Source organism: Ciconia boyciana, chromosome 2 (genome assembly GCF_034638445.1).
Source record: "Ciconia boyciana chromosome 2, ASM3463844v1, whole genome shotgun sequence".
Classification (NCBI taxonomy): domain Eukaryota; kingdom Metazoa; phylum Chordata; class Aves; order Ciconiiformes; family Ciconiidae; genus Ciconia; species Ciconia boyciana.
Genome location: NC_132935.1, coordinates 126892154 through 127468869, shown reverse-complemented (window position 1 = coordinate 127468869; position 576716 = coordinate 126892154). Strand labels below are relative to the sequence as shown.

General features: G+C 37.7%; 1 protein-coding gene across 2 annotated transcripts; it reads right to left on the bottom strand.

The window, feature by feature from the left end:
* Positions 1-119458: 119458 nt before the first annotated feature.
* ZNF385D (zinc finger protein 385D) lies at positions 119459-561521 on the bottom strand. 2 transcript variants are annotated; one of them, XM_072853997.1, is made up of 9 exons: positions 561367-561521; positions 469848-470126; positions 256274-256416; positions 216712-216822; positions 186008-186170; positions 130902-131135; positions 128766-128944; positions 127321-127422; positions 119459-123480 (listed from the first exon to the last, which is right to left on the bottom strand). In XM_072853997.1, exons 1-9 carry the CDS (start codon positions 561467-561469, stop codon positions 123247-123249), a joined length of 1548 nt encoding a protein of 515 aa, XP_072710098.1. In that variant the 5' UTR covers positions 561470-561521; the 3' UTR covers positions 119459-123246. The 2 variants fall into 2 exon arrangements, with proteins under 2 accessions (XP_072710098.1, XP_072710099.1); XM_072853998.1 differs by lacking the exons at positions 469848-470126; positions 561367-561521 and adding an exon at positions 286254-286490.
* Positions 561522-576716: the final 15195 nt, after the last annotated feature.

Sequence of the window (576716 nt, the reverse complement as noted above, 5' to 3'; positions counted from 1 at the left end):
TGTCCATCAGAGGGGTTCCCATGATACTATCTAGTGGAGAAAACTCTTCTGCCAGTTTTTCTTTCCATCATGTTTATTTGGACCTTTTTCTTCTGTGCAGCAGACATCTGAAAACTGTGAATATTTTTTTATTCTCACTCATTTTTCATATTTTCTATGTAAACATATACATATCCGCTAAAACTGTAAAATACTTTATGTTAATATGTTTAAGTTTCTTTTACTAGAGTATTCAAAATACCATCAATAAAGTTGAGATACAACTTTCCATTGCTTCAAAACAGCACAATTCCACTGTAATCGCTGAGTGTAGTCAAAAGATAATGGCTATAGATAGATAGATATTAAAGAAGTTCTACAAACAGGATACTGTGTTAAAATGGAAGAATGATGACTCCATCTTACTCTGAAGCTTCATTTTAGACATGAATCAGTACAAAGTAACAGGGAAATGAGGAACATAAATAGAATAAAAATATAGATCTGTTAAGAAGTAAGTCTAAAGGGGTTTAAGAAAGAGATATTACACAGAACAATAGAAATGGGTTTTGCCATAGTAAACTTGAAAAGAAATAGGAAACCTAACTTCATTTAAACTCAAATACAAATATCAAATCCCATATTAAGAGAAACCACATTGTTAGAGAATTGACTATAGACTTCCCCTTCACCACTGCAATGATCTGTATCCAACCTAGTGATCAGAAGACACTGTCATCTGAAGGATTTTTGCAGACCTGAGAGAAATGGATGGCCTTCTCGTGAATAGTCTTTTATGATTCTCAGAGATGCAAGGGGCTGAACTGGTGCTGAGAATTTACTATCTCCATTACAAGCGTTGTCACAAGGCACATTGGAAAAATAGATTATGAAAGCTTGTACTGCACAGTTTTCTTTTGCAGCTATTGCTGAAAAAAGGCTAAATCTTTCAGTTCTTTTTAACAGTTTGCGAATGTCTGCAACATGGGAGGCTCCAATGCACAGTCACATTATGATACCTTAGTTGAGCTGTAGTCTTTTGTTCATTAATCCAGTGGCTTTGTATACACATATAGGTAATGCAGCAGCTTAACTTTGTCGCTGGGCAGTAATATAAGCCACATGGTCTTTAACATTCAGGGATCTGGGAGCAGTTCACACACAGTTACTGTGCCTCAGCATGGAGGGGCTAGATTGTTAAATTATACTAATTGTGGTTATGTGTCTGAGCCCCCAGCCTTGATTTTCAATAGCCGCTTTTTTCATTTTCAAGTGATGCAGATTTGCCAAATGCATGCCACTCTTCCACTCACAGCAGCAATCACAGAGATATCAAAGATAGTTTTCAATTAACTTGTTCAGGTACTGGTGAACACTTCGCTGCAGGAGCCTGCAGCTTGGAACAGAGATAAGTTCCCCTTCTTTTTAAAGCAAAAACAGTACCTAGTAATGTTTTTCTTTGTATTTGTCTCTATTTTTCCTGTTCTTTCACCTCATATAATTAAGGCCAATATTGAAGTCAGTAAAAAGTATCAAGTGCATTATAACCATTCTATCTTACTGGGAAAATAAAATTTGTTAGTACTTTTATTCCCAGTCAATTAGTTAGTACTTTTATTCCCAGTCTAAGGACTTAAGTCTGGAGACAAGAGATTAATGACACTTTCATCCACTACAGCATTTTGTTAAAGTCTGGTAAGAAAGAGGGAAATAGAACCTCATGATGCTTGCTGCATATAAACTTAATATTCTCCCTCACTCTCAGCACAATCTGTGACACTCAAATATACACTCCCATAGTAAGCCAGTTTGATATTAGGAGATCTCTTAGGTCTGATGGTTCAAGCAGCATTTTCTTGGTGATAGGAAAGGAAGCCACTAAGGAAATGTTTATATTCTTTTCCTTTCTGAAAAATTCTACCTCAAATTTGGTAGGCTAGAATGCCATGCATCATGTCTGATTATATAAAACAACATCGTTGACATGCACCTGAACTAAAAATGTGAAAAGATATTTTCTGGAAAATTTTTCTTTTTAAAGATTACGCTGTATTTAAATTTATTGAGATGGTAAACCTATGAAATTCCAGCTTACCCCTCAGGTCAGGAGCTATGTTCACACTGTGGCAACCAAATCTCTGTTGAATTGGCTGTCCTGTTTTTCTGAGAAAAGCAATATAAACAGAAGATCAAATGCTTGTTGCTTGCTTCTTTAATACGTCAGCACCTTCTGTCTAGAGGGAATGTTGTGCCAGACAGCATGCTGCATAAATAGTGTAGCAGACAAATTATATTACATCTTGTGGAGTATATACTGACATAGAAGTGCCTTGAAATAACTAAATTATATCTTTTGTCTAAATCTCAGCCACCACACTGAAAATCAGGTTAAAGAGATGGTATTTGTCTGTCTGTTTTGCTCAAGTGTGACAAAAAATCTCCTGTCTTATGTGTTATAAAGCAACTGCTTTCTATTAATTAACTTTACCTAAATATTTATGTCAATATATTCACAAGCTCAGAAAGGCTATAAACAAGATGATATGACTTCCAATGTGATTGCTCTTTTAAAAGCCATTGCATTTTTATGGGTTTTCTGAAAGGACTGATTATGTCAGAGCACAGATAAGCAGAATACAATAACCTAGTCTTTTTGGTATTTTACAGATGAACACTAAAAATGTATTTTGAACAATATTGTAATGCAAATTTGGGGAAAAAGCCATTAAGAAATTTCTTTCCAAGAATACAGACATTAATATCAAACCAAAAATTAGCTAAAATTCATTCAATATACAAAGGACTGTCAGCAGAAGATAGCTGAGAAAGGGAATTTTGCATATTTGATTTTATATATAAACTGCTACAGCTTAAGCAGGTCAGTAAAAATCTAACTCAAGTTTCTTCATACTGTAAGAGCTGTGTCTACTTTTCTTGCATAATTCCATATGATCTCTGGTCCCCAGAGTTATGGAAAATCTTGATATTGAGTTTACCCGAGTTATCTTCTTAGCCTAGAATTAACCTTTTTGTTTATATAATAAAAAGAAGCAGGTAGTTGATATTCACAGTTTAACTAGTAGAACGACCGGATTCTGTTACTTCTGTTCATATTTTCAGTGTCAACATGGAGCATTTGGGGCGGTGTTAAGGTGACTACTTCTTCATCAACTTTTTTCTTCTAGTTGTATTTTATGACATCTTTATCTATTGAATAAGAATACTGTAGGGGAAAATTTGGTCACCAAAACTTAATTTGGCAGAGTTTCTGATCATTACCATGTTCTAAACACAATTTACCAGGAAAAAACAAAGATTTATATAATACATTGGGAATCAAGGATTAAATTCATCTTCTTAATTGCACAATTCTTAATCTTTCTGAATAGACAATGAAACTCACAGTTGCATGACTAAGTGCAAGATTTGACAACTTTTTCAATTTAGCACACTAAATTACAATTTCATTGAAGCACTCATTCTAGGTTAATTAAAATGCAAGTTGCCAGTAAATGAATTATGTAAATAAGATATTGTACAAGTCATGCAGTAATTACCAATCCTACATTTATAACCTTATTGATTTTCAATAAGTTGCACTAAACCTTAAATGTGTAATGTGTAATTAAAGAAAAGATTAAGCGTGAAGTGATATGTGAGAGGTTTTGAAAATAAACTGATATGAAATCATTACTTTTCATTCTTTTTCCAATAAAGCCTTTGGGAGATGCAAATTTTGATATGGTATGTTTTGATCGTAGCTTGACCAATCCCAGCTTTCAGAAGAGTTACACAGTTTGCTGTAAAAACCATAAATCCCTCATTTCTTACTTACACAGTTTTAGAAGAGGTCAGAATATGATTTCTCCATATTGATCACATTATTTTTATAACTGTACAAGGAATAAGTCTTATTAAATTGACGGGCTCTGGAAGGAATAAAAGATTAAGTTAATCTTCTTATTTCCCCCTTGTTTTCCTCTTTTGAAGTTGTGTCCTAGGGACGTTCATGTGAGACACTTCAGCCTAAACATATTAAAAAAAAAATCTCACTCCCGTCTGTTGCAAGTTCAAAGGACACTTCCTCGTAAACTTCACTAGAGTTTCTCCATGATGCAAATCATCAAGTCTAGAAATGGGGCATCTCTACTGCAGCCCAAATTGTGCTCTGGAAGTCTCGCTTCCAGTGCCAGGTACAGGAGCTCACACAGGACTGTCTAACCCTCTCACCAGCCAGAGACTCCGTTGTATTACTGGTGAAAAGTCTGAGCAAGATCTAATGGGCAAACATTGATCTCAAATTAATGATTAAATTCTGACTGTTATTTAGTGATAAAATTAGCTCTGTAGTATCAGCTGGCTTCTGAATGTTTAAGTGTCAGTAACAGTGTCTCAGAGACTAATTTTTGTTTTCCCACAAGAACCACCCAAATTTTTGTCAATAATGTGATTTTCTAAAATGTGGAATGATGTGAAAGTGGCACTACTGAAACTCTTGTAACTGAACTAGGTGCAACAGCAGAAATTATACATGTGCATACAAAAGTAGGAAATAACCATCCTTTTGGTTAATTAGAATTTAATTACTGTATCACTTCATTAAAGACTTTTTAAATGGTTTAATTTTCTTTTTATTGTAACTTCAGGGCATCTGAAAGGTATTACCATTTAGTGATTTGCATTCCTCGGCCTTCCCAAAGAAACTACTGCAGAACTTACTTATTGGCACAAAAGGCCATAAGGCTGCTGGACTTCACACACTTTACATTACACATAAAGAGGTAATTGCAGCTAGCAGTGTGATTTCAGCTGCTGCAGTCTAATAGCTAAGGTTCAGGCAACTGGCTGTGCCTGGAAAGTACAACCTAGCCCTGGAAATGCTTTGGGTAGGAGCAGGGAATGGCACTGGATGGTTCTGTCCAACCAGTCAGCGCTGCCCATGACCCACCACGCAGCAGAGCTTCCTCCCCAGCCCCAGCAGCCACCCAGGGGCCCCAGGAATCAGGGCTTGCTTCTTCTGCACTAGTTTTAGCATTGGCAAAGCTGCCAGAGGAGTCATTCATCAATAGCCTTTATCCTCCCTGGAGAAATAAGGCAGCATTACACTTTGCTGCTATGTAGTGCTGTAATAAGCAAGAGAGGAAGAGAATTACTCTACTTTGTCCTCATGTATAGATATAGATATAACATTCAAAGGTAATATACAGGTGGGATTCAAATATTGATTAGTTCATTTCTTGTTGATAATAGCTTTTAGTCTGAAATGTACATTTGTAGACCTCCTTTAAAATAAACATCTATTATGTCCACTTTTAGAAGTCCTTTGACGCAAGTAGCATCAGCTACGTTCAGTCACATTTAATGTGTTCTTGGAGTGTCCACAGAGGACACCACCATACCACTAAATGCCAAGTTTACAACACAAAACCTGAATGATCTAGGTAGTTTTTCTGTGACAGTAAGTCCAAAGGGAAGATCCTGGCTGAAGGCAATTGTCACTGCTTCTCCTCACAGTGTTAGAGATCCCTTTGGCTAGAAAAGAGCCAAACAAATCTTTGGGGGTCCAGATAATCTAAAATCTTGTCTCCCACATCCAAGTGGCCAGGTTAAGAGAGAGGTCTATAGACTGTTGGAGGAAATCATTGCTCACCTCTCTCCTGTCCTTGGTCTGTAGGTGCTGCAGTCTCATGTGATATGTTCTTTACCATGATATGTCAGACAGCAAACATCAAGGTTATGTGTAAGTTTCAGCCATACATGGATAGTCTTTTCAGGGCCAAGATACGAAAATTGTTCTGTTTTAGAATAATAGGAGTATAGATTGCTTAGAGGGCAGTAACAAAGAAATTGTGAGACAAGGTGGAAAAAGAAATTTGAATTGCAGCCCCAAATGGCACAAAGGAACTGAAGAAAGTCTGTGAAGACTCCTTACATTACTGTGTTATGTGGAAGCTTGAGAAGATGCCGAGCATATGTACTGCTCTGGCAGATCTTGGTGGCAAAACTGTCTGATTTCAGTGCACGAAGTGAATACTTAGAACATCCTAAACAATCACTTTGATGAAGATTCAGATGTAATGAAAATATAGAAGTGAGTAAGTGCTCCACATCCAGAAGATTTGCAAAACTGGACTGCTTGTTCACATTAAGTGAGAGAAAATAATTTCACGCAAAATCTAGGGCCAGTGTTTCAGAAAAGAAAACATTTAAACAACATTCTAGAAAGCAAAACTAAAACGTGACTTTCTAACTAAAGCACTAACTAAAAGTAAAGCCTTAACTAAAGATTGTAACATGCACTTCTTCCATAACTGTTTTTTTGCCTATCACTCCAGTGACTATTGCAAAACAATTTTAACTTGTAAGTTTGGAAATTAATGTAATTTTTTTTCTTTCTTTATTTGTCTTTAAAAAAAAATACAAAAAACCCACAGGGTATTGAAAATCCCATAAGGGACCTGGATCTCATTGGCTTTAAAAGGTAATCAGTGCCTTTTGTGATCTGGGATGATCCAGTATAAGGACATTTGGACTGAACATCAGGCAAAAGCTTGCTAACAATGAAATGTAATACACTGTGGAATGGTCTCCCCAGGGAAATAGCAATGCTTGATGCCTAAAACTAGACTAGATAAAGTAACAGGAAATACACTGTTATGCACAACACTGCAATATAGTGTAGCCTAGAAGTGACTCACTTGTTATTACTTTTCTCTCCTGAAATCTATACTTCTGTGATATTGTTGTGGTTACAGGTAGCTTTACAGCTCTGTTGGTAATATCCATTAGGTAGTGGAACATCAATTACTATACAGAAAATGGATAGGGAAGTTTTGTCACATTTAAGATCAGAATGGAAGGCTTGTGGCAGAATGGAGTGGGGTGCAGATTTTCATCCAAATTCATTTCAGGAGCTAAGGAAGTTCTAAATAAACCACAGCCCATCACCATGTGCTAAAAGCCTCATTTGAAAAGGAAAAGGGGCTCCAATGCACATCAAGGCTCAGAAGAACACTAGGCAGAAAAAAGAGCCATGCACAAGCGTTAGAGGTATCAGAAGAAGTTTCCATCACTGACTATTTAGGTCTGAGTGCAGCAAAGTTCTCTACTGTTTCTCATGTATTTCTGTGCCTGAACAGTCCTGCTAGTCTTCTCTTCTGCTGAGAACAAAATATTTCTATCTTCTTTTACTGTTCTATAGAACTGAAACAATAACATCGGCAAAACTGTATATAATATAAAAGATGCAAAGAAATTTCTTGCTTTGAAAACTCAGTGAGAACGAAGTGATAAAAGACCATGAAAAGAAATAAACTTACAACACAGAATGGCTGGAAGTGTCAATTTGCTTTTAACTGAACAGTAAAAGGTGTTTCTTTGCAGGAACAAGAAAATTGAACTGGGACTAAAATAGTACCACTCAGTTTAAGCCTGTTGTTAATGGCTAGAAGGGTAGCTACAAAGAAACACTGGTGACAAAGGCACATTTGTTCTGTTGAGTGTTGCGGCTGTCTGTACGACAATGTGCTTTTCATATTAGTCCAAATAAATTGAAACCTATTTTCTAAGCAAATGGAAATTGGAAGTGAGAAAAAGAGAAACAGTATCTGATCTTTATGCCATTGAGCTTTAGGAAAAATTAATTTATCCTTTGTTGTAAATTCTTTTATCGTGAGAATCTTTATCAACTGCAACACTGTTTGCAGCAATGTCCTGAGGCAATAGCAGAAGAAATTCACTCAGTGCCACAGCAAATGCTCAGCTTCAGATTGTACAGGGGCGATCAATTCAAAGCACAAAAAATAACATTTAAACAAATAATAAAAAATGAACCAAACCAAAGTAACTATTTAATTAAAAGGCAGCCTCCTGAGAGATGAAGGGCCTAGAGGGGGAGGGAGAGCCCCACAGCAAATCTTCAGCAGAGAGACTAGTGTGAGGAAAAGCAGTTCAAGAGAAAAATTGCTTTCAGAGGAAAATGGATTTTTTTTACAGAATGTGTTGAACCAGATTTTAAAACCTAAAGATCAAATAAAATAAAATTGATGGTAAAGACTGATTTGGTAGGTAGCTGCAAAAGATCATTCAGCTCCGATTCTTTTTCTTGAAACAGTGATGCAGAATTGGCTACCAGTGCAATCAAATCTGCCTTCTCCCTACTGCAGATGTCCTTTTAAGAAAAGCATATTAATTTTTACAAATAGGGTTGGGGTTTTTTTTGCCATTGCCTTGAATGGACATAAAATAAAGCCCTAAATTTGCTTTCTCAGCAGGGAGACCAAGAGAAGGGCTACATAATGAATTAAATTCTTATCTCTGGAGGTGATTCCAGCAGATCAGCTATGCTCTGTGGAAAGAAATGTACATGCCTCTGATCTTTACCATCCTCAGTCACAATGGCATTGATGCAGCTTACTCAGTGCTTATACTGCTCATGGGTTGGGTAGCAATCTTTAGGCACCAAAGCTAGTTGATCCAGTGTTTTTCACAAGCACTAAATCCATTCCTACATCTACAAGTAAATAATGAAGAATCATAAGCCATGGACTTTTCAGGAGAGGAGACTCAACCAGGGTGATGTGACCATTCTGGATGAAGATCCCATTACAGTCAATTAGATACCACTCCTGCATGCAGTAGCATTTCATTTCAATAAGGTCTGGGAGAAATATACTTATCGCTTCAGACCAAATACCCCTGAAAATGGTATCCAACGTTAAAAAACAAACAAACAAACAAACACCACAAAAACTAAACTAAAAAAAAAAAAAAAGAAGAAACGAGCAATAAAGAGATCCCAGAAATTGTCATCTAGGAAAAGAATCTGGAAGAGTATTTTCTTTGAATACTCTTCAAATGTCTTTTTGAAAAAAAATTTTGAACTTTAGTACGTCCTGTCTTTCTTCACCTTGTGAGGGTCTTAAGAAGCAAAGAGTTGTCCACTTATTAAGGTCTGACATACTGTAAAGCTAAGTTCATTTTAATTGATTAGCAAGTAATGGAGTATTCAAAAGACTGATACATGCTGGGGAAGACCCCAGTACTAGTGATGGTTACTGGAGGTCATATACTCCGAAAAGTACATGAATGAAGAAAAAGAATGCAAAGCTTATATGGAAAGGTAGTAAGTTTTAAGAAAGCAGATGAACTGTTGGGAAAAAAAAACCACAACGAAAACCGCCACCATATTCTTGGACTTACAAGCTTACAACTTCTTTGAGTCTGAAGCAGCAGACATTGCACATGGCCTCTCTTTATTGCCTTTTCCAAGAAAATGTACTGTGTTCCTACAGTTTAAGTTTCCTGATATAGCCGCACATCTGTGTTTCAGTAAAACTTTGCTAGCAAAAATGACATTGCTTGTTTTCCTCAAGAGGCTAAATTCAGTGAAATACACATTAGCTCTATTGATTCCTGTGCCTTTTTCCAGCCACTTTGTGGATAAAACCTGTATATTTCACCAAAACATTGCAAGGTACACATTCCAAGGTTGAGAAATCCCATACTGAGAAGGCCGCATACAAGTGACTTGTGTTGCCTGCAAGCAGTGAGGGGTAGAAACAGCAGTCTTCAGCCTGTTATATCTTGGCAAAAATGGGATGGAGTTTCACAGGTCGCAGAAATGGAACCTCCTTCAGTTTTTGCTTCTGCTGAATTTCAAAGATTTCCTGTGACTGAGATGTTTGAATTTATTTGATTTCATTTTTGTCAGTTTCATGAATCTTTAATGATGGAACTATTAGACAATGTAAATGTGAGTTTCATTACAGCTGTTCTGGCTCACCCCTCAAATACACACTTCAGGTTCAAAGGGAACTCTTGGCTGCTTAGTCCTTTTGAAAATGAGTGTATTTATTCAAGAGGCTCACTTCTGGCCTTTGCTTTTCTAGAAAAAGCATTCAGCCACATATGTGCATACCTTCACTTTCTCACCTCAAGGCCAATCCTGAAATCCTTTTCCATTTTCATTGTGCTGGTTTTGGCTGGAGTAGGGTTAATCATGTTCATAGCAGCTAGTATGGGGCTATGCTTTGGATTTGTGCTGGAAACACTGTTGATAACACAAGGATGTTTTGGTTACTGCTGAGCAGTGCTTACACAGAGTCAAGGCCTTTTCTGCTCCTCACCCCACCCCACCAGAGGGTAGGCTGGGGGGGCACAAGAAGTTGGGAGGGGACACGGCTGGGACAGCTGACCCCAACTGACCAAAGGGATATCCCATACCATATGGCGTCATGCTCAGCATATACAGCTGGGGGAAGAAGAAGGAAAGGGGGGACATTCAGAGTGATGGTGTTTTGTCTTCCCAAGTAACTGTTGCACATGATGGAGCCCTGCTTTCCTGGAGATGGCTGAGCACCTGCCTGCCAATGGGAAGTAGTGAATGAATTCCTTGTTTTGCTTTGCTTGTGTGTGCAGCTTTTGCTTTACCTATTAAACTGTCTTTATCTCAAGCTAAGAGTTTTCTCACATTTACTCTTCTGATTCTCTCCCCCATCCCACTGGGGGGCAGTGAGCGAGCAGCTGTGTGGTGCTTAGCTGCTGGCTGGGGTTAAACCATGACAGTCCTTCTGGCAGGAAATTTTCTTTTCAAAGGAAATAAAGGTAGAGTAAGGATTTCAGGGATGGCTGCCATTGTCTATATTCATTTCACTGAATATCTTTAGTTTTAGGGGTATAATTTTTGTTCTTTCCCTGGCCAATCTCTCTTCAATCCAAACACACATTGCTCACTAGTTTAATGTTCCAGTCTTCTAAAGAACTCCATTTTTAGGACAGTTTAAGATACACATTATTACAGTGTTTGATAGCCTGGGGCATAGTGTATTTTGCAGAAGAGAAAAAATTATGTGTTTTTTGCTGACAGAACAAAAGTAGAGGACTTGAATTTACAGCAGCTTGTGCCCACAGGCAAAGTGTACGGTTGTCTTCAGTCCATTCTTTGGAGCTACAAAGAATCAATCATTTTTTCCTGTGCTGCTATTGGGCTTAGATGTCTCCACAACACTGTTAACTAATTCTTGAGCCACACTTCAGCAGTTTTATTTCCTGTGAAACAGATGAATAATAGCTGTAATTATGTGGTACTGAGTAATCTGAGAGTAAGTTTCTTCTCTGGCCCACAGTACATGAATCTTAATTTGGATTGTAGATTTGTAATAGTTTCCTGGTTCAAGTGAATTGATTTCAAGGTTTTGGAAGCTAACGGTCTTGTTTAGAAGCACCAGTCAGTACTTCTACTGAAGGGGTGGACTATCTTGTTGATTTTCAGCAACAAGAAGCCTTACCCTTCTTCATGAGTAATGGTCTTACTACTACTTTTTATATTAACATCTAGTAGCAATAGAATAAAGCACTTCATATTTTTTGTTTGGTCTATGTTTTGTTGATCTGTATGCCCTTGGCAAAATAATGTCAGTCCCATTTTCCTCACAGGGAAACAGGTAAAGACAGTTAATGAGCTGCCAAGCACAATACACTTGGTAAAAAACAAAGCCAGGAAAAGAACCATGAGACTTTCCACATCTGCTTAATTTATTACAATTTTCCCCTAAAAGACTTTTTTTTCCTAGTGTTAATAAGATTTCTGGTAAATTCTAATTACAGACTAAAAGATTAAGTTTAAGTGTCATCTATATTTTTTAAAAAAAGGCAGGAAGAAGTCACATGAATCCCATTCTGTTGTCTCTTACGGTATCTGAATTAGCACTGCAAGTTTTCTTTACTGACAAAAAGAAAAGAATCTTAGTTAAAGGTATCACTGTGTTCAAACCACATTTGAAAAAAAATATTACTTGAATCTCACAAATCTAGTACAATGACAATAACCAAAAGCTTTTAAAAACCAGATTTTATTGCACTAGCTATTTTTGATCTTGCCTCAGAACAGAACACATCTGTCACTAGATAACAGGAAAATACTGTGCTGAGATACAGTCCAACAAGTGAACACACCATTTTGTTACATTTAACTCTACTCTGACTACTCTCCAGATTTATGTCCCAATTACCAGAGCTGCAAATGAGAACATAGAAGCATTTTATGACCAATTCAGGGAGTGATTGACAAAAGCATAGGAATGGTATAGGCATAGTTACAAGTGACCTCAGTATAAATTTTGGCACTTGATGTATTATTAAAAGCTGTTCCACCAATATATCTTGATTTTATATAAGGTCAGGGTCTTTTGGTGCTTTCTAATTACAATGGATTGAGCTTGATGAGTAATCCATTTAACTTTAAGACTTCTCATTCAAAACACAATCTGAACCTAATAACCTCCATTTAGTCCAGAAGTTCTGTCCTAACTTTCCTGTCCTTAGTGTTTTCAGCTGTTTATATTCATCTTAGAGTCATCTGTACGCACTAAGGGACGCATAATCAATTAATTGATCTAGCCTTTTGAATTTGGGACTTACATCATAGTTAAGCTCTTGTGGTGCACGCTATCCAGCTTGATTATGAGCTAAAGATGAAATGGAATATGAGTGATTTGAACATGGAGGAATGTGCTCCTACAGCAAATGTGTCCCTTCAGATAAGTGCATGTGACATGTAATAACCTGTTCAAATATCTCAGGATCTTCATCTTTCTGTACTTTTCCATTTCATTTTGCATTGTGCTGATCTGGTGACACTGCCCAGTGGCGTATCTGAATAAGGACTGAACAGAACTTAAAGGCACACTTTTTGAATTACATAGCCAAGAGTGAAAGATCTGGAGTGGAAATGTTCATTGATGAGCAGAAGAGTTAGACATGTGCTGACATGTCATCTTGCTGCTTTTTCAATGTCTCACCTTCTTCAGACCCTAATTACAAGAACCATTATTTACTTCTCTTATTCTAAGATTACCTTTATCTGAATTTGATTGTATACATATATATACACAAGACAAAAAGAGGAAAAACTTAGTATTATTCATGATTGGATGACCCTGCGAGCAAGGTTTATTAATTTTTATTAAATGTATTCTGTCAACTAGCATGTCTGAAGATGTCTAATTATGATGCTGAATTAGCAGTCAAGTGGCATTGTTTGTTCTTTGAAATTATGGGGTCCACTTTTATTTAAATGATTAATGATGCATATTAATCAAGAACTGAGTTTCTGCAGCAAAATACCAGCTTGGAAAATAAAACCAGAAATTAAATTAGCTCTTTCAAGATGTGACTGAATTCTATTTTTTTTTTCCAAATCATGCACTTTACTGTTTCAGATAAATGAAAAACAGCTTAATGTCTTTGGCTTTAGTTTGCAATGTGAAACCCTGAGGCTTCAAAACAAGCTCAGGCTCGAAATCTTATGGCAACTGGTTCCACAGGTTATATAAAAAAAATATGCCAAATACATGCATGAAGCAGATCAGAACATAACTAAATGCATAACTCTCTGTCTGTTTGCCTTTGCAGGAAAGGGTGAGGCAATGAGCATGTGCCATCTGCAAGAGCAGCAGCGTTCCCCTCTGCTGGAAAGAAACCCTCCCCACCTAGGTGGGCGAAAGATTCACTTCCTTGAAAGGCAATATGAATCCCAAATTTTTGCCTTCTCCCTTTTGCAGTCCTTTACTCAGTGTAAGATTTCCACCTGCAGCAGAGGACAGGAGCATACTCAGGTTGTTTGCAGGTATCAGAAGACATTGATGATATCCCAATTTCCAGGTTTTGTGGTATAAGCATTTAAATCCTCCCTGCACACACACTTATTTTGTCTCCATAGGTAGTTACCTGTCCCTGTTTGTAGCTAGCATTGACTGCCTGTAAATTAGAGTTACCCAGAGCAGTAGACTGTCAGAAACAGCAAAATAACCTTGCCTGACTATGCCAAAACCTTGGGTAGTCTCACTGGCTGCTGCTCCATCCAGGGCTGCTGGCACTGATGAAGGAACTGGAGTAGACCATCGTTACCGGAGCGGGTCAGGTACTACATCAAGGGTAGCTGCCATGCAACCCTCCTGTTCCTCTGGTAGCAGCAGTCCAAGCAGTAAATTTGGTTTTCTGGTGTTTTCCATGAGCTCTCTTTTCACCTTTACTCCTTAACAGTCTATGTTCAAGCCTGTGTTTGTATAACAAATTTTAATGTTGTCTGTACCTAGCTGGATCTGAAACCTCGATGATATTGATTTAGCTTATTTCATAGATTTCATTAGATCCTGGAATCAGTAGGCTGAACAATGAAATTCGCTTTCACACACTCAGTGATGGGTTCAGGAAACCCGAAGCCCAGCTGGAGCTGAGTCTGGTGAGGGACATGAAGGGCAAATAGAAGGGCTTCTACATGAACAGCAGAAGGAAGACAAGGGAAAAAGTGGGCCTGCCTTAATGTCTTCTTTGCCTCAGTCTTTACCAGTAAGACCGGCCTTCAGGAATCCCAGGCCCCTACCACCAAGGGGAAAGTCTGGAGCAAGGAAGACCTACCCTCGGTGGAGGACATCTTGGGCTAGACAATCTCCAGAGGTCCCTGCCAACCTCAACTGTTCTGTGGTTCTGTGATTCTGTAAAAGGTGAGAACAATTCAGTCTTCAGTGTTTGGAGAAGAGCTTAGAAACATAAAATGATAAAGCTACAAATGTCTCATAGATCAAAGCTTGTCAGTATTTACTGATTTCTTTTACCAGATCTCATGCCCACCATGTCTTACATCATTCTAGCCTAGTTCATTCAACTTTCCTGACAGTTATCACAAGATGTGAAGACTTTTGCCTCAGTCTTTTTTGGTCTTGAAAGATTTTAGGGATAATACAGTCAGCCTTGACCTGTATCAAGGATCAGTTGCTAGTAGTCTCTTCCTGCCTATGCAGGATAATAACTTGGAAAACAGCACAATATAACCCCTTTATAAACAGGAGTATCACAGTAGAGAGGAACAATTTCATATTCTTTGTTTATTTCACACTGTACTGAAGTTTTCAAAAGATGAAAAGGTCCATTCTCAAAGCTTGTGGCTATTTCCCTTCATAATTAAAGTTAAGAATGCAGACTTCTGACCCATAGCTTCCTTGCTTACAGGAGGCACCTGAATGACCCCATATGCAGCCACAAAATAAAGGATCCAAAAATAGAATAAAAGATAGGAATAAGTCCCCCTGTGAAATGAAACCTTTCCTCCAGATTCAAAAGGCAAGCTGCCTTGAGGCAGGTTCAGTCTGGTGACAGAGCTATCTTTCAGGATTTACTTGTGCTGATTCAGTATATGGCACTTGTCCCTCTGGTAGAATAAGAAATAAATTCTCTATCAAGCCTTTGGGACCTTGACTTTTCTAGAAATGGAAGCCTTTAAATGAGAAGTGCATTTTAGCTGTTTAGAGTAGTTAAAGAATTTACACCATTTACATCCTGGTGTCCTAGTCAAATTCCAATTTGGCTAATTAATTTCTGCCTCTAACAATCTCCAGTCCTACTGGTAAATTTATTTTCCACTTTCCAATCTTAATTATGATGTAATAACATCACTATATAATGTTAGCACAGTTGTTCGGTTTTAACACAGGAGGATTCAGCTTCAGAGCTGGAAATTAAAAGCCATTCTGTGCAGTAAATGTATCATCTTTGAATCGCTTTGGGCCCAAAATATACTCCACACTTGGGAGTTTCAATTGGTTTTCCACGAGGCATTACACAGGTCTCCATGTGCAAATGGTAGATGTACCTTTTCAGACATTTTGTCTATCCTTAAACATTTAAAGTTCCCCTTTTAATTTACATAACAGAAACAGACAGACAGACACACACACACACTTTACTCTCCCCTTTAAGTCTGCCTGAAACACCACTCTGCTGATTTCCCTGCTGATTGTTTTTCAGTTTACATTTTCAAAGTTGAGTATGTCTGATGACTCACTGTGAAAAATAAACAGAAAATAAGTCTTTTTTTTTTCTCCATAGTTTTTGAAGGGAAATAAAGATTTACTTTCTTAGGGATGGTCAAGATGTAGGTTTATTTCTTATTCAGCGAAGATAGTCTTTTCATGTTCACAAAGCAAAACATGAAAATGCATAAGAGATGAAGGCAACAGCATTCTCTTCCACCTTTTTAAAAAAATTGAGTTTATTCATTTTTACTGCATTTTCCACTCAGAACCAATTTTCTTCAAAGAAGGAGGTTTTCTGTGTCATTTTTATGTTAACTATTCTGATATATAATTTCTGATAAATAATTTCACTAAAAACCTATAGGTTTGATCATTTGACCTGCAATACTTAGCTTGTAAAATTGTCATTTGAAGCTTTATTTTTAGCTAGAAGCAGATATAAATGTTGACCAAAGAATGCCCACTCAAAATGGTGGATGCGGTTACAGAGGGATAGGATTGCTTTCCGTATCACAACACAAATCATTAAAAGTGAAGAATGTCAGCATGCCTCAGATTATCTTTGTATTAGTAAAATTCCTGGGTCAACTTTACTTCCTGCGCTGAGCATCTATCTGGGCGTGCAAATGTTGATACTGCCAAGCAGGTGACCACTTACAGAGTAGCTGGGTTCTCAGATGGCACAGCAGGGTGCTTTCCAGCTAAACCTGAGGAGATCCTTCAGTGGTGCATTTAGAGAAAATACAGGAGTAATTCTCTTCACAATTCCTCTACAGCAACATGATTTGTTTGGCAAAAAGCATTTCCTCCCCCTCTCATTTTAAGCAGAGTAAATGTGGAGTGACTCTGTTGTAATCAGTGACTTTGCTCCTCAGTTCAGCTGATTTATTGTTTTCCATTGTTGGAAAAATGTCCAAGCTGGATCCCAGATCCTTGGTAATTTTAAAGAACCTTCACTTTGGACAGTTCTCAGGGTTGAAGTCTAATTGTCTTTAACCATGTATTTTAGATTTCAGAGTCCATTTCATTTATCACCTTGCCTCTTCACCTTGTTTCTATTGTTAAGACAATTTTAGGTTAATGTTAGGCAGATCCTGCTGTCATTATTTTCCCTTCAAAATTATTGAATAATTGGTTAGAATTTTTTTTTCAATTACTATGAAATTAAAATTTTCCACAGGAATCTTGCTAATAAATTTATGTCTGGAAATTTTTCTAAAGAAATGTAGACTTCAATGACATTTTAATACTTTAAATTTTTATTTGTCAAACTAAATTCCATTTTGAGTTAGTCTAAATTTGATGTTTATCTACTTAAACTGCAATGTTGCATCAAGTTCTCTTTCCCTTCTACAGCATAGCTTTTCCTGGACTACATCTTCCATGAAACAATGTGGTTTCCCCTCTGGTTTAAGAGTTTGTTTCTGGTGGTTTGAGGGTATGGCTGGAAACATTTCCTAGGAAACACGATGACAGCTCAGGATGATCTTTAGCTATCTTGAAATTAAACTTTCCAACATTTCCAAATAGATCTTTTTCTGGTTTTTTTTGTCTGAGAAAATATTCAGCAATGTGGAAAATAAACGTTTTAGCAGTCATTATTTCTTTTGGCAAAAACTGTAAATTGCAACTGATTTGACTTTTGGATGCATTTACACATAAACCACACAGACACAATGGGGAATTCTCCTAAGCTACATGAAAGAATGTACATTCCTCCTTGTTCTCCAGGCTAATCATTGTTTCCTTGTTGTTTTAACATGCTTAATTAACATATCAGTCTCCTTTTCTAATACATTTGACTGCCAGAAATGGTGATTTTTTGGACAACATGGTTTTATAACAAAATAGAGGAGTTAAGTTTGCTGCGTACACGTTAAGTCTGAATTCTTCAATGACTGGTAGGTCAGTGAGTCAACCTTCATGAATGTATATGACCAGAAAAGGAAATTCAGAAAATTTTAAGTCATTGGAAAGTTGATACTGACAGACATGCATGTACTGATTACAAAGACAGATGCACCAGTCTCCCGAAATATGCTTGGTTCTGTGTGTTGAACATGGAAAAAAGAGAAGATTTATACCTGCTATAACAATAATTAATGTGCCAAAGTATGTGCTAAGTGATAAAAAATAATTTTAATAAGAAAGTAGGATTCCTCTTTTGAAGAAGCAAATAACTATTGTCCTTAGTAATTGTGACAGACTTCAGAGCCAATTTTCCTTTGAATTTTCCTGTGATTAATTCACATGTGGCACAGGGACCTGTGATTTTCCATTGAATTTGCTTACTATAGAGAAAAGACCTACCGCATCTGTCTCAAAAACATTAATGAATGCTGAATAGGATTATTCTACTATTAATAAAGAATATTCAAATGAGATTTTGGAATAGAAACTTTTCATCACCTAATGCATTTTCATGTTTTCTCTGCTTGCAGATAATTTTAGTGCTAAATATTGGGGGGGGATAGTTACACCATAAAATATAGTTGCCTAAGTTAAAAGTTGAAAGTTAAAAATAATCACTGGAGAAAAAGATAATTTAAGTACTCTGAATGGTGTTTTGGACAATACTGACTGTACATATATGTATGTCTGCCTTGGTATATATACCATATATATATATGATAGATATATACACACACAAAGTGTATCATTGTACATATGGGCTGTGTAGACACACGCACATGTATCTATATCTATATGTATATACACACACACATATGGACTTGGACAATACCTACTGTATGCAGGGTGCAAGGAGATTAAACAGCTTGGTCACCTGATGTTGAAAGTCCTAGGTAGTTTCCTTGTCCTCACTGAAACAAACTTTACTTAAGATGGACATTTTTAGGGGAACATATAGGAACAAGTCTTTGGTTTATACTTAGCACTGCCTTGAGTCCAGACACAAGGCTTTAGAAGCTCCAGTTTTCCTTGTACCTTGTACCAGCGTAGGTCAATGTGAAATAGGGAATATTCTTAAACATTTGGCTATGGTGAAATCACAAAGAAATGTGAATCAAGCTCAAGACACCAACCAGTCCATCTGCTGGCAGTATAGCCAGTACCTGGGTCATTCCTTACCAGTATTTGTCTACCCAGTTCTCAAAGAACTTCAGCAATGAAACTCCTCAAGTCCTTCAGCTATCTGTTCCAGTTCCTCACTATCCTCATTGCAGCGATGTTTCCTACTGTCTGGCTTTGTCTTTTATGCTGCAGTTTAAATCCATTATTTCTTGTTCTATTCACAAAGGTTGTTGAAAACAGATATTGCCTTCTCCTCTCTAATAGCCCTTTATACACTTGAAAAAATATCATAATTTCTATTCTTCATTCTTAGCATCTTTCAAATAAATTACCCAAGTACTTTCTCAAGGGATCATATTTTTTGATATCAGAACATTCTTACTGGGCTCTGGTGGGCTTGTCCTAACTGATTAACATCTTTTTGGAAGTGTAGTGCCCCAAATTGCATGCCCATGTGGCTGAAGCCTTCCCAAAGCAAAATTAAAAGGTAAGATTTGTCCAGGTTTCTTGTAGATAAATTTCTTTTTTATAAGAGCAATACCTTCTTAATTCAGCTTGTGTTCTCCTCTAAATCTAGATAATTTTCAGAAATGATCCCTAACTGGTTGTTCCCATGTCCTTTATTGTGCAATTGATTTTTGTTGCACACTTTCTTATTGATTTTCAGCCTATATTTTCAGCCTATTTCTTGAATTTATCAAGAATTGTCCTTTTGTATTCTAATCTTGTCCTCCAATATACTTACAGATCCTGTCTGGTGTTGTCTTGAAATTTAACAAGACTATTTTCTGTTACAACATGCACTTCATTACAGAAAGTATGGGATAGAAGTGGATGCACTTTGATTTTACAGAGCCCCATCTGATAACTTCCTTTTATTTTCATAAAGAAATGATAGATAACTACTCATTGCATATGGTTGCCTAACTTGTGTTGCACAAATTTCAAAGGCTTTTTTAAAACTGTTTTCCCAGCTTGTTGAGATGGTATCAAAGCCTTACTGATGGCAGCAAACCCCAAGAAATCTCCTGCTCTTTTGCCATCAGCAAGATCTATTAATCTGATGAAGATTATACTTTTTGATATGACTATTCACAACAAATCCATGGTAGTTGTTATTTATGTCTTTGTTATTTTCCAGGCTTATGGATAGTTCAGTTATTTGCTTCAGATTTTTACTGGGAAATGAATTAAAATGTGACTAATATGTAATTCCCATGCTCCTCTGTTTTTGTCTTTAAAGGAAACTATGTTTCCTTTTTTTGGTTAGCGTTGGGGTTTTTTTTAAGTTCTTCATTCTTCCTCCCCCAGTTCTCATACCCAGTGGTTCTGCAATGGGGAGCAGGGCAGGCCAGGCAGCAGCCAGGGGCAGCCCCAAGTCCTTTTCCCTGGGGAGAAGGGGCTGCACTCAGAGATCTGACAAACCCCTAACTATCCCAATAATCTCTGAATTTTGTCTTCCCTGCTCTACTTGAAGATGTTGCTCATTTTCCTCTCCTTTCAGCTGCATTAATCCTCTAGTCATAAATTGACCTTTTTAGGGAAGATTGTCTCAAAAAAGACTGTGACATTTTGTTCTTCTCAGTATCACCTGCAATTAGCATCTTTGTTTCACAAAGGGAGTAGGCCAACACTTTCTTCAGACTTCTTACTTCCCACTATTAATGTACTTCTACAGCGGTCCTTGTTATTCCTGACGTAGCTTGCTAACGCATCTATTTTTTTAATTTTGCCCTTCTGATTTTGTGTCTACCAGCTTGAAATATTCCTTTACAATACTCTCAACAATGTGACCTAATTTCTACTCTTTGCTCCTATCTCGTGCAGAGGTCAGTGAAGAACTTGCAGCTGAAACAAGCTGAACTCCTGTTGTGTTTCTCAGTCTTCCCCTGCGCTGTGACATGGTGTGCTTATGTGATTAGTATGCTTTTTTTAAGTACCAGCCTTCCTTAACATTTTTTTTCTTTTAGAATTGAATCTCTTTTCAGATCAAGAGCTCTGCACAGCAATTACTTAATAAATAATTATAAAGATGATTGCTTACCCAAAAGGACCAATACCTATGCATAGCTTTCATGGCATTTTTAACTCATTAATTTTGACAGTTATAATTACTATGGGTAGAAATTTTGAGAATGTGCAAAAATTAAACCTTGGAGATGAGTTCCAGAGAGACAGGCAGGCTGTCTTATGAATCATCATATATGCTATCATGTGCCTAGCTGTGACCAGTTACTTTCACCATCAGCCTTAATGAAATTAAGTAGGCTTCTTGTACAAATGCTACCCATCAGCACAGGAAGGATAGATTCTAGCTTAGACTGAAAAATGTATGTGAGCCCACAATATCTTTAAGATGAGGTTTTTACCCCTTCACTCATACCAAATAAGATATGTACTTCATAAATTACCCTTAGGTAGGGCCACTTGTAAAGAATAACTTTCTTGAACAAGTGGAGGACAGTTTACTCCTTAATTAATAATTTATTTTTTCTTATTTTTAGAGTTACGTGGACCAGAGATAAGGGAACATTTTTTTTTCTTTTTGAAAAATTTCATTTTAAGAGCTCACTCCAAAAACAACACATAGTTTGGATCAAAAGGCAAACTTATGAAGGTTATTCGCAAAGCAACTGCATTTTCCCTTCTTTAATGGGATGGGATTTTGATTGGTGGAGAGGCCACATCTTATTATTTTCTTCCTTTCCCTTTCTAAAAATAATCCTGAAAATCTGTTTATCATAAATGTAAGCAGTTGTCACATTCTGAAGTACTGTGATCACATGATAATCTCCATAAAATAATAAAATAAATATGTATATTTCAGTTTGTGGACTTAAAAAAAAGAAGAAAACTAAGAATGAAAAACATGACATTTCCCATGAGACAAACATGAAAGGATGACTAAAGACAGATGGGAAAGTTAAATTTCATGTCACTTATAAATGTTAGGTCCTCTTAATTATGGAACAGACAATGAAATGTCCTTTATATCATCACTGGAAAATTTATGGTCAAAGGGGGTATAGTCACCAATTATTCTCTAGGATGTATGTGCCCATTCTTTCCATATAATGAGGGCCAAATTGCTTAGGTCTACCTAAGAAAAACTAAATACGTATTTAGAATTCTTTGGTTAGAAACATGTTTAGTTCTAAATAGGATCAGCTACTAGGACATTTGAAAGATATCTTTACAGACTGTTTATGCTTAATGAAATCCTAGATCACTTTTGGACCTGAAACATATCTGTGCATCTACAAGACTAATTTATTTAGTTGTCATATCTTACAGGAGTTGCAATGAAACACATGTATACAGCTCAGAGCAAATATTAAGATTGTCACACGTTGAGTTAATTGTGCTCACCTGCGGTACAAAGTCAAAGATCAACTGGCAACACATTGGTAAATGAAATGAAGGCAGAGGAAATTATATTTTGCTGATCTGAACAGAAATCTAAGCCACCTTTTGGCTCACCGAGTACACAAGGTACCTTCAGTATCCCCTCTTGATTCCCTACTGCAGCATCCATATGTTCTCCCATACTTTGAGCCACCTCCACTCCATGCCTTCTTCTGCTTGATATGTGTAGCCCTCCCTTTTCAGATGCAGAACATGTTGAAATAGAGAAATCTCTGTAAATACAGAGCTGATCATGTGAAGTAGACTGCACTTTTGGGACTGAATTAAGATTGTCTTGGACTAAGATTTTCTATATTTTGGTCTGCTTCTATCTCCACTTTTTATTTACTCAGTCATCTCTATGATTATTTACCACTATGGAAGGAAAACATGGATACTTATGCTGGTTGTGTACGACTCATGAGTGTGATCTACTTACTGGGGCATGTGTCCTTTCAGTTCCCCCATTCTGAAATGCAGAATGAGAAAACCTTAGAGTTCACAGTCTTTATCTATGTAGGAGAAAAGATCCATCTGTCTCTACTAAAATAATATCCCTAGAATCATCAATATGATCAAGCTGTATTGAATTGCCACACCATAGGGTTTGGATGATAGGGAGGATCCAGTCATCAGTTACGGCTATCATAAAGATCTTCGTCTATGGCTTCTATTAAAATTTAGCTGTTTTAGGGCTAGACTTCCTTTTCAAAGGGTCAAGCCTTTCTCCTAGTGAAAGTAGTACCCATACTTGTACATAATGAATGACTGCAAGCACAAATACTAACAACTGCAACATACAGCCATGTGACTTGTCTTCACAGAACTATGGCAATGACACAGTCAACCAGCACCCATTTCTTTCCATATGGAAATTGGTGCTACAGGGGAATTTAGGCAATGTGTCCCCATATCATCCCATAAATTTTTAGGCATCAGCCATTTCATTTTGCAGTATATCTTAATCAGGTTTCCCAGATAAACTGCACAAGAATTATGTATAGTAATTTTACTATGCAGTAATATTGAAGATTTATAGTTTATGAGCTTACTTTTATCTTGTTCCTCACAACTCACAGTCACTTACATAAAAGCACACAAAACTCCAATAATTTTCTGTGCACTTTAATTTTGCAAGCCCTTAAAGTAAAATTTGGGAATAACATTATTTTTTATGCGTTTATATGTTTTTCCTGTAAGATACAGAAATGCTTGAGATGATTGATTCTGAAAATAGAAAGTAACCATTATGAAGAATTTCAGAAAATATATCCTTTCTAATGGAAAATTCATTCAGTTTTAAATGATTATTTTTATTAAATAGTTACTTTGGGTCCATTTAAATAATAACATCCTTCATTAAACTAGAAAAAGCTTAACACGGTTTCTTAGTGAAAACCTAAAAGTAAGCACGCAAAAAATAAATTTATGGAATAGTTTTCCTGTTCATTCATTTACTTCTTGTTCATATACATAGTCATATTATAAGTTAACACTTGCTGGGGATACATTTGTAAGCATGTACCTGCACATGTAAATTTTACAGGTGTGATTGGGGGCAAAATAATCATAGGAAATAGAGATCTGAAAAATTAGTTATGAATGATCTGTGATACAAATTGGCATAGCTGCACTGAAATCAAAGAAGCTATGTAAGTCAGAGGAGCAGATTCATCTATTACAAAATAATAGATGGTTATAGTAACTCACTAAAAGGATCCTCTCATTTCTTGAGGAAAGCTAAGCACAGCTTCATTAACACATAAAGATAAGTTCTTCTAGGTTTCTATTCTTGTTGATTGAATACAGTTAATGACTATAGAACAAAAGTTCTAGACCATATTTTTATCTGTAGCAATGTTCAGGATGTCCCTGAAACAACTAATTACAAAAATGTGAGAAGTACCTCTACTGTGAGATACCTCTCTCTAATATGAGAATTCCTCTACTGTTGGAATTCCAAGGAAAGGTAAAATTTTGATTTATGAGGTCTACCATTTCTAATTTTGGAGCTACATAAAACCTGTTAAGTTTCAGTGAGACAGCAGAGTACCCCTTGTGATCAGTCTCACAGAGGGAGGAAGAGGAGGTAACAATCACCTTAGTACAATGCTTGCTCAATTTAATTGAGCTCCTTAAGATGATTACTTTATGAAGATCATGCATATGATCCTTCACTAGTTCAGAGTCACATATCTCATATGAAGACCCCAGGAGTTCACATAAGAACACATTTAATGTCTTAAAAAATACTTCAGCTGCTGGTAAGCACAGTACAATTACGCTCAGTGGTTCTTACAAATTCTATAGGAAAAGATTTCCAGGAACAAGAAACACTATGATTGCTTGTGCTATAGTGGAGTAAGAGATTAGTACTCCCAGCCTTGCCCTAATAATGAGACATTCACTCCACCTGTAGCTGCAGACCTGGTTGTCACAAAATGTGGAGCTAGAACAGCAAATTTCTTAGTTTACACTCTAAGATAAGAAAGCTAACCAAATGTCCTTTCTTCCTCAACCAACTATGTACCTCCTTCTTTAAAAACATCTAAAAGGTATTTAAGAGTCTTTATACACTGCAACAGTAAAATATGACATTAACTTTAAGTTTAAAAGTACTTAATAATGAATTTGGAATTAAATCAGATTTTGTATGTCAGCAATCAAATGATTTGCTAAAGGACAGCTTGTTGAATTGATGTTTAATGCTCATCTAAGGACAACTAAGTTTTGCAAAATAACTAAATGAGCAGAAATGCATAATCACAATCTTATTAATGTGTTAACCTTGTAAAAAATATTTTAGTATTGCAGGCATCTAACAAGATAGCTAAGGCAAGTTAATTAGATTTCAAGTGAGTTGCTAACTATGCTAATTCATATTTTATAAGATTATTAATTAAAAACCAACAAGCTATAGCTTCAGTGCACTATCTTCTATATTTTATACCAGCTCTGACTTACAAGTAAATTAAACAAAGCAAGTATAAAGGATTAGAAAAGTGCAACTAACCATTTCTTGCTAATATAGTAAAAACTATGCTGCAAATGGTTTATCTTTTATATACTTATTACATTTCATGAGGGGCTCTTTTTAGCAATCACTTAGTGTAACATATGAATTTTTTATGCAAACTTAAATATAGGGTTGAAAACACAAATATGTATATTAAGGCACTTTTAATGTTCTCACTTAATTCGTAGGAGACAATTAAATTATCAAAGGCAAGAGCTATAGAAAATCAAGAAATAATGCACTGACAGGTATTTTTCCATTAGGCCCGTAACATAAGTCACCAAATAAACCACTCTTTTTAATCTATCAATTAATCTATCTTCTTAATCAATCAATCAATCCTGCTGCTGTGCTAAGCCCAGCAGAAGTAAGTGTTGTGCAGGTATTTCCATTGATCACTGTAGCATGGAAAAGCCCCATTTATGGCTAGTTGCTATACTTACTTACTAGATACTATAGTTACTATTATTTTACCACATTCTCAGGTGGCAAATATACAAACAAGTGAGGAAGTCTTCACTGAAATAAAGACCATCAATTCCCTTCAGAAAAACTACAGTAGCACAGCTGCATCCTTCAGAATGCCCATTTTGCTCCATGAAACTAAAAATCCTTTGATTTAGGTCAAGTAGGATCCTAATTCTGGAGAACAGCATGAACCTGGAGATAAGCATAGGGCTGTCTCTTCTTTATCAAACTGATCAAAGACACTGGGTATTTCTTCTGCTTATTACTCTGAACTCAAAACCAACTGGCCTACCCAGCTGCTCATTTATTTTCCATCTGAGTGTTCAGGGTGTGTAAATCCAGGAGGCCAGGGCCTCTCTGACTGCCCTGGCTTCTAGCAGGACCTTCCTCCTTCCTTAGAAGATGCCAAAATTTTTTACAATTGCTTTGATCCAAGACTTCCCAAACAGAAGTTCCTCCTTGACAAGACTTTCTAGATGGCACTGCAAACTTAAAAGGTGAGATAGTGCAGCCTGTTTTCCAAATGTTGACATTGTTTTGACTTGTGTTGTGAACCACAGCCCACACAGCTCCTTGCTGGTTTGTGCACTCTGATTTAACATGCCTTGCTATAGCAAGCTTGATTTCTTGTAGCATTTTTGTTCCCTGCTATGACCTCAGTGTCAGGTTGTTCTTTACCTTCTATAAGCTTCAGGCTGAAATAATAAGTTATTAAACTGCTCCATTTTTCCCTTCAGGGTACTGTTTCGCTCCTGTTCAGCAATCAGTCTGAGCCACAGAAACTGATTTGTTTCATTTAGTGTTTGAGATCTGGCCCACCTTTTGCACATTTTAGCACTATAAGTAGTTCCTATTATCTCATGCCTCTTCATAGTTTAGTTTCCTACAAGTAGGCAGAAGGACAGAAACAAAATATACCACCCTCACCATGCCCAGACCCTCTGAGGAGCTCAGAGAATTTTATGTAGCTTAAAACATTCCACTTCCAACTATTCCAGATCAATGGACTGCTACCATTAAAATCAACCATAGCCATCAGTTCTTCTTCCTTTCTCTGTTTCACCTTTTTTTTTTTCTTGCACATTAGCTTTTTTGGTTAAGACCCAAAGGCAGATACTGACTTCCCTGCTTTTTTTGTTAAATTTCTCATACATTTCATTTTTGCACGGCTTCTGCTGTTGCCAGCTGTAAGGCTTTGCAGCCCTTCCCCTTGTTCCTCTTGCTCCACATGAAAAGCTGCCATTAAATGTAGCTTCTTCCTTGGTGATTCTGTCCTTATCGCTTGGTAAAGAGGTCAATATCATGTTCCACCCACCCCTAAAGCTCACCAAATATTCTAGATACCTGGCAGTGTTACTGGCTGTCACAGAGACAGGAACACAGAGAACACCCAGTGCACAGGAAAGTGAGGGCTCCCCTTTGCTTATCCAGAATAATCTAATTTCTCTTTTCCCCACTGCTGCTGGATTGTGTGTAGGGCTTTGATTCATTCAGCTAATAGTTTATCTTGCTCTATAAAAATATCTATATTCAAAGCCTTAAACATTTTTTACATTTACTGATTACAAAGTAATACAGTTATAACGTATTATAATCTAGAAATAAAGCCTGAGTGTCTTGGAGTCTTTTTATCCAAGCTATATATTTTTATGTGCAGTACAGGCAACTGTGAGCACAACATGGGTAATCATGCATTCAGTTTGAAATGTCCCAGTATTTACTCTGTCACCTCTGTGCAAAACTATCCAGTGGTAAATCCAATATGAGGTTGCAAGTAGCATGTGCAGTTATTTTATTTATTTGTATTTCTCTACACAGAAAAGCTATCCCAAAAGTTTGTTCACAAAAATGATAGTGAATCATGCCTTGGCAATTCATTTTATTTCTTACAGACAGAGCATCCAGAAACATTAAAAGCTTAGCAAGCCACTACACATAACAAAAATTTTCAAAAAAGGACATTTTACCAACAACTAGAAACATATCTTCTGTTTTTTCCCTTAAGGAGCCTCAAACCGTTGTGGCTCTCAGGAGGTCATCAGGTCCGTAGGCAGAGAAAATTGAAGAGTCCAAAAATTTCTACTGAGAGTAACTTGCTCACAGAACCTTGGCTTTGTACATGTCAGGAGTCCAGTTCAAACACCTCCATTAAATGCTGCAGTACCAGTAAGAAAAGCCACTTTTTATACAGGTTGGTGTCCAAGGGATTCTTGCCTTTCTTGGCAGGCAAAACCGAGCAGTCCAGTGCCATTCTGCATCAATACATTCTCTGTTCTCCAAGGTGCTCTGTTCAAGAGGCACGAGACAACAAACTTCTTCCTCCTGAACCCCTACATCTTCTTTGGGCCCCATGTGGTTTTTGAAGTCTGCTGATAAAGTGTATCACAGTGAGTGGTAAAGTTCACAGCTGAAAGAAACAACTGCTACCTCTTGGACATGCCTGGATGGGAAAAAAATATTCTGCTTTTCTACTATCATCTAATAGCAAGTGATTGTTCATATTCAAAGCTAGGCTGTGAGCTTTTGCAATTAATCATAAGTATTTTCTCAAGTAAAAGCCTCTAAGAAATCCATCATCTTCATCTGCCCTTGTTTCCTCCAGCCCACCATTGCTTTGTTGGGTTTCTGTCTACACTAAACTTCAGCCACCTCATTGCCACTCAGCTCCAGCTATAAGCAGAAAAACAGGATGAGCTACTTATTCTTTTGTTTTCTCACCTATGCAACCCTGAAAACACAGATGATATTTGCCCTTGTATACTGCTTCTGTTTTCAAAATGTATATTTCCTCCTGCAGTAATATATAGGAACACAGAGTACCACATAGATGTCCAGCAAGGACAAATAACTGTTGAAAGGCCAGTCAATATCACTCACTCACCTCCAACTTATTTTTGCCAGCAGAAAATAACCAGCCTGAGGTCACAAAGTTGTATTCATAAAATTTGAATTTTCTTCTAAAATTGAGAGGTTTGTTTATTCCTTTAGAACTTGCTTTCAAATCATGAAGATTGTTGGTTTCTGTTGTATGAATTACTGAACACAAATATTTTATGTCGTGCATTAGTGCAGTAATTTTCCTTCCAAGCCAAATAAGCAAGCACATGGAAAGATATTGGTATAATATTGCCACATGTAATAAAATACAGTGTTCTGAAAACTGAAGTGCAAGAGGGTTTATAAATATTAAATATGTTAAATTTTAAAGGTCTTGCCACTCTTCTAATACTGTAGTTTTTTAAATTTTATTTGAAGAATTCCAAATGCTGAGGTCCCAATGCTCATGCATGCTGAGAGCTACATTTGGTTTTGCTTGGCCTGGAACTTGATATCAGATCATTGCTTTGGGCTCAAAGCTCGTACTGTGATAACTTAACAAACAGCGTTCCTGTAGATAAAATTGGGGAGAAATAGGAGTGAAAGGGGAACATTAGCATGGAGCACAGCATAACCGTTTGGCATCTTGAACCACCAAACAAGTATAGAAAAAGGCTGGCTTTCAATAGTTCTCTCTCTCTTTCTCCCCCCCCCCCCCAGCTTGGGGAAAAAATCACCTGAAATTTTATGTTTGAAACACTGAAAAAAATAAACACCAACAACAAAACTCAGAATAGTGTGACCTAATTTATAACTTCTGAATATTGCTTTCACTGAAGTTTCTTTATTAATATGCAAGCCAGGTTCTCTTATCATTTTTAGCCTGATGCTTCTACTTTCATAAATCATATATCAAATTGATAAAGAGAAAGTCAGCACAGCCCTAGGAAAATTCAACAGGTTGTCAGCTATTTCTTATTCAATAATTTATGAGAACAAGATGTCTCCATTACATAAATAATTCCTTTACATTTCATTCAATTATGCTGTTATTTTGGTTGTTTAATATTGAGAGAAAGCATGGCTTTTGAAGGGCAAAGTGGATGTTCTGGGCTGAAATAATTGTTGAGCTCCAGAGATTAGTGATCTGTTATTAATAACCATCCATAACACAGAATGTCCACGTGAAGAAAAATATCTTGCTTGAAGAACAAGCAAGATATGGTGTGAACCCAAAAGCTTAGACCAAAAAGAATAGGTCACAAATTTTTCAAATACAAACCTCCCTCCCTAGAAAAGTAGGATTTATTGAAACCCAAACTTGCTGTTTACATTATTTGCTGCAATCAGTGGTGGTGTGGCTACTGTGACTTTAACATATGACTAAAAATAGCCAATTAGTAAAAACTAGTCTTTTCCTCATCAGCTACATCTGTAATCAGAGGACACTGGAACCTCTGAAGCTGCTGAAACCTTTGCCCCTTTTCAAAGCTCTCTTTAATTCATTTTCTCTTGGAAGGGGCAGCTCATACTTTGGCAATTGTAGGGCCCATCCCACTAAAACTTTGTAAACCTTGCTGAAATCTTTTTTCATGATTCTGTGTTGATGAAAACATGCAGGCATCTAAGATTGCATGACATATGCAACTGCAAATCTCATATAAGCTCGTTACAACATGTAACAATTTGTTACAACATCTAACATGCTTTGGTAGATAATTTATTTTGACTAACAACTTAAATGCTGTTAAGAGTTCAGGTGGTTTTGTGCACCCTTCACAGCAGCCTGCAATGGGAATTTCACTGGTTAGCCCAAAGCTTTCAGAGATGGGCATACAGTGACTCAGGCTAAGCACAAAAGGGTTGAGTTGGGGAAAGTTAAAAAATCCTTTACAGGATAATGGCCATTTTGTCTGTAATCCAACATATAACCACTAAATCCTCTCACCTTGTATCGTCTATTTAATGATTAGTCTGTAACATTCTTGTTTCTACTATACTGCTCCTTTAACCCTCTGTTCAGTTAGCATGCAAACACAGGAAAAACACACACAAAATCTACTGCGATTTTTTTTTTTTTCCTGAGATCCTTACCAGCTGAGAAACAAAAGTTTCACCACTCTTTCTTGATTTTGTTTTTCACTATGAGCTCCTTCAAGTTTGACTTCTTTGTGCTGGTGGGGTGTACTTGCTGCCATTTCCCAGGTACTGACTCCCATTTTATATTACTTTTGTTTAGATTTGTGTTTTAAAGCAGAAAGCTTCATATGTTCCCTTCAGTTCTGTGTTCTGTTTCTCAGTTGATCATGAAGGCTTTGGCATTTTGGTGTCTTCCACTCTATGTGTATGACTGTGCCACCATGGCTTTGCTACAGTGAGTGTGGATTCAGTTTTCCAGAATATCTGTATTCTTCAAGTTATCCTGTCATCTAATATGCAATAGGGGATACAAAAACTACAGGTGAAATTTGTCTGGGATCCATATACATTATTAATAGCAAATCTATTGTATGCACCCCAACAACAAGAGGTTTTTTAAGTGTTTAATCTGGTCTGAAGTTTGATTCTGCTTTGCTTCTAAATTCTTCCTGATGCATGACCGAAAGATGTGCAAGCTCTGCTAATGCCATCTGTCAGCTACTTGATGAATAAGCATCTTTCAAAAGTTTACTGTCAAGATACAAAATGAGTTGATGGCTTGCAATAGTATGCTGCCAATTTTACTTCTTGATTCTTCTTGCAGATTCTTATATGCATCCTTGATTTGCTTTTTTGTCATCATGGTTTTGTGGATATCTATTCCCCAAGTTAACTGCCTTAGTCAATTACATGTTTCCCCCTGTATGCTCTTTAAAATTTATTCCTCAGCACATGGCAGATCATACCTCATGGATTTCTGTTGCATCTGCTAAGTCCATCAGATTTCCAGATAACTACAAATGTACCTGCATGCCAGAACTGAAATCCCATGTTGGGATCCCATTAATAGGGCATAGCTGCTGAACTGTCACACAATTCTGTTTCATATCACAGGTGACAGGAGAAGCATAGAAAAATCTGTGTATGATGACCAAAGACAGACATCATAAAGGTACATTTAATGTTCTTTTAATAGTAAAATTTTGTCTAGTAAATGTAGTCAATGAAGCCAAAAGATTATTCATCATATCTTTAAGCTAATGTCTATAGCAGGTTAGGTAGACATCACCCTACCCTCCAATGACTATATTGACTGATTCTACACCATAGAGATCTACATTTGGTCACTTGAATGTAATTTATAATTGGATTAGATTAGGGATTGGATTGGAATTACAGATCAGATGATAGCAGCCAGACTCCAGTTCTACTGACAACTTTTAATGGTTTCACCCATGTACTGAGGACAATGTTAGAAATACAGTGCTGTTTACTCTGCAACTGCTAACTACAAATAGTCCATCAGCTGTACTTTATTTGTGCCTCAGAGCACACAACTACTTAGATAGTTTACAGCTGATGGAGTTGTGCAGCCAGTGATGAAATCTCATGTTTGCTTAGGCTGCCAGACACCACGCATGCTGATGTGAGAGGTAACTGCCAAATCTGAATTGTTGCCTTTACTGATGTAGATAGTAATGAACTATAATTACCATTCAGTTTTCCATATGTTGCTGAAGAATTTGTATAATTAAGTCCATATTTAAATATGATTCATGTCTCCAAATTTAAATGTTTCTGCTGGATCCAGGAGCTTTAGTATTCTTCATGATTTCAATTGCTTTGCTAATTTCTTCAAGGTAGGGGCTCTGTTAATTTTACAATACTTTGGATGATCTATTTCTTTGTAATTTATTCATTTATAGTTTTTTGCTTATCATCTGAGGTTGTACTGATGAGATATCTAAAACCGAACTCAATTTGAAAAGAAGGTTAAAGTTAAAAAAACATTAAGTTGGCTCCAGTTTTGATATTTCTAGATTTTAGAAGTCTTATCATTTGATATCAATGAATTTGTGTAGCTGTTGCAAAATACATATTATTTTAAAATGTAAAAATTAAGATTTACAACAAAATAATACATTTTATAATGTTTATTTGTAACAAAACATTTAAATAGTCCCAACTTAAATTTTCAGGTTTTGACTTTGTGAAAAATGTTTAGATCTCAGAAATTCTCACAGGATGGACAAACTGCTTCCCATAACTTGACTACCAATGTCTCCATTCAGTGACTGGAGTAATCGTCTTTCCCAACCAAAATGAGGGTGTAGGGACCATGACATGTTCAGAAAGAGAGAATAACCTCTCCCTAAAAACTGCTTAGCAAACCCTGATAAAACATGTTAGCTCATGTTCTTTAACCATGTGGTTACCGTATGTGCCAACATTCCCAGATCATAATATTTCCATTTTTTCCTGAGTCAGTTGTTCTCAGTTGACAGAGGCACAGCTGTTGAGTTTTACCTTGATTTGGTTCCCCTCCCACTCATACACAAACATATCAATGATTCAAACATAAGATTAATGCAACTACTCCAAAAGTATACATACGACGTGTTGCTTAACAGTGGCATTTTTTCTTTCTCTCTGTGATCATGCGCCCCAGGAGGAAGCACAGTTTAGCCATATGTTTTCTATGTTACATGTAATCTATGACACAACAAAAAATTACCAGAAAGACATCATTGTCACAGCTTAAAAGAACATATTTCTTTAGTAAGACTAGTACACTCTCTGCACTTCATAATTACATGCACAACTGCAGAAAATAGACTGCATGAATCTGGAGAGCTGTATAAATATGGCAAGAGTGTTTTGTGGGCTGGAAATATGCTTATAGGACAGATGAAGATGGCAGAACAGGTGAAGCAAATCCACTTCCAAGATCCGTGCAAGCTGCCTTAGTGACAAGCTGAGACAACACATCGAATCCTTGAAAACCAAGTTTAGGTTAATGGTGCCTCTGGATCCTATTCTATTTTTTAACAGAAATGATGGGCAGTCCTATGACTTATGAGTACTCATAAACAACTCAATATTTACCAATAGAGTAACAGATCAAAGACAAACACATGAACAATTCTAGCAGTTGCCTGAGTGATTCTTCACAGCTTTCATAAAATAAGAGTAACAACATTACCATAACAAAGATGTGTGATCCTAAAACAAATCCTTGCTTTCCAAATACCTTAGGAATTAAGATAAATAATCAAGGAAGAACAATCTTCCCAAACCCAGTCTGAAATAAACAGAAAAATGTGCAGAGTTTATAATTTTTTCAAGCATTCCCATATGTACAGTCACTCAAGTCATATTGAAAAGGCAGCCTCAGTAAATCTGTGAGGCATTATGTGAGTAGATTAGCAGGAGTTCTGACAAACATGGAAATACTGTCAATGGTACACTGACAAGCACTGTAACTGAATGGGGATCAGATTGAATTACTGTAGTGTGGAGTAAATTAAATTATGGAGCTTGAAGGAGACCTACCCATGTGTATATAAAGTACATCTAACAGAAGGATATCTTACTGAGCTGTTATTTAGACACTTAGCAAGGTCTTGCTATAAACAAGATGGCAGCAGATGACTGGGTTTTATTTAAATTAAAAATCACAAAGAGTGAAATTCAAATGACTGAAGTTAGGGCCAACAGCATACCTCTGTGAAAGCAGAAGCTGTCAGTAGAAAGTTTTTATGGAGAACCCTTTTCCCTATTGCATACCATTCTGTGAACACCCTGTGCCACTTACAAGGATTAATACTGTTAGTCCCACACAGTATTCCAAATATTTATGATTAATGTGTTAACACTGCCTAAAGGTGTTCAGTTAGACTCTGAGGGAACTGTTGTTGTCAGGTACATCTACCCGGAAATATAGGCACCTTTGCCATCAGAAAATGGTGAACGTGTTATACTAGTTTTGATGGGTGACCATATGTCTCTGCCTGTTGAAGCTCTTGCCCATCTCAGACCTTCCTGGGCAAATGACACACATAATGTCCTTTATATTCCTATTGTCTAAGACTTGAAAATGGCTCCATAACTTGTGTCTGCCAAGAGAGTCAACCTAAAATGAGCACAAGCTACGTTACAAAATCTCTGCTGTTTGTAAATCGTATTTGCTATCATAGCTAGGCATTGCATCATTTTCTGGAGGTGATGGTAGCACTTGAGACATCAAATCGTATTGATTTTCTTCTTATTTTGCTTCTTTTGTCTGTCAGAAATTCCTGATGATTCTGACATCAGTGTCCAGGAGCGCAGGAGTTCTTGTTTTCACTTTTAAGCTGAAACTAAGCGTCAAGGGTACATGCCATCTGGGCACCTGTAGAGCCATTTTGTATTTTAACTGTATGGTGTATTAGACTCCGATTTGAAAGCCTTTATCAGTAGTCATTTTATGAAGTTGCAATATTTTAAACTTGTACTTCATTGCAAACTGCTTAGATCCACTGAATAATTTTCAATATTATGTAAAGTCTGTCACCTTAGGAAAAGTTAATATGTTACACATAAGCATGCATTAAGATATGTTACTTTTAGTAAGGTCATGTAATAAAAATAAGAATCATTGTCCAGGACAATTTTTCACAGGCAAAATAAAATAATCTATTCCCAATTTACTACCAAAATGTGCTTTTTCTCTGGTATAGACCTGCAGTTTGGCATATGAAATAAAAATTTCCCTAATGTTCCTCTGAGGACACCCTAAAATATCTCTGGCCCTTCTCTTACATTTCTTTTACCTCCATCTAGGTCTCATGTGCACTTTTCCACATATTTTCCATTAAAACCTGAGGTGTTCCTACACAAAATCTCACCTAGTTCTGAGAACAACCCCTTACAGTCATAATAAGGTTTCAGAATGCACTGTCCCTGACATCTCCGGCTAGTCACGTTAGTTGTTTTTTATCATGTCTGACGTTCAACTTTATCTCTAGAAATCATTATCGAGATTTCATCTGAGATCAAACAAGATTTTTACTGGACTGATAGTGATATTCTATCTTTCAACTTTGCTTCCTGTCCAGGAACTGGAGTGCATATCTGAAGTCTCAATATCTCTTCCAAAACTCTGTTTTCAAATGTTGCATTTTTATCTGGGTGGAAAAAAAAAAAAATATAACAGAAAAAAAATTTCAAATACATTATATGTTTGAACAAATGTTTTTTTAGGGTGAATTCATTTCCTTTCTGTTCCCCATTGTTTTCCTGACAATGTTAGGGCCCCATTTTGTGAACCATGCTAGCTTGTGTATGGTCTACAACTACAAATACATTATATGTTTGAACAAATGTTTTTTTAGGGTGAATTCATTTCCTTTCTGTTCCCCATTGTTTTCCTGACAATGTTAGGGCCCCATTTTGTGAACCATGCTAGCTTGTGTATGGTCTACAACTTGAAGTTATGGACACATGAGTTGTTTCAGGTTGAGAGATCAGTCATCACTAGCTGCAACACTGCCTGCTTTTTCTATGGGTAATTCCTCTGAGGTAGCAAAGCTGGTGCCAATGTCTTTGTGTTGACTTGGCCACTCATTTGTTCCAGAAAAGTGATGTAATTTTGCATTGTTTCCCAAATGTCAGAAGTGGTCTTGGTTCATGCATGCAGCTCTTTGGACAAGGTTTTCTGGATGCCATCTTTGAACTTCTCAGATCTTTCTGCCTCTGCCCTATTGTGATATTTTGAATTTGTCATTGTGTGCAGTGTATCAGAGCACTATCCACCTACTTTAAAGACAGTCTGCGCTGACATGCATATTAACAAATTTAATTGCTTCATCAAAGTCTAGCTTTTACTCTTCTAAGAGTCTTCAAGGTTTGGTTTCAGATCCTGCTTAGATCTCTTATCACAGACTCAATTCCTTAAACTGTAAAATGCTTTTTCTTTGTTCCAGTAACTCCTATATATTCACATCTTTCTGCAGTTTGATTTTTAAAACATATGTCTCATCTTTTGCTTTTGTGTGGTCTTTGGTACTCTTCCAGGGTCTGTAATAGCTGCATTGTGTCTTTTGCCTGAGCTTAACTGAAAACAACGAAAAACCTCTATTACTTCAGAAACTGCTATTATGAGAAATACATTTCTGATTAATTTTCTTTTTGCTGGAAAACTTTCTTCATCTTTACAACTAATGGTGTCTTTACCTCTGTTTGTGTTTCTGGAGAATTTAAGTCACAGTGGGGCTCTTAACAGTTAAAAGTTGAACTAAAAATATTATTTACTTGCTCTTCATTTAGTACAGCCATCACTGAGAGCCAAGCTGTCTATTTGCCACCAAGCAATTCTGCTTCACTCCAGCTTTGCGTGGTGTGAGCTCTGTGCAAGGTGAACAATCTGGGTCACACCAGAGCCTCATGTAAGGAGCAGCCGCCTCCTGGCTGGAAACTTTAGCTGCATTGCTTGAGATGAGAGAAGGCAGGGAAGGTATCACTCCCTACTTGTCATCCATCTATTCTTCATCCATACGAGTCTACCTGTTCTCAGCATTTAATGGTTAAACTTCAATTCTGGTATCGTCTCATTACAATCAAAGCCTGTTCTGCCACTCACATCAGCAGATGCTGAGTAGAGCCAAGGGTACAAACCTTGGAAGGCAATGCCCTGGGAGAATTGTACACACACTCGATCTGCACTGAGGGCAGGTTATATTAGCAGGCATGAGGGGAAGAGCACAGTCAAGGGACAGCGCTTGTTAGACTAGCATACAGTTGGAAAAAAACATGGTTTAGCAATACTTGCCACTCCTTGATCATTTCTATTCAGACTCAGCTAATCTAAAAGGAAAACCTGCATAATTTCTCAGATACTGCATGCGGCAGCTTTTGGCAAATGCTAATTTTGCACGGAGCAACACTGTGTACATAACTTGAAGACTGGCAGAGCGGAATGGACTAGTAAATCATTATTTACTGCTAAATAAGCCTCACTTCTATGAGGCTAATGAAAATTAAGTGATGAAGTTCTGGAAATGACTAGATTCAGTCTTGTGGTGGGGATGCAAGAACACCACATGTCTAGATAAAATTCTCAGTCTTCCTACTTCAGACTTCCCAGGTGACTTTTATAATTCTTCCATTAGTCTCATTTTTAGAAACACGTAACCCAATATAAGCTTCAGAGCAACTAAGTGGCAAGTAATTGGTCTGATTTTCATGACCACTGAGTACGTCAGGGTCCTATTTTTGAAAATCATCTCACTTATCTAGCAATAAAATAAAGATGTAAAGAGCATCTATCTTTAGGTGCACAGCACTACATATCCAGGCTCCAGCTTATTACCTATACTTTACCTTATTACCCGTAGTTTCTTATGGCACCAGTGTCACTTCTTTAAAAGACAATAGCTGTGAATTTCAATACCTTAAAATCACCTGTTCAGAGTAGCCAAATGATATCTTTCTCTCTCCTTCTGAAATGAAAACAAAAAATACAGAATGCCCAGTTAAAGACTCATTTAAATGCCTATGTTCATTGCATTACATTCAACTTAAAGCCATATATATTTGACAAGGGGTTGCAGGCAAGGCATTTCCTAGAAAAGTCCTTAATGTTTCCAAATTCTTAGCTATAACAACATATTGAATGCCAAGATATGCTGTGAGGGCTTGTTTGTTTCTATAGCCATGAGGTAGTAGTGGAATATTTTATGTATGTTTTTTCCTACTGAGTTTCTCCATCTTGTAGCATATGTGCTGATTAGTATTAAATGGAAGAGGCAGCTTAGAAGCATGACTTGTTTTATGGGTCTGTATTGTCAAGGAACAACAAGAGAGACAGGAACTCCAATATAACAGATAAATCTGAATGTATTTATTCCATGGCTTCCCACCTCTTTTGTCATAGAGCAAGACTGAAAGTCTGTTTCTGCATATGTTTCCCATTGAATTAAAAAACTGGTAAACCATGGAGTAATTTTTTAAAGTTGCTATTGCTTATCAAAAATTAATGAGAACAACTGTGTGTACTCTCCACATTTTATTTGATGTATAAACAGAGCAGTGGGGTTAATTGTGAAAAATGTTTACTTTGGGGGGGGGGCTAAAACCCACTCAGATGCTGCCTTTTTTCAGTCTGTGAAATTTTTCCCTCCATAGCGCATATGCCTTGCTACAATCTGGCAAACATCCCCACCAAAAAAAAAAACCCCAAACCAACCCAAGATAATAATATCTTTTTTTTTTTTTAACCGCTTGCAGTAGAAACTAAGAATTCATGTAAATTACATATAGTTTCCCCTCTATAAAAGCATCAGATTGACACATTAAATATTGGCCTCCATGACTGTGCTGGCATATGAACCTAAAGCTAGTCACAAGCAAGGAAAGGAAGCACGCTCGGTTTGAAGCATTTTCTGAACAAACTTTACAGTCCAATAAAACAGAAATTTAGTTTAATAATATATCACTTATGTTAGATGTAGTGTGCAGGGCCAATAGCCTAAAACATACATTTCTCAACTGAAAGCATTGTTATTAAATATAATACCTGCCAAGAACTGTCCCTGTTGTATGCTTCTTGCCACTGTTTTCTCTGCAATAATGGACTCTCATTTTGATTTATGCACATTTACCTAACTCCCCAAGGGTGTCCATACTGTTGGACATGAAATAGGCTTGTATTTTGGCAAATTACAAGTGTTTAAGTGAGCCAATTTTTTTTTTTATATTTCTTGGCCTAAGTGGTAAATAGCCCAAATATTAAAATACATATTTTATGGTACATTACTTACATAAATTTTAAGCCAGTCCTCCAAATATTTCTCCAGCACTGTTTAATTTCTGCCTATTCTGGACCTAAGTGACGCTGCAGAACATAAGGAAGAGTTGGATCACACTCATGAGAATGATACGGTTTGCTAGGACCTTTCTAGCTTACAGAGCTGAGCATAAGGAGAGGACAAAGCTCTTCTCAGAAGGCATCTGTGGAAAATGCAATGAAAAAGTAGAATTAGACCAAGCCAAAGCTCCACTCTGCCCTAGTGAGGTGTTTTGCCAGTGTGATTGAGAGGCAGCCCAGCAACAATCCGACCAATCGGTCTACCTCCAGCTTCCCACCACTCGTTACAAATGACTTACCCATTCTCCTGGGATAGCACAGGTACATGATACTCCATGCATCCATATGTGTGTGGAGTCACAATAAGTACATTCCTAAATCCTTTGCAAAAGCAACTTGTACAACCAAAGTTACTGGATTCAATGGAAATAGTCATGTAAGGTTTTTTTATGTATCAAGTTTTTCCCAAAATACAGACATAAATGAGCAAACTTATTAGTAGGACTGACAGAATAATGTTAAGGACAGAAAATGACAAATGCAGAAATATTTGGAACAAAGTATTGGTACAAACCTGAGAGGTGCTCAATACTTACAGTGACTGCAAAATGCTGCTTCTCCTCCTACTCTCCTTCTGCATCTAGGGACTCCCTACCCAGGAGAAAGGGCAATGACAATACTCTCTATGTGAGTGATATTTCAACAATTCTTACTTAGTAATGTAATTTTGGGTCCCCAAGTCACCAGCTAGATCAGCATATAAAGAAGGGCAGTCTGTCTTTTTGCTTTTCCTGCCTTACACATCCCTTGCTGAAAGTCATGTCTTGCCCTGAGTCTGACATTCCTAGCAAAACCCTTCATCCCACACAGAGCTCAGCATCTGAGCCCTTCAAGCAGTCGCAGAATTTTCTAAGGACTCACACCTTCTTTTTGCAGTGGCCTCAAAATGTTTATGAGCTAACAGCTGCTTGCTCTTCTTGTCAGCCACATTTCTCAGTCAGTGGCTGCACATCTTCAGATTTAGATTCACCATGTTACCCAGCAGGGAGAAGTCACATGCCTGACTTCTTCAGCAATATTTAATGAAACTGAAACTGAAGCTTCTTCAGTTGTTGCTGCTTTTACAGCAGTTACATTTTCTGGCTTAGCAGTCCAGTGGATAAGGTAATGAATGGGGAGTCACAATAAAAGCCTACATGTCTCAATCCTATTATTTCAAATTACTTTATATTTATTGTGGAGCAGTGGACACATGGTGTGGAATTCATTAGCTGTAATTAAGTCATCTAGAATTAGGTATCTAACTCTAAGTAACACTCCATAGGTTTCTTTTGCAAGCGATGGAGACACATAAGCACCTATAGGCAATTCATTTCCTAGTAAAATATGTCCACAATGGGTCCGATAAACTGATCTGTCCATTGGCCAAGGGAACTCGCTGTGGTAAGCCCAGACTTAGACAGCTGATTTTTAGAAATCTAAATTTCCTCATGATGACTCTGATACATGGTAATTCAGGAAATGATAAGAATTTGTAAAGATGTCAGAGCTTTGTGTTTCTAGTTTTTCACTGCCCTTCTTTGAAAAAAATTAACTAAAAATGTTGTTAAGATTCCACATTATCACTGTTACTATTTCCCCTGCTTTAATAACAAAAAAATCCTCATGGTGTTGGTTGATATGAAATGCTTTATATTTGCAAAACCCAGCATTTTTAATCTGCCAAATTACTCACACAGAGAAGTCAAAAGCTGGTGGCAACGTAAACTAAACCAGGGAAACTCAGGAAGAGCTGTTTCATTGAAAGGGCTCTGAACATATGGAATAAATAATCGAAGGGAAGGCTGAGTCTGAGAAGTGTAAATGAGTTCAAGAGAGCCTCTGGTTTCCTTCTTGAGCTTAAAAGGGGTCAAGTAATAGAGAGAAAAGACAGAAAAGTGGGATTAAGGTAAACCAAAAAAAGCAGACATGCTGGGCCAGATAACTTTTTCCTGTTTGTAAATTTCATGTTTTCAACAGAAAAAAAAAAGTGACTACACAGATGGTCTGTGTTATTCCCACATCCTTTGAAATTCAGTTTCCAAAAATGTCACCTTGTTCCATATCCTCTTGTGTAGCATAAAGTGCATACACTGTTTTCCAATATGTTCACATGAATTCTTTCTGTCAAGATTGGTCTACTTCATTAGCCATCACCATGGAAAAATGTGTGTAAGAAGGGGGATATAAACATTAATAGCATCAAATTCTGCTGCTGAGATCTGTTTGAGAGAAGGCTGCTAGTGGCTTATTCATAGTGTGTCCGCATTAGCAAGCAGTTTGGCCCAAAAAGAGTGAATCGGTGCTGAGGCGGCTGTATTTTTGGTCAGTGCAGTTCTGGCGGTTTATTTTGGTCTAGAAAAAAAGCCTTCCGCCTGCATCATCAAAGCTGCCCGAATGTCCTTTAGCTTGGATATTAAGTAACCTGTTAAGGGTTGGAAAACATTTAGTACAGAGCAGAACATCCAGTTTGGGTTGATTTAGAAGGTATCTACCTAGTATGTACCAAAACAGGTTTGCAAAGGGAATTAACATAGAGGATCCGTATGTTGCTGCTCCAGATCAAAATGTGCATGGAGATGTAGTCTTCATTACCCAAGTTCATGCTCGACTAGCTCTCTTGGGTATTCTGATTTGCTCCATCTTATCAGACACTGCTTCACTATGGAAACTGCCTTTCGGATACCTTCTGATTTTCATGATATGAAAGGAACAGAAAGCATTTGGAGAGCTCAAGTTATCCTTCAAAGCAGTCCCACTTTTGGGTTGGGCTGTGCTCCTGATCTTCTCAGACTGATTACTGGCAATGGGACCAGTCTCAGAGCTCAGAGAAGGCTGTGGCAAATTCATCCAGAATTTCTTCTGTGGGATCCAAGATGGTGGGAGCAAGCAGCCACCCCATCTCCACCTCCCCTGTCCATTCTCATGGGATAGAAGGAAGTATGTTCCTTTCTGGTAGCACAGACCAGAGGATATATGCAGAGTTTATAACCACTAGGAAAAGACCCAAAATAACAAGAGCTTAAATCAAAACTTATATAGTAGCATTTTCCCTCTAACAAGATTGCTTCAAACTGCTTCTCTTTGTCACAGTCCCAGCTTTTTCTTTAGCTGTTACTTCTAAATCATGGCCACCTTGTTTTTCACCACCCCACAAGACATACACAGACATACCACTACCTGACCCTTCTATGCAACTTATAAAATGCCTTGTAGGAATTACGCACCTAGACAAACCCGGCCCTGTGCTCTGGCTCCATTTGGGCCCATTGCCTCCCAGTAACAGTGCAACATACCTACTCTTGCAGCCTGCAGCAGTCCTTTTTCCAATGGCAGCCTCATTCCCTAAAAGGGGAAGGCTTAGCAATAGGAAAGAGATTTCCTGCTGTGTTTACAGCAGCAAAGAGTTTTAGTGAGGTGCAGATCCCAATTCCAGTCAGTTATGGGCAAGGGATCAAAGCTCCTGTAATGCCCTGTGGAGAAAGAGGACATGGCTCTACCTTTGTTGCTCTCAGACCTAATGTGGGTGGCACATGTTCAGAGATAAAAGAGCCTGGAGAAGTCCATCATCTGATTTCCTCCATAACCCTCCTTCTCTGCCCCTTTTGTGAATAGGGGACACCCAAACATATGTTTGTTGTGTTGGAACATGTTCATTTTCAAAGGCAGCAAATGAACTGAACACCAGGGAAGCTCAGAGCCTTTTGAAGAGTCTCATTTCCTTAACAGAGTAACTTTGGAGTCCGGGGGGTTGTTCCTTAGCAAAGCTTGTATAACATGAAAGGACAGTCAGACCCTGATCATATTACTCTTTTTCACAAAAAGTCCTAAAAATAATAAAGAAATTGAGAGTAAAGGCAGTTCCACCAGTCTATAAACACTAGCCTAGTAAAGTTCATAAGAGGCCAAATATTGCTTTAAAAAAATAACACAAAAAACCCACGCACACCCCCTCAACCAATGAACTCCATAAAATAGGATTTCAGCTTTGTTGGAATCCAGCCTTACTTCATACAATCTGCAGATGTTTATGAATACAATTCGTGTTTTTTAATGGTCCTGAGGTCCATCAGAACTCATTTCTATGAGTTCTCTTTTAATGGTCCATCAGAACTCATCTCTATGACTAAGCATGTGCACATATTTCTGACCACAATTCTTGAAGATTTTCAGATAGAACTTTTTAAAGTTCAGAGCAATTCATACACCTTATGTCAATACTATGCACATACTATGTTTGTACATTTGTTTTGGAAAGGAAAATTGCTAACAAAAACTCTGTACGATAAAGAAAATCAAATATGACCGATGAAAAAGGTGTCTAACTAAATATAAGGCGTCACTGCATGTTCTCCTCTTCCCTCACAAAATACAGAATGGATTTTAATCTGAGAGGAACATTAGGCTACGTTAGATTGCTCTAAGGTGACTAAATAGTTAAATTTGTTCTTTCTTTTCTTAAAATATTGTCTTTGCCAGAGTGACTGCTCGGTGTTTGCTGGTGTACCACATGGAGCTCCACCAGATGCTGGTCTGTGAGACAGAGAGGCACACAGTGTCATCATGAATATTTTCATAAATAAAGTTATATTTTTCTTGCACCCAGACACCAGTACTGCCAAGAAGCTGTTCTTTAGCTGTTTCTGTGTCTTTCTTTTCCCTACATTTGAGTGCAGCTGGGAACACAAGGGGTTAAGTGACACTTCTTGTACCATGTCTGTATCAGTGGCAGGGCAGGAGGTTATGCAGCAGGGATCTCACAGGAAGGTGAATGCTTCTCCTAATGAGGTGAAGCTGATGGCTCTAATGCAGTGGAACAGCTGCAGCGGGCTCTTTCCCAGCTCAGAGTCACACTGAGATCAGATTCAGCGTAGAGCAGCTCTGTTTTCTTCACACACTATAATTATGATTGATTTGCAAAAGATGTAAAACCCTTTACCTTTTTATAACAAGAGCTTTAAGTCTGTGAGGCATTGAGGAAGGCGGTTTTGGTGTTGTTCCAGCGAGGACTAGCTCCCTTCCATCCCCTCAATCTTCTCCTTGTCTGACAAGGTTAGTTTCCCCTTTTGCTGCAGTCTCCTTAAAGTGCTGGGAGATCTGGGTGCCACGAGGGACCAGGAATCCTAGCTTCAAGTTTTTACTATAGTGCAAACACATCGGCCTGCCTTGTTCCAAATATATAAAACACAGATACGAGAGACTCGTGACTTTTCTGCTTCATTATTAACAATTCTACCGTTTCCATTAATGGCCCTATACCATAGTTAGGCTTCATGGCAGATATACGCACATGATTTGCTGCCTGTGAAATTCTCAAATTGCTTCCCTCAAAGCTAAAAATTCAACAGAAAGTGACTGATTCCCCAAATTCACCGGCTGGCTCTGTCCTAGTTTTGTACCCCGCTGTCCAGACATTTAGATCGTCTCCCTCTCCTGGGTTCCCAGAGGTCAGGAGGAGTCCACGAGGCACATATTACACTTATGTGTGCTGGGGCCTTCTGAACTCATCTGGACAGCCAAGCAAAAGCAAGTTTCGCAGTCAGTATTCCCACACAGATGTTGGCTTTCTGGAGGGAAGTGAGCTGGCTTTCGGTCAGCCAGCAGGCTCAGCGGAAGTACTCAGGGTGTTGTACCCGTGCACAGAGACCTGCTCATAGAAAACAGACAGTCCCTACTACTATTAAGTAGTCTTTAGTTTAGGTGATTACTACATCTGTTGTGGGTCTAAGAATTTTAACATAGGAAGCTCTTTTTCCTAAAAAAAAAAAAGAAAAGGAATTAGTCTTAGCAAGTAGCACACACAAATTTGGAAGTGCTAGAGTGAAAACTTCTATTATGAACAAAATTCTTTCCCCAAATTTCAAATTATTATTCGGTCTTTAACTATATGATCATGAAAAGTGTCGAGGGTACAGAGCAATCAGAGCAGAAAGCTTCAAGAAAAGAAATGATCATTTTGTTTCTGGTGTGTAAGCATCATATTAGACCAGGACACAGGAACCTTCCCTGCCAAAACATTGCTTCATTTGGACAGCTTAATTCTGGCAGCCTCTAACATTTGCTGATTTGAAACTACAAATTGAACACTCTTTTAATATAATTTCTATATGTATTATTGCATAAAATGTATTGTCTGCATAACTATATGTGCTTTGTGATTTAGCAAAGAGGCCAATTTTCTCTTAAAGTTATAAGACAAAATAATGACATTGCTGCTATGTTAAAACCACAGGCAGCATACATCCAACTTATTATGACACAGTTTTGTCAATTGCTAGGCTCAGTAGTGTTTCTAAATGTAATGGCAGAGTTCAAAAAATATTGTTAGGAATTTTTGAGGGAGGTAATAAATAAATTATAACTAATAATAATATTTTCAGCAAATTGCTGACACTTAAAGGAATAAAAGCTGTAGAGCCAAATTGAACCATATGCTTTCTGAAAAAGCAATTTCACAAGTGGAAACTCTATTAGTGTCTCTATATGTTATTAGGACAGCAGGATTTGTTCTGCAACTAGACTTATTTGCTGTATTAGAATAGATTCAGTTGCCCATTATGTACAGAAGTATGCACAGCTGTCCAATACACACTTCAAGTCCATAGAAGCTAAAACAGTATTTTTGTCTATTTTTATTTATATACGGTGTTTCTTAGTATATGTTTTTCCTCTACAGTATTCCAGTTGCTAAAAACTGATTCTGGAAGAGAGAAGAAAAGTGCATTGGCATCATCTCCTTTGCAACTTCACAAAGAATCAGAAATGTGCAGTAACAGCAGAGGGAATTAAAACTCCATATGCAATCGGAGACCTAAGTCTGTGAGATAGGCACCGTCTTTTAACTTTCCTTACATGTTGGCAACTAAGGTGTAAATTGTCACATAGATAAAATTTTGTTCAATTTGAAATGACACGCGAAGGTGACGCTAGCTGTCAAGAGTTCTCCTGAGAGAAGAAGCAGCTGAAGCTATTGTACCCCAGCTGCCAATGCTCAGGACTAGAGGAGGGCTGAGAAAATGTGTGTGACATACTGCTGCTTGATGCATCTGAAGGTTGTAATTGGGGATATCCCTGGCAACTAGATCTTCTGATATTTCTTCTGTTGCTTTGTGCCAACTGACAAGGACATAACAGACAAGATAGGAACCAGGACTGAGTCCTTCATCTGAAAATATAATTTTTCTTTTTTTCTACCTTATACTTTGTCTCTTCCTCCTAAGAACATGTTGACATCAAATGACAACAAAACCAGTTTATCAGCATTTTGCTAGTATTTCGGATTGGAAGCCACAAGAGATGCATGAGTATCATCAATTGCACAGGCAGCTCTCAAAAAATCACACTGGAAGAACAGACCAAGGCAGACTCTGAGTAAACCAGAAGACATGTTAAATCCCAAACAATGTACAGCTTCCTCTTGAGATGTGCTTTAAACAAGTCTTTCAATGATGCTTCCTTTGCTATGTCTATTAAAAAAAAAACAAAACAACAAGCCAACAAAAAACAGATAGAAGAGGAAAAATCAGCATTTTGTTATAGGTAGCTGAACAAAGCTACTACATGCTTTCAAAAGAGCAAAAACAGTTCCTGTAGCTTCTGGGATGAATAGAAAGAATGTAAAGCTATTTCTGATTGTTTTGCTGAAATCTTGCTCTCGCAGAGCTCCTTGAGGACAGACACGGTGATGCCAGTCTATGCTATTTCACAAAGCTTTTGTTAAGTTAGTTGGATGGAATTTATACTTTCAGAGGCTGACTAGCCAAATCTGAACCTGGATTACCTGTAGCTAAGTACAAAATGGTTATATTTTGCCTATATAACCCAGGTTTTGTTGCAAATATCCTGGTTGCACACAGAAAAGGTCTCTCCCCCTGGATGTTGTATGATTCAATCAAGCCTGATGGGGGTTGGTGTCTTCTCCCAGGTAACAAGTGATAGGACGAGAGGAAATGGCCTCAAGTTGTGCCAGGGGAGGTTTAGACTGGTTATTAGGAAATTTTCCTTCACTGAAAGGGTTATCAAGCATTGGAACAGACTGCCCAGGAAAGTGGTTGAGTCACCATCCCTGGAGGTATTTAAAAGACGTTTGGATGAGGTGCTTAGGGACATGGTATAGTGGTGGTCTTGGTAGTGTTAGGTTTACGGTTGGACTCGATGATCTTAAAGGTCTTTTCCAACCTATACGATTCTGTGATTCTGTGATTCTGATGCCTCAGTGATCTCTGGAGCCTGCGGAGAAGACCTGCCAAGGGCTGAAGTACAGCCAGCCTCAAGCAGGGCAGGACGAGCTCTGCTGGGCAGCACTGAGGATGGGGTAGGGTCAGAAGGACAGCTCCCTGCTGCTCAGGTCACATCTGAAACACTAAACTCTACTGGTGAAGCTACTGCTGCAGTGAGGCCAGGAGCCTTGGCATCATCAGATTTTCACTGCATTAAGATAATATATTGCTGTTAAACAATAAACAGCTTCTCCAGATGAGCCTTACATTAAAAGAAAACACCCTCTAAGAAATCGCATATGAAATGTAGAATGCCTTGGAGTGGGTAACAAGACTTCATTATTGTTAGGATTCTGGGTTGTTTTAATACATTATCTGAGCTATCTTTTCTCTCCTTCTTTTCCATGCTTAAATTTAGTAACATTGTAAGAGAATGTCATAATTCTGCTGATGCAGAGGTCCTTGCTATCCCTTCCTTTTGTCCTGGCTAAGCTAGTGCAGAGATTTGTTTCTCACTAATACTTCTGCATGCACAATTAAGAGCTGATGCAGAATTCCCTTGCCTGGGCTCTGCTGGCATTGAGTAGCTCCAGCTCATAACTCCAGACCTGGCTCTGTTACATTGCTGGTTGTTAATCTGAGCTCATATTAGTTTCAAGGTGTTCTTGCTACATTAGGAAGACTTTCCATCTAATTCTGAGAATTCTTGGAGCCTCCTTTTCCATAAATCTCTCCTTTCCCCCAGTTGCAGAGTCCTGGCTTCCACTTCCAAGATAAATGATAACTGACAACTGGTAACTTGCCCTTTAGGCAACATTTGCTGCAAATGCTAATACCTGGGTGTTCACAAACCCTTAGTCTCTTCAGTGAAGGTCCCTGCAGGAAATTTTACTATGTGAAACAAATGCAGGACAGCTGCCTGTATCTTTGATACTGATATGCTGTTCCTAATTTAACACACTGTCAAGAAAACATTGCCAAAAGAAGTCAAGGCCGCTTCAATTCTTCAAGTGAATGGTCTATTTTCCATCTTTGTCATTGTAGATTACAGCCTTTGAGAGCACTTAGTGATGTGTGGGTGTCACAGATAGGACAGTCAATATGATTTAGTTGCTCTTAAAAGGGCCTCATTTCTACTTCCTTTACAAACTACTTACTTCCACCTCCCATTGCCAACAGAGGTATGAATATTACCAGAAATCAAGGAGTTAATGGTATCTCATGAGAACTCATGATTTCTCATAGACTTCCTGCCAGTTTCCCAGAGGAAATTGTACAGGTACAGATGCAAACATGCTGGAGAAAAGAACGGGAAAGTAGAGGGGAGCAGACAGAGAGCAAACAGCTAATTTAAAACCTTTCGGAGACTCTACCCATCATTAGCATTCCCACAGGGGTTTTTTCCCCCAAGGACAGGAAAAGGCCAACACATTAAAACTTTTTACTCTTCTAATCTAATCTAAGGGACTCATAGCAACAGACAAATCTCTCCTAATTGTCTCTAATAAGTAAAATAACATGAGAACCAAACTCTGTTGGAGACATTCCAGGAATTTTCATTTCTTCATTTCTGCCTGCTCCCTTATGATGGTAATTTCTTTTTATCTGCTCTTCATTTGTACTGATTACTTCCTTTACAAATTAGATCTGTACTTTTACTGGCTGCATGTCAGTTTCTTTATAGTTAGGGCTCTGAAAAAGTTTCAAAAACAAATCCTCCTAGGCTTTGTTTTGGCTTTTTGTTTGTTGGTTTGCAACAGCGGAGGCAGCGGAAGGATGCTCTTTCTCAGACGTGCAGGGAGTTCAGCAAAGCCCTTCTGCTCTCCTTAGGAAGCCTGGTAACCACAGCTCCTGGGCTCTGCACAAGCTGACAAGGAAAGCTCTGCCTTTGCAAAGCATTCAGAAATCCTAGGTAGAAAATGCTCTGTGTGTGTATGTGTGTGCACATATGTAAAATGAACTCATTATATGTTCCATGCCCATTGAACCCATATGTTTCAACTCCACAATCTCCTTCGGCTTCCAAGGCAAGCCCTGCTGTTTGGCACCCACATTTCTGTCTGTGTTATTGGCACTTCTTACCTTTCTGCCCACACAGTTATAACATTCTTGGATCTAGTATGTACAGAATGGAGAAATCCAGGGCATATTTGCTACAACACCACTGTTGTTATTTTCAAACAGAAATTCAGATGGGAGTGAAATCCTTTAGGCCTTTAATGAGTTTCCAGCATTATCCGGGCCTGCAATAATTCTCTAGGGTTAAAGAATTGAAATAATTATTGACCTCCGTCCATTTCTTTTTTTTTTTAAATTCAGATATAATTATTTCCTCAGCTGTCTGCACACAGCTATTCCTGTGGAGATTTAGATTTCCTGACCTTGGTCCAAACATTATCTCTTACTATGAATAAATTTACTCAGAAAGCTGCTCACTAAGGGAGTACCATCACCCCAATTTGTCTTGACTGGCATATGCCTATTGAAAACTTCCAGAAATTTAGCCTGAAATTAATGTTAAGTTACAGATATTGAAGGAATTACATCAGAGCCAATGGAAGCCAAGCAATAGTGTACAAATGCTAGTATATGTATTTTGAAGGAAGATACCCTTTTTATTTTTAGACATTTCAGTGGAGAATATGTCAGGGCAGTATACTAAAAACATGCAGAAATATCCAAACATCTGTTGCTTGAACCAAGTCTTCTTTTGTAACATGTCAGTATACTGCTTTGGTGAGAAACGTGTCAGGAAGAGTATAGCAAGTGCATTAAGTTCGTGAGCTGGTAAGGGCAAGCATTTCAGTTAGAAGATTTTGTGGCTTTGAGGTTCAGTTTAGATCACATTCAAAATTACCTATTTTTGTTTGTAAATATCTTGAGCTGATGATGTAGAGGAAGTAAGAAGAGGAAAGAGTCTGGAAAAATTTTTGGAAAAATTTTACAACTTATTACTGGAAGTAGCATGAGGGACTCTCCTATTTAGTTACTGCTCAATTCTCTCTGACCTCAGAAGAAGGACTGAGACTAAGAACCTTTGCTTATATCTTTATATATTTTAAACAAATTTATTTTAATCATACCAGCTGGATTCAACCTTTTTATTGCTTAATCTACAATTCATGGTTTTCATAATACTTATATTGGTCTAGTTGCTTTCTGAATCATCTCCAATTTCATATTATATTTGTTTCCACTAGATCAATATGACTCCAGCAAAGGTCACTGCAATATATAAATAAAGGAAAACAACCTGGCTACTTGATCTTGATTGTATTTAAGTGATCATAGATCCAAAATTTCTATGTATTCACAGAAGAGTCCTTATGCTACTTTTCTTACTGGCCCAAACATATAATTTCTCTTTAAGCCTCTGCAATGTATCATGGAGTTAAGTTAAATTGATTATTCACCATTCCAGACAATTTTCTGAGCTACTTATTGGTTTTTAAAATACAGTCCTTCATGTTTCATATGTAACCAGCATTCTTTGCCCTACATATTGACCTTAATTATTCTAGGTATAGGACTTCATGTCTAGTTCTCCAATGCATGATGAGATTCTGAGTTCTTTTGTCAGCTTCACATGATTCCATCTTTTAAAGTTCTACTATTTCTTAAATATTAAAAGAGTATAGTTCAGTGCTTTGAAAAGTGTAGGAACGTATTAACCATGCTGTTACAAGATTGTAGGCAAGACATGGTACAAGATATTTGTACCAGATACTGAACAATTCTTATTGCTTAAATTATAGAATATGTGCAATAATGTGCAAAAGAATAATTTCTTAAACAATAGAAAAATCCTCCACAACCATATATATGTACCTATACATGTGTGCATGCACACACCCTCCGAAATAAAAACAATACCTAAACAGGATACCATCAGACAAGAGGATTCATAAACTTTGTAGCTTTTAGTCATAAGCCAATTCTTCATTCTTTAATACAAGCAATAGGAAAGATGCTTCAACCGTCAAATTAGCAGTGAATCACTAGGTCTAGTAGGAGATGTTGGTAGGCATGCCATGTCCTTATTTGAAAGTGAGATAGCATATAATGAAAAAAAAAAATAGAGTTAGGGTCCAAGTGTGAGGGATAGGCCTGTGACCTCTCTGTGAAGCGATTTTGGATGCTTCTCTGGCCAAAACTATGAACCTTTTGAAATGTGTGTCTGTCGCTGGAATTTGGAAATGGTTGAAGAATAAAACAGTTTATTCTACAAGAATAAATTATCTTCTCCTTCTCAAAGCTAGCTTTTGCACTTCAGACACACCCTCTAAGTGAAATCATTGTCAGTTGGAAAAAAAGAATTCAGGTACGTAACATGAAATGAGAATTTCCCATTTGTTCAAGAAAAGAGTCACAAATCAGAGCTGTTAACATGCTTCAGACTTGAGAAGTAAGTTATTTATTTTAGGAGAGAAAATGGGATCAAAACTTATTCTAATCTTCTTCTATTTAAAAACGTAAAATCCTTGGATATGATGTTGAAGAGTTATGGATGGACAAAACCAATACCTCCTCAGTTCATGCTTACCTGTTTAATCAAAGAGTACATTTAGTATTTGTGTCTTTAGTAAGTTTCCCATACTCCACCTCAGCACAGGTTAGGGGTTTATTTTATCCATAATGTTCAACCTCCCATTGCAACATTCTGGTTCTGAATACCTTTACTAGACCAGTCCTATACCCACTCTAAAACAGAAACTTTCCCACTGAGCTCAGTAATTTCAATACAGATGTGGGAAATCTGTTCTGACATTTATTTATCCCCCCTCAGCCTTATGCTTTTAGGCGGTTTATTCTTCCTGCCACCAAACACAGTTCCTTGGTGGAACTGCATTCTTAAATGGAGCGAAATCATCACCTGTTTGTCCCACTGGGTGGGACTAATTGCAAATCACAAACTATAGGGCTGCTTCTGTTAACCACAAGGCAGATTGTCACAAGATATTGACAATACAGTAATGGAAACAAAATCTTCTGTTCATGTTGTGGTTTAACCCCAGTTGGCAACAAAGCACCACACAGCCGCTCGTTCATCCTCCCCCCACCCCGGTGGGAGGGGGGAGAGAATCGGAAAAAGAAAAGTAAAACCCATGGGATGAGTTAAAGACAGTTTAATAGGACAGCAGAGGAAGAGAAAATAATAATAATAATGATAAAGGAATGTACAAAACAAGTGATGCGCAATGCAATTGCTCACCACCCACTGACCGATGCCCAGCCCATCCCCGAGCAGCGATCACTGCCCCCCTGGCCAACTCCCCCAGTTTATATACTGGGCATGATGTCATATGGTATGGAATAGCCCTTTGGTATGGAATAGTTTGGGTCAACTGTCCTGGCTTTGCCCCCTCCCAGCTTCTTGTGTACCTGGCAGAGCATGGGAAGTGAAAAGTCCTTGACTTAGTGTAAGCACTACTTAGCAACAACTAAAACATCAGTGTGTTATCAACATTATTCTCATACTAAATCCAAAACACAGCACTATACCAGCTACTAAGAAGAAAATTAACTCTATCCCAGGACACATGTCCATGGCCAAACTTAAGAAATAATAAACAAATACATTTAGCTTCTTTATCAAAATGAAATACAGGAACAAATTCACTTAGGCTTGTGCAGAGTTTCTACAAACACAAAAGTTTGTTTTATTTCTAGGTGTTTGAATCCCTTTTTTAAAATAAGCTTTTCAAGTCCTTTAAAAAAAAGGTTTGTAGTCTGTCTACTTCACTTTAGAAATTAAGTTGTCTTTCAAGAAGAAAATGAAATGTTTCAAGTGTTTCTATTTTTCAAACTGATATTGTTTCCCAAAGTAAACATAGATTCACGTATAGTTTTTGTTGGATCAGCAATAGTTTTCAGCAGCTGAAAAACAGCTACCAGCTAAGCTGGTTCTTTTAAATAGGACATTCATCAGAAAAGAAAAACAGGCTTTGTCAGGATTTTTAAAAATATTACTATTTTTGCTTTTTTTTTTTTAAATTAGGACTTATATTTTTGCCATTGGATGTGACCACTGCATGTGTTGACATATCTTTAAACTAATAACATCATTTCAGTCAGGGGCCAACATCACAGAGGGTCTCTGAAGTCACCGGTGCTCTTGGTAACAGAAAAGCAGAAATGGTAGATCAGGGATGCTTCCAGAAGTTGTTATGACTCTGATCTAGTGGTGGCTGAAAGAACATGATGCATCGAGACTAATGAAACTGACACACCACAAAGACATTAGAGCCAGCTGTTTACGTAAGGTGCTCAGAGATTGTTTCAAAAGAATTATTTGCTTTTTTTATCTTTTCTTTGCAGCAATTTACCTTTGGTGATTCATGAACACTTTGAAAGGGAAACATTTGTTAAGTGAATTAACATTTCTTTTACTTCTGAAGACTTACACAATAAATGGCCAAAATGGAGCACAGAGATCACCTAGTCTGAGCCCCTGGGTAAAATAACACCTTCCCAGTGTGCAGGTTTGAGGATTCATTATCTTTACTGTTAGAAATGTGCATTTTATTTTTGCTGCACCTTTCTGATTTCAGCTACCAGCCATTAAATCACGTCACATCTCTGCCAGCCAGGTAGAAGAAGTCTCTGTTATCAGATTTCCACTTCCTAGACTTCAAGGCACTTAAAGGTTTGGAAGAAGTCACTCCTTAGCCTTTCTTTTGATACATTAAGTCGATGAAGCACCTGAATAGTCTGTCTCTAACATATGTTTTTCCTCCTCTTTAATCCTTCAGCTTTTTTTCTTAATCTTTCTCTAACTTACCATCCCTTTTTTCACTCTAGACCTCAGACTGGGGGACTGTACACCATGGGATGGTGATATAATTTCCTCTTTATGCAATATTCCCTAGTGCGTCAGGTCACTGACTACAGTTCATCATATGGCTTTTCTGATTAGCCGGTGAACTACTATCACCCCCCCTCAAAATCTTTTGCATCATTCCTGCTTTGAAGTGTATCATTCTCTCCTGTAGCTATACATTATGTTCCTCATTTCTATGTGTGACTTTGCATTTCTGTCATGTAATACTTTGTTCAGATAACCAAGCAGACCATTATTTAGGATTATTTACCACTTCCACAATGTCTGTGTAATTTATACACTTCATTTATACTTATGCTACATTTTCTTCAAGATTGTTAATTTGGAAATTAAATCAACAAGGCCCAGGACTGGTATCTAAGATGCCCCAAGAGAAACAGGCTCATCGCACTGGGATTCCTCACCTACAACTAACTGTATTTTAAAAACTGACAGCAAGCTTTCAATCCATCTACTATGCTGATTATATGTCTTTCTACTTCTTAAATGAAAACATTCTCCTGTATTATACCCATGGGTTACTCCAGCTATATTGTATCATCAGTGCTATTATTTTTATGGGCCAAACTTATAACCTTAGTTAAACTGTTCAAGGATTTACCTTGAACCTTGCCAGCAAAACTGAGGAAAATCAGATTTATATTTATATTTCTTCAGATAAAAATTAAGACGGGTGGAAAAAAGCCCAATAATGCACAATAAACTGTCCTTTCAAGCCAGAAAGTACATTAGCTCTTGTTTTTTTGAAGGCAGTTTTGGCAGATGATTATTTTTGTTCTTGCCGTTGGTTGAAGACTACAAATCCTCTCCATCCTCTTCCATCTAATGGGTCCATTCATTTCTGGCTTAACTAATTGGAAGTGTTCTTTTTCAAAGAGAAATATTCCCTTTTCATATACCGTAAAACTTGTTTTATGATGAGCCCGCTTTATGACCATTTTTTGCTCTATACAATGTAATCCACAGACATTAAAAATTTAAGATGAGGTTTAATTCTTCCTCTTAAAAAATATAATTGCATATTTTTTCAACCTCATTGCTATCAGACTCACAATTTGGTTTTAGATGTACCAGAAAATAACCACTTTATTCATGTGTGGTAAAAATGATAAAAGATCTTTTGATAAAAGATCTCAAATAATTTGAGTTTAACTTAAAACTTGCAGCTGATTTAAGAAGGTTTGCAGTCCAACACAATACCTGCTAGACACAGGAGACCATGACCCACAAATCCAAAGGCATTTTTTTTAATGCAATCTGAACATATGTAACAAAATCAAATTTCTATAATTTTCTCCAACTGAAAATTCTGACTGGGTGAAAATCCGTGTGCTTTATTTACTGATTGCAGTCCCCTGGCAACAAGGACTATAAGAATGTTTCATGACTTCATGTATTGCCTGCATTTGAGGTGCAAATCTATGTGGGTGTGTTTATGTCTGCGTATTTATGTACGTGCTTGGGTGTTGTAGCCTCATGATCTAAATTACATTACTACCATCACTAGTGACAGGCCACAGGCTTTGTATTAATGCTGCAAAGCATGACAAGTAGGACTTGTCAGGCTTGATTTGTCTTGGCCTGCCTGGATCTTTGTTTTAGCTTGTTTAGCTAACAGCAATTTTCTAGCTACTAGGCAACTACTACCTATTTTTTTAGCTTTAGTTTAGCTTTTTATGATTGTGTGCTGTAATGTCTATTGCTATAATAGTTCTGATATATTTTTGTAACTAATTGGTGGTAATAATCAGCAGTTATTCCATGCACAAAGGCATATCTGTGACCCTAGAATAATGATGTGTTGTAGAGGAGTGTAGGCATAGGATGATAGCAGAGTCCCTGCAAGTGTGGGAACAGGACAAATTCAGAGACCCTGGCACTGTAAATAATTAATCAGTTCTCAATTATTAATCATCAAAAGATTGAAACCTTGGAAAATATGTTAAACTGGTTTTAAGCATAACAAAGAGAATAAAGAACAAGTGTGTAACTTGTATAAAACACACCGTAGTAAATTCACCTGTAACACCATTTGAGGACCAATGGAAAGGACAGCACAGTGTAGTGTGTGTTAGTGTATAAAAAATAGCAGACCTGGAGTCGGGAGGAAGCAATCCCCACTCTCTATATGATCCTCTTTCCAGGGAACTCAGGACATTGACAACTCCCCAGAAATCCTCCCCGCTTCCTCCTCCTCCTTCTCAAGGAAGACCGCATTGGCTCCATTAACCTTGGGACCCAGGGGAACAGCAGTGGGGTGAATATAACACTAGAAAAGGGATAGGGATTACTTGCTCACAGGAAGCATGCACGTGTGTATCTAACAAGTTTAGCTGTGTTATTAACAATTCCTGTTCTATAAAAATTAGGTAGTTTGGACTGTAAATGTTACTACTGTTGTGACTGGATTAAGTAGAATTTGCAATTAGTCAGAAATCAAGGGAGAAATCAAGTGTGTTCTTAAAAAATTACTTTTACTACCCACACTCTTCAAAATAAAAGAGAGGTATGTTTTATTGGAAGATATTCAGTGAATTTTCAGCCTTAGCCTTATTTGTAAACCATATAGAAGGTCTGAACTTTATGCAGCAATGCCTTAAATGGCTAACTGATTCGTCTATCCTTAAAAAACCAACAACTCTGATATTTTCTATACATTTCCCTATTCACCCCACATCCCCTTATTTTGGAATTTACACCACGATACCTCCTGGTGCTCCTTCACATAACTCCGTGACCAATGCTAAAGCCTGTTTTGCTGCACCTCAGGGTTTTCACAGTCACTTCCATAACTAGTGTTTTGAAAACCTTTATATCATGAACTGCTGACTCTGTTCCCCTCCAAGCACTAGGACTGTTTAAAGGAGAACAGTGCTGGGATTAGTTTAGCAGCCGTACTCTTTACTGACAAGCTAGATAGATTGTTTAACCTGTATGGCAGAACCAAGACCTCTGATGTTTCCAGTAAAGTATTTGCTTTTGAGTCTTTGTATGACCTTGAGCCAATCATTTAATCAGGAATACTCCAATTCTGGCATTTGTACTCTTCCTTACATTAGGAAGGCAAATTGAAACTAGCATGAGTTAAAGGCAGGTGAGCCCAAAAGGATCACCTAAATAATTATTGACTTCACTTCTTAGTACAGATCTCCATAAACATTGTCTTCCCCATAATTAATTTCTCTGTTCGTCAGTGATTCTGTCACATTTGCAACACCAGAGAGACCACTCACTTAGATCTGTAAGAATTATTGTGAGGACTCATTCATCACTTAGATTTGCGAGCTATGCAGCTAACTTTTTTTCACCTCCCTTTCCCCCCGTTCCACTTCTGACTTTATGGAGTTTGTGCTGAACCTGCAAATTCCCTCCAAGCTCAAGGAGTCCTAATGAAGGCGCTTCACTGCTTGTGCATCCTGCTGTATCACCACGGCTGCCCTGGAGAGACAGTGATTGTGTGCTGCTCTTTCAGTCCTGATGGCAGGCTAGCCTAGGACAGGCACAAAGAAGCAGTTTCTACAAGGCTGTTAGCTGAGTTCGTAGCTGACTTGAAAAAGAAAATCAGAGAAGCGCTCTAGTTGTGTCTGCAAACTCATGTGGTTGGTATCTCAGATTGAACCAGGAAAAAAGAGCATGGGGCTGGACACAGGGCTGCCGGGGAGTCCAGGCAGCATGCCTGCTGCCAAAACAGACAGTAAATTAACGTTGCCATGCATTAATTTGGCACCATCTATTCAAAACCCCATCAAATAAGCGTGAATTGACCAAAAACCCCATACCTCCTGGTCACCCAGAAGAACAAAAATGAGAATTAATGTTTGTGAAAACTCATGATAAGGGAAAGAAGAGGATTAGAGGGAAAACACATAAACCAGAAATAAAACCTTGTCATTAAAAAAAAAAAATTAGCCCTGCTTATTTGATATTTCTTCCTCATGGATTCAAAGTTGCAATGATTTCTTCAAAGTCTTCCTGTGGCTATCAGTTATAGAATAGAGGCACCACCCCATGATCAACACCACTGATTTCTGTTACAGTGTATTTGATATATAGAAATATTTTAATATTATTGGTACAAAAATTATCACAAGAACATGAGCAATAAAGGCATTAAGAGAAATAAAAGTTGTCTGTGGGTAGTCTGAGAGCAGAAAGAAATGGCTGTACACACTGAGGAAATAATTTCTTGCGAGTTACACACTGAACTCAATTAATTCATTTTTTTTAAGAGCTTTGAAGTGCTATACTAATGTTAAGAAGTATTAATTCAACTGCTACCCCTCCTTTAACTTGTTTAATTATTTCACAGCCATAAGCACAAACCCTCTAATAATTAAAAATAATTTCTTAATCTGACTTTCCTATTCTAAGAAATATCATGTGTTCATTTTATTATCCCACTCCTTTTTTTCAGTCTGGTGGCCAACACAATGCACAACAATCTCAAAGTTTAAAGTGTGAGAAATTTTTATTGTAGCACTAAGATCAATGTGTAGTAGATGAAGGAGGGGCATTTCTGAGGGGAAAAGTGTTCTTTAAAATTGACAAAAAATGAAGATGGCATGTGGTGGTTTAGGTATAAAGAAAAAGGCTAATAATATGTAGACTAATAAAAACATGTATGTGATAAAAACCTACAACAACAACAAAAAAAAACCCCAACCAAAAAACCTTGAGCAAGTATGTTTCCTAATCCCTAGACTGTATAGGCATCATAGGACATGACTGACTGTCTGCATTATAAAGTATTCACAGCAGAAAAACAAACTGTATTAAAAGATAATCATTAACTTGGATTTGGCCTTGAGAAATACTGAGAACCTTCCATAACTGTAATTGTTTGCCTGGCCCCACAGCCCCTCTGCAGGGGACCTCTCCTAGGTCCAAGCAACAAGTTTTTAAGATATCCCATGCACAAGATTAGAGGAAACAGAAGAAATTCAAACTGCCAGATATTAATTAAATTTGTTAATTAAAGTTGGAACATCTTACGAGTCTTGAAATATCCAGAGAAAACTTCTGTCAGTTGCTGCTCAGGCAGTACATGCTGCTAACAAGGTCATGCAACAGTGAAAGTTATTACCCAATTCAATCTAAAATGAGTCTAAGGAGGACATCATGAAGAGCCTAATGGTCTCAGTGAGTCTGGAGGGTCATTGGGTAAAATATAGATGCATTGATTAAGAATTTTACATTGTTTTTTTTAATTGAAAAATGAAATCTTCATTTTGAGGTTGTAAAAGTAATGAAAGGCTATAATATTTTGATTCTTAGCTGCCACTATATGTAACTGAAATTTTCTCATAGGAAAATAAGTTTCATTTAAAACAAGAAAAAGTGTTTTCCTTGCAAAGCATCAACATCGGCAAAGATTTTTCTATTTTTAAAATTCTCACATGGTCCTATTTATGAACTGTAATTTGTTTGGTTTGGGTCTCAGAAATGAGACTGAAGAAAAATTAAAAAAAAAAAAAGAAAGGAGGGAAAAGGATAATAGAAAAATAAAACATATTCCTAAATCACTGTCATAAGCCTCCTAACAGTTGCTGGGATATGACATCATGAGATAAACCTCTGTGTCTTACATGGGGAAAACAGTTGTAACAGTTCACTTTGCATTCACAGATTACTTTTAACCCAGCCTTTCTACTTTTGGTTAAAAACATAAATGAGTGTCCTCCGTGGCCATCCCAGGAACCTGATATTCATAATCATCTCCAGACCCTTAATACTACTTTAAAAATGGTGTTACAGCCTGAGCCATGCCAACCAAGTTTGAATCACTAAAAGGCTTCAAAAATCAAGCCTTCTTATAATGGCATCATACTTTCCTTAATCAAAATAAAAGAAAAAATATCTCATTCGGACCACTGAACCAGAAATAAAACAAATAAAGCACAAAGACTATTTAAAAAACAATTGTAGATTGGCATATAGTGATCTAAGCTAAAACATGCTGTACTGAAAGCACATTCTTTTCCATACCAGTGCCATTATTGTTGTTTCTTAGATGTTGTGCCCTAAAAAGCACATTCAAATTCCAGAGCTGTATTTGTTTTGGAATACACAGATTAAAAAGGTAGCAGTGCATTTAGTGGCCTACCCAGAGCAAAGCTTGTGTCAGTGAGTAGCTAAAGGAACTCTTGGCCTGATTTATCCCTATAACTCTCAAAATCAGTCCAGAAAGCCAATTTTTACTGGTACGACTTCACTCAAAGGAAATAAGCCACATGCAAGTATAATAGATTAGCGAAAGGCATACTGTGATCTAAATCTCCGCAGAAGTCAGGTTACGGACACCTGAATGCATCCAAAGTTCCTTACAAGTGATATCTGACTATACTTGCGGAGAGAGGGAAAACCAGAACTCCAAAGGAGACACTTGACCCCCAATGAAAGAATGAAGAGCTTTCTTTCTATTCTGGTGCCTACTTTCTGTGACAGTGCTCTGGAAGATTAGTGGTGTGTGAAAAACACTACTGAACTACAAAATTAGGATAGAGGGAATCGAGATGTTTGGAGGAGACTGTTCACATCAAGATCAAATTCAAAGGCAAGAATGGGGTTTCTGTACCAGACAGCTGGGGTTCAGCTCAGGGCTAGAGGTCAGCCAAGAATCAGGAACACAAAGTTTGGGCCCACACAAGCTATTCGTGTGAGATTTCTGACCCTGCTTAAAACTCACGTTCAGGAATTGATGTCCTCCTTTCTAGTTTTGAATCTGAATCAGAAAGAAAAGCAATTTCTAAATTAATCTTTTTTTAGAAGAGTGACTCAATATACTTATATCAGTGCACTTAGACTATTTTATATCCTCTGAGGATATGGCTCAGTGAGGAATCAGCCCTTTAACATGTAAAGATGAAGCCTGAAGTCACAAACAGGATGTTCACAAAAAGCAACACATTATGAATTACTTCAGAGTATTTCATAAGTCTATATACTTTTCCACTGGCCACAGTCCCAAATGGAAAACTGATGTAGAGATGATTGTTATGAAATAAAAAATATGAAGTCTTCATTGGCAGTAGACTAGTGAAAAGACAAGAAATCATTCTTGGAGCAGCCTGGAAAAGTTTGTCTCTATTCCACACACATTTTGTTTATGTTACAAGACAGTTACAGTTGAGGGAACCTTTACTGATTTGTCTTGAAAGTGGATTTTTTTAAATGCCTGCAGGAGACAGCTCAGTATGATAAATCTGGTTCAATGTTGTTGATCTCTAAAGGTATTGCGGCTGCTATTTTCACACGAGATGTTTAAGAGGTACTTTAGAAATGTGAAATTATCAAAATGCTCATTTCCTGGTTAGTTTTGTGCCACTGCACAGCTGTGCTCAATTAGGCAGACATTTGAAAAACAGCGGGGGGGGGGGGAACGAAAAAAAACAAACACCCAAAAAACCCAATGCATTCTTCTAGCCATTGCATTCTTAATTTATACAAGTAAAAAGTCTAGAATAAGTAAGTCATATCAGAAAACAGACTACATCAAACCCCCTCTGCAATTACGTGTATTTTCTTGGAGAAAATTGGAAAATGTTTTTTTCATTTCCTCTATGTCATTATTTTCTAAACTCAAAGAACCATGAAGAAGGTGGACAACAATATTTCTTGTCCTGTAGTAACATCCAAAGGACACAGTCAAATTTCAGGTCTATTATGCTGGACAGAAAGTCTAAGTTGCATGATCCCCACCTTAAGTTCTTCACAATCTGCAACAGACTCATAATAGATGGTGGGAGGGACAGAAACACTAACAGATAATATTTCCATTAGCCAACCCATTCTGAAAGATTTTTGGAGATCAGCCTTAAGCTGTATTCACTCTGGTCTCAGCAATAAAATTTCTCTTCAACTCCCATAGATTTCCTCTGGCTTTTGTGTATCTAGATCTATCTATTCTGGACAAAATAAAAAAGCAGAAGAAAAATATAGTTGGAGAAAATAAAAGAAGAGAAGAAAAAACAGTTGGACAAAAAGTTCCTGGTTAGTACAGAAAAACAAATCTCAAAACTTTTTTAGAGTTTAGGACTGCTTAAATGCTTTCTTCAGGTACTATCAGGCAGGACTGACAAGAGTTGGTCTGATTTTGCATGAGAGAGAGAAATGTGAATATATCATTTCCTATTATCTCATTTATTTTGAGGGATTACAAGCAAACTTCTACAAACAATCTTCCAGTTAAATGTGATTCACTACTAAGCCATGTAATTTGGGTTGTGATTTTTGTGAAAAGTGTTAGAGATATATATGTCTGTAAAGTGATAGGACATTCTATTTTACAGCTTGTGAATTCTAACCAGGAATTGGTAATTGAGACTTTTTTTCCATATGCACTTTTTATTTCTGGCCATTTTAATATCAAGTCAGTAGCATGTGTCCTAGTGACATGTCGGTGTATCTGCCTCTCACTGCGAGACTCAGTACAGTTCTGATCTCTTCTGCCTTAGCTCTGGGTATACTAGATATATAGCAGTGGATTATAGCAGAGAAGGTCATTTAATTGCTTATTCATCTTCATTTCTACTTATTTCCTGTATGGTGTGCTCACAGCTAGAATTACTTGGCAGCTGCTCAACGGCAGCAAAACAGAAAGCTATTACCTTGCCTTGGAGTAAAAAACAACGCTGAGTGGGATTGGTCTACTACTTCACATGTTATTTTTTTCATTACTGCTCTGGCACTTTTATCATGCTGTTTCTGAGAAGTGAACAGGAAAACAACTGTCTCATGAGATATACATATATAAACCCTTGGTTGCCTGAAGTCGTGTAGTAATCATCCAGTCTCTGTAATACCAAATATCCGTCAAACTTCATAAAACGTTGCAGTCATTCTGCCCAAATTCCAATCCCAGCATTTGCTGATGATTCATCCCCAAAGTCAACAGAGAGAAGAGAAACAGCAGTTCCTGTGAAGGAGATGTCTACCCTCCCTGTCTAATAGGGGGGATGAGCACATTTTCAGTAGAAGGTTGTTTTCTCCCAAACAGAAATCTGTCACAGACACATATCACTTTCAATGGAATGCATCCACACATAGAAAGAAGGAGATCCAGGCACAGATCTCCCCATTTTGCCTAATTTGGTGATGATATTTAGTAGTTTCATATGATACACAAGGACCATCAAGCAGAATGAAAAATAAATGTCGTTCTGGTCAGCTATGCTGACAACATGAAGGATAAAAATCTTCTTTCCACAGAAGTAATCTTTCTCACCAAATAGTTGGACACTTGATAAAACAGGGAGAAAGCTTGCATGTTCGTCTATTTCCACATAGCACTTAGCCACAAAACACTCTAGGTTCTTGTAGTGATCTCCTTTTGAATCAGAAGTAGACATACTGGAGAGTTTTCAAATCCCATTAGGTTTAGATATAGTTTGTCTACTACATCTGTTTGAAGAAGAGATAGAGAAAAGTGAACCATGAAAAGTGGCAGAAAATGGAAAACAGAATAACACAAAATGCATCTCTTCAAGATTTCTGAGACCACTAAATCCTTGTACTAACTGATCTTATCTTAGGCAAACATCCCCTAAATTTTAAATAACTCAGACAACCATTTCAGGAAAATAAGATACAGCTATGTGTTAACAAACATTCACCACAAGTACCTGTACCAAATGCATATGTGTCGTGGTTTAAACCCAGTCAGCAACTAAGTACCATACAGCCGCTTGCTCACCCTTCCCCCACCCTGGTGGGATGGGGGAGAGAATCAGAAAAAAAAGTAAAACCCGTGGGTAGAGATAAAGACAGTTTAATAGGACAGCAGAGGAAAAGAAGATAGTAATAATGATAACAATGATAATGTGCAAAACAAGTGACATGCAATGCAATTGCTCACCACCCACTGACCGATGCCCATCCCATCCCTGAGCAGCGATTGCTGCCCCCCGGCCAACTCCCCACAGTTCGTATACTGAGCATGACGTCACACAGTATGGCATAGCCCTTTGGCCAGTTTGGGTCAGCTGTCCTGGCTGTGCCCCCTCCCAGCTCCTTGTGCACCTGGCAGAGCATGGGAAGCTGAAAAGTCCTTGACTAGTGTAAACATTACTTAGCAACAGCTAAACCATCAGTGTGTTATCAACATTATTCTCATACTAAATCCAAAACACAGCACTATATCAGCTACTAGGAAGAAAATTAACTCTATCCCAGCCAAAACCAGGACAGTATGTTTCTAGTTCCCCTCATTGCTAGTCCTTCCCATTGTGCATGAAGTTTTTCACCTGTTACTTCAGAAAATCTAGTGTGGATCTTCATAATTTATGTCTCTTTAACTAAGGTAAGTTCAACCGGAGAGAGAGGATCTATCTGATGAAGTGGCACAAGAGCATCTCTGCTAACAAGCTTGCTATTCTAGCAATGAGGTCCTCAAACAACATTCAGTGCAGGATGTTAACCAAAGCCTGATGAGAAGTGATGCATGGGCTGAAGTGAGGAAAGGCCTGGTGAATGGCATGATGGAGGAGGTCCTCACACTTCCCCTGTGAAAGCAGCTTCACTGGGGACTCCCTCAAGTACCTGTACCAAATGCATATAGAGCAGGAAAAGAATAGGAAGATGAGAAGGCCATGCACAGCTGCAGATCTATGAGCTCATTTGGACTACACAGATGTGGCGGGGTAGCTTGTGCAGCAGGAGTGCTGCAATGAGTAAATAGGAGCTCTTTAGAAAGGAGAAGCAAGGAGGAAAAGATGCATTTTGGGCAAAGAAGTTGGTTGAATGCAGGGAGCTTTGTCTGGGAAGTCATGAGACCCCAGGCATGAGCTTATGGGCAAGGATCAGAGGATAGACAACACAGGTGACATCTTAGTAGGCTCCTGCTACAGATACCTTGATTCTAGTAAGTCTTTCAACATTGTCAAGCCAAATTGGAAAGATATGGTTTGGATAAGTGGACTGTAAGTTAGGTGGAAATGTGGCTGGACTGCTAGGCTACAAAGGCTATGACCGGCCATACCAAAGCCCAGCGTGTGGCTGGTTATTCATGGCGTCCCTCAAGGATCAATACTGGGGCCAGTAATATCCAATGTCTTTATTAATGACCTGCACAACAGGACAGAGTGCACTCTCAGCAAGTTTGTGATCAATACCAAATCAGGCGGAGAGGCTGGTTTCCTGGAGCGTAAGGCCACTGAGGGACTTGACAGGCTGGAGATATGGGCTGACAGGAACTCATGAAGGTCAACAAAAGTTCAACAAAAACAAATGCCAAGTCCTGCACCTGGGATGGAAAACCTCCCTGAAGCAGTAGGGACTGGGGGCTGACCAGCTGGAAAGCAGCTCTGCAGAAAAGGACCTCGGGGGTCCTGATGGACGCCAAGCTGAACATGAGCCAGCAATGTGCCCTCGCAGCAACAAAGGCCAAGCACATCCTGGGCTGCATTATCAGGACTGTTGCCAGCAGGTCCTGGGAAGTGACTATTCCCTTCTCTATGTTACTTGTCAGATCGCACCTGAGGTGCTGTGTCCAGTTTTCAACTCTTCACAATAAAGACATTGACATACTGGAGCAAGGCCTCTGCAGGCTAGCAATATGATTTGGGGACTGGAGCTTTTGTCATATGAGGAGAAGCTGAGAGACCCTAGTGTGTTCAGCCTCGAGAGCAGAAGGTTAAGGAGGAATCTTCTAATGGAAGAATTAGAGAAAACAATCAAACTATCTGGACCCACACAGTGATGGGGTGAAAGGCGACAACACAGCTGCAAAAAGGAAAATTCTGATTAGATATAAGGACTTTTTTTGACCATGAGGATGATAAAATATTGCAACAGTTGCCCAGAGAGGATGTGGCATCTCCTTCCCTGGAAATGAAATGGACAAGTCCCTGAGTAACCTGCTCCAAGCTGGCACTGCTTTGAGCGGGAGCTGGACCAGATAATGCCCAGCAGTCCCTTCCTCCCTAAATTATTTTTTTATTCTGTGAATTAATACAGGCACCTGCAGGGGGTCAGTGAGAAATGAAATAGTTAAATACTTGTCATAGCTGCAGAGAAAGTTGTTGCTTTGGTGTCTTTCTTATCTGTTCCTCTGGATCACAATGTGTTATTTCTGACTATCCACCTCTCTCAGCAAGAAAGTTGCAATTTGCTTAATCTTATTCCAAGTGCCTGATTACAAGCCTTAATCACTCAGCAGGCCTGACCATAATTAGTATCTGAGGATCTTCTCTTTGGGAGTTGTGAGTAATGGTAAATTCAGGGATCCAAAAAGTATCTTTGAAACAAAATACTGTTTAATCTTAACAGTAGGAAGAAGGCAGAGCAAAAGATAGTTTTACAAAACTATAACTGTATAGGTGAGATTCAATTAACAAGATGTGAATGTCCACATTGTTTACATCTGAGATAATCTATCCAGGATCTTTTTATAATTACAGGAAGTCTAGGACACAGTTTCAAGTCAAAGCAGAAGTCATATGTATTGTACTCCAAAACTGCCTATGACTCTCCATTAATTATATGCAAAGAAATGCAGCCAAGGGTGACTATCTCAGCTACAGATACTGACACCATAAATGTCTACATTATATTAAATAAATCCCAGGTTACAGCTCTAGTTTATCTCTGGAGTCTGGATTCCAGTCTACATCCACAAATTTGCCCTTTAGCCTTTTTTGTTGAAGTCTCCTCCTTCTCCTTTTATTTTAATCCAAGTTTTCAGTTCTCTGCTCTGTTTCCTGATCCTGCTTAAACCAAGTGAGTCAGCCTGCAAGAATGTCACAAGTTCATTTACAGACTGATGGAGCTGCAATATTCTGAAATGTTTCTAAGAAACTAATATCAAAATTATAATATACACTGTCTACAGAGCCAATTTCCTGACAAACATGCTCTGTAGATTCATGCAGTAAACACCACAACAATCCCGTTAAGCCACAGAATTCATAAAATATTTACATGCAGCTTCAAATTTGTCGCAATAGTGTGAATATTTAAAACAGTATCACTAGTATCTTGGAACCACTGTGGTAGTTCGCACCCAGACTTATCATTTCAGACTCTCTGCAAACACTGCCAGACATTTTCAGCAACTTTTGACAGGTTCCTGCATAACCATTGCACCTAGTAAGAAAGAGTACATTTTCTTCCATTAAACAGATGTTAAAACCAAGACTTCTGAAAACAAGTGAGAGCTCTTCAAGAATCAATCCTCCACCAATTGCTATAAAAGAGTACCGTTTATTCAGCTCATTTTACGTGAAACATGTAGTAGTGCTGCAATACAATTTTTAACAAATTTTATACATTCTCCACAAAAAAAGGGAAGGAAGGGAAGGTGCCAAAAAGGTTTAGGCACGCTTGAGAAGGAGCAAATGGAGATATCTGTTTATGGCTTTGAAACATGATCATTTTCTGGGATGGTGGACACTGCACAAACTAGAGATCATGTGGCAAGGGGGGAGGGAACTCAGAGCAGAATTGAGAAACGCAGTTACATTCTAATCCTATTTCACTCCTCTTAATTCTGATTTTATGAGACCTAGCTTTGATATTCTGTTCATTTCCCAAAGCTTTCCAACATGCATGATTTTGGGGGGTCAATCAATTTCATTTGTTTCTTAAATACAAAGAACAAGACCTCAGATGTAGAGGGGTGCAATTCTGTTGTCTTTAGTAAGTGTGAAAGACATGTATGTGCAAAGGGAAAAGAAATTACATGGAAGTCCCTCAAAAATTATAGATTTCTGTTAGTGTATGATGTAAACATCCGACCTAAAGTAAGCCCTGACTTCTTTGAGAACTTATTCCAGGCTTCTCTGCATTTTTTCTCAGAGAATGTTCTCCCAGAGAAATGGGAGGTCTGTATACCGCAATGATACACACACATCCTATGGGGTGAAGCCTTAAGTCACAACTGTACAGAACAGCTGTGTTCTCTGTGATTTGTACTCAGAAATCTTTAGAAAAGCAAAACATGAAAACACAGCAAGTCCTCTTCTCTTTGTGCTTCATCTCTACCATATCTCTGCAAACACATCAGTCACTATCATTTTCTTGTCTCCTTTCCATTTTTTCCCCTTGAAGATCTAATGAAAGTTTATTTCCAGAGGTTTGGCAGCCTACCCGGAAACCTGTTTATTAGCTTTAAAGTCTTTGATCAGACCCAGCATTTTATATCGCCTCCTTTTAGGACAAGTACTTGTAGTGATGACAGCTCTAAGTCAGAGCCAAGACCCATAAATCACTGAAGGATTTTGTTTAAATATGACCATTTATTTTTCTTGGCCTGTTACTTGTTGCTTATATTCAGCAAGGGTCAGAATATAGATGGTACGACCCAACAGAAAAATTAATCCTAATGCACATAAGTCTATCGGCATAAAGCCCCTTCTTTTCCATAAGACAAAGAAGCTGTACGACAAAAAATTATTTTGCAAAGCTTTCACTCATGATATTAGCATTTTATATTGTGAAAAAAAAAGTATAACATAGCACAGCATTTTCAGTGGGGACCTTACAATAAATTGAGTCTGAAGAGAAATGTGTAACCTTTACTCCTCTTGCTCTCTGGTCTTCATGTCCAAGTGATACATCTGTTGTATAGGTGGAAAGTTGATTAATGCACTTACAAAAAGTGTCTTGTACACTTCAGAGAAATGGGGTTTCATTGAAAAAAAAAGCACTCTTTAAAGGCATATCATGTAGTTCGTGTTAAAAATTGTAAGAAAGAAAAAAAAAAAGCAGCCGATGGCTACAGTCTGCTCTTCCACTGCGTATTATTAGTACTGTTCCAATGTCAAGTGCAGAACCGTGCTCAACAACTCTCACTTCAAATGCAGAGAAATCTACACAGGCTTGAGCTTTATACTAGCTTTTTAAACCAATGGAAAGAAAGGAAGAAAGAAAACTTTGCTTTGCTGTTGCAAGACTCCTTTTTTTCACTCAGACTACATTTTCAATAGAGTACACCAGCACTCAACTTACTTTTTCCACCAGTTAGAGAGAAGAAAGGCCTTTACAGGAAGAATAGAAACCCCCTGTTTGTGACACTTTTGAAGTCTTCCACTTACAGCTAACAGCAAGCACATGCAGTAAAAAATGAGTCCTAAATGATATTTTAGCTGCTGTATTCTTTTTCTCATCAAATTCATTGCAATGACTTTGAGTAGTAGTTAATGCAGCATTCAAAGACAAACATTCAGGGACAAACACACAGCTCTTAAAAATGTGTGGAATCATATAGAGAAAGTAGCCTAAACGTATGGCAGAGCCAAATTCCACCACAGTAAATGTGAACCATTTTGTTTCACTTTGATGGCTTTTGCATCAGACTCCTAAGGCAGTTTTCAACTGCAGTCTTTCTTCTCTTTGTCTCCCCTTCCCATAAAACAACATAACAAAGGTTAAAACAACAGTTTTAAGTGTGAAGTACCCATGCATTCAATATTTAATTTTCTTATAATTTAGATGAAGACAGAATTATTCAAAATCTGAGTGATTACAAATGAGATGTCTACATCTTTATGAGTCAAAAACCCCCACCCAAACCAAGTATTTCAACATGCTAACAAATCTGTCTTCAGAAACAAAAGAAAAGAAAAAAAATTATATATGAAAACAACCCATAAAATACATTGGTTAGGTTCTTATAAGGATTTGCATAAGGCAACTGGTAAAACGGTGCTCAGTCTTGATGCAGCCCTCAAGCTGCAGTAGAGTAACAGCGGCAACCAGCAATAGTGCATCAGCTGATTCTTGTAAGAAAAATTCCTTGTGGACTCGTGTAGCATGCTGCAGAATTGACAAGGTTGCCTGTTTATTTTTCCAGTCCAACACAGGTCATTGCTGGAGGCACAGTATAATACCAGACCAGCTGGTTTATTGTAGTGATTTGGAATGACAAACTTTTTGCTCTTGCTAAAGAGGCAGATTTTTGAGCAGACAGTCTACCTTGTATAGCACCTCATAAAAAATCATGGCCCTCTTCTTCTGTCATGGCAAATGGCAGGTGAATCTTCTTTATATCTTTTCTCTTGTTCATATTCCCTGTGACTTTGATATAAGATCATTGTTTTGTTGTGGTACTATTTTTACATAGGCTTTAGTTTACAATGCAGATGGCAATTGATTTAGTGCCAAGATTTTTTATATGTATATCTCTATATACGTACATATACACACCATAAGTGACACCACAAATTAATTAGAAAAATGAGGGATATGTTATATCTTTTAAAATGCAAAGCAGATTTTTCTATCTTGAAGTGAAAGATGGGGAATCTAAATCATAAAGTCATCCTGAAACAGAGCTTAATTCTAATCAAGGCTCAGAGTAGAGTGACAAAAGTATTGATAAATGGCTCCCCTTCTTGTAGTGGCTTGCTTTTACTTGAAAAAAACTGCTTGGTTTGCACCAGAGCTTCATTATATACTGTAAGAAAGGAATGAAAACAGTCATAGTCAAAGCAACTAAATAATTGTCACCACTAAAAGATGACTTAAAAATCTTGTCCTCTCAAGCAGGATGGTTTCAACAGAGACTCAGAATTTTTCTTACAAATTGCCTGTCAATATGGCTGGCTGTGAAGTGCCTATTCACCTTCAAGCATTGAAGCAGGAATCCTTGTACACAAACACCTTACTCTCTCATACTGCGGACAGTGAGCTAATATGAATCACTGCTGTGTTATTTTTCAAAACTCCTCATTATATTACCTTTTAACCAAAAAGTGATAGTGTGTTTGATACAGATAATTCTTGAATTATGATGTCTCAGCTGCCCTTGAGTGGCATCCAGATATGAGTACTATTACCCATGGACTTAGCATACAGTCACAAGTTACCACCCTGCAAGCAAAATGCACAGGATGATGATGAAAAAAACAAGCTGTGGCTGTATGAAACACTTATTTGGCTACTTATTTCAAAGGGCAGTTATTGCAATCCTGGTAATTTTTGAAAAAAATTATTAGAAACACCTGCCATAGTATCCAATTCAATCCCAGGCAAACTAATCAAGCACTTAGACCTGTATTTCCTCCTGCTAATGGAGTCCCAGTCTTCTCAGCAAAGTCTGAAATATTTTCAACAGACAAATGCAGAATGCTGTCCTCATTCTTGCTACAAAATTAAAATTAAGATATTAAGTGACTCAGAACAATGTGTTCCACTGCTTATTTTAGTAACTTTTAAAATGCTATGTGGGATACAGGGCGACCCCCATCTTGCCACAGCTTTGGCAAAACAGAAACTGCCTGTCTCATTACACCCCTCCTCTCTGAGTTGGATTTGGAAGCTTGTTCAGCCTGAAGACAAAGTTAGTACTTCTGTCTTTCAGAATTCTTCCCTCTTATCTTGTTGATAACAAATAAAATGAGGACCAGCAAAAGACACAGTGGGTTCAGATATTTCCCATGGGCCAAATCAGTCAGGGATTCAATACATTTTCTGGAAAGCCTATGTCTGTACAGGGAGATGGACAAGCCATCAATTCTCCTTTGCCTACATGTGGATCAAGGTTGCAGGACGAAAGATCTAGGAACACCAGAACCTCCTCTTGGACACAGCAGAAGTTCAAAACAAAATTAAAAGTTAGGATAACTGTAAATCCATGAGCCATTCACACACAAGTGTTTGGTTTTGAGCTCCTCTGTCAAAAAAAACCTGTGAAGTTTCTCTTGTGGAGGGTGCATATGTAACACTTGCTATTCTTTAGAAGCAGTGTTACTAAAAAGACCTGTCTGAAAATAGAGTGGGACTGCAAAAGACTACTAAGAAGGAAACAAGGAAAAGAAGGAAAGACGATCACTTTGGGGCAGCATCATATCAGCAGTGGGAGAAAAGGTTTAGCCAACACAAAAACCTCACCCCCTGCATCTCCTTCAATGCTTCTTCATTCCATTGCTATGAGTGATTGATATTCTGGCAGAGACATTTTAATTTAGCATTTCAGTAAATTCTGAGTTTTCAATGAAATTTCTTGTCAGAGAATGGAGCCGTGAGTCTAGTCCCTGAATAAGCAACTCAGTATTACGGCTATTTTCTTGGTCTTACTATATGGGTGTATGTTTTCCCAGAAATCTCACGTACAGCAAGCCAAATCTCTCTAATAACAAATCAGGTTTTTGGCAAAGGAAGTGAGAAAAGCTTGTTATGTGCACCTACCTCACACCTGTAATAAAGCAAAACCTCAGATTTTTGCAGCTTTTCTGTACAGTGGTCTGATTGCAACTTGTCCCTCTTCCCTTGGGACCTGCGTTTAAGCTCAGGCCCTCCACTCTGTTCTTGACCTGAGCTACGTTGCTATGTGCCAGGCCATGCACTCCACTGATGTGGACCTGACCATGGACCAGGCTTCCTGGCTCGGCCTTGGACCTGCCTGTGACTGGCAAAGCCCCTGCCCTGCCAGCCCAGGAGTCTCCCATGGCTCCTGGCCCCCAAGGAGCTGCCCACTCCTGCTGCATCCTGGGTCTCTGCTTAAGGGGGCAATTCTCAGCAGTACTGCTGTGTCCAGCAAGATTAGAAAAGCTGAGGAAGTTCTCACTCCCCTGCTACAGCACTTGAATACCTCTGTGTATCTGTCCCTCCTCAATTAGATCCAAAATGTCAGAAAAACACAACAGTTTTATGTTGTTTTCTTCTTCTCTGAATTCACTTGATGTGATGGCTCCATAAAAGGCTCTTCCTTGTGCCATGTATAGTTGAACTGTCAGTCTGAAATAGAAAGGGAATGTTCTCATCCAGAAAACAGTTAACATTTCAGATGTGGTGGCCAGGACAAAACAAAGTCCTGCCAAAGTGAAAAATCAAAAGAAAGGGCACCTTTCCCCAGCCCAGAAAACACTAGCAAAAGGTTAGGTTGCTCACCTGCGGTACAAGGTGCTAAAGTTCATGTCCCAAATCATTCACAGCAAGGGCCTTGACCTCAGCTTAACACTACCCAAGCTAACAATATTATACCATTCACTATTCAGGGCTGGATGGCATATAGTTTCTCACTGAGACTGTACTTTCTTTTCAAAAATGTCCAAACTAGATATGTTTTGGAAGAAAAGCTTTAAGTTAGAAGAATAAAATTTCTCTCTGACAAAGACATTTAATCTGAACATTCCTGACAGGCTCTCATGTCAGGCAAAACATCAAAAGAATTTATTTTAAATAGCATGTAATCAGTTCTTTTTATGATATGAGGTAGCTTTATAAACAGCTTTTTAGGTTTTCAGTGGATCATTATTTTTGACAGTTGATTTTAGTACTAATCCATTTCAGCCTCCTTAATTGAGAATGTTTAGTTTAGAAAAGAGAAGACTTGGTGAGCAGACTTCAAATGCTGTAAAAGCTCCTGCAAGGAGCTGGTAATAATCTGTTCTTCATGGATAAAAAAGAAGTAATGGACTTAAATGGCACCGAGGAAAGTCCAGGTTAGTCATTATCAAAGACTTTCTAAATGGTAAAGGATAGTGAAACCCTAAAACATACTGCCTGGGAGAAATGTGGTAACTTCATTATTGTAGGTAACTAAGAACGGGCTTGATAATCATCTATCAAGAAAAGAGTAGGTATAGCTGATGCTGCCTTAGAGTAGAAGCATGAAATAGATGTTGTTTCTTCTTCTACAAAACTATTAACATCCAGCCAAAATCCAGGAACTATATAAAAAGAAAAGGATATTTCTCAAAAGGTTTTTCTTAGATTAGTGTTAGGATCATCTTCTACACGTAGGTGGTTTTAAATATTGAAACATTCAGTGCTGCACCCTGCCCTTTCTAGAAAGAAAATAAGGCTTCCTAAGCAGCACTTTTCCACACTGTTGCTACACAAAACATGATTAAATCACATATATGAACCTTGGCAACTCAGTTCCACAATTATTCAATGATTTTCTTTAGTTTTATAGTTTCATGCTCTTTTTCACATATTCTTTTTAAGTTCGGACTTCAGTTACACAGCGTGTCTTCTACATTTCTGTTCCCCATGTACTATGAATCTCCACTTCAATTTTTGAGGTCAGTAAAGTTTAGGCATGTATTTAAAGTCCAACAAAAATTTTCTTGAATTTGGGCCTTTCTTAATACAGTATCATAAAGGCTTTTAAACAAAAACTGAAACCCCAAATCAGAATGCCTTGTAATGGATTGTAAGATGTCAGAAGCATGGAAAAAATGACGCCTGAATGAATCTTTATTGTAATTCAGTTAAGAAGAGACAGGGCTTCAACAATATAACATAAAATTAGCAACAAATATTAAGATCCCACAGATTTCAGACCATGCAGTTAAAGAGGGGGAACATCAGCCTGGCCTGAAGGTATCTGCAGTCTAAATATAATTTAGACTCTTTACATACCTTAACTTGAATACACAGTAGATCACTGTACAGTCCTGCATCTTCCAGGATTTTTTGACTGGGCAAAAAAGATAAATAGGAGTTCTTACTCAGCCTCGTTGTGGCTTAGCATAACCCTGTATTTAGCAGGATTAAAAATACTCAGCAAAGCATTCAGCTAGGATGGGTGGTAACTGCTGGAACCTTTGAAAATGTCAGCACACAGAGGGTCTCTATTCTAGGTTTCACTTCAGTCTGAGTCCTTCACAGGGTAGCCTTCTATACCCTGAGACTATTTGGATGCTGAGCATGCTGAAATAAGCAGCGTGGAGCAGTCTGTCCACTCTCATGTTTCTCCAGATATTTTTGGAATCATCATTTTGTGAATGCATTGTATGGGCAGACTTAATTTGATTTCTCCTTGAAGAAATTACCGGAAGTTCTCGCAATAAAATAGAAGAAAATTCCTTTATGTCCTTTTAAATTAGGTAGGGACCTACACACAAAGAAGCAGCACTTCCCATCATCTCTTGTAATCAGAATACAATAAGATCAAATGAACGAAAGATGTCTAAAACATTAATCCTGTTGCTAATCCCGCTCTGGTGGCTGCTCCTTGCCAGAGTTTGCATTTCAAAGGCTGAAGTCTTTCTAGCCTGAATACCAGTTGTATCTTCCTTCTTGCCTTTAATATTCCAACTATTAATTACAAAATTCATCTTCTTTTCAGTTTTATTTAATTACAGAATTGGAGCTACCTAACTTTTGAATAGAACTAAGCCTGTCAAATTCAGCCATCCCCACAATATGAAGACTCACAAATTGTATGGAAACCTAGCAAAAATGCCCTTGGCCATCACACAAAGAGGCATGAAAAGTAGATGAATCAATTGTTTCATGTTCTTCTTTGTAAGGGGTAGAACTGCAAATTTTTACACCTGCCTTCATATTCGTGTGTATGACATTCCAGTGAATGGCAAAATAATCCCGTCTCATTCAATTGCAGAAAGCTGTTTTATATGTTGGTTCTCAAAAGTTATTGTTGCTACAACAATGCATTTGAGTTTTTTTTACAAGACCCCTTTATATAATATGTTCGTATTTTACCAAAACTCGGGATTTTTAACTGATACTGTAAAGGTGCTGTTCCTCTATAGGATTACTATATATTGTTGCTCTTCAACATTTTTTAGTATGGAGGATTACCCCTAGCATAACATTTACAACACTTTCAAAGCTGTAAGGTAATTGCTTTTCCTCCCCTTGCACCTAAGAAATACTGTGTAGCCTGAATTAAGCCCTTAGGCTGTTTCTGGCACCCGGAAGGGGAAGGGTTCACGTTGTCACATCCGTCTGCAGCAACATGAAAAGTTCTTTTCACAATGTATGTGAAGAAAAATGGATCAGCTCTCACTTTTCTTGGCTGCATTGTCTCTGCAACACTAACTGAAATAAACAGCAGTTGACTTATCGCTGTCCCCTATCACTTGAAAGCACACAGGAAAAGAGTTATTCATTTGAAAGTTCCATTTAAACAGGCATTTCTCAAAGTAGACCCATGTTTAAGGAGGCAGTGTTTTCAGCTGATGAAGTTCAACTTGTCCAAGATATTTTCAATTACCTTCTTAGGCATAAAGATATAGTTACTGTTGAAGTGACACCTTTATTGGTTTTAGTTATCTTCAGAGAGACTAAATCAGAAAACTCAGGGCAAAGAGAACAATTTTAGGTTTTGTGGATTTGCCCCCACACACACTCTATTTCTTATGACATAACCTTAGGCCTTAGTTTGGGAAACAAGTTGTGGGCAAGTGGAATGTCAAAACCATGCTTGATTGTCATTGAAATAGAACTCAAGGCACAGCTAAAATCAGACATGTAATATCTGTTGCTTAGTATAGGGCCAGTCGAGTGGGCAAGCAGGGCTGTTTGGTAAGGAGTACAAAGTACAGTGATTCAGATGATCTGATTAGTTTGGAAGACTGTGAACCAGTGATCCCTGTCCTTCTTCCCTTGCTCATCCAAAGACTCTATTCACACCTGATTAGAAAAGCTATAGTGTGTTTTTAGGCAAAGAATTCAGTATTACCTGATTTTATGTACTCATACCAAATCTTCTCCCCCAGAATTTCCCTTTTATCCCAAAGAAAGGTATAGAATCAATTGCATTTAGTAATGAAACAGTATTTGAAAATATTTTGCCAATTTCCTTCAAGCCATGGAAGTAAAATAAAAGTAATTGCTCATATTTTTGTTTTGTAACACTTCCAGATTTACCATGTGTCTATTCCCCTTCAAGAGGAAGAAAACCATCTCTTTCAGAGTTCTTCACTTAAATCACAAAGAATAGTAAACAGAATAGTAAAAGCCTGCCAGACATGGTGCCTAAGTGAACATCTTGAACAACATAGTTTAATTCCCTCATGATTCATTTCGGGAACTTTAAGAATGTCTTCCACATCCAGGTTGGTGTCCTCTGCCTACTACAATACAGAGTCTTTCTTTATGTCTTCTCATTTTTGTTGAAACTGAGGTTTTCCTGTGAAAAGTTACTGTTTTGAGACTTTTACACATCCTGAATAAAAGTTTTTCAGTGGAAAAATTTGCAACTTTACTTATGATAGCATTTCCTCCAATTACTCATAATTTCTTTTTCCTTAACTCCTGCAATAAAATTTATGAAATAATATCTTTGCTGACTACAGCAGATAATCCCAGTTTATGAACCTATAAAGTGTAGGAAATAAAAATTAACACTATTTGTTTACAGAAATAATAAGTCAACCCATATAGAATTAAATAATATTTTCCCATTTATTTGAATAATCTGAAGCTATACATGTGGCAGTGCCAATTATCCAGTTGTTACAGTTTTGAAATGGCATATGAAATCACTGCTTTTTCACTTTTGTAAATGTGTCCTTAAAAGAGTTTCAGAACGTGGTAGGACTGATTTATCTACTGAATAATGAGTGTAGCAAAGTTCTTTCCAGTTATAAGCAATATCTGACAGACTGGAAATTTTTAACCGGTCTATATACTGCAAAATGCATTTATGATTATGTGATCATGATGTTTTGATACAATATAGGTGTTCTTGTATTGCTGCATAAAAACCACAATTCTATTATGTTTATCTATCTGCTCAAAACCTGTAATGGCCAGTTCTGTTAAGTAGGAGTTCACTGTGGAAATAGGAGCCAGAAAAGCACTAGGTAAATCTTTCAAAAGAAAAAGGAGTTAAATTCACTCTATCCATTAATATCTTACACTCTTTTTCTGAAACTCTTTGGAAAAATTCTAGTGCTATATTAAAAAACAGCATCTAAAATTTCAAATTAATCAACTTAGTTTTGTTGGAGATAAAGGGCATAAAAGTAGTTACAGGTGAAGTGGCTATTTCCAGTAATTGAATCTGAAGACTTAAGTGTATTCTTCCAAAAGCCCACTGTAATATTTAGTCAGCAGTTCAAAATGGAGTGCCCCTGATTTGCATGAGAAACCTCTGGAAAAAATACCACAGGGACCTATGTTACACAACAAGGCTTTTAAAAAGGCAAAGTTTGGCTCATGAATTTAACTAGTCCATATTAAGGAAAGAGATGCAAAAGAGACATTTTCAGCATGGAAATTTATGTCGGGTATATTCAATGAGTGCAGACATTCTGTCCTGTTTCTGTACATAGGACATAAATAATTATTTAGCATTGCTTTAGGTATCAAAGAGAAACACTGAACACACAAACCAGTCCCTCAGGAGTTTTTAGCATTCACAAGCTTCTTATTTATATACAGATAAAAGGCACCTGCAGCTGTATTTCATTAGAATAAAAAATGACCTTCAGTGACCAATAAGGCTAATCAAAGAAAAGTTTTTCCCAAAGGGCATACACTACCCATATTTCCCTGCAGAGGCAGTCAGGATGGATTTAGGTAATAAGAATGTGTTCAGCCTTCCTCTGACTTTTCTCTGTTTATTACAGTGTATTGTGTACCCTGCATTTGTGCTTGGGTACAATAAGATGCAAATGAAAAGAAATTACGAGACTATTTTTAAAAGGTAAACAGAACTGTTTGATAGTGCAGCACTCACTAAACTGAATATAGCACTAGGCCCACCTGATAACAAAAAGCCTCAGAAAATAAAGATGATGGGAGCTAAACAGGCAACCTGCTAGACTAAAGTAAGACAGGGTGCTTTTTGAAGGCAGAATACATGCTTCACTGACCTTTCTGCATTAAACATAGGAAATTGTTCTCAAATCTGCCTTGCTTGGATCTAATCGTGTAGACACCCTTTGCAATGGACTGCATACCACAAAAAAGAAGGACAATAATAGTACCTTATGCCCATAGTAGTCCACAGAACTCAATAACAAATTTTCTATCCACCTGCCTGATTAGAACATAAGACATTGTCATTTTCTGACATTTGGATCTGTGAGTTGTAGAATGCTAATAGTTATTATTGCAGTATCAAGACCTGTGTTGGGCCCATCCAATTTTTGTGGACAATAAAATACTACATTTTGACCATAAACTTGGGTCATATAACCTCTGTTTCTCAAAAATAACTCAAAGAAAACATTTCTGTAGTGCTCAGGTCTTGTATTTACTGTGATGGATGTTAAAAGCTGCTTGATATCAGGGTAGTCCTGGTGAGATAGATTGTTCAGAAGATGCAATCAGAGGTACATGATTAATAGACCTATCCAAAGTACTTATATAACTCCTGTTCTCAAAGTACTGAACACCACATGCCCTTGTTTAGCCTCCTAAGATCTTTGAAAAGCAGAGACATACTCTTCATCTCTATTTTCATAAAAGTCAGATGGAGATAAGCTAAATGCAGGTGATCCATGAAGTCTCTAACAAAGCAGAGACTGGAACACAAGTCTCCATAAACTTACCTCCTCTGGACTCTCCTTTTTCTCACTTCTGTAACTGTGAAGTTTATCTGTCTAGTGAGCATCATTCTATGCTACATATCTACATTTCTCCATCTGCTGTAAGAGCTGGCAAAGAGAGAAGAAGCTTAGGAGATCCTGGAAATCTGAAGATGAAGGGAAATAAGAAACTTAAGCAACAGAGCTGCCAGGAACAAGAGAGGAGGCAGAAGTAACTCAGTTCATAGAGTTCAGTTTCTTGTATTTCTTTAGCCCATTTCATACTGTGCATCATGGTCAAAAGGGGTAAACACAAGAGCATTCCAAACTGATGTCAAACAACATAAAGATATTTTATAAAACAGGAAAAACAGTAGCAGCAAAGAGCCTCTTTTCCACTGAAATTAATTGAAAATGCACAGTGTGACAGGCTATTCACTCTCCTAGTCTAGATTGCTCGATATCTTTTTCTCTCTCTTTCTTTTGTCTCATTTCACAAAAGAAGTCAAATAAAGAAGTTGGCTTAGCTTTCCTTATTGCTCCATTTTCTGTTCTTCTGCTAAGAATCACTGCCCTTCTACTCCCAACGCCCCCCTGATGGATAGTTCAAGAAAAAGTCCAGAAGCAGACTAAACAGTTTGAGTTGCTTTGATGATTGATGGCACAGGAACCAGAAAGCTCCAAAACAACTTGCTGCTAACAAAAATACAGAAAGGCTTTACTGGCTTCATTAATAGAGATTGGCCTTGTTTTGAGCTCACCCGAAGCCTCTGAACAGAAATCCAGCCTCTCAGGGCAGGCCGTTAGAAAGAAGACAGTCTGAGACTGTTGCCTCCCATACACAGTTCAAGCGCACTGTCAGTCTTTATAAATTTAGATCTTATGGCTATGACAATGGTGCTAAAGACATCTGCCTCCAAGAACAATTCTCTGCCCCAGACCCCAGGGTCAGCAACATGACTTGAGGTTCTCTCCAGCTGGAACTGTGCACAGTGACCTTCCATATCATTTACCCATATCTTTTCTGAGCCTCATGTAGCAACTAATAGCCCTTATACATCATTATTAGCATTTTATAGGTTTTTTTAGTTCAAAGTGCCTGCAATAATCCTATTAATCATTATACCTATTCAGCTTTAAATTAGTTTGTCAGTTATTGTAGGGAATTGATATAAATTAATATAGCTGAAAAGCCTTGGCTATCTAGTGTCAAACATCATGGCTTCAATGGTTTTATGGTAATTTCAATTGGGCCTCTTTCAGCTGCTGCCACTGCACACCTCTAGCCTGAACACAAGGAGAGAAATGCTCCCCTGGGAGGTCCTCTTAAAGGGGCCTCATCTGTCCAGCTCTTCCAAAAATCTCTTCTGTGCTGTTGTGTAAGAAGCTCTGGTGGATCATAACATTGCAGTCAGAACCCAATATCTCACTTGGCCCATGTATGTAGCTCTGGTGGGTAAGAGCTGTCTTGCTATGGTAAAAGAAGAGGAAGGCAAAATTCAGGTTGGGTAGCACCCAGCCTCCTTGGATTGAGCACTGAGAAAACTGGAACATTACATACTAGCATTTCTAAGACTAGTACCCTCTTCATCCTCACCCATGCAGCCAGCACAGATACAGAGTTCACTAGCATGGCTTCTTGATGCCCTGTATGCAATAAATTCATCTGTCACCACTTCTTTTAACTAGAGAGGAACTACTGAACTAGAAAGTCTGTCACTTCATTATTACTTACCATAGAATGCCACTAACTGACTAGGGCAGACAGTTTTATAAAACAAAGTCCAATACAACTAATTATTTATTTTAGTTGAGTTTTCTTTGTTCTGTGAGGAGAACTGGGCACTGTTCTGCACTGAGCTTTGGCAGTGTACTTTACTCTGTAGCTAAAGACCTTTCAGGTCTTTAATAGTGTCCTGCTATGCTTTTTCTGGGTGTTTTGCTCCTAGTGTCATGGACTGCATCATGCATTTTGTGAGACAATAAAACAGAAGCAAAAAACCACATAGGGCCTATGACAGAACTGTACGTGCAAGCAGAGGCTACTCTTCCTTTCTCACCAATCTGTATTAATTATCAATTTCAAATACATAATCTGGAATCCACATACCACTGAAAGTAACAGAAACCAAAAAGACAATTTGACTGTCTGCCCCTTCAGAATTTAATTTCTTTGGGAAAAAATAATTTTTTACTTGAGTGGTTATTTGAATTTAAAACAATTTCATTTTCTTTATTTACATTATTAAAGGATTTTGACAGTAACAGTGCATTTAAAGTTTAAGACCTGTGACATCCTTATTCTGTTTCTAATTAAGCCTCAATTATAAGGCGTGACCCCCTGGCCATGTTCAAGTCCCTTTCCCAAATGCATAACTTTGGATTTACAGTCACCTTAGTAATAGGTAATTAGTTTCAGATCAATATTTTAGTCAAAGGAAAAACACTGAAAATAATTGAATTCAATAATTCCCATGCAACCCTTGTAGCTATTTTGGTCTGAATTGGCCACTTTGGAATACCCACTCTGGCTGTATTGCACTAGTCAGAGATGTCCTTTGACATTCATTGGTTTCAAACACTTCTTTGTGCCTGTTCTGGGGTTTTCTAATAGACACATTCTCCCTCCCCACTTATGATAAGGGACAAAAATTAGACTGCACTTCCCAAGGCATTTAACAGTACAAATATAGCTGATAATCAGACTATGGACTATCAGGGTGCAGGCAATGTTGCAAAGCCTTTCCTGTACCATAAAGCTCGTAATATGTGCCAAAGCAGCTGATACTGACAGACCCTTTACACAGTCCTAACTCTGCCTGGAAGAGCATCTCAGGGGAATGCACTGCAGCCTAAATAGGCCAATGTAAAGGTAGATGATGTGCTCTGGAGAGAGTCAGGTTACTCTATGTATGTGCTTAGCTGAACCCCTAGAGGGAAGCTAGGCCCATAACTTAGTCATCTCTGATGCTATTCATTCCCTTCTCCTTCTCTTTTTGCCCCCTGCAGTCATTATACCTCAGACCATCAGCTGTGAAAGACTGGATATATATATTTTTTTCTAAAATCCATAGTTATTAGGCTAGGTGTAGCATAATGAGATTCAGGCTTCTGCCCATGCAGGTGACATTAAGTCATCATTATAGCCACCTCCAACCAACTTCAAAGTACTGGGTGGAGTGATGACCTCTTTGCACTGTGCACACCATGCATTGCACAAACACTTAGTGCACAGGAGATTGAGTCCAAGTAAACACAATGGCCAGAAGGTAGGAAAAGAAAAAGAAGCATCATCAGAGCCTTGTTAGAGCTAGGAACAGAGTTTGGGGTACCCAGCTTCTAAGCCATTAAACACTGCTGTCACTCTCATTTTAGCCCAGTATTTAAAAAAATTAATAATGCTTTAGATTTATTTTTTTTCTGAGCTGCTAATTTTCACTGCTACCCTCCAACTCCTTGAAAAGAAACTTCACAATAGCATGCCTGAAGGCAAAATATATTTTTGCAAAATTGTCTTTCCGAAGAAGTGGCACAAGGAATGAACCACCAAAATCAGATCCTGTGAGCAGTGGGAGGAGTGGGCAAAAGGAATGTCTTCAGAGTAATGATGTGGGCAGCCTCACTCCATTACTCTCAGTGCAATTGATTCTGATGTATCCATTATATCACCCTCTCTAAAAAACAGTGAGGTGGTTTCCTTTTCATCCTCTCCCATAATGACTAAGACTATAAACTTCATTTCAACATGGATGCACTTCCTGAACCAAATATGTGGTGTTCAGCTTGTCAGCAACTGTGACATGATCTTGCACACCAAATTACTGTATCATTTCAAGACTGTCTTTTCTGTTCTTTCTTGTTGTACATGCAAAACTGAAAATAATTTGTAAGAAACATTATGTTAATTTGTGGGACTTACCAAAGGAAAATTTTAGTAGGGATTATAAATGAACACCACTGTGGTTATCAGAAACCTTTGTATTCTACTAGAATTTTAAACCTGTGCTTTAGCTTCCACTGAAGTCAAATGCAAAACTAAGAATCAAACTGGCCAGGAGTGAAGTTTCATGTTGTCTTGGCCATTGGCTGAAAATTAGGAAAGCTATTACAGTAGTTATGCAGCTGGAAGTATTTAAAGAAAACAGCAGGAAACACAAATGATTATCCAGAAGAGGCAATTCCAGATTAACCCTTCTAATGCATTAAAACTCACTATACTGCCCTTGTTCTGACTTAGAAGAAGGTCAGACTTAAAAAAATTTTTTTTAAAACTGTGTTTTTCATTAGTAGAATGTGTTTTGTGCAACTGCCATGTCACAGAGAACTAGATAGCAAGGGTGAACAGTAACAATAGCCACATGAAAATCTCTGTATCCTTTCTTTTACCCTGTCTATTTTGAAAATTATATGCTGCCTTAAGCCATGTTCCTCACATAAATACTTGCTGAGAACATGGTACAACCTACTGCAGACATAAAGTATTGAAAAAGTAATAACACAGAAATTACTTCAACACAGGGTCTATGCACCATGGAAGTCCCACTTGAGCTCTGAAAATAGGGTTTTAATTGTAACCTAAGTGTTTCTGCTCTGCAGAGAGAGAAATTTCACCCAAAGAGAGCCACAGGTCTGCACAATAAACATCAAAATGAGCCAAGCAAAAGGCAACAATTATATTTGGCTATGCTTCACTTTTTCTGTGTTTTTCAGTCCACTTGTGAGACACTGCTTGAGAAACACTGATAACTGGTTCCCAGAGCAACTTTCTGTTGTGTAAAGAACACTTGTTTTTGCAAGGCCTGGCAAATGGGTTTAATTTGAGTGAACTTGCCACCAAACTTTTACTAATATTCTTTTCTAATATTTTTAGCTGTAATGTAGAATAATTACACAAGCCTCCTTTAGCACTGCTTTCCTGAGTGGTACTAAGTGTAAGACTTTCTTATGGTCTCCCTTCCATATTGTATTGTCTTTATATTTCTACGAAACCAAAAAGGGGGCTTCATGAGTGAACTCTGTCCCGCCACACAGAGATTTATTCCAGTCATTTCAAGGTTAGTGAGACTGAATGGATGCTGAGATTTCTGCCCCACCCTTGAGTGTATCACAAGGAAAACAGTTTAAATGACATTTTGCAATTTTTTTTTTCAACATCTGGACTACAAGGCCCAAGGTCTTTTTTTCAAATTGTCTATTAACATTTCACAAGGCAGCAATATATATTTATTTTTATAGTCTCGAGTTCCCTGCTGGAACAATTTCCTCTGACACAATTTCAACACTTCCTCATTGAATTTTTACTGCTTTAGTGAACAGTGCCAAAGGCTTTACCCAGTGTAACCTCATAAGCATCTTCCCACTCATAGTTTCACAGCACTGAGATTAAAAGTAGGTTTTTCAAAGCACTTAAATGACTTAGAAGTTTACATACATTTTCTAAAGAAGAGGTGGGCATATAATAAATTCCATGAAAGCCAGCAGTATGTCTAAGTTGCTCTCACAATAGTAAGGCAGCTTTCCATCAGCCAGCTCAAGCATTAGTAGCTATGTGGCTACAGCAATATGGAGTGCGGGTTTTGCAAAGAAACCTAGAAAAGTTTTGGGCCATGATTAAATTGTTATTAGTAAATGAGACTAGGGCTGTGCTTTAACTGCTGCTAAAAATTATAGGCGGTCTGCTATGAGCATCACACGTTGGAGCTGGGGTCCCTTCTTCTACTGATAATAACCTGCACCGTGCTCTCTGCATTCCTACTTTATGTTATTGGAAAACCAATGTGAAAATTGTGAAATTAGTTTTAACCTTACCACACCACATGGATAATTCTGTTTTTCCTTCTACAGCCTTGATCTTCTTTCTCTACAAAGTCCTTCAGACTCTCTCGGCCTCTCTTCCTTGCAGTTTCCTTGCTCTCAGATTTCTACCACCTTGTCCTCTTTCCTAACGTGGATTTCTTTCAGATATTAGCAGTCTCACTTCTAACTCTCTCCCTCACAACATACTCCCCTTAGAGATTTAAAAAGCATAACTCCTCTTAGAAAAGAGATTTGCTCTCTTTTCTCATCTTATTGATGATCCCTTTCTCATCTCTCTCTACTACACAGCTTGCCAACACATAAATACTAAATATTTTTGCCGAGAGTAATTCCAGTAACGAGCAGGGCAGTGGAAAGGGTGGTTCATTTATAGAACATGCAGGCCAGCAGGAAACTCTGTGATATTTTATTTTGTTTTCTTCTAAAGGAGGAGAAAAAACCAAAGCTATAATTGAAAAACAGCAAGTGGCTTAGACACACAACAGCATTACCATGCTGGAAGAGGCTTGAAGCTAAAATGTTTTGTCTTGCTGTCTGTCTCTGGTAGGCAAGGACATGTACGTAGTCAGTCACTGTGACACTGGTGAAGTCACAGTAACTCAGATTGTCAGAACCATCCATCTCCGGGTCTCCTCTGCACCTTTCCTATCCCCTGCCTATACTGTTACAAGGGTGCACCCAACCTCTCCTTCCTATCCTTAGAGGGATGGGAAAGACGTCAAAAATACGCCTTAAGCCGAAATCCTATGACTTCTCAACCAAAACCTGGCAAAAAATAGTAAACTAACATACGCTGAGTATAGTAGAGCTTCAAAGACCTAGTTCATTCACATTGTGTCAGAGTCCCTAGAAACAGGAGAGGATCACCTGTGCCCTCGGGTATTTTCGGAAGAGACTGAGGAATGGAGAAAGCAGCACAGACCAGTGAAGTGCCCAAAGCCAAGCTGTATGTTCACGTCACAGTCAGAGGTGCATCCCACCTCTCCAGTATCCTGGCTCAGGACTTGGTACAGACAGAGCTCATATGAAGGAGACACTGGTAGTTAATAGGTCTGTATCTCAGCACAGAGGCCAGCATCATTTCCTAGGTAGGAAATCAAGTCAGGGACAGAAAGGATTCATCCTCCTTCTCAAGCAGACACAGCTTAGGACCTGCTTTGGTAATACACTACAATATTCATGAACACCATGCTCATATACTTTGTCAAACAGGTAATTTGACATTCCTCGAACTCCTCGCATTACCTCACCTCTCTCCAGCAGGCTGATCTCCAGCAATGTTACACTGACGTGGTTGTTTTGTAAGAGGCACCGACTCTGCAGAATACCCTCCATTTCACCAGCAGTTCACTTCATCACTCCAGACTGCCTTCTTCTTGTTACCAGCCTCTGTGCTTCCTCTCTATTGAAAACTGTTTTCTCTGCCTGAGGCAATCTAAACTATCAACCTTTTTTTTTTTTAACTGCCCCAAAAAAAAAAAAAAAAAATCACTTCTGTTCCTAACAGTCCTTAGTATCTGCCCTCTCTTCAGCTCAAATGCCTGCCTGCTTCAGGCACGTTTCTCCTGTCACAGTCTCTCTCCAGCCCCAGGATCTTTCATTTATCCGATTCCAACCACGTACAGCCAGGGACATTGTTCCTTGTAGGAACAGTCACCCTTTTTGAGACAGGCACACAAAGCAGCAACAGCAGACTGCTGTGAAGAAACTTGGAGTCAAATGAGGATGTAACAATAGAGATAAATGGAGACAGAGAATAAAATCCCCAGTCACAAGGTAGACTAACACTGGGCAGGCAGTACCTCCAGCCAGAAGCAGAGTATGTGAGGATCTGTTTCTTGTTTTTTTTTTACAGTTTGGCACTGCTTTACATAGCTCATCATGCCAACAAAGTATTTGATTTGAATTTTATCAGGCACTGCAGGCTGACACAATTAAATCTAATTAGCAAATCCCTCTGCTCCTGAGCATCCAATCCAGAAAGATTTTCCCGTCTAGTCTTAAACTAACTATAGGAACTCAAGTTATTTCAGCCATTGCAGCTTTGCTAATACCCTAGAAATATTTACAGAAATTGGATTTTCACCATTTCAAGCACATTTTTGAGAAGCACCCACCCAACACTTCATGCAGATTTTGAGACCTACATTAGCCATGGACCATGATGTCAACCAAATAGTTCTGTCAAAAGCTGCCAGACCCAAGTTCTGCAAAAAAAAAAAAAGCAAATTCTGTTCTCCCCAGGCACTCTGGGCTTCCCAGAGGACTGATTATAACTGCTAAGGATGTGTAAGGCTTCACAAAGCAAACATCAAACCTTAGACTTCCTTGGGAAGTAATACGGCCGCCAGTGCACCCAGCAGAGCCAAGTCACACTGTGAGGGGCCGGGAAACAGCTCTGCAGATCCTGGCACTCATATTTTGTTCCCTACTGTGAGCTTAAATACCGCTGCCTGAAAATGACAAAAGCGCAAGTCACAATGGTCATTGAGTCAATAGCTGGAAGCAAAGGAAGTTACAAGAGAGAGATTTATATTAAATATTTATACAAATATCTTTGTGTGATATTATACATGTTCATATGTATTTATTTAAAACCAACCAATGATTCAAATTCATCTCTCCTTTGTAGACAACAGCAGTGGACACAAGGTAGCAAATCAGGTATCCACCATTTGTTCCTATTGCGTCTTCTTTACAAAAACTAATCTTGTTGTAGCTATGTAATTTTCATCAGCCATAGCTAGATCTGAGGTAAATAATTCAACTTCGCTGCTTAGGTCTGATAAAAGGAGAAGACATAATTATAGCAGATCAATGGCATAATATATTCAATACTGTTACTAGTACAAGCACATCTACTTAATAATCAGTTGACTTAGCAGTTTTTTTAATTAAATATTACAATGAATTTTATGGCTCTGAAATACGAGAACAAAAAGCACCATACAAATCAGATCAAGACCACATCTTTGTAAGTGGTACTGGGCAAAGGAGACTGCTACAAATTAAAAAAAAAATCAGAATTAAAAAAGTAGAAACACATTTCCCCTTAATCATCAAAGTGAATAAACTCCTGAGTTGGCTGTATTAAAGAACTGAATTAAACATATTGAAAGTCACAAAGGCTTTAAAAATTGTATTTATATAGCACTGACCATGAACTCAGGCCTGTACAGAACACAAAAGAAGTCAGTCCCTGCACTAAATATATGTTAGCAGATAAAGTCTTTACCTCTGTAACTGGTTGCACATGCCATGAATTTATTTTCAGAACTGAATCCTAACTAAGACACTGAGTGTTAACACAAAGTTTCATTTGACCAGGAAGGTCATGGTAGTCTGTTATTGACATATTTGGTTGATGCATAGAAAGCGCAAAATGATTTTCAAGAAAGGGTCAGAGGAAAAGTAAAAGAATATTTTATGGAAACTATAGCCAAAAGAAATTAATATTTTTTCTTAATATTTTTATATAAATGAAAGATCAGCATAATCCTTTTTCTCATTCTTGTTATAGCTTTTGTCCTAAGACTGCAACATGGGTCATGCATATTATTGTTTTATATGCCAGCAACATGCATATTATTGTTTTATATGTCGGAAAGTTTTAACCTTGAAGTATTATGATACATCACTGTCTAGCAATAAGTTATTGTTCTTTTCTGTATGACGCTAAAGTTGTAAAGCAGGAAAAATTAAAAGGCAACAAACCTGAACTGACATTTACTCTTGCTTTTCCCCAGAGAAGCAATTTTCAACATTTTTTTTTTGTTAGTGGACACTTAAAAAGATTCTAGGAGGGGACAGAATTTACACAGTGAATACAAAATTAATATAATTCTGAGAATTGTTTTGTTGTTCTTAATTTACCTTTCACAGCACACTCAGAACTAGCCTGTGGACATTCAAGGCTATGTGAGCTGCAGACTGAAAACCACTGTTGAATATAGAGCACCAGGAATTAAAATAATTTAATGTCATCATTGTAGCCAGATTAAGAAGAAAAAAGCTACATAAATACATCTTCAAATCCACGAGTATCAAGGGGAATAAAGGCTTTTTTTTCAATTAATAAAATGTTCATTCCTACTCTCAAATGACATACCATCAAGTCCAGCTGCCCATTTGCCTCAGGAACTAAATCCAGTTCAGCAATACCTGTGTCAGGAAAGAATTCCTAATTCCTCAGTAACATTTCTGGTCAAAAAAAGAGATACTGGGACCTCCTCCAACTTGTGTTATGTCAAGGGGTCAAGCCTGACCTCTGCACTTGCCTTGAACCTGTGCCTCCATTATTCAAGTCCAGGACTCCGAGCCCTGAGGTTTTCCAGCTGGAAGAATCTTCCCATGGGACACAAATTCCCCCATCTGGGTGCACACCTGTGTCCTCAACATGCACTGGAATGGGATCTGATCACATGTGGACGCCCACATACCAGCTCTTTGGCAGAGCAGGACTAGGGGACATGTTGCAGGGAATTTCAACCTTGTGGTACACTCATAACCTTCACTTTCAGATTCTTTGAAGAGTCCTGGTTCCTCTAATAGGCATTGTTTGAAATGTTGCAAAGGCCTTAGGCATAGGGAAACCACTGACTATCTCATCATGCATTTTACCTGCAAAATTTATTCCTTTTTGTTGTTGTTGTTGTTTCTTCCTAGTACAGCAGTTTTAGTAGATCTTTTCCCCTTCTTCATAACCTAGCAAAATAAGTCTTGCTACCATGACACCAGAAGAGAGAAGAGACCAGGGACTGAAACTCATTACCAGAAATTATAATATAGTTCCTTCCCTTGAGGTCTCAATTAGAAGCAGTAAAAGGTATTAAGGGGGGAAAAAAAAAGACTGAAAAAATATCAGAGGAAATATTTAAAGCTGAACTTTGTCTTTGGTCTTGCTATCCTCTTCCTAGGTTTCTCACAGATTTCAAAGAAATCCTGCCAGATAATATTGCTGAAAAATGTTTTATAAACATTTATATTTATCTAATTCCCTCTCTATTCTTACCTCCTCCAACACAGTTGGAATAGTATGTTCCTTTGTTCATAATTCATTTCTTCTTGTTTTACAAAATATACCTAAAACATATATGGGAAAAAAAATACAATGGAGCAGATAGATAAAATATTTACAAGTCCATATAACACCCATCATACACAGTGACTTCAACCTCACAGGCTGACTTTGTTCACTGGCCAACCACACTGAAATTAGGAGAGCAAAATGACAGAAATCATAAAGATTTCTTGCCTGGAGCTTACTGGGAAGCACTGGAGCCCTGGCTGGGTTCTAGAGGAAGTTCTACAAAGACAAACTCTTCTCATGAGACAATGAGTTGTCAGGTTCTCATGAGATTTTCTTTATTTTTTTTTTTTTGTCTCACCAACTCTACCCTCCATTTTTCTCTTGCCCTGCCCTTCCCCCCCGCCCCCCCCTCTTTTTTTTTCCTGGTTGGTGCCAACAACTTTACTTTCCTACTCATTCCTTCAGGCCTATAGCATGGGCATCACCTTTAAGTCAGATTTTTTCCTAGGTTCTCACATCCAGAAGGATATCTTTCTACCAGACATCTCCAAGATACTGGGTCTTTTTTTCTCTCTTTCCATATTTAAGCTCTTATAGCTGAAACATCTGCTTCTCTTCAACCTTACTCTGCCCATACTTGTTCAAAATGATGCCTGAAACATCAGGTTTAGGCTCTTATAGGCCTTGAAAGTGGCCCTCTGCCATGCTGGTTGAGTACTCTGACCACAAGGGATATTTTTAATTGGAAGAATCTCACTAACTATACCAGTTCTGTAGGATCCAGGAGATCCGAAGTCTAAATGCGTGCCCTGCATATATTTTGGCTGAATGGCAAGAGATCACTTTGGATGTATACAAACTGTGTGATTGGATTATATCATTCTCCCTTTGCATTTCTCCGTGTCTCTCTTCCATTCCACCAAACCTCATGCCTATCGGGTCCCACTCATCATGAAATACCGACCTCTGTTTCCCACTCTTCCACAGACCCACCTTTTCCACTTCCCAAGTTTCCACAGTAGCAGCTTCACGCTACTCCCAGGTTTCCCCTTAGCTGCAGGAAGAATTATCTGTATGTACTTCTGAAAATTTCTCCTTTCAGTCTTTAAAAATGCCCTTCCTTTCAACCTTTACACAAATATTGATGACTTAAATCTAGCAATTAGTAGCCTGAGCAACTGCCTATCACAACAAGCAAATGCTGATTCTTTTTTTCCTTTTACTATCTATATACTACAGCTATCTCTAGCTGATCTTTAGACTGTAAGTTCACTGTGAACAAAGCAGTGACTTTGTTTTATTTGACATTTATGAAGAATTTACTACAGAAGATTTCTGTTTCTGTTGCTTGGGGCTAAACTTGCTGTTAGCTTTTAAAAATATCTATTTACTTATGCCAGGCTTTAAAGGTGATATCTGGGGACAGAATATCACCTAAAGAGAGGTATTTTTGTAGTCTCTGATGATGGTTAGAACTAAGGAAAGACATTAAAATCTATCTTTAAATGATGTGACACCTGTTCTACAATATCTGGTCTGGGAGACAGGACCACCTGAATGAAGTGTATGGCCAGTATTCAGACAGAAGCCAGGTACAAACCTAACTAGATCTGAGGTGGTAATGGCTTCTTTTGTTCTTGCAGATTCTGAGTTCTGATCATGTAAATGATCTCTTTTCACATCTAAAATTGGCCGAAGGTATGAATGGGGTCATTTTGGACTCAAGCCTGTTATTTCTCATCCGTTCAAGGGGAAATTTGCCTGCCTAACATCTGCAGGAAAACAGTTTCTTTTGCATTTGGTTTCATTTTTAATTTAGATTTATCAAGGCCTCCTTCTGGAGAGGAATCATTTTTTTTCTCAGTAGTTTCTAGTCACTGATAATAGATATCTGTAATAATAATGGTTTGCTTTTGGCAACAAGCTGACCATTCACAACATAAAGTATTATTATATTTCCATGAAAATGCTAGACATCCTAATATGATGTCTAAAATTCAAATTCCAAATAGGTTAAGGTATACAAACATATCAATCACATATCTAAATTGAATCTCTGTCCCCCAAATCTACTGTGAAGAGATTTTAATCCTAAAGAAAGCCAGTGATCTCTGCAGACCACTATATCTTTGTAGTTTACTACACTAATTCCACTGCAAATAGGCTTTCAGCAATAAGAGCAATAAGATAGATTATCTTTTTAAAATAACAAAAGTAGTAGCAATAACATTTCCCAATTTCTAAATTTTCAAGTTCCACTAATTCCTTCCCTTGCCCCACATTGCATAGCCTTTACTGAAACTATCGACAGGAACAAAGATCTTCAAAAGACAGTCTAAACTTGGCAAACTTCTGTAAAAAAGGTTTTTCAAACTGTATGAAAGTGCAACATTAGAAGTAAGGAGAATTCATTACTTGTGCCTCTAGTCAATCATCTAACTGAATACAAATGTGATTGATTCACCTTCCAAGCAAATTTGAGGATGTTATTTTTACTATCCCTATCTAATAACGACATTAGGACGTATTGCAGATCTTTTTCCTGTGTTTCAGTCTTCCAAACACTAAAAAAGGCTGCTGCTTTTACTTGTGAGAACATCTGTTTCATCATCCAGCCATTATGCCAACATTGGTTTTAATCTGTTTCTATTCTTTTGTGCTCTGTTGGTGGGTCTAAATATTTGCTGACATCACTGTTAGTGCTTCCCTCGCTTTCAGCATTGTCACTGAATGCAATTAATAAAACCCACCAAGAGCCAGTGTAATTTCTCCAAACAATTCTTTATGACTTTTGGGTTTATCTAAGTTTCCCTCCTAATTTACTTCCAGTTTCCAAGTTCCAGTGATCGCTAACAGTTTGCTTTATTATATGATTCCTTCTTGAGAAAGATTTTAATGGCAGTTTGTGTTTAAATAATCTACTGGCTTTTCCCATTCATCCAGCTTTGCTTTGCAATGAATTGTGAGATGAGACATTAGCAAAGATTGCTTCAGAGATACTACCTTTTTCATCCTTCTGCTGGTGAGCATCTGTGAGAATAAAGCCCATGTGAAAACAGCTCACATACCACAAGCTGTCACATGTCCCTTGTAATCCGTCTCTGCTGCAGACTGCAGTGCAACTTTCTCTGTTTCTTCCATAACCTGTGCCAGAGAATGTAAATTTTTTGTCTACCTTTTTGTATATATACATAAGATCTCCTGCACTTCATCCTCGGGACATGCTCTCCAGCATCACCGTTTTCTCCCTTTTAAGCACAGACCTGTTCTGGAGACTAAGCTCCTTTCTTACTTTCCAGACTGCCACACCCTGTCTTTCCTCTCCTCCCACTCTTATGGCAACATGTAGAGAAAAAGAAACTCTTGATATCAAAAGCTCATCGTTTTGCTGCATTTTATTTAGCACTCTGTAGACTGCTGAAGCTTCTTCTTGCAACACTATTGCTCTGGTTAGCTACAGCTAGGAAGGAAATAACTGATGCTTGTAGTGCCCCTGCTGAGACTTCACAGAACTGAAGTTCCACATGAGATAGATAGGTAAAAGTAACAGGTCTGCCTCCTAACAGAGTTTTCAATGACACTACTCTCATCAGCTCAGATCAGCATGCAAAGATCAGAGCAGGAACTCAGACTCATTTCCTATTATATAAATTCAAATATATAATTCAGATTCATTGCTATGAACATGACTTTCGTTATTCAGTGCATGTATACAATACACACACCAAAGTCAATATCCATTAAAAAAAATTCCATAAGAATCCATTAGAAAATCCATGGATTAGACTATCAGTTATATTTTGCTCTATAGTGTTCCCCAAGGTCCTTCCCATGACACGCTCAAAGGGATGGATGATTTTCCATTATCCCTCACTCAGCTGACACGTTTCACTACAACTCTTCGTAATTCAATCTTCAGGGATTCTCAAACATTTGATCAGATGCACAATTTTTCACTAGCTTTTATTGAATTCTTCTCTTGAATGGAACCAATATGAGCAGTGCTTGACATTTGTTATTAATGGAGTTCAGTGAAATGCAAAAGAGCAGGATAACTTCCACCACGTTATCAACTTAAGGAATCTATTTATCTGACAGGAGATACCAAATGCCTGCAAAAAAACCCATGAAGTTTTGAAAAGAATTAATTTCACAATGATTCAGGTTCATATCTGGAGATAGAAGTAAACCAGGCAATGTATGACCCAATATCATACAGTTTTAGAGTTCTTAAAGCCTTTCTTTTCCTGTAAAATATGTTCAGAGCTGTAGGATGCAGCTGGAGAAGTTTTGTTTTCTTGTTCAGGTTGCTGCTTTACAATAACTGACATTTCTTTTGCACAGGTTTCCTCTAAATTCTGTGGACTTCTTGTCTGCCTTTTTAATACAATCTTATAGTTTCAGGGAAAGGTACAGTCTGATTTCTTTTGCAGTTTAGATGAAGAAGAAATGGGGAAAAAAGGCACTGTATCATTCATCATTATACTTACTCTAAAGAGCCAGAAAATATGCCCCTCTGGATGCCTGAGACTTGGGAAGTGCAATTCTTCCCAGTGGGGAAGCAGGAAACTTGGCAAGTGCCTACACTCACTTCTCCTCAGTTTCTGGTTCCAGTCTGTGCTCACTGTGCAGCTCCCCACCTTTTCTACAGTTGTCCTCATAGAAAAAAACATACCAAATGACTCAAAAAAAAAACCAAAACACCCAACCCAAAACAAAAACCCCAACAACAAAAACACCAAAAAAATCCACAGGTCAACTTCACCACATCTGGTATTATGCAATTAAAAAACACCATGGAGTATTATTTTTAATATTTCTATGCTTAATTTCTCCTTATGAAACAGCAGGAAATGTAAAAACAACAAAACATTAAGGGAACATCTATAGGGTCAGGTCTGTTATATCTTGTGCCAACCTTTTTTTTTTTTTTATTTTTTTTTAAATGAACAAAAAGGTGCCTGATTTTTAGCTTCCCCAGTTAACCAGTAAGTAAGTAAATAGATGACAAACCATACTTTAGTCCAAAATATGCAAAGGCCAGCAGCTCCTACTGAGATGCTAAAGAATGCTTAAAGAGCATAGTCTGGGGATGTGCAGCCTTGCTAGGACTTTTTACACGACTCGAAGTTGTTTACTTGTAGGCCAAGTGTACAAATACAGGAATTGATAGGTGAAGCCCAGAACAAAGTCCGTGGGCAGGACTCAGCATAACAAGTGGTTACAAACAAGTAGAGTGCATATTCAGAAACATGCCAAAGGCAGGTTTTTGAGATGTGACTAGTTTGGTCCCTGATGCATGTTTACCATTACTCAATATTGTCTTTTAATCAAGGCACCATGACATACCCTGGATTAACACATTTGTGTGTCTTTAATGAATTTTAGCCATACTGGGGATTTTAATGCATATATAACACGTGAAAGGCCTTCCTGTTATACAAGACTTATTTAAGCCACACTAGGAACTACTTGGAACATACAAGGTTAAGTAAATCCCTTTCTCCTCCTGTTGTTGTTTTATTTCTGTAACTTTCTAGGGTAGATCAGCTGTTAAGCTTTTTAGTTTTGGGGAGAATCCCGAGGAAAGGATTACTGTGATATATGCATTATTGAGGAAGTAATTTGCAGAAAAGGGAGCCATTTATACACGCCTTGGCCAGCTCCTGGATTATGCAGAGTCACTCGGAGCATCTGATAGAGGTCTGCTTCAGTGTCTGGGTCTTATCTCCCTTAAAGCACTGAAAAAAACACACACTGGTCCTAACTGATGCAAACCAGAGCCTCTTAAACATATAATTCTGTAACACTCAGAATTAGACCCTCAGTCTAATTCCCTGAATGCACAATATAGCAACAGTCAGACGTGATAAACAACAGTACTCGGGGACCACATTTAGATCCTCATAGCATCCCTCTCTCACAGAAGTGATTGTCACACAGTATGTTCAGTAATCAGGATTTGTTTCAAACCCCATAAAAACAGTACTTCTTGCTCACATACTGAAGACTTTCAACCTAAGCTGTAGCTTAAGGAGCTTTTTCCCTTTCTGAACTGAGTACTTCCATGTGACTGATTTAAGCAGAATTCTCCTGTCCTCCCTCTTTAACAAAAGTACGTAAGGTGTTATACCTCATCAGTCATACAGATCTCTCTTCTCTTTTATTCTTTTTTATTTCTGCTGTGGGAATGACACCTGCTCTTCTTCCAGCAGCTGTTTCTTTTTCCAAACCTGCTCACCAGGATACAGTACATCAGGGTGCAGTATACATGCTGTAGGGATGGTTTGAATTACATGTCAAAGGTCTCATGAGAGAGTCATTTGTCAGGAAACCCCTTGTCAGGACAGTCTCAAAACTAAACCTGCACATTCTCTTGCTGACTGTCAAGAGGACCACAAATCTCTACAACTCTAAGAAGTCTGTTAGTACAAAGATAGATCCAATTCTGTTGACCAATGGCAGTACCTCATTCATCTCTGGATTTATACCACTTACCAAACCAAAGAGGGGAAAAAGCATTTGCAAAAGCTTCTCTATGTAATTATGGGACAGCTCAGCACACGTATCTAAATCTATCCTGGTCATGCCTGTCCCATTACAAGCTAGCCAAATCCTTGAATAAAAATATTCATTTCAGATACCCTATCAGGTTTACTGACACTGAGTGACTTCATCTAGTCGTATTGGATTTCATTGTAGTCAGTACTTCAATTTATACAGTGCTTTCTCATGGAAAGTCCAAAAATCAGATTAATAACATACAGAAGTGCCTCAACTTAATAGCAATCATTGGTGCTTCATACCTTATTGCACAGAGCCTGACAGGACCCAAAAAGTGACCCTGCAGGACTACACCACTGAGCCACCTTCCTTGTTTGCACCCACCTTGAGCACGCTGAGCCTGCGGCACCACAGAGGGGACTGGCAGAGCTCGTGGTGTCCATATAGCGACCGGTGCTCATACATAACTGGGTGGGTCTGGCCATTTACCACCTGGCAGGCCCTTTGAGAGCTCTGAAGTCAGCTGTTCACAGTCTAACCTCTCCATTATTTGCTACATAACTCTCCAGCCATGTAATCTGTCCTGCATGTGCAATCAGACCTGCTAAGACTGCATTTCCTCCTGAAGCACTGATTGTGCTCAACAGCAGCAGAGGTGGCATATTTTTCAGTTTACCAAAAAAAAAAAAAAAAAGAAAAAAAGGAAATAAAAGAAAAGGAAAACCAACAAATTACGCTTCTCATGTTTGCAAAGAGCTGTGGCACAGAGGTCTTCCCTCATGTGAATAAAAATAGAGTGCGTGGGCAAGAACCTCCCATCTGCTTTTGCTGCAGTGGGGATGTGAGCCGGACACCAGCCATCCCCCACACCCAGGGCTTCAGCTGCCTGGGCTTGGGGCCAGCATCCAAACTGCACAGCTGGAGGCCTTAAAAGAAGCTGTAATGAGGAAAGCTAGAGGCAGCCCCAGCAGAGGATGCCCCCCGACAACTTTCTTGGGGGCAAAGGCTCTCACCCTCAGTCCCCGCCTGAGCTATGGTGCAGCAGCATCTCAGCTGGGCTGCAACACAGCAGTCTAGACCTGGACCTTGACCCACAGACCAGCTTCCCAGCCTAGCCTCAGACCTGCCTTGTCACTGCAATGTGGGCTCTCAGCTGAGCCTGGTGGCCACCCCCAGGCCTGCAGGATTGGGCCCCTACCTTGCCAGCTGCATGATTACGTTTGGCTCCCCGCTCCCCTCCCCTGCCAGAGCAGTCTGCCATGCTGCTCCCAGACAGCTGCCCTCAGCACAGAGATGCAAAAGAGTGGAGGAAAAGAGAAGGGAAATTGCAGGAGCTTTATATATTATAGCATATTTAAAACAAACAAAGTGATTAACAGCATTTAATACGCTGAATGCTTTGCTGCTGGCCAAAAATGAGTGAGACAACCTCTCTCTATTAGTCTGCTAATAAATGCTGCATGCTGTTATTTATGGGGCCAGTGAGAACACATTTTATACACATATACATTTGGTGATAAAATCACCCATCAACATGCATGCATAATTGTCGTGAACATCATTGTAACCCCATATGTTCTCAGGTCTTAAAGGCACCATGTGAATAAGCACTGGAAGCGCTTGGCTAGTCATAACCAATTATGACCGAGAAGGTCATAATTCGGCACACAGACCTAGGTCTATTAAAAAGCTATTAGATCATCTACACCAGCTATTCAGCTGTGCTGAAACTGGACTTGGGTAAAATTAATACGTGTGCAGTCCAACATGTGTGCTGTGATCCCTAACCAGTCGGCATTCAGCTGTCTGTTCCCTGCAGAGGCATCTCAACCTACTCTAGAGGCAGAGCTCAGTTTCTGGCTGTGTGCAGCATCTCTCCAAGCAGCTTGTAGTTGCTCACCCCTCACGAAATTAATCAGGGTCCAGAACCTCGTTGTTCTTCTGCTTAGTACCTCAGGGGCTTGGTCCAGGAACATTTTCAGATGACACTTAATGCATGCTGTCATAATCAAATGTAATCCCAGTGAAGACAGAGATAATGAAAAATCTGGTAAAACACACCTGTGTTGTGATTCCTTACCACTCAGCTCTTCTATAATAGCTTACTCTCTGAGCACTAGGCAGAAGAGGGAAGGCAGATCCACAGACTAATGAGGTGCAGACCTGTCACTTAAATACTTAAGTCAACAGGCCAGAGGCCTTCTTTGCTCCCTTGGTAGAAGATTAAGTGGGACAGAGGAAGGCATCGTTGGTATCATGGCCAGAGCAGCAAAGTTGGAAAGATGACCCGGGGTCTTACTCATGCTGCCAGCACTGCAATCACAACTTGAAGTCCAAACACTGGACTTGTGCTGTTCTGTATTGGAAGCGCCTCATTAAATGCTGTTTTGAACTCTGCCATCTTTTCTGCTGCAGGTCCTTTTGGAAGGATTTTGTTTGGTTCTCAATCATATTGACAGGGTCAAAGTGCCTTCCATTCTCTACAAATTTCAGTATGTACTGGGTGACTTCCTCTCTTTTCATATTTTAATTGCTTTGTCAAAAAGAGTAATTCAGGATCTTTTAGAAAACTCCCACGGTGGTTTGACCGAAGTCCTAAACATGACCTCTTCTCCTCTCAGAGAACTGAAAGACTGACTTTTATCCTTACATCACTGAAACACTTGTATGCTTCACCTTTTTTTTCATGTCTCTGGATGATTACATGGACATTGCTTGTGTTCTGTTTCACATAAGGAGGAAAAGGAAAGGTCAGTGTCTCAATCTGTATATCTCAACCTTTTACAAGCATTGAAATTCAAACCAAAGTATATTATTAAAAGAATATATTTCTGCAAGGGGGAATGAGAGCCAGCTGGTGCACTGATCCTTTTCCTTCAGTTTCAGGGATTTGATTTCAAATTATTAATTCTGCCACTGCTGTATCTAGACCTTTTCTAGATTAATGAAGCTGAATATAGAAAACTTTAAGAGAGATTATTAACTTTGTACTATGCATGGATCAAGTGCATGGTCCCACACCGGCCCTCGCCTTCTGCACTAATGATGGTGATTTATCCCTAGTCTTTCATTATTTAAAAATAGTTTGTCACCCAAATACCCAAAAATGAATTTGGCTGCAAGACTTGACTCTATAAGACAGCATGTACAGCTAGCGCTGTTTCAAGGAAATTAAGGGTAACTTTACGACAGGATAGTATTTCTTAAGGGATTTTATTCTAGTTATTTGTACTACAGAGCATCAGTTGACGCTCTGTAGGATCACTGTTTCAATACATGTTTTTAATTGTGCAAGTGTTTCTTGCTTGATATAAACAGCAGGCTATTAGGAAAGATTATTAAAAATCTGGTTGGGTCTTCCCTTACAGAGCCTACCAAAGTGCTTTTCAAGTTTCAGACTACTCTTTTCTTCCAAGTCAGAGTAGCAGACCATAGCTATTGCCTAGTATTTCTTGAAAGTAGCTTCTGGGTTTATTCTTTGCTTCCTGTGCCATCCAACAAATTATTTTTTTCTGCCTCCTTCTCCTTATTTAGTTCACTTGTAATGCAACATGTATTTGTATTACTAAGCCTGTTAAATCTGCCTTAACAGGGGGTGGGGAGATGGGGGGTGAAATCCTGACCTCTGCCTACAATGTGATCTTGCCATTCCCAGATTAGACTGCAGAACTCCACTTCAAATACTGTTTTTCATTAACCAAGCTTGGGAGGCTCTTAGTATGCTTCTTCCCTTGAAAGCCAATGCAAAATGGCTAATCAAGAGTTCTTTGTGATTCCTTGTTACATGTTCCAAAACTAGAAGGTGCCCAGCAAGGTTTATTATTCAAAGGGCTAAAGCCACAGAGGCGGTTTGTGTGACTAGGCAGGTTAGTGACTGCACAATGGCATGACAGGAAAGTGGTTCTGTCTCTTTAACTAATATCCCACACCTACACTGAATTACAGTGTAGAAACTGCCTCAGTGCATTTGTCTAATGCAGAATCACAGAGCAGACCATCCTCCCTTACCCTGCCTAAATAAATAACCTTACCACTCGTGTTGTGGTTTAACAAACATTTGCATAGGTCTCTGCTCCTGCACATTCAGAGAAATTATAGCAGGTATATGCAACAACCCTGTGCCTAGAGCACTGGGACAAGGGCTTTACCTCCTTGGCTTTAGAGGGCCTTTGGTCTTGCTCTTCCACCTCTCAGGCAGATGTGAAGCTGTGTGCAGGATGAGTGCTGTTTCAGGAGCCTGGAGCACTTCATGTGAGACTGTTGACTCACAGGTGGCTCTGCGAGACCACCAGGGAATTTTCCAGTTCAGTGTAGCTGCACCTTTTAAAGTTTAGCCCTAAGTGTCTAAAGTAATATTTATTTTCCTGAATGTTAGTGTTTTCTAGGAGAAGAAGTTACCCCTACTTCATGAATGAGAAGCAGACTGCCTTTCTGCCATTTCTTCTTCTTCATCCTTTAACATCTCCAATTGCATCACCTCCCAGCACCACCCCAGCAATCCAGGCCTTCCCCTAGACTAGAAATTTTCAAATTTTAGAATCCCTTTTGATCCTATGCTCCATTTTGGAATGGGTAAGCATCCTTACATGAGTAAACATGGTCTGCTGCTAGTAGCTAGTCTGCTATTCCTGCAATTTCCCACAGGCTCCTGCCAGTCTCTGATACCACCTTATCATCACCATTGTATTATTCCCTGTGGCTTTCCCACCTGTGGTTTAATTTGAAGTAGCCTGGACAGAATAATATCAAAGAGAAAATAAAGGGACCCTTGATGCTTATTAGGAAAACATGAATATTTCATTTATTCTCGTCAGCATACCCTTACCGCCTTTCTGAAAGTACAGTAGAAACTCATGTGAAAGCTCACACCAGTTCTGGTCCCAGTAGTGTCCAATCCAACCACTTAATATAAGATCTTAATTATTATCATTCTCTTTCTCTTTGCATACTGAAGAGTTTCATGCCTCCAATCACAATTTCCATTTTCATTTAGTTGCCCCGGTACGTTTTGGTGTTTTTTTTCCCCCCTTCTCTTTAATTGAGTCGCTTGTGTTTTTCAGAGCTAGAGAACAGTTCATCTCCACCAGGGCAAACCCCCCCCTCCCCAAACCCAACCCCCTTGACCCTTAAGGCATTTCTGTGAAAGCAGCTGCCATGAAAGCAATTTGTTGTTGATCTGAGTCCAAGAAATAAACACACTGTGTTCCATATATGCATATTCTGAGCTATACTTTAAATGTCACATAATTTTAACTTTGTATATAACCGGAATGTTTCTCCCTGCAGCTTATACTTTTGCATTATGCATTTATGTAAAATGCATTTAGCCAGGAGAAATCCTTTGAAATTCTCATCTTTATTCCACAGGGGAAAATTATGGACTGGCTTCTACTTATACAAATCCAGAAATAGTTGTCTGAGTTACTATATAATTTAATTCCTTAATTTGAATCTAAACTTAATGCCGCTTTCTTCCTTTGTCTGAAGTTTGATTGACTGGTATAAAATCATCCTGTAACTATTGTCTTTGATTAATACTTTTAGAGAATGTATTTCCATTTTGTCTTTTCATAATTGTTTTCTGAATACACTATCTGTGATAATTTTAATCCTGGTTACTTTTTACAAGATGCTGCGGAATGATTTTTTTTGTTCACAGCCTCATTCACTTCGACTTCATTTCCAATTCCTTAAACATCCAACAGTTGTATTTGTTGCAACAATTTCTCATTTATGATGATGCATTTTCCTCTGCAGGAAATACTTTCCTGAATTTAACACTTATTCCATCTCTCTAAATCATGCAGTGTGTAGTTTCACATTACTAGTCCATTTGAATACTAGCACACCAAACTGATAAGTGTGGCTGTAACTTACCTTTCAGATTTAGAGAATATTAGAGAAATAATCCCACCATATATTTAAATTTTCAGTCTTTGCAAACATGGCAAAACAAAATAAAAGTTTCATGGTTGTATACACCAGTAAGATATTTATTGTTGTATCTGATACTCGCTTCACAAAGTGATTTTCTAATTTTTCTGTGCAACCAGTTTTCAGCAGGTTTACGCCTTTTGGTGGAAGTATGTTAGAAAAAGTACTCATGAAGCTTTCTCCCCACTATTTCCCATGAAGCTTTGAGGACTTTTGCAAAACCAGCCCCAGGTATTCAAGTCAAGCCTGTGGGAAATAAGGACTATAGACAGGATCAATGAAAACATTACTTTCATCATATGACTTCGCAAGGTAGAACTGGCGTTCAGAAAACCAAGAAATAATTGGATTGGTCTGGTTTTCTACATAACATTCCTACCTTTTTCTTTCCACCTATGCATTTTTATCCACTTAATCCACTGCTTATCCAGGTATCACCTGCTATCCATGCACACTGCCTCACTCATACTAGCGCAAGAGATTTGCAGTATCATAGCAAATTTTCCACAAACATATATATATAGGAACCTGTTTATATATACATTTACATATTTATATATAAAAAGAAATTTTTGAACCTGTCAAAGCATTTTTTCCAACATTCTTGTTCCAAAGGTAACATTCCAACGTTAGTCTGCCTTTCAGTTACTGCTTTGGCTTACAAAACTACATTTACAGTGGCTCCATGACTCCCTACATTCATGTTCTGGCCCACGGTTTAGGTCTCTTGTCTGGACAGGGGCTCACAGGATGCACTTGCTTGTGCTGTTGTTATTGTGCTGCTTGCAATATGATCACCAGGAGTTCATATCAGCATATCTCCAGAAAGATAGGGGGAAAAAACCCCACACCATTAACTGAAAGCAGTACTCTGAATTACCATGGTGTATTTCTACCAACAATTATTACACTGAAAATTCAATAGCTGCTGATAAGAGGTGGATAACTCATCGTTTCCATCAACAGTTTATACAGCTTGTTGATCTAATTTTGCCACAGGCAATTATTGGCTTTTGTTATAGAACTGGTCAACCCCCCCCAACCCCACTGCCAAAAATACTTTTGGAGAAATGCTATCCAAACAGAGAAAGAAGCTAAAAAGGCTTTCAGCAGATCCCCTCACATCTTCCATGGTTTCACAGATTTTAAAGCTAAGGGGACAGTCAGACCATCTTGTCTGACCTTCCTATCGCAGGCATTAAGATACGCTATCTAGCTAATACAAAGTTTTTGAAGGTTATTGGTATCAAGCAACACTCATGTTTACTTTCATTTCAACCTTACTGATATGAGGAGTTAAGAATAGGCCTTTTATGGCATACACAAAGAATACAATGTGGGATGGTCTGGTCTTAGTTATAGCACACATGTATCTGTTCTGCATAAGCTGTAATGAGCAAATGTTCCAGTGAAGGCAGTCCTACTATAACTGAAAGCAAACCCAACAAGTGAGAAAAAAAATTCCATCAAACAAATCATCGTGGTAGCAATGCCCCACAATAGTATCTCTTCAAATCCCTGGCCTTTTTTCCACCTTCCACTCCATCAACGGTAGGCATGTCCTGCTCAGCTCCCTGTCTCCCCCGGGACTCAGCTAAGCATGCCCTCCCAGCCTGCCATACCCACTGACAGTCAACTTAAGCGGTGCGTAGGCAGCAGCAGCATTTGCTTTATTCTCCAGCTGCCTTGCAGATATTTTGGTGGACTTATGGAGAGTGGAAGCTTACAAACATGGGAAAGGTTGGGGGATGTGGTACAACTCAATAAACCAAACCATCCAGAATACATCAGGCTCAGGAGAAGGGGACAGAAAAGAATAACAAAGAATATTCAACATTATTTTTAAAATTAATGGTCCTTTACCCAAAGGTCAGTCCCCTGAACAAATGCTCTCTAGGGCTACAGACAGTCCCTAATTTTTCCCTCCACAGTAAATACCCACAATAATTCCTAGCAACAGCTATTACGGCTTCAAATGGTACAGTTCCCTGAGGATCTCCTCTTGTTTTCAAAAAAAATTAAACTATTTGATTTTCACTCATGGCATTGTGTAGCTCATCAGTGTAATCTGCTCAGGAGGTGGGGTGGGTGTTTCATCCAAGTCTTCAGCCTAAATCAATTTCAGCCCCACTGATCTGCTTTACCCCGAGCTTCTCTTTCCGCAGAACAGCACAACAACAGCTCTGAATGAGAGTTTTTGTATCAAACTGCACAGGCAATTCGAAGTAAGAAAACAAATTTAAATATCCCAGTTTTAAAAACTCCTTCAGATGCTAAGGTCTGTGGTCACGTAGTCTTGTGGGTTTAGTGGAACAAAAGGTTTTCTACAAACTCAGAAAATACAGCATTTCGTATATAAAGTACACAAAACCTTCAATAAATTACATCCCTCTATATCTTCCATCTGTATAAGCTACAAAACAATGCTAATTTCCATTTACTAAATGAATATAGCTATGCAAATTCTTTTTGAAATGGTACTTTTTTTTTATGTTATCAACGTGAGAAGTAGGTGTAATTTCATTGAAATTAAAACAGCAGTGACTTGCTATCTAGCAAAACGAATTGTGCAGCCCATTCCTTGCATACTGCTTATTAGTTTCCTTGGTAACTTGTAATCATTTGCCCTCCTAAAACAGATGAGATGTCAACAAATATGTACTGTAGTAGTGGTTTGATACATCAAAAAGAAAAGTGCTGTAATGACAGCATAATAAATCTTCACATGAAAACTTAATGGCCACATTAGCAACATACTAACTATAGTCTCAGATTCATGCTGCTCACCATTACATACTTTTATTTCATAGCATGGTTGTGACATGCAGTAGTATGTGAAGCACCTTCCAGCACCCACTCTGAAATTAACTGCAGACTGAACATTTAAAAGCAGTCATTTTATATACTAATAAAAATCTCACAATTAAATTATGGCAGCTCTTCCTACAGTGATGCTACTAATTAGAGAAATCTTATTCTGATTCATTTTAGTTGTATACGTTATGTCAACAAAGACAAAATCTTTATATCCTGACATAGATGTATTCCCAAAGTCTGGCAACAAGTTCATTAATGTCTCTACATATTTCTGACATGGTTTCTTTTCAAAGAAGTAATATTTTTAAAAAAAACAAAACAAACAAACAAAAACCCACCAGAGTTTCCATAAAGAGGACATAAAGAGGAATAAAGAGGACAAAGGGAGTGTCATCTCAGTTTGGGAGGAGATACTGGTCAGTGATCTTCAGAGTCTGAAAACAGATTTCCACCAGCTGTCTGCATGATGTACACTCACTAATGTTCAGCAGAGGAAAAAGAAAAAAAAAAAAGGATAAAAAAAAAAAAGAGCTGTGAAGGAGCTGGAATTGAGGGTGGATTTTCCTGGATTACAAAGACATTGCCTGAGCATGAGGGGGTGAAATCAGGAAGGCCAAAGCTGGAGCTGAAACTGGAAAGAGATGTGAAGGACAACATGAGATGTTTCTGTAAGTATATCCAGGAAAAAAAAAAAAAACAAAAAAACCCCAAAAACCCACAAGACCAGGGAAAATGTTGGCCCACTACTGGAAGTGACAAGGTACATGGGAAAGTGACAAAAGACATAGAAAAGCTTGAGGTACTTTATGACTGCTTTGTACGATCTGCCTTCACGCCTTGCAGATCTCCTAGCCCAGTAGTAGAGTTTGAAGGCAGAATACAAGGTAGGTGAAAAATTGTCTGGACAGCCATGCCCTAAGTCACTATTTCAAAAAATCTAACCAACAGCTTGTTGGGAGTGATGTTCCTTAGGGGTCAGTACTGAGACCAATACAGTTTATCACCTTCATGAGTGACATGGATAACTGCATTTAAAACAATCTCCTGAACCTTGAAGGGTGGAAGAAGGGGCAACGATTGATAAGCTGGAAGACAAGGCTGTCCCACAGAAGGCTTTTGAGAGATGAGAGAAATGGGCTGACAGGTACCTTGCAAAGTTCAGCAATACCAAATGCAAAGGCATGCATATATGAAGATATAATACCCCCTACACCAGTGTGGGTTGGGGGCAAACTGGCTAGAAAGGAGCTTTGTGGAAGTACTTGGGGTCCCAGTGGATGTCAAATTAAACGTGAGTCAGCAGTGCACCACTGCAAAAACAAGGGCCAGCCATTGACAAAAGAATAGCCAGTAGATCAAGGGAAGTGATTTTTCTCCTTTATTTGGCACTTGTGTGACCATACCTAGAATACCGCATCCAGTTTGGGTCCCCACTATGACAGAAATATGAACACACCAGAAGGAGTTCAGTGTAGGGCCATCTGGTTAGGGGTATTGAGCACACAACATACAAGGGTGTCCAACTATGAGACAAGGCAGAGCAGACTCTTCCCAGAGGTGCATAGTATAAGGTCAGGAGGCAATATATTCTTGCAGTAAGAGATTTTAATTAGACATAAGGAAAAAAAAAATTCTCACAATGGTTAAGCTCTGAACCAGGCTGCCTAGAGATACTGTGGACTTTCCAACTTTGGAGATTTTTAAAGCTCAACTGGACAAAGCCCTGAACAACCTGAACTAACTTTGAGGGTAGCCCTGCTTTGAGTTTGGGCTTGATGACCTCCAGCAGCCCAGCCTAAATTATTCTATGATTTTATGATTGAATATTGGCAACTGCAGCATAGACAGGCTTTTGGCATCTTTAGCGTTAATTGGCAATTGAAGAGGGATTTAAGATTGCAGGGGTTATGTTTATGGGGGAAAAGTATAATTATGTTCTACCTGAAGTCCGAGTTTGGTGCTATGTTTCAGTTTCCGAATCCTTATGGGATAACATCAGTTGTGCTGCCTTTTAAGTCTGCTATGAAAACAACTGCAGTAGACTGAGGTACCTGTAACTATGATGAGGACCATAGCAGGCTCTAATCTCTCTAAGTAAGTAGTTACTACATATTTATCTCGAAAGTACTCTTACAACTTACAAATCACACACCACCATTTGAAAGCAGAAAAACATGACTGGTCTACAGACCAAATACCTGACCAAATATCCAAATAGCTTTCTCTTTCATGGGATTTCACTAAGTGAGGCAGCGCTGACCTGTTCTTAGCAATGGACCAACTCTATTTTGCAGAAACAAGTGGAACTAGGCAAGCTTCCAGCAACTCAGCAAAACGAGGGAACATAGAATGAACAGTGAAAAATAATGAGGAAAGGAAACTAAGGAAATATATTAATTCCAGGGAGACAACCACCAATGTCTGATGTGGGTAGGACAGGTCAGTATTGGGCAGAAACACATTCTTTTAAATAAATGGGGAAATAGCAAGGCTAACTTTCCCCAGCTACTATGTATGTACTTCCTTGCATTTGTTTCATCTGTATTAAATCATTTGCCATCTTGTTTATCTTTGTTTTAAATCTGCATGTTGCTAACGGTTAAGTGATTTGTGAGCTAAGTGGGATAAAAGCAAGAGTTCTCCGATCTTTTCTCTGCCCCTGTGCACACTTGCAGCGACAGAGATGAAATACACATCCACATGTGCCAGCTCCTCTAGGCTCATTTTTGAACACCCTTGGGAAGAAGATCTGTGATCTCTCACACTGTGGTCACCCCCTCTGCTCTATAATAACACATGAAGAACACAATGTGTACCATTGTCGAGGCCTCTGGAGATTTTAGCAGCTAGGCTACAAGTGGGATCCAATTTAACATGAGATTTTATCAGAATTTTGGCAACCCTTAACTGAATATTTTGATCCACAAATTTCCTGCTCTCTAGCTCAGGAAATGCTTGAATCATACAAGTACGTGCATTTACCTCCTGTAAAGCATCATGCCCCATAACACAGGTATTGACAATGTTGACTCCTAATCCTAATACTAATCTATGCCTAATGTTCTTCCTGATTTCAGAATGCCAATTTGAAGGAATATAGGCTCAATACGGTATAAAATACCTAAGTCAGGGCAGGAAGAAACTGTATCCATACACTCTGTTAACTAACACCCATGGCACCTCCTAACACTTCACATACGTGCTAGGGGCTTCTTGCTCAGCAGCCTGGTCAGCTGCTCACCTGCCTGTCTACTGGACGACAAGAAGGGTGTTTTGCACAGGGAATTAACCTCCAATCAAGCCACATGTCTGCAACACAGGTGTTATAACATCTAAATTTTAAAGCCTCATGTCTGTTTTGGGAATCAGCAAGTGTATCCCAAATGACATCTTGCTGGGAGCAGAGAGACTGCATTTTTAGCCACTTTTCTCTAGGCAGGCTCTTAATTAAACATTGTCTGTCCTACAAAGAAATCTTTCTCTCCTACTGGCTTGCATCTTTTCCTAGACCAAGGACAATACCAGCATAGAAATTTATCCCAAGCAGTGTCGTAACCAGCATGGATTCTTTAGCTCTGTGATTTTGGGAGAGGGTAGAGGAAGCCAGGGACACAAGACTAGGAAATGTGGCTTAGGAAGGTGGTGGGGAGTTGTAGGGGCAGTCTGAAGATTGGGAGAAATTCTTCAGTGGACAGGGAGATGTGTGATTATGAATGTAAACATTTTCTTCCCATGTAATTTGTATGGGAAATAGTATTTCGGCAATACTACCTACCATTTATATTGGGCTGAGCATACTAGTCAGTGTATTATTTAAACCCAGTAACTGGTGGTTAGTCACCAGTTTCATGAAAATTAAATCACTAGATCTTAGACCAGATCTTATTCTTCTGTAACCAAACACAGCACTTCCTCAGAATCCACATTTAGTAGCAGATGCCTCTTTTGAATAATTGCCCAAGAATAGTCAGCATAGAAAGCAATCTCCCAGCTGCCTTCACTAGACTGCAAAAAAACCAACCAAAACCCAACACTTTTGTAAGAGGTCCATTTCTTCAATTTCTGCTGTTTCTTCACCACCAATTTCTCCATCAAACCCTATCATCTGCAGTAACCCATAACATACCATGAAGTGTAACAGAGATTGGAGCAATGTGAAGGTAAGAGCACACAGACATAGCACTTCAGTTCTTTGATAGCTACAAGAGGATGTTTATGCTATCAGAATAGTTTCTTGCTTGGTAGTGCTGGGACACACAAGGTTTTGCTTTGGCCACATGAAAATATTTAAGCTGTTAGTGTCCAGGTGGTTCTGGATGGGGAAGCTTCCATCCACCACACCTCCGCCAAGCAAAAACCTGAGACAATCAGTACATTTTGATCCTATATAATAGTAGTAAGCTATTTATAGTTTCTGTCAGAATAACACGTAACTGTCAATGGTTAAATTGTTTAGGAGAAGAGGGTTTTTGCATGACTGAAGTACTTCATCTATAGTAGTTTAAGATTAAAGAAGAGAACAAGTAGAAACAGCAGTTCTCATGGAAAATTTTCACATCTGTGGTCTCTTTGGTAAGACAGCAGATATTTACTGTGGAATATAACCATTTTTAACAGGGGTCATATCCCTGATTATCATTGGACAATAATACTTGTGTTCCAAACTACGTGCCAGATCTCAGTCACCAAAAATTGCTATAGGCCTAGAAAAACAATGAGGCTATGCTGATTTAGACCAGCTAAGAAGCTAGTTCTGAACTTTCAAATCAAACAGCCCCTGTATTAAATGAAAACTTCATATTTCCATCCAACAAACAGCTCTGTGCAGTGAAAGCAAACACCTGACTTACGATAAAGTGCTAAACAATTGCGGTTTCTCAACTTGGGAATTTTTTTAAGTGGCTAACAAATAGGGTGAACTACATTTCCTAGAGTGGATTGAGTCATGTTGGAAGGAAGCAAAGCATACCACTGTTCTCAGAAAACTTTTATATGCCCTATATTATTTACACTTAAGAAGATTTATTCTTGCTGTCCTCAATAAGCTTCTGCATTTGCTGCAGAATTCAGCTGCTTTGATTTAGCATGATGATCCCACACTGTGAATACTGGTGTTTCACTGAAATGCTAGTCAGGGCAGAAGGGCTCAGCTGCCTTTGCTCTGTCCTTTGTGGTCATGTGTAAAGCTCAGTGGCTCCATTCCCTTTCCTGCTCTTTGACTCTGCAATTTCTAGAGTCAAAATCATCTCTTCTACTCTTTACAAAGTATGTGGTAACATTGCCAGAGCCCTGTGCACGCCTGCAAGCTCTGAAGTCTCCTCCTTCCCCTCCCAGGTGTCCAGCTGCGTGGGCTGAAGGCCAGCTCGGACACAGCATGGCTGTGTAACCTGGGATCAGACTGCTGGAGAACAGCTAAGGTGAGACACACCTTGTCTGGGGCCTCTGCCCCTTGGCTTGGGACATGCATTTAAACTCAGGCTCTTCCCTTGAAGGATGCCTGAGCTACACTATAGGTCTACCTGTGCCTGGCATTGCACCTTGCTCGTCCTGACTCAGTCTTGCTAAGCCTGGCCTGGTACCTGCCTCATCACTACAGACTGGCCTGGATAGCCCTGAACTCTCAGCTTACCTGGTCACTGTCACCAGACATGCTCTGCTCCCCTTGCTGTGGGACCAACCCCTTGTTGGTGAGGTCCCTGCCTGGCCACCTTGCTTCCACTCTTGGCTGTTCTCCTGGCACTGTGGAGCAGCCCAGTCTTGCTGCTCTCTGAAAAGCATAGTGGTTTCCTGGAAAGCTTCCAACATGTTAATTTTTGCTTAAGAAAAAACCAATCAAAGCCCTACCAAAAAGCCCTACCAAAAAAACCCTAGTTCAAAACTGTCACATTAATGTGCTTGAAGTAAAACCTTCACTTGAAAAGAATTCTTCACTTCTAAGACTGAAACCAAAATTACTAACAAAGATTTTTTTTTTTTTTTTAAAAACACTCATCTTGCATATGGGAGACTCAGTTTTGTGAGCGTGCTCTACCACGTGCTGGACTTCACCTTGGCTGTCCCACATCCTGAACTAAAGTGCAACTTGCTTGGATTGGATTAATTTTTGACATCTAATATTTGCCTAATTTTTCCAGCAATTTCAGACACATACAGCACAGATGTCTCTCTCTCATCTATCATCCAATGCTTCCTTTGCAATCTGTGGAGAAAATAAGCATTTCCAGAGCCCAAGTCATCTCATCCTACAGTGGACTTTTAATAGAGGACAGCTGTATCAAGTCCCTAAATCTGCATTTAGTGAAAGGTAACTGTTGCGGTGCGGACAACTACGCTACTGTGGATAGTAATGAAGGGATAAATCAACTCAACTGCTAAGCAGCAGGTGGGGGAACTGCTTTAGTGCCTAGGAGCCTTAGCTAGGTCCTAACGTAAGTTCAGGTCTCCAGACAGAATCAGAACAAACAGATGAACATGAATCTCATATCCCAGACTGACAATGTCTGTCTTTTCTCATGAAAAATTACAAAAGCTTCTTAGTCTATGCTGGGCTATAAAGAAAACAACTTTTAAGACCTCTATTTTGTCATAAAATGACGTTCTTATTTTATGATCAAAGAGTCTTTAGGCATCAATACAGCAAAAATAAATAAAAAATTGCCAAGATATAGTAAAATGACAAAATTATCAACCACGCTCTGCAGCTCTGAAATACAGATTTCCATTAACAGATGGCATAATCTATGAAGACTTTGAATATAACTGCTCTCATACTCAGGATGCTCAAATTAAAGATAGAACAATGGGCTAAATAACTGCAAATCTACAAATGTTGCAATATTTGTTTGATGAGAAACTCAGTCTAAACTGTATTTAACATTAATTAAGAAGCCAGAAATTAAAATTGTTTTGGCCTCAGTTGTAAGGAAAACAGAAGGCTTCCTTTTTTAGCCAAAATATTTTGGATTATGTTTTTGTGCTGTAGTCACACAAAGCTTTTAATTTGGTAAAATGTTTTGGAACACACTTCATATGGAAGACTATTCCAAATCAACTAATAACATACTGAACATATCGCTGAGCTTTGACTCATAGGTTTTGGGTATTGGGGTTTTCTTTTTGGGTGGGGACATTATTTGATTCATGTGTTGGGGTTTTTTTCCCTTTTGGTTGATAGCAAAATATGGCATCGAATGCAGACTAGGAATGTAGCTGCTGTGTGCCAAAGCATGAAGTTTATACCCAGTCCCCCCTGAATGGGGTAAATCTGTGACTTCTGGACAGAGAAAATTTTTAAAAAATAAAGACAGGCAGATGTCAAGTGGCAATTTATTTACCTAATTATTACCTAAAGCCTGAACTGAATGATAAGTGCTAAGACTCAGACACCACATAACCAGTCCAGTAACTGCAAAAAGGCCTGTATTTTATTGCTGAACTTTAGGAACCCCACAGCTTAGCTGAATGGCTCCTTTAACCAACTCCCACAGTCAGACAACATATAGGCACTCATAAACTGAAGAACACAATACACAGGATTCAGCAGCCTCAATGAGGAGTCTGAAAGGAGAGAGGAGCTAAGAAACCTTGCACTTTGACTTCAGCCTCTTATTTTGTTGCAAGGACTCTCACAGGTCTCTGTTTCCCTTTGGGATGCTCAGCCGTAAAGTCCCAAGTCAGTCCTTGCCCAAGATAAAAGACAAGCAACTCTTAAGAGGTTTAGCTGTATTAAAGTGTGGTTGCTGAACTCTGCATTTTTTTTCATGAATTCAGTGAACTAGAGACATCTTTTTTTCTTTCAATACTGTTAAATATTTTCGCTTATCTGTCTGAATTTTTAAAAGCATGAGCTATGCTTAGTAACTGATTATGATAGATATATTTTGACATGAGGTTGTCTAGGAAAACTATACTGAATCCTATTTCAGCAAGAATGTGACAGACTGTTCCAGCTGACATACAGTGTCCAAAAAGCCACCACCAAATGTATCTACCTACACTCAGCTTTGGAACACTTAATTTTCTGACTGACTATTGTTATGTGAATAGATAGGTGAAATAGACCCTGGGCAAGATTCAGAAGTCTTTTTCCTATGAAATGCCAACCCCTGTATTTCTTATATTTCTCTCCCTGACTCATCAAGTCATGAGGTCAAGTCGCTAACATCTAAGTATGCACACAGAGACAAAACAGCACAGACCTGCTGACTGGGTCATTGTGCCCAGCTAGCTGCTGCCACAGCAAATGCAGCACAGAACCCCATTCATACCCAGGACAGAGCCCACCTGAGGAGCACCTCGGGTTTTGCCTGCTTAGAACCTTTTTGACACCTTTTCTGTGTTTTAACACTTACAAACATCTTCTAATTTCCAGCCAATTTTCACTGGTGAGTTTATAGACATTTATTCATGTGCTTATGCTTGAACACTTTCTTAACTTGAATAGCTTTCTTCTCTTCCTGATGGCTACCACTGTTTCCATCTCAGGATGTGTAGGGAACAATTGGATCCCTCTCTCCCTCAGCTCCTTATTTTAAGGAGCTCCTTATTCTAAGCATATAAATGTTATTATATTAATTTCTCATCTACTAGGTTCTCTACTTTCCATCGACTCTTTCCTAAAAAGACTTAATTGTTCTTGATCATGAATTACTGAAGTTATCAAAGTATAAAGTTTTTATTCTGTGTCAGAATAACGTAGAATATATCTCAATGGACATTTTTTGTTTGTTTTTTTCTTTAACAGCTGTATCAATTTTGTAACTCATTGTCACCAATGGTAATACCTGTGGGTTGTGCTCTTCTTCAGCTATTTCCAGCTGCTGAGTTCTCAGAGCTACTTGTTATTAGATTCTAAATACACGATTGTCCCTTTCTTTCCTATTGAGTTTCAGCTCCTTTCTATTATACCAGTTCTCAAGGTCATTCTATTCTTTCTGGAAAATATCATGTTCCTTTCTATATTGATGATAGCTCCTAATGTGTATTATCAAAGAATTTCAAGAGCACATGCTTTTTTCTGTGTGCAAAGTCACCACTGAAACTAGATACAACCTAAAATTGCTCCTGAGGAACAGCCTTCTACCTTCTCTCCCCACCCTAATAATTGTCCTTACATTGTAATCCATGCAGCCTTCACGTCAGTTAGTTTCTTTCAAAATTGTTGTCTGAATCCTCATAGTACCAATTTAATCATTTTTATGGGTCACCATCTCAAATACTTAATCTAATCTGGAGCAATTAATCTACCCTTACCTAATGAAGAAATTACCAAAATATTGATAATTTTGTCTCACCTAACTTACCCTTGAGAAGACACAGTTGTTCTCTAGCCCACTGCCTTTTCTATGTGGTTGATAACTTTGACCTTTAAAAAAGCCCTCATGCAGGTACCAGGGGTTTTAAATAGCAAGGTATAATTGCCCCAGTCACCTCCCTCCACCTTTTTTTAATTAGAGACCTTATATTGACTATTTATCAGTCAAAATTACTATCAGAAACTACCAGACCATGAAATTTTACTCTCAGACTTATAAAAATGTCATCTAAATTTACAGTGTTTCTGAAGTGTGAATGGATCAGGGCCAGTTTTTGTGAAGCCTTCAGTACTCCTAATACCCACTAATTTAAATGTGCATAGTATCACTAAATGAAGGGCTTATGCTGGTTATCTATAAGCCCTAGGAATAATATTTTGTTATCCTGATGAATAATTTGGTCTCAGGTTTGAGGTCTTTTACTGCAATGTTGGAGATCGTCCATAGCTGGAAATATATTGTTCAATGATACCAACAACCTTCTCCAGCTCCCAGTTGTTGCAATGCACTCATCAGGGTTAAACTCATTCTCACATTTGGGTTCAGAAGGAACTTCCCTACATTAAATTGCCTGTACCATTACCCTCTCTTGCCCTAATGTAATGCAGCTGTTGGACTCACCAGGATGTCCTCCTGGCAGTTCTTTGACACCACATCATATAACGTGTGCTCTTCATCTCCAGTGCTTTCAGTGGGCCCTGGTAGGTTTTGAGGCTTTTTTACTGAAGTTTAAGGTTTTTAGTGAGTTGGTGACATAGAGTAGATGATTTGCATGCTGCTCTGGGTTAAACGTCTGTTGCATGGAATAGTGATCCACCACATCCTGTCTCATGGAGCAGAACTGAAGAGCTTCTAAAGTATGTACTGCAGCTGCGAAGCTCCTGACAGCTAGAATGTAGATATCAATAAAACATGAAGGGCCAGTTTCTTTTTTTTTTCCTACTGGTTTTCATAGCTTTGTAAAGGAGATGAAAATAACTCTAGCTTTTCTTCCAAGGATTCACTTGCCATGCAAAATACCCCAGAGGAGAACAGAGAATCTTACACAGGTAGCGAGAAGGCTTAACTGTAGCACAGCGAACAAGATTGGTTTCAGTGGTCACCACTTAAAGCAGCCAATACTGTAATGAGGGGCTCAGTGCAAAAATCCAGCAACATGCTTGGTTAGATTATATCACTGAAGGGAATAAAGGGATACTATATTACATACCTATATTATACACCCATATGCCCATATACCATATTATAGGCCCCATAAATGGGTGTGTGGGGTTTTTTTTTTCTTTTTAATGCTCCTTTCACTGTCCCATCCTGCTGGGGGAGTCACAAAACGTGATTCAGGAGAGGGCTGGGAGGGAAATAAGAGCTGCGTATATACAGAGAGGCAATACATGTGCAGACATTTGTTTCATCGACTACATGGAGGTCAGTATGTGAATCATGGGATAAAGAGCTATAGCTGTTTCTGTCTCCTTTCTAAAAGTATAAAAACAGTAGAAGAAAGGAACAGGCCTTTTCTCTTTGATTGACACCTACTTTTCAGCAAGCTCGTAGGACTTAGACAACTGCAGGAAGTAAAAAGAATGTGACCCAACTTGAGGCTCATTGTATTTTTATATATTGTTCTTGGGTGCTCCTTCTGGGTACCAAAACTTACCTTCGTGGTTTTATTCTGATGGACAAAACAGATTCAGGCAGCAGTTTGACTGCCAATAATGTCATGGACAAGACTACATTGAAAATATGTCTGAAAGAAAGATTACACTTTGGGGGGGGCATCATCTGCCAAACTGAGGCACTTGTAAAAAATACTCAGATCAGGATTTTTTTCAAACTGACATCCTCTATGTTATAAATATGACAGAATGACCACATTAGGAACCTGTGGGGGTGCTGCCTCTCCCCATTGAGCCACCAGGCAGTTTTGAGGGACTTATAACAGGCTGTTATAAAGGCATAGCTTTGCCCATATGCTATCATCTCCCACTTTGTTGTGCCCCAAAAGAACCACTGCACCTGGAAGATTGTTTTGAGCAATTTTCACCTGATACACGTGTCAATGAGAACTGTTCCCATGGCAAATGCCAGCCATCAGCCGCAAGCAGAGAAAGGGCTGAAGTTGTTAAATGCTGCAGGCATTTGTAGTGAGAAAATGGTTTATGGTTTTTACCCTTTTTTCTATTGCCTTTGCACTCAGAAATACATAGCTATTGTTACTGAACATAAGAAATAACATTTACATTTAATTAAACCTTTGAAGAATCCCAAAAGATGAACGTTTCAGGAAACTGTGAAAGACTAAAGAGCTGTCTGTGTCATAAAACTCTGACTAGATTAGGTAAAGAGCACTCTAGTATACATATGCTCTCTATTCGTCATATATTACTATTACTATGGCACTGCTGCTTTAAATTTTTTATTCAATTTATTGACTCTGATCAAATGATCCAAGAGAGGGCTTGATGAATACCAACTTGTTAAGTGCATATTTAAACTTATGGATTCTGTTTGTTCATATGAGAGATGAAACTATGAGTAAAGAAACATAGAAGAAAAATCAAACAGTAATGAAAAAAAAAAAAAATATGGACATCCTTTCTGGAGACCCAGGTCTTGATGAGATGCAGTAGTATCTTGGCTGGTATGAATAGACATGAATGCATGGATTTCCAAGCAAAATTCTTGTGTCCTGTAATTGAGTGTCCAATACCTATGCAATGAATATTAATAACTATACTTGTTTCTAGTTATGGGTGTCAAATATTCAGTTTCTGTTGTGAACAGCACAAACGTCAGTGTGCTGACAGTGTGAGTAGTGTGAAGACCATTGCTACAAAGTCACTGAAGTACCTAAGCCAAAGAAAGTCTTCTGGGTTCTTTCGCATCATCTTTCTCATCAAAATTATTTTTAAAGTTAAGATCTCATGACCTTCAAGGTCCCTATATTTTATCCAGGAACTCTTGAATGTCCCAGCTTGTTAATGCCTCACAAGTTCCATATAAGAACATTGCACAAGGAAAAGGGATCAAATTAGTTTACCAGTTCCTTTACAATGGCTCTTTTGACTCTTCTTACTTCACCACCCAAGCATCATCCCACCATGAAGCTGATCACAGGAACTAAGCAGCCACTAATCATGTTTCAGGCTCAGCCAAGTTTCTTTATCAATATATCAATACTGAATCAAAGTTGAATGACACTGAACTGCAGTATACAGCACAACTGTGAAAGGCCTCAGGCACTCAGGGCAAAAAATTGCCTCTACTGAAGTCAAAGATCTTTGCAACTGCTTTCAGGAGTGGCAGCATTAAGAGCATTATGATTTTCATAGTATTCTTAATTTCTGTCTGGAGCACAGAGTCTTTCAGCCCCTGACATTTCAGATCAGGCTATGTAATAACCATCCTCCAGATAGTTACATTTACTCCTAAATGGTCCTGAATTTTAATAAACCTGTAGGTGTGAGAGGGCATAAAGCTCTTGTCCTTCGCTAAACCCTTAACTGTGTGTTTGAGATTTCAACTAGTTTAAGATAGGATTTCTCAGTATTACTATTTCGTTCAGTCACGCACTGGATTCCAGCACAGAAGCTTCTGTATGATTCACTGGCACTGAAGTAATGGCACTTAGAGATAAACAATGTGAACAGGGGAAGATGTGATGTAAAAAAAATCTGTAATATTTTACATAGCATAGGCTCACATTTTCACATGCATCTAGGTAAACAGGAAGCCCACGGTTATTTTCTTGTGAGCTTTAGGTGCTTAGAGCCCTGAAGCCTGAACTGTGCTGAAGTCAATTTTAAAAATGGAAATTCAGACACCTATGTTAATAAAAAGAAAAGATTCCTTACAAAGTGGTTTAGGCCTCTGACTTCACATGTTTTCAAAGAGATTTGTGCAGCCAAACAATTTGGGTATCTGTGCTTCATATTTAGCCACAAGAATGTTGTAATCATGAAGAAACCTTTTCAGGTCTTGCTCCTCAGTGTTGGTCTTATGTTCATAAAATGACATCTATTTTTGCAAAAAATGAGAGATACTAAGATAGAAATTCCCCAAGATGCTTTGAAGAGACTCTAAAAACTATGCGTTTACTGGGAGCAGAAGGCAGAAGCAGGGGCTCCTAAGAAGCATGATTTCAGCTTTCAGGGAATATTGGGCCAATGCTCTACTGTATCTTTGGGGATTAGAATAGAAGTGACTAAGGGCAGGTCCATTCAGTTATGTTATTGCTGGTATAACTCGAAGATAATGAGTGTGAGACATTAAATTTACCCATAGCATCCTTGCATTGATTCAGCATCTAAAAAGTCTTTTCATCTTTTAAAATATAGAGCCAATTGTAATATTTCAGTACTAAAATAACAGATGTAATTCTTCTAGTTATATTAACTTTATTTAGCTATTCTTAATTTTATATAACTTTAATTTATCTTAAAATAAAGAGGTATATTTTTCAAATACAATATTCCTTGACATGGCCAGTTCTTTTTTTTTTTTTCATTTTAGATCATTATATTTATAACATTTGCTTAGTGACCTCTCACATCAGCTTTTACAGCAGCTTTCAAGAAGGTAACTGATTTCATGGTTCAGAGCAATGATGATCCTTCAGAACAAAGGTTTGAAGCCAGAGATAGTTGGAAAAATGCAGATAGTGTAAAAATATAAATATATATATCCCTCCCACAAAAATACTGTCTCTTCAGGTCAGAACAGAATAGTCATTCTTTAACACTTTGTATAGAATTTAAGAAAACATCCCTGAACCTATTCATTTTTCCAAGTTCATACCCAGCCATTTCCCTGCAGGCCGATTTCACACTGTTATTCCAGTGAGTGACTGTCTTCGATGAAATGATGTGTTTCCTTGTGCTTTAGGCTTCCTCTTGGCCCTGGAGTGTTACTGTAATATGAAATATGATGACATATTTTTCTTTTATAGTGCTCTCCATATTGCATGTATTGACAAATAGGTGTAAAGTGTCTTCTGTTTACTAGCTCCTTTGTCAGCTGCTGTGGACATACCCTTGACTGGAAGCTCCCCCTGCCCAATCAGATTGCTGTGCCAGTCTTTTCCTTGACATATATATAATAAAACTGTTGTGCTGACATCCCAGGTACGTTGACTTGTTACTGACCAAGAGGGAGGTGGAACAGCAAGGCACAGAAAATCCACTATACATTCTAACATTTAGGCTTTATCCTTTATTAGGTAGTGAGTAAGAGACATAAAAAGAACTGAGTTTGTTGTTTACAGCTGAAATTTAAGAGAGACTTGTGTGAACAAAAACTTGTTCCATAGAGCACTGTGACAAAAGAGGTCCAAGAAAACTGAAGGTGTCATTGCAAATTAGCTGATGTAAGTAGTTGGAATGACACTCTCTTTATTTCTAGCAAAACTTGTATTAACTCTGCCCTTAGTACTGTGCCTCCATACATGCCACAGGCCACATTTTGGCAAGGATCAGCCTGTTGATTTTGATGGCATCACAACAACATGGCAGGATGTACAGCAGGTGTCCATGCACCGGAAGGCCGTGCGTAAGAGCCTACAGGATATTTGTGGGTCTCCCCTCTTCCCATCTGCATGTTTTTTCATGGGGAAAAGATTGCCTGCCCAGACCTTCTCACTTCCCAAAGAGCCAGTCCTCCTCTGCTCATTCAGCAAGCTCTTACTTACACAGGCTATTACAAAAGGCTCTGGAGATAAACGGCAGTACCTGGAGCACAGTTTGAAAATCGGTGCCCTATTCAAGGAGGAATCTGAACACAGCTGGCAATGGCACTACAACTTCTGCAAAAAGATGGAAGGTTGAAAAGCAGCCTTAAAAGACCAAGGCCAAGGTTTTGCAAAGAGGAGTTGAACCTTACTACACTGTATTTATGTACCCAAATAAAAGGAAACATTTTTCTAAATTGAGTGTTAGGTGCAGGTTTTGAAGGCTGGCCTGTTTACTGCCTCTTTACTGGGAGCTGTAGAGTAGGGAGCCCTTTTAAATGTCAGCCCCTAGTTATTTAGGTGCCTAAACTTGGCTTCAGGAACTTACTCATACTCTTCTTGTTTTGGAAATTGGGCCAAAGCAATCCAGCTAGTAACCAGCCCTGAAATCACCATCGCATCTTTTTCATGGCTACATAGGAGTGAATTAAATATAACCAAAAGCTCATTTCATTTCAAGGCACAAATGTTTGCAAATGAACTGGATGAAATACAAATACATAATATAGAACTTATTTTAATACTTATAGATAAATAAATGCATCTCTTTGGAATTCTTTGGACACAGACATCCATGGAACCTCTTCTTTCTCTGTTTTTATATATTTTTTTTTATAAAATCTAAATGCAGAGAGGTTTAAAAAATGGCAAATACCAATGTATATGGAAGGCTCACTGATGAACTGCAAGTCAAAAGTGCTGTATATTCCCATCCTCTATATCTCCCAACTGTCCATATTAACCACAGGCAGTATTATATAGCAACCACATGGTCAATATTTTGCATTACTACCTTGTAATAAAATCTTTCAAATAATTTTCCCATCTAAACTTAAATTATGCTTTTAAATTTTATTCCTCCTAAATGTATGGTAGGCATTTCACTTAGCTACAGATCGGAGTGTGACACAGCAGCGCACTCCATAATATTAATAGATACTTTTCAGCTCCCTATGGGAAAAAGCAGGCAGCAAGAATCAGATTCAAGAAGTCTATTTTTTTTCTCTGCTGTTTGTTACTTACCACTTAATGACCCACATGTGAAACTCAATGGTTATATAATTATTTTATATAGTAGATTTTCTGTTTATAAGTTATTTTTCTTACTCTAACATATATACAATATATCTATATATACCCCTGATAAATCTTACTTTAAAGGGACACAGTCAACCCCTTAAAGCCTCACAGTAAATATATAAGGCTTTAAGCTGTCCATACATAAAGGTCAGCTATAGAATCCAAGGGTCCCTTCAGATCCTAAAGGTTGTATTTGTTCCAAACCCACAATGTGCAGTTATCTTGTAATATGTATCTCATGTGTTGCTGTTTACATTTTATAGGTATATTAAGACATTTTATATCACATCAGTAGGAAATAAAACAAGAGAATAAATCTGTTTCTAAGACTAAGCCTATTGCAAAAAATGTTACCTGTATCTACACACACTCCCACTGGTGTGATATAAAAAGAATATGTGCCATTCTTGGGATGAAATTCTGGCTACATTGCAGTCAGGAGAAACTTTATACTGACTTAAACGGGGCCAGGATTTCTCTCCTGCTTTTCATTTGTTAGTTATGACTATGCGTAACCCATCTGTGTCTTCCCTCTGCTCAACACTAAAGTGTCAGGCCTGTTTCATGACAAGAGTGTATTTTTTGCTGTCCACTGGCATGCCTTAGACATTGATCTATCCTGTATGTATTACACCTTTTAAATATACACACACTGTACACATACATTCTCAGTTAAATAAAAGTTTGACCTATTCTGTGTACAGCATCTGGATTCTGCCCCCCCACCCCCCCACTAAATCGTCTTTATCGTTTTCTTTGTCCTAACCATAGATTATCTTCACGCCCATTCTTCTACGGGTGAGGAAAACAATTTTTGCTCACCAGGAACAGCTCCACATTATTGTCATAATTTCTGACTACTTACCAAAGTGACATAATTTGTTCATTTTATCTTTTGCAACTCAGTTAGAAACCTAGTGGCATAAATAGAGACACAATACTACTGTTTTACAAGACATCTATTGTATCTACTTTTGTTCAGATAAATACCCAGTAACTGCTGATTTGGCAGGAGGATTGGTAAGGGTACTACTATTCACAGTGTTTCTTTTTTTTTCCTTCTTCTTTAATCTACAGAATAAAGTATTTTATGTACATTGGAACCAGTTAATGCCCTTTAGACAAATTTGTAAGTTGTTTCATAAAGCAGGAAAGACATTGCAGGGAAATATGTGCCAAAAAGCACAGTCAAAAGGCTTCATAAGTTTTATATGTCACTACAAGTCAATGCTGGAGATCAGTTCTAAAACAATCAATACTCAAGAGGAATGTTCTCATCTGGAGAAAATACTGCCCATTCCTCCTTTTAGAATTTGTTCAGTTCTCTATCAAAAGTCCTGGCTCTTCATATATACTTTAAACTATAAATAAACACTGCATAGTTCAATGTTCTTGATTTTCTTTTTTGTTTGTTTGTTTTGATTTGAAAAATTATTGCAGTACAATTAATTCTTGTTTGGAGTTCAGTAAGGAGCAAACAGCACGGGAGTATGGGTGGTCCGTATAGGCCCTGGAGCTGGTCGTAGGAGTGCTGGAGGAAGTGCTGAAGTCTGGAAAAGGGTGGCTGCTGGGGCTGTGCGAAGACTGAAGGGGGAATTCACAGCCACAGCAGCAGCTGCTGCTGCAGCTGCTAGTGGATTTGGTAAGATTCGTGGAGCCATTGGCTTTGAAGGTTCCTTTGAAAATACTAATTTTACCTGTGGGGAAGAGAGAAAACAAACAAACAGAGAGACATAATTTGTTCATATTAGCTACACAACGGGGAGCTTGACTTAAGATTATAAGTGCAAAACCAAGTAAGAGAGGCCTTGTAGTGACTACTGATGCTACGAGCTGCAGGGTCATGACAGGTGATACAATCTCATGCGTTGGACAAGGGTGAGCAGGATTTGGTCAGGGATAAAGCGTTTGAATGTCCTCTTGGTTGTGGGCTCACACCTTATCACTGAGACTTATCATTTAATATGAGATTAGAAATCAAAGCAAAGCTAAAATGGGGCTGGGCAATCTGCACCAAAGTAAAACTGCATGTACCCTGCAAGAATTAAATAAGGAAGAATTAGCCATCAATTAAAAGACCTTCATCTGGACAGCTTTATGATAGAGACCAGAGCAGAATGAAAACATATCCTATTCCCTGGTCTGACTAAGAGGGTATTTTTGTTTTTATCAATAGGACGCAAGTTCTACTTAAAATTAAGATGTCCAGCTAGCTCCTCTTTATTAGCTCCTGCCTCTAATAACAAACAAACAATTTGGAAAACTCCTAATTTAGAGTTTCCAAAAAGACAAAAAATAAGCTCAAACTTTTCCCAGACCGATTGAAAATACTCACAGAGGTCCATTATTATTTAAGAGAATTTATATCTGGTATGCATACAAATGAACATCAGAGTAGTCTATATAGATTTCTGCAGATTTCAGTGTGATTTCAAGCTTCTAATGAGAAGCCAGGAGCCTGAATACCTTTGCTGTTCTGGTTTTATAATTCTGAGATAAGAGCAGAAATGTCATCCACTGACAAAGAAAAGGTCCCATTGGCTCCGATGGACTTTCAGTGGGTTTGTGTCCTGGCATGACCTGAGGCCCTTTGCAAAGAACATAAACCTGAATATGTGGTATTGAATATATGGAATATGAATATATGTAGCATGCTGTGGTACATCTCAGTGTAAGTACAGACACTTCTCACTCACAGGGAAACACAATTTCTCATCCTTGAATTGAAAGGGGCTTTGAAATAATTAACTTGCACTATATCAGTCTGATACTTTCCACTCAACAGTACCTTGGTGAGTGAATAGTCAGAAAGTAAGGACAGAAGTAGTCTGGCATGAACCACCAGTGAGTTTAATCATTGCACTATCACCATATTAAAAAAAACCTGTTGGTTCTTTACCAGCCAGATGGATACAGGATTTCAACTTTTCTTAATACCCACTGGCAACTCTGCTGGCCTCAAGGTCCTTTAGAGCTCTGGGAGAGATACTCAGAGGGGACCAGATTCTGTAATTCTCTTAACAGAGGACATAATGGTTGTTAGATACAAAATTCGTCATGGTGCCTACGAAAAGCCATGACCTGATCTTTTCCTTGATCAGTGTTACACCCACTGATACAAGCTGTCTTCTTCCCTTGCTGAGCATTTGCCTTTTTCCTCCTTCCTTACATTTTTTAGTAAATACTTTTTTTCAGCCTTGTTTAGAACAGACAAGAAAAAACCCCCTCTCTCTCTCTCAAAAAAAAAAAAATCCTGAGTACAAAGTACAAAAAAACCCCAGCCCCAAACAAGAGGGCTCTGTGGTCTAGAATTCCCAGTGAATAATGTTTTTCATAAGAGCTATTTTATTGCAGAAAGTTTGGACTATCAAATGCCTGATAACCTCTTTCTCTCCAGTCTAGTATTTTATACATGCTGGACATTTGTGGCTTGAAGAAATATCAAGTAATTCCCAACATTACAAGATTTCTTAAACTCTGAAATAGTACTGTGGGAATTGATAAAGCTTCTTTCTCTGAAGCATACAAAACTAGACTAGACAAAGCAGTACAAATGATATTGAAAACCTGGCATTGGAAAGTTTTTGGTCTGGAAAACCTATGAAAATGTAGTATGTCCTTTTTCTAACTTCTGTAGAAAAAAAATTTGGTGATGCTCATGCATTTTTTGTCATGAAGAACAAAGATCTTATGTGACTTTATATTAACTGTGATTCTGTGATTCTGTGATCTTGTCGTTCTTGGAGGAAACAGGAACTTCTAATGCAGTTGGATAGCTTTTCAGTTAATGTATCAACATGGTTCTGATTTCAAGATAGCTGCAAAACCAGTAATATTTAGTATATGCAGTACATTGCACCTTCATTTAAAACCTCTCTGCAAGTAAGAATTAACACACAGGTCAACATTAAGAGTGAAGTAGCCATTATTCTTTTCCTTTCCAATGAAGTAAACTAAGGGACAGTAAATGACTTGAAAAATTAACAGAGAGTAAAGAAAAACTCTACAGCTCATCAAAACCATTTACATTCAAAGTAAAATTAGCACATCTTTGGCTTGTTGCTATGCCATTCTGCATTTCAAGTGACAGCAATTTTGATATTTTTTCTAATCAAAACCAAAAAGACTAAATGGAGAACTGCTCTTATCCTTTCTCAGTGTAGCCTCTGTTCCACTCCTTCTTAAATCCCCTTTGCCTCTTTGCTCACCTCTGGCCTGACTTGTATATTGTGAGCAATTGGGAATGAGGGAGCAGGAAAAGGACACATTGCCTTTATTTGTCTATGCAGCAACTAAATGGCCTTGATCCTTGGCTGGAGTTCTCAGAAACCACCATTACATAAATTGGCAAATAGAGAACTGTGCACAACAACAACAGTAATGTAATAGTTATTTTCGTCTCCTGGGAAACAATGAATTTCCTAAAGGAATAATAATCCTGTCAGAGAGGCTTTAGTGATTCCATATCCTACTTACCTAATTACATATTTTCTATTACTTTCAGTATAGCTTATATGTATTGGAGACCTTGGTCTTCCTGGTGGATTACTGAAAAACCTTGTGGGGGCTATTTCCCTACCAGAATAGTGCACTGCATTATGCTACAACATCTAGGAAAGCTCCTACCCAACGGAATTGTGCATTAATATACCTATCATGAGGGCTGCCCCAACAAGAACACACTTTCTGTTATCAAGAAAAGAGCTTTAACTCAACTTAAAGAGAAGTGGGTTTTCACAGAAAAAAGCTCCATATTCTGCCTGCATTAGAGAATATGGTCAAAAAAATAGGGGGCTAATCTCTATGAGGCCAATGAATTAACATCCTCCCGCTGCCAAAACCATCTATAAACCCTTAGAAAACATCATGGCACATAAAACAATCATGCAGTTTATCTGATGGAAATAAATGTCAGATGTTTCACTACCCCACCCACGATATAAGCTGTTTCTTAACTAATGGCAGGATCCTAGCAGGGTTTTTTATTAAAAAGTAAACCTTTTTCTCAACTTTTGAAGCTAGTAAGAACTGTGTTTCAGATAGTTTATCCTGGCAGTCAAAAATGTGACCAGAACCATCCTGAAACTCAGTGGAATGAAACGAGAGATGGATTTTTTTAATCTTTTCAATTGTTATCTGAATAATTTTCTAAATAAGGATAGAATAAAGGTTTTATGTTTTATTTAGTCATTTCATCACTATGTCCGTGGTGAAAACTGGAAAAATCCTGTTTGACATCTGGATGTTTCTTTTGTCTGTTGCTCTCTAATGACCTTTGAAACAAGTTTCTTTTCTGAGGTTATTCAGAGTAGCTACAAAAAAGAGGACCCGCGGGTTGTAGTCCACACCCATCAAAGTATATAAAAAGTCCCTTGTGGGCTTCCACGGGCTCATTCAGACTCATTCAGACTTATGGGCTCACTCATTCCCATTGCTTACACTATTCCTCTCATTTTAAACATTTTTCACTAACATTTTCTAAAACCCCTACTCAACATGGTTAAACTAAAAGTAAAATAAAAAGGTGATTGGCTTACCCCTAGAGGATGTGTTCCCTTTTGGAGTTTGTTGTAAGGGCTGTATTTAGGTTTAGGTGGCTTCCCAGCAGCTCTGTCTTTGTGCCTTCTACTGCTTATGTGCTGTTAAAATACATTTGGGGAAAAAAAAAAAAGAAGAGTGATGTTTCCTTAATAGATCATTTCAAGTTCTGCCTTACACAAGGGTGCTCCAATACTGAAGGCTACTGCTCTCCAACATCATTACTTTGACTAATTCAATAATGAGTGGGAATAGGGTCTGTTCCAATTTGAACCATTCTTTGTGCAACACATATTGGGACTGTGATTTCCACAGTGCTCAGTTCAACTCTGCTTCCACTGTAGTCAATTATTTTTTTCACCCTTGTTAACTTCAACAGGACCTGAATCAGGTCAAAGATAGAAGCCTTTGAAAAATTCCTCCCTATCTCTATAAAGCACCCATCAAATTCAATCCACTGCTGATAGAAAGTTTTGGAAGAGTATTAGACAGTAGAGCATCCCCTGTTCAGGGGGGAAAAAAAAGTCACAAAATTGTTTAAATCCCTAAGAAGCCTAGACATCCTTTTAGATTTCAGCTGAAAGATGGTTACATATCAAACTAAGTGACAGTGAAAAAAACGCACAAAATCCATTATCTTCTTCATAAAATCTATGAGATTTTATAAGAATCCTTCTACACAGACTTTATTGCAGTATTAGACGTAAGGGACCTTTCTCAGAACTATATTTTTACTTTGATTTTCATTCTCAAGAGAGTTCTCACAAAAAAAGACAAAGAACTGGACATTTTTTTTCCTGAAAGCAGAAGACAAGTATTGTATTGTCCGTTACAGAATTTATCTTCATTCTTGTAAAGTTCCTTAACAAGTATTTAATTCCAAAAGGCATATGGAATTAAACTAAGTGTTTTTCAGAACAAAGGCTTTGTTCATCTGAAGAATGACTGAACATAACTTAGTGTAATTGCAATTTAGAGGTCATGCTTCTCAGTTACAGAGTAACACTGATAAAAAAAATATTACAAATCCTCTCTATCCCACATTTCTAAGCAGGTTATTCAGTGTTTTGTGAAAATACTGGCTGCACCCACCTCCACATCTTTGTCAATGCAAGTACCATGCAGTACGCTAAACGGCAGGGTTTATTAGCTCATGACAATTAGAGTAGTCTAAAGACAGTTGTAACATGTTGCAGCTTACAACTTCTATAACTCTTTAAGATATATATATAAATCAAGACCTCTTGAGAAAATGTATTCTGTGCGAGGGAAAATCATATCCAAACCAAAACATACAGCGTGAAAGACAAGTACAAAGGGCAAAATCTGTAAGCTCCATTTGGATGTGAACTGTTAGACTGACGCATGCTGATTGTGTTGGTACTTTATCACCATGAAAACAAAGAACAGCCAAGGATTCACACTCCGCAAGCTAGCTGAGTACCTGTTTCAGTTGTGTCTCAGAGTTTACGTGCACATCACATATTTCACAGTGAAATGTTTTGTTCTGAAGGCCTGTGTTTCCTTTATTCACAGGTCCTTTGCCTTTTACGCCTGCCCGGGGAAAGGCTTTTATGGTTCCACTTCCATTCCGAGCTTCCAGCATAGTTTTGTGCTTAGTCCCTGGAGACATTAGAAATGGGAAACAGAAACAACTTTGGCAATTTGGTTGCATTCATTGTTTTATTTTCTTTTTAAAAGAAAATCATATGAACCTCAGCTTGGTGCCATGTGCTATCCTTGGAATATGCCTGTGTTTGTCTGTATTAGGTTCATACCAATGTAACAATATTTCACATCTGATATTTAATTATTAAATTACATATCTGTAGGTAATGCACTAGAACAAAGCAGCCACACCAGTAAGTAGTGGCACAATCAGGTATCCTGATGTGAAGTTAAATGGGTGTGACTTTTCTCATTAACTCCTGCTGCTAATAAGACCTGAATTGTAGTTGCAAAGGAAGAGTAATTTAGCTATTAAAGATGTAGTTGGCTTTGATTTGTAGTCCTCCTGAATGGATTGACAAACAGTATGCATTAGGTAGCTTACACTTAAATCTGTTATTAACTAATTAGTCTCCAAATCAAAAAGGGGCAGAGGTTCCTGGCAGCAACCTATGGATCCTTAGTGGCCTGGACAGAAACCAAAACGTGTGAGAAACATACATGTGAGAAAAATGCACTTGCATTTTTTATTAAAATAAAGATTGGATAGAAAACAATAGTGTCTTGTTGCTTTACCTTTATTCCGACTGAACAATTTCTTACACTGTTGACTTCCACGCAGGTAGTCTGTGATGATAATGGACTACTACCGTGTACTGAATTAGTGTTCCACTGATAATTGTCGTATGCATCCACGTGCACACTTTTACAAGGATGCATGTGTGTGAGCACACACACAGTTTATCAGCACAGACAGCAAAAGCTTGGAGGGTTGTGTTTAAATATTCAGAATAATGTTTTGGCTCTCATCTTGATCAGAAAAATGTTTAGAGTCTAACCCTCATATGAAGTTAAATAGGTTAAATGGATATAGCTTTATGAACTTGAATTTTCACCAGTTGAAGATCTGGCATACAGCAAACACAGCATTCTAAACTGATTAGGATTTGTTTCTCATGAATACCAACAAATTATCATTTCCTTTTTAATTTAGGTGGATTATACAGACATGCCACAGTTATTTCTTTTTTTATTATATCATAAAACCATTGACCATCTTGCTGCAGGTATATCATCACTGTCTCTATGTTTCAAACCTAAGGTTCTCTGCCTGTCTCCTAACTCTGTTTACCCTGCTGGCAGGTAACCCCTGACATCCAAAATCAGGAGTTTTTCTGTAGGATGGTTATAGGTGGTCATTGTCACCATATTAAGTCTCAAGCTCTTTTAACCCTGCTCACCACAAAGCCAATCAATAAGATGCTTAAAATAGTGACTGTGAATGATGGCTCTCTACTACTGGAACTTATCGATGCTACTAGCTCTAATAACAAGAAAAGGCTTAAAAATTAAGCAAGATGGAAGTAAGCAATTACCCATTCAACTCTCATGCAGCAGTTGCTATCAGTTGATGAAAACAAAGGAAAAATATACATAATTTTAACAAGTTATTAACAGACAATACGGAGCTAAGAATTCTAACTCTCCTCATTGAACTCTGACTGACTGACGCTCCCTCTTTCAGCCTTAATTTGTTAGATTTCAAACAAAACTAATGGCATTCATACTCAGTTTGCTAGCTGGCACAAACAAAAGTATGCAAACTCTGAACACCAAAGGTAATGAAGCATGAGCTGTCATTTAGCTCTATAAGGTTTGGAAGCTGCAAAAGCTAAAATGTAAGAAAATGGGTAACTTGCATGCAATAAAATTCCTTTCTTCCCCCTTTATGAAAGCCTCTTTGCCTGTCATTTTTATTCTTTAATAGTTAATGAATTCCATGTAATTGCCAGTTTTCTGCCACCTCTTTGTCCCCTGCTGCAAGAGATCTAATCTATTCAGGGGAAGATAATTGCAGAGCTCTTGAGACAGAAGGAAAAAAAGGAAGAAAGCAAGCACTGCTCCATCTCACCACTGTTGTGCGCCTCCAGCTGTGAGGCAGAGTTGACAGCGACTTTGCATAGTGAACAGTACAGCAGTCTTTTTGCTTTTTCTTCCTCAGTCTCAACGGAAGGGCATGTGGTGCTGCTAGTGGCTGTCGTGGGGATTTTCTCCACTTTAGAGGTGATCTCAGTTGTCATAACACTGCTCTTCCGGATTTCCACTGTTGTCGTCGTTGATATTGCTGGTGTCCCTGTAGTAACATCTGTGGGCAAAGAGAGGAGATGGAAACAAACAAACAAACAAAAAAGGCTGTGACCTTTGGCATTTGCTTGTTTGCATCCTAATGCTGTAACCACACAGAGAGCCAGATCGTGCTGGTGATGGTTTGACTAATGGTACTGAACTAAATCTGACCTTATTCTTTGTATTTTGCGTGGTTACAAAATACAGTACTCCCATGTATCGAAATGCCACATATTCTGTCTCCTGCATTCTGCTAACACCCAATAAATACAGAATTCATAAACTGAAAAGACAGGTCATTAAGACTGTACTGTACAACTGAAAGATAATCCACTAAAAAAGGTCGTGTAAATTACCAGTACAATAGGCATTTAAAATTCATACGCAGCACTTCAGATGCATAAACTGCCATAGTACTGCATAATACTTACGCTGATTGAGTAGCCAAGCTAAAGTTTTAACATTCTGTACTAATAAAACTAAAATGAAAATAATTGTATGTCCTTGATATCTGATAAAATAAAACATTACATTGATACTTCACTTGATATTAGCCAAAACTAATATTAAATAATGAAGGTAATTATTAATACACAGTATATATTTATCCATGCATTATTATTATCCATTATTGCATAGTAACAATACATACTAATAATAGTAATTAAATATACAACATTCTATATCTGAGAACTACACAGACAGTAGTAAGATTTCTGTTTGGTGTATCAGTGGTATGTTTGGAAAAACTGTAAGCATGTTATATAGCTAAATCTATTTGGAAACCTAGTGCTTGCATCTAAGAACTTGTGCTTTTTCTGTAGTTTTCAAATCCGAGAGAGAGAAAATACACAATGATATTGTGCTTTGAATAATATATACACGACATTTGGATATGGCAATATCACTTGGTAGTTAAGTACTTAGCAGGGTAGAGGACAGTAAGATCCAGCACTGAGCCAGTGGAGAAGAGGGCAAGTAAGGGACAGGAGAAGGAGAGAAGGGACAGGACCTGTTCTGCCTTTGCAGTGTTGTATTTTGTCATATTAAGCCTACTGAGTAGCAGCTTCCTCTGTAAGAAATCTTAGTTAATTTACTGAAATACTCCTGGAATTGGGTACTTTCCAACATAGATAGCTCATTTTGGTTTCATACATCCCTTGGTGTTAGTGGTGCTCTACCTGTACTATGCTTCATTCATTGCCATCTATTAGAATAGGCAAAATAACAATTCTTTGGCTTATAGATCTCAGTGTGTGCTGTGATGCAGGAGGGACACAACTAACTGATGCTGCAGAGGTGTGTTTCAGACTAAAACTGCTCAACAACTTCATTAATGATAAACATGCCTATTAACTTAGAAGACAATAGCAAACTGGGAGCAAGCACAAACACACTGGGAGACATGATTCAAAACAATTTTAATGCATTGGAGAAACAGTCTAGAAAATTAGATGCTTTTCAGTAAAGGCAGTTGCAGGAATACACACTCAGTAGGATTAATCTGATCTATTAAAACAGGTTGAACAACAGCCCCAGTAGTGCTTTTGGGGATTTTTGTTTGTTTGATTGATTTTGGGTTAGTTGGTTTGTTTGTTTTTTCAGAAAAAGCTTTCAGTAGCAGAAAAAAAGATGAACACAGTTCTCTTACATCATCATGTCATGAAAAAGGTCCCTACCATATTGAAAGTGCAAAGTGAAAGATTTATGAAGTATTTTTTTCTCCTCTAATCAACACTGGAGGCCCTGTGTCCAGCCTGGGGGACTGCAACATCAAAAATTAACAATTACTTGCTTTGTTGTTAATCCAGCAGCAATACAAATGCAAACCAACAAGAGAGGGGTTGCAAGGGAGGAAGCCAAAACAAATCAGAGGTTTAGAAAATATGGACTGTGAATACAGAAGATGAAGGGTAAACGCTGACAACATTTTTCATATCTGTAGAAGGTAGCTAAAAATAAGAGAATAAACTCTTCTCCCTGATCCCTCCTAATAGGACAAGGACTATTGGATTAGAGCAAGAGAGACTTAGATTAGACATCAGGAAATTCTTTCTAATATTAAAGCTTGTAAAGCCTGAGAATAGCCTACCTACAGAGATCTGGAAATATTGCCTGCTGGAGGACTTGGAACTGGCTGAACAAATATCTGCAGGAGCAACCCAGGTATGATCCCCTTTCAGTTAGTGGGAATAGGACCCTTCAAGCCCTATCCATTTCTATACGTTGTGTATTTTGTAATGTTTCTACATACTCTCCCAGAGGGTTTTTAAAAATTATTCATAAAACCAAGAAAGCAGAGTTTGTCATGTGAATATTCTATATATTGCCAGCCATTAAAGCATATAGCAAAAATAAGGTGTCCTGGTTTTGGCTGAGATAGAGTTAATTTTCCTCCTTGTAGAAGGTATAGTGTTGTGTTTTGGATTTAGGATGAGAATAATGTTGATAACACACTGGTGTTGTAGTTGTTGCTAAGCAATCAGGGACTTTTCAGCTTCTCATACTGGACTGCCAACAAGTAGGCTGGAGGTGCACAAGAAGCTGGGAGAGGGCACAGCCAGGACAGCTGACCCAAACTGGCCAAAGGGCTATTCCATACCATATGATGTCATGCTCAGTATATAAACTGGGGGGAGTTGGCTGGGGTGTGGCCGCTGCTTGGGGAGAGGCTGGGCATCGGTTCGTTGGTGGTGAGCAATTGTTTTTCATTTGCATCACTTGTCTTTCTTGGGTTTTATTTCTCTCTCTTTTTGTTATTTTCCTTTTCATTACAATTATTATTATTATTATTATTATTATTATTATTATTATTATTATTATTATTATTATTATTATTAATTTTATCTCTTTATTTCTTGTCTCAACCCACAAGCGTTCTCACTTTTACTCTTCCGATTCTCTCCCCCATCCCACTGAGGGGCGGGGGTGAGCAAGCGGCTGTGTGGTGCTTAGTTGCCAGCTGGGGCTAAACCACAACATAAAGTCCCACTCAAGGTCTAATCAAAGTATTTTTTTTTTCCTGAGACTGAGTCTGGAGGTAGTTATATCCTGAAGGTACTGGGGATGTCAAATACTGGTGCAGAAGGAATGGTGTTACCTTGCTGAACATTCTGTTCTTATTTATTATTTCTTACAGACCAACAATAATGTTTCAAAAGAAAAATACTATTTTGAAATATTAAGCCTTTTGTTGAGAAACTGATGAATAAATGAAGCTTTTGTAGACCTGTCCACAAAATTATACATTTAACTAGTCACTCCTTTCCCATCCCAGAGAATCTGTGTCGACGTTGGCTTTCCTTCAGTTGAAAGTTGCTGCAGTGAAATTATTTTCCTCAAAAGCCCACTCCCAGCAGTACATAACACTGCTTTTGAAACTTCAGTTTCTCCATCCTGGTACTACCGTACAGTAGCAGGCCTAGCCAAAGTACTTTCCTGGTGAAAAGGAAGGCAGAGGGCAGATGGCACCAGGGAGAGGGAAGGAAAAGAAAAAGAAGACATTAACATTCTCTCAGGATTGATGGCCAGGTTGGTGCTCATTCTAAACTTGCAGGAAATTAGATATGTACATCAATCACCATTACCAGCTTTGCAGTGCAAGGGTCAGTATTTTGCCCTAAGCAAAATATAGACCATCATTTCTTTATTTTCCATAAGAAAACCTGAGGCAATGAACAAAAATAAAGCTTAAATAACTGCATATTTTAGTCTGCTTCAAATATCTGATTTCCTATATCTAAGATGATCTAATATTTCCATATGTAATTATTTTAAAGTGAAAAGAAAATATAATCATGTTAGTCCTTTTGAGGGTATTTTGATATGCATGTGTGAAAGCAGGATTGTACATAAAAATTAAACTAAAAATGGTAAATGCCATCAGCATATTCTTGACCTAAAAAAAAAATATCAAAGTTCAGTGCATATATTCTGCACTTTCAAAAGGTGCCCTATATTAATACATCATATATTCCATTAATGCAAATGCATTAATGACATCAAAACATATACAAGAAAACACCATCCAAGTTCACTGTGTAAAAGCCATGACACATTTAAAGATGCAAAGCTGCTCCTCCTCATATAAACTTTAGAATTATCTGCAGGAATTAAGGAGAAAATATTCTAAAAGCTGTCAAGTACGCTTACAAAGAGGGAATTCAAATCCTCTTCTCACCAGAACTTCTAACCTAACCAGCATGTTTCTCTTTGAATATATTACAGTGTTGCTGCCTGTACACAGTTCAATGCCCTAAATACAGGGTACAGCATTAAAGGTATAATGGATTAACATCCCCTCCCCCCCCCAAAAAAAAAAGGAGTAGGAAAGCATTTGAATTGATGCCTTGAAGACTGAATCAGCATTTCTTAACATTATATTATGACAGTGCTTTAAGAACTATTTCAATAATAAATGATCTAAAATCAACCTGGAAATTCAGTCACTGTCAAACAGAAGATTTGTTGGTGACGCAGGCTTGCAGCACTGTGCTATTTTCATACCAGTGGCCTGCAGCAAATATTCATTATTGCGACTGTCACTGCTTGGCTTTGGAATAGAAGCTGATTGCAAATATTGTATGGAACTGGACTCCAGCAGCAAAAAAAGGGAACACTTCAGGATTCACAATAATCCATTTGTGTTCCTGGTCTTAATATAGTAACAGAATAAAAATTAAAAATAAAAAAAAAATACATTGAAATCTAATCTTGGTCACTGGCAAAATCAAAGCTTTATTTTAACAAGAAGACAAAGCCAGATGAAAAACATTCTGTGAGAACTGACTCCTTTGGGTACTACACATACCATAGTTCAAGTGGAAAACTGCAAGTGTGTGATTAAGGTCCTCCTAAGTAAGCAGGATTAATTTTATATCCCAGCTACAAGACTCATGAATTTTCTTTAGGCTGAAGAAACAGAAAATTACAACTCATGTTTTTCTTCTGAGTATGTGAAAGTCTCACTCATCAGTTCCTGCTACTAAGCATAAGAATTTCTTATCCTGAAACTATAAATAGACCCACAGAGAGAAAAGTGCTCTGACTTCAAACAAATCACAACTATTTATGAGCATGTTTTTTCTTCTGCAATCTCAAGTGGCATGCATTTAAAAATATCTGATTTAGCACATACCCATGCATTCTGGTCTCATTTAAATCAGAGTTTGCCTTTGACATAAAAGGATTGAGCATTTGGCCCATAATGCTGTCCAGGAAAAACCAAAAAAAACCCCAAACACCCCTCTGCCCCCCGCAGAAACTAGAAAGCACATTATTTCTCATGACAAACAGAACTTGATATGAAATATTTCACTATACTATAAGACCTCTTAGTGTGGCAAAAACGTCAGCTGGCTCGCTTATAGTAAACCTGCATCAAGTAACAAAATGCTCCTGTACGGGTGCTTGATGCTGGGATGTTCAAAAGAGTCTTGGCATCTTATTTTCCTGCCTACTAAAAACTGGGTCCTCAGTTTCCTTGGGCTGCTTTGAAAATCCCATGCTCCGTATCCTCTGTGGTAATTACATTTGAAGATAAGACGTAATTTCTTTTGAATCTACAAATATAACAGTGGAGTATAAAAAAAACAAAGTACCATCCCAAAAATAACTGTGACTGACTTTTTTTTAAGCTTGGCTGACTTTCTGTACTCATATGCTAAAACATAAGCATGTGTGCTAGCACATTGGCTGGCTCTGGCACTTAAACAAAACACTGAGGAACTTTGACTCAGATGTATTGACTCCTCCTCCTTTATATGTGCAGAATACAAACTTGCATATTTTGTGGTTGGTAGATATTTGGCCCATTACAATATATTGTACAGAAAATTCTGTCAGTATCGTATTATGAAAATTCCAGTCATTAGACTTAGCTTTACATTCAAAACCTGGATTCAATCTATTTTTTATAGATGTATCCCTCCCAGAATGGGTATCTTTTACTTGGAGAGTCAGAAGTATATTTTTAGAACTTAGAAGGACCCATGTCATTTTTTTTAAGAAAAAAATAATTACAACAGCATGGTTTAGAGAGTTAAGTACAGTACATCACGGGGTTTTTTGATATAAAAGATCAAAATATCTGAATGACAGTTGTGTAATTCATTACTTTATGACAAGACCTGCTTCAGTGAAGTGACATGAAATATTGGAAATCATGGTATTTACCTGATCTTTTACAGGATGGATACTAATTAATATGCCATAATGGAAGAGTCAAGAGCTCTGAAGTAATAAACAAAGCTGTGTATGACCAAACAGGAACAGAATTTGAAAATTTTTGATGAGCTGCCTTTTCTGATCTTGTTTTTTAAATACCAGCTATTCACCTGTTTTCTCTCCCTTCCCCTGCCACTGCTCTGGCTTGTCAGTCACTTTCGTGCTGAAGTTCCTTGTTACTTTGCTTTGTCCAGGTGTCCATTGTGATTGCTTTTGATATCCAGAAAATGAAAGGCTGAACGTATCTAAGGTATCGCCCAAGCCTTTGCTCAAATGTACAGAACAAGCACTACTGAGAAACTGGACTGCAGACTTTCCCAGGACCATCACGAAAGCCAAATACCAGGAATTTTCTTGGTTCATAACTGGAGAAGCAATGACCTCAGTACTTTGACCAGTCCCTGTTTTTTAACATTTAAATAAATCACATTATACACAGTGTTCATCACTCAGAAACAAAGGATGAAGAAACAAGTGGCTCCACAACAAGTGGCCTCATTTTACTGCTGCCTCTACTCCATGCTTCCTGGTGACATGCCTTGGTGGTAACCTGATGGGAGGGAAACAGAAAACAAGACGCTTGGTGACAAAAGGTGTCCACAGAGAGAGTGAGAGTGAAGAGAAAGTAGCAAACTTCACATATTTGCTCTGTGGATTTTTTTTTCTCCAGTTAAACTCAATTCTGCCAAGTCCTAAAATGACCTTCTTCATTAATTAGCAGTACACAATTTTCTAATGAAATTATACCTCATTTTTACTAGCAGTTCCCTTGGTTTAAAGCACAGTTCATTAATCCTGAACAGGATTAACCGCAGAGGGATGACTGCATTCCTGTTGAGGTTAATTGAACGGAGCTGGCAGCAACAGCAACAGCTGGGGGTAAAAGGCCTGTGGAAAGAGAAGGAGGAAGGTAGGGAAATGTCATGCCGCATCTGAGTTTTGGGTTCTCGGGCAAATGTAGCTGACAAAAACGTGACTGGAACGAAAGGAGACGATGAGGAGAAACCATTTATTTTTCAAGTTATTTTAAGCAACTCTTGGTGACGACTGGGTTTGGGTGCTGAGCTGTCCTTTCTATCATATAGATTTCTCCTCAGCCAGGCAGAAGAAAAAAGGTTTTCACCAGCTATGAGCAAAAGGGTCCCCGCGCAAGGAGCTGCAGGGGGAAGAACGGATCGCTGGCTGAAGCTACTCTTGCCGTCTAATTAATGAGACTCGTGTAGTGAAAAATTCAATTTGAAACCAGGATAAAGTGTTTGTTTAAAGGGTGGAGCTCACAGTCAAGTGCAAAGAGTATTTTTGCAGATTGTGGGCTCAGCGGCCCTGCTAAACTAACATATTTTCTATTTCAACTCTAACTTGAAGGTTATACATAAGGCATATTTCATTTCTATAGTTACATTTTTATTTTGGAGGCTGCAATGTAAAACATTGCTTTTAAGATAAGGAATAAAACGTGCACATGGCGGTTTGATCACATATATAGAAGGAAAGCTGTATTATCCTCTACATAGGTCTCTCATGTTTGGCAACATCAAAGGCTACACTGGCAAACTGCCACCAGTTTTACATCTGCACATGCTTCAGTATGCATTTCCCAACTTTTAAGTAGAAGCAAACACAATCAAAAATATATTTGTCGTTTATCTTAATGCATGAGCAGAAATTGAGCATCAGTTGAGTTTACCACCAGTAAAAAACAAGGAATCAAAAACAATTCCTTAAAAGCTAAAAGCCCACTAAAGAAAAAGGTTCTGTAAGATATACGACAATAAAATGAATTTGCCTTGAATGTACCTTTCTGCAGCATGGAGGCCAACATGTGCACAGCAGTCCCCATCCATATTATTAAACTCTCTTATCCTCCAAAACAGGTCAGCTGCACATGAACTGCCTATCGTTCCTTGGCTCATATTGAACTCCAGACTCTGCCCAGGGATATCTGGGAGATTTAGCTTCAGCCAGAAGTCATCCAGAGACAGCTATAGCAGTGGAAATGAATGGATGGTTGCGTTCCCATGTCCAGGAACACCCTTGGCACCATGTGAATCACTAGTGTAGACAGTAGTCCAAAATACTGCTTAAAAATAGGCCCTGCCTCACCACCAAGATCTAGGTGATATGAATTATACCTGGTCAGTACTGCAGGCAGTACTTCCCAAAGGAGAATTCAGGGAGCAACTTTTGTCTGTGTCACTAACAGCAATGGCTTCAGAGTATTGCCTCCCCACCCAAACACCTATTAGGGCTGTCACTCAAGCCATGTACCTGGATGAACAAATTGCTGTTACCGAGGCCGGTACATAACTATGATTCCTTCTTTGCCTGCTACGCCTGCTGCCCGCACATGCCTACCCCACAGACATGGAGAAGGAAGCAGCAGCCAAGCTGTTCTCTTTCACCTTGCACTATCAGCTATAGAGAGGGAAGTGAGCTTTGAAAGGGGGGTCTCCTAAACTCCCCTTCTCTTTAACAGAGACATAGAGCAGACACAGTCCAGGCTATACAGCACTGGAGACTGAGAAGTATTTTTCACAAAACAAGCAGGCTGGCAAAGCCTATTTAAAACTTGATATCAAAAACAATTTACTGTGGAATCTCTCCCCCAGCAATCTGCCACCAAAAACAAAGAAGCACGGAGAAGTATTAATCACTGGCAGAAGGAGAGAAAATACACTGCTTTCATTAATCAAATGGAACAAGGAAAGAATGAGTGAACTGCACGGCAGATTGCATAGGATCTCTTTCCATTTTAAGCAGGGATTTGATTTTTTTTTGCATTTTTAGCAAGTTGAATGTCCTCTTTTAAACCTCTATCTAAACTTTAAGTTTCAAAACAGATTTATAGTTCTAGAACCTAGAAGTAAATTAAAATAACTGGAACCCAACTCAGAATTTCTGAGAACTCTGACTTCTGACCACTCTTGTAAGTGTAATACCTCATGGCATTCTCCTGTCTCGAATCCAGGAATAATTAAAGCTATTCCCTTTACAGCAGCTTATTTCCTTTACTGGAGAGCATTGAGCTAGTAAATCTGGTTTTGGCAATAAATTAATGTTGTGTCTAATATAGGAATTGTCAGAAGCTATATAAGCATCTGTTGTAAATGTATAATTTTTTTCAGTGGAGTGAAGGCAGGGAGAGCAGTGAGAATACATACATTCTTTCAGACATCTGTCTTGGAGCGCACCGTAAGTAGAGCCTGTAGCAGATGTATTCTGTGGACTGATCAGCAATGCCTTTCTTACAACCACCTGCTCTTCCATAAGTAGTTGAGATACCAAACGCCTAAATTTTGGAGGAACAAATTTCACAAGGAAATGATGAGAGAACAGAACAGGAGATGGTAGTGTTATTATCCTTAGTCTTAGAGTATATTGACTTTTCTGCTATCCAATTTAGATTTTTAGTAGTCCTCTTCAGTCTGATGCTTTTACAAGAAATTTTTCCTTTGGCTGAAAACATACTGTTGGTAACATGTTTCATAAATTGACAGGCATATCCCAAGAGTGGTACCCAGGTGAGTGCCAGGGAAAGGAAATATCTCTCAGTTTCTGGAGAGTCTGTGAAAGCACCTTTTACTACTCACAATTGCAGTTACTATGACCACCTGTTTAACTTGCTTTTAGATCTCCAGCAGGTTCCATCATCCAAAATAAATGTTCCTGCTATTGCCTGCATCCCCTCTACTCCTTCCCCTCTCCAACCCAACACAGGTCACTTCTGGGCTAGGACTCAAACAAAGGGCTTATGAAACACCCTGTGTCATCATTATAGTTAAAAACATTGAATGATGTTTACAGAGAGTTGCACAGACAATCCAGACCAGCAATTTCTAAATAACTCGCTGTCATCATAGTTCTTGGCATGATTTACAGGTTCTGTTTTGCTTTTTCTTACTCTTTTTAGTAAAACAATTATTTTGTGCAACACTAGCAGTCTCCATTGGCTACCATGTGTCAGTCTTTACCTTCTGGCAGCCTGCTACCAACTGAACTTTTAGTTTAATTACATTAGTTGGCAGAAGCAACATGTTAAGTAAACCACAGTAAGGTTGGATGGCTGATCCTGGGATTAGGCAAAGAGCAAGAGAAGCTGTCTGCTTCAGTCATTTAGTGAGTCCCCTCTCATCAAATTCTTTGTCAGAAGAGTCTGAAACAACTCTTTTTGTCTCTTCCAGTGGCCCTCTCTGGCACCATCCACACATACCCAGCAGAGAGGTTATCAGTGCTTTGCTGTTTGGGACGTTTATCTAGTCAATACCATAATTTTAGCATGCAAGCTCCCCACATAAGCAAAATGGAAGATGAGATGCTTTGCTAGCCCAAAGGTGTTCTTCTGGTGAATTATATAAAGTCTTTTGCCCACAAGGGAACAGTGAAAATCACAAATGTGTTTCATAATGGCATAATTCATAGATATCGCTCCTAGTGTCAAAGCTTATAGAATCAAATATACTATTTGATTTAACCAATTACACATAAAACAACAATGGGTTTGTATTTTAGGACACCAAGCTAGCAGAATAGACCTTAATAAGGAAATGACTACTCTTAGTTTGCAGTGACAGAAGAAGACAGCAGCTGCATATTACTGAAAATTAGCATCAAAATGTCAGCGCAAGACTAGCTTTAGCAAACATTTGCAGGATCTCAGATGAGGCATTTAATTCTTGCTATGCTTTGGCCTTCTCTTATACATTCTCTTGTAAGGCTGATATTAAAGGCCTATGTTATCTGGAAAACTAAAAGTGACATACATTAATACTCATAGTGACATAGTTAATTCATTGGACATTTTTGTCCAATACTTGCAAAGACAAAAGTTCTGTCATGTTGAGTGAAGGTAGCCATGTTGTAAGTGGTGTGATTCTTAGGCAATTAGTCATAGGCAAAGTGAGAGCTACAATCTGTTGAGAAGAAATGTCATGGAGGACATTTGAAGAAAACAGCCCTATGCAACAGGGGCAGAGCTGCTAATAATTGCAAACTGTTTGTGCTAGTTCTGTAATGGTCGGTCTTTTCACATTTTATTTTCCAGTAGGGGAGGATATTAATGAGCATAATTACAGTTTTTTATTAATTTCTTTGGTAAACCCAAATTGTCATTCTCTACATGTGCCACATTTTCCTTGGTATGCAGTTCTTTCCCTAACAACATAACACATTAGCAACAAAAGTGGTTTCAGCTTCCCTTCTAAATGTGGCTGCAAATACTACACCACTTACAAGATCATACCCTAGCTCCCTCTGTTAAATTTTTTTTCCTTTCTTGTACATGATAATTATACAGACATCACTAGATCTGACATCATTCAGACCCAGCATTAGCTCTCAGAAAAGAGAAAGGGAGAAAATAAAAGTTCTCTTTAGAAGCGTAGTATACTATACTGCTGGTTCCTTAGTTTTCATTCTGTCATCTCTCTCTCCCATGTACAGTATAACAGAGAAAAATATATGAATAAGCGTCCATGAAAGCACCAATACAAGCCCAGATATTTGAAAGTTGCCCTCATTTGCAGCTATTTTATGAATAACTGAATGTATTTTTCATATTCGTGGCTACACACTGTCTAGGTGAATATGTGCAATTTGCCTGCCTCAGCAGCCTTTCAGCCATGTAATTATTTGTTAATGAACATGGAAGTTTGAAGTATCACACATCTGCAACAGTCAGATCACCATTCCACAGCCACACCTTCACTCAGCTTAGCATCAGTGACTTTTCTTTAAAATCCACTTTTCCTTCATAAAAAGTACTATTTTTAGCACTTCTATAATGCCATCAGATCTTATCTCAACAATTCCAGTTCAAAGACATACCGAGGAGCAGAATACACAGAGAATGGGGGAAAATAGTAGCAACTGGAGCATAAAATTAAAAACAATAATCCAGAATAATTCTGTGTAAGGTCTGGGGAATTGCTGGAGGGCTGGGTTTTTTTATGATGAAGAGTGTATTTTACCTCTTCGTGCTTACTCCTCCTTAATAGCTAGAAAATAATAACATTAAGTTTTTTACATTTTTCAGAGAAAACCTGCTGCATTTAAAAAAAAGTAGTTATTTGGATGAAAAATATGGAATTAAGAGCCTAATTCTTTGTATTATCTTTCAAAAATCTTGGAAAGCAGCTGTTAGTAGAATAACAGCAGCTGCAACAACATAGTTCTGAACACCCTTCAGCTTCTGCAGCATCCAGCATAAGAACATGTAAGCATCTCTTTACCACCGATATACTACATTAGATGTGTTCTCAGGATCCTAAGCTTGGCACCATAGTATACAAACAAAATAACAAATGGGTTTACTTAGTATTACTTTGCATCACACAGCATTTTAGAAAACTCCACACAGGTTGTGAAAGATGACAACACTGCTTTTCGGAAACAAAACTTCAAATATGTCAGTCCCTGAAATGGCAATACACACTATGAAATGTAGGTTTTGGCCTTTTAGATAATTTCAGTGTTTTCATTTATGAAAACTAGAAATGAATAATTCACAGCGTAAAGAATTTGGCTAACACTTGTACAAATAGTTTCCTTATGTAATGCTTAGGCATTATCCATTTGGCAGGCAGGTAGAGAGCTTGCTTAGCTCTCCTTCAGAAAACCTGCATCAGTTGTGACCTTGTAAGTCAATTGATTATAGTGGTACTTTAGCTACAGTCTTAGGAGATATATCTATATAGATTTTTAAAATTGTTTTTGGTGAGTGAGAGCGAAAGACTGTAAATTGACCAGAAAAGAGAATACTGGTCCCTCCCTCTCAAAGCCTCTGAACCGTAGATCAAGTGAATCCATAGATCATCAGATGTCTTGATCCATGACCATGAGAAAAATGCATACACTTTTAGAACTGTAAGATTTTTTTTGTGAAATGGAAAACAGGGTGGCAAAAATGCCCGAAGCAACAAATCCAGGCTTTCACTACCATGAAACTGTTAGCAAAAACCTTGCTGCCTCCCTCTTCAAAGGGCTACACATTACTTCCCCTCCCTCACAAATTAAAAAATGTGAAATTAGCATGGAAATAATTATACTAGTAAACCCCAAATAGATCATATTTATAATACACAACATTAACACAAATGTTTTACCAGTAGTTTGGAAAATGGAAGCGTTTTGAAGCATTTGACTTCAAAATAAGCCTTCCACCAGTTTTCCCAGAAAGCTACTGTACTGTGCTTCCCAAGTCTATATAGCACACTAATATCTGACCTCGTGCATGTCCAGGTAGTAGTGAAAGCAAGAGTTGTAATGGCTGTGCATTGTTTACACATACATAGATCAGGAGACATTTCCATCTTTCATTTCCATGTCAGGAAATCACATTGGATAAGCACTTGAATATGTATTTCTCCTAAAATGAATTGTGGTAACAAAAAATATCTGAAAATCAGGGCAGACATGACTGAACTCGTTCAATCTAGAAAGTGTGCTTTGTATCATCAGTAAAATTCTGCAGGAATGAGAGTCCGTAAGTCAATCATAAACATCACAACTCAGAGATGACAAGCAGTGCTGCAAAACTATGTTTTTATAAACTCGTTCTTAAAGCTTTCAGACATTTTTAATATGAAATTAAGGTGAAGTTCCAGCAGGTAAGCAGTGTAATAATCTAAACACAATTCACATCACAACAAAACCTTTCACTCCTTCTATCCTTAGTCTACACTTGTTAGTAAAGTATAGTAGAGAAGATATTCCAACACTTCAAATGCTACAGCATGCTGTAGAGGATGTAGCTTTGAGATGATAAAAGAACTCTTAGAAATACAGTACAAAGAAGAAAGGACTTCCCAGTTTTACATGGTGAGGCTAGAAATTAATCAAGGTAGAGTGGAGCCACCATTAGCTATGAGAGCAAAGCATTGGGTGCTCTTTTAATATAAGCAGACCTCAAAGATATAACTGCTTCTTAAGCCCTTCACCTTTTAGAGCTATATTTTAAATATTGTTTTAAGTTGCTAACCATCCATAGAACTTACAAAGGCAGCTTGAAACCAAGTAAGGATAGAAAAGTCAAAATGGAACTCTTGAAAGCAAGCAACCAGCATGGTTTCCTATTTACTTTTCCTTCTTTCTAACTGGAATTTTTAAATTTTTTTTAAGGGAAATAAATTCCAGTGGTTGGTTTTTTTTTCCCATAACGTTTGTTATATATTTTTGTGTGGCCTTTTATGTCTTGTCTATCTACTTTTCTACTTATGGGAAAAGCCAATAAAAAGCCTCAAAATAAGCAAGCAAGCAACCACTTAAAATCTGCTTACTGTCCATTTCAATATATAATCATCACCATTGTCTTCATCAGGCTGTAACCTCTTATACTTCATTGACAACAGGACTTAGCTATGCCAGAAAAGATGATCTGGATTAAAATGCCTTCTAGTCTTTGCTCGTTTGGGATCTAGAGACATAGCCCACAATAACTGACATTCTAGCCCCATATTAGGTAAGATTGTGACTGCACACGGGATTTCTTCTAACATGTTGTCTTACGCAGAATCTCCGAGAACTTGCCCAGCTTTGGACAAACTGTGTACACTGATTTCAACCTTCCAATTTCCTCTATTGCATAGTTTTCTATTGCATCACAGTTTACATTCCTAGGGTCATTGCAAGCACATAACCAAGGCTTATGAATGGATCTTTTCCCTCTGAAGAAACAGGCATAACTTTAAATCATTCAGTGCATGAACTTGAGAGCTAGCAAGCAGGTTTTTCTAATGTGTTAATGACAACTTAGTCAACTGATCAATGTATCTCTCTGCAGACTTAAGTTTTTCACTAATTCTACAAAAATAAATATGATTGGACTGGAACGCATCCATGCTTGGTAACAACTTTCTTTGTGTGACTTCAGGCTGCAACAGCTGTTTCAAATGTCAGCAGATAGGGCAGAATTAAAAAGGATAGACAATGCGGACAGGGGAATTGCAGATCTAACCTATCTGTGCCTAATGCCAAGAAATCTGCAGATGGATAGCTGATTATCAATTCTTTTATCTAAATTTATTAATACTTTTAATCAGTCCAAATGTGCAGCTGCCACAGTGCCAAATGAGATGAGTCTGATAAAGATCTCTTCTGTGCCCTATGGGGATACTGAAAAAATGCCACATAAAAATTGACATCCCAGGAAAAGCAAGTTTTAGCAAAATATTAGGATAATCAGTGTTTTTAAAAAATATCTTTGAAATTAACCCTGCTAGGTTTTATAGCGCACACCCCTCTAGCATATTTCCCTCAAAGATATAGTTTATAAATAAAAAAACAGGCTTCTCATTCCATTGTACATAGGTGAAAGTCTCTTGCGAGCTGATTACATCATTTCTCTGACTGCCAAGTTATCCTCTGAATGCATTTCATGACCTAAAACTTTCTTTAATTCTTATCAACAGTAATCACTAAAACTAGAGAAGTACTTTGTATGATCTCACTTTTGCTGATTTAGTATGATAGGTTACTGCAGTGATTCTGCTAAGTTTGCCACTGGTAATGCTGGTCTAAGACATGACATAATCAAGTCCTCCCCAAAGAAATCACTAGGAATGATTGCACTCCCCAGTCACTATGGGCTGAATTTGCAGTACCGGAGTCCTAGTTACTTTGCGTGTTTGTTCAAATGCGGGTTGAGACCACAAATCAGAATTTTTCTATACATAGCACCAAAAATAGAACAGGATAAATTGTTCTTGCAACAGCAAAGTCTATGAAAAAGTCTCAAAAATGGGATTTTGCAATAGATCCCTTCCACAAAAATAGTGTGTTTCTATCTTTCCACATATTTTTGTACGTTCGATTATAATTACTGGAAGTAACCAGTTGAATTTAAGGGAGGATGACAATACCTTTAGGCCTAAATTGTGACCTACCTTTTCTTAAATATAATTTCTCATACCTGTTAGCAAAGTCCATGTAGTTCTTTATATGTGTATTTTCCAAAACAAATGCTTCAATGATGTTTTTTCTAAAAAAAGAAAATAAATAGTGCCAGCATCCATACAATAACAAACCAATCTGCATGCACGATGGAGGGGAACAAATGGTAAATATTTTTTTGCTGTTTCAAGCTTCCAAGAGGTAATGTTTGCATCAGCAACAGTAAATCAAATGAGTTTGGAAATTATGAAAAATATCTCAGCAACGTTCTTATAAACTGGAAACATATATTTAGCTCAAAAGTTTACCTACTCAGCCTTTAAAAGTTTTCCATTAATCTTGTCTATGTATACTGCTTTTTTCCCTTTGAACTTTAAGGCCTTTAATGTTTTTTTCCTTTCAGATTCTCTTCTTTTTCCCCAGCCTAACAGCTCAGTAATTCACAGGCTGCTGCTTTATGACCAAAGTCTTGCACTGCACTGGCTTGTATCACCAGTATCAGCAGCTGCTGTTAAATCACCTGTCAAATTTGCAAAATTCTCACTCAATTTACCCTGAATGTCAGACTTGCACTTTTCTGTCCATTTTCTGTTCATGTTGTTTACACAAGAGTTCTGCTGGGACCAATGGACGACTAGCTTGAGCTTCATGCACAGATGATCCTTTAATACCAACTGCCTCTCCACTAGGAAATGGAGAACACAACAAAATTAAAATGTAGGTTGATGTTTTATGTACTGGGTTGCATGAACCATTGATTCATGTATGAAGTAGACAGCTTTGCATCTGGAATATCTAACTGGAAAGCCAACAGTCCAACCTGTTGTGCAGATACATCACAAATTCATTAATTACTGTGCAATATACTTATCTGTTTTGGAAACAATTCTATCACTTTGCATATGTGGAACAAAATTGGCTTGCATGCACAATATGCCAATTTCTATGAAAACTCATTCATCAGTGTAGATCAGATGATGATAATAAAACCTTGCAAATTGTGCTCACAGAATTTCAGCCCAAAATGATGGTCTTTAATGCAACATCTTCTACTCCAGACCAAAATGTCTAAAGAGTCAATGAGATCTTATGAAAACTAATCTCATCAGTTACAGCAGTTACATGAAGTCTCTTACAGTTTTGGAACAGACCTCTACAGTAACAGAGGTATAGGGATATAACGGATGCTTTGGGTCAGAGGTTTTTTCATCTAGATGATACGAAGAGAATAATTCCATAATCACTCCTATATCACATAACCAAGAATGTTCCTCTTGGATGCCATAGCACTAATGGGGGACTGAAAACCCCTCAGCATTTCCTCAGTTCTTTCTCCCCCTCCCTGCAAACACAACTGGATTGAAATCCAGATCCACCAGACCAAATCAATTCAAAGAAATTCAAGGTGAAAAGCCCCAGGTTTGGTCTACAATTACTACTATGAGTTCCGAACATAAATCTTATAGAGAAGTTCCCAGAAAAATTGATTAGCTATGATTTCCTTTTAGTAAATCGCTATCACCAAGAGCTCTATAGGTCCTTATCATCAAGTCATTTATTTTAAGAATGCCCACTCCAGCTGCACAGTCTAGGATGCTGCATTATTTTGTACACAAACACATACACACATGCACGCACATACACCATGATGTTTTAATATTACAAAAGAATCTTTACTGCCTCCCCAGTGCAGTTTGTTGTGCAAGGAAGGCAGTTTTTAGCCACTGACAGTGATTTTCACCTCCTGTTAAGGTACACTTTTAGCATTTTGAACATGTACCGTGTTGATGCTAAAATCCCTGTAATAAAACGTGATAGTAAGTTGTATACAGCAGCTCCATTTGTGAATCCATCTGTTGAGGACACACCTCACTGCTTACTCTGTGAAATATTAAATTGTTTACCCTCATGAAGAAAATACCATTGCTGTTGTTTTAAATAACTACTTTTTTGTCTGGTTTTATATTAATGGATCAGCTTGTCTGTTTTCCTCTCTAAATCACTGTTTTACTTTGAGCACTCCTGTCCACATACATGACAGCAAGAGTTAACCCTTCTGTATTTGAATACCTCTGACCTTTTCACCAAGTTTAAGACAATGTTTCAAACTGCCATAATAGCAGTAGTAATAATACCTACAATATTTATTTCCCGATTTTTCAGACTGAAGTATTGACCATGATATTGTAAACCACTCTTTAGAGAAAAATGGCTCACAGGTACGGTGCAGTTTGGGTCAGCCTCTTTCTGTACTAGGCGTTGAACATAGTGGTTTGATTTTTTTTCCCCAGTGCTCCAGAGGTGGTGAGCCACTTCAGGGCTTGGTGACAGAGCCTTGCTCTTTTTAAGGGATGTACTCACTGAACTCTGAGCTTCTTGACAGAAATGTGTCAAGCCTACTTTCTGTAAGGGTTTTGTTTTTTTTTTTGGTTTAGTTGTTGAGAGTTGGTGGGCAATAGGAGGGTTTCTCATAGATGAAGAACAAAGTCTGGATACTGCTGCTGTATGTACACCCAAATAGTGTGAAGTCTGAATAAACACTTCTAAGGATAAGAAAAGACAGCTTTTTGACTCATAGACTTTCCTGGCATGTATACATGGTACAATCAGAATGATTCAAATACTAATACTTGACATACCTGTATGTCTGCAGCATCATGGAGAAAGAAAATATACCATTGTTCTAACAGGTTTAGACCTTAATTCACACAACTGAGTTTATACTAACAAGCTTGTGTACAAGTCTTTGTAGGACTTATGCTGTCACCTGAGAATATTAAGAAAATGTGAAAGTAGGTGTGCTGTGGGAATATAGAGGAAAAAATCTGGAAGGCTATTTAAGAGAAGCAGGCTTTATGGAGAGATTTTAAGAAGCAAAGGATATGGGGGTTATCTAGCACATGTGAAGAGACAGCTGTTCCAAGAATAGAAGTTAAATAAAAAAGCAGACACCAAAACGGCATGGAACGAGACAAAGGAATCTCCTAGAAGGCAATCTGCACAGAAGCCCAGGGCTGCGAGTGTTCAACAGGCAAGGAAACAAAGACTAAGGAACAATTTTCTATTTTTGATGGAAAGCTTTTGATCACAGACTTAAAAAAATACATACATTTGTATGATAAAAGATGTTTGTGTCACATGTTTATCTTCACTGTTCAGGGAAGGAATATCGCACAGTGGCAGAGCCAAAAATGCTGCTCACTATTGTGTTGACTGACAAACGTAAAATACAAGAACTCCATTTTGAAAAAACATTAACATTGCCATTAACTTAAAAAATAAAAACCCTCCCCCAATCCTTTCCTCTATGTTCATAAGTTTCAAACACAGAAGGTATCATAAGTCACATTTTCACTTCCTTTTTGAGCAGCACTCAGGCACGGTACTGACTATATTCTTGGATGATTCTATATCGACATGTATTTCATGTAGTGCCAGAATGATTTGTCTGACCAAGAAGATATCAATAGCATTAACAATCTTCACCTATGAATATACAGACATTTTTCTATAAAGAATTTTCATGGATAATATAAGGAAGTTGGTAAGTATTTGATATTGAATATCAGCATGATAATTTGCTTTCACAGTCCAAAGATCAGGCACATGTTTCTTTGCAAATTCACACAGAAATATCCCTACCATTTTGGAACATCTTTTTTTTTTTTTTTTTTTTAAATTAAGCTCTCAGATGATAATTTAAATGACTTATAAAGACAAAATAACAGGTGTTTCAAGCAATAACTGAGCAAAACATTTTCTGTGAGATAATAAATGCTGTAAAATGAATTTGGAATTAGCCTATCACAGTTTTAGAAACTTCTGTCCTGCATCAGTACAAAAAAAAAAAAAAAGGCCAGAAATGGTTTAATCGTCTATAAATATATTTCTCAGGTGTATGAAGGTAGAATAAAAAACCAGTCATTAATGGATCATTAAAAAATCAGAAGTTCTTTGATGGTAGCAACCGCCTGAAACAATTTTCCTCAAGATTACACTTCTTCCTCACTGAATACATCAATTATTCTATCTAGACAGCAAATTTGGCTTAATTACTGGTTCTCACCTCAAGCTCTGATTTTCCTCTGTTTAGAATAGGGGAAAACTTACTCCTTTGTTACCCAAGAAGCAACCTAGTGGACTTGTTGACACAGATTTAATGCACTGAAACAGAAAATTTTACTCCCTGATTAGCCAAAAAGAAAATTTAAAACATTTTGAAATGAGATCCAAAATATTTAAATAGTATTTTAATTCCAGAAAACTGCAAAGATGAAATTATTCACATAATTACAATTCACAGATATTTTAACCAGTGAAAATTGCTGACAAATTTTGTTAATTTAGTCACACAAATAGATTTTGGCAATCCAGAGAAATGTGCTATCCTTTTATTTAAGCTATTCAATTTTGAAATTAGGTGAAAATCAAATCTACTTAAGTACAAGGAGTATGGGGAATTTACCTAAGCAAGGATTATCAAAATACTGCAATAGTATTTCAGTGAATGAAAAGGACATATGTTTGAGTAGGACTCAAAGTATCTTTCTGACAAGGCAATTCAGCAGGTCCTTTAATTTAGCAAATAAGTTATGTTTATCTTGGGAAAGGAAAGATTAAGAGTTATTCTACAGGTTTGGTTTTTTTTTTTTTTTTCAGTTTTCTCTGTTTTAATCTGTCAAAAGATTACTGTCTCTCACAACAGGGAAATTAATAACTTGGTTCCTTTTTTACCTGGATGGCTTAAAAATTTTCATGTTTTGTTTTGTTGTTTTTTTTTTTTTCCCAGAAGGGTGGCCAAATCATACAGCACTTTTCATATCCCCAAAACTCCAGCTCCTTTGAGGCAGATATTCCAGTATCTTTTGGTAAGAGTGTTGTCCAGCTGAAATCTTTACCTCTTATCATATGCATGCAGCCCCAGATGCCCTCTCCACCTCCAGCTTAATGGATAACAGATGTCAAGCTCTTCTCTACAAGTGTGACTCTTAAGATAGTGACTGTGGTTCTCCTCTAGACCCAGTGAAAGGATTTAATGGATCATTTAAGAACACTATAAATAACGACTCGTACATGCTTACTTGCTTCTTATTGAATATATTCAAAAGGCCTATGAACAGTAGGCTTTTCAGTCCAATACCTTTACATAAATCATATTTTGAGGTTCATTACAGTCTTACAAACATTTGGACAAGAGAACATAAACTAATCAGCATTCATGGAGATTTAGAGCATGCTAATAATAAAGAACATTCCTAATACATCCTTGGAGTACATGCTTTTACTGGAGGCAACAGGGGTTGACAAAGATAGCATCTCTTCTTTTATACCAGAAGGATTTACCAGTTACTTTAATCTCCTGGCAAAATGATTTTAACTTCAGAAGCAACTAACAACTTTTCATTACAGTTTCAACCTATCTGCATTACTGATTGCCTGAAGTGACCAAGCTAACTCCCACATTAAATACCCACTCTCAACTTTATATACCCAACTCTCAACCTAATCTCAACATTGCGTGTGATGTTACTTGGCCTACATTACCCACACGTGGGTATTTCAATCACTCACAGAGAGGTAAAGACATTAATTAAGTCTTTGCGCTTTTGACAGAGAGAGTGGCTGGATATTACACTGAACCACAAGAACTTCCAGTGGGTCTAAAATCAAATTGGCTCAATTGAAAATAAATGCATTTAACTCCTGCATGTGTGTTAAAATATGGCTTGCTGGGCACAGGTTTTTGATGGTGGATGGAGGAATCAAAATGTTAATCTGCCACACATAATGTGGCCATGTTCTTAGCCTGGAAGTGTTTGACTGAACTTTCCAGCAATCGTGAATTACTGACTGGGAGAGAACTGTCTAGAACTTGCTTTCCTACAAAAGACTGCATTTTTTTTCAGAGATTGCAACTGGACAATCAGGGCCAAGGAGGATGAAACTCAGAAGCTAAGACAGTTTATATATACATCTAATAAGCTAATACAAGCAATATAAAACAATATAAAACAATATAAACTGATATAAAAATAAAGATGCCCATGAATCAAGATAATTTCTTATTAAAAATACATTTCTGAAAAATCTGGCAGTTTCCTACAGAAGTCTGTGTAGTGAAGTATTTGTTTTTATTACATGTCCATACTATATCTGTTCCTATAATAATACATATAGTATTGCAGAACTGTTCCTGTAATTTTAAAACAGAGGACCATCTCTTCAGTGTAGAGACCATAATATCTGTCCTAGACTAAAATGAGACTTCTCAATAAGCAAATAAAATCCAAACTATGTTTTAAACCTTCTGAGGTAACCTGTGTTGCCTGAAAGATTTACACAGTTCTGATATTGGTTATCTCATATTCCCAGCGGGACGCATGTTATGGCTCCAGGATCAGCCTGGAATTTAGGCTCCATGGCTTTTTTTCATGAGGTCCTTAAATGTTTGGGGTTTGAGGTGAGAAACAGGTCCCGATATAAATAACTAAAAAGAAGGTTAAAGAGTATACTTTTAATTAAAAGAAAATTATTTAAATATTTATTTTATTTTGCTGCGAAGAAGGATTACACTGAGCATATTACAAGTACATATTTAAATGAAAATGAAACCAATTTTGAAATATAATAAAAATGATTCTCTGTATACGTGTATATAGATAATTAAATCCTGTATCAGCAGTTTCAGAGTCTGAAATAATAAAAGGAGCACAATGAACAGAATGCTTTAATTCATTTTTGTAACTAGATGATTTTATGGAAGACTTGGCATTAATTCCCATTCACTGTGGAGTCAGCTATCATTTTGTCAAAATCACATCTGTCATATTCTTTCTTTCCCACAATCAAAAAACCTGCTCTAAGTTCCGATAGCCTTCAGACATCTCTGAGGGAGACATATTTTTATTCATTCTAATTTGCTGGACACACACTCCACAGTTATGCTAGCAAACAGTCCTATTGCCTACAAAATTAAAACAACTGAGATATATGCTGTTCCTTCACTTTACACATTGCTAAAGATTTACTGAATGCTGTACATGAAATTTGCTCTCCACCCAAACTGTGCAAATGAAAGATAATGTCAATATTGGTAGAGAGCAAAGAGCGAGGGGGCAAAGCGGTCAGCACATAAACCTTTTCTTGACAAACTCTTCCAAAATTTCCTTTTGTCTGGTGTCTGACTGGCTGAACTATTTAGCAGTCAGCTTGCTATAACAAACTAGCCCTTTGGCAGTTTAAACAATTTGGTAATGAACGTAAAAGTTAATCCTTTCTTGGAGTGTTGTCCATAAGCAACATACAAATGCTTACAGTGGGCAGCAGGTCTGCCATGCATCAGTAACTTCACAGTGCCTTTTTGTTAAATGACAGAAGAGCCCCCCTAAAGATATTAAGGATTCAGGCAGCGGAGCCCTCTGGAAGGAAGGGACCGTGCGCAGTGCAACTGCTGCACCACAGAGCAGCCAGCGCTGCTCAACACCAGCCCTCTGCTAATGTCACGCGGTCAAGCTTCACTATTTCACTTAAGTGCACAAGTGAGAATTTCACCATAAATGTTTCCAGCTGAGAGAAACAGCACTCCCCAACATGTCCATTTTGACAGGGGAGAGGCTTAATGAACATCTCTTAAATACTCACTAAATTTTCATTTTCTCTTTCTTTTTGATACCCACAGCTTGCCATTCATAATTCTTCAAACCCACCCCTTATTTTCTAAGCATGATGTAGGTACTGTAAGAATGGTGTTTTAAGCATTTTGGAGTACAAAATAATTGGATTTTTGGAGACCCTAATACAATTACTTCATTACTGGTAACTTCTTATTGATATGCTTACTGGTGCACTGTGGTTAAAAAGTACTGTATAGCTGAAATATATTTACACACCCCCCTGCCCCCCAATCTTAGTATAATTTCATTGGTTTGAAAGCACTGAACAACTATAGTGAAGTCACTTGTTGCTGGATAATTGTATCTTCCCTTATGTGTGATTATTTCACAGATTTTAGTTTCTGATTAAAACTTGAATAAAATGATGTGCATAGCAAAAGTGTACACTGAGCAACATTGGATGCATCACAGATAGGTAATTATTTTTTTTTAATGTAGGCATTGACATGAAATGTCCAGAAAACACTCAGAAAATGTCTGTATAAAATAAGAGGAAATGGCAAATTACATTTGCCCAATAGATATTAAAAAATGTAAATTCAAGTATGTAAATGTGCAAGAGTATGAAGTAGATGAAAAAAGTCATACAATAGAGAAGAGAAATAAAACCAGATTTTTTAATATTTTGAATTGCAGCGTATAGTTGAGTTTCCAAATACCTTTCCCGGAATTCAGGAACTAGGAACTGAGAACCGGGCTATTCTACACATTCTCAATTAGATCAATATTGAAATTAAAAATCCCACAACTCATATGAACCTCATATTAAGAAATAAATATACTCACTCTGAAATAAACAGGAAATGGGTTATGAGAAAACTTTTAAGCTAATTGCAATAAAGTTTGCACAGGAAGGATAGTCCTGTAATTTAAGCATTATGCTGGTTTTCCAGACAAGATAAAGACCATTACATGACTGGGGCCCATGTAATAAATTTCAAAACCAGGCATTTATCATGCACTTTTGATCATCTCATCCCTTTCTCTGTCTGCTTATCTCTCTCACTCAGATCTGTATATACCATTCAAACCTCTTCAGATCTTCAAAGAGCAACAGTTTGCCAAAAAACCCCCCAAAGAACCACAGCCAGAGATATCTACTTCCATTCTCTCAAATGTGGAATAATGAAATTTCTCCACAAAAATACCCAGTCTAAAATGCAGGGTAGTCAAGCAATAATGCATTTAAGATCCTTGCATCACTGCTGTGGTATAAACAGGAATTTTATACCACTCGAAAGGAACCAGTGGTCCACCTAGGTCAATATTCTGTCTCCAACAGTAGCTGACACTATCAGCTTGAAAGGAAAACCAAATAAAAAAACCCAAATCAAAACAAACAAAAACCCCCAAATTCCAAACAACCACCATTTCAGTAGGGAGTATCCCTAGGGAAGATCATGATATGGAGCCTAGAAGCTGGCTTATACCCAAAGCTGTACAAAAGGAGACACAGCTTTTGCTTTCAAGTTAGCTAAATTCTTAGACAAACAGTTTTTAAAACATCAAACCTGCACTTTTTAAAGCTCTTTCAAACAAGTCTTAGGTCTAGCCGCACCATTACTTTTTCCCCCTGGTCTCCTGAGGTACAGACAGTTCTATAAAGAAAAAGATTTGTCTACATAAATACTTAAAAATGTTGTTCAAATGAAAAAACATCAACAACCCAAACTCAAGACTGTAGCTTTAAACTAGTCAGAACAGGACAGAAATTGTTTTACAGTCTTCAGCACAGGGTTTCCATTTAGGACCGCATACAGAAAATAGAGCAAATAACCCTATCTGACATTACTAGCAAGACAACTAAAGGCCATTAAACAGGGCAGCCTCCAGAAGAAGTGTGGTTTTTAAACCTGTCTGATACCAATGAGAAATGAGGAGTTGGCAGAATGTTATAATTTCAGGATGTGTAGGGAGGGATGGAGAATTTGCAAGGAGCAAGGAAGGATGAGTACTGTAAATAAACAGAAACAAGAATGACCCTGTCTGGAACAGGAAAATCTCTGTATGTCAAAATACTAACCAAATACTAACCAACGATCAAAGAATTCTTCCCTACATTTATTGCTTAGTCCCTCACATCTTATTTCAGCCATTGCTGTTATGTTCCATTGCATCCTAATGTAAAGGTATTTTCCATCAACTCAGTAAAAACTGTTGGATTGTAAAGATTGAATAATAATGGAGTGTCTGGATATCCATCTCTTCTAGTCCCAGAATGGATGAGTTCCTTGAGTTCCTGGCTGTGTGTGCATACCCTGATTTTACACTGAGGATGGTCCTGGTGAAATGGTGAAAATACTGACTATAGAATTACACACCAATAGGGACTGACCACTGAAATTACAATTCAGCTGCAGCTTGAGCATCAAAGCAAGCAAACGACAAAAATCATAACTTTTCCCGATAGACTTAAATTCAATTGCTAAAACTATTTAGGAGAAGGAAGTTCTGGTATTACACATGCCAACCAGGGTTGCCTGCTATTGTGGTGAGTCCAGTCTCCTCTTACAGCCTTTAGGAATTCTTGAATTTGGCATTTCCACCTCAAAATACTCATTCTGAGAGTCTGTTCAGAGGCACATGCAGGCCTCACACGCATCAACAGCTCAGCCGAAAATGGTCACTTCCTTTCAGCACCCCAGCTAGTATGAGAGGCTCCCACCTCAAAGTCCCTTTGGGGATATCAGCATAGGTCCTTAGTCCTGATACATGTTTCCTGAATGAAATTAGCTACATCAACTCAACATTGTCTCACATACACATCTGTTAAATGTACTGCTGTACCTACATAAATTAGCAACGCAGACTGGTATTTTCTATAAACTTTTCATGATGGTGACTCTGCCTGACTGTGTGACTAGCCAGTGCTTAACCCACTGAATAACGATGATCACCTCAACCAGCCTTTAGCTTTTTATGGAAAACATAAATAATAAGATATTTATATGCATACACACGTATACCAAAATTTGCACAATTTCTGAGGTTTATTTACATTTTCAGACCATTTTTCTCACACAAGACAAAAAGGAAAATAATTCATGCAGCTTTATAGTTGAAATATTCTGCATGAAATAACTTGGAAACCAAGTCAAGCCATATTTACCACTACCTATAATATTCTGATGGTACAAGCTGACCAGGCATAACATTTTAACATTAATCATCTAGTCTTTAGCCGTTTTACCACAACCCTATCACAAGATGTAACGTGCATTAGTCCTTTGCTATCTACAGCATCTTGGAAACCTGAAAAATAACTGCCTAAACAGCTTTCTTACTTTAGCCTCAGTTTTGCCAGGCTTTCTGCATACGCCACCCCTCTGAACATGACTCATTCTAGTTTGGCTTTCTGTGAACCTTTTAAATCTCTCTGTCTTTTTAAGGTCTCAGATTATACATGTGCTCAAAATTGCATACAGCTGTCCAAACACAATCTTAAAAGCCCCTTGGAGCATTAAAATAATTTTCCCTGCATTGCACTCTATCCTGCTCTTTAACACTAACAGTGTTCTGTTTGCTTTATCTTCACTTATGTGTAACACTGAGTTTGATTCCTTGATTGTCTACTGTCACATGCAGATATTACTCCTCATCTGTGTTCGACAGGATGTGCCTGTTAGTGCATAACCTGGCTATTCTAAATTTATTGCTCCACTGTTTCACAATGATCTGCTTGAAGACACACATTAAATTTGCCCACTACGGTTTCATAATCAAATGATTCTTCAAAATAAAATGTCATTCTTTTATATTAAAAGCCTGACATAAATTATTTTTAAATAAAAGGAGGTCTTTCGTTGATGTTATAGAGTCGTCCATAACTACCTGGTTTGTTTTATTTGCATGTTACGTGATGGTACAAATCAAAGTTATTATTTCAGTGCACAATTAATCTAACAACTATCTTCCCAGGGCAGGTAACTGATTCATTCCCCCATGCTGCTAAAAATTATTTTAGGCTATGTGAGTGACCTAAGATTCAGGCAAACATAGATGCAATGAGCTCAATCAATCAATACAATGAAGGCTCAGAGAAAAAGTGCTATTTTTTTCCCAAAGTATAACTAATTATGTAATTTTGCAGTTAAAAAGGCAGAGGAGGGACATAGAAATGACTGGAGATTAGTTTTCAAAGCTGCCATGGGGTTTAATTTTTGTGACAATGACATTTGGAACATAAATAGGCTTATTTCATTTGAGGAATGAAAATTCTGGTACTTAAAAGGCTATTGTGCAAGACACTAGCAATGCTCATTAGGACACATGCATTCTATGATACAATGCTTCATTTTAATTATCTGTTTAGTTTAAACACAAAAGTTGAAAAAATTATGAATGACAAATATTGCCTCATGTCAGGCTGAAAAATGTACCTCTTTTTTTCATGAAAGCACAGAGTAAATCACAGAACCATAGAACATTGAAAAGGAATATTACATTAAGTAATCCATTCCTCTTGCATGGGTACAATTACTTCCTTCTTCATAACTGTAAATGTGGATAATTTCATTCTTATTTTGATTTTTTTAAAAAATATAAATATGAAACCAGAAGAAGTCAAAACTAGTAACACACGTAACATACATATAATAAAAGACAGTTTATGAAAAGATATAACTGTAAATTTCTATCTGGATACAGGTTTCTATAGGCTTATGGAAGACTGTAGTGGATTTTAATTTGTGTCTTAAAAATTTTTTTTGGTATTTTCTATACTTAGGTTTTTAAAATTTCATTTGTAACTATAGAGTTAATATAGTCTTGCAGGCTGAAGGAATCTGACTCTGACTGACAGACTGAGGACAAGAATAGGGCATGGCATCAGTAGGAGCTGCAGCAGAGAATGCAAAAGGGGGATAGGATGTAACATAGATGCATGAGAGCACAATGAACAAAAACTCTGATAGAAATGTTTCCTGTAGCCTTTCTTTGACACCTCTTCCCAAAACCACCTTTAAAAGTAGGAGAGAGAAGCAGTGTTCACTGCCCTTTTGTTAAGTGTGATAGCAGAAACCAATGGATCCACAGTCAGCTATCATTAATATCCTTCTCCAGCAAGGATTTTTGATAGTCCAGAGATAGCTAATGAAGTTACCATGATACATATGAGACCATAAGCAATACCACATGTCCAGATAAAAGGGAGAAAAGTGGAAGAGCAGGAAGATCTGAGCAGCCTTTGCATTCTCTCTGTACCCTAGACCCACTGCTGGTCAGACCAGGGACTGAAATATGGTCCGGAATGAACGTTTCTCTTTTGTTGCTGGATTACTTCCTTCAGCTGCTGATAAATTATAGCAATCCACACTTCCGCTTTTTAATCATTTGCTCTCTTTCAAAACTAATTACTAGGACCTGTTGACTTGCCCTTTGGGCTCTACACCGTGTGTGGTATGTAGTTACATTAAGAGGACTTAATTCCTTCTATTCACATTACTTGATGGAGAATTGCAAAGGACATCAGATTTTACTCTCTAGGACCTTTGCTCTCCAGTGGCTTGCCAGTTTAAGAGATGTCATGCCGTCAATGACTTCTAAATCTGCAGCTTTCACTAAAAAAAACTAACAAGGACTGGAGTGCCTGGTGTCCCAGTGAAATAAATATTCATTTTTAAACAGCTACCATAGGAGATAACAGTGAATACAGTATTGACAAATACAGTGTAAAATATGGTCCAGAATTCTGACATCTAGAGCCAAACATTTACTTCAACAAAAGAGGCAAAGTCTAGAATTTAGTTTTACTAGGTGCACCTCTGTTGAAGACTTTCTTTTTTTGTGTGCAGATTCAACTTCAGAATGCAGTGATTTATTTGTCTGTGGTTCTTAGAAGAAAAGCAGGAATTATAAGTTCCCTTTATGAATATTTCATTAAAGAGAACACACGGATTTTTTTGTAAAGGAATCTCATTCTCACCTTAGGCAGAGAGTATACAACTGAGATGCTTAAAATATGTGAAACAGCAAACTGTTTGGAAGTTAAATATCTTTTATTGTGCCCCCAATAATAATCCTTTGATAAAAGACTATGCTATATCTTCTTCCTAGTACAGCTGCTTTGGGTTTGTTTGGTTTGTGGGGTTTTTTTCCGTCTCCAGGTGGTGGGTCAACTTTCCTGGATAACCTCTATACAAAAAAAAAGTATATTTTTATACTCTCCATTGATCTTTGATGCATAATCTTCTAAATTACTAGAGACCTCCCAAGAACTGCTCTTAGTATTTCTTTGTTCTTTTTTCACCATGCAAGTTTAAACATCAAGAGCTTTAATTAACATTAGAAGAATTTTCCTCCTGTGGCCTAAAATCTACATGGCTAAATTTCCCCTCAGACTCCTTAGTCCTGGTAGAATTAGTGAAATAACTTATCCTTGGCAATATTTGCATGGTTTGCCAGGAAACTTTCAGCATGAAAATCATAGAGACAGAAGAATAATCAATTAGTACTTGCTAGGAATGCTCTTTCCCCCTTGGCTGGGAGATCAAAGCTGAATCGTTATTTGACCATATTCTAAATGCTATATTTACCAAATGCAAATGCACAGAGAGAATGCATTCAATTTGTCAAGTCATTTTTGTCCATTTTAGGAAAAAATCATTATGAATGTCATAACTACCCATTACTGATGACATTTTGAATTGTTCTGTTCTTTGAATGAGCACTAATAGTTTAGAATGTTAAAGCCAATATACACAGTTATATGAAATAAATTCCAAATGGAATGGAAAAGATAGCTTGTTAATGCATCTTGAGGAGAAAAAAAACTGAAAAAAGCTTCGGGTCAATGGTAGATATTTTTCTTTAATTTAGAGGACTCTGGAACAAGAATATTGGAGTAAGAAGTGTATCTGTTCAAATGTCAACATTTCTATTTCTGTATGTCTTTAGACAGGTGAGATCTGAAATGGATAAATTAATATTTCTATCTTTGTTTCATTTTCTTCATTCCTTTACACTGACTGTGTATATAAATTATACATCTGCATGAATATTAATGGAAGCCTCCGTGGATTTGAGCACACAAACACAGGATGATTTCTAAATTTAAGTGAAGAAGAGATATTCAGAAGGTGGGTTTTTTTAGCTGAGGAAATCACAGCCAAAACGCTCCTCTGCAAAAGGAACAAAATAGACAGAAATGTGGAAGAAATCAGCATTAATTTCACACATATGTTAATAAACAATGGTTTGTTGTTGTTCTTAGCCCGCACAAGTTAAGCTTGTTGAGCATCTTAAAACTTTGATCGTTTCTGGTAATGACCTGTAGAAAAATCAGTATTTGATGGGAGCTGGCATGCAGGACTGTGTGAGATACTGTGGGTCTCACTCTGTTCTTAGGAGAAAATGTAAATATGACATCTCAGTTACTACCCCATGGAAAACAGTTCTATGTCAATACAGTGAAAATTAAACACTGCATCAAAATTTTAATTTTCAAGGAACTTTCATAATTTTCTATTTAATCTTTGACTTCTCCTGATATTTTCTAAAATAGTTTTGCTTGCTGTATTGGATTACAGAAGAATACTTAAATGGAGCACCCTGGTTTCTGGAATGACTTTGGTGAAACATGGAACAGCTTATGGTCTTGAAAACATAGACATGGGAAAATAAACATGCTCATTAAGAATACACAGATAATACTAAGAAACAACAGTAAACTGATTTAGTTAATGAGATATCATTATCCTGTAAGCAGTAATTAGGATAGTGCTGATGAATACATTTGAAACAGCAAAAGTCCCAAATCTTGGACCTGAGTGGACTAACTTATTTTACAAAGACAGGAAGACAGAAGCCAACATGTTTAGAGGTTTCTCATTGCATTGCAGTTTGTAAGGAAGCAACACTCATCTGAATGAAATTCACCCCCATTCCGCTCAGAGTACTTTGTTAAGAATAGTCTCACTTTCACTGAAGTAAATTCATCATTTCTTGATGCAAAGAAAAAAAAAAAAAAAGACTTAAACTCCCTTTGTCAGATGGATCATTTTCATGTTTTTTTCCTTGAAATATGCAATCAAAAGCAGTCAAGGAACAGAAGAATACAGAATTCATTGTTAAAATAAGTTAAGGATACTCATAACCAAGAAAATGAAAATCAGTATCAACAACTACTAGGAAATAAGTGTATATAAAAATGACCAAGAACTGAAGGGAATGTCTAATATAGAAGTGTTAAAACAATCATAGTTCCCATGGAACCACTCCAAGAGAAAAAAGGAGGGGGGAAAAAAAGAGGAGAGGAGGTTCAGGAGTCATTATTTATATATCTCACAGTAAAAAATACTACTTTCTATTGTTGAACAACATATTAAAGTAACCCCTTTTTTCCTGTAATCAACAAAATCATGCAGTGAAGAGTGACATCAGCCATAATAATTTCCACAGCATATGAGTAAGTCCAACTAATGCACAGATAACTTTTCATTAAGACAATTAAGTTAATATGAGTTCTCAGGAAACTGCCACCTCCACTTCTGTCTTTCCACACTCAAAGACACACATAAGATACAGAGACTTAAACCAAAACTGTACATTCTGCCTACATGTTTCTCTCTCATTCTTCTGTAATATTTTCTTCCTATAAAAAGATGTATAGTGAAAATCATAAACAACTTTCTGTCCCTGAGCACTTTCCTCAAAGTTCTTACCAAATATTGAAACAATTATGGCTTTCCACTTTTAACATTTTAAGCCACCAAATGGTAAACATGAACAGTATGAATAAGATTAAGAGTCAGAAAGTTCCTGCAGCTATTCAAAGATTACTCTTCTACAGAGTCTGCAAGAAAAACTGTTGCTTTTGGCTTAGCTGAGAGCTCCCCGTGCTTCTTATGTCAAGCTAAAGATAATAGATGAAAATGTTGTCTATGTACACGAGTAGCTTGGGAGGGAAACAGATGCTTTAAATTGGCCTCTGTGAAGCACTGAGAGTGCAGATGGGGAATACGCTATTAAAACATGGCCATTATATTACTTTTACTATCTCTAGTCTGAAGGAAACAGAGGCCAGTTAAGGACTACCTTGTTTGGAGATTCACTTAGGGCAAACATTAGCACACCCAGTGTTAATAAAACATGTTTAGAAAGCATCTTACAGTAATGTGTACTACGTAGTATGCTGGAAATAGCCTACAGCAGCTGTGAAGCACAAGAGGCATAGCAGAGCCAGAACCTGGTGTCTTGACTGGCACTTCTATTCTGAGCAGCATGTTCTCATCACAAAAGCTAGCGACAGGTAGAGTGTGTAGACATCTGAAATGAATTATGTATTTCAGGAATAAGAAAGAGGCGGGAATCATAAAAACAGAAGGGCAAATTTGGTTTTCATTAGTACCTCAGCCTAAAGTAACATGGTTACTAAAGCCACAGCAATAGTGTAGGGCTGATTTAAACTAACAGACAGAAGAGTGTTTCAATGTCATTAATGTACCTTGAAGTTAAAAAAACCAAAGCAAACCAAATCCCACAACTAGGTATGTAGGGGAGATACATCTAGTCCATCTCCAGATGTCTACATCTGAGCAATCCCCGCTAGGCTCTGGAAAGAGACAGAAGATTGATGTGATCTCTTTTGGAGAACTGTATTACAGTGAGATCAAATGCTCTCTAGAAGAGCTGATTTCATTCCATTGGCTATAAAAAGATATCTTTCCATAAAGGAAACTCAAATTGCCTAATGCTAGGTGAGATGAATTCAAGCCCAAGTATGAGACTTACTTGATTTATTTGTGTATTCATTATATTTTTTTCCCTCCTTCCTTTGTTTTGGAAAAGTAGAGAATTGAATTGCTACATGGATTGAAGAGAGCATTAAACATTTAAGTTTCAACTTAGATGGACCTTAGCTGACCAGGACATCAACCATTGTCACTTGACTATTGTTTGCCCTTCACTCCTCCTCCCACCTCCAACCATAACATCCAATTCATATAGTTACTATTTAGGAAGCTTATAAATATAAGTACATCTCTCTCTCCAACTATAAACTCTGTTCAGACACAAACAGTGTTGTCAACTTTTTTGATTTAAAGGACTAGTAAACTCACTTTCAGTGACAATTTACTGAGTACTTGATGACATGCTGGGCAAAGAGCAGTTTAACAGAAATTATTTGCTTCACAGGACAAATATGGTCCATGCAATATACTGTAGTCTAAAAACATCCAAAGGACGTGGCAATGCTTTTCTACATTGCTAGTGAAACTCATGGATTTGCTGTTAATAAGAGTTAGGTTTGCTCTTAAATAGTGTTAGATAACTAAAAGTTGAGACAGAGTGGAATCTTACCTAGAAAATTCTGAACTACTTTTTCAAAACTTTTTGCTTAGCATTCCTCAGAGCAATAAGAAAAACAGCAGACACACACCTACACTGTTAAAATCTTGACATATCTATTCTCCCTCTTTAACTTTTTATTCTATAAAAACCTTTGAAAATTATTCAAAAGCAGCATTTCCAACAACCATAACTACATACCTAGAAGGCTGAATTCTCATCCTTCTATTGACTTCCCTTTAAAATTGAAAAATCTAAAAATCTGAGTAAAACACAGTAAAAAACATTAAATCCTGACTTCACTGAAATCAGTAAGAATTTCTAGAGGAATAAGATTTTTTTCTCAATGTTTTCAGATTACTTAATATAGATATTATGAAATTAACATATTGTTCTGATAAATAATTCTTTTCAGACACAGCTGTCTGCATACAGAGTGTAACTTTCTGTATGTAATATGTAAACCCTGCTTATAGCTTCTTCACCTTGCTTATAGCTATTTCCTTAAAAAAAATCCTCTTTGTGTCCCTGATTATGTTGAAGAACTATCTGTTGATGAAGGATTGAAAGATGCAGATAGCTTGTTGTAAAACTATTCTATTTTCAGCTTTGTTCAGCTTTCAAATACATATTTCACATGTGAAAGGTAATGGTACATGGACCAAGGTAATATTGAAAAGTGAGTGACTTAAAAATTTTATTGGGACTATAATGTGTAGATAAATTGAAACAGTTGCACAGTCCTAAGCAGTTTTTAACTTATTTCCAAGCAGGCTATTTGACTGTTACACACTGATCATTATGTAAGCTAAATAGCAGATGCAATATAAAAGCATATATCAATGTTAATTATAAGAGGTCTGATGAATCCTTAATTGCTTAAGTCTGTGAAACATGAGAAAGAGAAAGGGTCATTCTGGGTACGCCAACTTGGGGAACTTAAATGCTAAACACTGAGATGTCTGTGAAATGTAGATAAAATATGAGCAAAAGCTTTAAGAATGATTAAGTTCAGACTTAGGTGCTTAAATTCCACACTTCAAATGTCTAAGACCTGTCACTAGACAGAAATTCATTACATTATCAAATTCCACGGTACCTTTGCTCCATACTTGCTCATTTGGAAAACAGTTTACAGATTTGTTTCTATTCAGTGCTCCTCAGACATAGCACTATATAGAATCAGAATAATACTACCATTTCAAAATAATTAATAACATTTATCTTAAATAGAGATTTGCCATTTTTTCTTTTATTATTGAAGATGAATCATTAGCCATCAAAGCACAATAATGACAACAATGACAACAACAAAAATAACATGTGGCAATAGTTTTCAAAACTCCAAGAGTGTGAATGTGATCACCTATCAAAAGTAAATGAAAATACCTTTGTTTTTCAACTTAAACCACTACAAATAAGGAATGAGATTTTAGCTTCATTACACCTTACTTGAAACAGCCTTTGTAGTGATCAAGTACTTATTAAGATTCTGAATCAGTTTTTGGCATTAGGGAAAGAAGTTCCAAATAATAACCGCACATAACAATCATAATTTCCCTGCAAAAGAATTTTCCTATAAGGGTATGACTTGGATGTTAGTAGCTAATTAATGTTAACAAAAAAAAAAAAAAGAAACAAAAGAAAACCCCAAAACAACCCAAACCAATATATTGGTAAAACTCCAAAGCCTAACTTCATGCATATAATCCTTAATGTGCCAAAGTCCTACTTTCACTTCCTAATCCAAAACAGCACACATCAAAATTGAGATCAATGCAAAAATCCTAACACAAATCCAGATGTGTATTTTTACAATGAAAGGCAAAAGCAAAGAACCTTGAATTGAAAAAACAAACAAAAAACAAACAAAAAAACCCCACTGGCATTTTCAAAAACTGGATAAAAATGGACAGCCAAAATTTAAATTCATGCATCTTATTTCTGATGTAGAGGGAAAATGCTTGTACTTGTTCCTTAACTTGCCTAAATCATCATAGATGACTGAGATAGGTATTCTGATGTGTGAACAAGAATTTGAGAACTGTGCAGAAAGTATAGCACAGTCAATAAGTTTGAGTGCACAGACTGTAAACTCATTTTGATGAATATGACTTTTAATTTAGAGCTAGACACATGAGCAAAGTACTTGAAAACTCATATCAATGCTCAGCAGCTTGCAGATGACTACCAAGTGGCCTAATTTTTTATTAACGTTATAGGAAGAAATTGATTTACAGTGGAAGACTACTTTGCTGTAGCAGTTAATACTACATTTACGTGCCTCTATAATTTACTTCACTTACGGCTGTCTCTTATATTAATACTCATTATAAAAGTCCTCTTCTAATATTGCTTGATTTGACAGGAATGCATTAGCTATGACAAATGCTTTATAATGTGTTCAGACAATATTAATACAAGCAGAACCTCTGATAATTGCTGTTACTTAAATACAAAGATTTTATTTTTTATTCAAATTTACCCTTTCCTCGCTTCTTCCAACCCTCACTAATTTAAGTTTTGATAACTATACATCAGTCAGAGTCACTCTTAAGCTCAGCTTGGCCTGCTAGACCACATGAAAAATTGAATCAATTCAGTCCTTTCAGAAATTTTAAGATACAAAAATTGTTACAATGTTTTGGTTTGGGGAGGAATGTTTTAAGTAGAAATAAATCACTTTCCTTAGCTGTGATCTCTGTTTTATGTTACAGTAAACAAATTCTTCCTCCTTAGGAGATGACTTGTTCATGAAAGTTCTTTATCCATATGTAATCTGAGATCATAGTCAGAATTTTTACAAGCATAAAGTAGAATAAACCTGGCTGCCAGGTTTACTACAGCTCTATGCAGTTGTAATAAGACTCGCCTGGAGAAATAGGGACTGAAGTTTCAGAGGATACATAAGTAAGGTACTACCACAAATTACATTCAAACTCTGCAACATAAATAGACAACAAAATTAGTCTGGATGGTCATAGTGCAAAGACACCCATGGGCAAGGAGCTATTATAAAAAAAGTATTTACAGAACCCTGATGTAGACAGGGTAGAATCCACAACTCGGCATTTATCAGCAATTATATCATAATCATAGCTCAGCTTCATAAATATGTTAATTAATTCACTCGGAGCAAAACACTGAAAAACAACTTGCTGTAAAATAGGTGCTACCAGTGTTTTTGCTATAATAGCTACAAGACTACCTTGTCCTCAGGCAAAGAGTTGCCAAAAATTTAACACCAAGCACACTATAATCAACTGTCTCAATTTCTTGTGTCTTCTAAGACATTAATATGATATATTTTAATAGCCTAAGTGAGATGCCAAAGTTCTCCAGATAAATGTTTGTCATGCTCATACTTAAAAAACAGGCATAGTCTAGACTCTGCTTTCTAGAAAGCCAGGACCCAAGTTATCTTCACAAGAAATATTCAGGGAAAGCACTTCTCATTCCTAGTGTCAATGGCAAACAGGTAGTTAATTCAAACAATAAATCTATTTAATTACCTATATCTAGTCCAATGTTTGAAGTGCAGAAGGCATAACTATTGTAGGAGTAATACGTTTGCGGTGCACAGCAAAGCATGTTCATAGCCTCATGCAAACTTACACATATAGACCAAACAGAGGGGAAAAAGCATGTTTTGTTAGCATAATTTTAAAGCAGATAATTTACTTTGCTATATTGTGCTACATCAGTTATGTTTTCCTTGTATTGAAGTTGTTACTGTCGGGATCTGTGAGGGCTGGTAAACTCTCCTTCCCAAGAAGGCAACAGTCCCTTCCTCTATGGAGACAGAAACACCCATGGCTTGGCAGAGGGTATGGCACAAAACAAATGCCCCAGGTCCATTTTGGACTAGAATTTGTTGAGGAATATGCAAAACAGACAAATATAAATACCAGACAGACAGGCAGATACAGTGCTCTAGCTAAACCCTGAAGCTCTTTGTATTTTTTGTTTGGTGGCTTCTGGGGCTCTGGGCAACATAGCTACCAAATAGGAAATGCTGCGTCTAGCATGGACCTCTAACACATAGCTGGAGCTTCAGGAATTCCTCCCTCCATTCCACTGGGTTTTATTCCCATTTTTCTATATGCAAAACTGTCCCAGCTTTCTGGGATTTTTTCCTCCTTCGATAATCTCAGTGCAAATCAATATAATAGTAACATGATTCATTTGAATTGAAATTGGATAACCCCTTCTTTGAGCCTGGAATATCTCTATTTATTCAACTCATTACACTTTATCAACAAGTGATATATTGTAAATATATATTTATAAAATGAGCACTGGAGAAAATCTCTTTAAACCTCTCCCTGGTTCTTTGCAAAATTCTACCAATGATAATCCAAACCTTTAGATGCACTTAAACACATATTAACCATTCAGAAGCTCTAGATGAAATAAATTTCAGTAGTAAGTCTTTAAGGATTTCTCTTCAGGGTAGATGCTCTGTACATTTACAAAACGTCACAAATAGTCTATAAATAATGCTACTATGATGAGTTTCAGCACTTGTTTTAAAGCTGGAAACTATGTGTTTGACATGCATAAGTATGTCTGATCTGGAAAACGGGCAAGTTTTTGCCATAATTAAAGTAGGAAAAAAATAAAAGAAGCTGTACACGACTGTACTGCTAATAAAGTCCTGTGTTCTCTATCAGAATCGTTCATTTCCTTAGAGACCCAAAAGAGGAATCTTGTGTAGATCACACTGTTGCTTCACTTGCCTGTAGCTAAGCTAGGTTAAAGAAATGTTCCAAATGATAAATGTTATTTGAATTATAGTATCATAGAATGGTTGTGTTGGAAGGGACCTTAAAGATCATCTAGTTCCAACCCCCCCTGCCATGGGATATTATTTCTTATATGAAAATTTCCTTCCATTAGGTTGCCAAAGCACAGCTCTTTTATAAAAGCACATTTGTTCATATATGAAATAAAAATTTGGGATGTCAGTTTCATTATTCTGACATCAGTCAACCATTCGGTACCACAGAGATGCATCTTCTTTCCACATCTACTCTGTACAACTTCAAACCAAATTCAACTTCTGGAAGTCTGGCCTCTTGGGTGATGATCACACTTGAAGTTAAATTGAATTAAGAAATGTCTTAAACTGTCTGTGAAATGATCAAATATTTAAGTCTCCTAAGGCTTCTTCTGGTCAATTTATGAACTTTATTGCCAATACTTCAAATATTATAATGCAGTACTTCAGATATTCAGGTCAGATGGCCAAAAAAATCCATTAAAATAAAATAAATAATAATGAATTCTTCAAATCAGGAGCTGAAGCAATTAGTAATATATTAGGCTAACTATGAATACTGAAAAGAAATATATGTCTTTGCTCAGTTCGCATAATCAGAGATATATTTTAAAAAAACCAAAACAAAACAAAAAAGAATTAAAAAAACACATCAAAGATACCACAGAACTTCCTTGCTTTGGTAAAATATCAAATCTTGTCTCTCAGTTCAGAGACTACCCAAGTATGTAGTAATGACCTTGAAAAAGATAAGCATGTTCTTCAAACTGGTACTGAAGGACCCAGTAGGTAGAAAGGTGGGCTCAGCCACTGGAAAGCACTCCCTGCCAACTGTAAAGCAAGTGTGCACACAATAGCCGTAGCTCAGAGTATGATGACACACTACTAAAGGAAGATAAATGCACTCCCAAATACGTAAGGCTGGAAATGTCAGCAATATATCTCATGAGTTCCATGATGACAGCCATCTTGATTAGATACAGTGTCCACAGTATCTGATGAAGAGAAAAACACTAAGTTTAAAGTAGCACAACTTTGTGCAAGAGCAGAAAAGAAAAAAACTGTTCTTTCCAACTTTTTGGTTTGGGTTTTGGGTTTGAGTTTGTCTTTTGGGATCGTCTGTTTGTTTATTTGTGGGCTGGGTTTTTTTTTTGCATAAACAGTAGTCAGTAACAAACTGAATAAAAATAATACAGGCAGAGGTTGAGGATAATACAAAATATATAAACATCTGTTCTGGATGAACCAGATTAGTATCCACAACACTTGGATTATGGTTTTTTTCCTCTGCATCATTGTTTTTCCCCTGAGTATTCTCATTTCAAGGGTTTACTTTGAAGTGTCCTGGAAAGTGAATTTTTGCATTTTTAAAAATTTCTTTAAAGTACTAGAAAGACTATTACGTGAAGAAAACAATGAGACAGATTTCCAGTCACAGATGGTTCTTCCAGACTATTACTGATCAACAAAATGTAGCACAAAGTGCTACAGTGCTGACAACCGCAACACAAGTGCTACAGTGTTGCTAATTAGTAGGAGTGGGCTAATCCAAAATTCCACTAATTTTCTTCCTTTGTTTTAAAGTTAGCTAGGAATTGTAAAAAGCTTAAAACAAAATGACAGTAGGAGATAGTCATGAAGCAGGCTTCACAGTTGAGATAGAGGACAACCAGGGACCTTGACTTGGAGCTAGACAAACCATTGGATAATTAAAAGGCAGCCCAGTAACAACTCAGCATTTGTGAACAGCCATTACAGTGGAGAGCTTGAAGAATCCCCTGGCGTAGGAAAAACAGAACTATAAACGAGAATCTCAAATTTTTGTGCAGTGAAACACACGTGAAAAATTCTCAACAACAAAAACCTGACGATTAAAGGTTTAAATTTGCAGTAGCGGGCTGGGCAATTTTCCTTTAAATTTACCCAAACACACTAGTTAAGTACCATTATGTAGTGCTAATATTCAGACAGATTGTTACTTGCCTTTTAAACAATTCGGTGAGCCTTAAATGGGTGCCCTGACTTTGACTCAAGAAGGCATTCAGGGATCTGCTAAAAACATGAAACGGAGATGCAGTCCCTGTGCAAGTGGAGGTTGGCCCCCCAAATCTGGCAGGGCAGCGGCTTTGTCAGTATGAACTTTACGTCTACTCCATTAGTTTCCATGTTGTTCCTCCAGTCATCACGAGCATAATTCACCTTCTCCGCGCAGTAGTGCGGTTACCATGCTTGCTATTGATACCTGGAGCAGGGGCTGCAGGACCCATGACACAACATGTACCTCAGGCTGGCAAACTACAGTGAGAAATCAGCAGAAGAAATGAAAGCCCTTTTAGTTCCCCTCTTCAACTTGGTAAATCAGTATCCGACCATCCAGGTATCCAGGTAAAGTGCATGAATTTAATCTACATTTAAACTTAAACAGCTACCTGACTTGTGCTTCCAGAAAAAAATTCTTGTAGATAGATTAGCGTGTGTGGATTTTCATGAGGGAAGTGTCAGTCATAAGCTTATTGCCACGAAGGCAATTGTTAGTGGGTTAAAAGTTCCCAAATCTTAGCAGTTTGAAATAAAAGAGCTGATTCATGTCATGAGATACTGCCACCCATGCTGTGGATTTTGTACAGAAGCTTTCCCCAAGCAGCATGCTCCCAGGGGCTGTGTGCATTGTCACTCCTGTGCATACACACACTAGAGGCGTCCCCACTAATGGTCTATTAAATTGTGCTACTGAAGCTCACTTACACTAGTCATACTCTGTGAGGGAGATCACACACTAACCCTTCTCCAAACCATTGCCCTTGCCCTGCGTCTGGTGGTGTAACAAGGAACTAGCAACTAGGAAGCACGTGCAGGAAAAGCGTGACAAGGTTGTTTGGCAAGATCTGCCACGTATTTCAAGCTCCCTATGCATTGCCATCAACGGCTGCTGATATTTCCTTATATTTGAAAGCAGGAGAAAAGGTAGGCAATCTTTCCCTACTGGGAAACGTTGCTTTATTAAGGGCAACTACTGCAAACAAATTTGACTAGATAGCTGAAGTGGGTAATCTGTTGATGCAACTTTCAGATGGATCTGCTAAGGCAATGCTAGAAACTTGCAGCTATTAAACCAGCAGAGCAGAAAATGAACCAGAAATAGTAAAAAGTAAAATGTAGCAAAGGAAGGGATTAAAACTGCATGGCAGCTGTCTCAGGACTCCTCTGATAAGGTGAATGAACTAAAGAGTTCATTCGAGTGCTCTAATGCAAGAAAACGGCTATTTGCAAGCAGAAATGAGATAATTTGAAAAGTGTGATAAAAAAGTCTGATTTTTTAAATTTGCATTCTCTGTAATACTTAGCTGGAAACATGGGTTACTAAAAGTAATTTCTACTACCTATGCTTTGATCAGTGCAGATCTACTGGATTAAATAAGTAGATCCTTCTGAATCTCCTAAAATGCTTATTATAGGGCTTAAAACTAATCAGAGGTAGAACAAGGAAGTGGAAACAGTACTAAATACCGATTGAAAGAAGTAGAAAGAATGCTTGAAAGTATACAACTTGGGAATTAAAACATGAATTTTAATTCTCACTTAATTCATATCCTAGTAATGACACAAAAAGAAAATACTAAAGCAGGCTTAATAATAGAAATAAATTAGTCTTCCAGAGAAATAAAACATCTTTAACTATCTGGAGTCAATTTTGTGACATAAGTAAGGACACTGAGACAGGGTACAGGCAGCTTTGCACCATAAAGTCTTTGTCTGTCCAGACAAATCTATACCAGTAATTATAATTTTCTGGGGCTTTATTTAATCAAGCACTATTCACTTGTCCAGTCCTGTGCAAACACAGAAAGATAAATTATTATGACCTAGGTAGGACATACTTCAAGAATCAATTCTTGAGCTTTGAAAATGCATGTTGTTTGACTCAAGTCAAATGAATTGGTCTCATGTTTAAATTTAAGTACTATTAATTTTCCACATAAAGGACTTTATTACAGAACACCTCAAATGTATAATACACAACATCTGCAGTCTCCAGGCAGCAATGACTTTTTTTCTGGGAGGAGATTCAAATTATATATTTGAAGCCAGAAAAAAATACGTATGTCCACAGTTTTCTCTGACATACAACAGAACATTGCTCATAGGACTTTCATTATTAATTCCTGAGTCAAACCTAATAGCTTTGGTCAAATGATTATGAGAATCCTACATGAGATTTTGTATATGTTGTAATCCTTCTCAGTGTTAAAAATATTTTGTCTTGATTGTGTAATGAAGCTAACTGTTTTCCACTTGCAGTCTTTGGATACTGCCACACCTCCCAACCACTAGGAGCTGTTTTACTATTAGATCGTTGTTTTCATGCAAATTTTTATAGACTGTAATGAAAATACTGCTTACATTCTCTTTCATAAAGTAAATACTGAATTTGAATGCATCTATCTCATTAGGTCTTTCACTATTAAACCATTCTTAAATAATTGTATTAGATCTTCCCTAAGTTTCCACTCAATTTGATGATATTCTTTGGAAAAAAATAGATAATACAGTTGATTTACAGTAATGAAAGAAACTAAAATCTTTACATTCCTCCATTATCCTCAAAAAAAGGCTCTTTCACAGGCTTTCTGGAAACATCACTACACCAGTGGTTCCTGTGTTGCTCATATTTAACCATGTACTCCCAAGTCATCTTCATCCTTACATGAAGTCCTGCAACTTTTCAATAAATTCTTTATCCTTCTTTCCTGAGAACAATACAATTTGTTGTATTAAAAGCATTTGATTCACTGAATCTCCAGCTCATCTTTATTACTTTTCCAGAACTCTAATTTTTGTGCCATTTGCAGTTTGTAAAGACTGTATAATTCCTTGCAGGTAACTGATGATGTAAGATTAGACTGGAGTTAAGACCCTATTCCAAAAGGATTTCACTGGAATATTTCTATACTAACTTGTACCTCGTGATTGCATTCCAAGGCCTATAATTAGCAGGCTTAAATCCACTTAATATGTGTTCCATATTCATTCTGTTTCATTCAGTATCTTAGATAATTTTTAGTATAATTTTTAGTATTTTTAGCATCATTCAGTATTTTAGATAACTTTTAACCTCTGCACATTCTTGAGCCATGCAAACACAAAGCATCAGCATGCTTATCCTTTATCTATCAAATATGTAATCTCATAAAACCAATTTTAGGTAGGAAAGTCTAACTTTCTATCAATTCATATTCATTCTCACTATATAATTGATCTCATTTACTTCAGTACTCAAGTCCCCTGTCAGCTGTTCCTTTATTTTTCCCAAGATTGCTGTCAGGCTGATAGACCTATAAATACTTGATTCATCCTGTTTACCTTTTGTGAATACTGACACAACATTAACTTTCTTCTAGTCCTCTGGATTTTCTACAGTGTCTACAATGTACAGAAAAACATAACAGTTTATCCAGAAAGCTCTTTATCTGCTTCTTTGAAACCTTTCATATGCAACTTTTCCTCATCTGTTTTCTAATTTAGTACTGGTGGTTAAATACACTTAATGTTACCATTAGCATGGAAAGCATTTAGACATCAACATTATCATCAGATTTACATAAGTAAGCTGTTTCTTTCCCTCCTCAAATCAAATCTATCAGACACAGTTCCTTGGCTCCTGTTACTCTTAAAAGCACCTTTTTATTTTCCTTAATGAGCCTATATTTATTATTGTATCAATTTGTTTCCTATAATAATATTCTGTAGTTCTTAATTTCTAATTTATGTAAATTTTTCTAGCTCCTTTGATACTAATTCTGCTATGGACATGCCATAAAACAAGAGTTTTAATACTGGGAGACTGCTATTTGACATATCACGATGGAGTACAGAATGCACAAAGATGAAATGAGAAATACACAATAATTATTCAAGATGTTTGAAACGCTATATGGATTTTGAGAATAAGAGACTCTTAAAATACCTATTGTAAAGTTATAGGTGTGGCCTGCCTGAATTACCTATAAGCAAGCCATTTAGTACATGGAAAACTACTACTACTAAGTCTAAGAAGCAGAGTTCAGGTGCATGAAGACTAACCGCATCTTTACTTTCCTCCTCAAACAGATAATGAAGTCACAGCTATGCTTTTTCTCAAGATAACTTGATGTTTGCTGTTGCTGACAATACCTTACTAAGCTTAAGCAACCTGGTCTAGTGGAAGGTCTTCCTGCCTGTGGCAGGGGGGTTGGAACTAGATGATCTTTAAGGTTTCTTCCAACCCAAACCATTCTATGATTCTATCTGAGAGCACTGGATCAAGAAGTTTCTGCTTTCCAAATTAGTCCATAAACTGACAAAATAAACAATTATGCAATAGTAACAGGCTTCTGAATCTGATGTTTTACAATAAAAAATTGGAAGAGGATCTAGGACTGCAATACCATAATTTTTTTTCAATTCCAATGGCTAGAACTGTGGAGCCTTCAGACCCATCCTGCTAGCTAGTGTCAATGCCATTCCCAACGTAACAACAAAACACACCATGAAGAATGAGTCATTAAGCAGATACATGCTACAGTGCTTGATCCAGTTTTTTGAGCAATACTGATGAATAACTGATAAACAGATATCTGATAAACAGAAGATTACTCCCAAGATTTCTAGTAGTTACAACTATGGGCATGCAGCAACCAAGCTGACATATCCCTGAGATACTATGAAAGACCCTATTTAATATTTCAATAGAAAATGCTTTTCAGACCTACGAACAATACCATTGTTAGTACTGGACTTTCGTACTGATTCAATAGGCTGATACAGATGTTGTAACTGACAGCAGTTTCTATCTGCAGGATTATTCAAGCATAAAATTGTTGTCAAGGCAATCCCAATCAAAAGCAGCTGGGTCCACAGAAAACACATGGTGCTCATACGACGAAGCTCTCAGCGTACGTAGATGCAAGCAAAGAAGGATTTTATTGCACATTCATGATCAATTGAGGCACACATAAATTACTGTAATTTTTATATCGCCATTTAGCTACACTCTGAAAGAAAGAAAAAGCCCTAGTTCTACATAGAGATGAAAAGAGAAGCTATTGTCTTCCAAATTACCATCAAGCTCTAATGCAAAATTGGTACAACAGTCTGTGGAATGCTGATAACATTTTGTGCTGCAGTTAGCTACAGATTGTCTGAAGTACGGAAAAGTCAAAGCATAGGTAATTTAAAGTGAAAGATGTTGTAGCAAGGTTAAATTTTCCTGGTTTGGGCTGAATTTTCCAAGCATTTGATTACGAGAACTGATAGGCTGTGAATCAGTAATCTCTAATTTCCAAGCAAATGACAAGACAATCAGAAAATAAGAACACCTCTTTCAGACTATAGTTTCTTTTAAAGATTTTTCATTCAAATAAAATTAAAAAAGAAAAAGTTGAACTTTCAGAATTGGGTGATTGGGAAGTGGGCCATGAAGTCCTGTAGCTGGCTCTGAAATCAATCTGTGTTGTGCTAATCACCAAGCAATTACTCCTCATTTATTATTTCACACTTGCAACTTTGGAATGCTCCACCCAAAATATCTCAAACAAGTTAATATAAAGTAAAAATCCTTACAAATTCAAGCTTCAAGGTCATTGTTATGGTTTGATGTGTACTAAAACATTGACTTGCAAAGGAAATCAATTTACGTTCAGGATCTCACAAGCCTAAACCCAGAATTAGCCTGTTAATTCTGCTGTGCCTTAAGCAATGCTGAAATGATCTGAAGAAATGACTTGCCAAAATAAAAGCACACTTTATGATATAATAAAGCATATGGAAACAAAACAACGGCTAAGTTATACAAACAGGCTGCACTGAATTGTCCTTGTAGATTAAACATCCTTAATATAATAATTACATATACAAGGGTATCCCCTGCCTAAGCTGTACCAGCAAATTGCACACTGGGATCATACAGTAAATTGTTTCTGTGTTAACCAGCAGATTTTGAATAGTATTAAATACTATTTTGAATTTTAAATACAGTTGACATTTGTATCATTATTAGAAATAGAATTTATTTTAGTTACAACAGATTACAAGAAAATCTGCTGTCTATAAAAATGCTAACAGATAGGCAGTGGCACTTTTAATTAAATATATGTTAATGTCATAAATACAGCAGTATGTCTTCCTCAGCTTTCCTTAAGAAAGGAAAAGTTAGGGTGGTTTGCCATTAAGAACAAAGGATTAAACAAACAACTCAAAGAGTAAATGATAAAATAGGGTAGCTACACCAAGCAACATCAGAAATAATCCAATAATTCTTAATATATGGAAGCCTTCATAAACCTTAAAGCCTAGCCATTACCAAAACGTATGTTTATAATAAAAAAAGAAAATAAGCTCAAAAACTGAATGTAAGGGAGATAAAATGAAAGTGGAAATAAAAGGAAAGCAGAGATAAGAGGAAACTGATTTTCATTTTCAAATGGAAGTTCCCTTCCATTACAGGTTCTGGAGCTGAACCAAGAACTGCACAAATACATCTACATACAGAGCTAACGTACACATTGCTTTGACTATCTAAGTGATAAAAGAAAGCAAGGAAGGTGTGCTAATCCATGTTATTGGAAGAAAAAACAGTTAATTACCTGTCTTGAACAGAGAAGGGCAAATATTGCAAATAAACATGCAGAAACATATTCATATAAATATATTCAAATAATATTTTTTCATATTTTAAAATGAAACTGCTGTAGTACTAGTCAATTATGTTGCCCTTCTATAGTCATACGACCAAGTTTTCATTTGAGCACTACGTTTGAAAACTTTTTCCTATAATTTAGAGCAGAAGTTTTGAATCTTAAATTAAGCAGCACATACTGACTAATACCAGAGTCCCTTGACTCCTTACTAGAGACCTAAAAGAGACACAATGTTCTAATAGAATGTGTTCACTAGGACACCTATGGTTGAATGTAACACGAGAAAGATGAAGTTACTATTTTAATACTAAAGCATACATGCTCCAGCAGTCTACCTTTATTAGGCAATAATTTTCTTTCCGTGCCTAAAAAATTAGATGAGAAAAAGGTTCATGTTTTTTTAAAAACAAACAAACAAAAATCAAGAAACTCTCTTCTCATCAGTGGGAAATCTAAAAGCTATTAAAAAGCATATTGAAATTTCCACTTGACAGAAATAGTGTGATTTGTTACACGATCATTCAGAATTAACTAACACAACTCACTGAGCACTGAGCATCAAATTCTTAGAGCGCAATTCATGATTCAGTTAAAAAGAATCAAAACCTGTGGAAAAAAAATGGACACATTGAAGGAAAGGGCAATTTGGTCACAGAGGTTGGAATTTGTCTCGGCTAACTTTAGGTATCAGCATAGCAGTTTATATCTGACCTAGTCGCCACAGGCATTTTTTATACTTTTTCTCAGGTCTTCACCATTCATCTGGTTTATTATAGATGTTTAATTCAGAATAAGATGAATTGTGCCCTAGACTTCCTTGAAATTATTTCCTCTCACACTAAGGAGAAGCCAGTGCAATTAGCATCAATATGTATGTCTATAGTTGGTCAAAGAAATTCCACCTAGGCTCTCAATGAATATTTTGTTTAATAACCTCTGTCCTTCTCTCCTTTATATATTCAATAAAACCAAAAGTACAGATGAACAGTCTAAGCAGTGCAGTAAATTTCATTCTGTTAAAACACTCCTTGCATTTGAAGCCGAGTTCTCCATCTCAGTCATGGCATAAGACATTCTGCATACTGTGCAACACATTATTGCCACTCTCTACATATCTACAGACCAACTTCAGCTCCAGTGTAAGCTGATGTTAAGGCAACAGATCTGTGTTAGCTTTTACTCCCAATATTTGTAGACTGTTGAGTCATCCCACAGAAGCACAGTTAAAGGTTGCAAAGGTGACAAAATGCACTGTGGAATTATTAAAAAAGGCCCAACACACAAAGACAACACAGTATATAACAGAGCATGAAGTACACTTAAAAAGAATAAAACAGCTCTGAAAAAAAACCCCTCTGAATTTGTCACATATTTCAACAGAAGGACATAAAGAAAGAATTTAAACTGCAAGAGAAAGAGCTTTGCACTTCAATCAGGTCCCCTCAATGACTTTTTTTTTATTTTAATTGCATGTAAAATATGTTTTATAACAGTAATGCATATTACATAAATTCAATGTGATTTGCCTGATGGAAAACTAGTGCAAACCTATTAAAGCCATGCATTAGTAGAATTTAGAGATTTGGATAAGTCTTAATCATTTCCATTTTAGTTCTTTTCTTTGAGCTTACTCTTATTTTTTTCTTACAGTTTCTGAGTTCTCATTTTTACAAAAAGACACAAAGGATAATAGGAAAAATGCTGGATGAACTGCCAGGCTCAAGAAGTTGTGGCCAGCAGCACAAAGTTCGAGGCCAGTTACAAGCGGAGTCCTCCAGGAATTGGTATCGGTGCCAATATTGTTTAAAGTCTTCATTAAGGACGCAGATGATGGGACAGAGTGCACCCTCAGCAAGTTTGCTGATGATAAAAAACTGCGAGGAGTGCCTGGTACACCAGATGGGTGTGTTGCCATTCAGAGGGACCCGGACCTGGAGAAATGGGACAACAGGAGTCCCTTGAAGTTCAACAAAGGGAAATGCAAAGTCCCGCAAATGGGCAGCAATAACCCCATGCACCACTTTGGGCTGGGGGCTGACCATCTGGAAGCAGATTTGTGGAGAAGGGCCTGGGGTCGTGGTGAATACCACTTTAAATATAAGCCAGCAGTGTGCCCTTGCAGCAAAGAAGGCCAATGGCATCCTGGGTTGCATCAGCAAGACTGTTGTCAGCAGGTCAGGGAAGGTGATCCTTCCCATCTACTCAGCACTGGTGAGACAACTGCAGTGCTGGGTCCAGTTCTGTGCTCCCCAGTACGTGAGAGACATGGACATACTGGAGTCCAGCAAAGGGCCACAAAGGTGATGAAAGGACTGGAACATCTGTTGTATGAGGAGAGGCTGAGAGAGCTGGGACTGTTCAGCCTGGAGCAGAGAAAGCTCAAGGGGGATCCTATCAATGTGTATAAATACCTGATGGGGTCAGGGGCAGAGAGTAAAAAAGACAGAGCCAGAAACTCTTCGGTGGTGCCCAGTGACAGGACAAGACATAACAGGCACAAACTTAAATACAGGAGATTGGACTTAAATGCAAGAAAAAACTTCTTTACTCTTCTTTACTCTGAGGGTGGTCAAACACCAGAACAGGTTGTCCAGCAAGGCTGTGAAGATATTCAAAACCCAGCTGGAAAAGATACTGAGCAACCTGCTCTAGCTGACCCTGCTCTGACTTGCAGGGGTGATCTAGTCGATCTCCAGGTGTCCCTTTTGAGGCGTCCTCACAGAATCTCAAAATTTCTGTGATTCTGTGGTATTTGTGGCTGCCACACTCCAACATATCTTCCTGAATCTCTCCATTTCATGCCATCTTCCTTTCTTCCTCCTTCAAAGTTTACCCTGACTTACCACATAATTTCTGATTTCTTTCTCCTTCCTGACTTCCTTTTTTTATGCCCAAGACTTTGCCAGACTGGCTACTCTCTCCTACTCCACCTGTTCTCCATTTCAGAATTATCCCAGCTGGGCTGAAATTGTTATTTCAGGAGCGAGTTTCATCTGCTGACCAGAAATATCCTATCACTTCTTAGATAAAAAGAAAAAGAAAAAACAAAAGGACTGGAAAGGAGTAGCTCAACTAAAATTTTCCCACAGAGAAGAATGTGCCACTGAAAGGAAAATAAGAGAATTTATGCTTTGTCCCATGCTGTTACCCACACATATGTTCAGTATCTAGGAAAAAACCCTCCTGCTTTTCCTTCTAATCCATCCTTCAGTGTTCTCATTTCTTGTGATGCCTTTATCACTTGAACATGTTTATGCTACTGCTCTTTTAAAACACCTGCCTGTTAGGCTAACAGTGTCTATCTCCCTAAATTGTCTCTCATCTTATGTGTAGGCTGTAAGCTCTTTAGGACAGGTGCCAGTATTTTGTTCTCTGACAGCATGGGGGTCTCTTAGCTGTTAAGGCTGTACTAATGATAGATGGTCTTGTCTGTGCCTTGGCCCAGATACACTCTTTTTCTGTTCATCACATTTTTCTCTGTTTTAAAGAGGTGTTCATTGCATTTAAGTACATAGGATTTAAGACATAGTGTATAACATTCAAAAGCAACGATAAAGACTTTGCCATAGCGATGGCTCCCAATGACATGTTTTCCCCCCTTGGAAAGGTCTATTCCTTCTTCTCTGTTGATAACAAATGATCTAACTCATGCTGAATAAATAAATAAATAAAAATAGCCCTAATCTTCAAGACCTAATTTGTGATAATGTGTCATGGAGAGTCCTCTGGAACTTCAAATAGCTTTGGAAAAGATCAATATTTAGACATATGCAACAACTATAGGGATATCTTTTTACATGGATATAATCCTGGACATTCATTCTAGATTCAAAAAATCCAAGTGCGGGATAATGACTTTACTGGACAGGACATATAGTTAGGATGATAGAACACAGTCTATCTAAATATATTCTGAAAGGTGTTCCTAAATTATCTGTCCTTACAGCCAAAGTGAAGGTGTGAAGCATCTTTATGAGGAAAATATACCTTGTCAGAAAGGAGGGTCAATTTGTAAGGTTATTAAGGACATTTAACAATTTTATGTCAGGGAGTATGTATGCATGTATGTTAATATATGGTGAAAATATGAATTTTTATTCACCCCTTGAATTAGAGAATCCAGAAATACTGAAATATGGCTTGTATACTACCATAAATTGAGCTTGTCTTTGGAATGGTCATGCTTTCTGTTTTTCTGTCCTGAGTGACTACAGGTATCACATAATAAATGGTAAATACAGATGAAAGAAGGATGTTAAATAATAGCACTGGTAACAAAGTTCCCACATGTTGAGAATAGCATTGTCCATTATGTGTCTGCCAACATAACTCTTCATGATATTTCATTCCCCCAAAGATTTCTGAAGTTCAAGAATTCTAATAATTCTAAAAGTTTGTTTAAAGGGGTAAAAAAACATAGTGACTTTCACAGAATGAGCAAAATGACCCCATATTTTATGTTTTCTCCTTAACACATAGTTTAATCACCAGGAATCATTTATGAAAGGTTTTAAGGAGTCCGTTTACATTGTGGGTTGCACTGTCTCCATTATTTATTGCAATAACACATGCTGGCACCACGTGTAACAAAATAGTTCCAGAATAAACAACATAAAAAATTGCTGCTTTAGCTCTTGAATCAGTTTGTATACTGTGTGGTCTTCTTCATAATCTTCATTGCATAGCACTGCAGATTTCCTGATGACATTCTGTTTGCTGGAACTGCTAAGGGTACACAGAACCGTTGAACTGAAGTCCTGACCAATGTGCTGTGACTGACATGTAATTCACCATTTAACCACTGCTGTACATGATATATTGGAGGTGATGTGAACTTGACCCTATGCTCAGTGTATTTGGGATCAAGTATTAATCTTCAGCAGAGAGCTTTAAAATACTGTAGAAAAAGCTTATGTTCTGAATGATCACGAGTGCAGGGACTTAGTAATAGAACTTATTTCTAGCTATGAAAGATTAATTAATGAATTATATTCATTAGTACAACTATTCCCTCAGAACTGCATATTACTATCAGAATATTTTACTTTTACTGTGATGATTTACAAATGTGCAAACTCACACTGTGCAGTATATTCTGATGTTATTCTGTCTTTCAGAAATCATTTTGCCCTTAAAAGTTCTATAAGGCAAATATAGGACACAGAACAACTGGAAAGGAAAGAAAATCCGATTTATGAAATTTTTAACTTGTCATGTTTAATAGAAAATTTCATCCTTTTGGCTACCCAAAATTTTCTCCCCCCCCCCCTTTTTTTTTTCCTCGGCTATGCATACATCCTTGATTCTACAAAGGGTAATTTACACCAAGGATGCTATTCTACTGCCAGTCACATCAATGCTGACCTGTAATAACTGTATTTGCATTTGGATAGAAGCAGCCGCCTTCCTTTGAATGCCACCAGTTGAATAGGGCTTTTGCCAGCAGTTGAATATGGCTCTCAGTATTTTGTGAAATTGTCAGATTTTGGTCTGTCAATTAACATCCATATCTGTCTTTTAGAATGCCATTAAGGTCAGTACTTCTAACAGAGAATAGATATATGTATACATGTACATACATATATGTATACACGCATTCTATGAAATTAATCCAGGAAGTCACTCTGTGTAAAGCTGAGGAAACCCCTGCATTGCTTTTGTGTGCTACTAGATTTCTGATGTTTTCTTACTTATGCCAATACAAAAACTGATTTGTACTACTGACCTTGGATACAAGGCAGTTCATATATCTTGTCAAGGATCTAATTCAAAGCCTGATGGAAAGACTTAGACTGGTTTTAAAGCACCTTGGAAAATCCTTCAAACTTACACAACATAAGATAAAAGCTTTTGAATAATACATTTTAAAGCTTAAAAAGATCTCTTTTTTCTTCAGTTATTTTCTCCAATCACTAGATCATATTTTGTAAACAATAAATCACTCTTTCCATGCAACATCCCCCTTTCTGTTCTGAACATGCCAACACGTAACAGCAGGAGAAACTTTAAAAGCTATTTGTATTTAGAACAAATTTAGAAACAAATTTTGTATTTAGAAAAGGTTTAGAAACACATATATTTCCATAAATAACTTTTGACATTGGTCCTATTCTCCCATGCTTCATTTCTTTCATCATAGAAACAAAAGTACTCGGAATATTTTCTTTCTTTCTTTTTTTTTTTGGTAACAACCACGAAAATAATGTAACGATAGTTTTTTAAAGCAATCTCATTATAATTAGGATATAAATCTCCATAAAAACATATGGTGTATATAATAAAGGGCTCTAACAAATATATATATACAGACAGATAGACAGAGAGGTATCTGTCTATAAAAAATACAGCAAAGATGTATCCTCTTAAGGAAAGTACTACACATGTCTGCAAGGTACTTTTTTGTTATACTGTAATTGGTTAGTGCACATCCATTTACAATGCTAAGCTTACTGCATCAGAAGTGGTTCCAAATGAGAAGTTTTCAGCATTAGTAGAAAGGTCTCTGTTGTTTCACAGCTTTGGCTTTTTTGCTGTGGCTGTTTTTGGCTTGTTTGGGGAAGGGGGGTTGATTATGGCTAAATACGCAAACTGTATCCCTTCATACACAAGAGCAGTCATACCTTGTGAGATACTAGACTACCCTTCAGTGAACTTACAACTTTCCTTCAAAATTTCTGGTACAATAGCCACATATTTAAAATGTGAGCTTAATAAAATCCTGTTGACTTTACCAAATACTCACATAGATTTTATTTGCAAAGGTGTACCTTTTACCCACACAATAATTTAAAGGATATTATTTCAGTCTGAAGACTCATTTAAGCAGAATAATTGGCATCAATAGCACTTACCTGATTGTGTGGAATAGAGGTTATACAGCTATTTTCCAGCTCAAAACCATGCAAGAGCCATTTTAAAAAAATAATGCAATGTTTGAAATTTATGAAAATTAGGTTTTTACTAACAATGCTTTTGTAAGAGGCTTCTAGACACAAGTAGTGCAATTTGCTACATTGTTTGTGGTTAAAAGAAATATGCCATATGTAATTATTTATAGAGAGATACTGCATACAGATTAGAAGGTTTAGATCAGTTGATATGTAATAGTTTAGCCACTATAAAAATTAATCAAGTCATGAGTATTGCATTCTGTCCTAAAAGAATGACAAGCCTCTTTTCACTAAGAGAAATCGGTTACATGACTATCATACTCTCACCAGCCTATTGAAGGGACTAAAAGAAATCAATACCACACAGAAAGATGGATCGAGCATGAATCAATGTGGCAAGCACATAACCAAACAGACATGGAATTAAACAAGAAAAAAACCAAAACAAACAAAACCAACAAAGATTGTCGCTTAACCTGTTTTGTCAGAGCTGGTATTGATGGTATTGGTAGTGATGGAAGTGAAGGTAGTCTTTGCGCTGTCCTTGGTAGTAACAGATTTCTGCTTATTTTTCATGGCTTCCAGTGCTTTGAGCTTCTTGGCATGTTTAGTGCCTTTGTAGTGGGCCGCAGCCTGGCTCTACAAAGGAGAACAAAATGAACCATGCAATCAGGCTCATTTCTAAACTGGCATTCTCTGTATTAGTACAAATACAGACTACCTTTCAATAATGGGTACCATTCACATTATCCAAGTAGTGACCAAACAGAAAATTATATTTAGAATGATGCTTGGAAAACAATGGAAAAACTACTCAAGCAACCCCAATTCCATAAATACAGTACATTACTGTATAACAGTATATTACTTTCAGACCAAAATAGGATGTTTTAGTCTACCATGCTACCATTAGTTTTTCTATCAAGACTTGTTTTGCTTTTGCATAAAAAAAAAAAAAAATAATTCTCAGGCAAAGGAGAGGAAGGCACTCTCCTCCCAGTAGCTTTGCACTTTTCCAATTTCTATTTCAAACTTGAGATTTCGTCAAAGCTTCCTTCAAAGAATGGTTTACTTTTAACAGTGGTATCAGGAACTTCTCAGCAAAGACTGACAGTAAAAAACAAACCAAAAAACCCCCAAACCAAAACCAAAGCCCAAACAAAAGAAAGCAAAACATTAAACACTCTCTTCAAAGCCCATCACCAAAGATTTAACTGAATGTGAGGCAGACATGCAATTAGCTGGCTTTCTTAAAAAAAAAAGGATTACTTTTGTCCACCTGCTACAAAAGGTAGCGTTTGAAATTCAAAGCCAGGAGCATCCTTTCAAAGGAGAAAGCTCACACAAATCCTGCCACAGTCCCAAATATATTTTGGCTACTTGATATTGTTAAGCTAAAATAGATTTGTATGTGCATTGCTATTAAGATTTGTGTATTACACTGAAAGTATCTTTATTATTCTAAGAGTTAATACCAACTTTTCTTCATTTATTTTATGTTGCAAATATATTTTAAGAATAGTATTTGAAGTATAAGATTAAACCTTAAACAAACCCCACTGTAATTGGTATGAATATTCAGAGTTTATTTCTTCTCTAATTATTTAAACTTTTATAAGAAAGATAGTCTTCCAGTTAAGTTAACAACCCGAAAAATTCTTTATGTTTTTATTGCTGAACTTCAAAATTTATTGGAAGCAACTCCTTTCTTACTTGAAAGAGAAATTAAGATTCTAGAAAAACAGTAAAAATTTAGCTACTGTAGAATTGAACAAATGAAAAGCAACTATGCTGGGTCAGCCCAAGGACCCACAAAGGTCAGTATTTTGTTTCTGGCATGAAACAATAGCAGATACTTAGAACACAAAAGAAAGGTAAATGCGTTCTACTGTGGAATCAGAAGAAGAAAAAAACCACGTATGTAATTTAGTGGCTGCAAACTCAAAGGATCAAAGGGATAAAATGACACAGTCATTTGACTCACTAAGCCACTCGTGCAGGTAGAAGAACCCTGCATTATCTGGCATCTGTTAGTCATTAGACCTTTATTTAATGTTATTTAATGTGCTGAATTTTGGGGAAAGAGGAAGTTCTAGTGAATATCACAGTAAGGGTGTATATTAATTAATCTCAAGATTTATGACTTTCAGCTTTCATGAAAAGTCATGATTCCTTCCAGATGCCTGAGATTTGAGAAGCTCAAGGTGAGTAGGAAAGAAGTGAGAGACCTTGTCTAAACCAATAAACACATATATGTGTATGTGTATACATGCATAGATATACACACATGCATACGCTCTTGTTGTATATTGAGATGCATCATTCAGTTTGGTTGAAAAGACAGTTTCTTTATACCTAAAATAATGTAAATATTGTATTAGGTACCCTTATTGAAAGAACACTGGACAGTGAAGTTATTAATTAGAAACAACTTGAACAGAAACAGCACGATCATGCACCTTTTACAGTTCCCAACACATAACATTGAGACATACTGTAAGCCAAATACACACAGTCAAGAGATGTTAATTATTGTTAAACTGAAGGACCAGTGTCAAGTTACAATGATGTATTAAAAATGACATTATACAGTACATCCTCATGTTGCTATCATGTCAACTATTTTTACATTTCTAGTCAAATTTCATTATCAGTCAGCTCCAGATTCTGACTGCACTTGTTTTCCCTAACTAATAGTGTCATTCTTCAAATATCACAAAGGTAGTCAGAACATGGTCCTTAATACTGAATTATGAATGTTGATATTAGTTTGATACATAGCTCAACTTTCTTCACAGAATTGTTGGCAGAGCACCCCAGGTTTATGTCTCCTGCATCCATAGTCCTCTTCCCTCCAAATTCTCACAGCTACAGCTCCACAAACCTGAACTCAAGCAGAGTGTTGGATCCATAAGGAATATACAACGAGGCTGTATAAATTGGTGACCTTTTCAGTGTTCTGAAATATATGAATGAAATTGCTCCAAAGTAGAAACATGTTGCTCAAATTTACAAGTACGATGGCTTCTAAGCAGAGTTGTCCATTACTCACTTCCCACAGAGTGCTGCCAGTTTACTCAGCCTCTGCTTAAAGAAGATCTTTATGCCTTTTTTATTTCAAAGTTTAAGTCTCCATCCTCTGTGGGGACATGAAACCATCTGAGCTTGTTTCAGTATAACTGTAGCTGGCACATTAATGGTAGTTCTATGTAGTTCTATGTGAGAGCAGACAGATTGCTCCTAAGCATTTAACCAGCTCCAAATTAGTTTATGCTGAACTTTTACAACTGAACTGGAACCCTAAAAGAAAAAAAAAAAAAAAAAAAAAAAAAAAGGTTTGTAATTATCTTTCCTTTCAAGACTAAGATGGAGGAAATGGAAAAATATCCATAAATATCTTTTTCAGCACAGCAACATAAAATATGGTACCTCACTGAATCATTTCTTGCAGCCGAAAGAGAACTAAAATAATCCTCACTGCTTAAATGGCATTTACTTGTAGCTTATAAAACTCATTACTTAAATGGTATTTACTTGTAGTTTAAATACAAAAATAAGATAGAGCATAAAATGCAATGCATAAAAGCGTCTCCTTCTGGAACGCTTCAGAGTTCAACAGTTGCAAAATGCAGGAAGATAATATAAACATGTTTATGTATTACCTTACCAAGTTGTGCTAGAAGTTCTGCTCAGATGAGTTATGAGCAGAGGCTACAGGTGAAACCCTACTTCTACAGAAGCTGATGGGAATCAAGGGAGGATTTCCCTTTCCATGTTTTGTAAAGGGGTACTGACTTTTACAATTGTTCATCTTGATGGAAGCCAGTCCCCTTTGAGAAACAACTGTTTGATCTAAAGTCAGATGTTCTCTCAAATGAAAGAGATTCAGGACAATCCTAAAGGAAAAATTCCCTATTACTAGAGAACACTTCATAATCATAGTCAATCAGCTATCCTAAAACCCCTCTAATATTAAATTCTGTTTCTTTTTATGATTACAAAAGAACACATTAGAAGAATACCTTAAGAAAGAGCTTACTTTCTTCTTTCATCATAGTTTCCAAGTTTGTTTCTCACATCATGGTTTCCATGTTTGATACACAGAATTAACCCTAGCACTCTGAAGACAAGTCACTGTCAGCTAACGTGTGACCCAGTCAGTGATGAAGTATGAGAAGTATGTCAAATATTGCTGGTGCAACATTACAGTGAACTTTAAGAAACTATATCCATTCTTGAAAAAGATGTCTAACAACAAAGTAAAAGTTATAATCTAACTTTTTATCTGAAGTTGAAAACTCAAGGATCCTTAGCTAAATTTTGAGGGCTCTGATTCTGCAAATTACGTGTAGTCAAGCTTTGGTCTATGAGAATTACTTCAAGGAAATGGCAAGATGTCTAAATATCAAAACACTTTTCAAGGTTATTTGTAATGAACTCCTGCCTAGCTGAGCAGTACAAGTCAGTTTAAGGATCTCTTTTGCAAAGCAAATAATTTCCTCTGTTTCCATGTATTTATCCTGAGTTATCAGGGACCTTTCTAATCCTTACATTTTGTAACCTTCTCAAATTGTTAGAATATAAAAAGTGTATTTGTCTATATAAACATTTATTGTATATATATGTAATAATCACGTAGACATACACATACCATAAAAGAATAAAAAATTCTATATGCAGGTGTGAGCAGTTAAAAATAACAGCCATAGTGTCAAAACTCAGTTGTATTTTCTTTGCTTAAGTGCAACATTGTACCACAATTACCATAATCATCATATTACCAAGCAAATTACAATACGTAAAATATGATGAGAAAGATTTTAGACAATCCAGACAGTATTCTCTTACAATTACAGTCATCATATCTATGTGGAAGTCTTCAAAATAAGTTTGTCTGCCTGACTAATGTACTTCAGTGAATCATATGTCTTCTCACTTATGTTCTTTAGGCATTGGTCCAACAAAAACATTGTGCTTAATTTTGTGCATTGAGACAAAAAAGGGTCTCCTATTCTCAGAGAGTTTTCAACTCAGCAGCACTGCATCTTCTATCCTTTTCATATCCCCCCTGGTCCTTCTCATATTACCAATCTTCTTACAGATTGTTTTCCTGCCTCAGTCATTCCTTCTAGGCAATACTTTCATAATAAAAGCCAGCTCAAAGAAAAGAACTTTCTAAAAAGTGTAGTGAATATGTTCCACTGATTCTTCCATGCAAAAATTCAATCCAATTATCCTGTAATATGTCTTTCTCATTTCACAATACGTTTTGAAAGATGTCCATTGTGGAGAGTGCTCTGCTCCATGTTGTCATCTGGCCAATTAGTAGCAAGGCTGCAGTCTATCTGCACCTTTAGAAAGCCCCAAGCAAGGGCTGAGAGTGCTGAACAGTCCTTTTTGTCTATCAGATTTCAGTAGCTCATATCATGTCTTTGTTTTTACCAGCTACTGGATTCTACCATCACCTCTACTGTTATTCCCAGTAGAATAGTAGCAATTTTGGCTAATACATCAGCAACTGATGTCAGGATCCTCCAGAGTAAAAAGCTCTAAAAACAAAAAATGAGTTTCCTGGTTCAAACTAATACTGTCAGTGAGCTGGGCACACATGGAAAGCAATAAGGCACAATTGCATAAGCCAAGAGGGCTTCTGTCTTTTGGTGAAGTCAGGGAAATTGTTTATGAGATGCCTACGGTACACATTGTCTTAATCTCTGAGTACAGAATATTTTCTTAAAGTTGGGCTGTCAATAAGTACTTCAAATATAATTTTACATCTGTTCTAAGCACACGAGAAAGTGATACAAATCAAAAGAAATTTGTATTTTTTTTCCAATGACCCCAAAGTTGCCAGTCCAGACTGATTGACCAGCCTGGCCAGTCAGTGATGACAGCACTGAGATCACGGAAGGTTGCAGTACGCAGCTGAGACTTCTGTATACTACCAGGTATGTGCTATTTACATAACCTGAGGTGATCTCTGTGGAACTTCTCCAGTAAGTAAACAGAAGAAGTTTACAGAGAGAAAGTCTAACAGCCTTGAGATGCCAGCAGTTGGTTCTGCCTAGGGCAGGGCTTTTACTGTGAGCCACACCTGATAAAACGAGAAGAGAATTGTACAGTCTTTTGCACTGAGATGTAATTACTCTATTTAGTAGGTAAGCTTTCATTTGAGGCTATTTTAAATTTTCAAAAATAATTTCTTACTTTTTTTCCTACTGTTTTGTTTGCCCAGTGAGTAGACACATGAGATTCAGGACTACTCACAAGTCCTATGCTTACTTTCTAGAAAACAGAGCTTTACAGACTCACAATACAAGAGACAAACAAGCTAGGTACCTGTGCAAGCCTTTGCAGAGTAGGAGATTAAGTGAAGACATATAATGTAATTTTTAAAGGTGATGTCAACATGATGACATGTTTCATATTGACCAAGAAGAGTATCCTGATTTCTGCCTGATATATACAAAACTCAATCTGCAGTCAATTATAGTGCAGATAAATGTTGCCTGTCGTCATTTCTTCCTTCTGCTAAGCTTACCTTTATCTTCTGAATTGTGTCATTTCAATTTTTTGTGCAGTCTATCATCAACACCAGTCTGTAATACAGTGCCAGAGACCTAACTACATTATGGGCTCAGATATAACTGTGGTATAAAACACCAAGGACGTGTGTAATATGACTTCTTTCAGATATGCTCTGAGAGAAGGCTTTTGCCCCGTAAACTATGACAGATCAATTTGCCCCTTTCCCTAGAGCCAAATATACAATAACAGAGCAAGTACTAAAAAGGGCCTTTCTGTAGAAAAGAAAACATTTCTCCATTATTATGGCAGAATAAAATAAATGTACCAGCATGTTAATTCCCAGGTATTTAATTTTCTCTTTCCATGGAAAGAAAAACTTTCTGTTCCCTCTTCTCCTTCATAAAGCATTTATTCGATACACTCATGAATGTACCCTAACTCTCAAGGATCAGAGCAAATGGGTGCTTTCTGAGCTCGCTAGCTCCTTTGCATTAACAAAGCTGCTCCATCCCGCTCCCTGTGCTTGGGCTCCTTCCAGAGCCATTTATATAATGGTCAAAGACTGCACCTGGCAAGAGTCTACATCACCTTGTGAGAGATTCGCATCGACCCCATTCTTATGGTAAAATCATCCATCCTATAGTAAAATCAAATATTTTCACTATGTAAAGGAAAAAATATTTTATCTTGGTCAGATGCAGAAGGTCAAAATTTCCTACTTAATATCACTTGCCCCATAACACAGAATCTTTATGACCATGCATCTGCTTGTACTGTAGGCTGCCATTGAATGTGGCATTACCTGAAACTACGTAAGCAAGATACAAAAAACTGCCTAGATATAACACACTTCACACTGCATTCCAAGTAGACATACACAGCATCAAAATACATATGCTGAAGGGAAGATAGATTAAGTAATCAATCTCTTCCCATACCTGGCATTTTTCTTTAAGGACACCAGTACTTCATGCAGCTCAACAAAAGTTCATTGCATGTTGAAATTCAACAAACAGACTATTTGCTTTACCATCTATTTTATCCTTTTTATTGTTAAGGCAGATCAGTTTTAAACTAATTTTAACAATGTTATGAAATTCTGGTCTCTGGAAGATTTTACCTACTGACTTCCATAGTAATAATGGTTGCTTTTTGGGAGCTCTTTTGATGGGGAGATGAAACATGCTGTTTTGAAAACTGGTCTAATCAATAAAGTTAACTTTAACATTTAATCTCATCTTTACTGTATTAATTGGCAGCATCATCTATTTTCCCTAGGGTAAATCTTATTGTAGTCAGAGTTTCAAGAGAATATTAAACTCGTTTGTTTTTTTCATTTAGATTAACCAAGTGATTAATCTCAGATTAATCTTAGAATGAGAAGGTTGAGAAGGTTAGTCTATACACAGTGCTATGTGCTACTCATATGATAAAATAAAATGTGTATTTATTCAGCTTAGTAAATATAACATATGCTTCCAGTTTTGAATTTGGAACTAAGAACTTGAGCAAACGATATATGCCATTATAATTTTGTAGAAACATACCCCAGCTTCCCTCCACTAGCAGTAGACACACCCATACAACTTTTATTCATTATGTTAATTAACACCTTTTGAATAATACGTCAATGGCAATCCTAAAACTGGAAGCTAACATACAATCTATCTATGAAACAACAAAGAAAACAAGCTCATCATGATACGATATGGTTGTGATTTACTTAATAATGAGTTTAATAATGTAAATGCAATTCAATGTTCAGGTTATACACAAACGATGTTTACTTAAAAACAATGGATGCTGTTAAATTTAAAATAACTGCTTTAAAGACAGTAATTTTCTGAATAGTGTTGAAAAGTTCAGAGTCTTTTCTGATGTCATCTGAAAAATAACAGTGGTGGATATATAGCCAACACCTTTTTGAATCTCAGTTTGTCACAGTTCACAACGGCTAATGGGAGTCAAGAGTGTACACATACTCTTACCTGCCCAGAGCCTCAGTTCATTTAGAAGCTTTACACTGACTGAGCATAAAACTGCATCCAGCCTGTGAACCGATAACTAAAGAAAGGTGAGTGGGTGGGTTTAGCGTAGCTCGTCTGAGTGTTTTCACCTGGTTTCTGTTGCCAGGGAAACCATATTTGTCTGTTTACATTCATAATAGCAATTTCATTGAATTCTGAGTTTCAGATTTTTTTGACTGAATCAAAGCATCAGGGAAGAATAGTGGTAAACTATACACAAAGATGCTACAAGAAATTTTACAGAAAACAGGAAAAGCTTAAAAAGTCCATATTTAAATTCTTATTAATTCAGTACCATTTGAACTTTGTATTTGAAATTATAAACAAGTTAATACAACTTGTATGTACAAAATCACAAAAGAGAGTACATGGAGATATTTTCACTGTGCTCTTAAGCACAGCCTTAATACTTTTATTGGAATTACTGTTTTTAATAGTATAGTTATTAGAAGTTTTCCAAATTTCAAGTTTGTCTTCAGAAAAATGTTGATTCAACTTTCTGATTCTTATACTCAAATATAGTTACACAAATTTTTCATTTTGGATTTTCAATTTATATTTCAATAGTTATTTTAATATAAATCTTTCCCATGTCCTTTAGATCAGCTCCTACCCATAAGTAGAAATTCAAAACCCACAAATAAGAAACATAAATGCTCAAATGTCCTGATTCCAGCTCTGTTTTATGTGGACTTGGCAGTAGTTAGGTGCTTCCCAGGTTAAATCTCCAGCCTTCTTGTAGAAGGCTTTAAGTATATGTAAAATATTATGTGAACTTTTCCACTGTGAAAAGTTTTCACAGCTGCACAAAGACTGACAATTTAAGGCTAGGACTAAGACAGAAGAGTTTACAAATTCTTTCATTCTTCTCATATTCCAAGAGGAATCCAAGCCTTCCAGGTGCAGAAACATCCATGGAGAGGCAATGTGTTTTCTTGGAATAAAAGAATTCTCAGCCCACTAGTTCCTGGCTCATTTAGACACATTTTATATCTCTAAAACAGTCCTATGCCAGTGGTTTGCTTAAAAAGTCCTACTGTAGGTTTATCCACAGGACTTCTCTCTTTGGGAGGAAATATATGTTACATGAAAAAGAGGAAGGAACAAAGTAAAATGAATAAACACTATTTCCTACTTTAAAAAAAAAGTTAATTATGTTTTATATAAGGAATTAATATTAATAGAAAATAAATGCCTAAGTGGTGATAAAAACTAGTGGCATACCACGGAAGCAAATTTGCATTAAAAATTAGTTTTATCTAAATGATTAGCCAAGAAGAAAATATTTTGAGAAAAACAGTCAAAATATCTAGAAGGAACAAAGGTTTGTGAGGCATAGGAAAACTTGAAGATCAGTCAATCTACAATACAGTTATATTTATTCCTTTACATAATTTTGTTCCTTTCATCCGGCTTTCCATCATTCTTGGGTGACTCTGTGAACACATTCAGAGCCTCAGTGAAGTCCACGAGATGCTGTGTATACCTACAAGGTTTGCCAGCACACAAGTTCTACCAACTATTGCAGGGTCAGAGCCTTAGTACTTTGAATAACCTCCTTTAGATACACATAGTGCTCACAGAACTACTTGTGATGCAAGTTATTTATAAAATCAATTGTTTGTTCTTAAAGTAATACATATGTGTGGATAGATTAAGTTGTTCCAAAAGTTGTGCAGACTGAAAAATGGGGTTTATTTACTAACACAAGTAGGTTGTTGTACTATCATCAGTACAGACCAGGCAAAAATATATTCTAGTACAAAGCCGACAGGTCAGCATCTTTCACTCCTTTAAGCTATCTGTTAGGTTCTGTGTAAGAAGCCATGGTTAGGGATACAAAGCAGTACACAAAACTTAATGAGAATGTTCTGACATTACTTACTGTTTACACTGCAGTTATATTTTGTCTCCTTCCTACAAACCTTCGTTCCCTCTACCTCGCATTACAATGAAATCTGAAAATCTATTTTTTTCCATTGACCAAAACCAAATACTTACTGAAGCTACAAGAAACTGGCTGCAATTCTACAAACCTTACTGCATAAGAGTAGCCCCTCTGAAATCAACAGGAGATTTTATATGCTGAAGTGCTATAGGAACAGTGCCTAAGGGATGCTCTATATTTCAGGTTCAGTCACATTGGCTTTTAGGTTTCTCATCTCCTTTAGTCAAGCACAGGTTATCAGGTTCAAAACTGGAACAGCTATATGAAATTGTATGGTGTGTAATATAAAAAAGGTCAAACTAGACAGGTATAAGAGCCCTTTCTGATTTTAAAACTTAAGACATAATTTCATGTTTTAGATTTGTTTGGGCAGAGATTATTGAAAGAGTGAAATTTCCAAATGGTACTGAAATTTAATGCTGAGACTCCAAACTCTTTGGAGCAGGCAAATCCCCTCATACCTATTAACAATATTTATTAACATATTTATACTTACTTATTGCTCTTTATTGTTTTTATGCTGTTCTTCCTTTTGTTATTGCTCAGTGCTGCCTCCCATCAATCTATGGCAACTGTAACTCAAATGAAAGGAAAAAAACCCCAAACTTCTCACATCTCAGAATTATGAATTACAGAGATCTTATACATATAAATCAGTACAATAAGTCAGTAACATTTAACAGTTTTCTATCCATGTCCACCAAATGTTGGAAAGCTCTTGAAGTGACTAAGAAGCACTGTAGTTTAACAATAAAGGTTAATTTAACCTTGAAGGCATGACCTTAACACCTGAAGAAATGCTGACTTAATTCACATAACACTTGTGTGAAATGAAGGACTTTTTGTTTCCTTTTTATAAAATTTTAGCCATGGACACTTGATGACATCACTAACCAAGAAGAGATTATACTATCAGAATTAATGAGGTATTAAAATACCACAATGAATAATGAAGCATATTCAAGATTCCTCTTTCTTCTAACCTTTAAAAATAATTCATTTAACAGTTACCATTTCCACAAGCAGATGTATAAAAGTATACTGTTCTTAAACAACAGACTGAAGCCCCTTTCAAAGTTTTGTATTGAGATGCAAGTTTAGAACAAAGGATTCCTCTCTCAACTTCTGAAGAAAAAGAAAATGCCAGGGGAGAAACATGGCAAGTTTGCACACAGCATTCATGGTGAAAAGGATCACCTGAAAAAGTCTGCACATGGGACATGCAAATACGGCACAATGAGACCAAGCAGGGCTAAGGAAAAGCTAACATGTCTACCCTAGTCCCTACAAAATTACTTCTGGAAAACTGGTTTCTGTAAAAAGTTGTCGAGATTTCTGGATCCTCTTTGAATAAAATGAAAATAAGAATCTTTAACTTCACCTCCAACAATTAACTGAAATTGTGAAAAGCTCTCAGTTGACACCCACGGCATCTCACTGCTGTGATAATTCTCAGTATGCCTTAGTATGCTTTGCAGCACCCCAAACTTACATGATGGAGGACATCCTACTGAAAACTTCTAGCTAAATGAAGACAGAACTCTCACTGAGGAAATCTCCTAGTAGGTTTCTAAGCTGGTGTTGTACATTTGGGGTGTATGGACAGTTTGACCCTGATTTGGGCACAATATGCTTCAGGTTGCTTTCTGGAGTTCAACCATCACTAAGTACAGGTGAAGCAGCAATATGGGACAGCTATGCTTTTTATGTTCATATCCTTATGATTTTTAAAACTGAATCCTAAAAAAATTTTCTTTAATATATTATGCTTAACACTACTATTAAATTGCATAAACCAGTAAGTGCTTTTTCCCTTGGGTATGTATTAACAATTTACTTTTTGCAGACAAGTGCACAAATATGATTAGCTTTTGCAAATTGCTCCTTATTCTGTTACTGGTAAGTAATTTTTATATTATTGCAGTGTAAACAGATGCTATTTTCCACTACATATTCAGCAGTAATGAGCTAATTCAATGTGTTAAAAACAACAAAAGATCTTCAAGAATGAGCTATTTGCTTCAATAGTCCAAGCTCCATTGAAATCTATGTTGAAATCACCCATGATAGGAAGTTAGTAAATTACTCTAGAAGCCCTGTTGCAAAAATGAACTTTCTTTAGTTCATTTAATCAAATCCTGAATGTGTTCTGCTACTTTCGTAACATGCATATTATTGATCATCTTCTTGCATATTGATTTGGAAGTTATTTTTTGAGTGTAGCTAATATTCTTCATTACTTTTCTCATAAATAAATTACATTTTGGCAGGAGCTTTACAACTGTTTCAATATTCACTCCTATAAATTCATTATACCCCAAAATCTAGAAACAATGAACCATGCTGTCTTCATTGCCCTTTTGAAATTGCAAGGACCTCCTTGCTGAGAGAAAAAAAACAACATAGCAAGCACGTTAAGTTTAGATTGTGTGGGTGAAATCTGGTGCCGCTTAAGTCAACAGAAACGTTGATATTATTTCACTCTGGACTGGTGATTGAAAGCAAGTGTGATGCTCCACCTGGACCCAGTGGAAAGAATTTAAAGTTGGATAGGCAGTCTTTGAGCCAACAAAACAAAATGTACAGCATCACAGAAACACATCAGTTGAGCAAAAAAAGCCATGCTTTCCCACAAAAATGTGTTATATGCAACTTGGAATATGCTACTTCTCTACCCTCACTATAGCATTTGTTTGGGTAACTCTACATCATCTTGGTTGGTGCTATGTACTCATACTCAGCTGCTACTGGTATGTCATACATACATACACTCTACAAAGTATTGACAAAATGAAAATTGAGAACAGCCAGAACAATTTCCCTCAAATGGAAATGACTTAGTTTGTTTCTCTGCTATTTCTTTACTAGTTTCTACTTAACACTGCTAGAGACAACCGCACCTTTTGAGTGATCTGCACAGGAATATTTTCCCGTTTCTTTTATATTACAGCAAACCTGTCTGTGAAAGGGGTGTCTGTGTATAAGTATATATACGGCTACACACACACACCACAGACAACCTGCCATCTCACCAGAAATATTATATTAGATGGAAAGGTTTCCAGTGTTGAGTATACTTGATATATATATATCCAGCAGACATCCAGCTATAAAGCTAACAAAGACTCTCACATTTTTGTCAGAGAGATATAATCCGTTGTCCTGCTTTTTTTACTGGGTTGCAAATAATCTGTGCAGCAGTTTATGGACAGATATAAAGCCACAGCATATATCAGAAACACTACATAATAATATCTAGGGAATAGAACTTCAGAAGAAGGCTGATAACCCTTTGAACTCTCAGTCTTGACTGAATCTGTGTGACTATCTTTCCATTTTAGCGTAATTTCCTATTTTTGATCCTGGAACCAAATTACATCAGAGTCCATCCCATAATAAAAATACAACCAAAATGTAATAAAAATAAATAGAATAACTCATTTTATCTCCCAAATACAGTGCTTTACACTATAAACCATTTCAATAATGGCAGTTATTCCAACATGAATGAACCTTAGACAGACCAAAAAAACAAGGACCCTACCTTGAAAGAACATTAAGGGTGCAAGTTCAAACAGTGGATAAGGAAGGGTAATAGCAGACAGCAAAGACTGTGATTGTAAAAGAAAGTGCTTGCAGGTGTAGGTTGCTATAATCTATCAAGATTATGATAAATATTGCCAGTGAGTCATGTAAGCCTCCTGAGAAGAACCGTTAACTCTCCCAAGGCATTTTCCTGGCTTTCAGAGTTCATGGTGGTCCTAATGGCTGGAACCCTGTCGCCCCTGTGCCCACACGTGCCATTCTCCTCAGAGCCTCGTGAGGCCCCCACTCCCAGCTCTGGCTGAAGTGCCCCTGTATGCCACCTACTCTGCCAGCCAAATCATAAACCAGATAAATGATCACCACTTAATGATGCACACATTTACCGAGTAATAAGAATTTTGAACTGTACAGCACTGTGACTGTACCTCAAAGAAGGGATGAGAGTAGGATCTCAGGTACTATCCAGAGCCCTACTGATGACAGTGAACTTCAAGAAGTCACACTCTTCAAAGGAGATCCCAAAGGCTGTCAGGATAGATGCACAGCCATTTACAGAGGAACAGGACAACTAGGCCAAGCTCAGGACAACTGGCTTTAGCACCCAGAGTCCTACCAAGTGCAGACAAAATTTAACTTCTAATTCTTTCCAGTACTTTCTCTTTAAAGAGGGTTGAGGCTTTAATCTTTAATTCAGTGCTTCTTCAGTTTCACCTTACAGATACAGTTTCAGCCTCAATGTTTTTGCCCTTCAGTCTCCTAAAAAATACATTTTATTGCATTCCAAATACAAACCAGATATTTACTTCCAGATGAGACTTTAAGACATATTAGCATCTTCAGGCTTACACACGGTAAATCTAACAGGTTTCTTCAGGCAGACAACTGGCCAGGAATACAACTGGGAGCTTTCAGGCTAAGCCAAAGGGTTTACTAGTTCAAATATGGTAGGAGGACAAGCAGTTGTCTGCTAACAATGGACTAAATCTATAGCCGAACTGTTTATTCAGTTGAGTGCAAACATGCCTTTCAGTCAGTCAAATATAAGTATATGACTTCTGCAGGTTCAGGAATATGGGTCTAAAACCCCCTGATGTTTTAGAGGAGAGAGCCCCTATCTTCTTTACCTGATCAGACAGACCACATCATAGGCCCTGGTGGTCTTTTGACTGCACAGCTTATTACCACAGGAGCCAGCAACAGAATTTATTCTCTACGTGAATCTTTGCTCCACATGGCTGTACAGTCCCCTCTCCTTCTCCCCATTTAAACCAGTCACATCTCTAAAAAGGGGTGGAGTCCACTACTGTTCATTAAACAAACAGAAATTAAGGATGACCATATCACACAAAATTGGCAGCTTTAATAAGTAGCCCTGAATATGTGGTCATTTACAGTGCAAGAATTACCAAAATTTGATGTTAATGATAAGATCATCATCCTGTTGATTTATCTTTTGTGGTGCTGATAAAAGAGAATTATGAATATTATGCCTCTCCCCAGCCAAAGTGCCTCAAGGGCCAACCCATCACTTACCAGTTTGAAAATACACCTTTGCACACACCAGAACAGCTTGCAGTGAAATACTAAAGGCCCCCGCCTTGTCCTAAATGCAATTCATGTTTCTATAAACAGCATACTGAAATGCGATGAGCCTCTGTTAGCCCCCCAGCCAAGCAAAATTCTGCCTTCTTAGCTACAGTTCAAACTCATCAGTTTGTTATGAATATAACCGCTCAATTAAAAATGCATATTTAGTATTGGTGGAACCTCTTTTTCTAGAAAAAAGGAGTCATGCCTCCAAAACACACAGATGCTTGTGACTGCAACAACAACCAATTTCAAGCCTTGAATTAAAATTCATAGTCCAATTACTGTAAATGGCTAGACCTCCTCACTGTGAATCAATCTCTTACTACTCTGTTACTTGTTTCATGTCAGGAGCAGCCATAATAAACCACCAAGCTGATTTCATGAAGGCATTGGTGGGGGTGGAGGGCAGCACATTGAGGGGAAAAGTAGATAAATATTTTCGGCCTTCATTTTCCCGTTCAGGGAATACAGACATCAGCACCTTTTGGATGTAAGTAGATTTTCTGAGAGTGATAACATGTAATCTCTGTTAATTTTAAAAATCCAGATTTAAAGCGGCTACCCACTTAAACTATTATAGAAGTGCTTCTGTCATTATTCCTTACCGTAAATACCAGAAAAGAGCTAATTGATAGACTTCAGCCATCTTAACTTTTATATAGGCTTAAGTAGTGAAGGGGAAAAAAAAAGTATTCATTAAGGCTGACTTTAGAGAAGATCTGAACCCTAAGTAACCCCAGCTGGAGAATGTCTGGATGACAAACCTCCTCCCAGTTGAAAAACAAGACTTGCACTGGCCAGATTAATGTATTTCAGGATTCTGTCTTCAAGCCTTTCTACTCTCTCGACTTGGACACACTCTCTTTGGGATGACTTCTCCTTTGCTTTCAACCAATATCTTCATGATCATTCAGCATGAATAGCTCCTGGATGGCTCTAATTTTTCTCCTACTCTTTATTCTGCCACCTGAAATTTTCTATTTCTCAAATCACCTCTTTTCTGTCACTATACCCCAAATGTTAATCATGAACTACAACAGACTCAGAGTCTCCTTTCTTTCCACATATTGATCTCCTACTCTGCATCACCACACCTGTTATTCAATATTGTTTATTTGTCTCTTCTCTTACACAGCTCCTTTTCCCTCTCGCCTGCATTAGAACAACACACCTACTCCAACCATTTATTCCATAAACTATGAATTCTGAAAATACATTTATTCTTACTTACCTTCAGACATTTTTTACAGGCTTGACTTCAACCATTCTAACATGTTATCTAACAAGTTGAATCATATTCCTACTGGTTGTCAAACCCTCTGTCTTTCAAGCAAACTTAAAAATGGGCTTCAGAAAGTATTTTTCCATTAATTCATTTGCCGATCCCTTGCTGCTCTCCCTACCTTATATTCTTGTTTCATTCCTGATTTATTAGAAAATAAGCTCTCTAGAGAAAAGATCTCATCTGACACATCTGTAAAGCAGTGTATACTGCACAGATATTTAGCTGTAGGCTGCTTGTATAAATGAGCCATAGTATTCTCCAGGTTCTAAGTAAATTACCAATTAAACAGTACCTCTACTATTTTTAAGATAATTATTGCAGAATAATTCAGACTATACCAATAACATGTTTCCTGAGAAATGATTTCCAGTTTATCTTATGATTAATGGTTGTTTATCTATATCAATGGACACTCAGCAAGAAACACGACAAAAATTCTGAGCCCGTTTTCTCTTGGGACCTTCCCTTTGGTTCTGACTGAAGTAGTGTGGACTGATGACTGCAACTAAACAGTCATCATAGCCACGACTGAATATTCATCCTCAAAATGGTTACAAGTGATAGAAAAATCAGTTAATAAGAGTCATCAGAGCAAATGCCTACTACTTCTTAGTGCTAACTTTTTGAAAAGATTGATTTGCCCTTGATTAATTTCACCCATTTTCTATGGGATTTGGAGAGAGAATAAACCAATTCAGAACTTGCTTTCATAGTTTAGGCAAGATCCTTTTCAACAAGGAATTTTGCTTTTGATCATTAGGCTGCCAGTGCTGGCAGTTCAAAGGCTGTGCAGCACCTGTAAAATTCACACAAAATTCAGCTTCCCACCACTTCTTTTCCACCTCTAAACAGAAAACATGATCACACACACCAGTGAAAACTCTGCATTGGTTTTCTCTCATGATGTGAGTCCAAGAAATTATCTTTCTCATCTTATTAGTCTAGACAATGTTGTAACAAACTTCTTTCAAGTGTGAAATGCACATCTTCCACTCCATAGGAATTCCTCTTCCTTTACAATTCCTTCTACTAGTGCAGAACATACATAATAAAAAAGTAGATCCTTCTTGGAAGGATGACAGAACTTGTGCATTGGGTTGAAACATATCTTAACTACTGAATCCCTTCTTGGGCAAATGCAATCAACTCTACACAAGAGGAATGACTAAGCAGTGAACATTAATACAACCCGATCTATTTCAGCCAAGAGTCTGTACCAGAACCCTTTTTGTCTCGCTGCAGTCCCCACTCCTTGTGATCCCTGCTGCTGATTATCATTGCATCTGCTCCTTTCTTCTCCTGAATATCTGTTCTCTCCTTGCTTCTTGCCAATTGTTTTGGTGGCAGCACCACCTCCAACAACACTAATTTAGCACAGGACAAGCTAATAAGCCTACAAAGATTGCAGGCTTTTCTCTGCATCTCATGCCCTGTTGGCTTGCCTTGCTAGTAAGGCCTGTCTCACCAATTGAGACATGGGGCCCAGACTTTAGAAGAACAACCAAAATGGTGCTGCACCATTTTTAGTGCATTTTATTAAAAATTATTCTATCCTGTAACTACATGATGTACATTTTCTTAGCTCTTCTCTGAAGGAAGTTTACAGCCTTTTCAAGCACTAAAGAGATGCAAATTAGTCATGTAAAATAATTTTAGAAAAAAAAATTCTTAGCCACTGGGAATTATATAGAATAAAATACTGTTAAATGCAGTAAAAATCTTCATTCCTCCAGTGTCCAAGGCGTTAATTATTTCCATATACTCCATGTTTTCTGACATCTTCAGACATTGTTACTCACTTATTGCTGCTTTTCAGAATGTGTTTACCTTAGAAATTGACTTTATTGTAACTGTTTATCACTACATAAGATTCTGGTATGAAAATCACATTAGAGAATAAATTGACAAGCAATGACAGGTACCTTGTGGTATGCTATTTGACTAGAATTGTATTAGTGAAGAACCATCAAATATATCTATTTAATAACAAAAGAAAATTTTCTGTTATGTCGTGACAATAATAAGTGGTGAGAGTCTTTGGAAAGGTAATGCAGATTGATGTACCCTGTAAAATAAAAATTATGCAATATACATTAATTACTAAACCATAAAAATAAACAGGTTGTCACTTTGGAAGAACAACTTCTATACAAGTGATGAAATTCTGTATTTGGCAAACAAGGTATTCAAGCAGACAGAACATAAGGAGTGAGCCTGTTTGAGTGATTATTTGACTTGCAATTTAGTGCTTTTATCATCAATTTAAAAAGAAACAAAACAAAGCATCTGAGCGAATATCCCATAGTTTTAAAATTACTGTATATATCATTGGCCTATTAAATTATGACATTTGGACATGTTTTGTATTGCTGTGTAGACTGAGGTGAGAGATAATAATGGTGAAGTGTCTGCATCTAATGAAAACATAACACCTTCTATTTGGTGGCATGGCTCACTGCAAAAAAGCAATATATCACTGTCCTCAAAATGGCCAGCAGGAATAGGAAAATGAGCTACTGCTAATTAAACCTTTTATGTAAAAACATGATTGCTAATCAAGTCTTTATTACCCCATACTCTCACATTCTACTTTCTTCTTCATTTACACTTCATCGTGTAGCCCTTGAAGTATCAGGTTTACAGTCTTCTTATAAGTTGTGGTTTTTTGATATTGTGAAAGGATAAACTTGTGACATTGATAATTTAAAAAAGATACCTAAAATTAAAAAGTGACCGTGGGAGGAAAAAGAGCGGTACAATTAAACTCCATCTGGTTATTCTGATAGTTAATTAAATGTCATATTTAAGCTATTAGCAAAATATAAAGCATTTGCTCAAGATGAAGTTTCATCGTTCTTGTGACAACTGAAAAACACCTTTATTACAAGGAAGGAAAAATGCTTGGCTTTACATACATAGAATGCCCCTATTTTCAGAAGTGTGTTATTCAGTAATGATCACAATATAAGCCATATTTCCTTTAAAGAAAGAAAAGATGCCTTTAATTTTTAATGATTTCATTGCTATGAAGTTTGCTACACAGACACTTCATATAAATTGAATACTAAAGATAAATATTACCCTAGCCAAGTATCTGATTAAAAGCCAACAAAATAGCTTTTGCAAAAATTCTGGGCTAGCATATACTACGTTTCTCCTAGTGAAGTACTACATAACCATTCAATTTTTAATTTATATAGTGATAATTATCACAATATTTGTACAATGAAGTGAAAAAGTTACAACATAAGATGTTATTCGAAATAGAAAGGCATTCTTCTTCTAATCATGTAGGGAAAGATCAACTGAACTTATTATTTTTCTCAAAGAAATAATAAAATCAAAGCAAGCACTGACAACTGCAACAAGACTCTAAATGTAAATTAAAATACTTCACACAAAAGGCTTGAAGGCAAGCGATTCTCCCGTTGAGGGATGATTTTCACTTGTCTCCAGGTGTAACATTATGCGCACTGATGGGCTGATCAACAGAACAGAACTTCTCCCCAGCTGTAATCAGGAGTGATTGATGGTTGGGACAAAAAAGTTGATTATCATGACAAGTCCACTGATGCAGACAAAATAGGCTATGCTGGGGAAAGGATAAAACCTGCTCAGAGACTACCTCCTAAAATCTCCTTTCTAAAGAATAAAAAGAAACATTTATGCCCATCCAAAAAGAGCTAACATAAATGAATTCAGTACATTTACTATGCATCTGTATCTACAGTTATTCCACCATGATAAAATGAGACCTATATAAACCCCAAACAGCATAAACCCTTGTATTTTTTAAATCACAGTTTGAGATCAACTCATCAAACAATTATATATATGAAAGTACCTGTACGGTCTACCAGTAGAGCATTGCCTCAGTTTGAATACATGTTTGGAATTCATAATCACGCTTTTAAAGGCCATGGGGGAGTTAGGTGTAAGTGCCATATTGGATTCTTTCCTGAAAAAAATTCAGTTCCCTTTGGCCATTTTAAACCTTTAAAGACTTCATTTTCAACTGAGATTTAAAAAAAAATGCATGAGTGGGGGCAATACCCCCTTCAAAGGTATAGCTCAAATATGTGCTTTTTTAATTCCAATATAAAGCTTTTAAAAGCAGATATTAGGTTGCACTTCCACTCCTTCAGAGGATCAGACTCCCAGCTGTTAGCTGTGATGTGAGTAAGTACACAGAATAGCAATATCTCCAGAGACTGTAAAAGACATGTGAGGAGTGATAAAAGAACCAAGGAGCTGAAAAAGTCAGGCCTGGAGGTTCTGAAATGGAATTTGTTTACATCAGGGGCAGTTATGTTTAATAGTAACTCTCACAGAAAGAAATATTATATTTTCTACAAGAGGTGGCTGCACAGATACTGTGAAGAAAAATATATCACGGGTACCCCAGGGAGTGCAATTTTACTGACCACAAAGACCAAAAAAAAGTGTCCAGAGTTAGTGTAAGTTTATTCAGATTTTATGGCTGTTGGAATAGAGTATAATCAACCAGAGACAAGTAAAAGAGCAAGTTTACTTTTAATGCATTTTTAGAAGACATTAGGAAATTTTTTTTGAGAAAAAATACAATTTACATCATTTAACTCATTTTGATCGAGATCTTTCTACATCACACAAAACTGCACATTTTCTTCACTATGCGCTCTTTCTGTGGACCAGACTTTGATGCATAGTCAAAGTTCGTGTTCCTCTTTTACCAGTTCTTCTTTATGTCCTTATCAGTGCCTAAGAAAGTGAGCCAAAAGGAGTCACTGATTGGTGACAATATTCTGCCATTTTTACAGTGAAATTTGTTATCTGCACCCATTATTAATAATCCAGAATCTCAGATTCTCTACTGTATAAATTCTTATTTTTTTAAATAAATCTATAAGGAAGAAGTTACAACAGACCAAACAAAGCTAGATGAAGACTGCACAGCAAAGAGTTTACAATTTGTCTTCCCTTTTAGGTGATGACTCGCTTATGAAAAGTGGTTTCTGTAAAGAGTCCCCATCACAGTTGTTCATAAATTTCAGTTGTTTATTGGAGTTGACTGATTTACTTCCCATGTTGACTGAGGAAGCTGACAGGAAAAAAAGCCTCAACTACAAATAAGTGTATGTCGAGAAGTGATAAAGCAGAGGTTTCTCTCCTGGCAGTTGCAATGGGCAGTCTTTTCCATGAACAGAACATGAGAGAATTGGAAGAGACACTTCTTTTCCCCACTTTTATACTGTCTATACCTTTTATACTGTCTATATTTTCCCCTGTCTATACCAATTCTCTTGTGTATAAAATGGTATTTTTCAACGTACAGTTCAAAAATACTAAGCATTGTCTTCATTCCCACAACTCCAGCCAAAGACTTCAAAGAAACTCCTGTTAGCCACTACTTGCCCAACTTTAGCATTTGAATTTCAATCTCATGTTCCCCCACCCTCCACCAGGCACCAAATCTTTCTGACACTATTGTAACCCAAAGAATGTAGCTACAGGACCCAATTCATTAAACCCACTGAAAATACATATGTAATTTGCCTGGAATTCATCTTGGTGAGTGACAGATAATCCACATTAAGCACTCTCCTGACACTGAAAGCAGATTTTGGAAAATCTAGGGCCTATCAGACCATTTAGGTCTGCTTCCTGCCCCCCAATATCATGTTTTTTGGTACATTCTTATATTCTAATTTAATATGTTCTGAGAGAAGGAAAATTTCTGACAGTAACAAGCATGGATGTGTTCAAGCACAGGAGGGAGGCTGCTTTTATTTCAGATGTTCTCTCTTATTAACTACTCTCACCTCTGCCTTTCTCTCCTTCTTCTTCTGCTCTTCGCAGTTCTGGGATCATCTACTCTGAAGCAGAAGTTAAAAGTTGGCCCCAAAAGGGCAAATAGCGCAACCATTCACTTCAGTGCCAGAAGCAGAAACCTTTTAAACCAATTTGTCTCCATATTCCACAGTCAGAATACTAGTCATTAATCTTTAGCAAATTATAAACAGGACTATCGGAGAGAGCCATTGCCTATTCACAGATAATTTCTAGCAAACTCAAGTAATTTTCAAGAGATATCAAAGCTTCTGTACAATTGACTTGTTTTATCAAAAAAAGTGAGTGCTTTGAAAATGAGATAACCTGGTAGGATGAGCATAGGAAGCAAGAGTTGACAAAGGTGAATAAAAAAGTCTAAGTTTTACATAATCTTTAAGTCCTAACACAGCAACAGCTGCTGCTAAGCTGAACGTTTTAATCTCTCCAGGATCATGTTCCTATACTGACTCTGATGTTCAGTTGACGTAGATGTTGGACATTTCTCCATAACCTTTGCTTGTGCAGGGACCAGGTAGCTGGAAGCATTAGACTTTGCTTTCTTCTGGCTTTATAGAATAGAATCATTTAGGTTGGAAAAGACCCTTAAGATCACTGAGTCTAGCTGTTAACCTAACACTACCAAGTCCACCACTAAACCATGTTCCTAAGCGCCAAGTTTACCCGTCTTTTAAATACCTTCAGGGATGGTGATTCAACCACTTCCCTGGCAGCCTGTTCCAATGCTTGATTTAGACACTCTCTTCCACTACTACTGCTGGATGTGGCTGGAGAGTGAACTTTGAGAGGAAAGTGTAAGTCTTGTAGTATGAATACAGTGGACACCAAGGCACTCCATCTCTCCCCACCAGCAACAGACTGAGTAACCAGCTGACATTAAGAGCATGCTTTCTTAAAGATGAATAACTTAAAACTTCCCTTCTTCCTACTGCCTTCTTGTCCTCAGGCATGCCTCTATGAGCCTGATACCTCTGGGCTGGTCCATGTTCTGCAACAGAACAGATTTTCTAGACAGAATGGATTACTTTCACTACAAGAAAGGAGATAGGTACAAGGATTAGTGAAGAGTTCATGTAGAGAGCTCCATAGCTTGAGAACGACAGAGACACCACTTAGAGCAGTTACTGAGGATCACCCAAAATATTTGGTTTGTAGGCAATGCTTAAGAGGCAAGAAAATATCCACATTCTTAGGCTATCAGTCAGGGGACTCAGTTCAACACCTCCAAAAGTACTCAGAGGCTAAATAACAAGGTGCTGTGTCAGATATGAATCATTTCTGCTTCTAGGTTGTATAGGTGCACAAAAGTACTGCATAGAAGGTGAAAATTACGGAAAAAATACTTTATACAACAAAAGGAAATTATTTATACTTTCTATTAAGCATTTTAGAAATGCTTTAAGAAACTACAGGTTATGTGAAAATTTGTGACTTATTTCCTACATGAAAAAAGGTTACTCATAACCATCTCAGAATGAAACAACATCTAACGGAAGACAGATTGAAATAAAAAAATTAAGATTATTTTCTTCCAAATTACAACACACAGTAAAAAAAAAAAGTTTGAATTCTCTAGTATAGGAAAGATCAGACCTGTAAAGGACCTGACTGCAATTCATATTGCAGCCTTTAAAACTGTGGTCTAGGAAAGAGGAGGTAATGCTTCTAAAATGTGCAGGCTAGGCCTATAAAAACAGACTCCACTGAATATCCAACTGGGCAAAAAAAATACTAGGTTGTTTTCAAATTTGTCATGTATGCAATGTAAGTGCAAACTATTCTGTGCTATTTGATTAAACCTTTGAAATGCCAAAAAATCACATATCTTGAATAATTTTTTTAGCAATTCTTTAGCGTTTCCATAATGTGTCAATACAAATGCCAGATATTCCATGGAAATCTCTGCACTAATCACTTTCTGTGCTTACTTGCTACTTTTTCCAGTGAATGCTATAAACCAGTATCTCTGGAAAAGTGTCGACCTATGAGTGTATTTCCATTCTGACTCCCATTCTGATCTCAAATGAATGGCATGTGCAATTCCACAACTGAAATCAGCATTTGTGTCTCCTTACACTGAACTTCATAGTACAGGAAATATGATGCATTATTAGAAAGAAGTAGCATATATATATATATATGGAGTTACATACCTATATAAATTACATATATATATAAATATTTTTTTTAATATATAAATAAGTTAATTCTGGATGAATTTTTATCCTTGGTGAGGTACAAGTGCTGCAATTAATACTGTACCCTCATAGAGTAACAGTTACTTCAAGGGGATGCTAAGCATCTGTAAATGCACAAGAGAATTTCCTTAGAGAATCAGGCTGATGACTCCACAGAATGCAGATGTGTTGGTTTGGAAAGACCAGAAGTAAAATTGCCCTGAGATAATAGATAACTCTGCTTGATGGTTGGCAATACCTGCAACAAGTGACTGATTAAGGAAGCTGTGCATTACAATTCAAGCAGAAATTGTTGGTTTTATGCCAAAGCAGGGTTCTAAATCTGAAGGTTAATTGGAAATCTAAAATTGGAAATCTAAATTGGAAATCTAAATTGGAAATCTAATCCGTAATCGGAGGCACAACAAAACAGGCAAAGAATAAGAACATGTGGTTAGAGCCACACACAGAACAGCGATTGAGGCAAATAGTACACATGGCTTCAAATACCATTTAAGCATATCTCTGAAAGCTGAAAAATAACAGATTTGAAATGAGAAGGGTGAAATGCTAAATAACTTCAAGCAGTTAGCTGTATCAGCCTTTCCTGGTTCTTAATGGACCAACTTTTGGAAGTTCCTCTCTCTTTGCAAACAAAGGCCGCAGGCCAGGTGTGACCATCACTTGGCATGGACAAGAAATTAAATCTCTATTAGCTCTTCCAAACCACAGAAACAGGTTTGTAAGTTAGTTGAGCAGGACGTCGTATAATCTCTCTCTCAACTCTGGGACTACACTCAGCATTTCCTGACCATCCTCAGAAATAGGTATCTAATTTGTTAAGACCCTCTGCCAACAGGGAGCCCACAGCTGTCCCTACGTGTTTCCTTCCAGAACTTCACTACCATTATAGCTAGAATTGTTTCACCAAATAATCTGACAAAAAATTTTTTGAATCAAGTTAAGCTGAATAACAAATCAAATGTATTCTTCTATCAAACCCGAGGAACACAGAGATCAATTGGTCACTGTTCTCTTATTAACCTCCTTTCATATACTGAAAACCTATTATACTTTCCTTGTCTTTTCCACTGTACATCTATTCAGTTCTTTCTACCTTCCCTAGCCGAGTAAAGTTTTTTCACATCTTGTCATACTAGTGGATGTCTTCTAAATTCTGCAACTAATTATGCTTTTGTTAAAGTGTGATGACCACTGCTGTATATAATTCTTCACCTGAGGCATTGCCAATTTCAAATACTGTGGAATACTTACCTGTCTACTTATAAATGTAACACTCTTGGGGAAAAAAAATATCATAGGATTAGTTGGGTGTTTTTGTTTTTCTTTTTGTCCCCCATTAGCAATTGTTAATGTATATCTCAATTGTGATTCACTATAATTCCTTTTTGCCCATTAAGCCAGATATTTCTCATTTTACTACTTGTGCATTTAATTCTTCTAGTATAAGCACAATAGTTTGTGCACTTGTTGGAATTCCAGACTGTTTTCTCCAGCTGGTGAAGATAATTTTGGACTGCAATCCAGAACTTGCCACCTTCCATCAAGTGCCTGACACCCTCCATCTAGGTGTCATCGACAAACCTGCTATATGTACTCTCTATTCTGTCAGGCACATTGCTAATGAAAATTTAGAGTAGTAGCAAGCACGGAACAGACTCCTGCAGATACTGACTTGTAGTGATCTTTTGTTTTGACAGGAAACCATCAGCAACTACTCTCAGTATGCTTTTTCAATCTGTTGTGCAAACAACTTTTAACAGTTTCACCTGGACCATATTCCCCTACTTACTTTACAAGACTGTCACATAGGACTGTATCAACCCTTATTAAAGCCAAAATATATCACATCTATTTATTCCCTATTATCCATTAGACCAATTACCCTGTCAAAGGAGAAAATTAGATTGGTTTGACATGATTTGTTCTTGACAAATTCACATTGGCTGATTCTTATCACCTTATTATTCCCTAGGTGCTTACAAATTGATACTTTAATAATTTGTTCTGGATACCAAGCATAACCTAAGTAGGATATAAGTCCTCTGGGCGTTCTTTCCCCATGAAAGTTAGAACCATAGTAAAATCCTGTGGAGCTATATTGCATCCTTATCCTCCAAAAAATCCTTCACTATTCTTTTACCAGAACAGCACTTTTTGAATCCTGACGACTTCACGCAGTTAAACTATGTATCGATTCAGCGGTACCTTTGCTTTATAGAGATGGAGAAAAACAAGGTTAAAAAACTGACAAATAAGGACTCCATGATGAGCATTCAGCTCATGATTTTCAAGAGAATATTACTACTGTTGCTATTTAAGTCAAACAATAATTTCTGGCTAACATATTTGGAAATATTTTTACAATGTATCATAATGGAATTCAAGTCCTGTGAGTACATAAAAATGCTGCCCAACCTTTCTCTAAAGGAAAGCTGGATGATCACTCAGCCATCTGCATTAAATGAGAGGGAAGAGAAAGACAGAATCCCTTTGCAAGAATTGATTTGTTAACAGACACTGTCACTACCTTGATCAAATGACGAAATTAGAAATGTGGGCAAAGGGAGATCAAATAGTCAAGACAGGTGATCAAAAAAATGAGGAAAATTTAGTGAGCTCTTTTTTCCCAAGTCATGAGGTTGTTTGGTTTGTTTTTTTGGGTTTTGTTTTGTTTTTTGTTTGGTTTTTTTTTAGTGATTGCTCACGTTAGCAGAGAATTTACTCCCACAACTACCTGTAGGCACATGAGTTGTCCTACTGAAGTCAGCTGGGCTTCATTTTACAGGGTGCTTTTAGCAGATGTTTAATGTTTACTACAAAGCATGCATTTAACAGTTCTTCTGAACTGGTGCAATAGCTCTCAGCAGCTGCCAAAACCTAAATGGCAACTCACACACTTGCAGCTAAGCACATACTTAAATATTTTGCCCTGTATTGAATGCACAATGTGAATGTAAATGTTATATATAGATCTCTCTCAATGCAAAAAAAGAAAAAAATAAAAAATTTAACTGCTTGAAACGGACTCCACAGAACCTACCTCTGCTGTTCTAATGTTTTTTCTCAGCATGGAGAGGCTTTGGTTACTTGCTCATTCCTCCCTTCCCTTGTATGAGAAGATTTATTTTAAAAAGAAATACTGAACACACAGCTGTCATGAAGATTTATAGATAACTCCTTTAGAAAGAAGCTAAACGATTTTAGACTATTGTACTGCCTTTTCTCATTTTTCTTTGAAATGTAATTTTGATACCATGTAACCAGAAAAAAAGCTCTTCTGCTCTGAAAGAAATCTGTATCAAAGGGGAGAAAATTCTGTATTCTCTGCAAAAATGAAAAATCTCACAGACCACTTTTATTGTAAACATTTTCATAATACTGTCGTGCAGTAAGTAAATGGAATTTCTGTTCATTACTTTCTGATAAATCCTATCTCCAGCATCTAAAAATAAAGACACATTGGTAGAACAGCCACAAAGCCCTAGGTTTCTGAACAGAAAAGCTATTTATTGTTGTTATGGTTTTAAATCGTGTTCAACAAAATATGATGAAAATGAAAGGTAGGACTATTCAGTAAATGAAAACTTTTTCATAATAATAAGAGAAAAAAATTACAATGTGTGTGCTTGCCATTCATATAGTAGAGTTATCAAAAAATGATAGCTAATAGCTCTTTTTCTTCAAAGCAATCTTTCCTTTAAGTCTCAACATTAAATCTTTAGTTTAGCACATTTTTGCTTAAAAAACTGGTGGACATTCAGAATTACCCAAGCAACTGAGGAACTTAGCTCTGCCTATTCCCCCTCACATTGCAGAAAAGCATTTCTAAACTGCAGTGGAACTCTGACTACTTCTTATTTCTTGAAATGCCTCACCAGAACACTTTGTGATTTTCAGCAGTAATAACTATATGCACTGGAATGAGAAGATATCCACAAATCTCTTCTGTGTAGTAGGGAAAAGGGGGAGAGATATTGTCCCAGGTTAATCACTGAGCAGCATTTGGATCATAATCTCTACATCAATCAGCAACACTGGGGTTGCTTTAAAAATTAGGTGAATATTAAAAGTTGAAAGTGAAAGATACTCAGCAAGAAGGCCTCCCCATTCCATAAGGTTAATGATATTGATCAACTTTGAGAGAGGGGAGCATTAGAACAATCTTCCACTGAACAGTGTTGGCAAACTGGAGTCTAAGTCTCTATCACTTGAAGGTGTGAAGGAACAACTAAATATCTGCTTAACATCTTTTCTTCCAAGAGTTTGCTGTGAACACTATAAATGAATAGATTTCTTCTGAAACCAGTTTTTTTGGACACTGTAGATGTCTCTGAAAATGGCCACTGCTTCTTCCCCCTCTCTGCTTTGGAATTCTTTCTAGTCCTCTGAGGAAGAAGTATCAGTGTCCACTAATATCTTGTTTGCTTCTGTGTAGAAGAATTTTTATTTCAAACATTTTATTCTGGAAAATGCCTAGCTCCTGTCAGCTGGAAAATTTTCCACTCCATGTGTCAATCCCAGTTGTGTATCTACTAATGACTAAGTCTTTTTAATTATATGTTCATCCTCCCTTTTGTCTGGATCTTTTTGTAGACTAACAAATGGTATACCCGCTTTAAAAGGAGGTGTTTCACTTTAGTATGTAACATGGAAGTGTTTGATGTCTCTTGCAGCTATATACTATGTATGATTCATTGTGACATGCTTTTTCCTAAAACAAAGCTGCAAATTATGAGTGATGAGCTGGGCTGCTCAGTCAGTGAGATCCACTGTGGCCCAGAAGTCTCCATCGTCCCCTCCCCATGAATGGCTCAGGATCCACAGTTCTAATTCTAGCATCTGGCTTCTAAATAGAAGAGCCTAATTTGACTCTTCTATTTTTATCTGTGAGGGACATGACAGCTCCAGAGAACCTATTACCTTCCTTGCACCACTGTTTGAGAACAATGTCAATGTTATAAGAGTCCATGAACTAGAAAACCTGGAGTCATCAGCGAAAGTAAGTACATGATGCTGACTGGTCTGGAAATTGTGACTGAGATCTTGTTAAAATTATTTCCCAGGAATAAAAAGCTGAAGGAAATGAAGAGAGCTGCATTATTTTCATCCCTACGTGGCCAATCCTTAAAAGAAGGTTTCAAGGTTCAATTTAAGTTTTTGACAAGTTCATGGTTTTGATAAATAACTGATAAACTAAAAATAGATACAAACTGTACATAAACAAGCTGCCTACAAAGAATCAGCAGCACATCAGAATTATTCCACTTCTTCATATGACTAGCATGAGGAAGAAACCTCATGGACGTTTTTGGGTTAGACCTCACTCTAAATTCAAACATTTTTATTCTGACAGAAGTAACTTCCCTATTGAAACTAGTAGAACAGGTAGTAAATGAAAGATATTTGGTGGGGGAAGATAAGTTTCCACCAGCAATGCCCATGTCAAGAAACTTCCTGGAGAGACTAGAATAGCAGAAGAAAATATATTATACTGTGTCAGGTTTTGTCTGCACACACAATGATCCTGGATAAGGAAATAAGGAGTTACATTTTAAGAGGCTTTTCTGTGACAGAACAGGTACTCCTTGGCAAGGAGCACCACAGCACAGCTTCCTTGGGTAATTAGGGGGGACAGATTTCCTCTGTATATTAGAGACCATCTCCAGTTCAGCTTGTTCTACTTCATTGTTGGAGGAGTGAGAGGACGTAAGGTAGGAGCCAGCTGAAAAAAAAAATCACCTGCTTTTTTTTTTAAAAAAACTTGTACTGGCAGGACAGGAACATTAAAATACAATTCTGGCTAGACAGAGATATTGCTGTAAGGGTCGAAAAAGCAAGGTAGATCCACAAGGACTATATCTGAATAACTTCTAACATTTACAGGCTGAAAAGGAAGGCAAACATAACCAGGACTGGTAGAAGAATTAGGACCCAGCAAATATTTCAGCCTTATTAGCAGTAATGGATCAATCCATTTTCCTATTTACACTCTGTGCAGCACAACTGAAGTTGATGAGCTTGCAGGGATATATCCGCAGGGAAAATCTGGCCGGGTGTATAAACACTATCAAATAATGGTGTTTATTTGAAGCATCCTACAGCCTTTTCATCTGCTGAGCCACAAACTGAAATCACAACGTTTCATTTAGGTTCAATTTATGCAAATTATGGCACATCCTAGAAGATAAGTACATATTTCTAATCTGATACAAAATGATCAACTTACATCAGAATTAAATCTCAGCTGGCAAATGTTGCATGATATGATTTGCTTTCTTCGATGAGGAAGAGGAACCCCAAATGTATGATTTATTACAGCTTTTTGAATTGGGTCCATCTGTAAAGAGACAAGAAAAAGAAAAATAAAAGTTTTTGCTGTTTCACTGTATACTATGTTATCTATAGTCCCAAAAGAGATTCTGTGTCATGCCATACCATAACCCACACTACAGAAAACTATTATTTTTCTTTGAAAATGAATATTTCTTCTTCATGCAGTTTTACAGAGGTAATACAGAAAGAACAAAGAAAAGTGTCATTAGCTATCTTGAAATGCATATGCTTAGTTAAATTCTATATGCACCAATCTCCCTTTGCTGAATGCTGAACAAGTTTCCTTATCAAAACACCAATTTATGTTTTTTATACCGAAGAAAAGCTAGCTCACTACATGAAACAAGAATTTTTAAAATAAAATTACTAAGAAAAGGATCAATGGAAATGTGAAGGAATATTATATACAAATAATCGCAGAATAACACACAATAGCTCAGTATTATGAAATAAATAATTATTTTCCAGGAACCAATAAATTGATCTTTTCTGTAAAACAATTTCTACACAACCTATGTAAAATCCAAATCCTCCAAAGATTATTTTCACAGCCATTTAGAAGAAACTATTTTGAATAAACCCTACTTTAAGGATGAACTTCGACTTTCATGAAAAGCATTATTCTGAACTAACCTCTACCAGAACGCTGATCTGGCAGCGTCTGCAAGTCAGGGTCCTGTAAAAAAATGTACCATTTTGGCAGAGAATTTCACAAAAGTACTTACTCAAGAGATTTTATGTGGAGGATTGAAATCAACTCCCCCAAATTTGTTGGTCAAAACTATTTATATTTCTTTTTCACAAGAAGCATTTGACAGCAATTTTTAAAATCTAGTAATAGCTTTACAGCAACTTGGTAAAGCCACTGATAGTTTTTATCTTTAAATTGTATTGTTAAAAATCCGCAGATTTGGATGACGCAAATACAAATAATTGCCTAACTCTGATGATAACCAGTATTCACAAAGCATAATTTGTATGTGTCTTGTGAAAAAAAAAAACCTTTTTCTACGCTCATGTCCCCATGATTCACTTTTTTCTAGTCTGTTAGCAAAGGGTTATTTGATAAATAAAGAATCAGAGCTTTTGCTTAGAGTAATCAATTATTCATGGAAGCTGTAATGGTAGACAGTCATGGCCTCTATTGCAGTGAATCCAGAACAGCTCACTACAGAAATTCTGCATCACCTGACAAGCTGTTTAGCATCAGATATGAAATAGGTCATTAAATTAATTACTGTTGAAAAGAAATTCAGATTGGTAAAAAAAAAGGAACAAGGAAAATGGCAGGGCTTTATAGAAAGGTTTGGAAGAAACGCTCAGTTTGAACATCCTCTTCAATTTGATGTGAAAGTGAAATTTGTGAAATGTGAAACAAACACATTTGTGCAACCACCAGCATAAAAGAACACCAATCCCACCCAGAAACTAGGGATGCCACTGTAACATAACCCCAAAATAGCACTGATGGCTAAGGTCAGAGTATATCAAGCTCTGAAACACTACAGCATGCTGTGTAAGACTTTCTGCGGTGATCAAACCATGTGCTAGGGGCAGTAATTTTACTAAGTAACATGATCTTGAAAAAGCCCATAGTCCAAAAATACTATTGTATAGACCAGAAAGAACACCACCACATACGAAAGTAAATAGTAACAGCTCTTCTTTTTTCAACTGCTCCACTACCCAAGAGGTGACTTCGTATGCCAGCAGAACCAATAGACCTGTATCCTGCGATTTTCAACGCTAAAGCATAACCTGGTCTTAACTGATACTATTTCACTGCTGCTGAAGTTTGAAGAAATTTAGTTCCTTTCACCACTGCAGGTCTAAAATACTTAGGGAAACCTCAAGCTCAGATATATGAATAAGTCAGCACATGGTAACAAGAAACTGTGCATTCTTTGATCCAGTGTAACTGTTTGCCTTCACATTAACTACAGTTGTGAGATACTATTAGTTTAGCCTTCAGTGTTAACATGTTAAAGTCTTTCAAATTATCTCACAAGTGGCATAAGTTAAGAAAGCCAGCAAAGAAGCTCTCTAAGCATTACATGAAAGGTACCACCATGGTTCATAAGATGGAACAACTAATTTTTTAAGTTGGATTTACCCATCTTCACAGTAAGAATTATAGCTCCAAATGGGGTTGGATTTCTGGGGGAACTGATGCTCACAGATTGACAATGAGACAAATAATTTTTCAGAATTGAGAAAAATCATGACTGTGTGGAATAGTTGGTCTATTTTGTATTTAATTTTATTTTGGTCTCATGGAAAAATGTGGAGTTTCTTTCCTAATGACTCCACAGATTTTCTCTTGTATATCTGCTGATACAGAAATCCATCTGCACACTTCCCTTTCTCTTTCTAAAGATGCAGACTTCTAGATATACAGCTACACGGCCTTATTGTGTACTCTATGATTTGTGTTTGTGGCTCTAAATGAAGAAGTGTTCTGGATAGCCTCCAAGCTGATTAAGAAAAGCTGCTTCAAAGTAAGAATCTTTTCTCTGACAACTGCTCTTTGATACTCCAAAGCAGAATTAAACTTCAAAACTTAGCCCCAGATTCTAATAAAGTTGGGGCAGAATGCTGGAGTGGCATTTGACATTATTATTTTTTCCTGGAGATTTCATTTGGGAAATACCACCAATCCATAAATTTCAAATAAATATCCAAAAGCACCAGATAAGTCTCCAGAAGTTTTATGCAGGAAATTTGAGAGAGGTAACAGGATACCGAGGTGCAGCATGATAAGCACTCAGATCTCACAGACACTGGAAGACAGAGAGGAGCCCTGCTGAGAGTCAGAGGAACAAAGAGAGGCAGCTGATTGCCAGAAAATAGAGAGCAAGGATTGCAGGGAAGTATAAAGAGGGAAATAATATCATGTAGCTGAGATAATCAGCAAGTGGTGAGATACTTAAAAGAATCTCCAAGCACTTCTTGGCTCACTGAATGTTACTAATTACACATATAAATTGTATTTCAACTTATGTAAATGGTATTTGCTTTCACAATAAAAGTTATCATGATGAACTTTGATAAAATCTGCTTTTTACTCGTTACTAGTGCTATACTACAATCACTGGGTTTTTATTTTATTTCTTAGATGCAACTGATTTAATTTACTCCCATGTACAGTGAAGGACAGAGAGGTTTGCAATTCACATGAAAGATTATGAATCAGCTGTCAAAGCTGTGTAGGAGAGCAAGGTTTGCAAGAGGTTTACTTCCTCTCGCCAACTTATTTGAACTGCAAGTTACAACACAAAAAAGGGCAAGCTGCCCTGTGTTTGACTTGTTCACTACCTTTTGCTTTTCTAATATCCAGCACTAGGTATCTTTTACTATGTAGCACAGGCTGTGCCACACTTTCCTTATGGTCAGTCCAGGGATAGCACATTGCTCAAGGTTCACTGCAAACCACAAGGTGACTTAGTTTGGGCTATGAATATAATATGAAAGCTTTCATATTTCATTCAGTTAATTTTTGTTTTCAATACATAAAATGCACAGCAATAATATTGTCTATTTTTTAATTATTCAAGCTGAAATTTGTGGCAACATGATTTTTTTTTTTTTAAACAAATACTGTACTCCCTTTATTTTGTGGACTGCAGATGAAAGGAGTGGCTGTTGCATGAACTTTTCTGGATGAAATATCCATCACAAAATCACCAAGAACTTGACCCAGGAGATCCCATCTTATCCTACCTGCATGGGCAACTTTTTGAGTATCACCATAGCTGCTATCCTTGAAGGCCTTCCATAGCAAAGTCTCCATCTCATTAAATTTCACTAAATATCTGCAGAAGGCAGAATCTGGGCTGGTAAATTTTACCTACAGAGAAATTTGATCCTTTGGAAATATAAATTTTACATAATTTCCACAAATAATTGCTAAGTGTTCTTCTTTTTTTTTGTGAATAATTTTTTTATGCTGAAACTGAAATTCAAACACATAGCTCATCCTGAATTTCAACAATTTTTTAATATATATAATTTTTATGAGTCCTTTTTATGTGACTTCTTATCCCAGAGGCATCAGAGTATGCCTAAGGTAAAAACAACAACAAACCAATAACAAAGGAAAGCATGCAAGTTTGATCCATAAAGGCTCAAATCATAAAAGGATATAAACTAGTTATTTTTATTTTATTTTTTTAATTGTGTATTAAAACCAAGGGACATGACATGAGCATTTCAAATGCTTGAGGTTGGCAGTAAACTAATGGCATTGCATTAATGTCTGTAAATAAAAGCATCCAGGTCAAAGGATGAAGAAAACGTGGATGCCCAGATCCTGTTCAGAACATACGGTAGGCCTAAAACAATCAAATAAGTAAGAAAGTATTTTTACCTCAAAGCCAAAGAAATTAGCTGCAAAAGATTGACTCAAATCACTATGGTCCTATACGAAGTGAGCAGAAAAACACGTCAGGTCATTGAAGCTCTCAGGAAAAAATTGCTGGAGACCATTTTAGTGGTAATTTACAAAAAAATTACCCACTAAAAGACTGACCTCCATTACTCGAACAGGTAAGTGAATTCAGTGACACAGCTACCAACACCCCTCAAAACTTCTTAAAATCCAGATGCTACAATGAAATGTTGTTACAATGAAATCCAGATGTTACAATGAAAATAACATTAAAAGAGTGATATTCTAAGTATGTTTTCTTACCTTAGCTCTGCATTTCTACAAACATATTTAATTGTAAGTAAAAAAATTAAGTCAAACAAGTGCACTGTAATATTATTATACTTGCAGGCAAGGTATTAATATTTCCACATATGAGTTAAGACTTATGTACACATCTTAATTGTAAAATTGATAAGAAATAAAGATAACTCAGTGGGGGCTCCTTTCATTCATTCTCTTATGTTCCAAGAAATGGTGAAACTAATAAAAGCATGGGAAAGAGTGTAAATCCTGTACCAACCACATACACAATGCCTTACCAAGTGAAAAAGAACAAAATATTATCATATCCTCCATAGTTTATACTCACTGGTGAACTTAATCCATTTTAAAAACTGCATGATGCATGCAGTTTTAACACCGAACAGTTCAAATATAAAATTGCCTACTGCATTATAATTGTGACATACTAGTAGAAACACAGAAGAGCAGTTACTAAAGCTATAGGAAAGCTCCTCAATCACGTAAAGCCACTGTCATTTATAGCTGGGGGACTTTTTGAACCAGAAATTTTCTCAGGGCATAATTTGACTATTTTCCATTGAGAATTGAGCATTTCCTCTCTGATCCCAGTAGCATCAAGAATTCACAATCATTTCCCCTGCAATCATGCTGGTCAATTGTACAGATGCAGCAATATTATGTTATATTGTATTACATTATATTACATTCTTATAATATTACTTATGCAGAAACTCTGATGCTTTGGAGAAGTGCTGGACATTCAGCTTTATATTGCCTGTACAGAGTGCCCACATTATGGGCACCATTCAGCTGAGTGGTAGTACCTTCTTCTCCAGGAGATACTGGGCATCTACTGCAGCTGCACATTCAAGCTGGACAAAGCATGTGCCAACAGGTCTAAAACTTCCAGAAAGTATTGGAACTACTGGGTGTCACACACTGCAGATCATTTTTGTGTGTGCACATCCATCTCAAACCTCTTGAAAGTATTTATTAACTGTGCATGTTAAAAAAACCAAACCTACCTCTGTGCAGCATGTGTAGTAGATCCGATGCTTTCCAGAAGTGTCAGAGTTATAACTTACAATCTCCCTGATGCATTCTTAATATACTGGTGTCCAGGTCAGAAACAGAATAGTTCAACAACAGCTCAGTGATTTGATCCTAAGTATTTTTGACACTCTCTATTTCCGTAAGAAATACGTCCCATTGTTAGGGCTAGCAGACCAGTTTTTTTTTCCAACATCACATTAATCTGTGAATAAGAATCTTATAAACTAACCAAAGAACACAATTCAAAAGGAATGATGGGAAGAGCTTAGTAAGCATAATTAAACACAAAAAAAAGAATCTTCAATGATATTTTGGTTTCATGTGCAAGTAGAACAATATGATGTCAAATGGTTAAAATACATGTTCTAGATGTGCTACCATGCATGGTTTATCCTTTTACAGCTAATTTATTCAGTATTGCCCTAGTAATTATGGTGAATAATTATGCAGTGAATTGAACTCAGCATTACACATCTTTTCTTAGTGTCTACCACTTCTGCTCTTATCAATGAAACAGGGTAGAACTAACCTGATGCTTTTCATGTACATAAAACAGAAATATTACTCAACCTAGTTAAATATAAAATAATTCACATAAAACACCTGCAACAACTACAATAATGTCCAATATTTACAGAAGAATTACTTTTCTTTTAAAAAGTGGTATCTATCAAAAAGAAAACTGTAGTGACTTCCCAAACAATGTAACTGGTTTATGTAACGTGAATAGTACTTCAGAATGAATTCCCAAAGTAAACTTTTCATTCTCTTGTTGAAATCTTATAACAGTGTAAGGATTTTTTTTTTTTAATTGAGCTATTTAATTGTAGCAGTTGTCTAGTCACCTTTCTGATGTGACTCTAGTATTTCTCTCTTGCTTTCTTTTTTGTTATTTTTTTCTTGTAGATTTTTCCACTTGGCAATGAGATGCTGAGGCAGCAGCAGGATTTCTGGCAAACTGCTTGAATATACAGAAACCAGCCAAAGTAAAAGGATTTGCATTCACAGTGGCATTGCACAGAAATACTGTAACCACACAGAGATTATGCAAATCCTTATACTCTGATTGTCTAATAATGGTTGTCAGTCAAAAGACAAGAATTTGCATATGCTAAGGCTAGTGAGAAATAATCACACAGTGATTATGCTAATCAAACACACTAAACAACATGTGAAGGACTGTCAAACTGGAACAAATCTGTGTACGTATGTGTACGTATGCTAAATACAGAAACACACAGTGCTAAAAGAACATTAAGGTTGCAGATCAAGCCCTTAAAAACATGAAAAGCTTATAAGCCTTAATTTAACACCTTTGTGAATCTACATTTTTGAAATATGTTCACATATTTTTCCTGAAAGATTCTGGCTTTGTTCTGTTCAGAAGATGGACAATGTTCACTTAATGAGCAACTGTTCAATGTTGTGTTTTGTCCAACGGGTTCAATGAATAGCCCTAGACCTCATTTACTGTATAAAGCTGAAACCTCGCTCCCAATGGGAATTATCAGCCTATTCATTGGCTCTCCTACAGTCTTCATTGACACAGGATGTGAGTACTTCACAAGTATAATTAACTTATTTTCAAAACTTCTGTTAGATAAAAGATGGTATTTTCTCAGAAATTAAGAATAAAAGTGTACACTAGTTCCAGTTACCCAATTTAATATACCTAATAGTACTTACCATTATATTGCCTTTCACTTGTTCACCACACAGCTCCTGACTTCAGATTAATCTGTGAAGGTCCTACACAGATTAAACGCAGTTTTACAACTGCAAGTTGGACTCACAATCCATAAAGTTGTCTGCGAAAAGTTTGGGTTAAGTGACTTGCCTTGCAACTCTCAGAACAACTCTCCAGGGTGGTATTCAACTGGTTTTCTGGAATGGGATGGCTCTTTCTTTTTCTTCAGTCCCATCTCATTCAAAACATATTTCCAGTTTCTTCAACAAACAGAGCAAGAATACCATGGATAATAATCTTCCGAATTACAAAACCATGATTGTTCCCCAGTGCTGATCTAAAGGACACACAAAATTCTACCCGACCTAAAAGATTCTCCAAAAAGAGAGAAGATGAAAGGCAACCAAATGTGGCCTGTTTGTCATATTGCTCAATCATCCAGTGGACAACGCTCAATACAACAATTGCAGCATAAGAACAGACTAACATGAAACAGACCACCTTGAAAGTGGGAGAATTACTGACTCCACTTCTAGTAGGCATTACCAAAGTGGTGTGGAAAGAAGGGGTGGATTGTTTCTTTTCAGCTGCTCACTTAAATGAGCAGTGGCATATGGTAAAAATATGATTAAACCCAAAACAATTGCTTGAAACAAAATGAGATAAATGTTATACTCTCTCTAAAGATATCTCTAAAGATACCAATAAAGATAAAACCCTAAGGTTCACAAAGCCATTTGTTTTCTCAGCTTCAACCAAGAACAAAGCAAAAATAAGCTCATGAGAAAAAGAACACATTAAAAAAAGCTAAGGGCGTTTTCATGTTTTGTGCTTAAGAAAAGAGCTTGGAACAAAAGGTTGGCAGGCATAATGAGGGTTACACAACAAATTCCCAATAGCATCATTCATATGTGAATGAATTTCAGAAAACTGGACCAAATGTTATAATTGGTATTTAATAATAGTGGGTCTTTCTAATCACAACAACAATAAAAGCAGGATGTGTGCCAGACAGAGAACTGGCAGAGAGGCACTTGATTCACTCTTACAAGTGAATTGCTCACACGTACGAGAGTCCAAAGTGGTCCCTGCAAACTACTACATATTTTTCAGAGAAGTGATTGTGTATATATGTGTTTAAGGTGTGGGAAAATAATTCTGCAATGCAACCTTCCTGATCATGCTGCTATGCTTTTTTAGTCTATTTTAAAAATTCTTCTTATTTACCATTTTTATTCTGGTGATTGCAAAGAAACCATTAAGAACTAAGGTGTAGAGTATAATTAGAATGTTTAAAAATATACATTCTTACCTGAAAAAGTCCAAGGGATGCTTCAGACATTATTAAAATACTCTATCAAATATATACTTTTATAGCATTTCAACACATTTCAAAATCTGTCTTAGTGAGTTACGATTTAACACTGGAAGAAGTCACAATTCTTAAGCCATACTTGTAGTAGAACCAGAGAATCAGAGACTAAAAGGGACCCCAAGACATCATTTAATCCATACCTTGGCACCATGAAAGGAAAAAAATGTTATGGGGACAGAATATTTTTATCCCAGGTTTTGGGGAGGGGGTGTGAGTGAGCAAACATTTTCATGAAGCAAAGGCTAAAATACAGCAGTTGAATATTGGAGAGACAGAAATTTTTCAGATTCTCATTTTATAACTGTTTCAGAGTAAAACACTTCAACATTTCAGTTGAAACATTTGCCAAAGCTGCTCTGCTTGTTTAGCCACTAGGTCTCTGACAACCCTTTACATGAGAGTAATTAGAAAATAATTGAATTTCTCTCCCGGTTCTTAAATGGATGTCTGTCTGTCTTCAAAATCTGGTAGAAGCATTTCACTTCAGGTGTGAGTGTAGACACTTGCTGGTATAATTATCTGACCACAGGTGCTTTTTTCTTTTTTTTTTTTTTTTTAGGTCAGCACTGGAAAAAGGCACATAAAACATCTCCACTCCCTTCTTGCAGAAGAAATGTTCTGTCCTTCTTAAGAAAATTCAAGGATATAAAACTATGTGACCAACTCTCATCATATTGTCTCACGTCTTGAGATTCAAGACAATTTGATTTAAATTAATTTCATCACCAGCAGTCAACACAGAAAAATAACGTTACCCAGACTCTTCACATACGGGAACTGAAGTGCTATAGTTTGCACATGCAGCTGAATATACCCTTATAACAGGTAATGGTTAAGTGTGAGGGTAAATAATGTGCACAGCTATATTTATAGCCCTCATACAGATCACTAAGAGCATTATATCTCCTTGCATGCGAAAAATATTTTAACTTTGCTTGGCTTATAGATTATGGTCCATAGGAGAAGTCATTAACCTGCTTACTTCCTCCATAACATTATTAGCTCTAATACCTGCCTGAATTTTTGAACCAGGATGAGACTGTGTGTTCAGGAAACTCACTTCCACTAAGAGAGAGAGAAATATGAAATTGGAAAATGGATAAAAAATGTAGTAAATTCTCTTGATATAGTTTGAGAGCTTACATAATAATGAAAATAAACCTTGCTGTGCTTAGCAACTACGTATGCATAAACAACATTAGAATTTGGTACTAAGCTGACCAAGATCCCAGAAAGATGAGAGAAATAGGTGGGCAGAAGGTGGCTTGCATTTTAATAAGGTATTTGTGACTGTAAAATTAAGATCAACCTGATTTCTGCTTCAGACTCTTCAGGATGCAGAAAGTAGGAAAAGACAGAATATAATAGTTTAGAACAAATGGACATTATTACATTACTAACCTAACTCCCCACCAGTTAAAACATCTCACATTTTCTTCATGGTACAAAACCAAAATCATATTCCCTTTTGATGAAAAGAACACACTTATACCTGCACTGGGTACCCACATTGTGACTGTACTTTTTGAGTAATTCTCTACAGATCGCCACTGAGGTTCATTCCAAGTCTCCTGTCAGTCTTAGTGACTGAATCATTAGTGCTATCCTGAGTGCACTGAACAGCTGTGGAGAATATAGTTATGGCTCATTCACTATTTGAAGTGCTTTAATCCCTTCCTACCCATCTCTGAAATATGATGCATTAAATAATTCTCAGCGTGTTTTTATATCATTTGGAAAAAGATGAAAAGTTAACAGTGTACGTTTCCATGCAATTTCATCTCTGAAGTTTTATCTGAATGATATGTCAAAATTGAAATTTAGAAAAAAGTATTGCCAGGGAAGTACCATTCTGACCCTGACTTCTGAGCTTTTTGTAGATCAAACCAGAACTAAATGAAAAAAAAGGAAGGAAAGAAAACCTGTTGTTACTTGTGTGCATACAGAAATACTAGCCCAAAAGTTCAAGATGTCTCAAAACAGGCTTAAAACAGCAATCTCCACTCCTTCCAGGAGCCCACTGTCATAAATAAATATTAATATATCTACAAAGTCAAAAATGTGGAGGTAGTAGGGGCCTTCAGTTTCTGGGATTACTTCAGTTACTTTTATTTTTTCTGTTGTGAAAGGACAATATGAGAAAGGGGAATTCATTCACTTCTTCACCATCACGGCAGATTGTGACATGGTTTCTTTCTATACTAATGATTTGGCTTGGACATAGTTCACTTCTTGTCTTGAATTCTCTGATTGTTTAAAGTTACTTCATGTTGATTTTTGTCTCCCCATGATTGTAGGTCAAGCAAACTCAAACTGGATGCCCTTATCCCAGATCAGCTCTGACTATACTGGTGATGTATATATCCTGACACACACAAGGTAGTCAGAGGTTCATTGACCAGGTGAGGACTGTGGTGCAGGCTACAGTCCAGTGAGTAAGAAGGGATGTTCTGTGTCCCTTCAGAGTGGAACCCCAAATGAACTAATACATGTGGATGAGAACCACAATTTGGGCAAAAAGGAACGGATGAAGCAGCTAGACACTGAGCTAATGCAGGCAAGTGGCCTTGAGAGTTCTTCCATCTCCTCAGGTGACCCCCAGCCAGAAGGGCAGTATCGCTTAACATTCAGTGAAGCTAGGGTGCCGTTGAGTATTTTGAATTAATCAGGTTGAAAAGGATTTAACGTATATTATGAACTTAAACACAATAGGAAGTCTCATCTGAGTATTTCACAGTGCTTTACAAAGACCACGTACAGACAGGTAATTAACATATGAAAACTGAGCTGTACTAGAACTTTTGGCAAATCCACTTGTTCTCATTCACAGCCTTATGCCTTAGCACTAGAGAGCACAGGCATAACTGATTTAAAATCATCTATGTCTGGAGTACCTCACACAAGTACCTATGGATGTGAAGACAGGCAATTTTAATGCCTGTGAACTGTCTAGTTGTTGCCTGCAAGTCAAGTACCTAAAGACATCTGCACTGTTAGCATATCTTTTCAGAAAAGAAACTCCACAATGCACAAACAGCCCAGTTCTGGTCATTTTGAAGGATTCATTTTTTACGTAGAATTTGATGCCTATGGATACCGTATGGGTGCATTTTGTCTGCTTTTACAGTAAAAGCTCTGCCCAAGAAATATCTACAACACAAAATAGGTAAGAGGGACCTGATAAAGTGGCAGCAATTAATGAAAGAATTCTGAAAAAACAAATGACACCAAAAGTGCAGTGTAAACCCCAGAGGGTTTGCTTCTGTCTTCTTAGATGCCTGCAGGGCTCTCAGCCCTAAGACTGGTTTTTATTTTCTACCCATTTAATTATTTGTGATTATAAAAATAACATCACCAATGAAAATGTCATTCCTCCTGCTACTATAAAGCTCTTTTTAGGTTTATACTGAAGTTATATTAGAGATGAACCCTATCCACCAGGACTTATTCCTGATTATCTTGACACTCTGATGGAACAAGTTCAAACCAAGACTTGACCTTGGGTCTCAGCTTTGACAATTATGTCCAGATCTTAATACTTACGTAACTGCACGCATTCATGTGCCAGGATTAATCATTAATGACCAGGATCTTTGTGACACACTTAAAAGGCCAGGAAATATTATCCTCGTCTTACAGATAGGAACAGATAGTAAGTAATGGTTCAAGGTCACCGCAGAGGTCTGTGCCTGAATGCGGAGTTGAATCCATGGCTTCCTCCACCAACCCCTTCTTCCTAGCTCAGAGCAGTGCGCTTGGCCAACCCCTCACCACACTTCATGTGGCTCTTGGTTCTTGTTTTGAAAGACAGTCTGACCTAGTGGGAGGGAAGCTTTTACCCTGGCAGCTCTCAGGAGCAGCTGCAGGCACAAACAGTTCTGCTATGGGATAGGGTAACTGAAAAAATACTTTTCCTTCAGGAGCAGCTGCAAACTTCAGTGCTCCAAACCTCTACCCTTCTTCTTTTCCTGTGTCTTCTTAAAAGTGCTCCTGCCTTTTCAGGCACTACTGAGAAAACTGTACTTATTGCAATCTCTTTGTAATTTGTGTAGCAGATTGCCTCTGCAATGGTTGTGCCTACAGCTTGAAAGAAGAGGAAGCCAGGAGGCTCAAATACAAAATTAAAAACAACAGTGTAGTTTTTTATTTTGAAATGGACTTGTACCTGCTCAGACCCTTCCACACATGAGAAATCCATGTTACTAAAAAAGGCATCTGTGCAATCATCAATTTGAATTAATCATTGGAAAGTTTTTCTTCTTCTTTCCCCCTTCAAAAAAATCTCCAGTTCACACTCTATGTGAGGAGCCACACAGCACATTCACAGCATGCAGCAGTGTTGACTGATCCTGAAAAATCCAGTATGTTCTTGAGAACCATCCATTAACCATTTACAAATGGTATTTCTGAAACATCGTCATTCAAGTAACTGCTTTAGTTTTCCTTTCAGATTTATGATAATTGAAATGGCATTACCAGTGCAAATTCTCTCTGTCTTTCTGTCACTTCTTGTCTTTCTCATTATTAACTGCAACTGGAAGTTTAACACTTTAAGTAGTGTTACGCACTTATCAGGGTGGGGATTTGTCACATCAGTTTTATATTGACAAGACAATACTACACTAAAGGCACACAATCAATGTAGGGTTACATCGCCTTTTGCTGATCAAAACCAAAGAAAAACAAGCCAAAAAACCCCACGTGGCAAAAGCTTTTATGATACCAGGCAGGTCAGGTTTCCCAACTGTTAACATTAAACACGAACTCAAGTAGAACATGCCATTTCCTGGCTGCTCTCTGGAAGACCAGCACCTCATCAAATCTGTTCCTGTCTGAGCCTGGTACCTGAATGTGTACTCTTGTTTGGCCCAACACAGTGAATTGCTTGTCAGACTTCTAACCAGGGCATTCGTGACGACTATAATGTGAAAATCACAATGACATCTTCTGACAGTAAGTTGCTCCTCTGTGGAGCCTCCACAGAAATTAGACACAGACTACATGTACTTTCCTTAACACTCTTAGAGCAGAATGAACACTTCCCTAATAGTGGTAAATTCCTATGCAAATATCCAGTAATTGCACCAGTCAAAAGCAAAACATGTTAGAAAGGGCACTTAAAACCCAACAAACCACAAACAAAATAAAACCTCAAAAAACCAAGTAAAAACAGAAATGAGAAATGACTAGTACAAGGCACGAGTTAATTATTAAGAAAGGGAGAAAAACTGTTTCCCAGCCTAAATTTTCAAAACCTATGTTGTTTACAATGATGTAAATGTAAAAGAGCAAAGCTACAACTTTAAACTGGCACATTGCAAGTCCTATGTTTCTATAATTATGCTTTTGCTGTCTAAGATTAATCAGGGTAGTTAATGATGCAAAAAATTACATTTATAATCCAGTCTGAATACAGCTGTACTGCAAGCTAAGATCTAAGTGCCATTAAGGTAAATGGAATTAATGGGCTGTCCCTAGCAATCTTTATATCTATCAGTTACTAATTAACATTCTTCTGCAAAGAATAATTTATGGGGGAAAAATACATACAGAAGCAATAATGTTAAAACTTGCAACACACTGCGGTCACAGGGTAGTCGAGCAGCTGTAATAGACAATGTGTTGTGCTCATTTCAACAGGGAACAAGAAAGTGCCAACTGGCACTGCAATCAGTAAAATCTTTTATGTTAAGTCATTTATTTTATATGGCACCAAATTATTACTACCAAGGATGAACTTTTGTGGGAAATGTCGACTTCAGCTAATAATGGAAGGACTGAGCAGAAGCAGCAATAAAAACCTGGTAGCTAAATTAGCTACTAAGAAAAATGAACATTGTGTGTTATCTTTGTAGATAATGTAGCACATTTGCTGCTTCCAACATATGTCTCCCAACTTGATTACTGATTTTATGCATTCAGTACTCACATTAGTTTTAAAAGTGTTCCTGCCAAACTTTTACCATAATCTTAATTTGGCTCTCCTTTGTTTTTGATTTTATGACATAAAAAGCACTGCATAATTCTTTAGGGTTCCTTTTAAAATACTCCTTATCTTCTTGCCTGTGAACCTACGCACCATCATTTCACATACCAGGAACTAATAGTAGAGAATAAATCTTACAATGAACACCAGAGCTTCAGAGGCTATTATATGCCTCACTTCTTTTAGAAAAACAAAGCAAAACAAAAAAAAAACCCCAACAAACCAACAAAAAAACACCCCAACCTGCTCAAAACACCCTCCCCCCACCCACAAAAACACCCCTAGGAACAGACACACACATAAGTGAGTTGTGGCATGACTCAAAATCAAATGGCGACTGTTGCATCTGAAAAATATTTCCTTGACTAAAGGCAGTAGTAGTTAGTGTCTTTAAACCAATATAAAGATACTTAGGTTTACTTACAGCATGAGAACAAAAATGTGAATCATTCTGAACTTATCCTTACAAAAATCCAGCTTAGAGTTAATCCTTCAAATCACTGACAACAGTATTATTCCCAGTAAACATCATAGAATTAGGATGATTTTCATCTTCCCAGACCCTGACCAAAAATGGTATATAACTACAACATGGTATATTACTACCAAAAATGGTAATAATAATATTACTGGTATTTATATAAGTGAGAGTCATCAAATAATAATGGCATTCCCTACGTTTCGTACTTATTCCCTATGTCAGTCGCAATGAATTTTATGTTTATAATATAGACGTGATGACTGACACTAATCACAATTTAATGCCTTCCAATTAAAGTTGTAAAGCAGCACTTAGGATATTCGCACATTTGTCTAACTTAGCCAGTAATATGCCAGTGATAAAAAAAGATCCAAACTTTAGAACTTACATGAACAGCTATTTTGCACACACTGTAGATAATTAACAGATAAGATTTTTAATTAACTCATAAAGACTTAGCATAATTTACCACGTAGGGAAAAAAGCCCCTGACCCCTTGAGAAAATCAATTATACTGATATAAAAATATGTTGTATATTGGTAAGAATTCCATTCTAGTGCTATAGGAATAAGCACTAAGTATTCTAACATGCTGTATTGTGAATATCAACTCCTCCCTTTGTCACTCCACCATGAACTCCCATAAGAAAATACAGTCACATTCAGAATTACCTGTCTGGACTGTAGAATTGTAAGCAGTAGGGCAGGAGAAGTTTGTTAGAAATAAATACTGATTTACAACTGTTGATAAGCTTGCAGAGAAAAGAAGGAAAAGTCTATAAAGCCAGTATCAAAAAATACAACAGACCTAGTGAATTTGCTGCTTTGAGAGCACAAAGAGAAATACATAATTTCATTTTTCTGAGGGAATTGAATGAGATAACAGATAAATCCTGTCAGGATGGATCTGACTGCAATGCAGTAAATGCTAAAGTAGGTGTCCAATATTTCCATTATACAGTATGGCACATTTGCAATATAACTAAAAATACCACATATCATTTCTATTCAAATCAATGTTTTTTTAAAAATGATTTTTAATGCTTCTGATTACAAAGCATATTCAGTTAAAAAAACCCACAACACATTTTAGAGCTTTTCTCTAGTGCTCTCTATGCTAGTGCATCACCCATGTTATTGCAGGGCCTAGTAGTGCTTCTATACTGAAGGTTTTGGCAGGCTTCCCTGCTGTAACCTCTCCTGTTTAGGAATTTATAAATATCTTGAATGATACACTTGTGCTCTGAACTTTATAGAAAGGAAAAGGAGTTATTTTCTAAGGAGGGCATTTATGGCCCTAAAATCAAAAGCAAATGGAAACACCATGTAAAGGTATCTTCAAACACCATGTTAAACCCAAATACTTTTGTAATGCAAAAGGAAGATAAGTAAGACAATGACATGATAATATGGTTCAATCTCTTTTCTTATTTGCTTTTAATAATGAACATTATGTTAGCAAGAGAGCTGGACTGACCATTCTGCACAGTGGAGTTCTGCCTTTCAGTCATCTATAATGCAATGTGCTAATTCACCAGAAGCTGCTGGGTAACAGGTCATTGTGCATACCTTTGATGTGCAAATTCATGCTTAAATGCTTTGAAGAATTAGGGCCTACAGTCCATACTGGATTCACAGCAATATAACATCCTATCCTTTAGTGCTTTATCTGAATGCTATCTCTTACAGAGAACTCTACCAAGAGCAAGACAAGGTGGTGTTGACTCTGTAACACGATCAGTGTGAAAAGCAAGTTTTTAGGTAGTTGATATGCTAAAAGCAGTCGTCTTCATTCTTACTTATATTACCTGTTTGTTACCACATTGTACTGCTTAAAAATTACTTTTTTAAGGAATTAGTGGGAATTCTCACTATTCCTTTTATCTAGTTTGTAAGCCACTTTTCAACCAACACGAAACAGTCAGAGTACAGCACTTTCAAAGGTTTCATGGTCCTACAAATGTTGTTATAAACGTCTAATTTTTAAACTTATTAATCTGAAGTAAGGCACTACCAATTTGCATAATATATTGCAATAGACTGCCATTTTACAGCTAACCCTCATTTATCAAAATAAATGAACAAAGTTCATTGTATGATGGTACAAAAATATAGATGTAATTGCAGAAACTGCAAGATTCCACTAATTCTGATTTCATAATTCAATAACGAATCTGCTGAATAAACAACTTTATTATGTTAGGCCGGTAACTCAAGGTTGTGGAAGCTAAGCACTGGAACAGATGGGTGAAAGGACTCCCTGCGGTCAACAAGCTCAAATAAAGTCCTGTAAAGGAAGCAATTCCTCAGGTGATATAAAAGAGGTTTAATCTCAGACCTACTACTTATCCACTTATCCATCTTTGCCTCAGTTGTTCTGTTACAGAACCAGGGAAGCCGTTTATGTTATGAAGCTTCTCCTGTAAGTTTGCCTCTTTGAAAAGCAGTCTAAAAAATGTATTTCCACAATATATGTGTTAATAGCCAATGCAGTGGCACAAGGGTATACCTGTGACCTGTCCCCTCAGTCTCTTAGTAAGCAATTTTCACAGGAGACAAGACTCCTCATTTCCTGCAGTTCGCTCCACCTCAGACCCACAACACCCACCTTTCTCACTCACTGCCTGGGGACAGTTACAATTATCCCCCTCCATAAATATACCTCTGAGGTGACAAGCACCTCGTTTTGCACTTTTCTCTGGGTGGATGCCAATGGGCCACCGAACAAACTGAATCTCGTTGTTGTTGCTGTTACACTACACCTATGGGAGTTGACCATCTCTAGAAAGTCCTTTCAGGTGCCCATGACAGAAGCTGATAAGGGGCCTCAAACAGTTCCTCACAGGCAGAGGGACACCTTTTGCCAAAAGGCGCACACAAGTAAAGAAAAAGGTTAAGCCTACTCAAGGTCTGCAGATTTGGCTTTTAGATTTATCTTGGTGCTTCTTGGAGAACGCGGTTACCTTTTTGGAAGCAACATCTAAACCTGAGCCAGGAGAGAAGAGCCTTCCTCCTACACTTTTCCTCCTACACTTTCCCAGCCAATGTGCCTAAGTATTTGCTCTCCGTTCACTCACTTTTTCTCGTTAGGCAGGAATTTTTAATGGCTTAAATATTCTTTTGCTCTTAGACTCTGGCCTGCAAAACATTAGCTTGTTAACTGAGATGGCAACAGGAACATCAATATTTTCTGGTGACAGCTCATCATTTTTTCTGTAAGGAGCCTCAATATTCTTTCTAGAGATAAGGTGTGTATCCTTCATTGTTTTCTTCAATACCTATTCCTTCCTTGAAGCGTCTTTTGATATCATTATTGAGTCAGAATAATACCAAGCAGGTAATCTTATGCAAATATAATATTCATACAAAATAACATATCTTCTCCACAGCCATATATAAAAATACCTGTTCCAAAGCGTTTGTGATTGATTGATTTCTGATGGTGCCTTTTCTTCCTTTTTTTTAAGCATTTTTTCATAAACAGGGGATAGTTCGTGTTTAAGTGACAACAGATCAAACTTAATTTACCAATGCTACTATACCAGTGAAGGGTTACTTAGAAAGAAGTGGCAACAACATACTGTCCACTGTGTTTAAAATCTGTTTTAGTTACATTTCCTGCTGACAGTTGCTCTTTTTTGCCATCCAGTGTTTACACTGCTGAATGACAGAAGTCCAGTTTTGCTACTGTGGAAGACCAATCATTCCTACAAAAATTGAAGCAAGAGCTTCCGTTCTTCAGCAGCAGGTAGCAATTTAGGCCATAGATTCACAGGAAAAATACGGTTGGAGAGGTCCAGGGTATGTCAGCACAAACACACAAAACAATTTTGAGATGTGGAGTTCTCCCTATCCCTTCTGACTCCCCACCTCTAATAACTTAAACTTCAGTCTTGGGATTCTCCTCTCTTCCTCCTGTTTGTCAACTAGGATACCAAAATCAGCGAGAATTCAGGGGGCTTTATAGATCCTGAACTTGTCCCTACTAGATACAGAGTTTTAATTACGTAGAGTGGGACAATGGCGCATTGTCACATCATTGACACTGGTGACGAGGAGTCTTGAAGACCTTGAAGATGAAGAACTCATCTTGAAGATGAGGAACTGAATGATAGCATATGATGACATATTCATAAAGTTAGTAAGAAGGAAAATGGGCATTCTGCTGTGAGATTCATAAGCAGGAAGGCATAATACTAGAGCTTATAAACTACTACGCAAACAGAGCTTATAAACTACTATGCAAAAACATGGGAAACCAGTAGCTCAGAGGTACAGTGCCTCATATTCACAGTAACAAATGCACAGGTTGATAGAAGACACTTAAGGTTTTATTTTTAATGTTCTTGGAGGAAGTGGAACAATTGCCATAGGGTCAGAACTGCCCGTTCCTTCATTTTTCTGCCTGCTGTTCTCTGTACGGTTCCTTGCAATGCACTCCTTTTCCAAAGAGGCTTTCATCACGATCACCTTGTCTAGTTTACTCCTAATAAAAAATTCAAGAGATACACATTACTGCATCCTTTCTCACTTAGGTGATGTGATTAGGAAGGGGAAACTTCAGTAATAACATAATTCGCATGTTGTTCTGTCATCCAGCAATGGCTGCATTTATTTCTATACAGAGGGAGTTGAGGGACTTTTTTAAAAGAAAAGTAAAATAGATATAAAATAAATCAAGCTATTTAAATCTTAGATCAGAATTCATTCCTTATGGGCTGCTGGACAATATGTCTGAGTTAAGGACAGGAAGCCATCAAACTTTTTGGGTCTGATAGGTTTATGTTCCAACTCATGTTCTCTAAGAACAGTAGATGTATTCAGCCATTTCATATTACAAAGAAGATGATGTGATACTTGCCTCAAGGACTAGCATGCTACATCAGATGCGTAACGGTAGTTCAAATGCAAAATATAGTTTGCTGAAGGTCCCACTTCAGAACAATACAAAGTTAAAATACCTATTTTATTACTTTTTTATACTAGTAATAAAAATAATTTTCTTGTAATAAGTGTGTTCTATCAAAACAATTTAGTTTGAGACTCAGCTAGAATGTCCGCCTAAGTGACGATACCCTAAACTTAAACTCCAGTAATATTTTGGAGTGGGAAAAGTGAATTAGTTCTTACAGAATTTATTCACTATCTCTGGGAGAAAAATGGATTGATAAGCAATTTCATTGTTTTCATTTAAATCTATCCTTGCTTGACATAACCATTAACAGCATTTAACAAAGCCTTTAGAAAAGACATAGGACTTCTATTTGAGGCTGCAGCAATACTAAAAAGCTATAACGGACACATATGTAAAATCCTATAATGTTATAACCAATACAGATTAAAGCAAATATGTGCAGTGAAATATGATATCATACCCTCCTTCAGTCCCCTCCCCACAAGAGTACTTACAAATATACTATTTGTTAAAAGATTCTGCTAATCTTTTAAAACTAAAGATACATCAAGCAGAATCTAATTAGTTACAGCCAACACTACTATTTGGAAATGACTCAGAAAGACATAGTTCACGTATCTAAACCATTAAGCCGTTTCCAAACTACGTAAGAAAATTTGGTATCTCTGAGCAATGGAGATAACCAGCTTAAATCAGCTTAAAATAATGGGTGCTACATTTGAGGGTCTGACAATGGCCCATTTTCAGATCTCCACTTCATATCACAGTCTTGTGCGTGAAAGGAAATGGCAGGTACCTCATCTTGCCACAGAGACGAGTCCGCAGTAAGCCGATACTACACAGTTTAGAATAATTCAGGTCAATTTCTTGCTCATCCACTTATCTCCTGTAGGACCTGAAGTAAATACCAGTGTCTTTGCACCTCAATTAACCCACCAGAGAGAAAATGAGGTACACAGGCTGCTGAAGGATAAAATCATTGAAGACTGAGATGTTCAGAAACTAGGATCTACTCTTGCTTGCAACAAGTTAGTTTTGCAGACCAGCATGGAGAAGTTTATCCCGATTTCTTTGCAGAACATAAAATTACAAGAATGTGGTTGTCCTGGAGTCCTTGGCTATTTCTAGCTGTCATTGTACTTAGGAATAAAAAGAAAAGTAAATTTCTCAACTACAAATCTATCGAAAGACTGAACACAGTTTATTGCTTGAATTTATACGGCCATGCCAAACTCACACCATGATAAGTTTAAATTTTCTATGTGTATGGATATTTGAAAAAGGTGGGTCTATGTGCCCACTTGCAGTGGCTTTTACTCCCTACCCCTGTGCATTACTCTTTAAGCAACCCAGTGCTGGGTACTAACTGGGTTAGCACATTACAAACACAGCGGCCCTTTACAATGAGTAGATAACATTATCAGACTGGAATAGTCTATCACGGGTCAGACCATCACATCCTGATTTTACTACTGAAGAAAAATAACAAGAATGTACACACATACACATACATACAAGCCAAACCTCCTGAATTTCAATAAAAATGTTATTAAACTGCAGGAAAAAGTTAGTCAAAGGAATTTAATTTCATGCAATGTCAAAAGAAGACATCATTTTGCAGCAGATGTTTTGGCAAGCAGAATGTAAACCAAACTCTAAGCTCTAATTGTGAGCTTCTCCCTCACAGTGTGAATTTTCCAAACCGAACATCTCACTGTCTAATTGAAGCACTCAACCAGCATATGTTCTGCTCAAGCAACTGTGTGAAGTTTGAAATACGGTATATAAGCAATATTAACTTATTTTGCTTTCAAGGCACCAAACACTTGGAAATTACTATTCCTTAATTTAATGCTGAAATGTAACTTAATTTACTAAGAAGTGGCCTCCTCTTGATGAAAAGACAATTTGTAAATATCCAGTAGGGAATGATGTCACAGTTTAATAAAAAACACTGATTTACATCTGTACTTCATTGCCTCTCTTGTTCTATCACCATACAGAGACACAAACAGGTTTTGAATAGTTTCAGTCACTAAGCCACACATACGTGCAAGTCTGGACAGAAGCTAGTCACTGTTTCTAGATCTCAGTCCTAAGATTCATAACTTTATTTGAGAGCCATCCTTTGGACAGGAGGCAGTATAGTCTGTCACAGTTCAACCCCTGTGTTTGATACCTTTCTTTACCCCTACTCCCTATCCTCCCACATTCATTTATAAACAGCCAGAGATCCACCAAGACTATGAGCACCGTAAATCTCATTTTAGCTCTCTGGAGTAAAATAGCAATAATGCAAAGATCACAAACTTAGGAATAGCATGTCTTAACCAGAGATCTATCTTATAACATCACATATTATCTTTCATATACCTTCTCTACTTCTAATCTCATCCTTTACTCTTTCTGTTCGATTCTTGTATTCCAGCAAGAGCTGAAGGGAAAAAGAAAAGAAGCTGTGCACTTGAAGCTAGCTTGTGGATCTAACATGATATATTACTTCTCCCTATCAGCCTTGCATTGCTCAAGCTACAATATTCAGCAGCATTTCAGGCTGGACAGAATCCTTCCTGCTTTGTTTCTTCACCACCTCCCTTTCATAGTTTCTTATCTCCTTTAAACACAATAGTCTTAGTCTCTCTGCTTTGCTATAGCCCTTTAGAATTCACAGAATGATTTAGTTTGAGAAAACGCTTCTGGATGTCAACTGCTCCAGCTCCCTAGTTCTCAGTGCAGCATCAACTGGCAGCCTCGTCCAGGCCCTCACACTCAGGGTTTTGCCCAGTGAATTTTTTAGTATTTCCAGGGATGGAGAGTCCACAGCTTCCCTGGGAAAAACAGTATGGTGTTTGACGGCACTCACTGTGAAAAAAATGGTTCCTAAGATATAACTGGAGTTTCCTGTGTCAGCTGGCTACCTCAGGTATAGCATTTTAAGACAGCACAGTTGGTATAAGATTTATGGGAGGTAAGTAGCTCCTCTAGATGATTAATGCCATCCCAGGTAAGCATCTCAGATGGGATAAGTTGCTTTCCATGGCTACCCATCTTTCTGCATTGACTCTGGAAGGAGCTGAATGGTTGGTTCAGATTGGACACTTTGCTTTTAGACATCAATTTGGGTCAGATACATCTCATCCACTCTGACTTAAATTTCTGCAAGAAAGGTCATAGTATGATTTGGTTATATCCTCCTACACTAGGGGCTTAGGGGCATACTTTGACACATGCTTGAACTATCAAGCTTGTAGAGGTGAGAGAACCAAAAGCCAGACTTTTTTTTCCTTTATATTGGAATAGAGTCACGTTAAATATCTCAGATCTTATTAAGGTATTTAAATATACTGATTTTCAGCACTGATCTTTTAACTGGCTTTATCATTACAGGGAATAGGTTTATTTAATGACTGTAAATTTCTAACTTAAAGTAAAGCAAATATTGGTAATTTGTTTCAACGTTTATTTTCCCCACTCTGTACCAAAACTCTATCTCTATTTTTCCCCAAGTAAAAGCCAGAAACGCCTATGGCAGTCTAATTGCTTGTTCTTTCTACCATGAAGTTCATGGAGGTCTACCACCATCCCTTTTAAATCATTACATGAATATGAATTTGAGGTCTAATACACAATTGGATTAAGCCATTTGTCTTCATAGATCAAATATACTCATTTGCATTCTTTGTTTAAATCAGTTCCTTAAGATTGATTAGAAGGCCAAATCTGAATATATTCAAAATAGTTCCTTTAATTAACCATCTACCTAAGGAAGAGCCAGCAGACAGTGATGGTAATAAAAATCAGATATGAACACTAAGAAAAGCTCAGTAGTTAGAGCCATATGCTTCTGAGGAAGACACTGTAATAGAGGTGAAAGGTGTAGGAAAGGGGGAGAGCTATTCAACATCACCAGAAAGACCTGTAGATTGCTGCAGTAAATCATTCCAGACAAACTTTTCAACAACCTAAAAATGTTTACTTTTATGTAATATTTTCACATGCTTATCTAGAGATGGACCAGTGAGGTAGTACCTGTACAGATTAAAAAATAACAGCAGGATTTACCTCTAATCGTATTTTTTTTTATCTGGATGGAGCAATGAAAAAAATGCCTTTAGGCATTAAGGCATAATTTTGCATTAAGCATAGCTGTGATAGATATTAACATGAAAACAGAAATTAGGTGATGGTATCAAGCAGTCATCACTGACAAACCCTGATAACCTAATACTGATAAACATTTTGTAGATTTTTGGGGGGAAGGGATCAGTGGGTTGTGACTCAAAAGCACATGATAGAAGCATAAAAACTTTCATAGGGCAGATATCTGTAAACCTTTATCACTTGTAGGCTCTTCAGGCACATTACATTTTCCAAGCTTTCTGTGAATATTAGTCTGTTCAAAACACCAACCAGAGCATGAAAACAGAGCCTCGAGGGCAAGAAGGCACTATTCCTGTTACAGAAATGGGAAGTAAATCAGAGCGCTAAAGGGAGATATTACTTTCCCAAAGTCAGAAGAAGCTTGACTAGGCCCTGGGAATTGTCATTAGCTAATGGGGATGAGCAGCCTGTAGAACTAGTCAAGACCCATTTTGCTGAAGTTACTGATCTCTGCCCATCTGCTTAGGTTGTCCACGCCAAAGGGTGCAGAAGCACACTGGACTTGCTCCACACGAGGGACTCAACTGAAAATTGAACAAATGACCAATAGCCACAGACCTGGTCAGTAATCTGTTTGGAATTACAATTTAAGAGGTAACTGGATCACAACTGTGGTCTAAGCATACTGTCTCATGTTGCCATTTAACCATTTGAATGGAAGGCAACTTATTGATATTTTAGCAGTATTTATTTTATAAAATTCTTCATGGAGATTTAAAAGGAAGCTCCAGCTAGCTATCCTTTGAATGAGCAGAAGTGAAAGAGGGGCTGGTAGTGATTACATTGTAACAAAACAGATGGATGGTAAAGCCAAATTAAAGGTACTCAGAATTGGCATCTCTTGTGTAAAATTAATGATGGATAAACGAGATGAAATAAAATAAGGCCTAAGGATGTGTTTTAAAAGACTATAATTTAAACTTGGACCTTTGAGGTTCAAACTCATTAGACTAACTTGAACAGATTTTCTTTTGTTCTGCGTGCTTCAGTATTACTGGCTTGAGGAAGAAATACATCAAAGAGGCTACTTCAGGCTCAGACAACATGAGGAGAAAAAATGAAAACAATGCATGGCTATCTTATCATCTAGAGTTTTGGGCTGGCTACAAACAGCATCCAAATTAATTCCCAAGCTTGCAATGAGTCCCCACAAGCTCCTGTTGCCATACAGAACTTCTCTAAGTTCAAAAAGTACCTGAATGCTGCTATCTGTAAGACTGGCAACTTTTATCCAATAAAATTGCCCATCCCATTAAGAATCATCTCTATCAGCAAGAATCCACTTCCTCAACAAAATTTCATTTAAGACTTGGGGTTTCTCTCTCATTCTGTATTATGAACAGCCAGGAACAACTAACTGAAATTAATAATTTTTTACACTATTATGTGACAAAAGCCTAGCAAGACAATCATTTCTTAGCACAGCTTGGAAGCCTGGAATAATGCATGCTTATCACCAGCTGTAGCCATCCAAAAAAAAATAAAAATCTGCTGATTATATAATCATCTTAAATCCCTGCGTAGGTTGAAGACTTAAACATTGTTAATGATAGCTAAAGACCAAAGCAGATGATTGTTAATCCTCCTCTTATTTAAGAGAAGTTATACACTAAACAATATATTGCAGTATTAAGTGGCTTTTTGCTTTACTGATTAATCTTGTATCTTACTAAAAAGCTTAACAAATGTTTAAGATGTTTAATTACTGAACTTGAAGTTGTTCTTCACAATCTTTCTCCTGGTGTGTTCTGGTCCACAGAAATGCTGTTTTAAGAAATGGATAAAATATTGCAGTGTTTTACTGTGAGTCCAACTAGTATGAAGCAGAGATATTAATCAAATCACAGAACTGAGTAAGTAAGGATGAGAATCCTAACACATTTTGTATGTTGCATGTTCTGTATTTTTGAGTTCCGAGTTGGTTAGGTTCTGCATTTTTCTCATTAAACTAGAAGATAAGAAAGTTTTAATTTTACCAAAATTAACACTTCCTTCTCTTAACTTGTTTACATTCAAAGTTAATACTTTCCTTGTATTAGTACAAATGCCGTTAACCACAGAATTTTGCTTGTTTGTACTTTCACCTGAGCTGCTCAAGGGACACTAAATTTAGCATCTCACAGAGAGAACTATTTACCCTCAGGGTCAGCATCAATTTATGTGCCAAATCTCTTGCTGTATCACAGCAGCTTCTAAAAAAGAAATTGAAGGACTTTTGAAAAAGTTGCAGTGGTTTGTGAAGGAAGAGCTAAAGGAAATAATTCTAAATGAAATACAACTTTTCCCAACCAACTGAATGTTGGGGTCCTAGCAAATAAAAGAAAATAAAAACTAATCTTCAGATCTGTAGTTTTTGTGCAATTCAGTGTGATTTGAAACAGACATTTCTTCACGTTCTACAAACTCAGCCTGTTTGAAGAGATAGGAGATATTTTTTTTTATGACACTACAGAGGAGACATGCATACACAGTATTTGCTGAGGCAGACTTTACCTTTATTTATTGCTTTGCTTAATGGAAAAAAAAGGCACTTAAGACCAAAAAATACATGCTATCCTCTTTGTGCACAGAAATTTAAGAACAATTCCCCTTCATCAGGGAATCCTTACTGAGGAACAAAGAGTGAACAGCTGTGGAGCTATGAAATTTTACAGTATCTGAGGATTTGTTCTTAAAGAAGGATTTTCTCTGATTTCAGAAGCACAGACTCTTTTTAATTTCGTGCTTGTTTTAGTTCAGTTTGAGACGCATTTTCAGTAAGTACTGAGGTAATTTCTCTCTTTTCTTTCAAATTTAGAATGAAAAACATAATTAGATTTCAAGCAGATACAGCTCCCGTAAAATGAAAATCAGTAAGATAGATTTAGAGAGAACAAACTTGCTTTGAAAAGTTTCAGGAGATATTAATTTCCTGGGAAAAGCATGTAACTAAAAAGGAAAGGAACTGTTCCTGCCAGGAACAAAGACGAAGGACTCTTTAAGTGGAAACTGGATACTTTAACTTGCTTTGCAATGTTTCCACCATTACTTTTGTGTGCGTGTGTGTATGTGAAGCAAATGCATTGTTCAAATACCTGTTCTGAGATATTTCTAAGTCTCTCTTCTTGAAAACCTTCTGCTCTTCCTCCCACCTCTCTTCCAAGCCCAACGCCATATATTCAGTATTTTCCAATCCTTTCACCGGCAGTCTCCGCACTGCCGCTCCTCTACCAGACACCACTCTCTCATGTTACTTTCTAACGCCAACAATAGCCTTAGCTGTTTCCCAGAGCTGATAGTGCCTTTTGGGAGGGCACTGCTATAATTAACACTGGCATCACCGCTGTGATTTATCTTTGTCATCTGAGTCCTAGCAACACCAATAATGTAATGGGTTGGATCATGCATTAGCAAATCAGTACATTTCAAACACAAAGTATCAGTAAGGTGATGGGCATTTCTTCATCCCCTTCCAGCTCCCACAAGCACAGCACCTTAAAAATCATCCTTAGACTTCTACTGTTTATAGCAAGTCATAGTTCATATACTTCCATCTCTTCCTACTACTTAGGTTGCCCAGGGAAATCTTTCTATGTATCTCCCTGCCTGGATATATTAGGCACCGTCTGGAGAAGGGAATGAGGAAACTCAAATTACCTCATTAGTAGTTAAAATAAACAAACTCTCCTGCTGATTCCATCCAGTTCAGCGTGTTACCTCATGCCATGCCATGCCATCACACGCCAAGTCAACACATTTGGCTCAAGAACTTCCTAAAATATACCTCACTGGAGGCATTGTCTGGCAAGTGTTGCTGTATGTGTTCTCTACTCTTCGTCTCTTCCTTAAGTTGTCAGAGAAAGGCTATAGGAACAGATAATGCTTTGGCCTGGTCCTGGCTTTTGTTACCTTGTTACAATCCCATTGCACCACCCTCAGGTACCATAGCTGCCCTAAAAACTAAAGATGCATAGGTGCATCAGATCAGCTGCTTGACTCTTCTGATGGGGGAGGGCTGACTAGCTTAAGAACAAAAAACCACTGATAATCGGCCTATACTATTTTCAGGAAACCAAACTGATATTTTTGTAAGGTGGACATAGTTCCCTGGATTTTTAACAAAGCATGGACATGATGGACTACAGAGAAGCCTAGTGAAAACTGTGCAGGAATAAAGGAAGTAAAGGTTGCAGGTTTACACCTTTTCTGGCTTCTTGAAAAACATCCCAGGAATAACTTAAAGTAATACCAGTCCCCTAAAATTTTCTTCAAATATTCCCTTCACAGGGTTATTTTGTTCAACTGCAGGAACTCTTGCCATGGCCTCCATCCATTTGGATCACGCTCTCTGCTATTCAAACATCCTAGCAATTTCACAGCAGCAAACTCCTGAAAGAAACTTCTGCTGGTCAGCTTTCCAGCAGGCTTTACACCACCTCTAACTGGAATGAAGGATGTCTCTTTCCTATATATTTTTTTTTTTTTTACCTGCAATTTTAATTCAGTTATAGACTATCCAGCCTTCTGCTGTGAGTTGTTAAGACAGCTTTTACATTTCATTCTAAACATGATTGCTTTTGTTGTGTAAGGAAACTACACAACTTATTTTAAATTTTTTATTCTTTCTGATAAAAAATAATACGTAAGTGTAATATGTAATCTAAACCTTTTTACTCATGACATCACAAAGCATTTAATTCTGGACAGAATATAATGTTTGACAGAAAACCATTGATTTGTATTATTTTAAATAGTAAAAATGTGATACTCATCTATTTTATATAAACCAATGCATTTAAAAGAGAAACACTGATTTCCTGAGAGATTCGAGCTTTTGTACTATTTTTAATGAATTATTTTGATTACTAATTTAATCTCTATGGATATTTACACAGTATTACTTTAAGCATTCAGTAGAGCCAAAGGAAAGATGCCAGGAAAAACAGTAGTTGCATGAGAATCTGGAGTTCTATATCCAATTCTACTGTACAAGTCCCACATATAACCTTTGGGGATTTTCTTCCCTTATCAAAAAAATGTTAGGATAAAATAAATTAGACAGGACATGGACATTACAGAAATATTCCATCAGAGAGTGCATCAAAGAATGATTCCAGATAAATGGGTTCTTCAGTATGTGCCATTTACCAGCCCAAATTACTGTGACTAAAAAGAGTGGGAAAGAAAGAGCCCCAAATCTTTTTATTATCCTAAAGGATAAAAGTGAGTGTGTTTTAGGACAAGTTCTTGAATAACAGCAGCACTGTTAATGCATGCTATGAATAAGCAATTAATGAGGTAATTGTGCTTAGGAATGTATTTACTGTGTGTAAAACTACCTGTCATGCAAACTCATGCTTTTTTCAACAGATATGTTTGAAATTCCTAAGAACAAACTGCAGGTTGTACAAAAAAATTCAGTACATAGTTATTCGGCTAGGTTAGCAACACAAACATGCCTAAGACTAGGAAAGATTAATACCTTATTTTAAATCTTTCCAAATGTCTGTCTCATCAACAGAAATAATATTGATTTTTAGAATTTTATCACTCTTCTCCCTCCTCAGACTACAGTAATCAAATCATTGCTTTAAGTAATTCCTTTTCACTTTAATTGCAGCTTTTTAAAAACAGGTTAATAACCATCCGTATTTAAACCGTAGATTTTATGAGTTACACTTATTATGCAACCCATTAAAGTTTTATAGTCTTTGCAGAATAAAATAATCATTGATCTTTTTCATCTGAGTGCTATTAAGACAAAGGGTGTAAACATCAACTGATTAAAACACTATTTAAAATGCTTTAGAAAATGCTTTATAAAATTTAGTTTTAAGTAATTCCACTCATCAAGACTTGACAAACCTGAAGAGTACTTAATTTAATTTCCTTTACGAGAATGTTTTGCATGCAAAGCAAAAGCCTGAGGGACCCTCAGTCCCCAATAAAGGCTGTGCTATTGCCTTTGCTTTGGATACTATGACTTTCCAACAGCAAGTTATCTGTCAGCGCACTGTGCAGTGCCCTCCAGCAAATATGTAAGGCAGAATAACTCAGAAAGTCTATTCTTTTGCTATTACTAATGATCAGTTAAACAAACAAGCATGTGAAATATTTAGATCCTATTGATTGTTTTAACAATAACAAGAAGCCACTTAAATAACAAAAATACACATAAAACAAAGCTTGCTGTGTGTCATTTTTAGGTATGTATGTGGAGCCCTTTGTCCAGAGATCATTTCCAGCCTACAACACTGCTCATGAAAATGTCTTCAAGTTTATACTCCATAACCTACTGTATGGATATTTATCTAATAGTGTAGTCATGAGCTTATACAAACAGGGTGCTCCTGCCTCAGACCTTTTCGGTTAATTATGGACATGAGAATTGGTGGAGACTAGTTAGAAGTCCACCCATTCTCACATGGCAAAAAGGAGCAGTGCAAACATCTGTTCTTCAGCCACAAGGTGCTGAGTGACTGGAGAGTGATATATTGCCAGAATAATCCTGAAGAAACTGTAAGCTATCAAAGAGATGGTGGAAGACCATGTGCTATATGCTTGTGCATATGCCTGTGCAAAGAACAACATCCTACCCACATCCACGAAGTAAATACAATCTGCAGGTGGCAATTACCAAATGACCACCAGCATTGAGACATCTGTAAGGACCTTGAATGAGGCCATAGCGCTGACTGCCAACAGAGATGATAGCTAGAGAAGGCCAAACACAGGTGATGCTACTACACTCATACTATAATAAGTCTTACGGATAAATCAAAACAGATTTACCAAAGGCACACATTACGCTCCAAAAACTGGACAGCAAGCAGGAAACAGGTATGGTCGGATAATTTACATCCACATTACAGTTACAGAGATGAATTCAAGGATAGGTATTATAATGTTCAGCAAGGTGAAATGACACAAACTTAGGCTATTTTAAGAGAATCCTAGCATTTGCTTCCCCAGGAGAACATGCATCCTAGAAACCTGAATTTCTACTGAAAGCAATCACAGAAGGTTGCAGCACCCTTGATACAAATTTAATTTAAATAAAAATAAAACTTTTTAATGGATTTTTTTACGGTATCTACCCATTTGTACCCACAAGTGAACTCCTCTTAAGCTCTTAAGACTGCTGTATTCTATGTGGCAAGAGGTGACAGCTGCTCATCATGAGCATAGGAGACTGCTAATTCCCTAATTGGAACATAATCCTAAAACTGTTCAAATAAGTTGTGAGGAATGAAAGAACGGGTTGGGTTGGAACGGACCTTTAAAGATCATCAAGTCCAACCCCCCTGCCATGAGCAGGGACATCTTTCACCAGATCAGGTTGCTCAAAGCCCCGTCCAACCTGACCTTGAACACTTTCAATGATGGGGCATCCACAACTTTTCTCTGGACAACCTATTCCAGTGTCTCACCACCCCCATAGTAAAAAATTTCTTTCTTCCAATCTAAACCTACTCTCTTTCAGTTTAAAAAAATTGCCCCTTGTCCTGTTACTACAGGCCCTGGTAAAAAAAAATCTCTCTTCATCTTTCTTATAAGTCCCCTTTAAGTATTGAATGGCCACAATAAGGTCCTCCCAGAGCTTTCTCTTCTCCAGGCTGAACAACCCCAACTCTCTCAGCCTTTCTTCATAGGAGAGGTGTTCCACCCCTCTGATCATTTTCGTGGCCCTCCTCTGGACCCACTCTAACAGATCCATGTCTTTCTTTTATTGGGGACCCCAAAACTAGATGCACTACTCCAGTGGAGTCTTATGAGAGCGTAGTAGAGGGGGAGAATCACCTCCCTTGACCTGCTGGCCATGCTGCTTTTTATGCAGCCCAGGATTCGATTGGCTTTCAGGGCTGCAAGCACACATTGCTGGCTCATGTCCAATTTTTCATGCACCAGTATCCCCAAGTCCTTCTCCACAGGGCTGTTCTCAATCCCTTCATCACCCAGTCTGTACTGATATTGGGGATTGCCCCAACCCAGGTGCAGGACCTTGCACTTGGCCTTGTTGAACATCGTGAGGTTCACATGGTCCCAATGAAAGCAGTTCCGAAAACAGGACCAGGACTGCTGCTAAAATATAAGGTAATGCTAAGAGAAAGATAACAAGAAAACTTTTGTTGATGCCTGGGTTGAAATTTGTAGGAGTCCCTGCTATAAGTTGCAAGCAGAGGTTGCAAAGGGATTAAGGCTAGATTTAGTAGGATGCTCCTTAACAATGCGTCAAGTCCAAAGAAAATAATAGCAATCATTCTGGAGACAACTGCTAGGGAGCTGAGACATTACTGCCCAGCCGCTCTGCAGTGCAAAGAAAAATAACAGCCATGCAATCACAGGCAACCATGGGAAGGTTACCTGAGGGCTGCAGGAACACTCATTTATACAAAGTCAGAATATGAGCTCTGTTGCCTGTCCATGACATAGAGCATAGACAATACATAAGAACAGGCAGACAGAGTGTTCCTGGAGATCTGGATCCACCCTAAACTGACTCAAAACTGGAAAAAGACGAAGAGCTTAATTTCACCATGTCTCCTGAGCTGTGAACATTTCCTCTGCATCAGAGAATCAGAGCTTTACTATTATTTCAAACAGAGCCCAGGGTGTAGATTAAGGATTTAAATGTACAGCAAATAAATCTGGCCAATTCAAATAACTGAGTATTTCATACTGATGTTGATTCATTCCTGTTTTGCAAGCACCAAATAAAAACATCTGAATTGCCAGGATTTTCTTGTGTTTGCTTATTCCCTAATCCCTCTTCTTCCCCTGCAGACTTCTTAATTAAATGTCCTGGCCAGTGATGAAAATGTTATTATAATAAAGAATTCCTGAACCCAAACATTATTTTTGCAATCTTCCCTATTTTGAAAAATATTCAGCTAAAGAGCAATAGAGATATAGACCATAAAGAAGGGTATAGCTATCTTACAGCTCAGTTGCAGTGCTATGGAAAGGAAAAGAGCAAGCCAAACCCCCTGCTTCTAGACACCTATAAATGAGCAGCCATGCAAGGAATATCCCCAGAAGCAATAATCCCCTCTGTTTGTCTAACAAATTAACAATTTGGTGCAATACAGTTCTCTACCTGATAAAGGTCCTTCTCATAGAACTAACATTACAAATCAGCACAGACTATATTTTTACTGCCAAGTTCTTCTATATAGGCAGTATTCCACTTTGATTCACATGAAACTGAGGCCATTGTGTTGTCCCATGACTATCCTCTTCTGGAAAAAAAAGCATTCTGACAGCATGTCATCACTAGTGAACTTTAAAGCACTTTATATGATGAGGAAAAATAGTCTCATTATGCTCCTCTGCTCAATTAAGTTAGAAAACATAAACCAAAACCATTATGTAGAGACATATAAAAAAACTGGGTTTATTTTGTAAATTTGAGGCTGCTAATGTTTAGAAAAACTAACATGTATTTCAGATTCCTTCTCCACTCTTCACTATCAAAAGCTACATCTTATTTGTAACATCGAGAAAATTGGCACATCATTTCTGCGGCACATATCTCTCTTCTAGATAAAAAACTATCCAGGACAAGAGCCTAAGGAAAAGATTTTTAAAATGTCTTCTGGCAGCTTTTTGACAGGTTTTCTCCACATTTCCTGGCATAACCCTTCCCAGAAATACTTGTCAGCAAGCAGGTTTTCTACATTGTCCATTTCTATCAGTTGTCTGGCCACAATAGGACAAGACTGCATTTCCCAAGCAACCATGAAGCTACGCTCTGTACGGGCTAACTCAGTGGTTATCAGCAGGCTAGGCAGAGCCTGACAGCAAGACCACAGCAGGGAAAAAGCAGGTCCCAGTGAAACAAGCCAGCCATAACTGCCCGCTACCGATACCTACAAACACAAGCTTCACCCCTGTAGAGAGTGCAGCCTTTGTGCCGCTCTGGAAGCTGCTAGGATGTTGCACAGGCTGGTTTTCAGGAAGCAAGGAGCACTACCTTGGCACCCTAACCCAAGCTGCTGCTGGAACACTACCTTAGGAGCCCTAATCTATGGGCAATGGCCTCTGTTACCTCCTCCTCCTTCCTCATATGGCAAATCTCTACCAGGGGAAGGCGAAGCATGAAGCCCTAAATATTGCAGCAGGGGCTATTGGCATAGAACAAGCAAACAGGAAAAAAATCAGTGGACTGAACATGGATTAATACAGATGGATCATGAGAAAGAGATGTCTGTACAGTAACAGTTCATTTTCCATCCATGTTTAGTACAGTTCTGACATTGACACTGCTCTTCCAAGTCATATGTTTCTAGTCAAAACTGTAATCATGTTTCTTTCCAAAGGATGCTTCTTTGGGAAACTTTCCACTGGCAACAAGGAGAGATCAGGCTTTAATTTGGAGTTAGGATGGAGCTTTTCAAGCAACATCCCTATTTGTACTTACAAGCATTTACTCACATCTTCTACATTGTGGACCTCTTCCACTACAGATTATGCTCATACTACAGTCTACAAAGTGTGATATAATATATTTTAGAAATTGTTCAGGAGAATGGTCAGCATATCCTTCAAAGAATAAACAAACAAGGAGTGCAATGCATTGTCTGATTTTCCACTTAGTAATGGCAAATGTCCTGGATTTGTAAACTTTGAGTTCTGTCCTCAGGAGGCTGAAATATATAATTCTGAGAGCTTCAGAAATAAGCAAAATCTGGTTTCTGATGCATCTGTGCTTTCAGGATGATGGGCTTTGGAGACTATAAAAAAGATCCAACTGAGGTTTTTTCTGTGGGAGGGTCACTTAGGGCTGACACTGATGTCTAGCAAAATGAAGCATTTCCTCTTAGTCCAGGGACCCATATCAATATTTTCCTACAAGTTAATTAATGCTTTGCGAAATTTCTTTGCAACCAACCATTGGCTCATGAACAGAAACACCACACATGCACATTCACATGCACTCACGGACCAGCACGTGCTGGTCAATACAACTGCTAAAGCTTTGTATCTCTAGGAACTAGTTCTTAGAAGCACACAGACTTAGAGCTTCTCACTCTGCAGATGAAAATGCCGAATTACACCAAATGTTTGCTAAATGATCTCAAACATTTGTCAGAATAGAGAATTTAATTATTTTTCTATTCCTCTGACGATCTTCAAATCGTATTTTAAAAAGCTACATAAGCATAATTTATAGCCATAGTTTCTTTCATTCATAAAGTTTAGCCATTTAAATCCCATACACTTGATTCATCTTTTTATATCAGATAAACTTGCAATGAACACGTGATTTTTCAGGGTCTGCACCAGTGGGTTGTTTTCAGTTTAAACAGCTGTGTTGCTAAAATTTCTTTTTACATACCACTTGAGGGTACTCATTTGCTTCACAATTAAGAGCATAGCACCTACAAATGTTCAGCTAACCAGATTGTTAATTGGTATGTTTGCTTTGTGCTTTCTTGTATAAATAGAAAATGTTCCTCCTGAAACTGAATGGTTCAAAGGTTCACATGTTATCTTCCTTGCATTTCTCAGGTTACTCACTTTTTACTTTTCCCTCTCCTCAGTGTCCAGAGATATCACTGATAAAGGTTTGCACACCCCATGTTATCTCTTCTATTCTCTGCTCTGATGAAAGCTTTTGCCTTTGTAGAAATCAGTGCTGAATGTTTTCTTCAGAGGCGGCCAGCAAAAACTGAGCTAGCTTTAGAGCAAAATAATCAGTAACAAATAAAGTAATCTTATGTTTGTAATAAACTGAAATAGAGTGAAGAAATGTTATAAAATACAACACCTTACTATTCTTATTTGCGGTACTTAAGATCAGTATTTGGTTTTGTTAGTTCTTGTGTATGTGCCTGAGATTCTCCATTGGTAAGTTACTTTTGCTTTCACCTCTCCTAATATTTCTATCCAGTTCATCTGAATCCTCAAATTCCCTTAAGATTGTCTTTAGATAAAATTAGAAGCATAACTGCTTGATAAATGGGAGCATTCCTCTGTAAACATACAATACAATGTCAGCACTTCTGTCATCTGATTTCTGAGTGGAATTTAATATATCAGCTGTGAATAGCATATGACCTGTCCCATAATGTGGGATTCATCTAACTAAATGTAGATGCAGCTGAGCCAGTCCCTCATTATAGTCAGCAGAGATGAATGGGAACTTTCAGGGTTCACTTCATGCCAAAGTAGACATATAGGTTGCTTGCCTTGCAACCTACCTTTGTGTATTTTTCTCCACTTAAAAAATTGAAGAAATTGCTTATTTTTCTCCATTATCTTTTGCGAAGAAACTTAGGCTCAGATGCCTATGGCTATCACAACCAAACTCTCAAGTTGAGTTAAGATTGCCATAACCAGAGACCACTTCTTTTCTCTGAAACATGACTGAATTTTTACTCAAATTTCTCTTTGATCATGCTCTTCTCAAGCAAAGGCTGTTGAAAAGTGGCCAGTAAATGGCCAAAACTCTGGACTTCCTTCTAGCCGCTTGGGAAGTAGCCTGGACATGCTGCCAAACTCATTAGTTCCCGTGGAATTGTGTGAGGGTCAAGAGGTCTTTAGAAATCCATTTCCGAAGACACAATCTATGACCTTGCTGTCTCAATCAAGGGTAAAGCTAATTTATCGACAACACAAGAGAGAACGTCCAGTTCAGGTTTTCTTTTACTGATCACTTGCTTGACCTTGGTTTAGCCACAGAACATAAATGCTTCTCCACTGACACTGTGTAGGATTGTCAATGAAGTCAAAGAATATCAAGCATTATCAACAGCCACAATCATTCATGAGCATGCATATTTACGAAGATCATTTTTGGGTTAAACACTTGCTTTCTGTCTCACATTCACATACTTAAAGCCCTTGTCAGAGGTCCTGTTTAAAGTCTAATATGACTTGTGAGTTACCTTCTCCTCAGGCTGATAATGCTCAGCAGCAGCTGATGTGTCCCTTAAAGATTCGTCAGCTTGGGAAGAATTTCTGGAAATATGCAGAACTTCTCAGTTAGCCTACATGTTTGGAGGATGCCATTAACTAGCTCTGGCATATGAGCTAAACATAGCAGCATTCAATAATGTACTGTTCAGAATGAAAATGGGAACACTGAGGATTATGCTGCATGTCAGTACACATGATGAGAAGGCAAAGGTCAAGTTGCAAGGCAAAGACTATGAGCAGCAAGGCAGGTAGGTCAGCAGCTCTGATGACAACATCCTCACATTCGGGACTGACATAGTCAGCAAAGGTGGACTTGGCAGATGGCCACACATCACAGGAAGCAGTACTTTGCATGGGAATGAACTTCAGAGTGCTGTTAAAAAGGGCTGCTAGTCTCATACTTGAAACCTAGGCTCAGATTGCTGAAAAATTGAAGAGATGAGGAGTCTGTGAAGTCCAACTACGGTGCTTATACCAAACGATATACTACTAAGATGATGTTTGGGAATAACAGGGTTTTGATAGGAGTCTATTTTTGCTTTTGCACTTCCAAATTAATATGAGCACATCTTCCCCACCCTCTCCCCCAAGATAATTATAGTCTAAAATCAGTCTTTGTAAGAAAAAAGAAACTGCAAATTTATGGAACAACACAAGTTTAACAATTATTTATTAAAATTCATCATTAAAATTGCATTTGAATTATGCAGAGTTAAACAACTTGCAAAACAATCTGAAGACTCTGAACTATGGAAAATCCTGAAAAACACAGAAATTCTAATAGATAATTTCTAAAAATTCAGCTGCCCTATTGCATTAAATACAAACAGTGATCACAAAGCAAAACTGGTAAAAAACCCCCCCTAAAGCATACTAAACAAGTCTAATGGTTTATCCATTTCATTACGTTTATCCATTCATTCATTATCCATTTATCAGTAACTGGTTAAAACTAGCACTTTTCAAAACTTTGCTGCATCCCTATATACATTTTAAAATTTGAAAAAGTTTCTTTGTAATAGAAAGTTTCTTTGTAATAATACTTCGACATATTGTTTCTGAACATTTTAAGACTTGCAGCTTATAGCTTCTCTGATCTCTATTAATGCTGTGAATTGCTTGAATTTAAGACTGCATAAATAAATATTTTTGACAATTAGTTCATTTTAATTGCTTAAAACAAAATGAACTTCCATAAAAGGTAAATAAATTAACATTTAATTATGGAAATTTGCTATTGATTACTACAAATTGCTTCTAGAATGGGCATGTTCTTTTACTACTCTTAATTATTGTAATTAAGATTTTTGCATGTTAATTAGAATTGTTTTGGCATGGCAAATTCCACCCCTCTCTGCGTGTCTCAAAGTAGGTAAGCACACAGATTCTTAATTTTTTTTTTCTATATCTAGTATATGTAAATAAGGAAAAGAACTTCCCAGAGTACATTCAAATTAAAAAGGGGCATAATTCTATAAAGTCAAAATTAACATAAAACCAATTTAGACTTTTTTTTTTCTTTTAGAGCATTAAATATCTCAGACAGAAACAGGAAAATTGAAACATTCATGACATAGTTCAGTAAAATAATGAACATACTTAAGGAGGAATAAGATTTCTATAATCATAGATAGTCTTACTAAGTAAAACAATTATTAAAGAGAAATCTAACCTTGTTCTAACCTAACGCATGAGAAAAAAACATATCCTAACCTGAAAAAAATACACTGTATTGTTTGCCAGGGAATAGCTCATATACCAGCTCTCATTCTTGCTTTAATTGCCCCGACAGTTTTATCTTTTGTAGCCCCTCCAATTTGTAAATTTTAAGTATTTCTCAGGAAGCCTGTTGAGATGGGATGTAGAACGCCATCACTCAGAGTTTCACTCTGAGAGTTGCAGAACACTGTAGGTTAGTGAAACTCTGCACATCTTAAATTAGAGTGGGAAACTCACAAGCCCTGGGACTGAATACGGCCTGCAATTTTATTGCATGTCACTTGGGATCATATCATTTTTTCCTTCTACATTACTTCTGGCTAACACTCAGCTAGGCTTTAATTTATGGCCTACCCGTGTGTCTGAAAGAGCTATTTGGCCCTTAGTAAGGGAGAGGATATTCCAGGTTTAATTGAGTACATAAAATTCTACTTTGTGCCCTCTTGAGTCTTCCATGGAAACTGTGGCTCACTGAAGTGGACAGTAACTGTTAGGAGTGTACTTACTGCATTGAAGTTGGGGAAGAGATTGACTGCTGCGGCAGTGTCCAGAGGAAACGGAAGAAATGGTTTAATATCCAGCGACGGCTGCAAAGGTGGAGCAGGAGGACGCACTAGGGCTGGAAGAGCAGGGCTCTGGCATGTACCACCTACATGTAGAAAGAGACAGAAGGCATTCAGCAAGTACTATGATTAGGGGCAAAAAAAAAAAAAAAAAGTGCCAACACAAAAAAGCAACAATAAAAAGCCAATATTGGATTAAACAAATACATTTGTATTTGTCCACAAATTACTGCACCACTGAAAAAGACCACAGCTGACTCAGTGACTGTTGGTTATAATTCTTTGCCAGTAATTGCTTCAGGTATCAGTCTATCATTATTTAAAATCAGCTAATAAACCATTTCTCTCCCTGGATTACCTGGAACAATAGTTCAGCATATGTCTGACTTCCCTCTGGAACTTCAGCTAGTCTCATTCTGCTATAATTTCAGTGTTTTATCCCAACCCTATTGCTCAACCCTCCAAAGGCAAACTGCTCCAGAAGAAAAAGAACAACTAGCTGTTTGGCTCAGCAAAAGTCATGTCATTTGCAAACTTTTGAATTTTTAATTAAATGTTCACCCATGGAGCTTACAGCTTCAGAGTCAACCTAAACCTCGCAAACACAACATACCTTGCTGCCTCAACAGTTGATCAATACAAATCTAAATTAAGAACAATTTCCGCAGCCACCGAAATTCTGTTTACGGGAAGGTACCGACGAACGCTTTCTGCTCTTGCAAGGGGTGGAGCTGATTCAGACTCTGTGCAGCAGAAAGCTCCTCCCGGCTAACGCTACCAACCACCAGCTCTGTGGGAACATAATGCAAATGAAGAAATCCCCTTGCATACCAATAAGTTGCTACCTGTTTGCAGCAGACCCTATTTTACTTACTTGTTTGCCCCTTACCACAGCTAGCTAAAAGCTGGAAGGATCCAAGCCCGTTCTCTGCTTCCAATGTCTCCCATGTTTTGGTTGCACTCCAAAACATCAATTCCCTGTTAATTAAAGACTATTTGGATCCTAGGAAACTGTTAAAATATGCCAGTGTTCTTCTAATCTGAGAGGCAGGCAACAGACTGTAAAAACCTGCTGGTAAGAGTCCAAGAAACATTAAAAAAAAACGTAAGGGGAGTCTTACCCCACTCATTGAACAGAGACACAGGCAGACAGACCAACAGAGGGAGAGATCCAAAATCTGTTTCTTTTTTTTCCTCTCGTACATACAGACACTTCATTAGACAAGCTGCATACATTCTTTAAGGGCCCAAATATAAAGTAGTCAGAATGATATATGGAATCTCTCCATATTTGGCCAGCAAATCTGCTAACAAGGTTTGCCATTTAATGTGTCTAATTGAGGGCTAACAGCACAGGATTTAATTAACCAGTTGTAGCAGATCATCCACAGTTCTGCTGCTAGGTATAAAATCAGCTGGAGCCAAATTTTCAAAGACAGTATTTTTTGCCAAATTTCAGCTCCTCTGTGAAGCATTTCACTAAGAATCATTGGAAGGAAAACATTACCCACTAGTAAAATAAAGGTATTGGGTTAGGGATCACTCCAATCTCATGCTAGTTTTTGCCCTAGAGTAATGGCCATTTTTGGAGTAATTTCTACATTTACCTCAATGTAAGAGTGTACCAAATCACTTTTTGAATGCAGCAGCTAAGGATAAGGGCAACAAAAAAGTAGAGGGTGAGCAGCTCTGCTTTCCATAGCTCACCAGCATAGAATCATCAAGTATTTCATGATTGCCATTGGTTTGGCGATTGCTACCTTCCCACGGAATTATTACAAAACCAGTGTAAAAATAATGTAACAGGTCAGAATGACAATAAGGTAGTGTTCAATATGGCAATCTTCCCCCTTCTGAATGGGAAAGACACATAAAGATATTTCTTGAGATGTTGGAAATACTTATTTTTTCTCATGTAAAGCTTTTACAGATCATGAAGGGAAGAAGTCACTCCTACTAATAAAAACCTTAATAAGAAGTCTCCAGGTTGCACCTGAGATGGTACAGAATCACATAGAAATGCCAAGGTGAGCATTTGCCTGGCAAGAGCAAAGAATTTGAAGCTGATTAAACATCCTACAACTCACAGATGCAAATGCAAACTGGGCTGAGAAATATCACCTATGCCTGGGGACCCAGCTCATCGAGTGTATTACCTCAGTGCTATGGAGGAGAGCCTCGCAGGTTCGGATTACCTAGAGCAACAGCATTGCTATCCCATACTTTTCTAGGATACCATGCCACGAAGGATGAAATATTTCTATTCTGTGATCCTTCCCTGTGGCATGACTAGGCACTCACGCACCTGCCGCTGCCAGGCAGTGCTGCGCAAAGTCATCCGGGGACGAGAACATGCTTTAAATGGAAAAATTCAGCCAGCTCTGCAGGACCTTGGCTGGAACTCAGAGCCTCTGGAACAGAGTTTAAAATCTACCACAGTCCTGGCTACAGTGGCACAGAAAATGAGTATGTTCAGGAGCACAGCTGCTCTCTGTTTTTGCAATAGTGTCAGACATGTCCCTTAACAATGGAGCATGTGATAGGTATCATGAAATTTGAGCTTTTGCTTGAAAGAAATTCTCTAATGTTTATGGCTGCAAAAATTAGCTTCTCTTTCCATTTAACATGCACAGAGTTGTAGTCTAGAATCAGCAACAGAAAACCTGAAGCAATGGCAACCATTTTTGTGACTCAGCTTAACTGAAAAACCTTTGCACAACATTTTGGAATGTCAATGTTAACTATTTCCCATCTAATCCATTAGCAGAGGGACGGAGAGGGGTAGAAGTCCACTGGGAAGAGTTCTTGAAGAGCACACGTAAATAAATTCTTGTTGTAAAGAAGGCAATATCAAGGGCAGAAATGATGACAGAAGGAAAACATGAGAACTGAGAAAGCCAAACTGAAGGTAAAGAAAGAGACGTGCACTAAAACTCATAACGCAGAATTTACTTTGTAAATAAGTGGTGCTGCGTGTGACAACAGCACACTTAGAAAATGCCTATAGCAAGACATAGGTCCTTTTTAGTTATCCAGTGTTACTGAACACTGGATCAAGGTGAGGAACCATAAAGACTGCTTATGACTGTTCTGGTGTTCTGTATGATAAGCTTCTACAGAAAGACCTCTATAGCTTTCCAGTGCAGATGCAATACTGCTGATCAACACACAATGAAGGCTCAATGTCAGCCTTTTTATAGACTTCCTACCAGCAAGGTTTGGAGTTCCACTTTGACCAATAAAGCTGGGATAACATCCCACACCACTGACAGGCTTTGCCCACAGCCTGTGTTTGATGCTCTATATTATTACCTGAAGTTCATATAGACATCCTTGCCAAAAACTAGGTGCATGGATGGCCTGACTTAAGACATAACAGTCCCCACAAAACATAGGGCAGTATAGGTCTAAAGTTACATTTATGCTACAATTTCCTAAAATAGGACGATACTAACGTATTTACTAATTCCAGTGTTGCAAGTTAGCGATGTTATAGTCTAATGTCTTTCTAAAGAGAAAGAGTCTTTTCAGCCCATTCAGATCCTAAATGGGAGATGAATGTTCCAGACATTTTGGAAATTCATGTCAATGTTTTTACCTTAATTTTCTTTGTAGGAAGCACAGGAATAATACAACTTAGAAGCTTAATTAGCTCAGCATTTTAACCAAGATTGAAGTAATCATTCGTTTCTTCAATTTTCTGGCAATTTAAAACACAGGCAAGAATCTCTTGGCCAGAGGCACTGGCAATACAGCCAAGGTAAGCATGAGCAAACAAGTTTGAAGAAAAGCTTGCCACAAACCTTTGCCCCTTCCTATATCTCATTGAGACAGTTTTTGAGAAATTCCACAGTGTCAATCAAACTGTGTATTTTTACACATGGATGCACTTTTGCGTCTCCAGTTGGGACTAGACATTTTGCCCTACCACTAGGTAATCTGTTTTGCAATACAGCATTATGCTCTGAGCACAGACAGCCTACGTGGTACAAAGCCGCATGTGCAACATGAGGTTCATGCTCTTTGTGGCATAGCCTACTCAAGCAGTTCTCCTTCAGAAACCACTCGTGATATGAACTTCATCACTACAACACCCTCCTTGCCTGTACCCAGAACCAAGGGAAGACAACAGAAACATTCAGATGAAGAGATGATTCCTGCAGATTCAGCCTCAAACTGTCCATTCCCTTGTCACATTTTATTTGTTTTGAGTTAGAGTGTGAACAAATACTGTCGTCTTGTCCCACCCCCATTTCAACTTTAGAGACCATGTTTCACTACAGAATTGAGAATAGATTTTAAAATGAGAAGTCATTCCAAAAAGAAGAAACCAGATTTCTATAAAAATGCTAAAGTTTTGACCTTATCTTAAAGACATTTTTGTCACAATTCTTTACAAAAAATTAACACCTTCTGGGGGAAATTTTTGCTTTCAATAAAGTAGCATTTTCTCTTAAGAAAGTCTCCCATGCAAATTTTTGTGCCCAGTTCACCTGAAATATCCCTCAGATCCGTGCTTAGTAAAGAGTATAAACAGCTGTAAGTACTGCCCCTAAAATCTGGATTAAGAGAAGCACAAAGACTGAATATGCCCAAAGGAAACAAAAGAAAATAGAGTAAACAGACATGACAAAGCAGGGTGGTTTTTATATACAGGATAATAAATAACAAGTTTACTTAACATTTCTGGAGGAGGTCAAGATCCCTGTCCCTCAGGTCCCCTGACAAACAGCTCAACAATTTGGCAACCACATATTGCTATATTTTGTGACTTGGCTATACAGAAAGATATGCTACATCTTCTCCTCCATAGCCTTTCCTCATGCACACTCTCATTCCCAATCCTTTAAACTCAACTGCAGGTTTAGTTTCCAGAAAAAGAATCACCAGATCTATTATCAAATAGCTTCTCCTAAGGAAATACCCAGCCCAAATTTTGCAGACACAAATAATGTAGATAATTTTTTGCAATGCATTTGGAACTTGGAGGTATGTAAACTGGGCAGGAACTCTAAACTAATACCCCATTAATCTAAATCTTTTGCAGTTCTTCCATCACTATTACCACCATAAACAGCGAGTGAAAAAGCAAATCTCTGCAGAATTCCATTTTCATTTCTTCATTACCTTGCAATTCTTTCCTTTTGGCCACGTGTACAGCCATTTTCAATACATCAGAGACACCCTAAACTAATGTTCAATTTCCCTTCCATCCTGGATTCTGAGTTTGTTTTCAGTATCATGATTTGGTTTCTCCAAGATATGGATATTCCCAAGTTTTCCACCCCATCTCACACCTCTCCCAGTATTTCCATGATAGCTTATTTGAGGTCAAAACAATACAAACATTCTGCCTTGGCAGAAGCTCAAAGAACTTTTCAGATGGTACGACTCAGTGGAGTAGCTGAGAATGCACCACTGTTTTCCAACTTAAAAGTTAACTTCTAGGTAACTTTAAAAGGTAACTTCAAAAAGTATCATTAATATTTTTTATATAGGATCCTAGTATCTGACAGTTCACACCCAGTAAGCATTACAATACATCCTAGAGACCCTGAGCCAAAGGAGGATTTTTTTTCCTAGAAAAATTTCAAGAAAACTAACTCAGGTTATTTTAAAGTATAAAAGTGAAGGGATATGTGGGGAGCTCCTATTCTGTCTCATAAATGCTACAAAACTTACATTTGGATAACTCAGTATCAGATAGAACTTTCAATTCATTATGAATTTAGTTTGCCCATGGGCCAAAGAAAAGGTATATTTGAAAGGATTTTCTTCAAAAAAACAATAAAGACATAAGCAATTAAGAACAACAGGCTAGCCATGATGAATAATGAACTTTCTTTATCTAAAATATTAGATATCACATTTAGGTTTTCAGATATGACGAAATGGGAAATTTAAAGACATCCAAAGACAAAAGAATAACCTTCTCTGGGATGTAACAGAGACAACGCGACATGAATTGTAGATCTGGCTTTTAGGAATTAGCTTAACGTAATTTGTCATGACCTATAGTCACTAGTGTACTCCCTTTTATCACTGTATGATAGTCTTCCTTTTTGCAACAGACACTTTTCTTAAAAACTGCTGGATTGTCACTGTAAAGGTAAGTTCAGTTCCATAATAAGTCGTACCAGTGATCTAACCTGACATGGCAAAATAGGCTTCACCTAATCACCAAGCTACTTAGTAGTAGTTATTACACTACTCAAGTGACTAAAATATGAACTCAGTATACAGAAAGTTAGCTAACATGCAACCTGTACCTTTTATGTGCATAAATGGATACCCTTTCAATTTTAAATATTTAATTTTAATAGGCTACATACTATTCCGTATGGACTGAAAGGAGGTTATGTGTGAACAAATAACGTGATGCCTGTTGAGAATTTATTACTCAGAAAATCTATTTTCTGACCATTTATAGTGTTAGAACTCAGTTCCTTGTAAGGGTTTTTTGTTGTTGTTTTGTGCGTGTGTGGAAGGGGAAATGAGGATATTAAAACAAAGTGGTTTTGACTCCTGCATTGTTCACAGACTTTTTTTGGAGAGTGCTTTCGTTATATAATAATCTCAAAAGTATTTTAAAAATGAGGATATCCACATTTAAACATAATATTGTTTCATATAATCCCTCTTAATTTCAGAAAATAAAGAAAAAATTCAAATGTATTAAATATTTGGCACCCACGAGAAAAGAAGAACCCTCAAAATGGGTCTCCAACCACACCAGCCTCAATTCCGCTGACTCTCCTAAGACAGCTTGAGGATCAAGTACGCTGTGTGGCAATACAAGCTTTCCTTTCACAGGTTTTGCTGTTAGTAATGTTAACAGTGGCTAGTCACTTTGAAGAGGATGAATGCAACACTGTCTCAGCTGTGGAGATCTATGAGTAATTGATTTTTCAGTTCACTGGCCAAACCAAAAAATAAAGACAATTTGGGGGGGGGAATCATTGTGTCAGCTGAAACATTTCTTTCATCCAAAATGAAATTCTATAGTTTGTACTTGGATACTTAACCATTTTTATTATTTAAATATTGGCAAATTTCAAACATCCAAAACCAAACAATTCAAAACTAGTCATTACAAAAATATTTTCAAATATTTTCTGATCTCTTTCCCTCTTTTCCTCCCTTCTGTTTGTTTTTTTTTAAAAGTAAAACTATTTCATTTTGGCACAAATCACTACCCCCTATTTATTTATAGAGTGCATTTTTCAGCACATACACTATTCACCTGGAAAGTTTGAATCAGCTCTGGTCACTTGCTGCTATTCAAAGTATTATTTTGTCTAGAGACAATATTTATTCTGTGATTCCTGCAAAGTGAGCTAGTTTAGAAAAATAATTCTTTTTATTATTATTATTAGTTTTAGAAGCCTGTGGCTATGCATCATACTGATTTTTTTTTAAGTCTTTTCTTCCACACTTACTAGCATTTTGAAAAACATAAAATCATATATCTTGATACAAGAATTTTGATTGAAAAATGTACCCCTCTATACCTAAAGGAGTAGATTTCTCTTTTCATTGTGTAGAATCTTGTGAAACTACTATTATGACACTGGACTAGGAAAATGCAGAGACAAATTTGCATGAATACTCTGATATCTGTTATCCCCTTTCATTATTGTCCTTTTAGTAAACAAGCTCAGGTTCCTGCTCCCTTTTTGCTACCTTCTTCCCTCCTGTTCCTCTGCCATTATCCATCTGCATTAACAGACAGGTGGGCCCAGGTTACAGACAATAAAGTCTAGTCTGTCTGAATAGGATCAAAGTGCACTGCACTGTGCAGACCTTACCCACCTCAGGCCACAAGGACGCTAACGCCAGAGACTCCATGGTATGGCTATGCCCATGGTATGCTATGGCCCACAGCAAAAACTTCACCAATTAAACACTTTTTTTATTAAATAAAATCTACTGAAAACCCAGAATCGGAACTTCAGTACTTAACATTGTCTAGCAATGAATTCCACTAACTCACTACAGGCAATATCTTCTATGGATTATAAATTGCACAAGGGCAGCAACTAAGCTTTTTATTTTAGCAACATGACCTACTAATTGAGCTCTTTGGAATCCTTTGAGGTTTTATTCCAGTTGGTCAGACAAATTTGGATTATTTTTTTTCCCTATTGGAAGCTGTTGGATCACTGAAAATTAAATGATCCAAAATGAACGTTCCACTTTCTGTAAAGTTCTGGCTATTTCTAGTAGAATAAAACAACAAGAAATTGTCCAATTTGGCCACCTTGCTTATTACTAGCTGCCCATACAAAGTACCAGCCATGCCAGCTACCAGAGAATCAGAAAGCCCAAGACTGCCAGCATCATCGCTTCGGAGAAGGCAAACAAGCAAAATGCCCATGACCCTCAGCTCTCCTCCCTCTTGAGAATGGAGGAGCTTTTCATTTCCATTTGCTTTACAAAACAAAATCAAACATTAAATACCCAGCAGCCTTAATTTTCTCCATGCAATTCTGGTATTAATTCTCAGGACATTTCTACATGGCAAGAGATTATCCCCATTTTTCAGCTACGAACCTAGGACAGACAGCATAAGTCACCTGCTCACAGCTCACACAGGAATCAGTGGCAGGTCAAGGAATTGAGCCCTTGGTCCCTAAATTTAGTGCTGTGAGCACTGCAACATCCTGCCCTGGTTTTAGTCTAGTAGTGAACTGAATGCACTTTCACTCAGACTTGAGTGATCTCATGATAGCAAAGACAATGTCAAAACCTGTTCTTCCTTCCCAGCCATAAATGCTAGAGGGAAGATGAGTGGACTGATGACTCCACATCTGCACTAATAATTCTCTTTACTTTTGGCAAACTATGTATTCCCAGCTCTGGTCTGCAGTTCCTTCCCCTACCACTCACGTTTTATACAACTTTCTACTTTCTTTAGTAAGAAAGTGAATCCAAGGAAGGGAAAAGCCTGCCTTGTCTAGAGTGAGCTAGAAATATATGGAGACATTCCTACCACCAAGCAGTAATGCCAGGCCAGAAAAGTTTGCTGGATATCAAAGGAAAAACAGCTTTCCCTTTTCTTCTCATGACCATAAGGTCTTCATCTTGGCTAGCTATTCCCACATAAAGCAGCTACCCACACTATGCTTTCCAGCCTGCAGTGGAAAGATTTACATTTGGACTCAAGCTAAGGTGCATCTTGAGGTGTGTGGGAAGCATGGGTATTTTCAGAGGAGCACTGTAATCCGATGAAGTTAGAGGAAGGGCACAGTGTTACAGATGTGCATTTCCCCAAAACTGCATGTACAGTGTTTCTTTACAGCTTTCAGAAGATAAAGAAATTTTCTGACAGTGCTAGACTGGCTGCACCATTATTGACTAGCACATTGTGGATGTCTCCTAACCAGCGAGTCAGAGTATATGGTTAGTAGCCTCTGCTGGAGAGCTACTAGACCTTACCAGATCTCACCAGCTACAGGCCCAGCAAAAATGCTGTTACAGACTAAATGGATCTAAGTATTGAACAACAGGGAGGAAGCTGCTGAAGGGCATTAAGACTTGTCCCAGAGTGTGCTCCCCTGGGGTCGCAGTCTCCCAATAGATCCTAACCATAAAGACTCAAACACCCCACCCCCACCCCCCACCGCCATAAATAAATAAATAAAATAAAGCAAAAATACAAGCATCAGCCAAGTATTATAAAAATCACATTAATTTCAAAGCTTTACACTTTTTGACATTTAAAAAAATCTTTGACCTGGCATATTCTGCAGTTGGATTTTTCTGATGTTTTTATAAAGGTCATGTTTATGGTATAATGAGCAGATTTCCAAGGGTTATTAATCAGAAGAACACTGTATTGCAAACAGATTTTCAAAGAATTTTTCATTTTTATGATTAATATATCAGCAATTCTAAAAGTGCCATTTTTCAAAAGCATGGTTGGGAAAGAAATAACGATTAAGTTCTGATGTCTTTACTTTAAATGAAACAAGCATACAACTGAGACAAATATATAACTAATATCATGAAATGGACACACTCCACCAGTAAACTCTGTGAGGATAGTGCTGTGCAGCAATGCCTCTTTCATTTAGCACTGGGAAAGCTCAACTTCACCAAGTTTTATTAATAATTCACTGGAAATGGTTTTTACACATTTTTAACTGCATAGTGCAAGAGTAAGTGGAACTTAATGCCAACAGTTATTGCATGTTTCCAGAGCATCACTTTGCTCTTCTGCTAGCTGTCAAGCCTCTGCTGTTTTACTGAATAACAGGTAGATCGACTTGGGAAGTTGACCGAGTTAGGAGAAGGATGGCAGAATCCAAGTTAAAAGGAGCAAAGTCTGCCCAAGTCGAAACTAGCTCGACAGAGAGAGAGGAATGGAAGGAGGCAGAGAGGTGCATAGAGAAGAGAGTGATGGAAAGTCTATGGTTATGTAGATCCACTTGGCTGTTGGTCTTATAAAGCACACAACAGTGACATGAAAATACATCTGTGAATCTAAGCCAGTGTTGCACAGACCGGGCCAAGATTCCCCCCTGAATTAACTTCGCAGTTTTTGCATACATAGGACTGCCTGTGTATATGTACATAACAAAAATGCATACTTATTGAAATAAAACCACATTTTAAATTTTTCTTTCCCATGCATAAAGACATAAACGCTTATGCAATACATCAGAAACTATTACAGACTCAGAAACTATTAGACTGAATTTTTGATTCACAAAAACCCCACATATATGTTTAAAACTATTAGGTTTATGGTCTTTCATAGGTAGGTAAAAGAGTAAGTGGTATTGTTTCTTGCTGAACATTGAAAAAACAGAGTGGAACCAAAAGCACAGGATTTAAAAATCGATAGTGTGCACAGACACAGCAGACAGAAGTGAGTTTTAAAGGACAGGCTCCTGGACATAAAGCACTACTCAGTTCATGGTGGCTTGAAAGATACTTGTTAAGATAAATTATACATCTTATCACCACTTTTCCTATATGCACTCCTAAATTAAAAATACTTCAAGTTATTTGACTCAGGAACTTTTCCCACCAATGAAATACCTGATTTCCCACTCCAAATGAAATATCTGAAGTTCTTAAAGAAAAGTAAACCAAGCCAGCAAACATGAATAACTTTCATACTATTCTTTCTCAGGATGTAAAAACAAAAAAAACTATTAGATCACATGGCCTGATTGTCTCTAAACCCCAACCCACTACTTTTCATAAAACTTCTACTATACTTTAATGAAACTAAACCAGTTCAACCCTCAGGAGATAGAGCTGTTTGTGCAAAAAACTGAGAGCCTGAGGCTCTATCTGTGACCAAGACTTTCTGGAAAAAGAAGCTGATGAAAAATTGAATTTATCCTAGCAGGCAACCCATGCTTTCTATTGAGAAGCAAAGAAAAAACAGACAGTTCTTGGCAGTCTGGTGTCCCCACAGAGACAGGGGAAGAGAGGGATAAAATGCTTAGTTAACTGTTAAGTTTGAGCCTTACTAGAACAGAATTGTATGCCACCTCAAAGCACACAAGCACTGTGTCCAGCAATGACTAATCTCTGGATTTTTACCAGCAGGCAATTAAAAAAGAAAAAAAGAAAAAAAAAAAGCCAATTGCACTCTGGGGAGAGAAAAATCTTCCCATCTCCTGTTAAGTACCACCTGAATACTTGCAGATTAGATTACAGTCATTCCCTTCAGCATTAAGCAGTTGAGGTCAGCTTACATCACACTGTCTTACAGAGATGTGAAATCAGATGTTGCTTTGTTGCTCCATTGCCCAAAATTGCAGGTTAACTACAGCGACTGCAATATAGCAAGCTGGGCATGCACGTAAGACAAAAGCATGCACACTAACAAGAGAGCAGCCTTCCAGCATGAAGAGATGAGTCATTTAATTCACCAGAAACTTGTAGATCGTCACTGACTTTCTTAGAACCTTTGCTTTGCTTGTACCGATCAACACATCGGCCATTCTTCATTTGTCTGACAAAGACTGGGGATGCAAATGATTAGCCGGCTCTGGACTGCAGCAGAGAGTTTTGAGTTCAGCAACGGGTCAACCATGAAAGAAGAGCAGGTGCTGATAGAGCATAAAACCCTCAAGGTGATGTTAAGGGCAAGGAGTTTGCATCAAATTTGGGAGGGGGAAAAGTGGAGAGGAAAGAAAGGGAAGCTAAGGGGAAGTAAGAAGGCAGCAGGCAGAATAAGAATGGAAAGAATGGGATGTTGGAAATCAATGGGAGAAATCTGAACCTTGGCCAGAATCAATTAAACAGATGTTTTATGGACATTCTATATCCAGACACAGATTTAGTTTTAATAAAGTTTAAATAGGTCATGTTATAACATACTTTAAAAGTAATAGTTGTGTAACTGTATTGTATCTAGAAAATATTAACGTCATTGCCAAAAACTATTTATTGCAATCACACACTGCTCTTGTGCAATTCAAATTATTTTTCTTTTTTTTTTTTTTTTCTTTTTAAACAGAGATAAATATGTGCCATATGAGATACTGGAAAACAGTTTCTAGGTTTTAAATCACAGTATATCCTGGTGAACAAATGTTTTTATTTCCTTCCAAAAACTGTGGGATTGTGCTTCCATAGACACAGTTACAATCAAGAAAATAGCAACTCCATAAACCAGTAAGTCTCTATATTCAAAAAGTGTAAGCAAAAATAAACACCATAATGCAATATAACAGATAAAAATATATACAAAATTTTTATTAGGACTAGTGAAGAAAACATTGGTTTTCCTATCTGTGACAAAGATCACATGAACATATTTTATATAGTGTTCTGTAACAGCATTGGCCCACATATACTAATGCTGTAGAGTCAGAGTTGAATCCAACTCCCTACAAATCAGAGCAGGGAAGACTGTTAAAGATGCCAAAGAAAGGTGGTCCTGCAAGTGTTTTATGGCACAATGAGCTCTTCCTGGTGTCTATGGTGGCAGACTCAAGCATCAGAGCTCAGAGCTATCAAATTCTGGTTCTCAGTGAGACTCCATGAAAATTCACATTTGAGTAACACTTTGAGCTGCCAAAAAAAAAAAAAAAAAAAAAAAAAAAGTACAAATTCCAAAGGCATGAAATAACAGAGTTTGACTAACTCTCTGAACATCTAAATGCTCCACTGCACAAGCAGGATACCTTCATTCTCACTAACAGATCCCAGCCATGACCCTTCTGCAGAAGAGAAAAACACAACAAATCAGACTATCCTGAATTCACTTTTATAAAGCTGTCTCTTCGTTCTCTGTCATAGGAGACCAGTTTCAAACCATGTTTTATGCCAGTAATAAATAAGAATTCCATCTCCTTTGAATCAGGCTTTGGTGTTGCACATGCCCCTGCAATCACGAAGTTACAGATAACTGATCATAATTATTCTTCCATGGCATTTTGGCTGGTGCTTTACTTCAAGATGCTATCACTTGTGAATAGGAGAGGGAGAGAAAACATTGTCAAATTTAATTTTTTTCTGTGTTGCAAAGTTCTGTCAGAATTGGTCTTCTCTGCAGATCTATACGTAAGCTACACTCTCACACCTACTTATTAGGGAAGCAAATCCCTACAAAAGTTTCAAAAATTGAAAGAAATTAAGGTCTGTATTTTACTCAAAGGACGATATTGAAGCCTACTCTGTAAGTCCCCAATGCCTCAGGGAAATGTCCCAACAGTTGGGCTGTTGACTAACTGGGCATACTTGCACAACAATCTCTTTTTGGAGTGGTTATATTTGTGTAAATGTGTATTCACTTCACTGGAGGAATTTAGCTTTCGTTTCCAGCAGCCCACAAAAATCCCTTGACCACAGGGCTAGCGTCTTTCTGGGAAAGTGAACACATTCTTTTTCAGTGGAGAAGTTCTAACAAAATGGCTATTTATAAAGAATGGCTATGAAAACTTCAATTTTGGCAAGCCTACATCTGATGGAGCCGATTTAGGCAAATGCTTTGAGAGCTGGAATATGTGGCAGTTAGTAGGCTGTGTGTCCTTCTCTTGATACTTGTGAAAATGCTGGCAGGTCCATTTTTAATATCTTTATGTAAAACATGCCTATAATTTTAAAAAAGTTTTTCAAGCAAGGAAAATTATGTCCTGTCATTCTCTATAGGTGGGGGACAAGCACCACTGCTTTTGCAGACAAGACACAAAGGACAAAAGAAATTTTTGTCCTATTTTCCAGAAACACAGGCATGTCAGGCCCAATTTATCTAATCCATGACATGTTGGATGCTCCAGGCTGCATCCATGGAAATAGATAAAGGCATGTCCTCCACAGATTTAATGAATGGGAATCCCTGCCCCTGGCTAATATAAATTGTGCTTGTTGGTGGGTAATTCTATTGATTACAATCCAGTTACATTTACACATGTACACATAAGAGTTTTCAGTAAAGTAGCATAACTATTGACCAAAAAATACAAACTTAACCCAACAATATGTTCATATTTCTTTAAGCTATATGAAATTAGTTATGATTTTTTAGATTTTCTGCATCCTATCCAGATGTTCCTTAAGAGCGTTTTACTATCATGTGACATAAAACTATTCCATGATAAATCCACATTTTATTATTCACTCCATTCAGAACTTTTTCTTCACCCAAAAAGCAAAGAATTTCTTATAGGTTCTGACACAGATTTTGTCATTTTTCCTGAGTCGACCACACAGCTTGTAGCTGTAAACAAAAGGCTGCAGGACAGTATCTTGTGTATCTTTGGTTACCATTTTATACAGGCAAATTTGTAAAAGAAAAGAAAAGAAAAAAAAAAAAAGGACGGTGCTATAAAAGGTGGCAAGGAATGGTCTGCATATCAATGTGCACATTTCACTGCTGGCTAGGGATGGCAAGGCATGGTGGAAGGGACAAATACTATTCATCTGCATTTTTACATAGCTCAGGAACAGCCTGAAACGTTCTCTAGAGAAAAAGGAATATGATAAGAGCTCAAGTAATAATACCTTGCCTGGCCTGCTCTTCAGTCAGCTTAGCTATGTTCTGGTCCTCTATCAAGGCATCTTAAAATGTTATAGTCCCTGTCCCAGGAACTAAACACAGGAGAGAGATATAAAACGTTTAAATAACTCTTTAGGGAGCTCTCTTCTTGCTCATGCAATCACACTTCTCAGAATATTTACTTATAGCCCTACATAGCTATTAACATTTCACTTTGTGTGCATCACAAACTCAGGTTAGACATTCACCAATTTTGCCTTCACAGTTATTCATGGTCTAGAATTCAGCATTTCTTGAATTAACTGGAAATATATCTAGAAACAGGCCTAGTATAAAAACAACCCACCTCAAACAGTTCATTCCATTCAAAGATTATCTTTCATCTACCTCATTACTAAGGTGCTCGAAAAAATCAAGCCTTGGGCATGACACTAAAACTGTCGCTCGACAGAAAAAAAAAAAGTCTCAGTTGACATGTTTTATTTTATTTTTAAGCCTCTCTCTGCAAGAAAAGCAAAACAAACCAGAAAAACTAACTTTGGTTCTGCTACGTAACATAGTTATTTGAGAGATACTAAAGCAAATGTGGTTTTTGAAAGGCATTGCTACTAGGCCTTGTAACCATGATACAATAGAATACAATACCAAGAGGAGAAGAATTCCTGTGCAGACTTTCCTGATAATCCATGTAGATCAGAAGGATCAGAATCATGCAGCTTCATAACGTTAAGTCTAGCTATTATAATTCCAGATGTTATTGAGTATGTTATATAAGGAAGTATTTGCTCTGATCCTTTTAAGTCATTTCATTGCTTTGCTTTGACTATTTGGAGTGAAGTTAAAATCATTATTTGACTTCTTTGCATCACATTATTTTACATGTTCCTAATATTTTTATTACTTTTTCACATTAAAATAGAAAAGTAACCCACTCAATTTAGGCAACAGACATTTATTTTAATTGAATTGTGTATGAAATACTTCAAGTGATTTCTCAGTATGTTTTTATTACTGGAGATGAGCAAGTCACCCCCCTCCAAACCCTACCACCTTTGAATTTTAATAAATTTGGTATATTACTCTGATCAGAAGAACCTTACAATATCTGGGAATGTAAGAGGGTAGGGCAAGTGCAAAGAGCCTTCAATGGAACAGTGTGTTGACAAGTTGGATCCCTCCCCCCGTCCTCCCACTCTACTGCTAAGGAGTGGAGGGAGCCTCACATACTCTAATTATCTTCGCTTTCCATGAGAGGTAATCTTACAATACATTTCCAAGAAAATGAAATTATATTAAACCAGTGAAGTGAGCCAACCAATTGTCAGATTGCTATAGAAATGCAAGGATTTGCTAAGCCACAGACAAACCTCAATCCTGCAAATACTTCTGCATATATTTAACTATTCCAATCCCTCCCATCAGTGGAATGACATCAGAAAAGTTAATTCTTTCTTAATTCATGCATGCATAAGTAGGGTCTATCTCTTATTTGCATGACTCCATCCGACTAAACATTCAAAATGTTCCATAACAATAAGTTTTAAACAAGGAGAATTGCTATTCTACTAAGAAGGAATTAAAATGTTATCAAGGGTGCTCAATTTGAAGGATGAATCAAAACCCCAAATACTTGACTTGCATCACCATATATAGGAGACAATTTGTTCGCATATTCCAGAATTTGGCACTACTTTCTTTAAAAACAAAACAAACCCACAAAACACCAAGATGCACCACATAAGAGAAATGCATCATGAAAAAGTAAGCATAACATGAAGGTACTCTAAGCATATTGCCAAAGACACACGGAGACTTCCATCTTTTCTTTCTGACATCACATCTTAAAAAAAGAATAGGATTATTCCAGAGACAAGAACATACTTCTTGGATCTAGAAATGGTAAAAACCCCCCATAATTGTACTGAAAAAGACGGTGTGTTGAGAAAAAGAGGCCTATCTCTCCCTTAGTATAATTCCAGTGACTTAAAGAGAGTTACATTGGGTATTACTTTGGGCTGTAATACTAAAGGACAACTATTGCAGCGCACTGAATCTGTTTAATTAGAGGTATCAATTCAAGCAATGAGGCAATTTTGCATGCAAGCCTCTAAGAAACCTGAAACCAAACACAGCTTGCCTGTGTAAGGGTTGCATTCCAAAGCCTATGCTTAAGCCAGTTTTACAGATCTGGAGTTGCAACTAACCATAAATCACCTGATTCACAGCAGAGTGTTTTGGGTGTGTTAACCTGAAACGCTGAGAAAATTTCAGCAGATGTGGGCCAAGCCATGACAAAATTTAGGTTAAGATTTGCACACCCTTCTTCAGCCCCAAACCACCAATGCTGGCACAGTTCTTGTGTCTAAGTATCTGCATTAGGCTGGGACCTTACACCTTCTGCTCTTCTAACTCAATCACTGGGTATCTGTTGCTTCACAGATCTGTTGCCTTCGTTTATGCATTACAGACAGATTTGATTTAGCATCTGAGAAAAGACTCTGCAAACCTGTATTTCTGGCTATTCTGTTTCACTTGGACTTGGGGAGAATATGTGGTAATCTTGTCTGGATAAAGATAGAATTTAAATGGGGAGTGTTAGTATTTCTTTATTACACTCTTCAGACAGCTAAATTATACTTAAAATGGGTTAAGAAGACCTAGAGCACACACAGCTGTTTGGTGTTGCTATGTAGATACTGTTGCTACCACATGTGAAAAAAAATCCACATTTTATTTCTCACTTAACCTACCATTTAAGTTCACAGAAAGCATCAAATGACTCAGGTATTCAGCTACATGCGTATTTGCAGTTCCAAAAGTGGTAAAAGTAAAATGGATCTCTGTGTCCGAGGTCAAGCGTCAACTGTATTAACAGAACTGTTATTAAGTGCTTAAAGTTGCATGTAGAATAACATTGCAGCAGGGACACAAAAGAAAGCAACGCAGAGTTCACATTTAGGTTGCCCCACTGTGTACTGTTTGACACTGATTTTTGCAGAGCATTACCAAGGCCAAGTCTGGTCATGCTACTAAATGGGTAGACTCAGACTACCAAGACTGGTGGAGACCCAAGAACAGCAAGAAGAGACTGAGAAAGTCAGTATAATTCAGTGCCTGATGGCTTGAAGTGAATAGGCCACTTGCTCTTGCAAGTATAAGCTGAGAACTTGGGTCCCACCAGAACATCTCTTTCTTGCATCAGTAAGACACTTCAGTGTTTCCCTACAACTTCCTCTGCAGATGTAAGCAAGTTGGTTTTAGCCCATTTTTTTTTTTTTTTTTTTAAGCCCAAAAGACTACTACTAGAAAGCCCCTTGGTGTTAAGTTTGCCAACGTGATTTCAGGATTCTTTCTCCTCATTGAAAGCTAGGAAAAGGTGGCATGAGCTATTTCTTAGAGGGCTACTGCACACTGAAAAAACTTGTAAGGCAGTGGATGCACATACACACCTGAGGGGACTAGAAACCTTTTAAGTTTTTTTCCATGGAAATCTGTTTTTGAGAATATTTTCTTAAGTTATTGCTCTTACTTTAACTGCATGGGCAATGACCTCTTATTAAGCATGATTTAGCACAAGATTTTATCTCTTTCCCCCTAAAATTCACTATAAATTTCAAATTCACTATTTATTATAACAGTATAATGTTATTTGGCCTTTCCAAAATGACACATTTGAAAGTCAAACCGACATTCTAATTACAGATTAAAGTTTCCTTGTCACTAGAAATTCTTACCCATATACAATTTTAATACATGTCCGTTCAGCAGCTCCAGGCACACAATTGGAAATGTTAAAATCTTGGAGCCTAGAAATGAGCTTCTCCCACATGCAGCTTTTTCTGGCTGAGCTACAAACCCACAGAAATGATAGCTTGGTATGATTTGTGGTCATAAACTTCAACAGAGCTGTATGAGATGATGCTCTAAGAAAAACGTTAAGCCTCCTCTGCTTGGGGGGGAAGAATGAACCTCAGCTTTTTCTTACTGCTGCTGTTCTGCTTAACTAGTGTAGAGTCTGTTAACTGGAGAAGAATCACCATAAACTGCTGAACTATTCATTGAATTGTCCTGATATCTTTAATGATATTGCCAATAACATGTCTTATGAGACAAAAAAAGGCATCCCAGTTCAACAAATCACTTGAGAGGTTGCTCCCTTGAAACTGAATAGAATTTAAATAGGACTGCTGTGAATTAAGAGATATTCTACATAACCTGTACGTAATCAGGAAAGCTTGCAAGCCTATCCACATAGATGAACTCCTTGCAAATGTAAACTTAAAAAGGACAGTCATGGTAGCTTTGGTTTTTTGGTGGGTTTTTTTTTGGTTGGTTTGTTTGTTTTTTTAAATAAGAATGGGAATTGATATGGATTTAGGGATGTATAAAACTAAATAGTTCAGTTGACTTAAGAATTTCATATTATCATTATTGGCATTGATGACTTGGTAACAGAAATTAATAAAAGCAATAAAGGCTATATTTTGTTTGCAGCTGAAAGCTGCTTGCTAGCTTCTGGAAAAGAGGTTGATGGTTTAAAACCACTTCCTGAAATACAAAAAATCAGCATAGCTTTCATTGCGTGTTAATCACTGAGCCTTTCTATGGAAACCATCAAAGCTCAGGTGGACAAGGGAACTGATAGAGTCTTCCTGCCCTGCAGGTGTGCAGAGCTCTTCTAGCATGGGGAGAGACCTGCAGCAGCACATTCTCTCCTGCAGGTGCATCTTCCTCTAAGTGGGGCTCCTCATGCAAGGGCAATGCAATTCAAGTTATCCAGCTGCCCAAGCTCATGCTTCCATCACATTCAGTGCCTCTTCTGGTGAAGGGACAAGGAACAGCTCTTTGAGCAGGAACTGCAACCCAAATGGATAAATCCTCCCTCCTATAATTCCAGGCTGGTGGCAGGTGAGGAAGAAACACATGGCGACCATGCTGCTGGGCATGCCAGCATCCTCCACCCTCAGACTGGCTGCCCAAGTGGCTGTCAAAGTTTGACTACACTGCTGATGATCAATTTAGGATTTTAAAGAGCATTTAATTCACATTTGAAATTACTGGAGATACTAAACACAACTGTTACAAATTATTTGACAGTTACCTTAATTAGACTAGGTCTGATTTAATATTTCCAGCACAGCTGAAACTCTTACTTTACTGTTTCTCAGCATGTTAGGTCCAGTAAATGAAATTGAGTTCAAGCAAATCTATTAACACAGTCCAACACTTTCCACAGTTCATTACAAATAATAATTACTTTCCAAAAACTTCCTCCTTCACTATGAAGAACAGATCTGATTCAGTAAAAACAGTATCAGTGAGGAAAGCTCAATTTTTGCTGAAAGATTCTTGAACTTGCAAGAGCTTTTTTTTGTACCTGCTAGCAGTTGCCATACATACATTACATCAACAGATTTCAAAAACTGCCCAACTTCTTTCAGACAAACCGTCAATATTACCTCAATCAATATGCTATCAAAATCAGCTCCCTACATTATATACTAGAACTGAAGTTGGCTACATAGATAGAAGAACCTGCAAAACTGGAGATCTGCCTATCACAGGCACCTTGGAAAGATTTCTTAAAAGATTAACTTATCTATTTTTTTAAACAGTCTCTAACATTAGCCATCTATTACTGTGAGCTTCCTAAAAAGGACTAATAATTTAGAATGAACATTATTTCTTCTTATCTTTGTGATTTGGAAGATATTAGCTCAGCTGGGGTCTCTCAAATAGATATTTGATATAAAACATTCATAATTCATTTGACTATATATTGAGGTCAGATGGCACTATTTCTGTTTCCAGATGAATCTAAAGTGAGCTTTGTATTGCTGAAAATGTGCTGACATAGCTTTTAACATAAAAACTCCTCTAATAAATTACAATGAAGTATCATGCAATTGTTATTTTTGTGAATATTCTGTGATGAAATCTTCCTACTAGAAATGCACAAAAAGCTTATACAAATCACATGAACATTGTTAGAATAAACTGAGGAGTATTTTAGGAGTATTAATTGTTAATGTTCTTTCAGTGCTGAGTATCATCAAATACTGCCTACCTGAGATAGTTCTGTGCTGCTTTTCCTCACTACATTGATATTTTTGGATATAGTTATCTTAGAAAAAAAATCCAGACATAGAAGAACAAGCAATAGAAATCAATTCATGTTCTACACATCTGTATTATCTTCCTAAAATCTGTAAAGTTTTCTGGGTGTCCATAGTGATGCGTAGCATCATCGTTCATTGCCTTCACAAGGTTAATTTCAGGCTATTTAAATAAATTTTCTTCCCTGCATGTTGATGATAGCATGTGATGACAATTTTGCTTCAAGTTAGTCACTAAGGGCAAAACGGAGCAGTTTTGTTCGGTCATCATGGGGCGCTTGTGCAGGGTGGTGCTGCCAGTACCATTTTGCTGCAGCACCAGCATGCCACAGCACTTTACCTGCTGCCTGCCTGCCTTTCTCTGCCAGCAGAGTTTATACATTTCACACACTCTAAGGCTTTCCACAATCACATTTTGATTGTATCTATACTGTTAGAGAGATTTCTGATGTTGCTTTGCCTTTTTTAAATGTTTTTTTCTGCCTTTGAGTGTTTGTTGTTTTAGTGTTTATTATATTCAGTAATATAATAAACTCCGCTCCGTTCATGCGAAGGAGCATATCTGTGTGAGCTATTTATGTGTAGTAATGTCCCTCTTTAAGGCCACGGATTCTTTTTACCTTGAAAACCTGTGTGTATTGGGAAGGTAATCTATTGCATGCACTGTTAGAGTGTGTAGAGCTCAATGCTAATATGAAGGATACTCACCTCATATCCATGGATCTGACCATAGATAGGCATTTCTGCAAGGCTTTGTACTTTCTATACGACATATCCAAAGAGATGTCAGATGTCCAGCTGCTACTGAACCCATAGGAACGCAAATGGTGGGCTGCTAATTAGCATTGAGTAGGTTTGTCAGCTGTACCTATGTAAGATGATAACTTTTATATTCTATAAACATACCGCAAAGGATTAAAAAAAAAAGGGAAAACCACTGGTAACCTATAAATGTATTGAAAAATTTTACTTCGACCCAATTGAAAAGAAAAAGAGTTAATTCAGAACCTTTCTTAGTAAAGAATGAAAGAGGAGAGAAAAATCATACCGTGTGGACCAAGGCAATTTCCAAGTACTCAGTGCTACTAAGATTTGAGCCAACAGAAACTAAATGTGTTATTAGGAGGTTAGTGCAACTGCCCTAGCACTGCATGTGGAGAGGAGGACTAAATGACCAGTTTTACAAGGTAGACAGAATGTGGTCAGGATTGGCGAGACAAATGTTTGTACATGATTACATCATGTCTTGAGTGCTAAAAGCATGTAAGGATACTAAATGCACTACAAGGGCTCTACAGCACCCATATTCATGTGGCTGCCATGCCCTCAGTCAGAGAGGGAGACAAAAAGGGAAAGGATTTAAATATACCTTCACATATGCATATGCACCATTTCATAGCCCGTTTGACTTGTTAGAATTTACCCTTTATAAACACAGGAATTGCAAAGTTAAATAGGAGGTTAGGTAAAGTTTCATGTATGCCTGTTTGTTTTTCCTTCTTAAAGAAATAAAGATGGCTACCGAAAATAACAGATGCTGCATGAAGGGTTGAAGCAAAGATATTATTTTTTCCTGTGCTACCTAGAAGCAGATGTGCTCACACAAATTCCACTGTTGAAAAATTTGCTGCTCACAGCAGCACAACTTACTAGTAATAATAGAAAAACAAAGAGGCGGTATACTTGCTATGTAATAGTCACATATCTGGCAAACAAAATGCTCCTGATATGTGGCTGGTTTTGACAGGAGGTGAGTGGATTGGCTTTCACAGGTAAATACCAGAAAACAAAAACTAATTTGCTAAACATTGCACTACAGAGACAGTAGACCCTCAGGTCGCTACTGAAAAATGACTTGGGTTAGCAAGAAGAACGCTGATATTGCTTGCGGTGCCAAATCTGGCTTCCTCCCCACCTCCTCCTTGTGCATTCACAATTGCAGATCTTGCCAAGGTTCTGTGTTTTCTGACTTTTTTTTTTTTTTTTTTTGCATTCAGTATTGATCCCTAGTGCAACGATGGGTAACAGTATTGGAAAACACAGCCATTATCTCCCTCCGTCTTCATAACTTACTACACTCCATAGTAAACAAACTGAGTAAACAAGGTCAACAAGAACAAAAGAAGCTGAGAAAATTTTCATGGCTTTCATTTGAATGAACTGTACTGTCCATCTGCTTTTTCAATTACAGCATAAAAGTAAATACATAGGAGAACCACTGTGAAGTAATAATCAAAGAGTAAATTAAGCCTAGCTTTTTTCCTTTGTTCTTAAGAAAGCAGTTTTAATATTCAGAGACGGTTTTCTAACATAAACCTACTTTTTAGGCTCTATCTTGTTTTCTGAAGGGAAGAACTGAGGAAGAGACTGCCGGTTTGCATTGTAATAAAGAGAACGCATAAACAATACACAGTATGAAAATTACCAATATGAGCCAAAGCCCTTATGATCCTAAGTATATGCTAAAATTTCAAACGGCCATACCCAGAGTTAGCAGACACTCCCAGTCAATCTCATTTTTGTATCTCCTGTAACTGCTTCAGAGATGAAGATACTATACATTACCAAACCCCAGGAGCTTTTCAAGCTTTACTTGAAAAGCAAGTGGTACATTATGGTTTTAAATTCTGAAATCTGCAGGGACTATAAAACAGAGTAAATTAGTTGGCTGGGTAATAGAGCCAGGACCTGATCCCATAGTGATGAAAGAATTTCCCATGATTTCCAAGCAACTGGTTCAGCCAGCTAGCTGAGGTATTAAAAAAAAGAAACAGGTTGATGTAACCCCAACTTTTTAAAATAGTTGTGACCTTTGCCAAAGCAGAAATAGGGAAAAAAATAAAAAAGAAAAAAAAACAGAGAGAGAACAAGTGCTTTTGTTTAAATGCTCTAGATAAGGACTCGAGATGTTTTACCTTTTTTTCAAACCTAAAGAAGTTTTAAATGGATATAATTTTAAGCATCAAAAGAGACAGAACCGTATTATCATAGATGTTAACAAGAGGCATGGGTATATAGTAATTGAACTTTCATAAAAACCTCCCTTACAATTCCAATTTCAAATTACAGTTGCATTTTCTTATTTCATATTTGATCCAGACCCTTGCCAACTTCTCTAAGCTGTCATACCATGCTTATGATTGGAGTAACTCTTTATGGTGCATATGTACAAAGCAAAAAAAAAAAAAAAAAGCTTGAGGTGAACATGTTCACCAGCATCAGACTGATGAACCAAAAGGAGTGGTCAACAAAATGGGCAAGGAGGTCTAAATGTATGATAATGCCAATAATGCAGCTTCATGTATTAGATTTTTCACACCTTAGTAGGCTTTGCAGAAATGTATTGCTAAAATCACTGAGAATACAGGCTGACCTACAAAACATGGCTTTGCCATATAATGTCTTAGCGCTACAACAGAGCAAAGCTTCTTCCCACTTTCAACCCCAGCAATTTGATTCAAGTACAATCTCAGACACTTCAGGCTTTGGTATTTCTAGCCAACCTCTTTTGCTGCATTTTCTCTGAATGTGACCAATCATCTATGCAATTTCAGCTGCAAAACTAATCTTTTCAGTATATTACATGTAATAACCCCTTTTTAAAACTGAAGCCCTTATGACCTCTACTGTATTTCAAGAACTTTTCATGATCTAATACCAAATTGAAATATTTCCTTTATCAAGTCCAAATATATTTCTTCTTTTTCAAGTACCACCATCTTCTTTAGTGCAATGAGAGGCAAAAGCTTTGAAAGGATTCCTGTAAGCTGATTAACATTTTTGTAATTGCAAGAATTTCTAGAATTGCCACCAGGTTATAAAACAAAATCAGAATAATATGGAAGGATATTTGCATACAGGCACAGAGAGGTAGAAGCCATATGACTGATAATTCTGCAGGCAAAGGCTCTCATTATTTTAAAATATTTTATAAAAATAATTTATATTAATTGTCTCTTAGGAAAAAAGATGAAAAAGGACAGAGGTGTGACATCATAATGAAAACTTTAAAAATCCGGTTTCTACTTAACATTTCATTTCTTAACAGCAGCAAGACATTTATTAAGAAGGGATGCAGGATTAGATTCCACAGTCATCCTAGTTAAAACATGTACAGACACACATTCACATGTGCACACACACACACCCCCTTTCTGTTAAAGGACCTTCAGCTGAAGCAACTGTGATCTAATGTTCTCTAATGAAGCAAGAAACCATTAATTCTGATTTTGGTTTTGGAGCAATTCTGCCACCCACAAGAAGGGTAACACTGGGAATGACTTTTTTTGTGTGTGTGAAATGGTGAAATCAACCTTTATTTATGGCAACATACTGGATATATTTAGAGGTATTTTAAATGAACAGTTTCTGTAACAGAATCTAAAAGGGTACAATCTAGCACAGAGCAGTTTCTGTAAGTTCAAACAGGATTTTTTTTAATTACTATTATGTATACATGCATTAATGATTATTCAGTGCTTCAAGATATGAACTTCACTGCCCAGGAGGCTGTAATGTTCCAAGTATAAACATCAGGCTCCCGCAGATTTCAAGATCCTATACATTGGCTTGCTCAGCTGAATCTTTCTGTCACGTCCAGCATCCATTATATATTAACTACACTTTCTTATTGCAGATGGCTAGTGATAAAACACAGTTAATCCAGTATCTGTGTTTCTCAAAACATTTTAAAAGCACAGCCTTATCATCACCGATTCATCCTGCCTTAAATGAAGACAAACAGAAATGCTATGAAAGGCCTCCGCAGTGTCTAACCTAGAGGGAAATATAACCTCCTAAAAACAAACTGGTGACAACTAAATATTTTCACTGAAACTGCTGAAACAGTTTTTTTTGGTCGGTTGCTTGGTTTGTACAATGTGTGTTTTCTTTAAAAAGGTGGTGAGATTTGGGGTGTGGGGGGGTATTTTTTCTTCCATGACTCATCCAGCATGAATCTCTTCTACAAGAAAGTGTTCCAGAAATAAAAAGTGATACTCAGAATAGTAGTATGTATGCAGATGAATTACTACGCTCTACAACACTGACTGAAAAAACCCCACCAAAAACAAAACCAGCCAACATTCAAACAGAAATGTGATGGCATTTTCAGGCAAAAATTGTTTGTTTTTTCCCCTTAATAGTTCTATTATTTTCTCCCATAGGATATTCATTTCCGCCCCAATATATTAGGTTTCCTGGATAATGTGAACGGAAACATTGAGAACAGAAGTTACTTAAAACAGTAATAGGTCCACAGAGGGCAGGAAGGGGAAAAAAAAAAGAAGATTAAAATGGAAAGGTGCAAGGTTGTCTCTTTTTTCTTTTTTTTTCCCCCCTTTCCTTTGTAAATTTTAATTTTAGTTCTTTTTTCGGTTGTGCTTCTTCAGTAAGGCCAAAGTATAGGAGTGCGCAAGGGAGTGATTTTTTGGCAGTGGGGGTGGAGGATTGGCTTCCCTCTCAATTTCAGCTGGGGCTTATCGAACCCTGAGGACCAGTGCTCACTGTCCCCCAGCTGCAATATCACTGCAGCATTTCCTCCGGTTCAACGACTGTCGTGTACAGCGCCGGTGCACGGCACACACCAAAAGCTCTCCCTCTTCACCTCCTGAACAGCAAAGAGTGCTTTCCACCTGACCCAAAGAGACTGGCCACTCAGCCCGAGGGGCGGCCACAGGGGCCATCACGCTCGCAGGACAAGCCAGCTCCCGCGAGCTGCCTGCGCTGCTGGGCCAAGGAAGGCGCGATGCTGGCGAGGTGGCTGAGCCAAGGCAGCAGTGGCCGGCGGGACCTTTTAAGGTAGAGGTGGCAGCATCCAGCTATGACCATTGGCCACAGCAGAGCCCTCACGTTGAGCAAGACCAGAGAAGGTCCCCTGTTATCAGCGTTCAACATCAGCACTGTGGCACTGACAGCCACCCACCGTTTCTCCTCTCGGAGCTGCTGAGAACGGTCGCAACTGACTTTTATCTTATGCTAAATTATTAACTCGATGATAAACGCAAGCAAAAGTTGCTTTGGGGTAAGTATGTACGTTTTTAAGTGCAAAACATCTACCTATTAAAACACTTAACAGAAATTCATTGTTTTCATTGGCTTTTGGCTTACTCTATAAACACACTAAATCATTTTGTAGGATTTTTATTATTATTACAAGTCCACATTTCTGTTCAACTCAAAATGATGAATGCAAAACCAATACAATAAGTAACAAATGTATCCATGGTGATCAAACAACAAACTCTAAAGCACAGCACGGTGAGTGAAAATTAGCAGTTATTGAAACCACTCCATCAAAATTCTGGTGCAATGTAAAAGAAAGGCTCATGCACTTAGAAGGGTCACAATAAGTTTAATTATTGGAAGGCTCAGCTCAAATAGTAGAATATACATAGTAAAATATCTCAGCCCAAAACCTTCTCGGAGGCTACAGCTTTAAAGAGAGCAAGAAACGCTATGAGCGATTCCTGAATTTAGCAACTTTTCTCTCTGATGGTTACAAAACTCACTTCACCCATTAATACTTGCTCTATAAGAATAATACTTTCAGAGGGTTAGGTCTTACTTTCCACGGTAATTATTTCAGTATTTATTTCAACGTTAACGCTGTACACGTGTATTCCCACTATGCCACCTTACATCAGCAGCAATTAGACAAGAAGGCCCAGAAAAACAAGCAAGATGCAAACAAACATAGAGAAATGCTTTCTTTTTCTTCCCTTCCTATTCTTTAGGTGGCCCAATAGTAGCATGGCATGGAGAAAAAAAATACCACAGAATTCTTTACTAATATTAAAAGGAAATTATTTTTTTTCCTCAGAAAATTTAAAATTCCGGTATTGTCTACGTGATGGCTATAGCGATTTTAAGTCAAAGTAGGTGCGCGATGTACGCAGTCAAGCTTTCATCTGGCTCTGTGCAATGCTGCCTTGTGCAGTAAGTGTTGCAACAGGGACAGGTGAGATTACAGACGTTCTGGTTTCTCACAGACAGAGCAGGAAAACACTCAGAACAACCACAGGTAAACATTATTCCCATTAGCTCATGCTTTGTTATGCAAAAGACAGAACAAGATCAACCATTTAAAACTTAATATTAAAGGAAGTTTCAGACTGAACAAAGCAGACCGAGAACCTGCCTAACAGAAACTTTCAGCTCTGCTCTCAGAAGTGAAATTTCCTCAAAGCAGAGAGAAAGCACAATCCAGTTTGTTCCAGTTAAAAACTTGTGTTGCACCAGGAAACAAATAAGCATGTGAAACAGCAGTTTGTATTTTTTCAAAGAAGTAACACCAAAATAAGCTTGATCACCATTACATGTTTCTGAAAATTGTAGACAGAAAAAAAATGATAAAATTAAGTACCATACAGTTAACATATCCCTGATACCCTAACCCGTATAACTTCAGGAAACCGTAACTTCTAATCCTAGTCACACAGGCAATTGTTGCAAAACTGACTGTATAAAAAGAAAACCTACAAAGAAAACCCTGCAATGATATTAAAGGTAGAAAAATAACCCAAAAGAAATGAGCAAATATTAACCTAAAACCACATTTTAATGGTGGAGAGACCTAATCCAAATTACTCAAACCTAAAACCATAATGCTTGTCTATTCTTCCTCAGTCTTTGGAAAATGTAGTAAAGCTGCAACATTGCAAATTTATCTTTGAAAGGGACTCTGAACAGTTCTGACAACTCAGCCAATTTATATTTTTTCTGTTAGGACAGTTTACTTAAAAATCAATCTACTTTCATAATTGATGGGTTTCACTGTTAAAGACAACACCCACGCCCCCCCGACATTTTTAATTTTATGAAAATAAGAAAATAATGCTTAGTATGTCATAAAGCATCGTACTTCTGTGACAGGGCTCAGAATATTACAAAAGTTCTTCTCTTAAAGCTTGAAGTGAACTGATTCAATATTTAATGAAACTGAGAAAGCTGCTGAATGTCCCAGAAATCCTCCAACTCTCTGCTCTGTGTTCATTCTAAGTATTATGCAGCTATAAATTAACACTGAGGCTAGATGAGATTTCAAGTAGCCAAGAACAGTATTTTTCCACCACACCACCAAATTTTCTATTTTATTTTTTTGCTATTTAGCAGCACTAACTTGCAGCATTATATTGCAATTGTACATCCCAGCCCAGTACTGCAGCACTACACTGCTTAGACATAGCTCTATGCTCCAGCATGTTTTTAGGGTATGCAGCCAGCTCAGCTGTAAGCCTAAGGAAGATTTCCATCAAGCAACAAAACTAAACTCTGCACAAATATTTAACAGCTCTGAGACCTCTAAAGGCTTAAAATAATATGCATTTCGTGGTATGCTAGCAGCCAACCCCACACCGGTGATCTGCATAATGCAGAGTACTCGGCAAACATACCACTGCAAATAAAGCATTGTTTTGCCTTTGTATCGTTGAATTCTTCAAACTAAAAGCTGAATGAAATACTAAGGCTTACTGTGCCTCCCCACCAGAGACAGTGCAGTAGCAGCTCGTCCATTACATTAAGTTCGTCTAAAACTTCCCATGCCTCACAAGCATTTCTCATCCTCTCTCGGCAGATGAAACACAAGTTCATATAAAACAAACCCAGGATGAGTTCATCCCATCTAGCTTATTTTTCAAGCCGCTAAAACTACATGGTAGCCCACTCAAACAGAAAATTTCCCAGACAATGGAATCCTTTCAAACTGCACAGCCGACAGGATTCCCCAGTTGTCAGTTTTAGGTGCGTGCCAGCACGAAATGTTCTTGAATCCGAAATTTATAATAATCACTCCTATTGATAATGTGAGCAGAAGCAGAATTACATCACAGTTAACACTTACCAAAATACATTATGTTTCTCATTAATCATGCAGTCAGGATCCCACCGCTGTGTATTCAGCATTAGCTCCCGCACAGGGCTGACATGTAAAACAGAGCTCTTTCATTCTACATTATGTGGAAATTTCCCAGCACAAGAAGCGTGAGTGAGCAGTGTGCCTCCTCAGGATGAGCGCTTTGCAGGCAGTCTTATCCCTGATACAATCCCTGTCTGATTTAGCGTTTACTCCGGCTGCATGCTGCACTGCCCATTCTTACTGTAATCTGACTCCTCCTTCTGATGTCCTTGCTGTGCCTGTGACATCAGGACTAAGAGTACTACAAACAGATCTTTTCTTTAACGGGCTTGCAATGACGTGCTCTAATATCCTGGTTAACCTGACTCTGGCTTGGAAAAGAAAAAAAAAGCCCTTCTAAAATCGTACTTATTTCTTTTCTTTTTTTTTTCTTTTGGCAGCAAACGCATTCAGTGACATAACGTGCTCAATTACATAATCGATGGGAAAGACAAAGCGTATATTGTGTATTTTTCTTTGAAGGGCAGGCTCCAGGAGAAGCCCCGAGTGCCCTGATTCCCCAACTTCAGTAGAAGATAAAGATGCTTGGCACTTTGCAAGATCATGTCCACCTAGGACTTTTTTTTTTTTTCCCCTCCCAAAATCAATAGTTCCATTTCAATAAATGATTTTAATCTGAATGTTGGATAAAGCTCAGTATGTTTCTATTTTTAAAAAACAACTGACAAATACGCAGTTCAAATTCAATAGAGCTGAACTGATTTTTTTAAACTACGATTTCTTCGCATGAATAACAAAGCGTGAGGACGGGAGATATAGGACAGCAAGGATCTGTAATGGAGTTTACAACCTTTCACCCTCCAGGTGTCCAGTTCCTTTCCGGCCCAGGTTGATAAGTCATTAGCAGCTGGTAGCTATTTTATTGTTCTGTGACAAATGGATTGGTCCTAAGTTTGCTGTAAATAGGTCCCCGCACAGTCCCTGCTGCTATATGAACTAGTAGCAGCTTCAGAGGAAGAAAGACCAAAGAAATACCGAAATACTCTCTACCATCTACATGTAGTGCCTCGGGATGGATCTGACACAAACCGGTGTGGCAGCACGGTGAAGACGATGCAGTCTGTATTCATGCACGTATTATGTCTCTTCTATGAATCAATAGAGGACATCGGTTTCCTGCTGTCAGTCTGGCATGTATCACTGATAACACACTTAAACTAAATAAAGGTAAAAAATAATGGACAGTATGCTGAAGTGTTTATTTCATTATAATAGGATCTAACGGGATGAATGCTTTCATTCTACAGGAAAGAGGATGACAGGTATAATTCATTTAAAGCTCCACTTGTCATTTCTAAAACTCCACACAGTAACTACTATTTCATGAGGTCAAATCACTTAGGGCAAAATTATCCCACTAGCACAGCAGCCAAGGAATGCTCCAATTGCAGCAGAAGAGTTAAGAGCCCTGGTGCATACTGCTGCTACGCATCTCTCAGCAAGAGTCCTCTGCTGCATTGCTCTCACGAGGTTTCATGCTACCTGTATGAAAGTCACCATGAGTAAATACTGTCAGGGGCAACTGGGGCATGAATTTAAGTCCTGTCCCTCACTGGCAGTTCCACAGCTCTCCATTTCTGATGCCTAGCCTTTCTCAGTGCCCTGTCTTATTCCATCTGCCCCTAAGAAGAGGCATGCCTGAAATGAGAGATACAAGGTACACAGATAAACTCCAAAATAAACAACTAAAGAGCTTCACAGCTAAAGAACACACAGTGCAGGAGCACGCTTTGAGGTCATAGTGCGTGAGGTAGGAAGATCAAGACTTCTCGCATGGTTCAAACTGACCAACAACAGCTTTAGGTTGAGCAAAGCCTAAACTACAGCGAAGAAATACCACCTAGAAACCCCTGAAAAAGAAAAAAAAAGCAGCTGTCTAGAAACCATGGCCTGTACTTTAACTAGAGGGTTTGGACAGCAAGTAACAGAGGGTATTCATGGTACCTTCATTTCATTGTTATAATGCTCATTCACTTCTATTGTACAAGGAAGGACACCTCACTATAGGAGAAAATACCACCCTCAAAGGCTGGTTTAAAATACCTCAGCTGAGCCACTCTAATGTCCTCTGAGCAGTAGGTATAAGCTACTATTAGGAGCCTTCTGCAGCACAAGCATTCCCTCCCCTCCTGTCACTGAAGGTAAAAGCTCAGAGAATCAATTCACTGTGAAATCCTTCAGCTCCTTTGCTAGCTCCGAAGTGCTTTTGCAGAGGCGCTGCGTGATGTCTTTTAGGACAGTCTGCACCCAGGCACAGCATTTGCCTGTTAGGCTGAGTTTACTTTATCACAGAAAAGCTCGGGCTTCTTCTGTTGGGAGTCAGACCCTGCGAGATGTAGGCTACCTCCAGTCTCGACATTGCTCCAAGCTGATATGCCTTGCTGATTTGTGCCGTCAGCGGGCCAGCCGAGAGCCTGAATACAGACAACTCATGTCTACGTAGATGTACCATTAGTGGTCAGGCAGCAACCATGCTGCCTTTAAACTCCCCCCTGTTACAATACCTGTACCAATTTGGTGGAGTCTGATGGCAGGTCAGCTCCTCCGGAAGTGTAAACAGCGAAGTGCCACATAGACCGACATATTCTCCACTACTTGGTTCTGAACGTTACCTGCACTTCTGTTTTGCTCTTTAGGATCCAAAACAATCAGGACCATCTCCCCCCTTATTGTATCTTATTTGTGTTCTTACAATAAGCAAACAATCAAAGTAGCCAAAGAGACACTAAACCAAGTTTTATTTAATTTCTTTGCATTTCAACTACAGAACAAATGCAAGGGAGGAGGGAAAATCACTGGTGGTCTCTCCTGGAAAGCTTTCACAGCTCAAATTCACATACTCCATGCCAAACTCTGCTTTCATTTACACGTATGCAACATTAATAAACTGCAAAAAGAAGTAGAGTTCCAAGCAAGGGACAAAGAATAAATTTTAAAGTGGGATATTGTCACTGTCAGTGAAAGCAAGGATTAGTTTAGTAATTGCAATCCCGAATGACTGGTGTTTTAACTCAAGCACTGAGGACTCTGCTGAACACAACTGTGGGGAAGCTCAGTCAGGAACAGCAAACACTTGTGTGCGTCTGGAGATTTGAGTAGACCCAGTTTGGGCGTGCAAGATCATGCAGAATGAATGAGCAAATTAGCCCATGATGTCAGCCCACAGTGCAAACTCCCAGTCATCAACAAGCCAGCACAGGCTAACCAGCATTTAGCTTTGCTACATATGCAGGTCAACTGCAAAATTATCATCTTTTCATGCATGGTTCACCTATAAAAACAAACCCCCAAACTCTCGCGATTCAGCAATAGCATAAAGATAACATGAAAAAAAGTACCTTCTGCTAAAACAGCCACCCCACACCCTTATTTCTAGTAATAATAGAAGTAGCTTCAACTCCCTGAAATCCTCTTTCCCAACAACCTGCTTCTTTTTTTCCTAACAGCATCTCCACCTTGATTTCTTCTGCCCTTCCTTGCCTTGACAACCCCACTTAGGTAAAGGGTTTGCCACAAAGAGCAGATTTTCCAAATGCAGACAACTCCACAAGACATTACCTCCTCGGAATAAACAAAAAGCGAGCTGAGAGTACACACCTCCCTGAAGTACAGCGCATACCCTACATTTCTCCAGAGCTGGGAAAGCTACAGGTTAGTCCCCACGCATGACTTGGTCTAGAGCCAGAAGGCCACTCTTTGTGAACTAGCCGTGCTATCTAAGCTTTCTACTGATTTTTATCTGCCCACTGATTTACACAATGCCTCTATAGTAAGTATTAAAACCACTTGCAGGCATGTCTGTTGCAGAGACCAATTAATATTTAATATTAATGCACCCAGTTAATTCCCTAGGATTCCTGGAAAACTCTCTTCCAGTCTTGAACTCTCCCAGGAGGCAACTAATATTAGATTTATGCCCAGACTCTTACCAGTTGGCTTTGATGAATTTCAATTAGTGAGGCTGACCACAAACCTTTTCTGGACTCTTTGCTGGCAGAAATGTAATAGTAGGCAACAAAATATACCAGTGACACAACATTTTAAGTTTATGCATCATGTGTAGTAGGTTAAAAGATCTCATACACTTGAAAGGTTTCCAGATTTTCCTAAAATAAATTTTATCTACTGTACAGAGACAGCTATTAAGAATAAAAATGTATTTGCAAACATTAGTTTCTGAAAATAAAGTGGGAGAAGCAACCCAAATCACACTTGACCTACAAATTCGCCAAAAGCACCCCAAAACTAAAAGATTCTTGAAGGTAAAGTAGGGCTAGAACTTCTATGCAATTTGGAAATTTACGTATTGCAGATATTTCATTCCTATTAGTACTACAGTAACCACAGTGCAGAAATAAAAAACAGCAAACAAGCCACAGTTTTGTAAGGCTCCAAAAGTAACTGAAAGTGTTTCCAAGTGCACATATTTTTGTGCCTCAAATATACTAAGTACATCGGCTAGAAATTTGGTTTGTTTTTATTTTGAAGCCATCTGGAGTAGTTTAAGACATACTACACAATAATGCAGATTTTGTGATTCGTTACTAATCTCTTGAGGTTATGCTAAAGCATAAGAAGGGAAGGAGCGAGTTACGTTTGTATATTTTAACTATCCATAGAGGCTCATCTTTGGTTTTGCACGTTCTCCACTGGCTAAAACTACCAAATGTGTTTTTTACCCTTGACTCAGAAGTGTCACTTCTGGAAATCTGCAATATTTGTCACCATGTATACCATTTAACTGCAGCAGTACCCAAAGGAACTCTGTACCGCCACACGTGAATACAACTGGAGGAACTTAATTAATCTTCCTGTCACTTCCATGATGCTTTTCATTAGTTTAGCTGCTATCTGATCAACTGCTCCATTCTCTATTGGAAATGGCTAACCAGAACCTCCTATAAAAGCATTTTCAAGAGGTAAACAAAGACTCACCTTTGATTCTGAGAGCCTTTACAAATCTTTGCCATGCAGACTTTATCAGTTCAATAACAGTACTTGCAGCACTGTTCTTTTTAAGTGACTGGGGTTTTCTACGTACGAGGCTTAAGAAACATAAATAGCAACAATATGCGTTTTTGTAAGCTTAAAGCTAGTAATTCCAGTATTTTATAGTTTGAACACAGATGACGTGGCAATGGAAAGGTCATATTTTTCTGAATTTCCTTCCTATGGATATAGATAGTTATTACACAAACAAACAGAATGCTGCCAACATAAAACCAAACTGACATTGTTTTTCTTATTGTTTTACTAAATTCCCACTCCTGTCATCTTTTGCTCCTAAGCATGTGACGAGATTTAAGATAATGAATATGAGTGAATACAGAACTGGTGCAGAAGCTTCTTTAACTATGTATATTGATAATAATTTTTAAGAGAAAGATGGTCTTAAAAGCAAACAACAAGACCAAGAAGCTTGTCTGAGTCCATGTCAAAGATATTTTTTTCACACACACACATGCAAAATCTTTTTTTTTTTTTTCAGTCAAAGAATGAAAACTGGAACTGGTGGTAACATCAACTCCAACATGCATAGTCCTTCCTTTCTCCCTCTTTCCCTTGTAATTTTATTTCTGTACTTCATTCAGTAAAATTTGTCTAACTAACATGAGGGTTTTGAGTATATCACATGTAGACAATCCATCACTACCCTTGGTAAGGTGAACAAATTAGTCAGTGTTTCACTTTTTTGTCCAGCTTTCCAGCACTCTCTACAATTTTGCAACATATCTTTTAGGATTCATCACCAAGTCCAGGCATTGTATTCTCACAATTTATAAATTTATAATATATGAATTTAAATGTATAAATGCAGATGTTGCACTGAGAAATTCTGTACAGCTTTTGCATTCTAGATTTTTTTTTTCACTCTGATTTACAGGATGCAAGCCGTTCATAAGTCTGACCTGCATTTTGCATTTCTGATTGTACCATCATGAAGTAGTTATATTTGGTATGCAGAGGATCTGTCAATTAACCCTTTCTTAATCAGATGTGTACATGCCTTATGCTGTATAGTGCATTTGTTTAAAATAAAACAGTGGCCAAAACTATGCACGTCTATTATTTCTAAAATAATCTTTATCAATCAAGTGATAAGTCTCAAGTAACAAAACCAGATATTACATAGTGAAATGGTCTGTTTATACTGCCTGTTTTAACTGTCTGTTTATATCTGGTTAAACTAAAATAACTAAAATTTATTGCATTATTGATTAGAGACTTTTTCATTTTGCTCAGAAATTATAGCAATGTGATTATTGCATAGGTACCAGTTATATTTCAATACCAGCAAATCATTAGCGCTCCTGTACTCCCCTGTGGTTTCACATGGGTGGTTTGGGTTTGTTTTTTTTTCTGAGGGGCTGTTGGGGGTAGGGGATGTTTGTTTGGTTGATTCTTCTTCGGGGGTTTTTGGGGGCTTTTGTTTGGTTTTGTTTTTCTTTCAGTTTTGTTTTTCTTTTTTCCTTCAATAAGGTGCATCAATGAAATGGGAATCTCCTCAACAAATCTTCTAGGACTCTTGTACAAAAGTTATCCAGGTCTATTGATTTTAAATAGTCTTTAGTCCAAGTAGCTGCTGTTTGACATCTTCCTTTCTTTCTTCCAGGCATTTTAGAAAGCGCCTCAGCACACTCATGACATGAGGACAGTATCAAGCATTTTTCAAAATATAAAATAAAAATATTTATTTAACACTTATGGCTCTTTCAAATCACTCGTAACAATCTTACTATCTCCATCTAGTGGCTTATACTATTAGGATTTTTGTTCTTAATACACTAAAAACATTTTATTGTCCTTTGCCTTGACAACCACAGATTTTTCATTTCCTGTTTTTGGCTTTCCCTATAAATTTTCCATACTTCTTACTTATAATTTATATCGATTAGTATCCACTTCCTCTTGTATCATTTTGCTCCAAGTTGCCTTTTAATTTCTAGTTGCTGTCCTTATTTTGTGGCTGAACCAGAACAGACTTTTAGCCAAAGTTTTCTGAAAATGAAATGGCTTTTTTTAGTCATCTGGTGACCTCTAGTTATTTAAGGAAGTGTCAATTTTCTTTCCAAGCCTTTCTATCTTTTTCTTCCCAAGCAATTCTGCTCCTAATTTTCTTTTAAGAAATAAAACATCTTGAAGCACAAAATATGTAAATGATTTTATCTGTATTCTGTTTGCTCCTGTAGAATATAATCAAATCAATTTCCACACCCTAAAGTCTCTAAATGGAAAAATGTCAAGATACGGGCATGAAGCAATACTCCTTCATTTTCTTGATGCTGTACAGAGCTGTTCAAAAACGAAAAGAAAAAAAAAAAGTAGCAATGCAGTATGATTTTACGTTTCCCAGTGGTTATGAAGGCACTGAGCTGTGATTTCAATATATAACTGCAAGAGCAAAACGCTGGCAGATGCAGTCCCAACGTGAATGGGTGGGTGCAGAGCAGCTCGTTTTTTAGACTGGGTCAATCGATGGGAGCAAGGCTGCAGCACAGACCAACAGCCAGGAAGGGACACAAACACTGCCAGCTGCACAGCACTACAACTTCTCTCCTGCTTTGGAGAGCTGAGATCCTTTGCAGCAGCACCTGAAACATCTGCAAGGTGCCAGCACCACATCTGGAACTAAGAACAGGCAGGAGCTTAAGGCACATCCAGCTTCAACTACTTAAAAAGGAGGCATCTCCTCTAAACTAGCCAGTGCCCCAGGTGCCTCCTGGGGCAACTCATCCCATGGTAAATTGTTATCTGAGAGGAAGGTGCAGGTACTCCTCTCTGCAGCTACTTCTCTCATTCCACTGAGAATGACTCAGAGAGGGGTATCAACATTTAACTGAGGTTAGATGATAAACTTTTAGCCAGTTACAGTTAGGCAGGAGAAATTTTGTGTCCAATGACTATAAAACAGTCTAACTAATCTCATAGAAAACATACATGATGTGTTTGAATTCCTTTTTAATATCCAAGGAAAAATTATTTTGGCCAACACGTTGCTATCACAGGAAATGCTAGTCAAAGGAGAGTAAGCTGCAGTCTATCAGAAACTGCCATGCAAAAAGAGGAGGAGGACAAAATGGCAGCAGACAAGGCACTAATTTGAGGGTATAAAAAGATGCAAGTTACAGCATAGTGTTCAACTTTTTATGAGATAGCTTTGAAAAATTTGTACTGTTTTTATTCACACCAGTGCTGAATTTGATTTGCATGTCCATGTGTAAGCATTTTGCTGTTCCACATACGCAAGCTTCACAACAGCATGTAAGAAATGAATCGTCATGAAGTGAAAATATCAGTGCTACTTATTTTTTCCACAGTAGATCTCACTGTAGGTGGGATTTGACTCAGAGACTGACACCTAAGTTTTTACGTGTATACGCGTGTGCCTACCTGCGAGCTGGATGTGTAATTTCCCATCACAGTCAATGGAGATCAAATTGATGCAGTCAAAGTCTGAGGAGTTATTCCATCTGGAAGCAGACACCAACTTTGGTTGGCCAAGTAGCTCTCTAAGCTCCATTAACTATATTGACTAGAATTTTGCCAATCAAAAGGGGAGCTTAGACACCTAATTCACTTGTAGGCACCTATACACATGCACCTAACTTTATATGCTCCAAGAAATGCAAGCTGAATCCCAGCCAAGGCTTCCAAACCTCTTAAAAGATCTGGGACCCCTGCAGATCACTCATACCCATTGAAATTCAGCTCCATCTGGGATCATCACAGCAACTACCAACTGTGCTCAGCAACACTAAGCAGCAATTTAGAACAGAACATGAGGAACACCTGCAAATGAAACCACCAAGAAATTTATACAAGAAAAATCAAATTATCTCCTAAGGAATTAACTATAACATTAGCTTCTCCAGTGCTTGAGAAAGTTTCCTGGGATCTTACATGACCACACCGTGCCTCAATATTTCGTCCTATGCAAAAAACAAAGATCAAAAATGTCTGTCCTTCTGCACAGAGGAAAGTACCACTCTTGAATGACCAAGCCGGTATCCTACAATAACCATGTTCCACTGAAATCCCTGTAGATTAATTTATGCTATTCATGCTTACCTTTAAAACAAAATGGAAGCATGTCACAAAGTGGCTGTTAGATGCTATAGCCATTTAGTGTTAATAGTGAAGAGAAAAAAAAGATTTTAAAATCACACAGAAACAATTGATTTCTTTTAAATTTCAAATGCTCCAGTACTCTTCTCCCAGAAGCAGGGGGGGGAAGTTAATGCTTTTTAGCACTCTGCCAAGAGTGTTCAAATACATTCCTGCCTGGTTTATAATAATTAACAGTAAAAGGAGAGTTTTCATCTCTGTTCCCACCTTTTGATCTTACTGACAGAGCCTCCTGCCATTCTAATTCAGAATGACATGTACAGCAAAAAACTCCTGTCTGTATCTGTTCCTGACTTTCTTGTTACATCTTTTTCCTGTATGGTTTCCTTTTGATCTGCCATACCTCTGAATTTAATTACCAGGTTTGAAAACACCCTGCCATAATAGCAGCCTATAAGTAATTCTGTCTGTTTCCCACAGCTGAATAAAAAGACTGTATCCCAAAGCCAAGCTGTCTCTTCAATATGCACTTTTCAGATGCCATCCTAATACAAATACATTGCCATTGTATTTATGCCAAAATAATTAGAAAATTAATAATTTTAAACATGATTGCCTAAATAGAGTACTGCTGCTATTTTTAGATAATTTAGTGACTTGACTTCTAGTCAGTTTGCCACTCAGTACCTCTAAAAATAAGCCTAGTTACTCTAGGTGCCTAAATATGGATGTGGAGACAGAAAACACTGAACTAAATCCTTACCTCACAGAATTTTTCCTTTCTGCACTATATAGATGAACAGTATACCACAGATGAAGGCGTACATTATAGCTTAACTTCATATTCCTACAAAGCATTCACAACTGAAAGAATTTCAGCTAGGTTTGAAAGCCCCAGCCATACCTGTCCAGACTCTAGATATGAGACAACTCTTCCAAGTGTACTGACTGCCTATGAATTCATCTTGGACAGAAGGACTGTGTTATGCCAACACAATCTCAGCTCGGTGGTGTTAGAGGAAGAGCTGGCTGTAGAGTCGTAGGGGTCTCTATCTCTGCCTAGCACTGAGGAATGGTCCGCAGATAGCAGAACAGAAGATGAGTTTTTCCATGAAGATGCATGATGGTATGCTGGACTGCTACGCTCACTTCATCTGCAGACCCTCTGATTTCTCTCTATGTAAAAAAGTTATTGTCATTTTATGAACATTTATGTTCCAACTGCTCAGACAGAGTTGACTGCAATGTAAAAGTGACTTCTAGCTCATTTGTGGGTTACAGTGATTTGGCAGTTTAGTTTTGTGCAATAGAAAACTGCATCACTGACAGAAAAGCTTTCATGGAAAATAGTGTAAGAAATAGAAGGCCTCAGTAAAACCATTTCATGCAAAAGTCTGCAGTGCCTGTTTTATCCCGCTAAAGATAATTTATCATGTTCTATAAGCTGTTGATATTCTTTGTACTGATACACTTTTCATTACTTATCTACCACTTCCTTCCTTGATCACTGTCCACCAGAGCATTTAATCAAGTAATTATTTTTACCAAGAGTAACTGTCTATACATTAAAATCCACTGGGCCATGTTTCATCTTCATTTACATCCCTTAAAACCAATGACTTTAAGACAAATTCAGGAAGTACCATGCACAAGTAGTGCAATGTTGTGTGTACACAAAGCATGTACACACACTCATATACACACATATTTATATTCAACCATGTGCACACACATACACATGACAATGCTCGATGCTTTCTCAAACGTATAATTAACTTGCTGTGCAGGTAAATAGCAACATTAGGATTCCTGTTTCCCCTTCTTTCTTTCTCATTCCTGCTCAACAAGGTAATCTTTTTTGCATCATTGGATATGAGGCCAATCACATTTTAGAATTAGGAATTATAAAATTTGCACTCTATTGTATTATTTTTTTACTTTCTGTTCAGTACCCCAGAGTCATTTGATTAGAATGAGGAAGAAGTTAAATTATAACGGTCAAGATTTTAGCAGGTTACAGTACGATTAGTGTTAGGAATTGTCCTTAATAAAGTCCTAGTGGGTTCCTGCTCATTGCTGCTGGGCATAAAAATTTGTCATGACTTGTTACACCTCTGTCTTCTGGGCCTCATAACTGTTCTAGTCAGGTTAGAAACCTCTTTTTTCCCCATCTTTGTTGAATATCTCAACCAATGCATAGGGGAAGAATAAGAATGAACCATGGTTTTAATCAAGGTCCTTGGAGAGGATCTTCCACTGGATAGAAGTCCATTGGAGCCACCTGAAAGACAAGCAGATTAGTCCCAGCTGGAGGTTAACCAGCAATCCTGTAGGCTACCCAAGGCTTGTCCCCCTTATGCAAGGATTAATATCCATGGTTCCATAGTACATGCTTTACCTCCCATCACCTGTCCTCATCCATTCATTACAGGAATTTGGACTACTGCCTCCTAGACACCTGCTGAGTTACTTTTTTTGTTACTTTTGTTATTATTTGTTACTTTTGTTACTATTATAGTACTATAGTACTATAATAGTAACTACTGAGTTACTATTGTAGTACTATTGTTACTTTTGTTACTATTACTACAATAGTAACTACTGAGTTACTATTGTTACTTTTTTTTTGTTTTAAACAGTATTTATTGATCTTTCATTGGAGTTAGATAATCTTTAATTTAAAAGAAAATTAAAGAGATTCAGGTAAGTTTAAAGCAAGAATAATCACACAAGAGCACAGTTTACAGGCTTTCAGGTAGTATTTTATGATGAGTACTTTCACAGTTTCTTTAGAAGAAAGTTACATAAAGTACTACCTAGCAATATACAAATAGCAAACTTAAAGAAACAGATTGTTCTTTTCATATTACGTGACTACTTAATCTGATTTTCCAGTTGAGAAGCAGATGAACTAGTGCTTTGGTCCTGCTGTTGCACATACTATGTGTTTCATAATTTTTCTGCTACAGTCTTTTGCCTTTTTTGTAAAGAGTCATTTTAAACTTTTCACAGAGTATTTTCTAAGGGAAGGTCAGATCTGAGAGGCTACTAATGGATTAGCCTTTGATCTTTTTTCCTTGACTTATGTGCATTCAAGCCTGCCAGAAGATTTTGCAAAATGACAAATGCAAGAGTGACTGACTGAACAAGAAACACCTATTACTTTGAAAGGGGACACCACAGGAGGTGCAACAGTTTTTATCTAAAAATTACAAAATACTTAATTTATGGAACTTTAAGAAAGGCAGATGTTAAGTACCACTACTATACATATGTACATATTTTTAAACATATCAGAGATACCAAATTGTGAGATAATGAAAGCATATTACATGAGTCATCAAAGCATGTACATTCCAAGGGAAGCAAGATTAGTCATTCCTGATTACTGGCTAAATACTATAAATAGCACTTCACTGGCAATCAGGGGTCATGCCATGAAGTCAAGGAACAAATAAATCCTTTAAAGAGTTTGACTATAAAGCTTCTCCAGTAGGAAGCATCACTATCCAAATAGTTCTCTCCCTCTTTAATCCTAGTTAAAGATCCTTTCAACTCAGCAAGCTAAATGACCATCGTTATTCAACAGCAAAATATTGGCACCTTTTGAGATGTCCCCCCACAAGTGCCAAGATATGCTTCACAGAATTAATCTTCCTGTACCCTGACTGATGAAGTTCTAATTTACCAGACTTAAGGCACTCACAATACAAAAGGATCAAAGGACATTAACATTTATGATATAATATTAATATTTTTGCAAGAGCTGTTGCATTGTCAACTAGCTGATCTTACAAGATGGGAAATAGTATATCCCTGTTTTGCAGATGAAATGGGGGTATAAAATATAATTAGAGAGATTAGTTAAGAGAGAGAAAGAGGCTGAACCCCTGGAGCTCTTGACTCTAGGGCAGCATTCAACTCACACTGTCCCCCATCATATAAACAATAACACCAACTGTGAGAAAGCAGTGTACGTAAAACCTGTACTCATCTCTCATATTGCTGAAAGAATATATAAACAAAATGGTTTACTATGTTGTAACAAAGCACTGACTCACATTTTCCTTACACTGTGTTCACTTACATATTTGGGTCTTTTTTGTTTGTTTGTTTGTTTCTTTGTTGTGTTTTTTTTTTTTCCGCAAGACAAAAAAGGGTCATTTTCTCTTGGTATAGCTTCAGTGAGACTATGGAAGTTACATTGGGGTGAACTTGACCCAAATTGGGTCAGGAGGAGGTTGTGCTGCTAATAATGGAAAAGGTCTTCTGTTCATTATGTCACTATTGAGTAGTTTTCAAAAAAATGCTTGCAAACAATTGTTGTCAGCTTTCAAATGTAATTTTATAATACTCTTGTGGCCTTCAAACATGCTACATTTTCATCCTTATCACCACATTAAATCACATTGCCAATAATGTCTTTGGGATGAATTTGAATTCTTCAGGCTTGAATTTAATTACATTATGTAAACTAGGAAATGTCTTCAGTGTGCTTTGAGGGAATAGCTTATCTTGGCAATTGTTAAATTCTGTTTTGTTTAAAATATTTGCATTTTGATAACTTAATTCTGCTGCATACAGCATTTATTGATCTTTGCAAGAATCCATTTTCAATATAGTGCATTGTATTTATTTTCTGTAAACCCTCAACTGGACCATATTCCTACACAGCATTTAAGGAAAAAATAAATTAACAGGTTTTTGAGAACGTCAATATTTTGTTTTATAGCAACTATAAGATAGGGAAATGCATCCCTATGCATTTTTTTCTCTCGACACAGTACTTTAGTGTACACCCTGGAATACAGCAATATTACCTTAGTTAAATTTTTTCACAGCAGAAATACAGCTATGTGGCATGCTATCTGTGTATGGAAGTTTTTTTCTTTCTATATTATGACTCATTTACTACCTAATTTGACTCATTCAGTGTATGTTTTGTTCTTGTGGGTTTTTTGTTTGTTTTGTAGGGTTTTCTTAAGCATTTTCTGGAGCTCTCTTTGTCCCTCATCTCATGATTTCTCTCTCTTCTTCTGAATCTTCCCCCCTCCCATCATTCTCCCTTCTCTCTCATATTCACACTTATGGCAGTGATAACTGCATTTTCAGACACAATCAAAGGATATTTTTTTCTCTCATATTTATTTCACAGAACGCATCTAAATGTGGAAGCATTTTACAGTCAATCAAGCCAAGTCTGCCTTTCACCTGCACTTGAATTAAGCTCTTGAAATGCACGAAAGACCAATTCTAATTAGGAGGATCGTAAGCAAGTATTACATAGATTTTCATCATCTAATGAAAAAATATATACATCTAACAAAGGCAGGCAGCTTTTCACATCCTTTCTAATTCTTAAACTCTAGGAAACCAGATCAGTATGTGAAAAATCTCACATCACAGCTTGCTGTTAGCAAATGAGTAAGATATTGTTTCCAGTATGCAGTATCCATGGCCAACCCTTCTGTAAACATCCAGCGAGTCTAAGCAAAAACATTGCCATGAAAAGTCTTCCTTAATAACACCACTACTTATCAAGGTCTGGCTCAAAAGTATATTATTGCAAGTCATAGCATGCTGCTAATATCTTAGGTATTTTTCTAAAGATAATAAATCTCCCCTTCAATACCCATGCTAAATCCCCCTATCAGTTTCACTGGTAGGGTGGATCTCAGATAAACAACAGAAATGAAGGATTATTGCAGTCACAGTGTGGAAATTTTGATCAACTGGATGTTCCCATGCAGTAAATAGTGTTCAGCTGCACACCACATCTGCTCTGGCACAAACGTGTCCAAAAAAGGATATAGGTTTGGCCAAAAAGGGTACTTTTTACACAATTTTGGATTATACTACAGTTCCAACAGTTAAAGTATAGGCCAGACAGTTTTGGAAGGTTTCTCAGATGTGGAGTACACAGATGAGCAAACATATCAGTATGTTTATAAACAGATCTCATTGCAAATATTGACATTCAAGTATTCTATATGCTTTTGGAATTTGAGTTCTTTCATGAAGTGTTTGATAATTTAAAAGATAATCCTGATTCCACAGGTTTCAATCAATTTAAAGGAAAGCTGGATCTCTTACCACTGTCTTCACTTTCCACAGCATAAAAAAAACCAAAAAAGTTTCCAAAAAAATCAAAATAAACTTGCCGTTGGGTTTGGTGGGTTTTTTTGAAGTTTTCTACTTATAAATTATATTAGAACCTGGATTATGTTATATTTTGTGCTATATTAGGGCATCTTACAGAAGATAGGCAACAGACTAAGCAACCAGAATAGCTGTTACTTGAAAAAGAAGAATTCCATGGTTTGCTGTCAGAATATGCTGTAAATAAATATGCCACAGGCTTGCTTTTGGGCAACTGTCTGTCTAAAAGTGCTCCCAACAATAAGTAGGCGTATATAATTTTAAGAGTACATAACATGTAAGCACACATGAAGGCATGAAAGACTCTAGCTCCCACTTTCTTCAGGAAGTTGACCACTTAATTTTTGTTAACAGCCACAAAAAATGCCCAGATGGCTTATATCACCTGAGCAGCTCTCTTTGCACCTAGACAATTGCCATCTAAATAACCATAAAATTCTTTGGCAGTGTTGGCCTCGGTCCTTACTTGTAATCTGTAAAGAGAGGGAGCTGATGGCAAACATAAAATGACATGCCACGTGTAAGTTATGTGTTTCTGTTGAATACCTCACATATTTGGAAACTAGTCATGGCACTGAGTTACAGATTTTCAGCCGTGACTAGACTTTCAGTATGTAAGTCTAGTGTGGTTCATATAACTTCTGCAAAATATTCTTTTATAAATCTGGATCAGAAACAAAACCCCCTAAAGAATGTATGTTGCCTCTGTTGAATCATCTCATGTTAGGTACTACAATCTCACAGTCACAGTGGTGACTCAGGCTGACATGTAGACTGCAGTAGCTCCAATGAGGATATGAAAAAAGAAGCTTCTGACAAACTTCTTTGAACTAAAAGGAAATCCTCATGAAAAAAAAAAGTTGGCAGACTTGGAACAAACACCGCATACAGTAATACCTATTTTGTTATCCAATATTACCTATAAATGGCTACACACAGTTGTTGAGAGTGCATGTAGCTTGCTTTCAAAGCAATCAGAGAATCATTAAGGTTGGAAAAGACCTCTAGGATCATCTAGTCCAACCGTCAATGCAACACCTCCACGCTTACTAAACCATGTCCTGAAGTGCCACATCTACATGTTTTTTTGAAGTCCTCCAAGGATGGTGACTCCACCTCTCTGGGCAGCCTGTTCCAATGCTTGACAACCCTTTCAGTAAAGAAATTTTTCCTAATATCCAATCTAAACCTCTCCTGACGCAACTTGAGGCCATTTCTTCTCATCCTATTGCTAGTTACTTGGGAGAAGAGACTGACACCCACAATGTAATCATTTCAGTTGCCTGAAGCACACCTTACATGTGAACACAGGAAAGGCTACATCTGTAGGTTCAGGAACTCCAGAGAGTACATTAGAATACCAATGGCCAGCCTTAGGTGTTCACACTGTCTGCCTCTGAGCTAGCCCCCTAAACTTCCCTTATTGCCAATAGAAACAATTGGCACTTCTGCAACTCCATCAGCTCAGCCTACAGTAGACTCTAAAACAGGTATGATGTGTCATTCCTTGGAAGTGTCTAGTTTGATTTTGTTCCCCCTCACATGTTAAACAAAGAATAAACAATTGGGTCAGGCATGCCACTGAAATGCAGAAGCCTAGAATTCCTTACAAATCATCCCACCCCCCCGTGAATACTGGACAAGTGCATGAAAAAAAAAAAAAAATCACCCTTCAAGCCAAACTTATGCAAACAAACCCTTCACTTAAGCTTGCTGAAACACACCGATTACCCCAGCTGCTAGTGGATTTTTTTTTTTTTTTTGTCTACCCTCTCTAGCTATCTCTGTGGACAAACATTTTTGCTATCCTCTATCAAAAGGGGAACCAAAAATGCAAAGATTATCCATCTTCTCTGTCATTGGGTATATAAATTCTCTAAAAACCAGCAGTTCATTAAACATTTTTATTATGCTCCCATTGGTGAGGAGAGAAATGTCAGGCCTGCTGCCCTTTAAACTTCCTGGAGAACAGCTGAAGCCATGCCATTGCACTGATCTCTGCCTATGCATCAAAAGCGCTCTCCAAGAGCATAGGATAAGAAAATAATTTAAGGTAGGTAAGAAAGAACAGAATGGAGCATAAACTATAGTCAAATAGTTCTCAGAAGTAATTACTCGAAGAAGCTATAGGCTTGGGGAAGAGTGGCTGGAAAGCTGCCTGGCAGAAAAGGACCTGGGAGTGTTAGCTGATAGCCAGCTGAATATGAGCCAGCAGTGTGCCCAGGTGGCCAAGAAGGCCAATAGCATGCTGGCTTGTATCAGGAACAGCGTGGCCAGCAGGACTAGGAAAGCGATCGTCCCCCTGTACTCGGCCCTGGTAAGGCTGCACCTCGAATACTGTGTTCAGTTTTGGGCCCCCCACTACAAGAGAGACATTGAGGTGCTGGAGTGCGTCCAGAGAAGGGCAACGAAGCTGGTGGAGGGTCTAGAGCACAAGATGAGGAGTGGCTGAGGGAACTGGGGTTGTTTAGCCTGGAGAAAAGGAGGCTGAGGGGAGACCTTACAGCTCTCTACAACTACCTGAAAGGAGGGTGTAGAGAGGTGGGGGTCGGTCTCTTCTCCCAGGTAACTAATGATAGGATGAGAGGAAATGGCCTCAAGTTGCACCAGGGGAGGTTTAGACTGGATATTAGGAAATTTTACTTCACTGAAAGGGTTATCAAGCATTGGAACAGGCTGCCCAGAGAAGTGGTTGAGTCACCATCCCTGGGGGTATTTAAAAGATGTGTAGATGTGGCACTTAGGGACATGGTTTAGTGGTGGACTTGGCGGCGCTAGGTTAACGGTTGGACTTGATGATCTTAAAGGTCTTTTCCAACCTATATGATTCTGTGATTCTAAGTCAGGAAGGCTCACATAGATGGCTTTTATCTTGATACTCTACAAACACAAAATTGATTAACTTGAGCTTGATACAGTAGTCCACACATCAAGTAGCTCCAAAATTGCTGTTAGCACCAGCAAGTCACTTGTGCAAAAGGTATGGAAAAGTTTATGGTGATAAGCTGTGCAATAGGGATCCAAATGTAGTGTACTTGAAAGTGAAAAGTGAAATCAACAATTACAAGGCATGTCTGTTGAGACATGGCCACAGAGTGGGATTAACATCCATCTTGATCTTCTGCTCCTGTGCAGAACATGGGGAGCCAGAGTAATCCACAGACCTGCCTTGCAATAGGATCAGAAAAAAAAAAGAAAAAGAAGAAGGAAGGGGGGGGGGGGGGGAATACACAGGCAAAACCACATTTAATATTGTTTTGGAAGAGGCAGAGAAGATAATGATTTATTAAATACAAGCACATATGAGAGAGCCTCCAGAGACCAGATTTATAATAATTACTACCTCTACTGGCACCTTCTTGCCTTTTAAACTTTGAAGAAGAGGATGTGGGAGAAGGTCATGCACAAGAAAACATTTGTCATCCTAAAGGCTCTCCTCCATTTCTATGATAAAATAATTTCTCTTATGATACATTGCAAAGCGATGGACTTCAGTTCTCAAATTATGCTGTTAACATGAATCATATTCGAAAAGTGCTCTCATTTTCCCCCCTTTCAGGTCAGTAACCATTGTTCCTTCAACTATTTCATTTATGTGAATTTCTGTTTTGTGTTCATGTGAAAAACAAAAAAACCAAAACCCAAACCAAATGCCTGGGGCCAAGCAAGGGAAATACCTTAGAGGAAAACTGAACAGCCTCTTTCTGTTATGCTTGCCTCCTATTACAAGCTATTTGGTAGGATCTAGTCAGGACTGCACTGGCCATTTGCTGCTCTTGGTATTATTTTTTTTCTGGCCTTTATCCTTCTGCCTGAGGGAAGGTGTCTCCCAGGGAAAGTGTCTCACAAAATATTTCTATATGTTCAGTTTACCATGCATAAATTACACTCAGGTAGACAAATGCTACACTCGCTCTAGGAGGCCAATTTAAAATTTCCTGGTTTTACTCCCATTCCCAATGCAATAGTAATGCTGATGGTATATCACACTTCACTGTCCTGGATGCAGTCCCTGAAAGAATATCCATTTTAAATTGGCAGAAACTAAATGATTAATACAGTATTGATTGCAAAGACGGTTGTGAGTAGAGAGCTGCCAAGCCATTGCTTGCCGTCCCTTATCAACAGTCAGCTCTCTGACAGATTCATTTGATGCCTCATACACATAAACTACCTCATACATTCTTAAACAAGACTTAATGTATATTCTTCAGACAGAACAAGTTACTGAGGATAAAATATGTGGCCATCAAAAGAAGTAATTTTTCCCTATGCTGGAATTTCTCATGTAAGTGTGTAATCACTTGTATTCTGCCTACATGACTGCACATTGAGAGTTCATTAGCTTTATATGTAATGCTCTTACTTCTATTCATAAAACCATGCAAGAATTCAATACAAATACAGTTTGTGTGTAAGTCTAAGCCATCTCTAACCCATCCTGAATTTAAAAATCACCTTTGTATTCCCGTGTGATGTTGCCAAGCCAGACTATGCAAACCATTTTAGAGCAGCCTTAGGAATGTGTCTTAACTGTGTGATAATGATTAAAGAATATAATACAAAGTGGCTGCTGCATTACAAGCCACCGTACTTTCTGGAAACTCCTCTGTTGCTGCTTATATACAACCACCATTAGTTTTAAACATGCTCTTTCTTTAGAAGAAAACAGTAAAAATAAATAAGAAAAAGAAGGATTAGATCAAACACTTTTTAAATTTCACTTCCAACCTAGGGCCACCATGAAAGCGCCAGCCAGCTTTAAAGCCTTAACCTAGGAAGCATCATCTTTTACCCTGCTGAAAGTTAGATCTGGGGACATGGATTTGAAGGAAATTTTCAAGGCCATTTCCTCTATCTGAGAAGCTAAAGCCCTTCCTGAAATAATTTGATTGACATGTATAGACTGAAAATATAGATTGTAGGCAAGTCTTACAGAATGCATTTTTGCCCCTAGCAGACATTATAGACCTCACTATGGACTTATCAGGATTACCAGGCTAATTTAGCTGGCAATCTATATTTTTTGTACAGGTGCTTATCAGCTTGGCATAAGAATATTATCACTTAGTACAGTTTGGGTATTAACGGCTAGCAGCTCTTTAGAGTATATTTTTCTACTACCAAGTTGGGGGGGTTTTTTATTATTATTTTAAGTAAAGACAAAAAGTATCACTTGTAGTGCAAATTTCTCAACTATGAAGTTGCCACTAAGTTCCCTTGAATCAATTTTCCAGAGACTAGCAATTATTTTCAACACTGTTTCTCCAGTTTCTGCTTTTTATCTGATACGCTCACAGTGATTAATATAAAGTTTCAAGCAACAGACATGCAGAGTTAACAGTGGATTTCTTAGTGCATAATTCAGCCAAGTTTAAGCATTTCCTTGTGGAGTCATTAATAATCAATGCTGCTGCTGATGTATTGATATTTATCTCTGCTGTCTTATATTAATTTCTATACAGCGTGTCATGAGTTTCTTTGGAGAACAGGGAGAGATTAGTTTCAGGTTATGAGAAATTCTCAAAGTGCAATGCATCTTGTAGCCACATGACTCCTACTACTGATACCTGTTGGTGACACCCAGCTGGGTTCTTACAAATTAAGGTAAGAGCCCAAATGTCTGCTTCCTTACTCCAGTTTTTCATGACTGCAACTCCATTGGTTTCCATCACCAATGACACTACACTTTTATATACGTATGTATATACACATCTGTTCATAGATGTGAGCAAATGAAGACTGTCTCCAGCATGAAGGTAACACATTTTGTTCTGACCACTTTTCTTATTCATTAAAATTACTTGATTAATCTTCTATTGGTGCTGCATTAGATTATGAATCAAAAGTCTCACTTCAAAAAACAGTGTCTGCTCATTGGACATATTTTCATGCTTTAATGTGAAAGTCTGCACTTCACCAGATGTCTTAAAATCATATGTCCACTTTCAGTCAGTATATTACCTCAGAATCAAGCTAATCTGGTACACCAGTGACAGAAAAAAACACACCCTTTAAAATGCCTCCTATTGTGCAATAGTGGTGTTCTGGAACAGTACTGCACTAGCTGCAACAGAATAATAAGGCTATTTATATCTTTAGTGCTTGATAACTCATAAAACTAAGTTACATCGAAGTAATTTTGGGGGCATTAAAGCTTTTCAGTGTCTGCAGAATAAAAGTATGCTAATGAACTAAGCAATTTTTTGTATATATAAATGAACGTTATCTTTCAAACCAGAACCAAATTCCCTAGCTAAATCTCTGAATATAATTTCCTGAGCTTGTATGAAGTAGTCCTTTATGTATGATTATTATTTTAGTAGCTCTGCTAAAAAAGTAAATCTCCTACATTCATTAAAAACTAATAGTTGCCTTTTAAGCACATTAGTGCAAATATATTTATCCCTATCACAAGGAATCAGGCTATGCTTTGCTGACTTTCATTATCAGAAAATAGTCTCATTTGTCTTTTTTTCCAGATGAAGTTTTGTTTACTCAGTTATATTTTAAAAATTAAAGCTAAGAGCAACTGTAAAATGTAAATTAAACTCCATGTACTATTACCCACGAATCTACAACAAGCAAAGCTTTTAACCAAGTTTTGTATGTATTACTTTTTAAAGAAAAGAAAAAAAAAAAAAGAGGTTATTCTCAGCAAATACACATGGGTTATGACCCAAATGTTCATTAGATTCAACTAACAAATATTATGATCTCCAGCATTTGGACAAATCTCTTTCTTGACTTCTACCTTTCCAAGCTACCTGGCATTTAGCAACAGGCCCAAAGCATCAAAATACCTCAATGCTTCAAGAACATCAGGAATGGGTTTAATATACCTCTATGAAACAGGAAGATAAAGCACACATGGATCACAATCTATCCTCCACTACAGCAGATATTTCACACACAAATAGAGTGAAAATACATAACATACATTAATTGCTAAAGGAGTCTACCTATGTAATAGGGTCAGCTGGAAGAAAAATATTAATTTGGATATTTTGATCCTCAGACACCAGGTATGGTAAGTCATTACCGTGACTGCCTGAGCTGCACTTGAAACTGCTGCATTCCAGACATTCAGAAGGAGTTTTCTTGAGATAGTATCACTTACGAAAACTGAAAGTTGACGAGTTTCTCATGTCTATATAGACTTTATTTTTTAAACTAAATTCTGCCATGTTGCTCAGATTTGAACTACGTGAACAGACCTACTGTGTGTTAGCCTTCACAATTAAAAGACACAAGGCAAGGTGAGTAATAGCATCACAAACTGGCCCCTTATATTAGAAACATCAGTATTTCATATGGATATAAACAGGTACAATGGCAGGAACCCCTGCAACTAACAAAAGTTATGGAGTTAAAACTTATAGTTAATGCCAAGTTTGATGCCTGGATTTTTCATATCCTGCGTGATTTCTATGAAAAGCTATGGCCATGGTAGAGACTGTAAAATTAAGAGAACAGTTGTACAATCAATACTCTTATCGATTTTAGAAGACTGATAGCAGTCTTGGAAAGCTGACAAGGGGGAAGCCACTAAAGCCAGAGAAATGGGCTGACAAGGCACAGTAATAATCTGAGAGAAGTCAGGGAAAGGGAAGAGCCATGCATCCTCTGATCAGCAGCATGAGACAGGTTAGAAGTCCCCAAAGCTGAGGGCAGGGGGACTCCCATCCCTGGTAAATTGATAGAAAATTCTCACTATGACTGCTGCTCGGAGCAGCCTGGGACAAGGCTAGCACCTCCCTTACACAACCGGCTTCAGGCTCCCACTGTGGGGTTTAGCATCCCGCAAAGTGATGTCTACCAGCTGAATTGCCCCCCTTGGCCTAAAGCCAAGATTTACCTCAACAATCCTAAGCAATGCAAAGGAAACTCTTTCACCTCTGATAAACCCTAAGGCTACACCGATTATTTTACTTCCTCACGTTACAGCTTTTTTCCAAATTTGGCAGTCAAGGCTGTAAACTTCTGCTTTGCCTGAATTCACAATATATGCTTTTTTAATGTATAAAACTTGCTTAGTGTGAAAAATGAATACTGCTCAGCCGACAAATACCAGACATTAGCTGGGTCCACTGTTTCCCAAGAAGCAGAGCAGTGTGGACAGACAAACCCACGAGAGCCTGCAAATGAGTCTGAAAGTCTCAGGAACTGCAATATGCTTCCCGTCAAGCTGCAAGAATTAGTTTGAGGATGGATTTATCAAGCCCTGAGGAAAGTCTCCCCTACCAGGTATGGCTCTATCCCTTTGATAACTTGAAAATGAGATGAACCAGACATGCCACAGAAAAAACTTCCAATGAGAGGACCTGTAACACAGTTACTTTACTTCCTTTTCTCAGAAGGGAAGGGATACACGATATGCTACAGTTCCTTCCCAATATTTTATTTCTTGTCCCAGCTAACCTCTCCTTATGTCCCCTGTTGCTCTTCCCTAAACTGTATGTTAGAGATAACACACTGGACATGCTGGGCTTTGACTTTACCTCTAGCTTTGATGAGCGCTGAAAAAAACCTACAATGATGCAAGACATGATGAAAGGGACTTGACTTACCCTCTCATTTTCAGGTTTGCAGCTATCCACTTCATAGAGAAAAAATTGCTACTTCCAGAAAGCAGCACTGAGAACCTCAGGCACAAGCTGACTTTCAATAGGGCAAATTATTATTATTTTTTTTTAAATTCCCATCTTCACAAAAGGCCAAAGGACACTTAAATCTTGCTACTACTTATTATTTTCAGGTCCGATCATTTGCGTTGTATGAGGACATTTTTGTATTTAATGCATTGAATCAACTAACATGACAACCACCTGGCCTGAGCTTCATTTAGGTTAATCTTAGGAATGCAGAGTTTTAAATGTGCGTTTGTCTAGTGTTAGCTGGAGACAGTATTTCCCCAGGACACTCAAAGCATCCCTAGGGCTTTAACTATCATTGAGTAGAATGAAGAAAGAAAGAAAGAAAAAGTCAACAAGCAGATATAATAACAAGTCTTACATAAATTACTCCCTATACTAGCCAGTTGGGAGGAAAATTGTTTTTTTATTTAGGCCATAAAACAGTCATCAGTGTGTGTGCTCTGGGACCCTGACAGTTAATTAGATTCCAAAGGTTGTTTGTAGCTTTCTTTCCATTTGATTCTTCCTCTTTCCTCAACTTGTCACCCGCCTTTGGACACCTATGGAATTTTTCTTAATGTTAAAAACAGAAGCAAAAGTCTGCCTATATTTGATGTGGTATAAGCAAACTGTAACTTGCTCTTCTCTATCAAACTATCAGCTATTAAGAGCAGCAGCTATCATGTGTCCAGAAGAACCACTAAAACATCAAGGACACTTTAAGGTGCTGTGAAAGTAATTTTAAAGAGAAGAAAAAAATACTTTAGTACTCTCAAATTTATACTGTGACCCTGAGCCTATTTTAACAGAGAACAACAGGAAGGTACCCATCAATCTAAATGGGAATAGGACAGGACCCCAGGGAAGGTTCCAAATTCTATGGGTTTTTTATATTGAATCAATGTGAAGTGTTCCATTTTTGTATTAAAATATACATAATATGTTTTCAAATAGTATTAAATATATGCACATATGCTGAAGATAAGAAACCAAACAAAAAAGTTATTAATGCAAAAGTGAATGGACTTATAGCTCAAAATGTAACCAAAATAAAATCTCCACTGCCAACAGTGACTCAGCTCTATGACATCTTTTTCCACCTGCATTTTGTAACCACATTATGTTTGCACTATAAAACTTGGTTTTAAAAAGTCATGAAAAGCTTACTGGACTTGAATTATGCTGAACCATGAATTAGGAATAAAGTGTCTTCATTATACTATTTCCAAGTTCCAGATAAAAATATTTGAAATACAGCTAGTATAGTTGCAGAATAATTATTTAGATTGCATATTCAAGGAAACCCCGCCAGTAATCTAAGGTCATCACTCTCATAACACTGAAGTCTTCCAGTACAAAGCCTGTAATAAGGATTTCCTTGGTTGACATAACAGTACTTAAAACAAACAGGGAACCTTAAACAGCAAATAGTCCCTAAACTTTTAATCCTGCTCAGATATGTGCCTTCATCCATTCTCAGGCTTTACTACTCCTATGACAACATTTAATCCAACATTTCCAACAATACCGCACTCAAAAATTATTTACTCCCAAATTACCATACTATTGTTTTCTCTACACCTTCCCCTCTACCCCCACATTTGTGATCAACTTGGCATTGCTAGAAATTTCATTTTACTTTATTTATTAAAAAGCAATTCAATTAAGTGATAAAGAAATACTCTGAAATTGCTATCTTTATCTTGTACATGTGTTAATTTTTATTTTAAACAAGTATTACCAATAAAGTATGGTTCTTCATAAAATACAACAGAATATTTATCCCATAGACTCTCATAAAATAAATATACAAAGCTGAAGACTTGTACAATTTGAAAGGCTTGTTCCTTTCTAATATTCTGCTTTGGAAGAAGTCACCTTATTTCTAGAGCACAATGATTTATTTCTTTTGCTAGGATTAAGAGTTTATTTCCCAGACAGTATGACTTCTGAATGCCAGAAACCATTTCAAAATGACCCTTAAAAAAAAAAAAAATTATGAGCACTGCAAATAGCTTTAAAACATCAAAATAAATTACTATTCTTGAGTTTAAAAACACTCTGACACTTTCAAAACATTTAGCCTTTCCATTATGAAACAAGTAGAAAGGCTTTCCAAGCATTTTTAAAGACAATTCGTATAAATTAAATTTCTCAGCCTATCATTATTTTCTGTTTTACTGAAAATAAATTCAAACTGATATTAAGAAATTCCTTAGAGGAGACAATGTGCTCCAGTTTTCTTGTAGGTTCTCAGGTCCATATCTTGCATGACTAAGGATTGTGACTTTTCTTCTGAAATGTCCTCAGTGAAATATTGAGACCATTGTAAAAAACTTTACTCATTGTGAGGAAAAGTAGGCTTACATTCTATGCTTGTAAAAGTACCAACCGCCACGAAATTTCAGTAAAACCCAGACAGTAGGAATTTTAGGGAACCTCTGTTAGAAGTATTTCATGTTTCCTACTCTAGGGTAGCAGCTTTGTCAACTGTTGTCCAACTAACGTAGAGCTTGAATGGCAGTCCATATGCAGGATTTGCAGAATCAGGGACCACCACCAGAGATTCCCCTTACTATCAGGAGAACTCAGGGCAGGAGCCAGAGAGGAACTGCCTAAAGCCTTCTCATGTCTTTGTAGTTCTTAGCATTCTGGGAGGACTCCTTAGGAAATTTAATACTAAGTACATATCCCACTAAAATAAACTTGTAGGATCTTCAAGGCATTTGAAATCTGGATCTCAATTGGTCTGCTGGAGCCTCTCATTACATAACACAAGGAATAATCTATACTAGATGTTCAAGACTATTTTATCCAGAATAGAGAATCATGTGTTTTAAATTATGAATATTAGCTGTCAATCCTTTCCTTATGAGTCTTTTAGATTGCCTAAACAACCGAGGATGGCATAATCATGTTGCATGCTCACTGTATAAATGGCAGTGCTGAGAAATGAAAGTCAAAACACAGACAGCAATGCAACCATTTGTTTAGAAGATTCAATTACCACTTCCATACAGCACTTGATTCACTACTACTTCTGACACTGTTTTCTATTGTTGCAGCTCAAAATTTATGGGAAGGAGCTTTCGCATTTCACTAAATGGATCCAAACTGGTAGATTTCCTGTCACTTAAAAAGCATGCAGTCAAAGGCAATGTTTAAGCAACAGACACTTTCAAATAAATAATGCAAAGCACTCGAAGCTACCACTGTAGTTGGCAGAGACAACGTACTGTTTATATATCCTGTCTGGCTTCACTCAGTGAACATATTAGACTTCATAGGCAGTATAGACAAATAAAGCAAACAAGGAATTACAGTCATACCTCATGAAAGTTATTCTTATGGAAATAAACATAATATTTTGCAATATTTATCGCTTTGCTAGTTACATCCTATACCTCATTAAACAATGAAGGCAAAATAAATCTAACATTGAATTAGCTAAGCTTATGGCAGTGATTAGTTAAGCTGGTATCACTGCCTCTCTCAAGACTGCTCTCTTAGCCAAATCACAAGAGCTCTCTAAATTGAACCAAACCATGGTATAAACACTGCTTTTATTAAAAAAACCCTGTTGTTGTAACTTTCAGGTATTGCAATGATTACCAATAGAAGCTTAGTCACTTCTATTGGAGAAAATACAGCAGACCCTGTTTGACTAGTACTTCACATGCTATCCTGACAGAGAGGCAGGTTATACAATCAACGTGGAAACCCCACACTCTTACCTTCTTGCCTGCAAATACTACAGGTCAGCTCTTTTTAAAACTCACTTGTGCCTTCAATCTTACATGCTTTCGTTCATAAGACTAAGACAAATGCATCTGCAAATACAGAAGGATGAAATAACACAAGCAATATCATGCAGGCTGGAGAGTCATGCCATTGTAGGTAATATTCTAACATTTTATTTAGCGTTACTCACATTTTAATAATTTTCAATTCATGAGTTAAAAAACAGTATCTAACCACAAAGGTTTTTTGCCTGTGGTCAATTCAAGTTCATGTCACATTAATGTGTATCCTATTAGATCCGGTACAGTTTGCTCTTTTTTAACCTATATGACTGAAATGTGGAAGGAAAAATAAAACCAGAAGTAAGCATTGACTAGTAACCAGTGAGCAACAATGGTGTGACAGACTACAACTGTAAGTAGCATGTGAATTATTCAAGATCAAAAATGTATGTGCAGTAAAAGGTGACATTACATCTTGCTAATTGCCCAGGAGGCATAAGTTCCAATTTTCTCTAGACAATACATAAATTTGGTTGAGTCAACAAAAGTTACGCATGCAAGATAACCCATTTAAATTTAGATTTTTTGCTCCATAATTCAAAAGTGAAAAGGAATAACAATTCATTTGCCTATAGCCAAGTTTTCTTTGTACATTTCTAACCCTTGTGAGGCTCAAAACTGTCCCTCTGGATATCACAGATCAGAGTTTCCCCTGACATTTAATTAAATTAGGAAAGAATATGCCTGTGTAGGAATAGAAGCAGAGGAAGAGTAAGTGCATTTCCCCCAGTTGTAGCTTTCCCAGTGTCTAACTGTGAATATGGTGCAGATTTAACACCAGATGATCAGAACAGCCACTTTGTAGGACGGGAATCACACCACAGGGCACGACTTTGAGGAAGGCGATTATAGTTCTGTTAATATTAAGTGAGGAGAGTGAGAGTTAATGCAAACTCTATGCCACAGTTTTCCTAGAGGCAGAAAAAACTGCCTTTTCACTTTGCTGACGTTCATGTCATAGTTGAACAGGGTAATTACTTCTCTGGAAGCACAGCTGGGATGGAAAAAGAACACAAAGTCTAATCTAATCAAATCTATTTCCTGAGAAGCTTTGGCATGATTCTGGCCTAAGTAGCTATCTATCCTCAGTAACCTTTTATTGCCATGATGGTGAGACAGATCAGGTCAAAGGCATGTTGCCATAAAGGGAAGCCTCAACAGAAACTACCACAATTCTGCGCAGAAATCCTTTACCTTCACTATCTTACTTTGTGCAAGTACCAAAAGGATCAAAATTCACTTAGATTTGAATTGAGATGAACATTTGGAGTATGTTTCAACTGCGTAACTCCTATTGATGGTAAGAGGACAGATTCCAATGAGAAATGGTACAAAAATACAACCAAATTATAATACAGTAGACTACGGTCAACAACAGTTACTTTTTGATGGCAGATGCCCACAATTCACACTTTTGCGTTCATTAGCAGCAAGGGAGCACTCCACCTTCTCATTGGGACTTAGTCTGTCTTCTGCTTACACCAGGGTGAAACCACATGCTGGAAGTTCTTACCCTGCTCCTGAAAACTCATTCAGATTCATCCCACAATAATGTCAATGTCTCATTCAGTTTCAGCACAAGATCGAATGTCTTCCTTAGTTGAGAAAAACAAATATGCATAATAAATGTGTGGCATCCATCCTTGGAGGTTCTCAAGGACTGAATAAAGCTCTGAGCAACGCAGCCAGATCTCACAGCTGACCCTGCTTTCAGCCAGAGTTTGGACTAGAGAGCTCCTGAGGTCCCTTCCAACCTGAATTATCCTTAAAAATGAATAGATATAATGTATTTTTTTCCTCAATCAAATATCATCACCTTCTATGTTATTTATCTTGAAGTCAGAAAATAATTAAAAATTAATATTGCAGGTGTTCTTGGAAATGAAATGAACCATTTTTTAGATGAAACAGAATCATTAAGGCAACTACAACTGCTCTTTCTACTCTTTATTCTCATCATGTCTGGCTTTAAATTATTGTAATTGCCTGTGGTAGAAAATTTGTCCTCGTACGTGCATGCAAGTCAAATCCCAGTCAGAAACTCCTCTGTACAGCAGATGAATATTCATCATTAATGTATTTATGAAGTGACTATTCACAAATATTTGTTTCCCAAGGTGAGTTTAAAAACCCCCCACCTACTAAAGTTGTGAAATAGCTCCGACTCAAGACTTGTTTGTATTGCACTGCTTGTTAAGGCAGTGGCAGGACCTGCCTCCATAGAGGAGCTATTGCAAAATACTGTTATTCCTTTCAGCACATAGTAACTCTTTTGTGCCAACATTGTCCCACATGCAGGATGCCTGTCTGCAGCTTAATCTTTGTCCACTTTTAAAGCAGCAGTAGTGGGTGGGCATCCTCAAAGTATATTCCTGAAGATTCACAAGGCCCTTCCTCCTGTCTAAACATCAGTGCTAACTCGTGCGCTCCCCAAGCACTCCTCTCTCCCACTATTTTTGACTCCTCCAGTGGACCCTGAGAGCAAACCACCATGGGACGTGCAGCCTCCCGAGTGAGACCCAGTGCTCTTCTGCACCCAAGGTAAAGAGCCTCTCAGCGTACCCGAGTATGCACACTTGTGCGTATGTTTGCACTGCAAAGTCAAACAGACAGGCCTAAACCGCAGGTAAAAGATTAGATGCTTAAGCAATCAAACAGAGCTGAGATGCAGCTCCTTCCAGCTCAGGCAAGACAGCTGTTGATTTACTAATTCAGCCTTCAAAATAACAAGTCAGGAAGCTCAACAAAGCAAGACCTTGGTCCACGTCCTCACACAGGGCTGCATTACCTGAAAGTTTTCTCCATAAAAGGTAGTGATATTCTATTCAAAATAATAACCGTGACTAGCAAAAGTCTTGGGATAGGTTCAATGGATAAGTGATCAAGCATCCTCCTTTAAGGAACCATCATCACAGAGCATTTTGGATGTGTTTGTAGAAATACTCTCCATTCTTTCATCCTTCCTTGTTAGCACTGATCACTTTGCATTCCTTGACACCTGTTAAATCTGTTCTGATTCTTCATGGAGTTTGGTTTAATAGTTAGATAATTATATGGCAGCTGAAACACTAAGGGGATTTCACATCAGCACACCTAAGAGCAAAAATTCAAGCTTTTATGAAGAAAGGGGAGCTATTGCACAGTGAAGTGTTAGGCCAGCAACACAGAAAAATAAATAATTAATGTCACATTATACATTTAATCTACAATGAAGTAATACAATAGCAGCAAGATGGGAGACAACACATTTGTGCCATAAGCATTATATATCATTCTGTCTTATGTAAGCCATTTATACATGTACATTATTCACAGCTATTCCTCTCCATGCATTTTTAATTGTTTTGTTTACATGATAAAATGTGACTTTCAGCTTGAACTAAGACACAAAAGTAAATCTTGATATAAGCCATAATTATAACAAGCAAAATTTGTGGCAATGACAGCTATCAGTGAAGGGTAATGGTTCAGCGAAAAATCAATCAGGTGAAAAATTAACTAGCTATTACAAAGAAATAACATAGCACTACTGGTAAATTCAAAGTAGCAGCCGAAGTTTTCTTTGCAACCAAAGGAAGAATGAGTAGGACATTTTCCTATACCATTCATCAAAGCTACTTCGTTTTGTTTTGATGCCTGCTCCCTGACTACCACACCCAGTGCAAGTCCTTCAATTTTTACTTGACTCGGTTTGACAAACTGACAGAGCCTTATGATATTAACTATACAAATAGTAAAACTAAAAATAAAATAAAACAGAAAACTTAGACTTATTTCATGATTTTGTATTCACCCTAAAACTTACAATAGTCTGACCTGTACAAACAAAAGTGATTACTGGATATTAGAGACCTCACAAATTACCTTTATATAGCTTCTTCTGAAAGCACAGAGCAAAGCATAGTTTCCATACTGAGAATTCTTAATCTTTCAAGGCAAGCCTCCAGCCCCAGTATTGAATTATAGCTTGAACTCTCATCTTTTTTGTCTATCCACAGGAGAAGAAAATGTATCTATATTCACAAAAGCTGTCTGGAAGTTTTACTGCAAAGTTATTTTCCAGTGGAAAAAAAGCCATTTCTGCAAAGCCACCATTTTCAGAAGGACAAGCCTCATTTTGTGATGGGAGAAACCTAAATTCCATCTGCTTCCTACCCAGGTAGGAGGTTCATGTCAACATAGCAGTTGTACAGCCTGCAAAAAAAATTCAATACATCCTCTCTTGTAGGCAAGTTAGCAAGGAGCTCTAACTGAGGTAGAAGTCAATAAGGAGGCAGGTTGTCCCACTTCTTTTCTCACTTGGTCTTCTACTGTATGTGAAACAAGCTTATGTGCAGGTCATAAGATCAGAGAAATTAAACAAAAACTGTTAAATGTTGAAAACTTAAAAATACATAAATAAATAAAAATTCTAGTACCAACCTGGTAAGACAAAAAAGTCCATTTTAACTCTCAATTTTTTTTCTGATAATCTTTTTATGTTGGAGAAACATATTTGTCCTTTTTTGATAAATTTGCAAAGGAGGGGAAAAAAAAAACCACAAAAAAACACAAAAACAAACTCTCCACATTTTTAACAGAGCTAGTTTTATTCTCTGGGTGGTACCAATACTCACATTATTAGACCTTTCTGCAGTGTTTAGCAACAAGAATCACAAATAGACCTGTGTTGCTTCCACAGAGTCCATCCAAATGGATAGAAAATGACTGTATAGGCCTTCTCACTCACATGAAACCTAGAAGTTTATTACTGCCACTTCTCTACCCCTGCAGCTGTCAACTGAGAAGCAGCAAAAAGTTCAGTTCTCTCTCCCTTGTTATTCAGTCCCTAGCAGAGTTGGCTGAAAGAGCTGATGAGACAACACAAACTGGAAAACCAGCAGATTACAGATAATACCTAGCCTTATCCATTACATAAAAAGAATTTACTCAATGCCTAGCAAAATCAGAAGTTCAAGGAGCCTTGAAATAGGTTATAAAAAAAAAAAAGAAAGAAAGAAAAAAAAGCTGTTACCAATAGAAAGAAAGTCACTTAAAGGGAATATCCTCCTCCAGGGTATTCCCTACTAAAAAGGAGTATCTCCTCTCAGAATAGTAAAACAATCCATATCTTAGGAGGATTTTTATGGTTTTGTTTCTTTAAACTCACACCGCCATTGGTTTGGCACATAATTATAGGTCAAACAAATTTCTGTTTCTGTCTAGGGCTGATCACATGGTTTTACCCCTTTTTATAAAACTGGAATTGGCAAGCAATGCTGGCAATCACTGCTTTCACATTTAATTATTGCAACTCATCTAGGAATGCAGCCACAGAGCCTGAAAATGTTCCAACTGGTACAAAAGCCTGTCTGCTTAGCAACAGGGATACAATGAACTGGATCATCTGAGTGCTTCTCTTGCTGCGCTTGCTCTCTACTGAATTAAGAATCCAGGCTGCTTATTTGTGCAAAGACTCCCCGGAGACTGCAACTGCCACAAGAGCTGGACCCATACAATTCTTTTTCACAAGACATAAAAGCTACTTAAGAATTCACTACCACCTAAACCCAATGTTATTTGAATTAACCTTCATTATGTACCTTATTTATATACACAAAAGATGCCCATCTACAAATGAACAGACAAACAGATACAAACAAAAATCTCCAAAGTATAACTATGAACTGCTTCTACCACAGAAAGAAAATACAACATTTTTATTATGAAGTATTCGCCACTATGTAGGCACTGACACACCCCTATATGTTGATGAAGTCATATTATCAACTACAAAAAAAAAATTATATCCAAGTCAAATAAAAAAACCTCACCACTTTTATTTTGTATCCCTTGATGTATTATGTTGTTTTCCACAAACAATCATTTGTTTGCATTTATTTCATGCCATAAGTTCACTTCATTTGCACATAGCTATCTCATAGACTTTCTTGTAAATTGTGCAATATTGTAAGAGGGCATGACACTTCTTGGTATCAGTATCTGATTACAGCAAGGTGTGAAATTGCTGTAATCAGTTATGAAATCCTTACTTTCATCCACACCTTACTCCCTTCCCCCAAAAGCTCTCTGCAAGCCAATTAAGAGTAATTAGCTCATCAAAGCAAGATTAGTTTTTTCCCCAGATTCTCCACGTATTTAATTCAGGTGTGTAATTCCTGTCTCCTCTTTGCATGTCCTGGCAATCTACTTCTAAATTCCAAGGGAAATACTGAAAAAAAAATAATCAGATATTGTTCAACACCATTAAGGTCAGAAGAGCTTTTTGTCTTTGCGTATATGTAAAGCATTGCGTATAATCCATGAAACTTAATATACATCTTCATCTGATTTGACACCTTCCAACCATGAATATGAAACTCTTCTGCCCTATTCAGTAGGAAATATGATCACAAGACAATAATTTATAAGACTTGAAAGTAGATCAATGAAGGCTCTTTATATTCTTCTAACGGTAAAGTCCTAACTAGCAAAGTTACTGTGAAGCAAAGGACCAGAAAGGAGTCTATAGGGGGTTCAAATACCACCTCAAAACAGTGATCACAGAGAGAGGAGGCATCACCACACAAGCCAGTTCTTTCCAATTTGTAGGCATGGTTCCCCAGCCCATTCCTCAGAAAACTCCCCTGTGTTGCCATTTCAAAGGTCTTAAAAGCTTGTGTGTTCTTTTTCTTGATATACTTTCCTATTTTTAGTTTTCAGTTCCTGGCTAATTTTAGCTGTCAGTTGGACAGCAAGCAATAACGTTTTACAAAAAGGGGACATAAACTCATAGTAGTGACTGCAGCCTTTGGACAGTGACTTGTTGGAGCAAAGCACTTCAATTATGACTAAAAATAATAGGTTTATAATTCATTCTCTGCTCTCTGTAACATCCCCAACCATTGCCAGTCCCCATATAAACCTCTGCCCAGAATCTTTGTGGGAATAATCTTGCCTTAATGTACCTTCTTTTTCTTTAACAGGACCACACCATACTTTCATCATCCAGTATCTCTTCTAACCCCATCATCACTGTTTCTTTTAACAACTGCAAAAACACACAGCTGATGCTAATCCAGATAGAGTGACTGTGAAACCTGCACGTTTATTCATTCCATCATGTGTAAAAGGCACCCACATCAACTCATGTATTTCCCTGAAACAAAAAACCTTCTAGGGTGGGGGAATAAAAGCTTCCCATGGACTTCAGATTAGCATAAGAATCTCCTTCCTAAATCATTTTTGTTCTCTAGTTGAACGGTGTCTATCAAAATACTGAGCAGTTAATATTTGCTCCCAAATTATTAAATAGTTACTGCTAGCAATGGGCTTGTCTGAAACAGTTCTTAAAAGGCAGTGTTCAGGTACTTTTGAAGACATGTTTCTGAGTCCTAAGTAAAATTCCAGGACTGTCACATTCTTGTTTAAATTTCAGGTCAAGGAAGCTGTTCAGCTTTAACTTAACATCGCTCTGAACAATGTCAAGAACATCACAAAGTGCCAAACCAACTAGAGCTGCATGAAGCTGATAAGAGAGAGATATGACATTCATATAAAAATCAAGCTGGAAATCAATAGGGGAGCCTGGATTTAAACTGAAAGTCATTTTTATAGCTCAGCTGTTAATATCAGTGGGAGGCTGGAAGCTTACTGCCATGTGCTTACTCAGGATAAGCTCTGAGACTCATTTCTTGCATGCCTTCACCATCTTCTCCTGGCTTGCACTCAACAGTGGAGATTATAACTAATTGTTTGCTTGGACATGGGACCAAGTTTCCCCCCATGCCTACAGTTACTTTCCTCTAGCTGAAGGCACCAACCGTAACATCGATAGCTTCGTCAGCAGCAAAGTGGAAATTCCTCAGGCATGAAAGACCAACAGAGCTCCTTCTCCCACCACCATCCCACAATGGTACCCAGCGGACGACTCACTCACATATTTCTTATGCACGGCAGGTGCCAAGCACAAGGAACCACAGACAGCCAATGCAGTTTAAGGCACTCCTGACTATGCTCTGAACTATATGAGGGGTCAAGGTAGAAGAAATAAGTACCTTTAACCTGTTCCTCCCCTGCATCCTTGCCAACTGTTCCTGGCAGATATAGGGCACAAGTAAGAAAAAGATTCATTACATATTCTGATTTCCATTAAGTATAATGGAAATTCAGTAATTAATTCTATTGTTTCACCAGATCTTCACAAGATATCACCTTAAAATTAGCTGCAGATTGCAAATAATTTGAAATTCTCACCTCAGGGTTTTAATGATGGGTACTTATATAAGCATGTCTGATGCCTTGGGCACTTTAAACATTTGGCTTAAGGACACTCACATCTCCAAAGAGCTGCATATCATCACTGTGTTTGCAGTTTCTAGCAAACCAGCAAAGGTTATCTCACAGCGTAAACTAAGTAATATCTCTCTTTTTGCATCAACGTAGGTGACTAGCAAATTCTTCTACAGCACCAAAATTAAAATGATTAGATAGGTTCAAAGCAATTATTAATACAATTATAGTTTCCAACAGTGGCAATGATTTGGATTTTCTGTGCAGACCTTTAGTGTATTCATATATATGTTTTCTTTGAAAGAAATTAATGGACTGTTAGGAATTCAAGATAAGTGCTGAATCAAATTCTTTCAAGCCAGTTTGAGGTACTTACTAAATGCTCTCTCTTAATGTATTACTTTTGATGGAACTGGATTTTACTTGGGCATTCATTAATATATATATATTTTAATAGAATGTCCCTTTAATTTATATGTTTTTCAGCTAAACAAGATACAAAACCATATGTATCCTATATGTCAGATGAGTATTCTGGAAGACAGTCTGTCCACCATAATCAATTACAATGGCCTCACAGTCCATGGAATCTACAAGTCTGTTGTAGAACCATCTCTATGTAAAGATGATCAAAACCAATATAACAGGAACCATAAATACAATTTTTAATAATTTCAAGAATATAAATAGAGAAAAAAATATATATGTTATAATAAATTATCTGGCTCCATTCCTGTATTTTGTATGTTGAGCTTGTCAGTATGCACTTTGCTTTAATTCACTTGCTTTTGCAACAGGCCTTCTCTAGAGATCAACTCAAGCGTTGCTGTATAAAGATGAATTTTCTGGCCCAAGGAGATCAGTTTGCACAGTCAATGACAACATCCCAGAGGTGAACCAGAAGACTCTACATGTGAAACCAAATTCAATAACAGTATCACAACAGAAAGCTCCAGATCCACAGATGGCTTCTTTCCAAAGAGTATGCTGCAAAGCAGAGATGAAGCAAATAATACCTATGTATGATCTAAAGCAGATTATCTCACTATGTGGCCCAAAGTTGCAACAGAAATCAGTCTCATCAGTCCCCTATGGGACACTGTTGCTTCCATTTATTGAAAGTCAACTTCTGCAAATAGACTGAAGAGAGCTGTACATCAAATGTGGACTGAACTTGTCATTCTATTGTGCAATCATTAATTACTTAAATACCTAATGATGCATGGCACAAAAAATGCAATTTTAGCCAAGCATTCACTGTATGTATTACATCCCAGACATCATCAAATGGTGTATTTTCTACCTTCACAGAACATCTGTGCAAATCATAAAGTGGAAAGTAAATTATAAAAGGTGACTAGTTAAATCACAGCTATGTTATTATATTGGGCCTGAATCCCCTTCTGGCACTTGAGATTTATCTGCACTCCAAATTAAGGCTTAAGATGACTAGATGCAAAATAATTTCCCAAAACTATACAACTGTCAAACAAAGTTAAGTAGCTGTTAACATTAAATTGACCTAAAGAACGGTCATGTTAGGAATTACAATAAAAAGGTCAAGTTCACCAATATGATTATTGTTATTTCTGTGACAGCAGTGTTTAAAGACACCACGCAAGACTAGGTAGTGGTTAAAAGACAGAAAGAATGTGTGCCTCATAATAGACCCCCACAGTACTAAGGTTCAGGATTGCTTTAAAAATTGCCTGGATGCTTACAGCAAGTGGCTGCAATTGTTTGGAGGCAGATGAGATGACATATCAAAGGAGGATGAAATACTGTATTTTTTATACGGGTAATGAACTGGCGGAGAAGGGAACAGATTATAGATTACTGCTGAGGTATACACATACTGATGATACAGAAGATTTGAGTTACTTGCCTAATGTCACCTGGGAAACATGCATTAGATTCAGAAATGTATACCAGGCCATTATACACACAAGAGTATTTTCTTATCATGTTATTTATAGAATTGGGAATTTTATATTAAAGGAAAAGTTAAATCTCTCCCACTGCACAAATTTACCTCACAAAGCTGTATCTGACACTCCATCTCTTTTTCATAATGTATGCTACCTGCTTGTTCTTAGCACTTCTTTCAGCCCGATAAGGAAAACACATTAGCAAGCTGATTAATAGCTTTGCTCCCTTTCATTTTCCAGTTCCCATGTATTTGCACAATATACACACAATTTGCACAATGGTTCAGTTACAAAACACTATAGAAATGCATGCATGTCAAAGTAATCCTTCCCACTTATTTCTGTAAGCTTTTACGATTTAAAAAAAAAAAAACCACAAGCAGAAAAAATTTAAAATAAGTCTAAAACTTTATTCTGCTTAATATTGTAATTATTTACTTCTTTGTCAATAATCATATTACAGCATTACACTGTTTCTGTTGTTTCTGTTATTGTTATGGCTACGATAAACATGGGAAATGACCGTAACCCAAGTAGTACTTTTCTGGGCTGTCTATTAACTCCTGGCAAGTGTAAATGCTCGTGCTCCTGGACCATCGAGACTGGGCCCATGCCTGGAGCATCTCTCTGGGTAAGGTACTTGGATTTCCTTCTCATGGAAACTGCAGGACACAGAGGGGACACTAATGTGTGTCCATGTTACAGTAAATGAGGAGTCAGAAGACAGCTGCTGCCCACAGCAGGACCCAAGAGCTGGAAGCACCTCCGGGTCTTCCCAATTGGATTCATCCTGTAACGTGGTTACTTAAAACATCAGCTTTCCCAAGTAAGGGTTTCCATGACCATGTTACTACCCTCTTTGTGTTCTCTTTCCTCAGTGTGTCAGAAGAACACTGCCTTGAAATAAATTAATTTATCTCAAATACATTGCAAATAAGTGCAAATCCATGCTTTTTAAATTTTCTCCACAAAGATTAAGATTTTAGTTCTGTGACACTTGGCCAGTCTCTTACTTTAGGTTCATCAGCAGAATGTGATCTCCTTTGCTTAGGTGTGCATGTGTGTGTATTAATAGGAATTAATAATTTGGAGCTTTATACTGTCTTTAATGTACTGCCAAGGCAGATAAATCTTATTATCCCTGTTTAGAAATGTGGAAAATGAGACAGGGGAATAATATGATTCATTTAAAATATGATTGCAGACCCAAAAATAGAACCCATGTCCTTTTAGCATGTTATGTACAAATTGGCCTAGCAGGGGATTAGAAAACTGGCTTAAATAAAACTAGGAATCCTTTAGGTATTCCGCCCTAAATATGATCTTCACAGTACCTAAGTGTTCTTTTAGTTTTTATCTTTTCAGGTACTAATTTTTTTTTCCTAATTACTTTCTCCTATATTCTGACTTGTTAATGACAGATACAGATATAAACTAGCTAAATTAAGAAGTACTGGAAATTTCATGAAAAAATTAATCCCTTTTTTTTCTGGGATTTAAAACTAAATTGTTCAAAGCAAGAAAAGAATAAATGGTAATTATCATCCAGGTAATCTATACTGAACTGGAAGCTTAGGCATCTTTTTGATTAGCCAATTACTAGTTGTGCACCAGGCACAGGCAATCGCTTCTAATCGTGTGTATGTATGCACTGATTTTATATTTATATACATATATGCATATGCACACATTTAGAAATCTTTTTTTGTTCTCTAGAAGCCTGTGATGTCTATCTAGAGGATTCTTTCCCAGTCTCTGATAATACAGCTTTCATCTGTTAATCTGTATAATTCACCACGTAAAAAAGCCAAATTTATTTTCAATAAATTTTCTTGGAAAAATGCTGGAAATCAGTGCTGCAATCACTTTCTAACACAACATCTGCACTGTTCTTGTCACGGATTAAATGTCTGGCCCTTCTGAGTAGAAAATATTAGCTATTCAAATGTTAAAATGACCTTCAAGTCAGCTACGCTGATCTACCTTTACACCACTTAGACAAAATTCACTGTTTTTTTCTTGTTTGAATTTCACTCACACCTGTAAAATTCCTTATTTATAAATGTGCTAGGCAAATCATTAATAGTCAGTATTTGCTTGAGTTCCTAACTTTTTTTCCCCACTCCACTGTTCTTATCAGCTTAGCTAAAATCTGGCAAACATTATGCTATGGCATCTATTATCAGAGAACAGGAATGTGCTTTTCAGATTTTATTAAGGTATTTCCTCTCCTCCCCTACCCTCCTCCCCCCTCTAAAGACATTTCTATCATTCCGGGATTTCTGCTTTCAGGCTTCAAAGAAACTCTGTGTTCCCTCTAAGCTAGTTATAAAAATATCCACATTTACTTTTGGAGGATATGCACCAAATATACCTATAATATAAAACCTCCTCAATAACTGATAAATCTTATTTAACTAACTATAGATTAGTATTACAGATTAATAAAATAATAACTAAGCAAAGTTAAGTCCCCTTAGATTAACTGTGATGATACAAACAAGTTTGTATAGTTTCAAACAAAAAGAAAAATTCAAGTGGGCATGATATATGGGGAGGGGTTTCTGCTTTTTTTAAAGCTGTATTTAAAAAATTACAGTAATGAATAGCAGGAATAGCATTTTTCATAAATAGCTGAATATATCAAGATTTAATATTTGTGAAATTAATGCCAGGGTTTGGGGCTTTTTTTCTTTATTGTGCAGAAAACTGGTCCAGATCAGCCATTAAGTTAATGCATAAAAATACTCAACGCAAAGTCTTTGTGTCTTTCTGACAGAACATATTCAGGAGAAAAAAAGTAAAGAAAAAAAGCACAGAGTACAGAAAATGGAATCTTTTAAACAATTCCATTTTGACTGAATTGCAGTATGTAATACTGAACACAGGAAAAGCACTTTCCAAAAATATAAGCTCATTTACGTAAACCATTTTTTAAGTAAAAAACATTTTAAGAGAACTTTTTCCTTGTCCAAATAAAAAGCTAGAACCTGATGTTTTTGTTTGTTTGTTGTCCTTCTTTATTATGAAGTAAATACAATGTGTGCGGAAAAAAACTAATTGGACCTTTAAGGAAACTGAAGGAAATTGAACAGCTAAGAAACCTATTTTAAGCTGAAGTCTCTTCTTTGAACAGTGATCTGGACAACAGAAAGATATAATTTCTCCAGTTCTTTTCTAGCTTCATTAGGAAATCTTTTACGCACACTATAGTAAAGCTGGGTTTTCTTCACAGCTTTGGGATTTTTTTCTGCTGGCCTGCTATCAAGATTTCCCAGGAAAACGCATGCATTAGGAAGGATTCAGTGTGAGTTGCTCTGGATATTACTACAGGTGAGGTCTTACTCCAGTGCTGGGATTTCGTTTCCTCTTATTCCCCAAATACAGAGAAGCGAAGGCTCCCAGTCCTCTTCCCACTGCAACAGAAGAGAGCTTACCACTAAGGAAATTACAGATCTTCAGAACATACAACTTTCAAAATGAAGACCTTTAGTCCAACCAGGAGAGTCCTATTAGGCAGGACATGGAGTAAGGACTTAAGAGTAACAAAACCTAAAATATCAAACATACACAAATGAGCTTAATAAGGCAGGTAAACAGGAACATTAAATCATGTTTCCACTTTCCAGCACAGCATCTTATCTCTTTCTAAAAACAATTCTGAAAAGTGCAAACATTACTACCTTATTTAACATACTGCAGCATATTTTGTAGCCCATAATTTTTTATAAATATAAATCCCTGAACACACGTATAGACAATTTATCCACGTGTGTACATATAAAATCAATAGAAAAGAAACCCTATCTGAAATTTAATATTCAAAGAGTAAACAAAAACTGACTGATTAAATTTGCTAGCAAGAGTGGGAAATAGCTGGCTTGACAGGACTGTGGACATGCTTAAGGGAAAAGCTTTCCAGATGCTTGTACTTCCCATGGAGGCTTTCACATAATTACCGTTTTAAGTAGCTAGGATATAAAAACATAGTCCTTTCCAAGCCCAGCATGAATTCTGTCCCTTCACCTTTGGGTAAAAGTGGAATAGAGTCCTTCTCCAATGTAAATGTGAGAGTAATATGATTACTTTTTCAGCCAAGAAGTAACATTGATTATCACTCACACATTTTTCTTAACATCACTATGATCCCTATCTAAAATGAAGTATCACTTGCAAGCTTAACAGAATCTGTGGAATCAGTTGACAGTACACCCATGTTTAAGTGATTTATGTATTAGAGCATTTTAACACTAGAACACCTGTAGGCTTTATTAGACACCAATACATTTCCCTGTGATATCTTGACCACTGTTCAGAATTATCTTTATATATGTATCTATGGATATGCATGTATGTATTTTTGCATGCACACACAAACAAAAAGATTCTTACTGTACCACCAAGCAGCTGTTGACCACTCGTGTTAGTCAAAGAGACTTATATTGGTTTTTTCACTCTATTATCGTACAAAATGGTAAAGTTTTGTTCACAAGTTGAAAAAAAAGATCCTACATAAAAATTCCAGGTTATTGCAGTTAAACAAGTCCAAGCTGACTATTTAAAAAAATAGAAGTGGTACAACTACAGATTGGTACAGAGCTAGAAATCTCAAAATATTTTCAAAATACTTCAATGAGATGTAAGAAAGTCAGCAACTGCTACTATTTTTATTACACTAAAAATGCTGTAGGTAGGAACAGTGTATATTGGTTAAAATATTGACTCTAATCTATATACCAAAAGCAATGAGCAGAAAAGCAAGTAACAAAAATTTATGTTTTAGTTGCACAGTCTGAGGCATTGTGCCCTACAAATTCCATAACTATAAAGTATGATTTAATTTGAGGTCCTACAGGTAAGAACTATGTTTTTGTTTACTCCAAGATATCGATTCCTTATAATTTTTCACATTGAAGAGAGAGATCATGTGAAACCAGTGATACTCTCAGGACCATTCATCCTTGGAGATATACTGTATTAGTGGCCACATAACTCCTCAATAATTTATCATGAAAATTGCCAGCCCAGTTGGTAATTTCAGAGGAAAATGAAGTAGTATATCGCTATGAAAGCTAAACTCTCTTCCTCGACTATGAAGATCAAACTCCTAGTCAGGACTCAGGTTCACTACCTGCTCGGCATATTGATCACTAGTATATTTTGACAAAATTAAGTATATAGAAAAAATAATATCATAAAGTCTTCTATTTCAAGTTGTAATAGCTTACTTACTTCAGTGTCATTTTCCCTGGTGGAAAGAGGATTTCTTTTTTTCAAAGCCTTGGCATAACTCTGTGGCGACTTCTATAACTTTATTTTAATACGTTTTATACAAGGATACTGAGGCAGAAAAACCAAACCTTCCATTTAGACATTCACTTTTTGCAACAAAAGTTGCATTCCTTTTTGTAATTTTCCTTTAAAAGATTACATAATTATCCTGAAATAACCATGGAGCTGACTGTTCAAAGTCTGAAAAGTTTTAACTAATACCTTCCTAAAGGCCCTAATTGTTAAATAAGATATGATCCTTTAATAAAATTTATCTCAACGTGTCTCAAGTATCTTCTGAGCTTGCTTTATACTTGTTAATATTTTCCCATAGCATATAATCATCTCTAATCCAGTAAGGTTACTTGCATGCAACCTATATGCTGATCTGAACAATAAAACACAGCTACACACTTACTGTTCAGTTAACTTTGGGGAATTTCTAGGTATGGGTTTTCTTTGACTGGAAAAGTTTCTAGCTGAAATAGAATTTAGCTGTCTGTGATGAAAAATAAGTGCACAGAGATTTAAGCTGTACCTGACAGATACACTCTCTACACAAAGATACTACTTCTGGTGTAATGGACTATAATAAGCATAATTGTTCTGATGTGCCATGAACTCAGACATAAAAGCCCCAAATACAGTGTATCTAACACTAGGGCTATTATTTTATTCTTTTTTTTATTTTAAAAATGGTTCTTTCAGCTCAAAACCTCACTGCCTAATGGATAGAGTCCTTACTAAGCAAATGTAAGTTTGTATGGTATTGGGATCACTTTGTAATAAAATGAAATGAACAAAGCTACATGTGCCACATCAGTTTTATGTCTACCTCTAACTGCCTTTTAATGCATATATATGCATTAAAAAGATAGGTGAATGGCCCAAGCCACAGAACATCATGCTCATATCAAGTTACTGAACAGGAAAAATGTGAATATCTCTGATAATAAGGAGGATTTTTCTTCTTTTCTGAGATGCGAACTCTTTGCTAATTCTTCTAGTTCAGATGAGTGTTATTGGTTAGAGCACACAACTGGCTAGGATTCAGGTCTACTGGGTGATAATCCTGGCTTAACCACAAACTTTTGTGCCTCAGTTTATCATCTCTACCATGGTTGTACAGTATGGTATTTGTTATCTGCCTTCACAGCAGTGTGGCAGGAATTAATTAGTCAGTGTTTTACACTATTCCAATGCTTAAAATCTCTACTGAGTGCAAGTGGCAACTGCAACTACTAATTATCCCTGCAAACATGCACTGATTTAACTGTTCACCTGAAAATTGCTCATCTTCAGTAGGCTGACAGGTTTTTCTCATCCAGAAAGTCTACTCCAATAAACCTGCAGAAGTCTGTAAATATAATGTATTATAACTATAATGAAAGAAAGGAAAGAAGCAATCCTCTAACATTACAGTACATCATAGCTAGTATACAAATTTCATTGTCATCTTTATATGATATATTTGATGCTGAGGACAATGATGATAAAGCTCCCCAAAATAACAATAAACACACCCATCTTAAACTCTCAAGCAAATGAAGAAAACCCAAGCTTTATTTTAAAGAGAGATCTAAACTGAAACCAGAAATTTAGCATATTTGACTTTTGAAAGGTGCAATGTGCATAGATTTTTTTCACCCAGCCACATTTCAATATTGTTTAGTATGGTCTAAATACAAAAACGGTCAAACACTTCTCGTTCTAGGTATATCCAAACATCTCTCTTCCCCAAGACACTAAGAATCTTGAAACTGCTGTTGATTTCACAGTCTTACCATGAATTCATGAAATTAAGGCACCAGTGAAAGCCATGCCAGATCCTGACAGCAGTTTCCTAAATGAAACATGAGCATTATCATTTCAGTTTGTCTCCTTGAAAGATTTAAAAGCATTCCTCAAGAGAAAACAACATTACCAAAATGAAGATAGTCCCTTGGAAATGCTGAAGAGAATCAAAGCAAGCCAGTTGCCCAGAATATTTTTTGCATAAATTATCAGAATCTATACTGTCTGTATACACCAAAGTTTTGTTAAGATGTGTTGTGTGTACATTGTGTTAGCGGTCACATTTGCACAGGCATACATTTAAGCAATTGGATGCAAAAGCTGGTGTATCAGATGCAAGAAATACACATCTTTTAATCTGTTATGCCTCTTTGGGTAAAGGTGATATTCTATTGTTAGCATTGCAAAACCCTTCCCTTTCCTGTCTCTTAAGACATACAAATACATTAAAATATTCATATATACTAGAGAGATACTTAAATATAAGCCTCCAGAAAGAGCACAAACCTACAGGATAGAATACATACTTGGCAGGCATTAAATTGTGCTTGCAAGCCCAGTTTTCTTATTCCATGTGCCATTTTGGGGCTTCTGTAATGGGGGAGGAAATGGGGGTAACAATGCAAATCTTACTAGGAAAAATTTTTACTGACTGGGACATACAGAACATCAGAGGCCATATCTAGACTACAGGTGTGCTTACCTGTATGTTTGATGAGTCTTTATCTAATTAGTGCAGCAACACTAACAGCTTGATCTTACAAGCCTATACACACATCAGTAGTCCACCCAAATAAGGACATAAGACTATTCACTTAAATGTAGTTTTTAAAAAAACATGCTTGCTGTTCACAAACACAAATAATTTCCTTTCACCTGAGACAGAACAAGTAGATTGGGTCTCAATTATTTATATGCTTTCAGAATTATCATATTTTCATCTTAATAATTTATCAGATTTCTACCAAATCTATATTTATCTGTTTTAACTATACTTTATAATGAATGAGTCCCTCATCTATTTCTGAATCTCTCATTTCTCTCTCTCCTATTTATTATTCCCTTTTACTAATGAAAATTGGGATGCTCAAAGTGAAGTTGAGTAATTCCAGGTATAAATCCAATACCATGGTTTGGTTACAACACAGCAAGGCAAAGTGTGCAATTTCTTTGCTTTACTATGTGGACATTACCTGTTAGTTCTTTTTTATCCAAACATTTATGGAAACAGGGGTTTGGGGCTCATGTTTTTTGTGCCCTAATAAATTTTAAATGTATTTCTAGTTCTCAAGCAACCTTCTCTTAGGAGTAGGTCCCTCCGAGATAATCACATTCCTCCCCATCTCCACAACTACCTTTAGACTTTTCTACACAAATATTTTTCATGTTTTCCTCTTGGGGGATAGATTATTCTAATCATCTTCTTCTTGCATTTCTCCAAGCAGTTTTCATTCCACTTCAGTGTTTAGTCATACAAATAAAATTGACGGAGTCTACTTATGGAAAATCTGACATAATCTTATGTTTAAATCAATGTGAATAATGCAGGACAAAGTAATATAAATTTAAAACTTCCATACTTTGAAAGGATTTGCTTGCTTCTTTGTGTGTATTCAAAATTTTAGGAGATTCATCCATAAGAAGAGCTTTTCTATTCCTTTAACAGACACTGGATTTTATTATTCCTGTCAATAACCTATAAAAGAGGTTAATCTAAGAATCTTAACCTATTTTACTGCTCTAGAAGAAGAAAAAAATGGCATGCATATCAAGGCTTTCAAAATCTAGGGCTTAAGAAAAACATTTTTAAGAGAAAATAGTGCCTACCTGCAACTTCTGCTTATATTTGTGCAAATAATAAAAATAGCTCAACAGCACTATCAAGTCTCTACACTTGAAAGCCCACAGTTTTAGAGTGAATATACTGCAACACCAACATATACAACAGAGCTACTAAGGAATTTGCTACAGAGAGACAAGGACATTTTAGTTCACAAATGGCTCTGCTGACTCCTGAAGGTAAACAAGCTTTATAACAGGAAAGGAAACAGGAACAATTCCTATTACAATAAAAGCTACAAAAAGGCTTTGGCATACACGTTCTATAATACCAAAAGGAAAAAATGACATTCAGGAGAAGAAGATAGTCTAAACAGCACACCGGTGATCTGGCCAGAAAAAACAAACACATTCCCATTAGTGCAGTAACGTATGGAGTTTTGCAGCATACGCTGAGGCTGCAGCTGAAACACTGTACTTGTCAGCTTTGTGTCTGGAAGCTTTTCTGGCTTCTTTCTGTGTAGCTATAGGTGCTGACCTTACTGCTGGAAGAAGAAGATAAGCAAAATGTTTTAATCCGTACATTAATTATTGAAATTCTTACTGTAAACAAATATTTTAGGAAACTAAGTTATTCCAAATAGATTCTTTTCTTTGCCTCATTCCCCCGTTACACCATTTGAAGCAGTGTGTAATTGTGTATTGTTTCTAACGCAAGGGAACTTTTTAAGGCAAAACTCATCCATTATGCATGGCTACTACAGCAGGACACTGCATAGTCACACTTCATGTGCTAGCGAGATGGGAGAATAATTCCATATAGAGATACAGAACAGAAAAGCAAACACACTTTTTCTAGAAAGACATTTGTAAATGACAGTTAATCCATCTGTACCTTCAATTTCTCTGCATCTTCTTTTGCCTTTCCCCAAGGGAAATTGAGGAGCTAGCAATAAAGAAAATGAGATGGTGGTAGTGCAAATTATGTTAAATGCACATCATAAACATCAGTGGTGGCCAGCCAACATCACAACAACAGATCTAGACCCCAAGTAGCTTCTGAAAGAGCAAAGAAAAAACACAATGGCCATGTTTTGTCACTAAGAAAAGAGCTCTAGGGTGACCCAGTGCCAATGATGGAAGATGTTTACAAACCAAAGAGATTTTCAGTCTAGTTCTCTGATCTTCAAAGAATATTGAGTGAGGATATTATATTGTCAAAGATTAATTTGCCATATCCTGAAGTAGTTCCTCTTTACATTTGTTCCTTCCACAAACTTATTTCCAGGAAAAATGTACTAAAAAGACATTTCCAAAAAAGCCTCACGGGGTGGAAATATTGTCTCAAGCATTACTGAAAGAGAGCAACAGTTATTATGGTCACTTCTACGTTTCTATAGGAAATGGATACTGTTCACTTCAGTCATAGAAGAAGCAATTGCACTGAAGTCCAGGTGTTTTCACAGATTTAAAAGCTTCAGAAAAAAAAGCAAAAAACAGTTCTCCTAGTCTTACTTGAAATACTAAGAGGATAGAAATATGACCTCTCAGTGGTAGTGTGTCCCCCTCTTTCAGATGACTGCGGAGCAGTACCTAATCCTTCATTAGTGTGCAGTGACCCCACACCCCTGGTGTGCCCCAGGTACCCATGCTCCAGATCTTCATCTCTTTTGATTAATACATAGTCACGTGGGGCAATATTTAACCGACCATTTGATCGTTCTCCATTGATGTCTTTTCCCGCATCCTTTTTGCTGTGTGGCTACATTCCAGAGCTTTCTCACTTTCTTCTCCACTCCTCTTTCTTTCTTTTCTCCAGTTGGCTATGCCCCAGATCTGAACCCATGCAACTCGGCATTAAGCACTTCATTCCTGCCCTTTGTTTCTTCCCCCCAGGGTGTGCATGCTCCAATACTTCATCTGCCCTCCTTTACATATCAAGGATCAAGAGATCAGATCTCCTCTCATTTTCACCAGAGGACGTTACTAATAACATCACTGGATCTCACTGGAATGAGATCTGAAGTTGGGCCTATCTTTCAAGAAGCAACAGTATAATGTAAGTATCAGGTCCTGGCAATTATTTAGTCATAAAGAGTCTTTCTGTCTTGGGAAAACTCCTGTCTATTTAACTAGCGTGTATATTAAATGTTAGCTTACAAGACCCACAGTGGCAGGCTGTAGACTAATCTATGTTTAACTAATACCAGTTTCAACAATACAGAGTTAATACATGGTGGAGGATTAGAAACTAAAATGTACTGCCTCCATGCTGCTAATCTGGAAATGTATTAAAAATACCCAAAGCAGCTGCAGGAATGTACACTGTCAACCCATCAACGGCAGTGATTGCGATAAAAAAGTTGGGGGGAATTTGTTTGTCAAAAAGAAAAAGAAATGAAAATCCAAAGCTTGCCAAGATCTTCGGAGTTAAATTAGTAGAAAATGAATTTTGGCAAGAAAACAGAGGAATTACAGAGCCATGAGACAGGTTAAAAAGCAAGATTTCCTTTTCATTTACTATGCAATGCTTGTCAGCTCAGCTTTGTTCCCATCTCCCATGAAAAACCTATTTCATAATCTTGTCTTTAAGGCCGTACTAGCCATTCTCAACATCAGGTCTTTGCAGTTCTGCTGGCTAAAAAAAGAAGTGACTGCAGCTAGTCCAGGCAGCCTGCATATATGGTACCATGACAGGGAAAAAAAACACCACCATTTTACTCAACAAAGTTCTATACAAATGGCATAATATCTATTCAGTCACGTACTAGCAAAGTTACAGAGCAGTAACCCTCTTCTCCATTTTTGCATGCACTATTATCATAGCATCTTGCATGTATTTAAAAGTTGAAGCTTGTATGACTGTTTTTCCATGAACTCTTTGCCAAAAGAATGATTCAGCCCAGCAACAGAACCCTTTCCCATTCTTATCTGAACTTACGAATGGCTGGTCAGACCAAAGTCCTTCGTATTAAATTTCCAAGCCAGGCAAGAGTTTTAAAACAAAGAAAAACAAAACACAGTATGAAAATTTTTATGGCTACTAGAAAGGGAAGATCATTAATGTCTCAAGATGCTATGCAAGTTACAGGAAGATAGCAAGTAAAATGAATTGAAACTACGTTGTAATATGATGTTCCTGTGGCTCCATCCTACTTTAACTGTTTCTGCCATAGAAGGAAAATGTGATCCATCTGTTGGATAGATACTTAAGGAAAATGACTCCTTGCAGGAATCAGAGACTATTTGTGTGGGTGGTATTTAAGGTCCTACAGCTTTCGCTGGGTATGCTGACACAAAATGGCATTAAAAAGGAGTAATATCAGCCCAGCAGGAGTTACATAAAAACAAAATATACTTTATCTTTTTATCTCTGTTTCAGTATGCACTAAAAAAAAAAAAACCAGCTATTTTTAGTACCTTTTGTGTGATGCATAATAATGAAGGAAGCAGATTTATACAAACTCATAAGGACAAGAAAGAGATTATCCCACTTAACTTAAGGACTTACCACTGTTTGTGCGTAAGTCTATTTCTACGAGGACTAGGGTCAGTGCAAAAAATAGTAATGCACACAGATAGCTTCAGACAGCCTTCATCAGCCCTGGTCTAAAGTAAGTTCCAAAAATTTAAAATATATCAACCACAAAATAGCTTTTGAATATCATGGTTTCTTATCTGCAAGGTCCTCCTACAAATGCTTTCACACACCATGAAATCCTAAATTGCTTTAACATATAAAAAATAGGTAGGCACATCTTCAAGAAGCAGATCATTTCCAGTTCATGATAGCCAATTCAGACAGTTTGCCAAATGTATTTAGAAAATGTGAAGTAATTTATTCTTGAATTAGACAGAATTAGTGACAAGAAGCTCAAAGCAATCTCACACACCTCCCCTAACTCATTTCTGTCGGCTTTGGGTTTTGGTGGTGTTGTTTTAAATAATGATTCCTGCCTCTAAAAAAGCCATCACTCTCTCATTTCCCCACATGCAAAACCTCATTTTCCTGTCTCCCACCTGTGTTTTGTCTATGAGGCTCTGAACTTGCTGGGATTTAAGTACATGTTCAAGCTGTATAGGCAGGGACCTGCTGCACTCAACTCAAGCCTCACTTCGATGAGTGCTTTGTACTGTACACAGCTAGAGATCCTCCACCTTGCATAGGCTCCATTCAACAGAAACCTAATTAATCAGTATTGTTAAAATAAACATGGTGCCATTTCAAAACAGGAAGATAACTACTTTTTTAACTCAACAGCCATACGGGTTTGTTTATTTTATTATCCATCACAGGTAGTGTTAAAACTAAAGGAAAACAAGGATTTGTGCCAGTCTGTACTTCATAAATTGATTAGTAATAATAAGTACTAGGCTGAACACAAAAGAGCACTCCTTTTTTGAAAAGATTTCAAAAGATATCTTTTCTGTACAACACTCAATTAAGGAAAACTAAATCCAAATTCTGAAGTGTTGTGTGATCTGAGACAAACTTGTTCAAAACCTTCCAAAATCAAATTGTTTTTAGGTTCCTGTTACAAATCAAAGCAGCAATAAAAGTATGACTTCTTCTTAAAAAGTAATTAAAAGAAAAGCAGATCGGAGATCTGGTGTAGCAGAGACCTAATGTGTTTTAAGGGAGCTGATCCAAAGTTGTTGTCTCAGTCAAGGACATCAGGAGAAAATTAGTCTCTTTACTGACTTCAACAGAAATTGAAACATATGATTAAAACATTTATATTTTTAGATTTTCAGCTGACCCTTTTTGTTTGTCTGTTCCCACACAGCAGATCTGCCAGGGTGACCTCCAGAAATCTCACCAGCCCTGCTTGACTCACCTTTACAACCATCCCACTCTCTACCAGATTTATATAGCAAATCTGTTCTCCTTACCATCCCAATGACTATGTATTTATTTATTTAGCAGGCGACTTGTCTCAGCTTCTTCCTTACACAAACAAAAACATTCTTGGTTGCAACCATGTCTCCCAGGTTTCTCTCCAGACTGAGACAGAAGCAGCTCTGAAGTTTCCTCTGCAGATTCCCACTCTTCCCTTCCATAACTAATTCATAAGCTTAAAAACCTGGTTAAAAACATGAAACTCAGAGATGAGTGCTTGCCAATTCCAGTAGCTAACAATATGCAGGCATCCATTTAACACACACGAACACACACACACACACCCCTTTGTACTTTAAAGCAAAGTATTTAAAAACATTTTCCTCTTTTATCCACTTGCCAGCTTTCAGTGCCTCTTGAAAAAGTCAGTAATATCACAAACATCTAGGGAAAAGTTTAATTCCATCAACAACTAAAGCAGTTTGATTTTATACTATTGAAGAAACACAAAACTTGCCAGGTCTTGCATGTTAACAGATTGCGTTCTGCTTTTAAATCCACTTTTTTGATGAATCGAATGGAGCCCTCTGCACAAGCAGAAATCTAACTCCACAGATACTGTGGCCATATCTGATTACAGATACAGATTATTGCTTTTTGCAATTTATCATAAAGGCACTGATGGCAGTGTCATATTTAAGGTCACATTGAGGCTTATATATTTCTTTTTCAAACTTTGAAGACTGAATTTTGTTTTAATATTTAATACGATACATTCAGAACACAGATTCATCTTCTATAATATTTGCTTATTAAGGTGTTTCCTTTCATGCTTAGTAAATGCATTAAAATCAAATATACCTTTTAAAACATTTTCATTAAAATGTCAATGTTTATCTCAGTCTTAATACCTAATGAACCACTGTCCACAAATTCGAGACAGCCAGACAAATATTTTCAGACAGAGGGCTCTTGCAAATTTTAAACACAGAGAAGGGCTTCATTTTCTAAAGAGAAGTTGAAGAAACTACCCAATTATTTCCATCATTTGATGCTGCCTTCTGAGCTTCATACCTCTTATGCCAGTGGTTTCTGACCTTAGATGCTTTTTTGTCCTCTGCTTACCCAGATCTCAGCAGTATTTCTCCACATGAACCAGCAAAGGAATATTAAAAAGATGCTGGGGTGAAAGCTGCTAAGGAGCAGAGCTGTGAGAAGGTTCCCTGCAATCACTGCTTCTTCTACTTACCCATCTCTCGCTGCCAGTTTTTTCTTCCTAATTAGAGTTTTTCTATCCATTATAGACTTTGCTTATTTCCAAATTTAATGTTTGCATCAGGAGATGTTGGAAAGATGAGGTGAATGAGGGACTCTGAATGGAAGATGGTGATCAAGGAAGAGACATGCGGGGGAAGCACCGGTAGCTACAGTAGACTGGATTTTTCCAGACAATGAGCTTTCTGATGGTAAAGGGAGATTTTGAAAAATCACAGAACAGATCTATTCAATGACAGTATGGCAATCTAAGCAATGCAGGAAGGAGTGCAGCTGATGTATCACAGCCAGGAAGGCAGGCGAAGGAAGAAAGATATATCTGAGGGACAGTGGCATTATAACAATAATAAAACTACAAAGAACAGCCTACAGAAAAAAAATGGCATTATCCAAACAGCAAAATCCATGCCAGCCTTGACTTTCTAAGTCTCCTTTGCCTCACACATCCACTGACACATTTAGCAAACTCTGTGGCTTCTCAGCTAACCGCCAGTTTCAAAATGAGAGCCACCCCCATCAAAATCACATCCAAATAACTACCCTTAGTTTCCACCTTCCCATTTTCTGAACCACTTTCACACAAGTACCTTTGTGCTCATCCCATATTCTCATTTCTAGTCACAATCAAGGTACAAGCACACAATCCTTTTTAACAGAGCTTGTCATAACCTCCATTGAAAAGAAAAACGCTCAGGAACCAAGTATGTGTCCTCTGCTAAAGAACACATAATCACTCAAGGCTAACAATCTTTCCAACTGTAGATCTGATTGCCTTTTATGGTTGTTTATGTACAGAAAATGCTCGTTTAGAAAGCTCCAAGTTTGTTTGCAGCAGAGCCATCTCTACTGTTAATTAATATTACACTCCCTCCTGCATCCTGAATATCGCATACAGCTTTGTAATGAGATTCATAACATAAGAATAAATATAACACAGATCATATAATTGCTGAACATTCTCTTTTAGTCAGAATATTTCCAGGTGTAAAAGCTAGTCTTGGAAAGCACTGTTCTTGCGCAGCTTTCCAAAACCGCAGAAGGCATCTGCAAAGCCATCCTCATCGGTTGCCTCTCTCAACCACGGTACCACACCTCTGCCAAATCCAGCACAGCTCTAGAGGCAGCTGGAGGGGTGGGGAACTGGCAGCTGCCTGCCTCCAGCTGGCAGGGAATCAGGGAGAGAGCTGCCGAAACCATTTTCCCGCAATTTCAATGAAAAAGTACTGCAGTGTAGCTTTTCCCTCAACCGGTAAATATGGGGGAAAAAATATTTACAGGCCAAAAGGAGAAGCAAGGGAGAAGCAAAGTAAAAGCAAAACAAACAAAAAATCCAGATCCAGCGTTTGCCCTGTATATGTTGTGGATACATCAATATTCTAAAAATTGTAGAACTTAATATACAATACCTGAGCAAAAACAATAAATATCTTTCTTTCAGTATTGAGTGAACACGTCTTTTATTGCACTTCCTTGGTCAAAGAAACCTGTAAAGAATAAAGTAAATCCTAATCTCACTCACCTATGATTACCAACAACCTTCTGACATGTCTTCCAAGATGGTGTTCCAACTTTTCGTCTTCTACCACTTTAATTAAAAAAACTTCCCAATGAATGCAATTTGGCAAGTGTCAGCATTATTTTTTTCTGCCTTTTGACCCTCAATATATGCAACTATGTATATTATAAGTCTGGTCCCTTTATTGTGCCACCAAAAGGAACTTTAGTTCCACTTCAACAATTTAGTAAATGTTTTCGGGACGCCACCATGATGAAACTACGGCAATGGTTCAAGTCAACAACTTTCCCTAAAGTGTTAATTAAATGTCACTGCTCCTTTCTCAGACAACAAAAATAATAAAAGCTGCATGTAGATCTCTCTTAAAATTAGTTCTCCAGGTTTATAATGAATCTTTAAAAGAGTTCTTATGCAATAAATTATCATACCAATGCCAAAAACAAATTGCAGGACATGAGCATGCTGCCATCCCTCTGACCACCATCTGAAAGTGAGACGTGATTCATAACCCAAAGCTGCAAGGTAAATCCTGAGAGAGCTCAAGATGTCCTACTAATGGTATAAAGTGATTGCAGCCCATTATGGAGAACCTCTGCTAATATTAAAGCTTTGATCTGCAGATGTTAATTCAGTGAAAATACCTTTTAGCACTACCGTGACAGCAAAATGCCTGACAACCGCATCAGCAAGATGTGCTAAAGATTACATATGATATGTACAAGGGAGGCAGAGACAGAGGTACTAAATGGCTTTTATCAGCATTAGTTTGGGATAACAACCTTCTCTGCGTCTAATAGCTAACGGCTCAATGTATACTGCAGTATTTGATCAGAAACTTCAGTGAGGCTTCAGCATCCCCCACCATAAGCATACTCAAGCTAAGGAAATTAAGTTTACAGGACACTTACATAAGACAAGGACAAAAGCTGAAAAATGAAATGGCACTGAAAGGCTAATTACCAGTGTCTGACAGTCATATACAAAAGGTATCTTGAAGCAGCTTCCACTGGGAAACTTGACCAAGGGAAGAAGAAAATACATACATTAACAATGTGGACAGCTTCAAATCAGGAGAAACTGCAACCTCTCCTGCAGGATAGGTATCTGGAGAATAAGGTCAGAATTCCAAATGTTTTCGGCAAGTTGAAGACATGTCCTGAAATCAAAAAAGCATTCAGCAAAAGTTGGGCTGAGCAGAGCAATAAATCTGGAGAAGGCAAATGCACAAGTACCAAGTGGGGAAAAACTCAGTAGTCATTGCAGTTTGGCAGTGAGCAATATCTGAATGCAAATCAGTAATGCAACGCTGCTCCAAAAAAGGCAAACCTTATTCTTCAATTTATTAACAGGTATGATATGCATGGCCTCTGGAACAAAATCTGTCAACTTTGCTTGCTACTGATGGGCTGTTTCATCCAAAAAAGGGATCTATAACTAGACCTCCTGGGAAAAGTTCAAGGAATTAAGATTTTTATAATTTGCAAACAAATTATTTTGGAAAGACATAGCCTTCTATCTCCTCGTCATAAAATCTTAAGAGAAATGTCAACAGCTCTTTCCCCATGTCAGAGCTGTTTCCCCATGTCAGTCTACAGAAGCAGGAGAAGAACCATCATTTTAGTCTGTGGCAAAAAGATCTAGGGTTAATACCAGGAAAATCTTTCTAATGATTATGGTAATTAAACACTGAAACATGGCAAACTACAGGAATCTACTCAACCGTAGGTTCTTAAGAAGAGTGCAGTGAGCTCCTGAGACAGACGGTCTCATGATACTTCCTTCAGCCTGACTACAAGGGGTTAATCTAGATGATCCCGCCGTCCATTCCAAACCTGGCCTCTGAGTCCTGCAGGCCAGCCTGGAAAACAGACTTCTGACACGTGCCTGAGGTTAGCTAAATTCCTGAGGTTCTTTTATTGCATCAGACACGCATACACTAGAAAGTAGTTTCCAGTAAGACCATACAGGTTTTATAGCTGGCTAACACTATTCATAGATGTGCTCATTATGAATAATGAAACTAACTCGTAGCAAACTTTTTATATTCTGCCAACACTTATTTATTTTTATGAATGTAAACACACAGCAGATGAAAAGACACAAATGAGAGAAGTTAAAGTGATATGCCTAGGATGCAGATTTTATTGATGTAAGTATGTGTGAGCCTCTTTCTTACTTTCCAAAGCAACACAAAAAAATAAGAGAGAACTCTTCAATGATGTATAGATCTGGATATTTCCAATCGGCTGCTACATTTTCATATTTAATTTTTTAGGAAAAAAAGGAAATATAATATTACATAGTAAACTATGTTATATTGTATATAACAAGGTAACCATTATACTCTTCAAAACACAGCATAAAACCCAATCTCACAATGTCAAAAAAACCTATTTTTGTCTGCTCCCTTTTAAATAAAAAAGTGAAGAAACTAGTTAACCTCTGCGCAGTCATTTCTACTATCATACCCAATTGCATTTAGATATGCCATCAATATACTCTGAAAATTGGGGTGCCAGGTTTTAATTCTGTCTAGGAAATACTTCCTTTTTTTTCTTTCTTTCTTTCTTTCCTTTTACTTACAAATATATCAGAGTTTTAAAACATGTCAAAGCCTTCACATTTGGCTCATCAAAAGTGACACTAACAAGCCAGTCATCTGATGAGATAATTTGTTCCTTACCAGATTAAAAAAATAGCATCACAGATAGATTAAAAAAAAAAACATTTTGCTGTCTGCCAAGCCCTATCACTTCAATGAATACAGTCCTCTTGACACTGAGTAGTTTATTTTCATAAATTATTCCTGACTGAATGTAGAGTTATCTAAGTGACAGAATGTATACTCATGAGAAAACACAAGGGATCAATTTATCGCTATCTTTGTGATTATATTGCTAGCTCTCTGCTACCTTTGCAGCTGCTGCTGTCTTCACAGTTAATATAGCTGTTTTGCATTGAAAACCATGTATTAACATAGTACAAAGTTGAAAGGGAGGGGGCTGCTTTTTATTCTTACTTAATAGTCAAGAATCTTGACTAGTTAGTCACAACACCATTACATAAATGAGTTAATGTTATATAGCCATTATATAGGATTTATTGGTTATATAAAAAGCTCCCAGATTTTACCATGTAAGTTGAAAAATACTTCAATAGCCATTACTGTCATGCAGCACTGCTTTAATTTTAAAAAGGCCATCTTTATATAAGAAAACCTTATATATTTTTTCATGTTTTTTTTCACATAACTAACTTTGTGACAATCACACCAAGTGCTAAAAAGTACCAAACCTAATAAATTGTTTCTTGACATGATCAGTCTTTAATCCTGATAAGATACTGTTACTTCATGCAACTCATCAGGCAAAACAGGATTCCACAATCTCAACATACTTTACCTACAAAGGAGATGAATGAGAAGAACTATTGAAAGGAACATAACCTCTTCCTCCTCAGATCATCTCTCCAGTCTGTCTTCCTAGTATTCAGAACTGTAATAAAGGAGTGATTCCCCAAATATATTGTACTATTGACCCAATTGAAAATGCACTGTATGGCAGTGGTGCAATGAAAAGTTTAAGGTGTACAAACCAGTGCAAAACCAACTGCAGCAGGAAGATCAAGGGACAACACACAACATGTGATGCATTAACCACTTCAAAATATAAAAAAGGAAATTGTGCAAGACCAAAAGTTATGCACAAATTATCAGATTTTATTGCCAAGAAGTCACACTTGTAAGCCATTTAAGTGGTCATAATTTTCAAACATGTTAATAGGAACATTTGGTTATATTTGATATTTGAATCCATTATCAATAACTTTATTATTCAGATGTGCATGCTTCCATTAATCTGCAGAAATTCTGGACATGCATTTTTCTGATACATGAAGTAAGATTAAGGACTAGACATGAGGAATAAGACTGGAGTAATAGATAGCAAGTAGGCTCTTGTTAAAATAGTTGCCTTTGCTTTTTTTCTTCAGTGGACTTTCATCATTCATGTCAGGCAGTTGTACACAATTTTCTATTAAAAATTATCCTCATTAAAAGAGCATTCTGAAAACCTTATTGAAGGTAATCTGGAAATGACTGATGGGTTCCTCATCTCCTACCATATTAAAGAAATGACAACAGAACACACTATGTATCATCAGCAGATTAGACTGTAAGTAGATAAGGATGACTTCCTAATCCATATGGTTAGATTTATGTCACTGATTTGAAAGTATAAGATGTCTTTCCTGCAAAAATTCCATTATTTATTGCTTGATAGGATACTGCAATATGATTGCTTGATATGATTGCTTGATATGATATTGCAAAGACTGGGCTATGGGAAAATATATTAAATTACTTTTAAATTCTCTGATGCTTCTTAATGCAGACACCTTTTTTTTTGCATTTTAAAAAATGAAATATTTTGTCGTTTCATTCTTCCTTCTCACATTTGTAATATTTCTTCATTGTTTTGCTACTTAGGTAGACCACCGAACGCATCAGCAAACACATTCTTCTGACATCTCAGGGGTCACTGGCTATGACACAGTAGGACTTTTCTCAAAGATTTCTTATTGTTGCTGTTGTTGGTTCAACTACCACAGTACCAACACCACCACACATAGGAGCATAGGAACTGTGAACTCCTGCCTGTAGTGGGTGCCAAAGGACCTTATAGTCGCTATACCGCTGGCTGCAAACACTCCAACTTTCCAAACACTCCAACACTCCATCGTCTATTTTTAATAGCGAAGGTTTGAAGGAGTAATGGGAAATTTCAAGAAAGAACCCTTACTCGGAGGAAAGCCACCAAAGTTCAGCTGTGTGGACACGCCAAAAACACAGAGAATCTACAGAAAATGATGTTGCCGCTTCCAGAAGAATAAATCACATGATTCTTAAAAGCACAGCACTTTGAACTGTTCACAGTGAAAAAAAGCTCAAATGTGTGTGTTTTAATGTTGTTTCAGTTTTGGTGAAACTTTTTTCAATTTTGCTACAAATGGACCATTATTGCAGTGAAAGTAAACCCACTTTACCATCAATTGCTTTAGTTCTAAATAAATGCTAGGGGAAAAAAACCACCAGTTTTTCCATATAGAAACTTTGCTTTCTTTAACTTTATGTACTTACCCTCTCTGCTCTGGTTCTAGGCAAAGCAGTGACTTCAATCCAACAAAAGTCCGCATTTCTGTAAAAAGAGGCAATCTCCCTTCCCCATTTCCTAACCTCCCTGGCTCAGTACTAACCCCTAGTGCCTCCCTTGCTCTGGTGCTTGCATTCATCACATCTTTTGCCAAGATGGATTAGTGAATTTATAAAACTGGAAACTTTTTAAAAAAATCTGTTTATTTTCTACCAAATCAGTTCCCTGATCTAGCTCACCACAGCACTATACAAAACCTGGTGTTAGTACACAATAGCTAGTGGGAATAAATAAGCAAAAGGAAGGTAGGACCATTTTTGTCCACAGCAGATTTCTTATGCTATTTGCTATGCTCTGTGTAATGGTCTCAGTCTAGAGGGACCCAGATCAGCAAGTCCTGTAATATAAATGAAGTTTCCAAACTGAGTAGACATTCTAAAAATGTCATAAAACCAAATCCTTGGTATCCTTATACGATATGATAAATGCTTCATAGTAGCCACATAATTAAATCATGGACTCTAAATTAGCAATATCACCACTTTCTAGCCACAAAACATATTTCCACTCTCTAATGAAGTATTCCTACAACCTAGCTAAGCACTGTTAAGGTGAAAATTATATTTTGAGTGAGTCTGTGGACAAAAGGCCAGGATTGTCTTCTGCTCCTATCCTTCTGTATCAGTTCTGTAGGGCACAGATTACAGCAAGCTGCAGAACTCCCCTGCGTGGGTGAAAGGATGAGATGGTGCCCCCAGCCGCTAAGAGACAAGGCTATTCAGTGATAACTAAAAATCCCTTTGCTTCGGTGTTTCTTTAATGGTCTTTGGTGCTTTTTACAAAGACCTCAGGAAACAGAATTTTTTTTTTTATTAAAAAGAATTTGTGTTACAGTGTCAGAGAAATGAATAAACAGATAATTTGTGAAGGAAGGGAAAGGCTCTGTTAGTCTGCTAATAAGCAAGCCTTATAGTTGTCATTTAAACCACAGTCCTTTTAAAGACCTATGTGCTTAAAATTTTCTAGTATCTTATTGCTATTTTGAAATAGGCTATTTCCATAGAGTTAAATATTTAACACCTTAATTTTACTCCTTAATTTGCTTGCTTTCTTTAAAGTAGAAAGCTGTATTCATTTCCTTTATACAATACTTACTACATTGTCACACAGAAAAGCTCATATAACTTCCTAAATCTCCAATCAACATCGACTTTGTTTTGTTTAATCATCTAGATACCAAAGCCACAGACATTCCTTGCCACTTAATAAGGCCAGCTTGTAAACAACAGTTGGCTTTCTAAAGGATTCAAAATCTATAAATATAGTTCAGTGATAGTCATTAAAATATGTCCTGCAGATGGCTGCATAATTTGGGTTTCCATTTCGTTCTTTTGTTACATAACCTTTAATTTGTTTACTTTTTTCCCCTCTTGCAATTTAAAACACAAATCAACACATTCTGAATACTATTTTAAACAGCTACATTTTCACATAATTTATTTTAATGTTTCATAATTTTAGAAACAGTTCGGTTAAAAGACTGCAATACATTTCCAAATACTAATTTAGCTCAATCTGTGAATTAGATAGATATTTATAAGAATTTTACAAAACTCGGACACAAAGAGGTTATGACTTGTCTGTTTATGACCCACTGATACAGCCAGTAACAAAACCAAAGAATCTTTTCATCATGATTTCAAGAAAATTTCCTGCCATTTACATAGCCTACTGGATAATCTCAGGCCATTTACATGTCATCCCAAACAAACCACTGCATTCTCCTCTTTTTCAAATTTCCTTTTGAGATCTCCTTGCCACAGCACATCACTTAACACAGGGCCCAAGCAAATTTTTTAAAATACACATTATGTTCAAATCAGGACAATTAATTTATACTTCTTCTGTAACTAGCCCTTCTAAGTGTTTCAAAGGGCTCAAGTCTGCATTTTATGTCACATACAAAATGTTGCAGTTCACAATGGACCAAAAGCTTTCATGTGTGCTGTTAATCTTGTCAGGGACAACATCCAATGAAAAAAAAAAAAGATGCATCTTACATCCCAGCAATGAAGATGATTAGACCTTGCAGATGACTGGGGCTCATAAAGTCACTGCAAGTGGGTGAATTTTGAAAAATGCATTCTTCCCTCTTCCCTTGTGCAGCCAAACTCAAGCTTGCTTAATCTGTGCCCAAGTGCAAATGAATGGATTGTTATGATATATGCATAAATATTAAAATCTGGATGTCCTTGTAATTTTTTTTGGTCTAATCTATTCATAAGTATAAGTGTCCAGCACTCTGGTTTTTTTGAATGCTGTAAGTGTACTTGCAAACTAGAGACAACAGAAACAAAAAGGAAACACAGATCTATCTTGAGCCCAGAGGAAGGACATCTTTCTGGTTTAGACCTTTACCTTCAAAGAATGTCTGGGACCAGCAAAAAATGTCTGGGCCTAGAAGAAAGCACTAATAGTTGGTAGATAAAAAGCTGTTGAAGAAAACTCTTTGGTGTTTTGCAATATGTAAGAGATCACAATTTCTCAAGGATGTATCAACTCTAAAGACAAATATGGAAGCGAATTTGTTCTTTTGGAATAGGACAGAAATTTGCATAGTGTCTTTCTGTTCAAGTGACTTAATTAGCAGGTTTCTACTGTGATTTCACGGTATTTGGGATATACAGTCCCCCCATATAGCTCTTCTGTTCCCCCGCAAGGGAAAATTTCTTCAATTCAATCTGATTTTCTTTGTCATTTTTTTCAGCTTTTCTCTTCCTTCTGCTCAGAAAATGAAAGCTCGATTTTGCACCATGTGAAGAGAGCAAGGATTTTTTTTTTTTTTTTAATACCTCATGCATTAGAAATTGAATTTTAGTATGAGCTTTCTTTTAAAATGCCATGGCTAATTCTTTTCCTTGCTGTACCCCAAAAGTTATTCTAGAAAACAGAGAAAGATTTTTATATCAAATTTCTGGAGAGAGAGAGACGGTCATTAGTTCAATCAGGAAATCCCCCTGGAATACCTAGTTTGGGGTCAAGGTCACAGAGGCCTCTCCTGTATCTCCTGCCTGAAAAAATGACAGTTTCTGGTACACCATCTGCTTTTTCAGATCTTTTTGATTTGGAACTGATCTTTTGATAAAATGCTTGTGAAGCAAAGATATAGACAATATTGAAAATATTGCCAATACTGATTTTTTTATACATCCACTAAGGAAAGAAGGAAGACCAAAAGCACTGTTGAGATTGAGGAGTAACACAGATTTGCTTTAATAAAAGAAATCAGTTTTTAGAGAGATAAAGTGCCAGGAGCATTAAGCAGGTTTAACCTGTGATTTTCCACAGTATGTGAGGATGCAGAGATGGTGACCAAGATATGCAGGCTAATGAATTAAGCTGGACCAGGATTCTGGAAATACCACTTTTGATTTGGGCTTTCTTCAGCTTTACAACTCAGTTTCGCTACCTGGTCCTAATGAAAAGAAACTCTTTGGTTGAACTATTTGAAATGTCTACATCAAAAGAACTCTGCAGAAGCCAGATAGTCTATTTATTCACTTTAAATTTCATTGAAGAGCTGTTCTGAGGGTAAATGTACCTGATAGTAAGAAGAGGGCGGAAAGCTGTTTGAAAATGGAATTCCTTAATGTTTAATAGCACATTCTAGGCAGTAAAGCTTCTAACTGTGCAAACAAAAAAGAAACACTCTGAAACCATTGTTCACTGCGAAACCAACAAAACATTCAGAAACTCCTCATGTCAATATTTACACTAACTTAATTTGTATTTAATTAAGGTACAGTTTATTTTTCTTTATCTGCTATTTTGCCTTTTTTTTCATTAAAATTTACAGGTATTCATCTTAGTACATGTTTTTCAGAACAAACTAGCAAGAATGAATGAAATGACTTGCCTATGACTCGTCAGAATAAACTTTTCAAGAAAAAAAATCCTCAGATTTGACAGTACAGAATGATAATTTCTAAAACACAGATCTCTGACCTCAGTTCAATATGGCTTAAGAGATAATAATTCTTCTTTAATCTCTTCAATACACTAAATTCTACCTTTATTTTCATTGAATTTGCTTTGCTACATTATCTTTCATGTAAATACAGGTTTTCTTGAAGCACATTCAAAAAAATATAACACATAAACTAAATTCAGTTACCAAAGTGGAATACACACATGTAAAACCACAAACCCTAATACTAGCAAGGCTACGTTGCATTTACGTAAAAATAAGAACAAACTGAGTAGGAATATTCCATTTCAAATATCAAGATGAGAAATGGCACCTCATTAATTGAAAATGCAAAATAGTTGAACTAAAATACTGAAAAAATAGGTAAGAAATGAGCTTTTCCACTATAAACTACTGTTAGTGTCTATGGTCTCACTGCCAAAAGCAAGGATATTCTGGGCTGTCCCATGTTCTCAAAAAATGATTCTTTAAAATATTCAGCAAATAAATATCAATTTAATTATGGACATTTAAAACTCTTTCAGACTTATTGAATTTACTTTTAAAGTATCTGCTGTGATAAACATAGCTCATTGCATGTTTTCCTTCTGACCTACTTCAACTATTCGAAATAAAAACTACCTGCCAAAGTAAATCTAAATTCTTAAAATATGTGTTGAGTGAACATCTTGTAATTCAACCATCCCCCTTAAGTCTCAGTTCAGCTGAATTGTCTGTAAAAAAGTTAAATAAAAATAGCAGATGCAGCTTCAGTATGACCCCACATCTTCTTCTAATTTATATAAAAAGAGGAGATGTTTATGTTTCTTCACCCACCAAAGTCTTTGTGATACAAAATCTCATTTCATCATGTTATCTGAATTATTGCATTATCTCTCCCTACTGGGCCTCTTGTGTGGAATAACAATGTCAGCATGAACTCTTTACTGAATTTATAGCTTTCTGGTCGTGTTATCACAAATTGGTTTGAGTACACAGGCTGCAAAAATTGAGAATGACAAATCAAATAACCCACAAGGGAGAAGAAAGCTTTAATAGCTTCTTGCCTGTCGACTGGTTATTATAAGATGATGACAAACAGCATTACACTGCTAACTTTCCTAGACATTTGAACCATGCTTTAGAACAGATTAACTCGAGATCATATTTTAGAAGTCAGAGGTCTCAAAAGATGAAAAATCACACTACCAAGTCTACCTAGATTAGAAGATTATTATTGTTATGAAAAATGAAACTTAATGATAGTCAAAGTCTTAAAAAACAAATAAGTCAAAGACTCTGCAAACTCTGGAACTACACTCATCTAGCGGTCTAGGGTCGTACCTATCTACTCCAGTGCTAAAACTAAGGTAATAATTTTTTTTTTTTTCATAAAGTATCTCTTCTTGGAAAATGCTATATCCCAAGCAGGCAACTTTGGCTTTCTGACTGCTTTTTACGTGGAAGGAATAAAAATGAACAGTATAGTAAGTATATCAGAAATTCTGCATACATGCAACGTCAGCACGAGGAAAAATGTATTTTACTGTAAAAGTGCACTTTTTTTTCCTTTTAAAATTATAATCCTTTTTTTTCTACAGCATTTATGGAATATGGGCTCCCTCCAGTGGTAAAATTAACATTCAAAAATCTTCACACTTGCTTATGTGCTTAATTGTATAGTCTAATAAACAAAATAACAGCCACACACATTGAAGGCTGGGAGTTCAAATCCCTTTTGGGATGGGATTTTTACTTATATTTTTTTTTCTTTCCAATTATATCAGATGTAGACAGCATCTTTAATTGCTTTATTAAATGTGACACAAAACCTACAGGTTCCAAATGAAAATTTAAACATTTTAAGTCTCAAAACAAACTATCCCCTCCAAAGACCTTAGTTTTTTAAGTCAAGCTAGACCTTTGTAACAAGAAAAAACCCCATGATTTGGGAAGTTTATGAACCCTGTATTTCACCACTTACATTTTTTAAAAAAATTCTACATAGTGTCAAAGCCTACAGAGTATGACTGGCACTTCAGAAGAGTGCATTATAAATTGATAAAATTAATTCTTTAGGGAAGAGGAAGACATATCTTCTAATTTTGGCAATTTGCTCCGTTCCTATCCATCCCAGAATGCAAGACACGCTTTCATTCTTAGAGCCATATCAATTCAAGATACTGTGATTAATTTACCTGAGTGTTCTTGGCTTTGGCTAATACCAGAGACAATGCAGCTTACAAGAAAGCTGCTAACTTTGTCATTGCTACTTCTACTTCCTGATTTGCTCACTATGAAATACTTCTATTTACAAGCTTCACTGCAGCATGGCTACATTTTGCTTTCCATTTTATTCTACATTACTTGCTATTCTCTCTATCCTACACAATGTTGCATACCTAGCAAAGAGAGTGACTGAGATAAGCCATCTTGGTGAACATCTGACTGCTTGGAACCACAAAGCAGTTAAGACACAAGCTAGCAAGTCACTTATATGTAAACCTAATTTTAAAAACATGGTTTAGTTTGCTTTTGTGGAAATACTTTTTGCTTGAAGATAACCTCTGCTCAGAAGAGTTACTAGATTTTGATTCTCATTATAAAAATAAAGGGCTGGAACAGATAGTCATTAAAACTCATGGGAAGACTCTAATATAAGTGAAATCATTAAGTCATAAAAAGTAATGCTAGCCTGTCACAATTATGTTGGCTCTCCAGGGATATCTCTCCTTCGAGAGGACCTCATGTGGAGGTTTTACTTTTTACACAAGGAAATGGGAAGCTTGAACACACAACTTTAATTTTGCAGTCTATGCCTACTATGCAGCAAAATGCCGTTCCAGGAATCAGCATTCCAGACAAAAACATCTGAAATGACCCAGTGGAAGAAGCAATTACATTTAATCACAGTTTTGTTTTGGTTTGTTTTTTTCCTGTAAGAACAATCAGTAACATATTTTTATCTTCTCTTCAGCAAAAAAAAAAATTTAAAAAATTATAAATAAATAAAAGGCAATTTCTCCTCTCCCCACCAAACCACCAGCTTGAAAAAAAAAAAAAAATCAAGGGCATATTGGCATGGTGCAATATCTGTAGAAGAGATTAGTGAGAAGAGAATAAGCTAAATATATGAAAGTAAAACAAGATACAAGTAGAGCTAATCTGGCCAAAATGTCAGGAATCATAAATTCAAGCATTCCAGCGTTCCTTGGGGAATAATGTCACCTCAATTGTGACTTGTTTTATTGCATTTTTTGAAACAATTAAGCTATTTTCTAAGGGGGAAGAGGACATAAATTGGCATTTGCTGCTCATAAAAAAACGTTTGTGCATTTTATCTGTGCAGTTGCCCCAATTTTATAGAGGTATGCACAAGGAAACAATGTAAATGCTATCATATTTCAATACAACCTAGTACATTAATTTCTCTGATCTATCAGCATATGATGCATGTTTTGACATAGAACAGAACCCCTCATTTATTCACAACCCCCATTTCCTATAAGTTACTTTCACAAGATCATACTTTCATACCTTCAGCATCACTGTCAAAAAGTTTTTCTACTTTAATACTCAGATACAGAAGATGACTCACAGAGATTAATTCATGGTCACCCTAACAGAGAACACAAAACCACACATGGATGGGAGGGATCTCAGAGGCCCCGTAACCACTGTTTCATTGACCTTAAATTGGTATGTGCGACTTGGGAGCGTTAGCAGTTTGCTAACAGGCATCTGAGGCACAGAAACAGCTGTTTTAAGCTATCCATATGTATTGAATGAATGTATCAAGCAACCAGCAGGAACTCCTTTTATGCCCCCCTCTTTCACTAGGATTTCTTCTTCGCCTTTGCCCAGCAGGATATATGTCCAGTAACCAACTCATCACCCTTTGAAGTCAATGCTAGAATATCACTGACTTTAACAAGAAAGGAGATGGATACGAGAGCTGGCATTTCTTGGACCATGCTCTCAAACTTTGTCACAAAGGCAGAACTGACCCCAGACACCAACAGCAGCAAACATAATGGCTGAATAATCCCTTCCCATATAAAGTCAGATTTCAGAATGTTTTTAACAGAATGCTCCAAGTTACCAGCTGTGTGAGGCACAATCAAGTAGAAAGATAAAGGTCCTCAGAAACTTTGGGAGTTTGACTGAGATAAGCTACCAGGACTGTAGGTTGTTTTCCACCTTTCCTTAGAACAACAAGCAGGTGGAAGCTTCTGCAAGCCTCAGGAGAAAAAATCTGATACCAGAAACTAACAGAAGATACACAGCGATGTTCCTCCTGCATATCACGGACAAGGCACAGGAGATTAAAGTGTAGCAAGGGCCCTCAAGAGGGGAAGCACAAGACAGCGGCAGAAGCCTAGAGAATAAAGGCACAGGATGATACTTGATGCCCCTAGAGTACAAATCACAAATGGTCCGCTATGGGTCAGTGAAGGTATGAAACCTTGACAGCTGGCTAGAACTGGTTTTAGGACAGTACAAAAAGAACAAAGAATTTGTATATGACATATGTAAAATATCCCACATGCTGTGAAAATAACAAGAAGGTATAAGACAGTCTCAGACTGCACAAGAATAATAACAAAGGAAGAAGAGAAAGGGAAGAATGGCTCCAACCTTGTCTCCTCCAGTAAAAACACCATGCTTGATTTATCTGTGCATGTCTTCCCTCACCAGAGGACATACTCTACTTTTTCATTTGCCATTCACCACACTTTGCCACTGCAGCTCTATGGTCATCATTAAAGTATTCATTAAAGTATTCTTTTTGCTATAGCATTGGGTTAAGTAAATAAGAATTTTAAAAGGCAGTGCATATGCATGTCTGTATTTTGCTTCAGCCTTCCCACATGATAATTTGATTGATTTCCCAATACCAAGTCACACTAAGAGCACAAACGTGTTAATTCACTTGTGAAATGTTTGGTGCTAACATTAGACTTTTTGTTGTTTCCTTCGCTTCCTTTGCTAGCGGTGAGATACCACCCATCACTTCAAATCTCACTCCACTGCTGGGACACCATTAACACGCCCTTGAAAGAAGAACTGGTGTAAAGGGGACTTGTATTTAGGAAATAGATTCTTATAAGTCCACTTTCAATTTCTCTGTAACATGGCCTGAATGCTTAGTGCTTTATGGGCTCAGGACGTGGAGTGCTGCAATGGGATTATGTTTCCTGTAATTTTGTATTACTTTCCTGTAGCTTGATCAGAAAGCTTAATGAGGAAGAAAGCAGTTATAATATACAGCTGTAGCAGACAGTGAGTTCCTGTGACCAGAAAAAAAATCACTGATTCTTAGCGAAAGATGAGGAAAAAAATAGTCTATGAGATATATCTACCTGTGTAATTCACTGCTACATAAAATCAGTGAGTCGAGTAATGTAAAATTTTTAAAGGCTAAAGCACTTTATGGCCTCTAACAATATTTGCTGTATGTGCTGAAGTAACATAACAAATGCACATAAATATAAATAAATCTATGCTTCAGAACAAAATACATTATTTCATTTGCACAAATCCTGTATTATTTTTGTTTTTTTCTTCTTTGAGGTTGTTTTTTTTTGCAATGAATGCCAAACTGGATGAGGTCTGTGCCAAAATTCAGTTTCACCTTTATGAATTATCTTCATGAATTTGTACTGAATGCTTGAATTGCTTCAGTTACTCTCCAAAATACAGTGAACAAGACCTGGGAAACCGAGCCATCACCCAGCATACCAATGGCTCAAGCACTCCTCTAAGAAGCGTAAGACTACATTTTCTCGTCAACGGGAGCACAGTACATAAATACTCAAACCAACAGGTTAGATTAAGGTTTGGTGTACAGTAATGTTAACTGTCATCCTCAATAAGGATTACTGAGGTTGTAACTTTTTTTCATTCATGAGTTACAATCCAAAATTAACAACTTCTTCCTATGTCACAGAAGCACTTACAGAAATCCAAAGTATTTGAAAATGTACTTATTTTTAGAATCATAGAATCATACACTTGTTTAGGTTGAAAAAGATCTTTAAGATCATCAAGTCCAACTGTTAACCTAGCACTGCCAAGTCCACCACTAAACCATAGAATCACAAAATCATAGAATTGTTTAGGTTGGAAGAGACCTTTAAGACCATCAAGTCGAACCATTAACCTAGCACTGCCAAGTCCACCACTATACCATGTCCCTAAGCACCACATCTAAACGTCTTTTAAATACCCCCAGGGATGGCGACTCAACCACTTCCCTGGGCAGCCTGTTCCAATGCTTGACAACCCTTTCAGTGAAGAAATTTTTCCTAAAATCCAACCTAAACCTCCCCTGGCATTTCCTCTTGTCCTATCACTTGTTATTTGGGAACAGAGACCAACACCCACCTTGCTACAACCTCCCCTCAGGTAGTTGTAGAGAGCGATAAGGTCTCCCCTCAGCCTCCACTCCTCCAGGCTAAACAACCCCAGTTCCCTCAGCCACTCCTCATAAGACTTCTGCTCTAGACCCTTCACCAGCTTCGTTGCCCTTCTCTGGACACGCTCCAGCACCCCAATGTCTCTCTTGTAGTGAGGGGCCCAAAACTGAACACAGGATTCGAGGTGTGGCCTTACCAGGGCTGAGTATAGGGGGACAATCACTTCCCTACTCCTGCTGGCCACACTATTTCTGATAGAAGCCAGCATGCTATTGGCCTTCTTGGCCACCTGGACACACTGCTGGCTCATATTCAGCCGGCTGTCAACCAACACCCCCAGGTCCTTTTCCACCAGGCAGCTTTCCGGCCACTCTTCCCCAAGCCTGTAGCATTGCATGGGGTTGTTGTGACCCAAGTGCAGGACCCGGCACTCAGCCTTGTTGAACGTCATACAATTGGCCCCAGCCCATCGATCCAGCCTGTCCAGGTCCCTCTGTAGAGCCTTCCTACCCTCAAGCAGATCAACACTCCCGCCCAATTTGGTGTCATCTGCAAACTTACTGAGCGTGCACTCGATCCCCTCGTCCACATCGTTGATAAAGATATTAAACAGAACTGGCCCCAACACAGAGCCCTGGGGAACACCGCTTGTGACTGGCTGCCCACTGGATTGAACTCCATTCACGACCACTCTTTGGGCCCGGCCATCCAGCCAGTTCTTTACCCAGCAAAGAGTACACCCATCCAAGCCATGAGCAGCCAGTTTCTCCAGGAGAATGCTGTGGGAAACAGTGTCAAAGGCTTTACTAAAGTCTAGGTAGACAACATCCACAGCCTTTCCCTCATCCACTAAGCTGGTCACTTTGTCATAGAAGGAGATCAGGTTAGTCAAGCAGGACCTGCCTTTCATAACCCCATACTGACTGGGCCTGATCCCCTGGTTGTCCTCTACGTGCTGCATGACGGCACTCAGGATGATCTGCTCCATAACCTTCCCCGGCACTGAGGTCAGACTGACAGGCCTGTAGTTCCCCAGATCCTCCTTCCAGCTCTTCTTGCAGATGGGTGTCACGCTTGCTAACCTCCATTCAACTGGGACCTCCCTGGTTAGCCAGGACTGCTGGTAAAGGATTGAAAGCGGCTTGGTGAGCGCTTCTGCCAGCTCCCTCTGTACTCTTGGGTGGATTCCATCCGGCCCCATAGACTTGTGTGTGTCTAAGTGGTGTAGCAGGTCACTAACCATTTCCCCCTGTATTATGGGGGCTTCATTCTGCTCCCCGTCCCTGTCTTCCAGCTCAGGGGGCTGGGTACCCAGAGAACAACTGGTCTTACTATTAAAGACTGAGGCAAAGAAGGCATTAAGTACCTCATCCTTTTCCTCATCCTTTATCACTATGTTTCCCCCCGCATCCAATAAAGGATGGAGATTCTCCTTAGCCCTCCTTTTGTTGCTAATGTATTCATAGAAACATTTTTTATTGTCTTTTACAGCAGTAGCCAGATTAAGTTCTAGTTAAGCTTTGGACAACTTTGGTTCTGTGAGTAAAACATTGAAAGTTGAAATACAATTTTGTACTTCTTTCTTCACATTAAAACAACTGATATATTGTATTAATTCAGTGCCCGTTAGAGCAGAGAGACCAGGACTCACTATAGACCAGTGATTACTGATATCACGGAGGGAAATCTGATTCAAGTCAAATGAGCATTTAAGTATCATATACATAGTGGATTCGCTTTAGAACTGGGATTACAGGTGCTCTATTCCAATACTGCCCTGTAGTTAAGGGTTGTGATACCCTTCTAGGTTAAAGTTCCTATGAACATAGTAAGAATTTCAAGATATTGTTTCTTAACTTGGGTGAATGATCCAACTCCAAGGTTAACAAGTGATTTAAATAACCGTGTTTTTCAGCAGTCCAGTCAGAGCATGCATTTGTAAAAACACATAAAACATATTATATCGGGCCTCACAGGGATAATAGCAGAGAAGCTCTGAGATGGTGACTTCTCAGTGCACGTAGATGAGGTAGGTACCTATGTGCGCTGTGGCTGCAGGCACCTAGGGAGCATGAATTTATTCTGGTTCTGCTCTACCTAGCCAGAAGCTATGTGGCTGCATTAGCACCTGATTCAGTACATCTGGGCTATTACCTTCGGCTTTACTTTTATGCAAACTATGGCTATGTGACTTCTGGCTGACTTAAAAATAGGCAGAACAATTTTCTATCTCTCCACATTCAAAAACATTGCAGAGGCATACTACTCAGCACCCAAAGCTTTGAGAACTCACTGCTTCATAAAGGAGGTTGCTTTTAGTCTCGCTGCAGCCAAGAGCCTGACACTCTGATGAAATGTCACTTTCTTTCAGTATATGGCACAGAACAAATCCTCATTAATATTAATGTAGCAGTCCATACATAAGGAGTAAGATGATATGAAGGGATAGCATTTAAAGAAAGAATATAGGTCACTGATCTTACTGCGTTTTTATCATCTCATGGTTATTATCTCTTGACTAGTTATGACATAAAATCTCACAGCTCACAAATGTCTTACAAATTAAATGCTCATAAATGATGTTTATTTTTCTGTGATAAAATTCAGCTGAATAAAAGATGTATAATTTTGAGTAGACAAGAAATAGTATAAACAGATTTAATATTAGGTTCTGTAGGTTTAAGAAATTCAAATAATTAAGTCAATGCTCCTATCATTATTAATTTCAAATGTTATAATCTTGAAACTGAAGAAAACTAATCAGTCTGAATAGTTACCATAGGTTACCTTTCAATAGTTTACGATCTATTTACTGAGGTGTGTACCACATCACATATTCCATCTTTGAATGTAAATCAATAGGTGTTCATATTTTTCATTTTTAAAAAATGCAAAGGGCATTGGTATTCCATGAAAGCTGCCTATCAATTCAAGTTAAAACCTCAAATATTTGCCTTTCTGCACAGAGATTAGAACTCTTACTTCATGGGGATTAGTAATTCAGGTTTTTTCTTTGATCACAATGTAAATTCATTGTAGACTCATACCTCATAATGATCCATCTGTGAAGTTTCTCTCTTCAGTAGCTGTTAAAATTAGGAGAGGATTTGTTGGTGGGTTATTTTTATTCACAACCACATTAATGCAAGTCCTAAACTAATCAATTTGCATTATGTAGCCTTTCATGCAGTTTGCACAGATTTACAGCTTGGTTGCTTTATCTAGTCTCATGCCTGTGAGACAGCTGTTAGGCATTTAGCTAATCTAATTCTAATCCCCAGGGGGGTTCTGGTTTGTCCATTGAAAGGTAGATGCATGGACGGCAGTTTACCATCTGAAGTATCTTATGTCACTCCTATTTAATTTATTTCGTTCTTTATGACTCTGGATCCAAAATTTTTGTGAAAAGGTTCATTAGAACTGTCTGAATAATCAGAGTGTAACAGCTATTGGCTACAGTTTGCTTCTAATTTTAATTTTCTCATGGGTATGTTTAACATCTCTTGTATCTTTTAAGCCTATCACGGTGATTTCAATGGGTAGTAAGCAAAGATTTTTTAAATATACTCAATCTACGTAAAGCTATAAAGCATTTTCTGTATAGCGGTTTTATTTCTTCTGCCATTTAAATTTTTTCTCTTATCTTTTTTATGATACTTAAAGAAATAAGGGGAAAAGAAGAGATTAAACCTTTCCTTGTTTGATTGTGTCCCTGCCAACAGATCATATCTGCAAAAGACCATTCAGCTTTCTCATTAAAATTCACAGTCCCTAGATGACTAAACTTAATTGGTGAGAAGTCAAGGAACATAATTGTTTAAATTATGAACATTTCTAAAAACAGTGCATTATGATGAAAGTCATCTATTTATACTGTGCTATTTCATTATGATTGTACTTTCAATGGATATTTTATCTTGCTGTTAAAAGGTAGTAAAGTGAAAACCCGACAAAAATGAAACAGCTTAATCTGCTGAATACTAACAATCTTCAAAGCAAATTTATTTTCACATAGGAAGTGAATTTTGATTTTTAAAAGCTAAATGCACTTTTTCCTAATGCTATTTATATACTTGAGTGCATGGCCGCTTGACAGCTAATAAACAAACTTATATTTAAACAAGAAGCCAAGATAAAGTACTAGCTATATAATAATCGATAGAAATTCTGCCTCCAAGCTTCAGCAAACAGCTCGCTTTAATAATGAAATCACAAACTATAAATGATAAAGATTACAGGCCAGCAGAAGATTGTGCTCCCACGTAGATTAATGGCAAAACTGTCCAGACCATCTCTTGCCCCACCTAGCTAGGCCATAGCCCAGCCTTAATCAAATCACACTCTTATGAAATAGCTGGCTTGAGCTGACCTCACACATTTTTTCTTTGTAATCTAATGTGCCTAGTGAAGGTTGATATCAGTCTCTCACTAACCCTCTCTATACACCCTTGCTAAGACTTGTTCACCTTTGGGCATGAATTTACCGGTGAGTGGGTAGACAGAGGGCAATTCACCACCATTGTGCCACCAGTGTAGGTCAGTGGGCCGTGTCTGTGTTGTGGCACGAGGCTGGGCATCCACTGGCACCCAGTCGCACGGGGGCTGCGCACGTCTGTGCTGATTTGACCCCTGGAAAGAGGTTTAAGGGGACGGGGAAAAAGCAGGGAATGAAACAGGCAGTAGGGGCACCAGCTTCATCTCTCACCTCCCTGCAGAGACATGTTTTTCTGTTTGTTTTCAGTTCCAGTTTGTCAGGGAGTTAGGCTCCCTGATGCAGAGGGCAGCAGTAGCCTACAACAAAGTTTGCCTTACACAGTCTAACCCATTTTTTTTCTTCTACCAATCCAGACAAAGCCTTCTTCCTACTTCAGATCCAGGTAATAACTGACCCTAAGTTAGTTAAACAAGAGTCTGGCTGCACTCAGTATTGGCAAGATGAACTCAGAAGTCATATTCTGTATGTCCCACATATATCAGCCTCAGAGATCAACAGGATTTCGGCAGGACTGTTAAATCTTCCTATAGTTGCCTTCACTATCTGTGAGAATTTCTCACACCTATGAAGATCTTCACTGTTCCTGCAACAGTGGATGTATGTGTCCCTGGACCATGCTAGTCTAATGTGTTTCCTGGCAAGACACAGGGACAGCTAAACAACATATGTTCCTTCTGTCCTGCTAGTATTTGCTAACCAGATGGTATTCAAAGAATGCAAGTCAGTGATGTTCTCTGTTCATCCATCTGTCCTGAAATTCCCACAGCTTAAAACAAGCACACTTTCCATCTCTAAACATTAGGATTCAGTGAAATACAGGGTGGCTGTGGCAAAATAACACTAAGGTCAGGTACACACCCCATAAGCAAGAAGTCACACAGAAAAGCAAATAAAGCTTTCCATCCTATTCTTGATTCATTTCCTTGCAATTTGCTGTCTAGCTGCTTTGCAGCATTACTTAGTGTTCTGAGATCAGCTGGATATTGTTTGTACTAGACTGTAATTTACTAGTTTACTCTGCTGCATTTATTCAAATGAAGTAAAGCCACCAAAATGACTTTCAAAGTAGGCCACCATGAGTATTATTTCAACCACTTAAAACATTTAATCTTAGTTTTAGTGCCCCTTTTATACTGCTTAAAAAATTAAATTAGGAGAGAGCCAAGCATATCAATGCAAAAAGTTGAATTGTGTTTTCAAAAATGGACATGTGGATGTCACTCAGCTGAGCTTTACTCACTGACCTTTAAATCTGTTAAATAGTATGGAAATCATACCCTTCTCCCAAGGATAGTATCTTCCCTGAAGATGTTAGCCAATTCAGATTTGGATTTGTAATTAAAATTATTTATTTATAATAAAATTATTTCAATCAATCAAGTTTGTAACTCAATAGCCAACGAAGGGCAGAGATCTCCACGTAACAGCTGATTAACTGCTCTCACTTTGCAAGCGCAACAGTTTCTGATGCCTGCTTGAGTTGACACCTGGTTAACAGTCCTATTTTATCTTAGTCTTTGCAGAGCTTGGATTTCAAATTATTTCAATGAAACGATAGAGTTGTTCAGCTTCCTTTTCCAAAACTTATATTTATTTTCCTTTCCCATCCTCACTGGATGTGAAATAGATCTATGGGAAGAGAACCTAACAAATAAATGTTATTGTTAAGACATTGCCTCAGCATTTTCTTTGATCATCATTTTTACTGATTCTGTTTCAAGACTCCATCAAATAAACTGTTTTTCCCTAAATTTTCAAGCTTTACTCAGTATTTAAGGCAATCTGATGAATTCTCAATGGTCAAAGCAAGTGAAATATCTAAATCTTCAGTTTATTATGCGTAAGATGTGTTCTGGTGTTTTTTACTTCATTTAGTTCTATAAAGGTTTTTTCCCCACTTTTGTTTGGAAAGATGTGGCACACTGTCCCCCAGGAACATCAACAGATGAAGAACAGGATTTATATCTGTTTGTCAGTCTGAGCACTACAACATCAGAAAAATAATTTTAGGAAGAACAATTGAAAGAATCGACTTATTTTTATCTGAGCCTGCACAATTACTTTGCATTACTTAATGCAGGTGTGAAAATCCAATCTTATTTTGCTCATAGCAGGGAAAAGATGTCATCCTTCTGAGCTTTCAGAGGGCCAATGAAAGGTTTTACAAAATCACTGAGAAATTAGATTTTTAATAAATTATATTTTAAGAGTTACTATACTTACATATAAGCATATAAAATATATATAATTTCTATGCTATCTTAAAAGTCAAATATTTCTTCTTTACCTTCTTCTATTTCCAACTACACTTGCAAAGCTAATTTACTGGTTCTAATCTTTATTCTTTGACTGAACAAACACACAGACAAAGAAAAGACCTAAGGAAATATACTTTCACACCAATAAGGTGCACTTCTCTCTTCATTCTCTCCTGTACAGCTGACCTTTTAGTCCTTGGGAACTTTTATATGGACAATAACAGATATTATAGAAAAATAATCATATCTTTTATTAGAAATTATAAAATTTCTGGTTTCTAAAGTGTTTACAGATTGTCAACTTAAGTTTTATTCAGTCATGAAAAAAGCTAGGAATTAAGATTACAGCTGCTTATCAATATTTTAATAGCTACAATTAACATACATGCGTTTTGTATGATTAAGTTTTTACATATTAATTTTGTTACCAATGACAATTACAGTAGTCTGTTAGACAGACTATTACCATTACAAAGTCTTTGCTATCTAACTATTGCTCAGTATTTCATAGGAAATTAATTTGATGGTTTTAATTCGGGTACCCATTGGACAAGCAACCATATTATCTCTAAACCAAATCAAACAACCCCCTGTAGCTAGCAGTAACTGGGAACAATTAAGAGATGAATACTGAATAGTTCAAACCTCTAGTGACAGCTTTACCTGCTCTACAAAAACCTTTCTCTTGCAGTACCATCAATTAGCACTGATCATTTCAAAATCATAAAATTCATTCAAACCTCCATATGCACAAAGACAGTTCAAGTGCAGAGAACGTTACACTTGGAGTATGCTGGAGTACACTTAAGAGTCTGCAGCAAATGAAATACAATTTTCCTGACAGTTCAATGACTGTAACGGGGACCAGATTTTCAGACACATTAGCAGGTCAGACAGGGGTTTCATACCAGGAGATTGAAGGCAAAATTCTTAAAATGCATTTTAATTATAATTGGTGCTCCAAAATGCAGTTAAACGCTTTGCGTAATTAACAAAAGGAGCTAAACTAGATGCCTAACAGAAACTGAAAGGCAACTCCTTCTTCTGTACCTGTCAAAGCAGCCAGGTGTCCTTCGTAACCCAAAGGTAGCTATTTGGATCTTTGAACATTCGAATACCTTCCAAAATCTGGCTTTCAGTGCCTGGTACTCTTTCAGAAAATTAAAAAGTGTGCAATTTAGAAACCTTTTTTTTTCCTTTTCCTCAGCTTGTGAGATATGAAATTGACTTAATCTGAGAACTTAAATTTCTTGGGTACATGTTCCCCTAGTGGCTAATTTAGCACAACCTTTTCTAAAGGATATTTACGTGCAAAGGATACCTTTAGCTGTCAGTGCAGTATGAGGACACCTTTGTACTCTCCTCTCACAGCAATGAGAGTACATGGGTTGAACAAGTTAAGCACCAATACAAACTTGGCTTATTTATAAGAAGGAAGTAAGCTATTTTAATCTTTAAATGAGGTGTCTATGCCTTTGGAACACTCCACAGGGAGGTAACAACCATATATTACCTTTATACGTGCACAGTAAGTATACTACTGCTCAAGATGTTCCAGTGTCATTGCTAGAAGTGATAATGATATATGATGATGTATCTGGGCTGACAGCTGAAGGAGAGAGACAAATACTCATCTGTAAAATGGTCTGTGCACGCGCAACCTATGGCACTATATTATACGTCAAATGCTTTGGCCTGAGCTGAATTAAGTATGATCTACAGCTAGCATGTATTGTACCTGACAGTTCAGTAAATCTGTATTTTGGTCCTATAAGAAAACTGAGAGCAGTTTTGTTATCCACCAGGATCTTAAGAAAAAGGGTTACTCACTAGTGGTTAACATTAACCCTTACAAAGGACTGTAAGACATTTTAGAGTGCACTTGGCGTTTTCAGAGAAAAATGTACCAGAAACTCTAGCCACCAAGGACACCAAACCTTGTGGACACCTAATTACAAAGAATTAACTGTCTGGAAGAGCCCCATTGCTTTGCCCTAGCAGAACTGTTCACAATATTTCCACCTAATGCTGGATGTAACATGGGAGTGAGGATGCAGTACCTATGGTAAAAGGAAGAAAATAAAGTATGGATTAAATATCATACACTATGTCAATACTTAAATTTCTGCAGATATATTCTAAGTGGCTCACATATTTTTGTATATTTAAATTTAAATAGATTTTGCCTTGATAGGGAAGGTGAGGGAAAGAGATTCAAGAAGAATTTAAATCAGATGAAGATAGACGTTAGATGAGAAGATTTGTAAAAACTATTTTAAGCTCATGTATGCAACCTTCAACGTATTTGAATTTGAAATAAAAATACTTCAGTGATGCAACTAGTTTACATGATTATCTAAAGCTTATGCAAAATACACAGCTCTACTTGAGGATAAAAAATAAGCTGGAAAATGTCAAGAAGGCAGCCTCTGTCAGATAATTGTAGGTCTGTTGCTTAACCAGCAGAATAGAAAATTCAGGACACCAAATTAAAGCAAACCATATGCTTTCAAATTTGAAAAGCTATTTAAGTTTTTGATGTTATCACAAGAGCAAAAGGAACACTCATTTCATTGGCAAAGTATATACCTACCATTAATAACAACAGAAATATTAACCACATATTTCAAATATGAAATAAAAATATGAAAGCACAAGGCATTGTTTTCCATGAAAAGACAAACAGACTATTTTCTAGTACATAAACTGGCCTTTTTTGGTGATACTGTCATGAAGAATGTTTCTACAGATATAAGTACTAGGAGTGGTAAGACACCAGTAAAATCCTATTTTACAAAAAACACTAAAGAAGTTTGATTTTGAGAATCTATTTTTTTCAATCAAAACCTCCTCTAAATTAGAAACACTTTTTTCTTCCACAAACGTTGATCAGTTTCATAAGGTTGACATGAAGTTTTATGTGAATTAATTTTTTTAAAGATGTGAAATTCAGAGATACAAGAACTGTACAAACACAGTAATAACACAGTTCTACCAATATGATCTCCATCATTAATTACAATGATACTTTTACAGTAGAGGAAGTGATTGACTCGACATGCATTCATAAAAAGATACAGGGAAATGTCCACACTTCATGTTCTAGAGAAACTGAAGATTTGATGGCATGGCATTCTTCATAGTTTGAACAGAGCTCTTCTCATCAAGACAAGAAACTACAGATTTTAAAGGAAAAAAATACAAAACACCCTCCTGTTTCTTGGGTGGATTTTCCTAAGCTTCCATAACTTTAATTATGACTGCTCCTTGGTATTTTTAAGCTTTACAATTTACTAACTTTCTTCTTGAATAGAGTAATGGGATAATCTCTACAAGCTGAAAGGCATGATCTTAATATAAAGGACCACATAAGCAGATCAACTCAAAAAGTGACACAAGAATCAGTGACTCACATTCAAAGAAAAAAATCACAGCTGTTCCAGGTCTGAGTGTCCTTATTGCAGCTACAAAAAGGGGATTTCAATTTTTAAATATTTTATTCAGAAGATAGTGATATTTTATTTATTCAGAGCAGCCTTACCCACGTTTTGACAAGTTGATAATCAATTACAGTATTGTGAAAAGGAATATCAGGGCTGCTACTTTTCATCAACTGCATCTGATAATGTCATGTCCTAAATGAATAAAATATGTCACTGCTTTCCACAGTTTTATAGCTTGCATCACAGAGTGCAGTCAACAACTCTATGATAAACAAGGTATATTTCATAAGACATTTTACCACTTCCCTGACTGTACCAAGCCTGGATCAATCAAAACCAGTCACACTCTTCGGTGTTTGGGTGAGAATTTACTTCTTCAGGAATAAAAATATGCCTTTCAAGCATACTATGAAGAGTATAAACTAATACCACATTCTGTCTTACTGAGCTGATTAGCTACCCTCCCAACCAAAGTAAAAAAATCTTCTAACAGCCTAAGTAAAACAATTTATAAAAATTAAGATTTATGGCATGTGAGCTCTTACATCACTCAGAAACCAAACAATGATACTATTTTTTTAAATGCTTTGTGTACAGACACAATTCTCTTGATGCTTTCAAGAATTCCAAATAATGTCTTATTATTAACATTAGGAGAGTTATCACTGAAAGTGATTCAAGTATTACTTTACCCCATATGCCATATAGGGATACCTGCCTTATATACGGGCTTATTATAAATGCATATGCTTATTTATAAGAAACATCCTGTTGAAATGAGTGGGATTACTCACAAAAGTAATAGATACTGCTCAATTTATAGCTTTACTGGATTAGAACCTTAATTTTTAAATATTGGAACAGAGGGAGTTCCGATTTTTATCTTTAGAGTTCTTAAAACTCTAGCTTAAAGCAGTGCTTCTAAATGCATCACATAAAATTAATTATAACCAACTTTAATATAAAAAGCAACATCACAAATACTATTTGCAATTGTCAAGCCTGTTTTAAATTACCTGAAATGATTATTCTAGATATTATCAGTAGTATTAAACTGCCCTGCCTTAAATCACTTTATTGTATGGTCCATCGTCATTACAAAGATCAACAATAATTAAATAATGATCTAAGAGTTCATTGTTATCTGTAATCTATATCAACTGTAAATAGTAATTAGGGCGAGTACTTAAAAAGAAAGGCAATTGCTAATCATGGATATTTGACTGAATCCCATGACTTCTAAAGGCAGGTTTGGATTGACAGCACCATCTCACAGCTAGTCTCTGATGTAAATAACAGATCAGGTATATAAAGCAAAGTGTTCTGTTTGGAACTGAACAACAGGAAGATACTTGTGGCCAAAACAACACCTAAACTGCCAAGATGTATTATCACTATGCATGGAAAAAAAGAGACAGAAAAACATATTTTAAAGCTGTATTCATAATAAAAAAGATTAGACTTCTCAAGAAAATGTCAGACAAATTTGGGTTTTTTCTTTCTTTCTATGGCTCCAAAAGGAAATAAGGTATCATGGCAGAAACAGAAGTCAGGCACAAAGAGGTAACCATATATTTCAGGAACTGATGGGTGATTTCATCAGATAAGTTTGTCAGGTGTTCATTTCCAAGAGAAAGATTATCTTTCAATAAATTAGTTACTACTCTTTGCAAGGGCATGACGAGAGTTCTCCTCAGACTACATTATTATTCCTCACGTAGATGATAATATGAGAGCCCTTTGTGAATTCCTAGTCTTAGGATGACTCAAGATATACAGTGTACCTTCAAAAAGAAAGACAGAAAGAAAACACATATCTAGATCAGAAACCAGTATCTAATTTATTTTATACAGCAAAATGGAACAATAAGTATTTAAATACAAGTCTTAATACTTAGGTAACAGTTTTTTCCTGAATTTATATAAGCACCATTTGTGTCTTTTCTCATACTTCTACAGGCATGGACCTTAAAGCTTTGTAATACAAAGAACATTTTTCCATATCAAAAACGGTCAAATTAGTATTGCTGGATTCTCTGTAATTAATACAAAAAAAGAAACCTATCAACCCCAGAGATGAAGATTTAATAAATTCTAAATGTTAGAAGCATCTGGAGAATTACTGAGGGAAGCCATATGTTGGCCCCTGTGCATAGCAGAAGCCAAGGAGATTCATGTATCTTGCAAGTAATGTAACTAAAAATGTTTTGTGTGACCTCAAAAATTTTTCACCTGCCTTGATATACTAGTTCAATGGTATTGGTATGTTTCATATGATTTTACATTGAAGAACTAGTCCTCAAAATACAATGTAATATGTATATCGATGACACAGACTGGAGTTAAAGACTTTAGAAAAATCAAGATACAGCAAGTATATATGATGCAGAACATCTTCAATCACAGTCTCCTGTTCTGTCATCTGTTCTTAATAATCTCCATTTAGGTGCTGTTTGGTATTCGAAAGATGTTACAGATATTTATGTGTTCCATTGTTCCACTGCAACTGAGTTCATCTATAGATCTATTTGACATAATGCTAAAGACTTGTTTGTGTTACAAGCTTGAGGTTTTTTTCTGATTTTTTTTAAACTTGAGTAGACACTGTCATTCCCAGATCTGATCTATTAGGTGAAAGATCATTGAAGTCATCGACAGCATAAAGCAACACAAATAATGGCAGATATCTCAGTACAAAGTGATGTTTGTATTATTTTTCATCTTCTTTTGATGTTTTTAATCAAGACTTATGCTGGCACAAAATAGTCACATAAATGGTGTCTGAGGATTTAGAAAAACCTTCAATTTTGAAAACGAATGCAAGTCTATTTTACCTGAAAGCTACCTAACTGTTTATGCTAAGGATGTCTTTGCTTGTTTGTTCCCCCTTAAAGAGAGATTTAAATACGTTTTCACACTGTTGGAGAGCATACGTAGCATTAAGTACCTTCAGAAAAAAACACCAAGACTTTCAGGGGAAAAAATTATTCTTCTCCTAGCCTGAAGAGCTCTGTCCCTGAGGCAGAGAGGATCAGGTCTGAAGAGATTCTCAATGCATCCAGTCCCCACCAGCCTGTTAGATCATTCCTGAGACCTGACCCAATGAGCTTTAACAGCGGTATCTGTATCCAAAAAAACAGGAAGGTTTCAAGCCATTGTAAGAACACTTTGACTTTTTTCTGCTGAGGAGCTTGGACATTCATGACAACTGGCTTTGAGCTAGACTCATGCCTTCTCAAAAAAGCCAAGTCATTAAGTCTGCCTCTGCTGGCTAGAGGGAGAGGTAAGCATAGTTTGGGGTTTTTTTACAACACCTGCCAAGAGGCAAAATGCTGTTGGGCTTATGTAGATGTGTAGTGAAGGTAAAGATAAGGCACAGGGACTGGAAAACGTTAATCTCAGCTAGGCAGGTGTGGTTTTGGCCAGTAAAGCCAGAGGAAGAGTTCCAGAGGCTATATTATGGGGCCTCTGAAAATTGAACATCCACATCAAGACTATGAGTGCTATAACGTATTAGTTCATCCAGTGGTGTGATTCCGGTGGTTCATCACTCTTGGAACAGGGAAGACTCTGGATCTTGCTGCGGCAGCAAACGGTGACCTTTCAAAGGCAAGAGTCTAGCATTTTTGCAGGGCAACTGTGTATGAGTACTGAGCATGCTGATTATGCCACGGAATTTTTGAACAGGCATACGTCAAACGGAGGTCTGACAATGACTGGGCATGTCTTGGGGATGTTGAGGTCATGACCACATGATTTAACAATATAAAGGCACCACAGTCAGGACAGGCAAGGAATTTGGCCTCAGAAGCATGGAGTACTCTTTTAAGTACTATAGGCATGATCTCTTAGTCTCCTGTCCACATTTGAAACAGTTATCAGGGATCCAGTTTGTCCTGAGAGGACCTAGGTAAGTATGGGGATGGAACCTAAAGCTATTATGTCAAAAGGAATTAGAAGGGAAGTAGTCATTTGGTCAGAAAGAAAGATGCTTTTGAGAGATGAGGTGCTGCAGGCAACCATGATGAATGGAAGGCTGTGAGTAAGGAGGAAGCCTGAGGGAGTTGCTTCGTGGATCAATCTGCTGTAATACTTCATCTACTTTCATACGTAGTAGCCATCTCCTTATTAAACACTTATTTATTAAGGAGGGCTTTCTGGTTTCAACACCGCAGAATTTCTGAACCACAGAAGAATGTGCCAAGAACTTGAAGCCTCTGATCTCTACAAGAGTGCAAACTTCACTCATTTCCTTTCCCCCTTAACACTTTCTCCCGTGGAGGAATAAGGTCTGCAACAGCCCATTTCTAGTCCTTTTCTTCCAAGAAGGTTATAAAATGCGGGACTTAAGAAGCACACATAAACTGTGCAAGCTTTCCCACACGTCAGTAACTGCATTTAATCCCTATGTGATTCTAACCCTATCCCAAACAGATACCAGCAAAAAGTTACCAGCCCTTACAAAGGCAGAAATAAAAGAAATGTTAACATGATTTAAAACATATAAAGCCAAAAATAAAAATTAAAATGTCATGTTTCCTAAACACCTGTTCCGGTTTTCCACTTTTTTTTTTTTTTTTTTATTTTTATTTTTAGAAAGTCCAGCAGAGAAGGTGCTTTCAGGTAGTTTCAGGACAATGAGTGGCAAAGTCAAGGGATGCCAAAATAGAAATCTCTTATGATCAGTAAATTCTAATTTGTTAAAATGAAATTGTTCCACAAAAAAAGGCATCAAAATAATCTACATTAGTACTGGAAATCCATCTGGCTTCTTATAAAATTACTTATTCCTTTTCATGCTTCCATAGTGACCCAGTGCAAGGCTTGTGAGGAGTATCCCCAAGCTAGTAACTGTCAAGTCTCCCAGAACCAGCTCATTCCCAAGTTCCCATCTGCACAGATAGCTGGCTCCCCATTTACTTCAAAACATTTTGATTCAGAAAGTCACAAAGTATTACGACAACCCTATTACATACAGAACATCATGTATTTTCATATATAAAAATGTGGTACTTATGCAATATATATAACTAAGAAACAGACTGTTGCTGTGATGCAGTATATCTTAAAAAACAATAAACTGAGCTGCATGTTTATAATCAGGACTAGGCAGTCCCAAAGTGGTGTCAGAATCCCAGGGAAACAGCAGACTGCATGGCACTTGGATAAAAAATAAGGACAAACCAGAGATCAAGCAGGTAGAATGTCTAGAAAAAAACCCAATACTGTCATATTAATCCATGCATTACATCGACACACTTTCCTGAAAATACCTATATGGTTTGTACAAATCCCTCAGGAGAAAACACACAGTTTACAAAGAAATTTAGAAGGGATGAAATTTAACAAGGGATGGGGAAAAAATCACCCCTCTCTACACCATGGTAATCAAAAGGTATGAAAACCTATAGACCTATTTGCAGATGTACAACCCCTCTGTATCCAGTACTACATTAAATTCTTGTTTATATATGTATATAAAGTGATAGACAGGAACTAATGGATCTGCACTTTGGGAGTACATACTCCTCAGTAACACACAGGCAGTTCCACAGGTAAGCACAATAGAAATCTTGTAGAAATAATTGAAGGTTTACAACTGCATAAAGAACATTAGAGGCCAGACAGAAACAAGCAACGTAAGTACCAGTTCAGCCATTCAATGGCTGTATTGATCACAATGAATTGAGGTGAACTCAGAGATCAACATGAGGATGTTCTGTCCAAGGGCTAGCATGCATCTAAATTTTCCTATACTCAAGCTCTTTTCTTCCTGAAATACTGATCCTAGAATATTTTGAAAATACACATTTGTGCAGAATTTCCAAATATCAGGTAGGCTTGAAAAACTGATGCTGCAATCTGGCTACTGCATGACAGTCAGTCTTGGACATGACCACAGCACACACGACTAGGACCTTAGGGTGTAGGACAACTTTGTTGTATATACTGTAGGTGTATTTGCTGATACACATTAATGATGATGCCAACGCTTTCAGGTCTGCCTGTAATCCCAGGCAGACATGTGGGAGCCAGTCTCAGAGCAATAAAGCTGGCAATAAATCTGCAGAGTATTCAGTAGACCGCCTGATGCAATATATCCAGAGGTCTCCCCGTTTATGATCTGGATGAGTAACTGTCACCGTTCTCCACTGATATGCATTGGTTTTGCATAAACAAAGACTTTGTGACTTTTCTTTTCTGCTCACAAATTTTCCCTCTGAATTTGCCTATTTAGATGCCAAACAGAGCACCCTTATGACCACAGAAAGTATTCAGAAGTTTGCAAACAGACATTTCAACTTTTCTTCCATTGCCACTTCCAAATGTCAGGCAGCAAGACCACCTGGTGCAAATTTTGTTAACAATGATCAATGGCTTTGACTAACAGTAACTGCAGAGGCTCTGTGTCAGTTAAAAGAATAACTGCCGAAGTTCTCTCCAAGATCACTGATTCTGAGGATGCTTGAGAAAAAATATATCTTAGTAACGTATCCCATTCAGGATGTAGGCAGAATGGGTTGAGATTTTTTTTTTTGTGCCATGATCTGAAATACTCACATTTGGGATGATACTGTAACCAAGGCTCAGGAAATAACTTAATCAGATGCCTTTGTTAGAAAATCAAACTAACAAAAGATGAGATTGATTAAATTTTAGAAACTCTGTGGAAAATTAAGGCTATTCAAAGTAATTTGGACACAGAACTCTTGAGACAGCAAATGTCAGCTTAAGAAAAGTTTCTGTTGCTAGGAGACTGTAACAACAAGATGTCTATGTAGTAAAAGTACTTCTGATATATCAAGAAGAAAATGGCTTGACTAAAGAATAAATGAATGCTAATTAATATACCTAACAGCTAATAAAAACAGATTCATTCAAGAGTGGTAACAGTGCCAGAAACCTGTCCTGATGGCAAGCTAGCTGCTGTCTTCGTTTTCTTCAGAGCAGATTCTCCAGCAGCCATTCCCACCCCCAGTGAGCTACCACTTGCTCATATAAAAAGGTCACCCTCCTCTTCTCCCAGCCAAGAAAGTTCTCATATAATTTTTTTCTGGGGACTGTTTTAATCTTCAAAATAAAGCTTAGAAGAAATATCAGAACATGCAAAGAAATTCTTCTGTTCTATTTTGTTACAGCTGCAAAATATCTTTGAGTTTATCTGTTTCAGAACTGTGAGAAGGTAACAGCCTTCCCTTCAACATAACAGCCTTATCCTCTGTAGCCCCAAGGATCTTGGGCAGTAAAATACTTTGATAGAAGCCAAGTGATTCTTTCCCAGCACAGGTCACTGTTTAAAGCCAAGAAGTAAACTGTAAGAGGATTCAATTCCTTGGCGCTGACCGGGAATCCAGATCCAATTATTACATACCTATTTTGCTGTATGGGAAGATAGGTGCTTAAGATGGCAGATACAAAAAAATCCCCTTTCACCCTTGTCCAAATTTATGAATGTTATTTAAGATGCTAAATTTTAGTGTACAGTTTGGGTAAGAACATGCACATCACCATTTACTAAAGCTCAGCAGTAACGAAATAAGCCATAGGAATGCTAGTAATTTTGATCATCTGCCCATACCTTATATACTTTTTCAGATCAGGTACAGCTACCTGGCTTTTAAAAGGCCAACCCATCATAATACAACAAATTTATGCTACCTCATGGAGCAGGTGAAACATTTATTCTTTTTGTGTTGAAAAGTCAATGAAGAGAGATTAGTTAAAACCAAGTAAACGTATATTAAAGACATGAATTGCCACAGATGTTTGTTAACCACTTGACTGGTCATAGACACTTGCCAACCTCATAAGCAGAAGCATTCTCAAGTGATTCCAGCACGTTAATCCTTTTTCATTTATTCTTATTGATTTAAAGGGTACTTCTACAGAGGTTAGAGATTTATACAGCTGTTTCATCCAAGAGGTGCTGAACCAAGTCAGTCTAATGACAGGGAGACTGAAGTGACTTTTGTGTTAATGGATACCATTCCAGGTCTCTGCTTTATAAAAACCATAAAATAAAACTCTACATAACAACATGAAAGATGGACTTTGATAAAAAGGATATCAGCTCTAGTATGAACAGATATACAGAGCATGCCAAATGGACCATAAAATGTACCCCTTCAGGGAGCTAGCCTGTAGAAACTTCACAAAAAAATAGGTGCTTTATGCTGCATTACTCTCAGTCAGCATAAGTAAAAGTAGCATAGATTATACTATTCTACTGCATTCTCACTTCATAGAAAGAAAACTGATCAATGAACCACTTATCAAGCGTGAACAATATAAATCTGCTGAGTTCAACAGAGCAGTTGTGAAAGATGCTTGAATAGGACAAATGACTTAGATACAGATTCTCTGGCTGGTCACCAAGGACCTCCCATATCAGGAGCAATAAAGACTTATCACAGATAAACACCTTGCTAAAATCTTTCAAGTAAGCCTGTGAGAGAAGTGTCTGTTGATCTGGGAATGCAGCTAGAGCTGTAATGCAGCTCGACATAATATTGCTTTGAATTGAAGTTCTCATCTGTTCCCATAAGACCAACTATCAAAACCTGTCAGACCTAACTGTACTGGTTTTCTACAAAGAAAAGTTCTCTATGGAACATTATCCATATGAGAACAGTTACTCTTAGCCAGCAATTGTTCTTGTTTAGAATGTATCTAAAACATATGAGCTATATATATTCTTTACATGATATATATATATACACACATACATATATCGTCTTTTCATCTCATGTAAAGGACTCAAGTTAATGAGAGAGATGCATTCCAGCTTTGATTTTGGTGCTGGTTAGCATTTCCTTTTTTTAAACCACATATTAATCCTTTTCATTCCCATTTTTATTTGCACTGTTTCTGTCATGTGGTAGAGCAAATATGAGAAGAGTCTGATCTCAAATGTTAAGTCTATAAACTATGTCTGTAAGTTATTTATGCTATCCACAGCACATGGCAGTACAGGAGGAGAATGTGCAACAGCAACTGCTCTTATATGCAGCTCTAGAGGAAGGAAAAGAAGACAGGAGCAACTTGATAGATAATAAACGTTTGAGGAATCATCAAGAAAGAAGGATAGAGAAACAGAAAGAGATAAGCAGAAAACACGTAGAAAGAGTAGTCTCCAGCTGGAGTTCAAAATAAAACCTGGAAAGCATAGGCATGTTCATAAAAGCAATAAACATTCTTTGTCTTAAACTACTGCTAGGAGTAGGCCAGGAGGAGCTCCGAAACAGAAGCTTCAGTGCATGCAGGTCAAGAGCTGATTATGCCAGTATTGGGAAAAGCTGAAGTTGCATAAAAAGGAGTTGTACAAAGAACTTTCTTATTCTCAAAGATGAAGTTAGCATCCCAATAATATGCTGGAGTAATTTCACTTTTTGCAGCATTCTCTTCTCATCACAACAGGGCAAAATGCCCCAAAGTAAATTAATATATCTGAAATAACACTTTTCAATACAATACAATACTGTACAACTCAACAAGCATCACAGATGTAATGCCTTTAATTATAGAGGTTTCCACTACATCTCTCTCGTATGGTGTGGAAAATTTATTCCTCAATGAAACTTTTCTTTATACAGCAAATTCCATTCATATATTTGACACCTCCAAAGGCAATGAAAAACAAATCCTGTCACATTCATTAAAAACTCTGTTTTTCAAGTTTTCTTAACCTAGCAAATTTTATGGTTTTGAACAATGCAAATAAATTGTACCTTTAACTAGCATTCCTCCTCAGCATCCTATCTACCTACCTTTCAGCAACCCACATCATCTCCTTATTAACAGAGCAATCATCTGATCACCATTTATCATCTTCTCTTCCTTACAAGACAATTCCCTAATTGGTTTATGCAAGTCAAGAAAGGCAGCTCTTGCGAGAGTATCCAATAGATGGGTTGACAGTTCTTGACAGAAGTTAAGTTTGAGATCTGAGCATGCTCATGTTGTAGCTGAAAATTTAAAGTCCCTTCTTTAATTGTGAACCACTTACTTTAATAGAAGACAAATAAGATTTCATCCAATAGATGAGTGTCGATATGAAATTGAAAATCCCACTTTTATCTGATAATATCTTCTCTACATAAACAGAATTTATCTAAACACTTATATAAAAAAGCTTATCCAACTTCCTTTGAAAGCACTAATAGACTATGCTTCTCCTGCATACTTCAGCAATCTAGACAGTTTTGTCTGCAGTTGTTTCAAAGAAACATCAAACTGCACAAGGGTGTGCTCTGGGGATGTCCTGGATAATATAGGGAAGGTCTACCCCACTGCTATTTCTCCAATCTGGCTGGTATCCAAAGAGCTACAGTCCAGAATCTGTGTAGCTAATTTGTCATGGCACAACACAAAAAAATTAGTTGGTGACAGCATACACTAACATAGGCACATCACTTTCAGACTAAGGATGGCTCACTTCTGGTTAGCCTGGAGAGCAGAAAGAAGTAGGATCCATCTGCATCTTTCTACCCTGTAATATTCCCTAGTGGCATAGATGGTCCAGCAGATACCTTCTGTGCCTTCAGCTGATGCTATGGCTTACCAAAGAATTTTCAAATCACAAAACATCTTATTGGGGATTTTATAAAGTGGACCCAAACTCTTTCTCCTCCAATGTATTTGGATTCCTAGCTCCACTCCAGCTCCTTTTGAGCCAGCTCTTACCTCTGGGAGACCCATTTCATATTTCTGAAAAGCCTTTCTCATATGTCATCTCCTCCTTTGGGCTATAATCTTACATGCTTTTCCTTTTTATTAATGGACTCCACAACCCATCTTCAATGTCTGCCAGGATTCAGGCAAGCTTCCTAGCTCACAAAGTCTCCTTCAGTTTCTCATACTTCTCTGTCCTTGTTCAAAACTCCTCAGCCTTCTCTCTTGAGACATACTGTGTTTCCTCGTTCCCTTTCTGGGAGTTTCTGTGGCCCTCTAACTGTCGTCTCCAGACCCCCTGTCCCCTTGGAAGTCACCTGGTTAACACAAGGAACATTAGGAACCCTTTCCCAAGCTACTTGCCAATTTGTTGAGCATTCTGTCCCTTAAAAGGTGTCATATCATATGACAAGATGACTAGCTCTTAGTTCGTTGTGCTATAATGAGGACCGTGTTATAGGGAGCAGAAAAATCCCATACACGTATTTCAAAAATTGACAGTAGGATTCAATAGCAGGTATAGCATCAGGAATTAATTTAGAGTGATGTTAAGCAAAGTTAATCTCTTTTAATCATTTGAAGAGAGGCAGTGAAGCAGCAATATTTCATTATTTGTTATGTAAAATTAAGGATTTATCCAGCGCAATGTAGCCTGGAGCCACACTGTCAAAATAACAAATAGCTCTAAAATAGTAGATGCCATCTTTTTGGCACCCAGATACCACATGAGAGCTTAGGCTACTTCTGTGTGTAATAACTAGATTGTTAATTCCCCTATGAAAATATAGCCTAAAAGATTTGCTTGCATTTGAATAAGCTAACTCTATTCAACATTCCTTACTGGTTCTTTTAATCATAAAAACGCCTATTGAACTCAATGGGAGTTTGAGTGAATAAAGAATGCTGATCAGAGTCCTTGGAGACTGTTAAAAATAGTCTCTACAAAAAATTATTACAGGTTATATTCTGCTGAAAGTCTATGCAAAAGATTTTTTTTTCTATAATTATAAAATGTCTTATACAAACCTGTATGTAGCAAGGACCTTTAAAAGGAAAAAAGAAAAGCCCACATAATAGCTTGCAGCAGCAGAAATACACCTATCATATTTATTAGTCTACAAATGGCATTCCCAAGGTACTACATTGCATTTTTTAAGTTGAATGCTTTCCAAAATATTTGAAAGCTAGAGGAAGGTGGAGTGAATCAGAATTATGCTGAATTCTTTTTGAGGATAAGCACCTCTATGTCACTGCCCACTTCTACAGGGTATGGCTCCAAAACTTCAAGCTTGGATCACTGTAGCAATTGTCCCTTCTTCCTCTGCCTTCCGCACTGTAGTTGGAGTACTGCATAAAGATAATACAGTGATAAATTGACTCTGTTCAGGTGCTAAAAGGTGATATTGACTTCAGTGATGCAATAATTTTATCCCATGCTTATCATGGGATAAAACTTTTAGTGAAGATAGATCAATGCACACAAAACAAGGAAGTGGAAAAAGAAAAAGAAAGTCAATAGCTGTAACAGCCCTAATGCACATTTCATAAGGAGGGCAACAGATTAATCATATTACATTTCTAAAAATGTGTTCATGCGTTGCTTGTATGTATGTTTGCTCACACATGCTATCCAGAGATGTTCTGATTACTATGCCAGGGATCTTGGAGTTATCTGACAGAATTTGGTCAGCAAACTGTAACTGCCCCTGCACCACAACCGAGCAGACTTTCAGATTTGGCAAGAAGCTCTCTTTTCCAAATCCTTACTGAGCTATTGTAGCTAACAAAAATAAAACATCAGTAAGGTCATCTATGGCAAAAGGCATACCTTCTGGACAAAAAAAAATAAAGAACTCCAGCTTACAAAATTATAATAAATTCCATCTGAGAGCCAAATGCTTCTCTAAGAAATGAGCTTTACTTCCGTGTACAAATTCTTATGAGTAAGGGCCATTTTTAGGCTATGATCTATGCAAGCTTCTAGTGAATCATGTCTCTGTCTTATTAAAATGACACAAATAGAATACAAGTAAACCATCAAGCAGTGACTATAGTTTTCTGAGGGCTGAAACTGTGACCAGTAATTTGTAGTCATGTGCATGCAAATAAAAATAAAACAGAGTATAATTGGTTTCTTGATTAATGATATCACATACTGACAATGCTTCAAGCTACATTCTTGAGCAACTGGGAATCAAAAGAGCAGAGCTGCTGACAAGTGTGGCTGGAGGTAATGTGATTTCTATAAATATGGAATAGTGCTGAGTTACATCTATCAACAGTTATCTCTGCTTGAATATTTCAAAATGTCAAAGAACATACTAGTAACTCTCTAGAAAAACACAATAAAACTTAGCATTTAAAAAAAACACACTATGTGTATACATTTCACTAAGAATTGCTTTATAAATCTTGAACTACTGGTCTACCAGGCAGAGAACAGTTGTTGTGCTTACCCTTTTTAAAAAAAAAAAAAAAAAAAAAAAAAATTCCTACAAAATTGTTTCAGCTGAGTTACCAGCTTTTTTCCTAAGTCATTATTGTATTCCTTATATCCCAGAAGAGAAGTTTAAGTGTGTGTTGGGGGACAAAGGAAAGACAACAAACATGCATAATACACCAGACAACAAAAATATTAAAGAAGATTACATTTGCTGCTGATGAGCAGCATGATTAAAAAGTTCAGAGATGTAGCATCCAGTAATCCTTTAATGGCTATTAACATTTACCGTCAGGTTCGTTCTTCTTAACACATATATGTCCTGCATGAGTTATCATCCATCAATCCATCAGATACAAATTTTAAACTGTATTACTTGCTTTCTAAACAGATTATTCTCTAAGGCTAATTTATATTCATTACCTATTCTGCATTATTCGTAGCAACTTTTATGAGCCCAGAGATTTGGGGAAAATGATAACAATAATGATGGTATGGTATTAATTTTTTTAAAAGTCTATCCTGTGTATACATCGCATGGATTTACACATTAACTGTCACAACACACAAAACTGACTATTGAAGTGCTTTTATACAAAGTCAAATCTAAATCTGATGCAAATAGGTATTGTACTAAGGAAAGTATAAATCCATTTGCCAAACTTTGGGATTTTCTGAAAAAAACATGCTCAGTTTTCATTAAAGTAAACATTTGGAATGAAATACAAAGTAAATCATTTAATGGTAATTTAAGTATAGAAGATTAGTGCAATATAGTGGTCAAAGTAAGGCTCAAAGATTGATGCATTTTGTTGAATACAGAAATACAAATAAATCATTAAATATTATTACATTTCATGACAGGAAGTATGATTGTGTGAAAATTCAATCAGGTTCCTTTGTCAGTCTAATAACAAGATTTTTAACATGCTGCTGCCAAAAACCCGTGAAGCATAGTATTGCATTCAAGAAACAGACTACAGCTAGATTCTAATTCTCTGTCTGGCTGAGAACAACTGAAAATATCTCAACTGTTACACGTTACTTTATTTTTGTCTGCACCCCATACAGAATAAATCAAGAAAAATAACATTAAAAATGGATTAATGAGAAACTACACCTTTTTTCAAATTCTTGTGCTTTTCTTCTTATAGTCTCACACATTAACTTACCCAACAGCATTGCACTCACTGCTAATGAAAAGAAAGCAGGCAGTACAAATCTTCTTAAGCCTCCCGTGGCAAGAAAACTATTACAGAAATGAATAGAAGAAAGTCTCTGGAGCCTTTCCCCTGCCTGCCTGTTTTACAAAAGGCAGTAAGGATCACACTGAGAAGTGTCAAAGCTGAATAAACCACTAGCAATTGGGTTTATACCCTTTGGGTAGTTAGTCCTTCATAGATGATGATTCGACTTTGTCCAAAAACCAGTATGTGAGAAACAATGCAGAATCTATCAGGCTGTAGCCAAGCTTAAAACTGTAGACAAAGAAACAGTTTCCTTCTAAAGGTTTGCAAGGGAGGGCTTGTCACAGGACATTAATTCAAGCAAGCTGATGTTACATCAAACCAGTGCATCTAACTACAGTTAATCTGCAGCTTTTCACGTTGCATTCTACTAGGCGTTCGGCTGCAGCATACTGGAGCCCCTGGGTTTAGTGTCGCTTAAGAACGGGAGAGCTCTCTGCTCTTCCCTTTCACATTAAAATGCACGTTTAGCATCAAGAAAACCATGTGGTAAACTGTGGGGTTTTTTCTCAAGCTTTATTATGAGCGGCAATTGGCATCTAATATTGCACATTTGATTAAAATTAACTCTCCTGCCTTTGTTGTGGGCAAACTTACACATAAAGGAGCTTTACATGATAAAATATAGAGGATTTTCTTCTAAAGCTATCACAAACAGTAGGGGGAGAACCTGACAATAACTAGGCAACATTCGATTGTAATGGCTACTTCATGAGATAAGCAAGAGGAATGGTGGTAAATCTGTATTTCTTTTATTATTTTTTTCCATAACCTTGCATTCACCATAGACAGCTGATCAAAAATACTTATATGTGGAATTGGCTTTTTTTTTTTTTTTTTGCATTTTACTGCTTAGAAATATTGAGCATTTTATGTTCTCTTGAACTACACAATGACTTTTTTTAAAAGCTTAAACACTAGCTGCAATGCATGAGGACTTCCTTTAGGAATAATAGGACTTTACTTAATATTCATTGCAATAAAGGCTCTGTGTACTCAAAAAACAAAGTAAGTATGAATAACTATGAAAATGAATGAATGTACAGCCTATGTATTATTAACAAGTTTGAACTTGTTAATAATGAATCCTATTCTACTCACTAACTTTCATTTTTTCTTTTCAAAGGTACTTATATTTTGTATTCCAACTTCTGAACCCATCCATTAGCAATGAAGATTTGTAACCTTTCTAGTCCAAACAATTTTGTACTGGTAGGATAAGCAGAGCATACAGAAATTTGGCTAACATGATGTGATCTGAACGAAAGATGATATTCACAAGAATAGTCCATTATTTTCCCCCCGAGTTACCACAAAATACACCAAAAAAAATCTCCTAGTGTAACTCTAGACACTCACCCTTCCTACTCATGCTCCCTTCTCCTGCTGTGCATGACTCAGCTATTCCCGTAACACTGACATTCCTTTCTGTCGATACTAATTGAATTTGTCTGTGCAAATATTCATGGCACTATTCACAATTTCCATTCCTGTTCATTCTTTGCCATTTCTAGAGAACAGGCCTGTGCCTTTACCTGTTGCACTGTCTTACCATGGTTTTATGAATATTTAGAGAAGGAGCAGGAGCAGAAATTGGGTCATACGAGGATATTTTTCAAATTTAACACTGATCTTTCTGTAGGCTTCTTTACAAGAACTATTGTCTTGCAAAATTTTGTCATTCCTGAATTTTTAATTTTTAGTCAATTATGTTACATATGACAAAACTCAGAAACAGAGAGGAATGACAATTTCTCCAATATGCAAGGGCAACAGCATTACCTAGTTGCCAGCCAAGGTGAAAAAGGGGACTACCAGTCCTGCCCACCAGAATTCTGTGGCAAGTAACAGCACTACTACTTACCCAAATCTTGGTCAAAATACCAATTAGTGCAAGAGTATTTTATGATGACAACGGATGGTCTACAAATAGGAAAACCTTCCATCATAAATCACAACCATTTGAGTGCCAGTCAAATAGTAATTAAGTTTCAGTCATTGTTTAATGTCTTCATAGCACAGCAAGAGTGGCAGAGCTCACTGCAAAGGAAGTTGAACTATGCTGTACTACAGCGTAACGTGCTAGGGAGCAGATTCCAGCACCTTTGCACTGTTAAAATAGCAATTTACTCTAAGCTATCCCAGCCACTTAAGCCCTTCAAAGTAAGTCATTTGCAACCATATTTCCATGGCACTACAATAACACAATTTCCCCTCTGTGTTACTTTCTACATTTCTCCTCATGGTGAACAATGTATCTACAGAAAATGTATTCACTGGAGACATCACTAATAAAAATGTTGAAAGGAATATAGAAAAGAAGTCAATCAAGCTAGCTTGATATGCTAAATGTAATTACATCTATAACATATTGTACTCCAAATAGTTTTAAGTGACTAAAACATCAATGTAACACACAGAGAAAGAATATTTAAAAATATAAACTGTCACCAATTTATGCCACTGAACTGGACTTAATCTGGATGCAGTTTGGGTTTGGAAATGAAGATAGTTTTAGACCTTACTCTTCCCAACAACAGTATGGTACATGCCTGTAGGAGTTGTGGAGTCCTTCTGAGAATGTCCTACTTGATGGAACAGGGCTTGAGAGAAAAAGATGCAAAAATCTTTTGGGTTCTCTCTTCTGGATCTTTCCCAGAAACAAGAGTATGTTTTTACAGGGACTACCAAAAAAAAAAACCAAAAAACCCTAATGCAATCCTAAAGACAGCCTGATGAAACGATAAACTAATTCATACAGCTTTTCTGTGCAGTCTCCTTGTAGTTAATTCATTCTGGTTGCTAGCTTCTCAAAAGTAGCACAGTGACACACCAGTAAAGACTTGTTCTTCCAAACCCAGAGCTCCGTGTGCCTAGTGCTCATGCTACTTCCCCCAGCTCTTTGCAATAGGAAGATTTAGAACCTCCTGTGAACGTTAGCACTAAACTCAAACTGTTCTGCTGTTTGGGAAAAGGACCCATAATGACTCTGGAGGGGGAAGGGGAGGGAGAAAAAAAGACAACGAGAAATAATAGAAAACAGTTATGGTGCTTTCTATGTGCTTTCTTGGCAAATTGTATTCATCTTTTAAATCTTTTCTTTGCACACTGGAGATCTAAAATTCACTTTTTTTAGTACTATTTTAGCTGTCATTCAAAGGTTACATTCCCAGAGTTCAGCACATGGAGCTTAGCAAAGATAGCACACTTTGTGACACTCACAGCAAAACTATGAGATAACGAAAAGCAGTACTGAAAGGAGTCTTTGGTCTTCTGTACTTGATGTGTGTTGATTCTGTTGAAGTGCCAAATATTGTGCCAACAAATTTGGTGGTGAATTCTCAATGTATCTAGAATCCTTATTTTGCAAGATGTTGGTAGTATGGTGAAGGTAACAGCTGACAGGTAATTAGCCATTACCTGTAATTTTTATTTGCACATGTATGAACATTATTTTAGTATGAACATGCAGAATTTATGTCACTTAAATCCATATATGGGAAATTCATGATTCTAGTCAAAAGATGATACCACATGCACAGATTTATTTTTCAGATTTTTGAACTTTCAAACTAGTTATGTAATTAGTGCATAGACTATGTGTAACACTAAGGAGGAGCACAACTTACTTTAGCATTACATTTAAAATGGGAATCAGATTTCTGGAGTCTAAACATCCCACACAAGACTCTAGAAGGATATTAGGTCCAGCAGCTACACTCGGCACAGTGCAAACCATACTTGGAATAATGCATTTATTAACATGGTGAGATACATTGCCTGTTCTACATACCTGTAGGTCTCCATTATTCACCCATTACTTATATATTCTGATTTGCCCTGAATTTTCGAGTAGACCTATATCTCAAAAAAAGGTTAAACAAAATTATCAAAGGGAAAGCCAAAGAGGGCCAGATGTTCAATTGATTCAAATAGGTGGAGAGTATCAAATCAGCAAAGCTGCTATTCTCTTTGAGGCCATTTATTCAAAGTAACACAAAAAGCCCTTCACAGCCAGCACCACTAAATAGGAAGCTGATGGGACTTAAAAATGCAAATAATTTACCAGCACTTAGAGCTGGAATACTGTTTTCCAATATGAACCTTATAGGGGATGAATTAAATAAAAGCTTTTGTATGCATAGAACAGTCAGTATTTTCATTTTCAGTATGTATTTAACAAAATTAAGGAAGAGTCCAAACAAGAAAATGAGAGAGAAAGGTCTGGGGATAAACCAACCTTGGTTCTGCAGCAAAGATTTCAAGGAAATAACGAATGACCTCCTTTTGCAATTTTAAATCACCTTCCATGTGACAAACACAATATGAATAAAAAGAGTTTCTAGTCAATTCCTGTGTGGGTATTGACCTTCAAATTACATAAGTTTGCCATACATTTCTTGTAATTCACTTACTAATTGAACTTTTTTCATCTATAAGATTCTTGAGAAGTATAGCCTGCCTTCTAGCAATAGACTAGATAATGAAGTCCTCACAGTTTTTAGCAACCTGGAACTATTCTAGAGCAGCTGTTAGAGCACACAATTTCCTTGATCTTATCCACACAAGGGCAATGAATGAAAGTAGCAATATCAAATTAACCTTTAAAATATTTGTATATTGCCTAGCTGCTCAAGTTGCTACTTGGACTTTCTGTCCCAGTTACAATTTCAGGAAGAAAAACCCTTCAATGGTGTCCAGGCAAAGAAACAGAGAGACGAAGGAAAATGGTTTCTTCACCATGAGAACATCCCACTGCAAAATGTAATCTCAGTGTATGTCTTATACTCTGAATTAACAGCAAAACTAAAACCTGTTCTCCTGTTAAAGTAGCCATGTAGGTGGAGCTGGCAAAGATGGCATATCTTTTTCTAAATCCCCAAAACGCTTATGTATAGTTTGGCCTAACATTTACACTGATATTCTCCATGCTTTCTCATTCTTGGAAGATGAGGGTTTTTTAAGTTTCAGAAAAGATACATCAATCACTTCCGATCACAAGAGTTGTTACTTTACTAAAATAATTCTACTATTTCTTTCCTCAAAATTTATCTACTTCCTTGCATTCTGATTGACTATAGATGTCTGATTTGTACAAGTTAATTTTGAAATAACCGCATAATGTGCCATTCCCTTTACTGTGACTGCCTGAAACCTATCATTAGCCAATCAAAGAGCAAGGATCTGCATAATCACACTGGGGTATTTTTCAGTAACTGCTCTGTAAATATGTAGTTTTCCTACACTATGCAAATTTCACAAACATATTCCTAAGGCTCTGATTGGACCTGTTGCTCAGAATTTTAAAGTTGTTATCCATGGTGCCATCCAAACTTTCTTATTCCACTAAAATGTAAAAGCTCTAGAATGAGAAAAATGGGAAAATAAACAGGAAAAATTAAAAAAAAAAAAATAAAAAGAGGGCTTCCATGCTAAAATATTAGAAGAATCTATGGACATGATCAGGCTCTCGGTTACAAAGGATAACAACTACGATGCCTGCACAATAGCCACTAGTGCACAAGAACAACATAGCTTGCCCCTCCTAATGCTGACTTTCTTAACAAGCAACAACAACAACAACAAAACATTAAATCACTGTCTGTTACCAAAAGAAAGTAGAGTCCTTAACATTCAAATGGAGCATGTCTAATGAATAAGAAAATGCCATTCTAATATCATAGAATCATAGAATGGTTTGGGTTGGAAGGGATCTTAAAGATCATATAGTTCCAACCCCCATGCCATGGGCAGGGACACCTTCCACTAGACCAGGTTGCTCAAAGCACCACCCAACCTGGCCTTGAACACTTCCAGGGAGGGGGCACCCACAACTTCTCTGGGCAACCTGTTCCAGTGCCTCAATCTCTGTTCATAGAGAAACATAGTTTTAAAACATCTGCGGTATCCTTCAGGTCGAAAATGTATGTAGGCTTTGCCAATGACTTTAACAGAAAGAGGATTGTATCTTTTCTTTCACTTCCTTTACTCTCTGCAAATCAGCTACCTAACTGGCCCAAAGCAACTGTCAAATTATGTTGACTTGCTTTATTTGTTTAGTAGAATATATAAGACTGTGCGGTATCAATTTACTTGCTATTTCTATCTAATAGAAAGAATATCTCTAATGCTGTTCAGTCAGTCACTGCCAGTTATTGTCATGAACATGGATATCTACTGGAAGTTAAAAGCGATGTTATTTTGGTATTGGGTAGCTATATGAATTTGACAAAAATCTTAAATTATCTTGAGTGCAAATAATTTATTGAAGCATAAATAACATCACATATTTATATAGCGTGTTTACCTTGGCACTATCCTAAATGTACATTTAAACTCTTAGACAGGTTGAGATAATGATGGAAGAAATAGATGGGAAACCCTGGATATTAACACCAGTGCTGATGTCCATAGAGAACAAGCTGATAAGACATCCGGATTAACAACTCCAGACCTCCTGGGAGTTTTACAACTACTTCCTAGTATATACAGTAACAAACACAACATTAACAGTTGAAAATGTGTGAAAGTGAGCATTTTCATATCAAGCCATAAGCATTTGGAGCGCTGTATAGAGGGAAATGCCATGGCAACATAGAGTACTGCAGTAACTGTTTCCAAACACACAGCAACCATATTATCTCACAGGGAGAACTTCCAAACTGGAAGAGTGATATAAATAAAACTACTTTTAAGATAAAACTAATGAAAAACATATTCCTGGTTTTATGAGATATTCTGCTTTCAGAACTAAGAACAAGCACAATCTCTTATTCCCCAGAGCCACGAACAATGACAAGTGTGCAAGAGCTTTTGAGCTTAATGTCACAACACACAGATACTTCAACCCTAGCAGCAAAAAATATGTCTGCTTGCACTCCCGGTGAGCACTAAGTCCAGGTGAAATACCAACAAGAGCCCTCAGCCTTGTCTAAGTTCAGGAGAAAAGGGCTGAGCTTAAATTCAAAGTTTTCTTATTATGAAAGGAAAACTACAAATTACAGCTCAACCTAAATACCTAAAGTTGTCTTGGGAGAAGAGAGAGATGGGCCCAGCAGCATGTTATGATAGATCAGTACGTAGATAGGTTGATTATTCCAAAACAACACTTTACAGATGTCTTCATTTGAAAGAAGCTTTAGCAGGTTTGAAAGGAGGTCATTAATAGCATTTAATAACCATCCCATACCCTACCATCCATTGAAACTGAAGGCACAAGGTTCTGACCTATGTGCAGAGTGGAATCATCAAAAGAAATGCTAGAACATTCAAAAGTTATTTGTGTGGATTTCACAGGTGAGTATCTCTTCTCCAATTGAAGCATTACTAAAGCTCATGACTACAGGGGAGTCGGAATGCACATTTATTTTCTACAGAACGTATTTCAGACTCTAATTTCATTCTAATTTGGAGCAAAAACTTTACATTCTGATTTTTTTCTATGAAACAGAATTTGTGTTCTTCATCCAGCTCTCACATGGTTCTGCTTGTCTTGGGGATTGTCCAGAATAACATTGTTCATTATGGAAGAGTGATGAGTCTGAAAGTCAAGTTAAACTGGCAGTCATGTCATTTAAGTTCTTACATTTTTAACTTGCTGAAATAATCAAGTACTTATTTAGGTTAAAAATTAAAAAAAAAAAGTTTGTTTTTCTTTTTACAAGAAATCTATTTAGCAGCTTCTCTATACACCAGCTGCAGTTATAATTTATCATGTCTTAAGTTTCTCTAACAAATTGGTTCCCAAAAAAGGAACTATTTACCATGCTGGTTATTTATGCTTAAAACACTACGTTTGCAGAGCTTCTGCAAGATACACACTTGGGCACAATAAGTGTCAGTTTGCTTGTACCACCAATGTCCTGGTATAAACATCTTCTACCTGAAAATGAGATAATTTCAGACAAAAAAGATCATCTTCTGCTTATGCAGATAGAAGCTACACAGACTACAAATGGAAAAAAAAAAAAAACCCCAACGAAAAACCCCACAAACAAAAAACCAAAACAAACCCAAACAACCAAAAAGCGAGGGAAACCTTTTTACCAATATATGGAGAAAAAATGTGAGATGGGACTCAAATCAAAAAATGTTGTCCAAGCCTTAGTTATCTACTACATTTAATATTCTGCCCAAATACTTCTATTAGAAACTGAAAATATGAAACTTCTGAAAAAGTTTCCAAATTGAAAATATGAACTGTCAACTCTTTTGGAGTAACCTTCATGATTTTTTATTTTAGGGGTAGTGGAATACAGGCATGCCACACTTTCAAGTTTCTTGCTGCAATCACAAGGAATGATTTCAAATGAACACATAGGCGTCTAGAGTTATTTTTTTGCCCCAGGGTACTATCTAGTTGCTGCATCACAGGGACACAAGTTTCCTGTAGGTCCTGTGCCATATCTGGTAGCTCTACAATGATATGTCAGCTAACCAAGGGCACCTCTGAAATGGCAGAAGATACCTACGTTAGTAGCATAATTGTTCCAGGGTTCTAATTGTAGCAAATTTCAGCAATGCAACAACCCACGCTAACTTCCAAGTATAAAGAAGCATGCTGTTGGTGACTTTGTATTAAGCTTCATCTAGTTTTCTAGTGAAAATATAATTTAGCAAAGACTATCTGACATTCAGCAGAAACAGAAGAAAATTTGTTTCCAATCTCTCAAAACAGTTTTCACTAGATATCCTACACGTGTCATATCACATAAGAAATAATCTCTCAGCAATAATTTTGAGCTTTACTACTTAGAGAAAGAAGGATTTGTATGTTTGGTTAGACTCCATTTGGCATACAGGGTCAGAGGCTGAGTAGTATCACAGTTAAAATAGCTTCAGATATTAAAGAGCCATGCTGGTACAGTCAAATGCCCTTAGACAAGACAAAATCTGTTTGGAAAGATGATACTTATTAATACTTTCAAGGAGGAAGAAGTGAGAAAATTTCACAATGCCAGAAATCTTTCTGGGCAAAATCTTACTACTTGCTGTTGTAACTACACAAAAGGAGAGAATATAAGGCAGCATCAGCATATGAATCACACTGCAGTGCATACACTGCACATATAGCAAAAAAAAAATTTAAACTGGTCAGTTACTTTTACATAGCCTTTTCTGATACTTATGAAAACTTACATTCTGTGGCGCTTACAAACAAAAGTAAAGCTCTTTGTAATGCATGCCATAGCTACATGGTACATGACAACTTAGCCAGTGGTGAGTGATATCTTTACTTCTGTATCTAAGTGCATGAAAGAGTCTTCCTTTCAATCACTGCAGGTGGGCAAGTTCCCAATTTACAAAGCAGAATATATGATAGCACACAATACATGAATACAAATAACATTTAGGCCAAATGCAAATGAAACTAAACAGAATATGGAAAATTCTTCTTTTCCTTAGTAAATGGATGAAGTCAATTGCATTCCTTTTAAAGCAGGAGGAACATGGCAGAGGAGGTGATACAAGATGACCTCCTGTTCTGGCAATGACAATACATAGACTTACATCAGAGGTCCTTCCCATTATATTATCTGTGGTCATCTGCACTGTTTCATAACCTCATCTGGTCCACAAGGTTAACGGCAGTCTATGTAATTAATCTCATTGCATCTTCCAGCCAGATTCAATCTTAACTCGAGTTCACAGTATGTAAAATTACTTTTATGTTTTTAATGTAAAAGGAAAAGTGTATGTATCCTGGAGAACAGCTACTGTCTAGGACTTGAATGTTAAACATAAACTATGAATTTTGTCAGTAACACTATCGCAGCATTCTAGCACTTGATAAGCTAATAGAAACATTAAGCCATCTTGTATTTTTATCTCCTTCACCAGATGTGCTTATTTATAAAAGGTGCGATTTCATATTTTCTGTTTTTATGTTGCTATGACTATGCAAATCCTATTTAGAAAAAATGAAAATCCTGCAACTGAGTGTCAAAACAGCCTTACTACATTTTAAAACTATTCTATCCTGAAGAACGTTTAAGTAACAAAAGTATTGAGGATTTTTTCCTTCAAAAAGAGTGTAATATTCTCTGCCAAGATGGCAAAAACATGACATGAAGTCACTGTTGCAAATTTCTTGTAAATTAAAGTGCTTTCCTTCTTTTAGCTATGCTACATTGCCTTCACTGTTACTGCTTAAATAACAATGAGTGCCTCTCCCTTTTCTGGCTTGGCTCTTGTCACTTCTTGTGATGAAATCTGTCAAACTATTAAGCAGGAACATGTTTTTCCTTTTGCTGCCACCAATACCAGGAAACGCATTTGCTGGTTTAGTTAGAACATCACAAATGACCTTTCCAGTATCTGATGAAAATATCTTCAGATTTTTATCTCTTCATTTTCAGTTCTAATTCAAAATGATTCCTAGATGTTAAGTACTGAAGCATTAACAAGATGCACTGTAATCTACCACTCGGCAGTATGCTGTAATTCTCTCTGCACATATGCCATCTAAAAATTACTCTCTTGGAGTATTTCTTTTTTTAAAAAAGGTAAGCGTTATTCACCTCCATCAGTGCTACAAAGATTCTAACACCTCTTATGCAAAAATAACTCCTATTTCAACATGGTAAGTCTATTAGAATATGATTTTCAGAACTTGCAAGTTTATCTGAAAATAAAAATAAAGACAAGACTCCTCTCTCCTCTGTTGTGGTGAAGAGTTCTGCAAGGGGCAATTGGGAGTCCAATAGGCTGCAGAAAGCTCATACCCTTGCAGGACTGAATCTGTAATGTGGCAGAAAGGAAAAGTAGAAAAGACTTGGCTGTGCAGTAGATCCTTCCCTCTAAGAAGCTGGTTTAGGACCTTCACTTTAACTGCAATTATTACCTATATTGTTGTACCATCCAATGTCTTTAATCAAGGCTGTGGGTCTCTTGGGAGTGAGTCTGTAAATAAAGACAGTCTCTGTCCTGAATAACATATGCTATAATTTGAGACATAGCATCAACAAGACAGGGAGGGGGACCAGGATGATAGCATGGGAGTGGGAAGAACTAAACTAACTGTTATCAGATAGCATAGTAACACAGACACATGTTCATTTTGATGGCTTACAACTGTTTGAATGTTCAACTGTTCTTTTTTAGAAAACTTATTCTAAACAAGCCTGCCTGTCTCCATTAGGCTGTTCAATTTAGACATCCCCTTGGTAGTCAACTTGTTTCAGAACTCCAGAAGGTGTTGAGGAGAGAGATGGGGGAGGACAGTAAATGTCGTAACTCTGAGATGACACTTCAAGCTGAAGCACTTCATGTAATGACACTCAGATTAAGTCTAAAACGGACAGAGGCATCCAAGGTGAGGAGAACCTATGCAACTGAATAGGCAAATAACAGACAAGAGCAGATACAGAATAAGCATCTCTAATTAGAAAAAAACCCTCCATAATGAAGATGATGAGTTTGAACAGGAATGAGAACAGGAAAGCAGTTTCATGATTAAAATAGAGGAAGACATGCATCAGTTGCAGGAAGCAGCATTAATATTTGTAACTGGAGATGAAAGGGTTACAATACTAAATCAGAAGATAACAAGGAACACATGTATGGACAGAAGTAAAGGTCAGGAGTTAGAATCTTTAGAGTTGGGAACCCTGTAGATGAGTAGTCTCAAAGAATACATAGTAAACAGGCATGTAGGTATAGTGAATGTCTGGGGGGAAAAAAGAGGTTTCCAAGCAGCAGGTAGGTTCTTACTGTGCAGTTCCATGGGGAGATGATTTAGGCTCAAGTTTGTGTAAAGGAGCATAAAAGGACAAAAGTTCAATGTATCTTTAATGAATTGATGAACTATGTCATAATTTCACATTGAACTTGTGCCTGAAACATACCAGTGTTATCTTTACTTAAACAACCCTAGGATGAAATGTGTTTGGTGCAGGACTCTAATTTCTCCCAGGATACTTATTGCAAAGGAGCTTGTCTCCCAGCTCTTCTCCTTTGGTGCTTTACTCACATGTGTCCAGGGTAGATATGGACTTTTCCATATAAGCTTATTAGGCAAAGCAAAGTTTAGAGAGAGAGAGAGTGCACTGTTTACTGGAGCTCATATAGTTGTAAAAAAATCATTAGACGTTGTAGGATGTAGGATTCCAGCTTTCTGTAAGTGACAGCACTGAGTTTTGGCAAAAACTATGGCAAATAAATCTAATTATATCAAAACCACAGTAAATACAACTATAAATTGCTCCATATGGTTCATTGCACAAGTCAGACTTAACCATCCCTAATTTTTACCATTGTGGTTACAATTAAATCCTCAAGTGTCATTTGTGTTGGATGAAGATATTAACGTCTCTAACCCATGACTATTTTAAGAACATGTATTAGTATATAAATGTCAGCTGCCTCCTTTAGAGTTTGAATTATCAGCCTTTGCACAAACTATTTAAAATAGGGGGCTAAATTTTCAAAAAGCCATTCTTGAATTTGAGTGGGTTTTTTGGCAAACTTGTACTTACTTGCAGCTGTAAGGATGACTCAATTCTTTGCAAAAGAGTGTTTATACATAGATTCCCAATTACTGTGCTATAAATAGTATCATACTAACAGGCTATTTTGAAATGCCTCCTCATTCATTCAAGGTAGGTGGTGGATAGCAGAACAAACAGAGAAGTTCATGGAACACTTAGTTCTGCAGCTGAAATATTTTGGTTTAGGTAATATTTAAATTATAATAAATTGTCACTGGAAGAAAAATTCATAAAACCTTATTTAGACCCACTCATATGGCACATTTGATAAGACCGATTCATTTCTTTACAATAACAAAACAAAGCATCTTCCACTTTTGATAGCACCAAATTTTTTTTGCTACTCCGCACAATGTGTAACAATAAAAGAGATCAGGAAAGTATGTCTAGTATGATACAAAACAGAAAGTTGAAAACTCAAGTAAATTATACCAGAGGCACTAAAGAAGGCAGGCAGTTTAAACAGGAAAAAATAGTGAAGTTCTTCTGAGAAAATATGGCATCATATAATTTTACTTTCTTTTTGCATTAACATGCAGTTCATCTGACAAAAAAAAAAATTCCCATTTTTTCTCAAGTAACAGATATTCTATTTCATTTCTGAGTAAGGGCTTCTTAAGGTTTTAAATTATCAGCTGCTTTGTACCTAACTTTTTTTTTTGAAGGAACAACACCATGCATTATTTTTTATGATCGCAAAAGGGGACCTCCTTTGCCTCACATTACTCAAATGGACTGTATGATTTAAAGCTGTACAAGGCTTCAATATCAATATAATTTTTTAAAATAATTCAAAGAACATTATATATCAACCCTATTTTTGTAAGAAATTATTTCCCACCCTTTGAAAGACGTAAACTGCTGCATATATTAACTATTGATTTTTGTAGATTATTAAATCTGTCATTCTAGTTACAATAAATATTTTTTTTCACCCACCACAAAATGACAGTAAAAATGACTGTAATAATTTCAGTGGAAATACTTAGGTTTGCCTTTACAATGTAATTGTCAACACAACCATCGTAATACTATACTGCCATAAGTTCTGAAACTGTCAGCATTCATGAGTGAAACATTAGCCCATGTCACTAAGTGGTTTTAAACATCTTTTGTTTGATCCAGTCTAATCTGTAGATTTCCCATATCGCTGTGAGGCTTTTTTCTCTTGGAATATTCGCCTAACTATGCTGATTGTGACTCCTGATCTGCCTTGTTTACTAAAAATGTATTTGTATTACTAATTTTCCTCTCAAAAGAATTGCATGCAAAATAATTTGCAATTCTGAGTATATTAAAGCTGAAATGATTACAAGAAAGCCTTACTTTAACTTTTTTATATTAGGTAGGTTGTAACTTTTCAGAGATAAACAAAACTGTCTCAGCCTTGGCAGATAATCATTTTCTCGTGTCTAAAGACCTCTCTGAACAAGAAATTGCCAAGGATTTCTCATCTCTAGTTTTCTTCTTGTTCTATTTTCCTTCTACATTTTCCCCTTATTTTCTAAACCTGGGCCATAAATTTTAATGAGATTAGACCACAACCTCTTAAATGAAGAGGCAGAGCAAAAAAATAGCATGTGATATTCTCCCTAAGGCAGCAGAAAAGCACACCAGCTTAAAGAAATGTTAAACATTTTTCAGAGTTTTATCATACCATGGTGACACATTAGGATCTCTTTCAGACTGTTTCTAAAAATAAATAATGCATTTACTTCACTCTCTCAACTCATTTCTCCCCTTCCATCATATAGCTGAGGGTTGGTTGTTTTTTTTTTTAAGTTACACACCTTGAAAAGCAAATGGCTTATATTCCACTTCCTAATCAGTACACAGTTACAGTAATTGTGTGGTAATTTGATGATAAGAAAAGATCCTTTAGTTGGTGTGAATTATAATGACAGTAATCTTATTTCATGCATTTTAAAATGTAAAAGGAAGAAAATAAATGTTCTCTAAATTACAGTGAAAAAGTATTACTCCTGAATGTCAGCCAGTTTAGAAAATAATTTTGGCGCACAAAGAACCCACTTGTTCCTACAAAATCGTTTCATCTTAAAAGTCATTCACTAGCCATAAGCAGAACTCCAGCTCCTCGGTACAGCTTTTATGGCTCACCCAGCTCAGCTATCAGAAGGTATGCTATTGCACACACCTGAAAAAACAAGGTAAAGCTATGGCCAAAACTTCTGCAACATGCTAACATGGCTGCTCAGATCTTTTCTCATCATGAATAAAACTATCGCCTTTATCTTTTGTGAGAACTTGTTTTTTATCACTTCCTAACGTGCTCCAATGGGTGCACCTTCAAATGCCAATTTACTGATTTGTCCTGAAAATGTCTTCTGAATGTCTTTTGAATCATGTTCATAGGTGGAATATGACTTATAAAAAAGCCTAACAGTGACCTCAGCAGCCACAGAGCAAATTATTTTCCCAAGATTTGCAATCACATTATTATGCAACATCAATTTTGACAAACAGCAAACCAGTTTGATTAATGCGAGTTATTGTGAATCTTGGAGTCATTCATTCAACTCCACCCACAGCTCCATGTCTTTTGGAAACAGCCCCAGTGTTTCACAACTCTGAAAAGTTATGAAAAACCTTCCAAAGGTGTCTGACTGTCAACTCAGTGCAAAAATACACTGACTTCCAGAGCAGGGCTCAGGCTTTGCTTAAACGTGGATCAGTCATGGCTTTCAGACCAAATACCTTGCTACCTTTCATGGCTCATTGATAGTTTTCACATTTATGTACTGACAATCCTCTATTCTTTCCAAGATCTGGACAGAAAACTAAGCTCGATTAAAGAGTAGGAAGATGTTTGGCACAGCACCAGTCATATTTCTTGCCTCCCTTCTCCCACAGACTGCAGTGTGTCCCACAGTAGCGGGCTGCTGCGGTGCACATCCAGCTTCATCAAATACCTCACTGAGCTTTTTCTCATGAGCCTGCCTGACTTCTTGCAAGTAAAACTCCATGTTACACCTATCAAGGGCTCCCATGCTTCCTGCATGTCAAATACATATAATTTTGATGTGTCATTATAATTCAAACAATTCCTTACTTAAAACAACACATTTGTATTAAAACTCAATTATATACTACAATTTTATTTTTTGAAGAATGCTTTGTCCTTTTTTAAAATAGTATAGGTATTTTCAAGAGGTTGTCATAGTAACCAGTGCACATAGGTGGTTGTGGTTTTTTTAACTTGGAAATAAAATCACAATAGTCCTTATTACATGTTATAGGAACAAAGTCTCAAGTTTTTCATTACAAAATATGTACATAAAACATAGGATATGTACATGCATGTAAACATAAAGAGAAAGACACATGCATATGCAAAAAAATACGGTATGTTACATACATCATATTATATAGATTTTAAATAAAGTACTGACATCCACATTTATACCACACATATTATGGGCCACCAGTACATTAGAAGATTATAGCAAATATACACATTTACATATAGTAGTTACTATGACAACATCTAAAATGTATGTAGCAATATGATCCAGAGAAACACAGAGTGCCCTATAGAAAGAGCAACTCTTTTGACATTTTGTGTATGTAATTGGGTACCTACAATTATTTCCGTAACTGTGAAAGCCTCTCTCAGGCATTACCAGCAAAACAGGAAAGTAAACTTCTAGAATATAGTAATTGCTCTAAAGTATTAATATTTTTAACCCAGGAATACTTATTTAGTTTTTCCTTTAGACTTTTATAGAAAAATCACAGGAACTTTATTAAAAACAAAGCTGAAATAAATTAATATCTATGATAATTCAGTAAAAGCCATGACTGAGGTAGGCATAATGGTGAAAATATGAATTCCAAAGTACCAGTATGTATGTTAATTAATAATGTGGAGAAAAAATATCTTATGTCTCTTTCCTATCCTGTTTTTCACCCATGAAAAGTACCCTCAGTGGCATATCACTATATTCTAGCTTGTTTCCTTTGTTTCCTGAGCACACTTGCTCCAGTAGTGCTGCCTGCTTAGCCCTAAGAACATGCATATCTACCATTCTGAATTGCAGCTAACGATGTTTTACTCATGTCCAGCTCAACAAGAGGAATACAAAGCTCACAATTCAATAAAAGGTTTCCTATGCAGGACCACACCTAAGCACATTCCTTAACTTAAAGCAAGAATTCAAACATCATTCCAGTAGCATCAAAGCCATTTAATTTAGTCATTTCCTAGTCTTTTGAGTGCTTCATTTCACAACCTCTGCACTGCTCTCTCATTATAGATATGCATGTGTCATACCCTTTATGCCAAATCCTGCACAGCTGCAAATTGTGTTAATTCCACTGATTTGAAGAGAGGTAGATTGAGATGTATGAGCCCAGATCTGACCTTTTGTCTTTGGGGGCTAGAAACTCCATTAAGACTTTAAGACTATAAGGCTTTCTAGTCCCAATGGGAGTAACAGCCAAGCACAGGAGGGAAGACAGCAAGTTAAAAACGTGTTCCCTGGACACAATACAAACAAGGTAGACATCAACAGATTAATAACTTGGGTTTTAACATATGGCATCTATTTCCAATGAATCAGACCTCTTTTTTTTAAAGAGGAAAATATTTGTCTGGGGGGTGAGGGAACTCTCTATAAAAAGTAAAGAGACAGAGAAATATGTTAAATAGAATATTTCTGTTCCCAACTCATACTAAGAAAGATTTACTCACCAGTGCAGTCATGATACTTTGTTTTCCACAGGTTTCAGCAGTGAATCACATCCAAATTGTTCCCAGGAGCACACTGAATTATTTTTCAAGATTTGATTTATTCTCACTAGTAACTGCTATAATTTATGATAGATTCCATTTTGTCTATCCATGCTTATAAAACAAGCACACGTAAGCAGAAAACATCTAACAAGACAGAGCTTCACAGTGGGAAAACAATTTGGAAAAGGCAGTAATTTTATAACAGCTAAACTTTGTGAAGGAGTGGATGAAACAATATTACAAGAAGAAAAAGAAATATGTAAGCATTACAGTTACTATTCAACTCCTTGTTTTTGTCTTACTGTCATATGCTCTAGTGACACCAGCTAGTGGAAATGTTCTTCATCTCGAAACCCCAAATTCCTTCAAACAAGGCATCAGTAAAAAGAGCTGAGGCCTGTTCTGGTCATCCTCTGGGAGCCTGTAAACCCCAAATATCTCACTGTCTTGAACCAATTATCAAAGCACACTGATATATCCTGTGAATGAGAGAGATTGCTTCTATCATGACAAGGTGCTCCCTACTTTAATCTCACTGTGCCGCAGCGAATGACATTAATAAGTGGCGTAACAAATAATGTTACTATAATATCTGACATGGCTGGATAATTACAACTACTGAAAAATTCTATTGGTGAGAAGGGTTTGTGATTACTTTTTCTAATGTACCTACAAATATGGTGATTGTTATTAATGGTAGCGGAAATCCCCAAAAGCAGCACACATGGGAACACTGAAATTCTGACTATTGGTTTACAATGGTAAAAGGTAAGTGAGAAAACAGTAATGGCAGCGCAAGAAAGACTACAGAAGAATCATCATCCTTTTAGGACCCATCACTTTTAAGATTTGCCTGCTTTCATGTAGATGAGACACTGAATCGTTTAAAACAAAGACGAAGCCTGAAGTGAGCATTGCAGAGGAATTGCAAGTTACAGGGTTAAGGTTCTCTCCAGCTTTAAAAGAGGAGCTTCCTCATTGAGCTACTGTTGTTCTGCACTACCCAGATAATTCAATTTTTCATTTCTGATGCAACTCAAATTAGAAAAGCCAGGGTTTATTACAGCTGTGATCCTTCAGTTCTAAAAGACGGCTATTGTTCATCTTTGTCTAGGGTCCTATGGCTCTGTTCCATCAGCTGACCTAATTAAAACTTTTTTGCCTAGATTTTAATTTGGCTGTTAATAAGACTGCATTGATGCTGAATGTTTGTAATAATGAGAAAGCTCAGAGAAAAACTGCTTCACAGTAGTGATGCTGAGCTTTGACACAGAGTAGTCTAGTGAGGAAACAATTTGAGTCATGCCTCCCAACAAAAGAATTTTGCACAGATTTTAGTTTCTAAAATCATAGAGTCATAGAATAGAACCATAGAATCATGACCTGCCTTTCATAAACCCATGCTGACTGGGCCTGATCGCCTGGTTGTCCTCTACATGCCGTGTGATGGGACTCAAGATGATCTGCTCCATAACCTTCCCCAGCACCGAGGTCAGACTGACAGGCCTGTAGTTCCCCGGATCCTCCTTCCAGCTCTTCTTGTAGATGGGCATCACATTTGCCAACCTCCAGTCAACTGGGACCTCCCTGGTTAGCCAGGACTGCTGATAAAGGATTGAAAGTGGCTTGGTGAGCGCTTCTGCCAGCTCCCTCAGTATTCGTGGGTGGATCCCATCCGGCCCCATAGACTTGTACGTGTCTAAGTGGTGTAGCAGATCACTAGTCATAACAAAAGACACAATCTGTTTCTTCTTAAATCTGCATTTTATTAGTTTAACCCCCTGATTTACTACAAAAATACTGTAAATATCCAAACAGATGGCAAACTCATACATTACACTTTGCAGCCACATTCCTGAATGGTATCTATTAAAATTACATATTTCATCACAGTTTGTCAGGTTTTCTACAGGTCGGTGTCCTATAGAGTCTCAATATCACCCTGTGTAATAGTCTGAATTAAAAATTTCACTATGATCCATTCAATAAATTACATGCAATTGTATTTCCCTAATGTTCTTTTCCTAAATATTATAATATATGGACATATGTATAAAATAACTTGAGGAAGACTGAGAAAAGAGGAATTTCATGGTCTGGTTTATAAATTATCTTGAAATACATTAAAATTTATTGTGAAATACTTTCAAACCATCAGCTGCAAATAAGGGAGGAAATACCAATTCACAGCAGAAGGCGCATACACACTGAGTTTGTCAATCGACATGGGGTGGGACAAGAGGTCATTTATGCAGTAGTTACCAAAGGAAAACCAGAATAATCTTAAATAATGTCTCCATTTAAAGTCTTTTCTTTAAATCAGGCAGATGGGTAGGGAGATAGGAAATACAGAAAGCAAGACAAACTTCAGATGAAAGAAGTATAACCATTATCATGCTCCATATGGATTAATTGTCTTCATTCTGCCAATGCATGAGTACATTAAGTCTCTACCTCAACACCATGTGTCATATCTTCATGTGACTTGCACACATGAAAGCACACCTTCATATGTGACTGAAATAGAAGCTGTCTGACAGCAATTCATCCCGTGCAGCCCACCCTTCTTTTGTAATCCATACTACTTGACAGTGCCATGAACACTATGGCACAGGTTGCCATCAACATCCATCTCTCCCTATTCCACCTGCTAACACAATGCTAATAATAACACAGAATTTAGGCAAATGCCTGTTCTCCACCTGTGAGCGCAGTGCTTTCCCTGGCTAATGGCCAAAGGATAGGAGAGTCATCTACTTACTATACAAGACTCTTTCTGATACCCTCCAGGAAATGCCATCTGCCAGTTCACTTTCAGTTCTGACTTACTAGGGTATTGAACAACCAACTGAACAAGGCCTTGAAAGGAGCACCAAAAGATGGAAGAAAATTGGCAGGGGAATGTAATCTCTCTACCAGGTCCCTGGGCTGCAGAGAAAAGGCGAGGAACAAATGCAAGTGTACAAGCTGATCTGTCAATGAAGGAAAAAGCTCCTCATCCAAAACTGCTGTTAGCACAATGTCCAACACTAAGCTGCTCAAAGCAGCTGGCTACTTCTCCAGTGCCAAAGGGGACAGTCCCCTGCACAGAAACCTTCCCCCAGCGTAGGAAAAGGAATTTTAAAGGATGAAAGAAATTTTTCCACACTTTCTTTGCTGAGTATCAGTTACACTTCTCAGCCATCCAGGAAGCAAGAAATCAAGAAAAGTTATGTTCAAGCTTTGGCACTTCTTTGTGTCCTGCATCATTATGGAACAATGATCTCAGAAGACAGACAGACAAGAGAGAAAAAGGACAGTCAGAAAAGGGAAATAATCTGGGATACAAGTCCATTATTTAATGCTCGAAACATTTTGAAATTTATTTAGCCTCTTTCTGCCTTCATTTCTCTTGTAAAATTATTCAGATTTCACTAGGCCATAGGGCGATAACCTACTCCATCTTCAGTGGTCTGAGCACTGTTTTTTCATTGTATCCTGTGGATCAGTGATGGCCCACAGATGAAGTCCCACAAGGAAAGAAGTTAGTCCTACGAGTTCACTTTTTTTAAACTTTAAAGCAAAGAAATGGTCTTTGATTTTCAAGAGGATAAAGGCTAGATCAGAACCTCCACCTGGTATGCAGGTATAGATGTCAGCTTCAATTCAGATAAGGAGATAGCAATGCTTTTGCCTCTTTCCTCAACTTCACTGGAAGAAATTAAAATTTTTTTCTGACAATAAGATTCACTAGGCTCATTGGTGTGGAAAACAGGCATTTAGGAAAGAGAGACTGGTTGTAAAAACAGCTTTTCTGACACTCTACAACAAAGAGTTGTAAAAACTATCACCAACTCCATAAGAGAAAAACATTACGAAAACAGCAAATTCATTGCATGGGGTTCATATTTGGAAAAACACAAAAAAATGGGTAAGATTTTCCTAGCTCCTGTAAATAAGGGATAGCTCTCATTTGTACATATATGTATATAAATATCTAAGTATGTATACCCACATTAAATATAGATAAGTACTTTGTATACGCACAGAGTATCTCTCTTACTGAAAAATAAATAATAGTTTAAAATGTTTTGTATCTAAAAGAACAGAGAGGAAAAGTTTTTTAATATTCAACTGTTCATCTTGACACATACATTGCCAGAGCACCTGACAGACTATAACAAGCACTGTACAATCATCTAGTGATGTTGAAGCCTGGTATTAGAGACCCCACCGCGAGCAAACATTTAGGCTGTATGGAATGTGCCATTCTTCCCTGATGCCTGTTTTTTTGTCGTTAGAAAGTACCTTGTCAACAAAGACATTGATTCTGATTATAAATAAAACACTAAAATCTAAAGAAGTATTTTTCAAAAGTGCCTTTAGATGACAAGTTGCACTTTATATTTCACCTGTTTCATTGTACTTGTTAGAATTTATTTTCTTTTGGTACTGCACCAGTTGATCATTGACAGTGTTGTCGGGGAAAGACATAGACTCACACACCTACTTGTGTCTTTCAAATTCCTTGACACGTATTTAAATTATCATAATCTGTTTTATTATAAGCAAGATTTTTTTCCTGGTGATTTTTTTTTTAACTTTGCTTTTAGGTTTTTAATCACAATTTCAGTTCAGCTATACTTTATTACACCAAAAATAAAACAGTACTTCTGAAGCACTATCATACAGCACCTTTTCAACAAGAAATTATGCAAATGGACTCACAAGATTTCCAGCGGTGTCAGCTTTCTCCTTTCCCAAGAACTTAGAGTAATTGACTTCTTAGTAGGAATTTTACAAGGTGTATCTTCAGAAGTCCTATACAGAGAAGTTATCTAGAATACATCAGTATTTCTACTTTAGAAACAAATAAGTCTTTGCTTTAGGAAAAAAAAAAAAGTGAGATTAATTGTACCCCTTTTGTATCCCCTTTATTTGGAAGAACTGATTTGGAGTAAACATTTCAGAAACATTCATTAAATTCTTACAACAAGACATCTGAACTCAGACTGAGGAATATCATGGCTGGACAGCCTAGAGTGATTTCCCCTATCAAAGCCTTTTTGGTTTTTTGTTTGTTTTTTCTACCTTATGACAGAAACCTGTGGCATAACAAAAGGAGTAAATCAAGCACAACACGAATAACAAGATTTAAAAATCAAAAAGTGGAGGACCAGGGAGAATATTCATTTGTCCATTCAAATGGATATGGTGATCCAGGAAGGAGAACATGGGAACAACAGAGGAAGCACTGGCCAGCTAGAATCAAGTGCACTGTTACACATTTATTCAGCAACATGATAACACTATGCTACTACAGTCCAGTAATTACGCTAAATGAGGAAAAAAACCACCCTTAACTATGTCTGTTGGTCTATAAGAGTTGACCAGAATACATGGGGTTAAGTTATCTGGCAAAAATAAGAAAGCTTCAGTTCATGACAACCTAAAACTCAAGTCTTTCCGAAGAAAAAAGTGTTTCAGATCAGATTACTTATTTGACCTGGAATGTAACATTTCATACTAGACACCTGTATTAACAGAAAAGGAAATAGAGGAGTAAATTCACATTACTGCTAGAAGAAAGACAGACCATCTCCTCTCCCTCTATGAAAAGATATAAGGCAGGTTACTCTCAAATTCTCCAGTTAAGGCTGTTCTGCCTTGATCGGAAGTGTGGTCTCTGGAGCAAGAGAAGAAAAACAGAACACCTTGTATATCACATTTTACCATTCCTCAACACAGAGCTATGAAAGGATCACACACTTTTATTTTAGGTAGCTTTTTCTCATGCCACAACAAAAACCTACCTATCTTTAAGTGGGTCAGAGAATTTGTGTCAGATACTTTGAAAACTGCTTTGCATAGCCTTTTGCCAGTATTTTCATTGGCTGCTAGCGTGGAAGAGAATGACAATAGGCGACTTTTATTCCAGTTCCTTTTTAAGTAAAAAGATTAACAAAAACTTAAGAAACAGAACTGCAAATAATTATGTATGTGCATGTCTATGACTCAACTTTCAATCATTTTTCTATCAAGTCACTGACAAATTGCATGCCAAAGATGGCACAAGCTGTAATGCAAAAGCAATACATAGATCACACTTCCAAAGACATTACATTCAATACTCAAGGACTGAAATAAAATCAATGCACTATAGCAACCATATTTCCAAAGAGCTGACAAAATGAAAATGTATTTATTCACACTGCTGCCATGATTCATCTTTTCAAATATATGAAGCTTCAAGTGTTTTATAAAATAAACCAATGCATTGTCATAATCACAAAAAGCTCATGAAGCGGTGTACTTCAGAGCAGTCATCTTCCTCAGGGCTCTAGACTTGGAGGAGCATGTTCTCATTGTGTTATATGTATCTTTTATATAGTCTTGTATAAAATTCACAGTGAAACAAATGTTTTTGTGTGTGTAATTACACAATATACATAGTACAGTTACAAGTTATTTGTATACTGAGAATACATTTACTTAGTTGCTTGTCTCTGATCCAACTATGTCCAAAGTAAATCCAACAAGTTTTCTGCATTGTAAGGTAGATTGCTGAGATCCCAATGGTACTGTATTACAAACAGTCCAATCAAAGCATTTCAGGTTATCTTAATCCTTCTACAATCTGCTTGCTATTTTCTTCTGCTGAAAGCCACTCAAGTTCAATCATTGCAAATGCTATAAAAACCTTGCTGATTTATTTCCCTGCTGGGAAAGTCAATAAAACAACTTATGACTTGACATCTAACACATCATTCAGCCAAGAAACCAAAACCCTGACAACCACTCATTTCAATCCTGAATGCCTTTACTTGTAGAGATACCTGCTATATAACACTGTGCTTCTGGACCTATTACTGCATTTAAAAATTAAATACAAAGACATGAAAAACAGCATATATATATATAAAGAAAAGAAAAAAAAGCAAAAAGAAAAAAAAGCAAAAAGCAAAAAGCAAAACGAGAAGAAAAGAAAAGAAAAGAAAAGAAAAGAAAAGAAAAGAAAAGAAAAGAAAAGAAAAGAAAAGAAAAGAAAAGAAAAGAAAAGAAAAGAAAAGAAAAGAAAAGAAAAGAAAAGAAAAGAAAAGAAAAGAAAAGAAAAGGATAGAATAGAATAGCATAGCATAGCATAGAACAGAACAGAACAGAATAGAATAGAATAGAATAGAATAGAATAGAATAGAATAGAATAGAATAGAATAGAATAGAATAGAATAGAATAGGACAGGACAGGCTTGGGGCATCGACCACCTCCCCAGGAAGCCTGTTCCAGTGTTTCACCACCCTCTTGGTAAAGAACTGCTTCCTAATGTCCAGTCTAAACCTCCTCTGCTGCAGCTTTGAACCATTCCCATGTGTCCTATCACTGGATCCCAGGGAGAAGAGATCAGCGCCTCCCTCTCCACTTCCCCTCCTCAGGAAGCTGTAGAGAGCAATGAGGTTGCCCCTCAGCTTCCTTTTCTCCAAACTAGACAAGCCCAAAGTCCTTAGCTGCTCCTCATAGGACACTCCTTCCAGCCCTTTCACCAGCTTTGTTGCCCTCCTCTGGACGCATTCAAGGACCTTCACATCCTTCTTAAATGGTGGGGCCCAGAACTGCACACAGTATACTGCAACTGCATACAGCGGGATAATCACCTCTTTTGACCGGCTGGTTATGCTGTGTTTGATGCACCCCAGGATGCGGTTTGCCCTCTTGGCTGCCAGGGCACACTGCTGACTTGTATGGAGCCTGCTGTCGACCAGCACCCCCAGACCCCTTTCTGCAGGGCTGCTCTCCAGCCACTCCTCTCCCAACCTGTACTTGTGCCTGGCATGACTCTGTCCCAGGTGCAGAATCTGGCATTTGGACTTGTTCAATTTCGTCCCATTAATGATTTCCCAGTGCTCCAATCTATCTAGATCTGGCATCTTGTTCCTCTGCAAGGCATCTTGCAAGGCATCTTGTTCCTCAAGGGAGTCATCAGCACCTCCCAGTTTGGTATCATCAGCAAACTTGCTAATGGTGCATTCAACTCCTGCATCCAGTTTGTTGATAAATATATTGAACAGAACTGGCCTTAGAATTGGATGCTGAGGAACATATATATTCATATGTGCATATGAAAATGAATTCATATGTTCATTTATAGGAATATGAATTAATATATGAAACGTATGAAAATGAATTCATATATTCATTTTTCAATAGATGAAAACAGAGCAGATATCTATTAAATTTAGATTTTAATGCTTACATCCTAGCCAGTCATTTTCATATGTAAAGACCCTTCTACCCCTATACAGAAGTTAAGAGCATTCGTTTTCATTCTTTGTAATGTCTGCCAAGTTCAACCTAAAGTCTGAGTAAAATAAGCATGTTCCTGGTTAGAACTCAATTGAAAACTGCTCAGGCCATACAAAATCTGACTTGTCTGCCCATACCCAAAGCACAAGAACTCAGCACTTCATGCCATAAAACTACTCAACTCCTGAAAGACAGAGATCTGTGCAGAACAAGGCTGTCCAGCCTCTGGAGTTAGGTGGAGATATCCCATTTATGATTTTGTGCATTTTAACTGGCTGATACCAAATAATTCATGTTTCTACTGTTGGATCTTAATTTTTGATAAACATAAACACCTCTGAAATTGATGCTTGAGACCTCAAACAGAAGTTAAATAAGGTTAGTAGTTTTAATTTACCATGGATCCTGTTTCAACTTAACAGCAATCTGTAGCAACAAAAATAGTATTTGATAACTCATTATAAAAGACTTGCAAAGTAACATGTTCATTTGGTGGTAGACAGAAGAAAAAGCATATGTATGCATTTACGCAAAAAACAAACACAGGTCTAGCACTGCTTTGTTGGGACATGGGATAGATCAAACTCAAATGCATTGTTGCAGGGAAAGAATAAGAATTCAAGGTCCAGATCCAGGAAGGTAATAAACATATTTTCAGACAGACAGGAATAATTTTTTTTTCTCTCATGAGTTGCTGGCCCATGTTGGGATTATTTCTATAATTTAGGGCTGAAAATTAGCCACCAGCTTGAACATTAAGTTCCATCACACCCCTCCCAAACAAGCAATGTCTAAATATTGAAGATTTTCTCTGTAAGACATCCTTTCTAGTCTTACAGCAAAATCTGCTCTTCAAAGTCACCTGTCTATCACTGTTAAGTCAGTGAAAGGTTGAACTGAAAAATCAGGAGAAAAAAAGTTTGCTTTGAGTCAGTCTACAACAGGCAATTTTTTTGATGAAATTAAGAGCTGACATAAAATTGTTTCACGTTTTATTAAATACCTCATCCAATTCAAAACCAAAACATTCTAACTTTTTTTTTTTTTCTTCCGTTCAGGTAACTAAATTTAGGGGGTGGGGGGAAGCTTTCTTTTCCCAATTAAATATTCCCCCCTTACGGCTTCAATAACAGTATTTAAAATCACAAAACAGAACTGTTCACTGTTTTTCAGCCAGAGGTATATGCCAAATTCCATGCAAATTCATAAACATACTTAGTCAACCTCAAATAGTATCTTTTGGCAGCTAAACTATTTGTTTAAAAGATTAAGTAGTCAGCCATCATCTTGATTAGTGCAGCAATGTTTCCTCCAGCAGCCTTGTTGTTACCTCTTACAATCATAAAGATCAGTTCTTAGTCTTGTTTTTGATCATCAGAGACCCACTTTCTACCTTCCTTTTGTCCCTTTCTTTTATCACATTAAATGCTAACTTCTTTTTCTTTTTTTACCTTTATGGCTCTTCATATGTTACCATTTCCCATTTAATGCTGGAGAACAAATACCTGTTGCTCATCACCAAGTGATGCCTGTTTCCTTCATCTACTGCTTTAAACTAAAAACATGCACCTTTGTCAGACCTAATACGTTCACCTTTCAAATTCCTACTTGAACTCTGCTTTAATACCTAAAATAGGAAATTACTTGATCATAGGCAGGATGCTCGTCTGCCGAGCCACAAACTGATCCTTAAATTTATCTCATCAGGAGGATTCTGCATTATTTTCTAGTGATGTTCCCTTTGTTCCTCAGCCTGTAGAATAGCATGCTGTTAAGGTGGTCCTGGAGGAGTTCCCTGGGCCTAGCTGTGTTGCGCTGAGACCTCTTCTGGCCGTGGAGGTAGTCAGAACTTGAAGGCTGAAAACAGCTGATTTTTGTCAAATGTTTTTGATCAGAATGCTTGATCTACTATACAAGATCCAAAATGAACTTTGAATATTTTCTTCATTAAATATATATATACACACATACACACAGTTGAGAGCATATATATACATATATTTATATATATATATATTAAAAACTGTTATAATTTCCATCATTGCCTCAGCTCCAAAAAAGTGAAGGACAAGTAAAGAAACTTGAAACAAAATTGACTCTACATTGGCAAACAGTGGGAACCAGCCAGAGATAGTCTTGTTTTCGAACAGCTAGTTTTGAAACGATGTTTTAGTTTTTCGTTAACTCAGACATAGGAACCTAACTGTGAACTAAAATGTAAGAATGTACCTTGAATGCAGAAGCACTAAAATCACTTTTTTTTTTTTTAAGTGATAAAATTATATATTTTGAAGTGGAAATAAAAAAAAGAAGGTGAAACAAAATTGTCTTTGTCTGACCTATGATGCAAAATCCAATTTTGCAATTTTTCATACCCAAGTTCCTAATTATAGACTAAATGGTGACTGATACTAGGGATAGAACATCAGAAAAATATCACCAAAAGACCCAGAATTAGTCATTAGAGCTCATCAAAGAAAGGTCAAATAGCCCACACTAAACATCCAGTACTGGAAAGTAGACAGTGCTGTGATATGGAAATGAGAAGGACAGATATAAAGGCCAAAATACTTTTAGAAAGGGAAGCTGGGCAAAAAGGGCACCTCAAACTTAAAGTTGTGATCCACAGAACAGGTACTCGGTGAAGTCGCTCATGCTGTGGAAAATTACATCAGCCAAAACAATTCCTAACATTCTGAGAGAGAGAAAAAAATTCAAATGAATTATATCTACTGCTAAGAAACTACGGACAAAAGACAACAGCACCATCATATGCTCAAACAAATTCCTCATAGGAACAATGAAAAATATTGTGATGACAGATATATAGTCCTATCAACCTAGAAGCAAATGAACATTCATTTTTATTTTGGTCATAGATATTCAAATCAATGTAATGCTGTAAACTGTAATATTAAAAAAGGAAAGCTATATGTAGTGGAGGGCAAATTGAAATTTTTCCCCAATAAACGCATAGGTGAACCAAGTATATGGATAAATAACCAAATGTAAAGACATAACTTGTCAGAGAAAGCAAATCTGCCCTTTTTAGACAAAAGTATATTAAATCATTGGTTCCACGTATCAGAGAAAAGGAGCAAAACATCTGAGGAAGAATCCAGAGATAATCTTATAATAGTCATGTTTTCTGCCTTAATTAAAGTATCAGAGTCCTGTCCCTTTCTACAGTTTTCAACCTGCAACAGGTGCTGGCTCAACTTTGTTCAAAATTAAGTCCCTAATTCAGAACAGAACTGACAGCCTCAAGTCCTACCATTTATGAACCTGGAGAAGAAGAACAGGAGGTTATGTCCATTTCTCTAGATTTCATAAAACAACAGCAACATAGGTGAGGTACACTGACAGTGGCAAAACATAGAACCTTTCACTTCTGCAGAGATGTAGAAAGACTGACCAATAATAAAAGTGGAACATTTTTCACCACCTACCCAGAGAGACACCTTTGGAGAGAGGGCTAATGCATCATTTTTTTAAGAAATTGCAATCCATGGTTTCTGGCTTGCACTGCTAGAAAAATAAACCATGCGTTATTATATATTCCACTCTAACAGGAAGAAAATATTTTTTTCATGGTCACTTTGGGGCCAAAAATAACTCAAGAGACTTTTCTGAGGTTGTACGAATTTAAGGCCTAAAGTGATTTCAGATCTAAAGACATCTTGTCTGGGAAAAGACATTAGAACAGTGCAGCCATACATTTAGGGACCTCTGAAAAGAATCAGAGATGCTGATAAAGCTACACATTAAAAGGTAAATTCTGTGTGAGAGAGCTCAACCTGAGAAAGACATTATAACAATAGGGTAGGGGTAGATTACAGCAAGACTGAGAACAGCAGTGAAAGAAAATCAGGAGTATGAAGGTTCTTTGCAATGGCAAAAGCATACAGACACAAGCTTAATTTTGCTCATGAAGAAAGCATTTTCAATATAATATTATGAAGAGATATCCCAGCAGCCTCAAATTCACAATCTTCAGTACTATAACAATAAGCATACACACACACACAAAAATATTTCCAGGGAAACTTTTGGCACCTCTTACAAAATCTTTGCCAAACCTAGGGAGCAGTGTTTCATACAGAACAGGCACTCACAAAAACTTCTTGTCAATATCCTTATATAAACGAAGCAGTTTTGTTCTTTTCAAACCCACTGGATGAAGTTTCATGTCTTTATTTACAGGAAGCCCAGGTCAGCTAAAATCAAGTCAGGCTAAACTCAACTGCCATAGCCAACTGGGGTCTGACAAGCAATATTTCTGCCACTCATTTCCTCTGACAACAGAAACATTTTTTTTTCCCCAAATGCTAAGTCAAGTAAAAGAGTTTATGCTGGTGATACCACAAAGAAAAAAAAAGGATGTCTGAGGCAAAATAGGCAAATTTGATCTCTGTAGCTTCCTACTTAACTTCCTACTTCTTCCCTGATTTAAGGTTGTCTTACTAAATGGTAATATAGAACACAATTTTCTTTCACTATTAGTTTTGCACAGGTTTCGCTAACTCTAGACATCTAAAAATATATATATATGTACATGACTGTCAGTATGGGTCCCTTCCATAGCCAATGGATGATCTGCATAGGTTGTTAACCTGGTTTATTTTAGACATTGTCTTTTGAAAGAGGTATTATACTTTTGAATCTGCTGACTGTACTGAACAGGGCTCCACCTTCAAAGGAGAACAGAGCTCAAGGACAGACTTCTTCACTGTATATCTGGCCAGGAGAATCTCATCACACGTACCTGACACAACAGTTTCCAGCAGCGAGCCACTCCTTAGTAGGCACAGGTTTAAATGGTTTGCACTGAAGTAGACTTTTAGATATTTTTTCACAAGCACCCATTTTTCTCACCCTAAGGGACTCCTAGGAAATGCTATCAAAATATTAAAAGGACTATAGAAAAAATAGGCAGTCTCAGACCTGCATACTTTGTTAAACTACAGACTGACACCGATAGCACTCCCATTCATCCTCTGACACTTTCTTCTTAAATCAAGTACTACCAAAACTGTCCCTGGGGATTTGTCATTTCAGAGACAGACAGAACAGCTTCTTCCCTCCTGTCCAATGCATTACTTGTGGGATCTACTACACATTATTATAATGGTTATACAAATCCAGTATCAATATTTCTGCTGCTGACACTCATACTTCAGGAGAGATCAGGTACACACCAGAGAATGGGGGGTTGAAGTGCTGTATTTTCAAATTCTGTTTTTCCATTCAAACATAACAATATTAATTAATAAAGTTATATTGGAAAATGTGCCTCTCATAAGCCACTGAAATCAGCTATGTTATGTACTGCGGGTCTCTGCAATGTTCAACTGATCAGACTGCTTGACCCTGAATGATGGTTGAACAACAGCCCATTTAGTTTACCCAAGGAGTGACAGTGCAGATCTTGAGAAGTTTAATCTTTTCCCTGTCTTTTGAGCTTTTAGTTAATAATGAGCTTCTCCACCCTTCTTTATCCACCCGAGAGTACTGAAGGAACTGGCAGAAGTGCTCACCAAGCCCCTTTCCATCATTTACCAGCAGTCCTGGCTAACTGGGGAGGTCCCAGTTGACTGGAGATTAGCAAATGTGACACCCATCTTCAAGAAGGGCCGGAAGGAGGACCCGGGGAACTACAGGCCTGTCAGTCTGACCTCGGTGCCAGGGAAGGTTATGGAGCAGATCATCCTGAGTGCCATCACACTGCATGAAGAGGATAACTAAGGGAACAAGCCCAGCCAGCACGGATTTAGGAAAGGCAGGTCCTGCTTGACCAACCTGATCTCCTTCTACGACAAAGTGACCAGCTTAGTGGATGAGAGAAAGGCTGTGGATGTTGTCTATCTAGACTTCAGTAAAGCCTTTGACGCGGTTTCCCACAGCATTCTCCTGGAGAAACTGGCTGCTCATGGCTTCGACGGGTGTACTCTTTGCTGGGTTAAGAACTGGCTGGATGGCCAGGCCCAAAGAGTGGTCGTGAATGGAGTTCAATCCAGTGGGCGGCCGGTCACAAGCGGTGTTCCCCAGGGCTCTGTGTTGGGGCCAGTTCTGTTTAATATCTTTATCAATGATCTGGATGAAGGGATCGAGTGCACCCTCAGTAAGTTTGCAGATGACACCAAATTGTGTGGGAGTGTTGATCTGCTTGAGGGTAGGAAGGCTCTACAGAGGGACTTGGACAGGCTGGATCGATGGGCTGGGGCCAATTGTATGAGGTTTAACAAGGCTGAGTGCCGGGTCCTGCACTTGGGTCACAACAACCCCATGCAATGCTACAGGCTTGGGGAAGAGTGGCCGGAAAGCCGCCTGGCAGAAAAGGACCTGGGGGTGTTGGTTGACAGCCGGCTGAATATGAGCCAACAGTGTGGCCAGGTGGCCAAGAAAGCCAATGGCATCCTGGCTTGTATCAAAAATAGCGTGGCCAGCAGGACTAGGGAAGTGATTGTCCCCTGTACTCGTCTCTAGTGAGGCCGCACCTCGAATAACATGCTCAGTTTTGGGCCCCTCACTACAAGAGAGACATTGAGGTGCTGGAGCATGTCCAGAGAAGGGCAACGAAGCTGGTGAAGGGTCTACAGCACAAGTCTTATGATGAGAGGCTGAGGGAACTGGGGGTGTTTAGCCTGGAGAAAAGGAGGCTGAGGGGAGACCTTATCGCTCTCTACAACTACCTGAGAGGATGTTGTAGAGAGGTGGGGGTTGGTCTCTTCTCCCAGGTAACAAACGATAGGACGAGAGGAAATGGCCTCAAGTTGCACCAGAGGAGGTTAAGACTGGATATTAGGAATTTTTACTTCACTGAAAGGGTTATCAAGCATTGGAACAGGCTGCCCAGGGAAGTGGTTGAGTTGCCATCCCTGGAGGTATTTAAAAGACGTTTGGATGAGGTGCTTAGGGACATGGTATAGTGGTGGTCTTGGTAGTGTTAGGTTTACAGTTGGACTCAATGATCTTAAAGGTCTTTTCCAACCTATACAATTCTGTGATTCTCTAAGGTAACTTTACCACTTCTCCATAAGTTTCTTGGGGCAAAGACTAACGTAGTCCATAGCTATGGCCTCTAGTGATAATCTAGAGATTATTACTAGAGTATAGTAGCTCTAGTAATAATCACTGACTGGGAATATCCTCTATGTGCCAGGACTCCTGGGCTCAGCTTCAAAGCCTCCTGCTGAGAGCTGAGAAAAGACAGAAAACAAGTGAGCAGTTCTGGCAGCATATTCCTTAGAATAAGGTAAGCAATGAAGCTACTAACAACATCTAGAACATGATATTGACATGTACATGTAATTAAAACTCCTGCTCAGTTTTTCTGTTTGCCTCATGCAACCGGGATAACAAGCTGGATTCAAAGTAGACTGTGAGTGGGCAAGCCATTTATACCAACTGCTCTTGCAAACTTCAGTTCAGCTCACCGTACTGTTAATCAAGGAAGATAGCAGGAAAGATAACTGTGATCTGAATGAATTTTCATATCTTTAAACCCCAGGTAAGAACAGAGGCAGTTTTCAGATCAGTTGCCCCCAGGGAAGAAAAATAATGAGGGAGGAGGCCTGAGTGACTAAACGTTATTGAGCTAGCACTTATTACTAAAATAATTATCAGCCTTGGCAGATAAAGCAGGAAAATCTGTGGCAGGGTCAGCGAGTCACCATCAGCGAAAGAAAGTGTTGCAGCATATAGGGATGGACAATCCTGACAAAAGCAGAAAAGTCAGTTAGATACCCCAGGGAAGAAACAGAGACAAAAATATTCATAACAATTCAATACTCCAGTGAACGAAGCCATGAGTAATATTGCTGTGGGCTACAAGGAGTCCTTTTCTAACAAAGCTTACTTTTTTCCAATGAACATTTATTCTTCCCTACAGGATTGCTCTGCTCTCGCTTTCTCCTTTTCTCAGAAGCCTTCTCAGAAGCCCTGCAGGAATCAACACTGAGGTCTATTTAAAACAAACTCTGATCTTGAAAACTTTCTATTATTACAATATTCATTGTCAATGCAGACCATTTAGTGAAAAATTAACAAACTCTCCTCCAAAAACAACCTGTTGAACTGAATTTGCTCTACAGGAGTTTATGATATTCTTCAGTCACCATCAGTCATGATGTTGCTTGGTATTCCTGAAAATACCTAGGAAGTCCAAAGCATTAATAACTACTAATTTTATCATTGATTCTAAATCTTTTTTTTCTGTTCCAAAAGTGTTTTAGTTGCCATAAGACCAATAAAATAATTTGACTCACGTGTAGAGGGAAAGCAAGCAGCTTGCTAAGAAAACCTAATCTTATACTCTTTGTCCCAAAAATTTACTAATTTTTAATGAACAATAAATATCATTTTAAAGAATCAGCATCTATCTGTGTAAAATTCATTAAGGAAAACTGCTGAAGACCAAACAGAACTACTTTACGCGCTAAGAGTGTGTAAGAGTACTGGCTATTTGTAACAAATGTAAGTATAGTTAGTTTTACATTTTAATAGCAAACAATAACATCAAATAGGGCCAACACAAACTATTAGCTATCAGCAAATTATCAACAAATAGCAACAGTTACTAATATTCAATATAGTACTGGTAAAAAACCAAACTGATTTAATTCATCAGAAAGATGGCTCAAGGATCTGAATGAGGATTTGCCCTGCAGCAAAAGAAATTTAGAGTTTAGCACAAGCAATTATCTCAAGCTCAATAGCTTTATTATCCAATTACTGTATAGTGAATTTTTCTACACCTTTCCAAATAAGCAGCAGATGTTCCAGCAGCAGAAAATGCGTGCATTAGTAATGAAATACAACTCATGACATATTGTACCCAAGGGCACAGGAATCTTTTGATTAAGCAAGTATTTTCATAGCAGCTGTACAACAGGCAGACTAAAAGAGTCTTCACCAAGTCACACAAAACTATATTAATTTGTCATGGTTTGGAGGAAATCAATGACCTAGTAGTAAACTAAATTTCAAGGAAGCACATTATCAGAAGCTGTTATGAAACAGGAAAAAAAAAACTATTAGTTTAGCAACAGACTAAAATCTGTTGTTAACGATAATCTTGGGAGAATTTATATTTAAAAAACTATTCTTGTATCACTCTAGTTATAGTCAATAATATATTTGAGGTGAGACAAGAGTATGGACCCATTGTTAATCCCATGTAGTTTTTAGCTGGATTGTTTTGAAATGGGTAAGAAGAACTTTCAAACTCAGCTCCCCTATCAAAGAGTGTACCACAATCAGTATGTACTATTATTCACCAATGAAGAATGGTGTTACAAACTGACCAACCTAATGCTAGATATTGTTAAATGGGTAATCTCAAATCCATTCAGGCTACAAATAGCCAGTAGCCAGCACATATACCTTAATTTTAATTTGTCTGATCAAAATAGGATGTTGGTTCCAAAATTACACACAGGCCATGAATGCAAGTATTTTTTTCAAGCTGCATGAATTCTCAATGACAATTAAAAAACTTAAACAGATTTCTGTGCTTCTGACCTTTCCTGCTTACTAAGGCTGTTTCTTGTTTACACATAGCTTTCAAAATCTATAATTAAAAAGGTTTTAGGAGAGTGAAGTAGCTCAGGGGAAGTCATTACATTCTTATTAACAGCAAAGAGGGGGACAAAGCAGAAGCCTTGAAGACAAAGGAGCTATCAATACAAGGAAATCAAAAACATGGGCTGCATCACTAAACCCAAGTCATAGCTAGAGTGTTTCATCAAGATGGATGATGCCCATAATCGAAAATGTTCCATCCCCATTTAGCATCCTTATAACCTTAACATCCATCAAAGCAGTAAATACATTATGAAAGCAAAGATCGTATTCAGAAGCTGTGCCTAACGTGACTCTAAAAAGCATTTTTGTGCAGTGAATTACTCTTTTAATGTTTTTCCTTTCCAATTTACTCTGATAGAAACTGTTAAAGTAATGTCAGACGTGTTGGCATATAAAGAGACTCTTGGCAAGGAAGAATGTACAAGTTTGTTTTATATTTATCTTACTTACTCTTGCACTTAGATCATGATTTTAAAATTTATCGCATTCCTTCCTTTTATGTTTACGGACGTTAATGCCATCCTGTCAGTGTTTTAAAAATAAAACCCATGGCATTCAATAACTTCTGTAAACAATGTTTAACAAAGGTCTAGAGCTCAAGTGGTAAGAGCAAGAAGGTAATAAAATGCCTAATACCACTTATAGGTCACGTAATATGACAGTTTATTTTAGCTCATCTGAGCAATGCTATGGGACAGCTAATACCATTCTCTATCTCCTTAGTCATCGTTTTAGAATTTGTAACACTATCAAAGTTGGTTTTCATATCTTCTTCTAAGACTTTACAAGACCAAACTGTCTTTTCCTCCTCCTTATATGCATATATGAAGCTCAAACAAGCCTTACGGGTTTAGTAAATTGGTTTTAAATTAAAAATCAGGCTTCACCATAAATAGGTATTTCAGCTTTTCAAAGGACTTTAAAGGCTGCCAGTATAACATTGTGTGCTACTGCTATGCATAGGAAAATGAGAAAAAGCACAGGGCTCAAGTATCTCCAATTAACCTTGTCTGAACTGCATATACCCCACACCCAGAAGGCATACTAGCAAAGACAGTGAAATGATGGGTAGTTAACATGCTTGTCAGCAAAATCATCTCTGTACAACTAAGAATCACACTAATTTGCTACAGTACACAAGCACATAGTGGGGTGTATCACATGAGCAAGGTAAGATATCCCTCAAAACTAGTTTTGATCGGCTGAAGAGCTGCTCAGTGGATGTCACAAGTTGCCTGAACCTTTCTGGTGCCTTTGATAGAGAAGGATAATAATGATTTAGGTCCAATCAGGTGTTCACTAGAGGATTTGAAAGTGGAAGCACTGTATTACAGGCTTCAGTTGAAAGCTTTGCCCTGAAGAGCCAACATTGTGTTACATTCCGTAGTCCTGTCTGGAAACCTGCTGAGTCTTAAAAAAGAAAAAAACTTCAAATGAACAGAACTTTAGCAAACCTGCTGAAAGCTCTCATTCACATTTTGTTCAAGGAATGAACAAAGGTTTGGGCTGAACCAGCTAACCTCAAAGTAATGTAGCACATATTTCTGCATAGTTGCAGACCTGTTAGTACATACTTCAACATCGTGAAGAATTCCAAAATATATCAAGCATGAAAGAAACAATTTTCAAGAACTATTAGTGATCTGGGGTACTTCAGTTTCTAGGTGCCCAACATATATCAGCTAGAAAGAAACTGGATTTTAGAAAAGTTGTGGCACATACTTTCACAGCTGAACAATTTTCCTTTAATGAACAAATTATATCAGAATAATGTTTGTTAAATTGTTCAGATGAATACAAAGGTAAAAATTAATATCTGAAGTGTAAAGGATTCATTTCACTTTATCCAAAACACGACATCCCAATGTTCTGGCATTGGCTTCGTAAGGACACTTAGCTGCCAATCATCATAAAATAGGGAAGAGAAATAATGTCCATACCTGATATCTAGTGCTCGGACACATCTCTGAAAACTTAGGGCAGTGTCTGGGCATGTCAGAAACGTTAGTTCAAACAAATCCTGATGTTGGGTTGTCAATCAAGACTGCCAGAAGAGTTCCATAACCAGTGAACTACAGTCTGCTGTGAGAGAGGCACTCCTCTTAGCCCAGACCATTAAAACAACCTTGTTAAAACAACCTTGTTTAAAGGTATAGTGACTGGAAGATAGGAGTGAGTGACCTGACCACCAGGCTACAGAATCGTCCTCAGAATTGTTCTCTTGACAAGTAAAATATTAAAGTGAGATTTAAGAACCACAAAGTTTCAAAAGAAAGGAGCAGCAGATCATCTACAATCTAATTGTAAAGGTAATTTTTCACAGACTGGGAAATTCCAGTTCAGGACAAACAATGTAAATATACCATTGAATCCTGATGTCCCTCAAGAGAAGAAATGCACAGTATGATCCTCTGCACGGCACCCATTTACATTTATTTAGGCACCAAATTAAATATTTGTTTGGGTTAATTGTCTGAAATACTTTTAAGATGTTGTTTTGAACCGAAAACAAGTTTTTCTACAATCTTCCACATAAGCAAATAAATTGAAATTTGATAAAATATTCCAATATGGATTGATGATGATTCTTGTTGGGAAACTTTTTACATAGCTGAGCAAAGTTGGAAGCTTGACTTAATGAACTTGTTTAAAAAACTAGTGTGGAATGCACTGTAAAGAAGAATTTTGAAAAAATGTAGATAAAAAGCAAAAGTTGCTTTTGGACACAATATACTGCCCCACATCTCTACTGCATTTAATGTGGTAGCTCACCAGAGAAAGTCCTAGTCGTTTCTTGTTCCCATGAAAGAAAAAAAAGACCTTCCACATGTTAAGGTTTGTTGGCTATGGCAGAAGGTTGTTATATCAAAATGATCATCCCTAAATTTCAACCATAGTGTCCTCATATACTGTTGAAAAATTAATATTACGTGACAGTCATGAACCTCAACAGAGAATGTAGTTGACATTTTCTTTTAGCAGCATACTCTGACAAATTACAGAAACTGAGTTTGAAAGACCAGTCACCGAGGCTGAAATGCCTTGGAGGAAGAGAAGAAACGTGTTAATAGTATAGTTTTCAGAGAAAAATATCTCCCAATTTTTATGGCTTTAGACTGCCCAAGACCAAAGACACGATCAAATATCTAATGTTAGCCACGCACACAGAGAATTAAAATAGTTCAAATCCAGTTAAATAGTGTCTCTCTGAATGGTTTAGCATTTATTGGAAACTGTGATTGCTCTCTGCACAAAAATATATACTAAGAAGAATTAACTCATATTTCCTAATTATCCCCTCTCTGGAATTCTTCATGAACCTTTTCATTTCTATGTCAAGAGTATCCTTGCATACATGAGGAAGTGCTTGTTCTACAAATTTAAATTGCTGTGGATTGTAGCTGCAGGGCCGGTTACTATATTCTTCCTCTAATCTCTCAGTTAGAGATGTCTTTTATAATCTTAGAAAATTCATACTCTGCACCAATCCTCAAAAGTGTAGTGTCAGCTTTTGGGAGATAAATACTGAAATTCCTTTACTTTCAGACCTCAGCTTCCAGTACACCGCACTGTGTATTATACTGCCTGTCCTTTCACAACAGACTGAAATGGAAATGTATATGCAGTTTTTCTTTTAAGGAGTCAGTGACCAGCAGTGACACAGTAACATAGAACAGACTTCTGAAAATTCAGTACCATTTAAAAATGATACTGATAATATAGATAATATAGTAGACAGTTTTAAAAAGAAAACTATATGTTCATCTTACTGAAACTTCTAGATGAGCCTACTCTTGTCTAACGATCATAACAGCCCCAAATACTATTCCTTCTTTAAATCTCTCATTGCACTGTCTTCCAGCCTCCCCTTTTGGAACTGCTCTTTTAACTCGGCATAACCCTCATTTTTCCATTTGACAGCTTCTGCAGAAAGAAGAATAGAGCAGAAAAAGAAAGCTGCTTTCTGCATATTTGGTACAATTTCAGTGTCCTTCCCCAGCCTGTAATTAGGAACTCTGTGTGCTTTGTAAGCACTTTTCTCCATACTAGCCCACGAAATCTTTCTCTTAGTTTCTGCTCTATTGGATATGATGGTTTGAAGCAATTCATTTGTAGCTAACACCTAACCAAAACACCCAAGTTGAAGACATAATTTACCATTTTACTAAGGTAAAAAAATTAAGAATTTGTGAAATCTAGGCTCCGTATATGATGCACTATCCCTGGTAGATCATTTCCTAATTATTCCTTCCTTGTGAATTCTTAGCGTACCCCCTCCTTTCTATGCTGAGAGTGTCCTTGCATGCATGAGCAAGTTAGGCCTGGATTCATTCTACCTCGAGTAGCCATTTACCTACGCAATCTCAAACAAGTTTTTTGTGCCTCTTATATGTGAAACTTCTTTAGTATAACACGATTTTCAAAACATTTATACAACAGTCAATATTGAGGCAAGACCACTCAAAGACAATGTCTTCAGTAAGTGCTATTTTGACCTCATAACAACTTTATATGTCAAAGATATAATGGCCTCTGCTAGGACTCATACGAAAGTGCAAGATTTTTTTAAAACGGCCTATTTATTGCTTTTCTGCTCAAAATAGAAAGCAGATGAGCCACTTACATTTAAAATACTTCCTTCAGAAACAAAACTCAGAACTATTCAGACTGGAAGAGGAATAGACAGCTACAAGCTGCTGTAAAACAACTAAAACTATCACCCAATTTTAACTACATCCATTACTGTTGCTTCTACCTAAACATGACTTTGAATAAAGAGATCTGAATGTATAATTATTGTATCTTCTATGCCACATAAGTAACTTAGGAGACTAAGTCCTTGTGAACTTAGGCAAAAAGGTATACAAGCATGTAATTATGTTTAATGATCAGATTACCTAAGAAATACGACAGATACCTGGACATTTTTAAATTATTTTAAAAAATGAGATGTCCCTACAGAACTAGTGGAAGAGATAAGCTATACATAGAATAAGGTTCAGATTAAAAGAGTATCAATTACATATTAGGATTTTATCTATTAGAATGAGGGTATCTTTAGCCTCACTGTAATATGCAGAGTGTAGATTTTTCTGGTTTTCATTTAAATCAGTGTTACCACCATTATAAGAATTGGACAGATTCTTAAGGAAACTCCGCAAAGGACTGACAGAATTTTCATTATAAAACAAACTCACAGGGACTGCAAAATATATGCCAGATTGAATCTTATTTAAATGTAAGTACAGAAGTTTTTTGTTTGATTACAACAGCTTAGATCTGACTCACGCCAGTGTTATTTTATTTGATGTCACAGTCTTATACGAGGAAATAGCCTTTTTATTACAGGATCTTACAATAATTGGATGCATCAAAATACAGCAATATCAGCTTCTTCATCTATCAAGGACAGAAAGAAAATGACACATGCACCGCCACTCTCTACTGTGCATTTGTGGGGATTTGAAGTTTGAAAAGGATGACTATCTCAGGAGCACTGTGGCCCAGTTGCTGTTCCCCAGCTGTTCCTGCTCCCCGCCTAATGGCGTAGCGCTGAACAAATAGCAAGGAATAGGCAGCCTGCTGCTCCAGACACGAGGTGATGCCCCGGCCCTGCAGTAATGCCAATGTACTTGCCCCAGCACGCACGCTGCGTGTTCCTCCCTCCTCTGTCAAGAGCACCTGGGCACCTCCAGCTCCTCCTCTTGCTGTTTCATGCTCACAGCAGCCAGCAGGACATCTTATGTGGGACTGCATAGCGAGTCACGGTTCAAATGAGGAAGAGCATGGAGAAGTGCAATGAAGTGTTGTGTCTGAGCGCTCCTTATCTATTGCAGGGTACAGATGTTGCTTCAGGCATGCTGGAGCTACCCTGAGAAAGCAGTCCCAAGGGCTACAAATGCGGGACACTGTTTTCAGCTGGAATTGGATCCGTGTTGTTCCTACAGAATCCAACAAAAAACTGTTTCTATATTCAAGACAAAGGATGATCCGCTATTGAGGATGCTACTCCAGCATCCTAGAGGTGGGTATTCACTTTCTGCTGCAATACAGAATACCTGTTCAACTTTGAGTAAGATACTTTATGGCCAATTAAGACAGATAGTATTTAGAAAACCAAAATGAGAAGATGATAGAATTAGACAATTGGTTGCTTTTGAAAATCCTATTGCATTATTATCTGCATCTCTAGGCATCTTAAAATCTGAGGGCCTGCCTCTCTGTGCTTCTACTTAATAGCACCCTAAATCATAGAGATATTGCGAGGACATCTATAATTATAAATTATTAGGATATTTAGGTCTCTTGTCATCCCATGTATCCAAGGTGCAACTTATGATATAGTATGAGGAAAGCTTTTCCTTCTTAAAATAGCATGCTAGAAGTCTGACTCTCCACTGCTTCTTCCAACAGAAGCATTAGGTGGTTTCAAAGGAAGCAAGCAGCAAGACTGAATGAAAGAAAATGGTTCCTCATACAATGTACAGTTAAGCCGGTGAAATTCCTGGCCAAGAAATGTTGTGGATGCTTAAGGATTACATGGGTTCAAAGAGAGACTGAACAGACCAACAGGATAAAAAATAATCCTCTGAAAGGTGCTAAACACACAGAAACCACCTCTGGCTCCGACAGTCCCCGAGCTGCAAAGTGTTAGAACATGGAAGAGTATATACGCTTGCTACATTTTCTTATGTATTTGTTCTCATTCAGAGGAAGAATACTTCAGTCCCATGTATCAAAGCAACTCCTATATTCCTGCACAAAACCATTAACAAAATAACTAACATACATTAAGAATCTTTTTTGCTCACCACAATTCATCTCCTCTTTTAAAGTTCTATTTCTATATGCCAAATAAAAATGTTTATGGACTCTTTTTATTATTTGGACAAATCAGAGTGCCGTCACTTCCATTTCTTGGCATGGCTGCGATAAACACACTGAAAATTAGGATACCAGATAAAATTAAGCACTTTGGCAATTGAACTTGGATTATCTCAGCACTGAATTCATTGCCAGCAACGGACACAGCAGGAAAAAACAGTGTGAAATGCTTGCCATCGAGTTTACAAAAGTAAAAGCAGCTGTCTGCACACAGGGCATCTTCTGTTGTGTCTCAAAATACAAGGAATAGAGTACCTTTACTGTGACAGCACACAAATAAGCAAAGTAACTGACAAAAAGAGGAGTACTGGGAAAAAAAGAGGAATATTAGGAAAACGCTGCAGAATCCTATCAACTCATACCAATACAAACCCCTTTGTACAAATGCTTTTCAAAACCATGACAGATATCACTGGGAAAAAAAAAACTGAAATCAATGAAAGGATACTAAAACATAATTTGGATGATTCATTTTGACAGCTTTAGTTTGATTTTAATGATGATTCAGATACACATACATTAGCATAAAAGTAATAGATTTTCAGGTTGCAAAGGTCAGATGGGATTATTTTAGTCTTTTTGTGGGGGCTTCCCCATGAAACTCCTTCTTATATTTTGGTACTTCCCCAAGAATGCTACTTGTATTTTGAAACTCAGGAGACTTTAACCAAAACCATTGCATGAGCGTTGTGACTAGTGGAAATTATCACATTTGTAAAATAGCAAAATAAAAGTCAGAAAGATTTTACTGTACTGAAAAATGTGTACATCTAATAGAGGAACACAATGGGAGGCTGAACGGATAGGCCTGTAGTTCTGTAATTCTCAATAAAATATTGGCAAGTAGCCAAAAAAAAGACAAAAATAATACAGAAGTACACAATGGCCACATATAAATATATTTTATATCTATTGTAGTAGGAGTATTCTTCAGAGTTGAGATTCAGATGTATGAGGAACAAATGTGTAGGAGAACCCACAATTTCTGAGGTCCTAATTCGTATGGATGTTTTTCCAAAGCCCACTAAAACTAATGGAGAAAAAAATTGTTTCAGAAATATTTTTTTAATCACTGTTAAGTCACCATTGTTTCTAAGTTATTTAAACAAATTTTCTTATATTCCATCTTTCAGACAAATTTTCTTTCCAAAGAACACTATCTCAAGCAAGTTTAATCCATCTCCAGTGGGTTACAATTCTTCTTCCAACACTTTGACTGCAAAACCCTCTTAGAAGAAGTTCCTCATTTCAGCTTGCAGTGCCAGATTGTCATGCACCTGAAGTGCAGCTGAGACCAATCCTCATCTGTTTCCTACGGGAAGACAAGAATGGCAAAGAGAACTGAGAAGTAAGACCCTGTGGGTGAAATGGAGGTAAACATATGGGTTTGAGGTTAAGCCAAAAGAAAGTGTCACATCCTAATCTTAAACTACTGAACAGTTCTATAAAAGAAAATGAAATAGGGTCCTTGGGGTCTGGACCAGGACAGTCTCTGCACCTAACTGTTGTCTTGCAAACGGAGTTCGTTACCCGGTGTGCAACACCCAATAGGCACACAGAGCCCAGATAGCAGTTTATTTCAAGTTTTGTGCAAGACCGGGTGCTAGGTGGTAGCTCCACAAAGCTAGCAGGTACAGTTCATTCAAACAGGTACAGTATTTATACAGTCTAGTTATACATATGCAGAAGTAATTAAGTAAAGCAGTTTTCTATTGGTCTACATTTTCTCATCTTATTCTTAAAGCTACAGTATTAATTTAATATTCTACGCATGCCCAAAGGTGAGGGGTCTCCAGCTCAAGGGGTGTGACTTTTAGTATTATAATAAGGACAGCATGTGAGGGTGCTTCTTATCACACTTCTACTAGTAGCTTCAGATTGTTCCCAAAACATCTTAATTAGCTTACATGTTTCTCCAGGATGTGTTTCACTTCCCAAGGACAATAATTTTGATTAGACATTCCACATTCCGGTCTAAATCCCCCTTATCAACTTTATGTAAGCCCTGGCCTTCCACCAGCTCCTGACTGGACTAAAGTCTCTGTGAGAAACTACAGCCATGAGAAGGGCTGAAACCGAATCTCACAGCACTGTTCAGGAGTACTGCATTAAATGGCTTTCTACTGGACCATTTCCATCCTTTTGCTTCCGCAAAATATAAACAATTTCTCAAGAAGCTGCAAGCTCTAACTGCTTCCAAAGAAGTGTGGTAGTTGAAAGAAAGACAAAGCTGATAATGATTGTACAAGCAGTTATTTCCACACTTCTCATCTGTAGGCTCCATGAACGTCAGAAAAATTTTGTATTTTTGTCTGGTTCCTTTTTATTTTGTATTTCTTTTAAGAGAAATCAGCAATTTAATGCTATTAGTGATATACTCTCCTAAGAATGTCACGTAGTGTGATGCCAATTTAGAGACTCAATTGCTTGGAGGATAAGATGAAAAGAAAATAAGTGTTCTGAAGCTGTGGGAAACATAGTCTGCTATCCTGACCATGCTGCTTTTCAGTTTGATGCTGATTTGAGGCTCAGGGGAACCCTTGGAGGCTAAGTTAAACACTGTGCTGAACTAAGCAGTCACTGGAAAGTGGCACAGTCTGGATTCACCTCCTGAACAGTTTCAGAACACTTTTGTTCTTTTCAACAGCTCAGTCGTACAGCATGCAAGCTTTGAAAAAAAAATTGAACTAGAAAGCTGTGCAGTGGTGTAACAGAGCTCAGCACAGGCCAGGGCAAGATGACCCTAGTAAGTACAAGGGGAAAACATGCTTTTATAGGATTTGAAGTGCACTGAGTAAATCGAGAGATGTTTAGGCTCCAGTTAAGTTTAGATCCTTCCCTCTAGATTTTGAGATCTCTTCGCCAAAACTTTAACAAAATTTTACTTCTATTTAAGATATAAATACACTACAGGCTAAAATAAGGCCTATAGCAGTAAGCACATAAATTTCAGGGCACTTCAGAACTCCAGCCCTGGCCAAGCAAACAGCAGGGCAGGGATGGCAAGTCATCCAAAGAAGTTGCATGTTTATTGCGGCATTTCAGCAATGTGCTGGATTTGCTGATTGCATGTATTCCGCAAATCAAAAGGTCGCTTTCAAGGATGTGTCTCAAGTGTTACTCTCCTCCTTTTCTCAGGACGCAAACCTACTATATCACAGGTAACTGCTGCCAATCAATATTACTGAAAAGCAATTCTTCAAGGATATTAAAGGCTAAAATTTGCATAATAGCTACCTAGACTACAGATCACAGCTGGGTCAAGGTGCCTTTGCACTAAAAATATATACACACACAACAAAATATGGTGGTGCATGCTTCAAGGAACTGACAGTCTAAATGACTGACCTAACAGATAGGTAAAGATGTGACAGACAGCAGGAAAAAAATACGAGACAGGTTACAGACTCAAGATAATGTGAGGAGCCCCATAATCCTATGAGTGTACATGGATGCAAGAAACGCAAGATTTGCTTATGATGTCAGGAAGGGATGTCACACCTTGTTTTGCACTTGCTCACCAATCAAGTATTGGATGCAATCTCACGGAGACAAAGGCAAAGCACTTGCAAATGGACTTTGACAGTATATTCCAAGGTTAATGCACAGAAGGAACCAGGCGCATATGTGCTTGGGGGATAGAACAAAACATCAGCCTGACTGATTTGCTCTAAACCTGTTCATGCAGGTATATACAAGGAACTCTCTGACCTGCTCATGTAAAAAAAAAGTTCTAAACAGAATTTGGTGACACCTGGATTTGTCTACCAGCACTGGGATTTGTTACCTATTAACCAGTTTGATGGATTGATTTATTTATTGTGAACAGACTGTGCCCAGAGATATTTGAACATTACTTTTTCCACCACTGTGGTTTACCTTTTCAGGCCATATACTATTTGCACACTTTTAAAAACACAGCTTATTCATGCTTGTCTGTATAAAGCCCTTGCAAGCCATTCCCTTCTACCATATGCATTTGTGTGCTATTCAGAAATGCAATTATAAAATGCCCAACGCATTATGATGTACATTGTCGGTGGCTACTTGGGGACTTTTTATGTATTATTAACACACTCATCAATATGTTTGCTACACATAGTCTAAACTTGAATACTGAAAATGCTGATGCTATTTTGGGTATTTTGATAGTCTACAAATGAAAAATTTTCTTGATAGAAAGAAATTTGGTTTTTCCCTACCAAGTTTCTGAAGGCATCGATAACTTCCATTACAGTCATCTTAAAATCTAGTGCTGCCAGCATGCTGTTTGCTATCAGGCACTGGTATCTCAGCTATGGTATAAATAGCAGGATAACAATTATTATCTTCATAGTATAAGGCAGTCCAGCTCTGAACAGGAAACAAAAGCAATTCTGAACAAACTGAGAGTCTGGCGATCTCTGCGATACTGATCCCTCTTGACCGTACCACAGCTAGTATTAGCATACACAGAACCAATGTGTGTTTCTGCTTTAAGATTACATTCCTGAATGCTGCTACATGGCCTGAGCACCCTATGCCCTTGTGACACTCTCAGACGTGGTTTGTGTTCTCACTGCCTCTCATCCTCTGAAACCGTAGAAAGGGAGAAGAGCTATAAAACAGGCTTGAGAGTTGACTGAAACCTCTCGGGCAGAGGCATCTGCTGACAAGGATCACTGCCATCCAGAGAAGAAACTGCCAGGGCTACTGGACTGCTCCTGACTATTTTGGCTTCTGTTGCTACTGTCACAACAAAGGGTAAGGGAGAAGAGGAGTCCCACCACACCAGGCCCGGGGTTCCCAGTAACTGGAAAGAGGAAGGGACCACAGAGGGCTTTCTCCTGGACACCCATGCCATGCACAGAGATGGCATTTTCCCCACAGACCTTGCCACATTTCCTGGGTAGAACGTGACTTGTGTGTAATCAGATCAAAAGCAGTGCAGTTAATCACAGTATGGAAAGGAGCCAACACCATCTGAGAGAGGTCAGTGGCTGAGCAAGGAAGAAAACCAACGTACGGCTGGACAACGAAAGGGGAAAGTAAGAGTTCTGGAGCTGGAGGAGCCTGCAGCAAGCATCTGAATTCTCAGGTGACTGTATGAAGTGCCATTTTTCGAGTTTGCTCTAGTGTTAGCACCTTCTTTTTTATTTTTGTGTTGTTCAGCTTATTGATTTCTAATATTTACTGTTATAGAAATGACACAGTGCTCAAATAACCTTAATTCTTTTATGAAATAAGTTTTGACTAGTACACAAACATAAAAAGACACACTTTGCCTGACCTTGGAGCTAGACACATCACTCCTTAAAAAAATGTTGTTGTCCCCCACCCCCATAGTAAGGGATATTTGGTTACAGTCCAGTTATATTAGCAGGTTTCAGCATCCATTTTTCTGTTTCCTGGAAAACCAGGGGCCAAATTATCCACTGGCATAATTTCAACAAAGTCAAGCAGATGATTCCAACAGGGAATTAAGCCATGGGCAGCACAAGGCAAGTTCTTTCCATCACTGAGCCACAAAACAGTGCAGATTGTTACGCTGCTTCCCAAAAGTTTCTACCCAGCTAATTCAGAATTTAAAACAAACAAAAAACCACTCCTAAAATAATCAGGTCTTCAGTGTTCAATCAGCTAAGAAATGAGGAGTTCATCTTCTTGGACTGATAAGATGCTTTGTGATTTCCTGTGTGTTCCTGCATGTATCATTTGTTAGCAACCTGTGAGTGTTCTCTTCTACTAACGGAATAATTAGTGATCATTATTTTAAGAGAATATAGGTGAATTATTCCCTTCAGAGAATACATATGAAATACAACAAAAGAATGCAAAAAGAGATAAGCTTTGTTTGAAAACAACAGTTTAAACATACCAAAATTAATCCTGAGGTCCCCAAGTGGAAAAAAAAAACCACACCAAAACAAACAAAAAACCAAACCAAACAAACAAACAAAAAAATGCAAACACCAACCAGAAATTCAAAGCATGTTAAAAGGAATTGGAAATTGTTAGCAATATGGTCAACTATGATTGCTCTAAATATGTATTGGACTGACAATGTAGTTTACATGTAGTTTATCAACAAAAAGTATGCAAGTCACCTGTTCTCTGAAATGTGAGTAGCCTGAGAGAAAGCTCACAGCTCTGCCAAAAATATAAACAGCCTTTGAAAGCTGCTTGTTAAAAAAAGGGTAAAAGGACATTTGCAAATAAATCTTTATAGACAGACTTCTTCAGACAGCCGTGTACAACTGCTGTAACATATTTATAGAAGGTTGCTTCATGGTCACAGAAATACTAAGTATATTAACCACTGGCAAAGCATTGCCCTGACATGTAAGGCAAATGAACTCTATCAAAGATGGGTCTGCAGTATTCAGGCAGACTGTTTCTGCAGACTTTAGCAGAAAACTATCAGTTTGATTACGGTGTCAGAATTAAAATAAACTTAAAATGGGAATATGAAATAGCTTCTTTCCCCTTGCTCCCCCCATATTCCCCTCCCCCCCAACTACTTGTGCTAGAGATACCACTAAAGCCTTCCTTTTGTCTTTGTCTCTGAGAAAGATGGAACAAAAGAAAAACATTACAGCTTCCCTAGAAGAAAGGCAAGGCAGCAGTCAGGGAAATAGGTTAAGATTTAGAAGACTGAGGTTTGTAACAGTAGTCTACCATAGACCTCTTGTGAGTGCCTCAGTAAGCCAGATGGCCAGTTTCAGAAAGATATTTAAGTGCCTATCTCCCTGTGAAATCCATGGGATCTGGGTAGCAGGATCCCTTTAGGGAGCTAGTTCTCAATTTCTTCATGCCTCACTCCCCTACCCGTAAAAAGGAGGAGATACCATTTTCCTACCTCACTCACATGCTGCGAGTTTGAATATTTATGGACTGCAAGGAGCTCAGATGCACTACATCAGACAATCCCAACAAAATAGTTAATGTGCTGAACCAGATCTCTCTCCTTTCACACAAAAAATAAAAACACACTCAACAAAGAGAAATCATTATTTAGGGAGAAATCACACAAAACACTCCTAAGTATAACAGAACAACATTTAACAACACTGGTGAGAAATGAAACAACTTGGTGCTCAAACATTTACTTGTACAAACAACAGATTTTTGCACAGTCAAGGCATCCCCTTGAAAATGGCTGGGGAAAAAAAAAAAGGCAATCACTTTCCCTTTTTTGCTTTGGAAAAGTGATTAATTTTTTTCCCTGTTCATAAATTTGAGAAGGATGCCAGTTACAATGAGCTTTAGCAGAATTCAGTAAAAAAATATACACAAACTCTTGCTATGGTATTTTCCCTTTGAAAAACCTATTTAAATAACTGTTAAGACTACACTGGGGTTTTTTGTTCTGACACTGAATGATCTTACTCTTGACCTCATGCTATACAAAATAAATTTTCCTCCGCTATTTCTGAAAGAGGGAGAGAAAAATTACAGAGTTTTCTGAACTCCATTTTGCTTATTACTGTTCCAGTTTCATGTGGAGCTCAGATTTCCTTCTCTAAGCAAAATGGTTAATGTCCGGGCTTCTCCAATGCAACAGCCTTCTCCAATGTAAACAGCCTGAGTATCTAGAGATGCTCAGTTTTAATTCCCTTTACCTGGAGCAGTGAGTTCCTCTTCTAATATGTTGAAACTAGCAGATAAACCCTTGGCACAAGGGTAGAAATGTGAGCAGGCAAACCAGTACTACCCCCAAGTAACCGCCATTTCTTTGCTTTCTAAAGATTATGCTGGAAGTCTGAGGTACTCTCCACTGCCATTATGCTTGCACTGATTTTTTTTTCCCCCCCATAGAATTTCCCAAGTATTTGCGGAATTCACTGAAAAGCAAAGTTGCATATAGCAAAGTGAAATTGCGCGAGCTAGTGCTGTGCTGAGAGTTGTACCGTTTTAACAGTGAGGGAGAATTATTCCAATTTAAGAGTGGAATATGATGAAAAAACTATTCATTGAACCACTTCAGATTGCTTCTCCTCAGCAAGGACACTTTCTCTGAAAAATTTACTTTTCTACTCCCAGATGCTCCTACCATGGAGCCATTAAAGTCTCAACAGTTATTTTTCTCTACTGGTTTGTTCCCAGAATTGCTCACAAATTCTTCCTCAGGAAGAAAGTGAACAAGACAATTTTCAACCTGAAATTTATATATATAGAATTCTAATATGTTACAAGCAATACTCATCTTTAACAATTTCTGTGTTACATTATGACAATACAGCATGCTGCATTATAATGTAAAACTAAAAACAGCTACAAAAAACAGTTGAAAAAAACAGATAGTCTGATTGGCTTCCATTCAACTTGAGTTTAACTAATAATCTTGTATTCAGTCTTGCACTTACATTCAATTATGACTAGCAATGCTTTGACATATTCAGTGCAAAACACATGAAGAATGTATTTTCTGTTATTCTTTCTTTTCATTTTATATCATCATCTCTTGTATTTGGATATAAAACAGCAAATGTGTTTAGTCCCTTGTGGAATTAGAAAGGCTGTACAAATATTCCACATCCTCTTGGCTGTTTCTACCCAAGCTGTGCTAATGCTGACAAACCCTTTGAAGTTGCTATAGCTCTGGGAGAAACAGACGGTCTTTATAGAAAAGCCAGCATTTCAGGAAAAAAAAAAAAAAGGATTATTTTTTCTTGATAGGAGCCAAATTACAAAACTAATTTCTGATTTAAATCTGCTGGTTCTCCATTCCCCCAAACACCAAGTTTTTAATACAGACAACCTTGGGTGCTACAGCAGTTCTAGTAAAGCTCAGGTTGAAATGCTGAGGATTCTGGGATGTGCTTGATGAGACCCTATTCCAGCAGAAATACCATTCATTTAAATCTCACTGAGAAAATACAAAATTAAATTTTATAAAACTTTCTTCACATATTAGATACGTAGATCCAGTAAATAATAACTTATCAGCAGTAGTCATCTATTCCATTCTGCCAATTTAAGATTAGGGCTTTAATATATTTCCAGAGTTTTATCTAATCCTGTTCTAAACAGTATTTTTCACCAATTTCCTCTAGTACTATCACAGAACTAAGTACATTTCAGTCCATCTGAGCTTTATCTGAAGTCCACATTATCTGCACATCTCAGTCATTCACGGTTAAAAGTATAATCTTAAAGGCTCTTCTGAACTTGTTTCAAACTTTAGCTGCTCAGATAAAATCACCAATGGAAATGTTATTTCCTTCCTTCACTTTTCTGTATTATCCTGGTTGGATGGGATATAAAACTCAAAGCCACTGCTCAGATCCAAAAGTACAGCAGCAGCCTATGCAGAGGCACAGGCTGCTCAAAGCACAACTCCCAGTTGCTCCACGGACACCCATCAAGTCAAGACAATCTCTCAGCACTCTTTGAAAACAATCTTCATCTACAATAATGCTGATGGATCAGGAGCCACCTATATCACGGACTGCACTGCCGCAATTCATATTTACAGCATACCACACTCAGAGGCTATCGTGCTGTCCAGGATGAAAGTATAGCGAACAAGGTGCACACAAAACTGAAGTTCAAGAGTCTGAGTAAAAACCATTATCCTGAAGTAAACCACTAGAAGACAGAATAACAAGCCAAAGATTCTGGGCCAAAATTGCTAATGCTTTTCCATCATTAAAGAAACTATGATGTTAAAAATACACTAGCTTAAGAAAGAGGTTACACACATTCTCATACCTACACATAAGAATACAAATGCTTATTCTTAAAACCAAGGCAAGTCCAGCAAAGGTTGCAGTGAGCCATCTACAGGAGGATTTTGCCCTCCTCCCTACACTACTAAAAGCACAAGTGTTGGTGTGCGCAGGAAAATGATAGGTGACTCCTCTCCTTTATTCTGTTCCCCACCCGTTCTCCCCCACCCTCCCCCAGTATCCCCCTGACGATACTGCATGGGGAATCCCTCTGCAGAGGAGAAGCCGAATGGTCCATTTCTGCATGGGCTGGGGAAGGTGGCATGGGTCGGGATGCAGGCGCAGCTCCTGGATGGTCTCTTACTCTGCTCCACAGTCAGCAACCATGTGCACAAGAATAATCTGGGGCTCTTCCATCGCACGACTTCAGCACCTTTCATGGAGCTGTGCCTTCCCTATGCAGTGCAAGAGCTTGCTAACCTCTGCAGAGAAACCAAGTCTTAAACGGTTTGAAGACAAAATTGCATCCTTGTATTCTGCACTGAATCCTACTAGGCTGAGTTGTGGGGCAGTAAGAGAGATTTCAAACTCCTGCTGTCAGAAATGTTCTCTTTCGGTAGATAAATAAGATTCCAGAGCTGTCAATCTGGCACCTCTTGCCAGCATGGAATTTATTTTTTAGGAAAGTTGTAACAAATGTAATGTGATCAGGTACTAAATCAATCATCCAGATTTTTGGCTCCTGTTGTTTACATGCTAAGCTGTTATCAGATAGCTGGTTATGAAACTACAGTTTTAACCCTTAAGCTCCAAATGAGAACAACTTTACGGACACATGAATAATCAGGCCTGAAGTGCAGTCTACTATACTGTACTACTGCCAATCTAATTCTACAAATTACATTTATTTTTCATGTTCCTTACCAAGTGGAAAATGTAACCCATGGGAAATAACATAAACATTAATTTCCTTGCAAAATTCTTCAGATTTATTTTTTAAAACCCCTCAACTATTTTGCATTGGATTTTAAAATTTTTTATCCCCTTTCTGCCTGTTTCTCTTATTTCTGCATCACAAAGCAGAAGTGTCATGCTTTAAAGAAAATGCAGGGATACATGACAGGAGGATGGTGGGGAACAGAAACAAAGGAGAGATTAACAACTCCAAAATATGATGTACTTTATGCCCCCCTAGATGCCACCTCTTCTTTAAGATTATTGCAGTTTACTAATAGAGGGGTGTGTTCTATTAATAGCATGGGAGATTGAAGCCAGTCATTAATCCAGTCAGGAAGGTAGACCAAAAGCAGCATCCAAACTAGGAGGTCAGTAGAGACCAGTAATGAACACAAATGTGCCTGGAGCCTCCTCAGCTGTCCCCAGCTCTCCATGGAAGAGCAGCAGGTCTCAGCAGCTTCCTGTGGTTTCTTCACTGTAAACATGTGGGAAGGAATAAGCTATCGAAGCCTGCAGGTCTTATGACCACCTCTACAGCCACACAGAAATGCAGTACAAGGTGCCATAAGCATGTAAATGTTCTCTGCTCAACCCGTTCTGATTACTGCTGGTGCTTTCCATCTGCTCCTCAAGAAAAATCAGCAATAAATCACCTCCTGCCTTATCAACTGCAAGCAGAAATCGCAATAAAGCTTACAGAAATCAACAGAAGGGTATCTGGTGCCCAGTCAAGCCCGTTATGCCTTCCCCATGACGTCTTTAATTTCTAAGCTAGATCTGGGTCTGAGTTAACACTAAAATAGTTTTGTTGTCATAACAGCTGAAAAATCATTGCATCGAAGATCCACTTAATACTTTTACACTGCAAATTGACCACAGTGAAATGCAATTTGTCTTTCAGAAGCCAATGCAATGAACTGAGCCCATAATTCATAATGTCTCCCTTTCTACTGTAAGCTCCCAGATGCAACAAAATATATTATGATACATGTTGAAATCAGTTAAAGGTAAAAACTAGATGTGTTTTCATCTTGACATTGTCATTAAGTTTGGACTTTTAAAATGTCTGAGCTATATTGCCCAGCTTTTTAATTTTAAAATAGTCATGTAAAAAGGGCAAAAAATAGAAAGAGTTTTTAGTTCCTTTTTAAATCTAAGCACTGTTTATCCTAATGCACTTAACGAGACAAAGGCCCTGTGGAAAAACAGAACAAAACAAAACATGGCCTCATGAATTTAAGAGTTAGTGTCATACAATGCGTGCCAATGAGGCACAAGCACAAGGTACAAGTTGTCAGCAGCTGGCTTTTATGAACTTCTAAGGTTGACCTAGGAGCTCATACACGTTACAAATCTATTATTTTACAGCACGTCAAAGCTCTAGAAACACTCAGAGCCTTAACCAGTGCCAAGTACTTCTTGCTACAATGACAGCATGAGCCACTCTGGAGAATGCCTGTATTAGATTGCTTCCTACCCATCCTGCATACACTTGCATTTGGTTCTTTTGATCAAATCTATGTACCTTTTTTACGCTGAGACTCATTGTAAAAGTGAGCTATTACTACTGTTGCAGCACTGACTGTAAGTTACCCTTTTCTCTGCTTTACTGCTAGCCCAGAAAAAAAAAATGAAATCACGCAAATTCAGGTATAAGTGATGACTTTGGAAATATTTTTAGAACAGATCAACTGCCATGGTTTTATATTGATTAACTCCCTGTGTTTATTGATTGACTCCATAGGTTTTTACATCATTAGTAAGCTGAAATTAGTGTTTATGGACAGGCATACTTTGAGTTAAAAAGAAACACTAGAACCAAACATAAAATTAGACTTCAAAGAAATTATGTATGACTTAAGCTGATCATTATTTCTGGTATTACAGTTAAGTGAAGAGCTAGTTAAACTCTGACATGTCATTATAAGCAATAAAAGCAGGCTTCAAACAAAGAATCTTACATATAGCAATCAAACTGGAAAAAATACAGATCATTCATAATCATCCATTCAAGCCAATAAGAGAAGCAAACACTGAGATATCCTCTTTTAGGGTATTAGCCTTCCTGTTCAAGAATAGATTCCCTTATCACCAGATTAAAGGGGATGAATATTTTCTGCCTACAGATAAGAATTTAGGTTTTGTTCCACTCTAAATGATTCTTATTTATCAGATATTTGGTTACAACAGTCCTTCCTAGCTGTATTCTACTTGGCAAATGTTAATGCAAAGACCATGAAAAAGATTCAAATAAATCAGGAAGAAACAAGTATAACAAAAAAAAAAATACACCAGCAATTATATCCTTGAAAATCAGTTAAGGAATATTTTGGGTTTATTCTTGGAAAAAAAAAAAATGCAGTAAACAAAGACGTCTTCTCCTGTATTCAGGTTTGCTTGAGGTTTTGGGGTTGTTATATTCACTGTCTGGGGTTTTCTTCAAAGAGTGAACTGCTGGTCAATTCACACCTAAGTCAATTCAGCTACCCTCTCACGGCAAGGAGATGTAATGCTTTTGTCCTCTCTATCACTTCAGCTTTTGGAGCCACCACTGGGTGATGGCAGGACCTCCGAACTCACAGCACATGGCACTTCACTGGCAGTCTCATGGCTTCACTTCTGCCAGCCCATACAGCAGTTTCAATTCGCTGTTGCCGCTAAATCCCAGGGCTCTGCAGGACCGTCTGCACTAACGCAGAGCCTAGGAACACCTAGAAAAAATGCCCTCAAATATCTTGATAGAGGTAGAACATTTCTGTTGAAAATGCATTTCACCTCATTTTCAGTTGTTGGCGTTGTTTTCTTTCCTTCTTTCTCTTTTTTTTTAAAAAGAAAAGAATGGTGTTGTGCTAAAGCTAATGGATAACGGTGATCTCAGATAAGCACCCCAGCACATCATACATCACAGCAGAACAGGAGTGCAACAGTACCATTGCAATGGATGCAGAATAAAATCAGGTGGCAGAGCAAAAAGCAGATCATAGTTACAATTAGCAGAATACTGAACTAGAGATCTTACGATCTCCAATAGCCTATAAGTGGATCAAACAAAAAATGAAACTGTCTTGGCATATAGAGGAATAGCCAAATTCAAGAAACACCTACAGCACTCTATAATCATGCTGAATCAACATGTTAATCTCAGAAATCATGATACAGAACTACAGGTAAATTCAGAGTGCATGGTGACCACTGTCGGCTTAACTTCCTTCCACTTTCTAGCAGAAGCAAAAAGGAAATTTATTTCACTTGAATAAAAAGGGCTTTTGATACTTAGCATAAGCATGTAATTATTCCTCACATTTAAGAAATCAAGCAATTTGACAAGGGAAAGATGGGAAAACCCATACCAAATTATTCTATAGCATTTTTGTGGGAAAATATTTTCTCAATCATTTTGCTAGAATACAAAGAAAAGGAAAGGGGCATATATTTGTTAGTTGTACTAAGAAATCCCTAAGCTTAATTAAATGGTTATCTCAGAAAAGCTGTTTTATTATATGTAAACTGTAGATGTGCAGTAGGCACCCTGAAAGACTTTTCTAAATATAAAATCTACGTATCTACCATAGAAATAGAACTGTTACCACACATGAATACATTTTAGTACATTAAAGCAGAAGTTATGATGATCATATAGGACAGGAAAGGGTGAATAAGGTGGATAGAAGAACTATCCCATGTTACATTTAATTTTGCAGTAATATAGAGTCCATTATATATCCGATATCAGTGATATAAGTAAGTAGGTCTAAATTATATTATAGTTGGAAAGTACCTCCTGAATTCGGACTCGGGAACTGAAAGCTCTCCACAGCCTTCTGACAGCAAGAAACTCACCCACTGAACCAAAGCCTCTCTGCCAGACACTGTAAACTGGTCAGAATTTGGTATCAACATTCAAGGTCTAGAAATCAAACTGGACTATTTTTCAAAGATGCAAAGAATTTATATATCTCCCCCAAAACCAATGAGAACAAAGGGGTTTCACTGGCATCTGCAAAAATAACACGCTTATCCAGTCTAGACGTGGGTGTAGAACTCAGATTTGAATAACTAAAGTGAAATTTTGGTTGATGGAGACATGATTTCATCCCTAGGGGTTTTTTGTTTTCATTTTCATCAAAATTTTTATGAAGCTATTTAACTGGGGGAAATTAGTGATTTCATGATGTAGCATAACAGACTGGATATGATACTGAAATTATCATAAATTATTTTACCAATTATTTTACCAATTATTATTATTGGAAATTATTATTATTGGAAATTATTTTACCAATATCTCCTAACTGTCAGCTGCAATGAGCACGTACACAGCAGACCACAACAGGTAAACAAGATCATTTGTGTGAAATAAACCTGTTGTATAGTATTATGAAATATTTCCAGCTCAACCAGCTGGAAGTATACACATGAACTATTTGATATCTGGGTAGTATCATTCAGGGAGTCTGCAACTACGGACAAAATTGTTTCTAAGATAGGAACTGAAGTAATAATTTTTAAAGCAGCCATCACACTCTAAGGACAGTCAACAGTTTATACTAATTCTAAAAATACAAATGACAACCCGCATTGTACAAGAATCTTGATGGGAGGCAAAGATGTGACCTTCCGCATAACATCCTTTTTGAAAACATAACTGCTTCCACAGACATGGTGTGAAGTGCTGCTTGTCACGATCTTGGTTTCAACACCATACCATAAATTCCCAATGTACTATTAGGGGCACTCACTCCATTTTCTTTTAACCAGAATAAAGCAGTTATGACATTAAATCCCTTCATGCTTAAAATGAAAATAAACAAACACAAAATATCCTTCACCTTTTTTATTTCCTCTCTGGCAAGTACTGCTAAGCCACATGGCTCTACACATGAACTGTTGTCAATAGGCTGCTCTGAAGCTGAAGTTCTAGATGACACGCTAGACTAAGTGACCCACGACGAGTATCAGAGACATATTGAAGAATTCATCCTACTCCCCTTCCCTTCCCTTCGTTACTGACATGCTGGAATTGATAGCTTCGTAAACCATTCTAATCTACTTTCTTAAAATGTATTAAGCAGTGATACAAAGCCTTCAATTTTTTTTTTAATGTTGTGAATTGTGGAACTGCAGTCACATCTTTCCCTTTAAAAGAGTCCTTTGTATGCCCAAACCCCACAAAGAATAAGGCATCAAATTTAAAAGAACAGCTGAAAATGTCTTGTCTGATTTACTGAAGTTGTCATGAAATTCATCAGCATTCCTGAGAACACTGTCTTATAATTTAAAAAGCCCTGCAGCAGCACTAACATAACATCTCTTGGGTATCCCTGCTCAACAGAGCTATATGGCAGGCAATACAGAAATCCAGCTCTTACAGCAAGCCAGTCACGGTCAGCTGTTCCTCCATATTCCCAATGTAATAACAGTCCACAGAAATCAAAAGGAAAACTGATATGGGGATTCTATTTCAAATAAATAAAAAGAAAAAACACCACAAAATAAATGAAAACCCACCTCTCCAACCCTCACTAAACTATACCTAGAATTAAGAAAGCAGCAGCAGCAAAAAGAAGTTCAGACCTACAAGGTGACTGAACAAAGCCCCTGAGCATGCGTACACAGCAAGGCAGGCATTGCCTACGCTGCACTCCTCCAACAGCTCCCACCATCGTCCCCAGTCACCCATGCAGGGGAAACCTGGAAGCAGCCCCGTACCCTTCTGGGCACCCCCCCAGCCTGGGGTGGTGTGAGGTGGTGGTGGTCCCAGCTGTGAGATGCACGCTGTGCCGGGTGTAAATGCAACTACCTTGTGCTGATCACTCCATCTGCGATGATAAAATTCCAATTTCGAAACAATGCATGAAACTCCTCTGACTGGCATATGTTAGATACCTTTGAAACAGGCTGTGAATTTGTAGTACTCAGGGTCAGAAAAACAGCTCTAGAAGAATACATTTCCTAATTGCAGTTAATACAAATTAGCTATTTTATAAAAAGAAATACCAAAATAATATCCCATTGCACTGATATGCAGTAACATAATATTTCAGATTTTTCAGACAGTTACCTTAAATACTTCCTGCTCTGCCCAAATTAATATAAGCACATGCAGAAAATTAACTGGCTGTCTAGGTGCGTTGTGGAACAGAGCGAGAGTGGCACTATGCACTACAAACGTAGATATTGTGTTTCACCTCTCGAGAGACGATAATGTGATTCTTGGGCTTTCATGACAGTTTACTAAGTCTGCCAAAGGACTGTGAGTCTGGGGGTAGGGATAAGGTAATTTTATTACATTAAACTAATAGGAGTAATAACACAATTTCCAGTATTTTTACACAGATTTCAGTTTCATGCTACAGTGTAGAGCAGAATGGGTAATATTGCAGCTCTAATAGGATTTATAAAAGCGTATTAATAAATGCTACCCAAAACAGTAGGGTTAAATCCTGTACCCATTCAGCATCTACACTATCTTCCTAATGGAATTGTGAATTTTCTTTTAGACAGTAAGAGCTCGGATCTATCTTCAAGGTTTAAAAATCCATTACTGCTCCCCAGCGATAAATTGGTAATTGAAACAGTTGGGTTGGTGCACAAATAACACTCTGATGTTAGATAGCCTCCCAACTCTCGAAAACATAGAAGCCTTTAAGCTTCAGCACTTTAACATACTCTCTGGAGAGCTGATATAGGAAATCACCAGGAAAAAAAAAAAACTGGTACTGGCTTCAGTTGCACCTCAGCAGAACGCTTTCAGGCTCCACAGTATGGAAACTGCTTGTGCCTGGTGCTGCTATGGCAGCCCCTCAGGGGTTGGGGGCATGTTATTAGGTTTAATTTGCCCATGTAGAAAAACTAGTTCTGCAGCTGCTGCTATAATTTAAACTTACAGTGTCAGACTTTTAGCTTTTGCTAAAATGCAAAAATACATTGTTTGCCTGGATTCAGAAAGAACAAGGGAAAGTGAAAATCACTATTTTATTCCGCCTGTCAGTGAGCTAGGAAAAAAAAAGGGGGGGGGGAGGGGGGCATTTGATGCATTTGTTTCACTTTCATTCCAATAAATGTAAACCACTCCTAATCTTGACATGTTAAGATAAACCAGTTAAATATATGTGCCTAAATAATTTCAGTGTCCAGCAATACAAAACATGAAATATTTCAAACTTGTATTATCTTCTTTTATTAATTGTTACATAGTGTGTATTAGTATTAAATTACTGTGAAGTCTCTGCATACTTACACTTGTTCATATTTCTAAAGAAATAAAAGTAGCTTGCCTTGGTTTTGGAATTCAATAGCGTAAGCTACTTAGCAGATTTATCTTCAGCTATGTCTTTAAAGACATACTGCTTCTCTTAGCCTCTCCATGCACCTCTCCTCCACATCTGTAATACATGCTACAGTGCCCTCTCATGGATATTAAACACCTAACAGGAGAAAGAGTGACACTACCAAACCTGTGCGATCATATAATTTCATCCAAGACCTAACAGGTTAGTTAAAAAGCCACAACAAGGGAAGATTTCATAAAAGCAGCTGACTGCTAACTGACAACATTCATTACTGTAAGTGTTCAACTTTGCATCCACAGCCACTACTGAACCCACAGAATCTTAGGTAAAGGCAGTGTTTGAAAACTGTTGTGGGGTAGTGATCCAGGGCCAAATCTTCCCCTCAGATATTTCAGTATTAAATTCATCATCACAGCTTTCTCAAGCTATTCTACCCTCTTCCAGGAGTGTCTTCAAATCAAGCCCCAGCTATTCCACAGTCTCCTTCATTTCATACTCACAGGTAGTGTAATAAAACACAGCACATCCAGGCCGTGTTCTTTGCTGGGAGACACTACGGTAACTCTTCCAGCAACGAGTTATATAGCTACAATTACTTTGAAAAAAAAAATAAATTTGTCTTTTTAAAATTCAGCTTCTCAAAGTATTAAAAGGACTAGCAAACCCAGTAGGAAGACAGATTTTGTTTATCAAAACTATGCAAACAGTTATGATGGACAAGCAACATATCCAGTTGCATAAATACTATTTTATCCAGAGAAGAAAATCTATTAAGTAGAATTTTTTAGATCTGTGTATGAGAAAAATAAGCAATAATCCACAAATGACCAAACACAGCCAAAACATTTGTGTAAAGGGCTAATGCCTTTAAATAAAATTGAAGTTTTAATAATAAGTCTAGAACACAACAAAGCTATACTTGTATAAAAGCTTGTAAACTTGAAGTAGAAGACAAACGCCGGTTTGGCCCCTTCCCTAGACTGCATACATTGTACCTGTCACAAACTACCAGGGTACCGACAGAATAGGGTCACCTTTTATAAACATCAAATAAAAGTGTTTAATTGCAGTTTTGGCTATAATGCTGTAACAATTTTGTTAAGAGTTTCGAACAGGAGCGTAGGAGTTTGGAAGTACTCAGTTTATACAAAAACCTAAATTTAGTTACAAAAAGTTTAAAAGTACTGAAGCATTTAAAACAAAGGGAAAGCACTAATGTAATTATACACTGAAAATCAAAGAAAATGCTGTATGAACAAACTATTACAGATCTTGAGCAAAATAATAAACCCTCAATAGAAGTACAAATAATAAAGCACTTTCTGTAATTCATAATTATTCCTGTAATGTATATTATTATAAAAACATGAACAATTGGGTGGCACTGCAGGTAGAAAAAAGTGATCTGCTGTTCAATTATAAGTCAATTATTTGGATCATATTTTCAATGCAGAATATTTAAAGCAACTCTTATTATATGCAGAATTGGAAATATTTTTAAAACTCTGTTTTGTTTTTTTGTGTTTTTTTTTTAAATTAAAATTTCTGACATGATAACAGAAATAGATCTAATTACTCCACTGGTTAAAGACAGAACATCTGGGATTGGACTGACTAAATGTAAGCCATTCGAGCAGGCTGTGAAATGACAAACAGTTGCAAAGGTACAGGATATTTTGATCACAATTTAGACTACTGTTGGCGTATAACACATGCAAATTCAGGTACAGTTATTCAGTGTGCTAATTTCCATGTTCTGTTTTGGCATATTATACAGTTAGAGCAACACATATATACAGATGTATTCTGTTTATACATATATATATGTATATGTGTGTGTGTGTACACACATAAAGTGTGAAATATTGCAACATTTAGCAAAATTTGTCAAAACCAGGAATACAATATTCACAGTTTGGGCCAAAAGGTCAATTGTCTTCATTCCTAGAATCAGTTGGGGGGGGGGGGGAGTAAATCTCACCTCTAAACCTGTTTTCTCACAGACAAGAAGCTCTTGATGTTATGTTTGCTTTCAAGATATATTCTGCAAATTCACCAGAGAGAGGGAAACTGAACTATGACTTTCTAGGAAAAAGTTCATATTAAAAAGTGTGCTGTGTAACAATTTGAAGTACTACTTTACTAAGGAAAAGAATTTTAATGCTAGTAAAGAATTTATTGTCTCAAACTTAAGGTGGAGAAACTACAACTACTGCTCAGGCATGACTATTTTTTGAAATATTTCTGTGCACTGATGCTGTTTCCTACATTGAACTGCAAAAAGCCTACAGCAGGCAGTTAAATATAAAATAAGTAAAAGGTAGTGAAGATGCTAAAACGAAGACTTTCATTTAATTCTATATTCAGGAGCCAAAACCAGATTCATTGACTGCAATTACAAGATCTCTTTCCATCTTGCATAAAAATGAAGCATTATTCAAAACAGGCTCAGAGAATGTGGCAAAAGTTCAAATAGGACAAATAAACCTTTTTAGTCTAGTGAAAAGTACACTAAGGGTAGCCAGGTTTAGTAGAAATATTTTTAATTCATTGAAAAAATATTAAGACAATTCTCTGCCATACACATGCTTCCAAGACAAAATACACTAGGCAAAGATTTGTCATTCATGTATCAAAAATATGAAATGTTCATATTAAATTATGTAAAGCACTGTAGGCTAAATTAATTTCTGCATGCTTAAAAACGCAGTACCTATCTGAGCTTTCATTCATTTGATCTGATGATCTTTAATTTGCTCTTCAAAAATAATTCACAGAAGTCCCAATAAATTGCAAGAGGCATCCTAGCAGATTTGAAAGATTGCAGATTATGGGGGAACAGCTAGAAAATTATGAAAGGGAAAGAGTAGAGAACGTATTAGCCCAAGTAGGTATGAATTCTGCTCTTAAAGAGTCTGTCATTTAAAAAGTATTTACTCAGAAGCAGCACTTAACAGAGAGATCAGATTTCTCGTGCTGGACAACAGACTGCAACCTGCGGCAGATATTGGAGCTCAGCTGGTTCTGCATAAGACACTAATTCCTAAAGAAAACATTTCCCACAAACAGACAGGAAACCGCATCAGACATCAAATGTCTTATAAGCGACATGTGGGTTCGTTGTGTGGGAACAGAGTGCTAAAGTTATTACTCAGCCTTGCACCTGCATTTAATAAAATTTGGAGATGAAGTGAAAGAGAATGGTAACATTTATATCAAATGCTGGTCAATCTGCACTTATTAAATGTGAAGCTTAGTTGAGAAAAAGGAAGGGACTTTGAGTCTCGGTCACAAAAAGTTATATCCAGTAGACTCCAGGAGACTGCAAACAATTTGTACAACTCTCCAGATTTAATACAGATTCCCTTAATGTCTCCTTGATGTTACTTCAAAACTGAATTTCACAGAAAAACATATTCCCCCAAAATTAACATCTTCATCACCTACTGGAAGCACTCAAGGTAAATGTTAAGCTGTGGCATAAAGAATAACTTCAAAAACACCTTCAAGTGCACAGAGCAAGTGATACTCCAGCAAAACCTTTCAAGTGTTTCATGGAAAGAAAGTATCAAGTGACTTCTCATAAACCATGACCTAGCCTTCACATGTTCTTCATATTAAAAATGTTCTGAAAAACAAACCAGGCAAGCCAGTTCAGCAGGGAGTTCCTCTTACCCTTCAAAATCAGACTCTGAGTTCAATTTTTTAGCCTGCTCCCTTTTCTGTAATATATCTTATATGGATTGCTGTGGTAGATGAAGAAATATTTTGGAAATGTTTGCAGATGACTAGTTTAAATTCCCTAAATAAGGAGCTTTTGTTGGGGGAGAGGGGTTTTTTTGTTTTTAAACTAAGTGCTGCCTCTGAGAATTTTGACATTCACAATTCTGTTAACTACACACAAAAAAGTAGTTCTTGAATATACACTTTTGAGAAAGTAGATCCCAAATGTATTAACGGAGATATCACAGCATAGCAAAAACATAAATGTAGCCTACATTTCAGAAAAGCCTTTTCTTAAAACAGCAATGATATAAGAATATTAACAAGAGGTTATAGGCATATAGGAAGAACAACGAACTATAAACCGTGAATGAATCTTGCCAGAAGATTAAAGTATGACTACAGAGAGAGAAATTCTCATATGTGTCTAGGCATCCGTTTCCACAACCCTTAGAGCAGCTGTCACGCAGAAGTCACTGCTAGCGAACAAAATAAAACTCTTCACCAACTGCGATATTGAGTCTTACATCATCCTTGAAATTTGGTGAGGCAAGTAATCACATCATATTCACAAAAACGCACTCCAAATGAAACCACGCAGGGCAGATCTTTGCCAAACGGTGCAAAAATGCGTGGGACTCCCATGAACCCACCCACTCAGAACTGCTGGTAGAGATCACTGGTGACATGAGAAGATGGCAATCTCTGCCAAGGAAGGTTATTAAATTCCTTTGTAATCAGAAGTAATGCTGGCCAGAAAGTACTAGCATATGGGTCATCAAACGTTGTCTTTGGAGGAGCTTAGCATTTTAGCTACGTAAAGCCAAAGCTAGCCAAGACAGCATTTTCAAGCTGTTATCTTTTACTCCAGAAATGCACCTCCTTTTCTACAATTAGACTGCTGCTGCAAGTATTGGAGCAAATTAATTCTTTTTTTGTATGTTTTATTTGTATTGATAAACATCTATCAATTACTTAAGCACATTTAAATTCAAATAACGTTTCAACAATCCTTCGTCCCTTCTGTATGTTCTGTACAAAAACCCTGGACTTATTCTCTCTTGTTTTGTCATAGGTTAGTTGGATTTCAGTGACATGAAAACAGATGACTTTATCCTCAAAGCAACATAGTGCTAAATTTCAGACTATCAAGCTTCTTTTGATCCTTTCAAATGATAGGACTAGAAAATAGAACTGTTAAGCACTTCACCTGTCAAAAAAAAGCTAGACTTATATTTCATTTTAATGTAGTCTGGCTGGTACCTTAATATAATACATCTGTAAATCCCCAAGAAATTCAGGTCAAGCTAGAAGAAGCACTACAAGTTAGCATCTAATACATGCAATGCTATAAAGTCACATTTAGAAAAACAATCAACTCTTGCTTCAGTGGTGTTGTTCACTAGCTGTAGCTATGATTATTATGGTAAGAAAAGTGGCAACATCTGATAGTACATTCAACAAGGTATCCTGCCACAACAGTTGTTTGGTTTTCAGAGAGATACAAGCTCTCCTATGGTGAAAACAGATGATGCAGCTTCAGAGGAAGGACTTGCATTCTTTTGTCTTTTGACTAGCATTAAAAAAAAAAAAAATTAAGTACTAAATCCAGAAGCTTTATTACCAATGGCAATGGAAAAACAGCAGGGAAGGTTTCCTCAGCTGAAGCAGTACAATGCCTATCAGAGTCATGGCTGTATCCTACAAAAATCAGCTGTAAAACAGCGTTCTCTTCCTCCCCAAACTGTTTGTAGTGCTGCCATTTAAATCAGTTACTTACTAGAATGTACAGCCTACAGTATTAATTTTGTAAATCACTGACCTATCACAGAAATGTCCTATTTGTTTGGAGGGTTTTTTTTAATTTGTACACCCACATCACTAAGATTGACTTAGAATTAATCTTACCCAGTGAGCACGCTGAAGGTAGCAGAAGAAAAATCCAGCTGTCAAGATAACATAGAAGCCTATAATGGGAAGTGAAGCCAGCAATGCCATCATCACATACATTTTCAAAGAACACACACTTGGTGTTATATTCTGCTCTCAAAACAGAATCTCCATTAAAGGCATCATATACTTAAAAAAGAGTTTATCTCCAAAGATATGGTTTACCTTAGATCGCAGGCTAGAAGGTGCACAGTTCTGCACTAAAGACATACTTGCAAAGCCTATTCAGAAAGTGATCTTGACACATTTCTTGCATTTCCAGAGGAAGAATTTTCAAAGCAGTGAGCTATTTATAAATTCCTAAATGCCAAAAAAAAAATACTATGAACATCAGATAATCTGTAAATAATAGCCTGACCAAGTGGCGAGACACAAAGGAAGAAGGATCAATAACTCTATTGGCAGACCTGCCAAACCTCCCTACAGAGACGAGAAAAGACGGGATTTACTTTATCTCCTATTACTAAATGCTTCACTCACAATAAGTTTGGTTTGTAACACCAAGAACTAATTTAGCTTGCATAATCATCACCAAATGATGAAGGTTTTTAATTGAAACTTTTGTATTATTCCTTACTACGGTATAAACAGAAAATACATTGATTAAACTATCTAAAAATATAACCTGGTAAAAGAGAATATAAAACATCTTTGTCACTTGCTCCTAATGGTAACCAAGCACTTTGACATCGACTAGAGCATGGGAATCCTGTTTCAGTCAAACAACAGGAATGATGCTTGTGGAACCAAAGTAGCTGCTGAAAAGATTTTAACTTCCAGAGTTTTTTTTCTTTCCTTGTGTCCTGTGGTTCTGAAGACTACAAGGAAACCCCTTTTTTCTCTTCTGGACTCCTACCTCTGGTTAAAAGCTCATTGACACCACTGTAGCACAAATGTCTGGAAAATCAGTCATTTCAAAGAAAATAACTAAAAATCATTCTAGAATGTAAAAAGGGCAAATATATTCTATTGCTCCAAACATAAGTAGCATCATTATTTTCAGTCAGCTGTTTTTAAATAAGTCAGTGATTTTTCCTGCATATCCCAAGCTTTAACAACATTAACTGAAGGTATTTCCTGCAGAATATAAGGGGAATTCATGTCAGGCAAAATATTTCCTTTTCTTCTCATGGATGTATAATCTGCAGCAATAATTTCTAATCGTTAAAAGCTATATATGTTTTAAGTTGTATAATCTTTTATGTAATTAGAAAGCTTTTCTACTACCTAGATATAAGTATCACGCATCAAGCAGTAATCAAGGACTAAGCACACTATATGACCATTGAAGGAAGTCATTAAAATACAACAGTATTTTTAAATCTTTCAATAAATACAGGCTGAGTACAACTTTTACAGTAAATAATTTATTTGATTTGCCAGAAGAACACATTTACATATAATTAAAGTAAAACAAGGGAGCTTTATAGTAACACTCAAACTTCTGATAAGCTATTGCCAGAAATACCACTAAAATAAACTGCGTGGATTTTAAATTACTGACATGGAACGTATACTAAGTACTTTCTTTTTAAGTTCAAATACCTCACGAGACATTTGGAAAGGACTTTCTTAAAATTTTATGATTGACATTTTCTGATAGACAAATATGACCTAAAACAAACAAAAAAGGAAATGTTACTGTAAAAATTAGATACAAAGGAAGTAAATCAAAACGTGTTTTGCTCAAACAGCTGTTACCAAACGCTTGTGGAAATACACACACTGAAGAATGATATTAATAGTAGCTGCAGATGGTTTTATAATCCATCCATCCATTACAGTTAAATGGGCTATGCAAAAGTGACGATATGAACAAACAACAAAAAGACACTGGCAGTCACAGAAGCCTACGTGCAACATCAGAAGATCCTCAGAGAGCAAAGCTCTGGGTGGCTGATGGAAGCGAATGGGACCGCAGCTCATGGGCATGAGCCTGAGTATGTGACCATAATTTCTTGGCACGTACGCTTCAGCCTCTGATGAGTTCAACTATATTTCAGAGGAGTAAAATAATTTATGAATTTGGCTAGTATTGAGAACTTGTGTAACTTCCAGTTCATAACCCTATCTTTACATCTTATAAATTAAGCATTATGAGAAATGGTATAGCTGCAAATTTCCATCCTTGTTCTCTGGGGAGCTACTTGTTATGTTATGTTATTATGCTTAACACAAAGTACACAGCATAACAGAACATTTATGCTGTAAGTTATTCTGATGTCCTACGAGGATTAAAATTATTCATTTTTCCCAGCTAAAAAATGTCCTGAAGTTTGGTTTGGGGTTTGTGGAGGGGGAGGGGAGCAGGTGTTTGGGTGTTTTGTTTTTTTTTTTTTTGACAAATGAATAAGAAAAGCCTCAAACTAAAATTCACAGAAAAATAAGCTTCAGCAGACATGCAGGTATTCTCACAAACCATTCCTGTGTCAAGGTTTTGGGAAAAAAACATAGCTGAATATTGCATTTGCAACCCTAGAAATATATCAATATAAGCATAGTTCTCTTCAGAATTTGATGACAGCAGGTCTGCTAAGAAGGCAAAGTTTATAATAAATTACAAGCCAAAGAATCAGAAACCATTATTAGAGGGAACTTATTAAATTATGAAAATCCTTGAACCAAAATAAGTTTTGCAATACTGTTTTTAAAAAGATGAAATTAAATATATATTTTATTCTGGTCAGGGAGTTGTGGATAAAGAAAGAGATGTACCACAGTTTTTGATGGAAATATGAAGACTGGTAAATGAATTACCTGTCAGATTTGGACTGTATATGTCAGAAGAAAGGCAAGCCATGAAAACTGGAACATGAATCAGATATCCTTTATTCTAGCTCTGGTTGCCAGAAACTCGCTGCAAGATTTTGGGCAAGTCAGGAAACATCCATGTCTCATATTCCCCACCTGCATTTGGGCTGGCTGAGAAGTGTTATTTAGCTACTGAATTTCCCCATTGTTATTACAAGTAGGTGAAAATGCCTGCTGGACTATCAGATAATTTGCCAGATGAGAAGCTGGTGTAAACTAATCCATACAGCAGCATACTGAGTACCTGCAGTCCCTATTGCTACAGTGCTTTCCCATAAGAGGGGATGAATAAGCAGTTCATACGCAAACAACTTAAAATGGACATATGTTTGTAAGTGATTTCACTGTAATCATCGGTGTATTAGAATGTCAAGACAGCCATAAATTCCCAGTAATTAACCATCAAGACAGGCCTCATTTAAATGCAGTTATTAAGTGTTGGGAAAATTAATTAAGCTCAAATGCCAAATATTAAAACTTAAATCTCTAAGTGACAAACAGAAACTTGTGTTTCGATCTATAAGCTTTTCAATAAGAGAGACAGAATTCAGTTTTTCAGAAGGTTTCAAATCCTGAAGAGCATGGCTATATCTCGCTTCCTTAAATTTACTTTGGAAAAACAAAAAATAAAGGAAAGACTGTAGCATTCAGGGTCCTAAGAAATGAAGAACAAATTCAGTAAGTTGAGGAGGAGAATCTTCTGGGCTCTAGTCCACATGATCATGATCATTAAATGTGCCATCAGTCAGCATAAACCTCTATGACTTGCAAGTTAAATGTTATTTCAAACAAGTTTCTTTCACAGACAATTTCTCTTTATTGCTATAGTCAACTCTGCTAAGAAATGTTACTGCTAAGAAGCATGCATATTCATCAGCAACGTGCAGCAACCTACAGCAAACAAGAACTTGGTGTGACCAAACAACTCATTGTTTTTGAAAAGAAGTCACTGAATACTAATTTATTAAAGAACAGATTTCCAGATTTGGAAAACTCTCACTTCAAACTTATCCAATTTTTAAATTATTTTTTCAGGTTTCCTCTTTATTTCACCTTGAACATTTTTTTTTTTTTTAATTTTAGCTAGGAATCTGCAGCGCAAGGACAGATTGTTGCACACAGGCCAATATAACAGCTTCTTATTTAAAGAATCTAATAAGTGTAGTAATCTTATGTAATACTTCCCTGGTTATAGAAACATTGTGCATTCTCTTACAAGTGTTTGTTTAACTTGGTAATAAAACAGAGTTAGACAACCCATGATGTATAAACTTACTGAGCCAGAGACACGTTTAGAACTGTTGGCCAGAACTTTGATCCCTTAAGGAGGAAAAATAAATACATAAATAAAAAGCAAGTTTCAGGCTCATCACTATTCTCTTCCTACCACCAGAGGGTTTTAAGTAAATTTGCTCAGGCAATCATTTACTAAGTAGCTGGATAACACTTAATTAGATCATATTATGAACTGTTCTTTAGGTTATGCATATCAGTAAATTAAGAAGTCAAACACCAAACTGGTACAAGTCAGCAGCTCCTTTCCAATTCCCTTTTTGTGCTACTGTGAGAGACCAAGATACTGGTGCGAGTCCATCGCTTCCCCTCAATGTACTCCTTGGCCCGAGCTCTTTAATCTAAACTGAGAGAGGTAAGCAGCATCTCACAAGATTTGACCTGAATTTTCTTCCTAATCTCCATCTATCCAGAAGTTTACTCATGCTATGAATAATGATCTGATTTAGACTTTTCCAGCACCAGGAAAGAGGGTCTAACTGAATTTGCCAAGAGTTTAATAAGCATCACAGTTTAATTAGCCTATTTATTTTTACGTATAGCTCCGCATGAGACCAAGACATGCAATTTAGAAAGAAATTCAAAAATCTATCTTCTACTGAACAATTCATCACCACTCTGTATGCTCCCTAGTAAGAACATTTTCAAAGGTAAAATCTCAAGTTAAGCACATTTACCAGAAAATAATGAACATTGTTCCAAATCTTTATACTACTAATATTTAAAGTATATCTAATATTTTAAGCAGGAAAGAAGAAATGCATCTTGCTATTACTAACAGAAGGTTATTCAGCTGTCTTTGATAAAGTAATATGTTTATAGGACCAAAACAGCAAAGCAAAGCTGAATTAGCAAAGAACAGTCAGAAAATGCAGTGCACAGAAAGTGGAAGGATTTGTACTCTGGGGAAAGGCTCACAGAATGGAGACAGAGAAGAGGAATAATGAAGAGAATTATGCCAGAGAGGAAAATAGGATGGGAAGAAAACAACAGAAGAAGATGAAAAAACTATTCTTTAAAGAATTTATGTTCATTGGTAATACCACACATTTTTTTGGATACAATTTAAGGCAGTTTTCAAATTCAGGTTATTTTAGATAGGCTGGAAATACAGAACTAAAAGTCTTCTCAGCACAGTTTCTTTCAATCTCCTTCCCTAAGTACACTCTTAATGAAACTGAAACGAAGTCTTTGATGCACAGGAGAGAAAATGCCAGTAGGTCAAGATACAGCTTCATTGTAACTACTTAAAAGAACACTGTTTCTGTGTTTTCTTTCAGACCATAATATTACTTTGATACTAAGTTTCTCTTACAAAAATGGGCCATTTAGCATATTAACTGCAAAGCATCTACTTAGTAATGAGAAAACATGCTGCTGTGAGTAACTCTGTATTTACAGGACAATGTGAAGTTATGACCATTTACTTTTAAGAATCTGGTCTGCAGTTTCTGTATGGAACAAGAAAAAAAGTGCTGAGGGCATTTGACAAAAATCCAGCATATGTTTCAAATCCTCACACCCCATTCTGCACATACGTTCAGCTACGTCCCATTATAAGCCTGAAAATCTGATACGTTGGTGTTCTCTATAAAGCCAGAATAAATCCTTTATTGTGGATCCTTCCTGCCCTTCTCTCACCCCCGAGTAATTACTTTCTTTAATGCTCTCTTCACCAAGAATAAATAGAGACTCAGCTTAAGCTGAAATGGAAGCCAAATATGACTGGGCTTGAATCTATTTTTTTTCCAGCTCATCCAGAGTTCCTGTGGTAGATCCCATTAGGAGTGCATGAAAGCAGATAGCTCAAAGCCCACATAGTTATTCCTGGATTTAAATACAGATTGGAAATGAATGTCCTGTGGATAAATGCCTGTGAAAAACCCAGAGGAGAATAAGTGCTTGGGAGATTAAGAGATTTACTGTAACCTCTGTGAAAGCTGAACATTTAAAGGGCAGAAATTCTTCATTTTTCAATCAGCAAATTTAAAGGGGCAGAGATTTATACATTATCTCAGCAACTAATTAAAAGCCCTCTGTATGTGTATGCACATGTGCATACATATACTTATTTTTATAAATCAGCAGATGTATATTACTAATAGATTATCTGGTCAGCAAAATTAATGTAAATGTTAGGAGATGTCTTAATTTTTTTAAATGGCACTTCGGCTAGTTCCTAGAATCATTTAGGTTGGAAAAGAGCTTTAAGATCATCGAGTCCAACAGTTCTCTGTATTGCTCAAGATCTCTTGCTGAACTGGGGGCAAATAGCTCCTTCTTCTTACTAGAACAATACATCCTCAGTGAAAGAAACTTCATATACAACTTGATTTTGTAACTCTCCTCTTTTTCTGCTTGCTTCATCATTTTTACTACCTATTACTCACGGGAAATGTAAACCTAGACATGCTAAGGAACTGCTATGACAAACCTGCCAGATTCTACTTACTGTCTTCTTGCCCCATTCTTCCCTTTAAAGCAGGAAGATTTCAGGAACACAGAAGTATTCATGTGTACAAACAGCAAACATCTGTTTTACACCAAAGGCCAAATATAATAGTCACATGCCTGAAGATCTTGCTCTCTCCAAGTAAACCTGTGCCACGTACAGACAACAGCATATACTGAGTCTATCCATTGTCTGACTAATCCTGCTCATGCTTTGCTGTTTTTGATATTATGAACATTCAGGAACAGTAATACACAAGCAAACCTTTGAAGTGGAAATGTGATTGCAGATTTTTGCACATGCACCTAATTTGCTTGAGTGCTATGTATCAGAAAGAGTATCCAGATCTGGGAGACTCTCACCATTCTCTATGACCAGAGTTACCATTTTGCCTACCCTTCATCTGTCCCTGTCCTACTTTGCTCCCTTTCAGACTATAGCCGAGGGCAATATTCTCATAAATATCTTTGATACAGCAAATCCCTAAGGATTCTACCAGTGGGACTCATGTAAGAAATAAACACAATCACATTCTTACACATCTGATGTCACCTCCCAAAGGCATTTTAAAAATCACAGATCAAGCCCCCGAGCATTGACTCAGGACAAACTCTGGAAGAGTTTGGCAGTACCAGCTTCAGACACCAATGAATTGCCAGATAAATGAAATATCCACCAGGGGTTTTTTTCTAATTGTAAAAAGCTAAGGATGTTGGGATCTAATATACCTGTGGGAATATTAGGTCTTGTACGTTAACAACTGTTGAACAATAAAAACTTGTTATTTTGATCTTCACAAAGAAGAAAAGAAGAAAAAAAAAAGAAGCTGTAAACTTCTGAGCAATTCTGTAAACATCATGAAAATGTGGCTGCCAACACTTTCAGTATTAATAAAGGGGAGTTAGGAATGAAGCTGAAAGGGAGCTTCTAAGGGAATTATTTCTTTGCAGTTTAATTTGTTAGAAAATAAAGTCTGAATGGCAGGTATCACCAATAAAGAAAAGCAAGAAGGAAAAATGGCTGCATACTACAAGTAATAAGTATTTTTTATTCCTTCATAATATTGGTTTTATACACACTGAAGTTAACAATATTGCTATTTGTTTATGGAAGAACAGAGTCGGAATATAAGGAGGTTATGTACTTTCACTTGCACAATGTGCTGGGTACAGGCAAAAAGGAAAGTTTGATACACTTCTTCATTCTGGGGCAACTATTTAACATTTGGGTTTAAAACAGTAAGATGCTTTAGAGACATGGGTTAAAATCCCCAAAAGATACAAGAGCACTTCACAGTTCAATTAGTGGTTTTGGAAGATAAAAAGCCACCAAGAACCTGCCTGTTTTTTACTAATACCACAGAAAGAGCCTCCTAAATAAAGACTTAATATTACCATACTGTGTACTCAGCACTATTGCTAAAATACAGAGACTTCCATGGTAAAGACAGCGAGAGCCTAAGGTACTCCACATAACAGTGTTCAGAAAAGGAGGGAGAGAAAGCCAAGGCCATTCCCATGAAGCATTAAACAAACTTCCACAAAATGAAATTAATAATTCTTTTTCCTCAGTCCTTTTTTTTTCCCCCTTTTCTCCAGATAACACCTTCTGAACTCCCAAAGTGAATTTATGCCAAAAAGAACGAACAAACCTTCATTTTAACTTTTCATGCTACCAGTATTTTGTGCTATTCATAGTATTACTCTAGAGTCCTCACATTCCTTCAGCCTTACATAGTGATAAGGGCAATAGAATCCCCATCCTGAAGACCGCCAACACAGCAGATATAATATTACCATATGGTATTAAATAATTCCACAGGTATCACGATCTAATTAAACTAGTGATAGAACAACTGATGAAACCACAACATGACAAATACACTATGGGTCTTTTTATACTCCAAAAGAGTTTTCTTCTAAAAGAGTACAAAGAGTTAGGTATGTTTTATATTCCTATGAGAAAAGTTCCAAGGCTCACCCAACTTTACATGCAAGGAAACCTGGATTCCGCAGAGGAAATGTGTGATTCACTGCTCAGTACTTTAGTGTTCAAACAATATGTTATCTAAATTGAGATAAATCCTTCTTGTGCTGAGCCAGGCAGAAAGGGATTTTTGCATTGTATCTTCTTGCTAGTATTTATATGGGGTAAAAAATACAATGCAGATGTAGATTTTCTGGAAACATAGTTCCAGTTATTAAGAACTTTATTTTTGTTTTTAAGTTGTGTAGCATGGAAACATTATTTTTAAAATCTGGATTAAAAACAAAGCAGAAAATCAAAGTACCATGTAGATTAAAAAAGTGGAGAAATACCACAGTTTAACTTTGAAGTCTTTTCCTTGCTCAAAAATCAAGCAGTTCTCTGACAAGCATTTCACTCAAGTTTTCCTTAGATGAGGACTATGAATTCTTTTCCTAGGGTTCCTCGAAGAAGGAGGAGGAGGAAATGAGAGGGTGGTAGGGCTGGGGAGAATACTGGGTTTTCACATATGTCTTTCACTTTGTCAGTTTGCAATGAAAGAACATTCTAACTTCTGCTGGGTAATTTATACCAACCTGCTGGCGCCTGGCAGAAGGAGCCCACCATCTGAGTAGGAAATATATGCACCAGGCGTTCAAGTGAATGTGAAATATAAATTCCATGAAAATTTATGGTAATTTCCTTAATGACTTCAAGATGGTCAGAAGCAAAAAATATTTTGTTCTGTCAAGTTTTCAATTACTTTGACATACAAGACAAACAGTTCCTTCCCCTATCTCATAGTCTTCCCCACAGTTGTTCATTTACTCATTCTAATCATTTTCTACATTTGTATTTACCTCTGCAAGTTAATCTCATCCTATAAAAATGAATTATCATGCCTGATTTTCCCACCAAATCATGAAAAAGCACTAACCTCGCCCCATCTGAATCCTACTTTCCCCTCATTAGTCAGTCTCCTCATGCCGCAGCATTGATCCCCTTTTATCCTGCATAAAAGTAAGTTTGTTCAGGGGTTCATGCCACTGTTCACAGGGGGTTGTGAAGGGCATTTTACTACCAGAGAGAGCGCTTCTCCATGGGAACCAAGGCCTTCTAAAGTCTTCCATGAGATTAAACAGTATGAGTCTAACCTCACATATTGTTACAGTAAAATGGTCTAGTAGGAAGCTGCTGTTGGTCTGATTACTGCCCTCAGTATGGGTAATACCCTGCCTTTCCCGTAGGGCTTCTTTGGGTCACAGTGGGTGGTTTTCGACCTTACACAATGTCAAGAGAAAAGGAGCCTTAGGCACCTCACTTTGTACACAAAATAAACAAATTGAACACATTTCAAACTCCATGCTGTGCTTTGTGTGCACATTCCTGTCTGCTTTGGTCTCAAGAATGTTGTGAAATGCTTTACTATCAAAGGAATATAAAGGATGAAGCAGATATCATTTGATTCCCTCTCCACGCCCTGTCTTCAGAACCTGCACTATAAACTCACCACTCCTGCCATTTTGTGTTTGCACATGCTGCCTCAGCCACCACATTTTAATGGCCTCACATCTATAGCAGGTGAACTGCAGAGCATGGAAAGCTCTGTCAGAACACATTAACCAGAAATCCTTTGGGTATCCACAAACAGTAAGTCATGGTGACAACTCTCTTTCTGGGTAACTTTGGGGATCAGCTAAGCTTGATTACTCAAGCTTTTTATGATGACACTTAATAAAATACCCACAGTTAGTTGGCAAAAAAAGAAAGTAATATTATGAAGATCATTCTCCAAGGAAATTACAAAAAGAGTGGATATAGGAATGGATATATGTTTTTTACCAAAATATACCAGGAATATCTTAATAGCACTGAACAGTAACTATACCACTTCATCCTCCCAAGGAAAAAAAAAAATTATTGCATAAAGATATGATGTTTCAGTAATCCTATCAACAACTAACATACTCCTAGAGATCTGTCAAAAGTAGTAACACCTATTCTTGTTAAGCATTGGTTTATGTCAGTCATAACGTAATATGAATACTAAAGAGGCTTTCTTGAGTATATTGAATAGAAAAATATAAAGATTTAAGAAAGGAAAAAACCTGACGTCATACTCTGTAAGAGCAGGTTCTCTAGACTATAACATTTGCAGCATCAGTGAATAAAACTGAATTAGAAGAAATGCAACTCAGCTTTCCAGAGCCATTAAGGATTGGGAAGCTTTATTCCTACTGATGTTCACTTGAAAACATCATCAATGTGACTTCTGATTTGACAAATTAAACACATACTGTTTGGAAAATTCCGTTCAAAAATAAATTATTGCAGTTCTTCAGCAAAAAAACATCCACTACAATTTTCAAAGATTAAAAACTAACTAGCTGCTGACTACCATACAGGACTGACTTTGAGCAAATAGGGAGATGGTGCACAAGTGCGTTCCCTATAAAGCACAGTACTGGAATTTTCTTCCAAACTAGCCCAAGAGCTAACATATTTCTATATCGACTAAGAATAAACTGTGCCATGATTTTTGTGTGTGTGCGTATACGTCTGTATGAATATATAACCGCTGTACTTAGAAGCACACATATTCAAATTGAAGCTGACGCTCTAGTACTCTATTAACATGGTCAATGGATTTTGTAGGATGGGCTGTGTGCAGTATGAAAGGAATCACAAAAGAAGCAAATTATTGCCCCCACACAGATTTAGAGGTATATAACAGATTAAACTAACCACAGTCCAAATTTTCAGCCTGTACCAAAAGGCATAAAGTAATTTATAACTATTTACACATATATCCAATCTCACAGAGATAACTCTTCTGGCTTGCAAAAAATAAAGTTGGTAAAATTAAAATGTGTCCTTGTTGAATAGTACTGAGACTTCTATGTCAACTGTAGACTTATTTAATTGTTCCTTCTTTAGCTATAGCATTGTTTGTTTCCACAATCTTTTAATTTGGAGTGTTCATAAGACCAGAGAGGCTTGCCACTGTTCTTGAAACAATTTATTTCACAGTCTTTAAATGCCAATGCTGCAATTCTGAATAATATATATTTTTTGAAAGCTTGGCTGCTCCCGGATCTTTTCTTTGGCTTTCTCAAGCGTATTTCGTCTGTTTGTGACAAGGGTCACTGACATCAAAATACAGTGAATTATTATGGCAACTTTTTTTTTTTAAACTTTTCAAGATTTTAAAACATTGGAAATACTGTTACTGATGTGTGGTACTTTTGATACTAGATTACAATAACAACTCTAAATAGAAATCTCTATGTTTCCCTCAACATACAAAAATTACTTTTTAATTAATCATAATTTAATTTCATGATGAGATGTGATCTGTGAGAAAAAAAAAAAACACCACACACACAAAACCAAAAAAACACCAACAAATTCAATATCAATTATTGGATAATTTTTTAAATGAGCTGTTTGATCACTCCAGTGTTTACATGGCAGGGTCTACTGTTGATATCTTCAATGGTTTACATTAAAAGTTAATGTATTTTAAGAACAATAAGTTTGAATGGCTATTAATATTGGCCTGCCATGAAGACCAAGTCTGTCTTAACACATCATTGAACAACATGGTATCTGTTGCTACTTATTGCATGCTGTAGCATCTGTTCTTCCCTCCATCACCACTAATGACAGAAGAAAGGTCTGAAAACAAGATCCATGTATACTAGTAGCTTTGTTCCTAGATTTCCTCTTTTAGAGGACAAGAATTTTATTTTTATAATCTAACTAGGTAGACTGTAACATGCATCAACAGCAGTTCTGACTATATGCTACAGGCAATTTGATGAAAAAATAAAAATACTAAAAAAGGTTTCAACAGTTTGTTTTACATCTCAAAGCCTTTCTAAGAATAAAGATTTTACTGTATTTGTTTTGCTTCTGTCAAATAACATCAGCAACTTGACATTCAGAGTGGAGTTTTCTTGGCAGTTTTTTCTTTTTAACACACAGCTATGAAGAAAAATCCAAGCCTTTGGCTGTATATATCTTGCTCCTGATGTAAATTAAGCAAGTAGGCCCTCGAATCTTTAAAACTGAAGTTTTCCCAGTGTATTTTCTACAGAACCTTAGAATAATTCAGGTGGAAAGGGATCTCTGGAATTCACTTTACCCAACCTCCTACTCAAAGCAGAACTAACTTCAAGGTTAGATCAGGTTGAGTTCTTAAAATTTCCACAGCCTCTCTGTGCAACTTATTCCAGTGCATACTCATTTTTATAGTGAAGTTCTGAATGCTTTTTTCCATATATCTAATCAGAATTTCCCTTACTGCAACTTGTGACTATCCCCTCTTGCCCTTTCACTGTACACATCCATCTTCTCTCTAAAATCGCTCTAGGAAGTTGAAGACTGCAACAGGATCCCCCGTTAGCCCTTCTTTTCTTCACAGTAAACAAAACCAGCTTTGTCAACTTCTCGACATGAGTCAAGTGCTCCAGCAATCTGACCATCTTAGTGATGCTCCTCCAGACTCACTCCCTTTTGTTGATGTCTCTCTTGCACTGGGGGCCTAAAACTGGGCACTGTACGCCAGATATGATCTCAAAAACGCAGAGTAGATAGTACTCACTTCCCTCAAACTACTACTTATCCTTTTGCAAATGCAGCCCAGTATGCAGTTAAGCCTTCATCTCTACAAAAGCTCATGAATCATATTTAACTTGTTGCCCCCAAGGACACCCAGGTCCTTTTTTGCTAAGCTGCTCTCCAGCGAGTCAGTGCCCAGCCTGTAGTTGTGTATGTTCCAAGTGCAGGACAAGTTTTTGCATCTGTTGAACTTCATGAGCTTACTGCTGAGGCACTCCTGCAGCTTGCTGAGGTTCCTGTGAACAGTAGCTTTGTATTCCATCATCCTAATGATTTCACCATGTTTAGTCATCTGCAGATTTGCTACGTGTGCACTCCATCTTATCACCAGGGTCACTAATGAAGATGTTAGACAGTGTTGGCCTCACTATCAGTCCTTGGGAAGTGCCATAACCAATCATCTCCCTGTTAGACTGTGAAAGGTTGATCATTACACTTCGAACCTGATAGTTTGGCCAGCTTCTAATCTGCTTCGTACTCCACTCATCCAGCCCCTATCTCAACAATTTGGCTACAACGATCCTATGGGAGACCATGATGAAAGCCTTTCTTAAGTCAGAAAATTATAACCCCATATTGACAGAGCCAGTCATTTCACCATAGAAGGTAATCAGGTTGGTCTTACAATGTCTGCACATAAATCTGTGCTGGCTGTTCCCAATCACCTTCCTCCACTTCACGTGCCTGCAAATGGCTTTCATAAAGACTTACTCCATAAACTTCCTGGCCACCGATAATTGACTGACTGGCTTCTAGTTCTTGCCTTTTCGGAAGATGGGAGTAACATCTTCCTCTTTCCAGGCATCACTATTTTATATTCCTCCCATATAGATCCCTTTAAATGTACTGTCTTGCTTGCCACTGAAAACTTTCCCAGTATACAATTCCACAAGAAAAACTCCTCCAGGCTTGACCCTAATGCCCTATGGGTGTGAGGTCAGAGACTACTCCAAAAAAGTGAATTGTTTGTTTTAAAGACTTCTAATTTTTAATATATCATATAGCAAAGACACTTCAGAGTATCGGATATCACTACTGAGCTGAGGGACATCCCTGGTAGTATTTCAATTTGAACTTGACTATGTTTGTCTACGGTCCTTGTCTCAACTACCTTTGGTAAAAAGAATGCTGTCATTTTATCAGTAGAGTTTTGCTACCTCTTCTAGGAAAAAAGAAACAATAAAGATACTATTTTTTCAACAGCAAAAGGAGAAAAAGGCAGCATTGAAATTGGAAGTTTACTGAGAATGACCAGCTATGCATATGCATCCACCTGTGTTTTGCTATACAACAGTTTTACGACTAGTAACATGACTCTGAATCAAAAGTGAGGACAAGGGAGCTAAGTGCAATCAGAACTATGGCCATGTAATCATTGGTTTTTCTTCAGTTTGATGATCAAATAAAAAACCATAATAAGAACAAAAAGAAACCCAAACACAAACAACACCCTAGGAAAAACTAGGACATATTATCAGAATAGTTAAAACTGAGAACAAAGAAAAAGACAAAATTCTGTCATCTCTCCCCTGTGGAAAAAACATCTATTCACAATGCAAGCTGCCAAGGTTCAAACCACTATTGAATCTGAGGACAGGAATGGGAGCAGAATGAGGAAATTTTTATCCATTTTTTAATAATGTTGCTATTTCTATTGGGATGGAATGAGAATTACCCAAAGGTAGGGATGGGGTTCTCCTGGCAAAAAAGGGACAGACGAGTTGTTAAGTGTTCCCAAGAATAATTGCAAATGGAACAGGTTCAACAGCAGAAAATTAATAATACTCCATTTCTGAATAGTCTTTGACAAAATTGCTAACCAACTGCACTCGGAAATACCAAAGTGAGTCATTTTGACATTTCCAGTTTTACTTTCACTGTACTTAGCTACGAATGAAATTGCTTAAAGCTCGCAAGATGTTTGATCACAAAATTGTTCTTCATTAACTTTCTTTTTTCTTCTACAGCATTGTGGGATCCAGCACAGAGGGAGACTGTGTCTTGGGTTTGGTTCTAGTTTAACAGTCATTATGCTGCTAAAGCCTGTAAAAAGAAACATTCAATATTACTTTTATAGTCAAAAAGTCACACACTCATGTTATATTCCATATAATAAATCATATACCATCCCCACTAGGGAGGCTTGCATTTAAAGACATATTACCCTGACATAAAGTGTCTAGAGAAGAATTTTAATTTTGATTACAGAACAAAGAATTAGTTTAGTAAGTGAGCTTGCTTTGCTTACTAATTGTACGTGTATCCTTCCAGCTCTGTAATCTCATATATATGGAAAAACTGGGGGGGAAATCTTGATTATGTCTATATATCTACAATGCTGTCTGCATGGGGACTCCAGCCAGGCTAACCTATAAGCATTAATGTGAGAAACAAAGGAAAGACATCATACAGATTAATTCACTCCCACAGTACCAGTGTGAACTGTAGATTAGAATTGGTGCCTCCTCGATGATGTAAACTGAACTAGCATAAATGTGTGCTAACATTAATTAAGGTCCTCAATAGAGTGAGGAACTTGCCTCCTTCTCTTGAAATCAACAGGAGTTTGTAATTAATTTCATTGGAGCTGGTCTTAAAACTCTAATCTTGAGATATATTTCCCCCTACTGTGAAATATGTCAGAGGATAAAAAATTAACTAAAGATTTCAGTGACAAGACTATCAGGAAGACAGTATATTTTGAATTGGAGGAGTAAAAAGCCATAAATAAGAAAAAGTCAGCATTACTGAAATGTCTGTCACATTTGATGATATCTGCTTTATTTTTCTTCTATTCAGATATAGCTCAAAAATTCTGCTTAAATTCTGTGATATCCTAAAAATTCAAAAATTAATGCCACATGAGAGGTACAAAATTATCCTTTTACAGCCTCATTGAGGAATATAGACCTATAATTGAAGTAAGAAAAATAACTGAATATGGGAAAAGCTAGCTCTCGGGAAATTAATACCGGGAAATGTTGATAAACTTAGTGTGTTGTCATGACTCATAGAAGATTTGTTGCCTACCAGATGCCAGTGCAGAAAAAAAAACCCCATCGTATTAAAAGAAGACAAGTTACTGAGAAGGTCTGGAAGGAAGCCATGGTCATCATAATCTATATTGGACCTAGTGATATAAGCGGAACTAAATGGAGATCCTGCAAAACAGGTTTCAACAGTTTGTTAGCTGTACATGCAAGTAGAGATCAAATGCCAGCGTTCTCAGAAATGAGACTGGTGCCACACTCAGGGAGAAGCAAAGAATGGCAGACCAACATCTTGACACAGTTCAGAAACAACACAGATGGACACAGATTGCTCCCAGAGTAACTGAACCTTATACAGCTAATTTAGTATTGATTATCGATATTCCTGCTACAGCATAGAACATTAAGGCAACACTTACCTAAAACAGTATTAACTTTAAAATGGAGAGACAAACCAGTTCAGATAAATAGGGTGCATGGCAGGTTCTAGCCTGAAGCCATACAGGATGAAAAAAAGAAGAACAGGAAAAAAAAAAGCTATTAAAAAGAGGCTATGTTGATGTTAAGCAGAGGTGCAAAGACAGCAAGATGACAGTTTTCCCACTTTTCAAAATCATATTTTAAGCACAGATTTGAGGACTAAAAGGGCAGGTTTTTTTCTACATAGAAGAAAAAGTGTTGTAGATCTAGGAGCAACATGACGTCCTGAGGACATGAAGCCATAAATGTCTAAAAAGGACAAGCAAACTGTGAGAGAACAACGTTTGGAACATACAGAGTAAGAACTGCAAGTATGGAAGAGGATTAAACATAGCAAGCAGGCACAAAATGGGTGAAGATTTTCACCCTCTAACCTGCATATAACAGCAGCCTTTGTGTGCTGTTGAAGACACCTTTAAGTACCTCAGCCCCCACTGCCTTAGCATAGCAATCAGAAAACCTACCCAGGTTTGGTAGAAGGCAGCAAAGGACCCACTTCTGAACTTGTGTCAGCTGTCTGACACTGTTGTAGAATTTCTCATGGACAAACATCCATGTCCTATGGGTGGAGACAACTTGCTAAGCATCTTGCTTTGGAGACGGTACTCAAAAGGAGGGCACTCTTTACAGCTGGGGATATTAAAAGAGAACCTGTGCAGTCTTATATTCAGGGAGAAAACTAGAACAAACCCAATTCTTTGTAGCTTTTTCAGCCTGCAGTTAGAGGCTTGTTTGGGCCCTGGGCAGATGTTCTTGATGGTTGAGATTCATCATACACATTAAATGGTTTGATTCATAATAAACTGCCACAGCAGGTTTTATTCAGTTGTAACCTAAGATGGTAGAAAAGAAAGGAATTTGCCAGTTGAGACCAAAACTGTACTTCGACAAAGGACATAAGCACATTCTTAAGTGCACTTGATGAACAATAAGGAACTTCAAAAATACTTTAAGCATATCTAGCCATAAATTTCTACTTATTCCCCAGCTTCTGAAGAATTAATCAGAATTAATAAACACAGTTTTCTAGGGTCCTATATTTTTTTTTTCATTCTGTCATGCTATTCAGTAGACCAATTACCAGATACGCTACATAAAAAATTGTTTAACTACTAAGAATTTCTCCTCCCCAAATCCAAAAGAAGTTTTGGGGACTGCTAAAATACATGTTACCTTTGTGACTGCATGGCATTATTGAAGTTATTCCAGGTGCACTCATGGAACTTTCTCCCCAGCCTCCCCACAACTTGTTACAATGCTAGGGTTTACCTGTGATTGGTCTATATTAAAATTTAGTAATGTCCCTTTGTATTTATTTGTAATAGGTAGCAGTCAGCTAACTATAGCAAGTCTACAATGGATATTTGCACACATGTAAACAGTTTGTACACAATTACCATCCATCCATCATTTTTTGTACACTCACAAAGCCAGCTGGATCCTACTGTGCTTATTAGGGGAAATATGAGCATTGTGCATGTGGCTGGTGTGAGCTGGCTCTTTCTTAAGCTTAATTCATTCCATGATACACAAGTTACCTTGTGATAAAACTGTGCTGAACTATGATGTCATATATGGTGGGCATTACATTTCTGAACATAATAAAAAAATAAATTCTGCAAACACAAGCCGTGCTTTAAAAGCATATCTCACTTGCAAAAGTGCTCTTAAAAGCAGAACTATGTTAATAGTTCACTAACTGGAATAGGAACATGATGAAAACAGACAATTGCTCTGGAATAAGAAGAAAGATTTACATCTGGGAGCAGTGGAAGTGACAACACACTGCCCCTCAGCCAGTCCTACTTGTCCAGAGATCTCCAGCTTTGATATTTGGGAGGTATTACAGAACACCCAGAGGGAACCTGCTGTGCTTCTTTACAAAATACTGGCATCTATGACCCACAAACTAGAGGCTTAAAACCAGAGGATAACTCATATTGGGTTCACTGTTAACTGGCCACGAGGCTCTGCACCAGAACATGACATTAAAAAAAAAAAAAGTTTGCAACCACATAACAGTAAAATAGTTGTTATGGTGCAACTTCTTGCTTTATCTTGAGAAGAACCTGTTACAGGTCACTGCTAGAGACATGACTTCCAGAGACATCTCAAGCTGATCTGACAGTATTTGTTTCCCATGAAACTAACAGAAAATCCCCTCCTCTGAAGAAGAATATACTTTGTCTGAAGATTCCCTCCATTCCTCAATGCCTTATACAATCCTCTTTCTCTGAAAGGAGGATTAATGTAATGAAAAGAGCAGGCAACACCATTTCCCTGAAAGCTGTAGCTTGGTAGCTTACCACCTTAAAGCAAGATTCTGTCTGCCCCAAAACTGCCAGTTTTCATGATCAAAAATGTGATAGCAGAGGGGTAAAGTGCAGCAGCAGCACAGAACTAGAAAAGAACTGGCAACAGAAAAGTGCTAAGAAGGAGACTCTGTGAGTGGTTTAGGTGAATCTTCTGGATTTTGTACCTGCAGGACTGTAAAAAGTCAGGATTTAGATGCAAAAAAAAACATTGTAAAAGATTAAATATTTTCTCTCACCAGTGTGCAAAAATATATTGCGTAGATATTATGGAATTGTCATCTCTAGAGTTGTTGTGGGAAACTACATTCAACCACCAAATACGGCTGAAAAAAATAAAATGTGTGAAATGGATTTTGCTCATATTTTAGTGCATATTTTGGTATAAATGTAACAATCAAATTGTTATTCATTCTTAAGTAATATCTAATGCTGAATTAAGATATTTGCTTTTTGCAACTATCAAGGGATTAAAAAATGGATATTTAATTCTGATCTTTTCCCTGTCTTTCTTTCTTCCATGCACTCACTGTCCTTGTTCACAGTACAATAAAATTCTAGTAAGATGAAATTTCACTGAAAAAAAGTTAGTTTAAAAGAAAGTAAACGAAACTTGCTAAACTGGATAGTCTTTTGTCTGGGTTATGAATTCAGAGAGATAGATAAAGAAACTACTGCCAAATGCCTCACTGGCTCTTGTGTTTCAAAAGAATAATGTTTCAGAAATCAATTTTCAAAGCAAAAGGAGTTCTATGAATTTTGGGGCATTTCTCAACTCTTTCACTATTTTTCCACTTGTTATCTAATGTATTGTAGAAATTATTGCAGAGGAAAGCAGTTTTAGTTTTTGTCCTAAGTGTGCCTCATTCAGTCATGATGATTCAGCAGTTTACACAGAAGGAAGCACAGGGGAAATTCCGGTTTACATAAAATCTTAGTAATACCAATTTTCTCACTGCTACTGCTATACATTTGCATCCACAGTTATTTTTCCATTCTGTCAGTAGAAACATGAGTCTTACTCCTACTGGTCAGAATAAATTATTTCCCACCAGAGGTCACCTCTTCCCACAGCACCCAGGCTGGTTTTGTGAGAAGTGGTGCAATGTTGGCAGACCAGATAGGAAATGCATTCTGCCCTTTTTTAATTCCAAAACTTACTCAAAATCTCCACTGACTTGTTTGTCACCTTGTTACTGCACGTAGGAGAGCAGAAAGGCAAAAAAAAAAAATCACCAGCAAGAAGAATATATTATAGGGTGTAATGAGGAAAGTGTGAGAAGTCTTTTTAAGTGACATAAAAGGCAATTATTAGGAGGAAGGAACAAGGAAAATTGTGTTACTCCCAAGCACATACAGTTCAGTAGCAGAAGTGCTGATGTCTCACCATGTCCTGTTAAGTCATCACAAATCACTGTACCAAGTAATGACACAAGAAACGATGGGTTCGCATCATTTCTGTGACTCTGCACAGTCTGCTGTTCCGAGGCTGCTCTGCCCCAGGAAGGCACCAAGTCGGTATCATACTGTAAAGCTGCCAATCTGACAGATACGCAACTAGCAACACTTTTTAGAGTAAATCTGGTGAGTTGTTCAAATTCAGTACAGATACCAATACAGCAGCAAAGAAATGCTGCTTTTAAGCCCTCAATGCACATTATTTATTAATTGTATATTTGCAGAGGTTAACAGGCTTTGTGCTTAAGCAACTTACCTTATGAAATTACGCAGAGATATTCAAGCATAGTAACATGCTCTGTTATTTATGTCCAGCAGATAAAAGCTACTTCACACAGTTTGAAGATGATGACTATAGTGTGACAGCTTTAATAACACAGTCAAATGCTAATACAGCTGAACCCTACCTCTGTTCAGCAGTCCATTGCAAATTGTTTGGGAACAAGACATGGGCTGTTGCTTCATATGAATCAATCCTCCATTTCCATTACCCCTCATGATATAAAACACACAAACCTGTCCTGCTTTGTGGGAATAATTCAGAGATGAAGCAAAACAAGGAGAATTCACAATTCCAATATTTTTCCCAACCTTTCCATGTATGTTAGTTCCAAGTGAGCACACAACTTTGCAAAGACATATACAACCCATAGTACAGTCCATGAATCGCTGTATTTGGAAATGGGGTTTTCTTGTGCGTAGTGCAAGTAAACTTGAGATATAATGAGTAACTACTGATGAGGAAGCCTTAGAAGACAATCTCGTAAAGCAGAGCCTTTACTTAGTTTTAATTTACAGCAGAATTTCATCTCAAGAATGATTAGACCATTAACCTGGACATTGAGCATAACAGCTGTCTTCTGTGACAACCAGACTTCTACACAAGAAATACCATTCTCATAAATAAAGCAACCTACTGACATACATTGAATAAACAGTACTGTGCATGTTTAACAGTTACTTCAGTCACATCAGTGACCTTCAAAAAGTGTCATTTGTGTGCACATGATAAACTGAAAGGGTCAAGTCATAATTTTTTTCAGTCGTGGTCATATGTCACTTGAGCTTGCTGGGGTCTCATCAACAAAACAATCATTCGTCTGAAAAGCATTGCCCATATTTCAGATATACTAGTTTTGACAAAACGTATTATTGTGGAAGGTCTGTCAGGTTCCAATTTCTACTCGTCTTAGAAAAGGGACCTCAAACAGGCTCTCTGTTCAAAGTGTGGGGAGGGTGGTTACTCAAACATTCAGTTCTAACTTTGAGCAAGTCATATTTAATATTGGTCTCTATTTCATTCATAATGTTCAGTTTAAAAAACCTGAAATCTCAAAGTTTGGTGACATGGGAAAATCACTTCCTTATGCTCTTCTCTACATTATTCTCTCAGTGGAGCGGTACTTTTGGTGATACTCACAAATCTGCCAGATTTGAAAAGCCTCAAGTTTCAGGCAACCCCCCAAAATAACTGCACTTTGAAACAAAGAGCCAGATAGTCAGTCAGCTATTTCTGACTACAAATGGATGCAGCTACACATGACATAGGGATACTTTTAAGGAGGAAATAAGAAACATGCCGCTATACTACTACTATGATCCTCTCTAGAATATAAATGTTGAAGCACGATTGAAGCCCTTTGACACTAATTTCAGCATTGCTTAATTACTAATTCTTTCATTACCATGGATTAAAGCAGAAAAATGAACTGCAGAAAAAACACTTTCTATCATTAGCTAAATTGTTGTGCTAATAATAACGATAACACAATTTTACCTTAACTGAAGATAGTAATAACATTAGACTGTATTTATTTGGTTATAGAAAGAATGCATTTGTGGATAACCATATTGCACTTTTAATCAATTAGGATATCAATCTTTCTTTATGCATTTTCACAGCTCGTACTAATGGTAGTGGTATTAATGCTAAACCTGAGCTATGAGCAGTGCCAAACATTATAGTCTTGCCACTTAAAGACAAAATGATTTGTGTCATTCGGTGTTATGGGGTTGTTTGGTTTTTTTTGTTTTAAGGAAACGAGCAACACCTTGTCCATAGCAAAGCACTCACATCCAACACACTTCAGCAACATACCCATATTATTCCCGCCTCTTAAAGCCAAGGCAAAGAACAGATTATTAAAATACCTCTTAATTCCTATCTAAGGATTAGTGTTCTGCACATCCTTCTGCAGATAGGGCAGGAAGCAACTCATGACACAAAATATTAAGCAATGTGTGTGGTCTGAAGAAAGAAAGTCTGAAAGTCCTAAGTATATCATATTAAGACCACCATTTCTGTGACATGGTGCACAAGAGCAGATAGAACAATACAGTACAACTCTACCCATAGTACAGCAAAGTTGAGTACAACCTGTTATGAAATTGAGAAAATTGTAACATAGTAATCTGTTTTTTCTTGTCAGGGACCATCTTTTGCCTCTATTATCTGTCTACTTTCGTACATAAAGCCACAAACATGTTTTTCTTTGAGGTGTACAATTCACTCTGATGATAGGAAAACATGCCACCTACTACAAAATGCTTTTCCCGAAGCTGCCAATGAAATCAATTAAAATCAAAATAACCTTTGTTCCATCTCTGCTTGACTTTACTCATGATCTTTAAACAGTCATGATCTTTAAATAGACTTATGCTAGCTATGGGTTAAACCCCGAATAAGCAAACTAAAGTGAAATGAGTTTGGGAATGTATTTGTTCTGTGTAATGTATTTGTTTCAATCTATTTTGCAACCACCTTACATTCATTAAAAGCAAACATACCCTGAACAAGTATAACCTTTCTAGTAGATTGGGAAATACGGAATATCACTGATTATGCTGAAAACCATCAAAATGTAAATGGCATGAGAAAGAATCTGAATCAACATCATCATGTAAACAAAATATAAAATGAAAACACTTGTAACAACACAGACAGTATACCTTTAGCTATTTGCCAGATGCTCATGCTAGGGATGACCCCAAGCACTCTAAAGTCACCAAGAGCCTTTGCCTTAACTTCAAAGGATTTGCTGGCTGAATAAAACAACTGCTTAGACTCATATATATTGACATTACTGCACATTGCTGCAATTCTCAGATCAAAACATGGCAAAAGGTATAAATATTTTAATGCTTACCATTATCACTTTTGAGATTTCCATTGCTGAGCTGTTTTAACCTCTTCTGATGGGATTTGCCATTGTAGTGGATTTGTGCCTGAGCAGCAGAGTTCAGCTGAATGTTACAAACATTACACAAAGTGAAATTGGTGTGTTTCTTTTCTCTTTCCTTCTTTTCTTCAGTGCCATCGGGTGCTAATTCTTTCTCACCTTCTCTGTCTGGGACAGATGTGAAATCTGAATTGTATGAGTGGTTATCAACTGGTAAATCAGGGCTCCAGGGCTTCTTCATATTTTCTGGGGGGGGGGGGAAAAGAAACATAAAAGGGAAAACTGATGAGTAATACAAATATACACAAGATTTCTACATCTACAAACCAGCAAAAGGCAGGTTCTTTGCATTTTCATATTTTAACACTACATTTCTGCTCATGTGTTTTGCTTTCTGTTCATGTTCTTTAGTTCTGCTGTGTAACTTGAGTAACTTCACAGCCACTCAGGTGAATGACTTTAAATGTTCAGGGGTACTATTAAATCTATCACTGGAATCAACCTATCACAGGGTTTGGGGTTTTTTCAAATTTTTCTTTTTAATTATTTCTACCTTATCCCTTGGTTAGTTTACTTTATTTAAGAATTATCCTATGAAAAGCAACCTTACAAATGCTAAGTTAGAAATCTCAGCAAAGTCTAGATGAAGCTCATGACATCTTAACTGTCACCTTCAGTGGGAAACTGCAATGGATGCAGGTGCCCAGGTGCTGGCAGTGGGGGCTGCAGGGTGGCCTCTCTAAAAGGAGACCAAGGGCTGTCCCATCTGGGGACAGCCAGTTCCAGGCAGCTCCAAAACTGACCCACCAGTGCCCAAAGCTGAGCACATCAGCCACGGGTGTGGCACCCCTGTGGCAACATATTTAAGAAGGGGGAAAAACACTGTGCAGCACCTGAAAAAATGTGAAACAGCCCTGTAGATAGTGGAAAAGAAGGGGGAGGAGGTGCTCCAAGGCACTGGAGCAGAGACTCCCCTGCAGCTCATGGTGAAGACCATGGTGACACAGGTTGTCTACCTGCAGCCCATGGAGGACCGCAGTGGAGCAGATATCCACCTGCAGCCCATGGAGGACCCCACACCAGAGTGGGTGGGCATGCCCTGAAGGAAGCTGCAGCCCATGGAGAGGCCATGCAGGAGCAGGCTCCCGGCAGAGGCTGCAGTCTGTGGAGAGGAACCCATGCAGGAGCAGGTTTTCTGGCAAGACATGTGACCCCGTGGGGGACCCATGCTGGAGCAGTCCTTTCCTGAAGGACTGTACCCCATGGAAAGAACACATGCTGGAGCGCTTTTTCAAGAATTGCAGCCCATAAGAAGGACCCCCATTGGAGCAGTTCATGAAGGACTGTATCCCGTGGGAGGGACCCCACACTGGAACAGGAGAACAGCGTGAGGAGGAAGGTATAGCAGAGATGAAGTGATATGGACTGACCACAACCCCCAATCCCCATCCCCCTGCACCGCTTAGGGATGGGAGGGTAGTGTAGAAGAGTCAGGAGTGAAGTTAAGCCCGGGAAGAAGGCGGGGGCAGAGCGGCAAAGCGTTTTAGTGTTTTGTCTTTGTTTCTCACCATCCCATTGTATTTTAATTGGCAATAAACTAAATTAATTTTACTCAAGTTGAATCTATTTTGCCCGTGACGGTAACCAGTAAGTGCTCTCCCTGTCTTTATCTCAACCCACAAGGTTTTCCATCTTATTTCCTGCTCCCCATCCTGGTGTGGAAAGGGAGTGAGAGAGCAGCTAGGTGGGGGTCTGGCAGCCAGCCAAGGTCAATCCACCATAGAAATACAAGTAGTTATTACAGCAGAAATATTTTATAATCCTCTCTAGGATTAAATCTGTAAGTATCACATTTTTAATTTTTTAATATGAAATATACAATAAATAGGTCAGTTAAACTCCACATGAATGACAACCTATTGCTATGTTCCATTACATACACTCCTACATTCAAATACTGCACTTGACTAACCACTACAAATTCTTAGCTGTTTTAGTACTTAGAAATGCAAGATGCATTTTTCAAATTGGAAAAAAAGGGGAGAGGGGGAGTGGAGACTTAGTCTCTGTTTCCTATATTTATATATTTTGAAGTGTTGCAATTAACAGAAGAAAAAATAAACGCCCTATATTTTAGTCAGCTAAGCTTAAATGCATAGACCTCAAGAGTGAGTTTATTAGGTATTTAGCAACCCCTAGTCATCCCCTCTCTGCTTCCTGTGAATGCTTTCAAGCCCAAGTCTAATAATTTCATAACTTGTCTGGTTCAAAATAGTTCAAAGACAAATAATAAACACGTTCTATTAGTTTCTTATCTTAAGCTCCCAGGATTATAATTCAAGGATAGTTAACTTAGATTCAGCTAATACCAAACTGTAACAACTACAGAAATGAGAAGATAATGCCATCTGCAGAACTTCAAGAGAAACCAATGTAAACATGAGCTTCTGTGATTAAAGGTGAGCAGAAATGGCACAGGTGAAGAAGTGCTCTGTGCACTGCAAACCTAATTTACTATTCAAGGAGTGCAAAATGTTATACCAACTTAGCATCTTGGCGAGACCTTTATATAGCATATAAATCTTTAAACTGCTTGTTCTCCCAGACTTAGTGAATCAATGAAGGTCTAGGCAAAGAATCTAATCTGTACTTTAAGTGACAAAATTACAGCAGCCTTAAATACAATGATACTATTTGTTCTCTAACTAACAAATCAGTCAACCTAGAGACAAAAAAGATGATTGCAGCAACAGAAGAAACTGGGCTACAAATGCCTTTAATCCCAGATCCAGACAAGGTTCAGCATCTAAAAATAAGTCTAAACAAGCCTTCAGATTTGGGTCTGATTACACCAAAATACTGCAAATCATTCTTGAGAGAGCTTCAAATATTGTAAATTTCATCAGCTAGATGTTTTGCTGGCCCTCCCAAGGATTTAAACACATTTACTGCTTTCCACTCAAATCATAGAGAAAAATTTATCTAAAGATGCAAATCTAAAACCTATCAAGATTCAAAACAGTTTCAATCTCAGTTTTCAGATTTGCCTGCTACCTAATTAGTATCGTGTTCTTTTATGCCAACTAAACCCTATTTCTTTTAAGAAAGTACAGACCCAGTTCTGAGAGGAGCTCTGCACTTGCTGTAGATTAAAACCTCGCTCAACCAGTATTATTATTTCAGCTTTTGTGTATAGTCAGCTCTGTTATCTAGGATTTTAGCTGTCTAAAGCAAGAGATAAGAAAGCAGGCTAAACAATTCATTCCAAAGCAAAATTAAAGAGAAAAAGAAGCAGCATAAAAGTAGTTATTTATTAAAACCAAGCCTTTTATACAGTGATGATACAAACTTTTAGAGACAAATCACAACCATCCCATAAGACATTATGAGACTGTGGAAGCTTAGGAGAACACCTGAGGTTTTTCTACAGCTGATCTATTGCTTATTTCTCCTAATGGAAGGAGGAGGTTTCTCCTGAGGAAGCAGCAGCAATCCATCAACCTCTCAGCCTTCTGGAGTTTGCTGGAGATATTGTTCACTCCAGAGAAAGCTATATTCATCTATCTAAAATATTTTTAAATTAAGAAATTCAGTCTTTAATCAAAGCATTACAAGGATTAAAATGCTAACGTGACAGCACTAGTTTTACTGAATTGCTCTAGATGACAGTAACTTTTGAGAAATCCCTGCAGTTTATATACCTGCTGTACATTAATATATATGATCTTTTGCATTGAAAGCATTCCCCACTAGAGAGCAGTATGAATTTAAAATTACAAGTAGAATATATCTCTAGACCTATAGTGCTAGTCATATAGGCATGAGATTACTGTAATAAAACAGATCTAACCAAGATGTAAAACTTTGTAAGCAAATACAACCTAGTAAATTAAACAAACATCGTATATTATGTGTACACGTCTAATTCCTTTTGAAACATTTATACAGATAAGCTGGCAGCCTAATAAACTGTATTAGCATGTTATAACATCCCTCTAATATTCCAATCAACACGGCCTAATCTATGAAAGTCTTACTTTTGGCATATAGAATACTTCTGTCTTGCATTCTAATCTCATTCCAGAAAAAGAAATTATAAAATGCACACTAGATAAAGGCACAGTAAAATAATAAGGGAAATTATACCTTGGAAATAAATTATTCAAGCATCTACCATTTGATTTGTGCTTTCATTAGAAAGCTGTGATGGCATTAGAGCTACAATACATTTTTACCTACTGTCTCAAATCTGGAGGAAGAAGGGGATAATTTGTAACTGCAGACTAGGTGACAATGAGGAAAACAGAAGTTTTAGGGATACATATTACACTACACAGTCTGCCACCATTTCCTTTACAGATACACAGTGATTTCCCAATATGTAATGGCACTACTAAAGGACTAAAGTGAAATATTACACACCTGTGCAAACCACTTGAGCTGATGCTATAAGACAGCATTACATAGCAGTACTCCATATGTTGATTGGACACAAACGGTTTGAAGAAAAAAAATCCCAAACATGAAGACAAAATATTTTGGAGAAACAGGAGCATTTTAGGATTAAAACATTCTGAGTCCTCCTTACTCAATATTCCTTAAATGACAAGGAAATAAAGATAGCAAAGGATAAAGAAGGGGAAGATATCCAACTGAGTATAACTTTGAGATACTTTTAAAATACAATTTACCATTCCAACTAGTAATTTAAAAGAAAAGAAAAAAAAATCAAGTTTGTGAAATTTTGTGAAAGATCCACTAGTGTTTCAACTAATGCAGATGCAGACTAATTCTTGCAAAGCAGCACACAGACTGCCTTCACACGCCTGCGTCATTGCACACTTCTGTTTTCTGGAATGAAATGTTTAGGTAGCAATTTTGATTGGTGGAGGTGAGGGAAAGAATGCTTAGTTTATTCTATTGGGAAATTACATGGAATATGGTTAGAAGAAAACATTATAATCTTAATTTTAAAAGCAATTTTTAATTGCTATCAATGTCTTAGTGGTTTGAACTGTTGCTTCGATGTGGAGATGGGTAGGCATTAAATGAAAACCCTCTTTCCCTGCCATTATATTATAGAGTTCATCTTGACTGCACTGGTTGCATATCATATAAACAGCCAACAGTTTTGCAGATAACATTTTTTTCCCCCTAAAAGAAAGCTAACTTCTCAACCTTTAGGAGCCCTAAGGAAGACTGCAGTAAACTAGAAATGAATGAGCAAGGTAACCAAGAACTCAAAATTTCAAGCCAATTTAAATAGCACTGTGGATAAATGCTTACATTTATTTTCCCTGGAGCTCTGAACTCAATTTTGGCTCAATGATGCTTACCAGTAAAATGAACTTTGCATGACATTATAGCTTTGTGAAGTAGAAAACTGTCCCATGTGGAAAACCAGCAGAACTACAATTTGTGGTGTTTGCTAGCTTAGCTAACATAACTACTGCCTGGAGATTTCTCTTCTGAAATGTGCTTGAATGTAAGGGATTAGAAATTACATCCTTCCCATGAAACAATCCTTACCTTCTTAAACGCAAGAAAAAAGCATGCTTTCTATTCAAGGATATGGAAAGGAAACTTCGCTCATTTGTATTACAACTAATTGTTTTGTTTCCAGACTCTCTTGTCAGTGTGGAACTATCCGTGACACTGGGTCTTAAACCCTGTGTACATAATAGTCAAATATGTTGGGTTCATTTAAGAGGCCAGTGGAGTATACGAATCCCAGAGTAAGAGACCGCTGTGCAAGTAAATCAGTTGTACTCAACGCAGACCATTTGCCATTGATGAATGTCACAGTATATCCTAAAGAATATCTCTTTGGAAGAAGCCACTTCCCAACAGGTCGCTACAACAAATACATTGCCTGTAATAGCTGAAGGACATAAAATACAGACAGGGCATTACGGACAAAAGTCCCCTAATTACAATATTCAGGGATTTCTAATATTTCATTCCAAAACTGTGAAAATGGCAAAGGCACTTAGGTGGCAATCACCAAAGATGTGGATGCTTGCGTCTCAGTTAGTCACCCCTAGACTCTGCAGTCACTGTAAATCTCACCAACAGAGCCTACGGAAAGAGTCATCTCACTATGAAGTACACTAAAATTCCAAACTCAGGTGTTTTGTTCTTAGAAACATACATTCCCCTTCCTTTGCGGATGTCTGTGCTGTAGATCTCAAGTTAGATAGGATGAATCTTGCTCCGCCTGCCATAATAGCCTCTTCAAACATCAAAAGGACTGAACTTTGTCAGGTAAAAAAAGAAACTGGTTTTCAGATATCAACAGATAACAACATATATCAACAGAGATCAGCTGCTTTCAAAGAAACTGTTGCTAGAATAACATTTAAAAAAAAAAAATTAAAAAAAAATCCATCACTTATCAAGATCCTCTCTCTAATTATCACCTTGTCAGTTTTCACGTCTTGGGGGAATGTTATCAGCACACTACACAAAAACCCCTCTGGTAATAACTGGAATCTTCCAATCTTTTTGAACATCATAAATATGATGCTATATCTTTCAGGTGACAGGATGTTACTGGTTGATGATAGTCATGGTAGCAGGGTGACTTTTGTGTCAGCCTTTTAAGAAACTCTTCCACACTGTAAGCTGATATATGTGACAGGACCCTCCCCAAAACTGAGTATCTGTAGGCCACGGTCTTCCAATTTACCTGTTACGTTACTCAAAAATCCCTGCTGCATCGGTTACCTGTGATCCCTTTACCAAGAAGCCAGTGACAGCTAACTTGCCTTTGCAACCTCTAGATTGACCTCACTGAATAAAATGTTGGCTCTAGAAGTTTGTTCCTGGGAGAAGCTTAAAATGAACATATTGCCATCTATTTTATACATGGATGGAGGGGGCAGGACAGCCTGGGGAAAGGATCAGGAATACAAAAATAAAATAGCTTTTGCTTCTTCCACCCCCATTACCACAATGATGAAGTCCTGACACTGTAGCCTTCTGGTTTTGACCAGGGCTGCACCTGCTCCTGGTTTTGAGCCCAGAGCAATTTAGGTCATGAATGGTCTATTTTACACATTGCTGCTGTGGCAGTTACAAACATACAATGAGATGGACAAAAAAACAGGGAAAACGGTGAAAGGGCACTCGCGGTGAAAGCATTGCATCTCTGAAACGCAGCTCCCTCCCAAATGACCTGAGTAACCTTCAGGACACACTGCAGGTCTCATCTGTTTTCTCTGGATGGATGAATGAGCATAATTTCAGTGGAAGAGCTACTGGCGAATGGGAACCTACTGGGATTGGAAAGGCTTTTTTTTAAATAATTGATTTTTCAGGACCTCCTTTGTTCTGAGTCTTTCAGATTTTGCTGTCTTTCAGATGAAAATTAAATACAAAATAGTATATAACACAATGAAAGCTGATGTGAAAATCTGGAAAATACATGCATTAAGTAATTTCACACTGTTGGTAGGCTTTTCTACTAAGAGTTTTAGGACTGCAAGAATAACCATTACTTGCTTCTAAAAAGCAAGGAAGAGTTTGTCAGGTCATACACCCAAGAGCTAAATTACTAGCCAGTGATAAAATTGTGGATAGAAGTCAGTATCTCTTGTTGCTGTCTGTCTCATACATCACATCACATTTGAAGCCACTATTTACCAAATTTTCTCTTCAAAAAATCCACAGTGGAAGAGGTAACCTAGGATTAAAAAAAAAAATAAGTCTGGGAGAGAAACACCTTATTTTCCTGTTCATTGTTTCTCCATATCCTTCCCACTTCTCCCAATCTGATTGCTGCTGCTAGCTGTTATACCACTTCAGTCATCCATGTGAATAATAAGAAAATCATAATCATCATTGTCTCAGGTGATCTTTGCAAAGTTTAAGAGGAAAATAATCTCTTGAGGAAAAACTGCATCAAGTGAAAGAAATAAAGGCAGGTTCTCCCCACATGTTTATTGCATGGGGGACGGGGGAGGGATGAGGCAGAAGGAGACCGAGGTTATTTGGGGTTGGAGGGCTTTATAACTTAATGTCTATGTCCTGGGACTCCTCCCAAGAAATGCATCTCTGCAAACTGAACCCTGCAAGAGTAGATTTTTATCCATCTGAAATAGGCTCATTGAATATTCGTATACCTTGAGCAATAACGCAGAAAATAAAAGCCTGGGCTTTTGTTTTGTTTTGCTGGGAGAGCACTTAAATCTTTCAGGAAAGGCTGCATTTCAGTACTGCAGCAAATGAACAGACTCCAGCCTATCTCCCGTCACAGCCACATGCACCACGAGTTCCTAAAGGAACTTATAGATGAACTAAACAGAAAAAGTTAATCATTTCTTGGTTCAGCAGTTCCCTCGTGCCAGAAGCAACCAACAGACATCTCATAGTCTCAAAATATACTGCAGTCATTTTTTTAATTGAGTTCTATAAAAAGAGCTAAGCACTAATCAACACCATATGTTATTCAATTAGCTAGTAATACATATCTATTTCTCAAGCCTGTGCTAACATAATGGAGCACTTTGGGTGGTTTGGAACTATTTAAAGGCCAAGTAATTAATTTGCAAACATCAGCTTCTAAAATCTGAGAAGCACTACTGTGGTGACTTACAGCCAGAGCCAAGCCATGAAAACTCCCTCATTTGCTTTTTATTCAATCTGTTTTCAGAGATGGCTCTTGTGAAGACAAAGATTTCTGCCTAAAATAGGGCCAAATAAAGACATGGCTTCAGCTATGTGTCTGGTACCCAGGCCCCAAGGGATGCTCTTCCCATGCAGGTAGAAGCAAGCTCTTTTTTGCCTCTCCATCAGTGGTATCTTGTGTACAGACCTTGTACAGAAGGCAGTATTTTAAATGGCAAAAGGCATAGCTAGAACAACTATGAAGGCTCTGCCTACCAAGAAAATTTGTTGTTGTCATGCACTCTGAAAGGTATTATTTTTTCCATATTCTTGATTTCCACATTTGGGAATTCCACTCGCAGCCTTGAAATTCCTGACAACAGCACTCTGAGTTAGCTGGGCTCAAAAAGAAGGGACAGAAGTGTCTGATTGCAATTTGGACTGTCTCTACTAGACAAAACCTTGGTTTCAGCATTATTTCTGAGAAGGGAGGCAGTCAGTATGGGTTTTAAAGGTCAGGAAAAAAACTGCAGATTTCTCAAGTTATTAACTCTGAGCGACATATAAATTAGACCATTTAGCAGGGTCCAGAGACAGGTGTAAAGAAAAAAGGATGTGCGAAGGGAAAAGACAACAACCAATCTTTTTCTACAGAACTACTGAAATTTTGTAGGTATTGGACTTACTTTTGATTTCATAAATAAAAATCACCTGTTTCAGCCTCTCTGGCTGAATCAACTCCCTGATGTGAAATCAGCCTATAACCTGTCATCCAGATATGCTGTAAGTGCCATATTCCATCTTAAAGATCTTTATTTTTCCTAGTACCTAAATATCCAGTCAAATCTTTGTATCTCAGCAGAAAGCAAGAGCATGAACAGTTGTTTGGGCATAACGAGCAACTCATTTTTGCAGACAAGTAAGTTCTGTTCTTAACACTCCAATACATCCACTAGCTACCACTGTATCAAAGTAGGTAATTTTTAAAACGTCCTTAAGTTTCAGTTAGTGTTTGCTTCTATTTTGTTGATAGGTTCTCTCTTTAGAAACACAAGTCACTTTTTTTTTTTTTTTCCTTTTGTGGTTAAGTATTTTGGCAATATGCTGATGAAAATAAATCTACAAAATGAACAGAAAAATAATTAAAAGGCAAGTCACATGAATGAGCTCTGTGGGAATTCTGCTTAAAAAAAAACCCACTGCCCCCCCAAAAAAACATTGCTGAATAAAGAATGATAATTTTGAGACAGATAGTTCATCCCCTACAAGCTTTGTTATGCATATAAAATGCAGCCATTAGACACTGAATAAAATAAACTAAACTGGCAATAAATGTAGTCATGGTGGGGAAGAGGAAATTAAAGGTCACAAGCAAGGGATTACTAAAATTCAGAATTTTTTTTTTCTTTTTAATTCAGGAAGAATGTCAGAAGTTTGCAGTTTTTACTTTTTTTTTTTTCATATAAGCAATTTCAGAAATTATTATTTTCTCGTAGTTTGCAAGATAATTTCTCAAGATTGCCAGAGTTCTATGATTTGAGTTCTCAAATGCTCTCAGGCCCTAGGAAATAGCAATGTTTACCACATATAAAAACATCCAAAAGTTAGAAGGCAATCTCCCCCCTCTTTTCATTATACTTTTGTTTTAGAGAGTTGCTATGTGGATATTTTTAAACAAAAGGCCTTTAAAACAAAAGAACCACAGAAGAGCAAAAGAGCAATTTTAGTGCTTCAATCAGTTACCCTTTGGAAGAGATTTCCAGATCAAAGGAAATATTGTACATTTTGTCTCCCTGTAAATGCACTTCTACAAACACCATTGTTAAAAATAGCTTGAGGAATTAGGGCTTATATTTGAATGTTATCATTTATACTTTTACAAAACTAATCATTTTTTCAGATTATCTGCTCATTATAAAATACTCAGGTAGCTCTGGCAGCATTTAAAAGTGTAGGGATCTTTTTATTATTATTTTATTGCTTCATTACACCCACTGGGCCATTTAATGTTGAATTTAATGGAGAGCAGATCATTTTCCAAGCAATGCAAACACATCAAGGTGAAAGTCTGTTGTGTTTGGAAAGGTTAGCAGATGCTTTTGCAAGTGCATGTGAAAGTTATTGTCATTTATCTTATTCTCACACCTTTGGATAGCATTCTCTTTAGCAAAGAGTATGTATTTAGTACAGCATTCATGGCAATAGGAACATAATTTCTGCTAGTTTACAGCATGTGTTTATTTGGGGTAGACTGTGCAGTTTTAGTTGAGAAGTATAAACATACTGCATATAATTTAAAAAAACATATTCTCTGTCATGTCTTGACAACCACTGTCTTTGTTATTTTATCTGAGGCTGACATAATGTTCTTTCATGTCAACTACACATTTACCTCAATCTCTTCATAAGTATTAGGGATTTAGAGATAAACATCTAGCAAACCAGACTATCCTTGACATGTATCGGTAAAAAATCTGAAAGACAAATTGGGCGATCTGGACCTTTTTATGTTTCCCCAGGATGACAGTGTCCTACAGCAGCAGCTGAAGTCTTTTGTTACAGTCACACAAGGCCAACATAGGGCTTCACTCATGCAGCTGGGAATTATTTTAACATAAAGCCTATCTGTCTGTGTCACATTTCTAATAACCTTTTCATCACAGTACCCAGATGTAATGCATTTATAGAAATGCTCATGCATCAAAAATAAAAATGTGCAAAAGGAATCTAATTATTGAAAAGAGAAACTGGGATGGTTTTTTTTATTTATTTATTTGGGATAAATTCAGGTGATTCATTATTAGTGAATGCAAATGATTTTCAAGCTATGATTGCTAAAATCCCATAGGGTGAGTGTACATCCTAGCGTACATCCAGGAAAATGTATCAGGACCTAAGAGGACTTACCAAGCAATGAGATATTGCAGTAACCTCTTCCTTGCATTACTTTCCCATGAGTGTAATTCACTCCTCTGTTGAATCATGTGTGGAAAATGAGGGTAAGGGACATTGGGGAGAATTTATTTGTATTTTTGACTAGTTAGACACATGAAAATAGTTTTTAGGGTAAGTATAAGGGGAGGGTTTGAAATGATTTCTGTAAGTTTTCATTGATCCAAGATCTCTGAAATATGTTAACTATTTACAATTTGGACATAGACAGCTCAATAATAAAAATATGGGAATACAGGAAAACATGGACAAACTAGAGACTTCAAGCCAATACCTTCCCCCCAGCGCAGGGACTGCTGCTTCACTTTGCTTGTAAAAAATCAGCCCCTGTTTTAAATCACTGATTTTACAAGATATTGCAGCAGTATCTTCCAAAACCTAGAAAATTACCAGAGGGGCCCAGGAGCTTACTGGACACATTCATCAATGACGGTACCTTACTATTGCTAAAATACAAAACAGGCTTCTAAAATAGGAAATGTTTTTTTAGTTTTGCAGAAATATATATATATTTATATATCTTTGCTGTGTAAAGTTGTCTTAGACGACTACCTTCAGGATTCCACCACCATATTACTTTTTTGTTAGGCTTTATACAGCATGGGTTGCTAATAATTAAAAGGCATCAGTGCTTGTGAAACACCCTCACATGACTGGAAGTCATTTTTTGTCCTAAAAAACGTATTTCTGAAAAAGAATCATGGAAAGTATGGGAATAACACCACACACACATAGAAAGCAGGATAGCTGATGCTTTCCAGCCTTCTCTGGGAGGCTTTCACAGCAGTACTTCTCCTATTGCACTTTGCGGCAGATGATCATAGCACAGACCCAGAACCGCTGCTCTTGGGAAGCCTGAGCACTTTGCTCAGCCACTGTGACCTGCAAAAACTACTGCTGCTGAGTCTGTAAAATATTTCGAGCTCTGCTGGCTCCACTGGCCATCTGCAATCTCTCTCGACCTGTTGGGGTAGGCTGAAGCTGTTGAAAACCTCTGAGAAGTCATGCATGGTAGAATTTAAAGTTCTGTAAGACCTATGAAGTTTCTTCCTTCAGCCATGCTGATTCAGATGAAGAATCTTATAAACTCTATTAAACATAAGACAAGTTTATAAAATCCCTGGGACTTGCGCGACTACGTAATTTTTCAGAATAACAGCTCAACTTTGCATTAAAATATTCGTTAGCACTGAAGGTCACTTAAGAGTATCGAATAAAATATATATAAAATTTTCACAATTAACTCATTTTGAAACACGATTTTATGACAAAAGGTTAGAAGACTTCACAAAATATTAAATGGCCCAATATTTCAAGGCTTTTTATCTCATTATTACCTTCTCTGATTAACCTCATCATCTAAAACATTGCACGTCACTGGACATGTACAGGGCTTCAATCTAAATGAACTTTTTTGGTGAAGTTAGAGAAGTGTTAAATATGAGGGTAGTAGTGACCCTTAGCTGCTGACGGAGCTTTATAGTATGGTGCTCCTTCTGCTAAAAAACAGACATCTAACTGAATCCATTTTCCTAAAATGGCAAGATAAACATACTCCTATACAGGTGCAAGTCAGGATGACAGCCACTGAAGTCAGTGGCATTACATCGGCATAAAAACGGTGCAAGAAAAGCAGAATCAGATCCCTATTTTCCTTCTACCTAGAAATTCATAGAGTGATTTCAGCATCTCAGCAGTCACCATAATTTCTGCTGTTCTTGCTATGCATTATAGAAACTGTCACTTTTTAAATTTATGGTATCTTTTACAGCTTGGGTTAAAGAACACTTAAAGCACTTTCAGTGTTTGATATACCTCTACTCTAGAAGAGTAGAAATGAGACTCCTTTATTAATTTAGACCCAGACTATTCACACTAGCAGTCTCAGGGAATTTTAATGGGATTACCTGCATGAGTAAGAACTTCTTATATGACAAAAGCTTTGCAGGACTGCAAAGCTTTTCTAATCAGAAAAGGGAAACGTTTAATGATGGAAAAGTACAAAGATTACCATAGCTAAAACTTCATCGTTGACTATATGACTCACAAGGCTGCAATACATTCACTATTGATTTAATGAATATCTGACCAATCAGCTGGTTTTAGTTTAAATCTGTAAGGTAATAAAAGAACTATAAGGTAATAAAAATCCAAACGATGTCAAATTACTACTTCTATTGTAAATCTTGATATTGTCAGGTTTGTTTCTTCCCTGAAAAATTTCTTCTTTAATAGAAGAAAAATTGTTGAACTATGGGCAACCAAGATAAAAAATACACCTCTCAATACACATTCATTTACTTTTGTTTCATTTTGATGGCAATCTATTTGAAATCCTTGTCACATTTTCATTTTGTTTGTCAGAGACATATGAAGAGTAAACACTGCATGTAAGCAAAGCCATCAAAAACACAGCCTATAACCAAACAACTAAACAAGTGACCTTCCCCTAAGCCTCTGCACACAAGAGACTACTCCATCCTACCTCTCATTTCCCCAGTTTAGACAAAATCATCATTTTTTTACTTAGCATTATTTAAATCTGGCCCAATAATGTCGATTGCAATCAACACTCACTGTCAGGAGCAAATGGGAATGGCTTACCTTGCAGTGTAGCGGTGTTATCCGCTTCAGCATGCCTTGCTCCTACAGTACATACACATCTGGAACCAACACACACTCACTATCATCAATGGCTTTTCACAAATCACTTGATTATTGATCACTACACTTTTCGCTCTTCATTGACTGAACCTCATTCCACATTACTGCTCTCCTGCTGCTTCAGCAAATTCTGAAACTTTTATTGCAAGGAGAATTCACACACAAACCAAGGCAGTGATCCTTTACACTGAATACTTCTTACTATATCAAGACTTTTTGCAGTGATCTGCATTTATTTAAGAAAAAAATCATTTGTCCATTACAGTTGCAAGCTCTTTACCCAGAAGTAAGCAGCAAGAGGGGCTTTTTTCCCCTTGTAGCGCACTGATTTATATCTTTACTATAACAGACATGTTTTTTCAGCATTGAAGAATTCAAAGATCTGTAACACACAAATAACTAACCACATGGCTTTAGGAAGGTAATTTTTCTGAATGGCCACCAACCACCTGGGAGACTACAAGGACTTTTTTTTGAAACATCATCTGCCACAAAGCACACTTCTTTCTGTCCTGCCAACTGACTTCAACCCTTGTGTGGGATGAAACTTCCCTGTCCTTCTTCAAGTTATTTATTTATTGTACGTACTTATGTGTACATAAATAATATATATGCATATATATACAGATATACATATCCAAGGCTTTTGAAAGAGGTATCAACAGGGTCATTTGAGCAAATCATTTAGGGTCAAAACCACTGGAAATTTTCTCTCAAAGAACTTGTCCAAAATCAACATTTTTCACACAAACAAGATGATAATGGTTTTTCAACTTTCCTTACACAAACTTAAACTTTAATGAGAAAGAAGAGCAAAAGCCTCTGGGTCCTCTGGCCCAAGCAACACTAAGTCACTATGTTTCAAATTTTGTTCTGTACAAGAATGTGCTCATATTCCAGCTAATTAGTACAGCCAGTATTGGAATCACCTACTAAAAGGTGTTCAACACTGCTATGGGTTTAAGGCAGGAGAGGAAGCAACTACCACTCTTCCTGCTGCCACCATTTCAACCATCAAAAGAGATATCAGAAGGTGGGTGGATTTTCTGTGAAAGCAAGCCTCCCAGAAGAACGAGTGCCCCCGTGGCAAAGCATGAAATGAAGGAAAGCAGCCAAGAGCCTAGATATGAGTAAGTTTCACTGTGGCACAGTATTTTGTCACACCTGTGAACACAGCACAGGATTTTCTTCTCCTGAGAGAGCATTTTGTAAACAAAGGGATTAGCACTGACAACTGATGACCCAAGTTCCTTTTATTTCTTCCTGCAGGACTCTTTCACTCACCATAGAGATAAAAAACAGTAACCTTGACAAAATGTGAATCAAACATGGTAAATTCTGGCATAAAACAATATAACAAAACCAAGCTATTCCATCCCTGAGCTTTCCTCTCACACCGGCTTTGCAGAGTTCATCCTTCAGATCTGAACTTTTGGGCTCCACCAATTTGTAGGAGTAAGGAAAGAAGGAGAGGATCGTGGAGGCAGCCACTTGATAATGTTACCTACCTCCATAACCAGTCACATTTCTGAGCATGCATTCAAGGACTTTCCGTTTTCACCATACGGAACAAGGACCCACACTACTAATGGTTCATCAGTGAAGGCAAAGAAAAAAAAAGGGGGGGGGTGTATATATACATATGTATACACAAGAAATGCAACTAGAGGAAATCCACTTTGCTATTATAGATGTTAGCTTGGTAAGGTTTGGTGTCCATTTTAATTACAGTAACTCTATAAATTGTGGGACATTCAGATCTTAAAACTGCACTTCAGGATTATGCCAAGGAACAAACAGAAAGGAGAGCACCATAAGGCTGACCTTTAGGAAACTCATGAAGTCAAAACTCATATTTTCTTGACAGTCCCATGGGCTGTCTCCCTGCAGATCCTCAATTTGATTCTGATTTCTTCTTTATCAGTAACTCTGCATTAACCTTGCCCAGAACATGCAGTCCCAATTTTTAACAAATGTAATGTCCTTGCCTCTGCAACACAGCAAAGCTCATTAGTTTCTCACGTTTGTTTCTACGCTCACTTTCAGATTTGTTCCTCACTCTACTTTTACATCATTTCCACTAAGCTGATTTGCTTGTCCCAAATCAGCGTTGCTAATCACTCACATAAGCTTCCCCCCAAAATACTGCAGAGATAGCTTTATTCCTGGAGCACTTACATTTCACGCTTCCTCCCAGTTCCTCATATCAAATGGCTGCATCTGGAGCTGACCATTTACATTAGGCTGCAGAACAGTCCTGTCCCACCACATTCCCAGTTACTCCAACAGCCCCAACTGCTTCCACACTGTGAGATACAAACCCCCTTCTCCAAACAGATTCATGACACAGTACTGTTCATCACACAGAACAAGTACTTCCTTTAAAGAGGAACAGTCTTATTGAGACATATTCATAATTTTTTAAATCTTGTATCAGCATGAAAGGCACAGTTTAGAAGCAGAAGAGCATGCAGTCTAGAATTGCATTATTGTGAAGCCTGAAGATCTGTCATTGCCATCACAAAAGGTATTATTTTCTTAAAGTATACTGAAGGAAACATGCGCCATCTAAAAAAAGAAAATGGGTTGGAGACAGTGCCTACAGAAACACAACAGAGACAAAAACCTTCTGAACTCACAAACATAGCAGAAGTGTCTTTAAATTAAATGCACTATTAGAATATAAGACCAAGATGCAGATAACATTATGAAGTACTATAACATTTTAGCACTGGAAATAGCAATGAAGTTGGGAAGATTAGATACATGCACTATTATATTTTCTTCATTACCTGTAGGAGCTTCAGGAAAATACCTTACAGAACAACACTGAGTGCTGCCAGCAGCAACCTTGTTGAAAGCCTTTTACCGTATCTGTAAATCTTGTACAATTCCTGTCTGCATGTGGACAAAAACACTTCAGTCAATCATGCAATTGCCAAGTGCAGTAGGAGGTGAAACTTGAATTCATGCTTTCTAAGCTCCTAACTTAGCACAGTTTCTAATGCTAATGGAGAATTTCTCTCCTTCCTTCCAACCCCCCTCTGCTCTTCTTCTCTTCCTTTTCTACCCAACTTTATTTTTCAGAGATTATTGTGCTTTGAAGGAAAATTGACAAATAACTTTTCTTGTTTGAAGGTCAGAGTATTTTTTGTTAGCATGATACTACACCTAGCATGAAAGAAAGTTCAGCAGTATATTTCATAGCCTCCTGTTCCCTTTTGTTTGCTATTTAAAGGGAAAAGACACTGGAAGACTATTCAGTTTTCTGCCACTTGGGAATTCAGTAGGAAAAAATACCACAAATATCCCAGATAAATGGCAGGTAAGTTCATGATCATTGTAATCTAGTGCTTTCTATCTAGGAAGAACAACACATCATAAGAATGCCCCAAACACAAAAGGCATATGTTTATATAAAGGTTAATGTTTGAATTTTGGATATCGTATTTTAGAAACTGAATGTACACCACAGGAGGAAACTCTTCTGTCTGAAAAGATGATTTACTCCTCAAATTCAGTGGTCTTCCCCAAGAAACCACTGAATAATTGGTATGACTAGTATTATTCAGTACAGTGTCTATATCTGCTGAAGTTAAATTTTTTAGGCCATTAATAAAGCTTTGACAGGAGAGTTGTATTTTTTGTACCATTTCTTCTTAAGGGATAAGATTTTCAAAATTATGCTCAAACTGAGCCTAAAAAGAAAACAAACAAAAAAACCTGCAATTAGTATGCTCTGTTGATTGTTTTAGCCTAACTTATATGGGTATTTCTCCAATTTCTTAAAAAGCAATCATTATATAATAATTAAAAGACTCTTTAATCGTAAAAACTTAATTACATAAGGGAAACATGCAAATACTTCTCAGTAGTCACACAGACTTTAAAAAAAAAAACTACATTGTGTTTGGCCATTTTGTGGCGCAAAATTTTGAGTCACTATGTATGTGAAAGTATCAATTAAGACACTTAGCCAAATGTATTCACCAGACAACAGTACAGTGTGTCTCCTAAATCTGCTAAAGATACCTGGAATCCATTTATTGGTACTGTAATGTGTGTTAAGAACATTATTCTGCATTGCTGCTTTGTTCTTTAATTTAATCGATTAATTAGCTAATATTTATTGAGTGCTTTGAACACGTAACATTCTCCAGAACAGCTGAGTGCTGTTACCAAAAGAGTGTGGGACAGACTTTTGTAGACTGCAGGTAGATGCATCTTTTCAGATATTTAAGGATTATCCAACAACTGAGAAGTTAGTTGTAGGCGAGTAATAGGGAGAGTATAGGTACTTGACAGGAAATATTTTTCCATGAGAACTATGGACCAAAATTAGAAAACTATTAGAAAACTCATCTATTTGTTTCTTCTACACTGTTTCCCTGGATTTTGTTTCACTGATTAAATTCAGGAAAATACAGTATCATCTGTTTTGAATGGACTTGACCTTATTCTGAATTCTTACAATGTGCTCAACCCAGCTGAGGGAACAGCTGTACCCTTCTTGTGCAAGCGCAGAAAATGTAGAAAACCCGAGTGGCCTTTACAGGGACCAAAGTTAAGATCAGGATTTTGTAGGCTCAGGCAGCCCTATGAAGAGGAAAGTATTCCTAACATTTGAAAACTAAAACCAATGCACACAGGGACTAACGAAAACTGCTGCTGGAACAAAGAGGTGACTAGCCGCACGAAAGGACTCGCGATCTACGGTGCCCATGCATTTCACTCCTTACCCGCCATGCACCATGCTGCCCCAGGGCGGGCAGCTAAGAGCAGACGGGCTGGCAGATGAATCATTCCCTGACCTCCTCTCAAGTCATTTCCATCGTCCACTAAACTCTGCTCGCAATGTTGTCAATATCATCTACCAAAGACCAACACACACCCCCACACGTACATAGAGCAAAGAGCCCTCCTCCTAGTAATAACACCACAACTGGGAGTTCCCCCAATCTGAATTACTTTAGGCCTTGAATAGAAAAAAAGTTATTTTTATAAATAATGGTTTATGGTTTCTACTCTAGCGAAGAATTTGAATGAGGCTCATCCTAATGGTATTGGTATGCAGTATTTCCAGTGTGTGTTGTCTGAATTCTGCATAAATCAATATCACCATTGCGCTTAGCATCATCTTCTACAGAAATAGCAACTCTGCTTGCTTCTAGAGAGACTATTTCAAATATGGTTACTTGATAGAAGAGGATGACATGCAGGTTTCCCTACACAGGCATAAAGTCCAAATCTCCTGGGGAGGGTGAGAAGAGAGAGACACGGAGTGACATCAGCAGCAAATAATCTGGCACGCCAGCTTCCTAACTCCTGTTTCTTTGTAACAGAAATACAGGTCACAGACAAGGACTGAGGTGGAAGAGCACTCTTCTAACAACTTGCTCTCTCCAAAAGTTTATTTGGTTCTTCACCTAGAATTCAGTAATCAAACCTTAATGAATATGTGAAAGTCTCCAAATGAGCAGGGAAAACCCCCGAACTGGTCAACACCAACCCTCTTCAGAAACTGAAACTCCAGAGTTTGGGGTTCAGCATACATTTAGGTTTAATTTCTATGGTTTCACATCTTCAGAGTTTCGATTTGATTTAGTAATTCTTCCCAAATCAAAAACACAAAAAAGAATATAGGGAGAGCATATTAAATTCAGTCCAGGTTCACAAACCTTGGTGAACTTGGGCTTGGCTTGTTTCATACTGAAACACAACTCAATTGCTCTAGCATTTCTTTATAAAAGTCTTTAAAGAGCTTGCTCTGAATGCAGCAATTTGATTTAAAATACATTAAATCCACACTAGAGGCTGACAAAATGGATCAAAAGAAATTTAAGTCATATTATTCAAATTTTAGGGATATCAAATATATCCCAGTAAACATCAGTTTTTCAATGTCAACACTTCATAACACTTGCTTTATGCATGTTATTGAACAGAGTATTCTAGCAGGAAGTTTCAAGGACAGGCATTTCACCCTCTGCCTTGGCATTATAGATTAAAACATCCCAAAGAACAAGGGGCCCTTTTCTGCCCTTTCAGAATACTTTTCCACTAATTATTTACCAACCAATCAAAAAACCAAGAAGGGTTCTTCCCCTAAATCATAAATTCAGATGAAATAATATTAAATCTGTGACAAAAGAAAGCTATAAAAATAAGATAAAATTACTAAGCTTTTGGCATATTTAACTGTACATTGCAGTATAATCCTGCAGATAGAGATGTGATAAGAGTTATCCTGCAACCAAGAATTTGGTTGGTTGTTTCATTCCTCAAGTTTCTTCTTATTCTACTGAAAATAATAGTCACTTGAGACATAGGTCTGGGTTGCATAGTTCCTCCTTCTGGCAACTATTTATTGTTCTTCCTTTTTTTGAGAGAATCTGAAGTGATATTAAAGTGGGAATAGTGACCCAGAGAGTACAATATTAGCCACGTTCCCATAAAACACATTCACGTAAGGAGTATAATGTTTGTACTAGTACAATACCTTCTGAAGTGTGTTATACTCCATACCTTTTTGGGAAAACCAGTGATTGCATGTAACATTTAATCAAAGATCCACTCTACTGTAAAACAGCAATTTCTCTTCAATTTTCCACTTAGTAATTCAAAAACTCTTTTGAATGTCAACTGCTAGCAATTTTTGTACTGGCTAAAACTTCGTCAGAATAAAAAAAAAATCATTAGCATTTTAATAACTTCGTGTCTCTAAGGGGTAGTTAGTTGATCCTACATCAGAAAAAGAAGCTTCTTTTTCAGCCCTATTCTTAATTGTAAAGTGATTAAAATTTACCACAATTTCCTAGTTTCCTTCATTTCAATTTGTGGAGAAGGATTTCTCAACAGGCAGCATGCAGTCCTGTCGTAGTTCCAATGAGAGCAGCTCACTGAGAAATTTTCACATCCATTAAGATGTAGAAAGGAAACCCAAGAACTTACACGTGCAAATAGGAAAGTGGACAGTCTCTAAACAAAACTACAAGAGGAAGTTATGTAGGCAAAATGCAGTTGCCTGTATTAAAATACAGGCAAGTGTCTGGGAGCAGCTCTCCACACTTTATAATAGATTATAATCAAATCAGCTTATACATCAGATTTCATGTGGTATCTCGATCCTTTTTTTCACCTTTGCAGAGTAAATGGTTTAAGATATGAAAAGAAAAGTAATGTCCACATCTTTACACAAAACAATTATTGTTGATATACACAATCTCATGCATGCCACTTGTCAACAAGGAAATGAAAGGCACATTCATAATAAAGGTTTTGTTATTACTGGGGTTTGCCATTTTGTGCTATTAAGAAATGGATCACAAAGATTATATCTAATAGAATAAAGTGGATATTTAGGATATATAATGGTGATTTCAATGGCCATCGTTTTATTTGAAGGAACTACATATAAATGCATAATTTTGGACAAAACTTCTAACAAGGCAGATTTTAATGTGTTCTGTTTCTTTTTTTCCTTTTGATCAGGAGTTTTCCGTAATCTACAGGTCTACTGCATTCATATACGTATTGTTTGGTCAGAAGCGAGGTGTTCAAAGGAGACTTTCAATGGCATAGACAACATTCAACCTGTCACTATAAACAGGAAGCAGTATAGTGCACCTGTTTCAGCATTCATAAATTCAGCTAATATTTGGAGTAGAGAACACTCAGATGCTTGCTGCTGTGGCCCACACTTCTCCATGGCCTTACCCAATGGTATGTTCCTGTATTCACGCAATTTGTGCAGTTTACCTAACAAATTGCACCAATCATGGAGTTTTGACTCACCTTAGTATCTCACCTTTATCTTACAAGAAACTGAACTGCTTCTTGTGAACTTGCTTGGCAAGGAAAAATTTAAATACTAAGCATAAACACATACTGTCTTTTGCAGAAACTAATAAAAACACTATTTTTAGTGGTTTTTAGAAAAAGAGAAACAGCCAGAAAGGAAGCAAAAAGTTATGGTACCAGACACTGAATGAATCTCTCCAGTTAAACACTCTGCTCATTTGCTTTAATAATTGACCTAATTCGCATGGAAAAATTAACAACTGGAAAGAACAGAATAACCTAACATGCTTTGCAACGTGAATTTCACATGTCCTTTCTACAGTGGGACATTCTAATGAGGACTTTGGAAACAGCAGAGCTTGTTCCCAGAGCACATAGTCAGCAGACTATGAAGCCTATGATGGGACAGGGCTTTGTGAAACAGGTTCTAGTCTGAAGCGAGGAATCATTTCCAGCTAAGAAAACCAGTCCAGGCACAGCAACAACTTACAGGTATGCAGTGCAGAGGTGCCTAGATCAGTTTACATACTGATACCAGTCTGTTTATAACACTTGTATCACTTGCTCCAAGCCCTCAATGCTCAGAAAGGACTGTGGAGCTGAGCCAAGCCACCATTTTGCCCTGGAGGATCTTCAGCACATCCCTGCCCCAACAACCGAGGCAGGCTTGAAAGGAAATAAATAGACCCGTGGGGAGTTCTCCACAGTGATTTGCATTGTCATGACATCAGAGGCACAAATAAGCTTTAATCAGCCTCAGTCTGTATGGAGAGAATATTTATACGGTGAAAATATAGTTAGTAATGTTCATAACACTACAACAATCTAGTGCCTGTGCCTTAATTTGAGACCTCCTTGTTAGCAAGAGCACAACAAAATGCTCCTTCACTCACTGAATGACTATGAAAGAATTGTCGGAGGCTGAGCTCTGAAAAGCAGACTCTTGACTTAAAGTCATTTGACACCATTTTCCGTTATTCTTCCCAGATAAATTTTGAAAAAAGTACTCTAAATGAAACCTCTATGAGATTAATACTAAAGTTATGAGAAAACAGTGACCAAGTTGTAACTGTCAATGATTTCTCCAAATGAGAAAGATGCATTAGCAGGCTCTGCTGGGATGTGTTCTCTCCAATAGTATTCATCAGTTTAATTAACAACTGAATGACAGAATACAGTAGATACTTATTAAACTGGCAGATTACATCAAGCACAAAGGGATGGAAAGCACATCAGAGGCAAAGATTAAATTCAAAATTAAATTAACAAGGTAGAGTAAAGCCCTGTTAAGAAGAAGATCCTGTAAGACAGGAATTGAAATAATCACCCACACAAATACAAGATGGGGAAAAACTAGTTAGGCTGAAGTTTTAGAGTAAAGAATATGAACGTTAGAATAGATCACAAGCTGAAGATGCAAGTAGCACACTAAAAGAATGGTACTGTCTGAAAGACTATCGTTCTAAGATGAAAGGCTAAACCATAGTCAAGTAAGAAACATTTTTTTTTGGCATCTGCTAAGAAAGAGTATTTTGCCCTTCTCTGGGGACAGAGAATATATCTGTAGGAATTTCTCACATCACAGCGTAAGAGTTTTTTCTTCTATTTCTGTTTCAGCTCAGGGTCACTTAAGTCTCTTTTCTTCATACTTCTGTCAGAGATCACTAGAACTAGGCTGTATTATGGGCTATATCTTGAATACGTATGGTTTTACAAATGCTTCCTGCCATACTATTAGAACAGTGCATTCATTCTCAAGATTTGCATAACAGATTTACATCCCTTTCATCTCGGCATTCAGTCACTCATCAGATATACATCATCTATCAAAAAATCCTTCAGATTTCCCTGTTACATTTTTGTGAAAAATGAGCTTAGCATTGCACTGAAAACAGACAGAATTGGGAAAACAAGAACTCATTCACAGAGTGTATGGAAGTAAAATCTCTCACAACACTTATATTCAACTTAGGGCTGTGACACTCAAACAGATTCCTGAAGGAAGATAAATTTGACAGTGAAAGTCAAAGAAAAAAAAAACAAAAACAACAACAAAAAAAAAACACCACACAAAAACCCCCACCCACCTCTAAAAGGTTGTTAATGAGTGCAAAAAGGTTGGGTTTTTTTTATGTAATGTTTCTGTTTTTTCAAGGGTTTGCCCCAGCAAGGAAGCCTCACTTTTCTTCTTTATCTTAATAGCACATGCTTTCACCACAGCTGGGTACAAAAATTATACACAGGCATTCAGCAGTGATAAAGGTATTGGAAAGCATAAAGTCTCAGCACGACAACTCCAGCAGCAGGATGGGATGAAAAACAGAGGAGAAAAGAACAAATGGAAAAAAAAAAAATCAATGCAAAATGTGAGAGTGACAGGTACTGTGAGCTGCTGCACATCAGCCATGGAGAATTCCCTTTTCTCCACTGTGTGTTACAGTACTCTGTGCGAGAAGCACCTTGTTTGAACTATACAAAAGGACATGAAAGGATGAACCAGGGATTATGGTTAAATTTAAATTGACAGCCGATTTATTGGTTTATTGTTTTCAAATTTAACACTTTTTTTTTTGTACATATTTGTAGATTTGCTGGGCCATATCCTTGTTTGGTGACTATCTGTATACTTCCCCAGAAGTTTTAATGTTGTAAATATAGTTAACATGAAAGATAAAAAATTTGGAAACTAAAGGTGGTTTGGGTTTTGGTTTACCGGAGACCAGATTTCCAATGGAATTTCCAACCCATGAAAAAAACCTGAGATCTCAAAATATTATTTCACATTCTGAATCCAAGGAGGAAAGCTATGCAAAAATAAATGAAGGGCGTTTTCACAGGAATTAATTAGTAAGAGTCTGGCATACAATACACATACATGCAGGATTGTATAGATGTTTTAACGCATCAGCCATGCAGCACCTATGCTGTAAATCCTATGAACTGAAGTTGCATTGGACTCAACCTGCACATGTTGCACAGCAGAACAGTGAGCGCAGACAAAATCTGACAGAGGAACATACTGCAGCACATGAATAAATCAGCTACTCCTCATTAGGGTATTGAATCCAATATGAGTGGGACTTGACTTAGATGACTTGTAAAGCCAGCTCTTACAGGTATTTGATCTTGAGTTTCTCTAGACAGCAACAACTCTGATCAGCTGTGTGATGTACAAGCAACCCTGGACAAATGGTCAACTGATGGAGTGAAAATTTATTTGGAGGGAAAAAAAAGAAAAAAAAAACAGACTATTGAAAAAATTATTATAGTTGGCAAGTATGTATAGCTTATCAACTTATGTAAGGAAGCAGTACTAACGCAGTGCATGAAGTTAAAATATGAGCTATCATGTATTTTGCTTTATCTAGAGATTCATAATGTACTTGCTATAGTATGCAGTTATAATTACAATTTTGGTTTCTGACAGATTCTCTAAGGCAAGAACTATATTCATATGTTTCTGCAGGACTAATTGCAATGCCTGCAAAAAGGCTGAGGAGTCATCATGCTTGAATTAACTGGTTGAAGGTTTAAGTCTCTTCCAATGAAGCTCCAGTGAATCCAAAGCAGAAGCAAGAATGGTGACTCCAGGGCACTACAGAGTTCGCACTCATTAGCTTTTGCTATTCCTTTTTTAACAACATTATGTACCATGCCCTTTCTTTTTCCTCTCTCACTCTCCAACATTTACCAGTATTTTTAAAGATGGGACCTTGAAACTACTCCTGGTGGTCTTGGTAAGGGAGGCAGATATGCATCCTTTGCATGCAAGAAATAAATGCCCATTTTGTTATTGCTTTTGCTTTCTGTATGGACAAGTTCTAAGTTTGGTAGAATGGGCTATTGATGAAGAGGTAGTATAAACCTGAATTGCATTGGATCATCTCAAAAATAACTGGTAAGAAATCTTTCTCTAAGGCATTGATCATATTTTTTCACTTCAACCTTTTTTAACTCACCTAGTGATCTAATGGACCTCAATGGGAAATGGACAGGGCTACCATTGATCTGGTAATCTAAAGGGAGCCCTTCATATGGCTCATTCAGCATCATTCATATAAATACCACAGAAACACAGTGTTCTTGAAGTGACTTACAGGATTAAAGCTCAACCTCTGACAGCTAGACAGCTCCTTCAAATTTTTTTTCAGTTAGAACAATTTCAGCATTTTTTCCCATGTTGTCACTCTTCATCGATCTATGCTTAAAGGAACCCTGAATGTGTTGTTACCTGTCAATTCAGGATTTAGATTTACATGATCTCCACATACCACTATAAGGTATCAAAATGTAACTGTAAGAAAAGTGGCCACAGATGAACAAATAGGAGAACACAAAGTAAACTTTGATGAGATCCCCCCTGAGCCTTCTCTTCTATTTGTATAAATATCCGACTGGGGTAGGGTGGGGGAAACCTTCCAACCTCAGGCATCCTGTGATTCTGTGAACTGCAGACCACTTTTCAGGTATATAATCAGGTATATAATCAGACATACTACTGTCTGATTATCAGGATTTAAATCAATATAACTAAAACCCATACAGTGTTTCAAAACAATTTGATTCTGCTCCCACTCTGTTTTTATGAAGGACTTACCACAGAGAAATGACTCTAATTAAAGACAACTAGGAAATAAGATATTTTGGAAATGGAGTAAAATGTACTTTCAAACCTGCTTTTAAACACTGGTACATTTTAATAAATCACATTACTTTGCAGAAGACACATGGAATACATAAAGCATTTATATTAAAGCTAGATACAGTAATTACAGGTATCCTGGCCATTAACAAGAATCCATTTGCAATGACATTTTCACAGGCAAGTTTTGTAGATTTAAGGCAGACAGATGTTCTACAATGAGAATGATAAACAACCATGGAGTAGAATTCCTGTCAAAATGTTTCTCTGAGCAGCTAGATCAGTTTAAATTAAAATGCCTAAAATATTCTCTTCAGATTAAATGAACAAAGTAAGAAGCATTCATTGAAAACATTTAATTTAGCTTATTTTACATTTGCACTTTATACCCATTTTCTTAAAGAAAAACTAATATTCATCAGTCTGTATTGACGAAAACATTAGTTGGCAGCTAAATAAAATATTACGTTAAATCTAAAATTTCTTTTTTGTTATGAACCTGCAATATATCTGTCCTTTTTCCTCAAAAAGATGTAACGTTTTACATGTACTTAGATTCTCAATTTGCAAATGTTATGTTAGAATATGCTGAGTATTGCCATTTTCTCATTAGAATAATATTAATGACCGCTGTCACCTTCCATTTATGCAAATTAGAATCATAGAATATCTCAAGTTGGAAGGGACCCATAAGGATCGTCGAGATCAACGCCCTGCTCCTGGCAGGACTACCTAAAACTAAACCATATGAGTAAGAGCATTGGCCAGATGCTCCTTGAACTCTGACAGGCTTGATGCCGTGACCGCTTCCCTGTGGAGCCTGTTCCAGTGACCGACCACCCTAATGTCCACTCTGAACTTCCCCTGATGCAGCTTCATTCCATTTCCTCGTGTCCTATCTCTGGTCACCAGAGAGGAGATCAGCACCTCCTCCTCCTCCGCTGCCCCCCTGTGAGGAAGTTGTAGGCTGCCATGAGGTCATCTTCTCTAAGCTGAACAAACCAAGTGACCTCAGTCAGAACAGTTCACTTTTGGGGTCTGTTGCAGGAGATAGGCATCAAAATCTGTTCCAAGTATCTTCACTTTATATAAAGCACTGAATACAGCATTAAAAGACATGGGTAACAACTCTCTAGGATGAGCAAAAGCAGCCAACTATTGGTTTTGGAAAACATCTCCATAATTAGCATAGCAGAAGAGCTGGGAAGAAACAGTTACTCTGTCTTCACAGATTTATGATAAAAAACAAATTAGTATCCATGGTATTATCCTGTTCTACACATCTTCAGTTGAAAAAGCGAGTAAAGAAAAAAGACCAAATTATTTACGAATTCCATGAGATCTACAAGTCTAAGTAGTATACATAAAGAGATATTTGGAGTTTGGTTGGGTTGGGGGTTTCTGGATTTTTTTCCTTAAAAAAAAAAAAATGAATAAGCAAATCCCACCAGTTTGGTAGACAAATGTCACTGAATGTCTGCAAGAGACTTGTCCAGTACTATGTTAGTGGTACACTGCTCTAATACGATGTTCACGCAAAAATAAACCAATTAAATTCTAACAAGGTGCAATTAATATATTCAAGAATCGGGACTAGTCTTCAAAGGATTAATCTCTGTAATTATTTCTGCACATTTCATCAGAGCTTGGGGTAGGGGGGGAGTACAGCAAGGTGGTCACAACAACAGCTTGCAAGAATATCAGGTATTAGGCATTAACTCTCACTCTGGCTAACAACTCAAACTTTCTGTCTTACAAAACATCACTAGCAGCAGATATTCTGTATGGAAACATTTTCAAACTGCATACATATTGGCAAGTCAGGAGAGCAATTGGGACGATTATCTTGTGTTGAGAATACCAAGACAGATTTTTGTGATAAACTACTATAGTTTCAGAATGCAAACAATGGGAACATCTAAATATAAGTCGAGTAAATAAAACTGAATCACAAACTTTTTTAACATCTTGGTGAAAATTCATTAAAGTTTTCTTTTAAAATGAAGTCTCAAACACCTGTGTTTCCTAGAGGCACATCTGAATTGAGTAACTTCCCAATAGATTGTTTTGCTGCAAAAATCTGCACACTCAGAAATAAAGAATACCCAAAAGTACGCTTATAATGCTAAAGAGAATGATACAATACAAAATAAAAGTAATTTCCTTTTCCATTTATTTATCATTAATTAAAAATATATAGGTGTATTTGAAAGTGCATCCTTGCTAAATCAGTTACATCCCTCTTCACTCGCACACCACTTGAGTGATACAGGTAGGTAAAGCACATCTCCAAGTACCTTACTCAGTGAACAAATTGAAGAGCCAACTGATCTTGAACTGAATCTCACAACTGTAACAGTTCCAGATCAACTGAATGGCATTTACTCTCTTTATGCTAAAAGATATCAGGGGGGCAGGGGGCAGAAGATAAAAAAGAGCAAGTTTATTAAAGCAGCTTCACTATTATCTGTCTAACCAATACTATCACTTATTTAATTCGGTTGAATTTTCAAGGCAATTTTGAAATCCCCTGTAAGCCTGAGCAGAAGGCTGTATCCAGTTCTCTTCTCCATATGAAACTGCCAAGTGTGGTCATGCAACGGCCACAAATTACCGCTCTGAGGGGAAAGCAACACCACCAGAACAGAAGAGCGGAAAGAGATAAATATTACTCCCGCACACAACATGATCTCATGCTTCATTTATCTTATTTTAAGAACCGAGCTACAGAAATTGATGCAGTTTTCAATTTGACCCTTCTCTTGCTCTTCCTAATCCTATTTCAAATAATCATGATTTCAAAGGTTCAGAATGACTATGGCATTGGTCAGCGATCCCAAAGCTGGCGTAAAGCAGAACTGGCACAGATGTAAAGTACAGCTGCTTCAAAGGCACCTCCTTGCATCAGTCTCCCCTAAAAGATGTCTATATATATGTCTCCATCACCATTTCCCAATAAAGAGGGCCAATACTTGCAAAGGAATACTTGCTTTCTTCATATATAAACACCATTCATTTTAAAAAAGGAAAAAAAAAAGAAACCAAACCCACACAACAGTATTGCTCCACAGCACTGTACTGGAGCTCAAAGTGCAGGGATTGTGCAGGAGATGGGGGGGGAGGAGAGGAAAACAAAAGCGTGAGCATATACATGAAAATTTAAGTTTTAACCACCATGCATTTTAACCAGTAAAGTGCCTCTGTGCCCCACATTTCCTTCCTTTGTCTACAACCATGTGTTGTCCATTATATACAAAAGAAGAAGATTTTCTAAGGTAGCCAGTATTGCAATACCTTAATTTCAGAAAGGATGGAATATTTAACTCTCCTTTAAAGGAAATTAATCTTTGGAAATTTACTGTGTGGATATCTATAAAACAATGTATCCAGAAATCTCAATTTTCCCCAGTATTCACTGAACAAGATACAGCTATTAAAAGTTTGTCAGCAGAAGATTCAGGTCTACAATACGAGCTGAGGACAATTCAGCACAGAAATATAGAGAACCTTCATGAATGCCATGCATCTGGTTTGTCAGTTTTTACTAAGCAATGTACGAAAATCTATCAAAAATTATAAAGGCCTGATAAAAGGCTTTACACCCTCTTAAGATTCTCTCTCCCCTCATCAACTTCCTATCTACTGCTTCTTGATAATAGCTTGGAAACACATAAAGAGCTTTAAATCTAAAAACAGGAGTGTTACTTCTGAAATTTTCAGCAGAGGAGTTTCAGCCCTTCCTTTCTCTCTATCAAAATTGGCAAAGATCATTCATGTGTAAACATATACACTGGAAAATATGAAAATGGAAAAGCAAAATTTACTGAATATCCAATATTCAGCTAACACCAGTGTACAAACCTGAATCACCTTCATGCTACTCACTCCCACAGAAACATCAGGGTAAAAAAAAATCGTAAGAACTACAGACAGTACAAATGACAAAATGTATAGAGAAGACAGACAGAAAACATTAAAAAGTTAAAGGCAGAATTAAAATGCAACCTTTAACATGATGTAAAAATAATGAATTCTGCATTACTCAACAAGAACAGTGGAAGAACTAAATGGTTTTATTTTCCATCCTTATATGATAAGCAGAATCTTAATCATGTACCTCTGGAGTGATCAATGCAGTTACCTGGAATTTACAGAAGCCTGGAGAAACAATGCCAAACAGGAATTTGAAGAAAGTTAAACCAAGAAATTGGGAAAATGGGGGCATAGAAATGCTGTGTTAATGTTGATCTATATTTAAAAAAAAAAATAAAATAAAAATCAAGGCTTGCCTGAAGCAGGCCAGTATGCACAGGATGGATGGCTACCTTTCCTGATTCTATACACTGCACATCAGAAGTTACATACAACTGTGAAAACACAAAACATACACTGCAACCTCAAAAGAGACAGAAAATGGGAAATTCCAAGAGGACGTAGTAGCCAGCAATGGTTTTCCAGAAATCTCTCTCTCTACACCATGGGACGGGATATATGCTCGAGCCCAAGTCAACACGCCAGACGGTTGGCCTCAGGAAGCCCTACTGGCTCTCCTCCCTCATGCAGGGATTCACAGACAAGACCCCCTCCTATGCCAGATCTCCTCCTAGTGACGTGGCACAGCCCCAGCAGCCTCCTCACTTAATCTTTTTGCGAGTTGTAGATCCATGTAGTTATACACTAAAGAAATCTTTTCTGACATGCCCTTCCAATTACCAGTTTTCCAAGATTAAAAGGAGGCAAAGTCGTGAATTATCCAAATTATGTGTTAGCTAAACCACACCAAACTATATCAAACTCTCAATAAATCTAACTAAACAAGAACTGGCAGTTAAGCGTGTTGATAAAGTTAATGCAGATGGAAATGTGATTACTACATGGTCACTTTTCCAGATTCTAAATTAATGGCAACTGCTCACAAAAGAAACCTGAAAAGAAACACCTGGAAATTAGAATTCCTACTCCATGCTAAGTCCTGAAATTTAAAACCAATTTTCATACATGATTTGCAAATGAGTCTTCTTTTATTTAAATTAATTACTTCATCATAATGTTACTAATTTTACGAAAGTACGGTGAGGACAAAAAATTAATTTTCATTTACTTCCAAACTGAATGCACCTTCCTGCACTCATATCAAACTACTAAACCTTCTTTATAGTTTTGTATTAAAATAGTAAAATATCTATTTTGTTCCCAATTAAATAGATTATCTTTTTCAGAAAGGACACTCAAATTTGGTGAAGGATTGAAGCCTGACCTTTTAGGGCAAACCATACAGATGATCTAGTGGAAGAGCTTACAGCAAGAAGAGGTAAAGCTGGCAGAAAGCGATAGTCAGACCTGTCTTTTGCTACAAATCCAAGCACGGTGTACTTGGAGCATGGCACAGGAGCCCATTATTGCTGTGATTAGAGGTTTAAAAATGAAACATACTTCTGATTCCAGTACAGCAAATTCAAAATAACTTAGTATTTGCTACAATCAGCTCTTCTGTTTACAGTCAATAGGACAGATATCCAACTCAGTCATGTTACATTTTTGACACATTTAAAATTTCATTATCAGAGAATGCCTATTTATATTTAAATGAGCTTGCCTCACACACAACAGATTTGACACACACGACAATCTACCTTATAAAAACAGAAGGTGAAAAGGGTATTTAACTTTTAGCTGCTTAGTGCTACTGCATTAGACGGACATGTTTGCAGAGCTACTCCGAGGGATTTTGTTACAGCTTGTAAAAGGGGATTACCAAACTGTTCTTTCCAATTTATGTGAAAAACACTCAGTTGCACACCGATATCCATCAGCATGATAAACTCTGACTCCGACACATATAAGGCCAATTCATGATCGAAACTGACACAGAGAACTACTTTAATCAACTAATAATCACTCAAAATTACCTCTAGGAAAATCCCTGTAGCTTCAGTATTTAGATTAAGTGTCAAGGCTCAGTCTGAACCTTCTTATGAAGAAGGCAGCTTCTCTTACAAATCTCTGTTAAGTTGACAAGAGTTAATGTACCTGGCAGCTCCTCAGCAGATGGCAGGTTTAGGTGCAGAATGCTGATGACACTGGAGCTTTGTGCCACCAACAGAAGTCACTAAGGTGAAAGAACTTTCAAACTAGTCATTTCCGTAAATTATCAAAAGAAAACCACTCTTAGGATAAAATGTCTTAGCTCAAGAATGAATTTACTTGGAAGATTCTTGATAAAGCTCCTTTTGTTTGTTTTCGACATGTGTGAAAGGCATTATAGAGCATTATTCACCATACACTAGATTATTTTTTACAAATCTATGTACACAGATAACTCCAAATACACACTGTGAAACAAGAAGCTTTATATAGGTTTTGGCTAGCGCTCAGCCAGACTGAATACCAGGCCAACTAGCAAAACATTTGATTAATTGAGCAACCTTTGACTTCAAGTGCATACACATGAACCTACAGTATCTACAGATATTAAAACAAACAAACAAAAAAAGGCAAAAAACCAAAACAATGAAGAATGCCTAGTTTCAAAAAGAAATGAAAACATTTCTTTGCCAGCTGACCTGCAGAGAAGCCTGCAGAGATGCCACCTTGAAGGGGAAGACCAGCCTAAATACAGCAGGGTGTAGGGCTAAACTGTACAATAGATGCCAGGTTTGTGGGTATCCACTGTAACAATTCACCTGCAGACACTTGCTGACTGCCTGACAATCCTGCCCTCTGCTACTGGCTAAAAGACTTGCTAATAATAGCACTAAAGGATTTTTTGTCTTGTAGAGCCTGCCCTTAAAATGACATTCTTGTTACAAAGCCACAGTGTATTCTTTGCCAATTAGAAGAATCTTGGTTTATTAAATAAAGCAAACAAAGCCTCCGAGAGTGCAAATACACCATGTTTCTTGCATTTAATGCATTTTTGGTTTTACTTTACACAAGCAAAAACACATACTACACTTAAACATAAACGAAAGAAGCTGCTGTTCCTGCAGTCACTCATGTTGTGCTGATTATATTCTATTTCCAAAGATTTCATATTGGTCTGAGAAAAAGTTTTGGATATGCTGATATGTATCTTCCCAAACCTGTAGTTCTCTCTCAAGCAAGCTAAGTACAGACTCAAACTGTTATTTCCAAGAGTTTGTAGTAATGCTGGCTGAAAAGATTTCTGATAACAGCTTTTCTCAGGAAAATATTCATACCCTCTTGCCACCATAGATAATCTGGTATAATGGTTTATTTAGATTCAACTAAATTAACTCTAGAGCATTTGGGTGTTGTGTTAATTGATCTCACCTAAGAAAATAATGTCACTGTGCCAACTGAAAACCCATTACTGGAATATGCTGCAACAGCCTAACACTATGGAGCTGCAGCATACCTATAAGCAGAGATATTTTATAATTATACAAAGGTGAACAATGTCAAGTCAAAACATGTCCTGTGGGGGGAAAAAACAAAATTGCTTCATTCTGCTTGGTTTGCACTGAAGGTCTGATGACTGGCCCTCCCCTAGCCAGGACTCCTGCCACTTTCAGGACTCCTGCCAATTTCAGTCCCTGACACTTTCCCCATTCAGGTTAAAATAATCTTTGAGGAGAGAGAGATTTCAGACTGAAGGGTATTGGTTTCTCACCATATTTATTTCACTGACATTAAACTACTGCTGAGGAAATTATAACACAATTACAACCTCAGCAAAATCCAAAGCTTTATACGAGACAGGCAGTGGTCCAACCAGAGAAACCATATTCAGTGTTTAACAAGACACAAGTGCTTACTAAGGGTAACAGAAAATAGGACACGTCACATAAGAAAGGGGACAAGTTATGATGGTTGTGGGAATCATTATTCTGAATTTCCTGACTTCACGTGTGTAAATTTCAGCAATAATGTCACATTAATGTAGTTATTTGCATTTAACACACTCATGTTTGTTAAAAAAAAAGTCACCACAATGACAAACCATTCTCTGAGATACACTCTGGGTAAGTAAATGTCAAGCAGCAGGAGAAATTTAAGTTACACAATATCACAGATGTGCACTATAAGCCAAAACATTTTTTTTGCTGTGTACCATGCAAAAGCCTCTTGGGAAGGAATCGGTTGGTCCTTTTTATAGCAAAGATGATTTCTATGTGCATAGCTCAAGACACTCAGTGGGAACCTATAAATAACTAAAACGCAAAAGCAGGACCCACTGACAAATTTTCATCTTAAAATATAATGAAATACTGTTCTTTTTTAAAAAAATTTGCAATGATGACTCAGATAAACTGTTTCAATAAATCATGCAGGATGCTAACGATTTTCACAGGCAAAATACACAATGCCTTCATGTCCTTTTATTATCACTAGAAGGTGACTGGGAGATCGTGTCTTTTGCACAATCTGCTGGGCTGCCTACCTGATAAATAGTCCTTGCACTGGAGCTCTGCAAAGAGGCTGGTTTCAACAATGCCATTAATTGTGTTGCTCATACCTGCACATTTGCGGCACTGCCAAAATGGTTTTCTAAGCATCTCCCCTAAGAAAACATCAATGAGATCTTTAGGGTTTCCTTCCTAGGTGCCTGTATGACTTTGCTGGGGGAAACTGAAAGACAAGGCTTTCTTTTTCCCAGTAACAATATAAGTGCATAGGCAGAGCATGTCAGAAAAAGGGAAAAAAAAAAAATTGACCTACCTCTTCCACCAAGCGTTACTTAAAAGCAGAGGTTATATAAATGGAATAGGTAGAACCACTCGTGTTTTCAAAAAACGTGTACTCTTTGAAATGTCATTTGCTATGTACCATCAAATTTATAGTTTTTACTCCAAAATATATATACACAAAATTAAACCATAAAGCCTTAAAACAAACGCCATAAAGCCCAAAACAGATTTCTGCATATTTTCATACGAGTAGCAAGAATTTTATCACTGCTACAAGTGCAGAATTTGGGAAACCAGCTTCCTATCCTGGCATACGACTTTAAACTGAACTGCATTGAATAACACTTGGTTGTGATGGACATATTTTTAGGTATCTTTAGATACATATACACACAAACACTTCACAAAGTATTATTTTAAAATAAAACATATGGAAAAATAACTTTCTTCTATCTGCTAATCTGCTGGTAGACCACAAGAGTAATACAGTAGTACAGATAATACAGGTCCATCTAGCATGTCTATAACAACTAAAATTGATTTGAGGTATAGAAGAGTTTCAAAGCAGAGCAAGTATCTAGCATGTACCCCTAGAATATCCTCAGTCTCCAACAGATTTGGTACTTCCAAGACCGAAGTGCTGGGGGTTTCTTTGGAGGTTTTTTTGTTTGCTTCATTGTTGGGGTTGTTTTGGGTTTATTTTTTTTTAGAAGAGCATTTCATGGATTTCTTTTCTTTGAAACTCTACAATCATACCTTAAGCCCATGTCAACTTTTATTATCTACAACTTCCTGCAGCAAGGAGTTTATGCACTGAACTGTAGTTCTTTTTGTTTGCTTTAAGCCAGCTCTTGCTACTTTCATTTATTTTCCCTTGTTCTTTTCTTAGATGAGACAGCGAACATTTCTTCCCTATCCATTTTCTCCATGCCACTTACAATTTTATAGAGTTCTAAAATAAGCTCCCCTTTTTTTCGGGATGAAGAGTCCTAGCCAATTTAGTCCCTCCTTGTGCAGAAGTCATTGCGTACCCTTGATCATACTTGCTGCCCTTTTTAGAATTTCCCCATTTCTACTACATGTTTTTTGAGAGAGGGAGGCCAGAATTGGCCTGAATACTGAACACGCAGGCACACCGTGGAATCATTCAGTGTCATAATGATGTTCTGTTCTCGTTTCTACTTCTTCCTAATAATTCTTAACATTGCACTGGCTTTTAAAAAAAAAAAACAATACTGGGCATTCAGCTCCAAAAGGACGAGATACTTTGTAGCCCTAGAGAACACCACAAGAAGGTACCTTCATGGTTCTGGAGGAAGATACTAAAATTTGACAGCTGATTGTTTGCCACTTTCTTATGGAGTAATACAGGTCAAATATTCCCGTTTCTCATTCATATAAATAATCTTGATTAACTTTATATGATGATATTTGCAGTCAAGACATGCAGAATTTCATGGAATAATGCAGTAAATACCACTAATGAACAGGTTATAGGAGATGTTTTGTACAAAGATAATACAAGAATACCCCAAAGATGCTTTCTTGAAAAGTATAATGGTCAATGATTTGACCGATAATGAAGAAATTTTTTTCTGTAAGAATTAAGGGGGAGCAGCATACGCAGACAGAGACTCAAAAAATACATGCAGCTTAAACACATAAGGACAATGCATTGCAACATAAAATCGCTCCGATTCACATCCCCATAACACCACCTAAACAGGCAATATCCTGGCAGCGTGACTGTAAAAAGACTGAAGAGATGCCGCTGCATAGCTGTCAATAAGGGAGTTCCATGCGCTACTTGCGTCAGTGATATATAAATAATATATTACTGAAATACTAAAAATATTGCACTGTAGCTTACTGTATCTGTGTTCTCAACAGTTAAATTAGTACTATAGAGAGGGATGTTTTCAGCAGAAGGGTGAAGAACAGAAAAATGGGGTAAGGATGAGAGCAGAGCAAGGTTTTAAGACAGCGACAGCACTTCAGAACAATGGGTAGACAACCAAGGGACTCTAAGATGATACCATGCCATGCAGGAACCCGAAAGTGCCAAGTTCCTATAATCAATATAGGCTCAGCTCTATGTTATGGACAGTCAAACCTATTTCCGAAAACAAATTTTATTTCTAGTCCATAGACTGCTTGCTGTTCTCATCATTGCTATCCTCCAAATTTCCAGCATCATTCTCAATTCCAGCTTTTATTCATGGAATTAAAATATTTATATTTAATAAAGAAATACGAAGACAAAAATACTGTCTCACCTTTTATCTGATTTAATATCTAGTATTTTTCCTGAATGTAGCACTGAAAAAGATAACAAAAAATTTACTGATTAGGGGCAGTCCTGGGGAAAGCAGGTCATATTGTAATACCTAAGAGAATAGGGAAAAAACATAAATATATATATCATTTTGCTTGCTGCCTAAACAAAATGCTTGTCCCAAGATGAAAAGGCCTGAATAGTAACCATCTGATTAATTTCAAAAACATTTCTCTGCTATTTGATATGCTGTCAAAAGTAATTAAAAGTCTTCCTTGTTGTCTAGGTATAGACTTCTGAAATTTATATATATAACAAATATTTAAGTACATATATAATATCAGAAGTTGTTAGGATGCATATTTATATATGTATTTCACATGTAAGATATATGTACAGAAAGATAAGAAAATTCTGGAATTGTTCTCAGAAGGTACCAATGCTTATGTACATAGGCCGAGGCTTTGAAGAGGGTCTGTCCTTGGGAACTGGATCAGGAATACGGATCAGAACTGCTGAGAAACAAAACGTAAAGTCACAAGTAAATAAAAGCTATTTCCCCTTTGGAAAACCTCAAAAGTCCTGTATAGACATTTGCAAGACTTTGGTTTTTTCCAAAACACAGGAAGGATTGGAATTTTCCCATAAGATAGGAATAATAATAATAATAATAAATAGGCAGACAATTTTCGAGACAAGCAATCACAGGAGTATCTATATGGTTAAGCACATTTTGCTGGGATGTAAACGTAAATCTTAGTCTCCTGTAGTATGGTGGGAGCTATGCTCTCCAGAATGAGCCAAGGGTCAGAAGGCAGTTTAAAATTAGAATTATTTTTTTCCCCTTTTATCCCTATTTATTGTGAGGATGGTATTTTTCCTCAAAGATTAGCTATTAAAAAAAAAGACATACCTATTGCTTCACATAAATGTTTATTAGCTGTATTTCTCATTACAAATTGAGGTTGCAGCAAACTTGTAACTGTTTTCTCCTCAATTCTGTTATATAACATTCAACATAAATTAATGGCTCTTTTCCTGAATACATTACAAAAAGAACCAAAAAAATTATTTGTTTTCCCTCATTTTATTAAAATAGATGCACACATTTTCTTTTCTTCACACTACCTCCAACTACAATGTGGTCCTTAGCTTCTCTTAATTTTCTCTGAATCACACCTTACTGTAGCCAATGCTTTTTTCCCCCATATGCATTTCCCATCCTGTTACGATGCGTAAGTATATTCCATCTACCACTGGGGGGAAAAAGCAGTCACTGTTTTTCTCTAACACTCTTTTCTACTTTTCTTCAGTTTCCTTCTACAACATACTCTGCCACTATTTACAATATTTTAATCATTACCTCATCATTTTTGTCCTTTTTTTCTTTGTAGATTTTTTTATTATTATTAATTTATATTTACCCACCTTCATTTTCATTTTTTCATTTTCATTTTTCAAGTTAATTTTGGGAGGTAAAACTCAAAGGCACTTCAAGCTCCATTATTACATGCAACATTTTGCCAGGGAAATAAAATACATAACTGCCATCAAATAGCCATTAAAATAGCCCACGTAATCAGCTTGCCTGAAGCATGCTAACTTTTTCTTAATTTAATTATGAATGGCTTGTCACTTTCACCACGGCTGCTCACTACATTTGGTATTTGCTGAAAACATGGAGTTCAAAAATTTCAGGTTTGTTGTCAGGCACATGAAATTTACATTTTCTTAACTTTTACAATTAATAATTGTAAACCTGACGTTTAAATTATTTGTCTAAAAGCCCCAAACCAGAATTGAAGGCAAAATTGTATGAGGCGCTGTTCATAAACACTAAAGATTAGAGACTTTCCAGAGAGCTGATCATGCAGATCCATACATGCATTTTAAAAATAGTTCAGTTTTACCAAACGAACCAAAGAATCTCTTAAAACAGCTACATTCAAGATGTCCAAGAAGACTTTCAGAGAATTTTAAGTACAGAAACAAACATAATGGAGCTAAAAAGGAAAACACCAATAGCAGTTCTAGGCACACATACTCAAATAGCAGAGAAACAACTGCAAGCCTTGTCATAAAACTTAATTACAAAAAAAAAAACCCACCAAACCTGAGCATTTACAAATGCCAGGAGAAGCTTTTTCTACTCAAATATCAAGAAAGTCAAAGCCCATTTAATAAAGTCAATCAAAATGAAATTTGGGGATAACTAACAGCAGAGTTATTTAATAAAATTACCAGGAAATCTCAGGAAGCATCCCAAAGGCATCTTGATGAAATGTATTTAAAAATGACTGAAATCTCAGCTGCCCAGAGAGGGTGCTGGAGCAGGAGACAGCTGAAACATTGAAAGAGAGTAAATCTTTACCGCAATAATCCTGCTTCAAGCCATAGTTCAAGAACACTCATAACCTTCCCTTTTTTAGGGTGCCCTTGAACAGACAAGGAGAAACATTATTTGAGCAACACTCTCCCATTCCCAAGCAACAACTAAAGAGGGTACTCTGGATGATGTTGTCTGTCACTTCTCATCTTCAGTCTCCAGTTTTCATCAGACTCCTTAAATTTACCTCCTGCAACAACGTACCGCAGTGGAGTACAGCAGGCAATAGGCTGAAGGCAGATATGAGAGGGCACGTGCTAGCTGGATGGCCATGAAAGCGGGCGGCAGCTCAAAGCAAACCTCCAGCAGCATCCAGCTCCCTCAGCCTCTCCCCAAGTCACTATGGGTCTCCAGAGGGGACACTGCACTGCCCAGCAAGAGAGAAGAGCCGTTCAGTCCCTCCACATGGACATACTTCCAAGCTCTTATCTCAGTTGGAAGAGGGAACCACCCAGTCTGACACACACTGAGGGAGCCCAGCTAAGATAGGAGTTATGCTGCATTGGCAAGATCATTTTGTGGGCTGCCCTGGACACCTCTGCATCCCTTGGCATGAGCAAGCTGCATGGCCAGAAAACACCATTCCACAGGGAGAAAGCCCTGTAGCAGGCCTATACATTTATTTTTTCCAGTTAGAACTAAATAAACGACAGTAAATCTGCCATGTAACCATGATCATATTTTCACAGGCAAGAAGAGAGAGCAGACAAACATCTGGAAGTGCCAGAATTTTCCAATGCAATTACTTGGAAATATGTTGCAAATATATTCACTGAATTTATCAGTGATACAAAACCATATCAATATCCCTAATTACTCTGACATCACCTGAAACCAAGCTCTGGACCTAGAAGTTTGAAGGATTCATCTTGTTATGGTAGGTTGAGAGATTTGACATGCATGTTAAGAATGACCTGGTTCCAGTTGCACTACCTCAAAACACCAGTAGCTAAAACTTCAGGTAGATTTGGGACGGGGAAAAAAAGTTCAAGAAGAAATTAGCCTAAGAAATAAAATTATTCCGCTCATCTTTTAGCACCAGCTTTCAAATGACAACAGCACAGAAATGCAGAATATCAGAAGCTTACAAGAGGCATTAAACAATCGCATTTCTATATGCATCTACTATTTGGCAGTATCTATAAAAAAGCAAGGTTATTCATAATATTTGTAATAACATCTCCTCTTTGCCATTTATCTCAATTCCAGTGCTTCAATTTTTTTCCTAGTCATCAAGCAACTGAAAAATCAATCCACCTGCATACAGTCTGATGGCTCCTAGCTCTGTGTGGTATACCATGCAGAGATATTTAAGAGTTTATACTCTCCAGCCAGAGAAGGCAACTGGTCACCACTTTGTACAACATAGCCATTTCTCATGGTACAGCCTGTGATAAATGATGCCATCTTTCTGTACCTGTAGAGGCAGGGGTTGGCTTCCAAGGGCTTCCATACAGTTAGTCTCCACTTCAGCCTAGGCGCAGAAAGCTCACCAAAGCTACTCAAAGGAAAAGCTTGAAAGAACGCCACTATACAGAAGACCATTTTTTTGATGGCTCCTTGGCTTTTAGCAGAGTATCATGGATAAAATTCATAATTATATTCATCATTCAGGTCTATTTTCAGAATTTGGTTTCTCAGGTTACTACATGTCACTCAAGATCCCAGTAATTTAGCTCCTTGTTCCACTTCCTTAGAGGGGTTTAACACCTTTGGTATAAGTCAACATTAGCGCTATAGCACTATTTACTACATGTTGAAATCTAATGCACTTTATTTGCTCTAATTATGAAGTCATTACTAGCATGCAGAAAGGCATGTAATCGATTAGAAACAACATGCTTCTCCCTAAATAATGTACTTGAGAAGCACGGTGGTAACCCAGTAACATGCCATTTAAAAAAAGAAAAGTTTATTAGTCTGTGAATTAAAGCCTATCTCAGAAAAAACACAGATTCAGAGTGTTAAATGGTTACAACTCAAGAAGTCAAAATATCTAAAGCAATAAATTCCTGGTATTCTGTGCAAGGAAACCTTTATCAATGTATAATTTAGTTATGATAAAGAACAACCATTTTCAGGTCTTCCTGGCTTTTGCTAAAGATCAGACCGACGAGGCCAAAATATTTCAATCCCGTGATTGCACACCATCAGCAAGTCCACACTTCCAAGGCAGCGATAACATGCAGCCTCACTACAGAGGACCAAACCAGAGTGAATTGTTTCTCGTCTTTATTCTGTGGGAAGATTAGGTTGTCTAGGGATTCTAGTGGAAAAAAAAAAAATTCCCTTGCCCCACACCTAGCAAGTACTCTGGCTGACTGGTGAAGCAATGGTGAGACAGACCTCAGGCTCTGCCAGTGTTTCCCTACATGGCTGCCTTGTCCCCATGAAGCGGAGAACAGCTCCAGGTCTTCACTCTATGCTGGGGGTCACAATCTGAGGACAATCTAGCTCCCTTATTCCCTAAATGTGACTCTCTTGAAAAGCAAATCAATCCCAGGCTAGCCAATTAAAAGAAAGCTTCAACTGCCACAATGATACAGGTGCATGAACCGTGCTGTGCTTCCCCTCTCCTCTGCGTTACAATAAAATGTCATCTCTTTTCAGAAACCCCCAGGAGCTTTCTGAGGTCTGCCTGCTTGCTAATGGGCCATCTTAAGGATGAATGCAGCTGAATACAATTGTACATATTTTAATAGCAAATGTTAATAATCTAATTACTGTGAATCACAGGTCAGGGCTAGGTTCAAATTATGCTTGAATCTACCATCTCCCTCATATGCACTTGCCTCAGAATGAGCCACTCCAAATTAATATTTAAAAACAAAACATTCAGCTTGGCCACCTTTACAACCTGATTTGCACTCACGTGTCACTGTAAACAGAATATTTTAATGCTGCAGTTCAGTTTGTTAAAAAATATCAAATGCACATTAAAAGCTCTTCTCCCCAATATAAAATTTCCTGTGAATGAAACTCAACTTTAAAAGTCCTAACACAAAATCACAGAAATGTTATTCCGCGTGTAAATTTTAAGCATCACCAATAAAAATAATGGTTATCAAAGGAAGCATTTATAATTGCTGTCACTATTCTTCTCATCTGTTTTACATTAGATTGCCTCAGAAAGATAAAAGCATCCTCATCACCTCTCCCAAAGGAAAACGGAGCAACCGATGCTGCATATTAAGGCACCCAAGAACAAAAAAGGTCTCTTTAAAAAAAGCTCATTTACGCTAGAACTAACCAGCGTACAAAACATTCACGTAAACCTTGCTTCCAATTCAAGAGCTATCCACTCAGCCACAACAGACAGCCAGGCTGCAGGTGAGGAAGGAGACGGCAGGGCCCATAGCCCACACCCTGAGCGGACACGGCGTAGCCTACATAACACTACCATAAAGATCACGTTAATTCATCTCAGAAAAGCCACTATCAGTCTGATTCCTGTTTAAATAGAAGCGACTTGATTTGGAGAGAAATTATCGCTGGCAGTTGCTTCAGGCACAAACTCCTGCAGCTTTAAACAGGGCTGGGTAATAAACTCCCAGACTTTCAAGCAGCTCTGTCAAGATGCACTTTGCAAATCAATAAGAGCCCCCGCTACCTATCTATTAGTCTGAGAGGACCTATCTGAGCACACAGCATCCTGCTGCTTCTACCCCAGCCTGGGAACACCAGTAATCACTGCAACCTGAAGTTTCAGAAAGAGAGAGGTGTTTTTGGCAGATTTTTCCACATTTATCTTCCTCCCCTGATGAACCATCTCAGCCTTTTTTTTTTTTGTTCTGTTCCTTCTCTCTGCAAAAACATCATTAGTCCCCCTGTTTATCTAGTCAGTCTACGTGCCGAGGAAGGGCCGCGAGCGACGGCAGCAGGTTCAGCAGCTCTCGGTCCCGACCAGGCAGCGCGTATTCCCACTCTGCGGTCCCTGTGCAGCCTCTCCAGTACCACCCAGTGACTGCTGGGTATGCCTAGATCAGACAAACTAGACCATAAGCTGATTTGGGAGCCCCGGATTTAACTTATTCCCTGTGCTCACATGACTAAGATCTACAGCTCCAGCTAACCCAAAGGACTGTGTTTCCCTTCTTTTTCAATCCATCTGTTTAAGCAAGGCCTGCTAGGTTTGTTTTAATGCTGCTTTTTTTTTTTTTCCTCTTTTTTGTCTGAAAGTCAAACACAAATGAAAAATTACTGTAAAGCAAAAGCCATAACACACCAGATTGAGGATTTTGCAGAATCACAGAATTGTTGAGGTTGGAATGACCTCTGGAAGTCATCTGGTCCAACCCCCCTGCTCAAGCAGGACCACCTACAGCCAGTTGCCCAGGACCGTGTCCAGATGGCTTTTGAATATCTCCAAGGACGGAGACTCCACAACCTCCCTGGGCAACCTGTGCCAGTGCTTGGTCACCCTCACAGCAACAAAGTATGTCCTGATGTTCAAAGGGAACCTCCTGTGTTTCACTTGTGCCCATTGCCTCTTGTCCTGTCACTGGGCACCACTGAAAAAAGCCTGGCTCTGTCTTCTTTGCACCCTACCTTCAGGTATTTATACATACACGTTGATAAGATCCCCCTTGAGCCTTCTCTTCTCCAGGCTGAACAGTCCCAGCTCTCCCAGCCCTCCCTCACAGGAGAGATGCTTGTCAGCCAGCAAAACGCCCCATGTCCGAGAAGCACGCCCGAAAAAAGTGAACTTGTCCTATAAGTGACCTTGACAATGCAGGACTGTGATACTGGGACAAAAGGAGAAGCGCTGCAATTCTGGCGCAACCAGTACCGGCTTGGAGGAACCAAACAACAGAGATGTAAAAATAAAATTAAAAAAGAGCAATACGGTGTAAATTAGGAACAGCACTTTCCATTGAGGGAGTTTGTCAAAGATAAACGTTATTCTTTACTCATCAGTACAGTCATTTTCAGGATTTGCTGGAGCCACACTGCATACTGCTCTCCAGCATGTTTCCATCGGGCAATAAGGTGGCTGGGGCGCTCTCAATAGCCCAGCAAGGGCACAGATGGGGAGGGAGGGAGGGTGTCCCAATAGGGCCAGGTTTCTCACAGCCCCTAGGAGCCCTCCCGGTGGTGTCCAGCTCATTCAGAAGCACACATGTTCAAAGATCACAGCTAAGCACAAAGAGCAGGGCTCACATCACCACCTACGAACAAACCTCTGCTGTATTTCACCTTCAGTTCAACACAACCAGCGCTGTGTTTTAAAGCTACGTAAAAATCGATCCACAAAGATTTGTAAGTAATTAATTGGATTTTTTCAATTTACTGAATGAGAAGAGGAGGAATTTTGCACAGCCTTTACTGTATATGTTCAATTATTTGAACATTAATAAAACCAACCACAAACAGGAGTTCAGTACCTAAGGACCGAGGAAAGTATTTTTGTATTCATACATTCCTTTTCACATAAAAAGGTAATATCTTTGATGGAATATTGTTAAATATTGCATGCAGGAGTCCTTAATGTTTAAAACCAGTAACTTATTTATATTTCATTTTTATTTAAAGGCTTCTGATAATGTTAACAGTTGAAATAATGCAAACAGACCATTCTCTTGGAGTCATTTTCCTTCCTGTGTTCCCATATACCCTGTAAGTAAGATACTCGACAAGGGACAAGTCATATGTAAATTTATTTTGCTGTTTGGGATTGTGCTAAATAATTACTAACAAAAATGTATTATTTAGCTCCAGGCTATCTCACTGCATTAGAATTAAATGGCAACTATTTGCTCTTTCAGTGGTGGCAAGGACCACGGAGCTGATGTCAGCATCATTTTGTATGCCATTATCACAGTCCCTGGTTCTTTAAGAGCAGGCAGGTTTATTTACAACCTAGTGAAAGTCTCACATTTATTTGAGCATGACACCATAGGAAATATCTTTCTTATTCTAGATAACCAGGAGCATATTAGCATTATTAAAAGCTATCCTCTTATTAAGAAGGCTATGACATTCCCATTTCTATGGCAAAATTCATTATCATATACCATTTGAGCACCAGTAGGCAACTGTGCATATTTACTGTGAGGGAAATGCCAGGAAGCAGAATACTCTTTTGAGTGCTTGCCAAAGAGCCATGTGACACATGCCCAGAGCTGGTGTTAAGGGTTGTGGGTTTTTTAATTCGGTTTTTGGGTTGGTTGGGGGTTTTTTGTTCGGTTTGGTTTGGGGGGTGGGGTGTTCTGTTGGGTTTTTTTTGTTGGGGTTTTTTTTTCCAGAAATACCAATGAAAGAGTAACAAGAGACCACACAAGTCTGAATCCCAGCTGTTATGCTCTTTGGAAAGATACCAGAAGCCTCAGCACCCTACACTCCTACTGACAGGCAGAATAAGCTGAAGAAATATGAGGTCTGAACCACAGAATTGTTTGTTTTTCATGGTTAGTGATACTGCAGTTAAAAGGTACAGGACTTGCCACACTGCAGGCACTACCGAATCACACTGGGAATATCCTCTCTGCGTCTTTCCTTCCAAGGAGAAAGTGCCTGCAGCCTCAGCCATTTGGGCAGAATCTTGCCACAATATCCTACTCCATCTGTGAGTATTAGTGCCACAATCTGGCCATAAATTAGTAGTTTCTAAGGCTAATTGAGCATAAAGATACACACTTCCCTGTCATGATGTCATCCTCTTTTTTCTGTCTTTGTTAATGGCAGTATTTAAGATGGAAATATTGTAAAAATGCATTCAAAACACAGTGCAAACTAAATATTCATGAAGTCAAACAAATACTCCCGGAGGAATAGCCTCTTATGGATTCATAGCAAAGGAGCATTTGCTTTCAGTGCTTGGCAATATACTTTTTCCACAAGCAAAACACCGCTCAGCCAGCCCTTGATACAGCCTTGGCTTAGCCACAGTCTCTCTCCCCTCTTTCCCTGGCTTTGTCTTGACACAGACTGATCCCAAAAGCCCTTTGGCCTAACGCTGTCATAAAACAAAAGCAGCCAAACTTTGCTCTAACATAAGAATGTAATCCTTTATGGACATTGAGGGAAAAAATAATCAAAGTTCATGAATCTGAACACCATCTTAGCAAAGTCTTCCTCAGTTACCCAGCAGAACAAGACCCGGTTCCTTACGGAAATTTCATACAGAGTTTTGTCATGCCTTTCTACCTCTGTTGTATTCAACTTAGGAGGGCCATCCAACTCTAAAATAGACAATAAAATACAAATACTCCTAGACTTCTTGAATCTCAGTTCAAGGTAAAATTTAGATTCACCCTTCTATCCAAACACATAATATCAAAAGATGGGAAAAAAAGGAGGGCTGTTCAATGACCATCAAATATTACAATGCATCGTTGTATTCTGCATGCCCATTCCCTAGAGAAGGCCTGCAAACAGTGTAATATTTAACTTGAAGTATTTCATGCAGAGGCAGCTGAAGACTACCACTACTACAGAACTGAAGTTCCTACATTTCAAAATGATGTTTTTCCATCCACAGGCCAAACTTATATTGGCTTTTAGAAGAAGGCATACAGAAAACAATAATCACAATATTTAGCATTCAGATCCCAGGCTTTTTACTATTTTGATAAGTACATGGTCAGTATGTGTTGTTTTTTCATCAAATACAGACTAAAAGCACATTTTTTTGCTGCTGCTAATACTAAATCTACTTGAAGTAGATGGGGATATATTAATTCCCCTACTTATACAAAGATAAACAAAGAAAACACATTCACAGGGCTAGATATCATCACCATCCTGATTATGCCTTCAGCCTCCAACTCCAAATGCCCTATTCTTATCTGGACCAATATTCAGCCAGTTACCACTGCAAATATCGCCAGGCAGTGGACAAATGAAGAGATGGAGCCAATCTAAGAGCTGAAGGCACAAAATTGTTTAAGTGGAAATTAAATATTGATTAAATAATAATTAAAATACAATTTTTAAAGTTTTAAAAAGTTTTAAAGTTTAAAGTTTTCAAAATTGAAACAAAAAGCAATTAATGTAATAAAGTCCATTAAATTATCTATTTTAACAAGTTCTTTGACAAAGGCACAGTTTGGTCTCTTATGTCCTCGGTAGATGGCTCATCTGACTTTGGTTTCATTAATGTATCCAACTTTATAAATGGGAAGCATGTAGACAGCATAGCTTACTCACTAATTTATTTCCCTGTCTGGATTTAAACACAGCCATCGTGGCCTAGCAGAGATATCCCTACAGATTTGTAACACACAGAAAGCATTACTAATTAATAAAGCTGCATATAAGCAGCTAACTCTAACTTTTAATATGTTTACAAGGGCTCAAGTACATCTCCTCTTGCCATCCATTTTAATAGAGTCCAGGCTCAGTAACGCACCTTGAGCATCAGCAAATGAGCAAACGTAAATGAAACAACTTATGTACAACGAAAGCAGTGACAAAACACTGTCCACTTGTCATCAGGAAAAAGACAAATGTGAAAAGGAAAAACAACAAAGGAAGCAAGTTTTGACAACGCCATCAAGAGAGAGCATTTCACAATCAACAGAAAAAGGAAACACAAGATGGCCAGCAAAGGCTTCTCCTGTGAAGACAAGAGAAACAGTCCCATTGCTCCAAGTAGCAGTGCCTGTCAACAGTGCAAAGAAAAAGCCCTATGCCACTGGTGACAATATTTCACAGATTGCCACCTTCTCAATGACACCTGTCATGAAGCAAAACTAAATACTAAAAATAAGATTTTCCACAGTCAGGATATGGTAAAAAAAAAATACAAAAAGGAAATCCCACTGAAATCCCAAGAGTGAGAACAGAAGTAATGAGCTGAGCAGTTGGGACATTGCTTTCTCACTTTCACTCTTGACTAGGTAAAGGAGCTCTTGACTAGGAAAAGCAGCAGGCAGGAGGGACACAAGTTCAAGTGCAGCTTGTAACAGCAAGTCCTGCAGCATCTGCTTCTGGGCTTTTTCTCCTCTCTGGTACTCTTGGAGAGGCTGCAGCTGCCTCAGCCTTAACGCTGCATCAAACTGGTAGTAGTAAGCAGATCCTCCTACCTCCCCACCCTCGAAGATGGTTGTAACTCTAAGTCAAAAAACTTAAACGTATGTCACATTTGATTTTCTTAAGTGATTAGTATATTACTAATCAAATTGAGAAGCTGATTAGCAAATTGAATATCTGATTAGCTCCTTCCATGATGCAAAGAATTAGATATTAATCAAAGCTCATGGAAGATAAGCACCACCATCCTCAGACTCAAACCAAGCACCTGCATTTCACAAGGGGAAAAATAATGATTATTAAAACCAATGAATTGTAGCTCTTTGATTAGTTCCAGGCACTTTTTTCTCATCTAATCAAGGTAATTATACAGTAAATCTTTGAAAATATATGCTGTATTTAACAAAGCAGGCCTGATACATTTGTGCTCAATAAAGACTGTTCCCTCACCGCCCCTTCAGATCGCTAATACCCTTTTCTGTAAGTTGACCTACTACTACAAAATTCTGTTGCAACAGCTGCTGACTCCTTTACTGGGATTGGCATAAACAAGTCACTCACGCCATCGTACCAACACTGAGTTTATTCCACAGACAACAGAAGATGGTTCATAAGGTTTTCAGTGGCTTAAAATATATATTTTAAAAAAATAAAAAGGAAAGAAAAAAAAAAAAGCATCTGCTGGTGTCAAGACAATTTCTTGGCAGAACTCAGCAAGAGGACAGCTTTCAGCTGATTAGCTGTGCCCTCAATTAAAGAGTCATCACAGTCACTGGGAATTACTTCAAGAATTACTTACATTCTACCCAGACTGATCCCAATGCAGGTCTAGATTGTATATGCAATAACAGATTGTATAGTTTTGTGGTTTGTTTTTTTTTTTTTAAACTTGAGAAGTCAGTATCTGTCTACCTTAAACCTTTGTATTTCTGCAATATTTTTAATTCTATCAATGTTCCAAAAACTGTAAACAAAAAATTTATTTTTTTGTTTCTTAAATGCTTCCAAGTAAGCATAATCTCATGTTTTCTTGCTTGTCATATGATTTTTCAAAGAAAATTATAGTTAACTTTAACCATGCTATAAATTCCAAGGTATAAATTCTCACTCAGATGAGAATTAAAAAAATCTTAATTAATAATTCTTCTCTGCCTACAGCCAGCAAAAATATTTCAACCAGCTTTATCATTCCCTGCATCAACTATTGGATAAAACACATTAGGCATTGCCCAACTGCTGTATCTCTCCTGCCAAAGAGATCCAAAGGAATACATTTAGGTCCCACTTAATGAGCAGAGCTATCCAAGAAAACAAATGTTAGTCCTCAAACTTGTCCTTCAGTTACCATTAATATTAAAATCTGTGACATTACACCATTTTCTTTTCCAATTTCTCTCTATTCTTTCTTTCCTCTTTATGCTAGGAAAATCCACACCCATTAAAATGTGATCACTCATCAATTTTCCCATACTGTCATATGTGCATTTGTTTCTGAATGGCTCAAAGCATTACCGTGAGAATCTTTATAAAATACGTCTTGACTAGATTCTATTAAATTTCCACCTTGAATAACAAAACAAAAAAAAAAAAAGGAAGATTGACTAGGAAGTGTTCACCTAACACTGTAATAAAAATCACTGTATTTGTATTCAACTGTGACAATAACATGAATAATTGAACACAAATCTGTCAACTTGCAAATGATATAATATACAGGGTCAAGAATTATGTTTCATACACAATTTTATACAGAAGGAAGATGAAAAATTTCAGTCAAAAATTTCAGAACAGCAAACTTCTACATAGTCTTCGGGTATTTCTCTAGGCACCAAGTTGTTACATGTTGCTTTTGAAAGAGAAACAGAAGGTTGGAAGCCTGTTGGAAAACAAACAAACAAACAAACAAACAAACAAACGAGAGCAAGAGAGAAAAAGAAAAGGACACAGTGCCATCCAAATGATGCTGCCGATCAGTTTTTAAACATGTTACAGATGTGGTCTCAAAATCTATAGCTAGCTATACAAAGCCTGAGAAGTGACTCAAGGAAAAGAATCCACAATTTTCAGTACCAAAATACAGAAGTCTTTACTACTAGGACAGAATAAATAGCTCATCATCCACTACTGAAGAATAAGAATACATACATGTAACTAATGTATTTGTCATAGAAAATACACTGTTACATAGGGATACAAATCTGGAACTCTTCAAATATAGTTATTTTCACATACATACCAGAAATATTGCTGTAGTATATAACCAGGCTGTAGCAGCTTTTGCATTTTGCCTTCTAAAATTTGCCTGGATTAGTTTCACTCCTAAAGCAAAATGCTGTGGGAGTGCTGCACACAACAATTCTGAAGCAAACTGGAACAGTTGGTGAGACATTGCAACTCAGACTGACTGGAGGCATTAAAAAAGCTCATGGGAAGCAGCAAATGCAAGATTTCTCCACTATCTTGTGCTATTACACAACAGTCAAATAGAATTTGAGTATCTGCACTCATAAAACACAAGGACATCTCCACTTAGTGCCGCAGAGCAGAGAACATGTTGCACTCTCTAAGAGGGTCCACAGCAGGTTACACACTTACTGATACTTCCCCAAACACTTAATGTACTTGGCCTGGCTTTGATGCAGTGCCTCCCAGATGTCCTGTTAAAAACTGTGAATTTCAGCATCCTTAAACCAGCTGCCCCTGCTGTGTAAAGTAGCCCATTCAAAACTGTGTCTTTTTTTGCTGTTGAACAGACTTCAGTGTATTATATAGCCTGCACTGTGTTGAGATGAAGGATGCTCAAGGAACACTGGATGACTGGTATCCCATTGGGGCTCTCAAGAAAACAAGTTTCCCACCTCAAGAGGTTACTCCTCAGAGGAGATTTTAAATAAACACACCTCAAAATTATTTCACAGCTGTGCAAGTACCTTAACTCTAATAACAAATTGAAAGACCAGAGCAGGCTTATAAGAGTAAAGCCTTGGTATCCAACTGTGCTATAAAAAGCAGGCTTTTGCTGTACTCTCCCCCTGGTTTTTTGGAGTTCAAACAATTACTACTGCACATTTAAAAGTCTTTCAGGAGCCTTGGTTTATGTTATTTTAAGCTACTGTAAGAGCATTTCAAAAGGAGAATAGAATACAATTAGCATGCCTCCTGATACCAATCTGAACTTTGTAGAGCTTCTGCCTGGTGATCTTGAACACCACATTTTTCAAGTAACGTACAATTTTTCCCCACACTCCCTCCTTGCCAATGGAGAGAGCAACACACCTGTGGGGAGGAGATGCAGCCTCCTACTGCCTCATTTTTCTTCTTTAATAAACAAAAGTTGTTAAACTTACAGCAGTTCAAACAGCCAGTCTGGATACCTGCTGGAGGTTACAGGATACAGCCCTGCAAGCCCCAGGGTACATTTCTGATGGGCCACTCAACCTCAGATCACCTTCCTAAGTATTTAATGAAGAGGTGCAGGTGACATGAAGGAAAAAACAAAACAAACTTGGTTAAAACATCACTAACTCTTTGCACAACCTGCCCTCTGAAATTCACTTCATTCAGAGAAACACAAGCAGGTGTCATTCCCATAATCATTCTCCTGTCACTCCTTGAGGCCTGGATTTTGCTTTGCTACCCAGTTCTCACTGCTCTGCTGCCTTTTTATAAATTTATTTATTTATTTCCTAGAAAAATAGAGCTAGGTTTCTCACCCCCAAGCTTGGAAGTAAAACCAGCACAACGCAGGGCAACACAGTCTTCAGAGCTTTGGGACAGCCTGCAACATGGTATAAATTGCTTTAGTCTTTCCAGTATCTTATGAAGTCTAACACCTAAAGATAACAAGGTAAATGTCAGCACTGTTAGCCTTAACTGCCAATCATTTCTGCGGAAACATCCAGCTAATAGGCTTATTCTAACACTCCTAAACTGTTTCCAAAACTTCCTAGGTGCCAGAAACCCCAACTGTTTTCTTCCAAAAGCTCCAAGTTTACTCCTGTCAGTATCTAGGATGCACCTAGGCATCGTCAACAGAAAAACCTTCAACTCAAAGCCTGAAAATTAATGGGGAACATAAAAGAGGATTCAATATCAAAATAGGTAACAGCATTAATGCCTGGCTTTATTCTCATTTTGCTTATTTAATTACAAGCCTACAACTTAAAAGCAAACAAAAAAAAAATAAAGCTGCTGCAACAGAATTTCCACTCTGCCAATCAATATGCCACAAAACCAAATTTTGCCGCATACCTTAGATCCAGAATGCTCACCTTCATAAAATTTCAGCTGCATCAAGAGAACTGAAGTACCAAATTATCAAAACAAATGTTTGTTTTATTGTTAATATAATTTAACAAGATAGTTAATACCTGGATAGAAGAGAGAGAGAGACCTAACTGGAGTATCCACTGAGTGAAAGGTTGCAGATTGATCTCAACCGTTGTCTGCCCTATTGGTGTGACTGCCAGGACCCCAAGTGCACCTGCATAGGCAGTAATTGCCATGAACAGCCTCACCCAGAATCCCCACCTACCCCCTCACACCCACACCCCTTCCCCAGGATGAAGATAAGTCTAGCAAATGAGGATCTCAAATACAAAAGAATGTCTGAGAACAAATGTAAATTCTTCCACAGTATCTGCAGCTATGAAATCAAGGAGTAAAGAAGCCCTTGTTTAGACAAAAAAAATAAGATATAGAAAACAGTAATGCTTTTTTTTCCTACTTACCTGTGCAAGCCAAGAGTTTACAAGGAAGACTATTTCTTCTAAAGCATACTACTTGCAAGTGCTAGATACAAAATTACAAACATTCAAATACTAGCACTTTGCTTACATGCACCTACGATGTATCTTTTCCTCTAGGTACAGATACACATGTGTTTAGATGTGTCAGGATTCCAAAATGCAGACCCTATTTAATACTAAAGAATCATATTGATACATCAAGATCACTGCATTGGGAAAAGTCTAGGTAATTTGCAAATTTGTACACATTTACTGTGTATCAGCATATTATAAAATCCTCTGATTGCAAGTGACATTTTATATTAGGAAAAATGCATAATAGGGTGGATGCCCAGTATTTGAAACAGGTGTTCTAAATAGCTCTGGCTCACTTTTCATCCCACCTCGACATGCCTACATGCTGAGACAGAGAGTGAAGGCAATGGGTAAGGGAATGCTCCTAAATGCTGTTTTATCCCCTACCAGAAGGGCTAAGTATTAACGATGCATAAATGTTTCCAGAATAAAATCTTAAAAGCTTGGAGGCCATATGTTATCATCACAGCTACACTACGGAACAGAAATGTGGCTTTATTTGTGTGTTTACAGGAGTAACAGCAGACTCCACACCTAATTAAGGTTTTATTAGCATTTTCTCATACTGTAAAATCTGTCTACAAATATATCTCCTAAGCCTCCCAACAGAAGTTATAGTAGTACTTCTCTATATCCATATATCCCTGTTTATCACCAGCATAATTATAAATCTATGTACCTTTCAATTTCTGGCACTGAAAGACTTCAAATTGTGTCTTAAGTGTCACTCAGCTTGAAACTACAATGTTCATGACAGACAAAGCTCAAGTAGTCTCTTTGTGTCATTAGCCCCCAGCTGTCACCCAGTGAAGTAATAATTCACCCCAGAGCCCAGTGGGTTGAAAGAAAAGACAGTAAGGAAGAAGAAAGGCTCAAGTGACTTCAGTGGGAGAATAAACTCCAGCTACCCCCTGTTGAACTACCAGCTTTATTTCAGGTTTGAATCTGACCGTTTATCAATGCGCTTCCACAATGCTAAGAGAAAAGGAAAACATCAAATTGGGCACAAAATAAAATTAACTGTATCTGCCTAAAAATAAATCATAAAGAAACCCCAGTCCATTTTATTGTATTCAACTAAATCAAACTAAAAAAACACAAACAAACAAAACAAAAAACAAACACAAAACCAAAACCACACTCTATAATAAAGCTACAGTAGACATCAGTCTGTCCATTCAGGGGAAATGGAACTGCTGTGGATTATGAAACTTCTGGCTCCATCACAAATTCTGCAATATTTAATATTTACTTAAAATCTATTTTTCATCACATTTTCTTAAGGTCACTGAAATCTGCAGCTCTTGGGTACATTAAAGACTCCCAGGTCACCTAGGCATGATTGCAAGTGCAGCCTTGTTCACAGAGCTTGAAATTTGAATTGAAGAGCGAAGGTCTCACCCTGTATTACCCAAGAAAATGGTTAGGTTTTATTGTTTATCTGCTTCACTACATGTTACTGAAATTTGTTTGTTTTCAAGTTAATGAATAAAATAAAGTTTATTAAGATGTTATTAATTTTAAAAAGCATTTGAGAAGGAAAAATATTATTTTCTTCTTCTTCCCTAAGTAACTGCCATGCCCAAATGTCATCGATACATTCATGCAATCTGACGAGTAATAGTACTGCCAAAACCTTCTGGTAGAGTAAGCTCTCACACGCTACCAGACACCGAGCAGCAGAGGATGTCCGTGTGCCCACTGGCAGCCACACACGCAGGGATGTCATCCAGAAGCAAAAGCCTACAGGCCACAGCAGCACAAATAGATATGTGACGGCCTCGGAGAGCTGCAACTTCCCAATGATTTCAGATAGCATCAGCTGGAAACCCACAGTGCAGCCTCACTACGCTGCAGCAGGCTGCCAGTAAAACCGGTCCGAGATAAGAGAGACAGAATGAGAACAAAACACAGAAGAGAAAGGAGAACACGCTCTGAACTCTTTGTATATAAAAATAAAATTGGGAAAAATGTTCACTGTTTCAAGAGAAAATAAAGAGATTAAATAATCAGTTATGATAAATGAAACAGCACCAGGCAAACCTCTTTATCCCTTTGAAGTATCATGGGATGTGGTGAGATCAGAGTAATGCTATGCCAAGAGAAAATAAGCAGCGTGAAATGTTCACGTCACACACTCGCAGCGTGGCCACATGCCACAGAGAGGCAACGCTCTGTGTGTGCATGTGTGCCCGCGTGTACATAAACATTTGGTCCACAATTACCTACAGCAGAAATTTGGCACGTATGCAATTTTCTCTGCGCATGGACATGAAAGGAAAATCTCTCTTCTCTTGCCTGGTCCATGGTATTGCCACAGGGACATTAGCAATCTTAATTAGTCATCCAGCTTGCACGTCATTTGAAAAAAACTTTTAAAACTTGCAAGTGTTTTATAAGAAAGCCTCTGATTTAATAACCCAAATAAAGCCTGGCTATTAATTCAAGGCCACGTTATATAAGTAAGTGTAAATAATCTAAACTGTGACAATGGATTTGAGTGCTTATCTAAATGTTTCCATTTTTGTGCTTTCCACAAACGCTAACAAAATGCAAATAGAAAAGAGAGTAAAACAGAACATCAAACAACACTGGAACTGGGGGCAGCACAAGTTGCCTTACTAATTGACTTGGAAAACATTTCGAGAGAGGTGAGCAAGTACTGTATTACTTCCAGGTTTCCCTCTTTAGCACTCATCCAAAGCCCATTATACAAAGGGAATTTTTCTTTTGACTTCAGTAATCTTTAGATCTGGCTACTTTTCACTGGTCAGTCCCACACAGTCAAAAGACTACAGAGATCATTTGACTTTTCTGACTTGAGTGCCACCAAGTCATCTTTGATTAATTTTCTGCAACCAAACAATCAGAAAATCATTTCTCTAATCATTTATTAGCATCCTATCATTATACAACTATTTGCAATTATTATTTTTTTTACAGGATGGAGAGAGATAATACTAATTTACAAATGCAATGAACAAAACCCTTGCTTGCAAAGAGGTAATGAAAGCAACAACTTGTGCAGCCCAAAAAATGGCTTGGCCTTTAACCGTAAGTTTCATGGGCCTTGAACTTGTCCCAGTGGACTAGGTTATGTTCACTTTGCTAACCAATTGCCAAGGAACACTCATGCAAAATCTTAGCTGTGGATCTTTGAGTGCACCCTTAGTCACTGCAGAACTAACTGAATTCCAAAACAAAGCCATGGCCAACTGCCCAGTTACCATGAAATGCTTTTATGCAGGGTGTGGAATTTTAATAAATTTAAACCCAGCTATGTTGAACAGAGAGGCACTGTCACTGAAGGGAGAACTAACCCCTTTCCAGTGCGTTTACTGACTCAAAGGTAGCTCATCTTGCTTGACCTTCCTGGGGGAGGTGAATAAATAACAAACATAAATGGAAGGACAGTTTTAAAGAATCACACACTATGCTGTCTATGAACACTGTATCTCAAGCATGATTATTTTCTACTTCATTTAATCTAAATGTTATGACTAGTAATAGACCATCTAAATCATTTACTTTTTATTTCAATGAAAGAGTGAATATGAGACCATAAGATTAAATCCCCCCTCCCAAGAATTTCTATAAAATAACAGTAATTCAAACTGTAACACCTATTACACTGGCATATAAGAAAAGTGGATAAACAAGCATTTTTGTGACAAGATTTTCCTATCTCCCAAATCAGATAAAAAACAACAGTTTTCCAAGACAAATATGCAAGTACAAAATAATACCTGACTGTAAATCAGAGAAAAAAAATATGCTGAACACAGACAGCGTTAATAACCCTATATTAAATTGCAGAGTCACAGGAAATAGAATTTTTGATCTTGCATTCCGTCAACTTCCAAATACAATAGCTCTGGCAGATTAAAATCTCTGAAGCTTCCAAAAGGTTATCAGCTAAAAGTATACACAAATTTATCAGTTAGATCTTTTCTACCACTTAGTAAGGATACAAGAAAATTTGCAACTTTCTCTCCAAATTACAGATTTCTGTTTGGGACTAAATTTGCAGATCAATTTATACCATTAATCAGGTCCATACTATGTACGAATTGCACAGTGCATACACAGATAGCATGTGTGTTTGGAAGCCAAAACATTTAATTTCTACACTCGAAAAGTGTATGAACTTAAAGGTATTCAAAACATTTTCATAATTATATGTAGCTCAGATATAATGTTTAGAAAAGGTCTAATAGTTTTATGGCACTCTTAGAACTTCAAATACTTATTCGCTAAAAATTCTTATAATTGCTACTGCCTCTTACTACTACTCTATGGATGAACTTGCATTATTAGGAAAGCAACCCTAGAAACTGAATAATTTATAAATAAAATACCTCGAATCTCTGCAGCATTTCAGAAAGTACATAATATTTAGTTTGATTTAGTGCTTGCCTGTCTTTCTCTCCTTCCATGACAGTACTTACCTACCATATCTTTAGTTTTTGTTTTGTTATTACAAGAAAGTATACTCCAACGATAACCAGGAAAGCAGGCACATTTTTTTCCAGAACAACACACAGCTTAAATGCACAGCATTCACAAAAGGATGTTAATACACAGTATAGAAAGTTCAGCAACCATTAGTAAATCTTAACACATGTATTTTAGCATATTCTTGCTTTCGCTTTGAAAGTTAATTTATCCAAATTTTAATCTCCACAAGTGTCTTCTTGAGGCTCCAGGTAAAAACATCACATGCAGGGAGGAGCGAACAGGTCTCTCTGAAACTTATTAAAACAGAGCTTTAGTTCATTTCATCGAGTTTAGAAACTGGAGATACCCTGGAGTGCTGCATTTGAAAAAAATCTGTCTACTACAATAATTACAAAATATATTCCAATTTGTGTGAAAGTTCTTTGAAGTTAATTTTAATGTTAGTATCAAAAGTTGTTTTTTTTTTAAAAAGAGAAAGAAAAAGAGAACTGCCACATTTAAATGTCAGACCAAGAAGAGGTTAGTTAAAACACTCCACTACAGAAATTCAAATGTAATTCAGTTTTGGAAAGCATACAAAAGTCTCAAAAGATTAATAATGGGAGGTTAAGTGCACCATTTTTCACTCAAAATTATATGTCAGCCAAATAAAGCAAACAATATTAGTATGTGAAGTCCATTGTAATAGAGTATTAAAGAGTCAGATACAAAGTGCAACTAATGCAGACAGTAAAATTGCTATTTTAATGGCATTTTGTTCTGCATACAGGTTATCAAATATCAGTATCCTAATTCTAAATCCCTGAGAGTAATTAGTTCTCTAGTCACCTCTTTCCTATACCTAAATTTCCTCACCTGAACAGCATCACAGAAATCAGTGGGCCTTCCTCCCATTTTGCTTTTGGTAAGCCGTCAGGTCTTGACTGTATCCTGGAGATCTGGGCATAAACACTGCTCCAGAATCAGTCATTTTTGAAGCAAAAAGTGTGAAAGCGAACTAGATGGATTTTGACAGGGTTAAAGCTTTGTTTTTCCTCCCACATTTTGTTCCTGTTTTCCTACAATAGGATAAGTAATAAAAGAACATAATTATCTTATGCTCGTGCCTATTTCCCTCTACTGCAGAGGAAGCCTACGTGGCTAGTTTGACCCACATGCTGAAGTTTTAACTGCGTCAAGGGTGGATGAAATTAATCTCTCCCTAACCCATCTGTCTTAACAACCTTCAAAAACTTTTACAACCTCCAACTACTGGCCAGGTGAGACAAGGACAAGCAATAAGAGTGTGTTAAGAACAGCTGAAGTAGCATTTGCAGAGATAGTATCTTTTTCTTACATCAGCAGATAAAGAGATATTGAAGGAAACAAAAGCCTTTTGACACTCAAAGCCTTTATCAGAGTTGAAAAAATAGAGCAAACACCAAGCTAAGTAAAAAACTGAAAACACTTGGTTTATATAATTCGCTTTGTTCTGAAACAATTAGACAATCTTTACAAAAGAGGAGCTAGACGTCTACAGAGCAGAAAAAACTTTTAGCAGGGCTAGAAGCAACAACTCATAATATGTTTCCCAAGCATGAGGAATAAATACTTAGCATCTAGAGAACAGCTGGGAGTTAGGAGGTGTTACTCAGGAAAAACAATAATCTGCCGTAACACCGATGTCTATGTTGCACTTAGTATCTAACGAGATTTTACTTTTAGCACTGATGTTCATTTTTAAGGGGTTTTTGTGGTTTCTCTTGAAGATCAAGACTGAAATCAGTTAGTTTGTTTTGGTTTGGTTTTTTTTAAAGAAAATGTTCCTTTTCTCAGTTATTTTGTCCATTACTCAGTGCCTGTGTAAGATTATTCTGGTATACGTAGTACTAACTCTATTTTGCCCACTTCAGTAGCACTCAATGCACTGGATAAAGCATACCATATGGTGAAATTTGCACATACATAATTGTCAAAAACCAAGGAGTCCATGCAAGACTGCAGATGCAGAGACGTCTTATGGCTGTTGGTCCAAAGGAAGTTTTCATCTTAGGATGAGTTTGCAGGTGTTAGGGAACAGGAGGCTGACTGAAGACTGATGGAAATAAAAGTGAGAGAAAGTGAGGAAAGGAAGTGGGGAAACTTCTTCAAAGAAGCAATCTGTCTTAGCAGAAGACCGAGTAGCCTATGATATATGGTGTGTGCAATACAGCATATAACAATACCCAGGGAAAGAAAAAAAAAAAAAACCAACAAAAACCAACTACTCATACTGGGTTACTTCTTTCTTGTAACCAGAGTACATATACTGGTCACGCTACACTTTTGAAGAAAGAGCCTTTGCTTGTTGAGGGTCATCCTTTGACTAGTGAGGTAAGTGTTATGTCTCCTCAGATCACATACAGATAAATTTGAGAGCCTTAGCTTTCTAATGGCTTGAATATGTGTACTAGAATAAATCAGAAAATGCAACTGATACAAAAGCCCTCAAAGCTAAATCCAAAAGGTATCACCACATTCTGTGGAAATTATGCTACATGCAGCCAGAACAAGTTTGATAGCACATCACATAAAATTGGATGGGTAAGTGGCAATTGCCATCTATTCATATATATCAAAAATGTTGGATGTCAAGCATCCATCACAGACAACAAAAATATTCTGAGCTTGTATTTTTTTTCTCCCTCTACATAGGAATTGCAATTTCAGTAACATTTCATTCAGAAAGATAAGATTACAATAGCCAGCAATTTAGAAATAGTAGTAAAACAACAAAAAGAATTATTTTACATTACTTTAATACTATCATTTAGATTTCTGGCATTTCAGTAGTGCTATGAAGTCCTTCAATTCAATTAATGTAGAAAATATTACAAACATGAAAGATACTTCTCTTTTTTAAATATCACCTTGGGATATATACCACTTCAATAATAGATACGAGTGTTTTGGCAGTTATTTACAATTATTTTCACGAAGATGACCCTACTGTTTCATTGCTGAGAAACTCTTGGGGTAAGGCATACAGCTAACCTCTTAACCTCATCAGAGCAAATGTCTTGCCAAGTCACAGATTCTCCAAAACGCATAAATATTACGCAATGTCTGATGTCACACACATACGTCACATCCAAAACCAAACTCAACAACACTATAGATGAGTTACAAGGCAGAAAAATATAATATCTAAGCTCTTCACAGAATTCAGAATAAAGCAGCACACTCCCCCTTGCAAAATCTTAACTCAGAAATTAATTGCTTCAGCATTTCCAACTAAATAAAACATTCTCATACTTCTCAAATCAAAAAGTGTGGTGGTATTTATTGCATGGAAGATATAAACAGACAGGCTGTGCACCTACAATCTTTCCAGAGTTTCATGCCTAATGGCCTCTTCTTGTGACTGACAGCTCTGATAGACTCAGCTGAAGGCTAATTTTAATGAAACCCCATTTTCCAAAGGGAGACCATTGTGCTAGAATTATTTTTGTCCTAATCATAACTTTCAGCACAAAAAGGTCTCTCCTTTTCTCCTCCATCCTCAATATAATTTTAAATTGAAATACCAAACTCTTTTCACACAATTTGTTATACTGACTTTCAGTCAGCCTTGCAAAAAGATATTTTCTTCAGCTTATGTAAAGCCAGAATGATAGCTCATTTTGAATAAAATAGGCCTTGGACAATTTATATAATAGACTGCTCTGTTCAGATGAATAGGATATGTCGGTCAGAAGACCTGCAGCCTAGAAGCACTCGACTCAGTATGTGGGATCCAAACAGACATTCAAATCCCAGCAAATCCCAGTTTTCCTCTTTAAGGTAAAGATAAGTTTTAGAATATGACCGCTTAGAAAACAAACTCAAAACGCTTTTTAAACCTGCGTGAAGTGTTAACCAAGAGGGCATTCCACTTCTGAGCCTTCAGGGAGCAACTTGAACCAACACTACCGAGCTCACACAGATATGCTAAAAAGCCCAGCATCAGCTAGTTCAGTCCTAAGCTCTTTAGGAGATGACACAGCTGTGATACAACATCTGTTGAGATCTAGGTGAAAAACAAAGGAAGAGCTGTGTCTCCAGCAAACTGGAGACAGACCCTTGCTGAAATCCCAGATTACAGAGACCAGGAGATGACCGTCAGCTGCCCCAGGGGTGTGAGCACACACGCAAGAGAGCACCTGCTCCCAGGCACTTCGGCTTTCTGTTGCCTCTGCTCATTGAAAAATGGTTTCATCCTAGTGAGCTAAGTGACTGTTTCAGCAATATGGCAAATAATATATTAGAATGCAGCAAAGGAAGAATAAGGGCATGAAGTGTGCTGCAGCTTAAGGTAAATGAGCATGCTGCTCACGTCTCAGAAGTAATCTTGAAGGAGTCCATGAGAAAATACAGCTGTCTTTTGTTATTTAAGGTGAAAGATGGCTCTAATGTCAATGAAACACAAGGACTAAGACACGCAACTAGGATTTAAGAAACGATTCTTTACAAAGTGTTGTTTCTGTATGTACTATTCATCAAACAGCCCTTCCTTGAAGGTAACCATTTGCTCCAAAACCTTACAAAATTCAGTACTGCAGATCCAAGTCTGTCTCTGCACTGTTTTTGCAGAGTAAAACTTTAAAACAAGATTGGGAAAATCTGCACTATTGGGCACTAACGGCAGGATTTCAGTAGCAGAGGGCTCCAGCAGTGCCCTGTGTGGGAGGCAGCCCTGAGCCAGTTCCAGCCAGCTCTGAAACCAGCATAAACAGCCCATCACCCCCCAAAACCTCAGGCAGCCAGGGAACCCACAGCACCCAGCTCACACAGGTTTAAGAGAGCCAGTGGCAGCCATGAGAGGTGGGAGACATGGCACTGGAAACGCAACTGGAGACACACTATGGGCAGGAGATCCTTCATGCCAAAAGGAGGCACCCCAAGGGACTGCAGCCGTGGGTGACCCCCACTGGAGCAGGGACACCCCTGAGAGACTGCAGCCATGGGCGACCCATGCTGGAGCAGGGACACCCCTGAGAGACTGCAGCCATGGGCGACCCATGCTGGGGCAGCAACACCTCCAAGGGACTGTGGCTGTGGGGAACCTACGCCGGGGCAGGGACACTCCCAAGGGGACTTTGGCCTGTGGATGCCACTCTAAAGCAGGGACATTAAGAAAGAGAATGGCAGGAAAAATCCTAAAACAAATAAGAGCAGAAATATACCATTATGGCACGAGAATTCATCTCCCACACTTCTCTTCACCTCACCAAAGGAGCTGGGGCATGTTGAACCTAACCTGCAGTGAAAATAAGGGAAGCCGAGACTAGGAAGGCATTGGGATAGGTGTTTAGGTTAAGCTGAGCCTGAGGAAGGGGGAGGAAAGGAGTTGACTTGTTTAACTGTTTATGTTCTTTCTTTTTTCTTCCCCCTCAATACCCAAATCCATGATCAGAAGTTTCTGTTAATTGGTAAAAAATTAAATTCAACAAAGATTCCCAAATCAAGACTGTTTTGCTCATAACAAACTGCAATACCAAGGTGACAGAGATTATTTCTTTAGGCTTCATACTAAGTAGAAAAAATAATAGGCTTTAGCCTTTCTATCTCAGTACTTGTACAGAACATCATTGGTATAATTATGGCAGTAGCGCACTCAATAGCTCAGGGAAATACAAACAGATTGCAGTGCATCCCGTTAGGTTATCTTTCAACATATGTCTGAGCTAAATAGAGTTGAACGAAAGTTCATCAAAATAGATTTCTCCAGACTGACCAGAATTAGGTCCGTATCGTTACCCTACTTAGGAAGCACTGACATTGTAATTACTTCAGGCACCCATCTGGCACAAATCACAACATTATTTCATTTCACATGGTCTCAGATATTAACTTTGTTTTCCTCTCAGTTAGACTGTGTCATGAACATGTGAATCATGTCATTTACAACAGGAAAGCAAACAACAGTGATTTCTACCTCATGATCCTGAAAAGCCCTGGCAATTGCTAATGTTGGGAGATTTATTTTAAGGTTCAAATCACGTTTTAATTGACAGTGAACTGAACCTGTAATTCTTTGGTTTCTCTTCAGTGACCTCATTCTAGCTCATAGGTGTTTCATATTTACTGGTAGCAATTGGCACACTCCTTGGTAGATGCCAAATACTGACAGAATTAAGTCCAAAAGGTTGAAGTTCTTAGTTTCCTAAACAGGTCAAACAATCTGAAATAGTGTAGTGCATTTAGCTTTTTCATTTTTTCAAGTTTTCCCACAAGGAGATTATTATATGCTTTAATTTATTATTTTTAAGGATTGGGAAAAAAGAAAAATTTTAAAAAGAAAACAATTCTTGCATTATGGACTCTATAAGGGAAACATTTGTTCTGGAATTCAAAATTCCAGTCACACTGGTCTTAATCAGACACATAGATCACCTTTGTTCATTAATTAAAGGATTATAACTAGCAAAGTCAGCTGTAATACACAAATACGCACGGTTACAATTTCAAATTATTTTTCTCTGAATTTTATCTAATTTTTACTCAAAGATGCTAATTTTTGGACAACTGGTGACAGTAAACCTACACGCTATTTTTTTCTAAAAAGCAGACAGACAGTTACCACGTGTTCATTTAAAATTTAGGAGGATAATTTTACTTTAAAAGTTACATGCATACATATGTATCTCAGATGCATTGCAAAAAAACAAAAGCAGTATAAAAGAAGTAATTTGTGTTAAGACGTTCAGTGACACAGCTTATATATCAGATATCTGTGAAAGACTTGGCATAGATTTCTTCAAAATCAGCAAACTACTATACACCAACTTTCCAACGTACATCCCAATGCTGACCATCATTAAGGCAGTCAGTTAGTTTCTGTTCTTCACCATTATGCAGTTGCATTGTGTTTCATGAGCTAGGAAATGGTTATGAGAACAAGGAACTCCATGGGAGGTAAGACTCAAAAAGTGTATTTTCTAAAAGTTTTCCTAGACCAACTTCATCAGTCATCAATACTTTGAGGCTTGATCAGCTAGAAAGGGTTCGTTGGTCAAATTAACATTCTAAATCTGTGACTGTCTGTGGTGACGTAACTTAAAACGAAACCTCCTGGGGAAAACGCCTTCATTTGAAATTATTTTCAATGTTATTCCATCAACATGAGAGCTGTTTCTTAACTTTGTGTTAAGCGTGGTCATTGCCATCTGGAAATTCACCACTTCGATTCCTATTGATATGCAGCCAACTAGTTTTGTTCTGATACATCAATTCACATAGCTGATCTCACGGACACAATAGCCACCTGCTTGAGATTTCCAGTTTTGTTTGAACACTAACAGCATTCATCAGCCTGCTCCGTGAACTTCCAAGGCCAACAAGAGAAATGAGGTCTTGGTCTTCCCCAGGGCACTTCACGGCCTGGCTAAATACCATGTATTAACATGAAGGAAGAGAGCAATAAGGTCATTTAGGCCAGGCTCTTTGGAAACTCAGCTCCACCTACTCTACTGAAAGAGAACTAGTTACTTGTAAGCCCAAAAGCAAACTGGAGGTGACAAGGCTGGATACTTGTAAGCAACAGCTGTTCCTGTCATACATGTCTGCTATGTTTTGCTGCAATCTGTGCAGTTCTATCTGAGATCCCCTTTAATGGATTGGGGGGCAAAGTTTTTATGGATGCTACAAACAATGAAAAAGAGTGTTTCTAAAAGGTAGTCCAGATGGTAGGTGAATCTGGGTCAGAGCTGCATCATATGCTCCCAGTTGGAATCTAGAGGGTAGAAGGCAGGAAAAATGATTCCTTACTGTAAGCAAGAAAATGAATGCCCTGTCTTTACACAAACAAGTTATTAGGAACTGGTGTTATTAGGAGGAAGCTGCATTTCAGAGAGATGGTTTTACCATGTTTTTCACAATAAAGAATGTTTATTAACTGAATATACACAACAAAACGTAACACCGCAATAGAGCTGTAGCAGAACATGCCTGAAGTTCTGACTGCTCATATGTTAGTGTCAATAGGTTATAAATCATGAAGGTAAAGTCTCCCTTTCCTAGGTGGTAAAATGCTGCAGGACAGATGTGATAGTTCAGTGGTCTCTACTTGGCCACCTGTCCTCATCACAGTGCACAGTGCTTGGTTTTCTAGGGATTTTCATTATCAACAGTACAGTCTCCTGAAGAGTCATTTATTTCTGTGTTTTCCCAGATGCCCTTCCTGCATGACCTTGCCTTTTCCAGATACTTCTCTCAGCTAATCTGCTTTCTTGGCCTTCTGCTGGCATTTACTCTAGAGATCAAAACCACATCTTCTCTGCCCTCTTTCACTCCTCACAGAGATGTCTCAGATCCTCAGCAGCTATTTATGGCCATGCTACCCTGAACTCTTTAAAGACACTGTACACAAAACTATTGTTTCAGTACAAGTCTCCATACCAGCATCAATAAATGGTGCACATATTCTTCCTCCCTTTTGGTATCGGATGACATTCCTATCTTATCTTACTAACACTTGGGTGATCATAAAGCCTTTTTGTACAGAGCCCTTGTACAATAACCGACATATTCTGGATTGGAAGAGTGGGTAATAGAGCCAGTAATACAATGTACAACTCCACAGACGATCAGCACATTGCCCTAAGGCATGCCTTCAAGAGGCTTAAATTGCAGAGGAGTAAAAAAAGGTGATATGGCGGCAGGGGGAGGAAAACGTGGCATAAACACTGCCTAGTGCTGTTGCCCTCTTTGCAGCTACAGGAGAGTGATTTGTTGCCTAATGTTGTACACCTGAAGCAGCCCAAGTGAGTCTAACTGTGGCTGACAGTCCTGCATTTTCTTCCCAACCATGCACTCCCATTCCCTCTCTGGCACATATCTGACCATGGCATGAACCATTTCATCCTGCCAGACCAGCAGAAAAACAGGACACCTTACTTTCTAAGAAAGCGACTTCATCTGCAATTTCAGCTATTCTCCGCTCAGCCTTCGTGAGAGATCTCCAATGCCAGGGTGATCACGGTGCTGGCCAAGCTCACATTGGTGCCCATTTTCAGTTTTGTTTCCACCTGCTCCAAACTTTGTAAATTATCCCAGCCCAGGCTAGCGTTTCAGTCATCCCTGGAAAACTTCACTCCATTTTTTAATGCAAGTGCAGGGAATAAAACAACAGGGAACAAATTCTAACCTTGCTCTCCTCTGTGCCTGGAGACTAGGGATGCCCGCTCACCCCACCATCTTTATGGGAATGCCTTACAACAGTGCCAGAGACTGATTAGCTGGCATGTTTGAGCTCCTTCCAGTGGCACATCCAGCACCAGGCAATGGGAAGAGAAGACAGTTGACCTAAATCTGCCTTTAGGACACAGTGGACTCACTGCATCCAAGACAGAGATGTTTCAGGGCAAGGTGGGAGCATGGCTCATTCATCACATCAGCCTGCTTTTAGCCCTGCACTTCGTCAAGCAGCACAGGCGCTGAGGCAGCTTGTATTCCCAGTCCTGCCCAGACACCTTCTTTACTTTCTCCCTTGCTTATTTGTTTGTTTTGAAGCAGCCCTGGTACTTTTCTGCGTTTCTCCATTCATGCTTCCAGATATGCCAAGAATTCTGTATTTCAGTGTTCACATTGCCGGGACACTTTTCCTCACTCTGAAGAGAGTCTAGGACCCCTGGACTACTGTAGATGTGAACACAGAAGTAACAAAGCACGGTGATTTAGAAATTGTGTGATACCAGCTGCATTAACTTCACAAGAATTACAATAGCAAGGGGGCAAAACTGGCTGTGTACCAGCATTGAAATGGTGAATGACATCAGGAGAAATAAAGGGCATGCAGATAAACTAATTCAGGTGTAAAGCTATCTCAGTTTGGGAGAGGAGCAAGACTGCCTGAAGTGGGACAGTTATTCTGGATACAATCTTTCCACTGAAAATAGGAACTATTTCTAGAAAACAGTTATTCTACTCCCAGGCTGGATTAGTTTGAAATAAAAAGGCAAATTTAATAAATATGTATATATCTAACTCAAGTCCAGTTGAATTGAAATACTTTATCCACTAAAATAAAAAGTTATTCAGAGAAAAGCCAGTTTTTTAAAGAAGGTCTTAAGAAAATTTAGTTCATTCAGTCAAAAACAGAGGTCCAAATAAGACCATAAAATATGGCTTCTTCAATTCACTGCTGAATTTCTCTGCAATTAAATTTACTCAGGTCAAAAAGGAAATTTAATGCACATTCATGTGTTGTGTCTGCTTTCTTTTTTCAAATTACACAATGTGGTAATTTAATTTTTAAAACGTAATACTACACAGTATCTACACAAATCCCACAAAGCACTATCAAACACACAAAACATTAAAGAGAAAAAATAATGCATTTCTTCCTTTAGTCATAGTATCCTTGACTGCTACATCTAAGAACATTAGGCAACAGTGTCAGACCAAAGTGTATTTTTTATTTCCATCTATCTTCTTAAGTCCCCCTCTTCCAAATATCTCTGAGGTGTGAGTGCTAGGCATAATTTGTTCCTTCAAATTCTTGACAATTTTTTGCAGTCTACATATGTGAAAAGTTGTAGTTATAGGGAGAACTGATAGCACTGCAGATTAACACTGCCATCATTTGCTATCAGGAAGACCCCATTTGCTTAGAACTTTGCCAAACTTTAATTGCAATGACATTTTTTATTGTTTGATGTCCGTCTCAGATGGAATGTTTTTGGAAAAATGGCTAACGCCTTTTTGGGAAAACTAGGCTAGGGAAACATATTGTTTGCCCATAAATCTGGAAAAGATTACTGGATATGAATGGCTCAGAAGACAGAGAGAAGTCTAATAAAATACAGGGGCAACAGAGAGTGCTAAGGAGACTGGGACTGCCTGGAGAAGGAAATTTGGACTGGGAATAGACATAAAAGATTGGAATTAATTACTTCCATGTGTTGTCATACGTATGGTAGTGGCATGGACTGCAGAAGGCTACTGTAGGCAATAAAAGATCCAGTTCCTCTAACCCACTGCCAGTTCCTGTGCCGTACTATTATGTAGCTTTTGACCAATGCAAGTAGTTGCACACTGTCAGCTGGGGATCTGCCATTTTAACCTTGACCATCGGTCTCTTAGGTAGCTTTGCTACCAATTTTACTGTGCTGTAGCTTCCTATGTCTCTAAAGACTCTGACAGCAAACACCATGGTGTGCAGCCTTTACAGCAATGCCTGTTTTGGGGAATTTCCAGAAGTATCGCAGTGTAGCTAACATTGCTCTTTTCACAAAGTTTTAGAACCACTGACACCCTTAGGATTTCCTTTGATCTTCCTTTCGCTTCCCACAAATGCTACCTTCCCTTTCATCCTTTGATTTAGACACAAGCACTGCCTGGCATGCCGCAAAGAGTTGCTACCATCCAATATCACAGTATCCTACTGCCTCTTCCCTGTCATTTTCTTTCCTTGCAACAAGAACATTACCAGCAACAATTTCAACATCTAAGAGTTCCCCTACAGCCTGGTTCAATTTCCTCTGAAACATCCCAAATGCCAGGCTAATTCCAAAGACCTTCTTATTTAGTGGTGTCTTCTGACAGATAACAAAAAGTTCTAGGTGCAGCCCAACTATCTGTGTGCTGGAATCATATTTCCAATAAAAGAAAAAATAAATAAATAAAAGGAAAAAAAAAAAAAAGAAAAAACCTACACACACAGCCCTTTCAGCCTGGACTGATCAGTTGCTATATCCTTGATCTTTGATGAGAACTGGGAGTCACTATTCATTCACTACTAGCTCTGTGTTAACTGGTTTATTGAAAGATGCAGGCCTTCTAAGATTTTCTGTCCTCTTATAGGCATTACTAAAACAAGTATCTCATCTAGTTATTCTAACAGCTCATCTAGTGATTTGATCTTTATGTGGGAAAGCTGCCCTCACTGTTTTCATCAGATAAATACAAATCAGATACATTCCACAGACATACAAACCTGCAACAGTTTCACTGTATGAATTACATATCTCACAAATCATCGTATTTCTACTTGGAGAACTGTAAGTTTCCATAGGCAGAGCATAGATACCAGAAGACGTTCAGTTCAGGATTCTCATTTGCTTCCTGGCTTCAATTAAGAGAAAATTAAAAAAACACCTCTCTACTGTTTTATTCTGTCTGTGATTAGGACATTTGTCAAATACCCTTTTCAACTGTTGAACTGGAATGATCATTATTGCTGACCACCGTATATCATACTCCTCTTTACTTTCTTTAGGCAGTTAAATACTTCATCTTCACATCTCTTTTTAAATCCTGTATACTCACCTTTGTGCAAGCTCAGTTGTAGAATGCCCTTTATCTGGAAATAAAACTTTCTCTGTCAGGCTTTGCTGTCCTACTTCTACTGTTTTGTCTCCTTCTTAATCATACTCTTTGCTACTGCCCTCCTTATCACTGCTATAATATTTCATATTTCATCCTTCAAAAATATTCCACACTTGTAAAATTAAATTGTTTACTCAAGAAGCTATTGATGAGCAATTTTGCAAAGTGCCAACAACATTCAAGCTCTATGCATGCAGATTTGGCCAGATGCTACGTTTCCCCAGTATATGCATCTTTCTCCACACTCAAAAACCTACAAACTTGCCTTACTAAATTCCTTGGATGCCTGTTCCCATTTCTCAAATGCAAATAGCCACTGTGCAGACATTGCCTATACGCCCCTATATGTTCAAGTCATTACATTCAGCTCCTCATTCGCTGCCAGGAAACCACCCATAGCTGGTTGAAAGAGTCAGGCAATGCTGTGGCCTTGTTCATATGGAGTTTTGCATATTCTTCTCCACAACAGGCACCCTGTTCTTATACATTAATATATGATTTATACATTGATATAACATATGTTAAATATAAATAAATTATATATTATATAGAATTCATGTTTTCATAGGAATGGTATTGTTTTCATAATAATCCCTCCAAAAATCTCAAGCAATTCACTTTCAGTTGACATAAACTTTACCATCTTTCACCTAAAGTTGCAAAATTTGTAATTCTAAGCTAATTAAATGTCAACTCACATATTGGCACAAATAATGATGATTATCACTTTTGCCTGAATGTCGAATTATTTGCAACGCTTTCCCATTTGTTGAACTTCACGTCAGCCTTGTCTTTGGCCATACACATTGCAACTCCCTCCTGCCAGAAGGTTCTCTTCTGGCTCGTGGTCAGTTGGACACTACCGTATGCTGGTAGGACCAGCTCAGTCCAAGTATTCCCCTTCAGTGAGTGCTGTATGTGGTGTTTTACTCCTACTTCAAATAACTTGGCTGTCAAGGCATGCAAAATTAATTCTAAGTGCAGGAGAAGAAATATACTCTCTAAAGTTAAAAAGCTTACCAAAGGGAAAAAGTAGCATTACTAAGGAAATTGTAATGCTCATTTACTGCATGGAACTTTTCAATATCTTTCTCAAAGTTCTGTAATAGCATATCTAGTGAGAACCCAAAAGGCAAGTGGATGAAACAGTCAGAAACACTGACCTAACAAAAAAAGGTTTTTTACCATTTGCCAGTAACAAGCACTAATGCAGTCCTTCACTCCCCTCGCGCAGCCTACGGGCACCTCCCAAATCAGATTCTCCCTTTCTATCGGTAATTTCCAGAGTTCTGCAAGTCACATGAACTCAAAAACAACAAAAAGACATCTTCCCACAGCCACATCAGTGACAACAGCAGCTTCCACAGAGGACGCTCATCACTAGCACTTTCCTGCACATCTCGTGATTTGAGTTTGGTTTTGATGTGCATAGCTGGGAGAGTGGTTTACTTAGAAGAATTCTTCTGTTCTCTCTGTAAAGTTATACCTAGAAAGTTCACTATGTTTGAGGAATCAGAGTTGATCTTCCTGGAGCTATTGGCATAAAACCAACAGAAAGCAGAGAAAACAGAAATAAAAACTACAGTGCTATGATATAGGTAAGTGTGTGAAGCTATATAATTTGGGACAATTTGGACTCTCATTACAATTGTGAAGGAAAACCTTAAGAATTTCACACACATGACAAACCCCACAAACTTCTTTAAGATAATCACATTAAGAGGTATATCTCAGCAATAGATAATTGATATTTATCTAAGAGAAGAGTCTGTAGTGCACCAGATGGAAATTCAAATAGGAAGGTGGAAGGAACACCAAATTCTAAAAAGGAAAGGCAAGAGGTTAAGCAGGAGGGGAAAGCACTTTTAAATTTTCTCCTTCAACAGTGAAGCTCGGATTTAACTGAGGTTATGGGGACTAAATAAAGGGGGAAGAATTTTTGGAACAGCAAAGACACGGAAATTAGTGAATCATGGAAAGAAGAGTGAGAGAAAGAGAGAAAATATGGTAGTGTATTTAGAGTCTTTTTCCTCCCAAGACTGGCAACAGAAAGATTTGTGGCAGACAGGCTACAATGGAATAATGCCAGAATTATAAATAAGAATATAAAAAGTAAAGGGGAGACACAACGAGGTAAAAATATTCAAGAAAAAAAACTTTCTTAAAATGAAAAAGGACTGATAACATCTTATAGTTTGGACAAAATTGTTTTATTCCATAGGCACAGGTTACGCTTAACGTAACCTGGGTATACGCTTAACTTTGTGTACGTCCCTAACCTTCTATACTTTGAATATTCTTACTATGTTAATTTGTGGCAAAACTTGAGCTTTAAGATTATCCAGAGGATGGCTTAAAAAGCAAAGAGAAAGGATTTTTCCTTTTTGACAGGAAGCAAGAGAGATGCAGAAGTTATGCAGCTAACATATCTATACAAAACATTGCAAAAAAAAAAAAAAGGCATGAACAGACTTTTGCTAAATACGGCTATTAAACATATTTTCATTCATTTAACTGGAAGGTTTTTATTGACAGCATTAAAGCCATTCAGGAGTGGCTTTATTCAAGAACCAAAATGATTATGCACATGCCAAATATCTATTATTTCAGGTCTTACTTGAAATCAGCACGTTATCAAAAACAGAAATAATTTTAGAAAACAAAATAATTAATCAAGTTGACATAAAATTCCTTTCCAAAACATTCAGAAGCAAGTCAAGAAATAAGCTTTTTCTTGCTTTTTCCAGAGGGGAAAAAAAAAAACAACACTTACTTGTAAATAGATGCACCTGAAAATGGCCTGAAACCAGGCAGCTTTAAGCTTTAAAGTTATTCACACTTCGCAAATAAAATTTTACCACACCAGAGGAGTGAGGAGAGAAATGACAGTTCTACCTTGTTATAGACTTTCACATCAAGATATTTACCAACATCCTGTCACTGTCAAATCTGATTATAAACCAGGGATCAGCAAGCAGGAGATTAAAGATTCATCTGAGAAGATGGAACAAATGAAATTGATGAAAACTGCCCATACTGTGTCAGTTTTACATAAATAGCCATCCAGACAGAGGGACTACTGGAATTACAGATATGAGTGCTGTCAGTGTCTCTGTGGCTTTGAAATGTAAATGAAAACTGCTGGAATTGTTGAACAGCAAGTGCTAAGGTTTTTTTATATAAATTGTGGGAGTCTCCTCACATTAACAAGCTTTGTGGAGCACAGTATCAGTATTATATTAAACCAAGATCCTTGCTGATCCTTGCGCTTTCTCTGTTCTTATTGGTGAACTTTTTTTCTCCATAGGCATTATATGCATTCAATTTCTATTCTGTAAGAAAAATAAGTACTTATTGCTGGATGGTCTGGTAGGCATGTACTTAAGGTGCTACATGAGTACTAAGGTCATTTGAGCATTTATCTACCTGAAGCTGCTTCAGAGAACCCACAGCCCAAAAGGAAGAACTGGCCAGCTGTAAAAGCAGCACAAAAGCCTAGAGATTATGTAGATAAACCTCTATTTCTATCAGATGGATGGGTGAAGGGTTAAAGAGCAAGATTTTATTGCTCAAGAATAAAAAGGAGTGTGGAGTTTTTTTAAGTTGCCTTTACCACTGCCACCCAACTAAACAAATAAATCATAGAATCATAGAATTATTTGGTTTGGAAGGGACCTTAAAGATCATCTAGTTCCAACTTCCCTGCCATGGGCAGGGACACCTAAACCACTAAACCAGGTTGCTCAAAGCCCCATCCAACCTGACCTTGAACACTTCCAGGGATGGGGCATCCACAACTTCTCTGGGCAACCTGTTCCTGTGCCTCACCACCCTCATAGGGAAGAATTTCTTCCTTATATCTAATCTAAATCTACCCTCTTTCAGTTTAAAGCCATTACCGCTTGTCCTATCACTACATGCCCTTGTAAAAAGTCCCTCTCCAGCTTTCTTGTAGGCCCCTTCAGGTACTGGAAGGCTGCTATAAGGTTTCCCCGGAGCCTTCTCTTCTCCAGGCTGAACAACCCCAACTCTCTCAGCCTGCCTTCACAAGAGAGGTGCTCCAGCCCTCTGATCATCTTCATTGCCCTCCTCTGGACTCACTCCAACAGGTCCATGTCCTTCTATGCTGGAGGCCTCAGAGCTGAACGCAGTACTCCAGGTGGAGTCTCATGAGAGCAGAGTAGATGGGGAGAATCACCTTCCTCGACCTGCTGGTCATGCTTCTTCTGATGCAGCCCAGGATACGGTTGGCTTTCTGGGCTGCAAGTGCACATTGCCGGGTCATGTTAACCTTCTCATCAACCAACACCCCCAAGTCCTGGTCCTCAGGGTTGCTCTTAATCCATTCTCTGCCTGGCCTGTATTTGTGCTTGGGATTGCTCCAACCCATGTGCAGGACCTTGCACTTGGCCTTGTTGAACTTCATGAGGTTCGCACAGGCCCACCTCTCAAGCCTGTCAAGGTTCCTCTGGATGGCATCCCTTTCCTCCAGTGTGTTGACCACACCACACAGGTTGGTATCATTGGCAAACTTGCTGAGGGTGCACTCAATCCTACTGCCCATGTCACCGACAAAGATGTTAAACATCACCAGTCCCAATACCGACCCCTGAGGAATGCCACTCATCACTGGTCTCCACTTGGACATCGAGCCATTGACCGCAATTCTTCAAGTGCGACCATCCAGCCAATTTCTTATCCACCAAATGGTCCATCCATCAAACCCACATCTCCCCAATTTAGAGACAGGGATGTCATGAGAGACAGTGTCAAATGCTTTGCACAAGTCCAGGTAGATGACATCAGTTGCTCTTCCCTTATTCACCAACACTGTAACCCCGTTGTAGAAGGCCACCAAATTTGTAAGGCACAATTTGCCCTTAGTGAGGCCATGCTGGCTGTCACCAACCACCTCTATTTTCTATGTGTCTCAGCATAGATTCCAGGAGGATCTGCTCCATGATCTTGCTGGGCACAGAGGTGAGACTGAGTGGCCTGTAGTTCCCCAGGTCTTCCTTTTTTCCCTTTTTAAAAATGGGGGTTATGTTTCCCCTTTTCCAGTCAGTGCGAACTTCACCAGACTGCCACAACTTCTCAAATTTGATGGATAGTGGCTTAGCAACTTCATCCACCAGTTCCCTCAGGACCCACAGATGCATCTCATCAGGTCCCATGGACTTGTACACCTTCAGGTTCCTTAGATGGCCTCGAACATGATCTTCTCCTACAGTGGGTGGTTCTTCATTCTCCCAGTCCCTGCCTTCACCTTCTGTAACTTGGGCGGTGTAGCTTGAGCACTTGCTGGTGAAGACTGAGGCAAAAAAGTCGGTGAGTACCTCAGCCTCCTGCATATCCCAGGTAACCAGGACTCCCGTTTCCTTCCAGAAAGGGCCCATATTTTCTCTAGTCTTGCTTTTATCACCGACATACCTATAGAAGCTTTTCTTGTTGCCCTTGACGTCCCTGGCCAGATTTAATTCTATTTCCTAACCTGATCCCTGGCTGCTTGGGCAATTTCTCTGTATTCCTTTCAGGCTACCTGTCCTTGCTTCCACCCTCTGTAGGCTTCCTTTTTGTGTTTGAGTTTGCCCAGGAGCTCCTTGTTCATCCATGCAGGCCTCCTGGCGTTTTTGCCTGACTTCCTCTTTGTTGGGATGCATCACTCCTGAGCTTGGAGGAGGTGATCCTTGAATATTGACCAGCGTTCTTGGGTCCCTCTTCCCTCCAGGGCTTTATCCCATGGTACTCTACCAAGCAGATCTCTGAAGAGACCAAAGTCTGCTCTCCCGAAGGCCAGGGTACTGAGCTTGCTGTGCGCCCTCCTTGGTGCCCTAAGGGTCTTGAACGCCACCATTTCATGGTCACTAAAGCCAAGGCTGCCCTCGAACTTCACATTCCTTACCAGCTCCTCCTTGTTAGTGAGAACAAGGTCCAGCATAGCACCTCTTCTCATTTGGCTCCTCTCTCACTTGGAGAAGGAAGTTATCATCAACACAGTCCAGGAACCTCCCAGATTGCTTATGCCCTGCTGTGTTGTCCCTCCAACAGATATCAGGGTGGTTGAAGTCCCCCATGAGGACCAGGGCTTGTGAACGTGAGGCTGCTCCTATCGGCTCGGTCTTCCTGGTCGGGTGGCCTGTAGCAGACCCACACTATAATGTCACCTGTCCCTACCCTCCCTTTAATCCTGACCCATAAGCTCTCAGTCAGTTCCTCATCCATCCCCAGACAGAGCTCCATGCACTCCAGCTGGTCACTGACATAGAGGGTGACACCTTCTCCTTGTCTCCCCTGCCTGTCCTTCCTAAAAAGCCTGTATCCTTCCATTCCAACACTCCAGTCATAGGAGTCATCCCACCACATCTCTGTGATGCCAATAAGATCATAGCTCTGCAGGCGTACACGTCTCTAACTCCTCTTGTTTATTCCCCATGCTACGTGCATTTGCATAGAGGCATTTAAGTTGGGCCCCGATGAAGCTGACTTACTGGCTGGAGTGGCTGGAATTCCTTTGTCCTGTTCTTCAGGTGCTCTCCTGATGACCTGTGATCCTTCTCCAGACTCTGGGCATCTATTGCTGGCACTGGCATCAATAGGATTGCTGGCACTGACATCATTGGTAGGAGTGGGATGGATTGAAGTTCCCATCCCCCGGCAACTTTAGTTTAATGCCCTCTTCACCAGCTTGGCAAGCTGTCCTGGTTTCAGCTGAGATAGAGTTAATTTTCTTTATAGTGGCTGGTATGGGGCTATGTTTTGGATTTGTGCTGAAAACAGTGTTGATAACACAGAGATGTTTTAGTTGTTGCTGCACTAGGCAAGGACTTCTCAGCTTCCCATGCTCTGCCAGGTGCAGAAGAAGTTGGGAGGGGACACAGCCAGGATAGCTGATCCAAACTGACCAAAGGGCTATTCCATACCATATGACGTCATGCTCAGCATATAAAGCTGGGGAAGAAGAAGGAAGGGGGGACATTTGGAGTGATGGCGTTTGTCTTCCCAAGTAACCATTACGTGTGATGGAGCCCTGCTTTCCTGGAGGTGGCTGAACACCTGCCTGCCCACGGGAAGTAGTGAATGAATTCCTTGCTTTGTTTCGCTTGTGTGCACGGCTTTTGCTTTCCCTATTAAACTGTTTTTATCTCAACCCACGACTTTTCTCACTTTTGCTCTTCCGATTCTCTCCCACCAGGGGGGAGTGAGAGAGCGGCTGCGTGGTGCTTAGTTGCCGGCTGGGGCTAAACCACGACACAAGCATATAACCAAAGATGCTCCTCCCCTTCTCTGACAGATCTGGACCCAGATTCAGCCCCCAGCAGACCAGGTTTCTCAAAGTGAGTCCCATGGTCTAAGTAGCCGAATCCCTGGCTGCGGCACCAGTCCTGTAACCTTTTGTTGATTCGCCAGATTTGACTGGCCCTTTCAAACCACTTCCCTTTAACCGGGAGGACTGATAAAAGAACTACCAGCTCTCCAGAGTCCCTTACCGCCACTCCCAGGGCTCTGTAATCCTAAATCAGACTGCTCCTGGCTGCATCACTGGTGCCCACATGAAACAACAGCAGTGGATAATAGTCAGTGGACTGCATGAGGCTTGGTAGTCTCTGGGTGACATCCCTGATACAAGCCCCTAGTAAGCCGCATGCCTCTCTAAAGAGCACGTCAGGTCAGCAAAGAGGTCTGTACCTCTCAGAACAGAGTCGCCTACTACTATCGCCCGTCACCTTTTCTTAGTTGCGCTGGTTGTTATACAGAAAGCAGATCAGGCTGCCTTACTCAGCTCCAGGGTCTCTCCTGGTGTGATGGGTCTTTCCTCTTCAGTCTGCAGAGCAGTGAAGCAGTTCTGCAAGGGCATCTCAGGCTTCGGGGGAAGTCTCTTCCTCCTGCTAGTCCTTGCCATTGCAACCATCCATTCTTCCGCATTGTTGGCCCCCCTCCCTTCTGCGTGTGCTGGTGGGGGAGTTTTTGTCTGTTTGGCTGTGGGTCCACTGCAGACTGTGCTTGGAACCAGCTAACTCCTTCTCAGCCTCCCTGATGTTACAAAGCCTTCTCACCACCTCCTGCAGCTCAGCCACCTGCTGCCAGAGGTCCTCCACCTGGGCACACCTTCTGCAGGCAGGTGTGCCACCTGCCCCTGCCCCAGGAGAAAGGTCTAGGCACCTTCTGCAGTCTGAGGTCTGCACTGCAGCCTCTCCCTTCAGCAGCTCCATCTGGGTGGAGGCATTGGCCACCACTGGGGTAGATGGTGCAGATGCCGGAGCTGCAGCCTTTGCTCTCAGACAAGTGCCCACCATTCTGCATTGAGGGTCAGGTAGGATGAGCACCCTTGACCTATGCAGATGGTCACAGAACGGTGCCCTGTTGCTGGGTTATGTGTACTCCAAGTCTCCCACTCGGCCAGTGGAATGCTCCTCCTTTGCAGAGGTGCCTTCCCTGCACAAACTGCCATGCCATGCCCTGGCTGATGCACCACGGCCTATTTGCCCACCCTGTTGGCAGCGCTCCTGGTCGCAGCACTCCCTGGGGCTGCCTTTTGTAGGGGTGGCCACCGTTACTCCTGTCCCCTCCCATGCCTCGTCAGCTGCTCTTGTGAGAGCTGCCGGCTCCTGGCAGGTCTCTGTGCTCCCCTGGGGTTTCCCCGGCTCAGGAAACCCCCCTGTACACCACGATCCCCCACTCCACTGTGGAATGCCTGCACCAGAGCTGATCACCTCTGCAATGACAGTCCGCTCTTTTAGTTGCCACAATGTGACTTGCACGTGCCAATTACTTTTTACTGATTTTACAGTTTAGCACTGAACTACATTTTGAACATGAGACCATGCAAGTTGAAAATGGGTATCCTTCAATTGCCTGATGCTCTCTAAAACCATTATCTTTCTGAGCACGTATAAATGTATTACAGAATGGCAAGTACTCTCAACCTCTAGAAGCAAAGTGACACGTTTGAAGTCTCCCCTTCCTCAGGGAGGAGGCAGACACACACACACAGGCACTCCACACCGTACCCAACTCTAATTTGAGAGCTACATGGGCCCAAATCCATGCTTGTTCCTTCATGCACAAGAGCAGGTGCAAGCACATTCAGGGCACTGTCTCCTATAGCATGCAACAGTCTCTCCCAGAAATGCGTTGGGTGTAGGAGTAGTGGATCATCAGGACAGAGCAAGTTTAATTTCATTCTCTGTGAACTGCAAATGCAATTTCTTTTGCTGCATCCTGGGAAAAGTACAGCAGCAAAACTATCCTCCCACGGTGGATTTACTGAAGTGATTTTTTAAAAATGAATGGAAAGAGAGAATAAGAAATCCTATGCAGAATAGAACTCCACTGCTTATACATTTTTTTCAATTATACTGTCTAAAATGGAAGTTCCACTCTGACATTTTAAAATAATTTATTTTCTTTCAGCTATCAGTAAAGAAAAAAAAAAAGGGAGGGGGGGGGAATTGCTACACAGAAAGGCAGAATAATCACTTTCCTGTCCTCCCCATCCTCCCACATTTTCCTTTACGGGTTTTTCTGCTTTTACTGTCTACATTCTTCACCTGAACTCAAACCCTCTGTTTATGGCATCACAGTGGTTGCTGTGGAGGTGATTATGATGTAAAAAGCCAAAAGTGATGAGATCAAATTTGGAATGGGCAGCAGTATCTCATGAAATCTGTCTAAAGTAGTAGATTAAAAAAAAAAGGGAGGGGGGGGAGAGGAAAAAAACAGAACACATATATTGAAAACAAGTAAATTAACTTCTTAAATGACTGTTTGTCATTGACTTTCATTATCATAACTGTTTTCAGATATGTTACTCCAATAGTTGTAGAGACTAAGTGCTAAACTATACATACGGAAACAAGCACACAACATGAACAGACAGCGCTAACACAGATGGCAGCAGAGCTCCTAGCCACGTTCCTCAGCAGTGCCTGCTGTGATTGCTATCTTCTTCTGTAGCAAAAGCATACAAACAACAAAACGCGGTAACACAGACATGCACTACACAGTGCTGCTCTGACAATGAAAGTACTTTATGTCACCCTTCATACAGCACAGTTCTCTACACCAGATTCAAGACTCAAGAAGTTATGACCAGAGAACACAGACTCCTGAGAAAGCTATTAGTTCATTATAATTCCTTCTGCTACACAGATTGGCTTCATACACATCTTCTTGCACATAGACACATTTAAAAATACAACTGTTGAAGTACGGGTACTAATTCTCAAGAAACACGTTAAAGATTACAATCAGGAGAAATCTGTCTTGCCATTTGCATCACAAAGTTAGCCACTGCCAAATTTTCGCAACTTTGGTAGCAGATACAGTCCTTAATTTTTGCCTACATTAGGAAAATCATAAATTACTTAAATTTATTTACTTAAGTTTCTTACACAGGAATATCATTGGAAAACAGTGAAATTCACTGGTAGGCTTGTACACAAGAAGATACCAGGACATAAAGATGAAATGGAGCTGCAGCTTTTTCAGCAGATTCCTCAAGCCAGACACAGGGGACCCCAGAGAAACAGAATCACAGAATTGTATAGGTTGGAAAAGACCTTTAAGATCATCGAGTCCAACTGTAAACCTAACACTACCAAGACCACCACTATACCATGTCCCTAAGCACCTCATCCAAACGTCTTTTAAATACCTCCAGGGATGGCGACTCAACCACTTCCCTGGGCAGCCTGTTCCAATGCTTGACAACCCTTTCAGTGAAGTAAAATTTCCTAATATCCAGTCTAAACCTCCCCTGGCGCAACTTGAGGCCATTTCCTCTTGTCCTATCACTCGTTACTTGGGAGAAGAGACCAACCCCCACCTCTCTACAACCTCCTTTCAGGTACTTGTAGAGAGCAATAAGGTCTCCCCTCAGCCTCCACTCCTCCAGGCTAAACACCCCCAGTTCCCTCAGCCGATCCTCATAAGACTTGTGCTCCAGAGCCTTCACCAGCTTCGTTGCCCTTCTCTGGACACACTCCAGCACCTCAATGTCTCTCTTGTAGTGAGGGGCCCAAAACTGAACACAGGATTCGAGGTGCGGCCTCACCAGTGCCAAGTACAGGGGCACGATCACTTCCCTACTCCCGCTGGCCGTGCTATTTTTGATACAAGCCAGGATGCCATTGGCTTTCTTGGCCACCTGGGCACACTGCTGGCTCATATTCAGGCGGCTGTCAACCAACAACTGCTGGCAGGGTGGCCTGTGGAGCCTCAGAGCACGTAGCCATGCTACTGCCCCAAAGCTGGCACCCAGAGAGCACTGGGAGCCCAGATCTAACAGGACCATCAGGGTTCCAGACTCCTTGCCAAAGAAGCCAGAGACAGACCCCAGAAAGTTTGTGAAAGGGTCCTGATGTTCACAAATGTGTTCAGTGAACATCGGGCCTGAAGCTACAATTTGGTTATGGCTTCCTTGCTCTTGGCTGCAGAGTTCAAGAAGTGCAGTTAGAGTTCACTGAAATGCAGAATGTTTGGTTCATGGACAATTTTAATAACTTTAATATCTTTTTTTTTTTTTTTTAAATCTGATTTGGACTAGAGGACTGGATGATTCATAAGAATACACTGAGCTTATATTTACTTCTACAGATTTGTGGGCAACTACCCAGCAAGTCCAGGGCCAAGAGGCACATAAGCTTTCTACTAACAGAACCTAGTGAAATGGCCTCTGCTACAGAGCATGGTGCAGGAATCCAGGCAGACAACACTTAAAGAGATCCAACACTAGTCTTCTTCCTTCAACACTGTTGAAAAGAGGTATACCAGAGATTGGTGGTCTTACTCTAGAAGAGAGTAAAAGGTAGAAATGCATATTCACTCCGGACCTCTAAGTCAAGTCCAATGCGTATGGGATACAAGCTCAGCATAGTTAAGGAAGAGACAAAGCAAAACAGAGTGGTCTGAAGACTGAAACCCTCACCCCTGTTAAAAAAAAAAAAAAAGAAACAGAAAAAAACCCACCAAAACAAACAGCAAAGCATTATCTTTCAGACTTTTCCATAATGACCAGAGACCTCTGTGCTATAACTACACTGGAACATTTCAATTACTCAAGTTGCCAAGACCCATCTTGTCACAAAATCTTACCTGCACTTCTGATTTATGCAATGGACAGTTGCAGGGTCAGACACCTGGTCAGATACACTCTTCTGTATTTCTCAAAAAGTTACTATGTTTCTAGGTTCACTCTGATAACAGACTGCAAGCCTAGGAATAGTTACCACTCTTTTTATTCAGAGAGCCATGCATATAAGCAAATGATCAGCTTTCTATGGTATCTTTTCTGGAACATCCTAAAATGAGGCAGTTTGCACTATGTTTTGCAAGTGATACTTCAGATCATCAGTGGAATCATTTTAGCACCACTTACTCTTGGGCCTGACTCCTAGGAAGACAGGGCCGTTACCTGGAACTCCCACTTTTCCAAAGTTTTCAGGCTCGATTTTGAATTTCGACTTGTGAAAAAGTAACCAGTTGCAGATTTTCTGCATTCTCCTTCCTTGTATGTTTTCAAGACTGGACTGAAGAAAGCCCTGAGCAACCTCATCTGATCTCACAGCCGACACAGATCAGGAGACTGGACTAGAGACCTTCCTTAGGACCCTTCCAACCTGAATTATCCTATGCATTCCTCAAGTTTCCACTAGATATGCTGAATATAACCAGAACTTAATGGATCTAAATATTTTAACTTGATTGGAAAAAAAAAAGTCACATATTATTGTAATACGATACCAATAAAGAATTTTGCAACTTTCCTCTTTTCACACTGAGAAAGGAGTAAAATAGAGTTTCAGTTTGCAGAATACAAAAGCCATTGGCTAAAAATGTCCATCTACCATCAAATTGGCATCATGGTGCTACAGGAATAAGATAGGGGAAAAAAGCTAGCCATGATCCAAGATGCATCTTCAGATTTACGCTCCCTGCAATGGAAAAACTGCTCAAAGCTATTAAGAACTCTGAAAAACTCTCAGGTGTCACTTAATCATCACTTCCATGAGAACATTTGTGTGCTTCAGTCCCTGGAACAAGTGGCAAAACAGAAGAATTCAAAAAGCCTAGAAAATAAGCTCACCGACTGATATAGTGCGTACAGCACACGGCTACATCCCACAAGATCAAGTCATTCCAAGATTAGAATCTCACTCCAATCACTACAGTTTCTGCAAGGTGATCCTTTTCCCACCTTTACGTTTGTAATATAGCCCTCTCCCAAAAAGTAAAGTATTTGAGCTGGGACTAGCTTCTCAGCCCGGACATTAAGAAAACAAAGACAAGACACAAAAAAAACACCAAAATATGCTCCTATTCTGATCAGGCCATTACCACTTCTTGGCGAAAAATAACAAGACATCCTCCTGTTGCACAATGAATAAAACCAGTGGCAAATTCTTTTTTGCTTTGTCCAAACTTGCCTTGGTAGGCCAAAGGCTTGAAGCAATTTAGGCTGCACCCAGCTGTACCATTAACACAAACAACTGACCATCCCTCAGGCTACTTCAATGTTAACTGAAATCAATACCTGGACTGGGAGCAGCCTGCCACAGAGAATCTACAGAAGTCCAATGTCATCCAGACTGGAAAAGACCGTGTTTTCCTAAAGCATTTCTTGTGTTCTAAAGACCATTTTCCTCCAGTTTTTAAATGGATTTGCAGACCTGAATATCTCTTGGAATTCCAAATAGCTAGACAGCCAAAAATTGACACCTCTAGCGTAAATGAAAATTGAAGATTGCGTTCCCATCCCCTCTAACTCAGGCTTGAACATCATAAGCCATATATTAAAGACGTTGAGATGTCATTATCAGGATGTCTTATATTTAAAAATTATGCAGAAGCCCGGAGACATTCTGCCCAGCACAGAACACAGCAACTCATCTGCTTCGTGATCCTGACTGATGTGAATGCATCGCAAGGGTGCCTCGATCCTTCTGCTTACAGCTTCTCATTACAGAACCTCCTCTCACTTACATCCTAAAAAATTTTACTCACGCCCACTTCTTGTCTAGCAGCAACCATGACCTCTCACATGAAACCACAGCGACTATGAGACAAAAAGAAGAACATGGTGAGAACACCTGGTTATACTACGCAAATTTACTCAATCCAGCTTCTGGAGAAAGAGTATCTCTTCTCAACCTCCCATTCCTCCCCCTCACTACAAATGCCAGCAGTTTAGACAGCCCCGTAGTTTCAGAGCTTCAGAGTGATAAGTATTGAACAAAATACTGGAATGGTTTGTACAGCAGAGCTCAATGCAGTCATTGACAATAACAAGTCTTTTTTCTCACTTCTTTCCACAGGCTCTTGGGTTCGTTATCACAAACTAACAGTTCTACTTTAATCTGCCTTCAGGAGAAGGTTCTACCCACTGATTCCTACTCCTCATTTCTACTTTTCCATCCTTTCCACAGCAATGTAGCATCAACATCTCTTAATGAAAATTGGTCATAGAGAGCACACAAAAATATTCTTAGACATCACAGTGCACAAGAAAAGATCACAAAGCCATCTTAAAAAGAACACATATGTTTTACACAACATTTTAGTTTTATTTATTAAGCAGATCCTTCAGTATTTACCTTCCAAATGCAACAAAATTGTTTTTTTCATGGAAATAAAGAAAATCATTTCCATGATACCACCACAAAGTAAGTTAAGGCTACATGCTATGAGTCAAGGTACAGCCAGTGTAAAATGCCTTTTTAACAAAAGAACATTTATTTGCAAAACAGTCTGCTTAAATAGCAACCAGAGTGCTATCTGCGAGCCCACTCACATGGCAAAAGGTGTGAATTTGCATCTGCTGGCATAGCCTCCCTGCCACGTGGCCCTTTCATTTGCACTGTGTCACTTCTCTGCTCTATTAACATTATTAAATTAATCAAGGAATGCCACTATAGTTTTGTTTCACTTTTTATTTAATGCTTCAATATTTTAATCAGCACTAATTTAAAATCCATCAACAAAACAGAACACATCACAGTGAAGCTACAGTAACAACATTCCTGGTTTAACTGTTACACATATATGTGTGTTGCAACTCTGCTATGATTTTGTATCATTGGAAATACTACAGCCTCTACCCGATTTCGTATACATAGAGACAGAATATGAAAATGCTGCCCTACAGTTTCATGAGAAAGAGAGGTTGAATCCTAAGAGGATAAAGATATCCCAGGTTTTGTGATGGCTTATCCTTCTGCTGCTCAGAACAGCACTGTGTAAAGTCCAGCCCAAATACATATGGGAAAGCAGTCAGAGTTGCCACAGTTCCGATCAGTTATTATGGCGACATGATGAAACAAATTCAGTGCATAAACAGACATTCCAACTTTAGTTAATGGACAAGATGATTCATTGTTATAACATGGCAAGGCTAAATGGAAAGACAAAGACAGAGACACTAAACTGAATACTAAGACTGGAAACTTCCAGATGCGAGTATAAAATGCCCCTGAGCCAGGGTTACTCAAAATATAAAATACTTCAGAACGTACTAAAATGAGATAGTTTCTATAGTTCTGTCAGAGTAATCATTTCACCTAGCTTCACAATTTTAAAAAACAGGAGCCAAATTATCAGGAAAGTGATTTTTTTTTTTCCCCTTTTAAAGCACACGTTGTGTCTCTGAGCAAAGTCATTTGTGACCTCTGTCTGATTAAAACTCTCCAAATCTTCTCTAAAAAAAGGTCAGAAAAATAAATCTGGTTATGGAATGGAGGGGAAGTCCTTGGTTTCTTCACTACATTTCTGTGCCAAAATTAGATTTAAATGAATATCATAAAACTGTATTTGGAGTCTGCTTCTAAGATCTAGATGGTGGGTTTGTCATTCTATTGTAAATTCAAATTTAGAATAATCCATGGATTTGTAGCTCTGATTACTTACTTCTAACTGTGCAAGTTGTAACGCTAGGTTTTACCAGTATCATAAATAACCTCTTCCATGAACTAAGGGGAAAAAGGCACATACAGCCATGTAACAGGTATCTACTGGTTTTATCATGCACATTTCTGGCCATGAAGAGTATTACCTTTTTTACAGTAACGCCATTGTGAACTAATTTGAAAAACAAAAACAAAAAAACCCAAAACAACAGAAAATAACCCAAAACATACACACAATGGAACTTAACTCCTAAATCAGACAAGTTCTTTAAGAAGCTGCAGCTATTATGTATATAGGCTGATTAAGATAAGTAAAGAGGTATCAGCTGGAACTTACATCAAGGAAAATGCTAAGCAAGTTAAAATGTTTGGTAAACCAACCCTTCTTGCTCTCCAGGTCCAACCCTTTACCCATCCATTTGCTGTGAAGGCATGGCTTTCAAAACAAGGTCTGCATTACACATGGCAAACACACACTCACTGACTAGTGAGACCCCAAAAGTGGCTGAGACATCAAAGTGTTAGTAGATCTAAGTAGAAATAACATCAATATTCACACTTTCTGAACATATAGCCTAGAAAAATGGTTTAAGATTTAAAGTCTACTTGCAAATTATTGCAGCTGATCACAGAAAAGAGGTTTACCTACTTCAAGAAGAAAACTTCTATTCTTTTGTATTAAGCAGATTTTTACATATATATAAATATATATATATATATCAAAACGCCTACATGAATTTCAGACATTTACTTTTACAAATACTACAATAAGCCACATGTAAAAAGTGAGGCGTAGAGAACTACGCCTCCAGCAAAACAGAAGATTTGGTTATGACTACCTCAATATGACCAAGAACATTATTTCCCAGGAGACAGAGAAGGAAAAAAGGAACAAGCCAAGAGAAAATACTGAAGCACATTCTTGAATATTTCAAGAAGAAATGTGTGAAGATGAGAACATCTGACACTGGAAAGCTCAAGCACAACTTCATTTCCCTGCTATCAACTGTGGAATTAGTCCAGTCCAGTAGCAACCAGAAGTCATTAGCATAAGTGCATACATCTAAGCTTATACAACAGGAAAACAACAGACAGGTTTGTAGTTTTTTTCCCTCCCTCCCCATTATTCCATCAGTTCAACACAGTTAGAGGAGTCCACTTCTCTGGAGCGATAATATGCTGACTTCTACACTTACCACGCTACAACCTTTCCATTACACTCAGATGGAATAAACACCAAACAGAAATTGAGACAATCGTTTTTTTCTTGTTCTGTGACAGCTCTAGACAGGTGAAGACTACAATTAGTCAGTGGGTCCAGGTGAAAGAGAGGTCTGTGTTGCTACAGCTCACATTTATTTATCCAGCCTACCTGGGCATGATCCCAACTGATTTCATTGTGCTGGCTGAAGCACAGAGGACTTCCACTCCCCAGCCTAAATTTGGCACATTTTGTGAGCAGTTTAAAAAAAAAAAAAAAAAAAAGGAAAAAAATCAAATAAATTAAGAAGTAATAATTTCCTGTCTAAAATATCACCTATGTGTACACACACACTCCTACACGTACATCCAGCACTATTTACTTGTGCTATTTTCCCCTAGTAATTGTTTTAATACTAAGGATGCAGAACTACTTTTCCAGTACAAAACTTTCACATAGCTTTAAAAAGGGATATAAAATATTGCTTTCTCTCCAGGAGTTATTTTTGGTGGTGTCAAGTAACTTAAAACATCTTTCTTTTTCACAACTTCTGGTCACAAACTTTCTGTATCTATTCCTCAAGGGAGGAGATTTTTTCATACAAGTATTTCAAAGTTTTCTTAAGCAGTACAGTAAAATACTAGTTGATTTACACTGTGGTTTCCATTGTGCTACTCCTTAACATCTTCTGCTTAGAGAGTATCTGTAATAGAATTCTGGCTGTAGCCATCCATCTAGGTTTTCAAGCTCTTGGGAGATTTTATAGGTAAGGTGCCAACGCTAACCCAACATTAAATCATTTAAAAACAGGCTTTTTACAAGACCGTTAATATTCATCATCTTAACAGGATCTTGAACTTTTTGCTGGAGTCTTGACAAAGACTTCATTTACTGTCTAGACCACAATGGGTGGAAATGCTAGTCCTACTTTACATTGCTTTACACGGTATGAAACTACAAGAAGTGTAAAACAAGAACTTCTGCACATGAGATCACAGGGAAAATTTCATATTTGTGTTTTAAAACATTTGAAAAGTACAGAAAAGTCTCTATAATTACTCATATAAAAGGTGAGAAGAATGTCAAAACTGGCAAATACTTGTAACTTGACTCAGTTAAACAGCAGGTTTGCTCAGGAGTTCACAACTCAATATGCACCCTGCCAGTTTACACCCTTAAGTGATGCCCACATAAACATATCTGAATCAAAACTCATACAGAAATCTTGTGCTTGGTCTTCATCTTGGTGTCAATCATAGCAGTGCCATTGAGATCCATAGAGCTATGCCACTTTTTACCAAAATGGGTTGGTGGTCCATTGAAATGGTTTTGCAGCAAAAAGAGAACAGGAAAGAATAGCATTACTTCCCTAAATTGAAAGTACTTCATACTTCCGATACCTCCCAGTTCTCTTGTGAATAGTTCTCACTTCACTTTGATAATTGCACTCATGCATGTATGAATGAGTCAAACCTATAAGTCTGTTTGCTAGTTAAAAATTGCTGACAGCTCACATACCACAATTTTACTTTTAGGTATGTCTTACTTATAACCCCTGTAATGCTTTAGATTGAACATTTTAAGTAAATTTTCCATTCTTGCATGAAATGGTCAATACTGTCTACAAAAGCCGAAATTTACTTCAGTCCACTCTTGGAAAACAGAGTGTTTCTGTAACTTTGAAAATTTAAGAAGCATGCTAAAGTAATACTAGACTTTTTCTCTCCCCAAAAATCTCCCTGTAGCACACAATCAGTATTAGGGATATACCAATTAGGTCTAATTTTGTTTTTACCTTACATTTGGAGCTGTTAACGGACAGCAAATGACCTGGTAAATAAGTCCAGTGCACCTTGCAAAGACAGTACAGCAGAAAGAGTGATTATCCTCCAAGCACAGTTGAAAATTAACTGGGATGCAAACTATATGTTCTGCAGTGTAATTTAGTGTTCCATGTTGTTACAGTAATTACTTAAATGAGAATTGTCACATGATACTTGACAAAACATTTATAAGAAGCAACTCTGACAGACTGAAGCATACCACACCTTTTTGTTAAGCTCAATTGGAACCGAGTTATAAAATATCTCCCTAAATTAACTAATTTATGGTAGAGCTACTTTGATAATCCTTTAATCATGGCAGCATACTGCAGTACTATAACCTTTGCCATAATTGCATAGCTGTATCAGCCAAAGGTTTTCAGTTTGGCCCAACACCTCACACCACACCGTCTGTGGGTTCAAGTCTGGCTCTTCTCACGTCAGTGGCAAAATTCCCACCAACTTCATTGCATCCAGGATTTTGGTCTATGTGCCTAGCTACTGTATAACACCCATAAATAACTGGTATATAACTTAAAGGGATCCCAAAACTCTTTTTCATGCAAGTTATTCCCAACTACCAGCATTATACTCAGAATTAACAGGATAAATATTTACAAGTATTTTTAAACAGACACTTTTATTCTCTAACTGAATAACACTTCCTTTCTTGCATAGTCATTTATTTTAGAGCTTTTTTGATACCCACTGACAAAACCTTCACTCAGACTCTTTTAGTCTGTTTCCTCTTTGCCTTATGAAAGAGGCACAAACAAGCAAAAGAGAAAAGGAGGTGTGGCTGCAAAATCACTCTAGCTCAGAAATATCCAGGTGACGGTGGGAGAAGCAACTTCTAGTTTTCCTTCATTTCAGACCTGCACTTGGGGGTATTACTTTCATAGCAAGCACCTTCTTCAGAACGCCGTCGCCTAAGACGCCAGGCTCAGCGTCATCCCAACACCTTTGTCGTCAAGATTACTGCGTGCGTTACAGCTCTCTGTATACTTGTGAAGAGTGCAAATTACTCCCTCAGCCAAATTATTTTCTCTGGAAAAGGCACAAAGTTACTTTGGGGACTGACATATCCAACAACCAACAAGCACGAATTAAAGCAGAACTCAAACACAACTTAAACGGTTACTTTACCCTTGAGGGGTTAGGTCAGAGACTTCTGCAAACACACTTACCCAAACAGCAGGTTTAAAAACCACGCGGAACGCACAGCTAGAACAAATTCTAGGGAGATTTCCAGACACTGCGACCGTACCTCCACAAGCAGTTGGGTTTGTTCATCAAAGCAGACAACAGTGACAGCCAAGCGGTACAGTAAGGAAACGGTACATGACAGATTTGGCTCTGAGTAACCGCATTCACCGTTCAGCACACAACAGGTCACAAACCTGACCACTTGTTTTCAATAGTTCGTGTGACACCATTCCCTTCTACGTTTTCAAAGTCAGGATCTCGTTTTGGAAGAACTGTTTGCCTGCTGCTTAGCCCTGGAAGAGAGCATTTACCTCCCCCAACAATTAAGGGGGGGACAAGAGCACACAGGGCAAGTATTTTTAACAGTGCTCCCCGGGCATTAAGACCAGCCAGATGCAAGCCAAAAAAGATTTCGAGGACTCTTCCCAGATTCACTGGCGTTTGCCAGGCTGCAAATGCTTTCTGCAACAATCAAAGAAGCCGCTACCAAAGCGAGATGCCAAAACGCACGCCAACACTATCCCTCTCCCCTAGCCTCGGCGTGTGGTAAATGAAAGGCATGAGGCGCAGCTCCGCGGAGTTTGGGCGCAGGGAGCTCGCCTCCCCTCGCACCCGCTGAGGGGGAAAGGAAAAGAAGATCCTCCTGCCCCAGAGGAGCCGAGCGGGCAAAACAAGTCACAGACAAGTTGGCCTCGGGGGTGCCCCGCACGGACCTCGGGGGTGCCCCGCACGGACCTCGGGGCTCCCCGTCCCACCTCGGTGCGCGCCCCGCCGAGCCCCGCCGCGGCCGCCCCCTTACCGTGCCGCGGCTGGGGCTTGCCGCCCGGCGGCTTCTCCTTCCTGCCGCCCGCCGCGCTCCGCATCCGCCAGCACGCCGCCCCCCTGCCCAGCGAGCCGGCCATGCCGCGGGGGGCCGCGCCGCGCACCGCCGCGCCGAGCCTGGCGGGGAGAGCGCGGGGGCGGCCGGGGAGCGCGGGACCCGCGCCTCGGCGGCGGCGGGCGGGAGGGAGCGGCGCGGTCCCGGCGGGCCCGCCTCCGCCCGGCCCGGTGTCAATCAGCGCGGGCGGGCGGGCAGCGCGGAGCGCCGGGCAGCACCGCCCCGCGCCCCGCGCCCCCCGCCTCGCTCACTCGGGGCGGCCTGCGGAGCGGCGGGGCCGGCGCTTGGCCCCCTGCCCGGCCGCGTCCGTGCGCCGCCGCGGTCTGCGGGGGGGTCAGAGCGGCGGCAGCCCCCCGTTCGTACCGTGGGGAGGGAGAACACCAGAGGAGGCGGCGGTGGGCTCCCGGGACCAGAAGGCTTCCACACTTGGGAAATGCCAGTCCTCGGCGTAAAACCTCCTCCTGCCCACCGGCAAGTCCTCCTACAGCAGCCTCGCTGAAAAACATGTGTACGTTACCTCCTGCCACCAAAATCATTGGTTCTGCACACTCCTGACTCCATAACGATGAGTAACTCAACCTGAGATTCCCACTTCCCACAAGCCCATGTGTGGTGAGACAGCAGCCTGCCTCCCTCACCTCCGCGGAGCACCCGCGTCCTCGCCAGAGCCCCGGGGCCTCCCCCGCCATCGCCTTCCTCCCCTTGCTTTGGCGTGGGGCCTCCAAAACTGCTCTAAACGGATCATTGCAATGTAAGAAACGTAATAGTCTCCGAAAATTGCTGTCTTTTAAAATCAGATGTAGTGATTAAAAAGTTAGAGGCACAGAGAGACGGAATATTAGCAATTTTCAGGCAAGAAAAAATAGTTTGAAATGCAGTTGCAGTCCTGAGGCTTTGGCAGTGCAGTATGTTTCCTAAGTACAAATAATGTGCATAACTTTTGTTTGTAAGCTTGATAATAAATCCACCGGTATGTCAAATTATAGCACTCAATGCAACAGCCCTGAAAAGGTATTCCACAGTTGACTTTTAATTTTTCATGTACATATATATCTATATATCGTCAACACCTCCACCAGGCATATCCTTCTTTCTATCTGGACACTTTGAAATGCAGAGAAAATGTATGCAGAAGTTGTACTGATCCTTCTTTTGGAAAAAAAAAAAAAAAAAGGAAAATAAAACCTCCTTCCTGTGTTACTGTATTCCATCTCTGTTTCCTTGACTTGAAGAAGCTTGTGGAAAAAGATAATGAGGATTCATTGTTATCATAACTTTAAAACTTATTCTTTGGAAACTGACTCAGAACCAAGTTGCTTTTTTATTGTTCTTTGTTTTTGAAAGACTCTCTTTGGCTTAGAAATTCAAACAGCCAAGGTGTAAAGGAGCCATTGCCTGCAACACAACAGCACTGTTTTGTCCTCTAGTTAAAAATTCTCCCCCTTTTCTCCAACGCTGATCTCCTCCAGCAGCATCTGCTAATCCGTTATCCATCCTAAGCCCTGAATTCCTCCCAGCCAGTCCGCCTCACCTGTGAATTCTGGCTCGCAGAAGTGCGTCAGTCCGATGTGGTCGTCTGCTGAAGCTGTTGGTGTTTGAACACGCTGCCTCAGGGGTGGTTTTCATTAGCACTGAGAATGATTCATGTGAACAAGGATCACTGACCTTGACCTGACGTGTACAGATACACCCCGTGGTGATGAATGTAATAGAATAAACAGTTAGATATGACTGCTTATTCCCTCTTGTAGTGCTGTTCTTGCCCAACTCTATTGCACTATAATACAAATAATGACTCATTTGCTTACCCTCATAATATCACATTTAGAAACCTGCTATTCATCTCCGCTTGAAGGATCTTGAATAAATACACTCCCAAAACGACTGATTTAAATCACATATATTTCTATCACTTGATCCTGTTTCTGTTGTTATTGGTAAAGACTACACAAGTGGGTGTGTGGTGTATCATGTCACTGCTGTTCTACATGAGGATGTTTTTTATAGTGAATAGTCTTTTGTTAAATGTACTTTTATAATAGTATTTACACAGAGGAGGAGGCAGAAAGAAAAACAAAAGAAAATACATCTGGAGATATATCTCCTTTTGCAAACAATATGAAACTCCTACAGCAATTAGTTGGAATGCAAATTAAGAACAGGGCATAAAAAAGTTTTGTAGAGAGCAATGTTTTTAAATGATACAAAAATATATAGCATATAAAACAAGGAATTAGTGAGCAGAAGAAAAAGTCTGCAATAGTTGTATGTAGAACTAGTATTCCAGAACAGGTTTAATAAATAGGAAAAAAGCAAAAAAGACTTATACCAACCTTACACCCTTAAATTTGTCTTTGTGCAAAGAGGTATTTTTGCAGAAACTTCCACAGCTGAAAAAATATATTCGCAACCCCTTCTTGAAAGATTGATTTTTCCATGATCAACATTTAATAACTTTCCTTTTTCTTTTTTTTTTTTTTTTCCAAAGGAGTGAAAGACACAAGAGTCTTCTTAAATATTATTGTATAGTCTAGTAGCTGTGATTTAAAGGACCATCACACTTATTCATCATATGCCGACAAAAGGTGTAATGGAGAATATGAGCAGCCTCTGTTGAAAAGAAAAGGTACAGATATCATAAAATGATAATACTGAAATGGTATATGATACCTCTATGTATCATACTGTCATTCCCTTAGTGTAGCATCATAAGTTGCAGGCTAATTTTTGTTTATTCTTGTTTATGTTTTCTGCTCATTTAATGGTGAAGATGTATAACTGTTCTCATGTATTAACTTGGGGCTGTTTTTCCACTGGCGAAGGAGTATTTGGATGTCATATCTCTCTGTTTAACTTGTTCTTTGCATAGACACATTAAACAGACTGGTGATTTGAATACGTGTTCTAAATTTTGCTTATACTGAACTGACTTATTCAGACCTTCACAAATAGGAGCATTGCCATACTTGCTTTTTTTGCTTAGGCATCTGTTGTTTTACCTAAGAATAATATGGAAGAATTTCCAACAGCACCATTTCTCAGTACTGAAATTATTATACTTGCTTCCTTTGGAAAGGGGAATACACAGTACCTTCTGAGGACATGACCTCAAATTTGTAAGGCTTCAGCTCAGTCCATGGTAGCAATCCAGCTCTTATCTAGAATCCCCAAGGCAGTTCTGCCCCTTCTCACCCTCCAGTCCAAAAATTACTGGCAACATGCTTGTAATTTACCATTGACATGAATTTCCTCTTACTGTCTTTTGGTACCAAAGATACCTGCCTTCTCCTGACCTGGCCAAACAGAGGAAAGCTAGGTGGCGTAGAAAAGCACTTCACAAAATGACACCAAATCACAAAATGATTCCTTGCATAGCACCACTTCACATTCAATATGGGAATCTGTGTCCCTCCAGAAGATGCCTCCAGGTCATAATTCATTATGTAAATATGCAGGTGATTTTGTACAAACCAGACGAAAGCAGAATAACCACAAGCATCTTTTTGCTGGGCTAACTTACCTGCCTGCAGCTGCCTCCTCTGCTTTGTGCAGGTGCAAAGCTGTGATAAAGCAGCTAAACTGGCATCTGTACCCCAGCTTGCTCTTTCACAGCAACCTCAGCTATATTCATGCATTGCTTTGGGTACTCTCTTCTTACACTTCCCGGTGCTAGAGGAATTGGAAAAACAACGGGGTGGCTTTGGTACCAGCTACAAGGCAAGGCACAGGGCAGGAGTTAGGCTGCCTCTAGCAGCATCCACCCCCACCACAACTTTATAATCCTCAGTATAATCTTTCTGAGTCTTCTTTCTTCTATGTGCTAGGAGCAGCTATGCACATGCTGGCACCAAGTTCAGTGAAGATACTGTGCCTGCATGGTGGGCAGAGGGGATCCCCACCAGCCCAAAACCATGAGAGCACTGCTGACCGAGGCTGAGGAAAACTTCAAGGCGAACCTTAAACAAGTCATATTCTTTGCCTCCTGTGCTCACAACTGTTTCATGGAGCTGGGGGTAGGTTTAGAGGACTAGATATTCATCATAAAAGGGAATGTACAATGGAGTCAGATCTTAGTACTGAAAGTTTGACTAAAAAGACAGCTGCTATATTTTATTTTGAATAAAGCAAAAATAGTGACTTATATTTGTATCTACAAAGTTTAATTTTCAGGTTATGTATTCTCAAAGTTCAACATCTACTTGACTTTCCAGAATCTTTTAAGTGTAATGTCATTTCTCCTACTCCTAGAAACGAGGGAAAAGAGACTGTAACTGTGAAACAATGTCATGCTGGAAAGCAACATTTCTGTTCTCTATGCCCTTGCCTGTCTTTCTTTCAAGGCACCTCTGTTCCTTCAGTTATTATGCCCAACAGCAGAAAATTTGTTTTCCAATGAGTGGAAGCGAAGGGATGCATTTCCAATGGGTAGGACAGAAGATACAATGCATAAACTGCACCTACCCCTTTCATGCCACACAGAGTTTGACCCAGTTGACTGTAAAAAGCAATTGAGGGTCTGCCCAAAGAGTCAGGGGTATGGGTGGATGCAGAGTTGGGCAGAATTCCCATTTCATGCGAAGAGGGCATAAATATGGAGATTCAGAAAGCCTCCAGAATACAGCTTTGACCTTAGAGCATTTCAGTTACTATTCTAGAAGCTTAAATTTGAAATGATCCTATTACACGTTGAATGTCCTGCCAAAAGTCCATTCTACTCAAACTTTTACTCAAATCTGATCAGAGGGAGCTACTTGAATCACAATCCTGTCTCTGCGATATTGTTGTGGGACAGAGTTGTCTGCATATTTTTGTCTTTTCATCCAATATACTGAACAACTACAGGATTTGTAATCTCAGGTTCATTTATCCTAGTACTGATATTTAAGATATTTCAATATTTCACTACATAACTTAGAGCAGGCTGAGGAAACTGCATGCACAAGTACATCACTAACCCAGTGAGAAAACATTTAGACATATAAGCATGTATTTCCAGGCACCACCATTTAGTAGCTCACAAATAAACTGGGAGGTTTCTGAATGAAATAATAGTTGTAAAAGCAAGTACAAAGAAAAACTGAGTATTTACTGCTCTTTCAGGTCAGTCAATTCTTGGTGAAAAACAAAACTTATGCAAAAGCAATTTCTGTTTTCAAAGCTATGGAGTTATTGCAGGGGTACCTCTTGGTCCCGCATATTAGCTAATGAAATGGAAATGCTACTTGAGCTGGATCAGGAGACAGATAATCTTTAGGATGTGCAAGAGACAGGATCCCAAGAGGGCACACTGCTCTCAGGTATTTACTAGCTCTTCTGCTCTGGATACCCTGAGAAATGGGATTTTAGATAAATATGGAGCAAAAGTATGCCCAGGGATCTTTGAGAGAAGAATTAGAAGGTCAGTCATAAAAGGCTAAATTCAGCTTATAATTACCCCGGTCACAGAATTTAAGAAATAAATATCTATGTTAAGAAACTTTAAAGATATCTTCCATTTTACTTTTTTTCAAAATGAAATAGATTTTCCCTGAATTTTCTGAATTCCTTAGCAAACAAATTTAGCGGTTTGAGAGAAAATTCCCATTCCTTTCTTTTTGACACACATTTTGTGTGATCTGTGACTCCTACATTATTTCCTATGTTGGTTATCAGTCTCTCGGTGTTCAATTTGGTCCCTGTTATAAATATGTTTCCCTGTCACTGTGTCAGAAACATATTGTTTCTTTATTTTAAAAAAGTGGTAGTAATATAAGATGAAGTAAATAAAGCTGTGCTTTATTTTAAAAGGTAGTAGTAATATAAGTTGAAGTCAGTTTAACATAATATAACTGACCATAGAATCTGGACTAAGAATTTAGTCCTTACAGAAGTAAGCAGAAACATACATTTCATATCCTAACTACAATAAAGCCATTGCTCTGCAGTGGGAACTTAGCATGCAAAAAAAACAGGGCTAGCTCTTTTTCACCTGTCACCTTCTTAAAGGTTCAGTGAGTCAGACACAGCCTTAGTTTCTATTTGCAGCTCTGTAGGAAACTGCAGAAAACCTATTGCCAGGGGCTGCAAGAGGAACGTACTGAGTGAAACATGACCTCTCCTTGGCTGTGCATCTCCCTGCCAACAGCCACAACATCTGTAGCGTCCCTCCGGCATATGGTAGGTTGCAGGAGCTTGCAGAAAACCTCATGCAGGTTTTATGGTACTAGCGACTGCGAATATTTTGTTTGTTCTTTGTTTCTGTGACCATAATTCAGGGTTTCGCTCTCTATTTCACCGGAGTTATGCTTGAATACGGTGTCAGGGATTGGGCCCTAACTGCAGCAGCTAAAAGCACATTGAACACAGGCTATGCTATATTCTTACTGAGTAGCATGTTAATGTAACTAAACTCAAACAGTTATGGAGGTCTAACCACCCATTAAATCTACTACAACTACATTATATGGCTTTTCCCTGGCTTTTAGTCAAAAACTGTTGTTTTAGGTGTTTTTGGTAAAGAGAATGCACTTGCGTCAAGCCTCATGGAGTAAGACAGATTTGCAATTTTTAAACACGTGTCTCAAAATTCATCATTTGGTCTGTGTTTCCCCCTACTTCAATAACCACCTAATTATTGAAAGAACTGCTACGTTAATATTTAAAGTAAGTATACATAGGTATCTAACAACCACTCCAATATAACTTTAAGAAAACATTCTGTGTGCTTCTATGTAACATCAATGAAGAATATGGAACCAAAATAAGGAAATTCCTTTGGAATTAGGTGTACAGGAGATCCCTGTTCACTAGCATTAGTTCTTTTTCCTTTGGCTGGTTCCCCATTAGTCACTGCATAACGGCATTTCTTTACCTTTCCACTTGCCTTAATTCTTCCTCAAGTTTCTTTAGTGCTTTCACTAGCCCATAATGGAACCATTTCTGTTCAGGGTTTATTCTCTATTCCTTTTAATTTTGAACCCATGCAGTGTTCAGGGATCATTCAGAGTCGAGGGGATGGCCAGAGCTTGGTCACATTCAGTAGCTGAATCCCAGGACATTGACACTGGTGACCCGACCATCTAGTAGAGCATGCTGGTGGGTTCCTAGGTTATTCCAATATTACTGCATCACACCTCTGTCTCGCTGCTTCCTCCTTCTTTGATGTGCTATGAAGAGAATGATCACAATTCAATGGCACACACTACTTAACCTCTTTGAAATCTTTTTGCCCTGAATAATAGAATTTTTGCAATTTTGCTCTTTTGGCCTGCGGAGGAAAGGGTTCAGAGGTGGAAGGGTGACATTTAGACCATCAGCAGGAGGCTAACCAATGTGTCTGTTTTCCCTGTGAAAACTTTTCTCTTCGTACACACACCAGAAAAAGAATCTCATCCTGGAGTGAGAAGCAGATGCTGGTAATGTTCACAATTACGATGCATGTCAGGTCATGTGCTGTCTAGTTGATCGGCACATCTCACAGCTGGCAGAGACCAGAACTGCGTGAAACACGAGATGGGGGCTGCTGTCAGCACTTCTTCACCGCTGCATCTGCAGCAGCAGGGGCTCTACCACCAGGCAGAGTACTGACGGATGCAATTTGGCCTCACCTGTGTGATCTTTCAGTCTTGGTCAAAATAAACATTTCCATGGTACTGCATAAATAGAGAAAAAGAAAATAGCATTTGTGTCCTATGTAGGAAATGGGGACAGGAGACAAGAAGCAGCTTCTATTTTACCCAATGCACAGCTGAGCTGTACGACACACTGCTCCCAGAAGCCAGTGCCGTGTTGCTGACCACAGGAAAGCAGCATTCCTCTCCAGGGTTACTTCAGCCTGTCACAAACAGACTCTCTTTCCTATAAACTAGAGATAAAGATACAATTTAATGTTTGACACCTCTTGAGTTCCCAACACATTTTTTCACATTGAGCTTTAATAACTGGAGGACTAAGGGATATGGAAATACATGACATGTATCAGATACACACCATAGAACCACTTGACTTTTAAAAACTGACAAACCACAAATAGAGTTGTTAATAATGATGTGTGTCTTTCTATTTTTTTCTGTCTAGCTACAGTAAAACTAAAAGGCACTACACACATATAACCACTCCAAATCTGCCTCTGCTATTTCTATTTCCATCTCATATTTTTCAGCATGAATACATTAGATCTTTCAGGATTTCATAACCCTATACCTCTCAGAGGCATTCTCTATATAGGTATAGAGTTACATACGTCGTGTGTAACTTATTTGTTTCTTAAACGGTTGGCAGTTCATCTCCATTTCAGTCATTCATTGGCCCATGCTAGTATAAAACAAGCAATGATTCCTACCAGTAATTGGAGAGTTAAAACTTATAAAAGAGCTGTTCATAACATGGCATTTTTATCCCATGGGACACCTGTGGCATTAGTTTGGTTTAATGGCAGAAAAGATAATTCTAGGTAACTCCAGCCTTCAAAACACAGCACAGGAATAAAAATCTAGGTTTGACAAAACCAAAGATGTAAAGCACATACACTAGGCTTTATTTCTGAATACAAGGCCATACATTTGTTTTCAGAACTCAAAGTCAATACAAATTTGAGCACAGCTGCATGCAAAAAAGGGAAATAAATATCGATAATTCATGTCTACATACCTAGAGTCCCTCTTCATTTCTAGAAGCACTCTGTAGAGCACTGCTGTAAGAGACCAGAGACAAAAAGCCTGAATACTAAAAGCCACAGCAGCTCAATAGAACAATGCAACACCCTCTTAGACTTAGGTGCATCTGGCACTACAGTCAGTCCTTCCGCTCATACTTAACCAGCAATATTAGGTATCCATTTATACAGAAGGAAACATTTTCTAAAAGGTATCATATTTTGCTCTACAATTATGTAATTTACAATAGAAAAAAGAGGTATGTGAACCTCTGCACCTGATGAAGTCAATTGACTTCAAAGGGCTTGGGACTTTATCCAGAATTTTCAAAAATATTTTGGACAGTATAATACTGAGTTTAGGTCAACATTAGATCAAAGTCTCAAAAATACTGGTCTGATTCTGTAAAATTTTCATCTTAAATGATGGTACCGATTTTAGTAAATCTTCCTGTGTGAACTGCAGGATTGAGCATATGGAGATGTTGAATAATGCATAGCTAGAAGTATTATTTATTCTGATAAGATGGAAGTTCACCAAATTGATCTACAAACACTGGAATTGAATTTAATGATGTTTCAGAGAATAGAACTTTCCTACCATGTGCACTATAATTATATTTTCTAAATCACATGTGTTTGAAATTTTAGGTACAATAATGTAAAGAGCCTAGTAAGAATACGATAAACCCAAGACACATGAAATATTAGGTAGTGTTACCATGCTTGGGAGCAGGTTAATATTTTCTATATGCAACTATCAAAGGAAGAGAAACTCAGTTTGGATCAAAGCTCAGCTTACCTTATTTAATTTCTATTCCTGTGTCTGTCAATGGGAAACTTGTCTCAGTGAAGACAAAGGATGAAATCTAATATATAGCACATATCTAACACATAGCACAATCACCTAAAATTAGAGAATACAATGCATAAATTATAAATATTTCACTCCCAAAAGAGAATCAGTAACAATGTGCTATGTGAAGACCTGCCTCAGAGGTGGATTCAAAGGGAACTCTATTAGAAAACTGGCAGTTCACAAAGCCATTTAGAAACTGCTAAAAGTAAAATACAGAAATAATCCAGGGAGCAGAAGTAAAAATTCCCACAGGTCTTCCTAATGAAGTGATGCTGACTCTTCTTTCTTCTATGACAGAAATATGTCAATTATTTATCATATACGAATTTATATATCTTATAATAATTATGACCCACAATCAGCTGAAACACTGAAAACATGTTCCTTCCTTGGAAGAGTCTGTAGGGCCAATGGCTAATGTCCACTCCTAAAAGGGATATAGATTTAATTCTGAAATGGCAGAAAAGGGATTTGAACCAGAATTTGTCACTTTCTAAATAAGTATTCCAACTACTAGGCTATCAACTAAAAGGGAGATTTCCTTTTACAGCCATATTTTGATTTGAAATTATATTTAAAATAGTGGCCCAAGCCACATTTGTGGGGCAGCCACCTCTTTGTTACTCATTAGGCATGCTCCTAAGAGTTCCTGCTAAATTGTTTTTCTCAGGGTTTTTTAAGCAGAGATACTGACTGGATCTGGATCCTGACTGAGCTTAGGTATGAGCCAGGTGCCAAGCTGGGTGCCTGTACTCTAAGTCCCTGATTTTACCTGGCTTCCAGTGAAAACTCAGAAAGAACTTCAGGATTTTCAGCTCAGCCCCGTAAGTACTTATTCTTGCAAGCAAGGGATTTGTGGGAACAGTCCCTTAACTTTTCATGTTTCAAGTTTCACATGCCAGAAAAATTTAGACCATTCTGTGGTTTTGAAATCATGCTGAATACAGACCTAGTGCCAGCAGTTTTTAAATAATTTCCTTCGCTATTAGACAGAACAGTGCGGTGGAAGTTCGAACTAAAACTTGCTTCCTTGATTAAATATTATCCCCCTGCCATTCTGACCTACAACCTATAAAGAAAGCTCTAGAGTATATGCTTAAGCATGCATATAGTCCCATTAACTTCACTGAGCATAATGAGAAAACCAAATGAGAGTTTATGTTTAAGTTATTATTTTAACATTGTTCAGAAGGACTGAGCAATTAAATGTTTCTTTGGAGAGATACATTGAAGACATTGTGCTCAATCACATGGTTTTTTCAGCAGAGGAGAATTCTCTTTGCTTAATAGCAAATTCTGGATTTTCACAGTTATTGGAATTGCTCAAATGACATGGATTTATAGGAAGCTGTGGAGGGTCTGAGAAAGCTGAAATTAAAAAAAAACAACACTACGTGTTGACATGTAAACAACTTCACATTTAAGTTTTTACTATTAAAAATCCTCTTTGTTATTTAGGAGCATTTGAACAACTGAGAAGATGGATAAAAATGTTTGTGGTCCTAAAATTTTCATAGATTCAGTAACTGATAGTCAGTAACTATTATTTAAAGTGTGGCTTCTTTTTTTCACCCTAGGGGAAAAAAACAGTTATCCATTTGCAAAGGCATATGGCATCACATGATCAATCCCCTACTCCATCCCAGAAATACATGCATAGCAAAAGTCCTTCATCTAATTACTTAGAAATATCACATATTTCTGCCACATATTTCTCATTACCTGCCAAAGGTAATGAGATGTATACCAATGAGATAATAGAAGATAAAATATTACAAATTTAGGTTTTGATGTATAATGTTTGACCAGCTTGTAACTTGTGAAATTATTGTACAGAATTTCATTCAGAAGTCCTACATTTGACCACGTGCTAGTGATACAGCTCTCAAAAATCTGGGATTAAATGTGTCTTTTTAAACCATTTGGTCTTTCATTTATTGAAAAGACCATACAAGAGCAAATTGAAAACTCATACTGTTATTCTTAGTCATAAAGAAATAACAAAAGATCCAGTTGCTTTCAGTTTTCAGAAGATTTGGTTCCTGTTTTAAGGAAGTAAATTTTTGTTTTCCAAAAAAATCAAGCTAATCATTTGCACTGCACATGTTATATTTAATTACAAAATAGTCTTTTCTGTGTTATACAGCTACCTGTAGATAAAACTCAGTTTCTTATTATATACTCTAGAACTCTCTACAATCAGAACATTTTTTGTGTCCATGTGCCAAACCTAGGTGTATATGTTGCAACTAGACATAAAATGAATCATTAGTTCAACTTAAAGGCAAATTTCTTTGAACTATTGATACTGACAAAGTAGCTGTTTAGCAGTGGGAAAAATGTGTCTTAGAAATCATTTTAAACAAAATGGTTGTCATATCTAAATAGGATTTTTCTCCCCTCACCAGCTCACTTGAGCTTGGGAATCTTAGTCTATTTCCTGCCAATTTTGCCTCAGTGACTCATTCTAACTAAGCTTTTTTGATTTTGGTGTTTGTGTTGTTTTTATGTTCCATGGTACTGGGCCATTTTGAGAGCAGAGATTGTATTTTCATTAATAAAACAGGATGTATAGAGTCATTCAGTTATCTAGAATTACTCAGTGTCCCTCTGGTCTTATCCAAAACCTAAAAAGAAATGTTAAAAAGGGGGGGGGGGAGAGGTGTGTGGATCAAGAAAGCAATTAAATTGGGTTAATTGACATGATTCTGGACCCAAAAGTGTTCACTTGGCTCCAAGTCCCACATTTAATGAAGTATTTGTTTGCACAATCCATCTGTGTGTAAGTGCTTGAGAAAAAAAAATAGACAGAAAGTATAAACAAAGCTTTTAATAGATCCATTAACAAATAGATAAGGTGACATTTATCTTTGATATGTCAACTACAGTTGAATCTCATTACTACATTAACACATTTGCCCATAAATTTCCCTTGGGCACATAAGGCTTTTTTACTGCACTTGCTGTCTTAGACCCAACCTGTCATTAAGTGTACACTTTCCAGCCAGGGAAACATCTATTCCTACAGCTTCCTCTAAGAAAAATAAAGTTTTCCCTCATCCTCTCATGTCCATTGATAGGATGTCCTAATGTCATTGCAAAAACTGTTATTCTTGGACATCCCTATGGAAGGAACAAACTCCCTTCTTAGCCGAATAAATGAATGCTTCATCTTTTCAGTTGTGTGGTACAAATATATTCTGCCATGTCCATGCACAGTCAAGGCCTATATAAAGGAGTGTCCTTCCAATATATACATTTATGTGGAATATGCAAAAGACACCCAGGAGTGCACATTTTCTGTATTGTCACAGTACCTCACAACTGCAGACTTTCACTAGCCTTTCAACTGCAGACTTTCACTAGACTTTCCGTTCCCGAAGTCTTTCTCTACTTTGCCTGCCATGTCACTTGGGATTACTGCAGTAGCATCCTCAGAGAGCTGGTGAAAGAATCTAGATAAAATTAATAATTTATAAATTCCCCTCTACTGTTCCTCATTTTCAGAAATCATGTACCCTTTTATTCCGCTGAAGCGCACACGTTCATTGCAAAGTAGAACTGAGGCTACTTTCACACGGTGTTTCTCACATAATTTTTTGGTTGCAAACCTGACTTGTGCACCTTTTGCCTTCAGGTGATTAGTCCAAATATAAATTTCAGTATTAGCCATTCTTCCTGGGGATTATGCCCCAGAGCTAGGGATTTTGCCATCCTCCTGGTTCATGATAAGTGTGTCAAGCAAATCTTTAAAATTCCTGCAGAGTGATGTTCTCCATTGCAATACCTCTATCCTTTTCATATGCTAGCCATTATCTTACCTTGTAGGGTTTTGCACGGTTTAAGGCACTGTTCTGTGACCCAAACTGGAGTTCTGCATGCTTTTTGCCTAGTAATTGGGATTCCCTTTTGCATCAGAGTTCACTTTCCACAGTCTAAGCGTGGCCTGGGTCACTTCCTTTACTTCACAAATACCAGTCATTTTTGCATTGCCTTGATACTGAGTCACCTAGGAGTGTGTTTTGTCCAAGATCCCAGGGAAGGTCATTTCCTTATCAGGCATTCAAGAAACCCTCACCTGCAAGTTGTGAGATTTCCATCCAAAATCCACAGTGAGTACCATGTCAAAAACATTTGTGTAGCTGAGCAGAAAGTACAGACACATCCATCCAAACAACTCACTCAACTCTTTTGGAATATTCCGAAAATGGGTAACCAACCTTGGCTTAAATAAGGCTATACGTTAATCTTTCTGTTGACAAGGCAGTTCCAGTGAGCGTGACTCAGCTAACTTCACTCTTTGCCATTCTCTTCAAGCCAAAGCATGTTTTTCAGCAAAGAGAAACCTCCTCTGTGATACACTGGTAGAGACAAGGAATCTTTTTATGGATAGATTTAGAGCAATCTTCCTGATTTAAAGTGTTTATAGGTTTATGTAAGGCCTGCATGTCATGAATGTGTTTTTAAATATACTGCACAGTGAAGTTAGTACAGGTGTTCTTCTGCAAAGGTAATTTTGCGGTAGAATATGGAAGGTATATATTGGAGATGGCTTAGTTCAACAGAAAATGAGATTTTACATGGTTTTGGTAGCTTCCTACTTTTTATATATATTCTGTGTAGGTAGATGAGCTACAGCTGAGCTGAGCTGGCTTCACATACACTAGCCAGCAGCAGTAAGGAATGTGAGACCCAGCCTAGCAGCACATGAGGCTGGATCAAGGCTGGAAGTGGTACAGCAGTGCTGTGCAAACGCCTTTTGTGCCAGTAAGTATGCTGGTAAAATGCTGCTCTGTACATCTTTATCTATTCAAATCCACATTGACTCAAGGAGATCTGCACCGGGCTCCAGTGCTTAAAGTTGACATATCCTTACCGAACAGAGAGATAATTTAACCTGCTCTCCCACTGCTTGTAAGATAAAAGTGAAAGCAGTCATATACATGAAGTACAAAACACAGGACCAGAGCAAAATGGCTTGAGTAGAGAGAGAAAAATGAAAAATTACACCTGCTAATGGAGAACAATCTACAAGCACTGACTGTTTAATCAAAATAAATAAACTAATCAAACTAAATAAATGTAATAAGCAATTTTTTTAAAGTTTTGTGAAAATCCAAATCCAGTCTATCTTTTCCCAGTGGGTCTTTGTTTGCAAGTTAGATGTTTACTGTACCCTGGGGGGTGGGGGTTCTCCCTAATTATCATATTGGACTAAATATTATCCTCTTAATGTACAAGGCCAAAGTACACCACTTAAGTACTTGATAATGCATACTATGTATCTTCAAATAACATGGCAATGACAATTATTGCACGAAAGTGAAGCAGAAATACTAAAATGCTACCTATTTCTATAAAGAATGCCCAATTTGCAGCTACACAAATGAATATATATAGAATTTCCATTATGCAAAAATATGCTGTTGGACGTCACAGAGTCTGTGTGTACATATACACACGCATGGAAGAATAACAATTAGAAATGCTGACATTTTTCTTACATTCCAACCTTTTAGTACTTTTCCATTGATGCATTCTAAAAAAATGAGCATAATTTGTAAGAATTTCCGTGAGTTCTCCTAGGGCTTTTGAAATGAAGTGTGATGCATACCCTTTAGGCTATATTTTCCTTTCAAAAGAAGTTCTGTTACATTGAAGTTTTCACTTCTAAACAAGACTGATATGCTCAGATAAATTACACATTATTACAAGATGGTTGCTAGCTTCTAGCATTTTTATTTCAATATTTAAGACAACAAGATGTTCAACTTTGTTAAC

Coding starts and splice junctions, on each gene's coding strand:
- ZNF385D (XM_072853997.1), bottom strand. CDS start 561,469: ATGGCCGGCTCGCTGGGCAGGGGGGCGGCGTGCTGGCGGATGCGGAGC. Junction 256,417..469,847: donor AAATCTCAAAAGTGATAATG/GTAAGCATTAAA, acceptor TTCTACATGTAG/GTGGTACATGCCAGAGCCCT. Junction 186,171..216,711: donor AGCTGAGATTTAATTCTGAT/GTAAGTTGATCA, acceptor TCTCCTTTGTAG/AGCCAGGCTGCGGCCCACTA.